At 35.6% G+C, this 533,235-nt stretch overlaps 30 protein-coding genes and 3 non-coding genes across 50 annotated transcripts in view; 16 read left to right on the forward strand and 17 right to left on the reverse strand.

Annotated features, from left to right (window-relative positions):
• LOC106133454 (uncharacterized) overlaps positions 1 to 962 on the forward strand; it is an 8,812-nt gene extending 7,850 nt beyond the window's left edge. Inside the window, exons 4-5 of the mRNA XM_060950090.1 lie at positions 47 to 212; positions 822 to 962. Of these exons, the coding sequence (XP_060806073.1) occupies positions 47 to 212; positions 822 to 828 (173 nt within the window). The 3' untranslated portion in view covers positions 829 to 962. The remainder of the gene's footprint in view (positions 1 to 46; positions 213 to 821) is intronic.
• A 1,763-nt stretch (positions 963 to 2,725) lies between these two features.
• Positions 2,726 to 8,702, forward strand: LOC106133477 (modular serine protease). Its single transcript, XM_013333208.2, has 6 exons — positions 2,726 to 2,859; positions 3,109 to 3,270; positions 3,601 to 3,719; positions 4,337 to 4,513; positions 7,999 to 8,161; positions 8,470 to 8,702. The coding sequence occupies exons 1-6, from the start codon at positions 2,799 to 2,801 to the stop codon at positions 8,664 to 8,666; spliced, it is 879 nt and encodes a 292-aa protein (XP_013188662.1). The 5' UTR covers positions 2,726 to 2,798; the 3' UTR covers positions 8,667 to 8,702.
• A 1,004-nt stretch (positions 8,703 to 9,706) lies between these two features.
• On the forward strand, positions 9,707 to 11,549 carry LOC106133453 (putative carbonic anhydrase 2). Of its 3 annotated transcripts, none has more exons than XR_009657494.1 (3): positions 9,707 to 9,888; positions 10,765 to 10,909; positions 11,226 to 11,549. XR_009657494.1 is itself a non-coding variant. In XM_060953025.1 (3 exons), the coding sequence occupies exons 1-3, from the start codon at positions 10,205 to 10,207 to the stop codon at positions 11,362 to 11,364; spliced, it is 369 nt and encodes a 122-aa protein (XP_060809008.1). In that variant the 5' UTR covers positions 10,184 to 10,204; the 3' UTR covers positions 11,365 to 11,549. The 3 variants fall into 3 exon arrangements, 2 of the variants coding, with proteins under 2 accessions (XP_060809008.1, XP_013188638.1); XM_060953025.1 differs by lacking the exon at positions 9,707 to 9,888 and adding an exon at positions 10,184 to 10,271 and having other exon boundaries at positions 11,208 to 11,549; XM_013333184.2 differs by lacking the exon at positions 9,707 to 9,888 and adding an exon at positions 10,184 to 10,271.
• A 6,145-nt stretch (positions 11,550 to 17,694) lies between these two features.
• On the reverse strand, positions 17,695 to 75,089 carry LOC106133512 (solute carrier organic anion transporter family member 74D). Of its 2 annotated transcripts, none has more exons than XM_013333264.2 (11): positions 74,680 to 75,089; positions 48,879 to 49,609; positions 41,179 to 41,319; positions 34,771 to 34,902; positions 27,123 to 27,287; positions 26,348 to 26,473; positions 25,750 to 25,886; positions 25,277 to 25,407; positions 24,562 to 24,740; positions 23,808 to 23,984; positions 17,695 to 22,606 (listed from the first exon to the last, which is right to left on the reverse strand). In XM_013333264.2, the coding sequence occupies exons 2-11, from the start codon at positions 49,534 to 49,536 to the stop codon at positions 22,470 to 22,472; spliced, it is 1,983 nt and encodes a 660-aa protein (XP_013188718.1). In that variant the 5' UTR covers positions 49,537 to 49,609; positions 74,680 to 75,089; the 3' UTR covers positions 17,695 to 22,469. The 2 variants fall into 2 exon arrangements, with proteins under 2 accessions (XP_013188718.1, XP_013188717.1); XM_013333263.2 differs by lacking the exon at positions 74,680 to 75,089 and adding an exon at positions 67,776 to 68,012.
• Positions 75,090 to 75,972: 883 nt separating this feature from the next.
• Positions 75,973 to 79,795, reverse strand: LOC106133510 (deoxynucleoside kinase). Of its 2 annotated transcripts, none has more exons than XM_013333257.2 (5): positions 79,612 to 79,795; positions 79,253 to 79,431; positions 78,898 to 79,150; positions 78,062 to 78,216; positions 75,973 to 76,934 (listed from the first exon to the last, which is right to left on the reverse strand). In XM_013333257.2, exons 1-5 carry the CDS (start codon positions 79,649 to 79,651, stop codon positions 76,758 to 76,760), a joined length of 804 nt encoding a protein of 267 aa, XP_013188711.1. In that variant the 5' UTR covers positions 79,652 to 79,795; the 3' UTR covers positions 75,973 to 76,757. The 2 variants fall into 2 exon arrangements, with proteins under 2 accessions (XP_013188711.1, XP_013188712.1); XM_013333258.2 differs by having other exon boundaries at positions 79,253 to 79,498; positions 79,612 to 79,767.
• A 447-nt stretch (positions 79,796 to 80,242) lies between these two features.
• On the forward strand, positions 80,243 to 92,429 carry LOC106133509 (protein disulfide-isomerase A6 homolog). The gene is made up of 8 exons (XM_013333255.2): positions 80,243 to 80,405; positions 80,507 to 80,700; positions 80,923 to 81,147; positions 84,570 to 84,722; positions 86,928 to 87,137; positions 88,519 to 88,673; positions 91,065 to 91,223; positions 91,570 to 92,429. The coding sequence occupies exons 1-8, from the start codon at positions 80,384 to 80,386 to the stop codon at positions 91,724 to 91,726; spliced, it is 1,275 nt and encodes a 424-aa protein (XP_013188709.1). The 5' UTR covers positions 80,243 to 80,383; the 3' UTR covers positions 91,727 to 92,429.
• Positions 92,430 to 94,824: 2,395 nt separating this feature from the next.
• On the forward strand, positions 94,825 to 96,410 carry LOC106133508 (dolichyl-diphosphooligosaccharide--protein glycosyltransferase subunit 1). Its single transcript, XM_013333254.2, has one exon. The coding sequence runs from the start codon at positions 94,897 to 94,899 to the stop codon at positions 96,295 to 96,297; it is 1,401 nt and encodes a 466-aa protein (XP_013188708.1). The 5' UTR covers positions 94,825 to 94,896; the 3' UTR covers positions 96,298 to 96,410.
• Positions 96,411 to 96,862: 452 nt separating this feature from the next.
• On the reverse strand, positions 96,863 to 107,187 carry LOC106133507 (translation initiation factor eIF-2B subunit delta). Of its 2 annotated transcripts, none has more exons than XM_060951982.1 (10): positions 107,050 to 107,187; positions 105,576 to 106,079; positions 104,754 to 104,918; positions 103,788 to 103,915; positions 102,928 to 103,027; positions 101,975 to 102,154; positions 101,332 to 101,459; positions 99,288 to 99,462; positions 97,864 to 98,044; positions 96,863 to 97,558 (listed from the first exon to the last, which is right to left on the reverse strand). In XM_060951982.1, the coding sequence occupies exons 1-10, from the start codon at positions 107,170 to 107,172 to the stop codon at positions 97,353 to 97,355; spliced, it is 1,890 nt and encodes a 629-aa protein (XP_060807965.1). In that variant the 5' UTR covers positions 107,173 to 107,187; the 3' UTR covers positions 96,863 to 97,352. The 2 variants fall into 2 exon arrangements, with proteins under 2 accessions (XP_060807965.1, XP_060807955.1); XM_060951972.1 differs by having other exon boundaries at positions 105,354 to 106,079.
• Positions 107,188 to 109,021: 1,834 nt separating this feature from the next.
• Positions 109,022 to 111,407, reverse strand: LOC106133472 (N-acetylgalactosamine kinase). The gene has a single exon (XM_013333204.2). The coding sequence runs from the start codon at positions 110,995 to 110,997 to the stop codon at positions 109,489 to 109,491; it is 1,509 nt and encodes a 502-aa protein (XP_013188658.1). The 5' UTR covers positions 110,998 to 111,407; the 3' UTR covers positions 109,022 to 109,488.
• Positions 111,408 to 112,978: 1,571 nt separating this feature from the next.
• Positions 112,979 to 117,638, reverse strand: LOC106133504 (gastrula zinc finger protein XlCGF52.1). 2 transcript variants are annotated; one of them, XM_060949826.1, is made up of 8 exons: positions 117,429 to 117,638; positions 116,831 to 116,956; positions 116,481 to 116,611; positions 115,768 to 115,903; positions 115,082 to 115,306; positions 114,596 to 114,751; positions 114,187 to 114,304; positions 112,979 to 113,766 (listed from the first exon to the last, which is right to left on the reverse strand). In XM_060949826.1, exons 1-8 carry the CDS (start codon positions 117,546 to 117,548, stop codon positions 113,513 to 113,515), a joined length of 1,266 nt encoding a protein of 421 aa, XP_060805809.1. In that variant the 5' UTR covers positions 117,549 to 117,638; the 3' UTR covers positions 112,979 to 113,512. The 2 variants fall into 2 exon arrangements, with proteins under 2 accessions (XP_060805809.1, XP_060805807.1); XM_060949824.1 differs by having other exon boundaries at positions 116,481 to 116,614.
• An 819-nt stretch (positions 117,639 to 118,457) lies between these two features.
• Positions 118,458 to 122,313, reverse strand: LOC106133505 (zinc finger protein OZF). Of its 2 annotated transcripts, none has more exons than XM_013333252.2 (6): positions 122,018 to 122,313; positions 121,277 to 121,502; positions 120,581 to 120,644; positions 120,005 to 120,092; positions 119,232 to 119,471; positions 118,458 to 118,987 (listed from the first exon to the last, which is right to left on the reverse strand). In XM_013333252.2, exons 1-6 carry the CDS (start codon positions 122,126 to 122,128, stop codon positions 118,511 to 118,513), a joined length of 1,206 nt encoding a protein of 401 aa, XP_013188706.1. In that variant the 5' UTR covers positions 122,129 to 122,313; the 3' UTR covers positions 118,458 to 118,510. The 2 variants fall into 2 exon arrangements, with proteins under 2 accessions (XP_013188706.1, XP_060808806.1); XM_060952823.1 differs by having other exon boundaries at positions 121,277 to 121,514.
• An 81-nt stretch (positions 122,314 to 122,394) lies between these two features.
• Positions 122,395 to 128,450, forward strand: LOC106133502 (uncharacterized). Of its 3 annotated transcripts, none has more exons than XM_060952809.1 (3): positions 122,395 to 123,663; positions 124,337 to 127,521; positions 127,828 to 128,450. In XM_060952809.1, coding segments are annotated over exons 1-3 (3,513 nt in total). In that variant the 5' UTR covers positions 122,395 to 123,662; the 3' UTR covers positions 128,155 to 128,450. The 3 variants fall into 3 exon arrangements, with proteins under 3 accessions (XP_060808792.1, XP_060808788.1, XP_060808781.1); XM_060952805.1 differs by having other exon boundaries at positions 122,395 to 123,177; positions 123,449 to 127,521; XM_060952798.1 differs by having other exon boundaries at positions 122,395 to 127,521.
• Positions 128,451 to 128,486: 36 nt separating this feature from the next.
• LOC106133503 (probable peroxisomal acyl-coenzyme A oxidase 1) lies at positions 128,487 to 145,300 on the reverse strand. Its single transcript, XM_060952817.1, has 13 exons — positions 145,042 to 145,300; positions 143,636 to 143,795; positions 142,091 to 142,259; positions 141,197 to 141,320; positions 140,228 to 140,472; positions 138,300 to 138,460; positions 136,886 to 137,048; positions 133,004 to 133,194; positions 132,250 to 132,402; positions 131,612 to 131,717; positions 130,981 to 131,133; positions 129,855 to 129,971; positions 128,487 to 129,422 (listed from the first exon to the last, which is right to left on the reverse strand). The coding sequence occupies exons 1-13, from the start codon at positions 145,160 to 145,162 to the stop codon at positions 129,279 to 129,281; spliced, it is 2,007 nt and encodes a 668-aa protein (XP_060808800.1). The 5' UTR covers positions 145,163 to 145,300; the 3' UTR covers positions 128,487 to 129,278.
• A 77-nt stretch (positions 145,301 to 145,377) lies between these two features.
• On the forward strand, positions 145,378 to 147,222 carry LOC106133471 (large ribosomal subunit protein eL19). The gene is made up of 5 exons (XM_013333203.2): positions 145,378 to 145,515; positions 145,708 to 145,814; positions 145,985 to 146,148; positions 146,410 to 146,600; positions 147,052 to 147,222. The coding sequence occupies exons 1-5, from the start codon at positions 145,511 to 145,513 to the stop codon at positions 147,185 to 147,187; spliced, it is 603 nt and encodes a 200-aa protein (XP_013188657.1). The 5' UTR covers positions 145,378 to 145,510; the 3' UTR covers positions 147,188 to 147,222.
• A 1,556-nt stretch (positions 147,223 to 148,778) lies between these two features.
• On the forward strand, positions 148,779 to 158,241 carry LOC106133468 (probable peroxisomal acyl-coenzyme A oxidase 1). Its single transcript, XM_013333199.2, has 14 exons — positions 148,779 to 148,950; positions 149,982 to 150,144; positions 150,482 to 150,650; positions 151,013 to 151,136; positions 151,471 to 151,561; positions 152,208 to 152,361; positions 152,888 to 153,048; positions 153,713 to 153,875; positions 154,201 to 154,391; positions 154,897 to 155,040; positions 155,312 to 155,417; positions 156,270 to 156,422; positions 157,244 to 157,360; positions 157,801 to 158,241. The coding sequence occupies exons 1-14, from the start codon at positions 148,833 to 148,835 to the stop codon at positions 157,942 to 157,944; spliced, it is 1,998 nt and encodes a 665-aa protein (XP_013188653.1). The 5' UTR covers positions 148,779 to 148,832; the 3' UTR covers positions 157,945 to 158,241.
• A 739-nt stretch (positions 158,242 to 158,980) lies between these two features.
• LOC106133466 (probable peroxisomal acyl-coenzyme A oxidase 1) lies at positions 158,981 to 177,644 on the forward strand. The gene is made up of 14 exons (XM_013333196.2): positions 158,981 to 159,098; positions 161,540 to 161,678; positions 165,514 to 165,670; positions 166,897 to 167,065; positions 167,660 to 167,783; positions 168,104 to 168,348; positions 170,406 to 170,566; positions 171,051 to 171,213; positions 172,179 to 172,369; positions 172,622 to 172,771; positions 173,480 to 173,585; positions 174,199 to 174,351; positions 176,467 to 176,583; positions 177,392 to 177,644. Exons 2-14 carry the CDS (start codon positions 161,555 to 161,557, stop codon positions 177,536 to 177,538), a joined length of 2,007 nt encoding a protein of 668 aa, XP_013188650.1. The 5' UTR covers positions 158,981 to 159,098; positions 161,540 to 161,554; the 3' UTR covers positions 177,539 to 177,644.
• Positions 177,645 to 179,360: 1,716 nt separating this feature from the next.
• Positions 179,361 to 191,656, forward strand: LOC106133467 (probable peroxisomal acyl-coenzyme A oxidase 1). The gene is made up of 13 exons (XM_013333197.2): positions 179,361 to 180,663; positions 181,154 to 181,307; positions 181,543 to 181,714; positions 183,957 to 184,080; positions 184,965 to 185,209; positions 186,015 to 186,175; positions 187,646 to 187,808; positions 188,648 to 188,838; positions 189,437 to 189,586; positions 189,860 to 189,965; positions 190,422 to 190,574; positions 190,967 to 191,083; positions 191,454 to 191,656. Exons 1-13 carry the CDS (start codon positions 180,540 to 180,542, stop codon positions 191,598 to 191,600), a joined length of 2,007 nt encoding a protein of 668 aa, XP_013188651.1. The 5' UTR covers positions 179,361 to 180,539; the 3' UTR covers positions 191,601 to 191,656.
• Positions 191,657 to 191,678: 22 nt separating this feature from the next.
• LOC106133465 (probable peroxisomal acyl-coenzyme A oxidase 1) lies at positions 191,679 to 200,885 on the forward strand. The gene is made up of 13 exons (XM_013333195.2): positions 191,679 to 192,094; positions 192,747 to 192,903; positions 193,271 to 193,445; positions 193,662 to 193,785; positions 193,967 to 194,211; positions 194,431 to 194,594; positions 196,627 to 196,789; positions 197,100 to 197,290; positions 197,669 to 197,818; positions 198,081 to 198,186; positions 198,564 to 198,716; positions 199,258 to 199,374; positions 200,595 to 200,885. Exons 1-13 carry the CDS (start codon positions 191,953 to 191,955, stop codon positions 200,736 to 200,738), a joined length of 2,031 nt encoding a protein of 676 aa, XP_013188649.1. The 5' UTR covers positions 191,679 to 191,952; the 3' UTR covers positions 200,739 to 200,885.
• Positions 200,031 to 200,145, forward strand: Trnal-caa (transfer RNA leucine (anticodon CAA)). Its single transcript has 2 exons — positions 200,031 to 200,068; positions 200,101 to 200,145. It is a non-coding gene; the product is annotated as a tRNA-Leu (tRNA).
• A 3,907-nt stretch (positions 200,886 to 204,792) lies between the features above and the next one.
• On the forward strand, positions 204,793 to 220,516 carry LOC106133463 (probable peroxisomal acyl-coenzyme A oxidase 1). 2 transcript variants are annotated; one of them, XM_013333194.2, is made up of 13 exons: positions 204,795 to 205,012; positions 205,637 to 205,796; positions 206,146 to 206,314; positions 206,724 to 206,847; positions 207,325 to 207,569; positions 207,881 to 208,041; positions 208,435 to 208,597; positions 209,286 to 209,476; positions 209,768 to 209,911; positions 210,389 to 210,494; positions 210,881 to 211,033; positions 219,705 to 219,821; positions 220,316 to 220,516. In XM_013333194.2, the coding sequence occupies exons 1-13, from the start codon at positions 204,898 to 204,900 to the stop codon at positions 220,457 to 220,459; spliced, it is 1,992 nt and encodes a 663-aa protein (XP_013188648.1). In that variant the 5' UTR covers positions 204,795 to 204,897; the 3' UTR covers positions 220,460 to 220,516. The 2 variants fall into 2 exon arrangements, with proteins under 2 accessions (XP_060803917.1, XP_013188648.1); XM_060947934.1 differs by lacking the exons at positions 219,705 to 219,821; positions 220,316 to 220,516 and adding an exon at positions 213,910 to 214,017 and having other exon boundaries at positions 204,793 to 205,012.
• Positions 220,517 to 220,702: 186 nt separating this feature from the next.
• Positions 220,703 to 222,173, reverse strand: LOC106133451 (ice nucleation protein-like). Its single transcript, XM_013333182.1, has 2 exons — positions 222,104 to 222,173; positions 220,703 to 221,910 (listed from the first exon to the last, which is right to left on the reverse strand). Exons 1-2 carry the CDS (start codon positions 222,171 to 222,173, stop codon positions 220,703 to 220,705), a joined length of 1,278 nt encoding a protein of 425 aa, XP_013188636.1.
• A 1,149-nt stretch (positions 222,174 to 223,322) lies between these two features.
• LOC106134330 (uncharacterized) lies at positions 223,323 to 224,782 on the reverse strand. Its single transcript, XM_013334348.2, has 2 exons — positions 224,655 to 224,782; positions 223,323 to 224,405 (listed from the first exon to the last, which is right to left on the reverse strand). Exon 2 carries the CDS (start codon positions 224,403 to 224,405, stop codon positions 223,323 to 223,325), a length of 1,083 nt encoding a protein of 360 aa, XP_013189802.2. The 5' UTR covers positions 224,655 to 224,782.
• Positions 224,783 to 229,099: 4,317 nt separating this feature from the next.
• Positions 229,100 to 229,179, reverse strand: Trnal-uag (transfer RNA leucine (anticodon UAG)). Its single transcript has one exon. It is a non-coding gene; the product is annotated as a tRNA-Leu (tRNA).
• Positions 229,180 to 232,627: 3,448 nt separating this feature from the next.
• LOC106133518 (syndecan) lies at positions 232,628 to 442,642 on the reverse strand. Of its 2 annotated transcripts, XM_013333274.2 has the most exons (5): positions 442,388 to 442,642; positions 238,981 to 239,284; positions 237,333 to 237,457; positions 236,776 to 236,902; positions 232,628 to 236,445 (listed from the first exon to the last, which is right to left on the reverse strand). In XM_013333274.2, exons 1-5 carry the CDS (start codon positions 442,451 to 442,453, stop codon positions 236,273 to 236,275), a joined length of 795 nt encoding a protein of 264 aa, XP_013188728.1. In that variant the 5' UTR covers positions 442,454 to 442,642; the 3' UTR covers positions 232,628 to 236,272. The 2 variants fall into 2 exon arrangements, with proteins under 2 accessions (XP_013188728.1, XP_060807204.1); XM_060951221.1 differs by lacking the exons at positions 238,981 to 239,284; positions 442,388 to 442,642 and adding an exon at positions 238,310 to 238,548.
• Positions 301,756 to 301,828, reverse strand: Trnav-aac (transfer RNA valine (anticodon AAC)). Its single transcript has one exon. It is a non-coding gene; the product is annotated as a tRNA-Val (tRNA).
• On the forward strand, positions 343,207 to 346,912 carry LOC106133517 (lipase 1). The gene is made up of 5 exons (XM_013333273.2): positions 343,207 to 343,363; positions 343,759 to 343,960; positions 344,417 to 344,784; positions 345,322 to 345,471; positions 346,215 to 346,912. The coding sequence occupies exons 1-5, from the start codon at positions 343,277 to 343,279 to the stop codon at positions 346,620 to 346,622; spliced, it is 1,215 nt and encodes a 404-aa protein (XP_013188727.1). The 5' UTR covers positions 343,207 to 343,276; the 3' UTR covers positions 346,623 to 346,912.
• Positions 442,643 to 444,630: 1,988 nt separating the features above from the next.
• LOC106133449 (uncharacterized) lies at positions 444,631 to 448,877 on the reverse strand. The gene is made up of 5 exons (XM_013333180.2): positions 448,360 to 448,877; positions 447,832 to 448,152; positions 447,399 to 447,548; positions 445,091 to 445,217; positions 444,631 to 444,846 (listed from the first exon to the last, which is right to left on the reverse strand). Exons 1-5 carry the CDS (start codon positions 448,875 to 448,877, stop codon positions 444,712 to 444,714), a joined length of 1,251 nt encoding a protein of 416 aa, XP_013188634.2. The 3' UTR covers positions 444,631 to 444,711.
• Positions 448,878 to 451,192: 2,315 nt separating this feature from the next.
• LOC106133461 (protein scarlet) lies at positions 451,193 to 463,929 on the forward strand. Its single transcript, XM_013333192.2, has 12 exons — positions 451,193 to 451,396; positions 456,666 to 456,892; positions 458,421 to 458,469; positions 458,921 to 459,104; positions 460,093 to 460,245; positions 460,621 to 460,859; positions 461,212 to 461,422; positions 461,695 to 461,723; positions 461,937 to 462,042; positions 462,450 to 462,680; positions 463,081 to 463,216; positions 463,541 to 463,929. The coding sequence occupies exons 2-12, from the start codon at positions 456,685 to 456,687 to the stop codon at positions 463,927 to 463,929; spliced, it is 1,935 nt and encodes a 644-aa protein (XP_013188646.2). The 5' UTR covers positions 451,193 to 451,396; positions 456,666 to 456,684.
• Positions 463,781 to 474,268, reverse strand: LOC106133462 (protein brown). 5 transcript variants are annotated; one of them, XM_060951721.1, is made up of 13 exons: positions 473,856 to 474,009; positions 472,095 to 472,218; positions 471,734 to 471,782; positions 471,160 to 471,337; positions 470,430 to 470,579; positions 469,803 to 470,041; positions 469,163 to 469,321; positions 468,081 to 468,186; positions 467,513 to 467,737; positions 466,842 to 466,977; positions 466,303 to 466,509; positions 465,401 to 465,550; positions 463,781 to 463,797 (listed from the first exon to the last, which is right to left on the reverse strand). In XM_060951721.1, coding segments are annotated over exons 1-13 (1,740 nt in total). In that variant the 5' UTR covers positions 473,871 to 474,009; the 3' UTR covers positions 463,781 to 463,795. The 5 variants fall into 5 exon arrangements, with proteins under 5 accessions (XP_060807704.1, XP_060807689.1, XP_060807695.1 ...); XM_060951706.1 differs by having other exon boundaries at positions 463,782 to 463,797; positions 465,401 to 465,585; XM_060951712.1 differs by lacking the exons at positions 463,781 to 463,797; positions 473,856 to 474,009 and adding an exon at positions 474,149 to 474,268 and having other exon boundaries at positions 465,259 to 465,585.
• A 1,870-nt stretch (positions 474,269 to 476,138) lies between these two features.
• Positions 476,139 to 497,998, reverse strand: LOC106133497 (ras-related protein Rab-32). 3 transcript variants are annotated; one of them, XM_013333243.2, is made up of 5 exons: positions 497,843 to 497,998; positions 483,809 to 484,022; positions 481,888 to 482,069; positions 480,533 to 480,676; positions 476,139 to 476,893 (listed from the first exon to the last, which is right to left on the reverse strand). In XM_013333243.2, exons 1-5 carry the CDS (start codon positions 497,873 to 497,875, stop codon positions 476,768 to 476,770), a joined length of 699 nt encoding a protein of 232 aa, XP_013188697.1. In that variant the 5' UTR covers positions 497,876 to 497,998; the 3' UTR covers positions 476,139 to 476,767. The 3 variants fall into 3 exon arrangements, with proteins under 3 accessions (XP_013188697.1, XP_013188695.1, XP_013188696.1); XM_013333241.2 differs by lacking the exon at positions 497,843 to 497,998 and adding an exon at positions 496,656 to 496,905; XM_013333242.2 differs by lacking the exon at positions 497,843 to 497,998 and adding an exon at positions 486,250 to 486,629.
• A 2,992-nt stretch (positions 497,999 to 500,990) lies between these two features.
• LOC106133499 (mitochondrial folate transporter/carrier) lies at positions 500,991 to 519,194 on the reverse strand. The gene is made up of 6 exons (XM_013333244.2): positions 518,805 to 519,194; positions 516,426 to 516,579; positions 513,471 to 513,720; positions 506,442 to 506,555; positions 505,798 to 505,943; positions 500,991 to 503,286 (listed from the first exon to the last, which is right to left on the reverse strand). The coding sequence occupies exons 1-6, from the start codon at positions 518,953 to 518,955 to the stop codon at positions 503,142 to 503,144; spliced, it is 960 nt and encodes a 319-aa protein (XP_013188698.1). The 5' UTR covers positions 518,956 to 519,194; the 3' UTR covers positions 500,991 to 503,141.
• Positions 519,195 to 520,670: 1,476 nt separating this feature from the next.
• On the forward strand, positions 520,671 to 522,359 carry LOC106133535 (mitochondrial-processing peptidase subunit beta). The gene has a single exon (XM_013333306.2). The coding sequence runs from the start codon at positions 520,779 to 520,781 to the stop codon at positions 522,177 to 522,179; it is 1,401 nt and encodes a 466-aa protein (XP_013188760.1). The 5' UTR covers positions 520,671 to 520,778; the 3' UTR covers positions 522,180 to 522,359.
• LOC106133533 (conserved oligomeric Golgi complex subunit 3) lies at positions 522,115 to 532,288 on the reverse strand. The gene is made up of 12 exons (XM_013333305.2): positions 532,064 to 532,288; positions 531,691 to 531,882; positions 531,155 to 531,281; positions 530,491 to 530,639; positions 529,662 to 529,921; positions 528,398 to 528,616; positions 527,698 to 527,837; positions 526,422 to 526,582; positions 525,408 to 525,631; positions 524,826 to 525,237; positions 523,541 to 523,723; positions 522,115 to 522,911 (listed from the first exon to the last, which is right to left on the reverse strand). Exons 1-12 carry the CDS (start codon positions 532,211 to 532,213, stop codon positions 522,648 to 522,650), a joined length of 2,481 nt encoding a protein of 826 aa, XP_013188759.2. The 5' UTR covers positions 532,214 to 532,288; the 3' UTR covers positions 522,115 to 522,647.
• Between the last annotated feature and the right edge of the window lie 947 nt (positions 532,289 to 533,235).

Below are 533,235 nucleotides of genomic sequence, written 5' to 3' on the forward strand. Positions count from 1 at the left end.
AAGTCTATTTTAAAAGTTTATTTTTAATGTATTTAATTTCGTTCAGGCGGCGGTGGTCTGGGCGGCGGCGGCAGTGGCGGATATGGCGGACATGGCGGCCATGGGGGCGGCGGGCACGGCGGCAGTGGCGGCTTCAGCAGCGCTAACTCGCAGGCCAGCGCCAGCGCTAGCGCCAGCGCCGGCGCAGGTGGCGGCTATAAGAGCGGATACGGGTAACAATATCAATCATTCCTAACAATTTTAGTAAATTCCAATCAATTTAATTTAATCCGTGCCGTGTGGTTCCCAGCACCAATAGAAAAAGTAATAGGACCACTGCATCACTTTCCCATGGATGTAATGAAAGGCGACTAAGGAAAAGTCTTGTAAACTTGGGATTCTTCTTTTAGGCGATGGGCTAGCAACCAGTCGCTATTTGATTCTCAATCCTATCATTAAGCCATACAGCTGAACATGGCCTATCAGTGCCTGAATCATTATTCCATAAATTTAGCTATTCAGTCAAACGTGACCTCCTATTGTCTGTCTACCCATAAGAATAAAGACGAGATATCTTTCTTATGTATGTAAAGTTTACCAAAACAATACAAACCGACGAACTTTCATGAAAAGTTGAAAAGATAAACCATAACAGTACCTAGATGTTATGGTAGTCTCATTCTATGCCAAATTTCTTCGCAATCAGTCGAAATTATTTAAATCTTTTAATGCAATACGTTATGATTAGGGAGATGATTTCTTTTCTTAATAAATATAACTATCAATAATACTAAATAAATAATTCATAATCAAGTAATTATTTATTGTTATTGTTGTTACAGGCGGTGAAGAAGTCAACGGAATGAAGAATAATGAATATTCCAGAAGCTCAATGTGATATAATAAATGTATTTTGCCATAGTTCTGTACATTGTTCGTTATGTATGTAATATCTTAAATACAGTAGCATAATTAAAAATATATACACATATTTTAATTCACGACGACGTTACGCAACGTAAAAACCCAGATTAAAAACATAATAAGTTCCTACTTGTAAAAAGACAGCCAAGTAGGTAGGTACTTTTTAAATTCACGCGCCGAGGGTTAAAATTTTAATGCCATAGAAATCGGAATAATTTAAGACAATGGACGCCACATTGTACGCGAAATAAGAAATTAAGGTGACGACTAGTGGTGCTGAATGATGACGTTTAGTTGCTATCACCACCTTGTTGCGATACCACTCTTTAGTCTTACATTATTCCTAAATTCTAATGAATGGTTGCCTTACTTAGTAACATTAAGAAAATACTGATCTCATACGAGTATAATCATTGCGCGGGGCCATATACAATAAATTGATGCCGTGTGTTTCCTGGCACCAATAGAAAAAAAAGGACTACTCCATCACTTTCCCATGGATGTCGTAAAAGGCGACTAAGGGATTGGCTTATAAAGTTCTTCTTTTAGGCGATGGGCTAACAACCTGTCACTATTTGAATCTCAAGTCTATCATTAAGCTATACAGCTGATCGTGGCCTGTCAGTATTTTCAAGACTGCTCGCTCTGTTTAGCCCGCAAGGGATATAGACGTGATGATATGCATAAAAAATATCAATATAATTAGGTATATATGCATACATACGTAAAAGTATTATCTAGTAATAGGTAGGTACATTACCGTCGTTCTTGTTCCAGATACCCTTTGACACGCTGGCCAATAAATGTGTTTAAAAAGATACGATAATTACTAAAAACCTATATATACATACAAAAATCGCAACGAACTTTGAAGTTCACACACCGAGAAAAATATTAAACGCCGCTACCTTTCAACATTACAGGCAATAAGAATTGCAACATCTTTGAATTTATGAAACAAAAATTCTGATTTCAAAAGCAAAATTAGGCGTCACGACGCTTTCCCGGAGGGGTAGGCAGAGACTACATATGTATTTCCACTTGGAACGTTCTTTGCATACTTCTTCCGTCTCATCCACACTCAAGAATAGGCTTTCTTTTCTAATATGAACAAAATTCTAGGTCTAGTTTGTGACCTATAAATTAAGTAACTATGTTATTAGAAGTTATTTAGCCATTTGTCTTAATTCATATAAGTTGCAACGGATAGTTAAATCCAAGCCCCCACCCCTCCGCTATAGATATTTTTTGAGATTTCAATTCACCACAGCCTTAATCCAGTCTAAAAATTAAAACATCTTAGCAACCATTGGACACGCCTTTACTTTAACACTAGTTGTTGCCCGCAACATCGTTTGCGTGTTCACTGTATACTCAAGGTTCGGTTCATATTGCAGAGTAGCTAGTCCCATTGGCTTCTATATCAAATGATCCAGATCTTCCACGCCAGCAGAAAATGCTCATCAGGTTGAACAACTTTTGTTAAGACGTCATTTCGATATTGCCTATAGTTTAGCTGAGTTGTTATGGTTCGATAAACTTAACTCAACTAAAACAACTCATTGTTATGGTTCGATATCAGCTGTTCCAGATTCCAAAACAAATTATACTTACCCTATATGTTGGCCAGGCATAAGAGCTATGCAACAAAAAAAGTTTCATACAAAAGCGTACGTGTACAAACAAACAGACTTTTTTTTTCAAATTCATGCTCGGTTACTATTCTTTATCGAATTTTTTTTTTTTTTTATATATACTCAATTTAGTTACATACAATTTTTGTATATGTATTGATTATGTTTATTCCTGTAGGTGACCCAATCTCATTGGGGCATGATTACGGCTTGCCTGATATATATAATGCCAGAGCAGACATCAGCTTGCATATACAGAGTATGGCACGGTTTGCAGTAGCCGCTTTAGTCCTAGGGCTCCTTGGGTGCTCTTCAGTAACAGGTATTATGCAACTTCATTGGGAAACACCAGGAAATTCGCAACACATTTCGCATATCTGTTTCGAATGTTTTTAAATAAAACATACAATATTCTGTGACGAAATATGTCAAGTGGAAAAACTCAGGAAGAGTAAAGTTCCCGTGTCTCTTACATAAATATCTTATAAGGCAATGCATGTTTCTTAACTAGATTAAAGCGTTGCGAAAATTCAATTGTTGAAAAAACGTGACCCGTTGGTAACTATTTTAGACTGTGGCGAGGTGAAAGACGATATTTTACATATCATCAGTAATGGAGTTACTGTTTATCAAAATGAGATGCCTTGGCACACTGGCATTTATTTGAAGACGACGACTCCGTACAAGCAAATCTGTGGAGGGTCTATAGTGAGACCCAGCATCGTCATATCAGGTGAGATAAACGTTCTCTCTTCTCTTTTGCAAAAAGTAGTAAGGCACGCATCTTATGAGTCGAATTTAGGAGTAGGAAAACATAGTGACTTTCAAGTAACTGAATTCCAGAAGATTAACAGAGTCAAACGACAATCGCTCCTCGTTATAACCGAAATTTTGAATCTCCTAAAAAGGAATTTTCCTATGATCATAAAAATCGATCATAAGAGGACTTCTTTCTAGAGATTCTGAGACGGAATGAAATTCTGATATGTTCTCAAAGATATCTTAAGCGAGCATGGTCCAGACGAGCAATAGTATTCAATATAACAGAGGCTGTTTCATTCAGCCGCTCATTGCTTCTGGAGCGACAACAAAGGGGTGTTACCAGCCAACAATTACGCTGTGGCAGCGGGCAACATCTACCGACCCTGGAACGACCCTCAGAATAACTCTCAGAAGGCTGACGTGAGTTTACTTATTAATTAAAATATACATAAAACAAAGCGCTTTGCAACCAAATTGGGACGACATCTGGGAGCGCTGGGGTGCCCCCGCCATGACTAGCCAAGTCAAGCGCAATGCCACAACCGTACTTTTTCTCGAAAGGATTCGCCTTTTTTAACTTTCATTACTTTTACATATTTTACAAAGTTAATCCTAAATGCATAGCTGATACTCATTTATCAAGTTTTAACATATTGGTATCTGAATGATTACATGTAACTATTTAGAAAAATTAAATTTTACTTAGATTATTCTTGAACTTTTTAAGTAATACTTGAGTTAAATAAATCTAGCACGACTATGTACATTAACGTGGCTGTTCACTTCTCAGCCTCTATTATTAGTTTGTAAGTTTATTATTTTAATCGGTACGAGTATCTACATACTATGTATGTGCCTAGTTGGTTTAACTAAAATAATAAATAGGCTCCAACTCCAACGTCAAAACTAACTTCTAACAATGTTATTTTTATTATTATAATTCATTGTTGTATTTCAAATTACGAGTACGTACGAGTTTATTGGCACATTCCATGATAAACAAACGTAATATTGTTGACACATCATTTTCCCTTCAGGTGGAATCAATCAATATCCCTGATCGCTACCGCGGCGTCGCCACTAATTATATGGAAGACTTGGCCGTTCTTGTGTTGTCGAAGTCCTTCGATTATGCGCCAAATGTTTCACCAATCACCCTCGATTTTAATGAGAATTTGGACCGACTTCAGCTAACCCCTGGTAATATGGGAAAGGTAATTTATGAACACGGCGGAAAGTTTCAAAAGGAATTTCTATATACGAATTGTGTGATCCTTCCATAAATTCTTCCCAATGAAACTTTCCAAAGAAATCTGGATCAAAAAAATTAATCAAATATTTTATGTTATTTTTTCGCACATCCCATAAGAATAAAACTTATAGGTAGGTATTAAGTAGTTTATATTTCACACACACACATACTTAAGACTGCCAATAATGGAATTAGTAAGATACTATCATTCTCGAAAAAGTACTTCCGAGGGATTTTACCGATATCCGGTGAAAACTTATATCGTATATAAGTTTTCACCGGATATCGGTAAAAGCAAGTTGGACGATGTACATACATACATACATACATAAAATCACGCCTCTTTCCCGGAGGGGTAGGCAGAGACTACCTCTTTCCACTTGCCACGATCTCTGCATACTTCTTTCGCTTCGTCCACATTCATAACTCTCTTCATTCAAGCTCGGCGGTTTCGGGTACTTTTGACCTGACCCTTTACCAGGACGTCCTTAATTTGATCAAGATACGTTCGTCTAGGTCTTCCCACTCCGACCTTTCCCTCCACACTCTCCTTGTATATCTGCTTAGTCAACCTGCTTTCATTCATCCTCTCCACATGACCGAACCATCTTAACATACCCTTTTCTATTCCTGTAACTACATCTTCTTTCACATCACAACATTCCCTTATCACGCTGTTCCTTATCCTGTCACTCAATTTCACACCCATCATACTCCTTAACGCTCTCATTTCCACTGCATTTATTCTGCTTTCATGCTTCTTTTGCCATACCCAACTTTCACTCCCATACATTAATGTCGGGACCAACACGCCCCTGTGCACAGCCAGTCGAGCCTTTTTGGATAGTTTCTGACTGCTCATAAAGGCATGCAAAGCTCCATTCACCATGTTCCCCGCGTTCACTCTCCTTTCAATATCACTATCATACTTGCCATCTGATGTAAACTTTGATCCTAGATATACAAACTCTTTCACTTGCTCCACTTTTTCTCCTCCAATCAAAATATTACATGCTGTCATTTCTTTCTCCATTTCAAAAACCAGTGTTTTAGTTTTACTTACGTTCACTTTCATTCCTTTCTCTTTTAAAGCTTCATGCATACAGTTTACCATCTCCTGTAACTCCTCCGCTGATGACGCCAGTATAACCTGATCGTCGGCATAGAGCAGACATTTGACGAGTAACTCATTCATCCTTAATCCACTTTTAGACTCTTTCAAATCTGTCAAACAGCTATCCATAAATAGGTTGAACAGCCACGGTGACGCAACACATCCTTGCCTAACGCCTTTCTCAATCTTAAACCACTCAGTGTGCGCTCCGTTTATCCTGACACAAGCACTCGAATCCTCATATAAGGATTTCAGTGCTCGTATTAAGAGACTGCTCACCCCATGCATAGAAAGTGCTGACCACAATTCATTCCTCTCAACTCTGTCATAGGCCTTTTCCAGATCTATGAAAGTGCAATAGACTTTTTGACTCTTGGCCAAAAACTTTTCGGCTATGCACCGCAAGGAAAAGACCTGATCAGTACATCCCATTCCCTTTCGAAATCCCGCTTGAGCATCCCATATTTTGTCATCAGTTTCATTCCTGACTCTATTAATCAATACCTTAGCATACAATTTGCCGACGACGCTAAGCAGGCTTATACCACGATAATTTTTGCAGTCCAGCTGTGACCCTTTTCCTTTGTAAAGTGGCACGATAACAGCCTTACACCAATCTTTTGGTACTCGGCCGCTTCTCCAACACAAATTGAAAAGGCAGTACAACTGACTAGCTACTACGCCTTTTCCTGCTTTAAGCATCTCGACCGACACTCTATCACACCCAGCAGCCTTTCCCGCTTTCATACTCTTAAGTGCTTCCACAATTTCGAACATTTCAATTTCGCCTTCCATCTCATTCTCTTTTTCTTCGCTATAGCAGAAATCTTTCTTATTTCCTTCCTTTTTTTCAAATAAACTTTCAAAATAGTCCTTCCATATCTTAAGTACACATTCTTCTCCTTTCACAACGCTACCATCCTGGCATCTGATCCTAGTCAGCTCTCTGGTTATAGTCTTTCCTCGGGCTGACCTTACGGATTTCCAGAATACTTTCAGATTTGACTGAAAGTCTTCTGATAGCCTTTTATCAAAATCCTCTTTATACTCTTCTTTCTTTCTAATCACAGCTTTCTTAACCAAATCTTTCATTTTCTTATATTCCTTACGTGCTTCATTCACATCTTCATCTATAACCTCTTGCATTCTTAAGTTAGCTTTTGCTGCTAACAAATCCAGCCATGCTTTCTTCTTTAATCGCACAAGTTCTTGCACATCTTTACTCATCCACGCATTTTTGTGATTTTTCCTTTCCTTCTTCTACTTACACCACACACTTCAACAGCTACTTTCACAATTCTTTCTTTAAATTCCTTCCATCCATCTTCAATATCGCTCATTTCCTCTAAATCTTCAAATTCATCCTTCAGTCTATTAATATACTTCTTACCTACATCCATATCTTGCAAATTTTCTACTTTTACTCTTTCCAAAGCGCTGGTTTGCTCCCTTACCCTGTGCCGCCAGCGATTGAAGATACCCCTTATCCGGGATATCACCAGTAAATGGTCCGAGTCAATGCCAGCACCGCGATATGCACGGGTATCCAGCACTTTGTTCTTCAATCTTTCATCTACAATCACAAAGTCTATCATACTTTCTAAAATACCTTCCACTCTTGTGTAGGTGTGGATCTCTTTATGTTGAAACATTGAGTTCGACACAAAAAGATCCCACTCTAGACAAATTTCTAATACACTTCTTCCATTATCATTCACCTTTTCGTCACCAAACGCACCAAGCACCTTTTCATATCCATCACGCTTTACACCCACCCATCCATTAAAATCACCTAACATAATATAACGATACCTACACATATATAACGATGTACCTATATATATATATATATATATAGTATATACATGTATATATATGATGTATATAAATATACATCGTCCAGCTTGATATATATATTCTTGGAAATAAGACCAGAAGTGATTTTTTTAAAAAGACAATTTTAATAACCTAAAGGAATTAAACAATTTCTTACAAAACAAGTTAATTTTAAAACTACCCGACCAAATTACTATGCTTCTTACAAAGCGATTGAACAACCAAAATAACTATTTCTCGATCAAATTAAACATAACTCATTAATCAACGACAAAACTAAAGAATTGACAAAATAAAACAATAACGCAACGTATTAAATTCTAAATTTAAATGGACAGAGTAACGACCGCGCGGGACGAGTGTTGCTCAGCGACTGCGTGCGGAGCAGACGATGCGTCCCCTTTTATAGTTACTTTTGGTTTCTTATCCAATAATATATATTTTGTTATTTTGGCCAACAACAAATGTTTGCAACAAGTCACCAATTTATCTTTCAGATCGTCGGTTGGGGTCTAACCGGGAGCAATGGACCCGCGTCACAGGTCCTCAAACAAGTGCAGCTGCCCATCGTCTCTTTCAAGCAGTGCTTCGACGATTCACCTCCCAGCTTCCGTCCGTTTATCGGCTGCGATAAATTCTGTGCGGGGTATACAGATAGTGGTAAGTTTGTAACATAGTAGAGGTATTTGGTTTTAGTGCAAGATAAAAAAAATCCTAAACATGTTACTTGTTCTTGGGAGAGAAATAAATGCTTATGATTATTATATTGGTATACAAATGTGTATCTTTCCAAAAATGTGCATATCTCACTTGAGAGGCAATCACGGGGCCAAGCCAATATGAAGAGGTTCTTTTGTACCTTTGGTTCTAAACTGAGATAATGATATGGAGATCTATCCGCTGATGTACGAAAGGGATGGACCAACCCACAGTCTGCCAAATTATTATTATAATATTATCATTTGCAGACATCGCGGTGTGCAGGGGCGACAGCGGCGGCGGGCTCGTGGTGGGCATTGAGGAAAATGGTGAAATCCACTACTATTTTCGCGGCGTGGCGTCCACAGCAGCTTCGGATGATAATCTGTGCAACGTCAATTCATTCTCAACGTTCACTCATTTGCAGAAACATGAGTCTTTTATCAAAGAGTACTTAAAAGATTGACATATGTGAATAAATGTTACTGATCAAGTGCGTAAATGTGTTTCTTATTACTTTATAGATACGTTGAATTTAGTTTAATTAATATTTTGCTATTTTTTAAATTGTCACTAGGTACATTATTTTTCTTTGTACGAAGAACGAAAAAGGTTTTTTTTTAATAATTTCGATTTGTACACAAGTGAACTTTTTAATCCCTTACTATCCTTTATTATATTAATAAGATTATAAATACGAATATCTGTCTGTCTGTTCCGCTTTCACATGTATGCAATAAGAATAGACCTTAGGGAGTAACATAGCTAGGCTACATTTTTTTTGGAATTTCAAACGGAAGCGAATCACAAAAGGTAGCTAGATATTATTACCTATTTTTTACACTCTGCATAGTCCTTATGATAAAGAGGTACTTATTTGTAATTTAACTTTGTTTGGTTGGTTGTAATGGCAATTCTTCGGAAGTCCGATCCGGACAGATCATGAAAAATCTTTTACCGTTAAGACGACTATAGCTAATTAAGACTTTTATAATGCTTCGATGATTGACTACATTGATTCTTTCCAAAAAAAATATATGTAATTCTAGGGGACAAATGTTAGTGAACTACTAATCTCAAAACATGATAATAATATTTCGATGAAAATACGAAATTTCATTACCATTTTCAAACTAAATCTAATGTTATACCTGAGGTATCCGATTTTATATAGTTGGGAGCAATTGTCTGAATATTATTCTCAAACCACTTTTTATCTCAACTAAACAGAATTGCAAAAACTTTCGAACAACAGATAACGAATAAAAAACAAGGTAATGACCGAATCGCGCTAACAAGGTCAGATAAGTTTATATTGCTGAGTTGAAAGAAATCAAAATCCAACAAAATATTTTTTGATCCATTGTAAAACAACTGGCGGCTTCTCGTATGATGACGACTACTAGTCCTGATTTATAATTTTTGACAAAATAAAACTCTGGACATGATAAATAGATTTGTATCCGGTCAGCGTCGATCATGTCACACGTCCAGTTGCCTGCATGTGCAGGTTTCCTTAAGATGTTTCCCTCACTGCGTTCTAGAGCAAAGAATGGGAGCACTCCATATCCTCTTGTTAATGTTGTTAAAAGCGAGTAAACATAATGTCAAAAACCACTCTAAAGGTTACAGTTGACTAAATTCAGAAGTATCATTCAGTATTTAAAATTAAAAAAGCGGTAAATTGGGTAAGTAAATAAATTAAATATATGCTTAAGTAATTTAAAAAAAAACGATATCACGTGCAAAGGGCAAAATGGCGGCCCTAGTTTTTTGCAATTAAAAAAATACCTACTGGTGTTTTTTTTTTTCTGAATGTCAAGGGCAATCCAAAATTTTCGGCGAATTATGTTGTCCGTCTACCTTTGTGTGTCAGTCACCGGTGTCACCCAAATTTCGCGGTGACCGTGACGCGTCCATAGACTAATTTGATGCAGCGTGACCATCCTGTATGTGAACATACATATATAGGGGGCTCTGAAACAAGGTCTTCATAGTAGCACCATGGCGAAGTTTGTGTCGACCGTGGCTCTCTTGGCTTTGTTAGCCATCAGTATCTCTGCTATTCCTGGTAAGGCTTTTGGAGGTTTTAAGTTTACAGGATTCGTATTGTTTGTGTGTGTGAATAGGACCACTCCATCTCTTTCCCATGGATGTGGTAAAAGGTGACTAAGGGATAGGCTTATAAGCTTGGGGTTCTTCTTTAAGGCGACGGGCTAGCAACCTGTCACTTTATATGAATCTCAATTCTATCATCAAGTACATTAGTGAGACTATTGGCTCTGTCTACCCCGCAAGGGATTTCGACGTGATTATATGTATGTATGTATGCGTTTCTAACAAATAACAGAACTACATACTATGTTTTTTTCTCCGCTTCCATACCTACCAGCATGGAAACACTGGAATAAATATATTAAATCTTAATCTCTACATAACGATAATTAAGAAATAAATAACAGAGAGGAAAACGATAGTATTAAATTTTGTACATTGTATTTCCCAAATTACTGCCAATAAGTTTAAATAATTATAATTAACAATGTGACCATGTGTACTTCCAGGAAAGAGGACAAGACGCGGCTTTAACAATAGCGGGTATAATAGCGGAGGCGGGTACGGTAGCGGGGGCGAGTACGGGCGCGGCAGTGACGAGCGAGACACCAGTAGCCAGGAGGGTAATGGATGCAGCAGCGAAAATGGCAGGAGGTAATTTTCACTACCTCTTATATTAGAGAATTCCTTTCTTGTGGATTATTGGAAAATACAGGCAAAACAAGCCAGATTTATCCAGGTCATAGATAGAGACATCCCTTAGAAACGTTGCCCAATCATCAGATTGAGCTTACAATTCTTTCTCACAGTAATATAATTAGGTACTACCCACTTTCAAGAGCTGAACATTAAGAAAGTAATAAGTATATGCGCTTAGCGAGACGGAAAAATCTATATTTATTTTTATTATGAAACCTATCAGAATTGTTCATTAAATTAATTTAAGAGAAAGAGTTAAAATTGGTTCCAGCCGAGAATACGCCTACAACCGAGATGGCCGACAATTCAACGAGAACAGCCGTGGAACTCGATCCTTCGCCAAGGCGTCCGCCTCAGCTGCCGCTTCCGCGTATAACATAAACAGTGGCTCAAAAAATCTTTTAGCATAATTGGCAGTTCATTATCTTCGTAATAAATGGTTTGATTGCTGGGAAGTTTAAGGCGAAGAATGATGTTGATCTTATATACAATATACGTAAATTAATTAATTTTGAATTGAATTTATTTATTTGAGTTTGATTTGATAAATTTACGTTACGGATATTAGTTTTTTTAATACTTAATTATATGATAATGTTACGGTCATACCCACTAATTTACCTTTGGGGATACATATTTTTTAGTTTAGTTAAAATAAGTATGTTTTTAATTTAGTTAGTAGGTATAATAATAAAATAATAAATTAACTATTGTTATCAACTGTAAACTTATAATAAAAGTTCTTTGCAATGTGTGTGTGTCGTTCTTCATGTCGAATCGTAAGAATATAATTCTTAGAGTGTCTTTATAGATAAGTAAAAAAAAGCATTGATTGTGGACAGTTTATTAAAGTAAATAATTAACATTACTTAAATTAATCTAATGTGCACATAAATTATTTAAAATATCACATTATAATACATCGGATAGCGCACTCTCAGTAGATAATTCTTATAAAATAAATTTCGTGTGTAAGATATCTGAAACAAGAAGAAAGTTTTATATACCTTCAGAAAAAATATTATAATAACACACAACGTTAACGTTTCGTTAATGTTTTAACGGCTTATTTTTGTGGTTTTGATTTGATTGATTTGACACTAATAGGATATAATTATTTTTTTATTTAAAATGCAGTTTTAAAATGTACCGTGTGGTTCCGGGCACCAAAACAAAAAAGAATAGGACCACTCCATCTCTTTCCCATGGTTGTCGTTAAAGGCGACTAAGGGATAGGCTTATAAAATTGCGATCCTTTTTTTAGGCGATGGGCTAGCAGCCTGTCACTATTTGGATCTCAATTCCATCATCAAGCCGAGCAGCTGAACGTGGCTATTCGGCGGCGGCGGTGGCAGGACTGTTGGCTCTGTCTACCCCGTAAGGGATATAGACGTGACTATATGTATGTATGTATGTTTTAAAATAAATAAGTAGTGCTCCTACTGGAATGGTGCTGAATCAGGACAGAACTCCGCTGCATACCTTATTTATTTTTAAATTTGATGTTATTTTAAAAATGACTTACTTATTTACGGCCAACCGCTCCCCCCACCGATGAGGAGCTAGCACTAGCCGTGGACTTGGAGAACGATTGCGCCGCGCCGCCCGGGAAGTGGGGCGCCCCGAAGCCCTGCCCCCCCGGCACGTAGCCCAGGCTGCTGCCGCCGCCGCCACCACCACCGCCCCCGCCGAATCCGCCGCCAAGGCCTCCCTCATAGTGCCGCCTTGCCCTTTCTCCTAAACCAAGAAAATATTAAAAAAGAAATTAAAAGTAAGTACAATTTTCAGCAGGCTCTTTTTATGAGTGTTGAGAAGAACGGTTAACCACAACACAGTTTCATGAATTTCAAATTGCTTAGTTAAAATTTAAATTACCTGGCGCGGCAAAAGTGGCGACCACCAGAGCAGCTAACAGAACGAACACCACCTGTCGAGCCATATTGTGTGCCGGGATTGTCACAAGAGTGCCCAAAACGACTTCCCACTGCCAATTTATACCACGCCCGCAAACTGTCCACTCATCCTGGCTTGTTCACGCCAAATCACAATTTTCATAGTCATCCAGTTTTTTAGGTCGGTTGACACCAGTGTCTGATGATTTCTGTGTCCAGGTAAGCAAAAAATTTATTGGACACGTATCGCTATTACCTATAAAAGGTGTATGAGGTGTGGCTAATGGGATATCGGAAAAAGACCTCAATATTATGGGATGGAGGGATGTCGAGGGGAGAATATCCCTTACTCTTTCGATGAGAGCTCACCCCGATTTTGTTTTCATAACAATTTTGTAATAAACTAAATATCATTTATTGGTTTGACAGCAACCTTAGAGCTGATGCTTAGCGAGAGCTGTTAAAAATTGTCAGTAGTAACCCAACTATAATAACATAGGAACTAAAATATTTACAAAATTTGGTAAAGCAGCGCTCACTAACTAACTTTTAGGGGTGTATAAGGAAAAATTAGGATTATAATACGAATTTCTACGTAAAATTTGACGCCAAAGGGAACCCCGCGCCGACCGACACGCTCATTTTGTATACAAAGCATTACGGTCACGCTTTGACGAAACAATGGCCAGTGCAGAGCATCGCAAAAACATTTTGAAACACTATTTCAACGGACTCGTACTTACATTGTCGTGTGGTTACTGGCATGTCGTAAAAAGCTACTTATGGAATAGACAATTAACTAATGCTTTTCTAATAACGAAGAAAAACCATTCTATATATCTTTCCCATGGATGACGTAAAAGGCGACTAAGGGATAGGCTTGCAAACATTACTTCTCTATTCCATCACGAAGTTGCAGCGGGAGCGATGATTCCGGCTCGACCGCCACCAAATAGGGAGATCTTCCGCCAGGGTAGGTGTTATGCCTGGGGAAACGCGGCTCAAACACAGTTTTTGACTGATGCGTCGCATGATTGATGAGATGTCGCCACAAAGCTATACCTACACCTGAACGTGACCTTCCAGTCTTTTAGAAAATGTTGGCTCTGTTACCCCGCAAGGGATTTAGACGTGACTAGGTATGCATATAAGAAAAAACTAAAGAGTGTGCCAGCAGTTTCTCTTCTAGCGCAGATTATAAAAGTGGAAAACTGAGAAAGTGGCTGAAGAAAACGCAAAGATTTAGAAAGATACCATGCTCGAAAAAAGCTAGTGGCTGATATGAGCGAGCGAGAACATCAAATTCAAAAGCGAAGATGGCAAGAAGCTAATAAAAAATGAAGAGAGAAGAAAAAGAAGCTTGAACTTTTGAACACATCGGCTCCATCGCCAACACCAGAAAGTCCAAGAGAAACTCCATGTGCAACACCGACTCCCTCTAAAGTCTCAACGCGCAGTTCCAAGGCAAGAAAAATAATGAAAAGAGATAGAATAAAGTTAGTTACACAGAGATAATGTTAAGTATCAAGAAAAAATAAAACAGTGAAAACAAAAAGGCAGCAGCAAAAAAGAGAAAAATGATTAAATGAAAATAATAGTCAGAACACAAAGAAGTACAACGTTCTATCGTTTAATGGCATTATACATTCAGTCAGAAAAGTATCGGGAATGGATTATTTATTTATGGTTCCAAATTCAAATTTTTGTTTTTTTTGTTGTTGTTAGATTGGCACAACTGTTTTCCATTTTGGCGCGGAGTTTGAGTTGCATCTGTTGTTTACATTAAATACAGTGCTATTTTTAGTTATATCATATCTAGTGTGTATTGCTAATTTCATAATGGATAAAAACATCGAACAAAGAGTTTGTCTTAAATTTTGCATTGCCAATGGAATATCGTGTTCGGAGTCACTGAAAATGTTACAGAAGGCTTACGGTGAATCGACTTTATCAAAAACTCTTGCTTATGAGTGGTACAAAGCGTTCAAAAGCGGTCGAGATGTGATGGAAGATTTGCCTCGCTCTGGTAGGCCATCAACGTCTGCAACTGAAGTTAACATCGCAAAAGTGTAGGAAATAGTGACTGAAAATCCTCATTCAACTTTGAGAGAGATAGCCACCGAACTTTCTGTATCTCACGAGTCGATCCGTACCATTTTAACTAATAATTTGGGTATGAAACATGTTGCCGCTCGGCTAGTCCCAAAAGACCTGAATTTTTTTCAAAAACTCAATCGCATGAGAGTCGCTGAGGACATGCTAGAACGAGTCAATTCCGACCCAACATTCATGAAACGCATTGTTACTGGAGACGAGACGTGGGTTTACGAGTTTGACATGCAAACTAGTCAACAAGCTTCGGAGTGGCGCCTTCCAACTGAACCGAAACCGAAAAAACCACGCCAAAGTCGTTCAAAAGTCAAAGTCATGTTGACTGTTTTCTTTGACTATCGCGGTGTTGTGCACTCGGAATTCTTGCCGGAAGGTCAAACGGTAAATAAGGAATATTATTTGAGTGTTATGCGGCGTTTAAGAGAGCAAATCCGACGAAAAAGGCCAGATTTGTGGAAAGAAAATTCTTGGATTTTGCACCATGATAATGCACCTTCGCACAAGGCCATCATTGTGAACGAATTTTTAACCAAACACTCAACAAATACCATCGAGCAACCACCATATTCACCAGATATGGCTCCAGCCGACTTTTTTCTTTTTCCTAAACTCAAATTACCACTTCGTGGCACCCGTTTTCAATCGGTAGAAGACATAAAAGAGAATTCGCGGCGAGAACTGACCTCAATTCCGGAAACAGCGTTTAAAAAATGTTTTGATGATTGGATTATTCGTTGGCGTAAGTGTATCGTTTCTAAAGGAGCATATTTTGAAGGTGATAAAATAAATTTGGATGAATAACAAACAGTTTGTGTATTATTGATCTTTTCCTGCTACTTTCTTGACAGAGTAGTATATATTTATATATATAATGCCATTAAATATGGCATTATATATATTTATATATTTAATGCCATTAAAGAACGATACAAGACTGTCAAAAGTCGAAGAGAAAAACGCCTCATTCAATAGGTTTTCCAAACCCGTATCGTAAAAGAGTCTTGAGTGCAGATCGAATTAGTAAGAGATGCAATAGGCGTAGACCGACCTTTGATATACAAGAGCGTTCTACCAAAGCATTCTGATCTTGTACGAAAGATTGTTCTTTTTGCGGGATGATGTAACGAGGGCTACAGCTCTCACGAGTCTAAGAAGCTCTAATCTCAAATGTGATTTCATTTATTGTTTCAGTTTGATCTCACCTTATCATATTATATGATAATATTGAAGACTGATTAAGGCTTATGACAGAGTTGAGAGGAATGAATTGTGGTCAGCACTTTCTATGCATGGGGTGAGCAGTCTCTTGATACGAGCACTGAAATCCTTATATGAGGACTCGAGAGGATTAAACGGAGCACACACTGAGAGATTTAAGAATGAGAAAGGCGTTAGGTTGTGTTGCGTCACCGTGGCTGTTCAACCTAGGTATTAATGGATAGTTGTTTGACAGATTTGAAAGAGTCTTTTGGTCATTTGGTCCCGACATTAATGTATAGGAGTGAAAGTTGGGTATGGCAAAAGAAGCACGAAAGCAGAATAAATGCAGTGGAAATGAGAGCGTTAAGGAGTATGATCGGTGTGAAATTGAGTGACAGGATAAGGAACAGCGTCGTAAGGGAATGTTGTGATGTGAAAGAAGATGTAGTTACAGGAATAGAAAAGGGTATGTTAAGATGGTTTGGTCATGTAGGAGGATGAATGAAAGCAGGTTGACTAAGCAGATATACAAGGAGAGTGTGGAGGGAAAGGTGGGAGTGGGAAGGCCTAGACGAACGTATCTTGATCAAATTAAGGACGTCCTGGCAAAGGGTCAGGTCGAGAGTACCCACAACCGCCAAGCTTGCATGAAGACAGTTATGAATGTGGATAAAGCGAAGGAAGTATGCAGAGATCGTGGCAAGTGGTAAAATGTAGTCTCTGCCTATCCCTCCGGAAAAGAGGCGTGATTTTATGTATGTGTGTATGTACTGATTAAGATTTATAAAAATAAATGAATATGATTCTATAAAAACAAATGTATTTGATTGCAAACTATTGCAAAAGAGAGCCTGGTATCCCCTAGAATAACAACTCCGTCACACAAGTTACTACTCTGTCACAATGGTTGTCTCCTGTTAGGAAAATTGTTTTGGTCGTAAATATATTTAGTTATAACTAGTGCAACATTGGAGGTTTTTTATTTACAATATTTTATGAAATTGCCATCTGTGCAAAACTTATTTATTTGTAAATAATACTAAATTTTAATTTACAGCAAAAATTAACTTTATATCAGCAGTAAATGTAACAGAGTGGTATTCCAACATCAATAAAATATATTTATAAATACAAATAAATAATATTATTATGTTTTTTTTAAACTTCATTTTGGTTAATTTATGTTTTACAAAAGTAAAAGTTTTTTAACGAACAGCAGTTAATAGAATAAAATAAAAGGTTTCGTGACGGAAATGTAACTTTTTGAGTCGATTCTCTCTAAAAAGTCATGAAAATCCTACAAAAATCTGTAAACTTCGCGGCCAATAACTTTTTCTGATAGAGTAGAAAGTCGTCTATTAGGATATATGTATATGAAGACGTTCATACAATGTAAATATTTTTTCAAAACTGTGCAAATTTTTATTCAAAATGTAGGTTTAAAAGAAGAACGACCCAAATATATGTATTCATAGGTCAATAGGTACGAGGTAGGTGCATATATTTTATAGCTAAATAATACAAAACAAATCTCTCTCAATACTTTTTTTATTTACAAATAATTAAAAATATGTGACACGCGTCACTGTAACAAACTATTGTGTAGGTACTTACATAATAATTAGATTAATTGTGGTATTATATTACCAAGTATAAATTTTACATGATATACTTACGAATTACTACCGTAATTCATTTATTATTACATCTAAATTATCTTTATTTTATTTCTAAGGCAAAAGTACGCAAGGCGTAGGTACATTCTATTTCCATTATTATATAAGTGATGATTTGGTTCTTCATTACCTAAATTGTGATGAATTCAACTTAAAAAAAATACTTTATTTTTTTATTCAAAAAAAGCTTGATTTATGGATTATTACAAAAATAAGACCTGAATAGAATAAAAGTACACACAAATGTATTTTAAACTGGACCAAGATTCATAACACCAAGAAAATATAAATTATATATCTATTAGATTTTTTATTCCTAGTTAAATAATGCAGGTAAAATTTAACTAAGTATGACAGAGATATTGTTTTTAATCCAGTATTTATTTTTTAATTTTATCAACATTATTGTAAAGGCGTAGAAATAAAAATATTTCGATACTTTAAACAGAACCCGAAAATAAAATTAATATTATCATGTTTGTTATGTCATTATTTTAAAAATTTTATAATAACATTAACTTTGTGTTAGTGTTATACAAATTATTCGTCCGAATAAGGCATCATATTTTTTTATATTAAAGTGTTGTGCGCCAAAGACGACGCTATAAGGTAAACGTTTTTATCGCTTTTTAATTTGTGTCACATTTATAGCTTGCTACCTTATTTATACAATACATAGTAAAATATATAATAAAAGTTTTGAAGCCATAAATGCCTTCATTTGTAAAGTTGTTCAAACAATTTAATTACATTGGTTCGGTTAAGTTATTCAAACAATTTTGTCAACAATTCCTAAAAAGTAAAAAAACATTACGAAACTATACAGTTAAGAATTCATGTTAAGAAATTACAACATATAGTTATTTACAATTCATATAAAGTATTATGCGATTGTTTTTGTTCCTATAAAGACTTGATCATTATTATGTTTATGTTGGTACAAAAAAAGGGCACGGACTAAAAAAATCATTGTTGTCATATAAATTTAAAACTATCAGAGGTATTATTTTCTAACACTAAAACATAGACTAGTAAAATTTTATTCACTATTACAAATATATTTTGATCTTATATTCGCTTATCACATAAAGTAACAAACAACAATATTATCTAAAAAAAGCTACCACTGAGACAAGCACAATATTACTACTATTAATAATAATAATCATTACAGTAATGTAGATAATGGCCCTTGCAACTAGATAGTAAAAATCATCAGTAATCGATGACATTATTTATGTAAACATTTAATATTTAGATAAAACTTTAAGTAAAGTTTTATTGCACAAAGTTAATGCACAAATTGATTAAAATAAGGAATATATTTTCTTTATCAATTATAATTTATATAAGTGCTTTTTGGTATGTATAGAAATATATCAGCTAGGGTTGCTATTGAAAAAAAAATGCAATAATTAACCAAATTGTGCCAAAACACTCGGTATTATTTAATTTTGATGTACTTATGTGCTTGTGTGAATTTCTTATAGCAGTCGTTCAAGACATTTTTAAAATAATACTTTTAAAAATGAATTTTAATTATGTTATTAACTTATGCAGTCAAACATGGCATTCGAGTCTTGCGACGTTGCCACAATTGGCCTTGTTAGCCACGTTCGACATAAACTTATTAACTGTAATTATTTTCGATATTGATAAGTAGTATTTTATTTGTGAGATTGGTTTTTTCGATATTCAAATTGTTAAAATATCACAAAGGAACCTATCGCAAAAAAAAAACAAATTCCTAAGTAAAGATAAAAAAACTCATTATTTGAATTGACTTAGCAACTAAAAAAAACAAGTTACTCCTAATTATACACAAAATTTTTAGAATGTATAAAAATGAAAAACATTATGCCATTGAATAGTAACATTTTCTAGATATTGCACGTGCAAATATACCTAATTAACGTAAACAAATTTATTTATTCAGTAGTATAGTGTATACCTATTTTATTCCATCACAGATTTCTGTTTATTCTGTAATAAAAAGAAACATTCATAGAATGCGTACAAAAAGGAAAGATAAATAAAGGGCGAATCGCGCACAGAGTTGCCGCAACCGTATTTCTATTACGGCTGCGGCAACACCATTACTATCAATTATTTAATACACGGACACTTGCATTCAATTAGGGTGATTTAACAGATGTTAAAATAAGTCATAGTTCTCCTGCACAGTCATTTACAGTAGTATTTTAATAATAAATAAATATATTTGGGGAAAATAACTAAGATTGAAGTAGCCCCAAATAACTTGTAGAATTTTGTTATGAAATACAAACTCAACAAAACCAAATTTTGTAAAAAAAATATATCAGGCTATTCAGAAGATTTTCATAATGCCCTGGCCGGGATTCGGACCAGGACCCGGGGCCTTGTGTGTCACCGGTTACCACTATTACGCCACAATGGCTGTCAAAATAATAAATTTAAAATCGATGTATCTCACAAGAGATTGCAATACATAGCCATCATAAACGGACATCAGATCGAAATTGTACGCGTTTTAGGAATGTTTAACATAAATCATATAATTTATTAGTAAAATCTACTTTTGAATTGAATATTATAGTTTAACTACTAATTTTACACGCGACCCAGCCTTAAATTGTATTTTTATTAAAATAATATTTTAATTGAACTAAAGCTGTTCTGCTTATACCATTTTTGATATTATTTTATTCATTATATAAATTCTTACCAATAAAATGATAACTAATAAAAATATTTTGTTAAAAACAAAAAGAAGTAAAAAGTTTAAGACACAAAAATCTTTTATGAAATAAAGCAGCCAGCCATAGTTCGTTGAAGGTATTGTGTTCCATATAAAAAGAGTATATTTAGTTTATTGTAAAAAGTACTAAATAACAGACCATTATCTAAAATCGAGAATACCATAAACTAAACTTAAATTATTGTGATTATACAATTTATTTATTTATATTTACATGTTTTAATAATATATTTTGTATAAAAACAAACAAATCTAATATATCTAATCACTAGCCATATGCTTCTCAAAAATTGAATTATGCTGAATATACACAGACCATTGAAGATTAAAAAATATATATTGAGGAATATATTTCAAGTTACGGCTTAAAAACAGCCGTAATTTTGTTAAATTTAATAACCCCGTGTATACTCAACCTATATATTTTGTATATTCGCTATATTCAGTCCCAGAAATTGTGATTATGTACAAAAAAATGTGATGTTTACGTACTGGCCAGATAAAATTGTTTTTTTTTTCCGACATTATTTACACATTTATTCAATTTTTTTTTAATTAGTCAGTAGTACCGGTTCTAGAAAATTTTTGATACGGTCATAAGATACCTTCTAAGTTGACCGCACATAACAAAGATAAAAAAATGGTTAAAAAAGAAGGGACTGGAATTGCAGCAAAGCAGTCAGCCAAAGTATCAAAGAATTTCATGCATTTATCTTAAATGTATACTATACCATATGTTTCGTTTAAAGAACAATATTGTTGTAAAGTTGAGCAGACATTGCTTACATTTAAGAAACTAGTGTACAAAATGCATAAATATCATAGAAAATGCACAGTTCCGTTTTTTTTTTCTTCAGTCATAAAATTATTCCAAAGTTATTACGAACACTTTAAACACTGGTTTAAACAATTATTAAATAGAAAATCGTTTATGAAAGAGGGCAGTAAATTTCATACATATTATTTTTACAATTATAGAAAGATTCATATATAAAATTAATTCATATAATGTCGCACACCAAATACGGTTTAAATATAATATTTAAAAAAATATATACAAAAATAACATTACAGAATTATTTATTTAGGTGTTGTTCGAGGCAATAAAACGGCCGTACTTTTAAGAAACAGGAGGTAATAAGGCCAAGCCTTTTGAAAATGAAATTCTGGAATAAAGCCAAATATGTAGTTAGTAAACAGATCGGAAAGAGGTAAAAGTTTAACGCAAATTTTTAAATAGTTCGAACAACACTTTTCATAAAAATATGGATTTTTTATTTATTTATTGATTATATGCCATAGTCAAATAAAAAATGCAGACGGAGATTTACTATACGGCAAAATGAAGCACCAATAATATACAGTAGTATATACATGCCTCACTAACAGTGTGACAGTCGGCCGCCTCTACGTTATAGATGCGTCATAGTTTATTTCACGAAATGTCAATTTTTCTGTCACTCACACATGCATACAACGCCGCCATTACGATGCTTCACTTATTTTCAATCCACCCTCCGTCCGCCTTTTTTCTACGTCTGTGTTAAGTGCATCAACAATGTTGTGCTTATGCATTACATATTTAATGAAATATGTTAAAAATAAATTTGTTACAAAAATCCACCTCCTAATAATTTTATTAAGAATTTAACCACTTACTGGTACGTTATATTTTAGGCTTGTGATTGTTAAACTGTATTAGCGTCGAGTCTTAATCCACACGTGCGATTAGTAGACTCCGTCCCTCATACATTTGGCTTAGATGTCAAATTGATCATCAGTGTCGCGTATTCAGACATACGATTTGTAGCCGCTGTAAGCTACGTGCGATGTCTGATTGGCCAGCGTTGTGGCGTCATAATTCAGACGTGTGATTGGTAGATGGTGTGCTGACGTCAGAGCTGCGTGTCGGAGGGGGGGCGGCGGTGGGGCGCGCGGGGGCCGTCTGCCGGGTTCATATCGATTCGGCCCGCTTTACTCCATACTAGAAGGTCCATAATGAACGCCAGAAACATGAGGCCCGCTGATAGACCTGATAACAATAAGGTTATATTTATTTAATTTTCTTTAATTGATAATTAATAATAAATGGGAAAAAATCCCTGTGCTTTCACTTTACAATAGGAGCACTCCATCTCTTTCCCATTGATCTAGAAAAAGGCAACTAAGGGATAGGCTAGTAACCTATCACTATTGGAATCTTAATTACGCCAATTGAAAAGAAAAAAAACTTGAAGGAAACGTATGGCTATAAGTGACCTTCTAGTCTTTTCAAGAGTGTTGGCTCTGTCTACCCCGGAAGTAATGAAGACGTGATCGTATGTATGTATCGATAAAACAGTGTCACATAAGGTTAATTTAACCTTAAGCGTAAGAAAACGTTTTTTTGTAGTCAACCTGCCTTGGATTCCGGCTATAGGACTAATTTCGGAGTAATGTACATTATTTTGAAAACTAACCGATGCTCTTACGGTGCTAGAAAACATCGTGAAGAAACCTGCATATTCAAGCAACTGGATGTGTAACCATGGATCTAATACTGGTTAGGTTTACCTGCGAAGTTTACGGAGGTCAGATGGTAGTCGCTTCGTGTAAAACTCTGACTCACCCAATCTAGGATCCATGTTCAAAGGCATTCTTCAGGCTCCTTTATAGAGAGGTGAGAATGCAACCGGGACTAAAGCCAGGCGGAAGAAGTTTTTACTTTTATTATCTTCTTTCTGACGTCCACCGAGCACCTCTCGGACAACCAGGTACTCTATATTAAAAAAAAAACGGCCTCTGTGGCGCAGCGGTAGTACGCTTGTCTGTGACACCGGAGGTCCCGGGTTCGAATCCCGGCCAGGGCATGATGAGAAAAGAACTTTTTCTGATTGGCCTGGGTCTTGGATGTTTATCTATATAAGTATTTATTATAAAATATAGTATCATTGAGTTAGTATCTCGTAACACAAGTCTCGAACTTACTTCGACGCTAATTCAATCTGTGTAATTTGTCCCGTATATATTAATCCTACTACTATTATAAAGGCGAAAGTTTGTATGGATGTTTGTTACTCTTTCACGCAAAAACTACTGAACCGATTACCATGAAATTTGGTATGTAGGTAGCTGAAGACCCAGAATAACACATAGGCTACTTTTTATCCCAGAGTTCCCGCGGGATTGATAGGGTTTCCATGCGGACGAAGTCGCGGGCGGCCTCTAGTTTATTTATATATAGTAAATGTTACCTAAGAAGAAGTGCCTCAGGCTGTGGTTGTCGTAGGAGGCGCAGGCGGCGAGCAGGCCGCAGGCGGCGTCGCGCAGCCGGCACGCCGCGTCCACGGCGGCGCCGAACACGATCGGGCACGGCACGTTGCCGAACACGCCGATCGCGAACTGGATCACGCCCATCGCCATTGCTTTGTCTGGAACAATTGGATGTGTAACTCTAAGTAACTGTTACCTTCTTGGTATACGCCATAGCAACGGTTGCTATGGTTTTGTAGTTAAAAAAAAATAAAAAAATATTGCCGTGTGGTTCCCGGCACCAATAAAAAAAAGAATAGGACCACTCCATCTCGTTCCCATGGATGACGTAAAAGGCGACTAAGGAATAGGCTTATGAACTTGGAATTCTTCTTTTAGGCGATGGGCTAGCAACCCGTCACTATTTGAATCTCAATTCTATCATTAAGCCAAACAGCTGAACGTGGCCTATCAGTCTTTTCAAGACTGTTGGCTCTGTCTACCCCGTAAGGGATAAAGACGTGATCTTATGTATGTATGTATGTACAAAAATATTTTTATTGTTAAATAGGTATTTATATTTTATATTCAAATATTCAATAATATAGTAATTTTAAACTGATTATTTCTCTCCTCTTTTCTCCTTCTATCTTCTGTAGGAATAACTAACTTTATAACTTTACTTCCTACATAACATACATATGGTTAATGAAATAAACGAATTTTTATTTATTTATTTGTATAACTGTTACTTACCCCGCTTGTCGGTGCAGCGTATTATGAGCAGCACGGCGCCCACTTCGCCGCTGGCGTGCACGAACATGAGAGCGGCGAAGATCGCTATGAACGCGTATATCTTGTTGCAGGGGCCGCTACATTCGCCAGTGACGGCGAAACCGTCCAGCGCCGCGTCGGATATGTCGTATTTTTCTAAACTGAAAGATAAATGAATATATAATCACATTTTATATAAATGTGTATGTTTGTTGTCTCTTCACGTAATCAACCTTATCGAATTTTAATTAATTTGTAGTAGTACCAAAGTAAATGTACTAAAGACATCAAGTAATTTGAAAAGATTTTACTAATGAAGTAGACTTCGTGACACTAATGCAGGCTCGGGTCTACTGTGCCAAGTCAGAACTCGTCCAAGTTAGAACTCGTGAGTCTTAATTTTAACACGTGAACTACGACTACGACCGCACTTCCCTTCCATTATTAGTATTTATTATTTTTATGGTTGGAACGCACTGGACATCACCTTAAAGACACGGTAAGCCAATAATTTATATATGTGATGACGTAACATTTACTGAAACATCAAAAATGTCAACATTGAAGTCAAATAAAAGATACGATTGATTTACTAACGAGATTCAGAGTTAGTTCCTAATACTTTGCTAACCCATCACCTTATATAAGATTTATTTTATTTTATTTAAAAAATATAGTAAAATTATTAAAAACTTACGCTTTTATCGCCTTCTCGCCTATTCCACTGCTGTCAATACAAGTACAGTTGGAGTATATCCATGTGTTGTTGTCCAACTGCCGACTTTCTGCGCACCCCGCTTGGCACGGAGATAGGTACGTAAGGGCATCCTAAAACAAGGCGAAAAATATTTTATTGAATTATTTATCCGCCGCATAAACCTCAACTCATTAACATACATACAAACATACATCACACCTCTTTCCCGGAGAGATAGGAAACATTAACCTTGAAAAATTATACATATTAAATACTTAAAAAAAATATAGCTTATAAACTTGGGATTCCTCTTGAAGGCGATGGGCTAGCAACCTGTCACTATTTGAATCTCGATTCCATCATTAAGCCATACAGCTGAAATTGGCCTTTTAATCTTTTCATTACTGTTATCTCTGTCTACCCCGCAATGGAAATAAACGTGACAAAATAAATGCTCGTGAAACTTCACCCACCTGACCACAAACCGGGCTAAACGACACGTTTTCGCAATGACAGTCGTTGCTGCACGACAGACTAGAGTTAGGGTTGCCAGCCTCCAACAATCTGAAGCTCTCCTCTGGGCAGCTCACGAACATTAGGACTACCATGCCTGGAAATAAAGGTGACAGATTAAAATTATATTTAAAAAAAATTTAAACAAAGAGGTCTTAAGATACCCCGGAAAGGAGGCGTGATTTTTATGTATTATGTATGTAGGTCTTAAGATTTGGTGCAACCGAACGCAGACATAGAATTGGATAGATACCGCCAGCTAACATATGATCCGAGCCAATTATGGTTTTTTTGTTTAATTATTTCACTTTGGGTGACGATTACAGCAGAACGGATATCGAATGAAACAATTTCGATGAGTGAACTTTATATCGCCTTCATCACATAGGTACTTTCTTGACTATTAAGTGTCACTTTAAATTATTTAATTACAACTATACCATTGCCGAAAGTTTGTCCGAAGCGCCTTTTCAGAAGCCTTCCGAGAATTACTTCGAATTTCTTTCTGGGATTTATTTTGCCCCGTTAAGACCTTTAAATCACCAAGAACCAACTCACCAGCACTATAAATGGCCGCCGTGGCCGCTGTCCACGCGGCCACTTGCCGCGCGGTGGGCACCAGTTTCAGTATCACCACGCCCGACGTGATGATCCCCAGCCCCATCACCAGGATACCGCCAAGACCTTAAATTTTTTGAGAAAAAAAAAAACAAGTAAATTTATTTTAATTCTTTTTTCGGTTTTATTTGCAGAGAGCATCTTACACTCTTACATTGTAGTCTTAAACGAATCCTGGACTCCTCCTAGGGCTTTGGGTCAGGACCACTCAGTATCGGGTGCGAGACGGCCATTTTGACAGTGTCAGACACCAGTCACACCAAGCGCCTAATCTAACCACAGAATCAAAAACATCGTATGCCTGGGACAAATCCAAAAGTATGACGGTGAAAACTAGCCTTACCAAAAAATACGTACATACATACATACATAAAATCACGTCTCACTCCGTCACGGAGAGGTAGGCATAGACTACCTCTTTCCACTTGCCACGATCTCTGCATATTTCCCTCGCTTCATCCACATTCACACTTCATGCAAGCTCGGCGGTTACGTGTACTTTTGACCTGACCCTTTACCAGGACGTCCTTAATTTGATCAAGATACGTTCGTCTAGGTCTTCCCACTCCGACCTTTCCCTCCACACTCTCCTTGTATATCTGCTTAGTCAGCCTGTTTTCATTCATCCTCGTTACGTCATTTAGACAATACGTCACCAGAATAAACGTGGTGCTGTGACTACAAACCATTCGTAATGTTCATCGTAGTACCTCACCCGAGACAAGGTTGGCGTCGTGCGTGGGCAGTCTGAACTGCTTCTCCAGGTATTTGGGCAGGAAGCTGTAGACGCCGCTGATCGGCATCAGGTGTAACACGGAGCTGGCCGTACGCCACATGAGAATGTCGTTTGTGAGCTGACGCTTGATTGTCGCGAAGAAGTCTGCAATGAAGCAAGAAAATGTTATGAATAACGTGGTTGGTTGAAAAAATTTACACATTGATTTATTTAATTTTATTCAATAAGATTCTGTATGCTGCATAGAACTTGAGAATAAAAATTATAATAAAATAGAAAATAGTTATGATACCTAATTTTTACCAATGGAACTAAACATAAATTGGTGTAAGTGGGTTTTGTATTTCCGACAGTACGGAATACGAAATGTGAGTTTATTTTACAAGCCGCTCAAGGCTTCACGTGACTACGCATAAATAAGGATAAATACATATACTCACGTCTATATCCCTTGCGGGGTAGACAGAGCCAAAAGACTTGAAAAGACATTGTGATTCTCATAGTGACAGGTTGCTATCAAAACGTCTATTTAAAAGAAGAAACCCAAATTTATAGCCTATCCCTTAGGCACCTTATACGACATCCACGGAAAAAAGATGGAATGGTCCTATTCTTTTTTCTATTGATGCCGGGAACCACACGGCACATGTATAATGATATTCGGCCCTTTACTATTGTTACGAACTCCTTAGAGTATTCCGAACTCCTTTGTAAAGGACAAGAACTTTGTATTTTAAAATAAGAAAAATAAGAAAATAAATGAGTCTGTTTTTTAAGCGTGCATCATCTTTTATTTACCAGCGCAAATATTATTATTTTATAATTATTTTCAGCAAATTTCCTATATTTTGGTCCTTCGAAGCGCACTGTCTCTGAATTAGAACTTCAAGCCCAACTCGCCGAAATTGACGACGATACAAACAGTTGTAGAAGTTCCCGTCATAGTGATTCAGTGCGTAGTCATCCTTGTGAGACTGTACAGAGTTGGCTCGACCAATGTCATAACCCTACTTCAAAAAACAATTTACAGTGTTCGCAGGAGTTTCAGCCTAATGTGAGTGTAGCCTCCGGTCTCCCTACCGTTGTGAATACTGCGGCTCATGAAGCCTTCATGACGGCACCGGTGAGCTTGCCTCGGCCCACTGCTGCGCACGGCGTGTTCCAGGATATTACTCCGACTGCTGTCGATATCCCGGGCACTTTCCTCGTGCGCCACAATACTCCAAACAGTATTCAACACGATCATTGTAACAAAAATAAAACAGAAAGTAGGGCAAACAATGACTTTCAGGCACTTGCCCGGGCTATCTCGGAGCTTAACACAAAGAGGCCAAAGGTGAGTAATATTCCCTTACCAATTTTTGACGGTAAACCTTCCGACTGGCTTATATTTAGGAAAGTTTTTGATAGCACCAAGCCAGCCTACACCGACGCAGAAAATTTAGCGAGATTAAGTACGGCTTTGCGAGGAACGGCCCGAGAAGCTGTTTCCATCCGACTCGTCGCTGCATCGGATCCCGAGGAGGTTATATCTCAACTACATAAAACCTTTGGACAAACCGAGCTGATTATTTTAGGTGAGGTCAACAAAATTAAATTATTCCCTCAAATTATTACTTCAGAAAGCAAGGAAATTATCGACTTTGCATGTAGGGTCCGCAGTTGTGTAGACACTATTAAGTTACTAAATCAAGTCGAGTATTTATATTCGCCCGAATTATCCAATGCCATCATAAGTAAGCTACCTTCCGCATTACGAGATCACTGGGTTCACTTTGCCTTTGAAAGAGCCGCTACAGGTATAAGCAAATTGGAGTTACTTTCTCAATTTTTGGACTACGAAACAGAGGTTCGAAACAAGTTCGGTTACATTGAGAACTTTAATTTGTTAGGTGCTCCCAGTCAGAAAAATAAGGGCAAGGTGGTAACCACTGAATGTACTGTAACTTCTTCTGAATCCGAAGAATCATCTGCTGCTAGAAAACACATTCAGTTAAACTGTCGCTATTGCAATTTAACTAATCACGCTATAGAGACATGTAGAAAGTTTTTAGCTTTATCTGTAGACGATAGATGGCGTTGGGCGAAAGAACAAAAGGTTTGTCACCGTTGTCTTAAAAGAGGTAATCACAAGTATCGCTTTTGTAAATCAAAAGATGCGTGTGTTGAGGCGTTATGTGGTAAAAGACATCACAAATTGTTACATCGATCTTCGCATGAAGTTAATTTGGCGATTGATTCTGAAGATCAGTCAGCAAGTCAATCTGTTTCAAATTTGAGTCAACAAGTCATCACCCATACTGATATGAAACCGAACTTAAATATTTATCCTTTAAAACCCTTACTTAAAATAATTGCAGTTACAATTAAAGGCCCTACACGTTCTTATGACACTTACGCTTTATTGGATGATGGTTCAACCGGAACTTTTATTGATTTTAAAATATCCAAGCTTATAGGTGCTCGTGGCCCAAATGCCCATTTACGAATGGACTGTGTAGGGAGGTTATCAAGAGAAACGGCTATAGAATTAGTAAATTTTGATATTCGTGGTCAAAACTGTAATGACTTTTATCATATTAAAGCTAGGTCATTAGATAATCTTAATTTAGGTACCCGACAGACGGTTTGTAAAGAATTTGTGAATTCATATTCACATCTTTTAGATATTAGTGACGATGTGATTTATGAAAACGCAGAACCTACAATTCTTATCGGAGTCGATAACTGGCATTTAACTATATCAAGGGAAACTCGCAGTGGTACTAGATCTCAACCCGTAGCATGCCGAACAGCTTTAGGATGGGTTCTTTATGGCGTGGCTCAAAGCAAAACAAAACAAGTTGAATTCGTTAACCACTGCACCTTAGACGATTGCGACGAAATAAAGTCTATGATCAAAGATTATTTTAAATTGGATTCAATAGGCATTACGAAGAAAGAGCTTAGATCGTCGAGTGATGAAAGAGCAATAAGGATCTTAGATAACACTGCCCATCGTCTCCCGAATGGACAGTATGAAGTAGGGCTTTTGTGGCGAGATGACAACCTTTGCATTCCGGATGGTAGTTATAATCTAGCTTTAAGTAGGTACATGAGTTTAGAACGAAAATTTGCAAAAGATCCACAGTATGCAAATCAATATAGAGTTAATGTTCAAACCACTATTGACAAAGGTTATGTAGAATCTTGTGAGTTCCCACCAAACCCAAAAGCTACTTGGTATTTACCACATTTCGGAGTTACGAACCCCAACAAACCAGGAAAACTACGTGTAGTACACGACGCTGCCGCTAAATGTTACGGTGTTAGTTTAAATAATATGTTATTGTCTGGCCCTGACTTACTACAATCTCTTTTTGATATTCTTTTAAGGTTCCGTGAAGGTAAGGTTGCAATATCAGGAGATATTCGAGAGATGTTTCCGCAGATAAAAATTCGTGTTCAAGATAGAGACGCGCAACGGTTTTTATGGCGTATAACTTCTGATTCTCCTATATCTGCTTTTAGAATGTCTTCTATGATTTTTGGCGCAGTTTCAAGTCCTTTTACTGCATTATATATTAAAAATAAGAACGCCTTAGAATATCAGTCAAGGTTTCCAAATGCCGTCGATGAAATCTTAAATAACCATTATATGGATGATTTTCTCGGAAGTTTCGATAATGTAGAAGAAGCGGCAGCAATAGCACGTGATGTATTTTTTATTCATAAACAGGCTGGTTTTGAAATGCGTTCTTGGGTTTCAAATTGCTCCGAAGCTTTAAAATTTATACCCCCAGAATTAAAAGTTCAGAACACTGAAATTGAATTAGGAAATAGTTCTGTTCCTGTTAGAACTTTGGGGTTAATTTGGTTTCCTTTAGATGATGCAATAGGTTTTAATATTCATTCATCTATTTCTGATTTTCCAGAAAACCCCACGAAACGTAGTGTTTTGTCGCACCTTATGAGCGTTTTCGATCCTTTGGGTTTACTATCTCCTTTAACAATCAGAGGCCGAATCCTTTTTCAGGAAGCTTGGCGAAACAAAATAGGTTGGGATGAAACATTACCAAACAATGAAATTATAAAATGGAAACAATGGTTTTTAGATATTTCTGATTCGGCAAAGTTGCGAATACCGCGGTGTTACATACATTCCTCAAACTTGAAAGTTCTAAAGAGAGAGTTACATTTATTTTGTGATGCAAGTAAAGTTGCATATGCTGCAGCTGCATACTGGCGTTTTACATTTGCTGATGGAACTGTAAAAACCACCTTAATTACTAGCAAAGCCCGTGTAGCTCCAATAAAAATAGTGTCTATTCCAAGATTGGAATTACAAGGTGCTCTAGTAGCAGCTCGACTGGCAGCTTCTGTTATCAATGCTTGTATCAATAAACCATCCGCGCGTTTCTTTTGGTGCGACTCTAAAAATGTTCTTTCTTGGATCCGAACTAAAACATATAACCTCAAACCATTTGTTGCACATAGAGTTTGTGAAATTTTGGAAATCTCGTCTGAAAGCGAATGGCATTGGGTTCCCACCGTTGAAAATTTTGCAGATGATGCCACTCGTTTCCGGACTGGTAGCATAAGCAAAAGGTGGTTTGAGGGACCTCAGTTTTTATTTTTGTCTCAAAGTGATTGGCCTACAGAGTCAACCACAAATATTTCATGTATGTTGGAGACAAATAAAGATATTACTTCTATAAATTTTGATACACAATGTAAGAATTTTTTAGTTGCAAACCCAGAACGTTTTAGTTCATGGTTGAAGTTTCAACGCGCAACAGTTTTAGCTCAAAATTACCTGAGATTGTCAAAGTTTAGGTGTTTGCAAAAAAGCGGGGTAGATATTAAGTTGATTGTATGGCTTGATGGCCACATTACTCGTTTCGATCTGAAGGATACTGGTAACTGTACCAATCGGACACCATATAGCCCTGATCCGACCGCAGAAGATTTACTTCGAGTTCGCCTTCATACATTTCTCGCCTGTCAAAGATCTGCTTTCTCTGCTGAATATAAATGTTTGATCAATGGCACTCCCATACAGGCAAGCAGTAAACTTAGTAAACTTGAAGTCTTTATAAGCGATGATGGTTTGATTCGATTAAAGGGACGTGCCCAGTTAGATTTAGACAACGAAACGAAGGACTTTGTCAGACATCCAATAATCCTAGATGGAAATTCTAATGCCATCAAACTTTTAATAATGTTTTACCATCGCAAGTTTGCCCATGCCAATAATGAGACAATCTTAAATGAAATGAGAAAGGATTTTTTTATATTTCGACTGAGAAGTATTATCAAGAAAGTCGCTTATCAGTGTCAATTCTGCAAAAATCGAAAAGCTACGGCATCAATTCCTCCTACTGGAGACTTGCCTCCAGCTCGGCTTGCGCATCATAAACGCCCGTTTACATTTATAGGGCTCGATTATTTTGGCCCTCTTAAAGTAAGCATTGGAAGACGATCAGAGAAGAGATGGGTGGCTATTTTTACCTGTTTGACAGTAAGAGCGATTCATATTGAGATAGTTAACAACCTTTCAGCCGATTCAGCTGTAATGGCATTACGTCGTTTCATTGCCAGACGTGGTACACCATCTGAGATTTGGAGCGATAACGGAACTTCTTTCGTCGGAGCGACCAAAGAACTGAAGGAGCTGTATGGTGCTCCTGTGACTACTTTTGCTGCTAATAATTATATAAAATGGCGGTTTATTCCTCCTGCAGCTCCATTTATGGGCGGATGTTGGGAAAGATTGGTTCGTTCAGTTAAAAATGCATTAAAAGTGACCCTTCCGCCCGGAAAATGTTATCCAGAAGAATTATTGACAACGTTACTAGCTGAAGTCGAAGCATTAATTAACGCTCGCCCTCTCACTTTTGTAGCAGTTGAATCTAATGATGAAGCTCTTACCCCCAACCATTTTATTTTTGGTTCAAACTGTGCAAGTACGATACCCCTTCAACTGACTGACCGGGATTTGATTAGCCGCCAAGGCTGGAAGAGAGCTATACGTCTATCCGACCATTTTTGGAAAAGGTGGATTCATGAGTATTTGCCATCGCTGATACCCAGGCAAATAAATTCGCCCAATCACCGGAATTTGGCTGTTGGAGATGTCGTTGTTATCATGGACGAAAACCTTCCTCGAGGCATGTGGCCCAAAGGGCGGATTGTGGCTGTGTACTTGGGAAAAGACAAAAAGGTTCGAATGGCAGACGTAACCACTGAAGGCGGAGTATTAAGAAGACCAGCAAGAAAATTGGTGCAGTTACCTGTATTTCAAAATTCTTAGTTTTAGTTTAAGTTTCAGTTTGTATTTGGGGGGGAGAGTGTTACGAACTCCTTAGAGTATTCCGAACTCCTTTGTAAAGGACAAGAACTTTGTATTTTAAAATAAGAAAAATAAGAAAATAAATGAGTCTGTTTTTTAAGCGTGCATCATCTTTTATTTACCAGCGCAAATATTATTATTTTATAATTATTTTCAGCAAATTTCCTATAACTATTGTCACATGTGCTTATCGCAAAAAAGGACATGTCTGATTTATAACCACATGTCAATGATATGTTTCCACTCCTCGTACGGATATAAGTACATACATACATACATATGATCACGTCTATATCCCTTGCGGGGTAGACAGAGCCAACAGTCTTGAAAAGACTGAATGGCCACGTTCAGCTATTTGGCTTAATGATAGAACCGAGATTCAAATAGTGACAGGTTGCTAGCCCATCGCCTAAAAGAGGAATCCTAAGTTTATAAGCCTATCCCTTAGTCGCCTTTTACGACATCCATGGGAAAGAGATGGAGTGGTCCTATTCTTTCTTGTAATAGTGCCGGGAACCACACGGCACATAAGTACACGACGGATATAAGTACACGTGTATAAACAGTATACAGAAATATCGCTATCTTATCGAATATTAACTTACTTTCAGCAGGATAGGAGTCACCTTGAACTTGTTACTACATATCATGGTACAATCTTAGATTAAAAATTGATTATACGAATGACTATATGAAATCAGAAAAAGATGGTAATTTAAAAATCTTAGGCCGAATTAAGTACACTCAAAAATTTTAAAAATATAATCAACCTGAGCATTGTAAACGTTCCTCTATGTCTTAAATTTTAATAAAGAACTTTTATTGTTTCCTTTGCTTTTACCCAAAAAAGTTGTCTACGAAAATAAAATGAATGAAAAAACTAAATAAGACACACATGTTTCGTCAAGATGTTTTCATAAAAATAACTCACAACATTGTATCAATATTTGGTCTCATCTTTAAACGTATTAGAAAAATTTCGTGTCACGATGATAAACTCCAAAACTATTACTATGATTTTCATTAACTTTGATATGTACTGTACATATTTGTAATTTGTTCTAACTAAACAGTATATAACTCAATGATTTATCATTTTTGAGTCTCAACAACGCTTGCCTGATCATTCAGGTAACATATTGACTTTGTCATCATACTTAAAGATCACGCCTTTTTCCCGGAGGGGTAGGCAGAGACTGCATTATATACTCAAAGTCACCTTTCCACAATCGCTGCATACCTCTTTTGCTAACATTATTCCTCGTTCAGATACCAAAAAAAAAAGTGATCTTTTACCTTTGAAGAACGGCTCGCGTTTTTCGGCTATTTTCTTCGGGGGCTGCGGTATTGGCTCCTGCCTTATTTGACGCGGGAAGAAGAACATGAGGGTGGATAGGATCACGATGAACCCAGCTATGAACACCATACCTGAAAACATATAAAAGAATGAGTTGATACAATTATGTTGATGATTTCAGAATTGTCTTAGTAATTGTAATAATGTTACACCTGTATGTCTTAAATGATGGATTTGAGATTCAGACAGTGACACTGCCCATCGCCTAAAATAATAATCCCAAGTCTATATTAGCCTTTCCTTTGATGCACGCTATGTTTCTTTTTTCTTATGTGTAGGATAAAAAAGCAATGATAGCATTAAACTTTTGAAAAATCATTAATGAATGAGTACGTCGCCATGAACGTCTACAAAATACATACATACATACATAAAATCACACCTCTTTCCCTAGAGGCGTCTACAAAATATTTGGAAATTTCCTTAAAGTGACGTATGTATTAATATCCCGATAATACTAATTCGCTAAATACATTTCCGCCCATTCGCTCGCTAAATGCGATGAATACTGAACAAATATCGTTGTATTTACTATTTGTAACTAGTAAGTCAAAGTACTATTAAGTTTTATTACTTCCTTCCAAATAGTCGGCCGTTCAACCGACCGATGTATGTTTTTCGCATTAGGAATATCAGGAAAATGACTATGCTATAATATAGCAAACACTATAGATTCATTAACAGGTCTACAGTAAATGAAGACATAAATACTCTTTTAAATTTAATACTATCCCAATTCGCTAAGTTTACTTTTCCGTCTTCTTATCTTTTTCAAATCCCGCAAAAAGAAAAACATAATTTTAAAAATCATTTTTAGGTATTTTACATCCTGGTTTCTAATTAATTTCTAGATATAAATTGTTAATATTAAAAGAGGCATTATTTCTTGGTAGATCATTACAATTCACAGTTTAATACGATACTTAGGTACGATACGATTTTATCCTTCTCTTAAAAACATATTTTGATAGAAAATAGACTCTTGTTTCTAAATTACGTGTTAGATATTTTATAAGACCGTAGTTTTTATATCAAAACAAACTTTAATGTGCTAAGAACCACGCCACCATGCGAATGATGAATCAAAATTACCACAAATCGTTAAATAAATTAACTTAAAACGATGTATTACAAACACATACATATTATCATGTCTATATCCCTTGCGGGGTAGACAGAGCCAACAGTCTTGAAGAGACCGAAGGGGCACGTTCAGCTCTACACACATACATCACAAAGTAGACTTACCGAATTCAACAAAGGCGTAAATTTTTTTTTAATTAGCAAAATCCTTTCAACCACACATAATAACGTTGCTAATGTGGAAACAAAGTAAATGTTTAGTACATTCTGGTCATTATTTGCATGATTAATCAACAAGATCAAGAATAAGAAATGCTCTAATTATATTAATTATTATAGCTGAAGTGAGAATATGTCTGACAAGAAATACATACATTCGTGTGAACTGTTAGAGACAATATTGTTGACTGCTGATTGGCGCCATTTAATAACTATTGCTTTGTGAAAGATTTTCAATTTGTTTATTAAAGTAGGAATGAAAAAGACAATATGTACAAATAACAACAATAGAAATGGCATCGTACTATTTGAAAATGTATGTAAGATCTGGATGGAGTTACCTATGTATATAAATAAAAGAATCGGTCAGAGAATATATATAATAACTAACAATGATCTACCTACGGATTTGGTCACAAAGTAATCTCTAAAACAAGAATAAAATGTTAATCTTGAAGTGGAAGAAGAATATAATGCGGCGTGGTTTCCAACACTTCAGAATAGAACCTTTCCCATGAATGTCGTAAAAGGCGACTAAGGGATAGGCTTACGAACTTGGGATTCCTCTTGTAGGTGATGGGCTAGCAACCTTTCACTATCGGAATCTCGATTTCATCATGAAGCCACACTGCTGAACGTGGCCTTTCAGTCTTTTCGAAACTGTTGGCTGTCTACCCTGCTAGGGATATAGATGTATATATGTATGTGTGCATGTAAAAAGAAGATAACCTAGTTGATATTGGTAAACCAGCATTCTTCCATTAAGTTGTATGTAATATCGATAACTGTCTGATATTATAAATGATGTTGATATCACCTGTCTATACTTTCTGAATCTTAGACGCAATATACTTAATACCAATAAATCCAAACAGATACATTTGCGTTGATACAAGGTCGCCCGGTCCGCGCTCAGTCAAGGGCGTTCGTTTGATACAGTGTTTAACGCGATATAAACTGTTTACGTTAACTATCAGACTATAGAGACGTGTGTGTGACGCAACAAGTCCTTTATGCAACTCTGGGACATGACATTTGTATCATAGACGAGTCAAGGTCACCATGGAACCGGTTAAAAAGTAAAAGTGAGTTGCGTGTCCACCCACAAAATCCTCATTAAGTACGGACATCGCACGCATTGTGTGCCACAAATTTATCTGTTCAGGTCATGGTGGCGCTAGTCTCGCACTTGTCGTACGAAACATTGAGAAGTAGAATAGTTCCGAATATGTCCACTGTATCAGATAAGATTGTCAGCAATAATTGTGGGCAACGAGACGGCCGCAGCCTTGGCCGTGACCGGCCGTCAATAGAGCGCTTATTTTAGCTGTGGCGACGCGGCGTGATGTAAGCGTGTTATGTAAGGCGCACGCCGTCACGCTGAGAAAAGCGAAAGCACGGTGGAAAATGCAATGCGATGCGACAAGCCATGGCCCCTGCTTTGCCGGGTATATTGACGTGTAAATGTAAATGATATGGCCGACTATGGGCATTCAATCGTAAAGTATCTGACTCGAAAGCATATTTGTCCCACCATACCCGGGTTTAATAACCGCAAGTGACGACGTAGACTTCATGTATATTTTTTTTCTGAATTACGTACCTACTTTAGTTTAAAAACTAACCGATACTTTAAAGGGTAGCGAAAACATGCAAAACACTGCATATTAAGGAACCTGAATGTGCGTCCATTACGCAAGCACGTGCCCGAGGTTGGATTTTATTCCGAGAAGAAGGAAAATATGTGAGAATTAACTCATAGCTAAATGTTAGAAGCCGCAGTTCTAAAAACAATATTAACATGTTCAATATCAAAATCTAACTGTTTCTCAATTGAACGAAATCTCTATATTATTGCATAAACAGCAACCGTACCGCATAAAATATCGAAAATTACATATTCTTCTCAGATTGTCAACGTCACGCTTGTGCGACGCCTACCAAAAGAACATAAGAATGCAATAATGAGACACGTCTTACACAATTTCAGTTGCGTGTATTACTCGGATATTAAGCAATTGAGATTATCCTTTATTTTGCTGCAGACATTTATACGTAGGTATACTATCACGTGTTTATCCATTACAGCGGACTGATCCAATAGCCACAGCCATTTCAAACAAGAAATGGAGATTCATGAGCTTTAATACGTATTGACATACATACATACATATAATCACGTCTATATCCCTTGCGGGGTAGACAGAGCCAACAGTCCTGAGCGGACTGATAGGCCACGTTCAGCTAATACGTATTGACATGGATATATTTAGTGATTTTCACAAAATCCTTCACTACATGGTAAGAATTTTTGTGTGTCTGTAAAACCAAAGATTTAACGAGTTTTTTTTTAGTTTTACAATCGTTGCCATACACTACTCATATAAAATAAAATCATTACAACCGTGACATTCCATTTATGGTTTATTAGAATAACCAAAATGTTTTTGTTTATAATTAGATGATTTCATTATTTTTGTATGATGTGAAGTGACAGTGAAACACATCTGCACATACATGTTCGCGAATTATAAGGGCAACCAGCAATGTATTCCAATAACCGCACTCCATGAAAACAGCCTAAAGGCTACTTTTTAACGGGGCACGATGCAAAATCTTTATTCATTTCACACATGCACCTTATAAGCATAACTTACGTGTGTTGATGCTTTAAGATCCTTCAATAGAGAAAACATGCAAATTGACGTGAATTGTGCAAATATTTGCATACTTTTAAAACCAGTTTCGTCCAGACATTTGCTTCATCGCATACATCAATAACATTTAAAAGAAATTCCCAATCTGTTACACCTACAAACAAAGTATTCGAGAGCCATTACAAGGCACATTAACGAAATGCCAGACACGATGATACTTAAAACTTTTATCCTTAAAACAAACACGAAATAAGCCTAAAAGAGAGACTTTAAAGTTAATTTTAAAGCAGCAAATATGGACACTGACATGTATCCGTTAAATAACTCGTTAAGATGCAAAGCTTCATTCATGAACTTATGGCAGTTGGACAATAAGGAAATACGCAGAAACCATTCAATGAGCATTCGCGAATTCACATTATTGTGAGTCGAGGCACGCATGTAGCAGTTTTCTACTTGCTGTGTGAATTTAAGTAGTGCTTGCAAAATCGAAAGTCATTTCGATTATAGCTCTTATTTCATTAGTGTTAGGTAAGTCGGTGCGTAAATCTATTAGGCGATCTAATGTGGCGGTCATCGGTTTCGTTTCGTACTTAGGTCACGCATAGCTATGCTTTCTTCGTGAGTTTTGCGCGCAAATCTTCGCAAGCGCATATAACGGTAGTCAGTGGTTTCGCGATGGAATGCAAGCTTACTAAGGTTCTAAACATAACTATTTTAGCTCTACGTATGATAAAGTTGCTACTTGCTATCTAAAGAAAGTTGTTTTTTTTACATTAATACATTTACAAAAATCAGGCTTATATTTAATGATCAATAGTAAAAATGCGTTATAACGTCTGCTACAGAAGAATTTTTTTAAATCCAATAGTATTTACATTGTGTTGTAATCGTAAATCTGGTACAATATTTACAAAATCGCTGTTTTTATAAAATGAGCTGTATAATTTAGTTCTTATTTAAATTCCATGAGTTACTAAACTAAATTTCTTCTATTGCTCTCAGATAAAAGATTACGAAGTTACTTAGCTTACGATTACGTCGGCTTGAATTCTTTCTCAGACTCAAGTCATACATTTAAAATTACGTCCACTTGCCATTAGAGGCAAGAACTGCAAATGATTGGGAGTAACAAGACTGATAGATATCTTATAAGGCTAAACAACAAATCTCATAACTGCAATGCTAATAATTACATCAGTAAATTAATTTAAATTCGTTTTATAATGTACTAGTTGTTAGTTCGTAAGAGAACGTTATTTAAGCTAACGATATTTAAACTTCAAAGAAAGTGAAATCAAAGAAAGCTATTAATGAACCTTAACCAATTCTGCACCTATCAGTATGACCGTATCTCACAAAAAATAGTTATACGAAATATATAAATGTCTCTTTTTGTATTATGTTGCCAATTTCTATACATTTATTTTTAAAACATTTCATTTGAATTTCTTGACCTTTCGACTTGTAAGCGATGTTTCCAGTGAATTGACCAAAACATGCATTCATTGCTATAAAATAATGATTAACATTGCTATTCCATTTAACACCGCCTTTAAACTTTATTTGTTTATTGTTTTATCAAAATTATCATAATTTAAAGAGCTGCTATTACAGCAATTTTCTATCATACTTCTTAGATAATAATTTAACAGCCCGGAAATACGAGTTTGACCAGTAAATAAAAACCTTCATCATTTGCAATTAAAATCTCAACGATTAACTATAAAAACAAGTTAGTTCGATTATCACGATATTAGAAAACAGAAATGTCGTTACATGGAAAATGTATTTCAAACTAAAACATTGTATTTATACGAGAGTTCGATACAGGAAATATTTTTCAAAGCATTGATAAGGAATCGTAAAAAAAAGCTCATAATCTGAAGAGATTACTGAAGAGTTAGTGTATAATATAACATGCCATATCTAAATTCTAGTCATATACATGTTTCATTCTCATAGCGTCCAAAAATAGACTGATTTTGCATAAATTTACGACTTCGCCACGTTATATGTACAAGATCGGTGTTGCGAGACATTTATTTTGTCCAGGTTCTCCTTCCTCCTTCTGGAGTTGGTCCCAGTTACATCTTCTTCTTCTCTTGAGTGGAGCCCGGATTGCGCCTTTGACTATGAGCCTAGATGAGGTAGATCAGGGATTTACACAAAGCGACTCCCGTCTGACCTCAACACGTTTGCAGGGGAACCTAAGCCACTGGATCACGGTAAGAGCTACACTATATGAATATGCCTATTCCCTTAGTCACATTTTGTGACATCCTCGAAAAAAAGAAATGGTGTTATAATCTGTGTGCCCAGAACCACACGTCACATTTAATTTTACAGGTTCATGATATCATAACTTCAAAAATTAATTGTACTCACCGAGCCACCAAGCGCCAACCCATTTTGGATCACTGGAATCGTAACCCGGATCCAACAGCGGATTTACATACACTCTTGTGCAGAGAGCCCCAAGTAGAAATCCCAAAGCTGGTCCAATCACACGGATGCCGATAGTTATTGCTGTGAACAACGAAAATTTATACTCAAACTTTGTTACAAAGCTTAACATAATACTGAGTAATACTATAATACTATTTTACGAAAGCATAAATCTTAAGTTATCATTATTTTAAATAAAAGTTTCGTAGATTTAGATAATATCGTACTTCGAAAAGCAAAAACGAGTTTAGCTTGTGCTCAAATATAAGCTGATATTAAACATAATCTTCTAATTGACATATAAACGAAAGCTTTTCAGTTCGAATCAGTAACTAACATAACATATGGAAAAAAGAAATAGAATGAATATTTTAAAGGGAATTTGTGCAAGTGAATTCTGAGAAGATCATTATCTGTCATTTAATCATGTTGTAAATATTGATGGACATAATCGAGGAGGCGGAGATGGCCATTATGCAAATTGTGATGACTCGTACTCAGCATTTTGTTCAAGTCCATCTCAATTTTCCCTCATCTGACCGCAGTCGTTTATCTCAACTAGCACTGAGAGACTGATTTTAGGGGTCGTCAAACCCCGAAGGTAAATTTTAATAATAAAAGAAAATTTAAGCCCTTGATTGATTAATCAAAAATAACAACAGGATTATTGATAAAATTTCAATTTATTTATAAACTATTTCAATACGTCACTTCAGGAAAAAAAATAAAGCTAAAAGCATAGAAATAAAAAAAAAACATGCGAAATTTCAAAAGATTTTTTTAAAAAAAGCAGTCCCCGCCTCTTTCGCCGAAAGATTTATCATCTCATTGCTCGAAAGGGTATCCCAGTTACGAAATTGAATTAAAGCCTGTAATAATAAAATAACAAAGATGCAGCGTGGGGTGAGTGACCAGAAAACAATCAGGTACTAAAGACCCAAATGTAATACTTCCCAGAAATCGACCACATCGCTTGCCAAAACACGCTCCTCGAGTATTCTTATAAGGCGGTGAAACAAAAATTCACGCTCCTATTATCATCATGCGCTTTTGTAATAAATAATCGCTGCGTCTCAACCTCATGCGATTATTTCAAAACGGCCATTGCTCTTGCCTGCATACACGTTTTTATCGAACTGTGATACATCAGTCTTTACAGGTTCAGATGCATCATTAACATTGTTTCCGAATGTTGCTCCTTCGAATTAACGATGAACGATTGTCAAAAATGACGGATTGCGTCATTAAGGATATGAAACTTATGAGTGTTTCCCCGCCTCAGATCCCAGCAGGACAGTGCATTTAATTTGGGTCTTGTTAATACATATATTTGAGACCGAGTTAAAAATAAGCTAAGACATAAATAAACAGGAAACTCTTTTATAGATTTGAGCAAAAGTGTAAAATCTTAATTAAAAAAGAGTGAAATAGGAATAAGAAATAAATAAGGAGTGGAAGCGATAACCTTGCTACGTCTGTTGCAGTAAACAAAGTCATCCAACTAATGTAATCTCTACCAATATTGTAATCATAATATATTGCAATTCATACTGCAACTAGTAATCTAGAACAAAATAACTCAATTATAGGATAGATTTATGTAAACATTCAGTAACAAACTATTATCACAGAATTTATTAATAGGATACTTTATATTGGTCGGACTTGAAACTTTAATGTTGTTTCACCCAATGCAAAACAGTTTTAGGAAGCATGACTAACACCTTTCGAAGAACGTGAATAGACTTTGTGGCTTTTTTGTGTGGCTAGAACACACCTGTTTAAATGCTGGTCGCAAAATATTACAAAACATTTCGATGAATATCACATACATTTTTCTTATCATCACTGCAGAATTTAGAGCCTTCAACAAATTGCAATTCATGATTGACACAAATATATATCGGTGCCATAATTTCATAAAAATTTTGGTAAAAAAACTACTTTTGTATTATAAAAGAAAGCACGTTACACAATTTACTCTTTATTACGATAAAGAATTTGTTGGCACATATACAGATACGCTCATGATAAACAAATAGATAACTGCTGATTACGATTGCAATTTCTCTCTCCTAGAATATTGGAAATTGCACACCGTTATCATATCTCACTTATAGAGTAATCTTATCTGGCGTGACGATTCTGCATGCATAACTGACCTGTGACAACTATTGCTAGTATTGCAACGTATGTAATTTGATGGCATATTGGTGAAACTGACACGTTTCAGTTCCAGCCAAATACTAGCTCTGGGTTAACCTCTTAAGGTTAAATTTGTTATAGTAACATATCGTTATTAACTCTGTTTAATAGTTTTTGTTTTTGAAGTAAAACATCATCACAATGTCTGTTAATGTCTCTTATCTTATGTAATACATTTATACACTTTGTTTGTACAAATAAAACCTTTAGCATACAGGGAACTCTCAACGTAATGCCCAGGCTATTTATTGCAAAATTTTTGCATAGACAAAATATATAAATGAAAAGCCCTACATAGACTCTTCACAAAGCTAAATATTTATGTAAAGAACTGACCGTTTAATCGTGCCTCAACATTGTAGTTTTAATGAAAAGCATCATTAAAGGGATTTCACCGTAATTAACCTTCATATCGTATCGTTTTTCCATTTTAATGAGATCGCGGACATCAAGATTCTCGCGAGCAAAAACTCTATCAGTTCCATGAAACCAATTAAACTCAACCTATTAGGTTTGTTTTCGAAGCCTGTAAAAAATGCGTTTAATTGTTATTGTCCGCGTCCTACAAAATAAGCTGAAGGTGTGCACTAAATAGGAATATGAAATGAATATTGAGCAGACCAGTTTCTTTAGCACTCCACATAAAATGTAGGGTTGAAACGTTTTTATTTTACTTTTACAATTACAATACTTTGCCATCTCTATAATGTTTGTCTCAAACGTTGATGGTTATATTAAATCCTCAAAATTTAGTTTAACTGTTTTGTGTCGTAACATCTTCAAGAAAAGGGGCAATGTTACAGCCACGTGGCGTTGACGATACAATTGGGGAACTGCCCTACTCTCCTAACCCGAATAAAAATAACTCCAAACCATTATATTATTTGTTTTACTATAATGTAGCCAAAATTAGAGATACATATTTTTATTTTTTGTTCCATAAAATAACTAAAACAAAATTTGAAAACTGAATACAAGGTGTTTAAAATTCATTTAACACCATTCGTTCTATTTATTTCAATAACCCTTATAATAGATAATTTTATAAAACATTTTATTAAAGACATCATTATACTATAGGAGAATCGAAGTTTCACCAGATTAGCAACTAGAAACAAAAAAACTATTATATATTTTATGCGATCTACAAGGTAAAGGCGGCGTCTGTATAGAAAGGGAAAACGTCGACGTAACTATCGCTAAGTTTACAGAAAGCCAAGTTCAATGACGAAGAGAAGGCTCAACTAGATATTGAGCTGTGCCTACTAAATAAGTTACACAGATAAGTGTTCAAAGTTTTTACATGAGATCCTATTGCTTTTATGTCAAATTGCCAGGTTATAAACACACAGTCGCAAGTTTTCTAAAGACGGAATAAAAGAAAATAACACTGAAGTCATATCATTCTTTAAGGTCGTTTTGAAATTTTCGGATAGTCTGCGAAGAATATCCTTAACTCAAAATTCAAATTTACGGACATACCAGTTGGATATTTGGGTCACATAATATTGTAACTATGATGTGAATAGTTGAGCTATGTTCTATTATTACCACCCCAGTTCCTCGCTTTGCACATAGGTACTTACTTGCGTTTTAGAAAACTGCCGTTGAAACACCGAAATGAACTCATCAACACCATCATAGGCACAGACAGTTACCTGCCTGACACTACCTACGAAATTTTAAAGGCTACATTGATTACTTCGTCCTACAGTCTCCCAGGACTCTGCCTGACACTTGGAAACCGCATAGCAATATTTTCTTTCTCGATTATTCTCCGCAGCAGATTCAAACCGTCCGGTCCAAAACGATCTAGTTAGCCCGTAATTTTCTCATCACGCAATCATACCACGAACCACAAGTCAAATATATACTTCTCCGTCTACCGGACCAGTGATGTAACACAAAATTGGGACAACGACTCATGTCTCTGTCCTGTCTATGATCGATACATTTTCATGAATTCTCCCTACCTTCATAATATTACCATCATTGCCATCATTCAATAACAATAATGAATCGCGAATACCTTTACTAAATCGTTTTGAAAGTATTATTGCTAGCCTAACCCGAAATCCAAACCTGGTCTTGGGTAGTAACGAGAAAAAAAAACTGCAAATAATAAAAGTTTGGTTCCATTGAAGGAAAATTAGAATTAGAATTAAACAACATTAGAAAAGATTCCAACATCTAACAAATTAAAGTTTGTGGTCCAGCATGTTTAATTAAATAAGGTTCTTTTCAGAGAATCGTTTATCAAATTGATATTCTCGATAACATGACGTACAACTCTTGACTCGACTCATCAGGGCTGCATTGGATACAATTGCTATTTCAGTAGTCGTAACTGTGTCAGTGGGCCGGCTCGTCTCAGCGACAATTTCAGCTGATTGAGGATATTGCAGATATTCTTGCGTACTACGAGATGCAATACCCTTATTTTATTCTTGATTCATTACTTGTGTTTATTGTACTCTTCTGCTTCTTTACTTTTTCCCACTCTTTATGTAGGTTCGGTACACTTTGTTTCTTTCAATAGTATAAATCACTAGCGAGCCGCCCCGGCTTCACACGGCTAACATTTATAGATAAACCTTCCTAAGAAAACTCTCTTTCCACAATCAAAACAAAATGGAGATTAGCGCATACTATAAACATACATACAGAGAAAATAGGGAGACTATATAATATGTACAATGATTGTAAACTATTAAAAATTTAAATTTAACTTTTGGTAGTTTGAAAATGTTTGAAATACAAATTTGAATTATGATTTATTTAAGACGTCATGTAGAAGTCCAAGGTTAAATGGTAAACAAATCATCGTCGGGTGTGCATTGGCATTTTTATTGACTGCTTCGTATACATTCTTGCTATTTATTTATGCACCTAAATAAATATAAGCATCCACGCAAAAAGGTGTATTTACATTTTATTTTTAGTTCTGAGTTACGTCAATAAAGTTTCGTGTAGATAATTATTTCGACGAATTGCAAACAAATATTTGTTAAGCACCAAATAAACAGCATCCTTTCCTTATCGATGTCTAATAAATCTTATCGGTTCGATTTAAAATATTTAATCAGCATTCAGATGCAAAAATATGCACAGACCGTATAATAATTCACTGTGGACTAAACTAAATTACTAACGGACATGCAATTCAGGTCAAACAATTTAAAATGCATACCATCATGGACATCGATGGAATTAAAATATTCGATACGACGGCTAGGCCTCCTAGCTTGATGTCCTAGAATGGTACTTGTACTTTCATTATGATACTGCGCAATCAAAGGAATTACATAGATTAGAAATCTGGTTTCGAACGATATTCTCGGGAAGAACATATTGACAGATATCAAATTCCAAGAATCGAAAATATTCAAAAGCTCAAAAGTATTACAATTTAATATTTAATTTATCGATTCAGAAAAACAATAATATCGTAAGCAATAATTGGATTAATTAAAAAATGTATAACCTATATTATTATCACGCGAATGGTGTGACCATTAATGCGTTTTTTATTTAGAGCGATTATCAATTGATCCAGTTCTTTAAACTGTTCTAATCCATTAACACGTGCAACATAATCAATCCGAAATCATCAATTCGTAATTTAACAGCTATATACTAGCCACAGGTACTGATAAATACATTTGTAGCTGTCAGAGATTATTCACTTTCAAATATTTATATTTTTCAAAATTAAGCTAACCACTAACCAGGCGATTGAAGGCGATGGGCTAGCAACCATGATGGAATTTTAATCTCAATTCCATCATGAAGTTATACATCTGAACGTGGCCTTTCCGACTTTTCGAGACTGTTGGCTTTGTATTCCCTGCAAGGGATGTAGACCTGACTATAAGTATGCTTATTATCTTAAAAAAGAGTAAACAACCCACAATAATTCAGACAATCACATGTCAATATTAAATGCAAGTTTTGGATCAAACAAGAAGTAACAGTTCGAGTTGTCTATTTTTGAATTTTTTTTGATCTACCAAATTAGCTGCTGCCAAATAATAGTAGAGATACATATATCGTCCTCTGCTATTATGTTTGGAACGATTTTCGAAGATTAAAATAATTTTGTATCAACACACCCGCACTACCCAACTCAGCAGGTAATAACAGGCCGTTATCCTGCTAAAAGTACTAGTTTCGAACCTCCCTTTCTACGCATCGCATTAACATCACAAAATAGGAATATAACCAATTTTGATTTATCTTCCAAAACAAAATCGAGCTTGGCCGAGATACAAATACAGACGCGATACTTTTTCATGCCACGCCGTCTATACTGGTTTTTGCTGCAGTTCCTTTGAAAACTTTTTACATGTCGAGCGTATAAATCAAAAACGGGTTCCTATTAAAAATGCCATATATTTTCCAGTTTTGTAAACGTAGAACGCAATTTGGATTACAATTGCCTGTCCAATACTGACTTAACTATATGCGATACAGCTTTCTTTTTGAATTTCACAAAGACAATTTAGTATGATTGCATGAAACTTCGGGAGAGGTTTATATAATAAGAGTGCGCGGTGCACTTATAACAGATAGTCAATTATGTAAATCGTTCGTAGGGTAACCACACGTAAATATACGCCTTGATACAGACACTATCTTGTCATCCGATGGAACATTTCAGGTAACGAAATCACCTCTGAATAAAAACGTGACTTGTGAAGAATATCAAAACGCATAACTTGTAACTGACGATTTACTACAATGAAGCGAAGAACGAAATAAAGTAGCTGTGACCAAACCAACTGCAAGCTTATGTCATATTTTATAGGTAAGTAGTTAAAAAAATAAACTCATAAACTCCACAATCTTCTCATCACAATGTATATATTAATAGGTACGTCTATGTCGGTTTATAAGCTTCTGACGGTCTATTTCGATTTTTTTCTGTCAACGCGCCTATCCTCCCATATGCTGCTTAGAAATGTTTGACCCATTCGTTTTTAGAGTTTTTTTTCCTTTATTTGCTTTCAAGGCCTGGTACGTTAAGGGTAAAAAAAATTGACAACCCTATTCAGAGGGCGTCCAGCTGAATCCGTCGTAGGCGGCGCAGTGGGCGGGGTGTATGATTTATTTACAACTTTACGTGCCGAATTTATTGCTTGCAAAACGCACACAATTCAGACGCAATCGAAACCGAAAGAACAATTTATGAGTCCAACGATCATATCATCAATGCAGCTTATTGTTCGAGAATTTGCAGTCGTAAGGTCCAATGTAGCCATTACAATTCTACCTTGAAGCTTATTTGTAAGTCGATACCTGCTATTATAATTAAAAGAAGATCATAGTCGATGATGGTCGAAAATAAAAAAATATATACGAGTATACCTATTAACATCGGCTTGGTATACCTATTGATAAGGTCGGAAATACATTGGAGAAAAATATTTACTCACCCATATAAAGCGGTGACTGTCTGCTGCCAACATTGTCATCAACATAAGGTATTCCGAGCGTGGCAATGCCGGTCTGTCCCACGCCGACGACTAGCAGGCAGATGAAGAGCCATGGAATTATGACCGCAGTTATGGATGAGCGGGTCTCCGTGCTCTTGTACTGGCTGGCGTCACAGACGGTCGCGTTAGCGTAGTGCGAGCACACCGGCGCCGGACCTGCTCTATGTGCGTCTAAATGAACATCTAATAACCGCGTCCCATACAGCAGGTGCGGTACTACACAGCCGATCACTCCCACTGCTAAAACGAGCATCATGCAAGCGATCCATCTCGGTCTATGCCCACGACCTGCTAGATACGTCAGGAATAACGCTGTGCATATCTGTCCGATCTCTGTCGCTGCTAAAAGCACACCCGTAGTCTTTGACTCCATTTTGAACAGCTTCTCTATGGTCGTTGTCACACTTACGAAATACGTAAGAAACATGCCCTGTAGAACCCATCCCGAAAGAAACACCAGCATGAACACTCTGGTGGAATGAAACGCGGAGCGTTGTTGCGCCTGCTGAGTCGACGGTATCTTGCAGTCAAGCGATCCATTGTTGTTTCCTGTCGCTAACCGTTCTTGTTCTTCTGGTGTTGCTTCAACGCCTTTCATGGCGGCGTCCTCGGCCGGAGGGCCCGCGGGACCCGCCTCCCCACCCGCAGTGACTTTAGCGACGATGCTCGCCCTGCGACAATAGAAAATTTTTGTAAAGCCTCACGTTATAAGGCAACAAACATAACATTGCACATTCTCAATCATTAATTACTCAACTCACGTCATTATCTAGCCGCAACTAACGTAATCTACTACAACCCTCGACGATCAGCCGGGCGGAAACCGTATGCACGCGAAGCTCTAACTAATGCGGCGTTTCCGTCTAACAGAACCGCGTCGATCGAGAAAAAAACTATCAGTATGCGGGAGACGACTCCCTGGCATACTTTTACGGGGAGCGATTTCGGGAAGTATAGGAGGCTGCGTGCGCACGACCACCGCGGCGAGGATAGACTGCATGGAGTGACTGGACTGCACCGCGATGCACCCGTTTTGCCCGCCTCTCGTTTCTCCCCACACGGGGTTTTTATTGGCCGTCTGACCGTTTTTTGTGCCGCACGCATTTACACACGATAAGAGCCGTCTGTACGAGACGCCCTCCTCCTAAATGCCCTCCCTCGTCTCGACACTGCGGAATGTCTTTGTCTCCTTGGGAGCTTTTAAAGCTCTGTTTACATTTTGCTTGTTATTGTCATCATTAAAGTATATTTTTATGTATTTGCTTACACCCCTACGTGACCTGGAGGTGAAATATTTAGGAACTTACTTATTAACATATGCCTTCTTACTGTTAAACATAACTTCGTAAACTTATAAAAAGTAAAAATAAAAATCGCAAGACCTTTCCTTTTAATTTTTACCATCTACAAGGGAAAAGAAGCTGCAACAACACACTACGTTTCTTTTCACTTTAGATGAATTTCAGACCAATGTATTAAAACCACACAGCATCAGAGATACATAACCGTAAAACCTTTAACAAATACAGATAATGAAAGATTTAAACCTGACAAATTAGTATATATCGCTCATATAAAATTGGAGGATACAGACAAAGTTCGCAACAACACCAGGAGGAGAATATTAATGCGCACGAGTCATACGTTTAACTGGACTTGCGAAACTGACCAGGGCGATGACCAGAGGACACGACACGCCGACAACTGAGCCGTAATAGACCTAGCAACTATTAGATGCATAGAACTCGTTATATGGCTTGGTCTAGTAGTTGGATACTTGGTGGATATGCTTGACCAAGTAAACAAAACATTGTATGCCTTTGGAGGAACTATTTGTGGAGTACAAATTTGAAGTCCAGAAATATTAGGGCCATGTTTGTTTACTTACAATATTGAGCCGACCCTCTTGTGGACCATGGATGGATCCATGCGAGATTTGCTAGAAATAAATGAGAAAAATTAGTAACTGTCAATAATGGGTACTGTCAGAAGTCTTCACTTGAATTCACATAAGTTGTTCTCGTCATTGCATTCTGTTTAAAACAGCTCTGATTTGAATCTATCAGCACGTTCTGACTTCTGCGCCACTTTAGGTTATTAATAATTAATACTTAGATTAAGCTAAACAAAAACAGAACAGAAGAAAGAAATAAAAACACACAAAAATTTTGGAGATTTAAAAGGTATCCAAATTTTACACAACTCAAAGATGAGTCAATCAACCTATTTTTTAACTGACGATAAATGGGGCTCATAAAATGCATTCCGAGATAAGCATTCGAAACTGCAATGGCTGTATCGGACAACGCTATCGCTGGTGATAACGGGACGCTTCGGCTACTTGCAGGTTGCCGACCTATTTATCTACAGACTGTATTTCGTCCGTAACTTTGCTTGTGTAGCTTTAGATATCTTCAGTCCCATTTTTGACCCGGGGTCTAGCTATTATGGTAATCTCATCTTAGAAAGTAAATTTTATCATGCTACATACTCTGCGAACAATTCTGGTGATGATATAAAAATTATCGCGTAGACCTATTGTCTTTTTTTGGAACTAGAAGGGCTTATCCACACTAATACTAAAGAGAACATATTTGTTGATGTTTGTTACGATTAAACTCAAAAACTACTGGATATCCACTAAATTTGACACAGATATAGAAATACTACTACTCTTTTATGGAACTTCCCACGGCAACGACATACTTTGACTGAAACACTCAAAAAACACTATCGTCGCATCAAAAAATGTATATTCTATTTGAACACCTTTATTCATCTGCGTTTTTCTTTCATTTCTCTATACTTATCATCATCCTTGGGTTTCCCCGATCGAATCTTCTCTGGGGTGCCCATGAGCTCTTAATCTAAATGCGAAATGGTTTTGGTACAAAAACGCATTTCTTTGATACGTAGCCAAATTTATAGTCGTTATGCATATGTGACACGCCAGTTTATTTTTATTTACAAAATTAATTACAACAGTCCGGACAACATAAAGGAGGGATCGAAATGTATGTTCGTTTGTCCATCTGTCATAATTAAAATCTTGTTTATAATAAATTACATAAAAATTCATATAAATAACTCAAGTGATGGAATATGTTCAACACAGAACTAATCTCGCTTGACTTAGATGGATAAAGTAAAATGCTTACAAAAAAGAACTCAATTTATTTACGAGAATAACACAACGACGTTCAAATTTAAAAATATCATGAAAATATTTTCTAGCAGGTGGAACTTGTTAGCCACAACCCTCATAGTTTCACATTAAATTTTAATACCCAGAGTAGTACAAAGGGTTTAACGTATGACATAGCCAGTGAATAAACACAGAAACAAGCACGGAACCAGAGTACAATGTAGATTGGAGCACTTACGCCGGATGACCTATAAAATGAATAAGTAATCAAACGCCAAAAATAATCGTATTACATTGGACAAACAAAGAAATTTTTAAGATTCAACCAACCTAACATACTCGTAGGAAAATCCAAAACTTTTATATCATGAAACTGCTCTTTTTCTTTTAATAAAACACTTTGTTCATCTAATAATAGCTTTTTTGGTATTCAGTCGTACCGAGAAATGATAAAATCGGACATGTGATGAATATCTTCAACGTCAACCCATATCAAAATTCAACAGGGCACGACGCTGAAACGAAAACCAAAACCGCAATTGGTTTTCGGGGAAAAACGAATACAATTAAAAAAATATATCTAAAAATAAGATATAATAACCCTATAATTTGCGCTTAATCAAACCTACGATTATAGACAAACACAAGAGAATGTAATGATACTAAAGTAAAGGGAAAGCAAACTTGCAATTTTCAGATTCCTAGTCGAGGTCCAGTAATACTGTATAAACAATATAAAATTGGTAAGATAAGCTCTTTGAATTAGAATCAAAATAATACCTATTACACCTTGACGCCAGCCGTCGCAATCAATCATACAGATACACAAACATAAAATCACGTCTCTATCCCGGAGAGGCATAGACTAGTAGCAGTCAGATCAGAATACAAATTTTGTTCTTGTTATTTCAAAGAAGTTTTTTTTACTTTGTTATTTATGTATAGGTAAGCGCGGCAAGAACAGTTCCATCGTTGCTGGCACGATGGGCATGCTGTCAACTCCTCTACTTTTTGTTATTGTCAATCAGTGTTAGCTCTATATTTGCTATACGACTGTGCCCGCTTACAAGATCTTGATCTAAGGAATATTAACAAACATATTTCAAAGGATTATGTACTTTTTCCTTAACCAAGTGCATACTTTAGAGTGCCGATGTCGCCTCCAATGGATCTTCTTGGCACAAAGATTAACTTTCTGTACCACTACAAATTTGTGAAAAAAATCCATACAAAGGCTTTAAATTTCACATGGACAGCGTGGAAGTTAATACCATTGTAACCAATTCAGAGATAATAAGAAAACAAACTACAGCCCCTTTCAATACGCTGAAGCAAAATAAAATAACAGATTGAATGCTGTGTTGTTAATAAATAAAAGATGATCTTGGAAATATAAAGGAACTAACTGTTGTCCAGATCTGGCTTGACTTTTGTGGGAATTTCTAGATAAAAATAATAATAAAGGACTTACTTAATACAGATTTTAAAACAAGGGCTAAATTGTCGAAATATACAGCGATACACAACTATCGCCATTACAATTATTGTCCAAGAATCAACTTTTACAAAACAACTCATAGGAAATAAGAAGATGGCAAAAAATTAAAACTTAACTAATAAATTTTAATTTAATAGTAACCAAATATAAACAAATTCAAAACAAAAATCCTGGAACGGATAATGAATAACCGCCTGATCCAATTTTTAGAATCCAATAAACTACTATCCCCATTCCAGTATGGATTCCGAGCCGGTAGGTCAACTAGTGACGCAGTTCAGGAATTAACCAATGCCATCATCTCCTCCCTAGATAATAAAGAGAAATGTCTTGTAATATTCCTCGATCTAAAGAAGGCATTCGACACTGTCCCCATACCACGCTTACTAGGCAAACTAGAAAGAATAGGAATTAGGGGAATTACCCTTTCACTGTTCCGGGACTTCTTGACCCTCAGAAAACAAAGAACCAGAATAGGAAACTGGACCAGTGAAGAGTCAGAAGTAACATGTGGTGTACCACAGGGCAGCTGCATCTCTCCTACCCTCTTCCTGGTCTATATTGATAGTTTGTGCCGAATCCAACTTGACAGTGGTAGAATTTTTGCCTTTGCAGATGACACTGCACTCTTCTTTAAAGGAAATAATTGGGACGAAACGTTCGACATAGCCCAAAATGGACTTCACTTAGCAAACAACTGGCTTACTAGCAACCGACTGACTCTTAACACAAGCAAAACCAAATACGTTACATTCTCATTCAAAACTAATCTACAACCGCCACCAACCTTCACCTTAACCGCTCACGATTGTAACCAAATGTTCCAAAATTGTACATGCCCCCAATTAGAAAAAGTTGAACACTTAAAATACCTAGGAGTCATTATAGACCAAACCCTATCGTTTAAACAACATACGGAAACCCTAACAACTAGACTGCGCAAACTAGTCTATATATTTAAAACTATTAGACATATATCCGACCGTAAAGTGATACTGATGGTGTACAACGCCCTATGCCAATCGCTCATCAACTACTGTATTACCACATGGGGGGGAGTAGCCAAAACACACCTTCTAGAAGTCGAAAGAGCCCAAAGATGCATTCTTAAGGTAGCAGCGAGCCTCCCCTTTCGTCACCCAACTGATGAACTATATAAACATTGGGACGTACTCACAGTCAGACAATCATATATATTACGCATCACCCTTACACAACACTCTTACATCCAATATGACCCAAATAAATTCATAGACAGGCGACGGAACAGAACAGTTTGCGTAATACCCCCTCTCAACACAGCTACTGCAACTTCTTTCTTCTTTTACCTTGGACCGTACATTTACAACAAAATAAACAAACATTTAAATATATACCCACTACACAAATATAGCTGTAAAAAAACAATTATAACCTACCTAAAAACATTAAATTATACAGACACAGAAAAGCTACTTGAACAAATTATTTAGCACAACCACCAATGCAATTCCTCACCACTAAATCTTCCTCCAAATAAAAAACCACTTTCGTACACATAAACAACACATCCTTCTCACAACCACACATACAATACAAATTAAACAGCCCAAATATGTTAGTACCTACTCAATCAAATCCATATTAGTACCTAATCATACAATACTTATATTATTTAATAATAGTTAACATAAGATAAAAGTATAGATAATAAATGCTACGAGTATGTAGTTATGTGTATATGTGGATGTATAGATACGTATATTTATACATGTATATGATGTATATATATACGTTCATACAAATTCATAAGTGTATCCGTAAACGATACATATTCAAGCACCAGTGACTACAACAAGTACTCCAAGGGAGGGGCCTAGTCACCTGTAGGACAGGTTTCTTAGGAGACCTATTTCAGGGACTAGTCTCTTCACAAAGTGTACAAGTTCGTTCAAGTCTCTGACTTCAGAACTTAGTTAAGTTATCTATAGCGCTTCCTTCCTTATGTATTTATTTGTGAAGAGAAAATAAACGTTTTTTTTTTTATTTTATTTTATTTATTTATTAATTCATGATACAGGAGGACAGCCTGACCAACAAAACCAGATTTGTATCAATGTATTGAAATAAGAAATATAATCTATTTTTAAAACTTTCCTATGAGTTCCAAGTCCCAAGAAAGCACCAATGTTGATCATGCTTACAAATATTTCAAATCTACATCTCTCTCCCATCAAATCTACATTCATAGAAAAGTTTGTACATAAAAACGTAAGAAAGCACATGGATAGTGCAGTATCATGTGAGCGCAAACACTATGATCACTATAGGTTAGTGAGAGGACATCGTGCGCGGTCAAGGCGAGTGAGCCGATACCTGCTGCCGATGACACCGCGCTCACAAGATTAATCTTCAATTTGAACACAAATGCACACAATCACAACAATAATAGTTCAAACCAAAGTGGACTGTTTGCAAATCTGTGGATTTAGGATAAAACGTAGGTAACATAAAGCGGAATGTTAATTTAGAAAGAAACTATTTTTGAGTTTCATATAAAAACACATGGAATAATAATGAAAACCGCCCTAATAAGAATACAAGTTCTTGTCCTAAACCCACAGGTTTGATAAAATAAACTTCTGGGTTTAGGTTTAAATTGAAACCCAAACAAGAAAACGCTTTCATGGTTTTCAATGTTCATACATACATGCATACATAAAATAGAATAGAGTCAACAAAAGACAAGTCGTCAAAAGCTAGCGCCACAAATGAGAAGAAATTGTTTTTATAAAACTTAAGAAGAGGATGGAGTTATTTAGTTATAAATAAGTGTAATAGCGGGGCATTTGAATAGCCAATAAATCGAATAAAAGACGTATTTGTCGTGCACACTGCAAGTTCAGTGCAGTCAATAAATAGCTCCATCACTGCGCTCAAATGAAGGCAATAAACTTCAATTGAACTATAAAATTGTAAGAGCTGCCAATTGTCATTAATTCATCGCATTCAGCTTAAATGTTCAATTCTTTTACAAACAAAGCTTAATTATATTTGACCTATTTTTACCTGTAGGTTATGATATTGTATTTAAAAATATGTATGAGTGTTACTACCAACTACTATACCTAATTATTGTAAAAAAAACTGACACGTGCCCAATTGCCAACAAATACTTAACTCTGCAGACGTAATTTAATAAGCTAATGGTGTTTAACCTATGTTAGTAATATATAAATGACATTATTCTATTATTGTGTTATCATCGATTATATTACTTAGTACGTTTCATGCTAAACTTCTTTGTCAAATAATCATTACAGCGGAAACGAAGAAAAAATTCAAGTAAATATTTACGTCGAGTTTGCCAGCGAATGAAGCTGTATCAACCAAAATTAATTAGGGCGTTATTGAAGTGAACGCCTTAATTCAGCACCTATTAGCATTTAAAATTAATAATTTAAGCAGCCCAGACTTCTAGGAACAAGTTTTAGTTATTTTAGTTGACCACGATCAGTAAGGCCGATCCAATGATAGTTAATAACATTTACAAACTGACTTGCGTGTTTACCCGTGTATTTGCAAATCAAATCCAACGTAATGTGTGTATTAATTTCCAACAGCAGCTGCTGTATGTCACTGGACCTAATGATTTATGCCAGCTGATAAGTCCTAACTTAGTTTATAATTACGAACCAATTCTATTTTGCATTGATAAAGAGTCGCTGTGATACTGATAAACGATTACTAGCAAAATTATAACAAATTGCTCGCACCTTATATTTCACAAGGGATTAGGTAAGCTTTTAAATAGGTGAGTTTGGGCTCTAGAATATCTCGAATAATAATATAAAATAACATATTTATCTTAATAAGTTATCAAGAGGTTCATAAATACCTGAAGTATTGTTAAATTTTTTTTAATTGGGCTACACCCATCTGAACTTTTCACATTTTATTTGCAATCAGAAGAAAATGCTGCAGTGCAGTTTGTTACCGCTTCTTCTCCACTGACGTTTTTGAAGCGGCAGTAAACTTAGTTTTAAGTAATTTATTTGACGACAACCAATGTTGTGAAACCAAAATATATGACAATTATTAAGTGATAAGAAGTGTCCTATAATAATTGAAACATATGAATTTGAATCAAAACAATGCACAAAAAATTCACATAACAAATCGTATTTGAAACTCTATAAAGATTTAAAAAAAAAATACACCCAGATTAACGATAATAATGATAAATGAATCGCGAGAGGCGTGGAGTGTCTTCATAAACAAGACTGCCTAAGGGCCCAGGCACCCTGTGGCGCTGTCCAGATGTACTAACTTACTACTTAGTGTCCTTAAAATATTTGCAGCTGGATAAAAACAAGTTAACACTAGTAATTTAAGCCCTCGAAGTATTCAATCAGATTCACGCAATAAGCGTGGGTTCACGTAAAGTCAATTCGACAACTAGTCAAATAGAAAAGTAAATACCGTAGTAATATGTCCGGTCGTTAGTGGGCAGTGTGAAGCGTGTTGGGCTGTTCACGGGCAGCAATTGCGCAATACTGACATAACAGCGCCTTGACATTGTTGATCTCATACACGGCGCACCGTGCCAAAGCTATCAGGTGAGGCGGTCAGAAACAGCAGCTCGTGAATCGACGGTAGAATATGAATTACTTACACAAGGATACTGGACACGTGGCAATGAAGTGATGCCATTAAGAGGTAGTCTTCACGAATAGTTACACAAATAGATAGTCACATTTTTGATAGGCGACTGAGGGATAGGCTTATAAACTTGGGATTCTTCTTTTAGGCGATGATGGGCTAGCAACCTGTCACTATTTGAATCTCAATTCCATCATAAAGCCAAACAGCTGAACGTGGCCTATCAGTCTTTTCAAGACTGTTGGCTATGTCTACCCCGCAAGGGATATAGACGTGATTATATGTATGTATGTATCTATTTTTGATATTAGAATAGTAGAACATCATGTGACGAAGCGTTTGTAAAACAGCGTGGTGAGTTGGATAGGACAAGGCCGCTGCCAACGAGCCATGAGTACCATCAATTTGACACTACTCACCTCCTCTCATTGAACAAAGTGGAACGTGTAAATGAAGAAACGAAACATTACTCTGTAATCGTTTAACAAGCGTCGGCAATGGCGAAACAGATGTCACATTGGAAACCAATATCAATCCAAACATTGAATTGATTATGGATGAAGTAACTAACGCTAAGTTAACTTCGACGCGGCAGATAACTTGTTTAGTGATGGTCGAACAAACGAATGAATTTGTTTAAACAAAAATCTTTAATAAACTTATTAACATTTGGTTCCACACTACGCAAATAAACATTTATTTGCATACATATGTACTGCAATGGCCAGTTACAAACAACTATTATTTAGACACTGTTTATAATGGTAATTTAAGTAAGTTCGCTTTTCAACTAAAAATATGAAGTACGAATATAAAATGCTACATTTATATTACCAGCAAGTTGTTAACTATGATAGGTAAATTATTGCTACAAAATGAACGAAAAATCTCCAAAAAGCCAACAGGCTTAAAACTTTAATATTTTAGGATGTATCTGAAAGTTGTACGGTGAAAGTGATATAGCAAGTATCGAATGAAAAGGCTACGTGGCAAGTGATAAAATACCAGCAGAACAAATTAATACAAATGACTTTTAAGCCGTCAGGCTTTCAAAGCTTTTACATACAAGGATCAATTGAAACGTCTGGAAAAAGCTAAAAATTCAGTTTTGGTATCTATATGAAGATGATTAAAAAATATTTATTCAATGTCTTCTCAAGTTAGTCTCGGTAAACGCTGAAACTGTTATAAGTACAGAAACATAATCATCAATCATCATCCCAGCACTAATACAAAAAAGAATAGGACCACTCCATCTCTTTCCCGTGGATTTCGTAAAAGGCGACTTAAGAATAGGCTTATAAACTTGGGATTCTTCTTTTAGGCGATGGTCTAGCAACCTGTCACTATTTGAATCTCAATCTATCATTAAGCCAAACAGCTGAAGGTGGCCTAACAGTCTTTTCAAGACTGTTGGCTCTGTCTTCCCCGCAATAGACGTGAGTATATGTATGTATATAACCATCAACTTTTCTTTGTGAAAACTAAATTTATCAACGAAACCTCTTTCATATTCCTTTTTTCTATTTCAGTAAAAATCTTCAAAAATAATTGACGCAACAATATGAAATGAAGTAGTTTGAAAGTGATCACACTGACATTTCACTTGTTCCCATTTCGCATCATTTCCGCGCCACGAATTTGGAGTACTGTGTCACTTTTTTATTTGTATGCAAAACAATATCATTCATTTGATAAAAACCTTTCGTTTCAATATGAACTCATTACTATATTTAAAAGATGTGTATCAAAACCTTCGGTTAGTTCTTTCTACGATAAAATCTTTCATTTTACCTACTAGGTATTAGAAATAGAGTTACTTCATCTGCATGAAATTTTGCTTACGTATTGCATAGAGTACGGAAAAGGCATAATTAACTAATCATCTCGGTAAAAACTTAAGTAAGTAAGTAAGATTTTAAAATACAGATATTAAATAACATCAAAATTTCGCTCGGATATAGTTATCAGTGTCTAATTTTAAAGTTGAGAACCGTTAACTTTTAGTTTTAAAGGTCAAGTTTATCGTTTGAAGGAGTTCCAAACGCTTTCCAGTCACGCCCAGGTTATCGGGGGTTCAGCTATTGCCGGTTATCTACATTTCACCAACAAGGTCAATGTCTATGCTTTGACACGTTAACACATCATGCCATTTAAAACTTAATACAATGAAGAAGTCTTTTAAAAAAAACTGAACGAAAAGGGTCATATTGAGACGTATTTTCTTTTAACAAATAAACAACAAACTAAAATAAAAAATAAACAAAAAGTTAACTCAAAGATGACGAAGCAGACATATGAGACATACGCACTAGCACAATCTAAGATCACGAGAAGTAAAAAAAGATGCTGTACGTACGATAAAATTTAGAACCATAAAATTTTAAGTAAGTATGGATAACCAGTACTTACTGAAAACTATGATAATGAATCATGCCAGTCTAATGACTTCATTATGAAACTATGTGCTGCTTAGCACCAGAAAATTATTCAATATGTAAATTTACTTGTAAATTCTTGTTTAGACACTTCCGGAAGTAGAAACTCCATACGGAAATGTCATTTAAACACATACGAAAAATTTTAAATTTTTCCTATCGTAAAATTTATCACACATTATAACGATATTACTAGCCAAGGTATAATTGCTCTAATTGATACCATATATATATTTAAATACATTTTGAAAATAAATCATAAAAAAATCAATACTCAAACAAATACTTTTCCAAACCAACCGATGATGATTAATGTCTGATTTTCAATGACCATGAACTGAAAGCGCCCACTGCCGGATGCTAAAGGGAACAGCGAAAAAAGTATTAATTCTAACAGATAGCTGTTACTCGACCCACATCGGTAACCTCGATATGGCGAAATCGCAATGTAATTTCGCGACGTACATTTTTTGGAACACTTTTACTTCGACACCGGGCGTACGGTCCAGCAACTCGTGAGTGTTCAGTGATGACACCAATTTCTCTTTCAATAGACATCCCGCGACTCAATGTGTAGCTTTAGGTGTACAGTGTTGCAAACCCCTTAGTTTCAAGTATACTAGATCTACAGTGGTTACGATGAAAAGTCAGTTTTCAGTTTTGAAATTCACTACAGTTTTCCCTTCTTCTATACAATTTTTAAGCGACCAAAAAAATCTTTTTAACTCCTAACGTCTCTTTAAACGTTACTGTAGTTTTAAGAGAAGACTTAAATAGAAACAGTAGCCACAGTACTTTTGATGTTAGCAATTACGAATTTACAACATATCCCCTTCTTTAACTTGCTGTAACACATTTCTAATCTATACTAATATTATAAAGCTGAAGAGTTTGTTTGTTTGAACGCGCTAATCTCAGGAACCACTGGTTCGAATTGAAAAATTCTTTTTGTGTTGAATAGACCATTTATCGAGGAAGGTTTTAGGCTATATAACCTCACGCTGCAACTATAAGGAGCAAATAAATAATGGAAAATGTGGTGAAAAATAACGGGGAAGATTATTAATCTTCAGCTTCAATGATGCCCAAAATAACAATTTCACACGGACGAAGTAGCGGGCACAGCTAGTTCTGTAATATTCTTGCTTCGGACATCCAAACGATTCAAGAAAGGGACTATTCGTCTGCTGTCTTTCTTATTCTATTTTTATCCCGCATCTCATTATTCATTTGTCTCATCATAGAACTCACAGCTTCCTCCATTTAGCTCTGCCAAATTCATTACATTTCCGCCACAATTCATATCAAGTCACTCAAAGTCCACATCATCGTTCTCCTAGCGTTAGTCCTGGTTGCGTCCTAATCTTTCTGGAGTGAGTCCCAGGGTCCTGATTGACTACGATTCTGGATTAAGTTATTCAAAATTTTTAACACAAAGCTACTCTCATTTAAAACGTCCTCACTAAATCAAAATGAATGCAACATCACAAGAAGCATTCCCAGATCGAACAATCTTGGCCGATAGTATCTAAAAGCATTACGAGATCAAAACTAAACCCACGCGCTCTTAAATTAACGTTGATAATCACAAATAATACACCTGCGTCAATTAACGTAATTATCTATACAAACACATTTCTGACAAAAATATAATATACGAACATTTAACACTAATACGTTGAAATGTCATAAACCAAGAAATTTTGCAAACATTTTAGTAAGTATAAAAGCGTAATGGTAGGTGTCGTGTGGTTCCCGGCAATAGGACCGCTCCATCACTTTCCCATGGATGTCGTAAAAGGCGACTAAGGGATAGGCTTACAAACTTGGGATTCTTCTTTAGGCGATGGACTAGCAACCTGTCACTATTCAAATCTCAATTCTATCATTAAGCCAAATAGCTGAACGTGGCCATTCAATCTTTTCAAGACTGTTGGCTCTGTCTACCCCGCAAGGGATATAGACGTGACCATATGTATGTAAGTATAAAAGCTGATGCAAATAAGACCCCTATGCATAAGAATTTATGGCAATTTTTTCCGCAAACTTTTCGCAATGTGCGTCATCATCACGTATATCGTCAGGCGAATGCACCCGCTGTATAACATGACTTTCTCTCTCGTACGCAATCACATTTGGTTAAATTTCGCTTTCTTAACGAGTCGTATCACTGCAAAATTGTTTTAAATCAAATTGGTGAAACATGTGTTTGCTGACTGCAAAGAAAATAAAACAGCAAATGTTAATGCGATTCAATATAAACTAACTGAAGATATGTAATGGGAAATAACAAGTGACATTTGAGCCAACGATGGTATTAGAGTTCAACACGTGGTTTGTGTAGACGTGTGACCAGCACCGAAATTAAAGAAAACCTGTTTCTGTTTAATTAAAAAAAAGGTTTTTGACTGCCTTACATGCCATAGTAACTTAAGAGGAAAATATATAAAAGATTTACTTATAAAGGGAAATATTTCAATCTAAAAATATGCCTAATTACTGGCCAATATTAACAATCTTTACCATACATACATATAATCGCGTCTTTATCTTTTGCGGGGTAGACAGAGCCAACAGTCACGAAAAACCCATTGGCCACGTTTAGCTGTTCGGCTTAATAATAGAATTGAGATTCAAATAGTGTCAGGTTACTAGCCCAACGCCTGAAATGAGTATCCCAAGTTTATAAGCCTATCCCTTAGTCGGCTTTTACGTCATCCATGGGAAAGAGACGCAATGGTCCTATTCTTTTATCCAATTGGTGCCGGCAACCACACGGCAGAATCTTTTACATTAACAATGACTTTAAAAGTAGTTAAAAGTTGTACTTAGAACTTTGTTCAACATCCATTATAACCATTAGGACAGGTTTACAAACATGAAAATTTTGTGACTGAGAGCGGAGGCGGGGACGGAGCGTCGAGAGCGAAACTAATACAGACTAGCCGTGGATTACTTTCATTTGAGACAACGAAAGTAAACTTTTACTTTCGATATGTAAAGGTTATGGTTAAAGTTCCCGGCACCAATAAAAACAAGAATCACACACAAACACTCCATCTCGTTCCCATGGATGTCGTAAAAGGTGACTAAGGGATAGGCTTATAAACTTGGGATTCTTCTTTCAGGCGATGGCCTAACAACCTGTCACTATTTGAATCTCAATTCTATCATTAAGCCAAACTGCTGAACGTGGCCTGTCAGTCTGTTCAAGACTGTTGGCTCTGGCTACCCCGCAAGGGATATAGACGTGATTATATGTATTTATGAAAAGGTTTTATATGTTTATACGATATCAGCATCGACTTAAACGTGATTAGATCAATTCAATATTGATTGATAAAGGATATTCAGCTGTTGATGTACTATTAACTAAATGTCCGTAATCTGCATTTCAGTTAACGTACGAGAATGATAAAAGTTGCAATATTATAATGATTAAATGCTCAGTATTAAAGCAACCGTTTGTTTTTAATATAACGCTCCTGATATATGTAGGTACCCACCCTAAAGACATGTTGTGAATCGGGTATCTATTCTCAATTCCATAAATATCACAGTTCGAGGACAAAATTTAAAGTTCAAGTAGATTATACTAATGAAGACATAAATAAATGTAGATACGTCAAAGTGATAAAACTATAAACCGGTCCAAATGAAAGTGAATCTTTTAATTGCTTTGAACAGATTGGAAACAGTGGATAAGTGGGACCAATGCCCAGATAGATAAACGATATAAGTGTTATTGTGATAATGAAAGCTAACATTTCAAAGCTGTCTTTCCAACAAACATCATTCCATGACCATTCGAAATTGATCTAAAAAGGACAGAAGTGTTCGTGTTATACATATGAAGTCTGCTGAAATATGCTGTGAAAAGGCTGGCAAAAATGTTTGTCCATTGCGTTTACTCTGTAAATGTCTAATACTACGAGTAATGTGTAATTTAGGACTTCATAGTTTTAATAATGTCAACTCTACTTTTCTAAACTATTGAATAGTGTTAGACAAGAAGTCAATGTGTGTATGCTGTGTCGATATGTTTATGTCGGTATGTAAAAATGTATGTAAGTAAGCGTCGGTGGTCGAATCGGTAAGGTGCCCGGTTAAAATGCGTGTGGCGCAAAAGGGCACAGGTTCAAATCCCACCCTGGCCATAAACCAATGACTATTTTCGAACTTACCGATGCTCTTACGGTGAGGGAAAACATCGTGAGGAAACCTGCACATTCAGGGAACTGAATGTGTAACCATGATCGATCCAATACGGGTTAGGTTCCCCTGCGAAGGTTGCGGTGGTCAGACGGGAGACGCTTCGTGTAAAAACCTGACTCACCCTATCCAGGATCCATGGTCAAATGCATACCCTGGGCTCCTCTCAAAAGTGGTGAGGATGCAACCGGGTTTAAAGCCATGAGGAAGAAGAAGAATTCAACCATAAAAACTTTACCAAATCATATCTTATAGTAGTACATAAAGTATCATACTTTGAAGCATATTTGAGGTCTAGAGCTAAGAATACAATATACATTTTCCTTACATTTGATGTCACTTGTTCGTACCCATTCACCAACAAAGGCTTAAACTGTATTTAAAATAAAACATCTTAAACCTCTTTATTTCCCAATACTTAATTAAGAAACCGAACGTTCGCAATGGATTGCGGTCAATGAACGATAACACTAGTTATCTCGTTTTTACGATCACACGTTACTAAACAGTAAGTTATTATGAAAAAATATCATCATAATAACTTCTTAGACATATTTCTGATTGCAGTAGCAATGAGCGTCGTTATATGAATAAAGTATTGTAGTCATTGGGGTTTTTAATAAATTGTGAACGATTTAAGTAAGGGCTACGACGGGTATGAACTTATAAAATTGCCCTTCACTAATATAGTTAACATAAATAAAAAATAAATTGAAAGAGCGTTAATTATTTTGATAGAAAATTATTTTTTGCTGCGCCTACCCCTTCATGCATCAATTAAGTAATAAACATCGATCAGAGCATAGCCTGAATTTGTTTTAGAATAGGTATATATAGGGATACGAAAAAAACATTTTCACAGCTTTGATTAAAATTTAAATATAAAAATTGTATTACCAAATACTACACTTGGATTTTACTAGAAATATACAGATAAGGCAAATGAGAAATATATTTCTGTGTCTGTCCTTTTAACTGCAGTATCTTACAGGGCAGATAAGACGTACATTACAAAACAAACAAACAGAATGCAGTCACTTCTTTTTTATCAGAACATATATCATTGCGTCAACGAGCACCAAGCAAGCTGGTAAAACACATCAAGTGCCTTCTAATGTTGTAATTTACAGTTGTGAAATGGTCAACTTTTGATGGAGATAATAACAGAAATTACAACAATTCATACATCTGTAGAAAGATCTTTCAATAATGATTAATCTTTTTTTTAACAAAAAATTAACATCATTAACAAAAATCAAATATCTTTCAAAGATGATGTTCAAATGAATAATGCCCTTTATATTATAAGCTTAATGATATAACGCTAATGAAATTTTAACAATAAGTACTTATTATTTTACGAAACGGTTAGTATAATTTTAATAATTTTTACTAAATTGCCGCTGACTGCGACAGCTAAAGTTATAGTAATAAAGTACGCGGGCTACTTAATGTTTTGCAAAGTGATATTTAGAATTGGATGATCCAAATTTGATTGACCGAGCGAGCAAGGTCTACCAATCAACTTGGGGCAGAAATACATTTTTTGTATGTTTGAAACGCAATAACTTTCGAACCGTTGGTCTAATTTTCACGAAATATAAAAGATATGTAAGATCTGTCAACATAATTTTTAAGTTCGTGGGTATCGAAATCGGTTCAGTAGTTTTTGAAATAATCACAATTTTGTAAAAAAAAAAATATTTTCGCCGTGAAGAATAGTTTAATCAGATTAAGCCACTGGCAACAACTAAATAAATAAAAACCTACACACAGCGTCCCTACTGTCAAAAGAGAAAACCCAGTTGAACAATGCAAAATTATTCTAATGCTTTTACCAAAACGAATTTAACAACGTACCTACTATTGTTCATATTGGTAATAATATCAGAGCCCTTAGAAGTAAAGGTCGAACGTCTGGAGGTCGAAGGAGCGCCAGGATACTTATTTATAGCGCATGATTTATACAGTACTGGATAATTACCGGGACTCGAATAGCTCACGCTCCGATCGATACAGTGTAAAATCATAGAACAGTCTGCCAATTTATGACCAGACAGAATTCCCAGACAATAAATTAAGGCAAATCAAACGAAAGTTAAACGAGTTAATTTTCAGAAAGGCAACTATGTAAATGAGTCGTCAGATGAAAGTTGTAATAATAAAACTTTCAGGCATGATAAAGGTCTTCTTGTCAACTCTTTGATGACAAAACAAATTCTCATATTCTCGTTCAAATTTATATCCTTTACGGTCTCTAGAATAGAGCGGATGAATTCATGACTGTCAAGATTAGGCGATCACTTGTTACGTTATCGGAACGTGGGCGATACCAAAGATGCAGGACAAATGCACTGTTGTATTATTAAAAATATGTGTAACACATTTTCATATGTAAACTTGTATTAACTACATGCACGAAGGAGACCGCCAAGGCGCACTGAATTTATACTTTAAGATTTTGTTACGGAACACAATGGCATGTAAATGCTGAGTAACTGAGTCCATTCATTACCACCCAACACATCGAACACATTATAAGTATCGAACAACCAAATCGAAAATAATTCCATACGATTCTGAACCTAATTTATACCTGCATGATGCGTATGTACGTGCCTGATCCTTGGCACTGATATGTTAATTTTATTACACCAGTTTAAAAAAATCCCAACCGGTTCCATTTGGAAAAGGAACGTAAGTGACACGAAAATTATGACCTTCCACATATACAATAACATTGTCAAAATTGAGAGAAAAATAAAATAAAAGTTTAACAACAACTGTTTGCGACAAAAAAAACACCAATATAAAGATAGGAGAGTAAACATTTGTTTTGTATATAACATGATGTAAGACAACTGGTTTAAATAATTTGGAATGACCAAAAAAATCGGACTTACGATGTTGTTCGGCGATGCAGATCCTGATCGCACACCTGATGCACGGAAAACGCGGAAAATGCAAATCAATGATCTAGATTGCTACGTTGGTTTCCTTGGGAGTGTTCTATGTTTTTGGACGTCGCCAGGCCTCTGATGTTGGGGGTATCACTGAGTACGATCACCGGCGGCTAGCCAGCGGCGCGGTGCGTCGCGTTTCGCGTGTTGCCGGCGGCGGAGTGCCGGGTGCCGGCCGCGGTGTCGGCCGTGTAAACAAAACGTGCTGGAGGGGGCCCCGAAAAGCCTGCCGAATCCACTCACTTACGTCACTGTGTCGCACCGGCACACGACTGATGAGTTCCGACAACTAGACCGTCTGGTGATGCCGGCCTCATTCTGCTTCTTACTTCCTCCTTACTTTTACCATCTGCAAGATAATTCTAACGCGAAAATCATGTGGGTTTACAAGTTTTATTTTCACCAGTCCCGGTGAATATTTATAACTAATCGAGCAAGTTTAATTTGACCCAGTTTAAAGACATATTTTTGAGAAAAGAACGAGCTATGGTGGCATGTTAGAAGGGGCAACACAATGAAATCTTACGCCGGGAAAGCTGATAAAGATGAAAATGACGAAAATAAATGATAATTTTCGATGATCGGACAAAGTGAGGAGAGAAACTCGGAAAGGTAATCCAGGTCCAGAAACACAGCCTTTACAGGTGCACCCGGTACAACCAAAAATGAGAGAAAGAGAGTGAAAAAAAGTGAGTGAGAGTACGCTATAATTTACACGATGCTGAATTTACAATTTGGAATATGTTTTGAAGAGCAAGATAAGGAACGAGACCCAAATCTAGAACCAAAACATCGCTCTGGTAGAGCAGAAACTAAATAAAGATCATCATAATTAGGGGATAATGCCAATAGACAATAAAATACCCTTAGTAAATAAAACCTTAAATACTTAAAACTTTAACAAAAAGTACTTGCCTGTGTTAAACTAAATGTCACAGAAAATACATTTCTGATTAATATGGATCACAAAAGAATGCCCATAAATTTAATAGCCCACATGACCAAGGAGTAAATATGTGCGATGGGGGCCTGAAATGTCTGTTCTAATTGAAATTAAGTACATTTTTCAAATTACCGAAGCCATATTTTTCAATCTGGTTTGGGTCAATAATTTTTATGATCAAGACGACAATTTGAAGTAGCAAATGAAAGTTTTATAACCGAAAATACCGTTTACTCTGCATTTCTGGAACAAACGCACAGGGACGTCTATTTATTTTTTTCTGCCGTGTGGTTCCCGGCACCAGTACAAAAAAGAATATGATCACTCCATCTCTTTCCCCATGGATGTCGTAAAAGGAGACTAAGGCTTACAAACTTTGGATTCCTTTTATAGGCGATGGGCTAGCAACCTGTCACTATTTGAATCTCACTTCTATCATTAAGCCAAATAGCTGAGCGTGGCCTATCAGTATTTTCAAGACTGTTGGCTCTGTCTACCCCACAAGGGATATAGACGTGACCATATGTATGTTTAAGGCTTTTAATCACTTGGTGTGATTATACCAGGCTCAAGGGGAACTTCAGATTGAAGAAATTTTATTAAATTGACAGCTCCCCAGAACAAATAAATTTATTCATAGTTAATTAAATAAACAATTCTAAATGACAAGCCAAGCTGAATAATATGTTTTAAACTTAAACTAAAAAGTTAATGTATGCCAATTTAAATTCAATATAACCTTAATACTCTTTTTACGCAGAAATATCATTGTAAGTAGAATTAAATGTATTTAAAAACTTGTCTGGTCTGAGCTAAATTATAGCCATGTTACTTGATACCCCTTGTGTTAATGTGCACTTACATGATAAAGAAATAATATTAGTCCATTTCTTCATGGGAATTTATTTCTGAATTAATTTTTATGGTCAATAATTCCTATTTAATCATTTACGACATACATTTTACGCCAATTACAGGTAATTTGTCAGGACAAACTGCACCAAAACAGTATTTGTGATCTGGCAATGATTGTGTTCCTTATTTTAAACCAATTGCACAAGGAGAGTTATGTTCTTTAATACGTAATACAATCGCACAAAGATTTTTTAAAAGAACGATATATTTATGCGGCATGAAAACAAGTAATTATGACTTAGGAATATTTAGGATATTAATACATAAATTAAGGCTTGAAGGAATTCTGGGATGAGGTGTTGTTTTTTTTTTCCAAATAACGTTTGCATATCATTTTTTTTATAATAATGTATATATTAAAAATATTTTGGTGAAAATAAAAATCCGAAAACAAAACAGAACTCGTATGTGTTTCCTCTGCGCAAGTTCTGCTCAAATGTCAAAATTATGAAAAAAAAATTCAAAAATACCTATTTCTCTGGTCAAGGGGGCCGCATGATTTCCAGTAAATAAATATTTATCAACATTAACATAAAACATCAAAACACTTAGGGTGTACATGATGAATTTCAAATGTGACCGATGTAAGTCATGATATGCTGAAACGATCGATAACTTTGTTATTAAGATTTCAGGTTATATATTGACGCACAAGCCCAACGCGTGTACAGTGTTAATATTAATGTAGAATATAAAACAGAACATTTGGTTACTTACCATAAACTATTCTGTCGCCCTGCTGTTACAAATAACGCCAGAAACTGTATCCATCAGGAACATTGAAAAAAAAAAACATAAATATGACATGAACCGACCGCGGCGACGCTGCATTAATTTGCTACTACTAGCTCTTGTCTTCAGCTTTGCTCACTGAAATTCGTCAATTATCGCAAATGCCAAGGAGATAAAACTTATGTCCTTCACGTGTGTATGTGAATTTACAAGAAGTTTAATGTATATATCGACCCACATAGAGAAGAATAAATTAAGAGTGTATTTCGTCAACGTGCCATCATTATAAATGATGTTAAAAGAACGACTAAACCATTCGCACAAGGCTAAAGGGTAGGGTAGTAGTCAGCCTGGAAGTTTTTAAAATTCCTACTTGGTAATGGAGAGTGATAGGTTACGAATACCCCGAGGTTAACCGATTAGATAGAGTGAGGGGGATACATATATAAATTTTTTAGAAGTTTTAACATTTTACCTCAACAAGAAGAAGAATAAATATTTAGTGATGTGCTTTATAGTTCTGATATAACAATAGGAGGATCAAATCTTTTACATTATATCATTCGAATATTTCTAGGAACTCCACAATGCACCTAGGGTTGGCAGTTAGCACATCATTTGTTGAACAAGTATTTTTTTCCGATCTGGAGATAAACCGATTTAATTACAGTCTTGTGATAATTATTTTTTACCGGCATCAAATAAATATTCTCAATTCTGTTTTTATAAGCGCAATAAAACCAAGTTGCATGTAAAAAAGTACAGGTCCACACAATTCTTTGATAGCCCTAATCGATTTCATTCACGTGAAACCCAAACAATGATTGAGACAGATTGACATTAAACAAATTGAAAATGACGAATTGATCGCCAGTCCTTTCCGAAGTCTGCGACAATTCATTCGCGAATATTAGTGTTGATTGGTAGAAGTGGTTTTTTTAAACCATTCCTAATTTAAGGCAATGGAGGGATAGACGTCAGCAACTGACCTTCTGGACTGTCAACGGTTAAGTCTCTTTTTCTTCAGATAATGGAAACCCATGTAATTAATCGACAGACCATATAAATTCTGGCTAGACGTCACTAAACATTATATGCAAACCCCTATACCACAAACCTCCTGGCATCCTCACCTAAGGATCCAGGGTACGCTTCTGCCCAAGATTCTAAAGTGGAGTCAGCATGAAGTCAGCCAATAGCTACATGAAGCAATACCTGCATGTCTTCGGCGCCCATGCACTTAGCTCGGCTTGAATCATGGTTGCACAAACAATTGCCTGATTCTTATCTCACGATGTTTTTTGTCACCGTATGAAGATCGGTTGGCATTCAAACTTCAAAGCACTTTAGTTCATAAAAGCGAGCCCGTAGTGCGAGAACATTGGGGATGCCGAAGACCAGACTGAAGATGAGACGGTAGTTTGAAATTAAGCAGTATACTTGAAGAACTCAGTCTTTCTTCAGTGCAAGATTTAGTATTTCTTATGTCGTGAAAGAGGACAAAACGATGCTCAAAACATCAACATCCATCCTTTATTTAATATTTAAGAGAAGGGCTAATAAACTTGGGATTCTTCTTGCAGGCTAGCAACATGTCACTATTTGAATCTCAGTTCGATCATTAAGCCCTACAGCTGAACGTAACCATTCAGTGTTTTAAAGGCTGTTGTCTCCTGTATATCCCGCAGGGGAGAAAGTCGTGACTCATACTCTTTAATCAGTTGAGTAGACGCTCTCTTAGTTTCGTGGAATACACATACTAAAATCTGGAAGATCTAAGATAAGTGAAAGATTATCTGGGTTTAGATATTAGAATTTTCAGTTCTATGTTTCTCTTATCTAGGAACTCCGACCATAACCAATTTGCGATTATGATTGGATGTGTTATTTACGAGTGTGTACTAACTTTTTTCTGCGGTTTCGCTCGTGCACATTGTATTGTATTTAAGACTAGAGAGCGCACGCGACTCCGCTCGCGTAAAGCGAAAGATCGTCTCCTGTTCCCGCGGGAATTCCCAAAAAAAATCTTTCTTGGTGGCAATCTACATGATAGCAACTATTGGTTCAGTAGTTTGGGCTGTGAGTAGATAGATCAGTCAGTCAATCTGTTTACTTTTACGTTTTAAATAATAGATTTAATAATCATTAGTTGTACACGTGTAAAACTTAAAAGATTTTTATTAATATTTAGCCATACAGTTCTGTTTTTTCTATAAATTCAGCAAAACATTCTTCTATCATCAAAACACGCATCGCACCCATTTATAAACATTGTAAAGTTATATCGTTATAGTATGGCATCCATAAAAATACGACTGTCACGCTTTCTGGCTGTAGGAAAGTGAAAAAGCGGTCGGACGAATGAGGTAACATTGTGATAACCTACGACGCGCACCCGACTGCGCTCACTTTCGTTGGGAGATGAAAGGTAATAAGACTACCCATAAAGGGGAAGTGTGTATGCAAAGTACTATATCAATGGGTCTTTAAGGTCAATTTAACAATAGAGCAACAGAGGTTTGACCAATGTACAAACTTTTTAACTTTAGTCCCGTTGACATCCTCATCTCTTTGGAGAGGTTCAGGCTCAGGACGCGCCTTTGACTATTATCCTGCATTAGCTAAGACATGTATGCATATATATACTTAGTTGTATTCTGTTGTGTGTAATAATAAATAAACAAATAAACATGTTTTTAAACCAGGTACTGTCTGTCTATTTGCAGGGGAACCCAGCTCTTAGTATTTTTTGTCACTCAACTTTGGGCAGTTATTTATTTAAGGAAAACTTTTTGTAGAATGTGGTGAAAAATATCGGCGATAGGTTCCTGCTATTTGATACATATGACCTTACCCTTATTAAATCATGATACACATCCAGTTGCCTGAATGTGCAAATTTTCTCACAATGTTTTCCCTGACTGTAAAGACATTGGTTAGTTTAGTACACAAACAGATATACATTACCCAGAAAATTCATTCAAGAGTCATTGTTACATAACTACGGTTGGATTTGGACCTGGTCATGGTTAATGTGCAATCAGGCATTCTAATTGGGCACCTAACAATTTTACCACAGACACTCTACCAAAAATATACTATAAACAATTAAGCACAAATCTAAGATAGATGTTTATCATACATGGTCAAAATGGGGCACCACAGTGTCCTATCCAGGGAAGTGAGGGCGTAACTCAGATAAATTCCAGGAGGAAGAAAATAATTTATACAACATATAGGTTAATATTAAAAAGTTCTTCTGAATAAATAAAAGAAAGAGATTACCAATATAAAAAGCACTGACAAGACCGAGGCATAGAGCATAAGATATTTCTTTTAATCAATAGAAAATTGGATATGCATTGGCTAAGAGAGGATTTTCAGAAATTCTTTTATAAGCAGGGAAAGCTGGAGAACCTTAAATTTAGGTACTTATATCATCTATTTGAATACAAGCCAAGATATTACATCAAGTGTAAAATAGAACAAACCATAATACAGTAGAGGTGAATGAGACACCTTGAACTGCAGAAATAATTCAAACATTTGCACTGCATCGCCACAAAATTAGGATGATGTGAAAAATTAAATAAATTTTAATACTTGCTTGCATTCATCAAACCTGTATAATATTCTGGTTTTTAGTATGATAACAGCGGGACATGTAACAATATGAAACTGATAAAGTATGAATGTGTTTCAAACAAGTTATTATTGGATGGAGTCCTTGTAACAGTTTCATTCACATATAGCAATGACTAGCCTCATATATATAATATACTATGCATTATGAATTCTTGTTATAATGTTTAGGTTTGTACACCTTTAGAACACACTACTTCTCAATCATTTACTTACTCAATGCCAAAGACAGGCCACAAGACTTAAATCAATGCAGATAGCCATAGCTAATTGTTAGGCAAGAATATTATATTGGTTTGTTCTTGGAATATACTAAGTGATAGAACATGAAGCTTAGAAACATTTCAAATTACAAATATACAGTAAGATAATAAAAAAAGGAAAAAAGTTTGAAGTTAAAATTTTGTAGGAATTGGAAGATCATAAAATATTATGTTTTTTACCTAGCACAACAATTGTAATATCACTACTTCCCAAGGCGAACGCAACCAGAACAAACGCAAGGAATAATATAGTGATTATAGGTGCCTTTATTACTGCAATACCACTTTAAATCTATAATTTTAAACATGTACTTGAAACATTCGTGTAATTACAATATAAGTTGCAACGTACCTTATGTAACTGAGGTTTCTCACTGGATCTTTGAAGCTGGTTGAATTACTTTTGCTTTCAAGACGGGCTTATTTAGCGATGTCGCGGACGAAAACTTCACACAATTTATACCAGTTTTACGACTAATAAAACACGCTGCTACGCCAAATATAGTGACAAAAATACAAACGATCGCCCAATTTTCGCTAAGAAAGTAAATAAAATATAAAATTTGATGTAAATTACTGGTAAAAACTTCGCTTAAAGCAGAATTAGTTATTATTTCATTACCACAACAAGAAGTCATCACAAATAGTACATAACTAAACAAATTTGATTAATTTAAATAATTTCCTATAGGTTAAAATTAACTAATAAAAGGCAGTATACATTTGACCTAAAAATAACGTAAAAATATATTTTGTGTAATGTAAATCGGCATGTAGGTAACATGTAAACATCTGACAAATAAAATAAGACAGACAGATGACATAAGTCGTATGACAAATAATGACATAAGCCAATTTTTTAGATTGAATAGGCTAAGAACGTAGACCGCTTGGTCCTACAGTGAACAACCGGCAATAAAATAATATGTTTGTACAAAGATAAACGACTGAATATTTATTATATGTAATTGATTGAAAAAGAGATTGAATCTTTTAGTCTTTTTAAGACTGTTGGCTTGTTTACCCCTTGTATAATGTGATTATGTGTTTAATCTGCTGAAATAAAAATTGTTAAGGGGATTAATTTTTATCGCGGCAAATTTGACATTTTTTTTAAACTATTGCAATAAGCCACTAGCAGCACTATTTTCGTTAGATATCTCTATATGTTATGATACTAGTAGATACCATACAATAGTGTCTCTATTTAGTTTGTGGTAGATACTTATTCATACTTGGGAATTCTATGTCCACGCCGCATAGCAAGACAAAATGTGTTCTTCCACTCTATGATTATAAACACCGCATGAAAAATACATACAAATAAGAATTCTAAAAATTATAAATATATTATTAGATGTGCAATAATGTAATGCGCGTCTTTCATTTCCTTGTGTGCTTTAATAAAATTAATTACATCTCTTATTATCATCACTCAAAACATACTTTCCTTTCAGTTTTCTTCGCTTCTCTCAGAAGCTGAATAACAATTTTAAACTAACACTAAGCATGTGGGGTAGGAAGACCATCCACAAACGCAAGTGGCCCTTAGTCCCCTTTTACAACATAACAGTTTTGGTTTTTAATGTGCTTATTACATAAAAGTCCGTTTGATTTAACGGATCCGAGCAAAAAATAAAAACAATTTCAATCAGATATTTATTACACAAATTAAACAAGCAATGAATTTAGTCAATAATAATCTAGGCAGTTCTAAAATCATAAAGCTAAATTAACAATGTGGTTTTCCAAGAAGCATGTAATCTATACATTTGAACTTAAGAAATTAATTTATTCTAATATGATTTTTCTTACAGTGGTATTTTCAATAAACCTCAAATTTTGTGTTGCTTCTTCTTCTTCTTCGTCGTTACCTTTTCCCACTTTCTATGTGGGGTCGGCACAGTATGGTAATTTTTAATATGGATATATATATCTAATTTTGTGTTACTATATTATACATATAACATATATATTAACTGATGTAATACAAAACCTACTTATATTTTTTTGTGATCATTTATTACAATCTATGTCTTAAATACTTAATTTTTATATAAATTTTCACACAATAAAAATTTTATCATTAAATTTCAGTTTTACCTATTATTAGGGAAGTCTATTAAATGCATGTCAGAATTTGGTACACAAGTTTGTTTAATAATAAGTTTAACTAACTGTTCAGTTTCATATTAATATTATAAAACATTCAACACAAACTTTATGTTTCCTGTCAACATAAAATTTACAAAAGGTAGATATTTAATCAAAACCAGCCAACCAAGTGGAAGGTAAAAAAGTTAAAATTGAAAAAGAATATTCTCGATAAATTCCTGTTAATCTGAGAACATGTTCTCATTTTAAATTACGTCAAACCATTCTAAATCTGAATGGAATGTCTTACTCTATGTTCACTAGAACTTTTTTAAATTAAAGCCTCATTTGAGGAACTATTTTAATAGGGGAACTGGTGATAGGTTTCTTTGGACTAAGCTTATTAGGTGACCTCATCACTACGTCAACAGCCTTCCTGAGAATTTGGTGTTCACTCTTTTTGTATTCATCAGTTATCTGTGACAGATCCAAGTCTGCGTCTATGACCAGCACCTGAAAAGTTAACATGATTTTATGAAGCATCATCATTTTCTGTATGGTTCTTGGCATTTTTGAAAAAAAACATCCATATTTTTACCATGGATGTTGTTAAAGATTATAATAAATAGAATGTATGAATTTGCTAATAAACTTGGGATTCTTATAGGCGATGGGCTAGCAAACTGTCACTATTTGAATCTCAATTACATCATTAAGCAATAAAGCTAAATGGCCTAACAGCCTTTTCACTGACATTCTCCTATCCTACGTCTTTGTCCTCAAGTTATTAAATGAAGATCATGGTCATAGCTAGACATCCCTGCAAATAGGAATGGGAAGGTTGAATTTGTTAAATTACAAAATAATAAAAAATTATATTATTAGTTGTATAATTTGAATCTCCATTCAATCATGAAGATGAAGCCATACAGCTGAATATGGCCTTTCAGTCTTTTCGAGACTGTAGGTTCTGTCTACCCTGAAAAGGATATAGACGTGACTATACCTATGTATATAATTTGTGTTTCATCACACTATGGACTAGTGAAGTTCCTATAATTATTATAAATAAATAATAACAATAATTTAAAATTCATAATCAGTATATGCATAAACATTGTGCAATATTTTGAGGTAAGTCCCCTAGAGAATAAAAGACAATGGCCTATTTTATTTCAGCTTTGTAAACAATTGTAAGGTAGGTACACTGATAAGCACAAAAAATAACTCCTTTAGATAAACCTAAAACATGTTACAACCTGAATATGATGCAATATATCTTCAAGTCTTTTGCTTTTGAGAAAAAGACAAGATGTATAAATATAAACTTATTTCTTATTTCCCTGGACTTTGGTAAGGGGTATCATTCATATAGTCTATATATATATAGAGAAGTAGTATACAATTTGATCTAGTCTACATTTTAAAGGAAGCATGAATGGACATTATAAGAGTATGATAATAGATGATGCAATGAACATTTTCAGGATAAAATAGTACTAATTATATTATTCCAAGTTATATTCTATCTATGTAACAAGTTTCATCAAAATCTGTCCAGTCGATTTTGTGTGAAAGAGTAAGAAACACATTCTTACAAACTTTAGTTATAATATTAGTAGAAATTAGTAGGATCTTACTGGTGCAGGACATTCGCCAAAGCTCCTATTTACAAGCCAGTCTTCATGGAGTTGGTGTAGTTGTTCTATGTAGGTCAGCGGGACGCACTGCTCCTCAGATCTGGCCCGTTTCCTTATCCTCTCGTGTACAATGGATGGTGTGGATTTTAAATATACTGAAACATGTTTGACAAGACATGAATACATAAGTTGTAAACACAAGGCTGATTTAAGTAGATTTTTGTCCAAGCATAATCCCAATCACATCCAGGGTCCACCAGTCATATCCTTTCCTAGGTGATTTGACAAGGTTACTTGTTTTTAAATAGAGTGAGTGCCGTCCGACCTCCATTACTTAAAGGAATACCATAACCAACCCTATGGGATAAGAATAGTTGCACCATTTTTATGAATCTCAAAGCCAAATAGCTAAAGGTAACCTATCAGTCTTTTCAAGACTGTTAGCTCTGTCTATCCCGCAAGGTATATAGATGTGATTATATGTATATATGTTTATATGGTGCACCATACACGCATAGAGATGCAGCTGTCACATTCTATTTGATTTTTCTATGGGGGACATGAAGATATAATAGATATTATAAATTAATGTTAATCACTTTCGTCACCAGTTTTTAACCAGGTGGTCTAGCCAGTCATGGTTGCTCTAAAAGAAATATGTGGCATATAAGTGGCATTTAAATTTAATATGATTTTTTTAAGTTAAATATGATTCAGATTACCTACCCAATGCTGAATAAAATAACATATATACTAAAATAACAATTCACAAATACTTGTAGCTAGTAGCTTTATTGTAAGCACACTAAAATCAAATAAAACATATTTAAAATTACCTATTAAATCGGCCTGAATTGGTACTTGTTGGATAATAAACCGGAACCACTCATCAAGAACAGAGAACTGAGCTGGGTGCAACACTCCACCTCTCATCATGTTCTCAACAAAGCAGTACCTCGCACTAAAGATAGACCGCTCCATTAGTTTCACTGGGGTAGGAGTTTCCCTTAGATGCATGTTCAACATTGTAAGGGAGACATAGGATTGGAAGGTCATTGCCCATTTTGCAGGGTCTTTGTACATCAAGTCCTGAAAGAATATCCAAAATTAACATTGGTTATGAGTCATTGACAAAGCCCGTTTTTACTTATAACTTGTTCACCACTAATGGACAACTATGTTATTACTCACCAAGAGATTCCATCCTTTCAAATTACGCCACTCTTCAACGGGTTCAGTAAGTAAAGTTATGTCTTCAAATTGACGAAAATGTTCTAGAAACGTTGTCTTTCCACTTCCAATATTACCCTCGACGAACACCGTAAATGGTCTTCCCTTTTCAGAATTCATTTTGTGAAAAAGCCTCCGAACTGGAACAATGATCAACAAACAATGTGCTAGAGAATTTACTTACGGTAAAAGGTGGTGGCCGACTGACTGAAAGAAAAAGAATATGTGGCTAGATTTCCCGCCTAATATTAACAGGCAGAACGACAAAAATATAACTACAACGCGGGAATGTAAATGTCAAAAATGGTAAACACACTTACCATTAATACCAAATATAGTAATTGAGGATTTTAACATCATATGAAAAATAACATAACGATTAGAATTTACTTTCTAGTAACTGTAAATTATATTAATAAAATCAGAAATTCAAAATTTCCTTGTAATTTCCACATTCATTCACAAACCAACCTATAAGAATGCACTCACTGTCAATGTTACTGTCACCATACTCAACAAAACAAAACAAAACTAGCTGAGATTTTTTAACGACTTTCTTACTTTGCGGCATCAAATTATTGACTATACAGCCACTTTAACTTTCCGGTTTAAGAATAGAAAAAAGAAATATTTATATAAAGTTAAAGTAAAGACTCAAACCTGAAGCAAACAATAACACAAGAACATATAGACCCGAGACTGAATAAATGTCTATCATGAAATATGCTTACAAGACCTACATAAAATATTGATGTGTGAGTTTGGCGACAACGGCTTTGTATGAACCAAATTGAGGCGCCTCCGCCTCTCCCATTTGAAAAGTATTATAATATAAAGCCGTGGATGGATGCATAATATTATATTAAATAGTAGGTACCTAGATAGTAGACTATGTGAACATGTAACATATAAGGCGGGAAGATTGAAGTGGCCAATCACAATAATCCACGAAATCCATTGACAATTTTGGAGACAAAACGATTGACGTGTTTATTTAGCCCAAAATTTCTCATTCACTTTATAAATTTATCGCAAATATTTAACTGGTGTTCTGTAGTTTTTAGTTCAGTAAGTAGCATTAAATTAAACAAAATGCTTCTCAAGCACTGTTTGGGTGAGTTTTAATAACATTTTAATTGACCGTATAAAATGTCTTCACGGTACTTACGGTTTATTTTACCGGCCTATTTTTTTAACTATATTTTATATTCACAGGAGTGCTATTGTGTGTCGCTGGGTCATTAGCACTATACGATTCGTCTTCTGACGTGGTGGAACTCACCCCAAATAACTTTGATAAACTAGTCTCAAATTCAGATGAGGTTTGGATAGTAGAGTTCTTTGCGCCCTGGTGCGGTCATTGTAAGAACCTTGTCCCTGAATATAAGAAAGCCGCTCGAGCACTAAAGGTAATTTCCATGTAGAGCAATTACCTTATTTCTATCATCGGCTTTTTGTATCATAACTACATATTCTATTTATAACCTAAATTTTACTGGGTTTTTTCATTAAGCATTTTCAAAATAGTTAACAGTCATTAATGAAAGATTGTCTTATCAATTTATTCATCCTGAGCTGTAAGCAACATGATAAAAAATTTTATAAATATTTTAACAACTTTTATTCTCCAGGGTATTATAAAAGTTGGAGCTATTGATGCTGATGCCCACAAGTCATACGCTCAGAAATATGGAGTTAGTGGTTTCCCTACTATCAAAGTGTTCACGGGCAGTAAACATACCCCATATCAGGGGCAGAGGAATGCTGAAGGTTTCATCGAGGCTGGGTTGAAAGCAGCCAAGGATAAGGCATATGAGAGCCTTGGCAAGAAGGCTGGTGGCTCCTCCTCAGATAAGGTAAAATTTAGACAGAGAATAGATTACTTGTTAAAAACTCTGAAGGCAAAGCACCACATAGGATAAGAATTGTGGTTTTTAGTTTAGTAAGACACATATTTTGATATTAACTAAATAAAGTTTGTACATCTTTGTCTGAGACTGAGATTATTTTAACACTCAGAGTAGGTAGACACTTTATTTAATTATCTACTTAAGAACTGTTACAAAGCAGTTACAACAACAAAAACAATTTACATAAGGAGTTGGTATGTTTAAATTTCATGTTTAAGAAATTAATTATAATAATAATTAAGAACAAGACATTAATCTGTCACTCTCTGCACAGTATGCAAACCACCTCATAAGGTGAATGAAACTTAGATTTTGAGTGACTGGTGTCTGAACTAAGCCCAGCCTGTATCTCAGAACACCATCTTAAACCAAACCTCCACCGCCCATTTTCACCAATGAGTCCTTTAACTCACTCCTAACTAAGTAATACCTAAGCTAGGGTACTCCCTAACCTACCCTCCTAAATTTGGATACTTAATTTTCATCACACAAGGTGTTTCCTGTTAGGGGACTCCCTAGTTAAGTAAGTTTTTGTAAAGAGCTTTATCTTTCAAAATCAATTCAAAACCGAGTTCAAGGGCAAATTTAAAGGCTCAACTAAATAGTGTTAGGTGACACTTAAGCAGCGGTGAAAATAATTTTTTACTAAATGAAGCCCTAAAAACTGCTTAAGTTCTTACTTAAATCTTAAAAATTGTTGGTGAAAACAGGCATAAGAGCATTTAAAATCCAAAGTTCATTTTCAATACTTAAGTTTTGTTCCAAATTGTGTTTTGGTTTGTCAGTATCATTTTGGCTTAATAGGTAAAATGCTAATAGACTATTCATTATGTGCATATATTGTCATTGCTGCTTGCCCTAATAATTATTTATTTAGATTCGAATAGAACCAATGACATTGCATCAATATGAAACCAATAGAAATCCATCCATTTCATTTTGCAATTTATTTCAAGAATGATTTTGTTCTATACTTATGATCCTGAATGATTATCACCAATTATCATAATTGCTAATAAAAATAAATTTACATAAAATATAACAGATTTGGAATAGGACCACTCCACTCCATGAACGTCGTAAAAGGCGACTAAGGGAAAGACTAATATACTTGTAAATATTTGAATCACAATTCATCATCATCATCATTAAGCCATACAGCTGGCCTTTCAGCCTTTTTAAGACTGTTGTCTCTGTCTACCCTGCAAGTGATGTGACTATATGTGTATTATATAACAGAAGCCCATTTAAAATTTATCTCACTAGCAGAAGAGAAGAGAAGGCATATTTGGTCATTCTATTCCATGGATTAAAGTCAAAAGAACTTCATCGCAAAACATGAAGCAGATTGAAACACCACAAATGGTAATAGGTGTACCCATAGACAAAGATGAACTGAAAAAATTTGCTTCTCTTTTTCATAGAAGAGTAAACGATTTTGATAATCCTGATGTCATAAAAGTTGCAGCAAATAAAAAGTTTATTGTAAAGAAATTTACAACAAGTAGTTTCAAATTTTTCGCTTGATTTGCAGGAGTTAGTTTTTTTTGCAATAAACTAATTGATGTTCAATACTTGTTTCCTATAAAATAGGCATAAGAATTTTATTAACTCTGTCTGTCACAGATAACGTTTCAAGAAATTAAGACAGCTAGCTGTGTCTAGAGAAAAATTTAAGATCTGAGCTAAATTAAAACTAATAATTAATACCCAGTTAGCAAATATGAAAGATTGTTTTTTATCAAATTACACAGTATTTCTAATGTTGATTTTTTCTGCGCAAATATGAAAGATTGTTTTTTATCAAATTACACAGTATTTCTAATGTTGATTTTTTCTGCTTATTTGATTAACTCTTATTGGGGTTATAGTTTGTTAAAGATTGCTATTCAATCCATTCATTTGTCATCATAAAACTCTACTGAAACTTTTTGGATACTTATGAAACCTAAAAATTGGTTTTGGGGTCTTTGTATCGACGTCCTTGGTAAAATAATTTTCATAACTAGGCTACACTCGGTAATATGATAGGTAATAAAAAAATATATCGCTCATGTACTTTATTGTTGCTATATGTACTCTTTACTCTTAGCATCTTGAAGAATATTATGAAAAAAATCCAAATAGTTTACATAGCCACCTTGTTTGTTCTGTTAACCAGGTTCATTGACTGGATTATCTTATCTTTTTTAACAGAAATTAGGTATAGCGATGTTTACAGATAAGTCAGCTTCCGATGGAGATGAAACAGTTAATTTCTCAAACCATAATAACGAATGGTTACTGTACTTTATTAAGGTTATATGTGGGCAGGAAAACAAACAAAAGAACATAATTATATGAAATTAGACTTAATTTTTTTACAAATAAGCATATTATCAAAATAAAATACCAAACTATTTGAAAGTACCAAAAAAATATTTTTGCATAAAATAATTGATATTCCTAAATTATTACTTTATTTCTATTGTTGTCCTTCTTAATTTTGAGGTCAATTAAGAAACATACTATACTCATTGATACTTTCACATTTATCAAGTATGTTCTAGAAACAGAGTTTAACATGTGGGAGTCAGCAAAGAGTCTTTGCTCCTACGCAATGCGCCTACGCACCCACTCACTTTCGATTATTTTTATACAACTTTCAATTCGCTGTACTAAAGTATTGCATTAAAGTTTTTATAACAGATTGTTTTTGTCGAAACTTACGGTGTTTAGTCCACTGGTAGAATAAGTTTTTAACAAGTTTTATGACTTTTATTTATTTATAAATACATATGTGCTTTTCTTTAGGAAGGAAGAAAAACTTTTTTACAATTCGATATTTGCTTGTTTGGCCTCAATGTCATGATAAATGAGGTCTAAGGTACACCAAGCCCAAATATGTTTATACTGGTCTGGGAACGTTCTTACTAAGACTAAGATTTCCTATTGACTTTTCGTTGTAAATTTAAGAAATTCACCGATTTCTCATATAGAAATATAAAAGTATCAAGAGTACATAGGCAGTTCAGGTAAAAATAAATGCAAAACACTTTCATTGTTTGTTTGGCTGAGCTAGTCAGTAAACTAAACTATGTATAGATTACATGTAAAATATTACTTTTGTACATCATTGAAGGGTTTATTTTTAAAGCTTTTTTCATAGCAAATCGCCACGGCAAAGTACTCTGTTTTATTGTATGAAATGTACCTTATGTCCAATGTAATGTGACCACCTTAATGATGTTGGTTAGGAAAAGAGAGGTGGTTTGTTTAATCTACACCCTAAGTCTTTAACCCTATTTAAAAAAAATACAAATCAACTTTATTAACGGCAATTCGATTATTTCTCGCCTCGCATCATTAATGAAATCATTTCATTCCAGTCTGACGTGATCACGCTGACGGACAGCAACTTCAAGGAGCTAGTGCTGGACAGTGATGACATGTGGCTGGTGGAGTTCTACGCGCCGTGGTGCGGACACTGCAAGAACTTGGAGCCCCAGTGGGCGAAGGCCGCCACTGAACTCAAGGGCAAGGTCTGTGGACAAAGTGCTTTTAAATATACATATAGTCACGTCTATATCCTTTGTGCCGTGTGGTTCCCGGCACCAATAAAAAAAAGAATAGGACCACTCCATCTCGTTCCCATGGATGTTGTAAAAGGCGACTAAGGGATAGGCTTATAAACTTGGGATTCTTCTTTTAGACGATGGGCTAGCAACCCGTCACTATTTGAATCTCAATTCTATCAATAAGCCAAACAGCTGAACGTGGCCTATCAGTATTTTCAAGACTGTTGGCTCTGTCTACCCCGTAAGAGATATAGACGTGATCATATGTATGTATATCCCTTGCGGGTTAGACAAAGCCATCAGTCGTGAAAAGACTGAAAGGCCGAGTTCTCAATATAATATGTAATACATGTCACGCTTTACGGGGTAGATTCGCAAATAAAGAAGTCACGAAACGATGAGCCGAAGATTACGCAAAGAGGTGAGCGAAAAGTCGGGGAGTTAAAGAAATATTCAATAAATTTATAATTTACGCTGTGTGATTCCCGGCACCAATAGAAAGAAGAATAGGACTACGCCATCTCTTTCCCGTGGATGTCGTAAAAGGCGACTTAACGATAGGGTTTTTATACTTGGGATTCGTCTTTTAGGCGACGGGCTAGCAACCTGTTTCTATTTAAAACTCAATTCTATCATTAAACCAAACAGCTGAGCGTGGCCTTTCAGCTTTACGATGACTGTTGGCTCTGTCTACACCGCGGCGGATAAAGACGTGATTATATGTTATGTTAAAATATTAGTTTTCGCGTGACAAATATCTTATTTCTACACACTTTAATGGAATTTAGTTCAGTGTGAATAACTATGAAGAGGGAACAAATATACTTACTTTCGCATGTATAATATCTATTATTATGGATGTGCGACAAGATTGCCGGGTGCCGTGTGGTTTCCCGGCACCAATACAAAAAAGAATAGGACCACGCCATCTTTTTCCCATGGATGTCGTAAAAGGCGACTAAGGGATGGGCTTACAAACTTGGGATTCGACGTGACCATATGTAATGTATGTAATGTAATGTATGAATGTGGATGAAGCGAAGGAAATATGCAGAGATCGTGGCAAGTGGAAAGGGGTAGTCTCTGCCTACCCCTCCGGGAAAGAGGCGTGATTTTATGTATGTATGTAATGTAATGATGCGACAAGATTTAATCCGAGGACGCCGAAAACCGGAACAAGTTGAGAGAGAATTCGGAAGCGGACCCCGGGCCCCGAATACCTTTTGTGGAGGGTGCAACCGGGAACACGCAGAGACGAGAGAGAGAGAGAGTATGGATGTACCATACATATGAACAAAACAAAACTTATATAGGTATTTTAGAATTTTTCTTCAAGTAAAGATTGTCAAAATTTATCGCGGCTCACGAGATTTTAAATATTTTTACGAGCACCATTGTCACGTTTGTGCGCTTGCACGAGTTTTGATTTTATTGACGTAATTTTTGTAGGTTTTATTACGAACTTTACAAGGTGGACGATTAGCATAGCATTAACATCATCTTTCTCCTGGCGATATTCCTGGTTGCGTCTTCACTCTTTGAAGAGGAACCAGAGGTTACCATTATATCATTAGCTGATCTATGCCAAAGTAGCTATTGGCGGTGACGCCGTTCGCCAAAAAAGTTCACTGAAAAAGCTGACTCCCTGTAGTACAAACATACAGACAGACGTACAGAAATTTTAAAAATCATATGATTGGCTTCTGTTGGTATTCTATAGATCTCCCATGTCGACTTATTGTCAATATCGTTTAAGAACTGTCGGTCAATTACTATGTATGGATATGGATGGACATTCATACATACATACAGTCCCGTCTATATCCCTTGGGGGGTAGACTCTTAATGGATTCTCAGAATTTAGACATTAAAATTCTTTTCGAGACTATTGGCTCTGTCTACCCCGTAAGGGATATAGACGTGACTATATGTATGTATAGAATTCAGGTTCAAATAGTGACAGGTTGCTAGCCCATCGCCTAAAAAAGAATCCCAAGTTTGTAAGCCTATCCCTCAGTCGCCTTTTACAACATCCATGGGAAAGAGATGGAGTGGTCCTATCCTTTTTTGTATTGGTGCCGGGAACCACACGGCAAATTTACTTACGGATATTTAATTTACTGATGATAATAATGCTATTATAATAATGTAATATAATTACCTATACAGGTGAAGTTAGGCGCTCTCGACGCCACAGTCCACACTTCAATGGCGTCCCGCTATCAAGTGCAAGGCTACCCGACCATCAAGTTCTTCCCGTCGGGCAAGAAGTCTTCGGACTCCGTCGAGGACTACAACGGAGGCAGGACGTCCAGTGATATCGTCACGTGGGCGCTTGACAAGTTCGCGGAGAATGTACCAGCGCCTGAAGTCTTGCAGGTATGTAATGGATTATATGGCTTTAAATAATATTTGGAAGAACGTAATGCTGGGCTGTCCGATATGTTTGGATAACAGTAATTTGATTTGATAGCAATTTTTGTTTTTAGATTTGAGAGTTGGTTATGTGTAATGTATGTTTTGATGTTCGCTTGTAACGCTGAAAGCTGAAATGTGAAGTGGTGTAAGTTGATTATGAATTTAGATTCGAGGTTACTGAAGTTTACATTATATTAGTTTCTGTGCTAACCAATAGCGGTTAATATAATGGTGCCTTGCAAAATTTTCGGAGGTGAGACGGGATTCACTTGACTTACAATCCTGGATTTGGTAAAAATCCAGGATTGGAAAAGAGGTGCATCCCGGGCTCCTAGAGAGGTGAGAGTGTAATAAAGACTAACGCCAGGATAAAGACAAAACACTTAAAGAAATATAAATAAAGATCTTGGTCTTTGAAGCATAATGTGTAATACATATATACACAAATTTATCCCTTGTGGGGTAGACAGAGCCAACCGTCTTGAAAAGACTAGAAGGCCACGTTCAGCTGTATGGCTCTATAATTGAAATGAGATTTAAGTAGTGACAGGTTGCTAGGCCATTGCCTACAAGAGGAATTCCAAGTTTACAAGCCTATCCTTTAGTCGCCTTTAACGACATCCGAGTGGTTCTATTCTAAAGTGCTGGAAACGACAAGGCTATGTTTACATATTACGCTGTTAAAAATCGGGAAATCTAAAAAATATAACAGGCAAAAGCAACATTCACTAACCTTAAGTCCAAAGATATAAAACATTTCAATATACACAGAAAAAAGTAAATTATCAATGGGCGAGTGCCGTGAATAAATTTATGAGGCGCGACTGAAATCTTGCTTGAAATTGGAGTGTGCAAACTGTTTTGAATTAAACAATTTGCAAAACGTCGTAAATTTTATCGGCATCAATAATTTATAGCAATGTTTACTTATGTATAGTGTAGTATTATTTATTTTTTGTTATATTACAGTACAGTACCCACTGGTAGTTTGCGCCCAAATTACGGATTTCTAAGGGATCAATGCACTACATCCAATAACAGCAAATTTCTTAAAAAATATATTATAATCTAGTTGAGACAAACTAAAATATTAAGGAGTGAGACATGATCGAGGATACATTATAGTTAAATTTATTTTTTTGTTTATGATTTATTCATAGGCCACGTTTAGAGCTGTTTGGCTTAATGATATAATTGATATTCAAACAGGTTGCTAGCACATCGCCTTAAAAGAATCACAGCTGAACGTGGCCTACAAGTCTTTTCAAGACTGTTGGCTCTGTCTACCCCGCAAGGGATATAGACGTGACTATGTGTTTATTAATTGTGATTTAATTTGCAGGTTGTCGACGAGGAGACGATGAAGGCTTGTAGCGAGAAGCCGCTATGCGTAGTGTCCATTCTGCCGCACATTCTGGATTGCAACGCGGCGTGCCGGAACGAGTACCTCGCCATACTAGCGAGACTCGGAGACAAGTACAAGAATAAGATGTGGGGGTGAGTGTTCTTTATTGAATAATAAGGATTCTACCACATATAAATATATACTACAGGTATTCATCGCGCACGTAACGTACCTTTATTTTACTCGTATCTTGGATGGTTCGAATCGTGTTACGCTATCATTGTAATATAATTCGAAAGTTCCGAGATTAAATAAAGGTACGTAACATGCGCGTTTAATACGTATAGTATTTATAAAAAGTATTATGCAACGCGAGTAAAATCAGTTATAACAAGGGTTTTAACAAAAATGTCTAGACGTTAAGCTAACTATGTGGTGTCATAAGACAATGAGCAATTTTTTTGTTAATTCAGCTGTGTATCAGAGCAGTAACTGATTACCAATTACAATATATAAAAAAAATATTTAACTAAGTACTATCGCGTTCATATCTGCAGTCATAGTTTTAAAATTCTTACGGGTTAAAATAGCGTGCACTGAGGTTCCACTAGATACACACACACATGCATATTTAAAAAGAATAAATATTCCTTCAAATGAATACGGTCTTTAATACCAATGATTACTAAGAAAAACAGTCTATTATTCTTTGACATATAACATAACAAAACAGAAAGAGACGGTAATCAACGATGGCCGAATTGGGCCCGATAATTGTCGATCGAGATATCGTCGTCTCTCATTATTTGCATAAGATTTGCCTATAGAGGGAAGCCTGCGACTGCCAGACTTATGTCATTTCAATAAGGTTGAAAGTTTGTCTGCACACGACCCTAACATAGGTAGTGGTTCCTTTGAAAATTATTGGGTAGCAATTTTATTACTTCGTGTGAGCAAGTGAGATCTAAGATATATTAGATAATCTCGCTTGTTCACACTCGCTTGTTCTAGTTACTAGCGTTACTTGGATTCCGAAGCTATTCAAGGATTTTTTTTTTAATTTTTTTACTGACAATTTTTAATGTTTCAAGGTGCCATTTGAACTAAGTAACTGACTGACTAACTAACTGATATCTAAGAATTACAATACCTACCCGTGTCTTCAAACACGGAAATCAGCAAGAAATATTAAATTTATTTATATAATTTATTTAATAAAGAGGGAGCAAAATAAAACATTCAATAATTAAAATTAGTAAATTTTATTAAAACAGTTTACCTGTAGTTTTATTTACATATTGATGATTATATAAAGCTATACATATATAGTATATTACACTAATTGTATTATCCACTTATCTCCTGTTATTAAGGTTACAGCTTAATTATTCGTTTTCATAAAGAAAAGATATTGAAGCTGTCCTTAAAATACTATCCAAGTAATTATTACTTTTAATATAAATTGGCAGAACCTTTCACGCACTATATGGACTCGATGCATAGGGCAGTTGTCTTGCACAAATGATATTGTTGGCATATCATCAATCGGATAAATACACCGCACAGTTGGTAACATGGTTTCTTGCAGCACTTGCACATAATGAGCAGCTGTAGCGCGTCCTGCTATCCACACCTGTTCCCCAGGTCCAGCAGCACTCATCCAGCCCCACATATTTACAGATATGTGTCCAGACTCCATATTTGGCACTATATTTTTTTCTTCATACAGAGTTGCATTTCTTCGCCATAAATGAAGCCTACCGTGTTGTGATGACATAAACGAACTTTTCGTCCGTAAATATCGCTTCTTTCCAGTAAAAATCCAAATACTGCCGAGCAAATTCTAAACGTCTTTGCTATTTATTTCGGATAAATACGGCTTTCTTGCTGGCTGCCTGTTGTGTAGTCCCTCACGATGAAAACTCGACGAACAGTAACCACTAATGTGTCGAACTGTTCCGCAAATGTTCTGGTCGGTATGAAGCCATTATTTTCGTACTGTTCCACCATGGATCACCGCTGTGTGGCTGTCGCTGTGTTGATTATTAGCGGATGACGGTCGCTGCGCGGTCGACTTTTTAGACTACCCTCTTCTTGATGGCGCGTTACCCAACGTTTCACCGCTTGTTGTTTATTGTGTTATTTGTGTGAATGTGTGAGTGATAGCAGCGGTGCAAGCTATAAAGTTTTGCGAACTATGACTGCAATTATGAACGCGACCGTACGTAAAACGTAATATTTTGTTATACATACATACATATCTTTAGTCACGTCTATATCCCTCGCGGAGTAAACATAGACAACAATCATGAAAAGACTAACAGGCCACGTTAGGCTGTTGGGCTTAATGATAGAATTGAGATTCATAAAGTGATTGCTAGTCCGTCGTTTAAAAGAAAAATCCAAAGTTCAAACGCCTATCCGTTAGTCGCCTTTTACGACATCCATGGGAAAGAGATGGAGTGGTCCTATTCTTTATTTGTGCCAGGAACCACACGGCTTTGTTATATAATATTTATATTAATATTTACGTATTACCCTAGTTGGGTGTGGTCGGAGGCCGGCGCGCAGCCAGCTTTGGAGTCCGCCCTGGAGATGGGCGGGTTCGGATTCCCCGCGATGGCGGTCGTCAACGCGAAGAAACTCAAGTTCTCCACGCTCAGGGGCTCCTTCTCGGAGACCGGCATCAACGAGTTCCTCAGGTGAGATTTACATTGCCTTTAGTGAGGTCTGCCCCCTACTATGGCACGCGGTTTTTATCGCGCGATAAACTATAGCTGTTTCGGTTTTTATTATGCCGTGAAACGGGATAAACAGATAGTTTTTCGCTACGCTGGGAATACTTAAGTGGTTTGTTCATATATAACAATGTTTTAAAATGTTTGAAAGTGTGAAGGCTCATGAAAAGTGGAATTTATCGCCTTCTCCTCCAGGAAAGTGGCGATTTTTTAATATGTCATGCCTAGTAAAGACCAAGAGCGATAGTTTAGAAACAACTGCACATGGCCTTCCACAATGTAGTTCCTTTATTTTCATCCAATTTCGCAGGGATCTGTCATTCGGTCGCGGTCAGACTGCTCCGGTGAGAGGTGCGGAAATGCCCAAGATCACCACAACTGATCCCTGGGACGGCAAGGACGGAGAGTTGCCGCCTGAAGAGGACATTGACCTGTCCGACGTCGATTTGGATAAGGACGAGTTATAAACGTTAACATGTGCTTAAAAGACTGTCGTGTGTGTTTGTGTATGTGCCGAAAATCTTGGATGTAATGCGAACCGCCTAAAGCTTTGAACGCATTTGGGACACGCCCGACGTATAGCGACTATACAAGTAAATTGTCGTGATGCGTTCAAAGCGTAATGTAACACATCACCTTTCAATATTTAAATAATGTCAGACTATGCATACCCAAATCTTGTAGACCAGAATCATGTGAAATGTGTTAATGAAACTTATCAACGTTATTCACTCTTTATATAGGTGACTGAACATGTTTCTATAGTTTTTGCTATTACCTCCCATTTAAAATTATTAAGATTGCTTTAGAGTGAATTCTCATGTCGCCTATCTGAGAAAATTAATTAACTTTATGAAAAATAATAATCCTTTCTCTCATTGAATGTATGTGCTCATTTTTATTTTTTGATGCTTATTTTTCTAAAATCAATGTTCATATTTTTGGCCCGTTTTTACGGTTCTTGAATGAATGGATTTTTTGAGTGTTCTGTAAGTATTGATGAATTACTTAATGTAAAGTCTCAATTAGGATAAAAATAATGTTTCTAACTTTTGGCTGCAACTCTTCCAGTAACTAAGTAATTTATTTGCATTTATTCCTAGTGAGCAGCCATAGACAACTTTATTGATATGTAAAAGTAATTTTCAATTAAACCATTTTAATATCATATCGATGTGTTTGTTTTTAAACTATACCTATGTTCCTACCATCTATTTCATTTGTTAAAGTTTCCGTCTACCTGTTCTAGTAATAAGCATTAGGACTATCAATCTCAAAAGAAATTAAAAACCATAGATTTCATATAAATTTTATTTGAGCATATTATATTCGACAATAAAAAAGAATTGCAAAAAAGTTGTCAATTCTAGTACCAAAGATTCTAAATTTTTTAAATGCACTCTTATCCACTATAAATATTGTCTTACACACTACTGTATGATATGTATATTTATTTAATGTCCTTTTAATGTTAAAACCTTGCAAATCATATATTTTGTCCTCGTAATACTGCCAAACTATTGGTGAAGGCATGATCTATATATAACATATCTAGAGGCATTTGAAAAATGATCTATCGCTACTGTGATAAAGTGGAAAATTGATGTTAAATTGTACAGTAAGCTATTGCAATCTAGCTGCAGTGGTCTCAGTTCAGTCGCGTTTATTACAATAACTACAATCTTTTATTCAATTTTCAAATGGGTCCCCCCAACACCAACTGTTGAGAGGGTCACATACACTGGAGTTCTAGGTCAATATTATCACAGTAATTTGGTTAGGTACACAAGGAGAAAGCTCAAAATAATTTTCAAAAAGGTTTTTTTTTAAAGATATAACGGATTTTGAACTTTTATATAAACATGAGTAATCGTCACAATATGTGCTCCTTTTTTATAACCACCATGTTATTTGTGAATGAATGTACCTATTACCATTAAATTAAATGAATAATTTTTAGCCTCCATATGCAGTCAAACAATGAAATAGGTTAATTTCATTTTATGTCATCAGTCAATATAATCACAATCTCATCGGAAATATCATAGCAAATAATATTGTCGATTACAGTCTTAAATCTAATACCTATATTGAACACTTCACTATTTGTTCTTATCTCTTAAACAAGTCTACATTTATTATTTAGTAGAAAGAGTTAAGGGAAAGTAATTTCAATTGGTCCACTAGAAACAGTACATTTATAAATTTTACCAACAAACCAATTTTCATGTCTTGAGTTCACATAAATTCCATTACAACATTCAAAACACCCAATAAAGGTATGGATTATAAAATTAATTTGATATGACACAATGTTGATATGAGATGAACATTTCTACACACAATCACAACCATATAATCTACACATTTGGTAAAGTTGTTTTGATATTATGAATTCATAATTTTTGGTACAATGAACTATAGCTATATTACATTTCTCCATTAAAGCATAATTCTGTGATAAAAATCATGGCTAGAAGGTGCAGGACTTAGTTTGATTTGACAGATAAGAAATGTAAAAAGTTAAAAATTTGTTCTTTCCAACCAAGCATGCTAAAGTATGTATGAATACTTTTACATTCATAAGTTTAGGCGTCATTTAAAATTGTACTGAAATAAAAAAATTAATGTTTTAAAAACCTTATTCGAGAATTTGAGAATAGATTTATAGTGCTTAAAGTACAAAAACGTAACTGTAAGGTATTATCTAAATAATACTTATGAAAGTGGTTGTACAGGGAATATAAATGGATTCAGACAGGAGTCATAGCCATAATATTATAACTCGACTGCTTTTGGCAAATTATGGGATAACATGTTACAAAATAATACACGCTCATGCCAGCCAGGATTAAAAACACTGTTAGTGCAACAATACCCCATGCAGACAACCCTAAACCTCTTCTGGTGGAATTCTGAGAAGGAAATCCAGGTGAAGTACCAGCAAATGTTTTTGTTCCAGAACTCTCTTTACTCTTTGTAGACTTGCTACTTCCACCGTATGATCTTGAGCCTCTGAATGCCTCACATGGTGAATAGATTTGATTCAAAACTAAAAAAAAAACAGCATATTCAGTTCACATTCTCTCTAATAATTTCTGAATGAAACATCAATTAGTATTTACTTACCTAGTAGTAAAAGGCAAATTTGTATGAATAAGCGCATGATTCTTCAATTTCCTGCACTAGATTGTACGAACGATTACAGATAAAGTGGATAATTTCGTTCTAGGATATAGGCACCTAGATTGAGAAATTTATACATAGGCACGAACAGATTTTAAGAATTTATTTTAACTAAATATTAAATCCGGACAGCACGGCTAATTATAATAATTATTGTAGGTATTATCTATATCAAAGAACCTTTCAGCAAAAAAAATTACGAAGAAATGAAAGAAACAAAATAAACACGCGCTTGATTGAAGCAATGAAGTTACTTTTTCTTTCGACTTTGACTTTGACGGCACTTCACATTTTTTGTTATTGTGACTATAGTATTTACTAAGCCCCATAAGCTAGAGGCGACGAGCGGGAACGACGAATTGACTGGCAACACAGTTCCTGTGAAATGTGATGGCGTGTACTTCCGGCGACGACGTTGTCAAATGTCAAAAATCCGAACTAAAATTTAACAATGCCGGCGAAAATGCAATTTTGTTTTATTTTCCTACTATGTGGACTTTTAATATGTAAAGGTGTTATTGTTGATACAGTGTCTAGTGATGTTAAGTTAAAAAATGTAGACCGAACAGTGAATATTGCGTCTCAACTCGTAAGAATTACATCCAAAATAACCCTACAGAATGATGGTAAATCACCGCTAAGGAACTTCTTGGTAGCAGTAGAGGCTTCACAGAAGAGCAACTTGGCATTCATCGGTGCTAAGGATAGTAACAACAGAGAGCTACGACTTATGGACACAACAGTGAAAGGTTACGACAATGCGCGATTTTGGCGTGTAGAACTGAAAGAGGGTGTCGGGGCGGGTTCCACTGCTGTTTTTACTGTTGAATCGGTTTACACTAAAGCGCTACAGCCCTATCCCACTAGCGTTACTCAACAAGAAGATCAGTTGGTGAAGTACATTGGTAACTTATATGTGTACTCTCCCTACCCAATTGCATCCCAAAAGACGACTGTAGTCATGACGACGAAAAACGTAGAGTCTTTTACTAAACTTAAACCTTTTACGCAGCAAGATGGAAACATTATCTACGGTCCATATACAAATGTTGGTCCATTCAGTGAAAAGGAATTATCTGTTCACTACAAGAACAACTCGCCATTTTTGACTGTTACTCGTGTTGAAAGATTAATTGAAGTATCTCATTGGGGAAACATAGCTGTTGAGGAAGTCATCGAGATTGTACATTCTGGAGCAAAGTTGAAGGGCCCATTTTCTCGTTATGATTACCAACAGGACCATCACAGCGGGCCTGCAAGTGTACGGTCATACAAGACTTTGTTGCCTGCCTCTGCTTCAGATGTGTATTATAGAGACACCAATGGCAACATATCTACCTCCAATATGAAGGTCAAGAAGGATTCTGTAGAACTTGACCTAAGACCTAGATACCCTCTCTTTGGAGGCTGGAAGACTCATTACACTCTAGGCTACAATGTACCTAGCTATGAATATTTATTTAGCTCTGGAAATGATTTCTTGCTGAAGATGAGGGTTATTGACCACATATTTGATGATATGCAAGTTGATGAAGTGATAACCAAGATCATTTTGCCAGAGGGATCTTCCAATATCAAGCTTAACTTGCCATACCCTGTTACAAGGTTGCCAGACAGTCTTCACTATACTTATTTGGACACCAAGGGTCGCCCAGTGATTACTTTCAAAAAGGAGAATGTTGTTGAGAATCACATTCAAGATTTCCAACTTCGTTACACATTCCCAAGATTGCTGATGTTACAAGAACCTCTTTTAGTTGTAGGTTTCCTACATGCACTATTCCTTTTGGTCATTATTTATGTAAGATTAGATTTCTCTATTCACAAGGCTGAGCACCCACACAAGGACTAAATAATTTAATTTTATGTTACACATTAATATATTCAGTATGTTTGAATCATCTAGTTTTGTGCATTTCTATGTCTCAAATGTGTGAGAAATAAATAATAATAAGTAAATTGCTATTTTTATTTGCAACATCTTTTCTACACTAACCTCAATGCCTATCCTAGAATATATTATCGATAAAGAAATCATTTTGTTTTGACGATATGTATGAAGTTTCCCTTTATTTTACACTAGCTTTTTCGCAGGGCTTGGTCCCTGTGAGAATTTTCAGAAAAATATTTCATATGGTATTCCTAAGTCCATTTTATCTGTGTACTAAATTTTATCAAAATCGGTTAAGCAGTTTTTGTGTTTATTAATAACAAAAATTCAATTTTTTAAGCTTGTGCGTGTGACATCGTTCGAGAGGGATATTGCAGAAAAAAGTAGAAATGTTACTCTTGAAGGTTAAGTTACTTCTAGTATATCTGTGCCCAATTTCATTAATATCAATCCAGTAGTTTTTACGTCACAAACAATCAAAATTACGAAGCTTTACTTACTGTGTAGAAATGTGAACAATAATAATTGTTAATAAAAATATGGTATTTTTATTTTTTTATTACAGTAAATAATACATAGATATTATGTACATCATTAAGAACCAAGGTTAATCGCAGTTTTCAGTGTTAGCCAACAATGCATCAATACAAACAAAACCGAGTGGAGCTCATAATACATCCAGTACACATTTTAAAACCCAATAACTTACGCACCATAACAGCTAATATGTCGAGCGATTAGCTATAAAGTTTTGTACAAATATACATAGTATAGGTAGATACTTACTAGTGATAGGCATTCATGCTCTCAAAATAAAATAAATTCATAAGATATTTAATAAGAAAATACTCATGTATGTACAGAAATGTAACTAGTCCTATGCAAAAACAATCATTTTTAATTATCTAATATCATTCTAAAAATTTACTAAGAAACAGTGACTGATGCATAAAAAAAATAAGAGAAAACATTGACCTAATATAAAAAAGGTACACTTTTTTTTTAATGTTGCCAGTTCACACTCCATGCTCAGCCAACTTTGTCCTCAAAACCACAGGAGCACTCGTGCAAGGGAGAATGGCGAGTTCTGTGACCACTGCTGTCACGAGGTTAGCGGGAGTCACGTCATATGTTAAATTCAGCAGAGTCAAGTTGGGGTTCGATCGCCAGTCCTTCAATGGGGAGTTGTCGTCCGATTTGTCTATCAAGTCGTCGGGGTTACCTGTAAAAAAGGAAATTATTAAGTAGTTTGATACAAAGTTATGTACGTCAACGTCACAAGTACATTAAAAAAGTTTTTTAATAAAAACTATTTGGTCGCCAAAGTTTTATATGAATGGATTCCAGAACAAAACAAACCAAAAAATTGTCTATTGTAATATGTGTCCAAGTCCCAAGGTCCAAATTAAATTAATAATTATTTAATTAATAATAACGTAATTAGTATTCACATAGTGCGCGGGATTAGAAGCAACTGGTGCACACTGGTTTCTCACTGTAACTCGATCAGCATGAAAATTGAATTACCTATCTCGTTGTAAACAAACGCGTCAGTCTGCACCCGTTCCGAGAATTTGTGCGTTTCGCAAGCGACGAGCACGGGAACGTTCTTCTCGCGCGCGACCAGCGCCACCTGCGCGGAGCCCACCGCGCCCAGCACAGAGCCGTTGGCGAGCAGTGAACTCGCGCCTAAGAGAACTTTGTTGATCTGAAACAAATATAATTAGATTGATTGCTTTATTTATTTTTATTTTCTGGCAACTCGTAAAACAAATTCACGATATAAGAAATTGTACGATTTTTATTTTTTTGCCAATTTTGCCCGCAAACTTCGCTACCGTGGAAATTTCCATATGTAAAAGGAGCCTATGTTAGTCCTGAAGGTCATTCCTATGTCTGTAAAATTTATTCATAAGATACGTGTAGGTAAATGAAAGGCGAAAATCCTGTTGCTATTTGTAACTCTAGTGACAAATTGTGTCTTGGTAACGTTTTCTCCGAATCTGCGCATCAAGATTCAAGAGTGAAAAAACGTAAAAGGCTTAGCCACTTGTCACTATTTTTATCTCAATTCTATCAACGTGGCCTAACAGTCTTTTCGAGACTGTTGGCTTTGTCCATGGATGTCATAGACCTGATTATATATATATACAAAGTGACTTTTAATTCAACTGCATAAATTTAACTGTTGAGTGTACTCATCTTAAGGATATTTAAAAACGTTAAAAGAAAAATATCGGTTTATATTTCAGAAAGTACGAAAAAAATAAAAGTATCAAAATCCACGATCCTAAATACGTCATATCACCACGGTCGGCGGAAAAGTGACGCGTAAGATTCAGAGGTCAACGACACAATTCATTCAGCTGAGCGATCTCGACAACTCTGTACTTAATCTTGATACTAGAAAAATATTTTTTTTTCAGACATTTATTTACATGTTTAGATTTAATTTCTTTTTGTAGTATTGGTCTTTAATAAAGCGTGTGACGTAGTTTTTGAGGGTTTTATTAAATGTGAAAATAGGCTCAAACGGCTCAGAAGCATGAGTATAGTCTATGTTTAAAAGGATGCAGTTGTTTTAAATGTCACCCTGTATATAACACGATAATCACGTCTATATCTGTGGACAAAGCCAACAGTCTCGATATATATATATCTAACTAGCTGTGCCCGCGACTTCGTCCGCGTGGAATAGTTATTTTCGGCATCATTGAAGCCCTCAAGGATGAATAATTTTCACCGTTTCTTTTTTCCATTACTTCTTCGCTCATAAAAGTTGCAGCATGATGTTACATAGCCTAAAGCCTTCCTCGATAAATGGTCTATTCAACACAAAAGAATTTTTCAATTCGAACCAGTAGTTCTTGAGATTAGCGCGTTCAAACAAACAAACTCTTCAGCTTTATAATATTAAGTATAGATGCAATGTATCACCAGCTGGAACCGACATTGTTCATGAGGAAGCTGACGGCGGTGATGTCGCAGTAGGTGCAGGGCAGCCCTCGCGCCGCCAGCCGCCGCAGCAGCTCGCGGCCCGCGCCCGCGCGCCGCCCCGCCACCACGGTGCGGAACTGGGGCTTCGCCGCCCACGCCTCGCACAGGATACGCTCGATGAGCGACGAGCTGTGCGCGGGACATAAACAAACATGCAAAATTCAAAAATTCAAAATTTTTATTCATTACTAGAGGCCGCCCGCGACTTCGTCCGCATGGAAACCCTATCAATCCCGCGGGAACTCTGGGATAAAAAGTAGCCTATGTGTTATTCTGGGTCTTCAGCTACCTACATACCAAATTTCATGGTAATCGGTTCAGTAGTTTTTGCGTGAAAGAGTAACAAACATCCATACATCCATACAAACTTTCGCCTTTATAATAGTAGTAGGATTATAGGATACTATATATCGCTTAATAATTGTCGTATGGTTTAACAACATTGGTTGACGTCAAATAAATTACTTAAAAACTAAGTTTACTGCCGCTTCCAAGGCGTCAGTGCAGAAGAAGCGGTAACAAACTGCACTGCAGCATTTTCTTCAACAACGTCAACTTCACAATATTAAATTATACTTAGAATACATGTTTGTTTTTTGGGTTATTAGTAGAGATCGGATAATCGGATGCATATTAACCTAAACTAATATACATACATACATAAAATCACGCCTCTTTCCCGCAGGGGTAGGCAGAGACTACCTCTTTCCACTTGCCACGATCTCTGCATACTTCCTTCGCTTCATCCACATTCATAACTCTCTTCATACAAGCTCGGCGGTTTCGGGTACTTTTGACCTGACCCTTTACCAGGACGTCCTTAATTAAACTAATATTTTGGGTAAGAAAGTATGGAGGCTTCTTGCTTTCGGGATTCGAATTATTTTGAATACCGGAAATTTTATTAAACAAGAAATTGAAACTTATCGTATAATAGGTATAATAAACACCTTTATAAACAAAAGTGATGGATGATCATATTTATTAAAAAATTACCTACCTACCGAAATTTTTGAGGTACAGAAGTACGTTCCATAATAATCCAACACCCCAACTTTAGGTAAATATGCATCCGAATATCCGATCTCTGGTGATAAAACGGTCGCTATGATCGTAATAGATTGTATATGTATACTAGCACTATTTGGATCTCAATTCCATCATTAAGCCGAGCAGCTGAACGTGGTCATTCAGTCTTTTCGGGACTATTGGCTCTGTCTACCCCGTAAGGGATATAGACGTGACTACATGTATGTAATGTATACTAGCTATGCCCGCGACTTCGTCCGCGTGGAATAGTTATTTTGGGCATCATTGAAGCCCTCAAGGATGAATAATTTTCCGTTTTTTTTTAAAATTTTCCATTTACTATTACTTTGCTCCTCATAGTTGCAGCGTGATGTTATATAGCATAAAGCCTTCCTCGATAAATTATTTATTCAATGCAGATATAATTTTCAATGCGAACCAGTAGTTCCTGAGATTAGCGCGTTCAAACAAACAAACTCTTCAGCTTTATAATATAAGTATAGATGTGGACTGAACTGACTGACTGAATAGGACCACTCCATCTGTTTCCCATTGATGTCGTAAAACGCGACTAAGGGATAGGCTAATAGACTTTCGATTCTTCTTGTAGGCGATGAGGTAGCAAAGCAACCTATTCACTATTAGAACCTGAATTCAATTGTTAATGTATGTAACATTCTTCTACCTCCTGGCTATAATCCCGGTCAAATGCTAACCACTTAAGAGGAGCCGGGGGTACGCCCTTATCCATAGATCCTGGGTTGCGTCAACTTTATACACAACACAACTCTCATCTGAAATCCGAAGCATTTGCATAATAACAGCTTTTACCATGTTCCAATATGGATGGGGGGTATTGGACCATGGTAAAAGCTGCACTATTAATTAACGCTGATGAATGTGAATATGTATTCCCTTAATCGCTACTCACGACATCCGTGGGAGATCATCTTACCACTAGGTACTTACCATCCATATGTGAGTATAGTATCGCCAGGCATTATCTTGTTCCTAACAGCCATGCTTATTGCTTCGCCAGCGGTGTCGATTTGATCGTGTATGTAGTTGTCTATCAAGTCTTGTAGCTTTTTCTTTGCCTGTTAAATAAAGAAATTAAAATACAGAGTTCCGGAATTTTTTTTCATGAAGGAAGGTAACTCCAAATTTTCCATCCTCAACACAATAATAAGACTATAGTAGTACTATAAGCATTTATTATAAAATATAGTATCATTGAGTTATAATAGTATCTCGAAACACAAGTCTCGAACTTACTTCGAGGCTAACTCAATCTGTGTAATTTGTCCCGTATATATTTCTTTATTTACGTATTTATGTGTGGCGTGTGGTTCCCGGCACCAATACCAAAAAAGAATAGGACCACTCCATCTCGTTCCCATGGATGTCGTAAAAGGCGACTAAGGGATAGGCTTACAAACTTGGGATTCTTATTTTTAGGCGATGGGCCAGCAACCTGTCACTATTTGAATCTCAATTCTATGATTAAGCCAAACAGCTGAACGTGGCCTATCAGTATTTTCAAGTCTGTTGGCTCTGTCTACCCCGCAAGGGATAAAGACGTGATCATATGTATGTACGTATGTTTCCTCACGTCATATTCAGGCACGTTGTTGGGCAGTTGCGTCAATTGGTGTCTGAAGTACTTCACGGCGTTGGTCTGAGCGGCGCACGGCTGTCTCATGGACCACAGGTATTCTAAACTGGCGGCCAATTGGGATTCAAGACCTCGGGCGTATTCTGTCTTCGCTGGCAGTGTGTAGTCCGTTACCAACTGTGGAGGTGAGTTTTGTATAAAGTTTTTAGTAAAACTTCGCGGGTAAGAGGGATGTGCCGCGTGGTTCCCGGCATCAGTACAAAGAAGAATAGGACCACTTCATCTCGGTCCCATGGATGTCGTAAAAGGCTACTAAGGGATAGGCTTACAAAGTTGAGATTATTTTTTTAGGCGATGTGCTAGCAACGTGTCACTATTTGAATCTCAATTCTATCATTAAGCCAAATAGCTGAGTGAAAACAAGTTTAGATCAATTATAATAAATTCAAAACTTATTCTAAATAATTCCTACAGTCCAGTATAAGATCAAATCGAAAACATATACTAAATTTTGTTAAAATATTATAAAATATTAAATTTTGATTTCTTCTGGCAACGGCATATCAATCTCCCTAAATTCACTGCAGATCCGCCTCTATTACCGAGTAATAGAGTTCTATGCAGGGTAACTTGATACGGGTTTAATGTACAATTATTATATTTACAAACTATTAGTTTTACATTCATTCATGTTTTTAATGAAGACAATGTGCATTCGTCCACGATTTAGATTTAAGAGATCTATATTTGTAAATTGACGTTCGATGAAAATGCTGCAGTGTAGTTTGTTCCACCGTTTCTTCTATACATGCGCTTTGGAAGCGGTAGTTGTTATAATTAGATTTAAGTTATGTGAGGTCAATAAGTGATACCTTGTTCCAATTTTGAAAATAAATCTATTCTATTCTACAACAAACAATTTTCATCAAAGAGTTAATATATTACCATACCTTTCTGAGAGCGTCCAGTAAAGCTATACATCTTGCATTGGACCCGGTGACCACTTTGGTCGCGAGTTGCACGCCTAACTTAATAACAGCAGGGTGCAAACTGTAACAAGAAGAATGATTTCAAAACATACATACATAAAATCACGCCTCTTTCCCGGAGGGGTAGGCAGAGACTACCTCTTTCCACTTACCACAATCTCTGCATACTTCCTTCGCTTCATCCACATTAATAACTCCAAAATTAGATGTTTTTTGTGTCAATGGAGAGTGTTTGTGTGTGGACCCCGTTTTTAGCACATGTTCCAACTGTATGCTGTTTGTTTGTAACATCTGTTATGCAACATTTATTTTTTAATTTGTCCTTGATTTTAAACATTTAAATAAGGTTGTTTATATTTCACATCAGATGTCCCTTATCTTAGTTGAATGGACGATCTGATTGCCTTCAAACAATTTGATAAAGGAGATTTCTAGTGTGTTTTGTTGTATTTCCTTTAGAAAGTAAAAATAAAAACTTAGATAAAAACTTCATTCATACAAACATATAATCACGTCTATATCCCTTGCGGGGTAGACAGAGCCAACAGTCCTGAGCGGACTGATAGGCCACGTTCAGCTATTTGGCTTTAAGATAGAATTGAGATTCGAATAGTGACAAGTTGCTAGCCTATCGCCTAAAAAAAGAATCTCAAGTTTGTAAGCCTATCCCTTAGTCGCCTTTTACGACATCCATGGGAAAGAGATGGAGTGGTCCTATTCTTTTTTGTATTGGTGCCGGGAACCACACGGCACCTAAAAACTTCATATTCAAAAAATTTGGCGCTAAAATTGTAATAGCTTATTTCTTAGATCATACTCACTTTGAATTTAAAGGCACTTTCTTCAACGACTCCGTGTCATGGTCGGTGACAAGATGCTGGAACCAGTTCACTCTGCTCACAGCTTTAGGCTTCGTCCTCTCCACTGATTTCGCTTTTGTGGGTGTGCTCTGTGAAAGAAAGAAAAATATAAATTAAATCATGCCGTGTGGTTCCCGGCACCAGTACAAAAAAGAAAAGGACCACTCCATCTCTTTCCTACGGATGTTTTAAAAGGCGACTAAGGGATAGGCTTACAAACTTGGGATTCTGTTTTTAGGCGATGGGCTAGCAACCTGTCACTATATGAATCTCAATTCTATCATTAAGCCAAATAGCTGAGCGTGGCCTATCAGTCTTTTCAAGACTGTTGGCTCTGTCTACCCCACAAGGGATATAGACGTGACCATATGTATGTATGTATGTAAATTAAATCATACAAAATTACAAAGTATTCCTAGTTATTTGGCCATTGATAGTTCTATTGTCTATAGTGGGGTTATTCATAAATGTTGATACGGCTTATTCTCTCTTTCTCTGAGGTTAACCAATAAGATGAGACTTTAACAAGAGAAAATAATAAATACATGCCTTGTAAATGTTGATGAATAAACCCTCTAGGGTCATATAATAAAATAAATAAAAATTTGTTTATTTTCTCTATATATAAATACATACCACATGTAACTGTTAAAACTACATCCATGACTCGGAGTAATGTCACATACTTGGATTAGGATAGAATAAAGATGGACAAAAACTATAGCGGAATATAGACGTGACTATATGTATGTAGGTATTTAAAACTATAGATTTTTACTAACTCATTAAAAGTTTTTAAATGAATTGCTCAAAATTTACAGCATAGCGACAAGAAAGAACAGGTACAGAAAGCTAAGAAAACATCTCAACAGATGAAAAATAAGTGACAAACAATATAAAGAATCATTTTTTGATGTCAATACTCACTTCCCTCTTTGCTACAACATCTTCAACTTTAACTGCCTTTACCGGGGCATCCTTGGGCTTAGCTTTCTGTTCGGCCGCTATTTTCGCAGCTCGCTGAGCCTCTTGTTTCGCTCGTCGCTCCGCTCGCAACTCCGCTTTGCTTTTACCTGTTTCTTCTAAGGCAGGCTGTGGATAGAACAATAGTAAATTGTATAAAATGGTTACCAAGTCACTAAAACAACAAAATTGAGAAACAAAGAGTACTTTTGCTTACAATCTCTCTCAAACGAAGCAGACGTTTATCTTAGAATTACATGAAATAAAAATAGATGGGAAGGAACTTAAAAATTTTAAGAAATGTTTGAAACTTGGATGTGACCATTTATGTATGGTTGATAATACTTCCACGAATCATGCAGAGGCAACATTCATAAATTTTTCTGAAATCTAAATTTCATTGGATTCAAGCTAATTGTAAGCTGGACTCTACTAAACACAACATTGTAGTATAAATTTGTGGAAAAATGGTGATGCATTCTACTTGCCAAAAAGCAACTCAACAAACTATAATGGATGCATGTATACTATCAAAGGCATGGATAAGGTGATTTGAATATTTACCTTTTCCTTTTTAGTATCTAAATGGATTGCTTGGACTTTATCAGTGATGTCCTGCACTCCTTTGGCAACATTTGCAATATCTTTTAAAGTCTCTGCTACATCTTTAACTGTCATTTCACTAATTGCTTTATCACCAGATTCATCACCTTTCTTTTTTGCTTGTTTAGCCGCTTTCTTGGCTGCTCTTTCAGCTTTTATTAGATCCTTACTTTTATCACTAACCTGTGCTTCAGTTGTTTTAAGAACTGCTTTGTCTACTTCGTCTTGTCCTTTGGAAGACTCTGTATTGGCTTGAGGCCCCTTTTCTGGAGTTTCAACATTCTGTTTTGTTATCGGTTTTTTTGTTTCTTTAACTACTGCATCTTTTTTTACTTCATTATTAGGTGTGGCTGTTTTATCATTTGCAAGTTTAACTTTGCCTTTAAGTTTAGCTAGTTTCTTGGCTTCTCTTGCTGCCAACACTTCATCCCTAGTTTTTTCCATTACAATATTTCCTTGTGCTTTTTTTATTTTAATATCTTTTGCATCTACTTTACTTTTAAATATTGTTAAAACTTCACTCTGTTCTATGATTTTACCCTCAGGATTGTCCCAAATTTTAAATGTTTGTGGGTTTATGTCTTTATTTTCTGATTTATTAAGCGCAGCTTGTAGTTTCCTTCTTCTAATTCTTCTTTTTTGGGAGGCTGTTAAGTTAGAATCATTTACTTTTGATTCTGAGTAACCCTAGAATTCAAAATGTGTCAAATTACTTTTTTTTTTTTTATGTACATACATTCATCCATAACATGTCATCACAAAAACATGACTTTCTTTAATTACAATAATACAACATGAAGAAAGGTTACTGCAGGGAATCATTGTGATAAACATTATCATTTTGGAAGAGGATTAAAAACACTTGAGTACGACATATCAAGGCAATAAGAATTAAAGTGGCATTTGACCTAATTTTATATGATAACATTTCTTGTAGTAAGTAGGTATACTCCATATCAAGTAATTTATAATAACATAAAAAAATATTGAAGTTGAAAAAAAGATTTCTTATTAATCAGAAATCTTTTTTTCAACTTCACTTCTTCTTTATAAAAAATTATTGAAGTTGAAAAAAAGATTTCTTATAAATGAAAGGTCAAATCAAAAGTACCCTGAACCAATAAAGAGTGGTCAGACATAGTCTCAGCCAACCCCTCCCTAGAATGCGGGGATTTTGTAAAGACATTACACAAAGAGAATAAATAAATCAGTACTTAGACAATTTTAAGAACAGATATTTTATTTATATTATTAAAAGAATTGAATATTGTAACACCTCATGGTTGAAAGTAGGTATAATTTACATATTTTAAAGCTTGAGATAAAAGGATTAGAGAGCTAACACATTTTTTGTTTTTTAGCTTTCCAAGTTTATAACCTCTATCTTGATGCTAGGGTGTATGTCATAATAGGCACACATTATGAAATGTTATGGAAATACCTTTAACTGTATCATAGCTGCTAATCCTTGTTATGCTATAAAATAAAGGACATTCCGAAAATTAGTCCTCTCTTTTCAAAAAAATTGAATAAATTAGCAACTTTTACTTACTTATGTGATAAGTATAAACAGTCAAAAAGTCGACGATGCGTTATAGTGAATTTAATAGAAAATTTATTAATCAAACATGCACAATAATAAATAGTAGCTACTTGCCTGATATATGAATAATATTGGGTAAAATTTAAGAAAATCACTGCAATCTGAAAAAAATACACATTGACATTGTTCGCGCAACGCAAACCAACAAACAATGACATATGACAATGACACGAACATTCAAGTGGGGATATTTCTCATAGGTACTTGTTCTTTTTTAACTCTAAGTTCCAAAGCTGTATTTGTACTTTTAATTTATTGTATTTTCATTGGGTGAAAAGGTGTATTGGCTAGGTCTGTATAGTAAAGGTGTGCTGCATGGTTTCCGGAACTTAAGAAAAGGACCATTCCCTTCTTACCATGGGTGTTGTAAATAAAAGGCAACAATTGATAAGGCATACGTTCATCTAGTCTAAAGCAGCATGCATGCAGCTTTGACCATGATCCAATTTGGATAAAGCCTGACTAAATAATAGGTTCCCTTACCCAATTCAGGATCATCATTGTCAAATGACGCATCCCGAACTCTTCTCCAGTGGCGTAAGGATGACACCGGATGAAAAAGATAATTAGCTAGGACCCTGTAACTGATATAGTAATTGTTAAAAACAATTTTTTGATTACTTATCTTAATTATATTTGAATTAATAGCTTCTAAAATTTTTAAAAAGTATATTGGGAACTATACTGTCTTTTGCTTGGGGTTATGCTCCCTTATGCATTTCTACATGATTTCCTTTGATACACCTGATTTTGTCTGTCTTATTTCTGTTCATTCCTTACATACAAATATCCAAATAAAACCAAAATTCGAACATGTTAACTCTTTTCATATTTGTATGAAAGTATCTTATAGGGTTAATTTTAAAAGAAATATACCTACTAACCTCAATAAACATACATTTGAGAAATTATTAAAAGGGTGACAAAGTTTTATATCAAAGATAGACAACTTTGTTTTTTTTTTGTCTTAAAACTGAAGATGCTCTAGACCGGAAAAGTCAGAAAGCGTACATGCGTGAGTGAAAGAGAGGACAATTTTGCTTTTTAATACTTATCTCAATCCTATCTCATTAATACTTGCCTATGATAAATGATAAATGCGAAAGTTTGTAAGGATCAGGATGGGTGTGTGTGTTTGTCACTTTTTCCCGTAAAAACTTGTACCTACTGAATAGTTTTTTATGAATATTAACATAACCTTAAAAATATACCTTTGAATTTGATTAATATGTATAATAAATTAAATCATCGCTACATAGTATAAAGCAAAGTCGCTTCCCGCTTACCGCGTCTGTATGCTAAGTAAGTATATCTTTAAAACTACACAACGGATTTTGATGCGTTTTTTTAAATAGATAAAGTGATTCAGGAGGAAGGTTTATATGTATAATAACATGCCTAATATATTAGAGAACCACTGATGGTTGGCTGAACTCTACGAGATAGATCAAAATAACGTAGTAAATATTGTATAATATATCTTAAAAAGGTCTACAAAAAAGTCCGCGATGGTGTATTTATCTTAGGGATAACCCACAATAATCAATTTCTATCCTTTACTTTTTACGAGAAATAAGAAATAATATTGCCATTTCCAGTATGTCATTTAAATGAATATTTTTGAAGATATGGCAGATTTAAAAACTAAAGACATCCCGGTTGCGGCATCACCGGCCAGTCGGCGTCGCGGCGCGTGGGTGGCCAGGGGGCGGAGCGTTCTTATTATTCTGTGTTAATTGTAAGAGTAAAATAAATTAGTTAAAATGTAAATAATAAATGCTATTAACGAGTATAAGTACAAAGACATTCTGTAAAATATTTTGGTATCAGCTTTGCACCCGTGCGATGCGAAGCCGGGGCGAAGAAAGAAGTCTCTGGCAAGTTCTAGTATTATTATATTTTTTTTATTACACTTATCACTATAATTAGAACACCTAAGTTAGCAAGTTGATAAACGTAATGATTATATCCTTTTTAGTTAGTAGGTAAACCATAAAAAAATATTATTATGATAAAATGCAAGTTTAATATCAGAAAATATCCATATTTTAATCGATGGGACAAATTAAACAATGAAATGATTAACTTAATAATGAGTATGAATTAACTTAATAATAAATATTAATTAACTTAAGTATAAATAAAATGCACAAGCCATGATAATAACAAAGAAGTTTATAAGACAAACTTGTAGCTGCAGGTTTAGAAACTTACTTAAATTATTTTTATCTTATTTACTTTTAATTTATCATCTACAAAGGTAAGTAGGTATACAAATTTGTTATGCTTTAGAAGTACAAACTAGTGTACGTATTTGATTATATTGTTTAACTATATATTTTATTACATAAATGCAAAAAAGTTTATAATGTTTTATGATTGTTTCTCCTTATAACTTTCTTAGGTAATAAGATAGAAAACCTTCTCAGCTAAACAAGATTGACTTATATTTGGTACCGGTGATACATTTTAAATTGACACAAATTTATACAGTTATACTTCTTCTTCGTTGTTAGTACAATTGCTATCAGTTAAAATTCTTGCACCAAAGTTTGGTGTTGTAGCAAACACGTATTTTTTGGCTTTGGTTTTATCGATATTACAAAAGTTAACATAAAAATGTTCAATTAAATAGTCGATGTATTTCTGCGTTTCATTTTTTGGACATAGTGCGACGATGCAGCCGCCCCAACCTGCGCCTGTTAGGCGAGAATGGATATTCATTTGTTTTGATAAGTCAACAAGCCGGTCCAGGTTACTATGAGAGCATTCGTACAACTTTCTCAAACTTTCGTGACTATCGGACATTAGTTGACCCAGAATATTTATAGTTTCTTTAGTATCATCGTAATTTTTTTGGCAGCTGCCGTTGAACCCGTTCGTATGACCATTTCCGTTCATGGTTCCCGATTTACATATGTTACGAAAATCCTCGACTCGTTTTGCCTCTTCGTACACGTGCAAAGCTCTTTGTCTTAACTTGAATTCTGTGAGATGTTTCGTATTCGGGGTCAAGTATGAACTTTCCATTTCTGGTTCAGTGACATTTAAAATACTGCAGACTTCTTCTTTGGTGTACAGATCTTTAGGCAAATATTTGTAAACGAGAGAAACCATTTCATCAAAAGAATTGCCAAGAATATTTTGTACTTCACTTAAAGTGATTATTTTCTTATCTTGTGAAACACTTTCAAGAACACTTATAATCTTAGCAGCGAGTCTACATTCTATTACCCGTCGATTGAAATCGTTTGTCGCGGCTTTGTTTAGTTCTGCAAGACTGTGAGCGACGACAAAGCTTGCATCTTCTGGCAGAGATACGGGAGAAGCACTTAATGGATTAAATGTTATGTATTGAGCGCTGTACTTCTCTGCGAGGAATGCTATGGCTTGATCCATACCTCCTCCTTGAGTGCCGATATATCGCTCACAATTAGCACACAGTGAAGCAATCTCAGTCTTGGTAAGAGTTGCATTTTGTGCATATAAAAAAGATAAGCATGCAGCGCTCACTAAAGCTGATGAACTGGAGAGCCCTGAAGCCGGTGGAATATTACCTTCCACTAACATTTGTAGTCCATTCAATTCCAAAATGTTATTACTAGAAACTTTTAAATATTCCAAGGCACCTTTGATTCCACAAATCACATAATTATACCAAAACGGCTTTCCAGTTGCATCTGGTTCAAGTTCTATCTCGTTAATTTTATACATTTCTATATTTACTTCATCGTATTTACTATCAACATTCCGTATATTAATTTCCGCTGCATCTGTTATTCCGGTTGCTATTATGATGTCCTGCTCCAACGCCATGGGCAGCACTGGGTAACCGCAGTAATCGATGTGTTCCCCAATAATATTGACGCGGCCCGGTACTCGCACGTAAAAAGATGGATTTCGTTGAAACTGTTCCCCAAAAACTGCAGATAATCTTTGAATACGTTCATCATTGGGAATTCTCACAATTGGTACTATGTCCACTTTGAATTTGCAACTCATTTTTGAGGAAAACGATGTAAAAATATGAATGTAAACAAACAACTACGCGGCACAGTGGTAGACAAACGACTGAAAATAAAACTGTTCTTATCAAGCCGTACACTCAACAAGCGACACCAATACACAGCTTACTGGCAGTCTGTGTTCACAATGCACTGTTTACAATTTTTTACACTTCAGTAGTATTTTAAGTCCACAATAGGAATTTCTAACAATGCCAATTCCTTGTAGGTATAAATGGTATGACGTCCGTTTGATACGTGAAATCCCTGATGAGTACGCGTAGCCCGATTTTTGATAATAATGATTAACAACTTTCACTGTTGTAAATTAAAACTTTGTATCTCTACCTAACCTAAAATTTAAAGGAGAAATATGTTCTTGGGAACTGACCGCTGAGAGAGATGACTGCATTTCTTGTCTCACACATACGAGATGAATAAACTAATCAATTAGTCATACATAACTGGTACCGACCGACCGCTGGTTCTTATTTATCGGCTTTAGAATATGTAATGTTTTTATATTGTAGTTACATACTTACACTTTTGAAATGTGTATTATAAGTACTTAAGACTTACACATTTAATAAGTATTGATAAGATACAGGTGTACGTACTATATCTCGTTGAATTACGACATTAATATTATAACAATTATTATCTTTATACTAGGTAGTGGATTTTATCTTTGATTTTTGAGTCAAGTCAAATACTCATTAGGCTGAGCCTCTTTTGCTAAGACACAATTTCCACAGCTGTTATACTTAATGTAGTATAATAAAATAAATTTTGAAAAAGACATCCTGTCCATTTGTATATATATACCTATATATTCTGTGAAAATATGCATGCATATAATCACGTCTATATCCCCTGCGGGGTAGACAGGGCCAACAGTTTTGTAAAAATATTGTTTTACTAATAGTTATTTTGTTAAAATAATTGGCTACGTTTATTTTTAACTGGACCAGAGAATTACTGAAGAAAAACGTGTCGTCAGACAGTTGGTTTTTATAAAAAGAAGTGTAAAAACAATCTTCTTTCCTGTGTCCCGAAAATTTAAAAAAATATTGTTAGCCTTTTCCGTACGAAGTTCGCAGGTTCGTCTTCTTCACTTCTCACTTCACGTCGAGTGAGACAAAAATTATGATCGAAAATCTCGTACCTGAATTAAAAATCCCGCTTATCTAAAGAAATAATTAATATATTAATCTGAACTATGTATCTATTCTCTCGACAACATTCTATTCTAAGTTTGAATAATTGTGAAGTTGACGTTGTTGAAGAAAATGCTGCAGTGCAGTTTGTTATCGCTTCTTCTGCACTGACGCCTTGGAAGCGGCAGTAAACTTAGTTTTAAGTCATTTATTTGACGTCAACCAATGTTGTGAAACCAAACGTTTTGACAATTATTAAGCGATATGAAAAATTTTGAACTTGAATTTTGAAAATTAAATGTTAAATTTCACTCCATTTATCAATTTACCATTATTTTTATTAAATTTTACATTACGTATAGGTAACATCACTATTATTTAGCTATGTACTTATATCTACCAAAGTTACCTGAGATAGCCCAGCCCCCGAGGTACCACAAAAAACAGATAAAATATATGTGTCAATTCTATGTCTCAATGACACAATCGAAATACATTATCTACATACATACAAAAATTAATAGTCGTTTTTTGGTGGATAATATATATGTAATATCAAAGATGATAAGCATTGTATTGTTGGCTCTGTCAACACTGTAAGGGATAAAGACGTTAAGTAAACGTCTCATCGTTACGTTTCACGGCTAAACAGCTGGACCGATTTTGATGAAATATTGTTAGGATAATGGAGAGCCCAAAGAAAATAAGAAAGCAATTTTTCTGAATCACTGGAACGATGCCCCGAGAAAAAGGTACCTAAAGATTTGAATAAAATAAAACAAGATTTTTAACATTTTAATTTAATTACATTAATTTCACCAGTGCCGGCTCATGGCAAATTTTAGTAAAGAGCGAGATCAAAATTTTATCACGTCGTCCCCGTTATAACTTGCTATATTCTTTAAAAATACAATGGAGTAAGTATGCAAACATGGAACTGAGATCAGAGATCTATTAACTTCAGACTATTCATCGGTCGCTCCTAACCAAAATATCCAAATTTTATTATATCATTCACATTCACCATAACCTCGGCTCTAGATAATAAATACAATTTAAAAAGAATAAATAAAAATCTCTTTGTTCAGTTCCACGATTCAACCATTTATTACAATTGAACAATTATTCTTCACTGATGCACCATAAATAACTTGAATACAGTAGCGACCGTTATTTTCCACTACTCTTGACCATCTCGTCCCGAACCTCTCCGAAATTCTCAACTGATTACCATCACGCTTCTTTATAATGCAATTGACCACGCTTCAGTTGAGCAGAAAAGGAAGTATCTAGTCAGTTGGCAAGTGACAACAACCAGGAGGTAGCTAGCCCCCCATAAAAAGTAGCAAAAACACTTCACGCTTCTTCCCAATTCTCATACGAAACTGTTACAGGCATAATCGTTCGAACTTGAACTTGCTGTTTCACTGTCTCCTCCATTTTACAGTGGCCTTTCATGTGCCTGTTAAGTGTACTTTTCTGAATAAAGGCCTGGTCACACAGCGTACATTTGTGTGGTTTTTCGCCAGTGTGCGTCATGCGATGGTTCCGCCTGTCTTTTGGCGCCATAAACTTTTTCGGGCACATGTCGCAGGCGTATGGGCGTTCACCTGTAAAAAAAAAATCATAGACACACATGTTTATCTTTATCCCTTTAAAATCAGAGACAATAGTCTCGAAAACGCTCGAAATCTAAATTCAAGTGGAGTGTTCAAATATGGAATTCAGATACAAATAGTGACATGGTGTAAGCCCACGGCCTAAATGAATTCTCCATAATATTAGCCACATAATATATCGTTTTGTAATCATATTATAAAGTTTTTAAGCGCAGCGTAGAAAAAAATTACAGTAAAGTTCGACGTCCTCATTAAGGTTGAGTACTGGATGTAAACTGTTTCCAACTGATTAAAAAGTGTCTGTCGTCAGTCTTTTCAAGACTGTTGGCTGTGTCTACCCCGCAAGGGATAAAGACGTGATTATATGTAAGTATGTATGCAGAATAGATATAAAAGCAGATCAGTTCATACCTGTGTGTGCCCTCATGTGTACTCGTTGGAAACTCTTACTCTTGAACGTTTTGCCGCAGACTTCGCACGAGTAAGGCTTCTCTGCAGAATGTGATGCCATGTGTCTGTACATGTCGCCCTGTAATTAAAATGATTTGGTATTAATTGAGATGCGTCTTCAGGTTGCACGCTTGTGAGAAACTTTTGCCTCACCTCGAGCAAGTCATTTTTAGAGGTTAAGTTGTCCAAAGTGTGCGAATCCAGTATTGAAGTAGGGCCTTGATAAAGAATTGCATATCGCATATAATGCAGGCAACACAACTAAATAAAGTTTTATTTTTGTGGGTTTTCTGACGTCATTTGAAATAGTTAACAAACATACCGAACACCTCTCAGTCGCCCAGGTATTGTGTTTCAAACCAGTACTCACCTTTATAAAGAATTTCATATCGCATATAATGCACGCGATGTTCTTGATTCCCGTGTGCCGAATGAGATGCGTTTTCAGGTTGCCAGCTTGTGAGAACCTCTTTCCGCACTTCGGGCATTCGTAGTTTTTACTGTTGGTATGCGTCGTTAGATGTGTCTGGAAACAAAATTATTTTTTTAAACAAATATATTTAATTGACAAGTTATTAAATTTTTGTAGTTCGATCGACTTTCGTTTTCGATTCTCTAGCTTGCTTTTGCAATTTATAATCTTTGCTGCTATTAGCTGATGGCGTAGCGTAATTTTCTGTGATTGGCTGATGGCGTGTGACGTAGAGAAGTCGCCATAAGTTTAAGAGTCGGACGCTTGAGTCATAAGACTAGCCTATCTGAGCATTTAGTTAAAGGAATTAAAACGACTGATGACTCAGGGTGACTTTTATAAGGCGGATGTAAGGCACACAAAAAAACAATGTAGTTTATTTACCTTCAAATTATGCGGCTGAACAAACTTGGCGTCGCACAAATGGCACGCATAGTTCTTAATGCCCGCGTGAATCAGCTCGTGGTTCTTCAGCACGTTGAGATAAGCGAAGTTCTTGCCGCACGTGAGACATTGGTACTTGCGGTCCGCACTGTGTGACCGCATGTGGCTGGTAAGGTGACGGAACGTGGGAAATGGCTTATTGCAATGCTCGCATTTGATATCCGGCTGTGAGATAAGTTTAATATTTTAAGAAATTGACTACATAGATCAATGTAATCTAGAGATTACATCTTTCCGCTTACTGTAATACATGCTTCATCCACATTACATGAGTAGATCATGAAGTGAAAGTAGTATCCGCAGGGATTAATGTGGCAAGTAGAAAGTTGTACTTGCCTATCCCTTTAGGTATTTTTTTATTTAATTAGTGTGTCGCAACAAAAAAGTTGATGAAAAGTTAATAACTCAAATCAAACCACTGGTACCTACACCACCATACATATAGTGATAGTGATAGTGCAACTGAGTTGATAATATTTACATTGATTTAAAGAGTGTTTCACTTTTTTATTTTAAGTTGTAATTATTGTAACCCAGAAGTAGATAGTGCGAGACAGAGAGAGATAGATAAACAAAAGACGGAAGCTTTGTAATAGAGAATAGATGCTGATACTAAAAATAATTACCTGTTTTCCGAAATGGCTTCTCATATGAGCTTCGAAATTTTCATATCTGTGAAATTTCTTCTCACATTTTGGACATTTCATTCTTGTTTTCTTTGCCGACAATTGCCTGGTTTCATTTTTTCTGTACCGACGTTTTCTGAGGAACAAAGAAAATTATACCTAACTAGTTTTTTATTTATTGGAGGACTGTTATGTTGCAAAGAACTTAACTCTTTGCAAGGTGACTAACTTTGAATTTCCCTTCAACCTAATATGAATATGCTAGAAAAAAAATCTTTAAGAGTATTTTGGAGAATTAAATACAAGGATAAACTACCATTTAACTATTTAAAGAAAGAAATGTACGACAGTATATTAGATAGTAGAATAACACAGAGAAACCTTACATACATAGCACATCTTTGTTCCATTATACAGACCATTGTTAGGCCATACTTAGCTGGATATAGAATCCTGATAAGAAACATTAAGTAGCAAGACATTCAACAAAGTGAAACATCTAATGAACAATTTACCTAGTTAGCTAATCGCCCATGTTGCTAAACTTCTAGCTATCAAGAGGTCTATATTGCTACATGGGTAGGTTATGGGTAGCTAGCTAGTCAGATTGCTCATTAAACCTATCGCTTTGTTTGATATTCTGCTACAAAGATTTTCTGATCGGGAGCATTCAGTGGTAGTTGCATCTAAAAACAAAACTAAAGGTGACTCACTTTATTTTCTCTTTGCCCTCCTCTTGTTCTATATTCTTATTCACAGAAGGCTCACCATCCATGGGCACAATATCAACAAATTCTGCCAAATTATTTTCTATTGTGTCTGTATCTGTATTCTCCATCTTTACCTGCTAAAAAGAAATTAACAATTAAAGAGTTAAAAATCTTTTCTCACAAATTTTCACATTTATAATATTGATAGGAGTTAGATCAACTTTGCATTGTTATCAAAGTTACATTCTACTAGACATTTCAGTTATATTAAACCGAGAAAGATCTTAAACTCTAACTGGCAAGATTAACATGCAAAGTGGGTTAAAAAATTCTTTAAATTTTGTGATACTTACAAGTTGCAAAGACTGCTTTAGAAGTTGGTTGTATTTGATGACCTGTTGCTTGAAATCATAAAACTTATTGAGCATATTAAGACATGCCTGACAAACTTTATTTGGTAACGAATCTCCCACAGTAATCTGAAATTGATACAATAATGACTCATTTGTTTATGTACAATTGAATCCATTGATTATTATGCTAATTACACTTGACAGTAACTGAAGTACAAGAACACTATTTAGTTCAAATTATATCTCTCCCTATAGACCCGTAAGAGGAGAGATAAATATTGTTAAGGTGGATAAGTATCTCTTACTCAACTTAACAACTTGTGCATCAAAAGTCAACTTTGGAAAATCTTTTCATAGCATGAAGTGCACATACACTTGCACTTGATTTTCGATATAATACACTGAAGAGCGACAGCTAACAAGCTAAGCTACTGCAACTGAATAGATTTATTGAGTGTGATGTTGATAATGTCACAAGTGACGGGACGAAATAACAGAACCTTAACATACTGTGCTGATCTCCCGCAAAAAGAAGAAGCCAAAAAAATCAAATACAAGCATTTTAAATGTAAAAATTCATAGTAAGCCTACTGCCTACCTTGACAGAAGTACAATATTCGAACGTTTCAGGGCTACACACTGTGAATAAATCAGACATTGGACCTGTATCTAACAAACAGGCTCGACATATTTTATTGAAATCCAAATTATTTGCCATTTTTTAACAGAAATTCTTAATTATTCAACAAAAACGCCACATCAAAACAAAACATTCATATTTAACAAAATATTTAACCACTAGTGTTGCCCAGTTGCGTACCGATTAATTTGGCAGATAACCAAATATCGATTGATTTGAGATGCAAAAATCATCAATTATTTTTATTGCTTCATCAATATGTTTAATTTTGCGATTTGTATAAAATTAATCTAGTTTATATGATCAATAAAGTATCAAACAAATAACGCTAGTTTTTGATATGAAGAAATGAATTATTTAATGATCCATATTGCACTGCTGCATCTTGGGAGATATTTGGCTCCAAAGTTAAATACAGCTGCGAAAAGAGTTACTGCGGGTGCAACAAGCAAAAACGAGAGAAAAATCACCGAGATATACTAATAAAACATAATAAGTCTAGCAACTCATAACACAACAAAACCGCGGCTATTTTAAAATCGTTTATCAATGAATAATAATAAAAGTTGTGTACCAAAAAATCGTGTTATCACTGAATTTTAATATTGTCACCCTTTCTTGTGATATGACTCATTAGCCAGATTCTATCGAATTAATATTTTGAAATGTTTTATCGAATTAATATTTTAGTGTTAAAAACTAAACGATTTTTCATTTCAGACAACTGAATCAAAAACTTAAATTCTTATTAGTAAAAGAAACACAATGATAATACATATCGATAGAAGATCTATTAACGTTTCTACAACACTACTACGTCGTCATAATTGTCATTGTCAAAATATTTTTTTAATTTCAGGCAAAGTTACTAAATGTTCTTGAGCTTTATAAGTAACAACAATCTTGCGTTTTCGGTACAATTATCGTCCTTTATTGCCTTCTATGATATTGTTCTATTTCACTATTCCGAAAAATAAAACTAAGTACTTTTAATATCAAATATTTTATTAGTCTTAGTATGTCTAATCCATAAAACAACATCAGTCTGAAATCGTCAAATTGTTTGTCTTCTCATGCACTTTCATATGTCTCTTCAATGTTCCTCTTTGGCTAAAGCTCTGATTACATTCTATACACTTGTGTGGTCTCTCTCCTGTGTGGGTCAAATGGTGATCATTCAACCTCCTTCGAGATATGAAACTTTTTGGACAATAAGTGCAAGCATACGGCCTTTCACCTGAATGCGTCCTCCTATGTTCGGTGAAAGTCCCTTGGGTCCTAAATGCTTTCTGGCAAATCTCACATGTGTACAATTTTTTGCCTTCATGTATAAGTAAATGCTGGATCAAATTGTATTTTTGCGTAAAAGGGTAGTTGCACATATCGCATATGTACCTGCGACACGAATGCTTCCTAAAGACATGGTTTGCAAGGCTTGCGTTACTGTAAAATTTCTGGCCACAACGTTCACATGTATAATCTCGTTCCCTATTTTCTTTGTGTGTTTTCAGATGGCGCTGCAATTTAAAATGAATATGATTACGTACTGATTAATTTGTAACACTTAATAGTCATATATTTAATTCTAACACTAGACAAGCCAATTCTGGTGGTCTATTGACTAAGCTTGTTAAGTTTCTAACATCAGATCTTTCTATCACTTTGTTTATTTAAAATTATAAAAAGAGATATTAAGACATACTTTGCCAACATTCGTGATTAAGAGAGCTGGTCAAAGCAATTATTAATTCAAAAAAGCACCTTTAAAGCTGATTTGTCGCGGTAATTTTTTCCACAAACGTCACACACGTGTATCTTTTGCGGTATATCACTGTGACTCTTCACATGCAGCTTTAACGAGTCTTGACTCATGAATATTTTGCCGCATGTATTGCATTGTAGTGACTTTAAGCTAACAAGGGTGTGTGTGTTTACATTGTGCCTTTTCAGTCCATTAGACGAGGCAAATGTTTTATTGCATAGCAGACAGTGAACAGGCGCCTGTAAAAAAGAAATACGAAAACATTAGACGGCCTCTGTGGCGCAGCGGTAGTACGCCTGTCTGTGACACCGGAGGTCCCGGTTTCGAATCCCGGCCGGGGCGTGATGAGAAAAGAACTTTTTCTGATTGGCCTGGGTCTTGGATGTATCTATTATATATGTTTTGTATCTATATAAGTATTTATTATAAAATATAGTATCGTTGAGTTAGCATCTCGTAACACAAGTCTCGAACTTACTTCGAGGCTAACTCAATCTGTGTAGTTTGTCCTGTATATTATATTTATTTATTAGAATAAGAAGCAATGTGTTGAGTGGGGCAATTCAATCTGAGCATAATCCATAAAAACCAATGCTATATTAAAGGTGGTAAGGTTTTATGTGCCTGACTGTACATTTACATACACAAATACTAGCTTTTGCCCGCGTAAATATAGTGCCACCTATAAAAAATACAGGTTTTCCCAAATTTCATGGGAATTTTAGTTTTTTATCGGGATAAAAAGTACCCTAACGAAACTAAAACCACTTACGATTTTGCCTGCATGCTCCAATTTATGCTTTTTACCGCCTTCTTTTGTTTTGGATCTCTTTTTTCGTTTTAGCAATTTTTTTGTATATCTGTAACAGATACCATAGATAATTTTAATTTTCTCAAACATTAATTTAGTATGAATGGACCAGCAAAGTCATTCTCTCGAGTTTCGAGTACCTATATTACTATGGCAAGTGGAAATATGTGGCCTCTGCCTATCCCTCAGGCGGAGGTGTGATTTAATGTGCGTATGTGTCGTCGCCCGATTATTCTATTGGCCGTATTGTATCGTCTTATGCCCGGGCACATTGAAACGGCACCACTTCCTGATTTGGCCTGACATATCAAAATTTCAATCAAAAGTTGAGAAGAATAATATTTTAGTCTATATTCCTATTTTACAATTCAACACTGGGCAGATCGTGAATTGGCGCTAGGATGTCAATAAGAATACATATTTTATTTTTATCGACTTCTTATCGAAAACTATTAGGTACTTTGAAGAACCGTCATCATTTATTCACTGCCAGGCCACGACATATGTATGACAGTATGTATATAATTATGCGCTAACCTGTCATTTAATTTTCCTTTATTGTTTATGTCATTCTTCAAGGGTTTTGAATCCTCTGATATATCTGAAACATGATGATAGGAAAGTTAAAAGGTAGCATAAAATGAAACTGCATACTAGCTGGCAGCTTACAGCCTCTGATATGACATGCACCTTTGCTACCAAGTCAAGTTTTGGTCTAATCTGTCATAAATCGTGTTGCTAGTCTCAGTAGAATAATATCTGCCATTTTGTATTCCATTAAGACTATCAATAATTATTAATATTAGCTATTATTTTGTTAAAAGACTTCATTCCTATGCTATTATGACTTAAGTAGCAATATAAATCAGAAGGTTTTTACTAAGGAAGTGCAAAATTTTCTACACATCTAGTTTTAATTAAATATTTTAAGTAATTTTAGGTACAGTGTAGCTCCCGGCACTAATAGAAAAATAATAGGGCCACTCCATCTGTTTCCCATGGATGTCGTAAAAAGCGACTAAGTGATAGGCTTATTAACTTGGGATTCTTCTTTTAGGTGATGGGCTAGCAACCTGTCACTATTCAAATCTCAATTCTATCATCAAGCCAAACAGCTGTACATGGGTTACCAGTCTTTCAAGACTGTTGGCTCTGTCTACCCTGCAAGAGATATAGATGTGATTATATGTATGTAATTTTATAAGGCGATGGGATAAAATGAAAGGTGCCAACCATCACAAAAGAAATTATCATTGTAATCCTCTTCCTTTACAGTTCCATGATCACATTCATGCTTGAAGGGACTTATTATATTTATTTCAATCTTCACATTCCCACATTTCCTCTCCAATAGAGAGTTTTGGGACAGAATACACATTTTTTTGAATTGCGAGAATTGGATGAGGAGTTCATGACATGATTTACAAATACTTTTTGGTAGATCATCATCTTTTTGCACCTGTAAAACAGACTTAAGGGTAGTTTTTATTGTTACACAAAATTAGACTGTCAATTTGAGATATGCATGCACAAAAAAAAGGTGGTACTATTTTTTTTATTTAGAATATCAGTCTGTATAAGTTGTGGACTAATCATATTGACCAGATCAGGATATCTCCAGCCTTCAACTTCTATGAGGTAGGTAAGAGTACATATGTAACAGTCGATGTAAAAAAAAAACTTTATTCTGATAGACACTCTAGTGCATACTATACGATTAGCCCAGTGATGAGCTTGGAAAATGGGAATTACGACAAAATAATACTTCCGTCAATCTGCCCAACTTTTGATTGGGCGCATCTTTATATGGCCAGATCACGGAGTGGCACCGTATCTAAATGGGCCCGGGCTAAAATATCAATCAATCAATTTATTTATTGCATCCTTAATGTACAGTATACAGGTCATCGTTTACAAAGTTTGTATCTAGGGTTTGACTATAAAATTTTGCTTTAATTTCCAAGGGATATTTACCTCCACAGATGTACAGAAACTGTATTGTTCTACAGATATATTGTCGAAGAGTGAAAACGTAAAAGGTCCTTCTGCGCCTAAACAAGCACGGCATAACTTCAAACTAGCCATTACTTTATTAATAAATTACAGTTAATTATCGATAATATAGATGGTAAACAATAATATTAAATTACTATGTACTTTGATCAACATTATGTACAAAACAAACAACTACGTATTTAATATTTTTAAGTTATAAAAAATGTTTGATTCAGTTTTTAGAAACAAACAAAAACAAGCCTGCCCCTTACAGAATGACATTGACGTAATTGGCTAATTGGTAATGACAATGACATATCTAGTGTAAAAAATGAATGATTCACGCACACGTAGATTTTTCATGTCTACATTGTCCGGAATTCACGTTAGACCAAAAATTATATAGCAAGATAATCTCAATCAACTCTTTTGGGAAACCAGTGAAATAAGCATGTAAAAATATTTCGCCCATAAAAGTCCTGACTTCACCTCCATTTTAAAGCCGTTCCTTGAACCTACAGTGTAAAGATATGAATAAAGGGGAGTGTTGTGAACTATTTATATGACAACCTTTTTTGTAAACCTAATGTTTTCTTTTATATTTTGATTTCTGTCACTAATGTCAATAAAGTTACCAATTCGACTGTTCACAAGTTTATCATTTTTCATTATAATATCCAATTTTACTTAATCTAATCATACAGTCCACCTTTTCACAACATTTTTTGGTCCTTCGAGCCGTAGTTTTTGAATCAATTCGTATTTTCACCATGATCACTCGTAGTACGAGTAAAAAACATTTGCCCATCAACCCTTCCTCACCTCATCCATTGCCCCCCACAATAGACGTAGTACCCATTAGTTCTTAAAGCCAATGCAACAGCAAAGTTGACCCGGTCGGAAGCATGCGATCAGCACAAACTGCGTCAGGCCAATCATCTTCGTCGGCTGTAGCACGGAAAGCGGCTGCGGTAGCGGATTTCAAACGTCGCCGCTACGAAAGGGAGAGGGAACTCGCCAAACAGTTAGCAGAAGTGGAGGAGGCACAACTAGAAGCAGATTTGAAGCAAATAGAAGCGGAAGAGTCTCGGAGAGGAAGTGTTTTAAGCAACAAAAGTAACAGTCGAACGCGTGATTGGGTAACTTCTCAATTTAATAATTTTAATGTAGGTTTTGAGGATCTTTGCCCGGAAATAGCCCCGGAAGCACTTCAAGATACCTCACAAAATAATAATCCTACTGATATTTTACTAAAGGCGGTTGCCAATACGGCCGCCGCTGCAAAAGCAATTGCAACCAGTCAAGAAAAACAGTGTAAAACAAATTTAATACCATTTTATGGTAATTGTCTTGACTGGACTCAGTTTAAACGTATTTATAATTTAACAAAGCCTTATTTTACAAATGCAGAGAACATTAACCGACTGCAGCACGCCATCAGAGGCCCGGCACGTGAAGCTGTGGCATCGATCTTAGTTTGCGGTGAAGACCCTGAATTAATCGTCGCAGCTCTCGAAGAGAACTTTGCACGGCCGGAGGTGGTGGTTCTCAAGGAAACAGCGGCATTAAAAAGTCTACCGCGTCTGGGTAACGATTTAAAGGAATTAGGAAATCTCGCCAATCGAGTACGTAATGCAGTTTCCAATATTAAATTATTGAACCAAGTAGAATATCTGTATGCTCCCGAATTATTCCATGCTATTTTGGGAAAACTAAACCCTGTCATGAAACTTAGGTGGTCAGATTTCGCTGCCCAAGAACAAACAAGTAAACCGAAACTAGAGGTTTTATCTCAATTTTTAGTTAAAGAATATCAACAGTTTACCAAGTTCAGTTTGTCTCCCGAGTTAGTTCTAGCTCAACCGACATTTTTCCAAAAAGATTCTAAACGAGAAAATATTCATGTTGCATCCGATAGTAAGACGTCAAATCTAAAAAAAATAGAATGTGTTTATTGTAAAAAAGCACATAACATAAAGTCCTGTTCTGATTTCAAGTCACTACTAGTTGAGGACAGATGGCGTTGGCTTCGAGAGGCAAGAGTATGTTACAGGTGTTTGAAATCGAATCGTCATTTATGGAAAACTTGTAACACCCCTTGTTGTGGTATCGACGGTTGTAAATTTCGGCACAATCCGTTATTACACGGAATGACGTACATTCAGCCCCAAAGAAATGTGCAATCCACAAGTCAATCTGATTCCAATTCTTCAGTTACTGTTTGGAATATAATGCAACGAATTAATAATAATTCTAAACTACCTCAATGCTCAAGAGCCCTCCTAAAAATTGTTCCAGTGACTGTAACGGGCCCTGCCGGCAGCCGTGACGTCTATGCTCTTCTTGATGACGGAAGTACTGCGACGATAATTGAAGCTGACATAGCCACGGCTATAGGTGCCACAGGACCCACACAAAACATCACCGTGAATGGTATAGGTGGACTCAGCACAAACAAAACCATTTCATTTGTTGATTTTAAAATTAAAGGCAGGTACACACATGACACATTTCTAATAAAAAATGCAAGAGCTATGTCAGGTTTATCTCTGAGTCCACAGACACTTCATAGAGACAATATTGCATCTTATGAACATTTAGTTGACTTACTCGACATTTTGCCATATGAAGGTGCTATTGCAACGCCCTCCATTCTTATAGGTGCTGAACACTGGTATTTGTCAATTACGCGGGAGATTCGTAAGGGCAAACATAATGAACCAGTAGCTTGTTTGACAGCTTTGGGATGGACGTTGTACGGCGTAGCGTTGAGTGAAACAAAACTAGTCGAATTTGTTAACAATTTATCTTGGTCAACAAAGTCTAGCAAAAACGAAGAATTAGATTTCATTATCAAAAATCAATACAAATTAGATTCTATCGGTATTTCAAAACAAGACACTATACATAGTAAGCAAGATATACGTGCAATACATATTTTGGAAAAGACTGCGAAACGCTTGCCTTCCGGACGGTTTGAGGTAGGTTTACCTTGGCGTGATGACATTCTTAATGTACCTGATAGTTACCCACAAGCGTTGTCACGTTTCCTATCTTTAGAGAAGCGAATGCAGCGTAGCACAACCTTTTCAATGGCGTATGAAACATTCATCAACAATATGTTAACAAAAGAGTATGCTGAAGAGTGTGATCCTGATTCTTATCATAAACAATATAAGAGTCAAGACGTACGAGTAGATCCATCCATCAAGTTTTACTTACCACACTTCGGTATTTACCACCCACAAAAACATAAATTACGCGTTGTGCTCGATGCAGCCGCTAAGAGTGAAGGAATCAACTTAAACAGTTTACTTATTCCTGGGCCTGACTTGTTAAAATCTTTATTAAATATTTTATTTCGTTTCCGTGAAGGACGAATAGCATTAATTGCTGACATAAAAGAGATGTTTTCTCAAATTCGCGTAAGAAAAAAAGACAGAGATGCGCTGCGTTTTTTGTGGAAACCATCTTCATCTGATTCTAGTTCACAATTAACAATCAAAGAATATCGAATGTCAACCGTAATATTTGGTGCTTCTTGTTCACCTTTTATTGCACAATTTGTTAAGAACAAGAATGCTAAATCTTTCGCGGAGAAGTATCCTAAAGCTGTAGATGCCATTTTATACGATCATTACATGGACGATTATGTCGGTTCATTAGATTCTATAACTGAAGCAGCACAACTTGCTCATGATATCGTAAATATTCACAGCGCGGCTTGCATGGAGATGCGAGGATGGACATCCAATGATCGCGCAGCCTTAAATATGGTAAATACAAATTTACAAGCTGCTCAGATGTTGGATGTTAATTCGAGTGTTTCTTGTGATGTCAAAGTATTAGGCGTAGAGTGGAATCCTAGCGTAGACCAATTAGGTTTTAGAGATCCAGGTTTCTGCTTCCCAATCACTTTGACAAAACGCGAAGTTCTTTCTATGCTGATGAAAGTATATGACCCCTTAGGGTTGCTTGGTCCTATTGTAGTAAAAGGACGCATATTATTTCAACAAACTTGGAGATCTGGTATTGATTGGGATACTTATCTTCCTACCTCCGAGGTCAATAAATGGACCGCCTGGTATCGGGAGCTTACCAACGCAGTAACTATTAAGATACCACGTTGGTACGCCTCCGCTGAAGGTTCTGAGCCACTTCAGAGAGATCTTCATATCTTTGTTGATGCCAGTGAGCAAGCTTACGCTTGTGTAGCATATTGGAGATTTAAATACAAAAACGAAACCATTAAAGTAGCTTTGATATGTAGTAAGGCCCGCGTTTCACCATTAAAGCCGACATCTATTCCAAGACTTGAGTTGCAAGCTGCTTTAATAGGTTCCCGTCTCGCTTTAGCTATCCAGGAAGGTCATCGCAAAAAACCTGACAACATTTATTACTGGACAGATTCGATGATCGTTCTTGGATGGCTGCGAAGTGACGCACGCTCATTCAAACCGTTCGTAGCCCACCGCGTCGCGGAAATTTGTGAGAACTCTAACATAGAGAACTGGCAGTGGGTACCGAGCGAGTTCAACGTAGCGGATGATATAACACGTTCGGAACATATTAATTTTGATTCTAGTCATAGATGGTTTACTGGACCATCATTTTTACTTGACTCACCAGAGAATTGGCCTTCAAAGCCAACCAAATTTCCTCCAAATTCTAGTGAACTTAAATCACAACCTGCTGAATCAATTGCAGTTGTCGCTTTAATATCATTACCACAACCAGTTACAGCAGATATCAATCGTTTTAGCAACTGGTTACGTTTATTACGTGCTACAGCACGAGCTCACCAAGCTGCAGAATATTTTAGAAATTTTTTGGCTTGCCGGCAAAATTCCAAAATTACAAAAGTTCTGCGATTTTCTTCAGCCACAACTACCGCTTTGCCACCTTTAACTGCAGATCATATAAAAGCCGCAGAAAGGCACATTTTGCAACGCGCTCAAATGGATTGTTTTGCTGAAGAACTATATGCTATTTCCAATTCGCTGCCGCTGACACGTCGCAGTCGCTTGAAGAAAATGTCGCCTGTGTTGAAAGGACGATTACTTCATATGTCCGGTAGAATCAAAGCCGCTGAAGGCATTGACCCTGAAACTCGTTCTCCAGTTTTACTCGATGGTCATCACCCTGCAGTACGCTTATTGATCCAGTCTTATCATGAAAAAGCCGTTCACGCAAATAATGCTCTGGTTATTAACGAAATTCGTCAGAGATTTTGGATTGTTGGACTTCGGAACACGATCAGATCTATTGTGAACAAATGTATTCTCTGCAGGATCAGAAAAGCTCAACCAATGAACCCAATAATGGGAGACCTTCCACCACAAAGGCTCGCACATCATCAGCGACCTTTTACTTACACTGGTATTGACTACTTTGGACCCATCACTGTTACCATAGGACGTCGTCACGAAAAGCGCTATGTAGCACTTCTTACTTGTCTTACATGCAGAGCGCTTCACCTTGAAATAGTTCACAGCCTATCATCAGACTCAGCAATAATGGCTTTAAGGAGGTTTATAGCACGTCGCGGAGTGCCTCATACTATTTTTTCGGACAACGGAACTGCCTTTGTTGGCGCTAACCGAATATTACAAGAGTTCTATTCGAACTCTGTTGAAGATTTTGCAGCCTCTAAAGGTATAAAATGGAGTTTTATTCCCGCTGCAGCACCAACGTTTGGCGGTTGTTGGGAAAGACTAGTACGCACTGTCAAAATTGCTTAAAATGCTACTTTAAAAGAAAGATCTCCCAAAAAAGAAACTTTTATAACTTTATTAGCTGAAGCCGAAGCTATTGTGAATTCTCGACCGTTAGCCCATGTATCTACCGACCCTGATGATCCGACAACTCTAACTCCTTTTCATTTCCTAATAGGAACATCATCCGTAGAGTGCCTTCCGACTGCAACTTTTAATGAAAATACATTTGCGGGTCGCTCAGAGTGGAAAAAGGCCTTACAATTAGCGGACCATTTTTGGAACAGATGGGTGCGTGAAGTACTTCCTACATTGCAGCTACGAGAAAGAAACAAGGATGAACATATTGATATCGATGACGTTGTAATAATAGCAGATGGTAATCTACCACGGAAGACATAGCCGCGTGGCCGCGTTACTAAAATCTATCCCGGTAGAGATGGGGTGGTCAGAGTGGTAGATGTGCAGACATCAGGAGGTTTGCTCCGTCGTCCCGTCGTTAAATTGATTAAATTAATTTAAGGGCGGGAGGATGTTGTGAACTATTTATATGACAACCTTTTTTGTAAACCTAATGTTTTCTTTTATATTTTGATTTCTGTCACTAATGTCAATAAAGTTACCAATTCGACTGTTCACAAGTTTTATCATTTTTCATTTTAATATCTAATTTTATTTAATTTTATCATACAGTCCACCTTTTCACAACAGGGAGGATAGACGGAAACAACGAATAAACAATATATAAAAATTTATTTCATTATATCCATCCACTCAATCTCACGATATAACATTTCAAGGGTAATACTGTGGACATTGTTTTGCTCTTCAATGGAATGTGTGACTTCCACCACCATAGATATAACTAATATCATTAAACTTTACGAAGTTGATAAAATAAATAATTAACCAATCACCATTAAATTCATAATTATCCCTGTTTACTGTCTAACAGTGTATAAAAGTTAAAATCTTATATATCCTATTTACATCCACCATACATTATAACATTAAAAATAATAAAGATTCGTTTTAACTTTTGGATACGTCTTACGCGCAAAAAAGATTTGATTTCGAATCTAAGCTATTCTAGCTAAATTAATGATATTTTTTGTGATATAAAACTTGTGTTTTGACACAATTAAGGAAAACAATTTTTAAACTGTATCCTACTGTAGGGTATGGTTATTTGAGTATACAATACAATGTTCTTGCAACCGGTACCGGTGATGCTCAGCAAGATTATCAATCTCACTTGCGTTAGCATACAACCTGCTTTGTTATGAATGGAGAAACCCATTATTTTGACTAATCGCAAAGTAATCAAATTCGTACCTTAATTTTCGATGCAATACGGTTGCTACAAGTATCAGCAACCACATTTCAAAGTGAATTGAAGCTTTGAAGTCTTATGACAAACATCGATAAATTTGTACTCGATCAATGGTTACATCCCTAAACATACAGTTGGCGATCTATGGAATGATCCTTATATTGAGTGTTATTTAAGCTTGCGTTATGTCGTATTACAGTTTTCCCTGCATGAAAGGCTTGAGATACTTGTGGAAGCTATCGTTGACGGGCTGCGCGTTGAGCGGACTCTTCAGAGCCTCTTCCATCAGTCTTTCATACACACGACCGTCGTACGAACCAAGTGCTGAATGTAGAATCTGGAACATAGACGAACTCATTAGACATTTATATTAAAGTTAGACAAATACAGAGTCTGGTATGTGAAACCAACTCATCAATCTAAACAACTACCTAATCGCGTTTTGCGTGCATCTAACACATTAATTTGGACTTAATCTCACATAATAATACCGTTTTGGAATTCGACTTATATTTTATTTAAAATACCAGCTATTGCGCGTGACTTCGTTCGCAACAAAAGTTCACTAAAAAGGGGTTAGCTTCTTCAGTGAACTTTTTGTACTATTGATAGGTATTTTTACTTTGTGCAATAAAGTATTTTAAAATGAGTTCCTAGTACTTTACAGATCTATCTTCTGAGACACAATGAGTCCCTAGTACTTTTCATTATATATCTATCAATTTAAACCAAAAACTAGGGCATCGGTATTGAATAATCATATTATCACCTCATCTCTGAAGTCGAATGCATCAACAAGCCCCACAGCATTGGGGCGGAGTCTGGTCAGCAGGTCCTCGTACCAATTCTGAAGTTGCTCGATGTCTCTCTCCGATATTGACGTGAACTGTACAAGTGTAAGATACACATTAAATATATACAGGGTGACTTTTAATTCAACTGCATAAATTTAACTGTTAAGTGTACTCATCGATAAAGGATATTTAAAAACGTTAAAAGAAAAATATCGGTTCATATTTCAGAAAGTACGAAAAAAATAAAAGTATCAAAATCCACGATTCTAAATACGTCATATCACCCCGGCCGGCGGAAAAGCGACGCGTAAGATTCAGAGGTCAACGACACAATTATTTCAGCTCAGCGATGTCGACAACTCTGTACTTTACTTGATTTTGATACTAGAAAAATAATTTATTTTTCAGACATTTATTTACATGTTTAGTTTTAATTTCTTTTTGTAGTATTGGTCTTTAATAAAGCGTGTGGCGTAGTTTTTGAGGGTTTTTTAAATGTGAAAATGATGACGTTTAATTTAAATAAAAATAGGCTCAGACAGCTCAGAAGCATGGGTATAGTCTATGTTTAAAAGGATGCAGTTGTTTTAAATGTCACCCTGTATATTTATAACTTAAATGATTTACAAACATACATCTATATCAAGTCTTTATATCTTGTGGTTGTTAAGAAGAAATTGTATAATGCAATAAGGCCTTTTGTATATTACCTTAACATAAGCTTAGGATATATCTATTGTTACAATTTTATGTGCAATAAAGAGTATTATTATTTCTATCTATATACGGGGTAGACAGAGCCGACGGTTTTAGACGTGACTATATGTATGTACCTATATCTAATCCGAATGTGCTGGTTTCCTCACGACGTTTTCTCTCACCGTAAAAGCGTCAGTTACGACTAAAATAATTTACTTAAATCAGAAAAGAGTAAGTGGTATATGAATAAATGACAATAAATGATTTAACCTGTGCCTCCCATCATGCATTTTGTACATTGTGTAATTTGTCCCGTATATATTTATTATTTATTTATTATCATAACAGTTCGACCACCGACTATTGCATGTACAGTATTACTTTAAAAAAAAACAAACTCACTCTCAACAAGTCGCCGACTCTCTGTAACGCCCAATAGACCACGTAAAGGTCTACCAACTGCAGCAAGACTGTTTTCAGCGCGGGAGTAACTTTGGACGCCAGTTTTTCAGTTTCAGAATAATACGTGGAGAGAAGTATAGCGCGGCAATGGGACTGAAATGAGAATTAAAATAAAAAATTAATTAATTAGTAAATCATATTTATTCACTGGAATAGGACCACTCCACATCTTACCCATGGATGTCGTAAAAGGCGACTAAGAGAAAAGCCGCCTTCAAGAAGAATCTCAAGTTTGCTAACTTGATATTCTTATTTCTAGCCCATCGCCTAAAAGGGAAAACCTAAGTTTAAAAGCCTATACCTTAGTCGGCTTTTACGACGTCCATAGGAAAGATATGCAGTGGGCCTATTCTAAAGTCCCGGAAACCACACAGCACAGAAATACATTTTAAAACAAATTTATAGTCTTGAGAAAAACAAAATGAAATAACGGATATCACAATAAATTATGTTTGCTACTTAATTTTTTTTTAATAAGTATATTTTTTTTTCAATGTCTTAAGATATGGACTACAGATGGGTTGTTGCAAGTACATCAAAAGATAGTTATAATTAAATAATTTAGGTATACCTCCGAAGCGCTAGCGAGTTGGACCGAAGTCATGTTCCATGCGTCCTCATAACACAAGCCGGATTTCTGGCGTTTCTCGATGTTGGCCACGCACATACCGATTTTACTGAAAATTAAATTAATTCAAAATTTTAATAGCTAAAATTAAAATTTTGATTTTCCGCAGAAAATGGCATCAGCGTATGGACAAATATCCCAAATAATATTATAAATGCAATAAGCAAGTTTGTTTGTTGACTCTTCACGCGTTATCTATTTAACCAATCTATTTAAAATTTCGGGTACATACATATAATTAAGAACATAGAGATACCTTTCATACATACATACATAAAAATCACGCCTCTTTCCCGGAGTGGTAGGCAGAGACTCTTTCCACTTGCCACGATCTCTGCATACTTCTTTCGCTTCATCCACATTCATAACTCTCTTCATGCAAGCTCGGCGGTTTCGGGTACTTTTTACCTGACGCTTTACCAGGACGTCCTTAATTTAATCAAGATACCTTTCATTCCGTTAAAAAAATCTATAGTTCGGGATTTTCAAAAAACCTGCAATTCTTTTGTAGCTGGCGCTAAATTCGAGCGAGTGGGTGAATGCTAGTACTAAAATAAAAAAAAAAAACAGATAATATTTACCCGGCTGCCACCCTGTGGAACCCGTGTATGACCCCCTGGACGGAATTGTCCCAGGGCGGGGAACGGCGGCCCGTGCTCACCTCTGATATGTACGACACGGTCGGGGTCAAAGCGTTACCCCCCATCGCTTGCTGCCACGCCTTTACCAAATACCTGTAAACGATTATAAAACGTAAATGTGGTTTTGTGAACCGCTGCCACGCTTCCACTAGATACCTGTAAATGATTATAAAACGTAAATGTGCCGTGTGGTTCCCGGCACCAATACAAAAAAGAATTGGACCACTATATTTTTTCATCATGGAGGTCGTAAAATACGATTAAAGAATTGGGTGATAAAGTTGGGATTGCTTTTTTTAGGCGATGGGTTAGTCACCTATCACTATTTGAATCTCAATTCTAAGCCTAAAAGCTGAAAGTCTTATCAGTCTTCAAGACTGCTGGCTCTGTGAGTCACACTTCTCTGGAGAAGTTCCCGGGTGCGTCTTTGACTATGATCATGGATGGATGAGTCAAGTTTTTACACGAAGCGACTATCGTTTGACCTCCGCAACCTTCGTAGGGTAACCTAACCCATAACCCATATTGGTAGTTAAAATTCCAGTTGCCTGAATGTGCAGGTTTCCTAACGAAGTTCTCCCTCACCGGTTAGCACTAAAACTAATGTAAGTACATAACTCAGAAAAAAGTGATTATTAGGTACAAGGCTGCGGTAGGATTTGAACCTGTATCCTATACTCGTAGATCATATTACCTGGCAGTCTGCAGTAACAGCACAGTATTCTCCCCCTCATAGGTACACGCGGCAGTGACGAGTCCGTAAGTGGTGGGGAGGCTCGACGACAGCATGTAGCCGTGGCCGCCGCACGACAGCCGGCAACGCTCCACGCATTCAGCCGCGTCTGCTGTCGTCACGGCTTTCAGGCAGCATGATAGGGCGTGTAACTGTCGGAATTTCGCTGTTATTGTCATTACGAGAATAAGCAAGGTTGTAAGGATCGTTATTTTGCGGTAAAAAGGGGGGATTGAGAAGCCTAGTATCCCATAGGTATATAGACGACAGCATGTAGCCGTGGCCGCCGCACGACAGCCGGCAACGCTCCACGCATTCAGCCGCGTCTGATGTCGTAACGGCTTTCAGACAGCAAGATAGGGCGTGTAACTGGTGGAATTTCGCTGTTATTGTCATTACGTACGACGATTATAAGCAAGTATCGTCTAGATGTGAAAATTGGATTTTTGTAAGTTATATAAAAAATTACATAAACTATAGTCATCACACAACATAAAAATGTTAAGGTCGTAAATTTTTTGAATAAAGGGGGTTTGAGTAGCTTTTGCAGGTAAGATAAAAGAGCACATAGGTATTTAGACGACAGGATGTAGCTGCGTCTGATGTCGTCACGGCTTTCAGGCAGCACGATAGGGCGTGTAACTGTCGGAATTTCGCTGTTATTGTCGCTTATTGTCATTACGACAATAAGCAAGGTTGTAATTTGCGAAAAAAGGGGGATTGAGTAGCCTATGCTGGTAAAACAAAAGATCCCATAGGTATTTAGACGACAGCATGTAACCGTGGCCGCCGCACGACAGCCGGCAACGCTCCACGCATTCAGCCGCGTCTGCTGTCGTCACGGCTTTCAGGCAGCACGATAGGGCGTGTAACTGGCGGAATTTCGCTGTTATTGTCATTACGTACGACGATTATAAGCAAGTATCGTCTAGATGTGAAAATTGGATTTTTGTAAGTTATATAAAAAATTACATAAACTATAGTCATCACACAACATAAAAATGTTAAGGTCGTAAATTTTTTGAATAAAGGGGGTTTGAGTAGCTTTTGCAGGTAAGATAAAAGAGCACATAGGTATTTAGACGACAGGATGTAGCTGCGTCTGATGTCGTCACGGCTTTCAGGCAGCACGATAGGGCGTGTAACTGTCGGAATTTCGCTGTTATTGTCGCTTATTGTCATTACGACAATAAGCAAGGTTGTAATTTGCGAAAAAAGGGGGATTGAGTAGCCTATGCTGGTAAAACAAAACATCCCATAGGTATTTAGACGACAGCATGTAGCCGTGGCCGCCGCACGACAGCCGGCAACGCTCCACCATTCAGCCGCGTCTGCTGTCGTCACGGCTTTCAGGCAGCAAGATAGGGCGTGTAACTGGCGGAATTTCGCTATTATTAATAATATAAAGGCGGTTTCGGGTACTTTTGATCTTACCCTTTACCAGGACGTCCTTAATTTGATCAAGATACGTTCGTCTAGGTCTTCCCACTCCGACCTTTCCCTATATAATATTATCATATCTTTTTTTTAATTTCGCTGTTTTTGTCGCTTATTGTCATGACGACAATAAGCAAGGTTGTAAGGGTCGTTAATTTGCGGAAAAAAGGGGGACTGAGTAGCTTTTGCTGGTAAGATAAAAGAGCACATAGGTATCTAGACGATAGCATGTAGCCGTGACCGCCGCACGATATCCGGCAACGCTCCACGCATTCAGCCGCATCTGATGTCGTCACGGCTTTCAGGCACCAAGAACTGTGTAACTGCCGGTTTGTACCTATGTACCTACTTTTTAATGATAACATGATTATTTTTGCAAAATGGAAGAGTGAGTGCAACTGACATTTTTCAACAAATTAGGTTCGAGGGGCCTACAGACAATACGCTAACACCGACAATACGCTGTCGGAATTGTACAACTCAGTGATTACGTGACTATTGATTCTAAAGCCTATACTATATACATATAAGTGGTCTTTGGAGGTAAGCTGAAAGATCACATTGGTATCTGGAAGGCAGCAGAGGCTTATAAAACTACTGGTGCAATAGGCATGGCGACAGGGTTAAAAAAATCGGTGGATGAATGGATTGCGTAAAGAAAATAACTAAAGGATTCTAATATAGTATCCAGTTTTAATGAAATTATTCAAATTATGCATATTTTTAACAAAATAAAAGGGTAAAATACTGCAATCGGCCATGTTAACCGAAACACCAATCACAGCGCATGACGTCACGGTAATGTAAACAAACTTTACTTCACTCACTACTGTTGTGTTTTGTTGTTGTATTGTAAGTTCAGCTGACTTTTTCTTTAGTACGCATCGCATTTGGATTGTCTTTTTATTAGTATAAGTGAGAATTGTCGTCTTAACTCGACTCTAAAACAATGGAACTTTCTTAAGGCAAACGACTCAAATTTGCCAAGGATTGACATAATGATGTTGGGAGATTTCCTCGCAAATAATAAAGAATTTTGCTCGTCTGAGTTTAGAAACGTGAAAACCTCCTTATTTTATTTTATTTTACTTTCACTTTCATAGGTTATTTTTACTTTGAACTTGTCAAATCACATTGAAAATAGGTTAGTCATACTTAAAGTGACCATACGTCCCGCTTTCGGCGGGATTGTCCCGCTTTCAGGCTGTCTGTCCCGCTGTCCCCAGCGAGAGCAAAAAAGTCCCGCTTTTGCAAACAAACCAAATTTTTATACTTATTTGATATCAACATTGCACTCAAATCTCGCTGACGAGTACAGTCAGTCAAAAATACTAAATGTACAGACAAAATATTTTTACTGTTTTATTATATGTATAGATAATTATTTATAATTGACTTATGTATTATATTTTTTTATTTACTTATATACAAAATTCCGTAAGCGTCCCGCTCTGACGCAAAAATAAAATGGTCACGTTAGTCATACTAATAAAACTCATTGTCAAATATCATTGTTTATTTTTGAAGCGCGAAGCACCTGTTTTGTAACTGTATCTTTTTCTTCTAATTTCCTTTCACACTCTTCAAGAATCATCATCTTTCGTTTTTTAGCAATGTAGGGTCGCTCTGTTGTCTCAGATGTTCGAGTTTTCCTGTCTGATTGGCATATAAATTTTTTGGGCATACATCCTGGTATCATTCGTACTTGTGATACGGACCCCATCACATGATATTGCAAGTAATTTTCCATATCATTAGGTAACTGAAAAATGAAAAGTAAATAATTAAAATTGATAGTAAGAATGATGATGTTGATAATCTAAACCAAAACAAACATAACCTCAATTACTTCCATAGCCTGGATATGTGAACTTTTTCACGTCAAACAAACATTTTGAGTTTAAAACCTATCAATATAATGATAAATAAATATACTCACATCAAAGTGGTCCTCACAGAAATAAAGTGGCGAATTCGTGATTACGTCGTTCGGGTCTCGCCGTGCGAGCTTTAACCATTTAACTCTCATTATTTTTTTGTTTGGAACATGTACAGACACCTTGTTGGGTGTTTTTATGGATGTATTTTTGCACTGAGGTACTGCACACCACTTATAAACTTTAGAATTCATTTTTAACACACGAAATATGTTTGTTTCCTTCAATGCACATATGAATTGAATTGAACAATGCAATGACATTGACGTGTTTACCTAAACGTGACGTCATAGCCGACGCCATGACAGTTGCGTACTGTTTTTGTGCGCTATTCAAATAATATTTGAAAAATAGCTTTAAAATTTGCTAAACTTTATTTTATTACTGAAATAAAGGTTTTTTAGTAAATAGTTAGTATCCACATTACGGAAGAGGATTTCAAAATCATTCGCCATGCCTATTTCCTTACCTCTGGCAGCCTCTCCAAGTCACCAGTGTCCAACTCGGCAATAACGTTGTTGTACATATGCCACAGCCAATTGGCGCTGAGGCGGAAGGCGTGTACTGTAGAAATACCAATCATGAGCTTGTGCTGTTGCGTCACGTAGTCCAGGATTTGAGGCTCCGGTTCGCTGTCAAAAAGTTTTAACTGATAAAGGATGGCCATTTGAGAGTCGGTGGTCGAATAACTAAAGTATCCGACGCAATAAGGCGTGTTTGAAAACTGAAGACGCCGAAATTCGGAGAAAGTGGAAAGAAAAATGTTGGAAAGCGGACTCAAAGTCCTGAAGCATTATAGTGGAGGGTGCAACTGGAAATGTGCGAAAATGAGAGAGAAAGAGAACTCATAGCGATAGTAAAATCCTTATTTAGTAAAATCTGTAACGTAAAATTGAAACGACTAAAAATTGCTATTTGAACCCAAGAAGCGTATTATTACAGTGAAAGTACCGTTTCAAAATTTTCAACAAATGTTATTTAGAATAAGAGTCATTCAAAGTGTATCGTCCTCAGTCTCAAGAAAATATCGTTACATATATTTATCAATGGATTGAACACTAAAGGTCGAGCTCAGATACAAGTGTGATTCAATTCATAATTAACCGATCTTTGTGTCTAATCATTTCGGGGAAGGATCTCACCTGACTCGCCCAATCCAAGATCCATGGTCAAAGGCATACCCCGGGCTCCTCTCCAGAGTGGTGAGAATACAACCGGGACTAAAGTCAGGACGAAGAAGATTTCGAGGAAGTACCGTTTATAAAGGGAGATCAATTGTACAGATTATGATTCATAGAGCTTTTGTTTAAAATTTGCAAAAATGTATGTACTGACATTATATTACAACGGCTTCTATTCTAGCGCACGGTAAATTTTGATAATAACTGTTATGTAAATTACCATTGGTTGATTTGTTTGTGTGAAGAATAATAACAAGATGTTCATAACGGTGTTTCTAAAAGGTTATAGGTAATCTCATAATAAATTCAGTTATCACACCCGTTTATGCGTAGTGTAATTACCACAGAATTTCTATTAGGTGTGTAAGTATTTTTCTATTAGGATACATATTCTGGTATAAAGCGTTCTAATTGTATAATAGCGTGAATTGGATTTATTATTTTATTGGCCTGCCAATGATGTTTAACATTTTCCTGCCAAAATACTATTACTGGAGTTTAGGCTGAGTTTGCGGATAATAGAATATTCAATTCACCATGATACCGAATTGGGTGAATCAGGTTTTTACACGAAGCGACCCTCCCATCAACCTTTGCAGTGGAACCTTACCCATATTGGATCACGCATACGCAGGTTTCCTTACGATGTTTTCCGCCGTCCGAGCATAGGTTGGCACTAAAACTAATGTATGTAGCACTTACTCCGGCTTGGGCTGAGATTGCCTCCTCACTGCGGAGTATCTGGTGGCTATGGTGACCGCCTTGGCCATGTAGTTGCACATGTCCGTCACCAAAACGACACGAACGAACATCATTGTGCCGTACGTCAGTTTTGAACTTAGAGAGTGGACGTACGTGCCGTCCTGCGAAGAGAGAAATACATACATACACATAGGTACATATGGTCACGTCTTTATCCCTTGCGGGGTAGACAGAGCCAACTGTCTTGAAAATACTGAATGTCCACGTTCGGCTATTTGGCTTAATGATAGAATTGAGATTCAAATAGTGACAGGTTGCTAGCCCATCGCCTAAAAGAGAATCCCAAGTTTGTAAGCCTATCCCTTAGTCGCCTTTTACGACATCCATGGGAAAGAGATGGAGTGGTCCTATTCTTTTTTGTATTGGTGCCGGGAACCACACGGCACCAATACAAAAAATGATAGAGAGAAAAAGATTATTTTAATTAATGAATTATTCAAATTAATTATCTTATTACCCCGCGGCTCCGCTCGCGTATTTTAAGCACCGTTGTTGATGAATTAATTTATCATCATATTGTTCATGAAGATTTTTCATCATATTATATGGCAAATGAAAAATACCGTTACACCGCGGGAATTTCCGGAAATTATCATCGCAAGGTCATAGTTACAAAGAAAATTAATGTCAAATTACAGTGTCTAATCAGTCAATCAAATGGCCTCTTTTATTTATTTAGAAAATCTGCTTCAGTGTGAAAAATGTATGCTGAAATTTGTATCAAGAATTTAAATGCAGGTAGATGCTTTGCCTCCTACAGTCTAAAATATAACTTGATCTCTGTGAAATGTCAAATGTATACCTTTTATGGCTTACCTATTTTGTTCACACCTACGTCATAGTTATCGTTTTATCCTACTCTCACAGAAATATTTTACAAAATAATATTATCGTTAAAAATAAACAATAAAAAAACATGCGATGACCGAAATGCTCAAAAGCATCACAAACCGTGTCCGTTTAGTTCATAAACTTTCGAAATCTCAATTAGTTGGCCAGTGACTCGACAAAAAATTTAAATAGTTTTATTTTACACAAAAAGCGGAGATTCTTTTTTTGAATTTTTACGATTCCATATCTGAAAACATGAAAAATGGAATCGTGATCGGATCTATGTATGACGCGCTATCACCGTAGGTATAGGAGCTATTCGATTTCAAGAATACGAATCGATGTATCTATCTCCGTTTAGAATAAATTGGTATAAATTTAAACAAGATAGTATTAACTTAAAAGAAAACGAATTCAATTTCTGTCTGTCTAATGTACCTAAATTGAGAACTTTCCCGCTTATATAATACACTAAGAAAACCATTAAAATATTTGTACGAACCGCTACAGTTAGCAGCGGTTCGTACAAATATTTTGAACAGTAGACAGAACATGTACTTAGATCTTAATACGGGTTAAGTACTCTTCCCATGGAATTGACGTCAATCGCCTACAAGAAGCCTACGGAGCCGCGGGTAAAAGCTAGTGAAGAAATAAATGTCGACATACATATACCTAAACAGAGGGCATTAGATAACTCGATAAAATTATTATTAACATCAATCATTGGTGATTAGATACGTTTAGTAAATAATGAGTGATATCAGCATTATAGCTTGTCACGTTCTAAATAAACAAGAACTTTAACTCTTACCCTCATCTTTACACACTGAAATCATCTTCTTGATTGAATTTTATTGAAGAATTGATTGAATTGATGATGTTGGCTGTCTACCCCGTAACGGATAAAGACGTGATAACATACATACATAAATGTTATGTAATTTGAACAGGCTTAAACAAATGAGTTTCATAGCATCCCAGGTTTTATACCATTCACGTTCTTCTTAAAAATTCAACTCAACATCTACACTTACTTCAAGAACCTTAGAATTCTTCATCAGCATGTTTTCCCTCGGTATCCTCACGTGTTCAAAGCCTAAGAAGCCGTTGTTGGTCCCGTTCATGCCTAATTTGACACCAATCTCCCCAATCTTGATACCCTTGAGTGGCATGTGGGTTTCCTCATCACGAAGCTGGACAATGAATGGGTGGAGGCCGTGGCATTGCCCCTTGGTGTATAGCTGAGCCATCACGATGCAGTAGTTGGCCGTGTGAGCAACTGTTGGAAAATAAACACACATAAATATTTTTATATGTATTTATTTGGGTCAGCAAACGATTACATTCGTAAAACTTAATCCTGTTTGGTTTCCTTCCACCCAAAGGTTGACTGGAAGAGATTGCTTTAGCGACAAGTCCGCCTTTGTACCATCTATATCTGCTTTGTGTTGTTTTGTATGTTTTCTCTTATGGTGCAATATAGAGTTTTATCTATCTATCTATCTAGATTGACAATATAGTGTTATTTCTAAAAGTGTAACAGTCTATATCCCTTGCGGGGTAGACAAAGCCGACAGTCTCGAAAAGACTGAAAGGCCACGTTCAGCGGTATAGCTTTATGGATGGAATTGAGATGCGAATTGTGACAGGTTGCTAGCCCATCGCGTACAAGAGGAATACCAAGTTTATAAGCCTGTCCCTTAGTCGAATTTACGCCTCTTTTTAGGAAAATAAAATTCATCATTTTATGAGCTTTAAGTATGTAACTTTTTAATGTACTTTATTCTCAACAATCGTCAACGTAAAAGATGTAGTCATCGCTCATACCTTCGGAAAAGAAGCAGTATTTATGGTCTTCACTATATAGATACAAAAAAAATAAAGATTGTTCTTGAAAAAGAAAGGTTGTGGAAAAAGAGATCTCATGAGAGTATCGGCATTTTTTATTTTTGATTCCGAATAACTGTTCAAAAAGTAAGTAGGCACATAAAAAGCATACTCACGCCCGCCGGGCCACCATTTGTAAGAAGTGAGTGTAGGGCTGTGCAGTACAAATTCCTTGGTGCTCGGGTCGTATGTGGCGGTCGTTTCTAGTCCGCGGATAAATGTTCCATGGCCCAATTCAGTCTGTAAGAAAATTTTATTATAAATACATACTTACAAATATGATAAGTAGCACCTTTGTAATACAATTACTGTATTAAATGCTCCCGTTTATAATTTTGTGTACATAAATAAATGAAAATAGTCACGTTTATATCCCTTGCGGGGTAGACAGAGCCAATAGTTTCGAAAGGACTGTAAGGCCACGTTCAATTTTTTTACCACCAGTTTAATAACAACTCGAATCGACTGATAATAAAAATTTAATTTAAGTAATAGGTAATGTTTCTATTTGGAACAATAAAATAATTTAGAAAATTTGAAATTTTTCTTTCAATCTCAATTCCCTTCTTTAACAAACAAGGCAAAGAAAAATGATATTAAGTATAGATAAATGTTTCATCCAATGAAAAACTTCTAAGTTAATTTAAGAGGAGAGATGGTGCCAATTAGCAGTTTATTACATTCCGATAAAAACTAGGTATGTGGATTTGCAAAAAACTGTGCGAGAGATGGTGCCAATTAGCAGTCTATTACCTTCCGGTAAAAACTATGTGGATTTGCAAAAATCCTGTATTCTTTTGTAAGTGGCGCTAAATTCGTCACATTTTGTAGATGGAGTTTTTAATTCGTAACTTTTTATAGGAGGTTGATAACTTCGTCGCATTTTCTTACATGACATTAAATTCTTCGCTTTTTGGAGACGGCGCTTAATTCAAGCGGACGAAGCTGTGCGTAAAAGCTAGTTAGGAATATATGTACCTATTATTCTAATGGACAAATTAACCACCTACCTGAGCATAAGTACCGATGATGTCCAAATTAAAAGCCCTACCGATCCAATAGGCCTGTTGTTCTACTGTCGCCTGCCCCAGTATGGTGGGTATGAACATCACGTAATGGAGGGTCAGCGGAGACCCATCTGCAAGGATGGCGGAGCCCAGGTTGCCGCCAAGTACAGATCTGTAACAAAGTTAAGGAGTTTGAACTTAGATGAATACACTAAATTTAACATAAACTCAACAGATTGTATGTAGTTCAGTGATTTCGCCATTTAGTCGTCTTCCACGACATTCCCGTGATGAGATCAAAAGGCTCATCTACTCAGCCCTATTTTGAGCTGAGAAGATCAACAGTCAAATCTTCTCGGCTTATTATCCATATTAACATTACCAAATTAAGTTCAAGGTAAACCAAATTAATTACTATGTAAAATTAATCATGATTGGCATCTTTAATTTATGCGCAAATGAAATACGACAACATTGACAACATTATCCGTTAAGTGGGTAACCATCTTTTAAAAACCGCAGCCAATTAGCAACTGATTACTTCAAACTTTCCTGAGAATTCTTACTGAGAACATTTAGAGAATTACTTTTGTAATATAACGAGAAACGCCTCTGACGAAAATCGTACTTTTTTGGGGTCGGTCAAATTTCAAAATCTCCAAACAAACACTTTCCTGAAAACCGCATCAGAATAGGTGTAGTGAAACGCGCCATAATCGCAGACAAACATATATGAACATACATAAAGTCAACCTGAGTCTTGTTTTTGAAGGAGGTTAAAAAGTTTTTTAATATTGATTTTTTAAATTAAGAAAAAACTTATAAATTGTTTGATCGATTTTGATGATATGTGAGCCTTTAACCCATACATTCTTCGCGAGACTATTGAGTCTGTATTTCCCGTAAGGAATAAATACTTTAAGTATATGTATGTATGTGAAATGGAGAGAGACAGTTATGTCTTGTTACTCCTGAAAGTTACTTCAGGAGTAACTCCCTGTTATAAATAAGTTAAATGTTTGTTACCTCTTCACTCGTTATCAATTGTACCAATCTTCTTGAAATTTCGCATATATATAATTGAGAGTTTGGAAAAGGACATAGGCAATCTTTCATCCCGGTAAAAACTATAGTCCCCGTGGATTAGCGAAAAACCTGTATTCTTTTGCAGGTGGCGCTAAATACGCGTAGGCGAAGCTGCGGGTGAAAACTAGTCCTAAAATATCAAGGACTGTCTAGTTCCTCAGGTTTTTCGCTAATCCACGGGCACGACATAGCACCATCTTCATACTCTACATGTACATACATACATATAGTCACGTCTATATCCCTTGCGGGATAGACAGAGCCGCCAGTCTTGAAAAGACTGAATGGCAACATTCAGCTATAATCCCAAGTTTGTAAACCTATACCTTAGTCGCCATTTACGACAACCATGGGAAAGAGATGGAGTGGTCCTATTCTTTTTTGTATTGGTGTCGGGAACCACACGGCTGCTACTCTATATGTGTGTGAGGAAAATGGGGTAGGAAGTTGAGTTAAAGTTACCTATAATTTTCCATTCCAGTATTTTCTTCCTCCTGCATCCTCCGTATAACTTTGAACAGTAAACATGCTTTCTTAACAGCCAGCTCATATTTCTCCTTGTGACTGAGGTATTCCGATGGAACTTCTTCAATGTGGATACCTTCTTTTAGCAGAAGGTCTTCTGTTGGGTAAAAAAAATAAGTTATACATTTTCTGCCTGACTTGGACCTATCACACCATTAATAAAAATTGATTTATATGTTATAGTTAATTATTGTATACAATCAACCCGCCCCAGTTTCGCACAGGTAGCATTTATAGATGTAAAACATCTACAGAAAACCCTTTTTACATTATTTCAAACAGGAACACAATTCAACCACAACTTTCCCAAATAAGTGCATACATACAGCCAGAGTGCATACATATCGTGCATACAAAAAAGAATAGACCACTCCATCTCTTTCCCATGGATGTCGTAAAAGGCGACTAAGGGATAGGCTTACAAACTTGAGATTCTTTTTTAGGCGATGGGCTAGCAACCTGTCACTATTTGAGTCTCAGTTCTATCATTAGGCCAAATAGCTGAACGTGGCCATTCAGTCTTTTCAAGACTGTTGGCTCTGTCTACCCCGCAAGGGATATAGACGTGATTATATGTATGAATGTATACAGCCAGAGAAAATAGGGTGATTGATTGGACAATAAATGAATTAAAATTATTACATTAAATCTGTAGCTGCAACTACAAAGAGAATAGTAACTATCCAATGTAGCTTATCACTGTACAGTGGCTTTATAATTAAATTTGACCCAAATAATATGGAAGTAACTAATGATAGGTGCTATCATACTCAACATTAATAGGTGTAGAGATTTCTGTGCCCACTATACAAGTGGGGTGTCATCAATCAAAACTTGATAGCCTCTGAACTTTGAACAGAAACAAACAATACTAAGTACCACAATGATAGATAAATAGCTGTTTTTAAACACATCTATATTGAGAGTAGATAGTCAGAATGGATTTTTGTTTGTAAGCAAAATAATAATATTTTGACCACAGCAATGAATGTAAATAAATTAAAAATGTATGTTTATCAAAATAAAATAATAGGTAAAAAATTTTCTTCCAAGACAGACAGAGCCAATATTTTCAAAAAGACCAATAAGCCACGTTCAGTAAAACAGTAAAACTATGTAATGAGCAAATAGATATTAGGTAGAGTACTAATCAGTATGTAAGTACTTACCAAAGTTATAAAAGTAGAACAACTTGGAAAGTAATTTGTTTATTTAAAAAAGGGTGATTGCGTTAAGTAAAGAAACTAAGCATCTCACAAATAATTAATTGTAAAAAGCGAAAATTATTTATTCGTCACGTAAATTAAAATAAAAAAGGAATAATTTACAACATAAATTGTTACCTTGTCTTTTTCGTTCTTCAGTATTTTGAACACCTCCATCTATTAAATTAGTCAATTCAGTCACATTGAAAGTACATTTATCCCTTTCTCTTTGTAAATCAGGGTTCACTTTAGCGCTCATATTTTACAAAAAGGAGTAAATTTTTATTCTGCGATAAAGACAAATACTTTCGCTGACAATAGTGAACTATAAATTTACAAATAAAATCTCGTCAGATCCTCTGATCTGAAGAACTCATCACGACTTGACACGTCGGATCAGTTGATGACAATGACAATAATGACAAAGACCCTTATTCGCCAATGGAAAACGTAAATAAGTAAATGATAGTGACATGAATGATGGAATGGAATGGAGGCGCGACATGACTAAACTTGAAGTATATTGCGCATACAACCAAATTTACTGGCAACACTGCATTTTCCGCCATATTTCTTTCTTGTATGCGTTGGATCTCACCGTGTCACGATGAGGTTAGTTCTATCGAAAAATATTAATTATCCATTTTTTATGAGCATAAATGTGTTAAAAAAGAAGTCCGATACGTGCTTGTTATATAGTTTATAAATAAACATTGATGGGGTGTACTTTTGATAATGTGAAAAAATGTGTTATCGGCACGGGTAGAAACCATGTGGTCATCTCTTCTTTTTCTATATTTTCAGTTCCCTAAAGTTACAGAAGAGGCTTGCCGCCTCTGTTATGCGATGCGGCAAAAAGAAGGTGTGGTTAGATCCAAATGAAATCAGCGAAATCGCTAACACAAATTCCAGTAAGTACCTACCCAACCAATACAACAACAATGGCTCAATTGGCGATTGAATGTTTTCCTGATGATATTTCTCACTTTGATAATAATTTTACGCCCAAGAATCCTAAGAAATCCAGATTAAGATATCATTCATGGTTTATTTTTAAATCAAATGTGATTACCAATTTCAGGACAGAACATCCGGAAGATGATCAAGGATGGTCTTGTCATCAAGAAACCCGTAGCAGTCCACTCGCGTGCCCGTGTCCGTAAGAACACTGAGGCCAGGAGAAAAGGTCGTCACTGTGGCTTTGGTAAAAGGAGAGGTACTGCAAATGCTCGTATGCCACAAAAGGTGAGATATTGTCGTGTTATTTTTTATTGCATGCATTGCATGATTACTCTACAATCTTTTCATCTATTCACAATGCTGTTTACAAATGTACAAATCAGGTATAGGAATTAACCAGGAACCATCAAAATGTATTCCCATAGCGACCATCTCAGCTCCCAAAAGTTGTTCCTTCACCCAATAGTTTTACCACAATCGCCACTCACTTGGGACTCATTAACATTAGAATATTTTAAATATTCATTGGTTATTTATAATTTCCAGGAACTCTGGGTTCAACGGCAAAGGGTGCTTCGTAAGTTGCTCCTCAAGTACAGAACCGCCAAGAAGATCGACAGGCATCTGTACCACGCCCTGTACATGAAGGCGAAGGGTAATGTGTTCAAGAACAAGCGTGTTCTGATGGAGTACATCCACAGAAAGAAGGCTGAGAAGGCTAGGACTAAAATGCTTAGGTAAGATTGCAATTTATCAACTCGTGCTCAGTGTCAGTTGGCAAAAAAAAATATAAGTGAGAGGAATAGAAATAGGAATGCTTATTGTGCATGGGTTGATAATGCGGAGAGAATAAATGTAAGAAAGGCAAGGTGGAGAGTCTTAAACGGTACTGTTACTTGATCAATCGGGCATGTCCTGGCAAATGGTCTGGTTTAAACAATTGAGCTGGAATGAAGGATGAAGGGAAAGAAGTATGCAAGGATGGTAGCAAGTGGAAGGATGTATTCTCTGCCTGCTCCTAAAGAAAGGAGTGTGATTTTATATATTATGTTAATGTTAATGTTAATCAAGATTGCAAACACCCATTGTTTTAGTTATTGGTTCTTTTCTTTCATAAACTCTTTTTAAATCTTAAAATTTTTTTTAAGATTACCATTTTGTGCTAAAAAAGAATATTTGTTCACGCAGTGACCAAGCCGAAGCCCGCCGTAACAAGGTGAAGGAGGCCCGCAAGCGCCGCGAGGAGCGCATCGCCGCCAAGAAGGAAGAGCTACTGCAGACCTTCGCCAGGGAAGACGAGGCAGCCGTCACCGCCAAGAAGTGAACTAGAGTTATGGTCCAATAAATGTTATAAAACCATTTAGTTGTTTTTTTTTTCGATGCTTTTTTTCTAGATCAGACTGGTGTGAATATGATATTGATTAAAGAGGTTTAAATTATAGATTTTCGTGTATGAAGAGTTTGTACCTTAAAGGTTTCTTTCAGTGCTGAAATTAAGGTAAACAATCAAGGTCAATTAAGGTAAAAATAGCAAGTTATTTATTATGCTTCCTTAATTTTCCATTTTGTTTTTTTTTCATCGTCAAGATTGAATTTGAATTGATTGAGTGAAAAATTAAGAATTTATTATAAAATATAATAATATTATTTTACTGTATTTTAGTTCTATCATTAAGCCAAAAGTGACCTATCAGTCTTCAAGAATGTTGGCTCTGTCTACCCTGCAACGGATATAGACATGATTATATGAATGTATTACTTAACTGCATTTTCATGGAAATAATGCTATAGGTACGTATCTCAAACTACCTACCTCGATTTTCTTCAAAGTTGGGAATCGAGAGACTAGACGCAACAACTAGAAGATACATATGTAAATTATCTTCGGGTACCTATAAGCATGGATGCTATCAGTATTATAAATACCACTAAGTAGGTACCTACTATACTATTTCGGTATATTCTACTAACTAGAGTTTGAAAGTCAGGTCATGCTTAATTGTAAACAGATCGTAGATTCATGAATAAATTATGTTGTTTACTTAGTATTCCAAAATTTAAATTTTATTGCCTTCCCACCTAAATATTCAAATAAAATCCGTTCAAAAAAGGTGGGCCTATTTGTAAGGCAATCATGACTTAGCTAAGCCTCTGGTCAATTAAGCACCAAAATAGGTCAGACTAGGCTTCTATTTAGAAATAGGTACACGTGGACGAAGCCGCAGGTAAAAAGTTGGTGTGTTATTACAAATATACACATAACATATAATCACGTCCATATCCCTTGCGGGGCAGACAGAGCCGACAGTCCTAAAAAAACTGAAAGGCCACGTTACGCTGTTTGGCTCAATGATAGAATTGAGATTCATTAGTGACAGGTTGCTAGTGCTACTTACATCGCCTAAAAGTAGAATCCCAAGTATAATAATAAGCCTATCCCTTAGTCGCCTTTTACGACTTCAACATACTAACATATCGCACACAATTGCAATTAATTTATTTTGTCCTAAATTTTTTTTTATCTTTTGCCCTTTATCTTCACCTTCCATGTTGAATAAATTATGATTTTCTCATGACTTGCAAAACGTTTAGTTACCTAGTTAGTTACTTGTGTGAAAAACTCTTTAGGTCACTTAATAGTGGCGCCCGCCTTTTCCTGTTTCAGTTTCAGGCAAAGTTTTCACAAGATCGACAAAACCCTATCATCTCTGGCGGATAATAGACGACTCTGTATAGGTAAATGATACAGGCCGTAGCTATGCATGGTTGTCTAAAACAAAATAATGAAGGGCCGACTGACTTAATCCGTGCATTCACTTGATAATGCACTGACCTGCATATACAACATATGCAATGGAAGTGGTTGAGTGTGCACTAGTCCTAAGCTGTTGACTCGCATAATTTTCATAATGACTAAAATACCAGTAGTGAATGTTTGTCGCACCCGAGCAGTCGCGTCGTTTAAAACTATGACTGAAGTAAATAAAGATTTGCAGAACGAAAGAAATAAGTGTACGTTTGATGTTAAGGAGTTGACAACAGTAATTGATGGATCTTCGGAGAAAACTTCGAAGCGCAGAGAGAGGGGTGAGTGACCTGTCACTATTGATGCTTGGACTTTGAAAGTAGGTAGGTAGGTACTTGGGCAGTGTACTGATGAAAAGCTGTTTTGGTTTTTGATAAGAGTAGGTAACTGTCTAAATAACACTATTAAATCTGTTTCAAATAATTATTTCGATTTCAGGGTCACTTCTTCTTTTGAAGTCGGTTGATGTAAATTACTTTTATAATAATATTTTTTTTAATAGTTTGTATACTTAGTTTGTTATATTTATAAGAGATGATAAAGAAGACTTTTTAAAAATTCAGCAATTTCTGAAAAATTAGCAAAGATATGATTTTTTTCTTATCATTACTTAACTTTACGCTACGATTTTTTACCTAACCATATGTATTTGTACCATCCTACTTCTTACCAATATTATAAATAGGTACGAAACTTTGTAAGGATGTGTGGTTTTGTATTTTCTCTTTCCTGAAAAACATTAAAAACACAGGTTTTAAGTTATAAGAGATTTTTAACTCAAACTTAAAAATACATATTTATTGCTTACCTGTAGAAGCTTATCTTATCTGTAGACATGGAAATACATTTAATAGTAACAACAGTTTGCCCATTCGGGCATGCAATATTTTTTATAATTGTTAATAATAAGTAGGTATAACACATCTTATGAAAATTATAGGTACAAACTGAAATCTGAACAATATTTACATATACAATAGACATTTCAGACATACCATATTTGCTCTTTTTTTTTTAACTACATAAACCAATAGTCAATACCCGTAGGTAAGACGGACAGAGTGCCCGCTTCTGTTAGTACAAAATAGTTTATTTAACAAAAACTGTTAGCCCCAGTTGGTTGTCACCGTTACGGATGGGGACGACTTATTGTCGACGATGATAATATACATATTATATATATATGTATGTATGTATATAAAAAGCTAGTTATGACGAGCAAGAAAGGCTACCTAGTTATAACGAGAAAGAAAGGCTACCTAGTTATAACGAGCAAGAAAGGCTACCTAGTTATAACGAGCAAGATTTTCAGCGCGGAGGATGTTAAGCAGAAACCACTTGTTCCAAGAAGACGTGCCGGAGGACTACCTCAGCAACAGGGAGGTTTACGAGAACGGCATCAGGAAGTCAGTGGTTGCCTTCGACATAGTCCGGGAGATGCAGGCAGAGGGCAAGAGCAGTATCGAGGATTACAGGTACCTTGTTTGCCTTGTGGTTACCAGCATTTTAGAATAGAACCTCTTAATATATATCCAATGGATGCCGTAGAAGGCGACTAAGAGATAGGTTTGGGATTGGATAAGCTAGTATATTTTAATTATTTTGATAGTTTAATGTCGTAGGGTCTACTGCTCTGGGGAACAGCATCAGTCATAGAAACTACATATTTTCATTCTACAAAAAAGGACAATTCAAGCTGTATACGGTCTAAAACGAAGAGATTTTTTTTAACTCGATATATTTTAATATTGCCCTCCTAATACAGTTAGGAAAAAATTAACAGGGTACTAAAATTAATAAATCTACATCCAGGGACGTGATCTCCTCGCTCCTGCAGACGTCCACTCTGCGGGATGGGTCGGCATTGGTGCTGCACTACATAATGTTCATGCCGGCCATCATGTCTCAAGCCACGGAGGAGCAGCAGATGGACTGGATGCCAAGAGCATGGAACTGCAGCATCATTGGTAGCTATGCTCAAGTACGTTTGGTTATAATTGTGTACAGTAATCGTCAGTTGTAGTGTTATTTTATATACTTAAAACGCCAGTGGTTCCACTCGCTTTAAACTATAAATCACAATTATTTCTGTCCACGTAGAAATTTCGGGAAATCCTCTCTTACGGTGAGGGAATACATTGAGAATCCTCCACATTCAGGCAATTGAATGTTCAACCATGCTTCAATATGGTTAGGTTCTTCTTAAGGTTTTGAAGGTCAGACGGGAGACGCTTTCTGTAAAAATCCTGGTAAAAAGGTCTTCTTCAGATAGGTGAGGCCGCAACCGAGTCTAACACCAGGGGGATGATGAGGGAACTAATGAAACTATTTACGGTATTGCAGACGGAGTTAGGCCACGGGACATTTATTCGAGGACTGGAGACCACGGCTACGTACGACTCCGACACCAAGGAGTTTGTCCTCAACACACCCACACTCTCCTCATACAAGTGGTGGCCAGGGGGCTGTAAGTAAGAACATAATTCGCACATCTAGAGAACAGAGTGAGCCAAATCCATAACTGTTTCCGTTTAATATAAAGTACTTATAGCATCCAAGACATAGCCAGAAGTTTGTTATACATGATCAGGGATCGAACCTTGATGCACTAATCGTATTGGAGTCTGAAACAGAAGAATAATCTATGTATACATCGCGACAGTCATTAGACCTACAAACGGTTCTACCGAACCGTTACATTAATTTAAAAGAAGAAGACAATGCATTTGTTAAGTCTTTGAATGCACATCAACACCCTGAATTCATGAATGTATTTTTTTCTAAATTTATATTTTTTTTAGTGGGACACACTGCCAACTACTGTATTGTCGTAGCACAGCTATACACTAAAGGAGAGTGCCATGGCATCCACTCTTTCATGGTACAGATTAGGTTAGTCAAAAGAAACTTCTATCTTAAAGTCAAATAGCTGAACGTGGCCTATCAGTCTTTTCAAGACTGTTGGCTCTGTCTACCCCGTAAGGGATATAGATGTGATTATATGTATGTATGTAATAGAAACTTAGAAAAAAAGTAAGTACTGGTAAATGCAACGATGACGTACATCATTACATTTACCACTTCTATAGTCTTATTATTAGTAGTTCCGAAATCTATGATACGAGTACAGCGTATAGTTAAACAATATTCTTCTTCCTGACTTTAGGTCGGTCCTCATCATCTGGAGAGGAGTATGCCTTTGACACTGGATCTTGGATTGGGTAAGTCAGGTTTTTACACAGTGCGACTTCCATCTGACCTTAGCAACCTTTGCAGGTAAACTTGACCGTATTGGATTGATCACGGTAACACATTCAGTTGGCTGAATGTGCAGGTTTCCTCACGATGTTTTCCCTCACCGTAAGAGCAGCCGTATATGTAACTAAAGCACATTAATTTCGAAAATAGTTATTTGTATATGATCGAGGTTGGATTCGAACTTGTGCCTTTTTAAGCATCACGCATTTTAACCGGGCAACTTACCGATTCGAACACCGACGCTCGTTAAACAATGTCAGTAGGAAATTTTGGATTTCAGAGAAGAAGAAACCCACATGCCCTTACCAGGGATTAAGGTCGGCGATATAGGCGTAAAGTTGGGTCTGAATGCGGTCAACAATGGCTTTCTCGGGCTGGATAATGTCCGGATACCCAGGAACCAGATGTTTATGAAACATGCTCAAGTTTTAGAGGTAAGTTATAACTGCACTGCATTGAACGTGTGTCTAATCGTTTAGCAACTAAAAGAAAACTTAATGCACACGTTCAAATCTTTTAGTGGCCATGTAGTCTTTGGATGTTCTTATGGCGAGGAAGAACATCGTGAGGAAACCTGCAAATTCAGGTAACTGTATGTGTAACAAAAATGGTCAGGTCAAAAATACCCGAAACCGCCGAGCTTGCATGAAGAGAGTTATGAATGTGGATGAAGCGAAGGAACTATGTAGAGATCGTGGCAAGTGGAAAGAGGTAGTCTCTGCCTACCCCTCCGGGAAAGAGGCGTGATTTTATGTATGTATGTGTAACCACGATTTTATATGTATCAGGGGGCATAACTTATCCGATCCTATGGATCGTGGTCACATCTCCAAAGTCCCCTTGGAATTCACGTGGGTTGAGAGGCTGGAGACAGGCTTTAACGCATGGCCTATGTATGTCATAGGATGGACTTGAAGTAATGAATATGTAATGCATGGTTTAATATCGATATCATTTCAGGACGGTACGTACGTGAGGTCCCGTCACAGCAAGCTGAACTATGGTGCTATGGTTTTTGTTCGAGTGGTCATCGTGTTCGACAGCGTCAACTACTTGTCTAAAGCCGTCACTATAGCCACGCGGTACTCTGCTGTAAGGAGACAGTCGCAGATCAAAGAGTGGTCGGTATTTATTACATACTCGTACTACACACTTCTTGGCGGGTTCACAATTTACAAAGAAAGATTTTTAGCAATTGCTGGTTTCTGGTGTCTCATTTTTTTTTATCTTTCCAGTCAGTTAGTGTTTAGATAAGTACACGTTGATACTGACAGTGATGAGTGTTGTTCAAAATATTTGTTCTTCCTCCTGGCTTTGTTCAAAATATTTAACAGCTAGTATATTGACAAATTTCTACTGTAAAAATCTGACTCACACACACCCAATCCTGAATCCATGATAAAGAGCCTAAATATCGCCGTATCGTGCCTAGTGTTATCCGGCCCTTAAGATTAGAACCATTACATGGCTTGCAACCTGTCACTATTTGAAATTCAATAGCCAAACAGCTGAACGTGGCCTTTCAGTCGTTTGGAGACTGTTGGCTCTGTCTACCCCGCATGGGGATATAGACGTGACAATATGTACGTATGTATGCCAAAGGGCCTGCCCTGGGCTCCTCACTAGAGTGGTGAGGATGTAACCGAGACTTATTTATAGATATATATATTTAAAAAATAGTGTTCTTGGCGGATCTCTAATTCTGCTAATACTAAACAAAGAGCTGTGAATGTAGGTAGTTGGAATGATGGGAAAATAGATGGAAAAAAATTATTAATTTTTCAGTGAACCAGAAGTTCAAATCTTGGACTATCTGACGCAACAACACAAGATATTTATCGGCATAGCGGCCAGTCACGCCCAGAGGATAACTGGGATCAAATTATGGGAAACCTTTCACGACATCACGAAGCAGTTGAATGATGGAAACTTGGATAGATTGTCAGAGGTAAATTAATGATAAAACACACTGGTGCCGTGTGGTACCGGTACCCGGCACCAATAGAAAAAAGAATAGATGGGGTCTCTCTCCCATGGATGTCCTCAAAGGTAACTAAGAGATAGGCTTATAAACTTGGGATTCCTCTTTAGGCGATAGGCTAGCAACCTGTCAGTATTTGAATCTCAATTCTATCATTAAGCCAAACAGCTGAACGTGGCCTATCAGTCTTTTGAAGACTGTTGGCTTTGTCTACCATGCAAGGGATACATAGGTGATTATTTGTATGTATATATGTTGCCAATTTGCTCAAATAAGCTCATCTGTTCCATAGTTGCACGCGCTAGCTTGCTGCCTGAAAGCGATAAGCACATCAGATACGGCAAGTTACGTGGAAAGCTGTCGGCTGGCGTGCGGAGGTCACGGCTACATGAAGTCTTCAAGCCTCCCGGTCACTTACGGCCTGGTAACCGCTGCTTGCACTTATGAGGGCGAGAATACTGTTCTGCTCCTTCAGACTGCCAGGCAAGTAGGATGAGTTCGTTGTGAGCATTTGAAGCGTCATACATATCTACGTAAGTAAGTATATACAATCAGGTATTTAACCCTTACCGGGTAGCAGAAACAATAGTCTCGCATTAAGACTGAAAGGCCACGTTCATTTTAAATTAAACAGTAGTGTATGTTCGCTTCAGAACATACATACATACATATAATTACGCGTATAAATCCACGGGAACGAGATGGAGTGGTCCTATTCTTTTTTTTATTGGTGCCGGGAACCACACGGCAAAAATATGTAGCGAAACCGAGTTGTTATGGAGAAAGTAGAGACAACTTTCGAGTTGAGAATAATGCTGTGTAGTGATGAAAGGGAATAATTGTACTAATGTAGGTAGCTATTAAAATAATTACGATAAATTTTAAATTTATTATTCAAAATTTATATCCAAATTTGTATGTAATAGTGTGTGCTTCAAAATAACAAAGTTATAAATGAGTTAATTTAGATTACCTACTTTAATTCAAGGTTTTTGGTGAAGTCCTGGCAAACAATGAACACGCAGGAATTGACACCGACAGTAGCTTACTTCAAGAGCGCTCAGACAAACACAAATAAATGGGAAAATTCCGTGGAAGGGATCATAAATGGTTTAGAAATTGTTGCTATGAGGTGAGTAATCTAGCGTGTGGTTTCAGCAGACAGAGCAGCAGTTTTTATCGGGCGAAAAACTAGCGCTATCCCGTTTCACGTCATAATAAAAAGCGAAACAGCGACAGAACAGGTTCACTCTTCATCTCATTTTAATTTGGTATGCGGCTCATTTCGACTTCTTCAAATTAAATATTTATTATTTCCACAGATTAACTTTTTTTTTAAATTTTGTACACAAATCATTTGGTTTGTTTTTAAAGTACATTTGATTTTTTTTTTGTGATTGTAGAAACGTGTCATCCTGCGTGGAGAGCATCAAGAAACGTATGTCATCTGGCATGTGCTATGAGGACGCCTGGAACCTCACCTCCATTCAGCTGGTAACTGCAGCTGAGGTAAATCTTAATAAGTATTTAATTACTAATCATACCTTTGTACTTCGCTAGCTATATATTTCGTCCTTTCTCGCGTTTATTTCGGTTCATTTGACAAGAGCTAATGACTTCACCTATGAGCTATACAAGCTTGATTTTGTATTCCAGTAAACAAAGTTATAAATACCGTACATACCCACTCGTACGTGCCGTGTGGTTCCCGGCACTATTACAAAAAAGAATAGGACCACTCCATCTCTTTCCCATGGATGTCGTAAAAGGCGACTAAGGGATAGGCTTATAAACTTAGGATTCCTCTTTTAGGCGATGGGCTAGCAACCTGTCACTATTTGAATCTCGGTTCTATCATTAAGCCAAATAGCTGAACGTGGCCATTCAGTCTTTTCAAGACTGTTGGCTCTGTCTACCCCGCAAGGGATATAGACGTGATCATATGTATGTATGTATGCATACCCACTACTGGATTATTCAGTTCACTCGTCAGAGGGGTGAGGACGCAATCGAAAACGCCAGGAGTACAGTGACTTACTCATGGACTGCGGTTCAAGACGGTTTACTCGTGTTGCAACAAAGGTTGACTGGAAGAGATTGCATCAGCGATATGTCCGCTTTTGTACCATATCTGTCTGGTTTCTGCTGTTTTGTATGTTTAACTCTTATGGTACAATAAAGAGTTTTATCTATCTTTCCATCTACTTAGGTAAATAATGGGAGATTGATGATAATGTACCTATGTGTAGCGGGAGCGATAATTCGGCTCGACCGCCACCAAAGGAAGGATCTTCCGCCAGGCTAGATAAGTCTAAATAACGGTCTTAATCTATAGGCCATATATGCTTTCATTGTTTCCAGGCCCATTGCAGAGTGATCATCATCTCTACCTTTCACGAGGAGATGAGGAAGATAGCTGACACTGTATCATCTTGTCTGAAGCCAGTACTCTTGCTCCTAGTGGAGTTGTATGCAGTTTATTGGGCTTTGAAGAAACTTAATGACTTACTCCGGGTATGTCTTAACGCTTAAATATTCGGAATAAGTTATTAAAAGTTGTAAAAACTGGAAAAAGTGACATCGCAACTAATTACTGTTACACATTATGTTGTCATCTTACACCTTGTTGTCATATCTGAGATTTTTATGACACCTTCACAACTAGCATTTCTTTTGTCTTATGTTATTTCGATTTCCATGGGGTATACATTACTTAAAAAGTACCATTTTCTTTTGGATAACTGTTTCGGAAATCGAACATAAAATTAATAATTATGTTCAAATTAATAATTATGTTCTGTCACTAACACTATATAGGTTTTTAAACCTGAAATAAATGATTTTTATTATTTTATATAAAATTCAGATCTGATAATAATGTCAGAATCACATTTATTTAAATGTACCTACATAGTTACTTAAAGAAAAGTGCAGAAATGACATTGTTCAAAAGAAATTTATCCTTTATGACGGACTTATCCTTTATTTTTTCCACTCAAACAAATTATTGCAAATATTTATCTCCAATATATCATATACTATAAAGTGAATCTCATTCCTCATCTCTCATGGAAATCTCATTCCCATGGATTGAAAAGCGACTAAGGGATAGGCTTATAAACTTGAGATACTTCTTTTAGGCGATGGGCTAGCAACTTGTCACCATTTGAATCTCAATTCTGCCATTAAGCCAAACAGCTGAACGTGGTCAATCAGTGTTTTTAAGACTGTTGGCTTGTACCCCGCATGGGATATAGACGTGAATTTATGTATGTATAAAGTGAATTGCAAGTTGATATAATTATAAATAACCGTTTTTGTATTTTTTATTTCAGTACACTAACATAACAAGTGGCGACGTGGACAGGCTGCAAGCCTGGTACGAAGACCTGCTGACTCAGATGCGACCTAATGCTGTGGGGTTGGTGGATGCCTTTGACATTACTGACGATGTGAGTTGTGAAACATCATCATAACGTGATGATTGATGAATGTGGGTAAAGCAAAAGAAGTAAGCAGGAATCATGATTTCTGGAAAGATGTAGTCCCTGCCTGCCACTCCGGGAAAGAGGTGTTATACATATTTATAACACCAGTCGTGTGATTCTCACAACTTAGGTAAAATACCTCCTCATCTTTATTTCGTGAAGTTTGTAGGAGGCGACTAAGGGAATAAGCATCTTCGTCAAGTGCGACTATCATGATCCAATCTAGGTAAGGTTTCTCTATCAACAGAGCAATGGCGGCCAGTCGGGAATCTTGTGTCATCGGTTTAATTACCTAACTTATAGTTCTGGGTCGTAGTCTTAGGAGAGATGCAACTAATTAAAGTTTTAATTGAGAGTTATATTTTTTAAATTAAGATTAAGGTTTACATAGTCTATTTTTCCAGATGTTATGTTCAACTCTGGGTTCATACGACGGTCGTGTGTATGAGAGACTGATGGAGGAGGCTCTGAAGAGTCCGCTCAACGCGCAGCCCGTTAACGATAGCTTCCACAAGTATCTCAAGCCTTTCATGCAGGGAAAGCTATGATATACATAATAATTTGTTCATTAGCTATGTTAATAATAAAGAAACGTTTCGATAGTTGAAAACTTCGTGGTATAAAAGAGGAACCACAGCTCCTTGTTGACAAAAGAATCTCAAACTAGACACTGTAATATAATAAAAATGATTTATCACTATCTCTTCTATTTATAATATTCCAAACTCTATGGTGTAAAACCTTTAATTTTGTGTTTAATCTGTGTTCTATTTTAAATCAAAAACTGTGATGGTATTAAGACTAATTTTTACTAGTGATGTATAAATAAATTTGTTATTTTTATACACCCGTTTTTTATTTATTCAAACCTATTTAAAAGATTTATTTTATGTTTTAAGTCTATACTTTGAAGGACAAAGTATTTTTTATTTCAAAGTACGTAATAAAATTTATTATGAAATACAGATTTGTTTGTTTATGACAACTTAAAAAGAATAGAGCGGCAGGCGATTAAAAGTTAGTAAAACAATTAAAAAAAAAACAACACACTGCTCTATCGAAGGACATACATACATACATACATCAATTACGCCTTTTTCCCGGAGGAGTAGGCAGAGCCTATATCTTTTCACTTGCCACGATCCCTGCATACTGCATATAGGAAAACTTGCTTCTTTCGCATTCAGAACTCTCTTTATGCGAGCTCATCGGTTTTGGGTACTCTTGACCTGACCTTTAGCTAGATGACGTGTCCGATTTGATCAAGGTACGTTCGTCTACGCCTTCCCACTCCAACAGTCCCATTCACACTCCCTCTTCATCTAACGAAATATATACATATAGTCACGTCTATATCCCTAGCGAGGTAGACAGAGCCAATAGTCTTGAAAAGGCTCATTCAGCTGTTCACGTTCAGCTATTTGGCTTAATAATAGAATCTAACGAAATCCTCATAAAATTATGAAGTGCAATGGACTTTGCTCACTTGCTCACACCAGGCACGCAAATTAATTCAGTAAACGTTTTTTTTCTACGTCACGATGATTCAAGCATGAGGTATAACATTCCCTAATGAATTACACTCAGTAGTGTTGTAGGAGCGATCTCGAGCTATCGTCAATCTCGATTACTCCGCGATATATCGACTTTTTAGTGCCGTTTAGTGTCGGTAGATGACGTTGGTGTAAATTGGAATTGATAAGTGAGTATTGTATGATAGAGATGTGCTCTTGTGTTATTGTTTAGAGTCTGTCGTCAGTCTGTGTTTAGTAATGACTATGACTAGGCAGTTAGGCATTCTGTACGGTTTGTTATTATAAGGTGTGAACATACGGACAAAGGTTTTCAAAGTATATTTATACGTTGTAATGTAAACTTCCGTGGGAAATTTAGGATGGATCTTATTAACTATAAGTTATGATTCGGTATTTCGTTCGGAATACGCTGGTTATTACGTATCTTAGGTATATTAAATTAGTATGAAAAGAAAGGTTTAAGTTATGGAAATTATTTTTTGTTATATTTTATTCGAATAATAATTATAGTCAATGTTAGAAAAACTAGATCTTTTAAACATAATTCTAAATAGTATAATTCAATAAGTTAATAAAAAATTGTAAAGTACGAGTACCTAATGTTTATAATGTAGCCATCGCATAGGTAAATTAAACAGCATAAAGTTCGATAAATTATATAACAATATTTTAAATAGAGTATGCTGTAATGCTCTGCATATCTTTTTCATAGACAAAAACTCAGAGAAATAAAGAATTTCCCTCTTAAGTTCTATAACAATATTTAGCAGTAAACTTGAAATAGATGGTCTACAAAAGCCGATCTTACCGCATTATGAAATACGCTGCACGTGCAGTTAAAATCGTAAAAGTTGGTTAGGTTAATGGGAATTATATTTATTAGATGATCTCCACGTTGAATCGTATGGTTGTAGAACTAAATAAAAATATCTCTAAAAACAATAAGACATTGACGAGACAACAGCACGGTTAAAAGAGAATAAACCCGTCGTCCGGAAAGCGGACCCCGGGCTCTGACTATTAGGGACTGCGAATGCAACTGCGAACAAGTTAAGATCTGTAGTTAATGTTGCACATAAGACGGAAATAACGTTTTACGTAAGGCCTATAAAGCATCAGATGTTGATATCTTTCGTAATACTATCCAGCGGCCTGGCTTAGTTGGGCAAGCTTCTTACATTTCATACTAAGAGGAAATCGAAGGGCCCGAATCCATACTAATGTTAAGTTTATAGCACGATTATTACCATACATACATATCTGGTAATAATCGTGCTACTCGAATACTGGTATAGTTGACCCAAACTAGCGATAATCATCAGTTGTAAAGCTGTAGATAAAATTAGATGAAAACGTTATAGTAAAAACTACGTACGTATATATTAGGCTAGCAACCTGTCACTATTTGAATCTCAATTCCATGATAAAGCCATACAGCTGAACGTGGCCGTTCAGTTTTTACAAGACTTTTGGCTCTGTTTAGCCCGCAAGGGATATAGACGTAGCTATGTGTAATGTGTATGTGTGTATGAATTTTCTTTGCAAATTTTAAATGAATTGATAATGGCCCTATAAATAGCTGATGTAAATGTAAAATGTCTTAAAGTCTATAAGACTTTAGGATAGGCATTTGCATTACATAGCGTATATACCAAAACATATTTTACAAAACTAAGATTTATGTGTGATGTTAAATTCAATGTTCATACAAATAATGTTTCCTTTTGCAAAATAAAGCGACATAACCACCTTTTGGTCAAAGGTCCTGCCATTACATTCGTCGCTTACCATATAACATTGAAGTTTGATGTGGTGATAAGCGGTTCCATATCTTATCAACGCGAAGGTATGTAGGGGCTTGTACGTGTATCCTTATAGCTATGTCTAGAAGCGATTAGAGCGATTACTATGAAGATTGGAGCGATAAAGACCACATAGGAATACGTACTTTGCAGAAATGTACTAAAATAGGTTATTGTACCAATGTCATGTATGCTTGAAAAGGGTATCAGGCATCACATTAACTATAACTGTAAAGGAAGGTTAAGTTTTCGATAAATAAACAAAATTATGAGATAGAAAAAAATTGCTTGTAAATTGGTAGGTTCTCTGCTTAATGGTGCCTGTTAGATAATGCTTTTAGCATTAAGTCTGCCTATTGTACTAAATTGTATTTTGTATAATGAAGGATAAATAAATAGGTGGCATGAACATTTTCAGGTTGCAAAAATTTGCAATATACTTTTTTGAAGATTTGGACGCTGAAAAAACTAATTGGTGTTGAGGTTTTTACAATAACCTTTTTCTGAGGACCTCGAAAAGTAATAAATGCGGGATCTTGAAATGATCTTGAAAAAAAAGACAGATCAGTACAACAGTAGCATTAAAATAAAAGATTTCTGATAATGCTATTAGCATTAAGTCTGCCTATTTTACTTTACAAATTGTAATAGTTACAATAAAGAATAAACAAATTAATTTATGTAAACAAACTTCATTAGGATTAAAAAAAGATATTCATCTAACAATTGATAAAAGCTTTTAATAATTAAATAATTATCAGTTGTAATCGGTATGGAATTACAGTGTATTATATTTGTTTGTTCAGAGCTGACGTGTTGCGATGTCTGAAGGAAAAGTTAATGAGGATTTGGTAAGAGAGAGGAAGAAATGTACTTTTGACGTCAAAGAACTGGTACATCTTATAGATGGAGGGGAACAGGCCACTAAGGACAGGAAAGAAGTGGGTAAGTGGAGGCTTCATTATCAAATTATAAAGTTTCCTTTTTAAATAGTGGAAAACCCAACAAAAAGACTTACTGTTTTCTCAACTGTAAATAAACGTAATTGTATTCTCCAAGAAATTTTATCAAAATCCAATGTGTTTTTTTTTAATGAAAGCGAATCTACATGGGAGTCTTAAATAATAATATAAATTGGCTTACCTATTGGCAGGACAACTGGTACTTTTAAATGAAACCATTGCAAATGTATAAATGGTAATTTAAGATTAATTGTTTTGACGTAGTATGCTGCGATTAATGGTTTTTGAATATTTTTGACGAATAATGTTGTGGATTTTGTTATCTTTTGTTAAATTTAATCCACATACGTCTTACGCAGTTAAATAAACAATTATAAACGTGAATTGTAACTCAAAAATATTAAAAACGCCTAATGCTGGAAATTGGCATACATTATCTATACATATAATAAATCTGTAGAAAGGTCAATTCTGTACATTGAAAATATTGAAAAAATAAATAGCAGGGGGTGTTACTGGATCGATACCAAAAACAAATATGTGATTAAAAAAATTTTTGTCTGTCTGTCTGTATGTTCAGGCATCACGTGAAAACTAACGGTTCGATTTTGATGAACCTTGGTATAATTATACCTTATTATCCTGGGCGTAAAATAGGATACTTTTTATCCCGAAAAAATACGAAGAAAAAAAAATCTTAATTTTTCAGTGTATCCATAGACGTTGTTCTGTAGAACCGCGAACACACGTTGCGTTACCCGCAGTGGATTTAGCGCCGTAACCTGTAGCGCCTAAAGTCGGCTTTGGCTTGAACCGTTTGCTGCACAAGCGGGCCGCTACTAATTACTATGAAAAAAATACTTCATAGCTACATTAATTCCCATCAAGCTGAAAATGAGTATAATTATTTAAAACACAATCAAAAGCATTATTTCAAAATCCCCCATGATTCCGGTTTAAAAAAAAAATTTACTCACGGTCAAAGGTAAAAAATGGGTGTATCGCAATTTTCTTTAAAACGGTAAGTTTTTCAAATCGGAAAATTACCTCAGACATAAATTGTAGATGATAAAGTTATCTATAAAAAAGGTATCAATATTTTTTTTCAACAAAGCTACCGTTTCTGTGATATAACGATGCAAAAAGTTGCAAGCGTCATAATATGCATCCGTTTCCTTGCCACCTCTGAGGTAGTGTACTATTAGCGCATTTTTTTTAACATTTTTATTATTAAACTTGAAAAAGTCTGAAATAGGTTAGAATAAACACGTGTTTTCACTACGCAGTGGCACTCAAGACTAACTTTCGCATTTATTATTTAAAAAAAATAGAATTACCCTAAGTGAAGAAAATCATCTTAGGACAATAATAGAGGTTACAATTATCAAATTCAATGCAATAATCAAATTAAAACTAAAGCCACTTATAAAAAGAAAGAAAAAAGATGACTACAAACTAAAATTTAATTTATAAATTGTACAGTCCTTGCATAGCATCAACATGCGGGAATGTGCCCAGAAGGCTGGCAGCATTGCCAATTCGAATGGCAATGCTGATTCTCTAAGCCAGATAATTTCCAGCCCTCCGGTCAAGAGATACCTCAATTAGCTTTTTCGACAATTGTCGGAAAAGCTGATGGACAGATAGGCCCCCCGGTCCCAGAGTTTCTACCCCAAAAGGTTCAAAAGTATAGATATTACTGATAACTACATACATACATACATACATAAAATCACGCCTCTTTCCCGGAGGGGTAGGCAGAGACTACCTCTTTCCACTTGCGACGATCCCTGCATACTTCCTTTGCTTCATCTAGGTACATTCATAACTCTCTTCATGCAAGCTCGGCGGTTTCGGGTACTTTTGACCTGACCCTTTACCAGGACGTCCTTAATTTGATCAAGATATGTTCGTCTAGGTCTTCCCACCCCGACCTTTCCCTCCACACTCTCCATGTATATCTGCTTAGTCAACCTGTTTTCATTCATCCTGTCCACATGACCGAACCATCTCAACATACCCTTTTCTATTCCTGTAACTACATCTTCTTTCACATCACAACATTCCCTTATCACACTGTTCCTTATCCGGTCCCTCAATTTCACACCCAACATACTCCTTAACGCTCTCATTTCCACTGCATTTATTTTGCTTTCGTGCTTCTTTTGCCATACCCAACTTTCACTCCCATACATTAATATCGGGACCAACACGCCCCTGTGCACAGCCAGTCGAGCCTTTTTGGATAGTTTCTGACTGCTCATAAAGGCATGCAAAGCTCCATTCACCATGTTCCCCGCGTTCACTCTCCTTTCAATATCACTATCACACTTGCCATCTGATGTAAACTTTGATCCCGATAACTACATATTTGCGCCTTTTGAGGTTTTTTGCCTCATTTGAAGCAAAACGGCCTTAGATTTAGTAACCTGAAGATGAGACGGCGCAAGTGACACAAGTAGCATCCCACACCAAAGGCCGCCCCAATCTCCAGGGTACCAAAGTCATACCATCCGGTCTCTTGGCATCATCCCGAGCCAGACCGTTTGGTTCTAGAACGGCTGGAACATGGATGGTGGCAAGAGCATGGAGGATTATATAATTTAGGGCGGCATGGCGCCCTAAATGGCCGGCACTCCTAGGGCATGGGAGGCCGTGGTGTCCATAGCCGACAACGGTATCCCCGCAAGGACAACTATTATTAAAGACTAACGGTATTTCATGTGTTGAGCATTCTGAGACAAAGCAGCTATACGACCCTAGCCACGTACACAATTAAACAGAGAGACAGATGTTGTCTCAAGGTTTCACTACAGTATAAATGAAGGGACTGGGTTTCATTATACTTATGTATATTTTATATTTTGAATTCAAGTTAAAATTACCGACAGAACAATATTTTTACTTATATTACTGCTACATAGAGTATATACGAGACGTGCTTATGCATATTATGACGCTTGCAACTTTTTGCATCGTAATATCTCAGAAACGGTAGCTTTATTGAAAAAAAATATTGATTCCTTTTTATAGATATCTTTATGATCTACAATCTATGTCTGAGGTAATTTTCCTATAAAACTTACCGTTTTCAAGAAAATCGTGAAAGTCCCATTTTCTTACCTTTGACCTTGGGTAATGTTTTTTCCTGTGTTTGTCAATTGTGTTTTAAACAATTATACTCATTTTCAGCTTGATGGGAATTAATGTAGCTTCATTCTTATTTTTTGGTCTAAATTGACCGGACTACTTACTACAGAACGCGAACTCAACAGCAGTAGCTCAATAGAGGGATCTCCTTAATTATAATAGGCCTAGCCGTAATTGGGTCCAATAGATATTTTTAAGATGTCATCTCAAAATGGAGAAATAAACCATCCACGCGATGACCGACATCCGCGCGGACGGAGTCGCGGGGGGAAGCTAGTATCAAATATAACTTTATATTTACATACATACATAAAATAGCAGATATACAAGGAGAGTGTGGAGGGAAAGGTCGGAGTGGGAAGACCTAGACGAACGTATCTTGATCAAATTAAGGACGTCCTGGTAAAGGGTCAGGTCAAAAGTACCCGAAACCGCCGAGCTTGTATGAAGAGAGTTATGAATGTGGACGAAGCGAAAGAAGTATGCAGAGATCGTGGCAAGTGGAAAGAGGTAGTCTCTGCCTACCCCTCCGGGAAAGAGGCGTGATTTTATGTATGTATAACTTTATATTTAACTTAGTATACCTACGTAATATGTCGATGACCTGTGTTATCACAAAAAAACATTGAAATATTTGATATATCATAACATGACATGGAATTTTGCAGAGGAAATGGTACTGAGTGTGAAGGAGCTCAGAGATGAAGTCCCTGAAGAGTACATGAGCCACAAAGAACGGTACGAGAACGCTGTCCGCAAGTCCTGCATCATGATAGAGCTGTTGAAAGACCACGCGCTACGGCATTCCTCGTTCGATGCCTACAAGTAAGTATTAGAACATCACTAAGGTCGCTCACAGAGGAACTTTGTCAGGTTAGCGACCACTCTAACGTCACTTACCATCAACCAATCACAGCAAAGTATGCTATGCAATAGTAACGAAGGGATTAAATCATGTAAACTTAGTTTTTATGGAGCCTTACATCTTACTCGTTTAATGCCTACAAGAAAGTTTAAAAACAGAGTTCTCTGTGGTCTCCCAAGAGATCTTCGATAAGAGAATGCAGTTCCAAAGGTTATATCATGATGAAGCTGCTGTAACACAACGCACTACGGCATTCCTCGTTTGATTCCTCGTTTGACGTTTGCTGCCTCGCAGAGAAGATTCGTCTAGCGACATATCAAAAGTGAAAAAACAAAATTCGGGTAGAGAGTTAGGAGTAGAGTATACATACATATGATCCCGTCTTCATCCGTTACGGGTTAGACAGAGCCAACTACTTGTCTTGAAACGACTAGAAGGCTAAGTTCAGCTGTATGGCTTAATTGGGAATTGACATTCAAATAATGATAGGATGCTAGCCTATCGCCTAAAAGAGGAATCCCAAGTTTATAAGCCTATCCCTTAGTCACCTTTTAGGACATCCATGAGAAAGGACTATATATTTATCATATCCCTTATTCGCCGTTTACGATATCCATGGGTTAGACATGGAGTGGTCCTATTCTAAGTGTCGGAAACCACACGGCAATATATTTCATGAAAAAACTAGCCGACTAAATTTTCGATTATGGGCCAAATAATTTTAGTGTCCTCCTGAACCTTTAAGTATTATGATCGATATTCTGATCAAAGTTGTTAATATTAGTGGCCAAAGGTACAAAGATAAATATATTTTATCACAATATTGTTGTTAGTTATATTGTTGATATTCTTATCAGGTCAAAAGTTGTCTGACACGGATTACATATCGATTTTCGAAAGCGAAGTCTACCCAATTGGGCGATGGCAGCCGCAAATAATTAGAAATAGATAAAAGTTACAAGTCATACTTGTTTTGAGATTCTTTTTTAGGCGATGGGCTATCAACCTGTCACTATTTGAATCTCAATTCTATCATTAAGCCCAATAGCTGAACGTGGCCTTTCAGTTTTTTCAAGACTGGCTCTATCCGCAAGGGATAAAGATATTACAATATGTACACTACTCAGAAAAGTTACAACCGGGACAAACACCAGAACCAAAATTGTCAACGACATGATGTTTTCAGGCCTTCGAACATGTATCGGGTCCAGAGCGCAATAGTGAAGGATGTGTCTCCTTTCCTTCTCCACATGGGAATGTTCGTTCCCACCATTCTGGGTCAGGCGTCAGACGACCAACTCGCCGAGTGGCTGCCAAAGGCGTTGTCAATGCAGATATTGGGGACTTACGCACAAGTATGATAAAACAATTTTAAACAAGAATATGAATGTGGTTTCTGGGTTCAACAACTTAATACTTTTTTTTTATACGGGACAAATTACACGGATTGAGTTAGCTTCGAAGTAAGTTCGAGACTTGTGTTACGAGATACTAACTCAACGATACTGTATTTTATAATAAATACTTATATAGATAAACATCCAAGACCCAGGTCAGTCAGAAAAAGTTCTTTACTCATCATGCCCTAACCGGGATTCGAACCCGGGACCTCCGGTGTCACAGACAAGCGTACTACCGCTGCACCACAGAGGCCATCAAATACTGCTTTTTGCTGGCTGATTTTTAAATGCTAATTTATTTTTTAGTTGTTCAAAGACTTGCTTGCTTTTAATACGTAGTTATAATACGTGGTACAAACTTTTGGATCTTACACATAGTCTTACATGTCGATATTGTGCTCTTATCCTTGACTTGTTTACTCATACTTCGAAACGAACCAAGTTTAACAGTCACATAAATTTCACACTTCTGTGATTATATCTAAAGATGTAAAGTGAAGTACGATTTTTTTTTTATCAAAAATATATTTGACCCAAAAATTATTACAGACTGAACTTGGCCACGGAACATTCCTCCGAGGGTTGGAGACTACAGCTACCTATGACCCCAGCACTGAACAATTCATCCTGGAAACTCCTACCATTACTGGCTACAAGTGGTGGCCTGGAGGCTGTAAGTTATTACCAAATTCAGAATATTGTTTAAGAGTTTGTTTGAACGCACTAATCTCAGAAACTACTGGACTGAACTTTTCGAACCAGTAGTTCTTTTTTGAACTAATTTTGATTACCTTTTAAGATTTAATGAATGAAATATCTTTATTGCTTTAAGGCCTACAACTTAAGCAAGCTAATGCACCAAAGGCAATTATCACACTACGCAATCTCTTTCAGGCAGTCTTCAAAGACAAGTTGTTATACGAAACTTAACACTCCAAAAATTCTGATGGTATACTATTCGACTCCACATAAGCCTATGTCATTTGATTTCAGTGGGGCACACAACCAACCACTGCATAGTGGTAGCTCAACTCTACACAAAAGGGAAATGCTATGGCGTCCATCCCTTCTTCGTCCAGATCAGGGACACAGAAACCCACGAACCCCTCCCTGGGGTCAAAGTGGGCGAGATCGGTCCCAAGCTGGGATTCCAAACTGCGAACAACGGCTTCTTGGGCTTCGAGAAGGTCAGGATACCTAGGGAGAGTATGCTGATGAAGAATGCGCAAGTTTTGAAGGTAAGAGATAGAAAATTAATGTGCAAATAAATTGAAAATATTTTGAGGTCCGTTTCTGATACAAAACAGCTCTGGAGACCACAGATGGCTGGTGGCCTCTCGCTCTTCCCGAAGGAGTGACGCAATCGGGATAATATCAGGAGGATAATGGTATATTCCAAAATCCATGATAAGATAGACATAGAAGAAGTGTTCAAGTTAAATATTACTTTTCATAATGGATTAGTGAGGTGATCACTACGCTAGTAGAATAAATCATTGAAACACCCGTTATTTTGTAACTGGTAAGTAATTCATACGAATTCATATCACGTAAATGTGGATAAAGCGATAGGATTACCAGTTTCATTTAGGCGTTTTGCTTCTTTTATTTCTATCAAAATACCTACGTAGCCTAACAGTGAAAAAAAATCTCCAACGCTATAAATCTCTTTAAAATTTATTTAGTATTTATTTTCCTCACATTGACTCAAATAACTGATTTCTGCGAACGTGCGTTGAACACATATTTTATCAAAATTTGCGGAGATGACTACGGTCATTGATACTCTTCTGCAAAAATGGAAAATCGTTGAACACATATTTTACCAAAATTTGCCAAACATGACTTTAGTCGTTAATAACCTACCTACAACGCGTCTGCAGAACAGACAATTGAAAATTGACATGGAAGCGAAACACTAGGCTGAAGTGTACGGTGCAGCCTGTAATCACTAAAGCCACGTTTCTCTGTATTTGGTAACCCGACAAAAGACGTGTTCGTAACACTGGAACCAATGTCATAATCGCACAGTACCTTCGGCGCACTTCCAGTTTCGTTAGCGGAAAAGTTGCAATTTCCACAATTTTTAATAGACTAAGTAACTATCGTGGAGGCTTTAACGTCATTAGAAGTTAATTGTCGACCTTTAAGCATTAATGGTGCTCTAATGGTGGCAGCAGTCGACAATTTTAGTCTTAATTGTCTAGGTGGTCAAGGTTTTCTTTAATCAAGTAGCGTACTATTATTATCTATACTTACCGGATGAATTAGATTTGTTGAGTTCGCGTTGGCAAAAATATTTTAATTTAAGAAAGACTTTTCTTAAATCCTTTAACCGTAATTTTCAACCGTATTGTACCAATTTGTTCGGGAAACGTTTCTGTGGGAAAATTTAAGTAGTTATTCCTAGAAGACTAGCTCTTTGTTTCAGAATTTTGAAGTGGGTATATAGACTATTGTTTTAATATAGTATAATTCAAAATTCTGAGTTATCTGATATAATTTAAATTTATTTCTTAAAAGTGTCATTCTGTAACATAATTTACACTATGTAAATTAATTCAGTTTCCACATTACCAAATAAGTATACTTTTTATTTCAACAAACCTGTCTGACATTTCACCTTTTAACAGCTTCACTTGTCGTAAACATTGGCTTATGTTTTTCTTAGCAGTTACAAAGTCTTTTAAATGTACGAGGAGCTGAACACAAAAACATTTAACATTTTGAACACATACAAAATTAGATTATCGCCAAAAAAATATTGTTTTATAAAAAAAAAAAAAAACGAAAACCATAAGTTTAACAGATAGACATTCAAATGAAATAAACCCATGATTTAATCAATTCGTCTTGTCAGCTATCAAATCAAACGTAATCAAACGTTATTTGTTTGTAACTAATTGTTTTTTATTGGGAACTGTTATCAAGGGTTACAAGTTACATATTTGATAATGCAGACTACGAGTAAACTATAGTAGTAGTTATCATACGTAAATTGATTTATTTATGAGGAAATTAGAGAAAAAATGCGGGCTTGCATAAATAGCCAATCCCTAAATATATAAATTTTAATGGGGCATAAATGGCAAATTTAAGCTACATAGCATTACTATACGATCACCAAGGACCTTGGGTCTCATTAAAATGGCGAAAACAAATCCCGACTTAACAGCCGGCGAAAAAATGATGACTTGTTATCATCCATCCTAAATTGCTGTCGGTAATCTTTTCTTCTTCTCTTGTCCTGTTAAGTCTACGTCCAATTGACTCAAACATAGTCACACTTTTACAGGATGGCACCTATGTAAAGTCGAAGAACGACAAACTGGCGTACGGGACCATGGTTCTAATTCGAGTGATGATAGTCAATGATGCGTCGTACGAAATCTCCAGGGCTGCAACCATTGCCGTGCGGTATTCGGCGGTCAGGCACCAGTCACGGCCCAAACCTGAGTAAGAATATTGTAATTTGTTTTTTCTCCACTAATTAAGTACACCTACTCGGTAGTGGTTATCAAGAACTTGGGCTAAAAATTAATAAATTTAGTCATAACTGATAGATAGATAGATAAAACTCTTTATTGCACCATAAGAGTAAAACATACAAAACAGCACAAAACAGATAGAGATGGTACAAAGGCGGACTTATCGCTAATGCAATCTCTTCCAGTCCACCTTTGGGTGGAAAGAAGCCAAACAGGAGATTAGGTAAGTTGTCCACCCGATGAGATGAGACTAGATCTGTAATAGACTAAGTCATTGAATGGAATTTGGCGATACCTAGCAGTTATTAAATTTTATTTTTTTTATTTTTTTCAATGTCATCAACCCCCTGGCCTTATCTCCATTTGTTACTTATCTCACCTCTGGAGACGAATCCGGAGTCACATACTTATGTACTGCATGATAAATAAGTTATTTATTTTACCGTTTCCAGTCAGCCAGAGCCTCAGATCCTGGACTACGTAACGCAACAACACAAGCTGTTCATCTCCATAGCCACCAGCCACGCCTTCAGGATGACAGGCACTTGGCTGTGGGATAGCTACTCCAAAGTCGTCCATGACATGGGGAAAGGACAACTTGATCATCTGCCAGAGGTATTTTTTTGGATGTCCTTAATTTTGATCAACATTTGCAAATATTTTTACGTATATCCAATATGGATAAGGTTCCTCTTCGATTGTTGCGGAGGTAAGCGGGGTGCTCGCTTTGTGTAATCACGAAACTGGTTTGGAACCTGATTCAAATTAAATTCGTGGTTATGATCGTATCTTCGGCTCTTATCCAGAGAGGTGAGGACACAATGGGCTTTGCCGAGAGTATGATAAGAAGACAATTGAGACAGAGGTAATTAATACATACATACATACATACATACGATCACGTCTATATCCCTTGCGGGGTAGACAGAGCCAACAGTCTTGAAAAGGCTGAATGGCCACGTTCAGCTGTTCGGCTTAATGATAGAATTGAGATTCAACTAGTGACAGGTTGCTAGCCCATCGCCTAAAAAAGAATCCCAAGTTTGTAAGCCTATCCCTTAGTCGCCTTTTACGACATCCGTGGGAAAGAGATGGAGTGGTCCTATTCTTTTTTGTATTGGTGCCGGGAACTACACGGCACAGGTAATTAATTGAAAGAAATTATTATTTTGCAGCGATGTCAGACATCAGTTAAGTTAAATAAGAAGAAATTATGCTTTAGTTAAATGTAGAACAAAGGTTGTTACCAAATCAAGAAAGTTTTATCAGATTAGCTATCGGTTCAAGAGATAAATAGATTACGCTGTGGGATTATAATATTACTTCTTAGCGGATTTGAGTGCAAACATTCAACTGTCATAACTCAAGAAAATCTATAGATCTTTCTTAAGAATCTTAAAAAAAGAGATCTTTCAGTTCTGACCAATAAATTGGGTTCATTGCCTTTCATGATAGTTTTGCTACGTGTACACTTTAACGTTAAGTTACTAAAAAGGTACGTAAATTTCAAAATGTCTTCGCTTAACACTGGACCAAATCAATGTGTAAATAAATATACAATTGTGAACTGTTTCTTTCAGCTCCACGCCCTAGCGTGCTGCCTGAAAGCCGTGTGCAGTCGTGACGCGGGTATCTGCGTGGAACAGTGTCGGATGGCCTGCGGAGGTCACGGCTACATGCAGTCCTCAAATCTACCCATTATTTATGGGCTGGTCACCGCCACTGTCACCTACGAGGGAGAGTACACTGTGATGCTGTTACAGACTGCGAGGTGATGATGAAATGATTTGTTTTCAAAAAGTTTCGTAAGAAAATTTACTGTGACAACTGATTGATCGTATCACTGGACAGATTATTTCTTTACCAATAATTTTCTTGTCTTTGAAATCGTTCCGCAAACCGAATCTTGGTTTGCCTATACAATTTGTCAATTGTCATTGGGAATGTTTCATTCGTAGGAAACTTGATAGAAAGAAAAAATGGGCATCTTGCAAAAATTTCCGACATTATTAAACCTTTGCAGATATCTCATGAAAGCTTGGAAGCAGGCGGTGGATGGCAATGTTCTGACGCCGACGGTTTCGTACATGCTTCCCTTCGTCAGAAATAAGAAGCCCACGTGGACGAACAACGCTGATGGTATCATCGCGGGCTTCCAAGCTGTTGCTGCTGGGTAATCTTCATTTTGGGTTTCTTTTCGTCTAAATGTAATTTCAACTTTATTTCAGCTGAACGTGGACTATCAGTCTTTTCAAGACTGTTGGATCTGACTACCCCGCAAGGGATATAGACGTGATTATATGTATGATATTTCATCATCATCCTTCTGCTTGTGACGATTGAGTTTTTTCTGGGCCACGAGGAGTCCGGTCTCCCCTGTTAACAGGAGACTCCAACCCTACCTGGATCATGGCTGCTGCACAAAGTGAAGGTGCTTATTTTTCAACATACATATATGGTCATATGGTCACGTCTATATCCCTTGTGGGGTAGACAGAGCCAACAGTCTTGAAAAGACTGAATGACCACATTCAGCTATTTCGCTTAATGATAGAATTGAGATTCAAATAGTGACAGGTTGCTAACCCATCGCCTAGAAAACAATCCCAAGTGTGTAAGCCTATCCCTTAGCCGTCTTTAACGACATCCATGGGAAAGAGATGGAGTTGTCCTATTCTTTTTTGTATTGGTGCCGGGAACCACACGGCACATTATTTTACGGCAAATTTTTCAATATCTACGGAAAAAGATAGTTGGGTAGGTATGAATAATAAATATATTCCATCTAACGAAATGTCAAGTTTACAATTCGTCTAAGTATTTTGAGTAAAAATATAACCTGCTAGTTTTAATTTACTCATATCATGGTTTTTTTTTTCAGAAAAGTAAAGGCAGCATACGAGGCTATTCAGAAATACGAGAAGGCAGGAAATGATTACGAAGACGCGTGGAACTTGGCTTCAGTACAGCTTGTCAACGCTAGCGAGGTCGGTATTAAGAAATGTTTCTAGAAGCCTTCGGTGGGCCATAGTTGATGTCATAGACTGACCCCAGGTCACAATATAACTGATACTAACGGCAAAATATTGTTGAATTGTGGAGAATAGAGAGCTAAATGTAAATAATCTTTGTTACTCCTAGCCGTAGAATGTGGATCTCTTCCAAGTAACAAAAGATGATCATTATTTTTAAAAGCTTTTATTAACTTGTAATTTTTAAAAAGCTTGTATTTAAATTTAGTTTTGGTTTAGTTAGCTATGTACGTGTATAAATGCTGAACAATATTATCTTTACTAATATTATAAAGCTGAAGAGTTTGTTTGTTTGAACGCGCTAATCTCAGGAACTACTGGATCGAATTGAAAAATTCTTTTTGCGTTGAATAGGCCATTTATCGAGGAAGGTTTTAGGCTATATAACATCACGCTGCAACTATAAGAAGCAAAGAAATAATGGAAAATGTGAAAAAAAAACGGGGAAGTCTTGAAGAATTCATCCTTGAGGGCTTCAATGATGCCCAAAATAACTATTCCACGCGAACGAAGTCGCGGGCACAGCTAGTGGAATATAATAAAATATTTAAATTTGACCCTTTCACAGGCCCACTGTCGCGCCATTATTTGCCAAACTTTCTGGAAGGAGGTTCAACGGCTTTCTCCAACGTTGTCGTCCGGCTTGGCTGTAGTAATGCAGCAGCTAGCCGAGTTGTATCTGGTCTACTGGACGTTAGAGAAATCGGGAGATCTTCTAGTGGTAAGTCTGATATTTAGACTCTTTGTTTAGTAGGTTATTCGGTATACTATTCTTAAGCGCAGTGTAGTTTCCAATGTTTAAGGATGAGACTTCTCTATAATTTTCCTATGGATGTTGTAAAAGACGATAAAGGAAATAGGCCAATTTAGTGCTGCTTAAACCAGAATCATCATCCAGATGACCAGACCAGAGACATCGTCTAACATAACATTCGTCTAGCATCCGCAACCTTTTTAAAAAGGTCGTGTAAAAGCCTGATTTACTTAGGTAATACCTGGGTGAAAATCATTTTAAACGACCATTTCGACATAAAAATTTGTCCTCATGCTATATTTAAAAAAATATTATCAATTCTACTGCAACGAATACATACAACTATAGAATTATACCTTGCCTAGCTAAATAAATATAATGTATTGTTTTTTTGTACCAGTATTTAATAATATCCTTCTTTTTTCACACCGAACCGGAATTTTCTCCATACAAAATATTTTGTCCTATTCACGACTTGCGTTACAAAATACAACCGAATAAAAATTCTAGTAACGATATTAAAACAATTGGTTTTTTTTTCGGTATATATTATGATTTGTAATTGATATCAGGTAAAGCTAATTACATTTATATATATTTTTATAATAAATATTAATTTATAAATTGATGTCTATAATTATCTTCCATTTTATTATTCATTTTTGTCACGACGAAATTTTGGTAATATTTGATATTTGTAATTGTCAACACCTGCTCTACGAGTAGCCAATCCGGACGCTAGAAGCTACTTGGATCGGCCATTTTGTCATCGTATGTAAAAGTGTGTGCAGGCGTGTTTCCTTATTCTTCGTGAAAATTCCAATTTAAATTGATCAGCTTTGTTGTTTTCAACAAACAATACAGGTAAGCGAATACATAATTTTAGTTATTGATTTATAGACAACCATTGTCGACTATTATTAAGGTTGAAGGTGCTTTAACTTATTGCAACTCCTGTTTCATTAAAAATATTTAAAGTTATATTCTAAGCACAATATCTTTTCATTTTTGTTATGTTTCGTTACTTTTTTTTGTAACGTCACAAAAATGATATAACAAAAATGAAAGAAAGCCGCATCCACACAGCAATAAGAAGCTAATTTTTGTATTTTTTTATTTTTAAAATGGCGGTAAGTTATATTAACCTATAAACTTTGTTCCTGATTTTTTTATCTTTTTAGAATGCCGATGTCAGCAGCTGAACGTCAACGACTATACAGACAACGATTGAAAGACCAGGATCCACAAAGAATTAAGATTAAAAAATTTAAATAGAATAAAAAAAAATTATGTAAAAGTTTCCAAACTAACAGAAAATCATTTTTTATTTGAATTATTGATTATTGATTAAACGAATTATAAAAAGTAAGGTGTTTTAGTATTATTATACTTTATCAATCAATGAAAATAATTATTTAGGTACCTACCTATAGTATGTCCGTATTATTTATGCGAATTGTGAAGAGACCCTAATAATTTCATTTTTGTTATTTTTTGTTACGATTTTCATTTTTGTTATGATTTCATTTTTGTTTCATTTTTGTGACAATGGTCGTTTAAAATGATTTTCACCCACCTATAATAATATCATTGAAAATAGGAGGATTCTCCAAAGAGGTAAAGATTCAGGATTCACAGGGGGAAGAAAAGAAATCATACATACATACATATTATCACGTCTATATCCAGACACAGACAGAGCCAACAGTCTTGAAAAGACTGAAAGGCCACGTTCAGCTTTTTGTCTTAACGATTGATATTTGAGATTATATACATACATATGGTCACGTCTATCTCCCTTGCGGGGAAGACAGAGCCAATAGTCTTGAAAAGTCTAAATGGCTACGTTCAGCTATTTGGCTTAACGATAGAATTGAGATTCAACTAATGACAGGTTGCTAGCCCATCGCCTAAAAAGAATCCCAAGTTTGTAAGCCCATCCCTTAGTCGCCTTTTACGACATCCATGAGAAAGAGATGGAGTGGTCCTATTCTTTTTTGTATTGGTGCCGGGAACCACACGGCACTCACGGCACTATATTTGAGATTCATTCGTGATAAAATAATGTTGTCTATGTTTCAGTATTCATCAATATCCAAGAGCGATCTTCCACTGCTGCAGCAGAGATATGAGCAGCTCCTGTCATTGATCAGGCCCAATGCCGTGGGGCTGGTAGACGCATTTGATGTTAGAGATGAGGTATGATTACCGATTATTTTAAAGCAATCACATCAAAACAGATTAAATCATGGATTCTAAGCGTTCATTTTTGTTCTCAGCAATAGATTGGAAGATATACAATTTATTTAATATACATCTGTGAATTTTTCGTTTCTAATTCTGAAAGTGAGTAAAATTAATTAAGTAAACTAGCATGCGTTAGTTATCTCAGCATCATCATAATTTTAGTAGATATATTGAAAAAGTGAGAAATAATAAAAAAAAACAGAAAATATTCTGACTATCCAACTAGATCGTGGTGACAGGCAGATTCCAGGGTTTATTCATGAACGTTGACAAGGCGTATGTCATATCTACCCTTTTTTTCTATTTCTTAAGTTAATCGAACAGACAGAGAGTGAGGGAAGTCGAGATACATTAAATAAATATATACCTCGAGTTAGCCTCGAAGTGAGTGCGAGACTTGTGTTACGTACGAGATACTAACTCAACGATACTATATTTTATAGTAAATACTTATATAGATAAACATCCAAGACCCAGGCCAATCAGAAAAAGTTCGTTTCTCATTATGCCCTGACCGGGATTCGAACCTGGAACCTCCCGTGCCACAGGCAAGCGTACTACCGCTGCGCCACAGAGGCCGTCAAATATACATATATATATAATCAGAGTTCGTGAATAGTCCTTGTTCGGTACCCTTCTTGTCATTTAAAGATCATTATGCGATCGCAAGGCAGTCCACTGATTTAACTAGTAAAGCCTAACTGAAAAACTCGAGTTTTCGATATTTTTTCATACAATCGTGGTGTTTTTTGTTTCTCAGATCTTGAATTCCACTTTGGGTGCATATGACGGGCGCGTTTACGAAAGACTAATGGCGGAGGCTCTGAAGAGCCCGCTGAACGCTAAGCCTGTCGACGACAGCTTCCACAAGTACCTCAAGCCTTTCATGGCGAAAGCCAAACTGTGATTTACTGAGTTATTAGGATAAATTGGTTACCGGATAAAATTGTTATTATGTAAATAAACTAGCTTTCCGCCCGCGGCTTCGCCCACGTGTAATTCGGTTATACATATATAGCGTTTTTTAATGATCTCGACAGGGCTTTTTCTTCCACAGGCTGAAATCTTGTTACAACTGGAATTAAAAATCAAAATATTTGTAGTGTGTAATATGTAGTTTCGCGTATGTCCGCTAGGGGGCTGCTAAAATTACACGATAAATTAAAATATTTTATGCTACCTAGCTTAATGACGGTAACGAAACCATAGCGCGATCTATCTCGATGCCAACGCCATCTATCGAGCATCGAGACAACTCGTGATAGTTAATAAAATTCGGGTGTTTTATTTATGCATACCGATTACGCCGAGATTTATGGACCGATTTACGTGATTCTTTTTTTGTTTGGTAGAGTATACTTTCAAGTTGGTCCCGTTGTTACCTAGTCAGGATCTGATGATGGTATTCCAGGGAAATCAAGGGCAAACCTCAAATTTACAGGCAATTACGTTTTTGACAATTTCATAGATCTGTTTAAGTATTTGCGTCTGATAGTCATCATCCCATGTGAATGAGCTGATGATGGAAGGTACAACTCCTCAACGGTTAGGAGTTGAAAGAAAATTCTTACGAAGTTATACGTACATGTGAGGCTATTAGGTTGACCTGATAATAAAAAGTAAATCTCATTAACGTTAAGAATTTAGGTGAAAATGGATGCGGACAAATTTCGTAGCTGTTTGTATGGGTAGTGTTAACACAAAATAGGGATTTAAGGCGTGATGTTATTAATGTTATGCATGTATGTACATAATTATGTATGTTATTATGTATGTTAAAGAGACGACTGAAAGTTGTCATACAAAGTCTTTTTTTTTAAGGATGGCAAATCATCAAATGACCTCTCCCGCTCTGGGTGGAACGGAAGGGAGTGTCAGACTTTTACTGACTAAAACTCACCTCGTTCCTTCAGTTGCCCTTTGCGTTCCGGGGCCACGGTATCTCGTTAGAACTTTCCCGCAGCCCCGGCTCAGTTTATCCCGTTTCCCCCCCTTGGGGGTTGACATTTCAAAAATCCCTTCTTAGTGCTCACTTATGTTACTAAAGGAACCTCTGTTCAAAATCTCAGACTCCTATACCGAGCGATTTCGGCTGTGCGTTAATAAATCAGTCACCCAATCGCACCCCCTAAATCACGTTTGGAGGGTAGTTTGAAAAAACTTATAATGTCAAACATATTTACTTGCCTATGTACGTGTTCATGCCAAGTTTCAAGTTTATAAACCCAAGGAATAAGATTTTTCATAGAAACGTTTTTACCCCTTTTCCCCCCCTTGGGGGTTGAATTTCCAAAAATCCTTTCTTAGTGCTCCCCTACATATCCCAAGGAACCTACATTCCAAATTTCAGCTGTCTACGACCAGTAGTTTCGACTGTGCGTTGTCTGTCAGTCAGTCACTCAGTAACGGAAGAGTTTTATATATATAGATTATAATTTTGTTTATCGGATTTTTTCTTGGTGTCTCTTACTTCTGCTTCCTTTCATGCCAAAACCCAAACTGTGATTTACTAAGTAAATAGATTAGATATATATTTACTCAGTAAATCACAATATATAGATTGGTATTAAATTAGTAAATGAATTAATTATATTTTTGTTTATCTGTTTGTTTCCTTGGTGTCATAAGTTTTCTTCTTTTATATAAAATAGGGTTCAGTATTCAAACACACAATTACAGGATTTTTAGATATTTCAACGTTGGCTCTGTCTACCCCGTACGGTTTAAAGACGTGACTATATATATCTATGTATGTATTAGTTTGAGGTGCATAAGATAGAAGATGATTCATAATTGGTATTTCAAAAGAAATTCTACAATGCCTGTCTCAGGAGGGCATAGTACAGAGTTTATTATTTTTTACGCTAAACCAAAAAAAGCGAAACTTTGAACTTTGTACCTACTCAGAATGATTGCTTGCCACTAGTATTTCACGTTTAGCTCAAATTAACTTGTAAAGATATAGCCTTGGATTTTATGAATAAGAAGATATCCATTTTATTTTTTTATGTTTCCAGTAACATTAAAGTTTATTAGAAACATATAAAATACATGATATAGCATAAACATACATATAGGTACCTACCTAATCATGTCTATATCCGTTGGGGGGTAAACAAAGCCAAAAGTTTCAATAAATAAGACCACGTTCAGCTGCTTGGCTTAATGATAGAATTGATTTACAAATAGTGACAGGTTGCTAGCTCATGAATCCGAAGTTTATAAGCCTATCCCTTAATCGCCTTTAATGTTAATGTCCTAGGTAATTATTTGGTAGCTTATTAACTTGATCTTTAGCCAATCTTAAAAATGTGTGATTTATGACTAATGTATTTGCCCCCTATATAAAGGTATAGTTATTTATTTAATCTACCTCTTTATTGTAATGTATATAATCATCAAGAACATACATACATATGGTCACGTCTATGTCCCTTGCAGGATAGACAGAAAAGACTGAATGGCCACGTCAGCTATTTGGCTTAATGATAGAATTGAGATTCAAATAGTGACAGGTTGCTAGCCCATCGCCTAAAAAGAATCCCAAGTTTGTAAGCCTATCCCTTAGTCGCCTTTTACGATATCCACGGGAAAGAGATGGAGTGGTCCTATTCTTTTTTGTATTGGTGCCGCGAACCACACGGCACCAAGAACATTGATTATTAATTACAAACAGTAAAAGTAAAATTCTAACGCTTTCTAAATTACTGTATTGCTTAACCCGTCATGCAAGACTGGTCCAGTACGTATGAGGTCCACCTAAGTAACATAATAAGGCGAGATGTAAATCAAACAGTGCAAAGTTTAATACGTGAACATTGGACTATTGTTATCTCAACAATAAAATATATCAACACCAGTTTACTGTCGGTATTGTCATAATAACTGTGTTAGTGGAAGCCTCCAACATGATAGGACAAAAAGTGAACGAAGATTTAGTCAAAGAAAGAAATAAGTGCACATTTGATGTGGAAGAATTGATACATTTTGTGGATGGAGGCAAAGAGAATACGGTGCAAAGAAGGGAACTGGGTAAGATTAAAATTAACAATTAGATTGAACGAACTAATCCAACAAATGTAGAAAATGTTCGCGGCTTAGAAAGTTTTTAAATTAGAGACATATTTTGTTTAAAAATCGAATGTCACTAAGAACTAAATCATATCTAAAACAGTTGTTTATCTTACATTTTGCTTGTCATGGAGTCACGGCACAAACAAGTGTCGGAGGAGACAAACACTAATCCTCTGTTATTGAGAAAGAAAGAGACAACTGTAGTTCTTGCGTTGCACATGTATGCGTTGACGTTGGCGACTTCAAGGCGAAACATCACGAGATTCTCCGAACTATCTAATTGTTTGAACCAATCATATCGCAGTATTATAAGAATATTTTAAGCGCGAATTTTGATTATTTTCAAATAAATCAAGTACAATACCAAGACATTTACGTACGTAGGTCCTTGTTTCATTTGTCATAAATTTAAATCATAAAGTGGGCTATTTGTGTTTTATGTTTGCAGAGGAAAGACTTTTTTCCAATAAGGATTTAAAAGATGATGTACCAGTAGACTATTTGAGCCACAAGGAAAAGTATGAAAATGCCGTCAAGAAAGCCTGTATCGTAACTGAAATTATAAACGAGCATCGGAAACAATATCCATATAATATTTTGAAGTAAGTATTTATACCAAGTAAGATAGCTTTATTGCACTAGAAAACAAGTAAAATAAAAGGTGGCCTTAATATAAATCTTTCAGGACTAATATAAATGAAGGTGGCGCAGACATAAAAAATTTGAGACTAAAATATAAACAACTGAGGAGTGAATACACGCCAAAAAAATTGTCTCTTCCAATTATTATTTTGTCACAATATAATCCTATAAAACATAAAATTATTTACATTTCAGGCTCAATAACGTGTATAGACCAGCAACTGTTGGAGTCCTCAAGAATGTATCACCGTTTTTGCTCCATAACGGCATGTTCGTCCCTACTATCATGGGCCAAGGCACGCCGGAACAGCAGGAGGAATGGCTGCCCAAAGCCACGGCTATGAAAGTCATTGGTACATACGCGCAGGTGAAAATATTTATTTTTAAAGTATCACTACATAGTATAAAACAAAGTCGCTATTTTAGTCTGTTTGTCTGTATGCTTAAATCTTTAAAATTACGCAACGGATTTTGATGCGGTTTTTTGTAACAGGTAGAGTAATTCAAGAGGAAGGTTTTTTATGTATAATAACATTTATAATTTTGCACCCGTGCGAAGCCGGGGCGGGTCGCTAGTAACTTATAAAGTACCACCAAACCTGAACCGATTTTCTTTTAGCGCAGCCCTAGAACATAAAATCCTACATGTTTAGTCAGTTAATGTCTTTTTAAACGTGTTTAAGACGAAGATAATGGTGATCATCAATATATTTTTAAACGGTTTTATTTAGCTCACCCCGTTTGTTTTATTTATTCTTGGGTCAAATTTAGTAATTCAAATTTCACCCTCTTCCTGTCAACCGATTAATCTGAAATTTTGTATACACTTTGGATTTTGGTGACAATATAATTATGTTTATTCATTATCATTATAAATTCAAGATGGCCGCCGTTACAAAATGGCGGATAATTTAGGTTTCATTAATCCCATCAATATGGGTATCAAATGAAAGGGCTCAACAAGCAGAATACAATATACTATAAAAAATTGAAATCCAAGATGGCGGCCTCTACAAAATGGCGGATAACTTAGGTTTTATCAATCCCATCAACATGGGTATCAAATGAAAGGTCTCAACAAGTAGAATACAATTTACTATTCAAAATTAGTACCTGAGTATTAAACAATTGAAAATAAATATTAATACGCCCTTATTAATATATATACATAACTAAATGACTGTTAAGGTATCTTTTAATATATTATTAAGTTGTCGCATTCAATAAGGTCAAGCCTACGTGGCTCTTAGTAGAGTAAGATCTTTGCAGGGACTAAGTATAGAGGAGTTGGACTGCAATAAACTAACGGGCAAGAAACCTTGCAATAATGAAGCACTAAATGAATTAAACAGAATGCGAAATAAAAACTAAAAACTAGAAAATAAAAATAGGTAAAAAAACTTTTTAAGTTAAACGGTTTTATGTTAAACATACATTGCAATGTTTAATATAAATGTACTAAAAACCAAAAAATAATAAAATAGATACAGTCGTGGGAATTATAAACATATGCATAGACTAGACTAAAATAAAACCGTGGGGCACGTCAATTGTCTACAAATTATAGACTTAATGTGCGATAGAAGAATCGTTTAATTCGTCGTTAGGCAGTTGGCCCGCAGACGGTGCGCAAATTACTTACTATTTTGCTGGCTAGCGAGGAATCGTTTCACTGCTCGTAGTTTGTCTTTAATCGACAAAACTTATGATAAAAGTACTACTCGCTCAACATTATGAAACCGTAAAACTCGCTTAATCGAGCTTGCTAACTTGTTTCCACATTCTAGCCCTACTTATCACACGTCCATCGTTGTCGGTTGAACAACTGCCTAATTATAGTGTAACATTACAAAACAAACATTTTAATCAACGATTGTAGACAATTGACGTGCCCCACGGTTTTATTTTAGTCTAGTCTATGCATATGTTTATAATTCCCACGACTGTATCTATTTTATTATTTTTTGGTTTTTAGTACATTTATATTAAACATTGCAATGTATGTTTAACATAAAACCGTTTAACTTAAAAAGTTTTTTTACCTATTTTTATTGTTTGTATCGATAATCAAACATCTTGAACAGTATCCGATCAGTGCCGTGTGGTTCCCGGCACCAATACAAAAAAAGAATAGGACCACTCCATCCCTTTCCCGTGGACGCAAAAGGCCACTAAAGGATAGGCTTACAAACTTGGGATTCTTTTTTAGGCGATGGGTCAGCAACCTGTCACTATTTTAATCTCAATTCTATCATTAAACTAAATAGCTGAACGTGGCCATTCAAGTAGGCTCTGTCTACCCCGCAAGATATATAGACGTGACCATATGTATGTATGTTTAACATTATCGACCTAATGCGAAGCAACTTGAATTTCATTTGGTGTTGCCTCAATGACTGGAAATAAAATAGGTGAATTGTTTACGTTACCATACTTACATACGGTCACGTCTATATCCCTTGCGGGGTAGACAGAGCCAACAGTCTTGAAAACACTGAATGGCCACGTTCAGCTATTTGGCTTAATGATAGAATTGAGATTCAAATAGTGACAGGTTGCTAGCCCACTACGTTACCAAGGTGTCTTTATTCAATTGCTTCGTTTCGCAGACTGAGTTAGGACACGGAACGTTCTTGAGAGGTCTGGAGACCACGGCGACTTATGATCCAACGACAGAAGAATTTGTAATAAACACTCCCACGCTGACTGCTTACAAATGGTGGCCAGGAGGATGTAAGTATCGATAGGTAGATAGATAGATAAAACTCTTTATTGCACCATAAGAGTAAAACATACAAAACAACATAAAACACACAGGGATGGTAAAAAGTATCTAATAAATTGGAGTATCTACATATCAAATTTTATATGTATTTTAAATTTTAACAACATTGTGGATAAGTCAAAACTACTTAATCGATTTTTCCAAAAACCACTACCTACCTATACAAATTTTATTGCTTTTAAAAATTCCATTGGCAGATCCTACATACATTTTAGTTTTCATCAAAATCGGATCAACGATTAGAAAGTTATCGTGTTACAAACATACATACATACGTTCATACATACCTACTTTATACATAGATATGTTCCCTTGTACGTATAAGTACTAGATAACGAAAAACTTTGAAAAGAAGAGTTATTCGATTTTTACAAAATGTTAATAACCCAACTCATGTACCTCTAGATTTTATTTGGTTTAAAAAGCGCAATGGATTTCATCAAATAATTTTGTTTTTTCAAAAAATTGATGTTGACTTTCCTGACCAGGCAAGCCTAATGAGGAATTCATCCTATCCTACTACTATTATAAAGGCGAAAGTTTGTATGGATGTATGGATGTTTGTTACTCTTTCACGCAAAAACTACTGAACCGATTACCATGAAATTTGGTATGTAGGTAGCTGAAGACCCAGAATAACACATAGGCTACTTTTTATCCCAGAGTTCCCGCGGGATTGATAGGGTTTCCATGCGGACGAAGTCGCGGGCGGCCTCTAGTAGATATATAAAACCTTTAATTGTTAAGTGATTTCTAAATCTTAATTTGTGCTGTATCGTCATAATTTGTATATGCTTGGTGTAAAAAAAAAAGAAATCTTTTTTTTTTTCAGTGGCCCACACGACCAATTACTGCATCGTCGTTGCCCAACTTTACATCAAAGACAAGTGTCTAGGAGTCCATCCGTTCATTGTCCAGCTTCGAGATTTAGAAACGCACCAGCCTTTGCCCGGTATTAAATTGGGGGAGATCGGACCCAAACTGGGATTTCAGACGGCCAACAACGGGTTCCTGGCTTTTGACAATGTGAGGATACCGAGGAAGAATATGCTGATGAAGAATTCGCAAGTCCTGAAGGTAATCTGTTTGTAAGAAATATTATTTAATTAGAGTAGACTTTATCTGTAAGTGCTTTAAAATAGCTAGAAAATTGTTATTCAAATCTTTTTTCAATTATCAGGTATGAACATGAAAAACAGGTGCACAAACATAGGTGTAAGAATTTATGCCTTTTTAAAATTTTGCTTCAATATATACATTGAAGTAGTTAGTATTGATACATTCATTGTACTAAATAAAAAGCTAATCTGCGAGAGATATCAAAACCTCTTTGCGGGGTAGACAAATCCAACAATCTTGAAAAGTCTAATAGGCCGCGTTCAGCTCTTAAACGGTGGAATTGCGATTCAAATAGTGACAGCTTTTAAGCCCATCGCTTATAAGAATCCCAAGTTTATAAGCCGTTTTCTTGATTGATTTGTACAATTTTTTCACTACTTGACCATCATGGAAGCTCATTATTGTCCAGTATTGTCATTGAAATAAATAAAAATGTAAACCTAGTTAAAAATAAGGACTTGATATATATATATATATATAATCTTAATTCTTAAAACACTTGACGACCTCTGTGGCGCAGCGGTAGTACGCTTGTCTGTGACACCGGAGGTCCCGGGTTCGAATCCCGGCCGGAGCATGATGAGAATTTTTTTTCTGATTGACCCCAGGTCTTGGATGTTTATCTATATAAGTATTTATCATAAAATATAGTATCGTATATCGAATTAGTATCTCGTAACACAAGTCTCGAACTTACTTCGATGCTAACTAGATCAGTGTAATTTGTCCCGTATATATGTATTTATATTTATTTATTTAACAGGATGGCACATTCGTAAAATCTCAGAACGACAAGCTTACGTACGGCACGATGGTGATGGTCAGGGTGACCATCGTCAGAGACGCCGCCTACTGCCTGGCCTCGGCCTCCACCATCGCCGTGCGATATGCGGCCGTCAGGCACCAATCACAGCCCAAACCCAAGTTAGTAAATGAATGGTCTTTTTTCATAAGCTGCTGCATTAACTATAGGGAATCTCACGTCTTTGAGATTGAGAGGAACGATAGAAAAACAATATAGTAATAAATTTATACACACAAAAGACATCTCCACCTTCTCATCAGATTCAAAAGCATCTATTCTGTTAGGAAAAAAGACAATTAAATTACACCTTCATTGCCAAACAATTTCCCTGAGAAAATCCGAGAATTGGTCACGACCCGATTGAGGTGGAGAAACTTGCTTATTTATTCATACATATATGTAATCACGTCTTTATTCCTCGCGGGGTGGACAGAGCCAACAGTCTTGTAAAGACTGATAGGCCACGTTCAGCTATTTGGCTTTAAGATAGAATTGAGATTCAAATAGTGACAGGTTGCAAGCCCATTGCTGTAAAACAGAATTCCAAGTATGTAAGCCTATCCCTTAGTCGCCATCGACATTACGATCATCTCACAGTCATCTCAGTCATTTACGACATCCAAGTCCAAGTCCATCCCAAGTTAATAAATGGTTTTTTTTCATAAGTTGCATGCTTAATAGCATTAACTATCAGGAATCTCACGTCTTTGAGATTGAGAGAACTAAAGAAAATCAATATAGTTAAAAATTGATACACATAAAAGAAATCTCTACCTTCTCACCAGATTCAAAAGCATCTATTCTGTTAGGAAAAAAGACAATAAAATTACACCTTCATTGCAAAACAATTTCCCCGAGGAAATCCGACTGTTGATCACGACCCGATTGAGGTGGCGAAACTTGCTTTTTTATACTTACTTACATAAATACATGTAATCACGTCTTTGTTCCTTGCGGGAAAGACAGAGCCAACAATCTTAAAAAGACTGATAGGCCACGTTCGGCTGTTTGGCTTAATGATAAAATTGAAATTTAAATAGTGACGTTTTTGAGTTGCTACCCCATCGCCTAAGAAGAATCCCAAGTTTAAAAGCCTATCCCTTAGTCGCTTTTTACGACATTCATGGGAAAGAGATGGAGTTGTCCAATTCTTTTTTTCTATTTGTGCCGGGAACCACACGGCTTTATGGAAACATTTTATTTTAAATCTGCCTGTAACTAGCCTTCCAACTAATTAAGTTTTGCGTGAACCCATTTTGAATTAGGATCAGAACATTAGATGCATCTCCCAATAACCGTTATATTCAATAACTAGCTGTGCCCGCGACTCCGTTCGCGTGGAATAGTTATTTTGGGCATAATTGAAGCCCTCAAGAATGAATAATTTTCCCCGTTTTTTCACATTTTCCATTATTTCTTCGCTCCTAATAGTTGAAGCATGGTGTTATATAGCCATATTATATATTCAACTCAAAAATATTTTTTCAATTTGGACCAGTCGTTCCTGATATTAGCGCGTTCAAACAAACAAACAAACAAACTCTTTAGCTTTCTAATATTAGTATAGAGATGTATTTATTATCTTTCAGCGAACCAGAACCGCAGATATTGGATTATTTGACACAACAGCACAAACTTTTCATTCACATCGCGACCAGCCACGCTTTCAGAATCGTCGGCGACTGGCTGTGGGACACCTTCGTCCAGGTCAACTTGGACATGAGGAAAGGGAACATGGACCAATTGCCGGAGGTATTCAATTGTATTCGTGAAAAATTTCACATGCAAATCTTTTGCAAATCTTACGAATACAAATCTTGAATTCATCTTTGCATGTTTCCAGTAGTACCCTCTGCCGCTTCGCTTTAGAGTCTATGGTTCGTTTACCTACGAATACAAACCTATATTTTTTATACACATACATACATACATATGGTCACGTCTATATCCCTTGCGAGGTAGACAGAGCCAACAGTCTTGAAAAGACTGAATGGCCACGTTCAGCTATTTGGCTTAATGATAGAATTGAGATTCAAATAGTGACAGGTTGCTAGCCCATCGCCTAAAGAAGAATCCCAAGTTTGTAAGCCTATCCCTTAGTCGCCTTTTACGATATCCATGGGAAAGAGATGGTGTGGTCCTATTCTTTTTTTCATTGGTGTCGAGAACCACACGGCACCTATATTTTTTGATTCCCAAAACCTACCTTATTGGTCTGAAGATAAAGTAACTTTTAGTTAATAATCTTTAAAAAAATATATATAAAGTGACTTCTTGTTTACTTCACTCTCTTTGGAGGGAAGGGATTTAATGATAACGATACAGAAATGGCATAGAGTTTTGTGTTAGGGCTGACATCTCAAATTTCCATCAATATTGTAACTTCAGTAACATTACTAAGCAATTATAAAATTTTGTAAATAACACTAGCTGTGCCCGCGACTTCGTCCGCTTGGAATAGTCATTTTGGGCATCATTGAAGCCCTCGAGGATGAATAATTTACTCCGTTTTTTTTTCACATTTTCTATTATTTCGCGGACACAGCTAGTATTAGTATAGATTTAACATGATATCGGTTTCTTTCTGCCAGTTACATGCTTTGGCCTGCTGTCTGAAAGCAGTTTCAAGTCTCGACGCGTCTCTAGGAGTGGAACAGTGTCGTTTAGCTTGTGGTGGCCATGGATACATGGCGTCTTCCAACTTCCCGGTTTTATACGGTCTCATAACTGCCTCTGTGACTTATGAGGGGGAGCATACTGTGCTGTTATTGCAGACTGCTAGGTTAGTGAAAGATTAAATATCTTATTTTTATATATTATACATTGTATAAAGCAAAATGTCTGTCCCTTTATCTGTATGTATGCTTCGATCTTTAGAACTATACAACGGATATACATACATACATACATATGATCACGATCCCTTACGGGGTAGACAGAGCCAACAGTCTTGAAAAGGCTGAAAGGCCACGTTCAGTTGTTTAGCTTAATGAATAGAATTGAGATTCAAATAGTGACGGGTTGCTAGCCCATCGCCTAAAAGAAGAATCCCAAGTTTATAAGCCTATCCCTTAGCCGCTTTTTACGACATCCATGGGAACGAGATGGAGTGGTCCTATTTTTTGTTTTACAAAGGATATTGATGCAGTTTTTTTAAATAGATAGAGTGATTCAAGAGGATGTATGCATAAATGCTAACCGTGCGAAGCCGGGGTGATGCGCTAGTATTTAATATATCAATCGCAAAGTGCATGTCCACTATATATCTATGGGAAGGTCACTACTCTAAAATAAACCCAATCAGATTCAATAATTAATTGAGAGTATCCAATATGTTTCGATTATAATTTATCTAACTGCTGTAACTGTTTCTGTTTCAGATATTTAGTCAAAGCATGGAAGCAGACATTGGAAGGAAAAGCTATGACCCCCACGGTATCCTATCTCCTGGACTATTTCAAATCTAACAGGAATCAATGGGAGAATACTCCGCAACGCATCGTAATAGGTTTCCAAGAAGTTGCAGCTGGGTAAATTAAAATATCAATTTCATAATTTCTGAAATCTATTTTTTTTAAATTTACTACACTTTAGAATAGGACCTCTCCATATCTTTCTCATGGATGCCGTAAAGACGACTAAGGGACCAATAAACTTGGGATTCTTCTTGAAGGTTATGGGCTAGCAACTCGTTTCTACTTGAATTTCAAATCTTTTCAAGACTTTTGCTCCCCCCAGGGATATTACCAGAAAGGTATGAACAAAAAATTTAAAGCACTTTTCAAAATATCTTTAATTTATAGGAAAACAAAAGCGGCTTGTGAAACAATAGAGAAGTATGTGAACGCCGGCAATGATTATGAAGACGCTTGGAATTTGGCTTCAGTACAACTTGTCAGTGCTAGTGAGGTAAGATACACGATACGGTGTAGTTTGTTTGTTTTAGAAAATGCTGCAGTGCAGTTTGTTACCGCTTCTTCTGCACTGACGCCTTGGAAGCGGCAGTAAACTTAGTTTTAAGTAATTTATTTGACGTCAACCAATGTTGTGTAACCAAACGTTTTGACAATTATTAAGCGATATGAAGTATTCTATAATAATTAATAAAAACTTTTGAATTTGAATTTGTTTGTATGCTATTTCAAAAGCCTTAGGCCTTTATCTAAAGTGTATATTTTTGCTTCATACTGAATTTCATTTGGCGAGAGCCATATTATCTTTGGTTCATTAATAAAATTATGCTACAATTCTACAGCTACTAGTTTATCTGTTGCTTAATCTGAGTTAAATATTTAATTGAAATTTGGTTGCTTTTTATGATAATAAATGTTTGTGGAAATTTTCAATCCTACTACTTTTTTTCAGGCTCATTGCAGGGCGATCATTTGTAATATCTTCCTGAGTGAAATTCAACGTCTCTCGACAACTTTTTCACAGAATTTGGCAATAGTAATGCAGCAATTAGTAGAGTTATACTTGGTTTACTGGACTCTGCAAAAGACTGGTGACTTGTTGGAGGTACAAATACCTATTTAGTTAATTTTGCTTCATGTGCCATCAATTATAAATATTACATACATACATACGGTCACGTCTATATCCCTTGCGGGGTAGACAGAGCCAACAGTCTAAAGACTGAATGGCCACGTTCAGCTATTTAGCTTAATGATAGAATTGAGATTCAAATAGTGGCAGGTTGGTAGTTTATCGCCTAAAAGAAGAATAACAAGTTTAAAATCATATCTCTATGCTTATCTCCATGTGATCTTGATTATAAGACTTTTTATAAGCTAAGGACTTAGCTAAGAGGCCGTATTAAGCGTCTTAATGGGCTCGAGTATAAGTGTTTAATATATTTTTTATTGAACGAGTAGCTTAATGATGCTAATGATATGTTTATTTTGTTACAGTATTCATCTATTTCCAAAGCGGATATTGCCGTTTTGAGGAATAGGTATGAAGAATTATTGACACTCATCAGACCCAATGCTGTGGGCCTCGTCGACGGGTTCGGCATTAGAGATGAGGTATTCTGAGTCAAAATTGTTATGCACTAGACTTTTTTTTTAAGTTTTTGCAAAATTTATTTTTCACTAGCTGTGCCCGCGACTTCGTCCGCGTGGAATAGTTATTTTGGGCATCATTGAAGCTCTCAAGGATGAATAATTTTCCCCGTTTTTAATGTCTTCGCTCCTTATAGTTGCAGCGTGCTGTTATATAGCCTAAAACCTTTCTCGATAAATGATCTATTCAACGCAAAAATAATTTTTCAATTCAAACCAGTAGTTCGTTGGAATCACTTCCAAAACTTCGGAGTTTCACAGGGCAGTATTTTAGGTCAATTTCATTTAGAACAGGGTAGAAAGAACTAAACAAATGTATGCTTTTTCATTACAGACGTTAGGGTCAGCCCTGGGTTCGTACGACGGTCGTGTGTATGAGAGACTGATGGAAGAGGCTCTGAAGAGTCCGCTCAACGCGCAGCCCGTCAACGATAGCTTCCACAAGTATCTCAAGCCTTTCATGTCAAAGGCAAAACTGTGATTATGTGATATAAAATGTTGTTTACTTTTTCAATAAAATATTATTTTGAACATTAATTACTTCTGTTTTTTTATATTGAAAATAAAAACGGTCTAGAAAATATTCAGGAGCTTAGTGATCCTTACGGAAAATTTTGTTTCTGCATTCACAACATTAAAGTTGTGAGAAAGTGTCATCAGTAAATGCTAACATTTTTATTACCTTTTAGCATTCACTACCTGTGTAGTCAATTTACTTTCATGAATAAAACAATGAACCGAAATGGGACAAATAAATATTCATTATAAAGTTTGTGGAGTCCAGTTTTGAATCGAAGGTGGTAAGGAAAGGACCACATAAGCTTAAAATCAGAATGAGTGTATTCAAAGTAATGGCGTCAAATGATATCAATCCAGATTTATTAAAAGAACGTGCAAAATGCACATTCAATGTAGACGAATTAACGTACATTTTGGATGGCGGGGAGAAAAACACTGAGAGGAGGAAACTGATTGGTAAGTGTGATTTCACCCTTTTTAAGAATTATTACAACGAAATTCACACAATATATGGGCTTCGGGTTGAAATTTTCGGGGTCAGCTATATTAGTCTCATTGGAAAATATCAAGGAAACTATTTTATTGTGATTCGTTAGGAATCAACCAATTAATATTGTCGACAATAAACTCGACTTGTAGACGATGATTACTTGAAAACTTAATAAAAACAGTTGCCGACGTAAAACCAAAATTTTTAAGCCCAAGAAACACTTCATCATCGAAATAAATTGTACCAATTTGGAGTTTGAATTTAATGATTTTGGTTTTGTTGATCCCATTGACCCTATTTGTATTGTATGTAAGTACCTAAGTATTGGGGGAACCATTACATAACAGGGAATATGGTAAACAGCGGAAGTACGAGAACATTATAATAGTACTGTTTAAATAAGTTGTGCTTAATATACTTATAATATCCAGAAGATACATTTAATAATTTACATATCCAGAGTCACTTCGCGTTATGTTTGAAAGAAAAAGATGTTATCCTACTAGGACTAGTAAAATGTTTTTTCATCGTATAAACTATAAACGTGTAGAAAGCGTACATACAACTTCTTAAGTTTGCTCTAAAACTCAGGAAATGTTTAAGTAAACACAATTTCAGAGAGCATCACCCTCGATGATGGGGCGTGTCTGGACGAGATCCCAGAGGAATGCTTAGGTCCCAAAGAGCGGTATCAGAATGCTGTGCGCAAGTCGTGCGTATACGCAAATATTGTTAAGAGCAAGTTTGCAGATATCACGGCACTGGAGAATCTTGGGTAAGTTGGGTAGAAATGGTTTTAAATGTAGTCATCTTTCATGTAAGTTGGAGACCTGTGTTTAAGGTTGCCATAACAAATACAGAAATATATAAACATCCTTGGCCCAGTTCAATAAAAAAATGTCTTGGTTGGAGATGGACTCCTTCAATTGACTGTTTGGTTTGATAATAATTAAACTGATGAGGTGCATAAAAACTCTCTAGATTAGGTTAAGTTAACAAACATTTGTTAATCAGTAAATTTAAAACAGGAACTTTAAGTTGCGTGAGAGATAGGAGAATTCCATATCATTTTAAATGTGGTTTACCTTAAGTTTTATTCAAACAACTTTATTATAAGATGACTTACCCTTCATGTTTTATAGTCTACATTCTGCCGTTCTTCGACGCACATCTGATGCGTTCTTCAAAGAGATATCGCCATTTCTTCTCCATCTGGGCATGTTTATGCCTACCATCATGGGGCAATGCACCCCGGAGCAAATGTCTCACTGGTTGCCCCTTGCCTTGGACATGAAAATCATTGGCACCTACGCGCAGGTATTTTAGCCACTATTTTTTTAAATAAACAATTAAATTAATTCTCAATTTGATTGATGGAGGATTAATAATTGAAAAAGACAAATTAACTGCTGCCTAGGTTCTTTTTTTAAACACAAAAGGACTGTTAGACATAACATCTATTATTGGTAGTTACTCCTGGCAAAAAGTCAGATCAGAGAGTGTAGAGTATTGCTAATCGATTCATGTTTCCAGACCGAATTAGGCCATGGAACCTTTATTAGAGGTTTGGAGACAACCGCAACTTATGACCCTGAGACTGAGGAGTTTGTACTGCACAGCCCCACTCTGTCATCTTACAAATGGTGGGCTGGAGGATGTAAGTTGATACATTTGATTTAGCTCATTTCAGTGGCATTAAATTGACAACCAGTACCCTTTTGGCAATCAAGACTTGGCTTGGTGAAGATAAATTAAAGACGATGTTTGTTACTTGATGGTATTCATTTGATAATTTCATATTCAATCTTATTTTTAATATTGCGACCCTTCATTTTCAGTGGGAAAAACTGTAAACCATTCTATTGTGGTAGCACAGTTGTATACCAAAGGTGTCTGTCATGGAGTTCATCCTTTCATCGTTCAGATTCGTGACTTGGAAACCCATATGCCATTACCCGGCATAAAAGTGGGGGAAATTGGGCCAAAGATGGGGTTCAACACGGCTGATAACGGATTTCTGATCTTCAATAACTTCAGGATACCCAGAGAGAACTTGATGATGAAGAATGCTCAAGTTTTGAAGGTAAGAACACATATATAACTGTATTCAAAGTCTGTAGATGTACTAAGATCTGTAGAACTTAATAAATTCAGATTTGAAGAATTTATTGACGAAGTTTTAGTCATACAAATCCTTCAACTTACTAATCATAGGAAACACCTAGAGGTACTGAATGTTAATGACAATAAGTTCACCGTCAATGATGCTAACGAGATATTTAATAAAGAAATTGTATTATAGGATGGAACTTACGTGAAAGTAGCGAGACACGAGAAGTTGACGTACGGGACCATGGTGTTCGTGCGAGTGATGTTGGTCAGCGAAATGGCGTTCAACCTCGCGAAGGCAGTCACCATAGCAGTGCGGTATTCAGCGGTGAGGAGGCAGTCACAGCCAAGGCCAGAGTACGTGATTTAAATATTTTGATTTTCATAACTATGACAATCAAAGTGATTACTTCGATATAATCTGTGGAAGGAATCAGTGTTAGTGCAAACACCCGTGTATTGAACCATCCTAAGATTTACAGTCAGGCCTGGGTTGGTAAATAAAGAGATTTTACATCTTTAATGGAGACAACAAAATATACCTAAACTATTTGTCATCTGATTATTACAACTTTTAACAATAAATTAGTCATGTACGATCGCGTTCATATCTGCAGTCATAGTTTTAAAATTCTTACGGGTTAAAATAGCGTGCACTGTGGTTCCAATAGATACACACACACATGCATATTTAAAAAGAATAAATATTTCATCAAATGAATACGGTCTTTAAAACCAATGATTACTAAGAAAAACAGTTTATTATTCTATGACATATAACATAACAAAACAGAAAGAGACGGTAATCAACGATGGCCGAACTGGGCCCGATAATTGTCGATCGAGATATCGTCGTCTCTCATTATTTGCATAAGATTTGCCTATAGATGGAAGCCTGCGACTGCCAGACTTATGACATTTCAATAAGGTTGAAAGTTTATCTGCACACGACCCTAACGTAGGTAGTGGTTCCTTTGAAAGTTATTGGGTAGCAATTTTATTACTTGTGTGAGCAAGTGAGATCTAAGATATATTAGATAATCTCGCTTGCTCACACTCGCTTGTTCTAGTTACTAGCGTTACTTGGATTTCGAAGTTATTCAAGGAATTTTTTTTCCTATTAAAAAAAAAAATGTGTTACTGACAATTTTTAATGTTTCAAGGTGCCATTTGAACTAAGTAACTGACTGACTAACTAACTGATATCTAAGAATTACAAACACGGAAAGTTGTCTTCAAACACGGAAATCAGCAAGAAATATTAAACAAGAGGGAGAAAATAAAACATTCAATAATTAAAATTAGTAAATTTTATTGAAACAGTTTACCTATAGTTTTGTTTACATATTGATGATTATATAAAGCTATACATACAGCATATTACACTAATTGTATCATCTACTTATCTCCTGTTATTAAGGTTACAGCTTAATTATTCGTTTTCATAAAGAAAAGATATTGAAGCTGTCCTTAAATACTATCTAAGTAATTAGTAGTTTTAATATAAACTGGCAGAACCTTTCACGCACTATATGGACTCGATGCACAGGGCACAAATGATATTGTTGGCATATCATCAATCGGATAAATATACCGCACAGTTGGTAACATGGTTTCTTCCAGCACTTGCACATAATGAGCAGCTGTAGCGCGTCCTGCTATCCACACCTGTTCCCCAGGTCCAGCAGCACTCATCCAGCCCCACATATTTACAGATATGTGTCCAGACTCCATATTTGGCACAATATTTATTTCTTCATACCGAGTTGCATTTCTTCGCCATAAATGAAGCCTACCGTGTAGTGATGACATAAACGAACTTTTCGTCCGTAAATATCGCTTCTTTCCAGGCAAAATCCAAATACTGCCCAGCAAATTCTAAACGTCTTTGCTTATTTATTTCGGATAAATACGGCTTTTTTGCTGGCTATCTGTGGTGTAGTCCCTCACGATGCAAACTCGACGAACAGTAACCACTAATGTGTCGAACTGTTTCGCAAATATTCTGGTCGGTATGAAGCCATTATTTTCGTACTGTTTCACCATGGATCTCCGCTGTGTGGCTGTCGCTGTGTTGATTATTAGCGGACGACGGTCGCTGCGCGGTCGACTTTTTACACTAGGTACCCTCTTCTTGATGGCGCGTTACCCAACGTTTCACCGCTTGTTGTTTATTGTGTTATTTGTGTGAATGTGTGAGTGGTAGCAGCGGTGCAAGCTATAAAGTTTTGCGAACTATGACTGCAATTATAAACGCGACCGTACATAAGACCAGTGTAGCAATAAGAAAAGTTATTAATTTTCCATAAAATTTGTGGTATCGTTAACCAGAATTACTTTTGTTATTTCAGTTGATTGAGTTTAGTACTGAAGGTGTTTTTTTTTACAGTCAGCCAGAACCGCAGGTCCTGGACTATTTGACTCAGCAACACAAACTTTTCATCTGCATTGCTACAACCCACGCTTTGCAATTCACTAGTGAATGGCTTTGGGCTACCTTCACCGCTGTTCTTCAAGACATGAAGCATGGAAACACGGACAATTTGCCAGAGGTATTTGTTGCTATTAGCTACTTTTATTTGCCGCTCGCTAAATTATTAAGCTTTTGAACTATTAAATTATAGATAGATAAAACTCTTTATTGCACCAAAAGAGTAACACATACAAAACAGCACAAAGCAGAATGATTAGGTGGTATGGTAATTATCAAATTATATGTATAAAAATATCGACTGCTTGATTGGAAATCTTGATAATTGTTTAGAAAATATCTTGAAAGTAACGTTTCCCTCTGTTTTATACTATGACGCTACATCCAAAATGTCTATATTTATAGTGTACCGGATATTTGTCTAATTCCAGTTGCATGCTCTCTCAAGCTGTCTGAAAGCTATAAGCACGTCGGACTGTTCGTCCCTCATCGAGCAGTGCAGATTTGCTTGCGGTGGGCATGGGTACATGCTGTCTTCAAACCTACCACTTCTGTACTCCTTCGTCACCGCCACCAGGACTTACGAGGGAGATTATACAGTTCTTTTGCTGCAAACAGCCAGGTACTTATGACTTTGTTCTTAAGGACTGTGTTGGGATTGCCATCAGGTCAATATCTTTACTTGTCTTTTGACCAGCTCCAATCTTATAACATAATGAATGGTAATTTTAAGGCTGATGCTTTTTCAGAATAATTGCCATGAATTTTTCTTACTTTTGGCGTTATTCCCCTTTAGATCTTCATATTACTGGAATGGAGTTTGATGTGCCTTTTGTCCACGATTCTTGATTCGGTAAATTAGGTTTTTACATGATGCGACACGTCGAACCTCCGCAATGTTTGCAAAGGAACTTAACCGATACCAAATCATGGTAAAAGCTGTATTAGCTGAATTTTTCATCATTTTCAATTCATCGTGTTGTTATTATTTTACTGACAGATTTTTATTGAAAACGTGGGAGCAAGCTGAGGAAGGTAAACCCATCACACCAACGATGTCGTACATTACACAAGCAGTCAAAGGAGAACGGGCGTCGTGGCATAGTTCTCCTGAAGGAATCGTCAGGGCTATGGAAGGAGTCGCTGCTGGGTGAATTTTTTTATCAATACTCTTATATAGAATTTCTGGGAAAATCGTTAAAAAATTATTTATCTAGTCTCTATCCCTAACAGGGTAGATAGCGCCGGCAGTCTTGAAAAGACTGGACGGCTAAGTGATGAAAATGAAATTGGTTGCTACCTTATTTAAAAAAAAAGAATTCCATGTTTATACCTAAAATATTAGAACTGTGATTTCAATACTGGGAGAACCTAATGATAAATAAGGTTATGAATTGTTTTTCTTTTTCTAGAAAAATATTAGCGTGCGTGAAAAGCATGCGAAGACATTTGAAGTCTGGGAAAGATTACGAAGAAGCTTGGGAGCTCACTACAGTACAACTTGTAGCAGCTGCCGAGGTATAATATCACTTGATAATCTTAACTATTATATAAAAAATCTTAGTGCCAAGAAGACAGTTCGCCTAAATATTTGTAACGTCATGAGTCGTGAATTAGTGAGATGATATGACGGAAAAGTAATTAGTTTTAAACTAAAGCACTACTTGTAATGCAAGACAGAAGAAAACATGATACTTCTTTACAAATTTATTATAGCTGTTTGTTGTTTACTAGCTGTTGTATGTTTCGTTTAAGGTCTTCAAATAAAATTCATTACAAATTTTTATTCTGTCGCTATTATTCTGACAGAATTTCTAATGGAAGACGCTATTTAATACATTTATCACCAACTTGAAAAAAAAAATCTATAGGTCCTTTATTTTTCGTTTGTTCAGGCCCATTGCAGGGCAGTGATTTGCAAGGTCTACCACCAAGAAACGGAGAGAAAGAACTCTACTTCCAGTGCCGAAGTGAAAGCAGTCATGGAACAACTGAACACCTTGTATCTCTATTATTGGGCTTTGGAGAAAACTGGAGATCTGTTGCGGGTAAGAGATAATAGGCAAAATGGTTAAATTAGCTTTTAATAGAAACATCAGATGCTCGATTGAACTGGACCAAAATATGTGTATCTGAAATTTATAACCCGAAAGAAAATCTACTTCTTGCGGGTCTTAGATTACAAATCTATAATATAAAAATGAATCGTAAAATGTGTTGGTAAGCGCATAACTCATCAACGCCTGGACCAATATGGCCAATATTTAAAAAAAATATTCGTTGAAGTTCGAGGATGGTTTTTACGGTACAGAAAAATTCGAATAATACCTGGAAAGACCCCTTTTCTTTTTCCCATACAAACGTTTTCTAATGTAGAGTCAATTTGAGCTTTATTGCTTTTGTATAAAGTTCACGCCCTGTCACCAGGGTGACGGTTCTGTTCAGCAGAATTTTATAAAATAGGTAAGAACAAAAAACTGCTACATTACAAATCTTTTTGACAGAACGAATTCTGTCGGGTCCGCTAGTATATTTATATAATTAAATATATATGTTATACTTAGTCATATAATACTTTTGCTATTTTAGTTTACGACGCTATCAGAGACCGATATATGCCGTCTGCAGCAGAAATACGAGGAGTTGCTGACTGTGATCAGACCAAACGCTGTGGGTCTTGTCGACGCCTTCGATCTAAGAGATGAGGTAAATATCATTGTTAAAGGATAAAGAACATTTTTTTAATAAAAAAATAGAAATAAATAAAAATCTGAAAATATAGTGAAGGTATATGGTATTTCCTAAAAGGCTGCACTGCACTTTAGTTATCTGTTACAATTCAAATTTGATGTTCCTGGAATGTTAAAATCTAGCATGTTATTTCTTTGGGAAGTACTCCTCAAATTTCCAAGGAAATTTTTCTACAAAGTAGCGGTAATAAATTTGATACATGGGTTTTAAACTTATTGCTAACTAGCTTTTACACGCCACTTTTTCTGCGCGAAAAAAGACCACTTACAAAAGAGTATAGGTTTTTCGCAAACCCCACGGGAATTATAGTTTTTACCGTCATGAAAAGTCCTTATGTCCTTTTCTGACTCTTAATTATATATACGGGAATTTTAAGATTTGTTCAGTAGATAATGCGTGAAGAGGTAACGAACAAACTTACTTTAGCATTTATAATAGGTTAGGATAGCCATTAAACAGTAATTATACTATTAGCAATCACAGTAAGAAATTTATTGTTGAATACGTGATATTGTCATGTTTAACAATGAAATTGCCCATGTAATCAAAATAACTTATTCCACAATTAGTTCGATTGCAGTGAAATCACTATTTTCATCATTCACTATCATGTCAGGATGGCCGAGCGGTCTAAGGCGCCAGACTCAAGGTTCCCTTGCCCACTGTAGTGGGTTCGAGTTGTTCTGGTCCTCTCTGAGGGCGTGGGTTCGAATCCCACTTCTGACAAATATTTTTGATAACTCTAAAATTTAACTTTTTCATTTATGATGCCTTTTGACTTTTAAAATATTTTTTTTTTAAACTATAGCATGAATGATTTATAAATATAAATTACTATAAGTTGCACAAATCAGTAATTCAAAATGCTATTTTAAGAATTTTTAAAGCTTATAAATTATTTATCCCTTATTTTTGGGTATATGGGGTCAAAAGTAGTGAAAAACTTGAGGGAATTATAGTTGACTAGTTTTTTGCGGGACTATGCTCTGGTGAGAATATACAGAAAAACTGCTTATGTGCCAAATTTCGTCAAAATCTTTACACTAAAAAAAACTATTATTCTCTCTTTATAATATTAGTATGGTTTATGGAACAATTCTATTTTCATATTGGTCAAAATGAGACACGAATTTTTTTTTTAAATGTCATAGGTAAAATTTATTTTCCAAACATAGGTACTGAAGTCAACTCTGGGAGCCTACGATGGTCGAGTTTACGAGCGGATAGTAGCTGAAGCGCTGAAGAGCCCTCTCAATGCTAAACCAGTAGATGATAGCTTTCATAAGTACCTAAAGCCTTTCATGCAAGGAAAGCTTTAAATTTTTTTAACAAAAATATTTATTTACCTGCTTTAACTTGAACAGCTTTCAGTACTTACGCGAATTCTGAATTTTACCGTCATTTTAATAAAGACCAAACTGTTATGCATATTTAATATTGTTATTTTAAATAAATAATTTCATTGAGACGTTGTTTTTTTTTATGTATTTACTAGCTTTCCGCCCGCGGCTTCGCCCACGTGTAATTCGGTTATATATAGCGTTTTTTAATGATCTCGACAGGGCTTTTTCTTCCACAGGCTGAAATCTTGTTACAACTGGAATTAAATATAGCCTGTGTTACTCAGGGATGATGTAGCTTTCTAATGGTGAATGTTTGAAATCGATTCAGTAGTTTCGGAGTTTATCGATTACATGTGTAAACAAACAAACATATAAAAAAATAGATTGTTCCTCTTTATAATATTAGTATACATACAAATCTACATAGAAAAAGTAAAGCGAGACAAAATCATCGTCTCAAAAGAAAAAAAAAACAGGATTTATAGGACGAAGAGGCCTTACAGGATTTCCTTCTGTTTAAGTATTTGCGTCTGATAGTCATCATCCCATGTGAATGAGCTGATGATGGAAGGTACAACTCCTCAACGGTTAGGAGTTGAAAGAAAATTCTTACGAAGTTATACGTACATGTGAGGCTATTAGGTTGACCTGATAATAAAAAGTAAATCTCATTAACGTTAAGAATTTAGGTGAAAATGGATGCGGACAAATTTCGTCTCTTCACTTGTTTCCTTTTAGCTGTTTGTATGGGTAGTGTTAACACAAAATAGGGATTTAAAGGCGTGATGTTATTAATGTTATGCATGTATGTACATAATTATGTATGTTATTATGTATGTTAAAGAGACGACTGAAAGTTGTCATACAAAGTCTTTTTTTTTAAGGATGGGAAATCATCAAATGACCTCTCCCGCTCTGGGTGGAACGGAAGGGAGTGTCAGACTTTTACTGACTAAAACCCACCTCGTTCCTTCAGTTGCCCTTTGCGTTCCGGGGCCACGGTATCTCGTTAGAACTTTCCCGCAGCCCCGGCTCAGTTTATCCCGTTTCCCCCCCTTGGGGGTTGACATTTCAAAAATCCCTTCTTAGTGCTCACTTATGTTACTAAAGGAACCTCTGTTCAAAATCTCAGACTCCTATACCGAGCGGTTTCGGCTGTGCGTTAATAAATCAGTCACCCAATCGCACCCCCTAAATCACGATTGGAGGGTAGTTTGAAAAAACTTATAATGTCAAACATATTTACTTGCCTATGCGTTGCGATCGCGTTCATATCTGCAGTCATAGTTTTAAAATTCTTACGGGTTAAAATAGCGTGCACTGTGGTTCCAATAGATACACACACACATGCATATTTAAAAAGAATACATATTCCATCAAATGAATACGGTCTTTAATACCAATGATTACTAAGTAAAACAGTTTATTATTCTATGACATATAACATAACAAAACAGAAAGAGACGGTAATCAACGATGGCCGAACTGGGCCCGATAATTGTCGATCGAGATGTCGTCTCTCATTATTTGCATAAGATTTGCCTATAGAGGGAAGCTTGCGACTGCCAGACTTATGACATTTCAATAAGGTTGAAAGTTTATCTGCACACGACCCTAACATAGGTAGTGGTTCCTTTGAAAGTTATTGGGTAGCAATTTTATTACTTGTGTGATCAAGTGAGATCTAAGATATATTAGATAATCTCGCTTGCTCACACTCGCTTGTTCTAGTTACTAGCGTTACTTGGATTTCGAAGTTATTCAAGGATTTTTTTGCCTATTAAAAAAAAATTGTGTTACTGACAATTTTTAATGTTTCAAGGTGCCATTTGAACTAAGTAACTGACTGACTAACTAACTGATATCTAAGAATTACAAACACGAAAAGTTGTCTTCAAACACGGAAATCAGCAAGAAATATTAAACAAGAGGGAGAAAATAAAACATTCAATAATTAAAATTAGTAAATTTTATTGAAACAGTTTACCTATAGTTTTGTTTACATATTGATGATTATATAAAGCTATACATACAGCATATTACACTAATTGTATCATCTACTTAGCTCCTGTTATTAAGGTTACAGCTTAATTATTCGTTTTCATAAAGAAAAGATATTGAAGCTGTCCTTAAAACCCTATCTAAGTAATTACTACTTTTAATATAAACTGGCAGAACCTTTCACGCACTATAATATGGACTCGATGCACAGGGCACAAATGATATTGTTGGCATATCATTAATCGGATAAATATACCGCACAGTTGGTAACATGGTTTCTTCCAGCACTTGCACATAATGAGCAGCTGTAGCGCGTCCTGCTATCCACACCTGTTCCCCAGGTCCAGCAGCACTCATCCAGCCCCACATATTTACAGATATGTGTCCAGACTCCATATTTGGCACAATATTTTTTTCTTTATACCGAGTTGCATTTCTTCGCCATAAATGAAGCCTACCATGTAGTGATGACATAAACAAACTTTTCGTCCGTAAATATCGCTTCTTTCCAGGCAAAATCCAAATACTGCTCAGCAAATTCTAAACGACTTTGCTTATTTATTTCGGATAAATACGGCTTTCTTGGTGGCTGTCTGTGGTGAGGTCCCTCACGATGCAAACTCGACGAACAATAACCACTAATGTGTCGAACTGTTCCGCAAATATTGTGGTCGGTATGAAGCTATTATTTTCGTACTGTTCCACCATGGATCTCCGCTGTGTGGCTGTCGCTGTGTTGATTATTAGCGGACGACGGTCGCTGCGCGGTCGACTTTTTACACTACCCTCTTCTTGATGGCGCGTTACCCAACGTTTCGACGCTTGTTGTTTATTGTGTTATTTGTGTGAATGTGTGAGTGATAGCAGCGGTGCAAGCTATAAAGTTTTGCGAACTATGACTGCAATTATGAACGCGACCGTACGTGTTCATGCCAAGTTTCAAGTTTATAAACCCAAGGAATAAGATTTTTCATAGAAACGTTTTTACCCCTTTTCCCCCCCTTGGGGGTTGAATTTCCAAAAATCCTTTCTTAGTGCTCCCCTACATATCCCAAGGAACCTACATTCCAAATTTCAGCTGTCTACGACCAGTAGTTTCGACTGTGCGTTGTCTGTCAGTCAGTCACTCAGTAACGGAAGAGTTTTATATATATAGATTTGTTTTTGCTAGGTTAAGTAAGTGACCCGAGTAAGGCCCTTTTGGGTTGTGAGGGACTGTGACTAAAGCCATAAGGAAGAACTGAGACCCCCAGAATTGAGTACCACCTGCGTATTTTACTAACTGATAGTTGTAAACTTTAAAAAATAAAACATTTATAACTATTTAAACTACGACATGTCATGTTATTTTACGATTGTAATGTTGAATTTTGTATCTACCTTTCATATTAATATGGCTTTGTTTTTCGAGGAGGTATTACTTATCTGATTATTGCAATTAAAATAATCTTAGGTACTTATTACCTAGTTATATGATGACATGAAACAAATAAATATTATTGTGATAAGACTGATAGTAAATACAAAGGTTTATTAAATTAAAGGTTACATACATATATATAATCACGTCTATATTCTTTGCGTGGTGGACAGAGCCACCAGTCTTTAAAAGATTGACAGGCCGCGTTCAGCTGTTTGGCATGAGGATAGATCGAGATTCAAGTACCGACTGTTTGCTAGCACGTCCGTCACCTTTCACGACATCCATCGGAAAGAGATGGAGTGGTTCTATTCTTTTTTGTATTGGTCTAAAGCATTCTATTCCCTAAGAATTGTATAGAATGTCTATTTTATTCCAAAATAATGACGTGGCAGAATGACTATGGTGGCAGACCATTTTAATTCAAGTAAAAGTGCAAGGGCATGCAGCTAAGGACATGATGGTGATATTGTAAAAAATCCTTTACTATGTTTAAAAACCAAAAAAAAAAGATACACACGCGTCCTATCTAAGTACATGCATAAATTCTTTTCCCATATATATAAACAAATGTTATCTGTTTATCATGTTTAACGTTTGTATGTCAACAGATAGGACTGTTTTAAACACTTAAAGATTAAATTCACATAGTTAACTTGTCTGTCAGTGATGTGTATTTGTGATCATATGTTATACTTAATATAAAATCGCAGAATGAAAGTGAATGTTGATTTGGAAAATGAAAGAGCTAAGTGCGATTTTAATGTGGAGGAGTTAACTAATTATTTGGACGAAGGAGCAGATGAGACCAGAAATAGAAAATATATAGGTAAGGTGAATTTGATTCGTTACTTGTGTTATGATTACATATAGTCACGTCGTTTGCGGGGTAGACAGAGCCAACAGTATTGAAGAGACTGATAAACATCGTTTAGCTGTTTGGCATTATGATAGAGTAGTGACGGGTTGCTAGCCCATCGCCTATAAGAAGAATCCCAAGTTTATAAGCCTATCCTTTAGTCGCCTTTTACGACATCCATGGGAAAGAGATAGAGTGGTCCTATTCTTTTTTCTTTTGTTGCCGGGAACCACACAGCATGTTATGATTGGCCGCAAGAGGCAACAGCTGTTTATAACAACAGTATTAGATATGTTTTAAAGATTTATATTAAAAAAACATTTGAAATTATTTCGAATGCTTCCTATTTAATGTTTCTAATATCCATTAACTAATACATGTCGCAAATATATTAGTTATTTTACAGAAATATTTGTAGATGTATCCTGATGAAAACATTAACGCCTAGATAAATATGGGCAGCAAAGATATTTTGAGACTACTATTCAATGTCTATGCAATATTTTATAGGTTGACCTTTGGTAGACCTACAACTGTAAGGATCACTATAACAGATTCGTGGAGTCAATTACACTGCCCAACTTTAATTTACAGAAAACAAGGTGTTAAGCGTTGAAGGTATACTAGATAAAGTTCCCGAAGAGTATCTTAGTTATAAAGATAGATACGAAAATGCAATTCGTAAATCAGTTCTCTTATTCAAAGTTCTTAGGGAGATACAGGATTCTAAACAAACACAAATGGAAAAAGTAAGGTGAGTTATGATATTAAATGGACTAAAAAATGTCTCAACACCTACCCATGTCATGACTGATACGAGTATTTAGTTGAACTTAAAAATTATAGATACTTGAATTCTGCCTGAACTGGCTATTCAATCTCTAATGATTAACAAAGTTATGATTTATGTTGGTTCTATTATTTTAGTCCTTGCACCACAGATAGATAAATAAATGTGACTGATTCGTTCTCTCTGCTGGTAGAGAATATTGGCTGTGTGGACTGGTGATCAAAGTTCGAATACTAGACTTGATTTGGGTCACTTTTTTAGGATACAGCACCATGTTTCTGGGTTCGGGTTTCAATTTTTTCTTTTATTACAGGTCGTCGTTTAGACATACAGTACAGACAGCGGTGTTCAAAGACAACAGTCCATTTTCTGTCCACTTGTCTATGTTCATACCAGCCATTTTGGGACAATGTAATGATGTGCAAAGAGAGTATTGGTTGCCGAAAGCTCAGAATATGGAGATAATCGGTACATACGCTCAGGTGATTAACTTCGTTCATCACATTTCTTTCATGATAGCGCCATCTCATCTTCCTGGCGCTTCGTCTCGGTAATGTTTGCCAGATATAATGCACCAGCACCACCAGTATATCCTTTCATCACGACCCAGGAGTAATAAGAATAACTAACAGAAAACCTAAAAAAGCTTCGAAGTTTTCTGATAGTGCGTTATGTTGTCTGTTTGCTTTGAAATGTAGCATTGGCTTGAACAACATTTGTGGAATACGTTTCATGGTAAGGTCATCTATCTCTAACATCTGGCATAGTCTGCATATTTCGAAGCACTTGTCTGTAGTATTTTTGTCGTTTATTAGCCTTCTTGTCAGCTGGTTATAAAATTTTATGCCTTGTTACAAACATGAAATGTTTGTCAAAATTATAATATTTCAGACTGAACTCGGGCATGGCACTTTTATCCGAGGTTTGGAGACTACAGCTACATATGACCCTGTCACTGAAGAGTTCATATTGCACAGCCCGACGCTAACTTCATATAAATGGTGGCCAGGAAATTGTAAGTTTATACAAATTTTTACAAATATTTTCTCACGCTTTCCTGGGCAAACAAACTTCCTGAGCCAAACTAGCGGATACCTATAACCACAGAATTGTCGATAGAATTTATTACGATATAGCTGATCTTTATTATTTTTTACGTTTATTATTTATTTTACACGCATATCCGTTTGTTCTTTTTAAATGTGCCTTTTAATTGATTTAATTTGTGATACAGCGTACTGTAATCAAAATCTAATAATCTTATTGTTTTAACAATGATTTATTTACTTACTATACTATAAATACAATTTGTGTTTAATCTATGCATATACTTTCGTTTATCGTTTCGTCATTCATAAAATCAACCGTTCATGGTGTTGTAATACTTCTTTAATTGACATTTCCACACATTGAATTTTTTTTACTAATCTAGTTTGTATGTAATATAAGCTTTTGATTTTTAATACTAATTATTATATTGTCTTAACTCCAGTGGGACACACAGTGAATTACTGCGTTGTTATGGCTCAGCTATACTCCAATGGCAAGCATTGCGGCATCCAGCCATTCATGGTGCAGTTAAGAGATGAAGAAACTCATGAACCACTGAAAGGAATAAAATTGGGAGAGATCGGAGTTAAACTGGGGCTAAATACGGTCAACAACGGGTTTTTGGGCTTCCACCAACATAGGATACCCAGGGATAGGATGCTTATGAAGAATGCTCAAGTTTTAAGGGTACTATAGTCCAACATAATTATTTAGGACAATAGACACGATCTTGTATTATTTGAGTTTTATTAAGTTACATATTTCAAAAAATATATAATATGATCAGTTATTTTCTACTAATGCCAATTTGCAGAATTCCAATGTGGATATTTCCATTTTTTCACACTTTAAGTAAGTAGTTGATATAGCGTCACTTGAGTTATATCTACTTCATTATTTCTCAGTACTCCATGTTAGTTTGTACCTAATTCTTTAAATATTCTAACTAATCTTAGTTCCTAATTTTAATTAGTACGGCACCATCATTTTGATTTAAGGATGGCACTTTCATAGCTTCGCCGAACAGCAAGCTGACCTACGGAACCATGGTGTTTGTAAGAGTCTGCATCGTGAACAACATGGCTAACCAGTTGGCTAAGGCGGTCACCATCGCAGTCAGGTACTCTGCAATCAGGAGACAGTCTCAGCTAAAACCCCAGTGAGTTTATTAATACAGCTCTTAGGTACGTCTTCTTCTTTCTTCTGGTGTTCGTCCTGTTTTAATTTTCACCTCTTTAGTGAGGAGCCTGGGGTACTCCTTTGGCATATTATAATTGTGTTAGTGATCAAGTGAACTTGTGACAAGGCAACCTTAGGTCCTTTTTTAAGTTGTCTGCTTTTGTTTTCCTGTATTCAATTACTTAAGTATTAGTCGTGGGTAAGTTGTCTGTGTAGAATAGAATAGATTTATGGCTGGTGTAGCATATTATTTGATTTTCCGCCACATTGATTGAAATTCTAAAAACAGTCAATAAAATTTCTTCTAACGATTGCCTAATAAGTATGTAGATTTCTCCAAATTATTTTACTCTAATTGCCTCCCATGCTTCAGTGAGCCTGAACCTCAAATCTTGGACTACGTGACTCAGCAGCACAAACTCTTCATCGCCATAGCTTCCAGTCACGCCTTCTCATCTGCTGCTAAGTGGTTGTGGAATATGTTTGATAAGGTCAACAAGGAACTGGCTCAAGGGAAGCTGGATAATTTGGCAGAGGTAAGAGTGTACTTTTAACAAAATTTTGAAGAAAAGACAGAATTACGAAGAACAGGATTGCCCTAATTTGAAAAGTTAAGGATAATATAACAACAAGAACACAATCGCTATTTTTTCTGGAAAATATAATTGAAACCGCGAACATTACACGAAATTTAACTACGTAACTTACTAGAGTTTCATGACATTAGCTAGACTAAAAGCAATAGATCAACTTATACATACATACATATACATATAATCACGTCTATATCCCTTGCGAGGTAGACAGAGATAACAGTCTTGTAAAGACTGATAGGCCACGTTCAGCTATTTGGCTTTAAGATAGAATTGAGATTCAAATAGTGACAGGTTGCTAGCCCATCGCCTAAAAGAGGAATCCCAAGTTTATAAGCCTATCCCTTAAGTCGCCTTTTACGACATCCGTGGGAAAGAGATGGAGTGGTCCTATTCTTTTTTGTAATGGTGCCGGGAACAATCAACTTATCTAGGGCCATAACTTTATATTCCAGAGCACATAATATAATTGCGATGTGGTTCTTTTCCCATATAAACATATGTTATCAGTTTATCATGTTTAATGTTTGTTTCTCAACAGATAGGACTATTTTAAATACTTAAATAAAGATGTTCACACAATAAACTGGTCTGCTAGTGTTGTGTATTTGTGATATTGATTATTTTCCAGTTACATTCTGTAGCATGCTGCCTGAAAGTGATCAGTAGCTCTGACGCCGCGGTCATGGTGGAAAGGTGCCGTTTAGCCTGCGGTGGTCACGGGTACATGCTGTCGTCCAATCTGCCCCAAATATACGGCGTGGTCACACCAGCCAGCACGTATGAAGGAGAAAATACGGTGCTTCTTTTGCAGACAGCCAGGTAACCTTTATCAGATGTAGAAATACGTTTATTTCCAAAATTATAGAAAATATCACTTAATGACGTCAATACAACCTATGATGTACAACCGCCTTCAAAGCAGAAGAAGCGGCGGAACGAACTAAACTGCACCATTTTTTACATTTGTGGGCATATATGATTGATTTTTTTTTAAATCGCAATCATGCAGATACCATTAAAAAATCTACATACCTGTGGGTTGAAGAATTGGTTCTGCAAACCTCCTTATCGAAGTCGGTTAAAACTAACAAAGGATCGTTCCTGTTTCAGAGCTCTAGTCAAGGCATGGAAGCAATCCTCCAAAGGAGAAGTAGTGGCGCCTACCATGAAATATTTGGTTGAAAAGAAACCATTACAAAAATGGAACAATGATATTGACGGCATTATAGAAGGATTCCGAAGGGTTGCTGCACGGTTAGTAGAAGATACACAATATAATTTGAGATTTGTTAAATTTAAGTATATTTCACATATAAACATCTTCATACCTTTCGGAGTTGAAAGATCCAACAGTCTTGAAACAACTCTTAGACCATGTTCAGCTCAGAGCATTGAAATTGAGATTCAGTGACCGGTTACTACCCCTAAATCCTAAAAGAAGAATGTTTTATTTATTTAAAACCTTTGCCTTTAAACTGGATTATTTTATTTATTTACTAATTTATGTACACAGAAAACATCAAAATGTGCTTGTTCTCATAATCGGCATTAATGAATTTTCCAATTTTAAAGTAGGTACTGGGAATAACACGTCACTTGTTCTTATATCATAGTGTCTCAATCACATGAAATGTGTTGACTTTAAACAAGAAAAAGTTGTTATTCTATTTATTAATAATTTCTAAACAAGGCAGTAAAGTTTAACATTGAGCCGTAAATTAAAATACGCAGGAAATTAGCGGCGGCCGTCGGCAGCGTTGAGAAGCATGTTGGAGCTGGGTTTTCCCAAGAAGAGGCATGGAATAAGGCTTCCGTCCAGTTGATTGCAGTTTCTGAGGTTGTTATAAATGTTTTGTTTAGCAAAATAATAAACCATGATTCAAGAACCTGCAAAGATTGTGGAGGTCAGACGGTAGCCGCTTCGTGTAAAAACCTGACTAACCCGATCTAAAATCATGGTCACAGGTGGTCCCATAGAGGTGAGGATGTAACCGGGACTAGAACCTGAATGATTATAAAGGTTATACAAGTACTCTACACAAGGCGTCTACAAAATTTCATTTTTCAAATTACATTTCGTTCAGGTTTTTGCGCAAAAGAACTACAAACACACACAATTCTGCACATCCAAAAAAATTCGCATTTTTAATATTAGTAGGATATGATGTAAAAAACATATTTGGTGTTGAAGAAAAAAATATATATTAATTTAAAAACTTTCAGGCTCATGGTCGGGTGATAATAATGTCTGCCTTCAAAGCAGAGGTAGAGAGAACAGCCTCGTCTTTATCAGCTCCTGTCAGAAGGGTTCTAGAGCAACTGGTGGAGCTGTACGTCCTATACTGGACTTTGGAGAAGCTGGGAGATTTACTATTGGTAAGGAATTTTCAAAGAGATATACATTAGGGTGGGTCGATTTCGGGCGTTTTTTTTAAATCTTGTTCGATTTTCAGTGGGGGGGTCTCAAAAGTTGCGTAAAAATATAAGCTATTAGACAATGTTTTTATTTTTCTGATTTTATATACTTTTCAGCCCTCTACTGAAGTTAAAAAATTTCATGTATAAAAAAAAGTTGTACCTATTAAAATACGGTTATTTACTTAAAAGAAATTGACTTTAAAGGAGAAACCATTTATTAAGATCTTCAATTGTCTAAAAATGAAACATATTGCAATATTAAAGAAAAAACAAAACTAATGTCAATACTTATTTTATCTATTTTTTACACTTGTAATCAGACTTACAGTCAAATGAAGGTATTATTGATCTGGATTGCAATTTTGATCGAATTATTCCATCTCGAGCTTTTTCATCAGCAACAGTAATAGAAGCCTCTGTTACAAATGTTCAATGAGTAGAGTTTTGGCTTTCCTACCATCAAAATAGATACCTTCAACAAGGTTCTTAGAGCTGTTCTCTTGTGGCTTTGGCGTTCCTTATTATCAGCTCTACGTAGTTTATTTTTGTCTACTACTCAGTTATTTTCTTCCGTTGATACTAGTCCTAAATCTTGTAAAACTGCTGACATAAGATCTGCTCCAGGTCTATCAGAAACTCCATATCGATCACAAGTTTCTGCAAATTTTGGTAGTTTTAAAGTATTGTAAGATTTTTCGCTTTTTGATGATGTTTTATCATTACATTCGTGATCTGAAATACTTAGGTCCACTGGTGAATTCATTAAGGGTTCTGCAACTTTGTTTCTTCTTTCAAAAGAACAATGACTTGGTCCTGGTTGTGGTTCATTATAGTTTAAATTTCTTTTTTTGCATTTTCGGTGTCTCTCAATCCTTTGAATTATTTTTTTTTGTTTCACTGTGATCTATTCTTGAAATCATCATTTTTCTTTCAGTTCTTTGATCTAATAAAAATGTTCGTATAATTACAGACACTTTATCGTTTTTAATGCAGGAGCACGATGTTATTATTTGACATTTACATAATGCTATATCAAAAAGTCGAGACAAAGCAGTATCTTTAAAACTTGCCAGTTTTCGAGTATAATTTTCAGATCTCTTGCTTTGTGGATATCGGATAAGCTTCAAATATTCAACATTATACTTTTTCATGAGCTCTTTAATACGTTTTGGCCTCACAATTGGAATAGAAGGTGAAACACGAATTTTCTCGATGTCGCGGAGTACAATAGCGAAGATTTCACTTACTGCTGGCTGTTTTCCTGAGTTTTTTAGCAGTAACTCATGCCTCACATGAAAAATATATTCTTTATTACGTCTGCTATTGTGGGTAACATATTTATATTAATTTCTACAGGTGCTCCAAATATAGAACAGTCCATAGCACTTCGTGTAATGAGATGTTTTCGCTCGCTCATTTTATAAGTCACTAATTGTAAGTATTACGACACGATCACAAAATAATAATACTAGGAAACTAACTTCGTGGAAATGTAATATATTCCAGCTAAAAATTCGTTATAAAGTATCGAAAATCACTAGAACAAAGATAACACAAAGGTCTATAGTCGTAAGTATTTTACTTACGCGTAGGTACCATCAAAGCCGTTAATATTGTTATGTATCTACCCACTTAGAAATTTGAGAATTATGTAGAAAACTGATTTTGTATGATTCAATTATCTTTATAAGACCAAACTAAAACAAGAATAAGTAAAAAAAAGCATTTTAAAGTTATTAAAAGCGTTTGAAATATAGGCGGTAAATACCAATTTTTTCGATTATTTGGGCTTCGGTAGAGGGCTATAAGGTATATCGAATATTTTTTTAATATTTTTTTTGTAATAGTATGATAATAACGCAACTTTTAACACCCACCCATGATTTTTATCAAAAAATTTTGAAAATCGACCCACCCTAATATACATGCATTAAGAAACTTTTTAGGTATTTGTTAGCAACTTGCCATCTTTGAATCTCACTTCCATTATTAAACTTTGCAGTAGAAAGTGACCTTTGACTTTTGACTACTGGCTCTGTCTGTTCCGTAACTAAAGAAGTCGTGATATGTGCTTGTAGGCAATGTTTAGCCAGAGGGGTAGAAAAGAGGTAAACTTAGGTAATATTTAAACCTTCGTGAAAGAAACTCCACCAATTGATTTTGACTGACCCGTTAACACGCATTGTCCTTTGTCCATACCGTTAATCGAGCAATAAATTCTATCTCTTATAATGCTAATTCTTACTAACAATAGAATTTGGCACTTTTTTGCAAACAGATGTGAATATGCTGAGAGCTTTTACGTGTTATCTGTAAACTCATTGTCTGTATGTGTGACACAAGAACACTGATCTCAAAAACTTTTTTACTGACGCGATGGAAATCCATTTTTATGCCATGCAGCTTTTCGGCCTTGTGGCTACGAGTCCCTATTCACTCGTTAGGTAAACTATAAATGAGCTTTAGAAATCGTTGTAAAATTAATTAAAGATTTTTTAACAATATTTACAAACTTTATAAATTCCAAATTAATGCGATTTGGTCTTAACACGCCGAACCGTACCGTTAGACGAACTAAGGTCAAATTTCGTTTGGAGATGGATTATCTTTTAATTCCTGATAAGGATTGAAATTTTGTTTTTACTCTGAGTCACGGTCAGCTTGGTTGTATAAAAAAAGTGCTATACATTGCCTTGGTCGATCTCAAGATCAAGGTCACAGATTATACGCTGTGTACTGATTTGGCGAACCGGAACGACTATCAATTGTTATGCTTAGGGTGGGTTGCACCAAAGCCTACTAATAGTTTAGTTATGTTTTACACTTAATTTCAGCCTCCGTTGTACGAAACGCGCAACGCCGGTTTCATCGCTATCGCTGTTCCGTTTCACGTCATTAAAAGTTAAACAGCAATAATTTTTCGCACGATAAAAACGGCGTCGCGCGTGCCATGCTACGGGGACAGGAACAGAAAAAGGTATACTATACATACATTATATTCACGTCTATATACCTTGCGGGATATACAAAGCCAAAAGTCTCAAAAAGACTGCAAGGCCACGTTCAGCTGTATGGCTTCATGACGGAATTGAGAAAAAAGGAATTCTTGGATGGTTTGGTTATGTGGAGAGAATGAATGAAAGCAAGTTTACTAAGTTAATATACAAGTGGAGGGTGAATGGAAACGTTGGAGCAGAAGGCCCAGACAACGTACCTTGATCAAATTGGGGTAATTATGGCGAAAAGTCAGGTCAAGAGAACCGCATAAACGAGAAAGTGAAGAATGTGAATGAAGTGAAAGAATGCAGGGATTGTAGCAAGGGGAAAGATGTAGTCTCTGCCCACCTCTCCGGGAGAGAGGCGTGTTATTATTATTAAATGTATATCTACTTTACATAAACAGTAACAATATCAGCGATAATGGTACAAAAAATGTAAAAAGAGCAACATAAATAGTTAATCAGAAATTTAACGGAGTACGAGTATTTACGACTTGGCCTTTGGTTATTGTCAATTTAAAGTGTAGTATTATGGTGCTACCAAACATATTGATGTAAAAAGTTATGGTTCTATACGACCAAGTGATTGACCATCAAGTATCCGCAGATACCGTTATGCTTTGTTTTTAGTCGTTTTTGCGCGCAAATGAGAGTAATAGCACATTTTTGTAGGTTGAGTGACTTCTACAAAAATAACATCGATTGTTATTATTCTTTATCGTATCGTATTTTTTATCGTATAGTAGGACTCGTAATAATTCTGTCGTGTAATATGCGACCGCTTTTTGCTTACGGTTAACGTTTAAGTCGTAGTTTTGTCTCATAAATATATACATTTATACAATATTTTATAATAAATACTTATTAATATCTTAGACCCAGAGGCCAATCAGAAAAGTTCATTTTTCTAATTAGAAACGAACTTTTTATGATTTCCCTGGCGTAGGCTGGATTCGAACCTGAGACCTGCTGTGTCACAGACAAGCGCACTTCCGCTGCGCCACCGAGGGCGTCAAATATCATGACATGTCATCATGTCATGACATCTTTCACCTTGTCTTCGCTTGTTTTCTTTCTTATGCATCTTATCTACGTTATAACCCGGAGGTAACCTTATGACCATAATCCACGTGCAGAAGTCAGGTTTTACAGGAGCGATTCCCATCCCTCATAACTATGTCATCAGGGAAACTTAACCCAACCTGGAACTTGTTGGCTTGATAATTTCCTCGCTCTAAATCAAAATTAACTTTTTTTTGTTCATTATTGTGTCACATTTTGAACATCGCTTAATAATTGTCACATCTTTTAATTTCACAACATTGGTTGACGTCAAATAAATTATCTATCTAATAATATAACTATGCAAAAAATCAAAAAAATCGGTAAGTATTTTCATGATGATGAACATCTTTCGTTAGTTTATGCATATCCATTACATGCATTTGGAAATCGATAATCCGTATAAATTAACTATAATGCCTAAGTTTCACGCTATATCTTACTCCATTTAGATCTGCCATTAAAAGAGACTCTTTTCAATTTGCATCAAGATCATCTCAAACATCGAATCAATTAGTGTAGAAGGAGCATCTGGTAAATAATAATTACATAATAATTTAGTAGTAGTGTAGAAGAAGCATCTGGTAAATAATAATTACATAATAATTACCTAAACGTAATTTTGGTTCCAAAAAATTGAAATAACACGTGGAATTTTTTTAGAGCATTAATGAAAACTCAACGTTTATTAATTTTTTATTCATTATTATATAACTTAAGACTCTAAGCCTTCTCATTGGACATATCTCTTTACATACAAAATAAACATTCTTATCTCGAAAAGACTCAATATTGAAATCCCCGTAATACTGGCTGCCACTGCTCGCCCGTGTCGCCTAAATAAGGCGATGTCTATCTAGGCTTTATATATCTATGTTCATACGTTAGATTTACAATCCCGCCATCCGGATACTGAGATCATCGTTTCTGTTTAACATTTATTGACACTCATAAATGCTCGCAGCAAATGATATTAATTCTTTTAACGGTTTAGTCCTGTTTGGGCTGATCCGGGTCCCATGAGGTTATGTATTCGGATATCAGTCAGCCGATCGCATAATTATATGATAGTCCAGTTGCTTTTGGATCCATCTGCGTGGGACAAAATATATAATTTTGTTTCATTCTGTATTTAAAAAAATTATATTTCACTGGCGATATGTTTTGAAGAGTGGGGTGCAATTAGAAAAAGTTTCTTAAAATGCAGTTTTGCATTCGACCAGTTATTTTTGTAACTCTCAATTTAAAGTTTTTTAAGCCATTTTAAGCTTATTTATCAAGTTACAGAAACATACTACTACTACCTAATTTTAAATATTAAAAAAAGTTTTACGAGCTGTTCTCATTTCCAACGAGTGATTACAACTTTCTTTGAGTTCCAGAGTTTCTTTATACTTATCACTTAATTTCACAACAACATGATGCCGATTCAACATGAAATTGTCCTTAGTATCCGTAATAGAGTAATAAAAATCGTACAATCAATTATGCTCTTCGCTATCTAACGCTATCTAAAATATCAAGTTGAATCATTAGACATGAACCGGGGCAATCTATTATAACGACGGAAGTAGGTATACCCATATTTTTATATATAAACTATTTAATTTAGCATATTTATACAGTTGCTACGGATGATACCATCTTAAGAATAATCGTTTGCATTAATTAAGCACCAAAACTATTCAATATGGACGAACACTTTCAAATTTATGGTCTCACTAGAGTAATTATTGCGAATAGATCGCGCATTTTGAGTAATGAATTTTAGCAGTAATAAGACAGTTTGTTGTTTTATTTATTTCTTTCACTTATATTTTAGACCTTATTAGTTTCTAATCTACAAAATTGTATGACGAAATTGAAAATTCACAATATTTTTGTTATAGGTAACACTATGATTTCGAACTACTGAATGGGTTGATAGGGAAATAATTATCCATGATATCTATTTTCGGTTATTTTGGTGGAAGTCCATTTTGGGCCCCTACATTTTTATGGCTTAAATATATATCATCGATTCGCATGATATTATTCGGCATTAGGTATCGTCGTAAACTTACATATGTTAATCGTTATTATGTGAAATGATAAATAGGATAAAAGAAACAATAGGTACTTATGCCAAAAAATGGGAAACGATGATGAAGTTTGTGAACTTAAAACAGCAGTTTTGCAATAAGTTAGAAAAAGTTTATTTGCAGCATGCAACCAAAATTTCAAGTATTTTTTATGTTGATTTTTCATATTTTCTTATGGCGCACTCTACCACACAATATCAAAAAAGAAAACTGGTTCAAACATCATAATGGTTCTTTATTTGGTGATAATGTGGAGTTTTCGGTCCGAGACATCTTGACTATTAAGTAAGTTATGAAAATTTTTGCAAAACGGTTGAACACCCACTTGACTAATAATCTATAGATTATAAAGGGTTTCTTGAAATGGTAATGAATTTTAATAGAAAGAAACTATGTTTTAATATCGATGTATAATACGCAAGGGTGACTGACTGATTTACGAACGTACATACCAAACTATCACATCAATCGGACCGAAATTTAATAAAACTATGAAGTTAATAATAGAGCAAATAGTTACTATGAAGTAGAAAGATAAGAATTTCTCGAAATTTCCGCGGGAACAGAAAAAAGAGAGATTTTTCCTTTTAACCGAGCGAATCCGCGATTCTAGGTACTCGGGTTAACAATACCGCGATCAACTTTGCTTCACACATACATTTGGCCGGGAATCGAAACTGAAACATTGTGAGTACAAAATTAAAATTGAAAACAGAAACAATAGTAAAGATATTTTTTTCTAAAATGTGATTATTATTAATCATTACGTCTTCTGTTGTAATGTTGGCTGTCTATTATGTGGAATACGATTTATGAGGCAAATTAATAAAAAAGAGTTCATAACTGTGACTCTTCATAAAATTAATAGTTCTACATTAAGTCTAGAATCTATTAAAGAAAAGAATTAAATATGCTAAATAAGATTAATTGATTGATGGTTTTTTTCAAACAACTAAAGAATTATAGAAAGCAGATTATTTTATTGAAAAATACTGCAATAAAATATGATATATATCTGATGTCAAAGCATCGTATTATTAAAATTAGAACTTGTGAATTAATGGTTTTATTGCTTTTTTGTTGATGAATTTATAATGACAGATAATACATTAAAAAATACTTTTTATAATTATTCCACGTTCCACAAAAACATAAGAAGACTTACTTCAATATTATAGAGTCACCTTACTACAAACGAGTGATAATCTTTGATTTTTAAAATCCTTCATCAAACTCAGGTCTACCCAGTCAAGAGACGGACTAGAGTATTAACCACTAAGCTGTCGATCCTAAAGGTTTACTATTAATTACCAGGATAACTATCACGTTACCAAGTTTATCAAAAGTATGTTCAGCAAGGGGCAGGTAAACATCGTCTTTCTTTGGCGTTGCTTTTTGTATACGGTCAGGTTCATTTGCACCCGAATTTACATACCTTAAGTGTCTTTGTAGAAATCGATCAATCAATCAGTTGTTACCTAAAACAGTTAACCTATTAACCTTCTGACATTCGTGCAAAAAATGGATCAGATCATCAATGATAAAGTTCTTGGGTCAAGCAATAACCTTTTGATACAGTTACGCGGGGTCAATATTCTATAGTTAATGGATCTTTCATCTGTATGTCAATATACTTACTTATCCGATAGAACCAGTTTTATCAGGACGGGAAAAAGTGCGAATTTTTATTGACTAGGGCTTATTTATGAGGGTTTGCGACTGTCGGAGACATGTTTTTACGTTATTAAGATAAGGTAATGTGATAAGTTTTTAGTTCCCACAATAAGACTAGAGAAATTGTAGATAAAGTAGAAATTCTTTTATTCATTTTCGGACGAGTCAAAGTATTGCCCATATCATATATCATCATTCAAATTCAAAAATTTTCTTCGTTATTATTCGATACATGTCACATCTTTTGGTTTCACTGCATTGGTTGACGTCAAATAAATTACTTAAAACTAAGTTTACTGCCGCTTCCAAAGCGTCAGTGCAGAAGAAGCGGTAACCAACTGCATTGCAGCATTTTCTTCACCAACGTCAACTTCACAACTATCCAAACTCAGAAATGTGGACGAGAGATTTATTGAAAGATGATGAACATCAGAAAGAAACTAAAATACAGAATGAAAGCGCAAGAGTTATGCAAGCGAGAACTGGTTCCAAAGAGAAAATTAAAAGAGCCTTCCAAATTTAAAAAAAAAACTTTCAGCCACATAAGAAAATACATGCTAAATTTAGGGGTTTAGGCTGTGCGTCAGTCAATCAGTGCCTTATTTAACGTTCTCGGAGTTTTAGCTAGATAGCTTAAATCTTCTTCTTCCATCTGGTGTTAGTCCCTGTTCCATCTTCACCTCTCTGGAGAGGAGCTCGGATTCCGGCAAAGACCACGATCTTGGATTGCAAGTCAGGTTTTTACACGAAGCGAGTCCCATCTGACGCTATATTATTAGTTGGTTTATATACCCTAAACGTTTTTTTTTACAGTTTACAGGAATATCAGAGACAGACGTTCACGAGATCCAGCAGAGATACGAAGATCTTCTAGAGAAGATACGGCCCAATGCTGTCGGCCTGGTCGACGCTTACGATTTCAGAGACGAGGTTCGAATAACATACTCAATAACTTTTTCTAGTTATATCTTACTATTATATTATAACATCCAATTATTTCTAAATGAAGGATAATTGAGATTCTGTTAAAAATTCTTAAACAAAAAATCTTGATGTTTAAATTGTTGGAACTACTGTGCTACCGGTTCTTAGCTTATGGAATTATGACCATAAATAACAGATGTAAGACTTTAATATAATCATCACCCTTAAAATAACTATTCACTATTAGCATGATTAAAATCAAATTGAATAAATTATAAATATGAATTAATTATTATTAATCGCCGAGCATAATTTATACCTATGATTATATACGAAGTAATAATTATCCCAGTAGTATTACTGATATTAAAGTTATTTTATGCATTTAAAATCTAATAATTTTAATATCACTAATCTTAGTAGGATTACTGGATATCAAAATTATTTAATGCAACGTAAATAATGAAACAAAATTTCTCCGATGAATTAAATTTTTACAGATTCTCAATTCAGCCCTGGGTTCATACGACGGTCGTGTGTATGAGAGACTGATGGAAGAGGCTCTGAAGAGCCCGTTAAACGCGCAGCCCGTCAACGATAGCTTCCACAAGTATCTCAAGCCCTTCATGCAGGGGAAGTTGTGATGGGGGATGCATACGTTAATACTCTATTCAGGAATCAGAATAAAAAATGTTATAATATTCGATTATTTTTATTTTATCACCAATAAGTACTTAGCACAATCTAATAAATGCATTTCAGTCGTCTTTAAAAATGAGATTCAGACTTGAATTTTGAGCACAAATAAATAAATTAAAAGGCAAATACACAAAGACAAGTATCAAAGTCGTCTTGGTGTGGTTGCTATAGCGCAATACCAATGGTACTTAAGCGCTGTAAGACTTGGCATTAGCGGAGCCGAAGCCAGAGACGTTGGCAGCGGAGTTGGCGACCTTGTAGCCGGTGGAGAGCTCGTGCGCCTTGGCAGATGAGACAGCGCTTCCAAAGCCAGAGCTCTGGGCGTTGGCGTCAGACCTCAGACCTCCGAACGCAGCCCCGTTGGAGTTAGCAGCCGACTTTGCGGCAGTGAATCCGGATCCAATGTTGGCAGAAGAAAGAGCGGATCCCTGGTTTCCGAGAGCGTTGGCGGTGGATTTAGCTGAACCAGCACCGTTGACATCGGCGTTAGCGTTGGCGGAACTGTATCCAGATTGGGGCACGACGACGGGCTCGTAGGTTTGGGCGGTAGACTTGGCGGCGCCATAACCGTTGCTGTTAGCCTGAGCATGGGCAAGGCTGGAAGGAGTGTTGTAGTATGTTCCGAAACGCCAGCTGATGCCCTTCTTCTGAGTCTTAGCGACAGCGATGGTTGGTTCGTAAGCGCCAGTGTTGGCAGTAGAGGAGGCTGAGCCGTATCCGCCGTTCATCTGAGCTTGGGCATTGGATAGAGTTGATCCCAAACCGGAGTGAGCTTTGGAGCTAGCAGAGCCAGATCCAGCTAAACCTTGGATTCTGGCAGCAGTGATAGCTGAACCGTAGCCGGTGTTGGCGTTCGAGTCAGCGGCGCCGTAGCCTCCATAAGTCTTAGCGTTGGAAGAAGTGAGTCCATAAGAGCCGATGCCTCTCTGTGTCTGAGAAGATGATTGAGCTAATCCAGCGCCATTGGAGATGGCAGACGCGATAGAGGAATCAGAATTGCCGTTCATGACAGCAGAAGACTGGGCAGAAACGGGGGCTGGGATTTCATAAGTGACTTCAGCGGGGACTTCGAAGTTCTGCTCGTATGTGATAACAGTGGCAGGCTCTGGGACTGGGTAGTAAGCACCGTTTTGGGCCTCTGCTATAGCCTTAGCCGATCCATACGTGGGGATTTCTGGCGCTTCGTAGGCTTCAGCTTTAGCGATAGCCTGGCCGGGGTAGATTTGGCCGAATCCATCGTTGCGAGCGAAGATCTGCGGGCCAGTGGAGCCGCTGCCGTAGGCCTGAGCGCCGGCGCCGTTGACGATGGCGGAGCCCGAAGCCTGGCTGGCGCCTCCGAAGTTGCTGCTGTAGCCTTGACCCATTGAGAACCCACGAGCATCACGGTAAAGTACACCTGGGAATAAGAAAAAGTGAATTAGTATAATTGTTTACTGTTTTATTTTTAAAGATGTTTTTTTTAATTTATTTTTATTTGAATTGTTTATGTAAAAAAGTAATGATATTAATATCGTTTTTCAGATTACTGATGAAAATATTTTTTTTTGTATAAGATATTTTTTTTTTAATAAAGAAACAAATTTCCTTACCGTTTATAATGACGGGGTTGCAATGGCACACGGCGAAGAGGGCCACAGCTACAACGAATCTTGCCGCCATTTTGCTCAAGGATAGTGATTACCGAGAGGAGACAGTTGAGTGGATGTCGTGAGAGCATTTCTCCGCGCTTATATACCACCGACCGTTCACCACCTCCCCTGACCCAGTAGCCGTGAACTTGGCCCGTGATGGACACCCATAAATTTATTAGATTACGGTAGATTAATGAGCGATTGCTGATTTTAGCGGATGAGCTAATGTGCGGTGCACTGACCCGCGTGCAAGATCGTGCAGTTTATAGACGCGCTAATTCTATTGAAAAGTACATTTTTGTGTATTGGTATTTGCCATTACTAGTACGTTCTATTTGCATGTTTTGCAAAAAAGGCTGTTTCTTCTTGTGTCGTGTATCTTACTATAAAATATTTTTTTTTTTTTTAATTAATATGACATTAATTATTAAATTAATTAATTAATATTTGTTTATGACGTTAAAACTCAAATTTGTACTACTTCGTGATTAAATTGACATAGAAATAGAGTACCTATAACTTCACTATTAACGTAGGCTAGTAATTTAAATTTCCATGGGAGCGGTGTCCTGAGTAAAAGCTAGTACGTATAGGTCTATTCGTAGGTATATATAATAAAACAGATTTCGCTAAAATTATGTATTGGGATTTTTAAAAATTCCCACGGCTGCGAAGCCTGACCGGCAGTAGGTACAGTAGGAAATACCACAGTTAATATTTTGTCGTCTAATTTGATAGAATTTTGAATTAAAAAACCTTTTTTATCTCGTTATTTAGTTTGTTTCTTGTAGTAGGGGAGAGTGGGGGAATTGGAGCTATGTAAGGAAAAGTAAAAAAAAAAACAGTTTATGTTATAATCATAGATATTTATAGACACTAATCAGTCTTTAAGTTATTCGTCTTTCAATAATTGCCAAGTAACATTTGAAAAATATATCCTTAGATATGTAAAATCACCTTTTTTATAAATCTTACTTTCGCTCCCATTACCCCACACATCGGGTAACGAGAGCCAAAAAGCCTTCATATGTGAAATGAGAGCCATGAAATAATTCTTAATAAAATTTAAACCATTTTTTACCCATTTAACAGGAATTAAACAATCCAAAGCTTAAAAGTAATCAACAAACTATAAACTAAAACAAACATATTCAATAAAAAAAATGCAAAAGGTATTTTAAGGATCTAAACAAAAATTGCAAATATAATCCTCAGGGTGATCGTAACCTGAACACTCAGAATGGGCCCATTTGCCACAAGCTCTACAACGATACCATAATTCTTCATTTTTACCAACATCGTTACATATCATGCATACATTTTCCTCCTCAGAGTATTCAGAATTATCATCACAAATATTTTTTTCATTCATTGATGATTCATCAGTAGTGCTGTCTTGGAACAAATTTCTAGTTACTCTGTGTATATTTTTTTGATATAATTTATTCTTAAACTGTATCTTATTCTTAGATTTACTTATTTGTATTTTCTTTGGTTTATTTATTTTCTTCTCTCTTTTATTCTTTTTCTCCTTCTTCTCCTCAAAAACTTCTTTCATAGGAGTGCTAGTCAAAACTTCTGAATGTTGCTTGTTTCTACTACTTTTTCTTGGTTTTGTCTCCCATGAAGTCGCTGCACCAACACGCTTACGTCCTTTAAGAGCAATTATATTGTCTGGCTCATGAACTGTAGAAAATCCTGTTTCGTCCATATTGAATATGTTTTGCGCCTCAAAATTAAATTTTGTCATTACAGATTCCAAATTGCTAAAAAAACGAGTGACTTCAGTCTTATTAAAGCCCAAAATTCTATTAATACTGGTCGCTTCTGGCTTTCTTATACTAAGTTCTGGATGTCGATTCATGAATCCGTACAACCAATCTTTCCCAGCACTTTTTTTTTCAGTATTAAATCTATTTTCGAGACCGTAGTTCACAGCCATATTGTAGCATATTTTTCGCAGTTGAATGCTTGTTAAACCGTAAAATATGTTAGACATATCGAGTATATGCTTAACAAGTATCTGTTCCTGTTCACTAGTGAACACAGGTTTCCTACCGAGCGTCGGAGAACGACTGTAAGAACTGTCATCAGTAATTGCTAACCTGTACCGTTTCTTCAGTGTGCTGTAAGGTATTTGATATTGTTGTGCCGCTTTATTAACCGATATTCCTTCATTTCTTATAGTGTTTATTGCAGACTCCAACGTAACCGATGTCCAACTAGCCTTTGATGTCGTCCGCTTTCTACTTCTTGGCATCTAAAAAAATAAATAAACAATATTATTACATTTGAATTTTGCCACTTGTAAGGGGTAATAAGAGCCATGGCGGGGTAATAGGAGCGAGCCTAGCTCCCAATACCCGGAGGTTGACCATCTCAAAATAACGTAAATAATCTAAAAAACTTACCTAAATAAATTTAACCTTTAATCTTATCATAAAATTGATTAAATAATGCATAATATAGATGTAAAATACGACAGAATAATTGAAGTTTAGGTACTCACTTCGTTTGAGAGATTTCGCTGTTTTTTGTAACGAGATCACTCCAAACACACTTCCTCTTGCCACCGCTATGCGCGTGCTACTGAGCAGGCCGGCGGCGATCACGTGATATGACCGAACGTTCTCGAAGCCATTTCTGTCAATTTCGCGCGACTTCCACGTTCCTGTCTGTGTAAATTTTAGTGGCTCTCACTACCCGCTAGCTCCCATTCCCCCACTCTCCCCTATCCTCATCAGTTAAATTTAAAGAACCCCAGAGTCCTTAAAAGACGGCGACGGTAAATAAAGCTTTGAATTTTATGAAATTCCACGACATTCATGAATTTAACATCTTTAATAAGAGAATGGTAAGCCATACACTGTTTAAGTCAAGTCGATCAACTTTATCTATGGTTGTAACTAGGAATTTTAGTTTCTAACTAACAAACTAGGTACATTGTTTGTTTCGCTGATTTAATATTGGTTGTATAGAAGATGTGTTTACGTCAATAAATGATACCTCATATACTATTTCGAAAATAAATTTATGTCAATTCCTAATAACTCCTAAAACTTGAAGCTTTGGCCAGTCATGCATATTGCTAAATACTTTAAGAGGTGTACTACAATCTTTGTCTTCCTCCTGGCTTTAGTTCCGGTTGCATCCTCACCTCTCTGGTGAGGAATCCGGGTTATGCCTTTGATTGAGTGAGTAAGTGAGTAAGCAACGTACACGTTACATTAAAAAGAAATTAAATTTTTATTTGCATTACATGAGTAGGTACAACAAGGTCTTAAATTTTTATACCAGAACTTCATATTTATCCTTTCGGATGTTGCAAACATTAAAAAAAATACAACTTCCATATTTTATCTGCATTTTTATTATGAACAAAAAAAGATATACAGGTAGGTTTTTGAAAATACGCGTAAAATATTTTTGCATCTTTCTCAGACCTATTCCTTTCTCAGACCTTATTCAGAGCGACACTAGCAAATCATGAAATTTAAATAAACAACGAACTAAAACCGTAAACGCTCGTCTAAAATAGCTTCGGGCGTGTAATAAAATGCCAAAAACCGAATCAAATATTTGCTTTACGAATATTGAATATTTATTTGTATCGCCGTTTATTTATTTATCGCCATAGGGAATAATCTAGTGGGGAATACCTAATTTTACACCATTAAGTCGCTATAGATCATTGATTTGTATTAGAGTTGAATTAAAAAGACATTAAAAGCCATAGGCGGAATCTTAGTCTCATAAATTAATAGAGATTTAAGAAAAGCCGTGTGAAATTTTGCCACACGGTAGATGCAATTAGAGTTATTTCAATACCTTTACATTTATTTTTCATTCCCTTTAATCGCCTCTTACGAAATCCATTGCCTGATTAAAACGCGATATAAACCATTCAGAAAATATTTTTTGTTTTTGCAATATCGTTGCAATATAAGTTCTTTAACCCATGACACATATAACTAATGCGATAAAATTATTTATTATTGGTATATATTGATTCATATTTCAAAACGATAGAAAAAATCATATAGAATTTCTTCTAGTGTTCGATAGTTGTCTTTTAAAAATTGAACATAATTATGATATTTTTTAATTAATCAGATTAACTTTTAAAGACTCCATACTTACTTACTATGTACATTGGCTTAAACTACATTCACTCTTTCATGTCAGCTCCTCGGTTTAGGGTATTCTTGACCGGACCTGAAAAAGACACCTAGAGGACCGCATTTTGAACTTATCATAAAAAAGAGTATAAATAAAGCTACTGCGAAAATTGGGCTGGTGTTAAAAAAAATGGGATTCTTCTTGAGGTGATGGGCTAGCAACCTGCTTTGATCTCAAATCAATCATTAAGCTATACCGCTAAACTTGGCCTTTCAGTCTTTTCAAAACTGTTGGATCTGTCTACCCCGCAAGGGATATAAACGTGCTAATAGCTATGTATGTTTAAAAAATATTCTGGTATACTTGTATTTTTTATTAAAAACCTAGACACCGATACATGCAAGGCTTTTTTATCTAGAATCTAGAACACCAACGATAATTGCAAATGGTAGATTTATCAATCGATATGAGACTTCGAAACACTATAAAAAATAACCTTCTTCAGTTACCGAGCGTCGATTTATTATCTTTTTTTCGCAAGTCAATAAACGGTATAATGAACCTCAGTCAGCATAATATAACCCACTTTCGTTAGGAATATGAATAATAAGGTCATAGCGAATAAAGTAGGTACTTAAATTGAAAATTATATTAGATTTCCTATGTATCTTTTCATCAAAGTCAGACCAACGTTTCGGAAGTTATCGCGTTACAAATTAACATAAAAAAAATTGTCCCTAGTTCATTTGTAGACTTTTAACTTAAACTACTAGTACTTATTAAATTAAATTAATAGTGTAAATAAATCTAAGGACTTGGTATTATTAAGATTTCGTAACTCTTTTTATTTATCGCAAGTAGCGAATGATTGGTCAACTTCGGTTTATTCTAAGTTTTCTCCAGACAAAAGCAGAAAAAATGATTTTTATCACGATGGAAATGGCAGAATGAAAGAGTAGACTCCTGAAGACGGGTTGAGGCAAGAAGATTTTATACATAAATCTAATCACGCCTTTTTCCCGGAGGGGTAGGCATAGAGTTATATAGTTTCAGTTACCACGGTCCCTGCATACTTCGTGCGTTTCCCACATTTATAAGCCTCTTCATGCAAGCTCGTCGGTTTCAGCACTTTTAACCTTTGAGTTAGTACTAAAACTAATCGAGGTACCTCTTTAGTATGAATTCACCTTGTATAAAATAAATAAAAAAATCAATTATCATAATAAATCGTGCCAGTAAGTAGCGCGCTCGTGAAGTTACCGATTTTGTAGGCGAGTGCTTGCGCTCGATTCGATATCGAGTATGTAATTAATCGATGTCAATGCCAAGACCAAATAGATCCTTTATCTATGTATAGAGTAGTTTATGAATGAGAGACTGGCGACTAGCTTTTGCCTATGACTTTGTTCGCGATTTTTACCGCGGATCCTACAAGTCTTTCTTTTGTCTGTGATAAAAAGATGACTTTCCATTTCAGTAAGTATACAATTATAGGAGGATTGTTTTTTGAAAGCGATAAGAGGCAAAAGTCAAACAATACGGAACTGTTAATTTTTGTTTGGGTCTTTATTGAATTTTATATTTTTGTATTATATTTACTACCTATTTGCTTTATTTTAATATTACCAAAGGCTAATTTTTTTTTACTTTAAGTAAGTATATTTTAAAATTTGGACCGGCGGGCTCTCTTTTATGCGAAGCGGAAATTTGACTAACCGTTGGCATAATAAAAGACTGGTTTACCAATAAAATTAAGAACAGGACCACTCCATTTCTTTCCCATGGATGTCGTAAAAGGCGACTAAGGGATGGGCAAATAAATTTGGGATTCTTAATTTGGGCTTCTTTTTTTATGAGCTGGTTACCTATTTGAATCTCAATTCTATCATTAAGCCATACAGCTGAATGCGGCCTATCAATCTTTTCAAGATTGTGGGCTTTGTCTTTCCCGAAAGGGATATTAACGTGATTATGCAAAATTACAAACTATGTCCAAAAATATAATTTATTTTCCAAAAATAATGTTTATCATATTGCTTTGTATTTTAGATTGGTATACTATAATATACTACAATACACTCCTATTCTAGTAATAATCCGTATTCTACGTGATGCCTCTGCGGAAATATACTCTATACTAATTTAATTCGAACATATTCCGCAGTGGGGCGCTGGCGCATGAAACTACGACTAGCTTTTGCTAACGCCACACAAAAAAAATGTATCATATTTGATATCGGTGACAGGGAAAGTCAAACATTGATTACTTCGGGATAATCCTATATTAGACGGACGTGAAAGGCAAATGTTTGTCATATCATATGTATATTTTATGTATGTAAAATATTAAACAGGAGAAAGTTAGGAACAAGAATGTTACATGGTGTTGTTATTTTATGCTATGTTATGGATGTCTAGCACTTGAGTTGCATTTAAAAATTGATGAAAGATTTGTTGCTTTAAATTAATAATTTTATGCTAATATTAAATAGGTTCCTAGTTAAGTCTCCTTACAACACAACCCCATAAAAAAAAATCGATTTCAATTTAAGAACACGGTTTAATTTTATGTCTTGTGAAATTGACAAAATAATTAAAACTAAGTTTGTAGTTCATGGTGCAAATGAAAAAAAAATATTAAAATCAGACATTAAAACTAAAATCAATCACACTTCCGCAGGTTATTGTACAATTTGTAAATTTAATTTTCAATAAAATTTAAAAATATTTTTAGTTTTGAATGAATAACTTTCTTAATAATCTTATTTATGATAAATAAATGACTAACAAAAATAAAAAAGAAAATAAAAATTAACACAAAACTCAAAAAAGTTCTGACAGCGGTGGGATTCGAACCCACGCCCTTTCGGACTGGTGCCTAAAACCAGCGCCTTAGACCACTCGGCCACGCTGCCTCGTAGCCTTGGTGTCGAAATAATGAATCACATGTGCATAAGTCAATACACGCGTAACACGAGATCATAGAGTCGGTCATTGGATGGCGTGTGCGTTTGTTGCTAATACCAAATTATCTAGACGTTGTTTAATATAAATTACATTACGTAGGAACATATTTATACATTGTTTAAACATATATGTGTATAGTTTATTATTATTTTGTTTTTGTTCTTACCAGCCTAAATACAAGTAGCATATGTACGATCGCGTTCATATCTGCAGTCATAGTTTTAAAATTCTTACGGGTTAAAATAGCGTGCTCTGTGGTTCCACTAGATACACACACACATGCATATTTAAAAAGAATAAATATTCCTTCAAATGAATACGGTCTTTAATACCAATGATTACTAAGTAAAACAGTTTATTAATTTATGACATATAACATAACAAAACAGAAAGAGACGGTAATTAACGATCGCCGAACTGGGCCCGATAATTGTCGATCGAGATATCGTCGTCTCTCATTATTTGCATAAGATTTGCCTATAGAGGGATGCCTGCGACTGCCTGACTTATATCATTTCAATAAGGTTGAAAGTTTGTCTGCACACGACCCCAATATAGGTAGTAGTTCCTTTGAAAGTTATTGGGTAGCAATTTTATTACTTCGTGTGAGCAAGTGAGATCTAAGATATATGAGATAATCTCGCTTGCTCACACTCGCTGGTTCTAGTTACTAGCGTTACTTGGATTCCGAAGTTATTCAAAGATTTTTTTTGTCTATTTTAGTGTTACTGACAATTTTTAATGTTTCAAGGTGCCATTTGAACTAAGTAACTGACTGACTAACTAACTAACTGATATCTAAGAATTACAATACCCGTGTCTTCAAACACGGAAATCAGCAAGAAATATTAAACAAGAGGGAGCAAAATAAAACATTCAATAATTAAAATTAGTAAATTTTATTAAAACAGTTTACCTATAGTTTAATTTACAAATTGATGATTATATAAAGCTATACATATATAGTATATTACACTAATTGTATCAACCACATATCTCCTATTATTAAGGTTACAGCTTAATTATTCGTTTTCATAAAGAAAAGATATTGAAGCTGTCCTTAAAATACTATCTAAGTAATTAGTATCTACTTTTAATATAAATTGGCAGAACCTTTCACGCACTATATGGACTCGATGCACAGGGCAGTTGTCTTGCACAAATGATATTGTTGGCATATCATCAATCGGATAAATACACCGCACAGTTGGTAACATGGTTTCTTGCAGCACTTGCACATAATGAGCAGCTGTAGCGCGTCCTGCTATCCACACCTGTTCCCCAGGTCCAGCAGCACTCATCCAGCCCCACATATTTACAGATATGTGTCCAGACTCCATATTTGGCACAATATTTTTTTCTTCATATCGAGTTGCACTTCTTCGCCATAAATGAAGCCTACCGTGTTGTGATGACATAAACGAACTTTTCGTCCGTAAATATCGCTTTTTTCCAGTCAAAATCCAAATACTGCCCAGCAAATTCTAAACGTTTTTGCTTATTTATTTCGGATAAATACGGCTTTCTTGCTGGCTGTCTGTGGTGCAGTCCCTCACGGTGCAAACTCGACGAACAGTAACCACTGATGTGTCGATCTGTTCCGCAAATATTCTGGTCGGTATGAAGCCATTATTTTCGTACTGTTCCACCATGGATCTCCGCTGTGTGGCATGTCGCTGTGTTGATTAGCGGACGACTTTTTTTTTTCACTACCCTCTTCTTGATGGCACGTTACCCAACGCTTCGCCGCTTGTTGTTTATTGTGTTATTTGTGTGAATGTGTGAGTGATAGCAGCGGTGCAAGCTATAAAGTTTTGCGAACTATGACTGCAATTATGAACGCGACCGTACGGTCAATTTACCTATATATACAAACACGTCTCTTTTTCTTACGGGGTAGGGCCAACTGTTTCGAAAAGACTAAGCGACCACATTCCGCTGTATAAATATTTATTTACTTAGTGAATGAACTGGGATTCAAATAGTGACTGGTTGCTATTTCATCACCTTAAACATGAATCAACATAAACCAAGTTTATTAGCCTTTCTATTGATTTAATTTTACAATAATCACAATGAAAAAATGATTATAAAGTTTTTTTACCTATGCTCCACGTTCTCAGTCAGGCATGTAGGTATTTAGGTTTTTTCAACGCTTTCCTAATTAGGTAGGTACTTAATTTCAAACCACTTTAAGGAGGTTGTTGCTATTTAAGCTAGGTGTATGAATCTTAGATTCAATAGTATGAATGCTATGACTGTGGATGAGGCGAAGCGAAACCTATGCAGTGATCGCCGCAAGTAGAAAGATGTAGTCTCTGCCTACCCTCCCGGTAAGAGGATATATGCGTGTTATGTAGGTCTGTATGTTTATAGCGCATGTAGAATAAGAGCGCCGGTGGTCGAATCGCTAAGGTGCCCGGTTATAATGTGTGCTGCGCAGAAAGGAACAGGTTCGAATCCCACCTTGGCTATATACCAATTACTATTTTCGAAGTTATGTGCATAAGTATGAATACAATGCCTTTGACCATATCCTGGATTGGGTGAGTCAGGTTTTTACACGAAGGGACTTCCATCTGATCTCCGGCAGGTTTTCCCTCACCGCAAGAGCATCGGCGGGTAATCAAACTGATGTTTTTTTTTGTAACTGACAACACTGTGTTGTCACTGCTTTGTTTCTATAAAAAAAATGAGAATAAAAAATATATAATTATATATTTTTTTAAAAATTATATAATTAAAAAATTATATATAAAAAATTATATATATTTTTTAATAATTATATAATTATATATTTTTTTAAAAATTATATAATTAAAAAATTATATATAAAAAATTATATATATTTTTTAATAATTATATAATTATATATTTTTATATATTTTTTGTTCTATTTTTTTGACACTTTTATTTTTTTTGAGATTGGTAAATTTTTTTATGTACTTATAGTTTATAACTTCAACGTTATTATATTATATACCTTTATCAGGAAATAGTATCATAAGTGGATACTTCCTATGTTAAGCCGGCGGAGAGCAGTAAAACTTAGTAAAATAATTTTTCAGTATGTAACATATAAGTTACTAGCGACCCGCCCCAGCTTCGCACGGGTAGCATTATTGATATTCATGCAAACTTTTACCCCCATTTTAGTATTTTAGGGGATTTTGGAAAATAAGTTTGTTATAGGTATTAGAACGCGTGTTTATGTGTTTTGCATACCAAATTTCATTCCAATCGGTCCAGCGATTTAGCTGTGACAGACGCACTTTTGCATCTATTATTTATTTACAAAGGGATTTACTATCTGTAAGGATACAATAGCAGTTTTAAGGTTAACCAACCAAGGTATATTTTTTTTAAATAAAACTCAACATTGTTCATAATGACCTGTATATTTACCTAAGTGTAAAGGAGTGTATTTACATTTCAGTGGACATCCATCATGTGAACAACCTAGCTTATCATAAGTAGTTTATAATATACATTGTGACTTTTTAAATGACAGCATCAGCTTACTTCATTAAAATTTATAAACTTTCAAACCAATTTTAGTGGGGGATTATAGTTTTTTATCATGTTCCAGGATGTTAACATATAAAAATACAATAAAAAAAACTACCTACAAATAAATACATTTTGATGTCTCATGTATGAAATTATAACTTATTTATAAGAATAAATATAATAATATTCGGAAATTTAAGCTGACGTTTAAAAAGTCATCTGTATAAACATAATTCACACGTTCATTTCTCAATCTCTCTTGTATTGCAAACGAAAACGAAAATATTCACTTTTGGGAACAATAATGTTCTCATTTCATCTTGTCATGAACAATGTTTTGACATTACAAGTTTAATTTATTTTAACAATTTAATGATTAAACAAATTTAGTACCAATGTTTTTATTAAAATGTACAACAGGAAAAATAAATATGCACCTACATACTTGTGAAAAAATAGTTTATGTTAATTATGTCAGATTCCAGGTGAGACTCTGTTTGTTGTAGATATTAAAGTAAACTATTGGAGATTTTCAAATAATAAAAGATGATTTAAATTTTTTTTGTTACTGATTATTTCTACTTATTTTTGGTTAAGTGATATAATGACGTCACAGTCTAAGTTATGTCAGTAGACTAAGAGAATTTACAAATACAATGTACAAATTCTTAAGCTAGCCGAGCATAAACTCTCCTACATGGTACTATAATTTAATTATTGTGCCTTGTATCATTTACATTTATGAGTTAAGTCATTAAAAGATTATTGTTGTTATTCAAAACAAAGTTACATGAATTCATACTCTATCCTACTCCATTGAATAATTTAAAAAAAAATTCCAAATTCTACAATATTTGTTTACATAAATTGTAGTATTTATCAAATTTACGCTTAATCTGTTTAAACAAACCTTTAATATTTCTTTAATTTAGGAAAAAAGCACGTAATTAATAATTATTTGTTCGAAACCATTATACATTTGAAATGTAAAAATTAAGGTACAGTGCATAATAATTAAATTTCAGTATTATCCAAACCAGTGGTTCTGATTGGAATGTTAATTTATTTTTGCAGTCGTATGTAAACTGCGTTTTTTTTAATTTGTATAGTTATTTATTGGTATTTATAAATAAATAAATCTTTTAAAAAAATCGTAAACGGAATATGAATAAAAATAAAGTGCGTAGTTGTAAAATGCCCGTTAAGTTCAGGTTTTAGCTAACATATACATACATATATAACTTGATTTGCAAAATGTTTACAAGATCAATAGGTACTATATCAATAGGTATAATTACGAAACATATTTTCAAGGTACTACATTTCGTAATGATACTTATTAAAATAGTAACGTTCAAGCCCTTAGAGAGTTCAAACTTTAATAGTCCGACTCTGTCTAAGAAAAAAAAGCACAGTGGATTATTATACGAAATAGCAGTTTTTTTAAAAGGGTGAATCGTGTGACATATTAAAGGACGTAGTAAATCATGAATACCCTTATCTTTATAAATTATAAAATCAACAAAATATTCACTAGCTAAAAATATGGGATATAACAAGTATTTTATTGTATCGATTTCTAATAACTATTATTTCTGTGATTTTTTATTATCACATAAATACCTTTATACATATATAAAAACGCAGTTTACAAGCAAACAACCTTATCGAATATTTTAGTCTACTTTCTAATGAATTGTTCTTATCCGAGTTAAGACATTCATTACATTTTACATAAGATAATAATTATTATGTTGAATTTTTTTGTTATATAAAGCAATTTCACTTATAAGCGAACACATTGAGTAAACCTTTCATTAAGCAATATTACGGTGATATTGAAAATTATTTAGATTTTTACTGAAATTATGACCTTTTGAACATATTTTTCATAGTCAATTCAACTTATATTACTTTTATGAGATTTATATAGAACTGATATTTATTTTTTTAGTAATTATAAGTTGAACTTACTACAGTGTTTTTGCATACTATTCTATTATACAAATTTATATAGTTTTATATGGAATAAATATTTTTTTTATTGTTAGACAGGATTAAAAATATGTAAAACAGAGATGACAATAAATTACGATCATTCTTCTTTTTCTAAATAAAGTTAATTATAAATTAATTGACAGCATTTTAATGATAAATTAACAAATGACGGGTTATTATTATTTAATCGGTAGGTAACAAGCACACAACTTCCAGAGAACGTAGTAAAAATATCTTAACAATGAAAATGGCACATAGCTTTTTAAGACATAGTAAAGTATAAAATAATAAAAATATATGATTTCGTTGCACAACCAAGAATAATATTCAGTAAATATTTTAATCATGAATTATTTTTATTGATTTGTTTAAACTAAATTAATCAAGTGGAATCAAAAGAAAATCTTAAGTATTATAAATTAATAACAACACAAAAAAATATAGAGACCCAATATCTACATGTACTTAAATTAAATCTAACTAGATGATTAAATTAATTTTGATATTTCATAGCCGAATAGAGAACCCTAGCTGCATAAGATAAAAAATGTTACAATAATCAATTTGATTTAAAAATACATTCTAAAATAATTTGAAGATAGTTGTTCACCTTATTATAACACCGCTCAGTAAATAGACCTAGAAAGGAACATATAAACTATAGCAATCGTTATTCAAAAATCTTAACAGCCATTTCTTTAAAATATTAATTTCGATGACTCCTTGGATTTAATGGAAGCAAAAAGCATTTTTGTATAAATTCTAATTAAAAATTTAGTGTTGTTTAAGATATACAAGTACTTATATTATATTACATACATATAGATATGGACGTGTCCATAGACCTCTAGTTTTAGTTGTCCCTTATTCATTAAAAAAATTATATATATAAAATTGTATAAAAAAAATCCCATGTCTACATCTACAAAAAAAGATAAAAATGTAAAGTTATTAAGTATGAATAAGGATTTTAAATATTTATATATAGTCCGTGCGAAGAGAACTGGCAATATACAGATAAAGCAGATGGCACATAAATTTTTACAGATATCATTAGACGCGCTATCTCATCCATTTATCAATTAGAACAATGATATTCCAACAACATTCAAACCACATTGGTCTCAAAGCGAAAGTTCAGAACAATATGCTGTGACAATCAGCACTCGAGTAACTTGGTCTTGAAATTGATAATTTAAATAATTTAACATTTCAATGGCCTATCACTAACAATCTCTTCGTTTAGACTTGCCTTTGTACAGGGTTTGTACATTTTACAGTACAAGCCGTACATAAATGATGTCAAACGTAATGTAAAATGAAATTAAAAAAAAAAAATATTTAAAAATTTTATGCCACTCACAGAACAACTTCAGCCACGTACGACGCACATGCGTGAAAGGAATTTATTAATTTAAAAAAAATACAATTTAAAAAAAGAAAATTATAAACGGCTTTTGATCACAACCGAGCGATTAGTCTCGGTCGGTCTGCCGACTAGTAAACACGTGGCGTGGTTTGTTCTGTGTCGTCTCACGCGTAGAACTCCCTGTTGTTGTGTCCCTTCCCGTAGGAGGCGGCGGCGGGGCTCCTCTTGGGCTCGTCTAGCGCGTACGAGCCCTCGTCTTTCTTCCGCATCCGGTACACGATGAACATGACTACTAGTATCGCGCATAGTAATCCGACTACAGCGCCACCAATCACGGCTGAAAATTATACAATATTTTAATTTTAAAAATTATGTTTTGAGAAGTTAGGTACTTTAAGTGTCACGTAAATCTCGTCTTTATCCCTTACGATGTAGACAAAGTCAACAAAAAACCTCGAAAAGGCTGAAAGGCCACGTTAGCTGTGTGGCCAGATTCAAATAGTAACAGGATTCTAGCCTATCGCTCTTTTGTAGTTCTAGTTTTCATGAGTTTAATTACATTAAGATTTAATCACGGCTCATTATCCCTTACGGGGTAGACGGAGACCACAATCTCCAAATGTCTGGAAGGCCAGGTTCAGCTGTACGGCTTAATGAGCAAACTCACCAGCTAGAATGCCAGGCTGCGCGAAGAAGCTAGTGGCTTGGTCCTCGGGTTTGTTCATAATGAGAACGCCGGTGTCCGCCGGGCCCACCTTCGATTCCACGAACGATGACCCGTCGGGTTGATGGTCCTGAAACACGGGAACATTGATAGTTTAGATAAGATACATACATACGGTCACGTCTATATCCCTTGCGGGGTAGATAGAGCCAACAGTCTTGAGAAGACTGAATGGCCACGTTCAGCTATTTGGCTTAACGATAGAATTGAGATTCAACTAGTGACAGGTTGCTAGCCCATCGCCTAAAAACAATCCCAAGTTTGTAAGCCTTTTACGACATCCATGGGAAAGAGATGGAGTGGTCCTATTCTTTTTTGTATTGGTGCCAGGAACCACACGTCTTAGATAAGATCTATGTATATTAAAGCAACAACCTGAAAAAAATCTGAAAGCCAGCCCCGTGCAGCTCGACCCATTGCAATCAACCGGTAACACGCGAAGAGAGAATGAGGGTCAACACGCGAAGATGAAAGAATCGTAAAATAATAAGGCAACTTACGGGTTCAGGATTGGTTTCCTCTCCAGAGATGCTGATGTCAGTCTGGTCCGGGCGCGAGGGTTGAGTGTCCCTCGCGCCTCCTATCACCACTTCGGGGTTGCTGGTCTCAGCTGGCTTCAAGCGGGCTGGAATATCAGAGTAAATAACTATGAAATAAAATATGATAAGAAATATGAACATTCAATAATGGTAAAAAAACAACAGGAACGATATATGTGATTTCAGTGATAGTCAATATTGTAACTTATCAAGATCTTAATCCTGATTATGACATTAAAAACAGGAGTTAATGTAGATACATTTTTTATGGGCAATAAAGTTAATTTGTATTGTATTGTAGATTTACTGCTGACAGAAATATTTTACTTCAGATGCCACGAATGGATGGTATAGAAGAAACAATAGATCTTGATCTACAACCGCAAGTTAGTTCAATGACTGTTCTAACAACCGCTGTATTTTTCTTTGTTAGTAATTCTTTATTTAATGAACAATGTATGTCACATGGATTACTCATAGTATTAGTAAACTTTGTTATTGATTATCCTCTTATTAAAATTTATAAAGTCCTACTTGAAATTTTGAGACATGAAAAAATATGGTATTTGGGTGTAAAAATACATTGATAATTGTATTTTTAGGCGACGAAGACTTTAGGAGTTGGGAGTCATCTTAAGGTATTTAGAATGACAAAATATCAATCACTATTGAAATAAAAATCAAACATGATACATGAAAACTCTAAAATGAGAGATGCCAATGATAAAACTAAATTGGCCAAAGGTTCTACATGAATTTTATGAGATGAAAAAGGCTACAGTACCGAAGAACATGCGGCACTAGTCGATGGAGCAATTCAAAAGATGGGTATAATAAATCGGTAAAACGACAAAGATTTGCATGATGAAGAATGAAGTCATGCAAAGTAAATAAACAAAACATCTCATAGCAAACTGAGTCAAGATATGTAAACTTACCAAATTCCTTTTCGGCAAATATTGTTTTAAACAGTAGAAATTTAGAGAATAGATTGCATATAATAACGATAATTTATTAATTTTAATAGGCAACCGCTTATTAGCGTGTTTAACAGGAAACTGGTGTGTGGATAACCAAACCAAATGGCTTCTGTCACACTTATGCAGAAGATAAAAAAGTATAAATTCAAGGCTATGACACAATTAACACTATTGTATTCATAGCCACAGCATTTAAATGGAAATTATTACGGACATTTTGTTAATATTAGTAATTATTAATTAACATTAGTTTATTTTATTAACATTAAAACTCGTACTACTTAATTAAAATTATAAAGACTAGTGACAACGTAAATTTAACAATAGATTATATCAGCAGACTTTGACAAAATAATTATTTTTGAATTTTATTTAGTAATGATTGATGTAAGTATTGTTTTTACACATGATGTAAGTAACTAAAAAACTTTTCTAAAATATATGAAATTAGTAAATTGGAAATCAAAACTAAATTATATGTAAGTATGAGTTTTTCAGTTAGACCTTGACATCCATACTTAATTTTCAAAAACAACGACATACCAGTAAAAATTGTTAAATTTACGTTACTATTAACTATAAAATAAAAAACGCAAAATAAAATTTGGCATGCCACAGCCGCTACTCACGAATGACTACATCGAAATCTGCCGGGATCGCAGGTGTCGACTCCGGTAAAACGGGGGCAAAGAATTCCGGGACAGTGGTGGTGTTGGGGAGGTCTGATATGGGGATGGAACTGGCTGTGGTGTAGTCGCCGAAGGTGTAGTCTTCGTCGTCCTCGGGCCCATCACCTGATCCGCGGCCGTCCTCGTCGTCCACGCCGGGGCCCGCGCCCCAGCCGGAGCCAGAACTCTCGTCGCCCTCTAGGCCAGATCCGTCATCGTCAACATAGTCTGGTGGCGCTTGATTGGATGCGGCGGCTGCGCTGTCCTGGAATTGAGAGAAGCACGCTTGAGTGCTGATAGAAATTGATGTGAAGTTTGTTTTCGGAATGTTTGGCAGTTTTAATCTTCCATTATTATTTATTTTGACAATTTAGTTGTTTTGTGTCAGATGTGTTTGTGATTGTGTTTAGGTATAAACATATAAGTTATCATACTATTAAAAATAGGATTTCATATTAAACCGGGAATCTGTGACAACCAATGACTAAAATCTACTACCGCTTCAGTACATTTATATTTCTCACGTAAATAAAAGATGCTTGAATTTTGGCTTGTTTTCAGTAGGCAAATGTTTTAGCGTAAGAGAAGACCGATTTGAAACACACACTTATAAAGGAATCAGTCAGTAATATTAAATTTATCACTTTTTTCTAAAAAAAAAGATAAGTAGTGCAAGCAGTACGATACAAAGAATCATCTACAATCACTTGACGTAGCCTAAATTCTAGAAACTTTCCATGTAACCAGATAATTTGAACAAAATGGGAACAACAAATACGTACTATCACCTCATATGACATGGATGATATGAATGACACCGAATGCATAATTTAGAAGCATGACCTATTTACAGGTTTTATGCTGAAACTAATACCGCTACGCCCGGAAAACACTTCAAAAAGGTAATTTTCGAATGGAAATCCTTACTAAATGATTGTCAACTATTGTATACAAAACAAAAGATACAAAATTAGGTACAATAAAGGGAAATGGGAAGATGTATAAATCTCAGAATTGCGTTACCACGTCACCATGAATGGGGCAGGACATGAATGGAGAATGCGTTTTTTAGGTCACTCACCTTACACGGCCGGTCGAGATTTCTTAGTATTCAGTAGTATTAGGCCTGATTGCGTTTGAATTATTTATAATTTTGATTTGGCCGAGCCTTATGGCAGTGCTTTGGTGGTTTAGCGTAAATTGTAGCCTGAGCCGCGGCCGATCGATAGGCTTTCGGAGGGGTGTGAGGAGGGGTGGGGGTGCCGGGAACGGCTGGCGTTCCCGTTTGCCGCCGACAGATGCCGGGAGCGAGGGAGGCTTCGGAGGAAAATGTTCCTAGTTGAGGCGGCAGAGCGCGTTTCGGGGGTAAGGGATTCCGATGGATTTCAACAGATGTCCTTTCAGTTTGTTGTTGCGTTATTGCAGACAACATTTTAATAATATAAAATTTTATCAAAATTGATCTATAAGTACTGATTTCATGTACATTAAAATTGTTGTAAAAACACTTATTAATTTATTTTATATGGATAATAAAAAAAATTGTACGGGTATAAAAAATACCAATGTTTTTTTACGCTGCGCCATATTAAGCTTTCAAAAATGGAATCCGTATTTAAAATTAACGCGGTCCGCCACCGGATAGGCGCAGGGCAGTAATGAGGAATATTATTTATTGTCCACGCATAATAAGCCGCCCCGGTACATGTTTCTCTCATTATTACAGTAATACCGCTGTATTAATGTTGCTTTGTTATTTGTTACAAGCTACCTAATGTATTTTTTAATAGAACGTAAGATGTTGACATTATTTTCTTTTCTTCACTACGTACAAAGTTTAAAATTAGGTCGCCGCCCGTATTTAGTCCAAAGCTATTTTCTTCTATACGATGCAACGAATTTTGATGAAGTTTACTTGAATCACTTCATACTTATCATAAATAAATTTATTTATTTATTTTAACATGTTGTTATAAGTTATTTAAATCTAGGATTAATATTCGGTTTATAATTCAAACGTGATTAGTCTATTAATATAAATAAGTCAAATAATCTCTACCTAAATTAAATGAGAAATAATGTATAAAGTATGGCAGTAACGTACAATTAGTTAATAATTACTTAAGTCCAAAAAGTCGTTAATTACGGGCCCCGGGTTCGGGAATGTTCACGTCAACTAATTACATGCCTTTCCCTTTAATCATTTGCAGATTCTTTTAACTTTTATTTTTCGCGAAATAATGATTAAAAAAAATATACGGCGCCTTGCAGGCATTCTACAATGTCTGAAATAAAGTTATTGATATATTCTTTGTGAAATATGATGTATATACCTAATAATATATTATAATAATAAGAATAAGTCTGCCATTGTACATATTCTTCTAAATTCAATGACTTATTTGTTATATTTCTTTTTATGTGTAATAAAGATTTTACAAACGAATAAAATAAATATATGTAAGTAAGAGATAATAAAAAGAAAAATAAATTTTCAATTTTAGTACCCAATAATAAGCCCAGTTGACAGAGACCGTTATTACGCATATATCTTGAATTGCTCACGAGTAGATATAAAACATTACTAATTTTTAAACAAATGGTACCCAAGTCGTTAAGGAAAAAGGCTGTGTTAAGTTTTTCCAGATTTAAGAGTTAAAAAAACATAATTTACAATACATAAGAACTTCTTAAGTAAACTCTGTGGAGTTTATTTTTGTGCTTATCAGCAATTGCACTTACATCAAGCTCAGCTTATCTCTACAAAGCTTATTGGTTTAGGCCTATGTCAATTCCGAAGGACCGCAAAAGATAGTTATTTCCATGTCTCTTTCACTGACTGGAAAAACATGAACTCTTTATAATATCAAATATATTTTTTTAACAGAAGCATTAATATCTCTTGTTGGTATAGTTCATTGGAGACATTTCCATATTGTCCTTGTTAATAAACAAATGAAAGAGAAAAAATATACGGTAGATTTTATATGTAGATACATAATACATTTTTTTTTGACATTTTCCCAGTAATCTTGAATAAACGGGCTTCGTTTTTCGCAGGTGAAGCTACGGACATAATCTAGTCACAATAATAAAAATATAAAGAACTACCTGTAACTATTTACGTTATATTCACACTGGAGGACGCCCGCGGCCTTGTCCGCGTGAAATGAATTATCCCGATAATCCACTTTCTACGGTTTCAAGTCTCTCAGCCTCTCAGTAACTACAGATATTTTTAAATCTGTGTCAGTAAGGGATATCTTTATAGCCTTTTTTTAAAAAAATGTGCTGCCCAGCGAATCAATGAATAAGATACCTCATTCGGCTGAGTGGCAACACTCTAGAGTGCCGTCAATTTTCTCAGAAAAGTAAAACAAAACTCCGTAACCTTTAAATATGCCATGAATTCGAAAGTGGGCGTAAGCAACTGTTTAAAATGTACAAAGTTTAATGGAAATCCGAGGCGCTAAGGGAATATTAACGGGATAATGGCAACACCAAGGCTCACCTGGCTAAGCCTTCCCTTGCTCGTTATCGTATGTCTTTAACTAAAGACCAAGGACTTGTTAAAGATATTAAAAAAGATCTACCCATGATTAATAAAACATTATGCCTTTCGCGGGCTTTAAAACTCATGATTTTTTCCACTTTTCATCCACATTTATAGTTACAGTCAATGCAAAAAAAGGCTATTAACCTCTGAATCTTACTTTGATTACTAAGCTTTCCATCTAAACCTGGCTAAGAAATATATCTTAAGTTATCTGCATAGTCCGAATAATAAAAGACAAGAAAATGGTAAAGATAACAATGGTTCTCTATTCGTTTTAACACGATGTTCAAGTGGTTTCATACATTATTTTTTACGAGAGATAGCTGGAAGTTTTGAAGGTTCTATTATCTATGACGAATAGTAACGCGCATAAACTAGAAATACTCTGTTGAAGTTTGAGATACCTATTGAAATTTGGGAGTAACGTTTGGTCACGTCAGTTTGACTACACGTCCTATAAATGTGTCGCCTATTGGATTCAAACATCAATTACTTAGTTGCAAGTTGCTCGGTTTTATGTGACAGGAGAGAAGCGGTTTAGTGCTGATTTCTTATAACTTACTACTGTAACTAGTTACTAGCAAAATAATTCTCAGTTATTACTTATCTATACTAATATTATAAAGCTGAAGAGTTTGTTTTGTTTGTTTGTTTGTTTGTTTAAACGCGCTAATCTCAGAAACTACTGAACCGATTTGAATAATTCTTTCACTGTTAGATAGTCTATTTATCGAGGAAGGCTATAGGCTACATTTTATCCCGGATTTCCTACGGGAAACGTCAACAATGCAGGTGAAAGTTGAATGAGTCGGCCATCTGCGAGCTTTCCACGCGAACGCTGCGCAAACCAACAAAGATATAGTAAAACAATGTACTAAAGATGTGAAGTACTCATTTTTTGCCACAAAAAAGTCCGCGAGAGCATATATCTATCTCTTAAGGTTTACTTACAATAACCACTTTTATGTTCATTTTTTAAGATTATTTTTTCATTATAAACATAAATTATTTTGAAACCAATTTTCTTGAAGTCAGTATTAATCCTTATCCAAATAAATATGTTTATTACTTTCGGGTTTTCATGTAGACTAAAATTGCCATTTACAGTATATAAATCAGACGAATAGGTTTTGAGATATAGTCGTTATAAGCAATTTGCAGCGAAACATTTAATACGGCGAACCAGCGTTCTTTCTAATACGCGTGACCGCCTGACCGCCCTGAATAAATATTATGCCCAAAATAACTATTCCACGCGGACGAAGTCGCGGGCACAGCTAGTTCTAAATAACATTTGACATCGCTAAAAGCCACGGCTTTATTTTTTCATTATTTTGTAACGCTGTTCGTGGAGGTCGTTCAAATGATTGCATGAATCAATTTTTGCCTTCTAATTACTACTGGAGAAAATGCCGACATACAAATAGGTTATTACTTTGTTTTTTTGTAAACTATTGCACATAAAAAAGGAAAATAACAAAACAATCATCGGATTTAGAAGAATATGACTTATCCCAATGCGGATAAGTTTATTTGTTTATTCTATATTTTTGAGATCTAACATAATATGAATTATTTGTCCCGTATATATTTATTTATTTTTATTTAATGTTACACGTTGGTACTAATCAAATCGCTCAAATCTTATGATTTAAAACACTTGAAATGTATAGTTCAAATCTATCTCGTACATGCGGATACATGACATTTGTCACAGAATATCTGCAGTTGACATCTTTTTGTCGTGATAGCTATCTGTAGTCACTTACATTTTGTAGGATGTTATTGACAGAAACCTATTCTATGTCTCAATAATACAATTCTTTATTTTCAGTTGTAAGTTAGTTGTTTCAGAAACCTGCACATTCAGGTAACTGTGTAGGCAAGCATGACCCGTGTTTGGGTCAGATTTTCCGGCAAGGTTGTGTGGGCCAGATGGGAGTCGTTACTTGTTAAAACTTACTGTTAACGACTGATGGTCAGGCTAGATGAAACACCAACGCGCGGTTCAAAAATGATTTTATTTGACACGGATAAGACTGATTAAAATATAATGAGATAACGCAGAGAAAACATTTAGGCGCGCTTGGTTCTCTGAGCGCGACAGACACAGACGCGACCAAGACAGAGTTCCAAATTTAAATTTGGCGCGTGTGTGCGTTACCATAGACAACTTCGGATATTTCTAAACCATTAACAAATGATGACGCTCTTAAAATCGACCTGCTTACAAAGGGCTGAACAATTAAAATGTAAGATTAAAAATACGAATACCCTACCTACGAGTATATTTACAAATCAAAACCTAAGAGAGGGCTTCGCTAACACTTACAATTGATCGAGATTGCTTATGCAAAAAAACTATGGTTCTCAATGCATGTAGTAAAAAGTTCTTCGATTTTACATTAATCGAAGTTCTTAAACGATAATAACGAACAGTTGTGTAGAACAAATAGTAAATAAACGAATAAACATGCTTATTCTTAAACAAACAGAAGTCATTAGGTCTGTATTACAGTAACACCCGGGGTATTACCACTGTACCTCATAATTTAGTGTTATCAGACCCTGGGAGTGCCATTAAATAAAGGAAGCTATGGATATAATTTTCATTCAGGTCATGTTTTTTGCTGCAAATGATATCTATTCTATTATTATAAGTAGGAAAATATGATTGTTATTTCTCTTTTCAGGCATTATCAACTCAAGTGAAATACAATTTGGATTACTATTAAGTACAAAGTATTATAGGTATGTACTCGTATGCGATGATTTCAAAATATTGTGATCATTTTTTGTCTATGTCTGAACTTCGTTGAAAACAGTTAAATTTCTGTATATTATAGATTTTTGTGTCTAAAGCCCTGTAAGGACGCCCGCATGTTATCCCGAATAACGCCATGGGATGGGCTCCTGATATCATCCTGATGATTGGGACAAAAGATAGGTAAGTAAGTAAGTAAGTAAGTAAATGCTTTATTGTTCACTAAAGGAGTACATTACAAATAAAAACAGTACAGTACAAAGGCGGGCTTATCCCTAAGTGGGATCTCTTCCAGCCAACCTGACAGTAAGAGGATCATAAACAAAATTGAGGCAAGGATGAACAACAGTTCTTTTACTAGAATTATCCTTAAGACACAACAATTATATACGTAAAATATAAATAAATAAATAAAGAAAATATATAAACATTTAATATTCTAAATTAACTTCAAAACCAATTCAAGACTCGAGAAAGAATTTATTAAGTTTATTTTTGAAGGAATTAGAAGAAGGGGACAATTTTATAAGAAGGGGCAGTTTATTCCAAAGGCGAGCAGCCAACACGGAAAAGGACTTACCGTAGGTTTGAGAATGGTAGTCAGGAATCTGTAAAAGGAGGGTATTACAGGAACGAAGGCGTGGATCATGGATGCGAAAAGTGAATTTTTCTGACAGATATTTAGGGAAAAGGGGATTAAAAAGAACACTGTACAAAAAGGAGACAATATGTAAGTTACGACGTGATCTCATAGATAACCAGTTCAAACGTGAGCGGAACTCCGATATGTGGTCAAATTTCCGAAGACCAAAAACAAAACGAATGCACATATTCTGTATCCGCTCAAGCTTATTTAACAGTTCCTCAGTCAGGTCGATATACGCAACATCAGCGTAATCGAGAACAGGGAGGAGCAATGAACGAGCCAAAAGCGCTTTAGTATCAGAAGGTAGGAACTGTTGCAATCGCCTCAGAGAATGCAAGGAGATAAAAGTTTTCCGGCTAAGTTCATTGATTTGAGGGGACCAAGAAAGAGTTTCGTCAATGATTATTCCCAAATTTTTGACTTTGGAAGCAAGAGGTATAGTGTCATTGCCTAAAACAACTTTGGGAAACACCAATGACTTAAATTTAGAGATAAAGTGAGGACTACCTATAACAATGGCCTGAGACTTGGCCGCATTGATCAATAGACCAAAGGATTTGGCCCATTCAGCAATACGAGCCAAATCGGAGTTGATAACACTGATCGCATGGTTGAAATTATTCAGTGTAGCAGCTGTATAAATTTGGAGGTCGTCCGCATAAAGGTGGAATGAGGAAGACAGCGAAGAAGTGATTCCATCAATGAATAAAGAAAAAAGAATTGGCGAAAGTATGCCACCTTGAGGGACACCAGCATCCAAACTACACCAATCAGAACGATTGTCATCAACCTTGACCAACTGACGCCGCCCAGTAAGATAAGAACGAAACCAGGCCAGGGTAGAAGAGGAGAAATTAAGACTGTACATTATTGCAAGAAGAATCTCGAAATCGACTGAGTTAAATGCACTAGAAAAATCAAGTAAAACGAGCAGCGTAAGATTTTTGTTTTCTATGTTAAGACGAATGTCATCAGTGATTTTAACAAGTGCTGTTGTTGTGCTGTGACCAACCCGAAAGCCAGACTGGAAGGGACTCAAAATATTATACTTAGCCAGATGGTTAGAAAGACATTTTTGAACATGTTGTTCTAAAATTTTGGATAGAAGAGGAAGTATGGAAATTGGACGAAAGTGGGAGTAAGCAGTAGGGTTGGACATTTTAGGAAGAGGAACAACAAGCCCTAACTTCCAGGCACCAGGAAACACCCCTGAGGACAAAGAGCTGTTGATAATATTAGCAATTACAGGAGAAACAAAGTCTGCTATGGGTTTAATCATGTCTAAGGAAATATTGTCATTGCCCACAGCCTTTGAATTAATAGAATTTATGATTTTTTGTACTTCATCAGATGTAATCGATTCAAAGACGAACGGGGAAATGTCAGTAGAAACATTACTGAGAAGTCTAGCTAGAGTTGCATGTTTTGAATTAGGTGAAGTACAAACTGGCGAGGTAGAGAAGTGTAAGTTCAACTCATTTAGATTGAACTGAAAATCTGTACCAAATCTCTGTTTGCCGATCCCCAGCCCTTTAAGAAATTTCCAAAGTTTGTTGGGTGGGCAATTATCAATGTTATCGTGAATATGTTTCCGCCTAGCATCACGACACTTGCGGTTGCACAGATTACGAAGAGAAACATAAGTATTATGATTGAAGGTAGAAGGACAATGACGTAGCCTCAGTTTTGCTTTGTCTCTCTTCGCCATAAGTTGTTGGATTTCCGGGCAGAGCCAAGGAGCAGGAAGGTGCTTAACACGAACAGGATGAAGAGGGGCGTGTTTATCATAAATAGATAAAATAAAGGAGTTGAAAGCAGCCACTTTTGGATCAACCTCATCCAGGTTCAGAATAGTCTCCCAATCCGCACGAGCAAAATCGGAAATTAACAAATCTTTATTAATATGTGCAAAGTTGCGCAACAAGATGACTTTGTGTCTACGTTTAGGGGGTCTAAGTCTAAAGGAAGAAAACAGAAGGTCATGGGCTGAAAACCCTGGAGCCTTAAACTGACCGTGCTTAGCGACTATATCGGGGGAGGAAGTTATAATAAGATCAAGCAGAGATGGACGGAGATTGAGTGGAAAATGAGTGGCGTTAAGGGGAAGGACATGTAGATCTAAGGAGTGTAAAAGGGAGAGGAGAGTTTTTGAACGGGAATCATTTTTAAGAAGACATGTGTTGAAGTCCCCCATGAGGATAATGTGATCGAACAAGGTCCGTGTGTTAGTCAAGACAGAGTCGAGTGAGTCAAAATAGTTAATGTGGAGAGATGGACTGTAAAACACTCCCAGTAAAACTTTAATTTTATGAAGAGAGACCCCCAGGAAAAGGTGTTCCGGGCTTTGGGTAACAGGGGGAGATTGAGAAACCACCTCACAAGAAATATCACCTCGCAAGTAAATTGCAACCCCACCACAACGCTCCATTCTAGTGGAGCCATCACTTCGAACCGTGTCACACACTCTGTCGTTCCTTATCAGCCTAAATCCCGGAAGAGGATAGAGAGTGGAAGGCAAAGACGGTTTCAGAAAACTCTCCGAAATTAGAATTGCATGAATGTTGCTGTTGGAGAAGGTATTGAGAAGATCTTGTGGCGACATCTCTACGCCACTCGCCACAAACATCAAATCAAACAACTACTGTCAATCATCGCGAAGAAAATGACGCGCTCAGCCAATAGCAGCGAAGAACCCAAATCGCGATTTCAGAGATTTCACGGATTGGAGCTATATATACAACCTCCGACACAACATCGTCGGAGCCGCGGTTCCCCAGGCATAACACCTAGCCTGGCGGAAGATCTTCCCTTTGGTGGCGGTCGAGCCGAATCATCGCTCCCGCTACATTGGTGACCCCGACGTGATTGGAAGCAACCTTCTCCATCATCATCAACTCCAATCCTCAGCATCACTCCTCACTCTGCAAGCAGTCTCACAGCAAGCCAGCAATTGGGTATCGCAGCAGGTCCATCGCAGCCAATTCAACGAGCTTCCTGGTCCTGTTCTCCACCCGCACTCACTTTCATCGACTTCAGCGACCAACGCATCTACCGCAGCCCACGCCTGGATCTCTTCGACGGCCGCTCTTCTCTCCAGCGTGGCAGCTCTGCACGATATCTACCGGCGCCAACAAAAGTCGACTTCGCTCTCTACTGTCTCGACTCACCGCAGACTACGAGCAACGCAACGGCTCACTCCTGACTCACTAGGACTTCGAGCAACTTCCGACTCACTGGAAGACAACTGGCACTTGCAAGCTACAACTGAAGCACAGATTGCACAGCAAGATCTCAAGACTTCAGACCTCCGGTCTTGGGGGGGAGTACTGTGGCGACATCTCTACGCCACTCGCCACAAACATCAAATCAAACAACTACTGTCAATCATCGCGAAGAAAATGACGCGCTCAGCCAATAGCAGCGAAGAACCCAAATCGCGATTTCAGAGATTTCACGGATTGGAGCTATATATACAACCTCCGACACAACATCGTCGGAGCCGCGGTTCCCCAGGCATAACACCTAGCCTGGCGGAAGATCTTCCCTTTGGTGGCGGTCGAGCCGAATCATCGCTCCCGCTACAATCTGCATAGTGACCAGGCACACTTTGGGCATTTATATGCACGACATTAAAGTTTTTAGCTAAAGAACGAAAAGTTATATTAATGTTGTCCCTGAGATTAGGAAGATCCTCGCCATCATTCTCAAGATTCAATAAATTGCTTGAGGAATTGATAAGAGAAGAATATTCAGAATCGGTAGAGGGGGAAAGAACGTCGGACATGAGAATGAATTGGTTAAATAACAATAAATATATAAATAAAATAATATATGTATGAATATATTTAATATATAACAAATATTCAACAATAAATTAGGTAATAATTATCTTCAGTTTTCTCGCCTTACCATAAAAATAATACTACGACTTACATATTCTATTACTAAATAAGATAAATCAAAATTACCGTATATTAATAAATTAATAAAATTTAAAATCACAGTACAACCCGAAATCGTACAAAAAAGCAGGACAAAGAAAAAATAAAAAAATAAAAAAAACAATAGTGTAGTGACAAACTCAATGCTGCAATATCCCATAGTGAGAACTTGCTTTATGTGAAAGTAGGACTAAGCGCAAAAAAAAAAAAAAAAAAAAAAAACAGCCGTGTGACATGAAATCCTTCGGCAGCCCACTCGAACGGGAAAATAACAATGAGTTGTCAGTGTCATTGTCGTGCGTGCCAAAAAAAAGACTGCAATAAATAAGTTGAAATGACCGGCACTTTTTACAAACTTACAATGTAGGTAAATATTAAAAGTTCAAAACTATATTTGAAATATTACAGCAAAGATTTTGCAAACTGAAGAGGTCTACTTTTTCGACTGGGATCGTGTAGGACGTGGTTTATTTACAGGGCGCCCAGCCCGCTCCTTAACGGACACGCCAGAAGCCCCCACAGCAGACTTCACCACAGCAGTGGGAGTGGAGCCAGCCGACTCGAGAGTCCCTGCTTCTGATTTATCGGAAGCATACTCACTGCCAAGTGCGGCATGAAGTTCGCCCAATGTTGAAATTCTGCGCTTTGACCCATCCGCACTAACTATCACTATTTTGCCATCAGCAGTCCAACAGCCCCTAACACCGAGGGACTTCCTGGCCTCCACAAACACAGCATGTCTTGCAGCTGTCAAAAACTCCGACAGAGTCAGACCACTGCCCTTTAGGTATCTTTTGGCAGCCCAAATTTTGTTTCGACAAGATAAGTCTGCAAATTTAATAAGGATGGGACGTGGCTTGTTCATCTTTGAGTTCCTGCCAAGGCGAACAGCTTGTAAGATATTACTTGGCTCAATATCTGGCAGTTGCAGCATGTCATGACAAATGATGAGGAATTTTGTGTGCAAGTCTACATCTGTGTCCTCTGCAACACCATGTAGGAGTAAAATGTTGGATCGAGCTCTCATTTCGATTGCATCTAAGGACTGTAGTACCAAACCCATCTGTGCATTGAGGCCGGAAACTGCTTTCAATATGAATGATTTAAAAGTGTAGTACTCACTGGCAAGAGATGATGTATCCTGACCCTGACTTTGATTGCCCAATGATGCTTCAAAAGAAGCCATTTTAGACTTGAACAGGACAGTCATATCAGCAATATCTTTACTTAGTTGTCCCAGAGGGTCCATGGTGCTTCAATGAAAAGTGATTGAAAACTTGTGTAGAGTGAATGATGAAGTGACGCAGGTTTAAAATATGTAAACAGTGAAGAAAGGACTGAGAAAATAAGTACAGGCGAGTAGCTTTAAGACATTAACACATTGAAAACTATTTTGGATATTTAAATAGCTAAAATCAAAATAAAATAGGAAGAGCAACTTATATTAAAGATAGGTATACCTGTATATGGTTTATTGTTTGTGCCGCTTCCAAAGTGATCGGTTAGCGAAGGAAAAAGGTATGTACCTACCAGCTGTTAATCTTCCCTCGCAAAATTAAAAATTAAAAAAAAAAAAAAAAAAGTACAGACAGTTCCGTTACTCCTCGTTCCTTCTGGCGTCCTGGTGATCTGAAGGTGAATAATCTTACATCTCTGGTGAAGAGCTCGGGGTGAGCCTTTTGGCCATGATATGATATGTTCCTATGTATGTGTCCTTAGGTAAGCCCACAACTACTTGTAACCGATGAAGACCAGCGTTACGACCACAGGCAAAGATATATTGTTTTTTTTTTTATCTCTACTCTATGGTTACCCGATGTCTAGGTATTATAAATTATTTAAACAGAAAAAATACATTTACTTTTGTTGGCTCGTAATAATAGGCTCTTCCTCTCTTGGAAGGGGCATTTAATTCCAGCGGGCATTATTTTTGAGTCGTGACTCAGTTAAGAAGGACTATAAAATTCCCTTTTTGTCAGCGAAATTAGATGTCGTAAGCCTGTGCCGGGTATAGGGCAGCATTTGGGTCCAATAGCCCGGCAAATAGCCGAACATAGACTACGGAAGAATATAAGACTAAAGAAGTGGTTAATACTGGAGAATGTGACATCGCAAGCCTATGTAATAAGCCTAATAAGCCTAAATGACAGTGACACCATCTTACAACGTTTTGTTTTCAACTTGCATTGAATTTCTGAAATTTATTTGACAGCTTTAAAACTGTGTAGGAATAGCGATGAGAAACGAGGAAATATCATTATATTAATTTGAATTCATTCATACATATTAAAAATTACGCTTTTTTTCCAGAGGGGTAAGCAACACTACGCTTTACCACATGCCAGGATAGGTGCTTCTCTTTTTTTTAATTTCGAATATAAATTAAAATATGCCATTTCTATTATTTTGAATTATTCCAATTTCCAACAAGAGGGCCAGCTTAACACGCTCAAATTAGGTCAAGACGCGACGCCCTGTCGAAACCTCGGGAGCTTTTAGTGAATTACGCCTACTTTTATTCGATTTTTCTCAGATCTAACGACCTTATTACGAGTACTTAATATTCCCGATCAGTATCGAGACAAAAGTGTAATTCGATTTATTCACATTATTCATTCTTCACAGACAAGCGCACTACATATTGAGCCAATCTGAATCATAAGGAAAAATATTATGCAGATTTGTATGTGGTATATCTACACTGATCAGTGAAGTGAAGAAAAAAAAAACCAACACACATGACCGAAAAAAGTAAAAGGCACGTGAAATGAAGCTCATATCATGCGTCACTGGCGCCCTGTTAAATGAACCGAGCGCCCCGGTCGGAGGTCTCTGAGAATAGTTTCCATACTTAGCTGTTGGAACCGATATAGCTTTCTGTACTTTGAAGAAACATATTTCCGTTTCAGATTTTGAATTGGTAGGATTTTTAGGACTAAGATTTTTGAGGACTTCCAATTTTTTTTAATAAATAATCCAAATATAAATAATTAATAAAAAATATTTTTTTTACTAAAAAAAATTAATATTTTTTTTAAATAAAAAAATTAATTAAATTAAATGTTAAGTAGTATCCTGGTCTTCTCTTTACTAAAAACCGCATCTGAGACAGACGCCAGAATGATAGTGATTATATTTACAATGTGAAGTATTTCAGATTGATCATACACATCATCATTCAGTATGATTCATATCAAATCCACAGATCTAGACATATATTCCATGAATCTCTTCTTTCTTAAGCATATTAATTCTATACTTGGATTTTGAAAATGTGGATTTAATTTTACTTACTTTTATCTCTAAACTCTTAAAGACTCGCGTTTTCTGGGAGAAATTGTACTCGTAACAATATATAATTCGAGTTTCGAATGTCATTACGTTGAGACTTGGACACTTTTGACAAGGGAAGGACAGGGAGCAGTACGTTAACCTTCTTCGTTTTTACTTTCCCGGCTGGCAACAAAAATTCCAGAAAAAAAGAACTCCTTAGTACCTAGTTGTTTTTAAGTGCTAATTTTCATTCGGGGTTCTTTTTTTATCTACATGTTTTCAAATAATATTTTTCTTTATACCTCGACAATACTCGAAAATGACTTATCAAAACTCGAATTAATACGATATATATTTTTGTTATTATACCCCATAATGTTTAGTTTAAATTGTATAATTGCTTTCTGTTATTTGCATGTTTGTTCCTGTTATTTTTATTGTTTTAAGCACTAAAACTTGTAATTGCACATTGTCTGCAAATAACATATATTTAATTATTTAAGAGCGGGTCTTTCTAACACAGGTTTATATAACTTAAAAGAAAGGCCCAACCTTGGTTCTAAAAATGTAATTTTTTCAAGACAATAAAGAATTTATTATTAAAAAAAATTTTATTATTATTATATTTTTGTGACTGTGGTAAGACATTGTAAGAGCATGAGGAACGCCTTGAATTGAACGCCCAGAATAATCATGAAATGGAAATGGATAGACTAATAACTGAATCTTTTAACGACTACAAACAGTTCGCCACAAAACAATGATGAATTGTTATCACGAAACTAATGACATTTTGTTTTAGCGTCCTCGAAAAAACATAATTACTAGGAGTGCCTCTAAAAGATAAAAGTCCAGTTTAAAACTCGTCTCTAGAGGACAGCCGCCAACCGGAAAAATAATTTATTCCGCGTTCAGTAGAGAAAATTAAAACTGAGATTCTACATTATCTCGTCCGAATACCATTTTTGTTGCGATAATAATTTCACTTTCACGTTCATTTTGCAGGATGCACTCTAATACCGGGCTTTTTGTATTAGAGTCTATGACTTATTCGCCTTAATATCAGTAAAAAAGTTATATTTTTGGTAATTCCTACCTGATGAAAGATACAAGTTGAATTTAAGAAAATTATTTTCGTTTATATTCGTTTAACTGCAGATCTATTAATATTTCTATGAAATCGATTTAATTGTTAAAACTAATGCATTTAGCAAGCGATGATTATTTGCTTGTATTTTTTAATATTCTATTGGAAAGTATCCAGATGATGCTGATATATAATAGGGGTAGTTTCGCCCAAGTGTCTGGTGAAATAATGAAAAACATGGCAATATACGCCCCTTGGTGGCGAAATAATAAAATGTACAGAAGCGGCCTATCTATGTCGTTATTCCAAGTTTCTAGTTTTCAAATTCAATCAAATTCAAAGTTCTCATTTTTCATCTTACGACTATTATGAGATAAATGATCTTTTTCTCATTTAAATTCTATTTACTACGATATGCAAAGTGTAATACTGTTAGCCAGCGATCGGGATCGCATTTTTACAAGAAAATAATTTAACATCATCCTTATCGTGGCTTTTAAGTAATTATTTTTTTGGTACTGTAACGCACAACATATTGGTAATTGCAAATTATTGTATATGACTTATACCTCTTTCTGTCGTAATCCTGTTAGGCGACCTCGCTTTTTAACTAAGAGCAAAAGTACTTCAGTAAACAAAGTTATCATCATCTGTACTCTATTTAATTTGCATCATAACGCACTAAGGGTTAAGATTTATGGTACTACGAATTTAGTATGATAGTGAAAGTGAAGTTTGGATGTTTGTTCGCGAATAGCGGCAGTTCGGCCCGCAAAGTTACGCCGGAGATTCCATTTGCATTGTACGCAAAGACGTTAGAGGGATTTAACCCGAATTGTACTTGGAGTAAGAAGTTATGGTGACGGGGGCCAATTTAAAGTTTTGATGTTCGGCCCCGGGTTATAATTAATAGATATATGTATGTATATGTTAGAAATAGTGATTTTACTAAGCTAAACCCGGCGGTTCGGCCAACGTCTTGATATGTCAGTCTATCAGTCAATTCTTTTATATTTCTACTTATTTCGATTTATAAGTACTAGCTGTGCCCGCGACTTCGTCCGTGTGGAATAATTATTTTGGGCATCATTGAAGCCCTCAAGGATAATTTCCCCGTTATTTTCACATTTTCCATTATTTCTTCGCTCCTAATAGTTGCAGCGTGATGTTAAACAAGCCTAAAGCCTTCCTCGATAAAAGGTCTATTCAACACAAAAAGAATTTTTCAATTCGAAACAGTAGTTCTAGAGATTAGCGCGATCAAACAAACAAACTCTTCAGCTTTATAATATTAGTATAGATAATACCAATAACGGTTGGTTCACCTTGTAAATAAACTACAAAGCTTTGGCAAGGCAGTCTTAAATACACTATCGCAAAAAATACAACGGAACTTTAAACTGAAATTCGTAAACAGACAAAATGGAATAAGAAAAGCGAAATAAAACGAAAGGGATTAATTAAAACCGCGTATTATCCCTGACGGAACAACGTAAATACTTGTCTGTAGGGTACTTTGAATTTTTTTCTTCAGTTCTCCCACCGTCCGCCAGAGGGAGCCACGCGAATGATTTATGACGCAATCTTTTACTCGTAAATCAAAATACGAACGCTCTTGTTGTGGTGCGAGCTAAGCGGAACTTTCAAACAACCTCTTTTTCTTTTCAGGATTCCATAGGCGAAGGGAAACAGTGAAAACGGGGCGATTTTACTTAATTTCTGCCGCCGTATTCGTCATTCCTCTTATATATACTATATAATAATATCATAACTCTTTCTCCTCTTTCAACATTTTTTTTTTATTTCTTAGCAAATAAAACAACAAAAACAAAAACAAAGTATAAAAAATCATAACAATAAATTTATCCCAAACTTAACTTCATAAAGCAAAACAGCCTTTCAGTCTTTTCAAGACGTTCTGTCTACCCCGTAAGAGACAAAGACGTGACTTGTGAGTATGTATGTTATCCTAAACTAGAATAATATAGAGTTAAGACTCGCACTTCCATTTCTATTTTTATAGTTTTTCATTTACAACAACGACACAATTCATCGCGCACGGAACAAAAATATGTTAAATTACATTCACAAACTATGATTATATCGCATGCGGCGCTGAAATATTGCGATGAAGTTTTGACTTGCGAGGACTATTTGTAATTGCGTTCCGGGGTTATTTCGTTTCGTTGAATTTAATATTTATTTATTTATTAAGGTAGGTACACATACAGAGAGTTTACAAAATTGCATTACTATCCTTAGGAAATGTATATACATATACTGAATAAGTAAAATTTCCAACTTTAGTGTACAAAGCATGATACTGTAAAATTAGTTATTAACAGAACAAAAACTCAAACAACAAGATATTAAAATTAAAAAGGAAACAATAAGTCTATCTCTTATTTATCTCAATTAAGTATTGAAAAATGGTCATTATTCATTTGGCGATTAGTCCTGTTTCTGCATGGGGTCTGGTTTTATCCATAATCTGAATTTGGTTCATTGATGGACTAATACTACGCCCAGGAGTGGATGACTAACTAACTAAGTAACTAACAAAGTAAGAGAATGAGAGACAACTTACATACAAAATGGCTGACAGTAATTAACTGAATTCGGCCTTTTTCTAATATAGTATTTACCTTGTTAAAGCGTAGGTAAGAACACAAGAACGACATATAGGTAAAACTACTCGTATTTGTTTGTTTGTTTGTAATATCTTTATTGCATAGAAATTTACACAGTTACAAGAAAATAGTGTATATATTCGTACCCAAAAATTTTTCTTGGCTGATTCCATTCTTTTTTGGCTGAGGGATAGGCAAAGACTGTTTTGTACTTTCCACGATTCCATCATATTTCATTCATTTCATCCACATTATCAAACATGCTAGTTCATCAGTTTTATCAGAACGTCTCCCATTATATCAAGATATAAGATGGAGATGGAGTATGAATAAGGTGCCCGCTTAAAATGCATGATTCGCAGAAAGGCACACGTTCGATTCCCATCTCGGCCTTGTATTAGTTTGAATACTAACCGATACTCTTACGGTGAGGGAAAACATCGTGAGGAAACCTGCACATTCAGGCAACTGGATTCCAATACGGGTTAGGTGTACCTATCTGCAAAGGTTGCGGAGGTCAGATGGGAGTCGCTTCGTGTATAAACCTGACTCACTCAATCCAGAATCCATGGCCAAAGGTATGCTTTGAGTATGAGTATGCTCCTCTCCAGAGTGATTCCTCATCACTCTGCAACCGGGACTAAAGCCAGGAGGAGAAAGAAGACCTTATATAAGATATTCATCTTAGAAAAAACATCCGTGTGCCGTGTGGTTCCCGTCACCAATAAAAAAAGAATATCACCACCCCATCTCGTTCCCATGTCGAAGTCGACCTGTCACTATTTGAATCTCAATTCCATCATAAAGCCAAACAGCTGAACGTGGCCTATCAGTCTTTTCAAGACTGTTGGCTCTGTCTACCCCGCAAGGGATATAGACGTGATTATATGTATGTATGTATGTGTATGTAAAAAATATCGCATATAAACGTTTTGCGAAATCAATTCGTCTCATATGGAGTTATTTCCTCTGTTTCAATAACACATCTTCTGACTCGCGAACTACATCAGCTGTCTCATACAAAACAACACTTATTTACGTGTCAACTTAAGGGAAGACGTCTGGAACAATAGCGACAGTGATTTGTCAAAGGAAATGTAATTACATTCACTTATTGTGAGTAGTTCCCGGCACCAATACAAAAAAGAATAGGGCCACTCCATCTCTTTCCGATGGATGTCGTAAAAGGTGACTAAGGGATAGGCTTACCACCTTGGGATTCTTTTTTTAGGTAATGGGCTAGCAACCTGTCACTATTTGAATCTCAATTCCATCTTAAAGCCAAACAGCTAAACGTGGCCTAATAGTCTTTACAAGACTGTTGGCTCTGTCTACCCCGCAGTGGATATAGACGTGATTATATGTATGTATGTATGTACAAAAATATCGGGCAATCATCAAATAAAATCAAATTTCTTTATTTTTCTCTACACAAACTTAAATCAAAATATTTACTTAACAACTTACAATCATAGTGATTGTAAACAAAATCATGATATTCTTATTCAGGTATGATTATTGTCAATCACATTCATTGGAGCAAATGATCATACAATTGCTAGTTAACCTAGTACGTGCTATATACCTGTAATAAATAAGTCTATCTCGAACAATTGACCTTGAGATTTTATTGTATTCACTAGCCTATTTTCATATCACGACTATATCATTTGCGGGGTAGACAGAACCAGCAGTCTTGAAGAGACCGCGTTCAGCTGTACGGCTATAAAATGGAAAGCCCATCGTTTATAAGAAGAATTCCAAGTATATTAGCTTATCCCTTAGTCGCCTTTTACGACTTCTTATCATATTATCGACCATAGAAATCTGATTATTATTCCTTTTTCCACGCAGAGACCGCATTTGTAAAGCTACTCGTATGTAGTTAAAATATGAAACGTAGATTCATTTCGAAGTGCAGGGAAATAAAAAACGTTTTCTGATTAACAACGTTCTCGTATAAGCGGAAAGTTTCACGTAAATTCGCGGAAAAAAAATGTAAATATAATACAATGTTTTAACTCATTTAATATGCTGTTTTATGAATGTAAAAGATCTGAAAATTGCTGTTTTCACGTTTTTTACGAGTTCAGGTTTTAACATTTAATTGTAAAATTCATAACGTCACTCAATATAATTCATGTAATTTTGGTTTCTGACTGATGAAATTAATGATGAATTCTCATTATTTTTTGTGCACATATATATTTTTTGTTTATTTATTTATTCACAGACATATACAAATTGAAATTCAGAAAAATTGTCAAGAAATTTTATGTAAAAACAGTAATGTAGTTACTTGGCCGTCTACTAGATGGCGTTGTATGCAGAATAGATCGCTAACCTGTAACTGGACTTAAAAAAAAACAATGCTGACTTAACCTAATTGTAATTTCTTCCAGTCAACTAAATCTATTACCTATTCTTGTTTTTTAGCTTGTCGATGTTTTACCAACTACTTAAAAATTTAATTTTCGTACGAAATGATGGAAAAAAATAAATGATCCACTCAAAACATTGCGACGACGGAAATTTAGGTTGAGTACCTGAAACAATTAAAAATTATTGTCAAATATAAAAAAAATATACATTATTTTGAAATAACTTCACATCATACCAACAAGCAACTGTAATGGCATTATTATACTAATTAAGTACTATTGTAATAAGTATTTAGTGTTATTTTAAGTTAAGATTTACGACGCGTAACATTTAATTTTTAGTTAACAACTTTTTGGCCTGAACTAAATTGAATTTACTTATATTGTCATAATTCTGTGGAAAAATGTAGCCAAAAATCAAGAATTATTAGATAAAGATAACCAACCATCAAGACCCAACCGAAAATCAAATCCGTGACTTCAGTTTTAAAGATCACATTTCTGCTAAGCCAAAATCTCTGTTAAACAAAAGACTATGTTTTTGAAATGAAAATTAAACGTGTTATCACGGAAAGGTCTGTTTGCAGAGCGGGGTCTCATAAAGTTACAGATAAGGGTAGTAACAGATTATTTATGTTTCAATCATAATAGCCTAACGAGGCAGGCAGTGCTCGTGAATGTAAGGCTGAGGCTACATTAAACTTTGAGCATTACCTTGGCTTTACAATACAAGACCAATTTAATATTATTAATGTGCGTCTGTTTTAGTTAAATTTATATCAATAATCCAATAAGAACAATATTTTTATATAAGTGATTATTAAAAGTTATTATTAAAATCTTGTGTGTGTTTTCTCCCAATCTGCCATTTTTTTTATAACAATTACACTTAAATATATATAAATACTAATAATCTGCGCACCTTCAAAATACCTCTATGTAGGGAATAATGAAGGAGACAGGCGCTCCGCAGTTCAGCGCACACGCAATGCTACAAGTCGTAGGCGGATCGCAGCAAGACAAATGTTCGTAGCACTACAAACTGTTAAGCGGTAAAACTCGTAGCAAACTAAATTATTCAACCTTTCACTTGTGTGTTCAGTCCCGTGAAGTCAACTGTAGACATCTAAATCCGCCACTAAAGCAAAAAAGTTAAATCGCGCAAGCAAAATTTCTACGGATTGGAGTGTATACAACCTCCGACTCGTCGGGAAAATATAGCTCTTCGTTAAACACTCACCCTAATAAGCAAATTTCTACCTTCAAAGCTAATTCACGATCAAGCTGCAGTTGCATATATCATCTGCTCGGTCTAAAACTTTCATATTTCTTTAATCCCCGCTTAAGTGTATCCATTGTAACTGCAGCCTAATTAAAGTAAATGGGTATAATCCGTAAGGCATCCTTAGTACCCTGAGAGGGAGTGACAGGACGAGTAATGGACACGACAAGATGAATCCTGTCATTTCCAGACGATTTTTATTAAGATAGCGTTAATTGAAGAGCCTAGTTCTTAGTATTTATTATAGTTTTTTACCAAGTCATACATACGTAGTGATAGGCTTTAAAACTACTTGAATCACAATTCTATCATCTATCTAGCTATAACTGAATCAGGCTCTGTCTACCTCATAAGGAAAGTAGATGTGATTATATGTATGACTTAGTAAAAAACTATAATAAATACTAAGATTGTTGATTGACTTTTACAATTTACACGGGAAGAGAAGCAGATGAGAGAAATTGTGTCTCTAAAAAAATGTATGGGTTCTTCCCCTTTAAGACATAAGACTAGAAGATTAGATGTAAGTAAAGGGTATAGACATGACCATTCCTGTATCATGGCAATAAAATAAGGCGGTAACTGTGAAATGTCAGCTGACTTTACATACATACGAGTATATTAAAAAAATCACGCCTTTTCCCGGAGGGGTAGGTAAGACTATATCTTTACACTTGCAACGATCTCTGCATCCTTTTTTAATAACTTAAATTCAAAATATAATACCTACAAAAAAAAAATACCTACAAATCTTTTTGGCAGTCGTTAAAAAATAAGAATTAATTTTATATTTCTTTGAAGCCAAATGCAGTCAAATACTTAATCTGTCTTCACGGTTCTTTGAAATTTGTGACAAACTCCCAGTATAAAATGGCCAAAAACTTTGCTCAAAATCCGTAATTTTGCAACTTTTTAAAAGATTCTCTTCTTTAAGAGACGGGAAAATTTCAGGTGTTTTATGGTTACATAATATTTTTTGTTTAATTAAAGGTAAATGATGAAAACGAGAATTCGAAAAAATAAATAATAATCAACGATAGAACGAAATTTAATCCATACATCTGATCAATCATGCCCTTTTCTTGCAGAGAGAGGCCAATCTTCTCACTTGCCATGATATCCTCATAATAAATGGTCCGATTACTTTGGTAAGTTTTATTTTCTAAAACAATGATGAAATAATAAAATGATGACCACCAAGTTGCCTTCAGAATTTATATTCAAAACCAAAACCAATAAATTTCACTAACTTTTTAAACAAAATACTGATTTCGTATCAATTCTATCATAGTCATGCAGCTAAACGTGACTGTTACCTCTGTCTACCCCGTAAAGGATAAAGACGTGATCATGTGTTTATTCCTTTATACCAAAAAAACTAATTTTAAAACCAGTCTCGGAAAAACAACTGGTTCGAGAATCAAATTAAATCACCAGTATAAAGCGGGCCTTACATTTGTTTATATTGAACCTTTATAAATGTCGGGTAAAACTCCGAAATTAAATTTTAACTGGCGTCCTGTGCTTAATTAATACAATATCAAGCCAGTTAGGAACATACTATTAACACTTTTTATTGACCATTTCTAACACGCCGTTTCAAATGGTTTAATTTAGACGGAGTTTTTACATATTTGTATGTTTGATTGTATGAGTTAACTTTTTAATCTTTGTGTCTTGTTTATCTTAAAAAAAAACTCCTAAACAATGGTTTATTTTATACACATTCATTTTATTTTAGAACCCTTTTTCATCACTCTATAGAAATTCTTATAATATCAGGTATTATTACATTGTGAAAACGATACCGTGTGGTCCCAGGCACAACACAAAAAAGAATAGGACCACTCCATCTCTTTCCCATGGATGTCGTAAAAGGCGACTAAGGGATAGGCTTACAAACTCAGGATTCTCAAGGGCAGAAGAAGCGGTATCAAACTGCAATGCAGCATTGTTTTAATGACGGCAACTTTACAATTATCCAAACTTAAAATAAATATTAATATTTACGGGACAAATTACACTAATTGAGTTAGCCTCGAAGTAAGTTCGAGACTTGTGTTACGAGATACTAACACAACGATATTATATTTTATAATAAATACTTGTATAAATAAACATCCAAGACCCAGTCCAATCAGAAATAGTTCTATTCTCATCATGCCCTGGCCGGGATTCGAACCTCCGATGTCACAGACAAGCGTACTACCGCTGCGCCACAGAGGCCGTCAAAATAGAATAGAACATTATACGTAGTTATGCAACAATCATTAAAATCCCATGCAAGTCCCACACCATTCAGCTTACCTTTGAGATGTTTTGTTGACTGTCTTTTCCGTTACATTTCCGAATGTTATACCAATGATTTATCCTAATGTTATACCCAAAAACGTCTTAACTGACGACCATTAGCAAAAAATACTGTAATTTATCTGCAAAGGCAGCTCTTAATCCTCGTTCCATTATTCCTCTGCCCACCACGGGGGAAATTTGCGTAATCTCAAGTGATTTTTTTTTTGCTCGAAAGATGTCTATATGCTCGCCGACTAATGGAATCCGAGTGTAATCCGGTCTTAAAGGTTTAGTATACGTAGCCCCTGATAAATGAGTGTGAACACGTTTCAGTATAAATGTTTGTATTGCCTTAGACTTCGCTGTATTTTTTCTTTATATAATTTGATTTACTAGCGTACAAAACGCGACTCTGATAGTATACTTTGTCTTTTCCCATGAGAATATTATTTTTTCCAGAATGATAGGTAACCTTTATCCCTCTTAGTACGTATGTGTGCCAAATTTCAAATAGGTACCTAATTGGTTCAGTAGAAAACGTTAAATGAAAATAAAAATGAACATACATTTAATTTTATGTACCTACGGATACATTATAAAGTAATGAAATTTCATGAGAAAATTTTTCAATTTTGAAATGAACAAATTTCATTTATTGCAGTAGCGTGTTTTTTTTTCGAACGTACGTAATGTTGAAAATTTTATTCAAATAGGGTGACCTATTTTTATTTCAAACTGATAGGACAGGTTGCTTGCCAATCGCCTACAAGAAGTATCTCAAGTGTATTACCCTTTCCCTTAGTCATCTTTTACGACTTACTTGGGAATAATATATAGTGGTCTTATTCTCAAATGCCGGGGACCACACGGCATACAAAATTCAAAGAACATATTATAATCTTATTTTCAGGTTGGCTGGAATAGATCCCACTTAGGGATAAGCCTGACTTTGTACTGTACTACTGTTTTATATTTGTCATGTACTCCTTTAGTGAACAATAAAGCATTAACTTACTTACTTAACATATTCCCTCAACCCACTTTCAAAGTCCCGCGCTATTCCGATACATGGTCACATGCAAAACAAACGAACGTTGACCTACTGACACATTTCGGAATTATCCCTGAATTTATTGCTATATGTATGTAGGTACGACCTTTCTGGATGTTATGACGTAGGTATGTAAACATTACCTGATGCGATTACTTCGCGTATGAATTTCGCGTTTTATTTCTTTTTTATTTGTTTTATAATTTACACTGATCCACGGTTCACGGTTCATTTATATCATTTTCCGTGATTTATTTAAAGAAGTGCCGTGTGGTTCCCGGCACCATTACAAAAAAGAAAAGGACCACTCCATCTCTTTCCCACGGATGTCGTAAAAGGCGACTAAGGGAAAGGCTTATAAACTTGTGATTTCTCTTTTAGGCGATGGTCTAGCAACCTGTCACTATTTGAATCTCAATTTTATCACTAAGCCAAACAGCTGAGCGTGGCCTATCAGTCTTTTCAAGACTGGTGGCTCTGTCTAACCCGCTAGGGATATAGACGTGATCATATGTGTGTAGAAACATATTTTTTTTAAGTAATTAAGGGAATTGTTGTTATTATTATTAGATTATTTTAAAATGAAAGTCAATTTGAATGTCTTAAATATGTAGTTTATAACCAGTAAATTCAGTAATTAGTAGTAAGTTGCTTATATTGTGCTTACGGAATTTAATAAAGAGCCGCTATTTGTTGGATTATTTTCAGTAAAACCCTCACTTATGTGACGGAAAGTGAATTACTAGGATGTCTTATAAAGGATGGCGCAAGTTATAGGCGTAAGATACATGCCATGGTGCAGCGACTCATGGTTTGAATTTGATGTGACGAGTTTGAAGAGTGTTATGTGTTACAACTTGATGCGGGCCCGCTTTTAACCCTGACCTGTTTTTGGTGTGCTCAGACCTTAAATCCGCATAAATAGAAAATCCCGCTCATTTTCTTACCATTGGAATTTTTTTGAAATCCTCTATTTTTGCACCCCTAAACCACATATAGGTTCCATACCAAATCTCTAAACTAGAACCGTTTGGGCTGTGATTTGTCAGAAAACAAATGATATATCAGATGATCACTCAGTCAGCGTTTTCTTTTGTTAGTTAGTTTGTTAATACTATATTGTAGAAAACAAATTTATAAAAGTACAAAGTATGACAAAAAACATTAATGCGCAACGATGGACTTCTCCCTAGGAGGGATTTCTTTCAGTCAACGAGTTGAAAAGCATATCCCTTACTCGCCTTTTAGGACATCCATGGGAAAATGGAAGGATCATATTTAGGTAAGGGATAGTATAGCTACAGCTAGGTACAAATTTACAAACACTTTTTTTTCTAAAATAGAAAGTAAATATCAAATATACACACGTTCTAAAATAAAAAAAAACATTTTATTATATGTACATTTACAAATGCTTTCAGCTTATAACTTCGACCAGAGCCGAAGCCAACGTCGTAATTACGGGAACAAATGATACACACCTGTGTGCCTACGAAACGCTTGGCACTCGTTAATTAATTTGGACTGTTAATTGTTTACGCCCACTCGCCGGGTTAACTCGTAAGTTACATGTACCTAAGGTAAAAGCACCTATTACGGAGGTATTTCGCAACATTTGAAAGTAAGAAGCAAAAATAAGCATAAGTAAGTATTTTTAAAGGTTCCAAACAAAATTATTATCTAAAATGGAATTTAAATTTTGTATTGCTGTTGAGTCTAAGTATCCTTTCATGCGATTTCTTATTTAAAAAAAATATTTAAAAAGGCAGGTCGATTTTCCCTAATACGGAGGTATGATTTTGGTCAGAGCCTATTACTGCGGTAGACGGCTCCTAATACGGAGGGTCAGAAAGTACATTAATTTAGGTTCCGTACAAATAATATGTATAACAATAATAGAAATGTGTAAGTACCTTTATTGTAAGTTTTTCGTTCATTGACTATTTAATTACAATTTTTCACTTTAATGAAATTAAAGACGACTTTGAATTTGAAGTATATTATTTATTTAAAGTATATATATGTATATATTATTATTTAGTGTTTTCTACACGCGTGTGTACAGCTTTCACGGATTTAACAATATTAAAAATGCAGGTTCATTTAGGAATTAAGTTTTATTTTTTATTACAATTAGTTACTTTGGCTAAGAAATAATGACGAACAATAACAATCATCTAAAATCTTTCAAAAATCAACACTTCGTAAAGGAACAAAAAGTAACAATAATGAAATATTTATAACATCAGTCTTTCAAAAACTAACACTCCGCAGAGGATAGTAAACTGTAACTAAAAGTTTTACATATTAAAAAATAATCACTTTAGTAATGGTAAGTGAACTTAATATAAGATACCTAAGTAAAGTTTAGGGTCAATTCAGGCTGCAGTTACAGTGGTCGACAGCAGCCCGAAGAGCATTTACAGCTGCGGAAGAATTTTAAACGTTCGCTACTAGACTAGCTTCGCTTCAAAACTGCTGGCTGTCGTCAGCAACCGACGCCGCATCAGTCACCAACAGTTTTATTTTTTCGAGCGATTACTGGTCTATAAAATACCTAATGAAAATAAAGTTTAAAACTCTTTTAAAACTTGCGTCAATGCTGCCCGCTGCCACTGCTGCCTGAATTGAGCTATGAAAAAATGAAAAGAACAATTACGTAGATTGCATTAATTGATATTAAAATATTTTATTTTTTCAATGTTTTTGATTTTACAAAAAAAAACATTTATAAAAAATAAGAATCAGAAAAAAGACGATTTTTTTATTTATTTACGAAACCCTAAAATCTTGTGATTTTCTGTTTAATTAATAAAGCCATAATAGGAAACCATATTACCTAATACAGAGTTACCTGGAAATAACTACCACCGTATTAGGAAAACTACTCGTGTTTTTAATAATCCTAATTCTGACCCATCAAAATTCCGATTAACAAAAGAGTGTAAATTTTTAATCAAACGACAACTATTTTGTGGCTAAGATGTGTAAAACTGAAGTAACAGTTATACACAGGATATTATTTGTGATAAATTAAAACACACCTCTCAATTTTTACCCCTCCTAAGAAACTAACATTTTGTACTCAACAGTTTTATTATTTAACTAGATTTCTAATTGAGAACACATACCTCAGAATATGGTTATTAATTTATGAGATTAATAATTATTTCAATTGAACTTGTAACTGATTCAAAAACTTAATAATTTGAAAGTTATAAACAATTAAATTTTATCAGTATTTTTCCTATTACGGAGTTATACCACCGAGTTAGGATTACTCTATAAAATTCGTATCCTATTACGGCGGTATTTTATTTCTTATTTTTGGGTAAAAACTGAGTTACAAACGTGAAACAAGCTATTTAATTTAAAAATTTAAAAGTAGGGAAATGCTATAAGTTATTCATAAACAAACTTGAACGGCTTATTAATACGAAAAATTGCCTTTGTAAATATTAGTGTACTTAATTTTGTTGTTCCGCGTTTGTATGAAAACACCTGTCCCGTCGATGCCGTGACACAGACTGATTGATTTTGTTGTGTTGCCAATGTGTTGTAGTTGCAAATGTCAGTTAAGTCGTGACGAAATAAATTTAGAATAACACATTTGCGTTATGATGTACTTACACTGAATAGAACAGGAATAAAACTAAGAAATATAAATACCACCGTAATTGGAAGCGATTTTGACTACCGCCGTATTAGGAGCTTTTACCTTACATGATCTGTACGAATTAAACATTCCCAGGGAAAGAGCTAAGTAATATAATATATGTATATATATTTTATGCAGGCAATTGTAACATTATATATGAAGCATACACATATCATATGGAAAAAACATTTGTAAATGTATTTTGTGTGGATTTTGTGTGGTGAAAAATCTACTCCACCACTTTCTCATGGATGTCGTAAAGGCTTTTTTTGGTATTCTTCTTTTAGGCGATAGGGAAGCAACCTGTCACTGTTTGAATCTCAATTCTATCTGAGCCAAATAGTCGAACGTGGCCTATCAGTCTTTCTAAGATTGTTGGCTCTGCCTACCCCGCGAGGGATATAGATGGACTGTAGGTATGTATGAAAAAGGCATTATAATAGATAAAACTATGCGTTATGTTGTATATTAGTATATATATTGGAAAAAAAAAATATTTATGATGAAAACTTTATGATGAGAGAGACTTTAAATTAAATAAACCTTCATAGAATTGAAAATGCCAACTAGACGTAACCTAATTCAATAATAACTTCAGTCGGATGTGGAACACTCGTGTGCTGGGAAAAACTTTTTAATTTATACTTGGGAACTCGAGAGCTTACAAAATTAAATTGCTTCGTTTCTATATCTATCTATTTACTACTAGGTCCTGTCGTTCAGTGATAAGTTTCCTTTAAGACACAAGATGCTTGATTCGATCCTCGGTTAAGTCATCTTCCAAATTGATATTTGTTATTGGAGCTGAGTCTTGGATCAATTCGTTTTAAAATTCGGTTTGACACATAAAGTTTTGCATCACACGAGGTCACACTTCGCCAGCTTTACCTCAAAGAGATAAAGTTTATAACGCATTATTTTTTTTTATCAGGATTCAACCATTTTTATGAAAATCACAATATTAAGCCCTTGGAACGTTTGACAAAACCCGCGCAAGTTTTATACGGGGCAATATGGCGTAATTTGAATAATGTAATAGTTGGAAATCCCGTAGTAAGACGTGGACAGCAAGCCAAAAAGGGCCATCACAATAGCCCTTTGTGACCAGATGCCGGGATCAGAACGATCGCATCCAATAAATTATTTATTTGAGTACCCACGGTCAGGTGGCCTTTGATTGAAGGCTTTTATGTTCGGACGGACTTACGTGTATTATTTTCTAGTTTCAGGAATATAAAAGGGTATTTTATTATTAAAGAAATACATATAAACATTTGCTTTAACCACGATTTGCTCTGTCTGTTATTAGGTATGTATTATGTATATTCGTTAGTTATTCAAAAGGTCAGGTTAAGAGTACGAAATCGACGAGCTTGAATAAAGAGAGTTGTGAATGTTGATGAAGCTAAAGAAGTATAGAGGGATCGTGGCAAATTGAAAAATGTAGTCTCTTTTATGTCGCCCTCCATGGCGCAGTAGCAATATGATTACCTCCGAATCATACGAGTAAGGTCCTGGGTTCAATGTTTGATCGAATCAAGGCACATTTAACAACTGGTCAAATTTGGGTGATTCGTTTTTAATTTCAATAGCGAATCCAATTATGGATTGTATTCGGTAATGGCTAAAAATTAAATATTTTAAGAGTCCCTAAGTTCCTATTAAATATTAACAATGTCAAACTTAGTTATGATAAGAACTAACAATGATTAGGTTGATAACTATTCTGTCCAGTACACGTCTCTAATGTCTGAGCCAAATTAATTCTCGTCTGATTACTTTGTGCGTCAAATTCAATTTGTTCTGTGATAAAATGTGTCATGAAAATGTTATTAGGCCCTTATAGTTATGTTCTATTTCATTATTTTGATTTTTTAAGGTATTATTTTTATACCTGCACTACAAAGTTATTTTAACATAGTAGAGTCATTGATATATCTGTCAGTCTGATTTCAAATGTTTATAAAAACAACTTTTTTTTTATTAATAAACTAGCTGTGCCTGCGACTTCGTCCGCGTGGAATAGTTGTTTTGGGCATCATTGAAGCCCTCAAGGATGCTCCTTCCACGATTTTTTTCACATTTTCCATTATTTCTTCGCTCCTAATAGTTGCATCTAGACGTTATATAGCCTAAAGCCTTCCTCGATAAATGGTCTATTCAATACAAAAATAATCTTTCAAATCGAACCAGTAGTTCTTGAGATTAGCACATTAAAAAAACAAACAAACTCTTCAGTTTTATAATATTAGTATAGATAAATCTAAGTGCCTATTTAAACTAAAAAAATATTCTAATAGAATTATAACCAGAAATATGTACCTACAACTTACAAAAGAAAAAGAAATGAAAATAAAGTTGAAACGCCTGTGTGCAATACTGTCATGCCGTCGTCGGGTCTTCCCGTACTCCCTTAGGGGAGTCGGAGTAGATTGGTCAGGGCTTTTGGCCCTCTTCAATGGCATCATCGCTGCCTACGACTGTAGGCAGGTCGATGGGGTGGCCGTGACGGCCTGGGTCTTCACGTCTTCATACACTGGGAGTTCCCATCAGCGGCGGCGTCGTCACTGGTTGACGACGTCAGCCGCAAGGCAGCGAGGGGAGGGTTTCACCTGACGGCCCGGAGGGAGCGGAGTGCAACGGCGCGATGCCTCGCAGGTGGCTGTGTGATGACGCGTCCGCCCTCTCGAATATCTAGGTTCGCCCACTTCAAGTCCCTGAGCATCGTCGAGTTCCTCACGTAGCGCGGGGCTCCGACGACTGCTCTGAGACTTTGGTTCTCTTGGGCTCTGAGTCTTCTCCTGTCGGTCTCAGAGCAGAATGCGTACCACGCCGGGGCCGCGAACGTGAGGCGGGATCTGACGTACGTTTGGTAGATCCCGAGCTTCGTCTTCAGGGGGAGGCTGGAAGAGAGAACTGCGTGAAGTCTCCCCCTGGCTGCCTTGGTCATGAAGCTTGCGCTCGCCTCCTGCCCTTTTTAAACCCTGCCTCCGCTAGCCGCGTCGAGCGCGGCAACCGTTACCAAAAATAATCCTTATAGCATGATTCAGTATTTACGCGCGATGGCTTGTTAGGATATTTTATTTCATGTATAAGTTTGGTGTTTCTATACCGATTTCGATGATTCTTTTTTTTATTGAATAGGTACTTATATTAATTTTTAAGAATTATGAATGAGTGTGAGTGTTATTGGTATTATAAACATCAGAGTAAAGAAATATAATCAGAAATCTCCGAACTGCTAAGCTATTAGGAATTACACGTGTTATTGTGAGTCAACCATAAAAGATAGACTTATGCTGTCTTGGGATATTTTTTCAATAATTTTATGTAGAATATTTCCGTTGTATCTAGTTTTGCTGTATCTTTAACCATTAAGGCTGCACACGCGACGGAAGCTCAAAAAATCAAGTAACTTCTCCCGTTTTCCCAACATTTCCTTTCACTGCTCTTCTCCTAGTGATTGTAGCGTAATGAAAAGTATACTATAACCTGCTCAGGAGTATGAAGAATAACTGTACCAAGTTTCGTTAAAATCCGTCAAGTAGTTTTTGTTTCTATAAAGAACATACAGACAGACAGACAGACAGACAGACAGACAGACAGACAGACAAAAATTTTACTGATTGCATTTTTGGCATCAGTATCGATCACTAATCACCCCCTAATAGTTATTTTGAAAATATATTCCATGTACAGAATTGACCTCTCTACAGATTTATTATATTAATAAATGTATAATAGATTAATTACAATAAAGCTAAGCCTATGGGTCTAGGCTAGGTATGGTTATGCAAATGAATGTGTTAACATAATCCAATATAACGTGACCCGCAAACATTGCGAAGATCGAACGGCAGTTGCTTCGTGTAAAAATATACATACATACATACATACATATGATCACGTCTATATCCCTAGCGGGGTAGACAGAGTCACCAGTCTTGAAAAGACTGAATGGCCACGTTCAGCTATTTGGCTTAATGATAAAATTGAGATTCAAATAGTGACAGGTTGCTAGCCCATCGCCTAAAAGAAGAATCCTAAGTTCATAAACTTATCCTTTAGTCGCCTTTTACAACATCCATGGGTACGAGATGGAGTGTTCCTGTTCTTTTTTTTATCGGTCTCACTCAGCTGTTTGGTTTAGTGATAGAATTGAGATTCAAATAGTGACAGGTTGCTAGCCCATCGTATAAAAGAGGAATCCCAAGTTTATAAGCCTATCCCTTAGTCGCCTTTAACGACATTTATGGGAAGGGGTAGGGAGAAGTATCTTTTCTATTGGCGCCCGGTAACCACACGTCATTTTCAATTGCAGTAATAGAATAAATCCACATTATATTCTACACCTGTCTCATCACAAACATAATTCACGGCTGTAACAGGGAGAAATTAAAATTAAATCCTTGTAGAAATATGGGAGTCATTTGTAGCGCACGTGTGTAAATTCAGGCATTATTCAGGCATTATTACGCTTCATTTCTGCGTCTTGGGTGACTACATGATACTTGATAACTTACTGTGTAATGAACTAGACACGTTCGTCTACAGATAAAAAAATGACAATTTATGGATACATACATAATAGTCACGTCTATCCTTTGCGGGGTAGACAGAGCCAACAGTCTCGAAAAGTCTGAAAGGCCGCGTTAAGCTGTTGACATAGAGATTCAAATAGTGACAGGTTGCTAGCCCGTCGTCTAAAAGAGGAATCCCAAGTACATACATATATATCCTATCCTAGCCTATCCCTTAGTCGCCTTATACGTCATCCATGGGAAAGAGATGGAGTGGTCCTATTCTTATTTTCTATTGGTGCCGGGAACCACACGGCAGTTATATATACTTGTAATAATATACTATTTGTAATTAAAATAACAATAGACCTGCTGAAATCAATGAATAACATTCTGCAAATGACCGTATCATTAGGGATGACGAATATCCGTACAAATACTGAGATCCGGAAGACAATCGTTAATTATGTGGTCCAGTGGTTTTATTAGATTTATTTAGGCCTGTGGGACACTTGAAGGACTTCGAACTATAATATAATCAGGGGCAAGTACTTGGTCCATCATTTCTCTGTCAGTGCCGTGTGGTTTTTGGCAATTTAGAATAGGATCATATCTTTCCCATGGCTGTCGTAATGGACGACTAAGGGATAGGCTTATTATCTTGCGATTCCGATTCTTGTAGGCGATATTCTTACAATATGACACTATTTGAATCTCAATTCTATCATTATGCCAAACAGCTGAACGTGGCCAATCAGTCTTTTCAATACTGTTGGCTCTGTCTACCCCGCAAGGGATATAGAAATGAATATATGTTTGTATCTCATTTCTCTCTCAGCGCCGTGTGGTTTCCGGCATTTTAAAATAAATATAAATATATACGGGACAAATGATTCGAACTCGGAACCTCCGGTGTCACAGACAAGCGCACTACCGCAGCGCCACAGAGGCCGTCAAAAAGTTAAGAAATCTAATCTGTAAATACACACACACGTCTCAAATCCTTGCGGGGTCGAAGGATTGATTACACACTAGCCGCAGTACTGATTATTCTGTAATGTTTTTTCCCGTTCCAATACAAAAGATAATCCGCCTAAACACGAGTTTCTCTCTCAGTAACCATTTTTCTCTAATGAAAAAGGGATAATCGTTTCGTGTCCCTTCTTATGATACACGTAACCCTATTAATGAAGAGATACCTCCCAACAAAATGTAACTGAATAACTTGGGCATTGTTTATATCAGAGTTTTGTCGTGAGAACGTTGCTTAGAACATTTAACACATAGTTTATCTCTAAACTAGCTGTGCCCGCGACTTCGTCCGCGTGGATTAGTTATTTTTGGCATCATAGAAGCCCTCAAGGATGAATAATTTTCCCTGATTTTTTTTTCACATTCTCCATTATTTCTTCGCTCCTAATAGTTGCAGCGTGCTGTTATATAGCCTAAAGCCTTCCTCGATAAATGGTCTATTCAACACAAAAATAATTTTTCAATTCGAACCAGAAGTTCCTGAGATTAGCGCGTTGAAACAAACAAACTTTCAATTTCATTATAAGATCCAGCTAAACGTTGTCATCAAATCTTTTTGACTGTCGGCTTTCTGGTATAAATGAAAACAATAAATGACTTATCCCAGACATAAGAAGAAACACGAGACGATTTTTCACGCCCTCGTGAAAAATCTACCTTACGTATTTTCTTAAAACCACATGAGATTATCGTATCAGAATTATTTTAATCTCTCATTGTTTCAATAAAGGCTGCGTTAAAGAAAGACTTCGTCACAAATCCAAATTCCTTCAGCCCGCTCTGTTTGAGATGTAAATCAAAACCCGAAAAGCCTTCAATTTTGCTTTGATGTGTTAATTTTCAGTTTTAGAATCCCCGTTTGGATCTCTTAGTCTTTACATTCATTAGAATATTCAATTTCCTTTATAAATTAATACGGATGAACGAAAGTAATTATGTTATGGTAATATTTTATCATCAAGTACTACCACAGATTAAATAACAGTTCTAAAGAATAGAACGGAAATAAGTAGGCTTAGGTTTTGGTTCATAAATAAATAAATAGACCGCGCCACTTTCTCGGAGGGGTGGGCAGAGACCAAACCTTTCCCTATCTACTTTTTTACTTCATCCAAGCATAATTCATGTTTGCTGTGTGATTCCCGGCAACTATAAAAAAAGAATAGGACCACTCCATCTCTTTCCCATGGATGTTGTACAAGGCGACTAAGGGATAGGCTTATAAACTTGTAATTCTTTTTTTAGGCGATAAACTAGCAATGTTTCAGTATTTGAATCTCAATTCTATCATTAAGCCAAACAGCTGAACGTAGCCTATCAGTCTTTTTAAGACTCTTGGCTCTGTTTACCTCGCAAGGCATATAGACGTGATTATATGTATGTATGCATAATTCATCTTTTTTCGCAAGCTAGTTGGTAGGGTTTTTCCTATCCACCTATCCATAATATGTATATAGTTAAACATATAAACTCCATATCTTTATGCCAAAAATCATATTTATTAATTTAATTCAGATCAGTTTCTAACATCGATAGATTATTGAGAATCTGTAACATTTCTCATTTACACCGCTAAGTGAATCTGGGTTCGCAATCATAATTTTCTCAAAGCTATAAATAAGGGTGAGATCAAAACGGAGCATTACGCTTCTGAACCGCAGCGGGAGCCTATCTCTTACGGTATAAAGATAATACTGTAACCGTGTAAGCCCCTGTCTTAGATAAATTCTTATCGAAAAAAATAATGATTATTTTGAAGAAAGCTATATATTTCATTTTATTTCGGATATAAGGATTTCAAAATTATCTACGTATACTTGTATTTTTTTTTGTTTATTTTCTTTTTTTTATTGTATGGTGTTCGTTAAATAAATATTTTTTACTTTACCTTCCTTCTTTTACGGGTCTACTAGAAGAGATTTCCACTGAAATAAATACGAGTAGCACATTTGGACAACAATTTCTGTTTTTTTTTTCTCTGGCATCAAACTTGCGTAAGTAAAAATACATATAATCACGTCTTTATTTTAAAAGGGTTAGACAGTATATATGTACTTACGTGATATTTCAAGAAGATTATTTAACCCGTGAAGAGGTTACCAACAAACGAAATAATAAACTTACTTTCGCATATACATATGTATATAATACTACAGACCACCCGCGATTTCGTCCGCGTGGAATTAATCCCGCGAGAACTCCGGAATAACAACGTATGTCTTATTCTGGGTCTTCAACTACCTACATACCAAAGTATCGGTTCAAAAGTATTTGGGTGAGAGATTAACAAAAATACATACTCACAAACTTTCGCATTTATAATATTAAAGTTTAGATATTGACATATCATGTTCTTATAGTTCTGCATATACAATCTTCGAACTAACTTTGTTGGCGCCCGACGTGGCACCGCGGAAAATCGCAAATGTGTTCTCGCATCAGCGCTTTTATGACTCGAGAATTCTAGAAATCTAAATGTAATGTCCTAGGCGACCGTCGTTTGTTTTGTGATCTCTTTGTAGGTTATATCTTCGCTTTGTGTAAATATTTCTTTGTGCAAAAGTTGTTTAAGAATTGTTGTTGTTTAAAAAGTGTTTTTAGTGGGCCACACTCAGAAATAAGTTTTAATAATCTGTTTAACACCAAAAGGTAGCGTAGTTGTTAAAAAAAAATTAAGTGCGAGTAATATAAATTTATATTTTTTTATTCTAACAGATCGATCACGTTACTAAAAATTGATTTCTTATAATGTACTGACAGGTGGATCTACAATTCCGAGTTCATTTTCCATCGTTATCGTTGATTTAAATACTTTGATAAAATATTATGAACTTTGTCCAGACTACGAGAGACAACGTCCTTTCTTATTATGTTCATTACAAAATACATTACTAATTGGAAGATCATATAATACATCAGTTAGTGAAATTTTGGCTATAAGATTTTAAACGACGTTGAAAATTTCTTAAATTTCGAAAAAAATTGTAAAATTAAATTATAGACTACTAGCGACATGTATAAAATTGACATATTCTACACAGCTCATTATAAAATAGTTAAAACAGCGTATAAACCTATATTCATTATACCTATGCATATAGGTCCTGGGTGTATATTAATGTTATAATGGACATTTTGCAAATAACACTTTAACAATAATATCAACGTGTACCAGTGACACGTACGCTCAAGAAAAATAGCGTATTCAAATATACCGCGGTAGAAATGGGAAATTCGAGACACATTCTAACAAAAGGGCACGGAATAATATAACGAAATAAAAGAAATAACCTCCATAAAGCGATGAATGCGAATTCAATTTCGTTAACAAAAAAATAGCCCTGAATCTTCGGGAAACTTCTGGAATTCACGTTGAATAAATATTTTCGGCGTTCCCCTGACGAAGTTCGCACCCCACTTTATTGAGATGGGCGTCAAATTTCCGAACTGAAGGAACGGGCTAATTTTCTTTCGATATTACGTCGATTGTCTGAAGTTTGCTTCTAATAAGCTGCCTCGAAACGAAATTCAACTCTTGTTGCTCGTTATACCGTCGTCTTCGTCTAAGGATACTCCCGGTCACATTCACAGCGCCCTGCTGCAAACCCGGAGTCCGCTGCTCCTATCCTAGGCGAATTGACGAGGTTTTACACAGAGCGACTGTCATCTGAGCTTGGTAACCTAAATATAACCAGAACCAACCCTAGGATAGTTGAACCGGTTATACGGTGCCTTATCCCTTGGCCCATTCTATGTTTTTCTTCCGCTTCCAGACCAGCATGGAAGACATTCCCATTACTCGTTATACCGCATCATCATTAAGGATGCTCTTGCATAACCAGAAGGTTGGTAGAGTTTATTCAAAAGACTGCAACATTTTCCTTCAGTCTCGGTTACACCCTCAAGACTCTGGAAGTGACTCGTAACTAACCCATATTGGATCCTGGTCACACGTCCAGTTGCCTTAATATGCAGGTTTCCTCACGATGATATCGTAACAGCATTACTTAGCAATCACACATTCGTAACTCGAAAAAGAATCATTGAAACATGACAGGAGTAGGCCTCTGTGACGCAGCGGTAGTACGCTTGTCTGCGACACCGGAGGTCCCGGGTTCAAATCCCGGCCAGGGCATGATGAGAAAATAACTTTTTCTGATTGGCCTGGGTCTTGGATATTTATCTATATGAGTATTTATTATTATTATTATATATTGTATCGTTGAGTTAGTATCTCGTAACACAAGTCTTGAACTTACTTCGAGGCTAACTCAATCTGTGTTATTTGTCCCGTATAGGTATATTTATTTATTATTTATTATCTGAAATCCTGCCTCCCTGCGTTACACGAGATCATTAGATCTAAGCAGTATAATCAAATGATGAGATGTTTGTCGTCCGCCCGCATTCGATGTCTGTGCAAACTGGACTGTTTGAGTTAACGTAACAACGTGTTTGTTGCTTCACCTTTGACAGTTTGCTCTCAGTCAGGTGTCGGGAGTGCTAAACCGATGGATGTGATTGGTTAATTATAAAGATCAACAATTACTTGCAACAAACATCGATATATAATAAAAAGTGCTAATAAAAGCTTTAAAGGGTGTGGGTATAGAAATCGGAATAGTATGACAATTAGTTGCGATAATAACTTTTTTGTTAACGACGCATTGAAGTATCTTGAAGGATTGACTTTGAACTTTGCTTTCGACAAACAATCGTAAGGATTGAATACAGAACCTCCTTTTTTGAAGTCATTTAAAAAATGCGACCAAATTGACGACCGTACCTCTCGGAAATTTTCTCTGCTCTGGTGATCCATACATACATACATACATACATATGGTCACGTCTATATCCCTTGCGGGGTAGACAGAGCCAACAGTCTTGAAAAGACTGAATGGCCACGTTCAGCTGTTTGGCTTGACGATAGAATTGAGATTCAACTAGTGACAGGTTGCTAGCCCATCGCCTAAAAAAGAATCCCAAGTTTGTAAGCCTATCCCTTAGTCGCCTTTTACGACATCCATGGGAAAGAGATGGAGTGGTCCTATTCTTTTTTGTTTTGGTGCCGGGAACCACACGGCACCTGATGATCCATTGAAGTATTTTCTGATTATGAGTTCAATTTAGTTTTAAACGCAATGTTTTCTTGACATCTTAATACATATGCTTATTTATAATGAACAAAGCACTATGACTAGATACGTAAAACAGGTCATAATCATCAGTCGTAATCATCAGATGCTGAGAACGGAACAGAATGTAGTTACAAAACAAACAAATAAGAGAAAAACCTAGCCCGAAAGAATATTGTTTACCGGCCGAAAAAAAGGTCTTGCTATGTTTTGTCTCTGGCAAATAAAAAAACAATAAAGCGAGGTTCCCGAGTCCCCCATTGGTTGAACAATGCTGGTCGGGATTGTGGGCCCAAAGATTGTTTTCTTCCGACCCATTGTGCCGCGATCAGAGCATGGATTACCAAATAAAGACGGTATGGAAAAACCACCGCAAATGTGTGTGACTACACAAAATTATGTATCTTTTAAAAAATTATATTATTCTCATTATTCTACTAAAAATAAATGATATTATAATTTCAAAGAATATAAATATTTTTTTTGTTACATTTTATATTTCTCAAGAAATTTAATTCTGTTAAAGTAAATGCTGTAACTAATGTATACATATCGATAAATAAGCTCTGACTTCAAGTCACATTGTAACTTTTACCAAGATAAACCAGTAAGCACTATCTCTTCAATTCACATAATTATGTCAAATTTATATATTTTAAGTAAGAATATGTATTTGTGATTTATTTATTTTACACTTTGTTTTGAATGAGTATTCCTGCGGCTGTGCCGGCCGTTTTTATAGTACTTTGTAAGTCGAAATCATGCATAATATCCGTTTAAAACAAAATTGTTCCTAATTTTTTATTCAATCTAAATACTAATAATTCAATAACACATAAGAATTTACAAATATTTTTTGAGGTTAAGATAATTTTATTTAGAAGGGTGATAAATTAATTGAACAATTATTATAGCAAACAAAAAATCGATTACTTACTGGTGTGATGACACAAACATTCATAAAATCTGAGAAAACGTTACACATGTGAAAGCTACGCACATCTCAATAGCAAGTAATTAAACCAGTAAACCTCAAAAATACCATAAAAATAGATGACAAAAATGAAAGGAAATAATACATTCTTTAAAAGAAAACATGTCACATGCACGTCCTAAAACCTGAATTAATTCAAAACGATGACAAACACAGAAAGCTGTGCACGTCATAATTGCAAATAATTAAGCTAGTTACAATACTAAACGAGTAATATTAAGAACGGCGCAAATATGTAATCAAAACTGAAATGCCAAAAAAATACGAAAAAACTGATTATGATAAAACTTTACATCTCAATTCTTTCATTAAGCCAAATAGCTGAACGTGGCCATTCAGTCTTTTCAAGTCTGTTGACTCTGTCTACCCCGCAAGGGATATAGACGTGACCATATGCATGCAAATGCATGCATGCATGCATGCATGTGAAAGCTACGCAAGTCACAATTGCAAATTATTAAGCCGCAGTTACGCGTAACATATAAAACCGTGCAAAATTTGTCATAAAAATCGAAATGGCATTAAAAATTTACGAAAAAAAAAAAACTTTAAACGATCAAACGTTACACCTGTGGAAGCTATGCACGGTCCCAATTGCAAGTAATTAAGTTATCAGTTGAACCGCCGGCGGAATCAGGTCAATTTGTACAGCAAAGTCCACAGTCGCTACGTAGCCAACGTCTCTGAGGAAATAACCGACGTACACAGGAAGTTCGCCGGTTGTTGAGAAATTGCTCGGAATCTGTCAATATTTGTTTTATAAACAGTTAGGCTTCTTATAATTCGATGCCAATAACCGTTCCGTAACTAAGCTCCCTTAAAATTTTCCGAATTTGCGATTAATATCGCAAATTTGGCGTTTGTATTTTTTAGTTTATCTGGGTGTGAATACATAAATATTATGTAAATTAATAAACTTTATTTGAGAGTGGCGCCGTGTGATTCCCGGCACCAATACAAAAAAGAATAGGACCACTCCATCTTTATCCCATGGATGTCGTAAAAGGCGACTAAGGGATAGGCTTATAAAATTGCGATCCTTTTTTTAGGCGATGGGCTAGCAACCTGTCACTATTTGGATCTCAATTCCATCATTAAGCCGAGCAGCTGAACGTAGCCATTCAGGGGCTCTTTTCGGGACTATTGGCTCTGTCTACCCCGTAAGGGATATAGACGTGACTATATGTATGTATGTACGTTATTTGATAGCTTGGCACTTGGCTGATTAATTGATTAACACAAACCCAACACAGAGGAAACCCTTGAAATTTTATAAAACAACAATACAAGGCTTCCTATAAACGTCTACAGAAGCTAAGCCCGAACATAAACTACCTAAATAAAATTGATAGCTAGCTACCCCGAGCTCTTCCTTACTACCAACCAAGTACCCTCACTGAACTACATATTGCATGCACGTCTTTGTACATAGTGCAGTTAGTTAGCAAGTGCCATGCAATCTGAACTCCAATTAATCTGAGGTCGTGAACAAACTGTTTAACGCCAGACTGCTATTGGAGAGATTTGATCACGTATAGTACACTGCTGCGATGCTTGGCGCGGTATTAATTTTACACGAACGTTAATTTGAGTACACTTTACCGATTCTCTTAATGAGATATTGTAGTTTATGGAATATGTATATTTGAAGATACTGCTACTTCCATGCTGGTAAAGTGGAAAAGAAAGAAACTACTAAATACTGTGTAGCTGTTTCTTTTCGTACGCAGATTAAAAAACTGATGAAAGGGAGCAGTAATAAAGATAGAAGATATTAAGGCGATTTGAACGACAATGTTTGAATTTTAATTCAAAAATAAGGCCTTTTACCTAAGCGTGGCTTTTAAGTTTTGGCTCTGTTTACCTCGTAATGGATAAATATATAAAGCCAATTTTACATGTTAGGCTTATAAAAAAAGCCTAGGAGAGATATAGCTATATGTAAAAAACTAGACTCTTTACCGTGACGTGTGGTTCCCGGCATCAATTGTACAAAAAAAAGGACTGCTCCAATTTACTCCATCTGTTTCCCATGGATGTCGTTATAGGCGACACAGAGATAGGCTTATATTTACGATTCTTCTTTTAGAAGACGGGCTAGCAACCTATCACTATATGAATCTCAATTCTTTTATTAAGCCAAACAGCTGAACTTGGCCTATCAGCCTTTTCAAGACTGTCGGCTCTGTCTACCCCGCAAGGGATATAGACGTGATTATATGTATGTACATATATAACCTCATACAAGGTTATCAATTTTATATATCTTACGTACAAGGCCCATTAGGGCACTTTTAATATAATCGTTTGGGACAAGTGAACTTACTTCAAGTAAATTTCTCAAAAAGAAATCGCAATTTCGCCGATGTTCCGTGAAAGTGTAACAGTTTCTCAAAAGTAGTTTCTGTACAAGTTGTGGGTCAGAGCCGCGGGTGTTTTAGAACATCAAAGGGATAAAGGGCTGCTTTTTGCGCGGATCTGCGAATATCGTTTTGATGCGATGGTCAAGTGAACTCGTAGATTTGAAGTGCCCTTTAGGACATTTATTGGTAATTTTGTCTATATTACGACGATGGTAAACAAAGAGAGAGACGTAAATACCACATAATTTCTAAATTTGTAATATATCTAGTTCATTGTACTTATATATGTAAAAATGAGTATGACAAAAATAAAGGCAATATTTCTAACTTGCTACAATAAAAACTATATTTTGATGTCTTTTAAAACTAGTGCTGCGATAAATCAAATACTTGGAGGAGACTTATAACTTGTTGGATGATTTCCAGACTTGTTTCTGATAAAAGTTGTAAAAGAAAAATAAAAGGTACACACAAAGTTGAATTATTTTACGCGAATAATGCCTTTTGGAAGTTCATGTTTTGCGAAGTTTAACCGGTCTTGTTTCGATGAATATAATTCATATCTTGATAACAGTATCGAGATATGAATGCCTACATTCAAAATTTACAATAAGAACGTGTTAACATATACGATTAAGTCTTTCACACAAGAGTTTAAAAATTAAAGTTTTTAAAAGCAATAACGCGATACATCATGTTTCCATTGAATAAGATAAATATTCTTCGGAAAACTAAGTTATATTCCTCCTGGCCTTAGTCCTGGTTGCATCCTCACCACTCTGGAGAGGAACCCGAGATGTGCGTTTGGCCAAAAACCTGGATTGTCTTAGTCACTTTAGAACATTAAGTAACTTGGTTGATCTCGAACTTTGAAACTCTTTTACTTTAGCCTATGTAATTAGAGGTATTTTTTTTACTAATTCAACAGTTTTTTTTATCCACATTATCACAATCTCAAATTGGTGTAAAAGTTCGTTAGATAGAAAATTACTTATGTATTTCAGTCCAATTATTTCATACTAGCTGTGTCCGCGACTCCGTCCGCGTGCAATAGTTAATTTAGGCATCATTGAAGCCCACAAAGGTGAATAATTTCTCCCGTTTTTTCACATTTTCCATTATTTCTTTAATCCTAATAGTTATAGCCTAAAGCCTCCCTTGATAAATGGTCTATGCAACGCAAAAAGAATTTTTCAATTCGAACCAGTAGTTCTTGAGATTAGCGCGTTCAAACAAACAAACTCTTCAGCTTTATAATATTAGTATAAGATTTCCAACCACACAGACACCTCAACCTCAATATATCCATTATTTCTCGTGAAAAGGGGTTAAAAGGAAAAACATCAATAGGTAATACTGTTTATCTGAAGTCTAGACGCGACGTCAGACGTGGTGCGTTGCTGCATAAACTTGGACTATTGCAGGGTTTTCATGTTAAATGTTCGGGATATTTTGCATTATTAATGGTACTAACTCGTATAATTTAAAATGAATATTGTTTCTTTTGTGGTTTTTTCTCTCGCTCTTTGTTGTCTATGCTGGCTCTATGGTCTCACTTAGTATTTCTTACTTTTATTGTCTTTTTGATTGAATAAGTTTTGTAGGTTGCTCATGACTTTCTTTTTAAAGCAAACAATTGTTTTGAATTGTATGTTGCAATTCTGACGTACAATTCAAAAAATAGTTTTTCAGTATTTCTGTTGCATTTGGTTTCAAAATCTTAAAACTCAATTTGCGTCGCCCCTTGGCTAAAAGAGGCTTTAGTGTAAAGCTGAATAAAATTAAATGATTAATATAAATGATTTTTAATATGTACTTAACAGTGAATAAGTGTAGATGAGGCGAAAGAAGTATGTAAATGAAGTCTATGTCTACAAAATAAAAAAGGCGTGATTTTATGTAATAAAAATTAATTTCAAAATACTCACTATATCAAATATGAATAATGCGACATATATTGTGCAACAAAAGAGTTTTGGAAGAATCCGTGAAAAGTCTCACAAAAGACTGCAAATGTTAGGGCGTGCCTTCGGCCGATCTTTCTTTGAACAAATGATTATTTTTATTGCCATATCCCGGCCAAACTTGAGAATTAATTAGCTATGACCAATAAATCTGGAATAAAGAGGAAACTTTGGTTCCCCGTAATGTAAACATTGGTGGTAATTTATCGAAAGGTAGCTAAATTAATGGAAGCTAGGAAATATATTGTGTTTTCGTGGAAAGTTCTGCAGTTAAGTACACTCGTTGGTTTTACTTGATGCATACAGTTAATGGTCTGAAGTAATATATGCATTCAGGTGTTATATACATATATGTACGTGTAGTATATCTATTGAATATTATATATTGTCGATTTCTACTCATTAGAAATCTCAAACGCCCGAATTTTAATTGAAAAATACGTTCGTAGATAAATAATAGCAAATTGTGTCCGTGATTGCATACTAATTAGACAATAACAGCGTTCTATCAGGTGTTTACAACAATGAAGCAGTGAAAGCGCTTAAATTAAAATCCTCAGCGACAATATTGCTTTTCCTTGCAGCGTTCCCGCACCGCTTTAAAGCAAATTGCTTCGTCGGAGACCGCATTTCTAAAATACGCTGGTGCCTTTTTGTGGAAAAATTTAAACGAAATCAAATAAGATAAAGGACTGTGGTGACTTTTCGCGGCTTTTGCAAAAAACTATCATGGAGATCTTCTTGGAGATTGACGTTCCACTGAAGGTATGGCAAAAGAAAAGAAATTCTTTATTAAAAAATTAAAAAATCAGTTGAATTTAGTTTTTAACACAATTTAGTAAATATTCTTACCCCAGTTTGGTCTTACTTGAGTAGGTATATCAACATTAAAATTATTTTGTTCATTCTTATCATCGTCTAAGCATACCTGAAACAAAAAAATATATTTTTAATTATTATCTAAAAGCATCCGTTTTGCAATTTATCATCGAGAATGTGTTGAGTTGACCATTTCGAAATAATATTTCTTAGAAGGCTAAAAGCTATATTATTGTAATAAGTTTGTCTTACATTTAATTTTGTTCATCCCTATTTTTTGTTTCTTCCAAAAATTTGCTATTGCAGCCAACAATATAAGCTGAAGTTTCTTGAAAATGCAGGTTCATATTGCACACGGCAAACATGCGAAAAATGTCCCAATATGTGCATCTTGCCATTTCGCCGGGGCCGTATGCAAATGCATCTCATTTGGCAAAAGTCTAAATATTGGCTCGTAAAAAAATATGGTGATGTCTTCAAGTAATGTTATCGAAAATAATCACTAACATAAAATTAAATTGCTGAAGTAAATTGTAGTTATTTATTTCTTGTTTAGGCGTAATACCTACACTACATAACAAACGGTTAAAAGCGATTATTCTCGTATGATAAGTCTGCTAGTTTTTTTGTTTTTTTTCTTACTGTGGGTGGGTTCAAACTACGTCACTCATAAAAGAAAAATCCACACTAAAGTTATAAATGTGATTTTTTTGTGTATTTGTTTGTCTCTTGAATTCTCTGAATTAAATGTCTTTGAAATTTTACATTCATATAGTGCGAAGTACAAAGATATTGGTTACTTTTTACGCGGAAAGCTGGTTAGAACATTCAAGGCCGTATTCCGATTCGAACCAGGGTCATTTCCTACCATGTCATAACATTGCATTCTCTGAAAAGACGCCTGGGGTATGCCTTCGACCATGGATCCTAGATTGGGTGAGTCAGTTTTTTACGAGAAGCGACTCCCATCTTCTTCGAAGATACCTAACCCGTATTAGATTTATCATGGTTACACATCCAGTTGCCTGAATGTGCAAGTTTCCTCGCGATGTTTTCCCTCACCGTCAGAACATCAGTTATAGTAATCAAGCTAATGTACACAACTTCAATATATCATATTATATGTATATATATACATAATAGTCATAATTTATTTTTATTAGTCAATAGTACATGACCGAGATAGGAAACGAACTTCTGCATTTTATGCGCATCACGCATTTTAACCAGGCACCTTACCTATCCGACCAGCGACGCTCAATTTGACAAATATAGTGTGCTTTTTGAGCTCACATCGTCAGAGCTCACGTACTGGCCATTTATTTATTGTTCCCGTTGAAATTCAGCCGAAATGCAGGTTTCTGTTTCGCAGTTAATTTCCAGTTAGTCCAGGCGTTATACTGAAAATTGTGCTGTATGGCACAAGTTATAGGCTTCAAATTTATTGAAACTCAATAAATTTGAAGCCTGTAAAAGGAATAAATACTCAGGATTCAACCTTTTATTATTTCATAATGAGTTATGTTTACATATTACTCGTAATGGTTAAGGTTGAAAAAAGTCACTGTAATGTGTATTAGGTATATTGAATGTCGGTATTGTTTTTATAGGTGGTAATGTGTGTTATATATTTTTTAGTCTTTATATGTATTTTTGTTTCATATATGGTATTCTACAATTAATCAGAAATTAATCATTTTTATAATTTAAGGCGATTAGCTGGCAACCTGTTACTATTTGAATCTCACCAGACCAATAAATGGTACTCTACAGTCGCTTCATGTAAATAAATTGAATGACCTAATTCAAAGGCACACCAAGCTTCTGCCAAGACGCGAGAGGGCCAACTTCAGAAGCATTATGATGGAGAAGAAAATTTAATAATCGCTGTAAGTGTATCACTCGGGCCACACTGACGGACAAAGCCGGTCCGCCATCAGTCGCAGCCGGCCGGCGACAGAAACTTGCAGTCGTTTTCAACACTTGCTCGCCATTATTACAGAATTCAAGCCTTCGCTTTTTGCTCAATCTAAAAGTCTAATTCTATTTCTCGTCAAAGCGCATTTGGGATTCAACGCTCGGGGCCAGTTAAAAATATTTATTACTAGCGACCCGCTCCGGCTTTGCACGGGTGGCCTTTTAAACATAAACCGTCTTTCCAAAATTACAAACAGAAACAAAATCCGACCATCTTTCGGAGTACGTACAGACAGAAAAAAAGAGGCACTTTATGATATATAGTGAGTGATAATAAAACGGAATATACTACCCATAAACATACAAAAAAATCAGGCAACTTTCCTACTCGTAGAGAGATGGACTTTCGCATTTTTAATATTATTAGTAGTATGGTTTTTTATTGGTGTCGGGAACCACACGGCCCACACGTGTTCTTTTCTATTTAGACTTATCACACTAAACGTAACACTAATTCTATTAACTTTACCTTACCCAACACGAACCAAACAAGATAACATTAACAGATTCAAAGCAATCAATGAAATACGTACAGCTCAGCGTTCGCTTACAATGTTCAAGTACCCAGTACAGTCAACAGCATATTAATCATGTACTCTACGGCACGGTAATAGAGGCGAATTCACAGTGAATTTGGGTAGGTTGAGGTGCTGTTAACTGTACGGGATCGCGTTAACTCGGAAACCGATTAATCGGCTCTCGCCGTTCGTTCAGGAGTCACAAATCGCTAGCCGTGCTTGCATTTGTATCAGTTTGTTCAACTACTTGTTTGAATGGTAATGTAAATAAATTAATGTGTACTTACTATAACTATGACTCAGGGATTGGCTTATTATAAACTTGGGATTCATCTTTTAGGCGATTTATTTAGTTATTAGCGCAACCTGTCGCTTTTTAAATCTCAATTCTATCATTAAGCCAAACAGCTAAACGTGGCGTATTAGTCTTTTCAAGACTGTTGGCCCTGTCTACACCGCAAGGGATATAGACGTGATTATATTACGTATGTGTACCTATGTATTATGTATAGCGACGAGCTTGCGTGAACAGCAATGAAAATTTGTAAGAAGCGATAAAAGAATGCAGAGGTCGTCGTAAGGGGGACGATGTCGTGGAAGACTATACCTCCGGAAAAGCGTGATTCTATCTGTTTATACATTGTTTAAATGTCAGACTTAATTTTGATTTAATTAAAATACATAAATAAATATATACGGGACGAATTATACAGAATGAGTAAGTACCTCTAAGTAAGTTCTTGAAACTTGTTTTATGAGATACTAACTAAACGACAGAGATACTAACAAAATCCAAGATTTAAGCCAGGCCAGAAACTGTTCGTTTCTCTTCATGACCTGACCGGGATTCAAACCTGGGACCACCGGAATCACAGGCAGGCGCACTCAGTCTGGGCACACACAGAGGTCGTTAAATACCTACATATAGGCATTTCAAACAAATATATTTTTACATATTCCATATCCAGCTTAAATAAAAATATAAAGTGAAACGCGTAATTTATTTTACTGCTGTAGGTCAAATAAAGTACCAAGTTACACAGATTTAACGCGAACAAGAAAAAAAAGACAAAAGGGAAAATATATTTCCATTAAAATGGGAAAACTTTGACCCATAATTAGATGCAAGTATCGTCTGGGGTATTAATATTTATTACACCCCGCTTTGCTCATCTCGTTTCTTGCTTACGTAAATATTTTATTAGGCAACAAAATGTACAGTCGACATCATATCAAGTTAACGTGATTCAAACTCTATGGCGCAGTAATAGAGGCGAATTTACAGTAAATTTGTGTAGGTATATGTGCTGTTGACTGTACTTGTGGCTTAATAGGTTTCGGAACTTTAACGTTTACCCAATGTAATTAGTTCCGATAAGGTGTATAAGTCGGAATGAGGAAAATATTTAAGATACATAATAGGCGTTCAATTTTTTAAACAAAGATAACGTGGATAAAATTTAAAACACGTCAAAAAGTACCCAGTAATTTTAATGAGCTACTATTGAAAAGAAAACGAAAAAGGTCATTTTCTAGTACAACAATGTATAAAAGGCACTATAAGAGCATTAAAATTCCCATCACACTCCGCATTAAAACTCTACTTCCTTATAACACTACACGCTCAGTAAATCGTAGTTGATTACGAAGCGAGTACCGAGGACGGATGACTTAATTTTATATAACTGTGCGTTTTTATCCATTACGGAGTAGACAAAGCCAGCAGTCTTGATAAGTTTAAAATGCCACATTAAGTTATACGGCATAATGATGGAATTCAGATACAAATTTCAGATCAAAATTACAAATTCCTAGCCTATCGCCTACAAGAAGAATCCCAAGTTATTTAGCATAACCCTTAGTCACCTTTTACGATATCCATGGGAAAGAAATGGAGAGTAATCCTATTTTAAATAGTGTCAGGAACCACACGGATAAGCTTTAAAATTCCCATCAGGCTCCGTAGTAACATCGCATCGCTATAACACCACGCGCTCAGTAAATCGTTGTTGATTACGAAGCGAATACCGAGAACTCGCAACTCTGGAGTTACTCCGTTGGCTGGAAGTAGCGGCGCTGTTAATTATTGATGAAACGCGCACCTGTTTGTTCTGAGACTTGAACCGCAGAATTAGTAACTTTTATTCATACATTAGGTGCCTTACTATAGTTGATATTTACTATAGACCGCCCACATCTTGTCTTGTCGTCATTGTCGTACCCGCAGGAAGTTCTGAAAATGCTCTAATACATTGGAATGTAGGTTTTTGTAATCTAGTGCCCTATATATCTCAAATATCTCTCTCTAATTTGACGAAGCATATCACAGAGATTAGTAGTAACTGAAACTACTTTTGATCCCAAAAACCCTTGGGCGACTATGGGAAAGGTTCATAAACTTGAGATTCTTCTTGTAACCGATGGGATAGCAACCTGTCACTATTTGAGTTTCAATTCCATCATTAAGCCATACAGCTGAACGTTGCTTTTTATGAATTTTTTTCAAGACTGTTGGCTTTTTTTACCCTGCAGAGGATATAAACATGATATGACAGACAGTGAGACTCTTTTATTAGGCGATAAGCTAGCTTGTCACTTTCTGAATCTCAGTTCATACCAACATTAGGCCATCGATCTGAACGTGTCGCATTCGAGACTACTATAGCTTTTTTTACCCCCTTCAATCTTTGTATCGCAGTTTTAGCCATAACACAAATTTAAAAATAACTAACCTTATTTATTCTTTACACAAGTACATAATATAAAAATAAAAAATAAAAAATAAAAAAAATAAAAATAAAATGAAAAATAAAAATAACTAGACGAGTCTTGTTTGGACATCGGACGAACACGGTCGTGCCCAGCACAATAGACTGCAACATCTGTTGGCCACTTGCAGTGCCGGTTGCAATTAGGCTACTTTGGCGGGAAATTACAAACCTTATAATATTATATAAAGGTTTGCATAAACTGTATTGTGAAGTGTTGTGTTGTGATATGTGAGATTAGCTGATTATACGTGCGTTCGTGTGGCAGAAAACCCGGTGAGATCTTTCCTTTTTCCATTGGCTTTTGTCGTACAAAGCAGCCAAAAACAAGCGTCAGATGTTAACAATATCTAAAATTCATCTATAACTGCATAAAGCCAAAACTAATATCACCACTTGATATCGCTTAAGTAATTCTATTCAAGGACGTATAAGAAATATTTTTTTGTATACGTAAGTATATGCTTCTATTTTATATCTTGAAGACACTTAACGGGTATATTTATTACTAAGACTAACTAGGTTGTTTAAAAACAATTCTGTATGTCCAATTCCCTGATACCGTTACCACTTGGGCTTCATAAACCTAAAATCTACATATTAAAAATCATAACTAAATCCAAACAATACTAAAATACAAGGCCGCTTGGGCAGTTGGTCAAATAGAAAGTTCTCCTATCCCATTCCAGCTACCTGCTCCACAATGCCAAGGGACGAAAAATTCACATCTGGCAAAAACAATAGAAGCTGGGATCTTTACAAAAAATCGGCTCTTAGACCGTTCACTACATTGCGTTTTGTTTTTCAGATTGCACGAGATTAATTATACTAATGCATTTATATTTCCAGGCAACTTTCCTTCCACAGATCTTACCAACCCTTAAATAACACATTATATAAAATAAAACCAACAACGCACACACAACATCATCATTGATTGTAAAATAATAAAATTAATCTGGACCATCTGCTGCATGGAACCTTTATATAAATTCAAAACCAACGTTCGCCCCGTAGCGGATGGAAAGATGACATACCTACCATACATAGTATATAATATTGAATATGATGATAAAACAAATGAAATAGAGAACAAATATTAAGAAAAAGAAAAAGGCGTATCAAAATGGTTAGGTATAATCCTAGCAAAACGCGGCAGAAAACACAAAAAGGCAGATAGCGTCAATCTCACTGATAACCTCAGATTATAATAATACAAACACAATGCAATAGAAAAGAACCACGTCACAAAAATACGGCCTCTGTTGCCGAGCTGAAGCTAGAAGACATAACCAACTCTCATAATATTGTGTATTAGTATCGGAAGCCATGCCGCAAGCTCACGCAGCAAGCAAAAGAAGGGCGAGCTGAAGAAAATCAACACATCAAAATCAATGCTGGAATCTGGAGGAAATACGACATGAATCAAAATTGAGTGCTGAAAAAAAAATTTAGGAAAAATGGAGTATTGGAATCAGTGCTAAGAACTGGAGAAGTCAGATTGGAATCAACGCTATGATCTATTATCTGGAGGAAATACTGAAAACCGATGTATGTGAACGAATGCTGCGAACTTCAGAAAACAAGACTTACTAATGCCGCGAATTTAAGAAAACACGACGTATTGGAATCAAGGCTGTGAATTCGAGAAATCGTCATGTATTGTTATTAATGCTACGAACTGATAGAGGTATTGGAGTCAATGCTGCGAACCTGAGGGTACACAACGTATTGGTACCAAGACTACGAATTCGAGAAAAATGATGTATTGGAACTAATGCTGTAAACTGATAGAGGTCATATTGGAATCAATGCTGCGAACCTGAGGACATACAACGTATTGGTATCAAGACTACGAATTCGAGAAAAATTATGTGCTGGAACGTATGTTGTAAACTGATAGAAGTCATATTGGAATCAATGCTGCGAACCTGAGGACACATGACTTATTGGAATTAATGCTGCGAACTGATGGAGGTCATATTGGAATCAATGCTGCGAACCTGAGGACACATGACTTATTGGAATTAATGCTGCGATCTGATGGAGGTCATATTGGAATCAATGCTGCGAACCTGAGGACACATGACTTATTGGAATTAATGCTGCGATCTGATGGAGGTCATATTGGAATCAATGCTGCGAACCTGAGGACACATGACTTATTGGAATTAATGCTGCGATCTGATGGAGGTCATATTGGAATCAATGCTGCGAACCTGAGGACACATGACTTATTGGAATTAATGCTGCGATCTGATGGAGGTCATATTGGAATCAATGCTGCGAACCTGAGGACACATGACTTATTGGAATTAATGCTGCGATCTGATGGAGGTCATATTGGAATCAATGCTGCGAACCTGAGGACACATGACTTATTGGAATTAATGCTGCGATCTGATGGAGGTCATATTGGAATCAATGCTGCGAACCTGAGGACACATGACTTATTGGAATTAATGCTGCGATCTGATGGAGGTCATATTGGAATCAATGTTGCGAACCTGAGGACATACAACGTATTGGTATCAAGACTACGAATTCGAGAAAAATATGTACTGGAAAGTATGTTGTAAACTGATAGAGGTCATATTGGAATCAATGCTGCGAACGTGAGGAAACATGATGTATTAGAATAAACGCTGCGAACTGATGGAGGTCATATTGGAATCAGTGCTGCGAACCTGAGGACACATGACTTATTGGAATTTAGCTGCGAACTGATAGAAGTCATATTGGAATCAATGCTGCGAACCTGAGAAAACGCAACGTAGGTATGGAAATCAAAAGATTGAATCCGAGGAAACACGATATATTGGAATCAATGCAGCGAACTGATGGGAATTATATTGGAAGCAATGCTGCAAATCTGAGGAATCATGACGTATTGGAATCAAGACTGCGAATTCAAGAAAACATTATGTATTGGAATTAATGCTGCGAACTAATAGAGGTCATTTTATAATTAATGCTGCAAACCTGAGGACACACAACAAATTGGAATCAAGAGCATGAATTCGAGAAAACATGATGTACTAGAGTTAATACTGCGAACTGATGGATATCCTATTGGAACCTGAGGAAACACGGGCATTGGAGGCGAAAATGAGATCTGGAAAAATACGGTAAGAGAATATACGGACGGCATTGAAACTAGGGCGGTGAACATGTGAAATAACATCGGAATCAATGCTACTAATTGGAGAAACACGACGCATAGGGTCCAATGCTGCAACTGGAAGTGCACATACAAGAGACACGACACATTAGAAACAACAGTACAAGCTGAATCAACACCTCAAACTGGAAGAACTCATATTGGACACAACGCGGCCAACTTGAGAGAAAGCCACAGGCAAATTTGGATGACAAGAATAAAGGCTTGAAGATGGCGCAAGAAATGACTTGGCGAGTGCAGATCTGAAACAGCCCACCGAACCGAACCACAAAAACTATCAAAACGGGGATAATATTCCTACATAATTTATTAAGAAGGCCTCATGAAATCCTACACTACATATTCTTCAGAATGGGCAGACATCGCGACAAATAACAAAATTCATCACAGCAGCATGAGATTCCTACGAAATAAATGAAACTGACAACGAACCATTAAAAGACGATCTAGAAAATAAGAAAGAAGGAAAGACGCAACACATCAACGCTCTCCTCCGTCGCAATACCCGTCTTCCTCAATTCCTATATTGGCTATAGGCTGTATAGTCGGTCGATTGTGGTCGACTGGTTGCGGCTGGTCGGCCTTCCTCTCCCGTCCCCGAGCGTGTCACTCCCTATAAAATCTGTGCCCCCTGGTGTATCCAGCTAGACTGGGTCAGGCTTTGCTTGGCTGGGGTGGTACCAATGTTCATGTTCATGTTCATGTTCAACACAAATTTAAAAATAACTAACCTTATTTATTCTTTACACAAGTACATAATACAATGTACCAACTTGCAATGCACTTAGACAGCACACATGTGTGTTGCAACCATAGCATTCGGAAGAATATGAGACTATAGAAGAGGTAAACATTGGTAAGTACCAATGTCGGCAGAAATTAAAGTAATCACCAACATTAATCTCCATTACGTTTTCATTTACTTGGGGCAATAATATTTTTTTGTTTTCATATATTTGTGACGTAATAACTTTCGAACTGTTAGTCTGAGTTTGATGAAATTAAAAAGCTATGTACGATCTATTTAAAGAATTTATAGTTCATGGGGCATTCAATCTGTAACGTCATTGTTGTTATTCAGAATTTAATAAAAATTTTAATTATGTACGAGAACGAAGTTCAGCGGCGAACAACTAGTGTAGGCAATTTCAATTTTGAGATCTCAATGTAATTTGATAACTTAACAACTGTAGCGAAGAAAACTGCATGCATTGCAAGGTGGCAACACATTCGTATAGTTTCAAGTTCAATATGGCATTTCTATTAGCATTGTTATTCCGAATTCTATTGCTTCAACAATGTAGGTAAATGTGTATAAACGGAGTTATTTTTAATCTGCACTTATGAAAATAGCGCGATTGTTGTGGTAACGTTTTACTTGCTTTAGCAGTGGGACGTGTTAAAAGCCTTTTTATTAATGCAGTTTCATGCAAGCTACGTAAAGCTGTTTATGCTGAAGATAATGCCTGTGCCGCGTCTATAGAAAAGTTGATAGAAAAACTCATTAAGTTAATATGATGTTCAGAATTTCAAAACTATTCAGATTTCTTTGGTCTTGACCTCTAAAAAACTATATATAGATTTTTGTACAGATTTTTGTATATCTTCCATATTGTCTCTATCCTTCACTACATAGTTTAAAACAAAGTCGCTATTTTAGTCTGTTTGTCTGTATGCGTAAATCTTTAAAATTTAATTTATCAATCATCTTATTTATTCCAACATTTATCTATCCAATTAACCGAAGTCAAACGAAATGGTTTGTGAACTGGTTATTAGCCGTCGCAGTAAATCTGCTTCAATATCGCAAATCATAGAGGCCATTTTGTTAAATGCCGCCATTTTGTCATGTCGAATAAATGATGCGATGCGTTAGATCCAGTTCGATGTTATCAATGTTATGTTGACAAACTATTATATTGTTTTGGAGATTAAGATTATATACGAGGAATTTTTTTTTCCAGAATACTTTTTCGGATATACTCACGTGATTCATCTATATATGATACGTGTTAATTCAGGTGTACTACGAAAAGTTAAAGTTTTGACATAATTTTTTTATTTAAAGCAAAATATATCACAAGTCATCCACAGAGATATTTTGATAAGTTCCGTAATTTTTTTCATGTTCCGTATAACATGTGTTTGACGTATCAATATGTCGGGATCGCATCAATATAAACTAGTTTTTTTTTCACACAATTTAACCTTGGCCTTTCGGTCATTTCGAGATTGTTGGCTCTATCTACCCCCGTAAGGAATAAAGACGTGTTAATATGTATTTAAAAACATACAACCTACATGCGAAGTTTGCGGACAAAAGCTATAAAATAAGTAACATTTTTTATTAAACTTCATTTCCTTTATCACCGCTATAGTTGAGATTAAAGAATTATCTATCTAGCTTGCTGTGTTAGCTTGGCGTCTAAGTCTAGACTTTAATTAAAAATACCTGGGCTTGCAGCTTCATTTGCCGCGATTAATCGAACGCCACCCGGAGGATATTCTTGCCGGGATGCCGCTGGTGTTAATCGACTTTCATTTGTTCTTCCAGACTTATTCCAGAATCCGGACTCTGTTTCAATTCTTCTTTAAGGAAACTCTTCTCGGGATGCCGCCGACAGAACACATTACCGCTATATTAAGAACAAGAAGCCCGCGACTTCGTCCGCGTGTTATCAATTCCGCGGTAACTCCGGGATAAAAAGTAGCCTATGTGTTATTCTGGGTCTTCAGCTACCTACATACCAAATTTCATGGTAATCGGTTCAGTAGTTTTTGCGTGAAAGAGTAACAAACATCCATACATCCATACAAACTTTCGCCTTTATAATAGTAGGAGGATAGTAGGAAGTAGAATAATTCCCAAGTTGGGAGTTTCTGCACGTCACAAAAGGCGGTTTAATTAAATCTTGTAACTATTGCATTACAAAATTTAAGACACATGAGCGCTACTGAACACAGGAATCTCTGGCGGTGACAAGTAGTATGCGCGGCTTGTGTTAAGATTATTTCATTAATTAATTTAAGTTACATATCTATTATTTATTGTGTAATTAATTTGAACTTAATTTTTATGATTTGCCAATGAGTGCCGTGTGGTTCCCGGCACCAATAGAAAAAAGAATAGGGTCACTCCATCTTTTCCCCATGAATGTCGTAAAGCGACTAAGGGGTAGATTTATAAACTTGGGATGCTTCTTTTAGGCGATGGGCTAGCAACCTGTCACTATTTGAATTTAAATTCTATCTTAAAGCCAAATAGCTGAACGTTGTCTTTCAGTCTTTTCAAGACTGTTGGCTCTGTCTACCCCGCAAGGGATATAGACGTGATTATATGTAGGTATGTACATATCTATTATTTATTATGTAATTAATTTGAACTTTATTTTTATGATGTTCGAGAATTATATTGAAATTCCTCTATTTAATTTACCTATATATTTTTTTTTGGTTGCACACGAATGTTACTTTTTACATACAATCACGTCTTTGCAGAACCACCAGCAGGACCACATTCAGCTGTATGGCCGATAGAAAGACTTAAGTAATGACAATTTAATAATATTTAACCTTCTTTTGTAGGTTTATTTTTTAACCTTTTTCCTCGTTGTCTTCAGACCTGTCGCCGTACCAAGGATAAAAAGCTTTTCCTGTGCCCACTCTTTGTTCAACTAATTAGGAAGAAAATTGTCTACGGCTGAAATGATCTATGGTAAGATTTCAAACATAACGAGTGCAATTAAATATGAATGAACTCGGTTCGCTACAAAAATTACGCTCCCGGTAAAATTCTAAACTAGAGGAACGCGAACTAAAAATCAAGCAAAGGAAAAATGCTAAAAACTTTCAACGCGTGCCACTGACTTCATTTCTAGTTCACTAGACTGATTTTACTGTGCCTTTATAAGTTACAGAGCCGTGTCTAATTAATAAGTGAATGCATTATGGCGCTTTTATTTCACGCTACATTTATACACTTTTTGTCAAACCGAGGGAGAAATATTATAGTTATACTATTTGTGTATTATTCGTAAAACTATTCAAATATGTATTTGCATCAGATCAGGCATAATTTTGAATAAAATGTCAAATAATGGATTAAAAGTGGCGTGATATGGAGTTGGTAGAGTTTTATAAGAAAAAAATAGTAAGTCGATATTATGATGATTTATTTGCTACTTATACATGCCTACTACAAGTCCAGCAAATCAATTTAATAGTCATCGTCTCGCAAAAAATTATTGCCAGGATAAAAAAGCTGGCAACAAAATCGTAGTGAGTGGCTCTCATTTCAAATTCCTTTCAAAGGATGATTCATCGATTGAGCGAATGAACGAATGAAAAAGTTAACATTCTGGATGCACGACGCTAACGAACTGAACGATTGAATGCGACCTTAGGACGAGTCTATTCAGTATGGCAGAAGTATCAAATAATAGAATACATCTCTACTCGACTTAGCTATTGTTCAGTTGAGATGCTTTTTTATTTTTCGGCCAGCTCTTTGTGTGATTTTATATTTTTATCTTGGTAAATTAAAAGTGGCGTAACACTGCGAATAATTTCTTGACAAAAATCACAAAGGGATAAACTTTGTTGCCCTCTCGGGAGATCAAATTCAGCATTACAATACAATACAAATTTTCTTTATTGCCCATAAAAAATACATTATGTAGTACAAACATACATTATAAATATGTAGAACAAAGGCGGACTTATCGCTAAGCAATCACTTCCAGCCAACCTCTATCATCCATTCTTTATTCTCATTTCAGACTTGACGTCTCCAAGTCCTGGTTGCCTCTTAACACCTTAAGCGAGAAACCCAGGGTGCCGTGTGGTTCCCGGCACCAATACAAAAAAGAATACGACCGCTCCATCTCGTTCCCATGGATGTCGTAAAATGCAACTAAGGGATAGACTTATAAAATTGCGATCCTTTTTTAGGCGATGGGCTAACAACCTGTCACTATTTGGATCTCAATTCCATCATTAAGCCGAGCAGCTGAACGTGGCCATTCAGCCTTTTCGGGGCTGTTGGCTCTGTCTACCCCGTAAGGGATATGGACGTGACTATATGTATGTATGTATGTTTGTATGTATGTTGTACAATAAGCGACTCTTGTTTGATCTCCGAAACCTTTGCAGGGGAACCTAACCCATATTGGAACATGGTTACACATCCAGTTGCTTGCTCTATTTCAGTCTAATGTCAAGTATTATTAGACAACATGAAATTAGCGAGATGCGTAATTAATATGTGGATAATATGTTGATACGTCAATAATCTGCAATTAAGTGGTGTGATTAATTACAACAATGAGGACGTAAGCAAACATTGAATTCAATATATATAATAATAGATTTTGTATATAGATAACCTATACAAATATTAAAAAGAGAATAAGTATATTTGTTGTTTTATTTATTTATTTATTTAAACGTGCATAAAGCACGTTAAATGTACAACAGGTGGACTTAATGCCACAAGGCATTCTCTGCAAGTCGAACCTTTGGACCAAACTGAGATGGATGTACGGGTGCAATGCCTGTACAAGAAAAAAAAAAACAATACCTATTTCTGAAAAATCGACTTAGCGTTTCAAGTGAAGAAGTAGTTTTTTTGCACTACCTACAACGAGTACAATAAGAAAATACCAGATCTCGACCTGTTCCATGATTCTCTAGGAAGGTACTCGTATAAATCAAAAATATCAAGCTGTTTGATACTTGCACGAAAACTTAGAAGGTATCATTCCTTTTTTTCTTTCTTTCTCTTATGCTATGTTACCCAAAATATACTTTATATTATTTTATATGTTGTTGAGACCACTCCATCTCTTTCCCATGGATGTCGTAAAAGGCGACTTTGGCATAGGTTTACAAACTTGGGATTCTTCTTTTAGGCGATGGGCTAGCAATCTGTCACTATTTGAATCTCAATTCTATCTTAAAGCCAAAAAGCTGAACGTGGCCTATAGTCATTTCAAGACTGTTGATGGGATATAGCCATGATTATATGTATGTATGTAAGAAAATATTTTCTATTTCCTAGATTAAATAATACAAATTTCAGTCTGCGAGGGCAACAGGATAACGTTGCGATATATTTCAATTAATCCGTTTGGGCCGATCGGAACGAGCTAACATTCGGCGGAAGCCGTTTCGGAAAATATTCATTTTAATTAATCCCATGTTAAGGAGGGGATGAAAGGTTCCGACCTACTTACGGTAAATGTTTGTAATTAACTTAAATGTATACGATATAACATATATTATATTGTTAAACATTAGTATAAAAAAACATTTTTATAACTATTTTACGTTTATTTTGGATAACTTGATAGCTATGACTATGTTAGGACCTGAGATTTCGACTAAAACAACAGGGTGTATGATATTCTGATTCAATAAGTGATGTATCACATTATTTTGTGATGGCTAACAATGTTTTAAAAACAAAGTATAGAATTAAGATAGAATTAATGTTACTATTAGTTTACATAAATAGATAAATATTTTTTTTATATTGGCACGAAAAAACGCAAAACATTTAGTATAACATACATATATTCTTTGTTGCTTACGGGGTAGACACAGCGCATAAAAAGGCTCATCACCTTAAAAAAAGAATCCCATGTTGAAAAAGATTTCATCATCAAACCATCGAAAATTAAAAATTCGATAACAGAATTACGGAATTCAAATAAACAGTAAACATCGATTTTTTCATACGGCCACTGAATTGAGATAAGCATAGGCGGCCGCAAACTGGCTTTGTGCAGCGGGATCTTTGTCCAAATGCACTGTTACGTTCATTGCATATTCATGCCGTCGCCCGCTTCGTGAAAAAGGTCGAATTTACAACGTGGCCCGTTTTTTTACTTGATTTTACTTGCTTTTAATAAAATGTAAACCATAAAATATCTTAGATAATGATTGTAATCTAGATAAGAAAAAATGTGTATATATATTTCTAATGTTGAGATATTATATCAATTCGAGACAAAAATAAAGCATATTTAATTATAATAGACGTTTTCTTTAAAGAAAAGGTCAAGTGTACGTCAAATGGTGTTTTTCCATGGGGAATTTGTAATAACTAATGAGGTCGCATTTCAGTCTGGTTAGACAGACAATTTGTTTTTACTGTTTTACAAAAGATCCTTCCCTCTTTTACACACAGGTGTTCAAGTGTACAGTATAGACAAGTAAATCAATGCCATTTCAAAATATTTTTATACTTTCATAAACACAAAGAAAAATTTCTACAACTTTTCAATGTGGTCCAACTAAAAGGAAAATTAACCCAAACATTAAACATTTGGGACAGGGTGTGAATGTGCTGAGAAAAAAAAACCAGTGTAGAGTTATTATCTATAGTTTCGCTATTTGTTACTGGTACTGGCTTTTGATATTTTTGTTGGAACTGTGTCAGGATTAATGTTTCTGTTGTTGGTCCGGTTTTTGTGGGATTTTTCGGTATCAATGTCTTCAGTATTCAGGTTATTCAGGTCATACATGCAAACATGCCAACAGTCTAGCAAAGACTGAAAGATTTACTGCTTACCTTAATTGAAAAAAATTGCTCAATTTACCTACAATGTTTCTATTATAGCAACTGTCAAAACTATAACTTTAGAATTGAATATTTAATTAAATTTCGAAAATTATAAAGTTGGCGAAGTTTAATTAAAGTTTGGCAAACCTTGCTTGGCCGAACATACCTGAAACAAAAGAATTTTCATTAGTACAGCGGTGGCGAGGTACACGCGGAGGAATCCTTACAATAAAATGAGTTCCTATTTACATTTTCTTTATTAAATTTCTTAATCGTTCCCTGCGATTGTCCGGGTAGCATTTATGCATAAACTATTGTTAAGCTAAATAATATATATGTTAAATTTAGTTTATGTCTTCTCTGTTTTTCATGTCGTAAAAGCTAAAGTATTACATAACATAACATAAAAACACGCCTCTTTCCCGGAGGGTAGGCTGAGACTACATCTTTCCACTTGCCACGATCTCTGCATACTTCCTTCGCTTCATCCACATTTATAACTCTCTTCATGCAAGCTCGGCGGTTTCGGGTACTCTTGACCTGACCCTTTACCAGGACGTCCTTAATTTGATCAAGATACGTTCGTCTAGGTCTTCTTAAAGTATTATTACAAAAAAAATCCAGGCTGTGATTGCCTAAATTCACCCTCGATTGTTGCCCGAACCACGGTCTCCCAGGGGAAACATGCAAACGGTACGGAATGTTAAAGGCATGTTACTAACTAAATTTGAAAATTAACGCAAACATTAAAAACTAAGGGATATACTTATAAACTTGGGATTCTTCTTTTAGGCGACAGACTAGCAACCTGCCACTATTTGAATCTCAATTCTATTAGAAAGCTAAACAGCTAAACGTGGCTTATCAGTCTTTTCATCATCAAGACTGTTGGCTCCCTCTACCCCGCAAGGGATATGGACGTGATTATATGTATTAAACAAATTAACTAACCAACAGAAATGTAAATTTTAATTATTCAATATAGCACAATACGTGTACACGTGTGTGCGTAAATTGAATTAATATTGTACACAAAGCAATTTAGATTGTTCCCGTTTTATGTGGCAATAAATAGTTCCCTCGGATTATCGCAGCTAACGGGGTGATTCATATATACATATATAGATATAAACTATATGTTATTACTGAGCATGTACACAATTTAAAGCCGGGTGTGGTTTTGTGAAATGTAGACATCATTTTCCTGGTTAATTAGTTAATCGCCAAATAAACTTTTACACTAAGCAAGTTCCGTCTGACCGTATGACAGGAATTTTAACGTACCTATAATATTCTGTGCCATAATAATTAAAAATGATAAAAAAAAATATTAAAAATAATGTTTCCGCCCGGGATCGAACCGGGGGCCTTCTGCGTGTTAGGCAGATGTGATAACCGCTACACCACGGAAACGATACGTCTTATGGCGAAAACACTCTATTTATTCGATAACATTTCTACAATTATATCGGTTAAATTTACTGCGAAACTAATCAAGGTATTAACTTGCCATAAAGATAAATGGAGGTAGGATAATCCTTTAAGTAGTTTTTAGATGATTTATTAATGACCAAAGAATAGTTATTAAATTTAATACCTTACCTTATTATAAAATTTATTGTGATTTCAATGTTTCCACAATATGGTTTCATCTTTATTTAAATTTTCACTTGAGAAATTTGTTTGAAAGACGACGAAAAATTAAACGATACCTACTAGACTTTGCCCGAGGATTTTTTAACGTGGAAAATTAGCCTATTGTCATCTGGAGGTCTAATAGATCACTATGTCAAAATCGCCGTAGTGTCTGTTATATGTTGCAAATAAAAATATAATTTTTAACACTACATAATATTAGTATGTACTTTTATAGGAATATATATTATAAGGAAGTATGGACTTATATATTTACTTACTTATGTTACTTATGTTGAAGTTCCCTCATTTTCTCAAGGAGATACGAAAGTTGTCCACCAAGCTACATAGTGGGTTCATGTTTCAACTCTTCACGAATCAGCCAAAGAAGTAGTTCTTGACTTATTCGATGCAAACAAAAATACAATACTTATATCTTTTCCATTTTAGTGTGAAAGCAATGTTAACTTCTCATTTTCTGAAGGAGGTGAAGTGAAAAACGCTCACCACGTAGTAGGTTCATGTTTCAGCACTTCACGAATTCATTTACATTCAGCAAGATTGTAAATCTTGCGAGCGGGTCGATGCTGTCGTCGTCAGTTACCGCATGTAGTGTGGGGCTACGAAAACAGCGTTTTTACAGGAAGTGGAATGTAACATGTATACATAAAATCACGCCTTCGTTTCTGGATATGTAGGTAGAGACTACTTATTCCCAATTTCCTCGACCGCTAGCATAAATAATCTCTTTTCATGCAAACTCGCCAGTTTAGTGCATTCTTAATATTTAAAAAAATTGCAACAGTTGTGAAAGAATTACAAGGCTGTTCATTGGGTCTCTACCCAATGAACAGCCTTGTAATTCTTTCACAACTGTTGCAATTGATTTTATTGAAAACACATTTTGCACTAAAAGGTAACTTACGAACATAAGCAGAACAAGCGATAAATAGTAAAATCGGAATTCTTTTCCAGGCTTAAGTATAATGACATTATTATTGTTATACTAGAGGCCGCCCGCGACTTCGTCCGCATGGAAACCCTATCAATCCCGCGGGAACTCTGGGATAAAAAGTAGCCTATGTGTTATTCTGGGTCTTCAGCTACCTACATACCAAATTTCATGGTAATCGGTTCAGTAGTTTTTGCGTGAAAGAGTAACAAACATCCATACATCCATACAAACTTTCGCCTTTATAATAGTAGTAGGATGTAGTCTATGCCTACCCTTCCGGGGAAAAAGGCTGATGAATGATTTTTTGTATGTATGTATTATCTTTACTAACGAAAAAAAGAGATAACAAAACAGTTTTTAATATGGAGCAGGGACTTATATTTCGGATAACATAAAGTATTTGCACTTTTTTTTTTTTTTTTTCAAATTCAAATTTTTTATTCATTATTATAGGATATTATTATATCGCTTAATAATTGTCGTATGGTTTAACAACTTGGTTGACGTCAAATAAATTACTTAAAAACTAAGTTTACTGCCGCTTCCAAGGCGTCAGTGCAGAAGAAGCGGTAACAAACTGCACTGCAGCATTTTCATCAACAACGTCAACTTCACAATATTAATATTATTCTCTCTCTCTCACTATCTGTAGGATAAGTGAGTTTATTGGGCCGTATACCACGTTTCTCAGATTTACTTCTGTTGAACAAAATCACGCGTGTTTTCAACGCAACACCCAACGCTTATTTAAGAGCCCGATATTTATATCTTTACCACTAAGTAACTCGACAGTGATGCACACTGTGAGTCTTATTGCAACCGCAAGAGAAACCAGAATTGAATGAACTGCACCTAATTTAAAGTAGCGGCTTGTTTACTTATGTCTGTTCTGAATTAGCACGAAGTTTCTACGAATTTCTACGGATATTCATGAAGCACAGGAAATAGTCAGAAACACCACACAAGAATTATGAGGCAAGTTGCTGGTTTGTCTTCGCCTCTATAAATACTGCTGAGATAATGGTTTTTGGGTGCCTAGGTTATTTGCTAGGTAAGTATTGGTTTGAATATCATTTCTACATACATATAATCACGTCTATACCTAAAATTGATCTAAAAAACAGAGCCAACAGTCTCATAAATAATAAAAGACCACGTTTAGTTGTATGATGTAAAGATGGAATTGAGATTCAAATAGTGAGGTTGCTAGCCCATCGCCTAAAAGAAGAATCCTTAGTTTATTGATCTATTAAGTTTATTGATTCTATAATATTCATGGGAAAGAGATGAAGTGGTCCTTTACTAAAATGCCGGTAACCACACGGTACTATGTCCCATCTCATTATGTGACCTTTTTATATTTATAATTGCATTTATCATCGACGTGCAAAAGTCAGATTTAATTAAGTATTTACTTTTGGTTTATAATATTATCTATATTCGGCCATTAAAGCCTTCGCTTACAGCATTTTATGTAACGAAGAACTAGGTTTACACCATTTTTATTATGTGACGTTATATATGTTTGCCCCGGGTTTGTCCTCCCGAAAGAGCTAGTTCACCTATTACGACAATCCAGTGGAAAAATAAGTCAGTGTACACAGACTGACTCCGATCAATGTTACAGATTTCGATTGACTTTATGTACCCACGCCGCAAAAGTACCGGTTGGTCTACAAACTAGACTACTTATATGGATTTCGACACTAAAATATTGTAATAAATAAGAACAAAAAGTGTGCCAAATAATTCCTCATGAAGAATGTTTCCGAAAACGAAAATATTAAAAACAGTTTTTTGTTTCAATTAACGTAAAACTCGGCCTCGAAATTACACGAAAACCGAAATGACGCCTTTTCTCAAGAAACAACCTAAGGAAAAAGCTTTGAAGATTAAATTGATCGTTCTTAGTGCTAACAAGTCGAATAGGTTGAGCGTGCCGAAAATAAATAATGTATTATCCCAGACTTCTGTGAAACCAAAGGAAATTCGGAACATTCTATTAATTTTCAGGATAAATTACTAGTTTCGTGCTAAGAATAATCATTTAATAAAGGATATTTCTTAGATTTCTCTTCCAGTTGCGTGTTATGTTGTAGCCTTTATCTCTTAGTCGTTCATTTATGTCCATCTCTATCAGATTTGCTTGTTTTTCAACCAATTCAAAACCAAAGGTTTTCATTCACACACAATACATACTACCAATTTTTCTCGGAGGGGTAGGCAGAGACTACATCTACACACAATACATTATTTACATATGGTCACTATATCCCTTGCGGGGTAGACAGAGCCAACCGTCTTAAGAAGACTGAATGGCCACGTTCAGCTATATTAATTGTTTTTTCTTCTAGGTAATTAGGCTAGATTTTAATTTTTTATGATTACTATATCAGGCCAGTAACCATTGCGCCGCTGACGAGTAAATAAACAAACTCCTTGCGAGAATGCCTTAGAATTTCAGCCAGAAATGTTGACATCTGACAGGTTGAGTGTCAGTTAGGAAATAAAGATGGCGGGTTTGAGAAAGTTACATTTTTTTGGAGATGTGCCCAGACAGTTTTTATATAACCTGCTTATCCTTTTGTGATATTGAATGTCGTTTTCATTACTTTTTTTTTAAATAAATAAATAATAGAATCATCGCCATTTTAACACCTTTTTCTTACAAATATATATAACACATATATATATATGTGTGTTATATATATTTGTAAGATATATATATATATATATATATATATATATATATATATATATATATATATATATATATATATATTATATATATATATATATATATATTATATATATATAATATATATATATATATTATATATTATATATATATATATATTATATGATATATATATATATATATATTATATATATATATAATATATATATATATATATATATATATATATATATATATATATATATTATATATACCTATATAAAACTGATAAAATTTGGTACAAAGATAGAGAGAACGTATGCTACTTTTAACTGCATAATAGGAAAAAACGCGACCGAAGTCGCTAACAAAAGCTAGTATTTTCTAAACCAGATATAAGGGCGTCCATGAGGCAATTTCACACCAGACTTAGAGCCCAATTTACGCAAAGTGCTCACACAATGGCTCGTTACTATTGTGCAGTGACTGCATGCGATGCAACTGAAATTATTGCGAGCTTTCACGTTCAATTCAATCTGCATACAGTTTACTGTGTGCTGTCAAAGTTTTGATTGGGGCCGGTAATTTTTGAGATATATACTACAATGACCGCCGTGTGGTTCCCGGCACCAATACAAAAAAGAATAGGACCACTCCATTTCTTTCCAACGATGGGATTCTTTTTAGGCGATGGGCTAGCAACCTGTCACTAAACGTGGCCATTCAGTCTTTTCAAGACTGTTGGCCCTGTCTACCCCAATATAATAAGTTTTTATTTACTACATTGACCATAGAAATACTTGGTATCTGTACTTCACGCATTTGAGAACATTGATGGCGACGTCAAATCTGACATAACATCGACTTAGGTAAAGTGGTGTGAGAAGAAGAGAAGTCCATAAAAACAAAAAAAAAAAACAAAAACAAAATTAAATTTGAAAAACCGAATAAGTTAGATCGCTTATTAAATCAAATAATTCCCTCGACCTCATGACTGTTACAGGACTGTTGAAAACGTAAAATTCACATGAAAGGCACAATACTTCGGTAATTTGCCTAAAATAATTCGTGTTTTATCAAGATTTTACACGAACATAGTAATTTGTTTAAATAATTCGGTTCCATTTTTGTTTCTTAATTAAGCTTTTTAAGTTATATGTTTTTAATATCGTATAGAATAGACAATAATATTTTGACGTTTAATTTCATTTATTTGGATTTTAAAAATATTCCTGTACTAATAATAAAATATATATAACATATATGTATATAGTTCTTGTGCTTCATTCTAGTGGGCATTTTAAACTCCTCTCTTAGTGATGTAAGAGATACAACAACGAAATATATAATAAAAAAGGTACGTCACATGCGCGTTTAATACTTGTAGTATTTATAAATTTAAGATATATTTATTTAATGGTTAAAAAGGTACATCTAAAAGCATTTCACTGATTAATTCGAGTACTAGATATTATTCGTAGAGGTTGTCTACGAAATATCGTAGCAAAACGCCAATTGCTTCAGTTTGTGCTACGAATTTCCGTAGCAATTGTAAAGCTTACTCGTTGTATCAGATTATTCCAAGTAATAAATTGACAACGGATTGAAGTTATAATTTGACGGCCTATGTGGTGCAGCGGTAGTACGCTTGTCTGTGATAACGGAGAACCCGGTTTCAAATCCTGGGCAGGGTATGGTATGAGTAACGAATTCTCTTTGATTGACCTGGGTCTTGGATGTTTATGCTTATAAGTATTTATTATAAAATGTAGTAGGTACCGTTGAGTTAGTATTTCGTAACACATGTTTCGAAATTACATCGAGGCTAAATTAATCTGTGTTATTAGTCTCGTATACATTTATATATTTAATTTTAAAACAGAAGAGTTTGTTTGTTTGTTTGAATGTGCTAATCTCAAGAACTACTGGTTCGATTTGAAAGATTATTTTTGTGTTGAATAGACCATTTATCGAGGAAGGCTTTAGGCTATACTAGCTGTGCCCGCGACTCCGTCCGCGTGGAATAGTTATTTTGGGCATCATTGCAGCCCTCAAGGGTGAATAATTTTCGCCGTGTTTTTTTCACATTTTCCATTATTTCTTCGCTCCTTACAGTTGCAGCGTGATGTTATATAGCCTAAAGCCTTCCTCGATAATTGGTGTATTCAACACAAAAAGATTATTTCAATTCGAACCAGCACTTCCTGAGCTTAGCGCGTTCAAACAAACAAACTCTTCAGCTTTATAATATTAGTATAGATTTTGACTACAGTTTTATCTATCAGTCTTTGTATTAAAATTATTAATAGCTTTTTATATCGATTTAAAAATGACGAAGTTCCATACAAACTTACACCCCCTATTTCATCCCCTTGGGATAGAATTTCAGGATCAAAAGTAGCCTATATTCTAATCCAGGTTACTAACTATATCTGTGCCGAATTTCGTTCAGATCCGTTCGTTAGATTTTGCGTGATGCGCGTACAAACATACAGACAGACAAAAATTTAAAAAAAAATTGTTTTAGCCTTATATATTTTTTTCTTAAATATCTTCAATGTACAGACAAAGTTCAGTTACAGTTTTATTATATGTATGTTTGGATAACGTCTAGCTGCAACTATTAGGAGCGAAGAAATAATAGAAAATGTGAAAAAAATCGGGGAAGGAGCATCCTTGAGGGCTTCAATGATGCCTAAAATAACTATTCCACGCGGACAAAGTCGCAGGCACAGCTAGTACATACTAAATCTAGTCGTTCAATTGTTTAACACATGAAAAAGACAAAATATACGTAATAACATAAAATGATTCAAATTATTACCAAAAAATTAAGTATTTAAAACTATTTACATTGTGCTGAAATTTAGTTTAAGCATGTACTTGTAAAACTGCTTGTTGGCAGGTATACCGGCGCATCGGCAAGTTATAATGACTGCCTCGTTCTGCGCTTCTCGTGAGGAAGAGTGGACTCTGAAATTTAATAACTTGACACAGAAGCGAGGAATAATACACAAGTTAAATATACAAACATACATACATACAACTAGCTGTTGCCCGCGACTTCGTCCGCCTGAAATATTTATAAATTTTAACTTATTTACTATAATTTTAAAGTATCGATCTAAGCCATATTTTTTATTTCTTTGTGATTAAAGAATGAATGTGTATCCGTACGCAGAGACAAAATAAATTTTCGCGTAATTTCAGAACACATCTCTAAATAATTCGTCTTCCATTTGCGGTGAGCGTGTCACTTTCTCTTGTATTGTGTCTTGTGTATATGTTAATTTTGCCAAACAAACATTATAACATAATAATGTTGAACGTGAATTAAGCCAAATATGTATTATTTTGTCTTTACGTAAATATAAAAAAAAATTTACCAAGTATAGATATAGACGTGATGATATGTATGTATGTAGACAGAGCCAACAGTCTTGAAAAGACTGATAGGCCACGTTCAGCTGTTTGGCTTAATGATAGAATTGAGATTAACATAGTGACAGGTTGCTAGCCCGAAACCTTAGAAATTAAATCAAGTTCATTACTCCATCCCTTAGATGCTTTTTGTGACATCCATGAGAAAGAGATGAGTTGTCCTATCCCAAAATACCGGGAACCACACGACATAACTTTAAGTATATATAACAGAGAAAATAGTCTATTTTGAACCTGTTCATTTCGATTTTTAATTCGGGCATTTTAAACTTACGTCCCCCAGGCTCCTCCCCAGAACTGGAACATTCCTCGGAGGAATTTCTCGAATCACGCATTTTGGAGCGTATCTAAGACGCTTAGACTAATAGTAGAAGTAAGCAGCTTTTGCATAAAATGTTAACTTAAGTTATTATGTAGGTACTTATAACAAAAAGCTTCTAACATGAACGAGATCTCTTGAAATAGAAGTTATGAATAAACACGCTGTGTTCAGAACTAGAAATAAACAGCTGTTTCTAAAATTATTCACCGTCGAAAATTTAATCTTTGTTTTAGAATATGAGATGGATAACAAAGTTTGTGAACTTTCCGAATTAGAATATTTTGTTATGAACAAATATTTGTGTATAAGTAGTTTGAGGGGTGCAAAATAGAGTCTGCCACGGTGAAATAAAAAGATTGAAAAAAATATGAAAGGATTATTTATTTTATGCCATCAAAACTATAAAATCTCAATTCCATCATAGAACCATACAGCTGAACGGGGCCTTTCGGGTTTTTCAAGACTGTTGGCTCTGTCTACCCCGCAAGGGATATAGACGTGGGAATATGTATGTAAAACAACAAAATGTTTTTATTTAGACAAACATGAGGAACTCCTTCTTTAAGAACAGGGAGAACTCGTGTTATTAGCTAGAGAAAATTTCTTAATCCAAAATCATACTTTTGTTACTGAGTGGCTGACAAAAATGTACAGCCGAAAGTGCCATGTACAGGAAGCTGAAAGGCATAATGTAGTTGATCATAAAAAGGGTTCGTCTTGAAATTCCCACCGGGACGGGATTTAAATGAGGTTTTTCATTGAACGCGGGCGGAGCTACGGGCAGAATCTAGTGTGAAATAAAAATACATATACGGTTGTATACAAAATTGCATAGTTTTACCAAAATATGGAATATAGCCAATTGGAGGTCAGCGGTCTCGTATGTGGAGCGGATATCAATGTTGCCAGCTAGTGTGGTATTTCCGTTCAAAAATATTCATTATATACTAGCTATTCCCTGGGCTTCGCTCCCGTTGGAAGACCAAGTAAGTAGTCTGTGTTTGACCTTTGATATTCAACATACTCATAACTGTACTCAGACTGTTGACTCTGTCTACCCCGTAAGGGACATAGACGTGATTATATGTGTGTAAGTAGTATGTAAAAAACATGTCTTAGTCTGGAAAAACAATATCAAAATCCGAATTTTTCGTATAATTTGTGTATCATCATTTTACACAATCAAAGCGTGTTTAGTTGTTTGTGTTAAGCAAGTACAAGTAAGTACTATCCTTTGTGTCAGTATTCAGCGGAGGAGATTTCAATTAGTGTTATTTTGTTAGCGCTCCGGTTTCAATTAGATATGAGTTGTGTACAGTGGGCGATATATACACGTATACCATCTACGATAAAGGTAATAAGAGTGGTACGTACATAGATATATATGGCCACGTCTATATCCCTTGTGGGGTAGACAGAGCCAACTGAATTGAAAAGACTGATAGGCTATTTTCAGCTATTTGGCTTAATGATAAAATTGAGATTGAAATATTGATTGGTTGCTAGCCCATCGCCTTAAAGAAGAATCCCAAGTTTATAAGCCTATCACTTAGTCGCCTTTTACGACATCCATGGAAAAAAATGGAGTGATCCTATTCTTTTTTCTATAGTTGCAGGGAACCATACGGCAAATGTGAAAAAAATAAGTGTTATGAACAAAAATTGAAATAGAAACCACATATATTAAGTACTAGCTGACCCGGCAAATGCTATTTTGCCAATTATTTTTATAAATTATTACGGAACCCTATTTTTTTCCAAAATAAAATATAGTCTATGTTATTCGTGGATAATGAAGCTTTCGAATGGTGAAAGAATTTTTAAAATCGGTCCAGTAGTTTTTGAGCCTATTACAACCAAACAAACAATGTTTTCCTCTTTATAATATTAGTGTAGACTAGCTGTGCCCGCGACTTCGTCCGCGTGGAATAGTTATTTTGGGCATCATTGAAGCCCTCAAGGATGAATAATTTTCCCCGTTTTTTTTTTCACATTTTCCCGTACTTCTTCGCTCCAAAAAGTTGCAGCGTGATGTTATATAGCCTAAAGCCTTCCTTAAATAAATGGTAAATTCAACACAAAAAGAATTTTTTAATTCGAACCACTAGTTCCTGAGATTAGCGCGTTCAAACAAACAAACTCTTTAGCTTTATAATATTAGTATAGATGTAGGTTTGAATTTCAGATAGTGACCGAGTACGGACTAATGAAATGTAATAGTTTATTTACACTAAAATTAAATTATCTAACGTTCAAGTATTCTGACACGAAACACGTTAAATGTCACATTCACTGCTCTATTTTCACATAAAGGCCTTTAATTAAACATGTAAAGGCAAACATTTAACTCTGCCTTCAAATAATATGAAAATGAATGAATATTAAATTATTCTATCAAGACTTCAGTGGCAAACGGAATGAAAATGTAAAGAAAGACATCAAAAGCAACTGAGACGCCATCTTTATTTCTTTTTAAACGATAAAAACAAAATCCAATTCCGCAAGTCTGACTGGGGAAATATGAAAATGATTTGGAACGGAACGGAAGCTGCGTCATTAAGCGAATTTATATTTTACGCTGCAAAAGTATACTTCTGCGCTTTAGAGCAAGTTGTCGCTAAGTGCCATTAAGACGAGTACTCACATTGTTGCCGGCTTTGGCGACGTTGGCGGTTCCATTTTCAAATGTATTACTATTCCATGTTTGAATTATTCATAGACAATAATTGTTACATTTCTAAAGTTTTATACGCTCTTTTTAATTGGTATTTTCATTTGAAGACCCAAATAAAATTGATTTACTGGCCTGGCCTGTAAAATTGAATTTTGGAGAGTTCAGATGATACAATAAATTTTGGAATAAATGAACATACATAATTTACATTTGAACCCAAAGTATGAGTTTTAAGTTCTGATTTATTCCATTCCTAATTTAAAATTTTAATGTCTTATCAATGCCTTTCATGTATTTAATTCCTTTATTATGTTCTTTTTGTTTTCAAATATTATATCAACCTAAATGATCCGTACATTTTACTAAATTCCATTCAAATTTCACTGTAAATTTAAGCAGGTAGTACTATACTATACTTCTACAATGATGCATTCTAAATTCCACATCAAACTAGCACCGAACTAAAACAGCCGAATATCTGCTACACTCATCACAAATTGTTGACGTTGTCTAATGAAACACAAACACACATGTTTCGTTAATTACGAGTTACTACTTGCATTTGCGACCTACTTCATGTAGTTCGAACTAGCGTGTGCACAGCCCTCGTAGCATAGCACGCGCGACGCCGTTTTTATCGCGCGAAAAACTATCGCTGTGTGGTTCCCGGCACCAATTAAAAAAAATAGGACCACTCACTCCGCCCCATTTCTATAGATGTCGTAAAAGGCGAGACTAAGGGATAGGCTTTTAAACTTGGGATTCTTTGTTTTTCATTATATGTATCGATCTATAAATAACTGCTAACGCAATCACATTCCCTTTTAATCTGCGGCCGCCACAAGGGGCGATTGAAATGAAACGTGGTTACATCCAGGGTACCAACCAACAATCCAATTTGGCGTCGCTTTGTGCATCCGAATCACAATCAACCCGAACATGTACATTCCACAGCACATCAATATATCCAAATTCACTGAAAATTAGGATCTTTTACCGCGACATAGAGCTACATAAAGCGTAACTCGATATCCTGTTGACTGTACCATGTATCTCGTTTGCATTGTTTGGAAATGTTATTTATCATGTCTGAGATTTGCTTCCAATTTGCTGAGAATTTTTTTTGTGGTATACATACATACATATAGTTAGGTCTTTATCCTTTACGGGGTAGATAGAGCCAACGGTTTTGATGACTGAAAAGTCATGTTCAGCTGTATGGCATTGAGATTCAGATTCAGATGCTAGCTTATCTGACGGCCTCTGTGGCGCAGCGGTAGTACGCTTGACTGTGACACCGGATGTCCCGGGTTTCGAATCTCGGCCAGGGCATGATGAGAAAAGAACTTTTTCTGATTGGCCTGAGTCTTGGATGTTTATCTATAAAAGTATTTATTATAAATTATGGTATTGTTGAGTAAGTATCTCGTAACACAAGTCTCGAACTTACTTCGAGGCTAACTCAATGTGTGTAATTTGTCCCGTATATAGGTATTTATTATTTATTTATCTTATCTGCCATATTTATCTAGCTAGTGTGAGATAGCCAGCATGTTTAGAGAAATAGTAAATGCACTTGAATTTGGGTCACAAAGCCCCGCGGGTTCTATTCCCGGTCAGGTTGTAATGACAATAATCGGATTATTAACTTATTTTTTTTCATGGTTTATAAAGTATCGACTTCTTGGAGTTAACGATAAACAACGAAATTTTTTATGAGAAAGCGAAGTCATTGCAACATCGCTCTCTTATAGAAATTTCCTCAATTAAAATTATAACTGTATAAGATGATTTCTTTTCTCAACGAGGAAATTTGTATTAAGAATGGTCAATCTTAGATAGTGCCTTGTAAGTTGTTCAATTTACGAAATGATGTATTGATCGGCCCCAGAACTAAGTATGTAGTATACAAAGATTAAACTAATTAAAATATAATTAAGAAAGTTAACTTACCAAATATGATGGATGACATTTTCGTGGATAATAACTTAAGTTAAATGAGTTTAGTTTTGTGTTACAGCGATAAAATATATAGTTAAGATGCAGTTATGAATTGAACTAAATTGTTGGAATAAAATGCAAATAAATATTTAAAATAACTTAGGCTTAAACCATTATCTACCATTTAACCGAAAAAATTAGGTTAGTAAGCTTACTAATTCGATAATTTTACCTTAAATATAAAATCAGCCTCTATTTAATGCCTGAAATATGGTAAAAGATATTTAAATTTAAGTTTGATAACGAAATCATTCAAATAGTTAAAGGTTATAGAAAATATATATAACTCGTGCTCGTAACAAGCACATGTTCCGAACACAGACAATATACAGGAACTAAAACTGAAAACATAATTGGAACCATGCTGACGTCTATAAACTTTTTCTAGCGAGAGGCCGTCGACCGTGACTTTTCATATTTTTATTAGAAAAAGGTATATGTAAATGCGAAAGTAACTCTGTCTATCCGCCTGTTACGTTTAAACGTTTAAACCACTGAACCGATTTTGATGAAATTTGGTAAAGAGTTGACCCTGTGGAACTACTTTTTATTCCGAAAAATGGGGGGAGACGGGGTTAAAAGAGAGGATGAAAATACTGTCAGTTTTTACAAAGTCATGGATAAAACAAATACTTAATAAATAGGTATACGTATAATAATTAATTGGATACAAAAAAGCTGACATTTATAGACATTTTCTCGACACGACTGGCGATTGGCCGACCGTGCAACTTTTCATACTCACCGAGTTGAAGTTAAGGGTCACATCTAGGGTTGCCAACTATGTAAACCAGGAAACTAGGGGTGATAATACTAAGTTCATTTCTTTTTTCAAAGAAACTGCTTACCACAATAATTGCTTGTTTTGGTACAGTATTACCACATTTTTAGGTGGCATAATCAATATTCGACAGCATATCGCAGAATATTGTCACCTACCGCCGAATGGAAAAGAAAGAAGACACAATAAAATAACGACTTTATAGTAAGGATATTAAAACAAAATTTCTCCTGCTATCTCGCTCAAAATAAAAGAACAATCGCAAAGTTCAGTTCGTCGATTCAATTGGCGAGCTCTGATTTTTCGCGCTATTAAAAAATTCGACACCTTCGCAGGTACCTACATCGGGATATAAAAGTGTATACTGTAAAACTTATATAAATTATAATTCTTAGAATAGGTACGCCTGCGTAAAAGGAAAAATCTCGTAACTTCCGTTCCCGCGGGAATTACGGGGAATCCTCTCTAAGTGCACCCATAGACTACATAAGCTTTTATTTCAAATGCGTAGAGCAAGTGGTTTGATCTGTGCGTTGATATGTCAGTGTCCCCTTTAAAAAATTATAATAAATTCACAACAATCATTGAAGAACACGAAATTCCGAGTCAGTTGGCAACCCTAGTCTCAACACTGAAGTTTATTGTGTGATGAATGGCGTTGCATACGCTGATTTGTTGTTCGTTTCCACATTCACTACAAAGGAAGGAAATCACATTAACGTTTTAAAAAGAGACAATCAGCTTATGTCTCACACTCATCAATGTTAAAAGGAAAACAGTTATGATGATAAGATTAATATCAGAGATTTTCAAGTCTACGAGTACAGACGGCCAACTTATTTGATGTGTACTAGAAAAGGATATATTTATTACAAAAACATAACGTACAAAATTTAACTGAACTTGAACATTATGGTTTAATTCAATCATAATTCAATAAAGAAATCCCAGTAAAAAAAGATTTCCTTTTTGAAAAAATTGCAATCTGACATAAGATCAAACTTTTTTAAAATGGTTTTAGTATCGAGTAATTCATACGATTAACCGTTCCAAATTTGAAACTGTTTTACAAGGCGTTAAATGGAAACATATTCGACGAAATTTAAAACCATATTTCACGATCTCCCCGCGGACGCTCCGATTGAATTTGAATTTCGAAAACAATTCATAACCAACTTTCGCTGCTCTCAAAAACACAATGGTTCCCACATATTGCACTATGGGCGAAATTAAAAAGTTCCTACAAATAAAACCGTCTGTATTTTGGCGATGATAGATTTGGAACTACTTTCAAAGTTGGACTTGAAACTTTAAGTGTGAATTAATTGGGATTGAAAAAGAGATAGCTACAAACTTTTTATTGGTTTAAGAAAGGGATTTCGAAGTAATTTGATTGTTTCTTGTAGTTTTTTGTCATACATACATTTATTTTAAATACAAGTCACAAGTCCGTTTACGGTCTTAAATGGTTACCCTTCACTGTGACTTTTATTAGAATACTTCGTATGCCTCATTAAAAAAAAATATTTTTGTAATCGTTACAATTTGTAAAGTACAATAGGCAGACTTAATGCTAATAGCATTAACTTACAGTCTACCATTGGGTTAAGAAGAGAACCTTTGTGTGGGTGATAATAAATAAAAATAAACATACTTACTTTACTATAATATATATACTATAAACCTAAACGAAACATATATTTGCAGCAGATTACATTACGTACTTAATCATGAAACATTAGATACTAACTCATGGCTGAAATTATTCTTGACCAGAATTTAACTAAGCTTTTTAATAGCGTATGGTAAAACTGAAAAGATCTACGAATTAACATCTCCAATTCACGAGGAGAGAACTCTTTACAACCCATTAAAAAGTTTTATTGCAATAAATATTTATAGAACCAATCTGCCACTCGGGCCGTGGAAATTAATTCCATAATTGGTTAAACTTCAGTTCAACCAAACGAGGCAAATCATAGCGATGACGTTATCATAGTAGGAAATTAAACTATTTTTGTTTTAGTAATTGCTGAGCATAATTGGATAATTTGGGTGCGCTGTTAATATTTTATAGAATACTTAAGTGCGGTGTACTTCTTGGCACTTGAGAATAGGACCACTGCGTCTCGTCCCAATGGATGTCGTGCAATGCGTCTAAAGGAATAGGTTAATTTCAAGGCAGGTTTTAGCGAAGAAGAAACATTTAATGTGCCTCTCTTTCCATGCAGATTAAAATCCAAGCAAGGGAAAGTCGTTAAAACTTGGGTTTTTAATTTTGTTCCCAATTGCATATATACTAGAAGCTTTTTTTTTGTAAAGATTCCTACGATACCGATTACTCGGACTTTTTAATTTGATTACATTTGTATTCAAAATGCTTCTAAAATGATAGCCGCACATTTACAAACTTTGTAAATATATCGTTTCATTCGCGATTTAATACATTACCTTTGTCTAAAGAAAATTCAAAGAACAAATTAATGATAGCACAGAAAACAAACGCCATACTAACTGTTACACAAATTCTAAAGAAAGAGGTTGTGTGAGCTAATAGACTTAAAACAAAGAATACTGGACAAAGTTAAGATAGAAAATTCTGAAAACGGATCGTACGCCCCGAAACAATACGGTAGAGTGTTGTTTGTTCTGCTGCTCCTTCTATACTCGTACTTTAAGAGCGGTATTAATTAATAATCAAAAAACAAAACTTGTTTATTATCCTAAAAGTTAACTGGTTTTTTTAAAGTTGAATGCCATTCTACAATTATTTTTTTTAAATAATTTGTGCTGACGTCATTAAGAAATATATCTTGTATTCTGTTTTTAAATAAATCTAGTTCTATTCTCAGTGTAAACTGAACACGAAAAGATAAGAGAATGATATTGTATTATAATCTACGTCCCCTTTTCTGCAACATCGTTATTTTGAGTCCGGGGTAAACAAAAAGTCTGAGAGCACTTACTGAAATATCAATGGTACTGAGTGTGTCGCTGCCACCAAAGTTTTCCCATTAAAACTTTCGCCCACGTGAAAATTGTTTGCAATCGAGCCTCAATAGATATCACATCACGTCTGTGAAATATTAGTTCCGAATTGCAGATGGTTGCTGAAGTTTGTTATAAGCTTACGATTTTACAATATGGAGAACGTTTTATAATGTCTTCCTCCTGGCTTAAGTCTCGGTTGCATCCTCATCACTCTGGAGAGGAGCCCGGGGTATGCCTTTAACCATGGATCCAGGATTGGGTGAGTCAGGTGTTTACACGATGCGACTCCCGTCTGACCTCCGCAACCTGCAGGTAAACCTAAACCGTATTGGATCGATCGTGGTTACACATTCAGTCGCCTGAATGTGCAGGTTCCCTCACTTCAAGAGCATCAATTAGTATTCTAACTTATGTAGATAACTTCGAAAGTAGTTATTGGTACATGGCCGAGGTGGGATTTGAACCTGTACCCTTCTGTGCATTATGCATTTTTAACAGGGCAACTTATCGATTTGACCACGGACGCTCTCTGATGTATGTATACATATTATAAAAGTAAAACTGATCTTTATCCCCAACAGGGTGGAAAGAGCCAAGAGTCTCGAAAAGACTCAAAGGCCTCGTTCTGTCAAATGACTTAACATGTCATGATTCACTGATAATAACAAGTTACCAAAAAGAGGTAAAGTAAAGTTGTTTACGTCCTGGTAAAGGGTCAGGTCAAAAGTACTCGAAGCCGTCGAGCTTGCATGAAGAGAGTTATGAATGTGGATGAAGCGAAGGAAGTATGCAGAGATCGTGGCAAGTGGAAAGAGGTAGTCTCTGCCTACCTTATACCTGTATATACCTTAAAGAGGTCAGAGAGAGAAAATCCCTTTACCTTCATATATTTCTTGCCACCAAAGCAGCATACGAGAACAGCTTATAGCATAAGAGAGAATATTATATAATCGTATTGGTTGCTATCAACAAGTGATAACATCGAAATAAGTAAGATATACTTTATTTCCGATAGCCAATGTTTCAATATATTTTGTGTTACTATAAATATTGATAACAAGTTTCCAATGTTTTTCTTTCAAATCATTTGAAACATTCAATCAAAATGAGAGAAAATAAGAACATATAACCATCTCTCTTGCACGGAACGCGAAGTGGCAAAAACTAATCAAAACTTTGACCATCAAGGGTTCTACAAAAACTAGGCCCTAAAAGACACTTTTGGTGCACAAAAAGGGACTAAATCGAAGCCTCGTGTAGTTGGGAGTAGATTACACTATTAACTTTTTTGAGGGCGACGTGAATCGGTTTAACAAGCGGAATTTGTTTCTTTTCAATGGAGCGTTAAAACTTAGAAAACATATGTATATACACACACAACATGTCTCTTTCTCGGAGTGTCGGGCAGAGACTACATCTTTCCCCTTATTACGACCTCGGCATACTTCTTTCGCTTTCTGAACTAAGAAAAAATAATAATATAACATAACTAGTTTAAGATACAAAAGGAGTAACAACAGGCTGATAAACTTGGAATTATTCCACCTGCATGCATCGATTCAGCTTTATGAAATCAATCAAGTGAAAAGGCCGTTAACAAAAGTAGTCAGCTTAATACAATATTCTTATAAAAAACTAATTCGTAAAAATAACTTAGACCGCCAGCTACAGGTCATCTTTGAGTCTTTTTACTACCTCATAAGTCATAAGGCAGTAATTAAAAATACTTTTTAAATAAACTGAGCTGACCAGGTACATATTCTAATATAAATGTATTTAGTACCCTGCCCCGTATCATGGCACGCACGACGCTGTCACTATCGCGCGAGAAACTATCGCTGTCCCGTTTCACTTCATAATAAAACGCGAAACAGCGATAGTTATTGGCTGAAATACCTACTTAAATATTTAAATATATACTTGCATTTTCAACTGAACCTTGAAAGGGTATCATCTTAGAATTAATAATAGAAGTTGGTATGAGCTGAAAGAATTTCCGCGACTTATGAAAAGCGAGGAATATTGGAGCCATTAATACACGCGGACTGGCAGGTCATTTAGAAATTCCTTAAATACCTAAACGAAGGCATCTGAGGCAGCTTCTTACCTATTAAAACGTATTATTTACTAGTCTTTGCGTGGAACTTCTGCCTTATTATTTTATGGAAAATCTACCTTATGTTTAATCTGCCTTGTCAAATATTACGAACATCGATCGAGTAACAGTTTTTGAGATTAATCGTTACGAAAAAGGTTAAAAAAAACGGGAGCAGGATGAAGAAAAGTCTTCTGTCCGGTAATACTACGGATAATACCCGGAGAATGTGTTAATAAGCACGTCTTACCTGAAACAAAGAAAACAAAGGAGATAAGTTAAAGATTACAAGACATTGGTGTATTTTCCCTTTAAATTGTAATGATAGGAAAGGCTTAAAACTGGGATTTTTTCTTTAATGCGATGATAAATCATCAACTTGACAATATCTTGAGCTATCAATCCAATTTCTACTCAAATTAGATCTGAATATGTGTTTAAAAGTTGATGTGATAAAACCGCACGTAATATACCTATAGACTTTCATATTAGTTACTGTTGTCTATTTAACAAGGTAATATTTAAATGTCTGCTACCAAATATAATGGAATTGATAGTTATAGATTACATGATACTGTGTTTTTTTCTTTACGGGACAAATAACACAAATTGAGTTAGCGTCGAAGTGAGTTCGACACGAGATGCTTACTCAACGATTCAGCTTATATAGACACCTAAGGCCCAGGCCAATTAGAAAACGTTCTTTTCTCTCATGCCTTAAATCGCATCGCTAAAAAACCAGCATGGTAGACATTTGTCCCATTCAAAATAACAATGTTCAATTAATTTAAGTCTCGAACTCTCTTATTTCGAGATGGTCAGATAAATAAATAGATATCGCGGTGGATATTGCAAATATATACTGTTTATCTATTTGTTATATCTACGCGATATCAATCCGACTAAGATTTATTATGATTTTATCATTTCAAAAGAATATAAACAATACGTTTGCGCCTATTATCATAATTATCTAATCTTATCGCTTGTATTTAGTTCATAGACGGCGGTCGAAGACAAACCCGGATCCATATTGAATCAGGATAATCCTGCCGGGGCATTCTGGCCACGTCTTATTGTTATAAAGCAACCTTCATCAATACAGGAGCAATTAGGGAATTCGACCTCTCACAGGGTTGGTAGGCTCTAGGTATCAATAAATTGATTTGACGAATATTTGACGGCCTCTGTGGCGCAGCGGTAGTACGCTTATCTGTGACACCAGAGATCCCGGGTTCGAATCACGGTCAGGGCATGATGAGAAAAGAACTTATTCTGATTGGCCTGGGTCTTGGATGTTTATCTATATAAGTATTTATTATAAAATATAGTATCGTTGAGTTAGTATCTCGTAACACAAGTCTTAAACTTACTTCGAGGCTAACTCAATCTGTGTAATTTGTCCCGTTTATATTTATTTATTTATTAAAATACATCATTTATTACTTAGCGACTGTACCCCGCGACCTCTGAATGGAATACTTACTTATGTTGGATCATGGCTACACATAGAGGCCTGAATGTGCAGGTTTCCTCACGATGTTTTCCCTCAACGTAAGAACGTCGGTTAGCATTCAAACTAATTAACATAATTCAGAAAAGAGAGATTGGTACATGGCCGAGGTAGGAATGAACATGTGCTCACGCGCATTATTTACGCAATTTAGTAGGGTCTTGTCTATCATTCACTCACTCACACACTTAATATTTATAGATAATATATTGACAAACATATACATGCATACATATAATCACGTCTATATCCCTTGCGGGGTAAACAGAGTTAACAGTCTTGTAAAGACTGATAGGCCACGTTCAGCTATTTGGCTTTAAGATAGAATTGAAATTAAAATAGTAACAGGTTGCTAGCCCATCGCCTAAAAGAAGAATACCAAGTTTATCAGCCTACCCCTTAGTCGCCTTTTACGACATGCATAGGAGAGAGATGGAGTGGTCCTTTTCTTTTTTCTGTTGATGCCGGGAACCACACGGCACAAAAATATATAAAAAAAATAACGAATAGTTGCCTGCCGGACACAGATTACCTCTTCATCTTTAACGTACAGACTCCGTGCATGGCAACCCTACCCATGAGTCAAGTAATTGGGTTCGATTGCTATAGTGGTTCGAATCAATAGGGATACGTGATTAGTGTTGTTTTATAAGGATTAGAAATCTAAGGAGGTGACCAGGGCACAGCTAAACAACTTTCTTATATAAATGAGTAAAAAAAATCTATCTTATCAAATATAACACACAATTCAATAACCATATTCCCAGATGGTGAGGCAGAATGAGCTTAATATTTTCGCTTGTCAGTATTTCAGTATAATTATTTTACTTTCTAATCTTAAATCAATGTTTACATGCAAGATCGTATGTTTAGGGCATTGAATTAATTAAAAAGTTAATTTTCAAACTTGACCTTTCTGTAAATAAAATACCTACTTATTTATCTAAAAAAAAAACATAAAATACTTAATAAGAACTCAATAAATTCAATATACAAGGAGTTGCGTTTAAACTTCTTACTCTTATATCTTTCACGAGTCGAAAGTTTTTCCTTTTAAGGGCACCGCGAACTTTGCGGGGACTTCCTGCTTCCACGCATGAATAGTTAGGAAACGTTGATGAGTTTCTTTGCTCTTCAAAGTTTAAGTCTTTAAATAGCTGGCGTCTGTTATTTTGTGTTTACCATACACCACTAAAAACGTGGCTTTCTTTTTCTTATGGTTCTGTTTTTCTTTTTCTTATGGTGCAATAAAGATATAATAAATATAATAAAGATATCTATATATCTAGATTTAAGATATTCGCCAACTAGTAACACCGCGTGCCACCACCATGCAGAGTAAAATAGCCACCTATACAAATACATCACTATAATTCATAGTCGTCAATTGCATTCGATGTGACCTTAATTAATGAACTTACTTTTTAAATTTTAAATTACTTATTACATTACTTTAATTGCTGCCCGCGGCTGCGCCTGCGTCGCACGAACGATACCTTTAGTTTTCCGTCCCATGGGAATACTCCCTCAGTCAATGACTAAACCACATTTAGGCTGTTAACCTAGTACTTAATAGTTTTGTACATAAAGATGACCGAGCATAGATTAACGGATTTTTTTAAAAAACCCTCAGAAAATGATATTAAAAATGTGCGGGACAATTCGACAGTTCTTGCTTCATTTTACATCTTGTAATAATCACTTTCTGCTTTTCATGTTATAATATTAGAGTTTTTTAATTAAACCGATTCAAACCTTACGTGGTACAAAAAAATATCGACATAAACTAATATCTACTTTCATAGTTCTGAACACGAGACCGAATTCACATTCATTATTCGTGTAACTTCTAACGCATCAATCGAGAATTGAACGAAATCGAGTGGGAGAATCGATTACGGGCTATTCGGTCACAGCGAATGCAATCGACGACTATGATTTATAGTGATGTAATTGAATAGGTGGCCACTTTACTCTGCACGGTGGTCGAATCGAATGATGATCGATGTCCGCACTAATTTTGTAGAAATGTTTATGATTTTGTAGTGCGTAAAAAACATAGTCTGTGCCGGCTGCTTCCCTTCCCGCGCAGATAAAAGAAGTTCATGTATTCAGATACATACACATAGTCACGTTCATATCCATTGCGAGGTAGACAGAGCCAACAGTCTTGAGAAGACTGAAAGGCCATGTTTAACTGGATGACTTTAAGATGAAATTGAGATATCAAATAGTGACAGGAACATGGAATGGTCTTATTTTAAAGTGACAAGAACCATATGGCTTATGATTGATTTTAAAATTCGATGGGCTTGCAGCGTCTCCAGATCTTTGTTTCAATTATTATAGGCTATCAACTAGAACTTAGCCTTCGATTCTTGTGACTATTAGCTATGTCTACCCCGAAAAGGGAAAATGTATGTATGTATACTATATCCTCACCTATCGAGAGGTCAGGATGAATGTGGATGAAGCGAAATAATCATACAGGGATCTTGGCAAGTTGAAATAATTAAGAAAATATGTAAGTTATCCCTACTTCTTCGAGACAGAGGCGTGATCTTTGATTGTATGTACCTATCTTTAACAGGATATCTCCATGCGTCTCAATATAAATATCTCAAATGTAGTATGTATGCAGTTAAATATATAATTTCAGTTCATTCGAAAGTAGTTAAAAACAATTAAGAGTATTTACGGTACATTTAATACTAAGTATTACTGCCTGGCGTACGTTTTATCACCAAAAGTTAACTGTTTTGGTCGTCGCTATGAAAGTATCTGTGGTGTCATGGTCATTGGTTTATTTTTAAATGCAGAATAATAACTGCTGGTCATTTTATACATAAATGCATATAACCATGTCTATCAGGTGGACTCCGGGCCCCGAAATACTTCTGTGGAGGGTGCAACAGGGAACACGTAGAGATGAGATGACATATTATTTCGTCTATATCCGCTGCGGAGAAGACAAAGCTAACAGAAGAGACTGAGAGGCCACGTTTAGCTGTTCGGCTTTAGACGGAATTGAGATTTAAATAGTAAGAGGTTACTAGCCCATCGCCTGCAAGAATCTCAAGTTTAAGGGAAAGAAATGAGTGAGCATTCTTCTTTTTCAGATATGTGAATTTTTGCACTAAAATGTGAATGGCTCTTAATGTAATCCCGTCTGGATTACGTCCTCTATAGAGAGCAGTTTCTAAAATGGGTAAGGTTTAGCTTTTTAGAAGTAAATGTATAAGTTGCGAAACAATTGCGATTATTTTCGGATTACAAGGCAAAATAGCTCCTTCTGTTTTATCCTCCTAATATTTTAAAGAAAGAAGGAACATTTTTATTTGTTTCCTAAGAATTCCCACAAGAGCGCAAGGCCTCAGACAACAGTCTAGTACATAATCGTCTCAATACAAAGAAATTTGAGGCCAAAGCCGTAAAAAGTGTAGATCCATCACGTCCTTGGTCTGCCTCGACGTTTAGACCATTTATTACCGAGTAATAAAACGGTTTACGTTCTCCATACATGATTTGATTTCCAGATGTTTACGGCCGCCTTTTACGGGTATTGAGAATATTTAAATTCGAAGGAGTCCTCGTATGTGCAATAAAATGATGTTATTAAACAAAAGTGCGTAAAACGTCTGAATCTGAACGGTTTCTTTGTGTGTTTCTGACAATATTTTATGATTAACATACCTACCTACATACATAACAATCACGTCTCTACATCGTCACCCTAAGATATGAAAAACTCGAAAAGACAAAAAGGCTAGTTATGTTTGAGATTCAAGTAATTATACGTTACTAGCACCTCGCCTGAAAGAAGAATCCCAAGTTTTTTAGATTTTTCCTATCGAACAGTATCTAAAGCATTACTCAACTAAGCTAGTCTAAAAGTTAATTATGCCATATATACCCGAACGCCAAAAATCAATTACGCCTTAGACACATTATGACAAAATATTGCATGTCTAAACCGTCATGCCAAAATAGATTAGGACAAAATAATTAATGTGATAAAAAGTATCTTCGTTCATATCCTACTACGATCATGAACCAATTTATCTCATTCAGCCTACCCTTAGTCGCCTTTTACGACATCCATGGGCAAGAGAATCACACGGGTCGATCATTATTACCTTTCCAAAACCGAAATCAAAATCCCCAGACACCGCCATTATGGTTTGTAGTTGAAAATTCAGTAATATCCAGTTCAGTTTCCTAATTCGCCGATTTCGAACCTTTGATAATCCCGCGGCTTCAAAGTACATCCATATTCAAAAGTCATTGAAGCGATTCTTGTCTGTTTTATAAAATCAAACTTTTCAGGTAACTTTTAGAAGTGTTTGAAATTTTTGGTAATAGCAATAAAAACATAGGCATAAATTGTATGTGGGCCGAAAAAAATATTGAACAAAGTATTTTGTACATATACCTAATGAAATCTTGTTTTTTAAGTTTTTCCTGTAAAGTAAATTTAATTTACTTATGACTAATCATTGTCAGATTACCTAGTAAACATGTGAACCCCAGGAAAGATGTAGGAATATAAAAAAAGACATACATACATACATATAATCACGCTTTTATCCCTTTCGGTGTAGACAGAGCAAACCGTCTCGGAAAGACTGAAAAGCTAAAACTGCGATTCTCATAATTCTAAAAGATAAAACTGAGATTCAAATAGTGACTGGTTACTAGCCCATCATCTAAAAGAAGAATCCGAAATTTGTTAAATTATCCCTTAGTCGCCTTTTATGACATCCAAGGTCCTGTTCTACAGTTCTGGAAACCATACAAAAAAGACACTCATTTAAATTATTGAAAATACACAACAACTTTTGAAACAGACTGTACAGTTAGCGGTTTGCCTCCAACTTAGCGAATCGGATGCGACAAGACTCTTAAGATCTTATCTGTAAGGTATATATTCAAAGAGAATATCTTTAATACCAAGTTACAAGTTTCGTTCAAATGTAAGCGAAACAGAGTTAATTATTAATATTTTGGTTTGAAAGCGCCTGTTAGTATGACTCGTATAGGTACTTTGATTTTGATACGAAAACAATAGTATTAATTAGTATCGTTAACATCTATTACTATATGTGTCATGTTATCTACACTATTATTATAAAAAGGACTTATTAATAGCGATATCTTCCCGCTTCCGGTGCAGATTATAAGAGACGATCAAAGGAAAGGCTTATAAACTAAGGATTCTTCTTTTCTTCAGCTGAAAGTGGCCTGTCAGTTTTTTTGGGACTATTCGCTCTGTCTACCCCGCAAGGGACATCGACGTGATTATATGTATGCATGTTTTAAGCTGAGGCGATGGGCTAACCACCTGTCACTGCTAGAATCTGAATTTCAATTCCATTATTAAGCTTTCCAGCTGAATATGGAATTTTAGCCTTTTCTACACTGTTCGTTCTGTCTTCCCCGAAAGCGATAAAGACGTGACACATGTATTCGTAAAGTAAAGTAGTAAACTAAATTCGATTTATTTCTAATTTAATAAATTTGACAGGGATTTTGCAAACTGACCGACCCTACATAGACAATCAACAGACGTAAATTTTCGTAGACCGTATAACTTAATGCAAACTTTTTTCGCTTAGGCCCATGTCTCTCGGCTTAATCGAAGTTAAATTGGTAGGGCGGCTAAAGGGGTGCCAGCCAAGTAAATTGATTTCGATCAGCCAATAGAAGGGAAGGGCCCAAGAAAGTCTCAGAAGACACCCTAAGTACATAAATTAAAAAATGTAAAAACACGTCTATCATTCGACGAAATGTACTTTAAGTAAAAGATTTTTGAAAGTGAATAAAGGGCAATAAATATGCTGTGATCATGGAAGGTGGAAAGATGTAATCTCCTCCTACCCCTCCGGAAAAGATTTACCACATTGATCTGGCAGCCAAGAAAATAACCTAGTATTCCAACTGTTTTTTATTCTTGCATAAAGACGTGATTATATGTATATGCACATATAATCACGTCTTTATCCCTTGCAAGGCAGACACATGATTGGTCAATTAGGAGAATAGCTTATAGTCTTCTTTTAAGTGATGACTATTTAGCTATTTTCTTTCTCTTTTTTTGTCATAACATTTCATATTTCATACAAATATTAGAAATGTGAGTTCATGAGTATGTTCGACAGTCCTCCTCACCTTAGTGTCTGTTATATCCTCATATGTGCCATCGTTAATTTGCGCTAATGTGATGAGATACAAAAATTACATCCTTTTGCGGTAAGCACTCAGTACGCCATATTGATTTTCCTCAATCTTTCATGGCATTTTTTGCGTTATCTTGAAATTTTCCCCCTCTTATGTTTATCACTCTTAAAAGCAAATGTGGCGGTATTTTATTATAAGTACCTACATATAATTTTTTTAATGTAGGCTTTTAATGATAAGTGGTACAAATAATTAAAATTTCACTCATTTAGGAGCATCCTTACTTACAAATTGCGAAAATATAATAATATCTCCAAAGGCAATTATTATTAACGTATCTTTTTAGACTTCTTCCAGGGAATTTGCTCCTGTATAATTTTTCAGAAATAAAAGTTGCTTATGTTGTTTGCGAAGGTATGATACTTATATCTCTGTGTCAAATAATCATTAAAATCGTTCAATTAGATTTTGAGAATATTTCGTTGTAAGTAAACAAAAAAAAAAACTTATCGTTTTGAGTAGAAATTTCAAGTATAGATTATCTAGTCGAAATTTACATCAAACCCTTCCCAATAAAGCAATCTACACACGTGATCCATTAAATTAATTGACGTCACAGGTTGCCAGAATCGAACCGAAGTCGGTCGGCACCGCGCGCTTGTCATGCGTGTGTAGAATACCTTATTTTTGTTACCAAAGAAAACAGTTCGGTACATATGGTATCTATCATAACGGTGCAATGTTAATTTTTTTACTGCCAAATTTAAAACTGATCTGACTTTAGAAATATTTTCTCATATGATGGAAAAATTGAAGAAAAAAAAAATCTGTTGAAAAATTACACATTAATTATTTTGATACAATATAACAATTGATTATAGCATGATTTATATTTGGATGTAAAAGTAACTGAAAAAAATATGAGGAGGGTCTATAATTTTTATTTAAACCTTAGGTATTTCCATTACTATTCTAAGTTTAATTAATATTGTAAAGTTGACGTTGTTGAAGAAAATGCTGCAGTGCAGTTTGTTACCGCTTCTTCTGCACTGACGCCTTGGAAGCAGCAGTAAACTTAGTTTTTAAGTAATTTATTTGACGTCAACAAATGTTGTTAACCTATACGTTTTGAAAATTATTAAGCGATATATAGTATCCTATAATAATGAATAAAAATGTTGAATTTGAATTTGAATTTACGAGTAACTCCTGCGCAGTTTGGAATACCAATACCAACAAACTTCAATCAACCAATTATCATCAATCAAAACCTCACATTACTGAGTTACTATAGTCTACGTATTCCCTTCACTACTAAAAAAGGTAAGTATACCTACTTAAATATGTCATCGAAGTCCTTAAGAATCGAAAAATGTATTCCTTGAAACATTTCAAGGAATACATTATGTGATGTTTTCGTGAATGCAAATTAACGAGAACATAATATTTCGCAGCATTACCGCGGGAATTATCTAATCGTAATGAAAACTCGGCGCTCACTCGATTAGGGCGGCCACAAATCGTATCGGCGTCTGACCGCACCCGATCCCGGTCCCAATGTGCGCCGGACAAACGAATTAACTGCGGGATCGCAATCAAGTGTCAGTTGCACTAGCAGCACGGGAAGTGACGTGTTATACTGTTTTGCCTATTTCATACAAATTCAAACTCAAAATTTTTATTGAATGATGTAGTGTTGTATGTGATGTTGAAATATCCCTTAATACTGTTATGGGACATTTCAATATCACTGTCATAATTTTAATGTCCAGGTCGTGCCGTGTGATTCCCGGCACAAATAGAAAAAGGAATAGGACTGCTACATCTTTTTCCCATGGATGTTGTAAAAGGCGACTAAACGATAGGCTTTTAGACTTGGGATTCCTCTTTTAGGCAATGGGCTAGCAACCTGTCACTATTTGAATCTTAATTCTATCATTGGACTAAGCGGCTGAGCATGGCCTTTCAGTCTTTTGATGACTGTTGGCTCTGTCTGCCCCGCGGGGGATATAGACGTGATTTTAAGTAATTTAATGTCCTCATAGTCCACACTTACACTTTAACTTTTTGTTTACATTTTAACTAAGTCTGTACATATGTTTGTCCCGTATTATTATACCTACAAGAAAAAAAATCAGTAATTTAGTCAAGCCAAAGTTTGTTCGTTCTTTTAAAATGGCTACGTCAGGTGAGAGTCGCTTGGTGTTCTTGACTTTTCTTTTTTCTCTACACAAATTTAAATCAAAATATGTACAGAAAAAATAACTATAACTATACAAATTGCTTGTAGCAAATACGTATACAACGTTTGTGAATATTTTCATTTATTCGAAAATCACACCTGTATAGAAACAAGCTCGATTTTCAATTTAACAGCTACAGAAATCTAATTACATAATAATTAAAATATTCACGACAGTTACCAAAAAATTTTCCTCAATCAAAATTTGGGAAGAAAGATATTCTTTTGTAAAACAAAACACACAATAGAACAAAATTCAAATTACTCGTGTTCCATTTTTGATTCGCAAGCGTTTTAATGGCGTCAATTAGTGTGTTTCTCCACATGAAACGGAGCGGTAATTTGTCTTAAAATTAATTATGTTGCAATTAATGCGCCATTATTCATTTGATGTACTACTTAGAATTTATGTATTTCTACTTTTCGACAGTACATCCAAAGAATCCTGGCAAAAGGAATATTGTCCGCGAAACATTTTATTATTTCTTAATACTCAAGGAAAAGGCTTACCATTCTTTTCAAGATTGTTGGCTCTGTCTACCCCGTAAGGGATAATGACGTAATTATATGTATAATATAGGAAAGTTAGATAGATACATACACGAAGCTGCTCGCGTCTGACCTCATAATTACACAGAAATCTTACTCAAAATAGGATCATGTTTTCATATCCACTTAGTTGAGTGTGCAATTTTCCCAGGATGTTTTTCCTTGCCGTAAAGTTAGCAATCAAATTAGCACTTAGCTTGAAAGAAACTCATTAGGAAAAAAAAACAATTCTTTAAAAAAAAAAAATTTGTTCCGGTGCTTACAAGTTGGTATAAAGTATATCAGCCGACAGTTATAAAAACTATCGCTGTCCCTTGTCATGTCATAATAAAAACCGAAACAGCGATATTTTTCTTGGGATAAAAACGACCTCACTACTGGGGCTGCAGGACAATTTTAAATTCATCTTCAAAGTCCCCTTTGCACACGTATTTCACTATTCTAAATGCACTGTCAATACTCAACAATGAATTATGCAGTACTTATGGACATAACATCATACATACCCTCGTAACTTTTGCATAAATGAATGTTGAAGCAAAGAATTGCATTTGATGCAAATGTGTCAGGAATACTGATGTCAGTGAGGTAATACCTTCTTCTCTGATGTATTGAATTTGAATGGAGTTAAAAAGACTTATTGACGTACAGCGGTAGATATATTAATCTGGACCATTGTAGCTTTTTGTAGAAGAAAAAAAAAAGATTTTGGTCCAATAAGTTTGCCTCTCGCTATATTTACATCATTGTTCCTTTGAAAAAAAAAAACACTATGTTAACGAAGAATTAATTTTATAATAACGTACACACTTCAAAATAATGTATAGAATTCTACGTCATTTTGCTAAATACTGACCGACTCATAAACAATTATTTGAATATATAAGACTCAAAGGCCACTTATGTGATAAGACTCAAATATTTACAGCGGTTGCTAGCTCATCGCTTATAAGAAGAATCCCAAATGTATTATCCTTGCTTAGTTACCTTATACGACGAAATAGAGCAATGTTTGCAGTGATAGTGGTAAGAAGAAACAAGCAGTCTTTTCCTACATTTCCGGGAAATGCATGATTTATGCATAAAAGACAAAAAAGTCTTTTGGTTAAAAGTTTTAGCTCAAAATAATTACGAATTCCAACAGATTAATATTCATGCAGCGGCATGGACTATTCGACAGCTATAATTGCTCTAATTAGCTATATAACTTAATTAAGTTGGTTTCGACGATCGCTGATAATTCGCTTAAAATGTTATGTAATGTGAAAATAGGTATGCTTTTACATACTGAAATGTGTAATGTGAAAATCTTTAAAATTCGTGGACTTACAAGAAACCATTTGAAAATCTTTACAAGAAAGGTGATCAATCCTTTCTTACATACGGCCTCTGTGGCGCAGCGGTAGTACCCTTGTCTGTTTTTTATTAGGACTCAATAATGAATGATTAAAATAAATATTGTGATAACTTCGCATCATTTCTCAATTATAAAAAAAAAAGATATTTTAATTGATTTTATTTACATTCAATACAGGATATAAGGTAAGATATCAAGCATTAGACAATTAATGTTATTGCTGCTTCTAAATCACTTTATAAATTGTGTAACAAAATGTAAGTAAAGAACACATGTGTAGGATATTTTTATGTCATAGTCCATCTTGCTATTATATCGCCCACTACACTTTGCAACTAGATACGTCTTGATAGATGACCTAGAATGCTAGACTGACAGCGCGATACTAACAGTTATTGCATATGATATATGAGCTCCTAAGCATGGATAAAAGCTAAAACTTATGTTTAATAAATATTATTTAAGCTGAAATTTACCTTTCAGTCTTTTAATGACTGTTGGCTCTGTCTACCCCGCAAAGGATAAATACGTGTTAAATTGTATGTATGTTGACATGCAGTGGATCTCTGTTCCGCAAACAACCGCACTTTATCATCTTACTAGTACAGATGAGAGAAGAGTACCTACTCCATCAACTTAAGAGGATTTTTTCCCGACAGGTTACCAATAAACATGAGGACCTCGTTAGGACCCAAATATCGAATTTTACACAAAGCTTACCCACCTTTATCACTGGCATTTCAGCGAGCAGTGGACTTCCCTATTAAAAATAGGTATATTTATTACTTATTATTTATTTTCTAAAGTAAATAGGTTTCTTTTTACTCTCTAGAGTTCTCAGACATTTTGGCAACATTCTTTGTGTCCTAATAATCCAGGACTTACTTAATTGTAGCACTAGAGGATGCTCTTAACATTAATAAAATGACAAAGAAGCACAATAATCAACTAAATTATCTAACCTACCCTTAGTCCTTCTGAAGAATCTTAAGCAAATGCGCATACTTAAACATTGGTTGATGAAATAAAAATGTAGGTATACACCCTTTTGTGTTTATGATACGAGTAACTACTAGATAGTTCCCGCGGCTTCGCACGCGTAAAATGAAAAATCACTATAACTTCTGTTCCGCGGGAATTTTGGGAAATCCTCTCTTAGTGTACGTCTAAACTGTGTATGGAACTTACATGACAAATTTCAAGTTTCTAGACCCAACTTGAGCTTTGTTTGTTGTTGTTGCTTGGCTTGTTGTCAGTTTTTTTTTTCATTCAGTCAGTCAAGTGACTGACTGAATGAAAAAAACTCTATAGATATAGAACCCTTCCATTACCACTTGGAAGGGTTCTATATCTATAAATTGATTGGCAAAAGATAGTTGAGATTCTAAATGGAGGAAGTTATCTCCGTAGAATTTTGTAGCCATTAATTACGGGAAGCCATCGTACAATAGATTATGGGGAAAACAATGTTCACTCTACTGTTATTTGCTATTTCGACTTTGAACTAGGGTTCTGTTTGATGTTGACCCGAGATTCTCTAATTAGGTCAGCATTTGTATGACCAATAAATTAATTTGGACAACGAGCACTTTGGAAACTGCTTTAACAATCTGGCGGATTTACATAATTTGTACAAAAGAGCCGTGTGGTTCCCGGCCCTATTGAAAAAGAATAAGACCAATCCATCTCTTTCCTATGGATTCTGTTACTTCGCTTTAATATTTGTTTAGTTTAAAACTATATATATATAAGAAAAAATTATAATTTTACTCAAAATAAAATCTGGCACAACAGTCCGATGGTTTTGTTACATTTTTAATCGTAAATTATTTACTTGGAATTTTTTTTTCTTATATCTTATACCGAGAATATTCGCCTATGTAGGTACTTTATGTATATTTTATCATAATAATAGGTACAATAAAGATACAATAATCATTAAGGCAGTAAGGAAATTTTCGAAGTGCGAATAACAGCGCCATAAACGAAAAATCTTGATAAATAAACGATAAACGGTCAAAGTATATACTTATCAACTGTATATGAGCTCACCTGGATTTTTATTGTAGATTTATTATATGAAATAAATATATTATGTTCTGTTTACCTGATTGACGTTTTAATAATCTCAGTAACAAGTATATGTTATCATAAAACAGGTGATTAAGATCATATCAGCACAGACCTTTAAAATCCTAATATTACGTGGTATGTTTACTTATTTTAATTGGTCTTAAATTAATTAAATTAAACCATGTAGCTAAACGTGGCCTTTCAGACTTTTCAAGACTGTTGGCTCTATAGTCTATGTATATCTATCAATCTATTATATTTGTGTGTATGTTTGTATGTATGTAAAGTATGATTTACAATCTTTTTTAAGCCGTAGCTTTGAAATCACAGCAAGAAATGTTATGGCATCTAGGTAAAATCAGCTAGTTCAATTTCGATTAATATCTTTTTTTTCTCTCACAGAAATTCATTGTCCGTGAGCTAAATTTCATCTAGTTAATTTGACCAGATAGATTAAAACAAGTCCTATTCTAAATTAGAACAACTTTCCTTGTTTCAGCCCTTTGAGGATCCAAGAATTGCTGGTTTGAAATTTTAGATTCATTGCGAATCTAAATGAATTCAAACTTTTAATGGGACGTTTTGAAATAAGACGGAGCGGTGCATGGCATAATGAATTTGTCAGATTGTATGTAATGAAAGAACTTTATAATGGCCGTCGAGTTTAGCGATTTATTTTGGAGATAAATGTGATATCATACAATCCATCTTCTCTGTGTCTACGAAGCTGTTTCAAATATTCGCACAATACTTTTTGTAACAATGCTAAGACGGAACGCTTTTTGAAATCATTCTATGTTTGTATGTATCTTTGGTATATATAATGAAAGCTATATGAAAGTTTTATAGTAGTATATCTCTAGTTTATAATATTTGTATTAACATTATTTACGTATATTGTAAACCAGAGAGCTAAAAATCTCCCATTCGCCTGGGAATTTTCAAAAAAATCTTTCTTAGAGGATGCTCACATCTTAGTGCATGCCAAATTTCAGTTCAATCAGTTTCGTAGTTTGGGCTGTGCGTAAATAGATCAGTAAATCAATACACTGGGATATTAAGCTATTGCTATAAGATAGTTATACAAAGTCACGACTCAGACCAGCCCAATGCTCTTCGTTCATTTCACAAAAGAGAAACCTGAACGCGTCGCTTTTGTACGGCCGTTTAGCCTTTTTTGAGGACTTTTAATTTGAGAGCCGATTCAGAGACTCATTTCAAAAATGTACATTATGAAAATTTATGATACACTAACTTTTGCCTGCGTATTCGTGCACGTTTTAAAAGAGCGTTAGTAAACTTCACTGTGTGTAGAGTAAAATATAGTATCGTTGGGTTACTATTTCGTAACACAAGTCTCGTACTTACTTCGAGGCTTTCTCAACACGTGTTATGTTTTATATTTATCTATTGCATTCAGTCGAGACCTTCATGTACTTCTGTCAGACACAGAGACTGCACCGTAGTAATCTCCCTTGATATAGTAATGCAACAGCTTAATCTACTGTTACTGAGAGCCTTTGTCGGTCTGTATACAATGTTCCCGCTCTTTGTCGTTATATACAACTTCACAAAGAAAAGTTGCCTTTGAATTTTACTATATTCAAAGATAATATACTAATAACTATTATTTTAGAGAAGATTTATGTTTTGTTATTTGTGATTTTAAAACAAAGTTAGACTAGATGTTTAGAATTAATATAGAGTACTTTTATTTCTAGAAATTCTAACGGGAGCGAAGCCCAATACTATTTTGAACTCAGTTGTAAGTTCTGCCTCCGTAGCATGGCTCGTGGTTCTAATCGCGCGGTTATTATACATATTTTTGGAAGGTAAAGAAGTTTGTGCATTCGGTCCAAACCTTTATCCCTTGCGGGGTAGACCGAGCCAACAGTCTTGAAGAGACTAATAGGCCACGTTTAGCTTGGCATTATGATGGAATTGAGATTCAAGTAGTGACAAGTTGCAAACCTATCGCCTACAAAAATAATCCCAAGCTTATAAGCCTATGCTTAAGTCGCCTTTTACGTTATCCATGGGAAAGAGATGGAGTGGTCCTATTATTTTTTTCTTTTGGTGCCGGGAACCACACGGCACAACCACTTACTCTAATAAAACCTTAAGACCGCTTTCTGACATATCCCGTGTATATCTTTAGTGAGAGTTCATAAATAAATGTATCTTAATTATTTTGCTGTTACGAGTAACTCATAAACGGGAATTTACGAGTCGTAAAGAGGTGGAGTGATAAAGATAAGCTGTTTTGGGTATGTTCCCCGCAAGTTAAGAGCTTCATACATACAAACATATAAATAAATAAATAAATATAAATAAATATAAATATATACGGGACAAATTACACCGATTGAGTTAGCCTCGAAGTAAGTTCGAGACTTGTGTTACGAGATACTAACTCAACGATACTATATTTTATAATAAATACTTATATAGATAAACATCCAAGACCCAGGCCAATCAGAGAAAGTTCGTTTCTCATCACGCCCTGGCCGGGATTCGAACCCGGGACCTCCGGTGTCACAGACAAGCGTACTACCGCTGCGCCACAGAGGCCGAATTTGTCCCGTATATATTTATATAAAGATATAATGACATCTATATCCCTTGCGGTATAGACAGAGCCAGCCAGCCAAACAGAATAATCTAGAAAAGACTCACAGTGCACGTTCAGATGAATGTCTGAGTAAATGAATTGAGATTCAAATAGCGACAGGTTGCTAGCATAATTTACAGTCACAAAAAGTAAAAGATGCATTTTTTATTTATATTTTTATAAATTAATGTGTTTTAATATCGATATAAAAAATAATACTTCAGCCGTCCACGATTTTACAGTGGTTACAATTAAAACCGTTTTCATAATCTACTCTCTTTTAATAAATTAACGCTTTATTCTTTGTATGGCACGCCTGACGCCGTTTATATCGCGCGAAAAACTATCGCTGTTTCGCTTTTTATTATGACGTGAAACGGGACAGCGATAGTTTTTGGCCGGACCAGTAGGTTACGAACAAACTCACTACCGCTGCGCCACAGAGGCCGTCAAATGTATAATAATATTATAAAGCTGAAGAGTTTGTTTGTTTGAACGCGCTAATCTCAGGAACTACTGGTTCGAATTGAAAAATTATTTTTGTGTTGAATAGACCATTTATCGAGGAAGGCTTTAGGCTATATAACATCACGCTACAATTTTTAGGAGCGAAGAAATAATGTAAAATGTGAAAAAAAAACAGGGAAAATTATTCATCTTTGAGGGCTACAATGATGCCCAAAATAACTATTCCACGCGGACGAAGTCGCGGGCACAGCTAGTTGTTTGATAAAAAAGATATGATACCGGACTTTGAAATGCACAATGAACCCGTGGTTCACTATTTATAATTTGGATAATAATTGAGGTAAATAACACGTCATAAGCTGTGAGCTATTAAGATTATATTAGGTACCACAACACTTATACTTAGTACTTGTGGTTATCGGCATTTTAGATTACCACTCCATATCTTTCCCGTGGATATCGTAAAAGGCGACAAAGAAGAGTCCCAAGTTTATAAGCCTGAAAGGCTTATAAACTTGGGCCTGAAAGGCTTATAAACTTGGGACTCTTCTTGTAGGTAATGGGCTAGCAACCTGTCGCTATCTGAATCTCGATTCCATCTTACGCCAAACAGCTGAACGTAGTCTTTCAGTCTTTTCAAGACTGTTGGTTCTGTCTACCCCCGAGGAATATAGAGGTGATTTAAGAATGAATAAATGAGGTACTACTTTATACAAGACTTGCCCGGTTCTTCGCTCTAGTGGGAATTTCCTGGTAATGAAGAATTCTTAACTGTATGTGTATAGTAAGTACATCTTATTTCATCGAAATTGGTCCAGCGATGATACAGTTTATTTTTTACCATAAAAAAATACAATAGACATTGATTAATATGATACGGATATAGCATAGTAATTATAGGTTGGGAGAGCTCAAGAGTGTGCAATAGATACAAATGAAAAAAAAAATAGCCTTAAATATCGAAGTTGAAGGTTTAAGAAATAGGGAACGACCGAAAAAGAGATGGATGTATCGGATAGTATGAGTACAAAGGGAGTGACCAGTGAGATGGCAAGTGACAGAAATAATTGGAATAAACTAACATACTGTGCCGACCCCACGTATAAGTTTTCCCACTGAAAAGGTAATGACAAAGAATTCAAAAAATGATATAGTTACGTACTAAATGTTGAGCAACATATAGTCGGTTGTTGTATCCAAAACTTTAGATATTATTAAAGCTCCCCAGAGCTTTTTGGTAAGCGGATTGAATAGCCATTTTATGACGCGGAAGGTTTTTACTCCAAATAGAAATAGTTTAATGTAAATTATAAATTCATTAAACCACACAGAAAGGACTGTTTATGAATATTTATGATCCCCTTTGTTGTTTGCAGAAACTGAATTGAATTCAGGATATGTTTTTTTCTGCGAATATAGTATTTCACATTGTGCTACATTTGTTTTTATTTATTACCAGTGGCATCCTGAAGTTTCGCTTCTATGGAAAGATTTCCATAGAAGCGAAACTTCAGGATGCAACTGGACACAACAACAAATTCTTTAGCTTTATAATATTAGTATATCTATTTGTTTGTTTGAACGCACTACTGGAACTACTGGTTCGAATTGATTCTTTTTTCGTTGAATAGAACATTTATCGAGGAAGGCTTTAGGCTATATAACATCACGATGCAACTATAAGGAGCAAAGAAATAATGGAAAATGTGAAAAGAACGGGGAAAATTATTCATCCTTAAGGGCTTCAATGATGCCCAAAATAACTATTTCACGCGGACGAAGTCGCGGGCATAGCTAGTTTAGAGATAAAACAATAACAAACAAAAATGTGACAAGGCAAACGGAAATTACGTGTTTGTTTCACATTCAATTCTCAACTTTAAGAAACTTAAAGATTTAGTCTTGTGATTCGCTCGTGTGTAACTTTTATTGGCAAATTTTTAACGCGCCACTCTCCACCCATTTGTTAAAAGTATTTCTGACAGGATGTCGATAATCGAGGCTTAGATTAATAGCATGTGTCGGCGAAAGGACAGCGCCGACGATTAGATGCTGAACTTCAAAATTTTATCAAACTTGAAGGTTTAAAGTGAACGGGTGAACGGAGCGGGAGATGTTTACTCACTTTATTTATTTACTCGCCGTTTCCCTCGCAAGTTTGATTAACTGTCTCAGATTTGTTTATCGGTATTTTAATAACGTAGATACATAAATACATAAATCTCGCCTCTTTCCCGGAGGGGTAGGCAGAGACCACATATTTCCAGTTGCTACCCTTCCTGCATACTTCTTTCCCTGCATACTTCTTTCGCTTTATCCACATTCACAACTCTCTTCATGCAAGCTCGTCGGTTAACTTTTAAGATTACTTAACGTTTACTTAAGGTTATTTAACGTTTAAGACATAATATACATTTTTTGCGTAAATAACAGATGCGCACTTCTTATCTATCATTGGTACAAAATACAAATGTGAATAATAATCCTTACTTTTGATACAAAAGCTTATAGAGCAATTAAAATGACCAAAACATGATAAGAATAAGATTATAAAGACATTATCTTTTTACAATTAGATAGATTTTACAGTAATTTTGATTGATTATCTACCACACATACCTTGGATTCATTATATTTATATTCCTCGCGGAACGTATATATTCCTCGCGGGGTAGACAGAGTTGACATTTTTGATAAGACTGATAGGCCACGTTCAGCTGTTTGGCTTAATGGTAGAACTGAGACTTAGTGACAGGTTGCTAACCCATCGCTTAAAAATAAAATCCCAAGTATATAAGCCTATCCCTTAGTCGCCCTTTAAGACATCCATGGGAAATAGATACGAGTGGTCCTATTCTTTTTCCTATTGGTGCTGAGAACCACACGACACTATACATAATTTACTTGTATTAAAAATATTATAAAAGGTTTACACTTTCATTCTCAAACCGGCTTAGAAAAAGCTGAACAATCACGTATAATTCTGCTATCGCAAACAAAATAATATTCGGTCATCAATGTCAACCTCAGTCACAATACTTTTCAAATCAAAATTTCACTTTGACAGAAGAAACAAATCTGATGTATTAAAATAGAATTTTGTAATTCCACTATGAATTTACATCTGGTCATCGAAGATACTAGCGAAGTGACATGCTACTGTCGAGTGTTGAAAAAGGCATTTGTCCTGATAGCTGTGTCGGCGGTTTCCCCCATGGTATTCTTTGCTGGGCTACTACTACTCGTGTCTTCCAGGAAGATGAGCGATGGCCTTGCCGAAAAAACCTCATTAGTTGTTGAATTCATATCGGGCGTGTTATACATCCAACTTATAGTGGCTACATCAGTTCTTATCGTCATTATCGTAAGGAGAAAGTATCCAGTATTGAAATATCAACGGTGGTACTTTTACTTCCACCTCGCTATAATGTGGGTATTTCTGTGCGCCTCTTTCGTCATAACGTGCCTTCATGAGTCTATTGTTTTAACTGCCGGTGTTTTTGTAAGTGGTTGCATTTACTTCGGCGGGTTGTATCATTCTATTCAAGATATAAGGGGGAAAGTGTGTGCTATGAAGCGCGATTATTAATTTGATAAATGAATATATGATTTATAGTCTATATATAGTTTTTTAATGACTTTAGTAAAAGTCAGTTTTGTTGTACATACATACATATAATCACGACCATATCCCTTGCGGGGTAAAAAGAGCCAACAGTCTTTTAAAGACTGATAGGACTCGTTCCAATTGAGATTCAAATAGTGACAGGTTGCTAGCCCATCGTCTAAAAGAAACCAAGTTTATAAGCCTACCCCTTAGTCGCCTTTTAAGACATTCGGTTCTATTTTTTTTTTCTATTGGTGCGGGGAATCACACAGCAGTTTTGTTGTTCCTATTAAAATATCATATGATTCCCAGAACTTCAGAGAATAGAACCTACGAATGTCGTAAGGAAATAGGTATTACATTCATCTATTGCAAAATTCTGTGCTGGTTAGCGAAGATAAAACATAGTGCGTGCCATCTCTTTCTTTCCTCGATTGTCAAAACCTACCAGGGAACAGTCAAATAAAATCGGGATTCTTTAAGACAATAGGCTAGCGACCTGACTCCCCCAATCTTCCATCCAAGATCAAAAGCAATCCCTGGGCTAATCTCCAGAGTGATGAGGATGCAACCGGGACTAAAGCCAGGAGGAAAAACGTAGCAAGCGATCTATGCATCTGAATCTCAATTCAATCATTCATGTTTTTTATTGTAGACAATGTGCATTCGTCCATGATTTAGATTTAAGAGATCTATATTTGTATATTGACGTCCGATGAAAATGCTGCAGTGTAGTTTGTACCGCCGCTTCTTCTACACATGCGCTTTGGAAGCGGTAGTAGTTATAATTAGATTTAAGTGATGAGACGTCAATATGTGATACCTTGTATCCAATTTGGAAAATAAATATTTATTCTATTCTATTCATCACTAAGGCTTATCCAGCTGAACGACATTTCAGTCTTCTCGACACTTTTGTATGTATGTTTTCATTTATAAGGTTACCTGAAGTGCCTCGACCTCGTAATATCATTGTCAGCTCGACCTAAACTTAGGGAATTTGCATTTTAACTGCAACTATTACCACTTCACGTAACTAAGGCCCGAGTCTTCTGAAGAGCATTTAACGGACGTACACTTGAAGTCAAAGAGCAAAAGAATGAATATTTTAATAAAATTTATTATGAGCATCAGCTTTATTTAGTCAATACCATTATTTTTCCATTTATGAAAATTTGATTCGGCAAATACATTTGTAACGCACATTGAGCAGACTTAAGTTTGACCATAATACGGTATGGTGGTCAAACTTGATATGACTATTATGTTTGGATTTGTATTTGATTGTCCGTCTTTCAAGTCAAAACTACTGAACTAATCTCAATAAAATTTGGCATACATACAGTATGGAGTGAGTACGAGAAGGAACAATGGGCATTTGTTATGCGGACGGAACCGCTAGCGACTACTTGTAAATGAGTCACAAAAGTCATAATTATAAACACCACTAAAAAAAATAGTAAGTAAATGCTATCTTAAGAAAGTTGAAATCTGCTTGTTTTGACAAAAATATATAAAAATTTTAATCAATTAATTTGCACTGATATCCGTGTCATTTTTATAATATAGTTGTAAATCCAGTCGGATTAATTTATTATTCAATCAGGTGGGCAATGAAGGTATAAAGCAAAAAAAATATTGAGGAATGTGGATGAAGCAAAAGAAGTATGCAGAGATCGTGGCAAGTAGATGAATGTTGTACCTACCTGCGTACCCTTCCGGGGAAGGGGCATGATGTTATCTATCTCCCTCTCATCTTGGCGTTTTCCCAGTTGCACCCTCCGATATTAAGCTTCTCGCCGCTCGCTGGATTCCACTTTCCTACTTTGCTCATTCTACTTCTTCCGGTCTACAGTAGGTATCTACGAGTATGTTATGTTATTCATATAATATTAAAATACTACAATGGAGCTATGAATATCAACCATTATTACAGAGAAGTGTCTTCCATGCTAGTCAGGGAGCGAAAGAAATAAAATAAAATAAATATATACGGGACAAATTACACAGATTGAGTTAGCCTCGAAGTAAGTTCGAGACTTGTGGTACGAGATACTAACTCAACGATACTATATTTTATAATAAATACTTATATACTTATATAGATAAACATCCAAGACCCAGGCCAATCAGAAAAAGTTCGTTTCTCATAATGCCCTGGCCGGGAATCGAACCCGGGACCTCCGGTGTCACAGACAAGCGCACTACCGCTGCGCCACAGAGGCCGTCAAAAGAAAAACACAGAATGTTTTCTTGCAGCGAAAGAAAAACACAGAATGTTCTCTTGCAGATCTTAAAAGTCGATTAAGGCATAAGACATCCTATAATCGTCGTGCGACTTTTCCTTTTGCTTATGATTTACCTTCGCTCTGTGTAAAAACAAGTAACCTCGTCAAATCGCTTATAGGATAGGAGTAGCGGACCCCGGACTCTGCAGCAGGGCGATGTAACCGGGAATACCCTTGGACGAAGAAGATTATAAAAGAGAATTAAAACTGTATCTTAGAGAAAAACAGAACAGTGTTTACATCAGATTATTGTATTATGAATACATAGGTATATCAGTAATCATGTCATTAAAGGATTTACCTCACCGAATGTGCCAATAAATTAATAGTAAAATTAGTGATAAGAAACATTATATATACTTGGTGCATAGACAGTTAATGTTATAGCGAATTCCGCCTTCAAGATGGTACGTGGAGTGATAATCTTCAGTCTGTTCGTTTGTGGTTTCTCACTTCCCACCAGAAGGGAAGGATTTTCCATATTTGAGGTGGTGAGTACTTTTTTTTTTTGTGAATATTGTAATTGAATTTGATAAATATAGATTTGTAATAAATACTCTTTATTTTTACATAACCTTAAACGTTCTTAATTTTCACTACTTATTTTTTTCTGTTTTTTTTTTGTTTAGCATTTAACACTTACACTTTTTTTATCACTTGATAACATTTTTTTATATAAAAAGTTGGCAGGTAGGTAAGCACTTACAAATGATTTTACAACATCGATATTATCGCTAAAAATGTTAATTATATTCCTTAGTCTAAATTTCATTTTTTTTTAAATATATAAGTCTTTAACAAATTACAGATAGTGCCTACATTAAAAAATGCCCACCACGATAAAATCACTTTAAAATCCTAACAAAAGCATCTATATCTTTTTCAGCCTGAGCAAATAAAATCCCATGGATATCAAGCAGAAAGGCACCACGTGACCACACAGGACGGGTACATTCTGGAGGTTCACAGGATCCCATTTGGCCGGCACCAGTCCAGCTCTGACGTGAGGAGGCCAGCGGTGTTCCTTATGCATGGGCTGTTCTCAGCTTCTAATGCTTACATCGCTTTGGGCCCCGAGTTCAGTATCTGTTAGTATCATCAGGTATCATTATATCATTATCATTAATACATACATGCATACATATGGTTCGTCACTATCCCTTGCGCGGTAGACAGAGCCAACAGTCTTGAAAAGACTGAATGGCCACGTTCAGCTATTTGGCTTAATGATAGAATTGAGATTCAAATAGTGACATGTTGTTAGCCCATTGCCTAAAAAAGAATCCCAAGTTTGTAAGCCTATCCCTTAGTGGTCCTATTCCTTTTTGTATTGGTGCCAGGAAACCCACAGCACAGTATCATTAATCTATCTCTTAGACTCGTATAAAACAAAAAAGACACGACCAAGAAGGTTTAGGGTACGGTTCTCTTGTGCAAAAAATATTTAGGAAAATTACCTTTGTCATTATGATAAACCCCAACCAGAAAAATCTACCATAACATTTCGATCAACCATACCATAAAATCAACTTTTTTATCCGCAGCTTACAATCTGGCCGATGCCGGTTTCGACGTCTGGATGGGGAATGCTCGCGGCAACAGACTATCTAGAAACCACGTGTCCCTGAACCCTGATTCTGACAAGTTTGACTTCTTCGACTTCACTTGGGAACAAATAGGCATGCTCGACGTCGCTGCGATGATCGATTATGTTCTAGAAGTCACTGGTGAAGAGAAACTGCATTATGTAGGACATTCTCAGGGGGGCACAGCGTTCCTGGTCCTGAATTCGATGCGCCCGGAGTATAATGAGAAGTTCACATCTGTTCATCTTTTGGCGGGTGTCGGGTATATGAACCATTTCCCTAATGCGCAGCTACGTACGACTGCGTTGATGACTGATATTATTTATGTAAGTTGTTTTTACCTTTTTATTTTTCTTTTTAGTAACGAACATACATATTTTTACAGGGCAAGAAAATTCATGATTGATAACTTGAACTAACACTGCCTGTAGATAATAAAATTGGCGTGTATTAAATTACTATTAGGTAGAAGAGTCATAGAAATACATGACAACTGATGACTGTATGCATTGTCTGAATTGATAACGTTGGTCAAAGACTTGACGCTGATATATCGCAGTAGTCAAATCAAACTGATAACTTTGTATTGGACATCAAGATTTGGCAGTCATTAGTCCATTGTAGTGGAACAATTTATTATTACCCAACCTAAATTAAGTATGAAAAGATTAAAAAGCTATGTTTAAAAATTTTTGCAAAGGTACCAATTCGCGGGTTCATTTTATTCCACGTTTATATTCAAAGTTTGTATTTCTCATTATTCCAACGATACATAGTGACTGAGCGACCGACTCACTCTTTCTACTTGTTTTTAATTTTATGTATCCAAGAAAGTTTGCTGCAATGAATTTGTCTGGTTCCAGAAAACGGCTCTGGCCACGGGTTTCGTTGAAGTGTTCCCACCTGGCTTCGAAGCCAGCCTACCCTGGGGCAGAACCACTCTGGCAGATCGTTGTACCGGAAGAATCGACACACAGCACATGTGCGAAGTTACGGGCGTTCAACATTTACTGGTGAGTTTCTCTCATGATTATAAATATTTTTTTATAAAAGTATCTTTTAAACCTGCCAATTTATATCTAGACAAGAGAAATTCTGAAATAGTAATAGGTTACCCTTCATCTGATTGTACTCGTAAAAGTGATAACTAATTCAAACCTATGGCAAAAAATCCCAAAGACGACGTTAATTTTTTAAACAAACAGGTTGAGTTTAGTATAGCTTGTAAATTACAGAGCATATACATTCATACCTATCAAAATTATAACTTAGATCTTAAAAAAATTGTGCGTACTAAAACTGTCTGTCAATGATAGTTGCGAAATAAGGAAGCGAAAACGATAGCGATATAATTTATTAATGATAATCGCGCTAATGCTCATCAAACGCAGTGTTCCGCATTACTCGTTTCCTAGTGTTTTTAACATTCTCACTTTTTAACTTGTTTAACGTAAAATCATTATTGCTACTATGTCGAGCAAACATTGTATGATGTATGTATTTGTAAATGGTCAAATTCTCCAGTTGTTTCTTTATTTTATACAAGTAGCAGTTAATGTTTTACTTCAATTAAAAGCCACAGCCTCGTCGGTCCGAATGGTGCATTAAGAATAAAAATAAAAGTACAATACTTACCATTTTTTTTTTATTTAATCTACCGATGGACACCGCATCATCAGCAGATACGTTTTTACATTCTCATAATTCAACTTTTAATCCAAGACATAAACTAATGAACGGTGTTTTGCAATTTCAGAGAGAAGTACCGGATGAAGGTTCATCTAATCTGGAAATCTTCGCCGAAGATGCTCTTGGTGGCGGTGCTCTGAAGCAAATAGCTCATTACGGCCAAAACATAAGGGACAGAACATTCAGAAGGTGGAACTACGGCATTCTTGAGAACAGAAGGGTATATGGAACCCTCACTCCTCCTGCTTATGACCTAAGTCTAATCACAGCTGATGTCACTATGCATTACACTGTAAGCGATAATTTGTTAGATGAAAGAGACGTTTTAGCCATGGCCGCTGATATGCCGAACACAGTCGTCAGGAAAGTAGCCAGAGAATCATTCTTGCACGAAGACTTTGCCGTGGCACAAGATGTTAAAGAATTGGTGACAGATTTCATGATTGAATCAATGTTGAAATTGGAAAAATTGTAAATTTCAATTAAAAGCCCAATCGGAACATTTAGAATTTAGCAAAACTATGGACAAAAGGATGAAGGTTTGGGAGATATATCTAAATTTATAATTTATTTAACCTTATGTATAACATGGTACTTGGTTTAAAATAATTTTATCTTGTGTATGTAATTTCCCAAATTAATAAAAAATCTTGCACAATGAAGACTGATCACTCATTTCTACTTTAAAAACTCGCAAATGAAATGATCGATAGTATGTAAGTTTATTGATAAATAAATGGGTCAGCTGGTACTGATTACAAACTATATCTATGTTGTTATTTCACGAATCCATACTTCCATACACATTTTATTATATAAAAAACAACATTTTTATCAAAACAAAATCATTGTAATGATACTGGCCACTAAAAAGGGGCAAAAAAATATTATGCGACTTTTTATTATTTGATTTGACCGAAAACGACGAACTTTTAAATTTTGAATGTTATTCGTGAATTATTCACATCAAGCTGTTTTAAAAATAATAATATTTGAAACTGCGCTAATGTTTATATCACTGAGCATGAGTTAATTAGTGTTGTATGTATTAATAATAAGTATACCAAAAGCATTGATAAATCAATAATTTTCCAATTTTTAATTAATTTTTTATAAGGTGGCAAGTATTTGTACAAAGCATAATATGGATTTTTTTTTGTACATATAAAAAACAATGCAATCGCATAATACGTACTTATATTACTATCAAAGGGAATTCACGAACTGCTATAAACGAAAGTGAGGTATCGCAGAATGGTAACAATAACAGTAACTACGAGAGTAAACACGATAGTAAAGAAGAGGATGTTATTGTACCTTGAGCCCTTATAAATATTCATTGACGTAGTGAGAGAACTGAAAATTGGAATAAAAAGAAACGTGATGTGACAATTCCTTTATAAGTATGGGCTAGCAACCTGTCACTATTTGAATCACGATTTCGTCACTAAGCCATACAGCTGAATGTAGCCTATAGTATATTTCGCATGTACTACCTCACTATTTCGTCTGGGTTAACTCTATCTTCGTACTCAATTTCTTCAAAATCGGTTCAGTGGTTTCGCCGCAAAAGATTGCGAAATTAACTCTGTGTGAGCCTGGTCTAATGAATGGCAGCCGGCCACGCCAAATTGAAGAGCGCGGTATATACGGTTGGTCGAGGGGAAGGCGTGGTGGACACACCTTTGGTTTCATCCAGTCGCAGTTCGTAAATTATTTCTACATTTATTTGCGGTACAGATTGAAAATGCAGTAATAAATAAATATCAAACAAATGTCGAACTTACTTTTTTTTTTTAGTTTTGTCAATTAAAACTTTTGTATCGTTCCTGCCAATCGATTCTCTTGCATATTAATTGTAGCCTGTTTGTCATTCTATAAATATATATAATAGATGTAATTTGTATTTTGTTAATATAATAATACAATTTAAATCTCCGTTCTTAAGCACGCCTGTTTTAGGATTATAAACTGGATAACTTCTATTTGTGAACACATTTTTTTTTTATTGTTTGTAATCTATTTGGTACGCTAAATAAATTAATTAATTAATTCTATCATAAAACCAAACAGACGAACGTGCCTTTTCTGTCTTTTCGAGACTGTTAGCTCTGTCTACCATGCAAGGGATATAGACGTGATACTGTATGATTTGCAATAAAATGAAGCTCATCATCAAAACAGAATAAGTACCTAACTATATCCATCAGTATCAAGTGAAATCATACTAACTACGTATAGGTTTACCCCATTCAGGCCAGTAAAGGGTTGGTTGGACACGTATATAAATCACTGGCACACATTAATGGGGGGCTGTCAGTTCGAATTAATGGCGACCGCGGGGTGCGACCTTCATTTTCTGATTTCATTAGTCAAAATTCCGGATTGTAGTTATAAATTTCTGTAGTTAACAGTCTTTCTTAAAGGTAAAAAGTGCCGTGTGGTTCCCGGCACCAATAGACAAAATCTCTTTCCCGTGGTTGTCGTAAAAAGCGACTAAGGGATAAGCTTATTAATTTGGGAATCTTCTTTTAGGCGATGGGCTGGCAACCTGTCACTTTTCGAATCTCAATTCAATCATTAAGCCAAACGGCTGGACATGGCTTAGCAGTCTTTTCAAGACTGTTGGTATTATTCTTTGTCTATTATTTACGGGAGGGGTAGACAGAGAATTGTTTCCTATGTATGTAAATTCTGAAGCTTACATTAATGTTTTTTCTAAGTTTATAACATTTCTTTAGCAATGAGAACTTTATATTAGCCACAGATAATTAATCTTCATACTCGTAGGTGAATGAAAGAATGACTAACTCTTTTATTGCACACAAAAGGAATAAAAAACAATGTTTTCAAAATAGCAAATAGATGTAGTGCATTGGGCGGTTTACTAGCTTATATTGGTTTAGGTAACCTTGAGTAACAGCTAATTCAATAAACCCGAAGTCAAAATAATAGTATCAAATAATCCTTTCACAAGTTCAAAGTCGAAATGACTTTGCTGACCAAGTCAGCTCATTCTCAGGCTCTGGTACAGGTTTGCTTTGAAGTCCACGGTCTGTTTTGTCTCAAACAAATTCCAACTCAATTTTTCAACACGAAATACTATAACGCTATTCTTATAACAAAAAATGTAAAAAGCGGACATGATTTATTGATATCTTTGAATGAGAAAAATCAAGAGGTGTGAATTTTATTTTTCATTTCTCAAGCTCGTGAATGCCAGACCGGATCTTTTCTTAACAAAAGACTTCTCTTTTGTGCCTTTGTAAACCTACCTCTGTCTTTGTTGTATAATAAAATGGGCTCTATAACTAATGTATTAAGAATCATAATAGACAAACAATGGGATTGAATTTCCATTTGAAGTAAAGTGCTTTGGTTTCGCGAAGAAGATATATGGCCTTAAGGTTCAAATCGACAGAATATTGTCCTCAAAGAGGGCGAAGGAAAAATATGCTTTATTTTACAGAAATTATGTTAAGATAAATTAAGCAGAATGTTATGAACCAATGACGATTTCTCGAGTAACTTATACCAGTATTCTTCTTAGGAATTAGGTCCAATGCTGTGTTGATCAAAGATTTGACATTTCCCATCATATTTTATACACAATGACAAAAAAGCTCCTCTATACAGTGACAAGTAAATTATAAAATGATATAATCGAAGCTGTCATATTCCTACATTTTTACGTTCTATCCTTGTTCATCCTTGTCATAATCGTAAATCTGTCCTGCTCTCATTCTAATCAAGTTATTATTTTAAAAAGTGTAGTGCAATCTGGTGGTTATAATTTTGAATTAGGTAGTTTTAAAGAATTGCGTATAAATAAATAAGTCTCTGCCTACCCCTCCGGGGAAACGTGATTGTATGTATGTAAAATTATCTTCTATAATGTACATTTGTCCAACTCGTTCTACTTGCGTCACGAACACGACACGATATACTTGAGAGTTTAACTGACAGATATACTCTGTATTATATTTGACATCGACAGTTGTTAATTTTTTTATTGCTTTAGTTGACCTTTTACGCCTTTACGACATCCATTGGGAAAGAGATTGAGTGGTCCTATTCTTTTTTCTTTTGGTGCAGGGTACCACACAGTAAGCAGTGATAATGATGCACTGCTTACTATAACTCTATGAAGAATCACGATAAAATTTACTTACTCTAAATAATTTCAACGAACGCTGTACTTATCGCCTTAAGTAAGATAGGTAAGGGAAGTTTTCATCCGTAGTTATTATGAATCTTCGCTTATTAAGAGGCGGTTTACGGCGGTATTATTGTCTGCTCGGTAATATTACCGAAGTTCGGAGCCACTGCTTACTATTTGCCTCCGAGGTACGATACCAAAGTTTGTTAGGGAAATGCGCCATCAAAAGTGTCTCGAAATTTATTGGAATAAATTGATAAATTACTTTTTATTTTTTTTATTCTGGTCAATTGTTGCATATACAAGTATTTCGTTTTCATCGTCAAGCGACTTTATCCTTTGCAAGGAAGACAGAGCCAACAGTCTTTTGAAAGATCACTGAACACATTCAGCTGTATGGCTTAGTGATGGAATTGAGATCTATAAATAGTGCTAGCTCATCTTCTATGCTGTTTTTATCGCGCGACAACTATCGCTGTTTCGCTTTTTATTATGACGTGTAATAGGATTCTTCTTTTAGTTCCATGCTACGGAAAATGCCCCCATAGAATTGCGCGCGATGCCGTTTTTACTACGCGATTCATGGTCGCTTTTTAGACAAAGTCTTTGACTAGAACTATCCACAACATAGTAGGCAAGAGCTGGGCAAGTCGTCTATAACAATTTCGCTTCACACTTTCAAGAGTCAATTCCGAACTTCCTCGGGCGTTTCTAGCAGGATTTTAAATCGGTTAGTCCGACACCTAAATCCTGGACTTGAAGTCAGGGGCTATCATTTGAACCAATTTTAGCGAGGCACTTCCTATTTTAACTTTAAGAACTGTTATAGATTACTTAGCCGTAAATTGAGAACTTTTATTCAGCTTTTTGGTTCATCAATGTTTTTTATGAGTTTCATATTGTTTTTACATGACAACAAACATTGATGAACCAAAATTTTCATTCCATTTCAACGGACAAAATTAAGTTTATGGCTTTATGATGAAATTGTGATTCAAATAGTGACACGTTGCTAGCCTTTAGTATACAAGAGGAATACCAATTTTATAAGTCTACCGCCTCGTCGTCGCCTTTTACGACATCCATGGGAAAGATATGGAATGGGAGTGGTTCTATTGTAAAGTGTCGGAAACCACACGGCACGGCAAAATATAAATAAGTACCTATATCTAAATAATGTTGGAAAGTAATATTTACGTGATTTGTATAACTTTTAAAGTTATAACAAAGCTTATAGTACCATAATCTCCACCAGCATTCTAATGAAAGTTCAGTATATACCTGAAACAAAAATAAAAGGAATATAAGCGATATACTAATCAGCGATTATTAAGCAACCTAAAAGGTAAATCATGAATTAAAAAAAAAGGAAAACCAATTTAGTTTTGTTGTTCTTTGTCGGGTGTAAAGTCTAGTGTTTGTAATAAAGATTACGAATTAAGCACTACTGCTGAATGGTCAAAAAATAAATTTTATCCAAAAAAATTGTGTCATCATCAGAATATAAAATCTTTCTCCACCGCAAGAAAATGATTGTAGAAATAAAACAGAGATATTGCTAACAAAACAATTAATTAATTTAATTTGATGTGATCTTTGCCTATCCCTGCGGGATAAAGGCGTTATTTTATACGTACTCATAATTTAGATGTGTATATTGCTAACATATAAAACTAGGTAAGTTTTAAACAGATCAATGGTTTTATATATCTGAATTTATGAACAGTAAATTGGAATATATTTTTATCTCATTTGTGCCAGGAGGCGGATTCGCCTCACCTCACTCAAATTTGGGCATGTCCATTACATGGCTTCACTGTTCTTTCTCCTGGCTTTAGGTCAAGTTATATTCACCCTTCTATAGGAGTCTGGGGTACCTATGCCTTTAACCATTGACCCTGGATTGGGTGAGTCAGGTTTTAACAAGAAGCGACTCCCATCTGACCTCCGCAACCTTTGCAGGGCAACCTAAACCGTATTGGATCAATCATGGTTACATATCCAGTTACCTGAATGTGCAGGTTTCCTCACGATATTTTTCCTCGCCGTAAGAATATCGGTTTGTATTCAAACTAATGTACATAACGTCGTAATAAAAAATAGTCTGTAACAAATAGTTGGAAACTGCTATGTGGCGTGCACTAAATAAGATTGTGCCAATGGAATGAACAGGTGACATCGCTTGCTGTCCAGTCTTCTACGTCCACCAATGAAGGGAGGTCTACCCCTCACGGCGCATGTATGATACGGGGTCTAAAAAGTTCGATACAAACTGTTAAACGTTAAAGCGATACACTTTGATTACACACGTTCCGTGCACGGATCTGATTTGTGGAGATGGACCTTTAATCGGATTGTGCCAATAGAATGAACAGACATCGCCGTCAAGCCTCCTACGTGCGCCAATGAAGGGTTAACCGTCCACCGCATCTGTGATTGCGTCCGGCTGCGACAGGTTGAAGCTTGTATTGCCTGTTGCGGTGTCAAACCCTTTAATGCTTTTGTTAGCTTTTCTGTTGAGGATTGATAGAAGGTTACATTCGTCCTTATTCGTAACGTTGAAGACAGAGCTAATATTAACAAGACTCCAGGGCTTCTTAGGCTGGTTTAAAGGCAATTCAAAGTTAAATATTTTCAGGTGGACATTTGAAACAAATTACACATATTTGCCATCTTCGAAATTATTATCGAAGAACTTCATTAAAAATTTTAAAGGTTATAGGATCTGTTGACAGTATTTTGACGTTTTTGGGGAATCAAAATCAGTCAAGTGGTTTCTGTAATATTCATAATTTTGTAAAAAAATTAAGCGATCGCAAGGTTTTCGTTTACTGGGAACAACTAGTTCAATTTAATTTAAATGACTGATTAATAGGAAGATTATAAATGCGAAATTCTGTGTCTATTTCGCTAGCTAAGCCGGTGGATCGATTTTATAATTTTTTTACATGAAATTGAAATTTAATGTAAAATTATACCTAGTTTAATAAATAAATGCTAAAATGCAGTGATACTTTGAAGTTATAAGCTATTATCACATCGAGTAACACAGTGCATCGCTCGATGGAGAATTAACCGCATCTGTGATTGTATTCGCTCCAGTCGGGATTCCAGAGGCTTGCATGCTTGTGGTGGTGTCAAATAAGACAACGTTAATGGGAAATACTGATAGAAGCAATTGTAACGTTTTGTAGACGTAAAAGTCAAATAACAAGCCTACCTATAAGCCTTTTCACTCATTTCGGTAATCGCTGCACCTATTTGTTTATGCATATTGTTTATCTATTATAGTTTTTTACGTATGTATATTATAATTATTTTTTTATTTTTTGTGTAGGTATAAATATATTTATTTACTTTGACTCCACATAAAGTTCTCTGTCAGACCCAATGGTTGACTGGTAGATAATGGTTATAACATTAAGTCCGCCAATTGTGCTATACATTTGTATTTTGTGCAATAAAGTTTAAATAAATAAATAAACAAAGCGATATCAAGATTTGATTGTAAATGTAGTCGAATCATGTTGGCAGTTAAAACAATTTCGTAACTGAGTAATTAAAAGAAAGAAAGCATAGTCGAAACAACAAGAAAAAGATAATGTATATTTGAGTATTGTAAAAAATAATCAACATTTCATACGGAACCATTATTTCCCGTTTTGGTGATGACTTAAAATGTCCATTTACCAAAAAATTTTGCACAAATTCGAATACTTTACTGCAACTCAGCTTTAATGAACCAAACGGCCCTTACAAAAGACATTACAGAGTAAAACGGACTATTACATTTTAAAACCAAATTATGTAAACAGGCTACTATCAAACCCAACTGGAGAGCAAATGAGCAAGATAAGCTTTAAAATCCAATTAACATGGATTTACGATGGGGATTAAAGTATACTTCTTTATTTAATAATTTTATGGTACATGAACATTAACTAACAAAGGCGCGTTAGCTCAGAAGTAGAGATGGACTGAGTACTCGGTACTTTGTATACTCGGCACCTTTATCTGTTACTCGTACTCGGCGATTGACTCGGTTCAATCAACCGAGTATTAGTGCCGAGCACAGAATACGAAATAAAATGTATAATAACCCGATTTCAATGGTCGAAAAAAATACTCGTATCGTACTCGAGCGATCTGTTGAACCGTCGAGTTTCAGTGCTTAGTATTTTTGAACGGTTATAATGACAATGTGCACTCATGACGTCTTTAGCTGGGTCAAGAAATGTTCTTTTGTCCGTACTGTAAGTATCTCCGTGTCGTAACTAGTATCTTCGTAACAAACCTTCTCGCAATGGACCTAAGAGTACTAGTTTCAGTATCGAAAAGCCGTACCGGCATACTACCCAACTAGCGTTCTTTGATCGCGACGCATAAATGTATGCTACCAAATTGGAGTTCATAATAAAAAAAACTTTCATTTTGTTCGGTTACATTTAACTCGTTTACGCGCCATTGTTGAACCGAGTTATTTGGCAGTGTTCAGTTTGTTGAAGGCAAAACCGAGCATTACTCGGTAAGTATGGTATTCGGCCCATCTCTACTCCGAAGCAAACGACTTCCATAACATCGCTTCCTTCATTAGGACCGCACTTACTACCGTATTTAGTCGGGTAATACTCATGATAGGCGATGCGCTTACACGCCTGTACTTTTAGAACCCCGTGGAATTTAAACTCCATCCATTTTCAGGCAATGGGGTCTCTCTAAACTGGGTAAATAGTCAACTGCATATCAAGTTACTCTATGTCGTAATAGAGGCGAATTTGCAATGAATTGAGGTAGGTTATTATGCTGTAGACTGTACTTCCGTTTTTGTTGACAGTCTTTACGACTCCATAATTTACTGGCAATTTAAGCATTCGTGCTCTTACGTATAGTAGCGAAAACAAAAACATAGTATGTGCTAGCTGCTTCCATTCCCGTATATCAGTTTTTGAAAGGTAGGTTAAAGGTAGGTGAAAGATAATATACAAGTGAATATTCATTCAAAATTTAAAGCGTCTACCTGTAACCGTTATGAAGATTGAGAGAAAAATACGAAAAAACACCTTAATTGTATGGAATCCCTACAGCAGCAAATAAAACATTAAAGAAATACATGTTTAAAAAGTTCAGCTTTCTAGCTATCACATGATCAGATACAGCCTGGTGACTGACAAACGGACAGACAAACAGCGAAGGCTTAGTAATATGGTCCAGTTTTTAGATACTTTTTAGGTGCGGAACCCTAAAAACTATGACCAAATAAAAAGTAACAAAAAAAAGTAAATTCTCGTTGTATCATTCTACCTTTCATTGAATTTATTGACACTTTTCATGTGTATTTTAAAACAGAACAGTTCATAGAAGCAACGGTTCACAGAATTCAGTAAGGGTGTGTTCACACATTCGCATATATACCTCGTTTGAGTGTTCAAATGTACAGTCAACCGTATGCGACAAGGATGTCTATTTTGTAAAAAATATGATCAATTTTTCTGTTACAAATTACTTTTTTTAAATATAATCTCTTGATTAAGTAACTTAAAGCATGAAACGAAATAATACAAGGTTATAAAGCTATAGAAAAGACAGATCCAACAGTCTTGACGAGTGTGAAAAGCGCGTTGAGCTATTGAGCGTTGTTCAATAATGGAATTGAGATTCAAATCGTGACAGGTTGCTATCCAACCGCGCAAAAAAGGAATTCCAAGTTTATAAGCCTTACCCTTAGTCTTCCATTTTGTTTAGTATGATTGTAAACCAATCATACAGAATGTGGCTTTTTTCACGGGAATGTCATCCAGTTAAGAGACGTCTTTTCCCTGGCATTTGTTCGGTTTACATTCTCACCTCTCAAGAGAGGAGCCGGGATGCGCCTTTGTCCGTGTTCCTGGATTGAATAAATCAGGTTTTCCAAGAAACGACTCCAATCTGACCTCCGCAACCTATCCAGGGGAACCCAACCCATATAGGGAAATTATTTAATATATTGATGTCTGGATGTGCATGTTTTGTTACTATGGTTACTTACACATCACAATAGGAAGCATTTACAATTAATATGGAGCGTCAGTGGCCCAACGGTAGGTTACCGACAAAAATGCGTAAATAATGCGCATAGGCACAGGCTCCTCTCCAGAGAGATGAGGCTGTAACCGGAACTAACGCAAGGCCCCGTGGCTTAATCAAGTGGCTTAGGCAAAATTATCGCTGTCCCGTTTTGCGTCATAATAAAAAGTGAAACAGCAATAATTTTTCGCGCGGCGAAAACGGCGTCGGGCGTTGCATGCTATGGAGACAAGAGAGGTTAGTGCGAGTTTAACTCGATCAAACGCGTCGAGCAAGTAATCACGAATTTGTATGGAATTGCATTAGTGCCATCGCGTTACCACTAGGTGGCGCTGATCAAATCACATACAAATTCGCGTTTACTTGCTCGACGCGTTTGATAGAGTTAAACTCGCACTAACCCCTAAGGAAGATGTATATTGGCCTCCTCTTCACAATACTATTATAAGCTGTTGACTGTACTTACATCATGGACACTGGCTTTATTGAATACGGATTTTTGCGTTCCATCAAGTCAATTCATGCAGTGTAAATGGAGTTTGAATATTTATTTGAACTTGCAAATAGTTTTTATTGGATTTAAATTCATTTTACATTTGTTTGAATTTTTACTCAAACAAAATTTAAAGTTATGCGAATGTTTTAACAACTGTCGAAAATATTTCGAACACGCACATAATTTCGAAAAAAAAGGGAATAATAAGTGAATAAATTAATTAGTAAATTTCGCAGGTAGAGCTATGGTGCCAACATTATTAATTTGTGACTTCAAGTTAAAAAACAATGAAGATTGTCCATAGACAATATTTAATTTACCACTACTACGGCTAAGTCTGAAAAAGTATCAAAATAAAATATAATAAATTATAACAAAGTCTATGAGAGCGCCTGACTACAGTATTAACCTAATGCTAAAATATTACAAAATAAAATTGCTCAGTGTTCAAACAAAACTCATTAAATACAAAAAAAAAATATCAACAATTTACAAAGTGAATTATGTTAAAAATTTCACTTTAGTAAACACGCGACCCAAATGCAGTAGAAATATAAGGACGTATGCACACGTGCGGCACATGGGTGTGCATCCGCGTCGTTCGCTGTGCAGTAATGCGTGTAACTCGTGTGTTGCTGCCTTTATTAAATTTTAGTTAACGCATATTACGGAGGGCAGCACAGTCGCAGGAAGGATTCCGCACGTGCGAATTGTCGCGTATCTGTGTCGCTTGTTAAAGCCTTTGATATACAATTCATAATGCACACGTCCATTCCACGCTGACAGTTCAACTCGACTGTACTTAGCATGGTGTTTTTCATAGAAAAAAAATATATCTAAGGGAAAAACGACGAATATTATATGCGATCCTCTTATTGTCAGGTTGGCTGGATGAGATCCCACTTAGGAATAAGCCCGCCTTTGTACTGTACTACTGTTTTATATTTGTCATGTACTCCTTTAGTGAACAATAAAGCATTAACTTACTTACTTACTTACGAATAAATGAATGTTTATAATATTTTATCGTGATCAATTCTTCTTCCCATCCAACATACAACAAATACTGAGCAGTACCAATGCTTGACGGGTATATAATGCTTCGAGCATTAAGTCCGCCAATTGTGCTATACATTTGTATTTTGTACAATTAAGTTAAAATAAATAAATACTAAGGCGTCGGGCAGTGTAATGATGGCTTTAATTCGGTCTATTCTGGTCTATGGCGATGCTCAAACTTGTCTGTTATTGCCCTTATTTCATTGGGAGAGCATATTCGTATTTTTACTGCCCGTTTCAATTTCATACATAGTTAAATTTTATGATATGTCCTGTACTATTCGGAATAAGGGCACATAAATGTAAATATAGCATCAGATCATAATGTTTTTTCATGTTTTATCATTGAACCAATCTATACTAATATAATAAAGCTGAAGAGTTAGTTTGTTTGAACGCGCTAATCTCAAGAACTACTGGTTCGAATTGAAAAATTCTTTTTGCGTTGAATAGATCATTTATCGAGGAAGGCTTTAGGCTATATAACATCACCCTGCAACTATAAGGAGTAAAGAAATAATGGAAAATGTGAAGAAGAAAAACGGGGGAAATTATTCATTATTGGGGGCTTCAATAATGACCAAAATGACTATTCCACGAGGACGAAGTCGCGGGCACAGCTAGTCTAATTATATAATTATATAATTCTCTCAACTAACTGACGGACTGATCAATGACAAATGACAGCTAAAACGACTGGCTTAAAGATGTTGTCTGCATGTCAGTGTCACTTTAACAATTGCATTTCGATTAGCTTCAAAGTCTAGCCGTCAGTCCAGAAAAATCGAGTTTGATACCAACGTCCATCCTACATCACAACAATTAACTTAAATAATTCAGGACTTCATCCCTTGCGGGGTAGACAGAGCCAACAGTCTCGCAAAGACTGAGAGGCAACGTTCAGCTCTATTGCTAAACGATGGAATTGAGATTCAAATAGTGACAGATTGCTAGCACAACCCCTTAAATAAAAATCCCAAGTATATTAGCCTATCCCTTAAGTGGGTGATAGACGGGCGAGCAAGTACGCGTACTTATGGCTCGACGACCTTTTTCGCTCGTGTGTCACCGTAAGTACGCGTACTTTAAAACCGCCGAGTAAGTTCGTCGGCGATCCAACCGGTTTGAAATCTTACTCGTAGCTCGTCTTGGCTCGTACGTGTGGCAGCACTGCCAGCCGCGAGCCGCCAGTCTGTGGACGCGCACGCTTGTTTAAATTGCAATTTTTGTTAATTTTGATTCAGAAATTTCTCAAAATGTGTGATTTTCGAACTTATTCACATGAACTGCTAACCGAATTTATAGAAGCTTTCCGAAATAACCCTTGTCTTTGGAAAATTAGCTTCTCTCATGCAAGTATCCTGTTTAGCTATAATTGGTGTGACTAAACATAAAAGTTCTTCATACACAGGCTCAGGCATTCTGAAATAATTCTGGAAATCTTCCCTCTCTTCACGTAACTCTCTTACTAAATTCACATGTGATAAACGCTCTCTTTTTGTAAGCCAGTTCTTAACCCACACTTTTCGCCTTAGTCTATTGTTTTTAATTTTTGAAATGTAAAACGATATAATTCCTAAATAACACAAAGCTTCTTCAGTGGACGACATCGCGATACGGTATGAGTAAGTTGGCGCGTGTATCGCCGACGTCGAGCCAAGTAAGTTCGCGATCTTTAAAACCGCAGACTTTAAGTTCGTACGTCTATCACCCCCTTTAGTCGCTTAACGACATCCATGGTTAAGAGATAGAGTGGTCCTATTCTAAGTGCCAGGAACCACACGGCACAATGAACGGAAACAAGTGCCGATCAATATTCGAACCTGTCGCAAATCGGTGGGAATTGGCGGTATTCCGCTCACGTTCCCACCCCAGTTAGGCCTACCGCTCCCGAGGGAATTCGATCACTAACGAACTCCTAGTTTCTGTAAAGCTAATATTTTAGAGGTCGCGTGATATGCTTACACATGGGAGGTAATGGGGGCTTTAGCTGGAATCGTGTTAAATATGGATGTATCACGGTCTTATCTATGTACATACATACATATAATCACGTGTCTATCCCTTACGGGGTAGACAGAACCAACAGTATCACAAAGACTGTTTGGCCACGTTTAGCTGTATATCTATATAACGTAGTTATACATACATCATCACACCTGTCTCCCATTGGAGTACGCAGAGACTATGGATTTCCACTTGCTACGATCCTTATAGACCCGCTTCCTCCACACTCATTACTCTTTTCATGCATATTCGACGATGACAGTTACTCCTTATATCTTTACCTAAACCTTTTTTAAGACAGCTTTTTTAAGATATTAAATATATACAAGACAAATTACCCATATTGAGTTAGCCTCGAATTAAGTTCGAGACTTCTGTTACGAGATACTAACTCAACGATACTATATTTCATAATAAATACTTATATAGATAAACATCCAAGACCTAGGCCAATCAGAAAAAGTCCTTTTCTCATCATGCCCTGGCCGGGATTCGAACCCGGGACCTCCGGTGTCATAGACAAGCGTACTACCGCTGCGCCACAGAGGCCGTCTATATTGTACTGGTATCAAACCTTTTACCTATTTTATTTAACTTAGCTGATATTTTTTTGTCGATGTAGGCTCTATAGGAGTAATTGTTTAGTGTGATGGTCTGAGCTTGTAGGTAAAAATTTTTTTTTTCGAACCCTGTATAGTTAACATACATTAATCTATAAACAAGAGTCCATTAACTCTCAATAAAGTAGAGTACATTTTAAGCGATTAATTAGTTAATGCACTCGATTCGGCAACATCTCATTTATTCGATTAATCGAATGTCGGCATTTGCTCGAGTGCTCTCGCAATCAGCGCGACATTCATCCACAAATCGATTCCGTTTAAACGAGTGCCGATTTCGATTATGCTGAACTCGTGTGCGGTTCCGATAATTTTTTCTCGATTTGTCGAATTGTTTCGTTCGATTGTCGGCGCGTTCATTATATTGGCCGAATGATAGACGCTACACAGAATTTGAATAAAAGGTTCTGATTGTAATAACTTATGTGGTCCCCGCACCTATACAAAAAAGAATAGGACCACTCCATCTCTTTCCTATGGATGTCGTAATAGGCGACTAAGGGATAGGAATCCCTTTTTAGGCGATGGGCTAGTAACCTGTCACTAGTTGAATCTCAATTCTATCATTAAGCGAAATAGCTTAACGTGGCCATTCAGCCTGTTCTAGACTGTTGACCGCAAGGGATATAGACGTGACCATATGTCACGTCTATAAAGGTACCTAACAAAATTATGCTTTTAAAATGGAAAAAAAAATTTGGGTACCTACTAATTATTTACAGACTTTACTTAAAAATAATACCAACTCCAATACTGTTTTTGAAAATTCGCATCATCGGGCATAGAAAAAACTTAAACTGTAGTTTAACGCGCATGTATCTGCGGGCGGTACATGCAACTAGTTCGGAAATAAAGAATTCATTCAAAGTGTGTTTCAAAGATCGATTACATTTCAAGGAATTTTCCATTTCAATTCCTTCATAACGTGAACCGCATTCGCTTTATTTTTAATTCCATACTCTCCATGACATCTGGAGGCAAACGAAGCCAATCTACGATATGAGCCGTCCGTACCCCGAGCACGTTCTTGATCAGAAACCGCAGATATTGCGAAACTATGGACAGATGAGAATCACTACATACGAGTATTACTATAATCATTCCTCTATTGTTTCCATTCTGCAATGGAAGCAAAGAAAAAATAAATGTTTGCCAGTTGCTTCACGTGCAAGTCAACTAAAGAAAGGCTTAGAAATTTTGGATTCTTTTAGGCGATGTGTTAGCAAACTGTAAACTATCTGAATCTCAATTCCATCATTAAGTCATACAGCAGTCTTTTCGAGATTGTGGGCTCTGTCTATTCCGTAAGGGATAAAGATCGTTTGTATGTAGGTATGTATTTACATTTTTCCACTAGTCAAACATACGACAACGCTGTGCCCTAGCACAATAATATGTAGCCACGAAGAAGAAGAAAGAAAATTAAGGGTACGTTAATTTAACTATAAGTTTAGTTAAGAAAATTAAGAGAACATTTTCTTGGGAAGAATTTCCACGGTACTGTACTATATAATAGGAACACTCCATATCTTCCATGGATGTGATGTGGATGTCATAAACAAAAAAAAACAATTTCTAAACAAATAAAAATGTGCCTATCTCTGCTCAAAAATCCACAAGCGAATTCCCATGTACCACCCGACGAAAACAACCACAATATCCAGTGAATTGCCACTATACGCTTTATATCCACCGAATTTTCGCCATGGGACACCCCATAAACGCCCGAAATTCCCCGTGAAATACGACGATATCTCCTGTGGAAGGTAAAAGTGCCGTATGACAGCCAGACGGTAACTAATAGTCGAATTTCCCTAAAATACTGCCACGCCACGTTTTTATCTCGAACGAAATACATCGAAGTAAGGGCTGCCTCTTCAATATAGAAAAAGCATTTTGACTGATTGAAATTATTTAATTCTTTATTAAAATTCTTAATAAACAAAAATCGTCAAACAGAAATAAAAAATATAATTATTGATTTATTTAAACAACATTGCATAAAATAAAAATGCATATAGCACAATTGGCATAATACAGCACAATGTATATGCAATTATGTCAAAGAATATTAGTCAAAAAGTCCGCCCTGAATCGCTCCTGTTGTGAAGGTCATCATACTGGCAGCATTCCCCCCTGTATCGCGAGGGAAATGCGTTGCATCAGGATTTTGTGCCATAGTGTCTAAAGTAATATCATAACAAACATAGGTGATAGAATCACATCTCTGAACGATAAACTGTCAGAGATATAACGTCGTGAACAGCACATTATTTGGGCGGTACCCGATACCAAAATACTAGTTTATGACGTCATAAGATTTTATTCCGTTTTTGTATATATTATACACTCAAACTACTACACCGATTTTGATGATATTTAACACAAATTCGGACAAAACTTTCAAAAGTGACATAGGCAATTTTATTTTTAATTCACTAAGTACTTCTTCTTCAAAGGTAGGATTTCTTCATACCGACAGCCCTATTCACCTGATCGTATGCACGCGTCGTGATCCACGCGTACCAACCGGAGCGGAATATCGATAAAAATGGCTTATCGGCGTCCGTCCTCTGTGCACTGTGCATGTCTAAATGGTGTGATGATGATAGAATTCAGTGCCGTGTGGTTCCCGGCACCAGTACAAAAAAGAATAGGACCACTCCATCTCTTTCCTATGGATGTCGTAAAAGGCGACTAAGGGATAGGCTTTCAAACTTGGGATTCTTTTTTTAGGCGATGGGCTGGCAACCTGTCTCTATTTGAATCTCAATTCTATCATTAAGCCAAAAAGCTGAGCGTGGCCTATTAGTCTTTTCAAGACTGTTGGCTCTGTCTACCCCACAAGGAATATAGACGTGACCGTATGTATGTATGTATGATAGAATTCACTCGTAATTTACCACAAAGCATAGCGAGCGAAGAGGCGACGCGGTATTTGTAACAGAAAAGACGCTTCTAAAATAGACTTTTTAATATTTTAGTAGAGCTACCACAGACTTCAGAATAATTCCTATGTTTCCCATGGATGTCGTAAAGAGAGATTAACTCTATAATTTGCTGTGCGCCTCCTGGCACTTAAGAATAGGACCACTCCATATATTGATTAGGGATGTCGTAAAAGGCGATTAAGGGATAGGCTAATAAACTGGTTATTCTTCGTGTAGGCGATGGGCAAGCAACCTATCACTATTTGAATCTCAATTCCATCTTAAGCGAAACAGCAGATCGTGACCTTTCAGTCTTATCGAGGTTGTTCGCTCTGTCTACCCCGCAAGGGATATATACGTTATCATATATACGTCTATATAAACTCTTAACTGCATATAATTTTGTTGCTTTATCTATATTGCATCATATAATTAATAATTAACTGTACCTTAAATATACTTATATTTCCACTACATTACCTGTTTGATGAAATTAATTAATTATTCATTATTAAACGGTTAATACCCATCCACACGTTAAACCCCACTGAATTCCATTATGCAAAGTTAATACAATTGAACATTTTGCTTTTGGCAATAATTTACTGAAGTTGCAAAAAGTTTAATAAACAAGTGAGGCTGCGTATAAGCCTAGCATCCGCTCGTGAATTTGCTCGCTTTGAATATCAAATTTTATTCAAAAGGATCGACTGTTACCTTTGGTATTCTGGATTTTCGTAGTTCAATACAATTAAATAAATCAAAAGGTACACCTCGCTATAATTTTAAGACAATATTTTCGTACTAATACATATGTACATATATATAGTTTATATCCCTTACAGGGTAGAGAGAGCCAACAGTCTTGAAAAGACTAATAGGCCACATTCAGCTGTTTGGCATAATGATAGAATTGAGATTCAAATAGTGACAGGTTGCTAGCCCATCGCCTAAAAAGACAATCCTAAGTTTATAAGCATATCCCTAAGTCGCCTATTACGACAAAGAAAAAGAGATGGAGTGGACCTACACAGCAAAAGACAACGCTGTGCAAAATGAGATAAATAATACTACATAATACAACAGGCCACGCCCTTGCAAACCAAATTGGCGTCCGCATTCAATCAACATAACCACAAATACCGCAGTTAGCACAGAAACAGAGTTAAATTACGTGAAACATTTGATAAGGGAAAGAACAATATCCAATAGATTTACAACGGCGTGCGATAGGGCGTGCCCCGTCATACACACGCGGCCATTACGGCCTAAGTAATTGTGCGGGACAGGTCACAAGCGGCAAGCGTTAAGTAACACACAACGCCTGTTTGAGCATTATGGTCAAATGATTAAGGTGCTGACTAGAAAGTCGGCAAGGTGCCTCGTTAAAATACCTCGGCCATGTATCAATGACTATTTTCAAAGTTATGTACATTAGTTAGAATACTAACCGATGCTCTTATGGTGAGGGAAAACATTGTGAGGAAATCTACACATTCAGGCAACTGGAACCATGGATCCAATACAGGATAGGTTTACCTGCAAAGGTTACGGATTTAGGATCCATGGTCAAAGACATACCCCGGGCTCCTCTCCAAAAAGTGAGGATGCAAGTGGGACTAAAGCCAGGAGGAGGAAGAAGATTAAGGTGCTGTAAGTATAGTGGACTTAGAATTCTTATTTAAAGCGATAATATAAAAATCAGGACCTGTGTATTGTTGCGATTTTTATGGGCGATTGGATGTGAATCTCAATACCATCACCCATCCATCTAGCTAAAGTTTTATGAGTTTTTATCTTTACCCACTACCAGCTTTAACACGCAGCTTCGTCCGCGCGAAGCAGCGCCATCTACACGCGCGAGTTTAGATGATTTATTAAAGCCGCCATTTATTTTTAGTTAAGTATGTAGATAGTTTAAGAAATACATCCAAATAAAGCGCCACCTATATAAAATACAGGTTTTTTTGAGACTACGCGAAGTGAAAAAAAGAATTGTCGATTGGTTAAAAACACTCAATTATAATCAAACAGAAGCCCTAATTACATGACACTATTCTTCACACGAATACTAGTTAAAAATATTCTTACACTCTGCATATACACAAATTTTGTTTAATTATATCCATATCTTCTTTAATTCATTTTATATTTTATTTTAACTTGTATTACCTACTTATTGTTATAACAAGTGTTTAATAGTGTATGTTAAGAAATTTTCTGATACAGGCATACTTTGCTTAATAGAAAATCCTAACAATGTAAGTGTACACTTTGTAGTTAAAGAAATAAATGCATTTTCATTTTTCATTTTCGCAAATAAAACGCAACTTTAGTTTTTGTTGTTGAAAATAAACGCGAAGTCTGCGAGTGGCCAGAATATGAAGAGAACTGCGTCGCGTTTAACGTAAAAAATTGCTTCGTTTCTAAGAGTTTTTCACTTGGACCGCACCCAAAGTGATGCCTTACTAATGACTGTGTGTCGAGATTTTTCCCTACTCATAAATATGCATTAATGATGGCTTTCCAGCAAGTGTAATTTAAATTTCAGCCATAGCATTACATACGCGTATTGTAAAATAAGGCATAATCATAATTGAGGCCAAAAAAACAATGGTTTTATGGAATAAATTGAGTCATATAATAATGTATGACATAAACATATGAATGAAAATGAAATAAATTGACATTTTTTGCCAATATAAATATACTTTACATATCAGCGCTTGAAACTAATTTTACATTGGTCGGTTCCGAGTTGTCTATTTACATTTGGGATATAATTGGACGAGCATCCGAATACGTACATAATATATGTTACAAGGTCGAATGTCATAAGATTATTAAAATTTCATATTTCTGTTTTGACATTGATAATTGTGAAGCATTTTTTGCAAAAAATGGCTACGACTACAACGCATAATGCTACGCAAGCCGATGACGCAAAGTGCTACAAAAGCCTACGACGAATAGTGCTACGAGAGCCTACGACACATATTACTACGAAAGTCTACGACACAACGCTACGAAAGTAAACGACTTTGTTACATGCCAACAATAAATAGATACAGAATTTTTGATTATAAAATTACTAATCCACTTTTAAGTAAAAAAAATTAAATATATATCTCTCTCTCTCAAAAAACAACTTAACAATTTCACTTTAAATAAATTTGAATATCCTCAAAGAGCTTCTTTGTTGTATATTAAGAATAATAAGAGTTCAGCGTTAATTATTCGAACAAAAAAAGATCAGATTCCTCTACAGATCTGACGAAAATATTTGATGATCAAATTGCTCCAATTGTAATTAAAGAAATCAATGCTACGAATTGTAAAAGATTTTGTGACAATTGTTTTTTTTTTTAAGCAAATTGTTAAATACGATTATTATAGTTTACGTGGATAATTCACATTTTAGTTCATATTTACTTTCAAATTATGATATTACTAGCTTTTTTCCCCACGGGAACAAACATTTTCAGGAAAAATCATTATCTTACATCCCAGAAAAGTGATTCCAAATATAAATCTACTGGAAGAGATTTCTTTTGAAATAAAAAGCACCTTTGTACTAGAATTACTGTATTAAATTAGGCTCCCCTGCGAAGGTTGCGGAGGTCAGAGGGAAGTCGCTTCGTGTAAAAACCTGACTCACCAAAAGCAGGATCTACGGTCCAAGGCATACCCCGGGATTCTCTTCAGAGTGGTGAATATACAACCAGGTCTAAAGCCAGGAGGAAGAAGATACATAAATCACGCCTCTTTCCAGACTACATCTTTCCACTTGCCACGATCTTTGCATACTTCTTTCGCTCCATCTACATTCATAACTTTCCTTATTCACGTCGGTTTCGGCCACACTTGACCTGACCTTTTGCCAGAACGTCTCCGTGTAGACCTTCGCTCCTAGTTTCACACTTCACTCCTTGGCTCCTTCAAAAACACATAACACCTCTGCCTTTTTCTTACATCACAAAAAGAGTACTGATCCCATTTGATTTACGATAACCGAGTAAAACCGCGCTCCATAGCTAGTATAACATAAATTATTCCAACTGGAGTTATCTCGTGGCCAAGCGTTCCAATTTGAATGTAAGGCTTCAACTTGGCTCAGAGTGATTATAGAGGGCATGCAGCGGCTTCTTATTACAGTACTTTGTAAGCCTCTGTGGCGCAGGGGTTGAGTTACAAGGTCCCAGATTCAGATCAGCTAAAGGTTTTGGAGGTCGCTTCGAGTAGAAAAAAACCTGAATATCTAACCGGACTGTACTCTTCTCCAGGATAAAATCGGAACTAAGTCCTGATGAATGTGATTTTGTTTTATAATTTACCTGAAACAAAAGAAAAAACAAATCAGATGAATTTCGATAAGGTAACAACATTACAGTAACATTTTAACCTATATTGGAACTTACATTTTTGTTCATAAAATCAAAATAAAGCGAAAATTCAGCGTCATACGCCAAAACCCATTGATTTTTGCAGACCCTGTTATTTTGAGTGAAATAGAAATACACCATTCGGCTCATGTAAGACAAGGACGCAAAAGTATTCCTTACGGTACCTTAAAGTGTCAGGTGCAAGGGGAGCGTCCCCTAAGGCCTTAATAAACCTTCTGTCCCTCTCATATTTATAGATTTTGATAGAGAGGAATAACGTTTGTCAAAGGAAACTGCGGCTCGGAATAGCTTAAGTTAAAATTAAAGTTTTAGGCGTTAACGTGAATAGCATAGACATTTTGACAGTAAAACTTTTTAACCGCTTTCACATAAAAGTGTAGTTCGTCGCAATATTTTCTAAAGCTTAATACTTAATTATTCTGTAAAAAAAAACTAGTCAAGTCTCAATGGAGCTCCTTGTTTATCTCTTAATATAAATAATATAAGGTATCTTACTTTTTTATTTTAGTTACTTTATTATTATAGTTAATGTTTTATGACTGGCCGTTAAACATTCTTTATAAGTCAGTGGATACAAGTTGTGCCGTGTGGTTCCCGGCACCAATACAAAAAAGGATAGGATCACTCCATCTCATTCCCATGGATGTCGTAAAAGGCAACTAAGGGATAGGCTTACAAACTTGGGATTCTTTTGTAAGCGATGGGCTAGCAACCTGTTACTATTTGAATCTCAATTCTATCTTAAAGCTGTATGTGGCTTCTACCCAATCTAGTATACACCACGGTCCGCGGCTCATTAACAGAGAGTGGAAAATTCAACCGATCCTCATCCACGGAGTATTTAAAGTGCATTAAACCCTACAACGAAGCAACGCCGTGCAAATGCGTAAATAGTGCGTGCCGGCGCCGTCGTAAAAGGTATTATGACCCGGCCATACGGTGTCATTGCCGGGGCTTTGTGTTTGTGTGTACCCGGGGAAACTGCGTTGTAATTACTGTAATTATACAAATGCATACATATTGACACGTCTCCATCCCTTACGGGGAAACAGAGCCAACAATCTCGAGACTGCACGTTCAGCTGTATGGTCTAATGATGTAACCATGATTGAGCTATAGAGCTAAACGTGGCCGCTCAGTTGTATCGAAATTATTGGCTCTGTCTGCCTCGTTAGGTATACAGACGGGATTATATGTATGTATATATTATAGTATGAAAATATCTATAAATTTTTACGTTGTCAAACTACGAACTATAACATTATCCCTCCCATTCTAACGAGAGTAATTTCCCTCTCAAGAACAAACACGAACGGCTAATGTCAGCCGCGTCACCTCAGCAAAGGTACACGAACACTCACAAAACCCCGGCAAAGGGCGCGGGGAAACAATACAGGCAGGACAAAGGGGCGGCGCAGACGCCCATTACGTCATCTGTAGTGGTCGCGACTATGCACGATTACATTTGTAGATTTTACTGTAGGAACTGGCTGTAGGAATCACAGTGATAGAAGAAATATTTTTGCAACCGTTTTTAAGTTGGACAAAGCCTTATCACTACATAGTATAAAACAAAGTCGCTATTTTAGTCTGTTTATCAGTATGCTTAAATCTTTAAAATTACGCAACGGGATTAATGCGGTTTTTTGTAACAGGTAGAGTGATTCAAGAGGAAAGTTTTTATGTATAATTTTTTCCGAATTTTGCACCCGTGCGAAGCCGGGGCGGGTCGCTAGTTTGAGATAAACGCATTCAAATCGCACAAACATATAGACAGACATTCTAAAAATCAAATATTTTGCTTCTGATGATCTCAAAATCTTAGGGAATATTTGTTTGAGAGATTCAAATATATATCACGTTTTTATTCCCTACGGGTAAGATAGAGCCAACAGTATTGATAAAATTCAGCATTGCATTATCACTTGTTTTTTCTTACCTTTATTTTTTCATTTTAGATGTTACTCAGATATTCTTTCAAGAGTATTTAAATATCTGCACTGCACCACACTCCAATAATTTCCATTTTTAAAAAAAGCATTTGAAATTATCCTTACATTTGAAACGAAGAAAAACGTTGCTCGTATAAATCATATGAAAAAGTCGCTGGTATATATCATAATTTAGCCGATACCTTTTTTACGCAACTGAATCGATCCCCTTTGTGTGTTAAGGTCGAGTCTTTAATCTTGTTACTGCCTGCGATACATCGCACATACATATATTACAATGTATGTGTTGATTTATCCAGTCAACTGTATGTTCAGGGTTATGTTATTTATCTATGCGTAAATCACTGTATAGGAATGAATAAACCGATTCCTTTACTCTCGTATTAGTTGGATGGCGGGTCGTTATTATCATTTTAAATATATGTTTTTTTATACGAATTAATTGTATTCAATCTTTTTACAAGGGATGTGATTCGACGGTAAATAAAGTTTTTTAGGTTAAAAAAGAGAGATATGGAATTTTGATATTCAACATAGCCGAAAAACTCTGATTTATCCTATCTGTTACGCTTTGAGACAAACATGGTATTTTTTCCTAGATATTTCTACAGGAACGCAACCCTAGACCAATTCTAAGATCCATTCTAACTAACTCCATGCCCAGAAACAGTGGCGGATGGGGCAAACTGAGAACTCGCCAAGATTTACTACTTTTATGTATTATTAATTTGTAGTAGGAGATTAAAAAATAAATAAATATGCAATTCTACATTCAGATTTTCATTTTTATTACAGAGTTTATTTGACTCAGACTACTAAACCTTACTCTACTCTATTTACAAAATCAACTATTCCTTAGACCTTTCCCAAGGAAATCCATCGCTTAGAACCCGAGTTAGGCGAAGTACACACGCGGCAAGTTTCGCAAACAATCCCGCAGTCACCGGGATTGTGTTTCCAACTCATTAGCGAAGTGTCTAGGGTCCACGGGATCCGTTAACCCGTAAATGAGGAATGCCTGGATGTTGTCGCGCGTTTGGAGCTGTTAATGGTCTATCGTTAAAACTTAACTGTACCTATGATCGGCAGCTAATTACGGGTAGGATAAGACGTAACAATCCTGCGTACTGGTCGAAAGCTTCAAAATAGTACTGCACTTGTATAGTATAGCACATGTATAGGATGTTTTCATTAAGTCACCCGTTAACGCACTTTGCAAAAAAGAGTTATGAATATTAGGTCCTTACATAGTATGAAATTGGCGTTCGGTATAGGAGGAACAAAAAGTCGAATGCAATATATGCCATCTCATAGGTAGTTCATTAATTCCTTTACTAAAAATTCCTCATAGAAGGACACAGACAAACACACACTTTACGGTATGAAGGATAAAATAATTATAAAGTAAAAAAGAAGTTAATGTAAAATTGTATATTTTAACTTTGAATTTCCTTAAAAAAAGTATAATTTAATCCTTTTCCAATAAATCTATACACGAGTATATTCCGCAAATCAGTTTTACACGTAGCGTTTCATCGTTAATTCCGAAAGCCGAGAATATGACAACATTTATCAAGGCAGATAGCCGGTAGATGTATTTTTTTATTATATTTACGCCATCAATAACCCAGGATTGCATTTAATCCTGGCATGTCAATTGACGAATTCGTCAAAAGTAGAACGTTGAATTATGAAAATACATTTTTAAGTAAGTTTTATTTTTTATTTTACGCATATTTAAACTTAGTAAAAGAAGATTTACTTTGACGACGGGGCCAATATTCACAACTGCTCCAATATTCATCTCTCCTCTCACGGGTCTACTGGAAGAGATTTGTATTGAAATAAGTAGCACCTTTAGACTTCAATTTATTAATGCAATTATAAGTTTTTGTAGGAATAAGGCACTCAACCCTCAAAGGCCAAGTGTAGCTGAATGTCTAGACCAATGCACTCACGTTTATTTCTTCGTTATCAAACTCAAGTTAGTTTATTCGAGACTTTTCACTCTGTCTTTCCCGTAAGTTATAAAGACGTGATTATATGATATGTGTATAAAAATACTTACTTAGAATAGTATTAAATAAACCTTTTTTTAACAGTAGATGCCTTCAAAACTTTAATGGTGACTTAACCCAAACTAACCCAACAAGCGCGACCGAACACGAATAGATCTCCAAATCAAAACCCATTGGCGCTTTCACCGAGTAATTTCAATATTTTCTTTGAAATATCAACTATTTTCGCAAAGTAACCCGTCAGGGCACAAGGGCCGCGTACAATACCGACGTACTTTAGATACCTTTTGTTAGGCGAAGAATTTCTACGAAAATTCGATCAGCCTTTTTGAAAGCGGCCAACTGTTTGTAATTCCGGGCAGGCGCGCTTTACTCCCTGTTCTCTTAGTTATAATGGATCCTCAGGTTTTACAGCATCATTGGCTGCAGGAAGATCGATGGAAATGATCTTTTATTAACGTTCCGTTTAAGCAGGAAAGTTATTTGTATAATTTTAAAACTTTGAAATATTCGTTTGAAATGGGAAGAAATTACAATGTTAAAATTCCATTTATAGATAAAACATTTGTAAAATTACCAACACTACACCAATTTTTTCATACATATGAACATCACATATACTTGCTGGAAAGCCAAAAGTCTTGAAAAGACTGAAAGGCCACGTTCGTCTGTATGGCTTCATGATGGTATTGAAATTCAAATAGTGACAGGTCGCTCGCCGATAGCCTAAAAGAAGGATCCCAAGTTTATGAGCCTATCGATTAGTCGCCTCTTCCGACATCCATGGGAATGACACGGAGTAGATCTACTCTTTTTTTTATATATGTGAAATAAATGTTGATATCGTCATAGTCATACTAACAAATATAACGTCTTTATTACTCACAGTTAGACGGGAGAGTCAACAAAACCCGAGAGTCGCCTAAAGCTAAATGGCTTAGTGTTGACATTAAGATTTGGAAATAGTGATAAAATTTCCATGATATCCCGGTAGCGGATAAAAAACATAGTGGCTGCCAGCTGTTTCTCTTGCTATTCCCGTGCAAATTATAAAAGTCAATTAAGTGAAATGCTAATTACAATACAAAAAAGAATAGGACCACTCCATCTCTTTCCCAAGGATGTCGTAAAAGGCGACTAAGGGTTAGGCTAACAAACTTGGGATTCATCTTTTAGGCGATGGGCTAGCATAGTGACTATTTGAATCTCAATTTTATCGTCAAGCCGAAAAGCTGAACGTGGCCTCAGTCTTTTCAAGACTGTTGGCTCTGTCTACCCCGCAAGGGATATAGACGTGGCCATATGTACATATGTATGTCTTTTTTTATTAGGATATAGATGGGTTAGCACCCTGTCACTATTTGAATCTCAATCCTATCATTATGTCAGTGCCTGAACGTGGCCATTCTGTCTTTTCGAGACATTCGAGTCTGTGTATCCTTAAAGAATAAAGACGTGATAAACGTATGTTGTATGAGAGGTTGTTAACCTTGGTTTGCTTGATACAAATAGCGTTTTTTAAATTTTTAACCCTGAAATTGAACAGTTAGTGCCTGAGTGCACCACTCGTCACATTTTACTTCATCGCCCACAGATGGCGCTTCAAAGGACTTCAAATAGCTCATATTACATGAGCTCTCAACTTTGCCAAGGATGGTATATGGAGCTAACTATGCAATGTGGACTTGCTTTGACATGTTGTTGAAAGTTTATTTCTCAAACATTTCGAGCTAGAAAATTGTAAGATTCAAATGATCAGAATATTGATGTTACTTTTTAAATAAATATATCCAACTGAACGTGGCTTTCAAGAATGTTGGCTCTATCTTATACGTAAGGATAAAGTAGTGATATGCGTATGTATGAATTCTTCAAAACTTTTATTCATTATTATTGGACACTTCATATCACTTAATAATTGTCATACTTTTTGGGTTTACAACATTGGCTGACGTCAAATAAACGCTTCCAAAGCGTCAGTGCAGAAGAAGCGGTAACAAACTGCACTGCAGCATTTTCTTCAACAAGTCAACTTCACAACTATCCGAACTTAGAATAGAAATGTGTGTTATTTTTACGTAAAGTTCGTTACACAAAAAAAAATTAAAGACAGAAATAAACAAAGGTGCAATTATAGTAGCAAGGGATCTCTCGCAGTCAACTATAGTTAATAGTTATTAGTTTTAATACGAGTATGTTGACTACAAGAGATCTATCACATAATTTATCCTACTGAAACCGACGAGCTTGCATAAAGAGAGTTATGAATGTCGATGAAGCTAAAGAAGTATGCAGGGATCGTGGCATGGAAAGATGATTTGCCAACCCCTTTAGGTAGTAAATTTATATTTGTATGAATTTTCTATTGAAAAATACAACTCCAGGACTTAAAGGGATATTAAACAAGTGCTTGATGATAAAATTTACTGTTGCGCCATGGTCGCAACTAACTATTAGGAACAAAATAATTTGTCTCTAATATTACGAACACCGCACGAAATATATGGCCCGTCGCCAGTTAGTATGTCAGGGGCTTATTTACTGTTATTACTGAAACTATTATTACTTCACTATTTGTTACCCAAAACCGTGCCTGAGGCTCGACTTTGTGGAAGTCCAGTTGATTAAAGCTTATACAGTAATTTCTATCAAAATCATCAGGGACAAAGGGTAATTAATAAATTGTCTTTTGCAAAGTAGATCCTCCCGTGAGAATTTCCAGTAAATAAACAAATTCATAAAAAGAAAATCTTCGTTATTGTTCAAGCGGTTTAGCTCTGCAAACGTAATAGACCGACAGATTTTTGTCTTTGTAACATCAAAATATTAATAACATAAGAAAGTCTATGGAAGGTATCTCAGTACCTTCCATTAGTAAAATTCAATTAAAATAAACCCCAAAGAAAAAATCTCAGGAAAACTTAAAGCTAATCAAATCTTCAACTGTATTCAGGGATAAGGCGTATATTTTTTCTCCAGTGAGTCACAATAAGCCCCGCGGCGAAGTTCCCGTGGGTACGATCTACACACACTGGGAGAGACCACTCCACACGAGACCAAGTGGGAAAATTAAGGCCCGCTTTTTAAACTCGGCCATTCATAAGATTGTAAAACCTGTTTTGTGTGCTTACTCTGAATTTTTTGCTTACTCTGAAATGGTTTAAAAATTAGGTCTGAATTATGCATGTTAAGATATTATTCTCAGGAAAAAATATTCTATCATTAACAGTCAGCCGTCTGGCTCACGTTCAGATATGGCATTTCATTTTTCGAGTCTTTCAAGATTGCTGGTTCTGTCTACCCCACTAGGTAAATAGATACATAGATAAGTTTCTTTATTGCACCATAAGAAAAAGAAAACGGGGAAAAAACACACGTATATAGACTTGATTGTAAGAATGAATTAATGAAAACGGTTTTTTTATCCGTCAAATCATAGTAATACGTAAACTTCAAGCAATACTTATTTCGAAGTACCTACTGTGTATAACTTTGGATGAAATCCTGCCGCGGCCATGACCTGATTACTCTTTTCTGAGTTATGAAGACTTGTACAGTGTGCCACATATGTAGGTAAACCATCTTCGAAGCGGACTTGTATCGATAGTAAACTTTTCTATGTGACCCCTTTGTATCATAGTGTTATTGCGAACCGGTAAATAAAGAACATGCATAAAGAAAGAGGGAAAACATCGTGAGGAAACCTGAATTTTTAGATATTAGGATGTGTGCCCATGATCTAATAGGTTTAGTGTCATCATAACCATGGCGAAGCTTTACAGAATATTAATGACGCCAAACATGAGTTCTGTTTGGTTTATGTCTCAAAACGAAAACACCCAACGTCCGCGAACTCAAAAACAATGACCGAATGTTTAAAATCAATAACTATAAAGCGCACAAAATGTGTCACTATGAATTTTCCGCCCTACCTATCAATCAGCGATGCGACCGACCGTCGCGACAGATGACGGCCTTCTGAACGAGATTCGATGTGACTTCCCCCTCCAATATTAACCCCCACTCCACCCAGTTATGGTCATTTAGATATCTGTCGCAGACATAAACTTGCCTTATGTAGGGTAAGTTGAGGAACATCAGCCACTTTATTAAGTCGTATATCAGCAGATCGACGCTGGTGCGAAATAAAACGAGTTAATGTACTATGTAATGTGAATTGATATTATTAAATAATTTATGTTACAGACTTGCATTTTAAGGGCTTTATAGTTGAGGTTACCAGGTACATTGGCACTATAAAGTGCCAATCTACCTACTTATATTCATTAATAATAATTACTTAAATCAAGCAAATTTCTCGGTGGGGTAGGCAGAGACTACATCTTTTTGCTTGGCACGATCCCATCATACTTCCTTCGCTTTATCGACATTCAGAACTCTTTTGATGGACGCTCCTCGGTTAAGGGTACGTTTCACCTGACCTTTCGCCAGACGTTCCTAATTTGAATCTTCAAAAATCAAGAATCTTATATTCATTGGCCTTCCAATTCCAACGCAACACATACTAAGTAAATGCATAGTCAATCTGTTTCAATCATCCTCTCCACGTGATCAAACCATTTTGGCATTCCCTGTTGTATTTAATTCAATAAAGGTATTTCTTTTTTTTGCATCACAACACACATGCACTTTGTTACCATACAACAAAATACTTTCTAGGTAAGTAGTAAATACGTTTATATCTCTCTTTTTATTTTTCCATAAGACCAACGACATTCAGTGAAAGAAATGGAGCAGTCCTATATTTTATACCAAAGAAATATTTATTATTCGTCAATGATCTCGAATGTTTATGATTAATCTTTTATCAAACGACATATATACTAATTAACCGCATTTTTTAAATTAATTTGATTTTAATATTTTCTTTTATTTTAGATAATTTTATTGTCTAAACGTTGAAATTACGTTTGTCCAGATCATCCGTTTCTTAGACCCTTTCTAACCTTATAAAAATAAATAAACTAATATAAATATATACAGGACAAATTACACAGATTGAGTTAGCCTCGAAGTAAGTTCGAGACTTGCGTTTCAATGCACAAAGTAAACGTTACTATATTTAAAAATAAATACTTATAGATAAACAACCAAGTGAGCTCTTTTCAAAATGAAACAGACGCCATATTTGACATATTGAAGAATCTGAAACTTGACTGAGTAAACATTTGGCATATGATACCAAATCCAGTGCAATAAGTCGGGAACGACCTCGGGAACTTGGGAGATAGGATTGTAATATTTTCATAGCAATCAGTTTGAAAACAATAGCAATATCGCAAGTCCCAATATTTGCAGCGGAGGATATTGAGGAGACTAGACAAGGCTTATTTAATTGTTGAAGTTACTGGTTCTTGGAAACAGTGTTGACTTGAGAAGACTGTTGGCTCTGACTACCCTGCAAGGGATATAAACGTGATTTTATGTATGTATGTATATAGTTACGATTAAAAATAGAAATGTTAAGTAAACATACATACTTACATAAAATCACGCCTATTTTCCGGTGGGGTAGGCAGTGACTATATATTTCCACTTGCCAAAATTCCTGCATACTCTCGGAAGAGAAACAGATGTGTTCCATATAAGGAAGTTTGTCTCCTGGGCACAATATCAGTTGCAAAGTGCAACTGCACTGTCACATGATTAAATTAAATACAGGCTATATTCCGGAGTTTTAATAAAAAATGAACTAGTTTCTGTTGGCCTGGTTTTCTAGGATATAAAAATAAACCTACACTATCTCTACTGATGTTTTAAAAATTTGTTTGTTTTTTAAAAAGAGCTGAAATTTCTTTGTTAAATCATGTGGATTTTAAAATTTCTTCATTGGTAGATTCTAGTATATACTGTTACAAAATGTTGTGAGTATGTTTGTACCTCTGCCGATTTGAAATAAATTTACAGTATACTGCTTAAACTACATAAGGGTTAGTGCGAGTTTTACTCGGTCAAACGCGTCAAGCAAATAATCACGAATTCGTATGAAATTGCATTAGTGCCATCGCGTTACCACTAGATGGCGCTGATCAAATCACATACAAATTTGCGTTAACTTGCTCAACGCGTTTGATCGAGTAAAAATGGCACTTACCCCTCAGATGTTTTCCGATTGCGTTTAGTTAGCGCCGGGTCTACTAAATAGCATTATAAGGATTCATTGACATGCCGTGAAAAGATTTGGCAAAGTTTAAGCAATCGGTTCAAGTTCAAGCAGTTGAGAATATACTTTGAAAGTGAGAAAATATAAGGGTTAATTTTATAGCAACCTAAATAAAAATTCTGTGAAGTGTAAAATATTTATTTTCTAGATTTAACAACGAATGAAATCTCATTCATTGGTTTTCATGTAAATTTTAATCCAAACTCTGTTTTTATTCAATCTGTTGTATTGTTATTTTTAGTGCTGGTTTTTGGATGAAAATTAATGGGATGTCATGTCTAGAGTATAGTGCATCTAGAAATTCCAATGAAGGCCCTTCTCATGCAGATTTAAATCAAACAAGGCAAAGGCATATAAACTTCGGATTCTTCTTGTAACTGTTAGGCAAAAGCAACCTGTCTCTATTTGAATCTCAATTCTATCATGAAGCCATTGACCTGAACGTGGTATTAGGTAAAGTTTTTGTGTCCATCAGAATCAACGGTCACTAAGCGTATATCACATTGAACGTATGTCTAAACATTGCTTCCTTATTGCTTCTCTTAGTTTCATCATTAAGAAACAATTGCTTCCATCGTAAATCAGAAGAAATAAAATAATTTTGGGTGACGGTTCATTCTGACATCTGAGACTTGAAAAGACTGAATGGCCACGTTTAGCTATTTGGCTCAATGACAGAATTGAGATTCAAATAGTGACAGGTTGCTAGCCCATCGCCTAAAAAAGAATCCCAAGTATGTAAGCCTATCCCTTAGTCGCCTTTTACGACATCCATGGGAAAAAGATGGAGTGGCCCAATTCTTTTTTGTATTGATGCCGGGAACCGCACGGCACAAACATTTTTGATCTACCACACACCATGTTTTTTTGCTACCAGAGCAGAATGAAAGATTTCGTCTTTTCTGTTGCAAAAATTGTACCTAGCATAAATCATTATAACTAATAACAAAACCCAATGCGTCTGGACGTTCGTCTGTAGATACGCACGTAAATATTTCTGTTTATTTATAGTGGGTTATTCTTGTATCTCACGTTGGTATGTTTGTGATCAACGTACCGGAGTTCAACTTTATCATTATCACTGTAAACAAAGGTATTGGATTTAAATAGAGGAGAATAAATTTGAAGTTTGCGTAGGATTTACATACATACAAATTGTCACGTCTATATCCCTTGCAGGGTAGACAGAGCCAACAGTCTTGAAAATACTGAATGGCCACGTTCAGCTATTTGGCTTAATAATAGAATTGAGGTTCAAATAGTGACAGGTTGCTAGACCATCGCCCTAAAAAGAATCCCAAGTTTGTAAGCCTATCCCTTAGTCGCCTTTTACCACATCCATGGAAAAGAGATGGAGTGGTCCTATTCTGTTTTGTATTGATGCTAGAAACCACACGGCACGTAGGTTTTAAACCCCTTGAACATTCAGGACATGAAGCAAAGCGAAACCCAGGCGCAAGGACATATCTTGGCTTGCTGAACTCCGTCAATGATTCCGCATCACTTCTACATTATTCTTCCGAGCAACTATCTCGAGAGTGTAGGTGGCCTTTATGAACGCCAACAATCGTAAGAATAAGAAGAAAAACATTGTCCCCTAGAGATAAGTTGCATGCTGTGAAAATATTAAAGGAATTTACGGTCGACTCGCAACGAACAATTCGTACATTCACATTCATACATTATTACTTTACGGGGTATATAGTCAATGCAAACAGACTCGAGAAGACTGAAGTTCAGCTTTTTGGCCCAAAGATGGAACTGCAATTGAAATCGTCACAGTTTGCAAGCCTCATCAATCATCAATAAATTTCACCTAAAAGAAAGATCCAAATTTATTAATTCCTTTGATTGGCTTTTACAGCACGGTTAGCGAATCAGCTGGCACAACTCTTCATGGGGAACAAATAAAGAATATACTTTTATATATTTATTTATCGGCCTCTGTGGCGCAGCGGTAGTACTTACGCTTGTCTGTGATACTTGAGGTCCCGGGTTCGAATCCCGGCCAGGGCATGATGAGAAAAGATTTTTTTCTGATTGGCCTGGGTCTTGGATGTTTATCTATTTAAGTATTTATTATAAAATATAGTATCGTTGAGTTAGTATCTCGTAACACAAGTCTCGAACTTACTTCGAGGCTAACTCAATCTGTGAAATTTGTCCCGTATATATAAATACTCGTACGTATAGTTATGCTGTCTTTTCTAGCAAAATAAACAAGTTAGTCCTCCGTTGTTTTACTTCCCAGACACACTTTGATGTCGGTGTACTGTTCGTAAATCAATCTATCTGACGTTAAGGGAAATAGGTTTCAGGGTTCCGTACTCCACAAGGAGCCTTCATCGTTTCGCTATGTTTGTCTATCTGTCCGCTGCGCAGGGACTAAATAGCTTAATATCGGTGTTATTTACATACATACATAAAATGCACGTCTATATCCCTTGCGGGGTAGGCAGAGCCAGTAGTCTTGAAAGACTGATAGGCCACGTTCAGCTGGCTACTAGCCACGTTTAGACTTAATGATAGAATTGAGATTGAAAAAGTGACAGGTTGCTAGCCCATCGCCTGAACGAAGAATCCCTAGTTTACAATACAAGCTTATCCCTTAGTCGCCTTTTGCGACATTCATGGAAATGAGACGGAGAGGTCCTATTCTTTTTTTTTTGGTGCCGGCAACCACACGGCACTTTGTTTGGTTATTTGTCATGAATATATAAAATTTGTTACATTATTAGAATTGTCAAATAAATATTAAATATTGTTTTTTATAGAGTACCTCTCCTACACGTAAAGTAAGATTTTATTTCTTTCAAGTCTGATTATCTGAAGTATGTTGTTTGGTAGGTTTTTATAATCATTTTATTGAAAATTCACCGTTCATAATATCATTTTTGTTTTCACTCAGAAATTGAGTTACGAACTTAAATACTAGTGTCGACTGTCAAGAGTTGATTGGGAATCGAACCGAGATTCCAGCACTCAGAGACGAGCAAATTGCCACAGCACAATATAGGCTGACATTAAAATATTTGCAAAGTCAATAGGGCCGGAAAACTCTTTCGACGGAATGAAAACAAATGGTGATGAATCGCCCTCAATCCTTTCATTCAAATGGACCACACGAAAAGGGTTAAGACTGACGTAAACATCCTGATTTATATATTTGTTTATTTGTGTTTATGTTAGGGCTTGGTCAAAGTGAGTGAAAATGTTTTTAACATACATATGTACATACATATATACTTATGGTCACGTCTATATCCCTTGTGGGGTAGACAGAGCCAACAGTCTAGAAAAGACTGATAGGCCACACTCAGCTATTTGGCTCAATGATAGAATTCAGATTCAAATAGTGACAGGTTGCTCTAGCCCATCGCCTAAAGAATCCTAAGTTTGTAAGCCTATCCCTGAGTCGCCTTATACGACATCCATGGAAAAAAGATGGAGTGGTCCTATTCCTTTTTTGTACTTATGCCGGGAACCACATGTTTTTAACATATGCAAAAAAGCACTTTCCTGAACGTGTAGACAGAGTCTGCATCTTTCCACTTGTGACGATCCATGCTTACTTCTTTCGCTTCATTCACATTCATCGCTCTTTTCATGAAAGCTTATCGGTTTTTGGTTTACTCTTAACCTGACTTTATGTCTTATTTTAACCTTCGTATACATTTTTCCAAAGGAGTGGCTGTATTTTTTGTAAGCGTGTGTGACATGTTTGGTTTCAGGTAAGGTTTAAATATAAAAATAAACTCAGCTCCTTTTTTCATCATTGCCTGACCGGGGCTCGAACCCGACCCACAGACAGAACATTGCACCACAGATTTAGAATCTTCTTGAATCACAAACAAAATGTCATAGTTATGTATGAGCAATAATATGACACATTTTAGCACCTCCATAAAAAGCAATTTTATCGATGCCAAAATAACAAACCAATTTCAAACCAAACGGAAATATACCAAACGGAATATTCAAATAATGTTTTACACGAGTGAAACATATTAGCTTTAATAATTTAATATACCTAAATACATACATTTCGAGTAGGTTAATCGGGGCCAATCAAATGTATACTCGTAATTACCTGAAACAAAACAACAAATCACTAAATATTATAAAGTTCTTCGTATTTTCTCTTGTCTGTATGAATGCGCTAATCTCGGAAAATTGTAGACTGATTTTGTTCCTGTTTGAAATATTGGAATGAGGGTTTTTGGGGAAGGTTTATCCATCCATCTATATAATGACATCTATATCTCTTGCGGGGTATACATAGCCAGCAGTCTTGAAAGACTGACAGGCCACGATCAGCTGTTAGACTTAATGATAGAACTGAGATTCAAATAGTGACAGGTTGCCAGCTCAAAGAGGATTCCCAAGTTTATAAACCTATCCCTTACTCACCTTTTACGACATTCATGAGAGAGAGATGGAGTGGTCCTATTCTTTTCTATAATGTTGCCGAGAACCACTCGGCACAAATCAAGGAAGGTTTATATCTGCGTGTAGTCTAGGTGTATATACTGCCCGTACGCCGCCTAAAAACCTTTACAGCCATGGCGATGTAAAGGTTTTTCAAAAAGCAGGTTTCCTAGTTATTCACTTTTTAAAAAGAGTAAGTATATTATAAACATATATTTTTCAGGCAACTTTAGAAAAAGAGGGTCTTAATACACTTTCAAGTGGTTTTCTGTATGTTTGTAACACTATTAGTACCCGGACTGCTTTCTTCTAGCGTTAATCATGATCACGCAAACGTGAGAGACATGTCGTTGTAAACGTATTACTTGACATTTGCATTCAGTAGCCATTTTTTTTTTACTGAATGGAAAATGACTAATAAAAAATTGATGAGATGTCATGAGTCGGAAGGTAACTTGAAAATATTCAGAATTCTATCGTAATAAATAACATATCACACACAAAATAAGATATCTAGTAAAAAGACAGGGCCGTAGCATATATTTCAAGGTACAAATCCACTGAGACCTAACTCCGATATGCGAGACAGGGCCGTATTTCAACTATTTTATGATGTACCTGATTTATGTCACTGGAAGAAGTATAGTTGGCGTTTTATTGAAACCTTGGCTGTATAAATCAATGTAAAATATACGCAAGTTAAACGAATATTAGGTATAGATTGTATGAGAGAATTTGTACTAATATTTTTTTTAACCCTTGCTTTGACTGGCAGAGAATCATGCCTTGCAGTCACAAAGTTTGAATAGTAACTGTTAAAGAATATAATTTTCTTCATTAGTTTGATTACTACCCGTACTGACTGACTGACTACTGAATACTGACGGTGTGTAACCATGGTTCAGTATAGACTAGGTTCCCCTTCAAAGGTTGCGGAGGTCAGACGCGAGTAGCTTCGTGTAAAACCCGACCTGAACTGGAGCCTCGTTGTGAAGCTTGTTTTAACCTAGCAGACAGTTTAAATTACAGTACAAACCACTTGAATAATTGAATTGATTAATGAAATCGTGTAATTTATTTCGACCGCAGCTTTGTGGTTATATCGATACTTTAACTAACGGCAGGTTGATTTTACATTAAATTCACATGTGATTAATATAATAACTAGAGGATCCGTCCGTGTAAAATTAAAAAAAAAAAATACCGCGGAATTTTCGAAGAATTGTAACCACGTCGCCTTAAATATGATACTTTGAACAACGATGACTTTATTATATCTCTCATAACCTCTAAGCTTCTGCATATATCCTACATTCCCTTAGGAATCTTATTCAAACTCCATACTCATAACTTGTATGCAAAGTCTGTGAACTTATCGTTTTGCTTTCAATGTTTGTCTTATTCAAAAGATTCAAATTGAAGTTATCCTACTGAGTAGTATTTCTTTGTTATGTTAAACTAAGTTCTTGTCCACGATTTCTGCAACGTAGAAGTTCAAGTTAGCATTTTTATGGATTGTTTGTTGACAGAATCGTACCAGCTAAGTTTAATAAAATATACTCAGAAATATCTAAAAGGATATTGCTCATTGGATTAAAGTGATTTTATTAAACGTGTGCACTAATAAATAATTTAGGCAAATCCGAAAATTTTATCAAAAGTTTGTTTGTTTACAATATAAAATTTAAAACGTAATAAATCACTTGTCATGGCGGATTTATCCCATGAAGGGATCTCTTCCAGTCAAAAGTACTACTAATACTAATATCTAGACTAGCTTCTAAAGTCATGTACGAATTTTACAGTCACATTCCATGCCTGAGTGTGTATAAAAAGCTGAACAACAATATGCACGTTCGCGTAAACATCTTTACGGTGTACAAAGGGCTCACAAACCTTAATAAAAATAGAAGAATGTTGACCGGCGAGATATGAACACGGGAACGTATTCTGATCTTGGTTTTTTTTATTATTTTCATAAATAAATCATTATTTTACATTTATAATAAAATGTGTGTACCGTGTGGTTCCCGGCATCAATAGAAAAAAGAATAGGACCGCCCCAACTCTTTCCCATGGATGTCGTAAAAGGCGACTAAGGGATAGGATTATATTAACTTGAGATTCTATTTTTAGGCGACGGGCTAGCAACCTGTCACTTTATATGAATCTCAATTCTATCAGTAAGTCAAGAAGCTGAACGTGGCTCTGTCTACCCCGCAAGAGATATATAGACGTGATTAAATGTATGTATGTATGTATAATAAAATGCATCAGTAATGTTGTGTATAGTATCTTTGTATGTCTATTGATTAACCAGGATCTTGGTTATCCCATTACGAAAACAGTAAATTCAACCGATGCCATTTCAAGAATGAATATTTTTTAAGATTGAAGAAAAATTTGTTGCCAATATAAGTATTGTTCTTTTTGGTAATAATTTCACGACCACCCTTTGTGGTTTTGTATTCATTTCATAAATCAAGAAATTTTTGATGAAACGCAAATTCTTTTATCGCTCCCATTTCCAATTGGAATTCCGGATTAAAGATAATCTTTTAAGTACAAAAAGAATAAATGTACTGATTAAATGTATCCAACCTATTTTTTATACGACAAGAAAATTAGGTACTTACTAAATCTGTTTGATTCATTCATTCATATGTTGAATTAACAATTATTGACTACCTTTTATAATAACCAGTGCACCCGTTTTAATGGCTTATTGCACAAACTTTAATGGTCAAACGTCACTCATACTCGTACAAAAGTAAGCTGTGGTTCCCGGCACCAATATAAAAAAGGATAGGACCACTCCATCTCTTTCCCATGGATGTCGTAAAAGGCGACTAAAGTATATAAGGCTTATAAACTTAAGATTCTTCTTTTAGGTCTGCCTACCCCGCAAGGGATATAGACGTGATAATATGTATGTATATATTATTTACGGATCCGGATATTTCTCAATCGGATATTTCCCAAGTTCGGCCCTGGCCGATGAAAGGCGTACAGTATCAGGTGTAGCAAGTACAATGCTTGATTAATGCATGCTACATGTGCAAGCTTTTAGCCGATCTGTGAGAGAGCGGGATTATATCAAACGGCCATAAATCGTTTTCACACTTACAGAAATAAATTGGAAAATATATTCCGTTTCCTCGTCTGGGTAAACGCGTATTTTTTATGAACTAAGAATTCCTTTGGAGATCCTTTATCTAAATATTTTTCGCATTTGAAAATGTATCAATAAACAGTTTTAATTAATTTTTAAATGCAGTCTTATTTCATGAAGATATGTGAACAGTGAACAGTGAAAAACAATTAAGAAACTGTCAAAAATTAATACTTTTATAGGGGGCTCAGAAGATAACTGTGTATTAGAGCTGGCCCAGGTATTTCCTGAGCCATGTGTACTTCACACAGATGTATCGTATAGTTAAGTATCGTGTATACCTCTAACAATGTACAGTTACGAATCATGTCGTAAGTTTCAATTTCATTTGTCCGTCCATTCGTGTTGTTTTAATCACAATTTGAAACTTAATCGCGGATTTGGCGGTGCTGAGTTGCGTATCCGTGGTTTTCCCGAAAATGTAGGTTAAACTGAGTTTGAACAACGGAAAATGAGTTTTTGGAGTATATATCAAAGTCAGCGTTGTTATAAATGTAATGAAATAGTTGCAGATTGTGGTATTCAGGGTCTGAGTATGGGATGTATCAAAAGAATCTTTTACAGAGAATCGGTTAACAAATAAGTTTATTTTGGTAAGTGACGGTCAAATTGGGCATTTTGCCGATGGCCAATAACATTTTAGCTCTTTTTTTAAAGGTACAAAGCTTTTCTAATAAAATGAATGATTTTTCAAAAGACTGATCAAACAACCAACTTTTGTTCAAGCGCGAGTTCAAATTGCAACCAAATTCTCGATAACCTCACCACACGGTGGAAATATTTTTCCACCGCATAAAAAATACCTTTCCCATAAATTCTTCTGTATTTGAAGCTAAGTTTTAGTAGCAAAAACCAATTTTGCAATAAGGAATATGCTATTATAAGAATAATTATGTAGATATCGTTGTTTATTCAAATAGTAATCAACCGTAAATTTTCTATGCAAAACAGGGAGGCTTTCATGGAAAACGAATCATTAAGAGTTTTCAAAAAAAGAGAGTGTATATCTATGCTATTTGTCTATGGATGCAATCGAAAAACTTAACTATTTAACTTAACTATCTGTTTAAAGCTTAAGGTCTTCTTAAAACACAATATTGCTCTAATTATAAACGAAGAAAATAATTATCAACTGACTTACTCTTGATTCCATTTTCTCATTCTTATTCAAAAATTCTTCTTTAAAACTTGAAATATTTTAAAGAGCATCATTAATGAAGGAAAGAATTTCCAACTGTCTTACATGCTCATAAAATCAATACACTAAAAAAGAATTAACTTAAAACCTTTTTCAAGATTCCAACCCAAACGTCTCATTCGAAAGCCCTTTCCACCCGCCATCGAGACGGCATTGTCAAGGGGCAAGAATCAATAATCCGACAGTGAACGGAGTAGAAGCCATTTCCAGGTTCAAAGCCAGCTGTTCTCCCGCGGGTTTGTTTGTATCTGATCGCACGCTCTTACCACTACGGCGTCCATCATCAACATTAGAGAACGGACAAACCACAGAAAATTTAGGAGTGAATAGTTTCAGAAAATCATTAAAAACACTTATTTCTATGATCAGAGCAGGTTATTTTTTTAGAAAAAAATATTGAGAACAATAATTTCCCTCCCATTTCACAACAACCTTTATCAGGCCACAGAATGTATTTACATAGCATCGGTAGTGTTATCCCATCTAATATAACAAAAGCGAAAGTAAATTTATTTGTGTTTTTGTCTCTTCACGCGTTATCTACAGAACTATTTTCTTGAAATTTTGCGTACATGAAAGAGTTTGGACAACGACGTAGGGTACTTTTCATCCCGGTAAAAATTATAGTATCCGTGAGTTTGCCTGAAAAACCTTTAATTTTTTTTAGGAGACGCTAATTCGCGCGGGCGTAAAATTCATGAAAAGGAATAAAGAAAACAGCAAAGCATTATTCAAATCGTTTTGAAACAGAAAGGCAAGTTCTTATTAAGAACAAGTAGAGTTGAAAATAACAGTGATATGAAGATACTGCAATAATAATAAAAGTTTAAAAGAAAGTGGTGAGAAGGTTGGTACATAAGAGTATTTAAGTAATAAGCTCACAAACCCAAGACTGTCCCAAGTCTTCATAAAAGTTTGCGGCCCCTACATATTCCCGTATGCAAACCATTTTCTGTTTACACCGGGATGTAGCGTGAAATAACTTTTCCTATTTTCTTTGTTTTCTCAAGAATATGTTTTTATTATCATAACAGATTCTTTGGGTAATATCATACAAGTATTAATTGTAAGTTAAATGTGTTTAGCGAACTTCGTTTTCCTTGTAACAGTTATGAGTGATAAAGATTAAGCCAACGAAAGAGAGAGAGTCAACCAAGTGGGTTTTATATTTCGAAATTTACTTTCACATCACAACACACAATTAAGAGTTGGTACCCGAAACGGGCGAGCTTCCATGAAGAGAGCATTAATGTGGTTGAAGCGAAAGAAATATGCAGGGAAGTGGAAAGATGTTTCTGCTTACCCCTCCGGTAAAGAGGCGTAGATTTATATATCACGTCTCTTATGTTCTTCGTGTGGTTCCCGGCACCAATAAAAAAAGAATAGGACATCATCAACATCCCTTTCCCATGGATGTCGTAAAAGGCGACTAAGAGATTGGCTTATAAACTTGGTATTCTTCTTTTAGGCGATGCGTTAGCAACCTGTCACTATTTGAATCTCAATTCTATCATTAAGCCAAACAGCTGAACGTGGCCTTTCAGTCTTTTCTAGACTGTTGGCTCTGTCTAGCACACAAGGGATATATACATGATGATATGTATGTATCTTCTACAGGAGCAAGTATTCACAACACTTGAGGGCCGGTCAGTGTCATTGAGAGGTATTGCTAGCCTCATCATCGCAAACGAAGAAAGAAAAAGAAGTCTTTCCCTTGATTAATTGTTACAATCTACGCGGGAAGAGAAGAACCCTGGAACACGCTTGAACTGTGAAAGTGAATTTGTATACTAAATTGTTACGAAAATTACAAGGGACTTAGAGCAAGTGACTAAATAATTATAATATTTTACTAACCTAATGTCACTCTAAGTCTAAAATGTCACAGATAAAACATAAACAGGGAGAGACGGCGGAATGGCCGCCATTCAAAATGATTTTAAGTAGCGATAAAATTGCTTTGTTGTTTAAAACGCTTATAAACTTTGAAGTGGTCTTTTAGCGGAATTAAATAAAATAATTTAAATGGTGACCCTTTATGTAATTATACATTTGTTGATTTTAAATTTTAAGCAGTACGTAAAGTTGGCTTTGTTTCAAAAGTTTACACAAATGATTAGGAAAGTTGTCCATTATTTCAACGCATTCTCGTAGGCACGTTGGGCATTTTTATTATGATCATTGAGCCTAGACTTTTGTTAGCGTATTTATTTTAGCACCGTGCACATGGCCATCGCACATTGACTGAATACATATAAATAATTATTAAAAAATACAATCCTGCTAATATTATAAATGCGAAAGTTCGTGAGTATGTCAGTATGGATGTTAGATACTCTTTTACGCAAAAACTACCGAACCGATTAAGATGAAATTTGGTATGTAGGTAGCTGAAGACTCAGAATAACATATAGGCTACTTTTTATCCTGGAGTTACCGCGGGATTGATTCCACGCGGACGAAGTCGCGGGCTGCCTCTAGTACCTTTATATGTTAAAGACAATAATCCTTTATTGACAAATTCCTTTTAGAATTAATTTGTTATTTCGGTTAAACAACTATTTGATGGCATTAGTTCGATTGACACTAATCACCGAAGTTTTCGACCTCAAGGATCGTGGGCTCAGGCGGACCCGGGGCTCCTATCTGGAGAAGTTAGACATAACTTTTGAAATATTAAACTTGTATAGTTCAACCCACAGCCGAAACCAATCAACTTATATCGCTGAAATTCAACATGAAATTTTTTAAATTGTCGTGTAAGGGAACCGCTTAGTAAAATCTAGTACCTAAATCGTAATTTTGTGACGGCTGTGACTTCGTGACATTTCGGTCTCCCTGGCGCCCCTTCGAAGTCCGGGAGCCCTATAAAAGCGTGCTCAGGTCTTCACCTTTGGACTATCAGCGTTCACCAAGTAGCTCGCTATCCTCTAGCGGCTGCTTGCTGGATCTCGTGTCTATAGCTACATCCACGACCTCTAATAAATTGTAAAATTAGTCCAAATAAATTCTATCAATTGTTAATGTGGTTCCCGGCACCAGTACAAAAAAGAATAGGACCACTCTATCTCTTTCCTATGGATGTCGTAAAAGGCGACTAATTCTTCTTCTTTTAGGCGATGGGTTAGCAACCTGTCACTATTTCAATCTCAATTCTATCATTAAGCCAAATAGCTGAGCGTGGCCTATCAGTCTTTTCAAGACTGTTGGCTCTGTCTACCCCACAAGGGATATAGACTTGACCATATGTATGTATGTATTTATGTAATTTTTAAATAATCTCTCATCTATCTTACCTGCGACGTTCAACCAAAACGCCACACACTTGCATACATTATTCAACATTAACATGAAACATCTCATATTCCAATTCGGGCGAAATACACACGCTTCTACATTTAATAAAGGCAAAGCTGCATAAAAACCGGGATTTACCGGGAATTCTGCTAAAAAGTATCACGCGACGTGACTCGTAAAACGTTATATTTTTTGTTTACCTCAAGTTCTTGCAACGAAATAGACAAAACAAGGAAGCGATACTTGAACCATGTAACACAATTATTATTTAAAAATCAAAAATATCTTGTCCATAAAAACCCTACAATCTAGACAATGAAATGATTCTCTTTTTAAAAAAGTTTAAGTTTGATCATCTGTTCTTCTTCTTCCATAAGGTATTTCTTGACAAAATCATACAATTACGAAAGTATCCATCCATCTGTAACACTTTCTCTTTCACTTCTAAAGCGATTTTGACGAAATTATGTATGAATAAAGTTAATTATTTGAAGTTATGGGCACATTTCGAAACATTCCTACGAAACTGAATCCGGGTTTAAAGCATATATTGTATTACTTGTATTTAAACTACTGGTTTGTATGCCTCAGGAACTACACATTACGTTGATATTTCTACAACACAGACTTAGCATTACAAAACTTCATTTTAACCAGATGCTGCTGATAACCTACCACAAACAAACCGTATAAAAAAACATGCATTTACCATACGCTCTTTATAGAGGCGGGCTCATGAATGAGAATGGGCTGAAATAGGTGTGTGAGTGAGACAGACTCTTTACTGATTTTTTTTTCAATATTTTTTATTTTATTTTTTTGGGATATATATGTACAAAAATATACGTATAAATTTATTTCTAAAATACGTTGATAACACTTATTGCATTTATTATCTTCATTTTATTCTTTTATCTAGGATACGAGTAGGTATAATCCTATAAAATGAATAAAAAATTACAAAAAAAAAAATCTCGGATAACCATTTCTATTTCAGATTAGTCTAATAACAAAGAGTCAGAGGAAAGTAAAAAATTTTAAAGATGTTTTTATTTTCCTTTCTAAAAATAAAATACATAATTAAAAAATGTTTTAATGTGAATAAAGCTTTATTGTAATATCGGGTATTCGAGAGAAAATGAATAGCTATAACACTTAGCGTCCCAGGTCGTTTTGCCGGCAACATCTGCAGGGTTACGCGGGGCATAAATCTATGGACTCCTTTTTGACTTGGTCCAAGTGAGAAACGAAAACACAATAAAAAAAATACTCTAGAAGTTTATAACAACATGTTACATTGAACAGAGTTTGAACCATTTCGTCACAGGGTCGGAATTCTATGGACTCTTTTTAGATTCTTAATACGGTCCAAGTCAGAAACTAGTAGATAAAAAGACATTAAAAAAACATAATTCCCTAAAAGTACTGCTGCTTACTGTAAACTATTGCTATTCTGGAAATTTATAACGTTATAGAATATAGATTTACCTACGAAGATGATTTTTCATGGCAACATCTGCAGGGCTACGCTAAACATAAATCTATGGACGCCACTTCGATATGGTCCAAGTAAGAAACTTCTAGAAAATACATTATTCACCAATAAATCATTTAAATCGGTATTTTTGAACAATTTGAATTACACACCAAATAACTTTTGATATAGACATTTGCTGGGTTTCACATTGAAAACTTTCATTGGGCAGAGTTTAAACCAATTCACACTTTTAGAAGTATTTTTTTTTCACAGTAGAAAAATCTAATACAATACGTGATGTAAATACTACTGTTTACTTTCTGAGTCTCTTCATTGACAAAATTACATCGAAATCGAAAGGGCGACGAAAATGTAGGCTTATAAACATGGTGTTCTTCTTGTTGGCGATGGGCTGACAACCTGTCACTATTTGAATCTAAATTCCATCATAAAGCCAAACGCGACCTTACAGTCTTTTCAAGACTGTTGGCTCTGTCTTCCAAACAAGGGATATAGACGTTACTATATGTATGTAGGTATGTTACTTGAGCATAGAAGAGATTATTTAGAGGGTAATGAAAAGAGATCATACAAATTAGAACACGCAACAGTAGCATCAAGTGAAAAAAGAAAAGAAAAACTAACGAGTTTTGCCAGAACAAAAAATGCGACTATTTAATGTTTTGAACATATACATACATTTTAGAGGTACCTTAGAAACTAAACCTCTATTTCCTTTCCCCTACGAGCAATTCGCCTTTTTTCAACGACTGCCGACTCTAAGCCCCTCCTTTTTCCTATTTTGCGAATGTTGCAATAAATATCGCATGGCTTTAGTGGATGTTCGCCCTAAGCTTTTGAATCTGCAATTTTACGTGTGCAATATAACCTTCCTGTTTGAAATACGTTAATGTATAGAACGAAATAAAGGTATTAATTTAAATACCTTTTTTTCGTTCTATATAAATTTAAATATCATCAAAATTGACAGTATTATGGAATTTGCCGTGTGCCCGGCACCAATAAAAAAAAAAAATAGAACCACTCCCTCTCTTCCCCATGGATGTCGTAAAAGGCGACAAAAGGTTAGGCTTACTAACTTGGGATTCCTGTTTTTGGCGATGGGCTAGCAACCTGTCACTATATTTAAATCTCGATTCTATGAACATAGCCTATCAGTCTTTCAAGACTGCTGGCTCTCCTCGCAAGGGGGTATAGACGTGATTATATGACTGAATGAATGGACTAAGGAATAAAGGCACAGTCCCCGAGAGTCGAGGTAGTTTACCCTCTAGTTTTTATAGACTCGATTGGACCGTTTTAATTTTAATACACTTTAAGAAAAAACTTATCGGACCCTGGGTTCCTCCCAACAAGACGTGAGCGGGTTAAATGCCAATGCCAAGAGAAAAGACGACCACTGATTAGCGTGAAGTCATGTAATTGCATCGGATTTTAATCAAACGGAAACTGTGCAAATGAATTCAAATATATTATTCTTAATTTATTCTAAAATTTCTAAAATAAGAATCCCAAGTTTATAAGCCTATGTATAGTATAGCAATGTGTTCGAATAAGTAATGGGATTAAAATGTTATGAGCATTAAAATGCTCAAGTCCAAAAGCGTGTGCTGAAATATAATTCGTTTTTTTTACAATTTGAACATATAAAGGATTCGCAACAATAAAATACCCAAATCGAGAAATAATGTTCCATCAAATGTCAAAAAAATAGAGAATAGGGCGAATCGGAATATTTGAATTTCCACGCGACATGGTTCCGTTTACACTGCATAATGTCCTTTATTCATTCTTTTATGAAAAGAAAACGCATTTACACATCAGAAATAAGATCAAACGCGACCGCCCGAGGACGGCCGAAAACATTTTTTTCTTTTGTAGTCAGATGAACGGGCAAAGGAAACAGCGTCCGTACAGACAAGCATCGTTAGGCTTTCACTTTTCCTTATCTGTGCCACGAGAGTTTTTTTTTTCTATGTTACTTCTGTCGGCCATATTACATATTTTTTTTTAAGTTACTTGGCAATCATCACGGCGAAAAACTTGTATGAAGATGACGCCAATCGATTTGCTTACAATATTATTTTAATTTGAAACAACTTTCCAGCTGCTTATCTGAGAAAAAGAGGGCAGTGTATCTATATCAGAATATGGAAAGTATCGAAAACAAACCTGAAGTACTTTGGAAATCATTTTTGGAAATAAGCGTTAGCGATAAAAGAGTGTTTCCTTTTATTTTTTAGATTATTCATAATGTTCTCTTTGTAAATTTTGTTATTTTTTGAAACCTAAATTCTAATCTGAGATGCTAACAGAAAATCAGGAGATCTAAAACATATCCAGTTATTAACGTAATCAAAGTACAACTATGTTTACTTAATTTACTTACAGATATCACAATCATTCATGTTTATATCAACGCGACACGTTGACTTTGACACGAGATAGCCATTCAGGGCAGTCGTAAAGCAGAGCAAGGGTTATCACGAGGAGATATCACAATACGTCTTGGTCTTACGTTTAATTGGGATTCTTTAATTTTATTTTTACACATATATCAGTTTATACGAAAATTAAGGAATCGTAGGTGGTCGAACCGTTATAAGGTGGGTTAATTTTGTATAATCTATACTAATATTATAAAGCTGAAGAGTTTGTTTGTTTGTTTGAACGCGCTAATCTCAGGAACTACTGGTGCTAATTGAAAATTATTTCTTATTGCGTTGAATAGACCATTTATTGGGGCAGACTTTGGGCTATATAACATCACGCTGTAACCATAAGGAGCAAAGAAATAATGGTATATGTGAAAAAAACGGGGAAAATTATTCATCCTTGAGGGCTTCAATGACGGCCAAAATAACAATTCCACGCGGACGAAGTCGCGGGCACAGCTAGTAATAAATATATTGGTAGACATTTTGCTAAAATTTAAACATGGCGTTTAAGTCTTGTGATTATTGCCTCTGTCTATCAACTATGCAATAAAAACATTATTGTATTTAAAAGCAGCGCGTTTCAGTTAGCTGCCCATAAATAAGTCGTATTACCCGAATTTTGCCAAAACACATAGGTTGGGCATTTGGCAGGCATTTTTTAGGTTTCGAACGAGGCTAATTCCTAGTTGGAGAGCCGCCAGTGCCGCGGCAGTGGGGGGTAAACATTCTGATTTTAAGGTTAGCTTAGTACTGAGGGCTACATCGAACAGTCTACCTTCGCATCGTATATATGATCAGCAAACTATCATTATTCCCTGTGATATAAGCGTATTTTAAAATAAAAAAGTAATTTTTTTATGTGAAAGGAACTTTATTGGCATCTGAAATTCGAACCCACAAATTACTCTCATGTGATAGGTTATTAAAACGCACCTTTATTTTGCACATAAGTCTACTACCTTGTGGTGAAAAAGAGACTCAACACCAACCTTGATCCTATGATCCAGGTGTCCCATTATCTCATTTAGTGTTTTTATCTCCTCGTAAAATATTCCTAAGATAAAGTACGTAAAGGATTCCTCTTCTAGGCGACGGGCTAGGAACCAGTCCCTTTTGGAATCTCAATACCATCATAAAACCATACAGCTGACAGCGACCTTACAGTTTTTCGATTATTAGTTCTGTCTACCCCGTAAAAGACAAAGACATGATCTATAAATGTAGGTTCTCATACGGTTAGTTCCTTGTTTCACCATTATCGTTCCTATCTTGAAGATAACTGACATTTCCTCACTGTATATAGTAATTTCCGTTGCACAAACAATCTCCTTTTGAAATATGCGACCCATTGTTATCTTCGTCAGTCATATATTCTTTTATAGCTGACAAATGACACACCCGACTAATCGCTTTCCTGACTAATTGTCTGACAGTAACATAGCTCGACCCAAATATAATGCCCTATTCCAAATATGGCCTGTTTCGATTACATTTTCTGTGGAATTCAGTAAAGAATTACTATGTGTATGAAACTGCTGCAATTTTTTTTTAGGCGATGGGCTAGCAACCTGTCCCTATTTGAATCTCGATCCTATCATTAAGCCAAATAGCTGAACGTGGCCTTTCAGTCTTTTCAAGACTGTTGGCTCTGTCTACCCCGCAAGGGACGTAGACGTGACCATATGTATGTATGTATGTATATCCTGTAAACTTCATGTCTTTTCACTCATCGTTTCCCTTGCGCTAATATCGTCTGCGTCTTCACCTCTCTGGACTAGGAAGTAGTAGTAGAATTAGAACCTGTGTATCTTACGTGCACGCTCTTTTAACTCTGATCTCTTAATCGTTTAACCACCAACCCATTTTCTAAGTAACTTTCATAATTTACATCGAAAGAAAATCTTACTCTTACTCTAATCCAAAATGGGTAAGGTTGCTTTTCAAAGTGCGGAGGTCAGACGGGAGTAGCTTTGGGTAAAAAAAACTGACCCACTCTGGGATAAGAGTCACAGGCTGTCGGCATCGTTCCTCACAAACCAAACCAAACAGGACTAGCGGCAGGGGGATGATGACAGAGTATGATACATACATACATATGGTCACGTCCATATCTCTTGCGGGGTAGACAGAGCCAAAAGTCTGAATGGCTACGTTCAGCTATTTGGCTTAATGATAGAATTGAGATTCAAATAGGGACAGGTTGCTAGCACATCGCCTAAAAAAGAATCCCAGGTTTGTAAGCCTATCCCTTAGTCGCCTCTTACGACATCCATGGGAAAGAAATGGAGTGGTTTTATTCTTTTTTGTATTGGCGCCGGGAACCACACGGCACAGAGTATGATATGATACAAATAAACGTATATTCCTGTCTCAGGCAATTGTATTGAGACAGTTCTGTTCTCATTATTCTTCCACTTGTGCCCGACTTGCGATATAAATAACTGTAATGGCAGCTTACATCTTCCATCCACTCTAAGGCCATGTACAGCCATACATTCCGACAGAGTGCGTTTAAGGGTATTTTGTGTTATATATGGGGGGAAGACTATTACGTGTTTGGACTGTTAATAATTTCAGAGAAATGCTACATTATATACGAAGGGCGAATTCAATTTGTTTCTTAAAATGAATTTTCGTTTCCACGAAGATCTTAGGATTGAAGATACATTAAAGATTCGTATTTGCTAATTTGGAAATTGCGTTTCAGGGAAATGTCGGTGAAATATTAAAGGCCGAATACTATTTTTTTTTCAGATTAAAATGGTATCTACCAGGCTCAGATACCTAAATAAACTTGCCCGTGTTAATACAGAATCTTGAAGAAATTATTTCCAACCCTTCAATGTTGTTTATTATGTATTTTTTCAATGGTTTGTTTAAAAAAACAAATACCTACTTAAAGCAGGATGGAATATTTGAAAATATTTCTGTATCATTCAAGAAGACTTATAGTATTGCAAAAGTAGTATAGATTAATGATGGAAAGAAGACGTGGCACGTGACACAAAATGATTAAAAATAAATTCAAGGAGCAAATACAAATTAAAATAAAATGCAAATGTCTAGACACTGTCATTTCAACAATTCTACAGGAGTTAAAAAAGCACTAATTAAAAAAAAAACGAAACAAATTCAATTTAATAACGGCGACCTTACTGCCATTTGTTGAAGTTAATTCTGTTCTTTTTTTAAATGAAACAATTTCGCGACAGACGCTTTCTAGACGAATTAAATTTAAAAAATATTTTAACTTTTAGGAATTGTGTAATATGTATTGTTTTTTTTATTTATTTAATTATTCCATGATTATTTTTCATTCTAATATTATAAATGGAAAAATGTTGTTGGTCTTAGTTCTATATTCTTGACCAATCTTAATAAAATTTTACACCCACATAGTTGGTGAATTTTAAGGCGGTCAAAACCCCTTTTATACTTACATCTGCAAGATACACTTTAATATGAGTGCAAAGTTCCCGTTGCACATACAGATTCGTTCCCACCTGTAATAGTGCAAAGTAAAAATTGTGCTTCTGGCAATAGTCACGATCGCAACGCCCTCTTCAATGCTACCAAGTGCACTACTCGTTTAAGCGACTGTATTCGATAGAGTAGCTTAACGTTCCAAAACATCATACATATAGTCACGTCTATATACCTTGCGGGGTATACAAAACCAACAGTCTTGAAAAGACTGATAGGCCATGTTCAGCTTTTTTGCTTGATGATAGAATTGAGAAACAAATAGCGACAGGTTGCTAACCCATCGCCTAACAGAAGAATCCCAAGTTAATAAGCCTATACCTTAGTCTCTTTAACGACATTCACGGAAAATAAAAGGAGCGGTGTTTCTTTTTTTATTGGTGCCGGGAACCACATGGCTTGACATGGCATACATTTTCCAATGGTTACTTGTTTGTTTTTAATATATTTATTGCACAAAAATTTACACAGTTACAAGAAATAGTACAAAGTTATAAAAAAATAAATCAGTTACAATGGCGGACTTATCTCATGAAAGGATATCCTCCAGTCAACCGGCAAACAATAAAGGAACTAGATAATTAAGTAAAAAAGCTGCAAGTCGCTGTGTTATTAGAAATAATAAAATAATGTTCTTACATAAATTCAAATAATGGACATATACTTCCCCTATATAAGTTTATGAGTATACTATATTTATAGATATGTAGAAGTCTAGTAGTTTACGCTCTAGTCACCACATCCAAAATGGCATTGAAGCTTTCGTTGCACAGTTTCAAGTATAAATACCTGAAACAAATAAAAATAATTCATTACTATTATAAAATGGGCTTTAATAATGCTTGATAATTAATTTTATAAAATACGTCACTAATGCTTTCTGGAAAAGTATTTACGGACCTTGGCAAAGGGAAAGATTAAATCTCTGCCTATCTCTTCGGGCATGAAATAGTATTTAATATCTAAATATAATCATAACTGCATCCCCTGCGGGGTAGACAGAACGAACATCAAAAGACTGAAAAGCCACGCGCAACTGCTTAGCTTAATGAGATTCAAATAGTGACAGGTTGCTAGCCTATCGCCCAAGAGGAATCCCAAGTATATAATATGCCTATCCCTTAGTCGCCTTTTACGACATCCATGGAAGAAATAATAGGACCTATTCTTTTTCTATTGGTCCAGAGAACCACGCAGCATATTTACTGAATTGATGATATACTTATTAATGAATTTTTCATGAATTCCAAATTGATTTAAACACTTGGGACAGGATAAATACAAAAATGAAAACAACAATATCGTGTCTGTTTAAAAACCCCAATTAAAATTATTGTATTTCTTGAAAATAGTTTGCTATATTTGTCGCAATGTCAAAGGGTATCCACACCGAAAACGTTGATAAAAATATTATAACGAAGTGTTAATAAAAAAATATCTGCTTCGTACGGTTAGGTGAATAACATTTGTTTTTGTGATAAATAAAATGTTTTCGTATTTAATTCTGTTTAAGTATTTTTAACTTGGAACGGGGAAGCTAACGTGGGTATCAGCGCAAAATGTCTTGTTATATTATTTTTCATTTATACAACACACTACAATTTTATAATTAAAATATCTCATTAAAATAAATTCAAATTCCTAAATTAAACTTAAATAAAATTATTTTGCATTTAGCATTCATTGTTGAATGTTAACCGTTTTCTTACAGAACACTCTTGAACTTACTATGAGGCTAGCTCAATATATGGAATTTCTCCCATTTATATTTATTTATTTTAATTGTGTACATTATTACTAGTCGTAAAATGATTTAACCCGATTTTAACTGGTTCCCGAAAATTTCAATTTAAAAAAAAATCCAACCAAATAAACCAATATGATTGAAATAATTTTTATTTTACCTATAAATAACGCAATTTTAATATGTTAACAAAAATTTAAATGTTAAATTAAATTTATGTAAAACTTTTAACACTTTCGTATATCTTGGCAGAAGACACACAAGCACTACACTCAAATGTTAGACAAGGTGTAGGTGTTAGGTCAAGAACTGTTATTCTAGGTCTAATCTAGGCTGAGAGATGCTGTCATAGTTTAAGTGGAACTGAAATATAAATAAACTACTCTCACTTAAGTCATGACACTTGTAGTGTTGTGGTTCTTAATACTTAAGATTATGACCACTACTTCTATTTCTTTGTTTTTTCGTAAGAAGCGACTAAGAGAATATGCTCAATCCTAGTCCAAACTGAGGTAGATTTTTCAGTAGGCTCTGGTGGCACTGAAGTCGTACAAGATCCGTTCGTCAAAGCCGGATAACTGTTAATATATATCTGCTATCCCATCATTTTTTTGGCATAGGTCTCCGTTACGCCAATCCCAATCCCAACTAATATTACAAATGCGAAAAGTAAGTTTGTTTGTTACCTCTTCGCGTCTTAACCCCTAAACCAATCTTCTTGAATTTTCGCGTAAGTCTAAAGAAGGACATAAGGGAACCTATCATAAAAACAATAGATCCCATGGGATTTGCGAAAAACCTGTATTTTTTTGTAGGTGGCGCTAAATTCGCCCGGGGGAAGCTGCGGCTCCTATAATCCTATAATTCCCGGGCGCAACAGATAGTTCGATCCGAGGGGTTAGTGCGAGTTTTACTCGATCAAACACGTCGAGCAAGTAAACGCGAATTTGTATGTGATTTGTTCAACGCCACCTAGTGGTAACGCGATGGCACTAATGCAATTCCATACAAATTCGTGATAATTTGCTCGACGCGTTAGATCGAGTTAAACTCGCACTCTGGTCATTGCGCTGCCGAGTTTGCAACGACTAGTAAACTTCTTCATTCGTCCTTTTCATTCTACCTTGACGAAGCCCTTCGTATCGCACTTTCTCAAGGAACTGACTTTCGGATACTTACGAAGGCTTTATATTATGCTCTGTTTCTCCTTAAAAAGAAATGTCAAGAACACGACAGTACAATGTTTACTTTAGGTGTTTATAAATAATATAATATAATAAACATCATCAAAAGCTAACATATTTATCAAAGAGACTTTCGTGTTCACTATTTACTTTCTCCAGTATGGGACTTAGAGCAAGGGTGACCCCTGGGGCGGTGTTCAGTGCTCTGTGTTATGAATACAGGGCGGATTAAGACGTATATATACAGGCTGACCTCATCCGTCAAGACTCCAGTTTAAGGGCTGGGGCCCTTTGTATCGCTAATCCTTCAGGCCACACTGTTGTTTTAGTAATATTAGCGGCAAAGGTTGTGTAGCAACAGAGATTATGAGTTATTGAAATTGGATAACCCAAACTTCATAAGTTACTGGGAAGAAAATATCGTATTAAACAAACATATCTTATAAAACGCACACATTTTACACGTCTCTTATAATGTATCAATATGAAAATCATAACTTGCTAGTTAAGTCCGCTGACTTGATCTTTCATAATGCTTTCAATGTAATGTGTGTTATCAATAATGAATACATATAATTATTTTATTATTATTATATATAAATAAGTAAGGTATAAAGACGTGATTATATGTCTCTATGTATTTCTATATATTTTCTTTAATCGTTTTCCACTAACACACACAAATAAATACTCTTTTTTGTAATAGCATTGTATCGTAGAAAGTTTATTTGTAATTCAGCGAAATGAATTTATTATCAAACGTTGGCTGAAAAATGCTTTGATTGATATATTTTTTTTTGGTTCAATTGTCGATACTTGTTTTTTAACCAAACAATAATTTCGTGCGTGAGCGCATAACTGATCGTATATCTACCTAAAAACCTGTCAAATTCAAAAGAAACGTTAATTATAAGTTTCTTTGTATTAGTATACAGCATGCAATCGTGATCAGCTTGAATATTGAAACATTATAACACTGTACATAAAAATAAAAATGGGGGTTGGCTCCCATGTATTACAAAGAGTAATTTTAACTCCAACGAATGTATAAAAAAACTTGATCATAATGTTATACATGAAAGTACCTTTGGTAAAAAGGCTGCTGAAATAGTTTTTTATTTAAAAAAAATTGTTATTCTTAGACATAAACTTTCGCAAAAATATACCGCGTGCAACAATGTCTACATATAAACCTATTATTACTACTTTATACCTTACGCGGTAGACAAATTCATTTCATTAACGTGTATGGCTCAATGATAGGATTGAGAATCAAATAACAGTTTGCCAGCCCATCGACTAATAGAAGAATCCCAAGTTGCTCCAAAAAACTTTAATTGGGTACTGTTTTAAGGTACGCATGCCAAAAATAAATATCCCTCCAAAATTAATTTGTCCTCCAAATATTTCTGAAAACGAAAGTCTAATTAAGCAAATTACTTACCTAACCACGATCTTTGCCTTGTCGACCTACAATTATTCGGGCCACTTAAACAATTACAACTCGGAGAGACGTGGCCTTAACTCCTAAACTTATTAAAAGTCTTATTTGTTAATATCTATTTGTTGATTTACCTAACCGTCTTGGTGTTTCATGTTTTATCATGGGAATGAGGAAATTGTGACTTTAAAATGCTTGTTAATTTTCTTACCTACTTTATACATAACCATTTACATTTTTTTTCTGTCAACTTATATCTGTCTTATATTGCTAGCGCCTCTTTTCAGATAATTGGTGGAGACCAAATCTTTATACTTGCTACATTCCCTACATACTTTTTTTTCTTCATACTTTCATTCTTAATTTATCATCTTCATACTTCTTTCATCAATCTCTTCATACAAGCTAGTCGGAATAGATACCATATTGATTCCTTAATCAGGTGAAGGGTTCTCTTTTTTAACTAATTTCGTTCTCCAGGCGTCCCCCATTCAACATTTCCATTCACACTTACCTTCTACGAATAATAATACTATTCTAATAGTATAATATAATACTATTCTTCGTAGCTATTATATGTATATAGCTTCGTAGTATTATTATTCGTAGCTAATAGTATTATTATTCGTAGCTTACCTTGTATTTTGCTTCTAAAACCTGCTTTCGTTCATCCTCTCAACATTTATTTTCATGATATATCTCATAAAATGCAATACATCTAAACCGGTTTATATCCTATTCCACAAGATATATGAATAAAACACAATTTCATAAGTACCTCGTACACGAAGCAATGTTGTATAAAATAACCTCAAAACCGCCATAACCCGCGAAATGGCACTTTAAAGATTATTCTGTGGCAGCCCTGGGGCGATTTGTGTTAGGGTTGTCAGCGAAACGAATATATGGCAGCATTTGTGACAAAAGAGGCTGAATGTTTCATGTGAATATATAAGCCACAGTGTAGGCGGGGAGATAGTTATTTTAGGATTAGACTTAAGTATTGAAACAAGCTCAAACTTATAACTGAACTCACGTCTATATCCCTTGCTGGGTAGACAGAGCCAACAGTCTTGAAAAGACTGATAGGCACGTTTGGCTTAATGATAAAATTGAGATTCAAATAGTGACAGGTTGCTAGCCTGTCGCCTTGAAGTAGAATCCCATGTTATCCCTCAGTCGCCCGTAACACAAGTCTCGAACTTACTTCGAGGCTAATCAATCAGGGTAATTTGTCCCGTATATATTTATTTAATTATGAATGTATTTTGATTGTGTTATGGTTATCCTTAATTAACAAGCTTGCTCAAAAAGAGGCTCCAGCAACTACCATTTAATACTTTGTTGTTACCCAATAAACATTGCTTTTTAGGTACTATTACTTACTTTAAAAATGTGAACGAAGCATCAGAAGTACTCGTACGTAGCCTCGAAAGATGTAGTCTTTGTTGTATGTTCATGTTTTTGATAAATCTTCATATTTTCATGAATATGAAGCAGACATAACTTCAAGATGCCGACAGACGTGACAAGGAACAAAGAAACATACAAATATCGCGTGATACTAAAAGTAATCCTTATGATTGAAGGCGCGCACAAATCATTAGTGCGATGGGTGATGAAGCGTGAAATGTGCATGTAAAACTGTTTCTCTGAGTATATATTTATCATTCGTTACTTGTTTTGATCGAGAAATAGTCTTTTTGACATCAGGATTTACGATTATTTCACTACGAATTTCACTAAAGATGTTTATTGACAGCGTAACAATAAACAGTGCGAAAATATTTGGAAAAATTGGTAAACTCGCGAGCATTTCAAATTTATGATCACATTGTCTATGATAAAAGAGTAACATAATAAGTCAGGTTTTTACACGCCACGACTCTCGTATATGTGAACACCACAGACTTACTGGATTATGATTGGACATTCAGCTTCCTAAATGTGTACGTTTCTCTTACGATGTTTTCCTTGACCTTAACCAAATAAACGTAAGTAACTCAAGACTGACTTATTGATAAGTGATAGGATTCGAACCCTTGCAATTTAACCGCAGGACCACCGTAGCTACTATGACCACGTTTACCATTCAGAAGTTACTAAGCCCGTCTAGATTCGACCTTCAGATGCCATAGGAAATGGATCGATATTTTGAATGCCTCCGATATTGCATTCCGGAAATGGCGCTTCTGCCGCAAATTATTGGGTTGAGGCCTGCTGGTGACCTCTCACATTCTGGAAATACCGCAGAGGTAATATAACTTGATGAGCTTGGCCATATGATTAGGATGGTGCTGTTTGGACGTGCCGTGCTTTAATTAATGTAGAAGTACGTTTAAGTTCTGCTGAAAGAAGTTGTTAAACTTGCAACAAAACTTCTCTATAGAACCTTATGGTCAAAATCGGACCGACACAGGCGGACTTCACTTCAGAAAGGTAAGACGCCACAGAGCAAAGATGCTTAAAACAATACTTATCACTTAATTTTTTTAGTTTTAGTTGAGTTTTGTTTGTACTCCTTTTCACCTCTCTTTTTTTATATGACAAATCTTTGGACATTTAGACTACACTTACATGTATAGGTTTTAAATCATTATCCATGTCACATGACTCGAAGCTTTAAATGTTAAAAACTGTTAAGTTTAACCATCAGCACATTTTGCGCCAATAGATGGCGTCCTCAAAATTAACCTATTTTCCAGACGTCGCTCGGGACCGTCCGCACATGTAAATTTTATGATCCTGCTTTGAACAACTTTGTTACTTCTTGGCGTTGGCGCCAAATTGAATTCTATCACGTCCAACTTTATACTTTGAGATTCCGGGTCGCCAGAAAATCTAGACCGTCTTATGGTTTCAGTTGTTTTAGATAAAATTAGCAATCAATACCCCTATGAACCTTCCCCCTTCTAAAAGTGGTAGGCCTTTATCAGATGAAAGATTTTTGCAATAAAATAAGGTTAACAATATATCTAGGTACAAAAAATTTTCGTTTATAAACTTATAAAATAACAAAATAATATTGAATCTTGACATTTCAAGCTTGTTATTTAAAGGATATAATTTGATATTTAACCAACTAATTAATAATACTCTAAAGCAATACCAAGATGATCAAAGAAACGTTAACTAAGTTTCATTTAATGTCAAAGGTTATATTTCTTAATAAAGGTTGGTAAATTGAAAATTACCTTAATGTACCTTTTTCAAACAGATCAGTTTCTTTCTTTTAAATCTTTTATCGAACCGGTTCCATATTTTTTTCAGTGATATAGGTAATAATCTCATATATATTAATAATTAGTGTCGCCATCCCCTTTGACGTTATATTCTAAGTAGATTTTCATAATTTTGTTTTCATATGGCACACTGTAGCTGGTTAAAATATGAAAAAAAATATTATTTAATAGTTCATAAGTTGATGAGTAGTTAGATGTTATAAAAACAAAACTGCTGAAAATGTGACGTCACGCTTTGAAGATATATATGGCATCACACTTCAAAAATACGTTCTTTTCATGAATGTAAATCGTCATAAACCAATGATAAAAGATGAAATACATTTTACTTTTTTATTTTCGAAGTTAGTTAAACTTTAAGTACGTACGGTCAGCAAAATTTTACTTAGCCAATTTTGTTAGGAGAATGAGATCTAAAATTTTATAAGGAGCTGAGGTTATAAATCGAAGTGGTCTGAGTTTCAGAAACCGCCCAAGGCTACTTGTCAAAACGCCAATAATCCTGCAGATCGAGTTCTGCTGAATTAACGAATGGATTGGAATTAAATAACGGTGTGGTCCAAGTTACAGAAGATATGCTTCTATAGAAATTAAACGGTTATGTTTTTTAATACATTGTGATCTTCTATTTGTGGAATAAAGTTATTTTTCACATCTATAATATGCTTTTTTCTTCGTTTCACCAACTTGTGCTGTTGGTTTTGATTCCCATGTTATTAGCTGTCCAATAGGTACTATATGGAGTCAGTAAAGGATATACCGGAATGTCTTCCATTTTGCTGTCATTTTTATCATTTGTCATATGAACAGTAACTCTAATTTATTTATCCTTGAAAGCCTGTGTGGCGAAGTAGTGTAAAGCGCGCGGCTTAATAAACGAAATAAGTGTGTATACCACTCAGAATAGTATGCAATAATGCAGTCAGAATGATGCAAAAAGAATCATTTCCAAGGACTATTTCTCAATACAGTATTATACACATAAACAACACCTGTAGCTGCCAATTGACTTGTATTGTACGTGTTAATTCACTTTTCCAAAGTTGAAACCACTTTCAAACCAGACTTTTCGCTTAACTGTTCTAAGTTGCGATCTCAAACGAATGGATTGTACTTAGAATCGGTAGAAATCGATACTATTTTACCCCAGGATACCCTCTAACTACGGGATCAACTTTCGCCGATCCCTCAATAGGAAAGTAACTAGGTTCGTATTCCAAGAAACATGACCTAACTTCAACTTAGGACGAGGGTAAACATACTAAGGGTACATTATTTAAAGACCTACTTGAAAACAGCACAGAATACAAATAAGTCTATTTGAATTAAAATTTCATAATATCTTAAACATAAAATTCTCGTGTCACAATGTTCGTTCCCGTACTCCTCCGAAACGACTATGCCGGACTTTGACAACATTTGCCGGGGTATCTAGTTTCTTTATAAGATACAGAGGGAAATGCCTTTGAGAGACTAAAGAAGACAGATACGAGTACAAGTGGGAAAAATAATTGTATCTTTTATCGTCTCACTATTTATTTATTTACTACTTTATGTAGGTACACAGAAAACATCGAGACTGATAATCACAAGAAACAAAATTACAACATTATTTCAAAAGAAATCTCTTCCAGCAGACCCAAGGTAGGAGACATGATGCAAAAGGTGATAGCCGTGTACTCCACTCACACAACTTTTTAAAGATATACATAAACAAATACAACGTTTTTGAGATACAGAACAAAAGCAACCACAATATGATGTGATATGATATCTTACTTGGATGACAAATACATTTACAAGTAAGATAGTCCAAACAGGATTTAACAAAACATATTCCGTGGAAAAGTAAATGAACTAGCCGAGAATATTAGACTTGTCCCGTCCATCGATCACAGTCCAAGCTTTTTAATTATCTTCCTTCGTCAGGCCGCTGTCACTGCGTGTCCCGTAGAAAACACGCATTTTACAGTCTCTACATAGTTTTATTTATCACAGGCTTTTATATTAGTCTACATTTGCTCGGTAAGTCTCCGCGTATTTTGTCTGAGCAGATGACTACATTATTGTGTTAATAGATTATATCACTCACATTTTCTTTATTTACCACTTTTATAAACACAGGTAAGGTTACCTATATTGTTTTGGCTAATTAACTCTTAGTCTTAAATTTTTTTACGGTAACCGAGTATTCTGTCAAAAGTATTATAATCAAAACTTTTATATGATTATCTTTTAAAACGCCTGAGGCTTTGAAAACAAAAACAAAATTTGTTTCATATCGAACACTTTTACATTAGCCGTATGACGACTGGAAATATCTGTCCTTTTATTTACAGTGAACATATCCGAAGCAAAAAATGCAAAAACTCCATGCAATTTATGCATAAATTGTATGTCACATCAATGAATATATGGAGCAGTATTAATGAAATTGTGTGAATGAACTCGTAGAGATGTTGTTGTGCCAGTTGAGTGATCTCGATTGTTCTATTACTGCACAAGTGGCATTCGATTACGACGTAATAGGTCGGGGATAGGTGCTAAATCGATTTATAGCGGTGGGACTTTTTGAAGTGAACGGTTCCTGTTGGTAGGATAGGTTTAGTTATGACTGAAGTGTGAATTTGAAAACAATCCTCATATTTACATACAAATCTTTAATTATTGCTAAAGAATTATCAAACGATATTCTGACTAATGGTGACAAAACTGACAACGCTTTAGTATAGACAAAGTGTGGAGAAAATTCGGAAAGCGGAGCCCAGGCTCAGAAGCATAGTGGCAGAGGGTGGAATTGAGAACACGCAAAATGAGAGAGAGAGATTTGTATACTACGCCTTGATTCAATGTCAGTATCATTTATCTTTATTCTTCTAGTATGTTGCGCAACAGATTTGCATAGAATGCTATCAAATAATCTGTTACTTTCGGAATGCTACTAACCTTATTTTACTGACTTTTACGTGCACTTTACAAAATTAACAATCAATCTTTCAAGATACAAAATATTGTGACAAATGAATCAAAAATTATCTAAGACACAACAATTAAGCTATACAACATATCATCACGTCTATATCCCTTGCGGGGTAGACAGAGCCAACAGTCTTGAAAAGACTGAAACAAAACAAAATAAATAAAATACAAAATTTTTGGCACAATCAAACAGTACAGACAAATGATACGCCGTGGCGTAGATAATGCCTTGGCGTCGTCAAAATTCCTTTAATTAATAGGTCATCTTAGTCATAACTACACAAAATTTCTAGCACAATCTAACCTGCAGACGACGAATAATTGTGAAAAATGAACCAGATATCATCCAAGACACAACTCCCAATTACGCCGGTAATAACGCCGTGGCGTCGTATTGAATGCGATGAGTAAATGAGCCCTCAATCGATAACACTGTCAGAATGCTTTCTTGGAAAAGTGTGGCGCAAATCGAAGCTAATTTTTCATTTCTATTGATCAAATTCTGAGCGACCCAAATCCAATTTGCGGGGAAGTTTTGGGTGTCATGGACTTGTTAACATTTGACACGCTGTTTCATCTTTCATGTTAATGAACCCGATGAAAAACTATCCGTTAATTCATAAAATCACGTCTTTATCCCTCACGGGGTAGACTATGCAAAAAGTCTTGAAAAAACTGCTGAAAGTTCAGCTATATAGCTTAATGACGGAATTGAGAATCAAATGGTGACAGACAAAAAAATAAGTACTAATAAAAAAAGAAAAAAACTTTCTTTTCATCGAGTGCTCCAACCGCCGTCAGCAAAAAATATCAGTCAAAAGCTAAGATCTCAAATTACCCGACCTATTATATAATGATGTCAACGCTAACCTTCAACTACCCGCAGGATCGATATCTCATCGCTAATGGCTTTCGATCGCGATGTGAACACTACAGACAGTTCGGAAGTGTTATGAACATTTTCAATGCATACCAGTTGGCATTTTTGAGTACATTAATTATAGGTATACTAAATTGAGTAATACGAAATATCCTGTCAATTCCCGATTCCGTAGAAATTTGGGGCAAATCTGTTAGGGTAACCTAAACCACAGAAGAAAGCTACAAACCAAAATAATATTTTTTTTTGCTACGAGTAAACACTTGACTTACCAAATCCAGGATTAATAGCATAGGAGAAGAAAAAGGGGGTCCACTTTCTCCTCTCCAATGAGGTCACTAAGTAACCGGGCAAACGCTTAGAGAATCATTTAAGATAGTATTATACTCCATCACTTTTTGTAGATGCTGTACAAGCAGATTAAAAGGTCGCTTTCTTCCCAGGTTGGAAAAGCTAGTATTTTCATAAATACTTAACAAATCACATTTCCGATAGTCTGCACTAAATACATATGACAAGTAAAATCGGAATCGATTGATTTGATTACACCATGTCGACTAGCCACGGGCAATTTCAATAAATCGATTTGAATCGAGTCACGTCCGGATGATATGCCAGAGACGTCGCCAGAATATTCCGATTCGGAACATGTAATCGGAGCTTTGTATGTGGGGATAACCTTGTTACAAAATGTGAATCGATATGTATTTTAATCGCGGGGTTAACTCGGAAGTCGAATCGTGCCTTGACTCGGCATGATAACAGATATGAAGACGTATTCTCTATAATATGTGGTAAATAGATAAAAACGTTTAGATAATTAAGTAACTACGTTAGAAATGAACGAACTAAGTTAAAAAAGAAGTTATGCGCAACATACATACAAACAACCTATCTACAGAACTGACGGCCATAAGTCAAATGTCAATCTGTATGGCTTAATAATGGAATTGAGATTTAAATAGTGGCAGGTTAGTGACAGCCCTTAAGACAACATAACGTACATATATTATTATCCTGACTTTATCCCTCATAGTCAGTGCTACTCAGCAATACAGCCACGTACCTACAGCTTAAACGAAAAATAGTCTACACCAGGCTGCGCTTAAACTAAACATGCAAGCGAAATCAGAATTACAATGATAAAAATTAAATAAACACAAACGCAATTAACGCGTAAAAAGCAGACATACTCTAACATTCGGGTTATAAATACACATTTGTTTATTTTAAACAATGATAGGATGCAGAATGCACATGGCTTAACTGCTCGAATCAAGTGGAATAAGTCAAATTTATAGGTGCAGTTCAAGTTATGAAAAACAGAGAAAAATGTCCGTCTCCCACATTCAGTTGGCGAGGAGCCAGCCCGGGAACTTTTCGACTTACATCTAATTTTATATTTTTTCCAAGTTTTCACTTTATAGTTCTGGAAATCTGAGATTTCTTTATGTAAACTTGGCTATTGTGGAGTTATATCTGATGCAACTGAATTATAAATTGAATGAGTACTAAAATAAATTGAAATATTATTATTTTTGCACATTCATAACGGAATTTAACTTGATGAGTTTTGACTAATACTAAAGGAATAACCAGAGGAGATTTTGAGGTAATAGAAAAATAAACTTTACTTTGACCTATGTATACCGACAGATAAATTCATGGTACAAACAACTAGAAAATTATCTTACAATATTAGTAACATTACGTGTAATAGGTATTTCCTTAAAATTTTCCTTACTTCAGCTCACAAAGAATAATATAATATTCAGTTTCAAAAGAGAATTGTAATGAAAGCGTAACAACACTTGGAAGTGGAGCAGATTTAAATTGACATTGCAAAGATATTCAACAATGCTCTTAGAATTCCATTGCCCTCATAAAACGGTTAGTCGTTCGTCTGAAACGGTTAAATTAATCGCTACATAGTCAAGAAATTCTCATTAGCATTCGTGAAAGGTCGACCGCCCTTGAAATTAATAAAAGCCGATAAAAGCGTGGAGAGCACTCGATGAGCACCTAATCTGAACTTTACATTGAAATGCAATTAAAACTGAATGAATTGCGTAATCGAATAATCGGCACCCGATTGCTGGGAATCGATTCCATTTTTGCAGTTAATTTATTTTAACTTTCACTGTTATTAAAACTGATTGGATGGATGGCATGTGATTTTCATGATTCATTTGTTTTAATTAGGTTTTCATTACTAAAAAAGGAGATTTTAGAGTAGTTTTTGAAACGGTCAAATTTTCTTTTGGCGGTTCCTATAGTGGTACCTCTAGGGCACATTAATTTCGATGTCATTCTAGGTGTTTAGATTACGGCGTTTAGAGTATAGAATTACTCATAATCCATAATATCTTTAAGATAATTTTCAAAACCGCCGAGCTTGCATGAAGAGAGTTATGAATGTAGATGAAGCGAAGGAAGGATGCAGAGATCGTGGCAAGTGGAAAGATGTAGTCTCTGCCTACCCCTCTAGTCTATGTATGTATAATTTTCATGTTAAAAATCTGTCAATAGAAGCAAAAAACGTCTTTGCTACGTGCAGAGAGTTAAGCTTTTATATTGCTAAAAATATTAAGAGAAAACCATCATCTTCCAAATGTTAAGTGACCTCACGTCAATTATTTCCAATCGTGTCAAAAGCACTAACAGCATAAACATTTCTCAAAGTTCCCAAGAGATGACAGTCACGGGCAACAGCTAGTTTAATGAACTGCGAACTGTAATAATGTCATGCACTTGTCATGTATCCTCTGTAAAGCCACTTAATTAACATAACGAATGTGTCAGCCATACCGTCCTAACATTATGCTGCATGTAATAGTGTTTGTCTATTGTTATGATAGGTATGGTGTAAGGTATACATATTGTCACGTCTATATCCCATGCCGGGTACATAGAGCCAACCAGCCTTGAAAAGACTGAAAGGCCACGCTCAGTAGTATGTCTCAATAATGGTGAATCCTTTAATAAGACTGTATTAACAAATAAGCCAGAGAACAAATAATAATAATAGAAATGAAGTGCCCTTGTACATAATTTCTCCTTAGTCAAAGTTCTTGTTGTATTTTCTTTTCCATGATCGTACAAAAATATATCAATAAATAAATAATTATACAGCAAAATATTGACTAAAGTATACTTTAGTCAATATTTTGCTTCACTATAGTGAATTCAAACAAAACTACTTATAAAAAAGAAAGAAAAAAAGATGATATTCAATAAAATAAAATAAATATATAAACAATAATGATTTGATCTACAAGGACAAACCCCCACCGTAGCCTTACCTTTTTACAATATGTCATCATTTTCTTCTCAAACAACTTCTTTGTTCAACTTCTTTTTTCTTTTGGCAGAAAATGGAGAAAATTTATGAGAACAAAGCTCAAACAGAACTTCAGCAGTATGCATTTGCATTTTAATTAAAACAGCGGTATCGATGCCTTTATCTCGTACACATTCTAATATTTACTATAGTCATTCAGTCACATTTTTAATTGGAAAATTCTAGCTCTTTTTTGCTGACTTTGCAAATGCAGGTTTAATTCGGCTGATTACTAATAGAATTGTTATATTTTCGTTTTAAATATTTTAATAAGTGAGACTCACTTAATATGGCTTTAATTGTTTGTATATTAAAAATATTTATTGTTCCTTTTTTTTGTTAATTATTGATTTAAATGCTTATAAAAGCATATTAACAATTAGGTATAATTCCGATTTCTGTGTAGCAAGTTGCCTCACAAAACATCTACACAATACAAAACGAGTGTTACATTTTCAGATTTAATTTGGGCCGTTAAAAGTAAAAGTTATCATTAAAACTTTGCAAATCACCCGACGTAAATCTGCAATTAAAAATTCGTAAAAAGTTGAAGCGAAACTGAATTTTAAACGAAGCCAACAAACTTCTTCAATGATACACATGCATTATTTATCACTTGAGCATAAATTCCGTGAACGAAGTAAATTACAATCAATGTTTACATTTGTTTAGGAATTATCGGTTGGTTTTGAACCATGAGAAGGGTTATGTTGTTTTGTAAGAAAGTTTAAGAAATTGTTACCACTTATGCCACTCCATTACTGTAATAAGGTAGATAGTTATAACACTTTATTGCATCAAAAAAATTCAATCTGGGAATTACATAAGTAAATAAAACCTTCTGTAGATAGGCAGAGACCATCTTTCAATAGCCACGATACCTGCTCATTTCGTTTTATTCATATTTATAACTCTAGGTCACAATAAGTTTAAAAATAATTATATTTTTAATCCTTGGTCGTTCTAAAATAAACAATCTATATTTTTTTCAAGTAAATTAACCTCTTAATAGATAACTCTTAAATGTTAAGGGGTCACTTTTTATTATCAACTACAAAATGTAAACTAAATCAGTCTTATTAAACGTCTTTATTTTTAAAGCAGATACGAGTATCTATTCAGGTTTCTTTATCTAGAAACGTGATGAAGGACCCACAACCTAGGAGCTACTCTCACATCAAAGGCAAGTTTGTGCAAAATATTTAACTTCTTAATTAAATTAGTCACGGACCGAGCGACAAGCGTCCTCAAAAGAACCCAACTTTTGCATAAAATAAATAGAACATAGAATTTGAACTACAAGAAAGTCTGTGGTCAAACCTTTAAGTTGCACGTCTAAAATGCGCATGCGTTCAAATCCAACTTCGGCTAAGTACCAATGACTCTTTTCATTCTTAAATAACGTATATTTATTCCTTGCAGGGTAGACAGTGCCAGGAGTCTGGAACAGACTGGAAAACCACGTGCAGCTGCACTTTTTGTGTCAGTGCTAACGGTGTGGGAATACATCGTGAGGAAACCTGCAGACCAATTCTGCTATTTGTTAACCGAAACAGTTCGGATGCGTTTCAGCTTGGTTACAGTTGCGTTTAATTGTCAAACGGTATTCCAGTAACTTTACGTTGATAGCTGAAACGCAAATGAAACGAAAGCGGTTGGTTATTTGCTGCCGATGCAAAACCGTAACTTTGGACAATTCAACCAATGCAGAACCGTTGCGTTTCGGCCGGACCAACTGTCAAAAACTTATCAGAATACGAAATAATAGCCGAACGGCAAACGGAAGGTTACGTGTCCTTTAGCAGAATACGACAACCAAACCGTTTCGGCTGCGGAACCAATGCGTTACGGCTTCGTTTTGACAAATTGTTAGTAGAATACCAAAAGTTGTAATCAATGCGTTTCAGATCCGTTTCGGATTAAAATAAAATAGCAGAATTGACATGCTGCACATTGAGGCAACTGGTCGTGTAACTATGGTGTGGGTTAGCTTTTCCTGCAAAGGTTGCTAAGGTCGGAAAGGAGTGGCTTTGTTTCAAACTTGACTTATCTAATCCAGGATGATAGTCTAAGGCGCACACTGGACTCCTCTATAGAGAGGTGAGGATGAAACCTGGACTAAGACTAGGGGATAGAAATTAACTTTATATCTCTCTTCTCATCAACACCAAGGAATCTGATAAAGAATTCGAAATATGATGTTTAATATTTTAAACAACACTTGATTAGGAGTTTATAGTTGAAACTAAGATTGGTACTCTAGAAACAGGTCTAAAAAATGTTGTGAGGTTTGTGTGACTAACATGCAAATTACTAAATAAATAACTTCAATACTTTGTTTAAACATTCTGTAGTATTCTTATTTTGTGACCAAGTCTGTATATAGTAAAATATTAATAAGATGACCCGCACTTAATAAACCCTATATGTAAAATGTTTACATATATTAACTTTGATAACGTTTCATCTAAATCTATTCAAATGGAGATTTGTATGATACCTTCATAGCAAATTTCTGTAGTTTTTTAGATAACAAACTACAAAGCAGGGTCAGCTGGCAGTCGAACAGTATTTTTGAGCAAATAGGTCTGGATAAAATAAATTGTAAAGTTTGTAAAGGTCAAAAAGGAATATTCGATCAATCCAAATACTAGCTAAATAACTTTAATAACCATGAAGAATATAAGAAACTTTTCAAGCCCCCGCACCCTGGCATGGCAAAAAGTTATGAATGTGGATGAAGCGAAAGAAATATGCACAGATCGCGGCAAGTGGAAAGATGTAGTCTCTGCCTACCCCTCCGGGTAAAAGGCGTGATTTTATTTATGTTTGTATTTTAGAGGCAAAAACTCGGCATACGTCTCGTGATATGCCTCATATTACAGAAAGGTTGGTAGAAGAAGGAAGTACACATATATAAGTACATATATACATATGTGTTAATTGACCACATAATAAAAAGCCCTTGAACTAACGCGTTTCCTCAACCACAATTCCCCAAGCCCTTTGCGGAAAACGTACTCAAGTTAAATAGCTATGTTTTCCACTACTTCGGGGTAATTAAATATCTATTAACAAAATTAATTTAACAGTCCCTAGGCAATGATCTCAGCAGCACAGTCCGTAACTTTATTACGTCACAGGCTCTAATGACCCGAACATATGTACGACATGAAATATAGTTGAGGGTCATGTTATATGTAACGGTCTTGGACGACATTTTATCTTTTATTCTGGTAACTATAGGCTTCTTAAACTGTTCTCGAGTTATACTTATCGCACTCCTGTACACAATTTAAAATTATAAATAAGCTTTTAATAATGAATCCTCAAATTGCACATTTCTTTTTAATTATTCATCTTATTTAATTTCGTTTCGTTTACTTTACTTACTTTTATTTAAAAACAAAATTCAATTAAAACTAAAACGGCACTTGGGTTTCCTTATTTTTATTACAGATAACATAAAAACGCGAAAATCGTAATAAATTATCCTGTAAGCCTTATTATAGTTAAAAGCCTGCTCGTCTTAGTCCTGGTGACCGGAATCTGACGAATGGTGGGGGTCGAGCAGTTTTTATCTGTCTTGGACAGGCGTAGTATTAACGGGCATTACTTTTTATATATAGCTAGCTTATATATAAGCGTCGTTCCCATGGAGAATTTCGAGAAGTCATTCCATTGCATACATACATATATAATCACGTCTATATCCCTTATGCCGTGTGGTTCCCGGCACCAAAACAAAAAGAATAGAACCACTCCATCTCTTTCCCATGGATGTCGTAAAAAGCGACTAAGGGATAGGCTTATAAAATTGCGATCCTTTTTTTAGGCGATGGGCTAGCAACCTGTCACTATTTGGATCTCAATTCCATCATCAAACCGAGCAGCTGAACGTGGTCATTCAGTCTTTTCGGGACTGTTGGCTCTGTCTACCCCGTAAGGGATATAGACGTGACTATATGTATGTATGTATGTATATCCCTTATGGATAGACAGAGCCAACAGTCAAAGACTTTTACAACAATCATGGGAAAGATTTATGAAGTGGTTCTTATGTAAAGTGCTGGAAACCACACGTTACGTTCATAACAAATATCCATATGGCATTCGCCTGAAAGTTTCAGATGTGTATGTAACATTACTTTTTCCTTTTACTCGTAGAAAAACAGAAGACTAAGACTACGTAACTTTGCACGGCAACAATTATCATAAGGAAGTAGATATTAGCTAAATGATGCAAGTAGTTATATGTATATATGTAATGTACGTACCTATAACCATTCTTGTAAAGTCTTTTAAGGTCAGGCCAAGCGTACCCTTAACCGGAGCTTGCATAAAAAGATTGATGAATGCCGAAAGTAAAAAAATAAAATCATGGTAAGCAGTAAGAAACAAGAAAAATATTTACCTTAAATTAAATTATTTTACAATTTTTTTTTTAATGATACCCGCTCCATATTTATTTCGCTGTCAATTGAAGTCATACATCTATTTTCGTTGTCCTTCATATGTAATTACCCAAACTCATAGCACGTGTTGGCGGCAAATATAATAAAAAATGCATGGTATTTCTTGACTTTTCTCATAATAACAATGGTTTCCGTCATTCCGATGACGTACGCTATTTGGACGAATTACATTGCCATCGTCACGGGGAAAATAGGGAAACGCCGCGAGGCAGAGTTAATGAAACAAACAGACATTTGAAACACTTGATGTAGGATGTAAACATTGTTACATATACGTCTTTTGTTAATTGTCAAAGATGTTTGAAATGAAATAATTAGTTGAAAAAGAAAAGAAGAGAAAAGAATACAAAAAAAATAGGACCACTCCATCTCTTTCCCATGGATGTCGTAAAAGGCGACTAAGGGATAGGCTTTCAAACTTGGGATTCTTTTTAGGCGATGGGCTAGCAACCTATCACTATTTGAATCTGAATTCTATCATTAAGCCAAAAAGCTGAACGTGGCCATTCAGTCTTTTCAAGCCTGTTAGATCTGTCTAACCCGCAAGGGATATAGACGTGACCATGTGTATGTGTATGTGTGTGTAATTAGTTGAATGCTACAGTGCATTACGGTGAGGGGAACATTGCGAGGAAACCTGCACATTCGGATAACTGGATGTGTAATTATGACTCAATACAGGTTTAGGTTCCCCTGCAAAGGATGCGGGGGTTAGATGAAAGCTTCGTGTAAAAACCTGACTCATCCAAACCAGGATTTACATGGTCAAGGGCGTACCCCAGGCTCCTCTCCAGAGCGGTGAAGGTGTTATCGGGACTGTAGCCTGGAAGAAGTAGGATTTGTTTAATGCAGAGATTTCCCTCTCATCCAATTTGCGTGTAAACAGTTACTTATCGGAGGACATGCTTTGGTCGGAATTTGCTTTTTTTGTGTGAATTATTCAAAATGGTTAGACCTTAGGTTTGGTCGAAGATATGACTGACTTGTAGATTTTAATTTCTTATTTAAACTATCCTTGATATTCAAAAGTGGCTCAGTTTATGGGCCAAAATATTTCCACGCTTTTCTTGTAATCTTATGAAATTTATTGACTTTGACATAGCGTTGAAATAAGGGAGCCTTAGGGAGGTAAGTAATATTATTTTGCCTTTGAAAAATGTTTGAGAATAATGTTGGAACCTATAACATAATTATTGAAGGGAGAATTTTATATACTGACTATAAGAACTACATTACATGTCATTAATACAGTGGGGTATAGGATTATAATAAAAGCTTTGTGGATAAATCTTTACCTTATTAAACATTACATGCTTAGACATGTTTAAAGACTTAACACCTCTGTTTTACAGGCTTAATAATAATTTGCCTCAGTTACCCCCCTTCATGTAAGCTTTTTGAAATTATTGAGAACCATGTTTTTTAAAGTCTTTCTTTATAATATAATAGTACATTGTGGTTCCCGGCACCAATAGAAAAAAGAGTAGGACCACTCCATCTCATTCCAATGGATTTTGTAAAAGGCGACTTAGGGATAGGCTTATAAACTTGGGATTCTTCTTTTAGGCAATCTGTCACTTTACATGAATCTCAATTCTAACAGTAATCCAAACACCTGATCATGGCTTATCAGTATTTTCAAGACCGTTGACTCTGTCTATATGTCGCTATGTGTCTCTGATATAGAAGTGATTATATGTATGTATGCTTATAATATATAACATGTTAAAATCATTATAAAGTAGCCGAAGTGAACGTAATTTCAAACCAAAAAAATCCGAGTCAACGCCCCCACCGATAGATCAAACTTCATCCAGATTTTCTTTTATAATTATAAAGTTAAACAAAACTTGGAATCTCGGGAGATCAGCGCGATCTTCAGATTGTCATCGTTCACTAACTTTCATCCCGGGGGATGCTCCCTTCAGCCAGAAATCCCAACTTTACACAGCTCGCTAACTTTCCTTGTCCAAATAAATTTAATGAAACCAATGGATTTACGTCTGTACTTAATATTTGTACTTATTCATCATTAACTAGCGACCCGCCCCGGCTTCGCGCGCATAGCATTTATAGATATAAACGTTCCTCAGAAAATCCTCTTTCCAACATTTCAAACAGAAATTAAATCCGTTCACAACTGTTGGTGATTAACGCATACATACAAACAGACCACTTCACTACTCTACATATTATGAAGTCATAGTACTTCATAATATGTAGAGTATTGAAGTGGTCTAACTTATTAATAAGAGGACATTGACTGACTGATTGACTAACATATCAACGCAAAGCCCAGACCTAGTCGGGTCTAGATTGGAAATCACCATGAAGATTAAGAGAATTCAATCCCGAAATTCCCACAGGAACAGCGATTGTCGAGATTGATCAATTTGCCGTGTGCCGTCTGGTTCCCGGCACCAACAGAAAAAAGAATAAGCCCATCAATTTCCCATAGATGTCATAAAGGGCGACTAAGGGATAGGCTTTATACTTGGGATTCCTATTTTAGGTAGGTATCAATTCTATCATTAAGCTAAACAGCTGAACTTGGCCTTTTAGTCTTTTGATGACTGTTGGCTCTGCCTACCCCGCAAGGGATATAGACGTGATTATATGTATTGTTAAGATCGGCGGACGGATCCGTGGGCGTATTCTAGTATATCTACAGAATCTCCACCATCTGGCACGTTTCCCAATCAAGAGAACTTAACAAAAGGCTTAATTATAACATTAATGAACCAGCAATCATATTCCTTGCACGTGTCCCACATCCTCAGATTGAATCAGGGATGCGCGTGTGGTGCATCAGAAATCAGGCTAATTCTAACTTGTGTCGCTTTGGTTGGTTAGTTAGTTAGAATAAAGGAAATATGGAAAGTGGTCATAAGATTTGTTTTAAGGCATTACTTACACCTACATATGTACATATCCTACACATGTACATATCTATCTATCTATCTACATATATATATAATATCCCTTGCCGGGTAGACAGAGCCAAGAGTCTTGAAAAGACTGAAAAACCACTTTGTAAAATGCACATGCTAAAATAACATTTTAAAAATCTTAGATCTACCGTTTTCGGCTGTACCTGTGTGTTTATATTATTAGCCAAGTCAACGAGACAACCAATAAGTTTCCTCTATTATGTGGCGCGAACTCATGCGCATATACTCGTAAACCATCATGATCGCGATAAGCGAGCGAGCGTGCGTGACCGTACTTGCGTGTGCGAATCAAGCGCACAAGCATACATATATGATGAGTTTACATTTTTTTGTCATGTATTATTTGTTTATACCGCTATTCTTAGAATCCTTGCGTAACAAGCAAGTTGAGATGTAAATTTGATTAACCTTAGAGCAAAGTTACCAACCCCGCGTTATTCTAACGACGTAACTCACCACATTGGGAAACTGTAAGTACCAACTGAGAGCAGCATTCTCTTTAACATGCATCACGTTTTCATCTTTGCGAGGTAAACAGAGTCAACAGTCTCGAAAAGACTCGAAGGCTTAATGATATTATCGAGATTCAGATAGTAACAAGTTACAAGTCCATCGCATAAAAGGAGAATCCTTCTTTTAAAAGCCTTTCCCATAAGGAAATAAATAATCTAGAATCAGAATTCTTATAAATCAAGTCTTTATCCCTTACTGGGGTGTAAGTAATTCGCAGCGCCCTATTTTTTGGATAGTGTTGTATAAATATCAGCCTAGACAGTCGATAAAGTCGATAAACACCGAACAATGCCCCAGTGAGAGATGTCAGCCATTACTCCGAGATATCTTCCTGTACCGCTCCCGGGATATTTCGGCAACTTGATAAGGAATGATGTACTCAGAATATATTTGAAACATTTTACTTAGTCAATTTATTTGAAGAAAATGCCGTATATACATATGTATGTTGATTCAATGAAGTATTTTCTCTCTTAGTACTCGTCACCTTAAATACGTTCAACTATATTTAATTTAGATAAAGTGGTTCCCGGCACTAACATAAAAAAGAATAGGACCACTCCGTCTCATTTCCCATGGGTTTCGTAAGAGGCGACGAAGGGATAGGCATATCCCAAGTGTATAACACTTGGAATTCTTGTTTTAGGCGATGGGCTAGCAACCTGTCACTATATGAATCTCAATTATATCATAAAGCTAAACACCTGAACGTGGCCTATCAGTCTCTTTTAGACTGTTGGCTCTGTCTACCCCGCATGGGATATAGCCATGACTATATGAATGAATGAATATTAAAATAATATTTGCTACAAAAAGATCATCTAACGGTGATTCGTTTCAGCAATTTATTATAATTTTGATGGCATCATGACATTCCTAACCTTAAAAATAAAAATGATGAATTCCATTCCACCTTATCCCACAACAAAAAAAGCTAAAATAACGTGACAAATTTTACCAATTTCGTTTTACAATTCATCAATGTCATTCACCTGGGCCTGGTGATATTTATGGAGCCAAATATCAACAAAAAATCGATCAAATTTTTATTCTTCGGCACAGAATATAATGGACAACGGTCAATTTTATAAGGTTGGTCGATATATTATTAGGAAGTTTATCTTACTGCCTATGTATATTATAAATGCGAAAGTTTGTGAGGTTGTTACTCTTTCGCAAAATCTAATGCACGAATGGAACAACTTATAAGTTCTTTATATCCCGAAATTTCCACGGACGCGAAAAATGGAAGATAAAATCGTCAGTCAGACAGATTTCTGTAAATAGACATGGGGATAATAAAAGTCCTCTGGCAAGCGCTTGCTAAGTAAAATTTGATGCCCTGCCCCGTAACATTACACGCGCGACGCCATTTTTATCGCGCAAAAATGGGGCAGTTGAAAAAAGGGGTGTCGTCATATATTTCGCATTGACTTTTCTGTGGTATATAATTTCATTTTTCTTTTTTGTAATTGTACACACAATCATATCTAACTTTTCACGAAATAGACAATCTATATTAAAACTAGAAGTATAAGTTATTAATTTGTCAGTATTTCTAGAGACACCTTTTTTTACGAATACTTACGTCTATATCTCTTGCGGGGAAGACAGAACAAACCATCATGAAAAGACCTAAAGGCCAAGTTCAGTTGTATCGCTTTATAATGGATTTAAAATTCAAATAGTGACAGGTTGCTAGCCTGTCGCCTACAAGAAGAATCCCGAGTTTAATAGCCTATCCCTTAGTCGCCGTTAAATATCTAAATTTATTTAATGTTACAATTTTGCCTTTTAGAGTTTCTTTAGGAATATAATTTGATTTAATTTTATATCAAACTCTTGTATGAAATCTTGTATCAAACTCTTGTATCAAAAGGGTCTACTAATTTTATTCTTGTTTACTATAACATCACAAGCTCATAAGTACTTACACTGTGCAACAAAGGCAAAGGTGGCACAAACGCCGTGAAGGCGACAAAACGCCGATTAATCACTTTTCTTCAACCCCTGGTAAAACACGACAAAGCCTGCCAAGCCAAGCGGTAATCGATTCTGGATAACTTATCTGTCCCTGTCACACATAACGAACCACTACAATGCAAGACAAAGATAGCAAACAAGGTAAGATAATAAAAAGATAAAGATCTAATAAAGGATTATACCATGTTGGTTTTTATTGTTATTGGACAAGGGGCTGAAGTCAGCTTTTTGTGTAATTAAACTTCTGACAGAGTTTTGTTGAATTAATGCTGTTTCTCGAAGATTTTTCTTTGCAATTAGAACGGCAATTTTTCTTGCGTGCGAATAATGCAAATACATAATCCATAATATTGTTTATTTAACAATTATTGTTATTTTATTTATGTTTTTGTAATATATTATTATTTAATATAAAATGCAAAGAAATAAGACTATACATATATGTAATTACAAACATAACACTCCTCTTTTTTGTTGGAGGTTAATTAAACTACATCTCTTATATATGTATATAATAGACTTTCAAACCTTCGCTAACTCATTGAAAGTTCTTACAGCTCAAAACCGAACTTTCCAATTTAAGTTGTTTTCTTGTCGACTTACCGTAAGTATTGCCGATAAAACGAAACTTGCTTTTGAAAGTTGGGACTACATGCGCAAACTCAGGGTCATCTTAGTTTCTTGCTGGGCATTAAAGTTGTCAAAATTAAAATTGGAGTAAACCACAAAATGAACAGTGATTTTTCACTAAATTGACAAAAAATAAGCGAATATTACTATGTTAACGCCATTAGTCAGAGCTATATTCTGATAGTAGATACGCATATTATGTTCCACATTATATCAGTATCAAGTCTAAATCATAATCCTTATTTACTATATAGATTTATGATCTTAATTTCCGACAAATACGACTGTCACTTAATACCTATGTATATTTATGACTGACAGCATTTCATATTCTATTTATCGTGTAGGTATTCCATTCAGTTGTGCAGTGCTCAGTTACATTGCGATGTAGGGGAGATTGTGATCGCCCCTGTTCCCTGACTTTCCCCTGATTGGTAGCATGAAATAAGTACCTGAAACAAGTAGAGGTTTTTTAAGTAAAACTTTAAAGGAAAATTATAATAAATGAATCAATATGAGTTAGAATCCCTTTCAAAGTTTGCGGAGATACGCTAGTCGCTTTTACTCAATCTCGGATCGTGGTTTCAGGCAGCCATTAGACTCCACTACAGAGAAGTGAAATGATGATGCTGATGATCAAGAATAGCTAAAGATACGAAAGGTAAAATATCGATAGCTTTATCATAGATATGACAATCAACTCTCAAGCCCTTATACGTATCAAAAAAACATTTATTTTCAAATTCTTCTAACCTACAATTGTATTTATATGTAAATATGTCTTTATATGTACATATGTATTTATATTTATGTTTTAATGAATCTTGTATGTATTGTTGTATTTTATTAGTAATGTATGTATTTAACAGAATGCAGACCAATTTAAAGTTTTTCTGTTTGGTCCACTGGTAGAGAATCCCAATGCCCCCCTTTGTACATTTTTTTGTGCAATATAGTTTTAAATAAATATATAATTGAGCTACGTTTAAACAACACTACATTGATAGTGTGAAGTCACCATCAGACGAGTCGCTGACAAATAAATATTGTATATAACAGACCATAAAACCCAAGGTGAGCGTCCCAACTGCCCAACATTCTTGTTATTGTTACGAGAATACGATTTTCAGTTTTACTGCGAAATAATTTGTTACATCAAAGCGATTAATGTCGATTATGCAATAATATTAAAGGTACATGACATATTTATCATTCTTTCGTTCGTACTTTATGGAATACTTGCTAATTATCCAGGTTAATTGTTATAGGAATCGTAATTGTTATAGGTAAATCTGTTCAATTCTTACACTGTGTTACAGACATGTAACTTCAAATTCATTTTTTTTTTAAATTCATCATTATGGGGCATTTTAAACATTACTTAAAATATTAATACTATTTTCAATAAAAAATCTACTGGAAAATGGGAATTGTGGGTAACGTAAAATTTTACCGAATCATCGTGCAATTTCAATTCCTTTGATTTTCAACATAAATTATCCATAAAATAGTGTAGGTACTGTCATGTAAAATTCTCCTTTCTCTCATATTGCAAAGGTTCCGTTTGATATGCTAGTGCCAATCCCATTCAGTAGGTTGAATTGGGTCAAAGCATTCAAATCCGATCATTTATGTTAGGACTAGCCCAACAGCCACTTTGGATATCATCACCATATCCTCAGCTTACGTTTCCATTTGAAGAGGGGTTAACAAAACCCTTTTCGTATATTCAGAGTTCAGCATCTGTCTATATCACGGATCTGGATATTTTGCAAACTTGCTTTTTAATTTTATTATACATCTACATAATATTATTTCTTGCAGCAAACAGCAAACAGTCTTGAAAAAACTAAAAGGCCACGTTGAGCTGTAGGTAAGGTATGATGATGTAACATTTTTTTTTACTAGAAATTACTTAAAAATTATTTATAATGGCAAAACAGCGTTTTCGGGACACATAGTATTTTCTATGATTCTCTTCTAACAATGTTCCATTAATACTCGGTCACCGGAACTCTATAAATAAATGGATGTAATTCATTACACCTCAAAAACCAAAACAAATGTCATGTTTCAACATCATAAATATGTTACGAAAACTGTGAACATTGTATTTCCTAATCGTAGTGAAAGTGCCGCGATATAAACGTGATTCATCGTCTTGGTAGCCAATTGACAATTATAAAATTACAATTAATTAATCGCTTAACAATTTGATACCGGTGTAGCTGTAAATTAATTAATTGTTATGAGGAAAATCGCTCATAAATATAATTTGTGTTATATTGCGGCATTATTAAGTACTTGATTTTTTTTATCAAAGTTGAATTAATATTATTACACATGCACAACATATATTTTATACATTTCCTGAAATAATTCTATATTTATATTTAGGGGCATAAATCTGCGATTTCATATATAATATAAATTATCATATTGCAAATAAAATTATATTACCTATATATTTAGAGCGCGGGAATGCTGCCTGCGTGAATAGAACCCTACAAGGGGTCCAAATTTAAATACATAATATTTTTTTAATTTATGGTTTATTTTTCTTTATTTTAATTAGGTAGTTTTATTTTAAGTTTAGTTAAATTATATGATTAAAATATTATCTTTTATTATAAAAAAATATATAAATACAATAATCTTATAAGTACATACATATGGTCACGTCTATATCCCTTGCAGGGTAGACAGAGCCAACAGTCTTGAAAAGACTGAATGGCCACGTTTAGCTATTTGGCTTAATGATAGAATTGAGATTCAAATAGTAACATGTTGCTAGCCCATAGCCTAAAAAAGAATCACAAGTTGGTAAGCCTATCCCTTAGTCGCCTTTTACGACATCAATGGGAAAGAGATGGAGTGGTTGTATTATTTATTTCATTGGTGTCGAGAACCACACGGCATCTTATAAGTAATACTCTATTTTTTCACTGATAAGTGTTTTCATTCAATAAATACGGAACGTTTCATCTTGGTACGCATGACGACAGTCCTATCTCTTCATCAATATTATATTTCAGGGCCGTTTGACCTTTGCTGGAGTTTGATATGCTGCTATTATATAAATATATGTTTTTGTGTTTCGCCTCTTGTCAGAAACAAAAGCGTTTATTTACACAGCAATGGGGTGTGGGGAGGCCACACCCCATCATATCACCTATTTTATCTAAATATAAATAATAATATAATATAAATATATACAGGACAAATTACACATATTGAGTTAGCCTCGAAGAAAGTTCGAGACTTGTGTTACGAGATTCCAACTCAACGATAGTATATTTTATAATAAATCCTTACATAGATAAACATCCAAGACCCAGGCCAATTGGAAAAAGTTCTTTTCTAATTATGCCCTGGCCGGGATTCGAACCCGGGACCTCCGGTGTCACAGACAAGCGTACTACCAGTGCACCACAGAGGCCGTAAACAAGAAATATACAATTCAATTCAATTCATTTATTTGCTTAAAACATGGTTATAAAAGATGTCACAGTAAATTGTAGTCCTAATACATGTTCTGCTTAAATATAGCATGCAAATATTAAATATATTACAGATTATAATTTCTTATTAATTTGTGCTAGAATAAGTGTCAATATTATAAAATCATGTCAATAATGTCAAAATTCCAGATACTAGGTCCATAACAATAATAATAAAATATATATTTTTTTATAATACTAGTAATGTCTATAGGTTGCGTCTTTCCAAAAATTCTTTTACATTATAAAAACATCTTTCTATTAGCCATTCTTTAATTTTTATGTCAAATTTCTTTATTGGGAGACGTTTGATATCCGCCGGAAGGGCATTGAATACTTGCACTTAACTGGGACCATATATAAAATTGTATTATATCTGTCTTCCGTGACAATGACAATCTTATGACTATTCTCAATAACTCGTGGAAATACATTCATTCGCGCTCAGCCATGCAAATAATTCCTTTTATTTTTGATTCAGATGTCGTGGCGTGACCGTGACCATTCATCAAACTGCTTACAATGTTGCTTGTTCCAGCTGACTGCGCATCAACAAATTTTGTCAATTAGCGACTATATGTGCAAGGAAAAAGTGCAACTGATGATAATTTTGCTACTTTTTATACAGACATTACATATGGTTAGGCATTCTTGGAGGGGTAGGCAGAAGTGTCACTTATTCACTTGCCACGATTCTGCATACTTCTAATATATAAAAGTTTTTAATATTGAGGTTATTCTATTATGCAATAAATATTTGATCAATTTAGTAATCAATATTTTCCTAACTCCCATTAAATACTTATAACAAGAAGAACGTGGCCTTTTATTCTTTTCAATACTTTTAGGCTTTAGGACGTGATTGTATGTACTTATGTCTGAGTATGTAAGAAGAAGAGAGTACTTTAGTGCTTCACTGAGAAGAAAGTAATATTTTCACCTCGTTTTACATAAACTTAGTTTTAAACTGCACTTTAGTTGATAATTCTGTCACTTTCGCTCTGAAAACAAACATACAAACTAACTTACAAACAAAAAGACACAACTTTGGATCTATTTCACAGTTTATTTGGCAGTCATAATTTTTAATATTGTATTGGGGAAATATTTCTTTAAGTATATATACCCTATGTAACTTGCGCAACTGCGTGGTAACCATCTCGGCAAACAAAATGTAAAGATTTTTTAAAAAGCGGTTAATATGCTTATTACTTCTAAGAAAATAGCATAAGTAAAACATAGGAAAACATAAGAATAAAATTGATTTATTTTAAAATTTGAAACAAGGCATCACCAAGGGTTCTCACACGGCTATTAACAGGCTAATGAATTTTAATAGAAAACAAACAACAATATGTATACCTACATAGATATATTGTTGTTTAATTTCTATCAAAATTCATAGGCATCCGGTGAGAAATCATTTTCAGTCAATCCTACGAGAGCGAAACCCGCCAAAGCATAGTTCATCATAAATTGCAACATTGTAATGAATGAATGAATTAACTTAGAAATGCATCGACGCGTTCTGCTCAGCCCGCTGACTCATGAGTCAAGTGTAAAGCGTAGGCTACACCGCTAGCGAGCGTGCGATTCAGTCGAGCAGCGTTTCGCCTCTTTTTATATTTATTATCAGTTACATAAATGGTTTTAAAGATCATAATTATTACAAGTTAGCATAAAACAACGGTAGGGCACTACAATTCAAGACAACGAAACTATTATACGCACAGCAATGTATGATAAAAGGTGAAACAATGAAGCCATTTGCTCAAACAAAGCTTTTCTTAAATATAACGTAGGATTTGAATCCACGTGACTTCATCAATACACCAAAATAATTTAATTAACTGCTAGTTACTCGTAATGTAGGATATGGAGCCACATTTGAATTCATGGTTTATAGCTTAGCTTATAGTTCGCGTTACAACGTTCGCTCGCTCGTTGTCATTGTGGCTAGCACTCGAAGGCGCCGGAAGCGTGAACATCAGGCAAATCCGAAGTTATTACTCATGTTCATTTAAATAACTTAAACACTTATCTCTTATTGCAATAACCCTTGCTCTTTGATATCAGATTCTTATTAGAATCAATCGGTCTCAATAAAATACATCCGGGAAAAGTTAGTTCTTCATTATCCTTACCGGTGGTTCTATTTTCCTTGTCCCTAAGGAGGAAGCAGGTATCCACCACTACCTACCACAATTTATCAGAGAAGAAAGTATTTAATTACAAACAGGTAAATCTAACCCATTTGGGATCACGGTATTGCGAATAAAAATGCTTATTCCAATGTCAAAACGCGAGAGCGATACAGGGTCATATCCTGAAATACAGATTAAACTTTCGCCCGCGGATTCGTCCGCGTGAAAAGCTATAGCCTATTTTCATCTCCGTACTCCACACTATACGTATACAAAACTTAATAGAGATCGGTTCAGTGGTTTTAACGTGAAAGACGGACAAACAAATACTCTTTGACATTATCTCTCTTTGATATTACTCTCATATTGAGCAAGTGTGGACGAGCAAAACATCAAATGTTGCAGCCTCAAATATAATTTCAAATAGCTATTATAGCTTCGTTATAGTTCGCCGGTTGGTACTCCGTATCTACAACCAAATGCTTTGTTCTTAATTGTTAGCGCGAAACAGGCCGACTATTGTGCTCATAGACAATCACAAAGGACAAACTTCCTATATCCTTGCTTCTAGAATAGCTGTTGAGAGCAAAATACTCGCAAAGGAGAACCTCCTTTTTTGAAGTCGGTTAAAAAGAAGTAAAATCATCGTTCACCTTCTTACAGTACAAATATAATCCATAATGATTGAATATTTATTGACCAATGCTTTATATGCTTGAAAGATATGTATGGATGTTCGGCCTGGTGCAATTGGCTGCATTTAGCTTAAAATAACGAGAGCCTCGGCTTACACAGCTCGAAAAAGAATGCTACGATGGGATTTGAACCTATGCATCACATTACTTTATTCGGGTGCCGTAACCGTTCGACCACAGACGCTCATTTCTCTATTTGAAAAGAATATTGTATGTCAAAGAAAAACTACAAAATATTTATACCTAATGTTACTTTTATAAAAAAAGAAAATATTTCAAACTTAATTAAGCTTTTCCAGCAAAATTCATTTGCTCAACAAGAAAAATTCCTTCTCCGAATACTGAACGAAAATTACAGTTATATTTTTAGCGGCGTGTATTTCAAATTGCTCGTAGAAGCAATTAGCATTAACTGTCAAAAGAAAAGGATTGTGCCTGTAGCTCACTAAGTGGACGAGTGTTGCCAGTGTTTATTTTTAAAATTTCATTCAGATATAATCCTACTTCTATCCTACTACTATTATAAAGGCGAAAGTTTGTATGGATGTTTGTTACTCTTTCACGCAAAAACTACTGAACCGATTACCATGAAATTTGGTATGTAGGTAGCTGAAGACCCAGAATAACACATAGGCTACTTTTTATCCCAGAGTTCCCGCGGGATTGATAGGGTTTCCATGCGGACGAAGTCGCGGGCGGCCTCTAGTCTTTATATAATTATAATTTGTTATCGCCAAAGCGTGTCAAGCCAAATAAAATAAATATTTTTAGAATAGTTTTGGTGGGTATGAGCCATGGTTGCAAAAAGAGGTTATACTCTCACTGTGGTAATGGATATCGTAGGAGGTGGTTAAAGGAGTAAACCCCGACACAGATTGACACTTGGTGCGACGCTCCCAGCCCCAGCCGCAGCCAGATTCAATCATCAAGCGATATGAATTTTATGAGGAATAGGGTTCACCTGCCCACTGCTGGGAAACTCCAAATGTTCTGATAACGAAAGCGGCTTCTAACTCCCAGTTATAATATATTACTGTGTCTCCTTCTAACTATCATTTTAATCCTTCCAGCGTCAATTGAGAATGCGATCTAACCTCCAAAAATGTGCCCAAGGTATTTCCACGAAGTATATTCACGAACCTGGATTGGATAATTCAGGTTAACTCTTGTCTTAACTCTACAACCTTTGCAGAATAACTAACCCACAAAGACATCCAGTCCATCTATTTGCCAGACCTTTCTTCTAACTTTAAGAAGGAACTACTTATCTTACGTGCCTTTTCTAAACTCTGGAAACTTGCTCGTTGATATCGTCAATTAACAACCTTCTTTTAGGTAATCACTCAAAATGTTCAACGAATCAATAAATTGGTAAGGGCGAGCCCCTTGACACTAAATTTCCATTACCATCAGCAGAGCGACGTTGACAAATTACTATGTGGCCGTGGACAAAACAGTTGGGGTTATATCCTCGATTTTGTAGGATTACATAGGTCAGTCGAAAGCCTGCAAATCCGTAGGTATACGTAGCTACATAATATACTAGGTAATACATGGTTGAAAGGATGTTTGGACGCACTTTAGATAACCGTTAAAAAATATTAAAACAGGGTCATTATGAACTGAACACCCTAAGAAAAAAGTTTACTGATTTCTATTCCCCAAGACACAGTCATATTTAGTAAAAAATAATATCGAAATGGTTTCTACTTAATTCAATAACGCCATAGAATCTTAACAAATCCACTTTAATTACCGATTGTTTTCTTCTCAGAATTGATCAAAAATAAATTGTAAATATAAATAAATTTCCTGTAACCAAACCGTGGTAATCCATCGATAAAACAAAGCTGAGCTAATCAGTGCAAAATTTTGATAACATTAATTAATAACGCGACGGCGACGCAATTAAAATCTCCGCATAGAGCAGTTAGTGCGAAATTACGCCCGTCACCCCCGTAATTACTGCGTTTTCAGGGGCGCTGTCGGACACAAGAGGAAGCGTTTGGTATGTATGGTAGGTAAAATTTTTTAGCCTTGTAATTCAGAACCTGGCCAGATAATTACATGAACATACAGAAAATCTAAATTATCCAATACATCGTATTGAACGTTAAGATTTATTTATTGTCATTCAAAGTCATTGGTCGCTTACGATTCGAATATGTTTACCACGCCACACGCTCTGCTGGTTGCATGACTACAGTAGGCACTTTTCCCAAACTTTAGAACGCCGAAATTAAACGCTTCATTGTTCATGTTTATCAAATAAATCTCTTGCGTGTTGCTAAATTATTCCTTGATATTTCATTCATTGAGCAGACAACAAGTAAGCGACCGATCATTACTGTCAAAAACACGAGTGTCGATTTCTTAAATAGCATGACCGCAAAATGCGATTGTTAATTGAAAAATCGCTTACGCTTATAATCGACGGCAGACAACACGAGTGATGAATTACTTTGGAACGCAAAAACACGTCAACTATAGAATTTAATGTCTATTAATGATAATGTCCAAATATTATCACAATGGCCGTAAATTTTAGACCGATTGACATTTAGGTCAAATTGTGATACGATCAATTACGGAAAATAGAAATTTCGCAGCTCGTACTTTGATAGTGCAATGCTTAAGGGCATCGAGAAGCAAAGTTTTTAAAGGACCCGGGTTCGATCATAATGAAAATTGATCTATGTCTAATTGCGTCATTTTGAATGTATAAAGAAGGATTTCATATAAACTTAACAAAGCTGACACCATGACATACTTACTTTTGGGCTTGCACGGTCTTTGCGATATATGTATTCTTAATTTACTTACGTGACCTTGTAAATTTAAACTTTTTTTTGACATACGTTTATAATACTCACATCTATGTCCCTTTTGGGGTAGACAGAGCTAACAGCCTTAATAGGAATGAAAGGCCACGTTCATCTGTAAGACTTTAGGATGGAATTGAGATTTTAACAATAAGTTAACAATATATTTTTGTATTAGTATTAGTCAAGTAGAGAATCCTCCTCATTTTTATATTTATAAATATAACTAGCTTTCTCTTATCTTTTTCTTACTAAGAAAGATTTCCTTTAGCTGTTTCTTTAATATTTTTCTTATCTGCTCCCAAATATTACATGAAAATTCCCTCGCTTGTTTATGATAAATTGGCCACCTACGGGCGTATCGTTGATCAGAAGCTATTATAAATTGTTTCGATGCTAGATACATGAATCATGCGAGTAATAACCAAAGGGCCGATAAGGTATATTGCCTTACGAAGAGGGCATTACAGAAGGATAGATAGGTTCTTATGCAAAAGTTTAATTTGTTTTAAGAATATTTGATCGGTAAATCATCATCATTCTGGTGTTTTTCACTATATTCAAGTGTGTAGTTCAAGCGACTCACGTCCGATCTGTAACTATTTGTTCATGTTTTCATTGATTGAACATACATACTTGTAATTACATCTTATTCCCTTACATGGTAGACAGAATCATCAATCTCGTAAGAACTGTAAGGTTACGTTCAGAAGTTATATGGTTTAATGATAGAATTGAGATTCAATAGTGACAGATTGTTAGTCAATCGCCTAAAAAAAGAATCGCAAGTTTGTAGACCTTTGACGGAGTTTAAATCATTTATTAAATTAATCCCATATTCTCGTAATGTTAGGAGTTTGTCGTCAAGGGTCCAGTCAGTCGATTCCAGAGTCATGTCCGCCAATTATAGCCCGGAAATTGACCTTGGGGACAAACACGTCTAGCCTAACCTATTTGCATTCATGACCCGTTCAGTTTCCGAATTATTAATAGGCCTACCCATGTCAAGCGATACAACGCCAATTTTGTTCGAATCTATTATAATAAATCATTGATGTGTTTATAAAAGTGAAAGGTCAATTCTCAATTGCATTCAGAATTTTTTTTGTGATTTTTATATCTTTGGCACTGAGTTTTAGATAGAAAGAAGTTCAATTAATAACTAAAACAGAATGAACAGTCAAATCTTTTCCCGTAGAATTAAACAGGATAGATCAATTAAATTTAATATTAGTAACATCAGTTGATATCAACAGAACAGGAATTGAATGATTCCGACTGTTATCTTTGCCAAATATATTTTTACTTTCACACTCATTTGCTTACACACATTGATTTCGACCAAAATAAAAAAAGTCGTGTACACACAAAAAAATGTGAAAATGTGTTAGGTATTTTATTCACTGGCACAATCCTTATAATAACATGTATAAATTACAATAATTGCTTATTTTAAGGATTATTGCGCAATAATGCTTAACTTATTCAATTATCAAATGGATAAATAGATGATTTAAAATCATCAATATTGATCACATGAAGATATCTGTTAGTCGGACTCAAATGCTCAAACACATGACAAACTGATTGTAAGACACTGCATAAATATCGCTTGGGAACGGTTAAAGACTACTATATTTGTATATATGACTTGTTGGGAAAACCTTGACCTCTGCAACTTATGCAAGGGAACCTATCCAATATTCAATAAACCTTTTCTAATTTTATAAAACCGAAAGTCTGACTGTCTGTTCCGGTTTCACAGCTAAACTGCTGAACCGATTTGAATGAAATTTGGCACAGGTATAGAACAGGAGTACTTTTCGGAGTACTTTTTTCTACGTTATCTGGAATTTCTCACGGAGCGAAGCAAGAGTTCGCGGTTTATGTGTGACGATTCTGTATCCTCAATATTCTATTCCTATTGTTCAACGCAGTCACGAAACAATGATTAATTACGAGGAAGAAAAACTGCATTCATTTGCTTCGACTAGTAATTAATAGCCGACTTAAAGTGTGCAGTGGACAGATGACAAAATTGTTATATAAATCTTGCTGTGAGCAAACTGAATAATAGTTTTTTTACATGTTCTTTCGTAGTCTTTTGTTTTTGTGATGATTTTAATTAATAACAGAATGAATACAAATTGGTGTTCGGCGATTCATTACAAACATCATTTATGCTCGTTGACATTTCCATGGAAATTAAATACTTATGTGTGCCGTGCCGTGAACTACACGACACCAATAAAAAAGAGAATAGGACCACTCCATCTCGTTCGTGTCGTAAAAGGCGACTAAAAGAAAGGCTTATAAATTTGAGATTATTCTTTTAGGCGATGGGCTCGTGGATGAGCAACCTGTCTCTATTTGGATCTTAACTCTATCATTAAGCCAAACAACTAAACGTTGCCTATGAGACTGATATATTAGACAGTCACACATTATTTATTTATTTACCAATTCATGTACACAGAAGTACCAAAAGCTTCTGGTAATTTCTAAAGATAGCTCTTCCAGCAGACTCGATTTATTAATTAAGTGCATCAATTCGAAATAGACGGAGAGAAATTTAATTCTATCTCTTTCTCAATGTCCTAATATGAAAGAGCTCGAACGAAACAATGGTTTTTAGGGGTTTTTTTTTCTGTGATAATTTAATTTACTATTAGTTTGCACTTTGCACATCCGTATGGTACCATACATACGGATGTGCAAAGTGCAAACTACTATTTCAGAATCGATTCATGCTTGACATCAATTCGTGTTTTGCTTTGCTGAATCGGCAACTTGTGGACGGAATCGAGTAGAATGCCGACTCGATGTGGACTCGAGTATTCGCCACTCGAATCAACTTGTTGGCAACGCTAATCGATGTGCGGTAACTTAGTTCATTGTACTCGAAGTTGCTAAAGATTTAGAATACTAGCTGTTATGTGAGGCTTTGCTTTTCGGGAATCGAATTTAGCTGACGGCGTTTGATCCTATGCTCAGTCTACCCTATCACTTCATTATACCGTATAATATTAGAAAGATAAATACCTACCTACATAAACTCAAAAATCAGCCATATAGTACTTACTTAAGTACATACTTAATTAGTAGGTATACCACCACCTGTGTATCATAAATGTATCGAAAAGTGTAGATTTTTATGCGGTCCACTGTACCTTCTGAACTGGAAGTCAATATAAAGTTCGGAATCGACACCCAATTAAAGAGAAACTAGCCCACTGGTAATTGGAGCAACTCGAACGAAAAGCCGCGAAATGGAACTTGACAAATATTTGAGAACGCTGATGGAATATAAATAAAACTTTGAATCGAAATTCTGTTTATTTCATAAAGCTGAAAATTACACGTCTTTCAGGACTTGAAGAACTGACGCTTTTGAAAATAATTATGAATTTAGTGTACAAATCAACAATATTCTCTGCAATAAATCATATCTTAAAGAATCTTTTGTCTCAACATCTGTTCGGCAACTGTCTGGAAGACGGAAGGATGACTCATTTATATAAGAAGTATTTTGTGCTCACAAATTAAGTTCAAAACGATGACAAACTACGCGTGATTTACAGTTTCTTTTGATCTTACTTTCGTTGATTTGAAAAATGTTATGTTTTTAATTCGTCGAAATACGTATCTATAAAAGAGATGCTTAGTTAGAAATAAAAAGTGGGTAAACTTTACTGTTTGTCTCTCTTAATTATTGTTAATTTTGATTTCCTCGACACAGGCTTGCCTAGTGAGGAAGTCATTGATGTTAAACAATGTTTTTTTTTTATTTTCTTTTCTTTATTCGAAAGCATTTGCATTTTATTGAGTAAAAAAAAATCAGTTCCCAAAATGAAAAGGTAAGTTTAGGTACTTTTCGTACGTGCGTTGTTTTCGCTTATTCGGACTGTGCAGATAACCTAAGTCGACAGTCTGACAGATAACCGTGAGAAAATAGCGGCAGTCGATCAGCTGATCGTGATTCCCGCCAATAAGTCTGCACTTAAAATCCGCCAAAAACTCAATCAAGTCACATGCCGAAAACATTATAACAAAGATAATGTTGACCTTTGCGGCAAAATAAAGATACACTGAATGATTCTTTCTATCATTATTGATCCTAAATACCACAAAGCACAAAAGGCGGCACCTCCGAGGCTTGCTCTCCCTTGCTCTGGGCTAGACCTAGATTCCCACGAAGATATGTCACGTCTCGGCGTCACGTTAGACCAGTCCTTGTGTTAAATAATCCATTGTGGACTCCGAAGGCGGATGCGTCTAGTTAAGACCCGTATCGTACACCGAACCACAAAATGTTGGTGCAGAAGGATTACTACATACATATTACATCACTACATTATAAAGTCCCCCTAATTTTGTTCCCCCTAAGTTTGTTTAAAATGTTGGAAAGAAGGTTTTCTGAGGAAGGTTTCTATCCCAGAAGCCAGGGCGGATCTCTAGTTTACAAAAAAAAAATATTAATATTATAATTTTTTTGCTTACTCTGAAGTTGAACGGTGTTGGAAAGAAGGTTTTCTGAGGAAGGTTTCTATCCCAGAAGCCAGGGCGGATCTCTAGTTTACTAAAAAAAATATATTAATATTATAATTTTTTTGCTTACTCTGAAGTTGAACGGTACGTCGATGATTCCTATCATACAAAATTTTGATTTTATTATATGAGCATATCAAATTTATATCATATTTCATTGGCTGTTATAACATCAAAAACTGTATTGACTTGTCATGAAAATGTAATATGAGAAATTTGGAACATAAAGAAATTTAAATATTTAGCAAGAAATGAATTATCACTTCTGTACTCTTTATATGTTGTGCACATCTTCAACAATTTGCAGAGATTGGACGCAAATTATGACACGTGATAACAATGCGAATAGATATTTGTATTTTTTCCTCTGCAGTTGACTAGGACGTTGGGTTTCAGGCTTATATAAGGTATGGCTTTTAGAAATTACTACACCACCCACATGATATACTAGTAGCCATTGTCTAATAAGATAGGTATTAGGTAATGTGGTAATACTGTCACTTAAGAAGTGCTCTTTCTGGGAAAGAATAATTAAATGTCTTAGTCGTCGGATTAGCGACCTTTCCTGCCACTATCTGTGTATCATCAAGTTATCCAACCTTTATTTGAACATCAAACCTTGATGACCATTTAGCCATTAAAGCTAGACGCCCCGAGAGTGTAAGAGGAAAAGACATACTATACGTATGTTGAGAACGTTAGGATTTTCGGTGTTTTTGCCGTAGATAAAATTGATAGCTTTTAGCACCTTTTCAACCGACTTTTGAAAAAAACGTTTCCAAAAATCAACTGTAACATTTTTTTTTCGATTTCGATAAACATTTTTTTTTCATATATTCTTTTATGTAGTACCTATAGCTTGATAAACAAGCATCTTTTGAATAGGCCAGATTATCTCTAAACGCCTATTATAATAACAATGATAAAAGATATGGCAAGATAAACTACTTACCTACTTATGCCTGTACTAAGGATCGCAAGAAACAAATTTTATGTAAGCAGTTGGTACATTTTGGGTATATAAGAGTCTTGAGAAGGACACTGAGTAACTTTAATTCCGGTAAATTCTAAAGTTCCCATGGGATTTGCGTTAATCCTATATTGTTTTGTAGGTGGCGCTAATTTCGGGAGAGCGGGACCTGTTTTGTAGGTAGTTAAATTCGCGCGGGCGAAGCCGCGGAAAATATTGCAGGTATACAATCTGGACTCGAACCGGCTTCATTTAGCTTACAAGTCGGGTACTTACACTACCCCGTTACAACTACATCCCAACTAAAATGTCCACTAATTGAATGTGCATTTATGAAGTACTTACCCAACATAGCAAGGATGCACAAAGTTAGGAGACTAACTTGACCTCACAGCAACGTCAAAGTATGTCTAAAGTGACCAAAGTTTAGACTGTGTATGTAGTTCAGAAATTACCGTAAATTAACAAGGACTGCATTTTTTACCTATTACCTAGCTACTTTAAAGGGCCACGTGTCCATTTCGAAAAGTGAGATGTGGTTAATTCTAAGAAAAAATGTGAAGCTTTCTGTTTAACGATATCTATAGGACCTAGTACTTAAGAATAAAGACAGAAGTAGGTATATACGTTCCTCACTTGTGCAGTTCTACATTGCCCAATAGAAACATAGCTGTCAATTTCTGATATCTATAAATTTTATAGTTCAAAAACATAAATACGAGTAACACAATCTTCCTATTTGACTTCAATGTTATCATTATCAATGCCTTTGTTTATGGAATGTGTGGAATATTTTATTTAAAATAGATGAATAAATAAACTTAAAGCAATAAACATATGATTGAAATAAGAATTACATTTTCTTAAAAAAATGTGTCAAAGACATTAAATTCTAATGATAAGTCGATTATTGTCTGGCGCCGTAGCAAGTTTGCTCGTTATCTTAAAAGTTCTTTGGACCCAAAAAGGGACAAAAAACATAACAATAGCATAGCGTAGGGTCCCACGTCTCGGTCCCTTTGCGCCTTCTCTCCTGCGTGTAAGTCAGAAAGAAAAAAGATGGCCACGTAACGTTATGCTTGGTGGGATAAATAAAATAATGTAAGTATTACCGTGACTAACTTCAAAAAGCTTACTAGCTGGGAATGTAGTAAATAAAAAAACTACAAATTTAAGTAACCTTAACTTCTAGTAGTTATAATTTTGATTTCCCAAACAAAAATATTATTTCTGAAATAAATCTTTACATACTACCTACGTTTATATTTGAAAAAATACTAAATATAAGGTATTGAAGTTAATAATGTTATACGTAGGGTATATTTAACTTCTACGCAGAAACCGTTAATACATTATATTTTACTTACACATGCTTTTTAAATTAAAACATATATATATTTATTGCTGCATTATTTTAAACATTTTTGAAATAAAAAAAGAAAACAAAATATCAAGACTAATTGCCTCCGCTGCTCTGCGCCGCGCAGTACCGAAATTTTCCGCTTTTTGCATAGACACGGCATTTCTTTTGTGTTCTGTCTGCCGATTCGACAAATTCAATTTTTGCTTCCAATTTCTACGTACCTTTGCCAATTTGTAGTTAACTATCGATTAGTACAACTTTTAGGTATGCGGTGAATATGTTTTTTTTAGTTTTATACGATTTTATACGATATATAAAGGGAAATTCGTTATCACACGAACAATATTAATTAAATACGTTTTGCAACTGTAGAAGGTTAAACTTTTTTCCTAGTAGGTTCGTAATCTTCAAAAAACTTGAGAGCTAACAAAACTTTCATTCAAACGTAATTTAAAAAAAAAAAAATCTAATAAATTTAAGGTAGCTTACAATCCATGGGGAAATGGTTTAACCACATAAGTCGAATGAATGCGATTACCGCCTATAAGCTATTACTTTCTTATTTTTTGTTCCTTTAATAATTGCATTTTATTGGTGCAATAAAGTTAGAATAAGTATTATCTACGTCTACTATAGACATATTTTTATAACGTTTTGATTGGGCAAGTATTGTGTACACATGTGCGATAGCTACCTATGTTCTTGTATTGATAAAATGTGGATTAAGTGGATTGTATTTCAATTGCCTAATTTATAGACAGAATCTGTCCATTCATGTTTCGAAATTTATGTCACCATTGGTATTTTTGTAGAGAACAATGAAATTCTGAAATTATAATTTTTTATCGATTAAACTAATCCCAAAGCCCGTTCTTGTATTTTAAGTATCAAGATAATAATTAATTAATTGTTTGTTAAAAAAAACGACTATTTGAGCTATGCATAAACTGGGGCAAAGTGGCCCAAACACCAGAATTGGACCAAAGATGGAAACCTATGAAGTTGCCATTTCAAGATCAGTCCTAAAACCTAACAACACGAAGGAAGTCGTTGGTCGTGGCCTTAGGACCCTGTTACTGGCGAGGGTCATTACCACCTACTTCTATATCCCTTCCTGACCTAGCATCGGCCAATTTAATATTTATCGAGTCAAGGCCGAGAAGTAAACAAATTGAATATCTGCATTCTTCTGACATAATATACTGTTTCCTCTTTCTACGGGGTTTGTAATACAACCACTTTTGATCATGACTGTAATTCCTTAAAAGAACTCTTTTATTATCTTCTACTTTATGACACATCACTTCTTCATCCTCCATCGAGAGTCGGTGGTCGAATCGGTAAGGAGTCCGGTTAAAATGCGTGTGGTGCAAAACGACACAGGTTCGAATCCCACCTCGGCCAATCGTACCAATGACTATTTTTCATGTATATCACTAGCTTGAATACTAACTGATGCTCTTACGAAGAGGGAAATATCGTGACGAAACTTGCGCATTCAGGTAATAATGTGTAACAATGATCAATCAAATAGGGGTTAGGTTCCCCTTGCAAAGGTTGCGGAGATCCGACGGGAGTCGTTCACCCAATACAGGATCCAAGGTCAAAGACGTACCCCAGGCTTCTCTCCAGAGTGGTGAAGATGCAAAGGACTAAAGCCAAGAGAAAGAAGAATAATGTTGGTAGGAAAAATATCAAGGAAGACTTAACTAATATCTGCTTATTTGTAAGTACCTACCAAAATTACTATTACACCTCTTTTACCGAACCTTTTTAAAACATCTTACAGAAAAGAAACTTTTATTGCTTTAATGCTCTATGTTATCTCTACAGTAATTTATTGTACAGTAATGCACAATTTCCTGTATTCGCCGACCTCGTTGCAACAGCTTCCTGTTAACACGTTATCAACTTATCACCTGAGGTGCCATCTTGAAGATTGGCACTCACGTGATTCCAAGTGCTTGAAGAAAAGTGGGCTGTTCCTGTATACGGTCCCTTGTTTACAAAGCTGTTAAAGAATTCATAACATGTTTTGATCTAGCCAGGCTGATATAACCATACCGCTACTCCATAATGGTCCTTCGAGCGGGCCGGATATCGGGTTTATAAACTTCTGAAACCTATATTACCACTTTTATACTGTTAGTTAATGTAGTCGTGCTGTGGCTCTACAACTAAGTATACATACATACATACATATGGTCACGTCTATATCCCTTGCGGGGTAGACAGAGCCAACAGTCTTGAAAAGACTGAATGGCCACGTTCAGCTATTTGGCTAAATGATAGAATTTAGATTCAAATAGTGACAGGTTGCTAGCCCATCGCCTAGAAAAGAATCCCAAGTTTGTAAGCCTATCCTTTAGTCGCCTTTTACGACATCCATGGGAAAGAGATGGAGTGGTCCTATTCTTTTTTGTATTGGTGCCGGGAACCACACGGCACAACTAAGTATTTTTAACAAAACTTTATGTTATGACATATTCCTATGCAGCACTTTCAGTTTAACTATAATTTTCTATAGCTACCAACTATCTAGGTGTGTTAATTTCGATAAGAATAAAACGACTACCTATTAAGGTATGTAATGTATAGAAGGTACCTTGATGAGCCATTCCTTGAACCAGTTTAATGAAAACGCTAGTTAGGCAAATGAACAATGGACAGTAGGTATTTAGTTAGCTAATAGATCTCAGAGTTTTTACCTACGTAGGAACTTTAACATTGATTCTTTTAAGTATTTTGCTGACAAAACAAGCCAACACTTGCAGTACAAAGGTGTCTCATGTTACCTACTGATTTAATTAATAGTGAATTTCACAAATGAGTAGGTAGTTCGTAAGTACAGTCGGGCACAGATAAATCTGACCCTACGGTTTATATGAATAGGGGGTTTAGTTTTATGTTTGTTTATGCCTGAACATATATAATGACAACAAACCTAATAAACAGGAGTTATAAAGGTTACATTGCGTGCTCACAACATAAATTACGATGCACGCACTGTTCAATGCCAGAGGTGCAGAGATCGACTTTCTCCTAAAAACGTGGGCGATACAACACCATGCTCCCATTCCCCGTGTTTACAGAGTAACGAAGCGATAGCAAACCGATAGCCAACCAAAATACCAATCGATGGAGACACGATAACAATTGTTTACCTTGCTTATACCTACTGCATTTTCAAGGTGATGCTTAATAATTCATAGCAATATATGAATTTATGTAGTTTCTTCAACTATGCGACATGGTTTTGCACTATATTCAAGCAAACTTGTTCTAAAGATTACTCACTATTGACATTGAAAGTTACGCAAGTGTGCAATGCGACTTTAGGCTGTAAAACAAATTGTAGCCAACATAGGTCGGTCCCTGTCTGGTATAACAAAAAGCCGGCCGAGTGCCGCATTTAAGACAGTCCCCCTTACCTCTGTCGCTCGAACATATCCTGCGAGGACTACACACGACAGCCATAGGTATATCCTCAAATGCATCACAACAAAGTAACTGGAGCCTTCGCACCGACAATGTGACACAATAGCACTAATAACACAGCACAAAGCAATTTGCTGTTATGTTATTCCACTAACACCATGCACACGGGAACAAAAACACGCGAGACGACATGCGGCGTCGATTTACGATGGTAGTAAACTGAGTTGTGTAGCTTGGTGCTGCCTTCGGAGTGATGTGGCGCGCGCCCCGCCTCGTCCGCAGCTAACTTCACGCGCTAGGCGCTCGTTCGTTGCCCGATACTCCCGCTAGTCGATGGACCGAGCCCTACTCCATGTCACGCACACCAATTTATTACCACCGACCTGACCGAAACAGCCGAATTATCCAAACATGCCCGCTATCTACATCATTCAATCTTGTGCAGTATGGAACTTACCGCGAGAAACGAGGAATGAACTTAAGTCTAAATTTGGACTCTTGTCTGGACAGAAATACTGCCAGGGCGACGACCGTGAGATTTTCAATTGAACACGTCAAAACAAACAAGTTGTTTGATAGAAATCTTAATTTGGCCAATGCCATTGTAGTGGCAGAGGTTCATTATTTTTAATCATTCGTTATTTTATTAATTGTTAGTCTTTACACTTACTTTTCACTTTACTTATGCATGAATTCAATTAGTTGCCTCCTTAATTAAATATTTTATAATGAAAAGCCTCATACATTCACATTATGTAGGTACTAACTTGAATTATTACAATTAAAAACATACATTATAAATATTTTGACCATTGACCAACAGGACACAAATAAGCCCTTACCAACAGATGTATTTTATAGCTCCATAGTTAATATTGTTTTTGATAGCTCAGAATTATTTTGATAAACATAGAATCACATTAACGATCATTGCGAATAGAGTACACAGGCGCCATCTGTGTCATTATTTTCTTATCTCATAACACTAACGGTGTATACCTACCTGCCTGCTTTCTCCACAAAATATAGGGTTGTTACTTGTTTTGGGGTTTAAAAATAAGTAAATGTTCCTAGTTATGTGGTCCTACCACAATTAATACACCAACCAGTTCCTTTCCACTTTGTTCCATTACAAATTTCCTTCCAACCTTTGTTCATCAAGGACAGTCTATTCAATACCGTTATTTGGACACCATTTTGGTTAGACATTTGACAATATTTGCATACAAAATAAACATATTTGCGTCACGCCCTTGGTCAGCTGTAGGTCTGTCCTATCCTAGTAAAAATCCACACATGGCCCTTGGAATAGATTTTTTTAAATTTCTGTCTATATGTTTGCATCACACTACTATCAATGTTTCTAACTTTATTTTTCTACATTAGTTAAATAAATAAATAAATAAATAAATATATAAATATATACGGGACAAATTACACTGATTGAGTTAGCCTCGAAGTAAGTTCGAAACTTGTGTTACGAGATACTAACTCAACGATACTATATTTTATAATAAATACTTATATAGATAAACATCCAAGACCCAGGACAATCAGAAAAAGTTCTTTTCTCATCATGCCTTGACCGGGATTCGAACCCGGGACCTCCGGTGTCACAGACAAGCGTACTACCGCTGAGCCACAGAGGCCGTTAAAACAATAAATACAGGAAACAGCACCTTCTTTCGGTTACTGGTCACATAGCTACGTCACAGGCTTACTTTTTTGCTAAATTTATCATTGCAGGAACTAAACAAAAACATGTTTTATTTAGAGAATTTGATCAAAAAATATCTGTACTTACATAAATTATCTATGCATTAGATCATTCATCCATGTCAGCCCTCAATACAGAGCTTCAATGTTAATTAGGATGAAACATGTTCCCGCCAAGTTCTAGTGATAGCTCTGACATGTGGGGATACACCTTAATTTAAAACATAATATGCAACAAAATTTACCAGTTTAGTCCAGTTTGACAAATTAATTCTCATCATGAAACAACAACATCCTACTCTCAAATGTGTAATAATAAAAAATACACTATTTCGCCAAGGGGTGGCGGCTGCTCTTTCCTCAAACTAAAGATTAAGTTACAGCTATAAATTATTTTATAACTAGCATTAAAACACAAATATCAAGTCACAGACCATATAATTGCATTTTACTTCAGACTAACAACTAAATAAAACAAATTCGAACATAACATATAAAAATGTTGGTACATTCGGTGTACATTCTTAATTTAATAAAACATTCACTTTTTACCAACTTTTGACATAAGTGCTTGCAATTTAGACGCTTGACATAATTAAACTTAATGCTTCTTATCGATATCACTCATTTGCTCTTTGTGGCGCCTGATAGCGTCTTCGTGACGTTTGATTTGTTCCTGATGAAAGCCGATCTCCTTGTTCAAGTGACCTTTCAGATTTGCCAACTGCTCTTTTTGCTGTAACAATTATATTAAAATTAATTTCAATACTGCAACAGCTTTTCCTAATAAATCATTATAACTCTGCTAGCAGGCCTTGTGTTTATTCCAGCTGCATTCTATCATCATCATTCCCCAAACCTATGGCCTTATGAATTCAAAGTCATGTTTCACAATCTTCTAAAACTCTCTACAACATGAAGTTGTAAAATCACATAGACAAACGCAAATTAGTTAAATACAAATACAATAAAATTAGAACCTTTCTGTAAAAGAACTCATCTTCCCTAGCGGCCTCCATCTTGCCAAAGGCACCTCCTGCCTCGCGGATGGATCCACCGCCGCCACCTCCCTTTCCAGCTCCTGACCCAGGTTCTCCAGAGTACATTCTGAAAATTAAACATGATTTCTTACTACAATTTAAATTGAAACTGTGTAAACACTCTTGAAATTTTCTTGAGAGGAAAGTGCAATACACTGGTGAGATGATGTAAACAAATGAATCATTGTTTAAATAAGTACAAGTATCTACCTGTGTTTTTAACAATTACTAGATATATTTAAAGGCACTGTCACTTAATTTCAATCAAAGATCTTGAAGAAACAGTATCGATAACCGACTCGCAACTCAACTACGCCTTTTTTTATTCTAATTTTACTGGCACATGATTGCAAGATCTATTAAAATCTGTCAAGATAATTTTGATGACAATAGGTAAGTATATAGCACACCCGCGAAGGTGTATCAATCATGATATCACATCTATTTATACGCTTATTATAAACATCGTAGAACAAATATTTTGGTGATTATTAGTAACAAATGTGAAAATCAAAAAACTGATAAAAAACCACCCAAAATTGGTTTGAAGGTTGCGTAACCTATGATACCGGCAATGAAAATAAAACTCTCACCTTGCGTTTATTAATGTGCGAAGCAAAGATGTTCTAGAACGGATAGCTGAAGACATGATTAAATGTTAAATATAAAAATAAATGCACTGATGATTGTTTGTACAAATACACGACAAATTTAATTCAAATGTGTGCAAAATGACGGACAATTTCAGAATAGACAAACAAATGTAATGTCAAGTCAATGACATTCTGAAATAAAGAGTGATGTGAAATGTCAAATCGAGAATCGATTTACGCGAATATGCATATAACCACGTTTTTATCTTCCACGGACTAGACCAGTGGTTCTTAACCGGTGGTCCGCGGACCACTAGTGGTCTCTGGAGGCATTCCAAGTGGTCCGCGAATGTGGCGTGATGTAATGAGTCGAAACAACGCGACCCGCATGTGCAAACGAGTCCGACGGCGAAAAGCGGTGCACGAGGGCGGGGGCGGGGGTTTCGTTCCTTATGTATGATTAAAAATATGATTCCTTAAAAAATTGGCTTTATTCATGTGGTTAAATGGAACATTAAATAAATTTTATTTTATAGCTTTGTCATTGTTATCAATTAAAATCATTTTCCTGTCACATTGTCATTGATCTGAACGTTAACGCGAACCAATGACGTAGATCCACCCAGGTAATGTTTAACCGTCATTTCCACAACTGGCCATAGGCCTCAAAAATAAAAGCTTGTCAAAACAACACATTTTTATTATCTTATACCTGTCCATATTATCATTGAACCAGGAATTCAGAAGTTAGTAAAAAGTATGCAGTCACAAAAATCACATTAAATTAAATCTGTAACTAGACTAACTGGGTGGTCCCCGGCAAGACAAACATTTGGTAAAATGGTCCCTCATGACTAAAAGGTTAAGAACCACTGGACTAGACAAAGCCAAAAATGTCGAAAAGACTGATACGCCAATAATTTGTGCAAGTAATTTATTCAATTCCATTTAATGACCACCCCTGATTTTGTCAACTTTTGATTAAGAATAAAAATATCATTTTGTAAAATACATACATAAAGTCACGCCTCTTTCCCGGAGGGGTAGGCAGAGACTACTTCTTTCCACTTGCCACGATCTTTGCATACTTCCTTCGCTTCATCCACATTCATAAACTCTCATCATGCAAGCTCGGCGGTTTCGGGTACTTTTGACATGACCCTTTACCAGGACGCCCTTAATTTGATCAACATTTTTTATAAAATAATGTAGGTAAATAAACAAATTAAAAGCCCCGAACATACTTAACTCAAGGCACAAGCAGTGCAGTTTGAAAACAGGCCCGCGCTTACTTGTAATATAATAAATTCTTCGATGTTGCCACACCAAATTGAAATGCGGGTGCCCGCTTATTTTATACACTGATTGAATGTATGTTTTGGCCGAAACCTTAACGAACTATGGGTTCTAAGTGTCTTCATATTCATATTTTATAGAAACAAAAACTTTTAGTGATGAAGTGTTGAATATTGTAAACAACACTAACATACCATCGACAAATTGTTGACGAACAACTAACACAAGGCGGGAACTTACAAATTTATGAAAGTGGTAGGTAAAATAAAAATTGGTTCACTCTTTGTTTTCTTTCAAATAAAATATAAAATCGACAATTAAACCACAAAAGTAAATGGTACCAAACTGAAGCTACTCACGACATTTCTTTTTTTTTCATCCACAAAACATGCTTCAGTTTTTGCTCAGCGATAATTTTATTTAATTCAGCAGTTTCCCTCATAGCTCTTACTGCTGAGCGTTCTTCTTTCAAAGATTCCATCTTCACCTGCTTTTCTGTCGAAGAATATCTATAAAATTAAAATATTAGATGATTGACAATGGACGACCCATGTCATGTCAGATACGTATTTATATCACATGTTTATCCCAGTATAAAGGCAACGTTTAAGCGGATGGCTTAGTAATGGGATTGAGATTCAGATAGTAACAGGTTGCAAACCCATCGCCTAAAGGGAGAATCCCAAGTTAAACCTCTTGATTGACTTTAACAACCAGCATAACATGAAAGCGCCTGTTTGAATTAATGAAGCAATGTTTACGATCAAGACCATTTCCTAGCGGAGTACTAACTTAAAGAATTCCTGAAGGTCTTTGTGGAAGGCGCTAATATTAGCCTCTAGGATAGGGTCTGTCATACAAGAGACGCTCCTCTTAGCTGGTCCTTCCATAGGCTCGTCCTGTTCAAAATAATTCATTTCTGATTGTTCTGAAGTCGTCGAACTTGAAGATTGCGCACTGATGTGGTTTTCATTAATGGTGGATGACAGAGAAGTGGGGAAGTAACTCGGGCCTGGGTTTTCGGCGCTGACCTCATCAGGTTGTGGAGGAATGTCTTGATTGTCTAAGACTATTGCGAAGTCGCTTGTGCTGCAGCTTGGCTGGTTCAATTCGCTGTCAAAGAATTTCAATTTATATTAGGTGTAGGTAAGCTGAGAGTAACGAATTATGAACCTTACACAAATAATCTTTATACATACTTATATTATAATTTGTATTTTCTTTGTATCTAATTTGATATTTACAAATTACAATAATTCTATGGTAGATAGATAATTTTAGTACACAAACACAAAGCCATCTAGTTTAACAATAACTTACTCGTCTATCCGTTCGGTTTTAATAACGACGTCAGTGGTTAACGTTGATTCGGTCAAATTGTCATTTCCCTTGTACATACCATCTTTAACTAAATCCAGTATGTTGCACACCTCAAACGATTGTCTTGAAAACTTCTCAACGGTTGGACCGACCGCCGCTATTTCTTCACGTGCAATACGCTTCATATTTTGCCATTGAGTTTTCACCTTTTTAATGTTACTTGCAGAAAATTTGGAGCCAAATCTAACAGCCAATGCATGCAATATCTCATTCCATGCTATGTCCTTCTCTTCAGAATGATTGGGCCCGCTGTTCTTTTGTGTGACAACAACGTCTTTACGTTGCTTTATTAACTCCAGTAAGTACTGCTTCTCGTCAAGGGACCAATTCGGCGTCCTAGACCGCCTGTTGGTAACTTTTCCCATTCTTCTCGTCTCTTCCCTCGGATCGTGGCTAATCTTTTGCAACGATTTGTTGCAAACGATGCACTCTACGTCCAAAATAATTGGTTTCCACATTTAAAAAACAATTGAAGTGCGAAATCAAAAATTCATTTGACAAGACAGTGGACAGCTCCGATGTTAACAGAAGACTGTTTTAAAAAATTATTAGTTTTATTTGCATGCAGTTTTTATGTAAAAATAATTAAGGTGACGAGAAATTACACGAAGTGCTTACATATCTGATAAATATTTTAAACTTTTTTTAACTTAAAAAAATTCGTTTGAAATTGATGTGGCAATGGCATTTCGCCACATCAATTTCAAACGTGTTTGAATAAAACAGGGAAAAATCTCATGAATAATAGGGACTTTTTACTTCATTTTACTTATGACCTCTTTATTACTAAAAATTAAGTATAAAATACATATACCACCCGGATATAAGTTTTAAAATGATTTAACCTTCAAAAAATTTTTGGAACCATAGCCTAGTTAAATGTTTGTCTATTTTTAACTACTTACATAAATAGTTACAATGAACAATATTTGTTGGATAATACCTAAAAACTAAAAAAAAGTATTCCTAATTACAACAACCGTACTTAAATAGAAAATGTTGCTAAACCTACTTAATTAACTAAAATCTATGGTCTAATTAACAAAGTAAACCTGTCAGTGTTATTAGTTGAAAAGACATCAAAATAAATAATTTTATAAGCTGCATTTTATTAAGTAGTTTAAGGATAACCAGTTTATCAATGCCATTTAAAAAATACAACGTTCAGTTAAACAGTGAAGATGGTTAAAGACCTAAATAATCCATATTAAGAATTGATTTTGATTTGTTGCGTTTTAAATAAACGTAAGTAAATTTAAGTAAACGAACTTTAAAATAAAAGAAAAAAAACACGAATGGTTAGCAAGTGAAAAATAAGTGTGTAAGTAACTTTCAGTTTCACAAATCCAAGATTTGCAAAATTTTATTAAATATGTTTTTATAATAATGGTATTGATTACCATATATTTTGTGAAACTTTACGTGTATGTTATAAGTAAGAATGCGTTACGAATCTGTAGTCTAATTTGATTATTTTTTTAATTCCAAGGAACAAATTGTGTACATTATTTTGCAACCGGGTGATTTCAAAAGAATTTTGATTTGAATATGATCTTCCCTTTGGTGGCGGTCGAGCCGAAACATCGCTCCCGCTATATATACCTATCAAACACTTCCTTATTCCTCACAGACGTAGAAAGTGCATTAAAGTGAGAAAATGTTATTTGTATAGGGGAACTATGACCGGCGTTAACATACAAACAAGATAGTGGAGATAGCGTCTGTTTATTTGACATCTTTAAAACTACGGTAGACAATGCGTATGAAAAAAACTTATTCAAGTTATAAATAAAATGATTTCAGCCACATTACAATGGGAACGTTGACATTAACATGGAATATTCGTTTTCATCAAAATGTTTCGCTCAAACAAAACAGTTAAAATATTATCTACTTACTGCTTGTAAGTACTTAGATAATATTTTTCATTTAAGTATATATATAAAGTTTCAGTTTTACGCACAGATTGTATGGCTTGGCTAAAAATACTTTTTATTTATTTAAACTTTATTGTACAAAACACAAATTATAGCACAATTGGCGGACTTAATGCTAGAAGAATCATCTCAGTGGGGTCAAATTAATAAATATATTATGTATCAAATAAATTACATTACCTGAAGTCTCAGGTCAGTCATCATCTCCAACGACGTTCACAGGTCTTAGTGGTTCTATTCTGTTTTTCCGGAAACCAATTGGCTTTGATTGTTTTTACTTAGTTACGTAGTTATGCAATTTAATCCACATTTAACTTCGTAAAAATATACCTACTTTTCGTCGGTCTTAATAAGGCCTAATTTTGTTTGATTGATTGAAGATGTCCTAAATGGTGTGTTTACCATAAAATTGTTATATATTCAAAGTAGTATCTTACTTAAAATAAAAAATTATCCTATTAACATGCTAACAACAAGGGTCAGGTCAAAAGTATCCGAAACCGCCGAGCTTGCATGAAGAGAGTTATAAATGTGGATGAAAGTAGTCTCTGCCTACCCCTCCGGGAAAGAGGCGTGATTTTATGTATGTTTGTGTGTATGTAACATGCTGATCATGTCAAAACTTTCAACCCTCCCTTTATCCTCCTTAACGAGAACAATCTCACAGACTACGAAAATGCACTATAATATATGTACTGCAAATGTATTTAGGGTGCATAATTTTTAGTATTTAAATTATTTCCAGGAACCCTAATCACCTTTAATGGGGCAAGTTTAATGGAACAATGTGCGTACAGTCGGCGACAAGTATTAACCAATGATCAGTGCTACGACATACTCGGAGCGGTCTACACGTCTCGTAGCAACGCGTAAGAACTTATTTTGTCGACTGTACAATTTCATAACAGTTAAAAAACTTGGTGAAAACATCGTGAACAGTGTTTGAGAAGACGCGTTTTCGTGTGAATTCATATGGTTTTTATATTGTGTCGGATTAAGTGACTGTTGTGAAACTGTAACTTGATTTTCACCGGTGTTTGGTAAGTTTAGAAAGTTTTATTTCGCAATGATTTTCAATATAGAATATAGTGATACTATGTCTTGTATTTAACATTTTGACATCTGTTGCTATGTGAATTTCGTGAAATTTGGGCAACGCAATCGTAGTGTTTAGTTTATTTAACAACTTATTAATCAAATTTTAGTTCGATTAATACGCACGTAATTTGAAATGTGCATTGAAAAGTTAACCGGTCAGTATGTAGAAGATACTTTAATTATAATAAAACGTTTCTTAAAATCTTATATAACTATTATAACATAAGCAAACAAACGTGGTACATATAACAGGCTACTTTCTGAAACGTGATCTGGATTAGACAAGAAGTTAGCAGTGTTGTAAATCCCGTGGTGAGCCTTCTAAAAACTAAAAATGTATGAAAACTAATCTTAATTGTATCCTCTTTTTCCTTAATTTTGTAGTCCTACTAATATTATAAATGCGAAAGTTTGTGAGTATGTCAGGATGTTTATTACTCTTTCACGCAAAAACTACTGAACCGATTACGATAAAATTTGGTATGTATGTAACTGAAGACCCAGAATAACATATAGGCTATTTATCCTGGAGTTCCCGCGGGATTGATTGTTAAATTATGAAAGGGTTACCACGCGGACGCAGTCGCGGGCGGCCTCTAGTTTATAATAACTTTGTCAGTATAGGGCGGAACAAAAGAGATTTAACTGTTTGTAACCCTTCCTATGTTCGATTGTGCTCAGTAACGAATATAAGCAGTCATTTTGTAATAATTAATTCTGAAGTCAGCATCAGTAAGGGTTAAATAAACCAATTTTTCATTTACATTTTGACGATATGACAAAGTATGACAAAGGAAATCTTTGAAAAACATGCTCCATTACAACTACATACATACATATAGTCACGTCTATATCCCTTACGGGGTAGACAGAGCCAATAGTCCCGAAAAGTCTGAATGGCCACTTTCAGCTGCTCGGCTTAATGATGGAATTGAGATCCAAATAGTGACAGATTGCTAGCCCATCGCCTAAAAAAAGGATCGCAATTTCATAAGCCTATCCCTTAGTCGCCTTTTACGACATCCATGGGAAAGAGACGGAATGGTCCTATTCTTTTTGTATTGGTGCCGGGAACCACACGGCACCAATACAAAAACGGCCATTACAACTATTTTTCTTTTTTCTTGGTTGTAAAGGAAGAGTGTACATTTCAAGCTCTGGTCTCGTAGCCTTTAAAAACAAGGATATAATGGACATTGACTCCATTTATAAGGTCGTCTAATTAACTATACAATTAATAAACATGGCTTTCGTTTTAAAATGTTAAAATTTATAGACCTATTGAAATGGGATCGCTCATTAAAAATTATAAAATAAACTAACGATGTTGTTAGACTACATTCATGGTGACGTGCATCTATCATGTATCGAATTTTGCTAAACTTGAAAGCAATGTAAAGACCTCTTTTTACATACATACAGTATCACATCTATATCTCTTGCGAGGTAGACAGAGCCAACAGTCTTGAACAGACTGAAAGGCCACGTTCGGCTGTATGGTTTAACGATGGAATTGAGATTCTATAGTGCCAGGTTTCTAGCCCGTCACCTACAAGAAGAATACATACATACATACATATGGTCACGTCTATATCCCTTGCGGGCAGACAGAGCCAACAGTCTCGAAAAGACTGAATGGCCACGTTCAGCTATCATCATGATCAAAGTAAAAGCTATATGAAAATACGTTTTTTTTACCCTATATTTACTTCTATTTTCTATTAAAAATATCATAAAATATGTCAAATATGGACAGAATAACTTGTATTTGTGGAAATCGTTCAACTAAAGGGTAATAATTCATGGTACCTTCTAATTGATATTCCGTAAGATATCGCATGTTTTAACATTTTAATGAGATAAAACAAGGCTGATGCATGGCATAGCATGGTTACCTTTGACAAACCCGGCCTGTAGTCATCTCTTTTTCTCCAAAACAAACTTGATATAACTATCTCACTTAAATAAAACATTTCATCACGCTGACAGATGCAGTGATGAACTCAAAAAACAACTAAAATAATTTTCATGCAGTATCTACCGTTAGACGGGTTGATAAAGTTTTTTAATAGGGCTCAATATTGCTGTTTACAGCCATCAATATTTTTTACACTTCCTTGTATTACAAATGCGAAAGTTTGTCTGTCTGCTACGGTTTTACCGCTTGACCAATTTTGATGAAACTTTTCAACATTATAGTAACCTTTTGGTCTATTCAAGACTCTGTCTACCCCTTAATAGATAAAAAAGCAGCTGGCACACATTATATTTTGTCCTCGCTCGACCTGCATGAAAGCTTGCACTAGATTAATGCTCCTATTCCTTAATCGCCTTTCAAAATTAAACCTACACAGAAAAGAGATAAACATTATTTTTAAATAACTTTGAGCAAGTTCGGTCAATTTCTACCAAGGCTTAATAACGGTGTTGTACCACATATCGACATCCGGATGGTGTCTGTAACTTTATACCGGCCACCGCGAGGGGGAAAGCCACAGAGCACAGAACGGCTCGCAGACGGGCCCTTTGCTAGGTGAGCTTCAGTGCTCTGTAGGGAAAGCAAGGTCTGACCGTCGCTCGGAATGTTAACTTAGTTATCTATTTTCCATAAATTACATGTTACAGTTACTTTCTTTGTTTAATATATTTCGGCGAATTCGATTCTTCGAAATTATACTTGTAGCACAATAAGATTTCAAAGTGTTTGGGCGTCACCACAACATTCAGAGTTCGTTCGACATTACCAAGTAATTTATAGCGTGAACTGTCTGACAGTACAGTAACTTTGAAAAAATTCTATAACTTTATGGTGTACCATGATTTCTAGGTATATACAATTTGATATAACCTTATGTGTACTACATCAAATTTTACTTTAACTTTTCTACCTCCTACTTTGCATGTGTTAATGACTCTCAAATTACTCGTAATCCAAACAGGCATAATCGTTCAGTGGTTTCAATATTAAAAAGTCTTTTATCTATTTTTCGTAGAAAAAATTTACACATAGTAAGTACCTATAAAATAGTAACTAGTCTTATAATGTATCTCTATTGTCCGAAGCAAAAATTTACACAAAGTAAGTAGGTACTTAGATATAAAATAGTAACTAATCTTTTAATCTGTCGTTCATGAAAGTTCAATAAACCCGAAGTCGTGGCAAGACGCGCTGACGCTAACTTAAAGTGGATCAATTCCAACCAATTGACACGATTTTACGTTACACCACCAGACTATGCAGTACTCCTGCCGCGATCCATTCACCCATTATTGGATGCACCCTCGGCAACTGCATGAATGAGGAAGCAAAATATTTATATCGATAATATAAAAAAGGGGAACAAAGTTTTCATGGAATAATAATAAATAATAAAGCTTCCCCGATCAATTTGAAATAGGTTCTCTAGTATACATACATATCTCCAATGGGTATGTGGGATACGAGTATCAGAGATGTACTGGGACACCTGACTTCTAAAATTTTCTCATTTTTACGTTGTCTTTCAGTCTCACTCAGTAGCTAACACAAGAAATACATACATACTACTCTGTCAAGAAAGTAGCAGGAAAAGATCAATAATACACAAACTGTTTGTTATTCATCCAAATTTATTTTATCACCTTCAAAATATGCTCCTTTAGAAACGATACACTTACGCCAACGAATAATCCAATCATCAAAACATTTTTTAAACGCTGTTTCCGGAATTGAGGTCAGTTCTCGCCGCGAATTCTCTTTTATGTCTTCTACCGATTGAAAACGGGTGCCACGAAGTGGTAATTTGAGTTTAGGAAAAAGAAAAAAGTCGGCTGGAGCCATATCTGGTGAATATGGTGGTTGCTCGATGGTATTTGTTGAGTGTTTGGTTAAAAATTCGTTCACAATGATGGCCTTGTGCGAAGGTGCATTATCATGGTGCAAAATCCAAGAATTTTCTTTCCACAAATCTGGCCTTTTTCGTCGGATTTGCTCTCTTAAACGCCGCATAACACTCAAATAATATTCCTTATTTACCGTTTGACCTTCCGGCAAGAATTCCGAGTGCACAACACCGCGATAGTCAAAGAAAACAGTCAACATGACTTTGACTTTTGAACGACTTTGGCGTGGTTTTTTCGGTTTCGGTTCAGTTGGAAGGCGCCACTCCGAAGCTTGTTGACTAGTTTGCATGTCAAACTCGTAAACCCACGTCTCGTCACCAGTAACAATGCGTTTCATGAATGTTGGGTCGGAATTGACTCGTTCTAGCATGTCCTCAGCGACTCTCATGCGATTGAGTTTTTGAAAAAAATTCAGGTCTTTTGGGACTAGCCGAGCGGCAACATGTTTCATACCCAAATTATTAGTTAAAATGGTACGGATCGACTCGTGAGATACAGAAAGTTCGGTGGCTATCTCTCTCAAAGTTGAATGAGGATTTTCAGTCACTATTTCCTTCACTTTTGCGATGTTAACTTCAGTTGCAGACGTTGATGGCCTACCAGAGCGAGGCAAATCTTCCATCACATCTCGACCGCTTTTGAACGCTTTGTACCACTCATAAGCACGAGTTTTTGATAAAGTCGATTCACCGTAAGCCTTCTGTAACATTTTCAGTGACTCCGAACACGATATTCCATTGGCAATGCAAAATTTAAGACAAACTCTTTGTTCGATGTTTTTATCCATTATGAAATTAGCAATACACACTAGATATAATATAACTAAAAATAGCACTGTATTTAATGTAAACAACAGATGCAACTCAAACTCCGCGCCAAAATGGAAAACAGTTGTGCCAATCTAACAACAACAAAAAAAACAAAAATTTGAATTTGGAACCATAAATAAATAATCCATTCCCGATACTTTTCTGACTGAATGTATATACATATAAACACGTATATAGACGTGATAGTAGTATGATAGTAGATATAAGTTTCTTGCGTTACCTGTGCCGTATGGTTCCCCGGCACCAATAAAAAGAGAATTGGACCACTCCATCTCGTTCCCACGGATGTCGTAAAAGGCGACTAAGGGGACTTATAAACTTGGGATTCTTCTTTTAGGCGATGGGATAGCGACCTGAAACTATTAGAATCTCAATTCTGCCAAACATCTGAACGTGGCCTATTAGTCTTTTCAAGACTGTTGGTTCTGTTTCCCCGCAAGGCATATAGACGTGATTACATGTATGTATGTTATGAAATCATATGTTTACTTCTTCGCAGACCAATGACGTGATCCACAATGAAAGACTCAGATCTAAAGCTTCCGACCCGTAACGTCCTGACAGGGGCTGTCGTCCAATGGGAGGACGATGACCTGGGGGGCATCGGGGATACCGTCGAGAACCTCACACTAGCTTGGAAGGACCTCTCGGTTTATAGGAAGAAAAAACACCAAACCAGTATATGGAGGTCCCCGACATATGAAGAAGTTAAAGTCTTACATGGAGGTAGGTGTTTATGTAACTTTTTAACCCTCCAATCCTATTCTTAGTGTCGAAGATAGGCCAGTTATCTATCTCGTCCAACTTATAGTGACCTATGAATTTTGTACTCATATAAAGATTCGAAGGCTAAGTCTACTACGATTAGTACAGGCACTATTGCCTCTGCCTGCCTTTTAAGGGATAACAACCTTTTAAATTACATTTTTCTTGCTCATCTTTCCGTGGTCCCAGTTTCTGCTGATGCAGTGTTTCGAAAATGTCTGTATATATATAAATTTTACATAACTTTCGACTTTACCCGTTGTGCTGTTTTGGATCATTTATTGTAATTCATATAAGTAGTCTAGTCTATATTTTAAAGTGTAAATCCAAAACGGGTTTCTGTTTTTTTATTATTCTACTCGTAACGTATCTAATGATTTTTCTTGAGATACGTTTGGCTACGTATAAAGATAATCATTCAGTTCTAAAATTTGACTGTAACGTTGTTGGCACTACATTGTAACAAACAAAAATAAAATGCGCCCCGTTGGTAGTCAGCAGTAGGTAACCACCCTAATTTTAGTTTGAAGAAATGAAGTGGTCCTATTCTACTAAGCCTAAGCCACATACATAGCTCTTACGCAAAAAATTGTAACTATCATCAAATAATTGCATTACTCATTTTTTAACATTAATGATTTCTAATGCAAGTATTCCGTCATTAATGATGGCTTGATTAACATTATTTGGGGTATTTCATCACCGTAGTAGTGACATTAACGAAACAGGTAAGTAATTTGAATGTTTTCTAAGATATGTGGCGAGATTCTTAACCGGTTTGTTCAAAAGCAGTTGTTTTTATTGCACCCGCTGTTTGGGGATTGGAAATTTTTACCTCAATTAGTTTTAGTTAGAAGACAAATAAACTGATCGACTTTGAACGAAAACACACCTATTAATTATAAGATCAACTTGAGAAATCTATTAAGATGAATTTGACGATCATTTCGTTGGACAGTATTAACCTACTAATATAAACATCACTCACAATTTTTGTTCCGCGGCTTTAAAGCTAAAATAATACAATTCTTGGGAATTTTGTAATTCTAGCGTTTTAGGATAACCATCACCTCAGGAAGGATCTTAGATAGCAAAGACTTGTATGTTTTTAAAGCGTTTTGTCTATAATATATCTATATATCATTGGTTTTTATATGTATCCTTAATCTTTTCTTAAATTTGATTACCTGCCTTAATATTCTACTGCCGATTCCAATAGTATTGTAGATTTACTTAGTAGCTTTAGAATGGGACCACTACATCTCTTTCCCCGTTGATGTCGTAAATAACGGAAATAGACAGATTCGTCTAGTGCATGTGCTGAACTTGTAAATTACCTATACTATATATCTTTGAATCTCTTTTCTATCATAAAACCATCATGGGAGATAAGGATGTGATACTCATATATGTATGTTTATTTGTGTTTAGTCCATAACTAAACTAACTTAAATATATTTTACTGATCTATTTAAATCTTGTTTTCCAGTGAGTGGCATTGTATCATCCGGCAACCTGGTCGCGTTAATGGGTTCTAGGTATGATATCCATAAATTGTAAATCTTATTTGCACCATATTACGTGTTGAAATTATTATCACTTCAATGACTATGTAACCTAAAGGCTAGTGAGTTACATTAATTTAAATAGGACGCGTCAAGTTACACATTCATCTTACGAGACAAATACCGTAGGCGCAGTCAGGCAGAATGAGTTGAGATGGCGCCTGCGTTGTCATTTTAAAGCTGCCCAGTTACTCCACAAAAGAAATGTGGAAATTGTGACAATTTCATAAATAAAATGTATAAATATGTAGGATTCTTGTTGGGGTCTTTAAAAATCTGCAAAATAAAAAACTCAACAAATTGTTAACTTCAGTAAACATACTGTTGGTCAATATTATCGACCAAGTAATTGCTGTAAACTTAACTGAATATTGGCAAATGTTGATTTGATTCCTTGTTTCATTAATAAATTTTATCCCAACAGTGGTGCGGGTAAAACCACACTTCTGGCTGCGATTAGTCGCCGCGACAAAAGCGCGATGACAGGATACCTCATGCTGAATGGAAGATTAGCAGGAGCTGATCTCATTGCCAGAATCTCAGGGTTTGTGCCTCAAGAGGATTTGGCCATAGAGTACCTGACCGTTAAAGAGCATATGGAATTTATGGTAAGTTCTCATTGGAATAATATGTCACTCTTTCAGTATCATACATGCAGTTCAATTACTTAACATGATGACGGCAATTAACCGAATATCTTTGGCTTACTTTACTTTAGTTTACTTGAACCTCAGCACGATCATCACTTAGTAACGTGAATTCCACAGAGACAAAAAGACAGAGCCTACCATGTTATGTAATTTTCAAAGTGAAAAGTTAGTGTTTCAAAGTTTAACAAAATGTTTAACCGATTAGGAATCAAGAAGAATTCATTATAAAAATAAGTAAAACACGATCAAGTAAACTACTGCAGTATAAAAAAAACAACAGTTTTTGTTAAACGCTAACAACATCACTCTGTTAGACAACAGTACAAAAAGTCTTTCTAGAAATAAATTGGGTCTTTTTGTTACCGAGGTCAATAAACGATTTTGAACTGAAGAAACTTCATTGAATCAATGATTATTTTGAAATAGATATGAGAAAATCTTAGCTATATAGTTGAAAGTACTTTGAAATTTATATCTAACCACTTTAATAGTAAATTTATTAGTATCGCTCTTTAGACAATCACAAAAATCATTATCAACGACACTTTTCCCCAGAGCTCTTATATAAATTTAAATTTAATTCTTATGTCAATTTCCAGAAATAAAATGTTACTCAAAGTGTAGTCTGTGTGCATACCAAGTTCTTCTAATAAATATAAATATATACGGGACAAATTACGTTCGAAACTTGTGTTACGAGATACTAACTCAACAATACTATATTTTATAATAAATACTTATATAGAAAAACATCTAAGACACAAGTCAATCAGAGAAAGTTCGTTTCTCATCATGCCCCGACCGAGATTCGAACCCGGGACCTCCGGTGTCACAGACAAGCGTATTACCGCTGCGCCACAGAACCGTCCGTGAACTTATTCGATTTATAATCAAAAATCAAAATTTGTAAGAAATTAAGTTTTAGATAATCATCCTTTCTATTCAGGCGCGTCTCATGATGGACAGAAGGTCTACCAAGCCCCAACGGACGAGGCGAATCGAGCAACTGTTAGGAGAGCTCGGTGTGGTGAACTGCACCAAAACTCAGCTCAAAGCTTTGTCGGGAGGAGAGAGGAAGCGGGTCGCTTTGGCCGTACAGGTAAATAATAAAATAGGAATTTATGTTGTCTTTTAACAATTACATATTACATCAGTCATAACTTTATTATTTTTGTAATATGTTACTTTCATTTCTCTTTGCTAGTGTTTGTTATTATTACACACTTTTGTATTCAACAATTCAAAGAAATAAACATCTCATGTAGATCATTGACATCCAACGTCGCGTCAGACAAAACATCAGGTCCATTTTCTTCTGTTTCTTTTAGTTAACGGAGTAATTAAATTTCAATTTTTTATCAGGTGTCATTGCATTCCTAATAGTTAATGTGATCATACAGTCAAAGTTAGTAATCTGGACATCATCCAGTAATAATTAGTAGAATATTTCTCTAAAGCGCACCATTTCTTCCAGCTCCTAAACGACCCTCCAATTCTCTTCTGCGACGAGCCAACCACAGGTCTGGACAGCTGGGCGGCCAGTGCCGTCGTGTCCAACCTTCGGAAGTTAGCAGTCAATGGCAAACTGGTCATTTGTTCAGTCCACCAGCCCGCTTCGGGGGTATTCGAGATGTTCCATCAAGTGGTGCTCCTGGCGAATGGAAGGACCGCCTTCCACGGCACAATAGAACAGGCTGACCAGTTTTTTGGATCGTGAGTATTATCATATCATATTTTTATTATGAATGTTTTTCTTTTGTTTCCTAAAGCCCTAAAATAGGCTGTTCCGGGAAAAAAATAATGTATGTGTTTATATATAGCGAAATTGCCAACTTTAAATATTTACTTTATATTATCGTCCTCCTGGCATAAGTCACGGTCGCATCCTCATCTCTCTGGAGAGAAACCCAAGGTCCATGACCACGACCCAGGAGTGGGCAATATTGTCACCTTCGTAGTAATTAATTTGCATGATGATGTAACAAAATATAAGTTTCACCTAAACCGTGCAATGAGATCAGCTCATGCAATCTAAATACCAATATTTAAATCTTTCTACCAACAGCATAAACTACAAATGTCCAGTGGGCTTCAACGCGGCAGAATACTACGTCTCTCTGCTCGGCGTCCAACTCGACAAAGAATTGGAAAGTCGCGAGAGAATCCGTCGAATTTGTGACGAGTACCAACGTTCCGATATAGCTGCAGATATTGAGAGTCGAGTGGGAGATGTACAAGACGAAAATGAATACTTCAATGGCGAGATTGATGATAAGGTAACTTTGGTTTGGTGATTTCATTTCGGCTTTTCCAATGTGGTCATTAAAGCTGCAGATATTAAAAGTAGTTTTGACATTTTCTATATTTTGAATATTTTAAATCCTTAGGCATCATCCATTTCATCTTTCTCAATTATTTCTGGACTAACGTCATATAGAATCTGGCCCATAAATCCTTAAAAATATTTAAATTTTTAGTTTCATGTTTTTAACAACAATATTTTAATAGTGTATTGTATTGTTTAAACCGATTTTTTTTCTTGTTTCAGAATGAGGCTTTCGAGCGATATTTAACTCTGTAAGTAAAAATTTCTATTTTCATATTATGCATTTTTATTTTACTTTGTAGCACTTTTAATACCTTTTTGTTTGATAATGAATATTCATCTACTTACATGTGTCAATAATAAAGGCTTTTGTTATATTATGCAATTTGTTTGCATCAAGAAACTTTGTCAATCTTTAATTAAGTTTAAATAATTACTTTATAAATAATAATAATTTCTTACAGAGTCAAAGTAAATTACTTCGTTCAATTCTACTGGCTCATGTGGAGGAATATACAATCAATAAAGCACAACAGTTCCATATGGATAGCAGAATTCGTGTTGCTATTGGTAAGTAGCTTAATTTTCCATTGGCACTAATGAGTTGTCATACCTCTGCCGCATGTGTTTTTTACATTTTTTTTTTTTTCATTTTCGAATGCTTCATCATCCGTCTTGTTTTCAAATTATTTTAATGCCTTGAAAAGTTTTCTTACAGTTCAATTCGCTGCAAGTTTTGCTTTGTCACGCTAGCAACAAAACTCTTTAAGCAATAAAAAGATTTCTTAAATTGTGTATGCCCAGTGGAAAGAGGTAGTCTCTGCCTACCCCTCCGGGAAAGAGGCGTGATTTTATGTACGTATGTATGAATGTATATGCCCATCGCCTGCATCGCTTCGCTCGTCTCTAGTATTGAAATTTAATCATCGTCGCTCAGATTGTATATAACAATACACTGATTTACAATCTCTCCACAGTTCGTCGGCCTTATAATCTCGATCCCATACATGGGCCACTTCGACGAGTTAGACCAGCGTGACATCCAGAACGTTCAGGGCTTGTTGTACCTCACCATCACGGAAACCATCTTCCTCTTCATCTACGCCGTCTTCATCACGTTCCCCAGCGAAGTGCCCATATTGCTGAGAGAGACTGCCAGTGGACTGTATTCACCGTTGCCATACTACTTGTCTAAGATGATATTTTGGGTAACATATAATTTTCTTATTTATCAATTTTCGTAAAAATTTAATTTATAATGATGTAGGTATCTTTCCAGAGGAATTTACTTTTAGAAGACTGCCAAAGTACCTATTCAAATTTTTATGAAATCTTTCTAATAATGTAGATATGGATAACTTGTTTCTTGTATAAAATAGTTAAATTTGTAATAATTGCGACATGTTTTGATTTTCAAGTCCATTAAAAGAGTCGTTAGACGACACACATTATTAAACCACAGGGGATATTCTTGAGTTGAGTCACTCATCATTCGTTGCGATTGCATAAAATTTATGAAACAAAAATAATGTGAATTAAAGAAATGTGAAATCCATGTGAATACAGTAAACTGTATCTTAATGTTGTTATATTATTTTATCTCTTCAGATTCCTCGTGCAATCATCGAGCCTGTAGTCTATGCAACCCTTATTTTCAACGTCGCAGGGCTTCACGGTGGGTTCATGGGCTGGCTGGGTTTTACCTTCGTCTGCGTCCTTTGTGCCAACTACGCTAATGCCTATGGTAAGTGTAACGATTAGCGATTTGACCTTCTTTATCCTTAATGTTTGCATGTTGATAGTCAACTTTAATGTAGCATTTCCATTCAAAAATGTCAATCGCAATACTGCTATTGCTGTAAGATGCATTTTTAAGAAATTTTCATTTTTGAAAACTAAAACAATCAACGGCTAGTTTTCCAAATTCTAAATTCTCGACAAATAAAATTTATTTTGTTGTAAAATCTTATTTATACATATGCAATTTTAATTTAAAATGAACACGTCGATATCAAAATTCTAAATTCACTTACTTCAAGTAATTGGCAATTTGTTTTTAAAATTCCAGGCTCGTTCCTTTCGGCTGTTTTCGACAAAATGGAGACCGCTGCTCTTGTAGCCGTTCCCTTCGATCTGATTGGCACTATGTTCTCGGGAATTTATCTTAACATAGGCAGCGCCTCTAAATACGTCTCTTGGATTCGTTTCCTCTCCGGTTTTTATTACGGCGTTGAATCCATATCCATTCTTCAATGGGACTCTATAGAGACCATTGATTGCGTAGATATTCCTGGCATTCCTTGCATCAGAGAAGGCCCCGAGGTCCTAAAAAGATATGGTTATGAGGAACAAAATTATTGGAGAAACTGCGCCGCTTTGGGTATCATGTACTTTATAGCTCATGCCATATCATTTGTCATGGTCGTTAAAAGAAGTCGAGGCACGCCAGTTTACTGAAACACCAATAAAGATTGTGGTTTCAAAATTTACGGGTTAACGAGTTGTATTTAATGCAGAATAATTATTTTTAAGCTGTATCATAATGCCTATATACCTACTTTAATTACGTTCTCTATTTTTTTTTGTATATTTCAGCATACATGTATTTGTAATCTTGCTTCTATTTATTAATTCATCACATTGTCTCTTATCACAATAAATTAAATAAAACCTATATTATTTTAGTTATTTTACTTAAGCACCCTGCCATTGTAGAATCCACAAAGCACATTAGCAAATAATGTTCCTCATTTATCAAAATGTATTCTTGTATTTTTCGGATATCAACAAAAATCGCTTTGTTTATTCGAGCACAGTAAGCTTTAGTTTGGTTGTTAGAATTATTTTTCACCTTCATGTTAGCGTGGTCACTCTCTTACTGATAATGCATGCACTTCGGGCTTCATTTATTTCTTTAGTTTAATATGAGATTCAAATTTTATTTTTATATTATTAAAGATCAGTTACTAACGAAAAAAAATATTTAAAGGAATAAGTCTAATATGTTATTTCAATAACGTATTTTCGACGCTATTACTTTCTAGCTTGCTTTAGACTGAATCAAACAATATCAATGATAATTTCTACTATTCCAGGATCATTCCTTTCAGCCACCTTCGACAAGCTAGAGTCTGCCGCATTGCTATCCGTACCATTAGAGATAATAGGAATAATGTTCTCTGGCATATACTTGAATCTAGCAAGCGCCACAAAATGGGTATCCTGGTTGAAATACGTCTCAGGATTTTATTACGGAACGGAATCAATTTCAATTCTGCAATGGAACTCAATCACGTCTATACATTGTGTAGATGTACCTGGGATACCTTGTATTAGAACAGGGTCGGCTGTTTTGAGTCGTTTTGGTTACAATGAGAACAATTTTTGGAGAAATTGCATATGTTTAGTAGTTATGTATGGAGTTTGTAATTTGGTAGCATTCATTATGGTTATTAAAAGAGCCAGAGGCACTCCTGTGTATTGACGAGTTATTATTATTATGGTTCTTAACTTTTAGATTATTTTTATGCAATCAAACCGTCTACACCTTTTGGTAAAATGGAATCTTATTTACTTTTAACAAGCTGTCTCAATCATAAATGTACAAACAAATGTTGGATTATGAGAAATAGACTCACAAATTAGATATATTTTTGTAATCACTACAAATCAATAATTATAGTTAAATACGTCAATTCCCAAGTTGGTTTGGCTTTAATATTTTTTATTTCTGTTTTTAATAATATACTAGAATAAATAAGTGGCCGTTTCATAAATAAACCTGTGTAATAGATGTTGCCAAGGTTGACTTTATTAGAACTTTATATAATAAATACACATAGGAAAATTAAAATCAAAGCAATCTAAATAATGTCCATAAGATAAGACGAAACCATTTTTTTACAACTTTATTAATAAATATTTTTACATATCAATATGCGTATCCTTTCTTCTCCTGCCGTTTCAACCCGAAGTAAGCCAGCAGACTCCACATAGTTATCACTGAGGTCAAGCCGATTGTGTCTTGAAGAACGAAGTGGTCCGAGTATCCAGTTTCCATCAGCACAGCTGCTCCGTCCTCCACGCAGGGGGTGGTTGAATTCGAGGGGCAATCTGTATTGAAAAATAAAAAATACAGGACTCTTTAGAAATTATTTCTCTAACCAGTAACAGAACGTTCTAAATTACCTATGTATGTATATGAGTTCTATAGAAGTCAGTGTATTCATAAGACATAATTGATTTACCCATGAGACATTGTTCAAGATATTTTTGGCTTTTTCAAACAAAAGTTGAGATCAATTTCAACAATTATTTCAAAGTCATAATGATTAATTATAATTATGATAATTTATCTGTAAGTCTCAATCAATCTAAAATGTATGAGTACACTGACTAATATAAGTATTAATTCACCTTTTTGTTACACTCTGTAACTATAACAAAATAAAAAAAAACCTCATCAATCCTTATAAAAACGGGTATCAAAAAAAAAGTTCTCACAGGACCTCCAAATTCTATGACTTTTTTTAACCGTGATAAGGTAAGTGACCATTCGTCTCATCGCGACGGCAAAGAACACCGAACCAAAGAGCACATTTAAATAGATACATATGTACCGGTGCGTTGCTTTAGTTAAAGGTGTCTGAGACAGGGGTCTAGCTCTGACACATATTAAGAATAGAATAGTATGTAAAATCTAATGGTCTGCGTCAAACAAGTTTAGCTTGCCTTGCCATTATATCGACTTGCTCGCCTTGCGCGTGACGTAAATTTAAGACTGACCTGCACCAATTCTAAAACTTAATAAAAAAAAATTATAATACATACCAATCTTTCCAATCTTCTGCCAATATATGTTACTAACGGCGTCCATTCCGTAGTAGAAGTGAGAGATATATTTGATCGGGTACAGCCAGCTAGGGAGCGATGATAGCCGTAAGAAGGCTCCAGACATAAGGAACAGGGGTAAATCGGCACAAGGCATGACTTCACTCATCAGACCAGTGGAGGAGAAGAGGGCTCCCATACCAAGACCTGAAATTATTAAAAAAATTAAGGTTCGGACTGGCTGGAAAAAAGAAACGGGCCATTCTACTTTTAAGAATAATTCAATTGTCAAATTCATTAAAGAGAAACTATTTTATTCAGTCTTTGGTAATAATATCTCTGGGTGGATATTTATAAATAACAAACGACTTATTATTTTTACGCAGCTATTTGGTGAAAGAAAAAAATACTATTTTTAATTATAGGTAAGGCTTTAATTTAGCACAAAGATATACATAGACCGAAAAAAATGTTATTTTTTATATTATTTGGTACAGACAAACGGTAGTTTAGGTAAAATCTTCTTATTCTACTCTTACCATAAGCAGTTGAACCCACAGCAGTGAGCATGAGCGCCGTAGTGAACTCCACTGCAGTGAGAACATGATCAGGTAACTCCACGGCTAAAGTTGCTATGAACACCAACATGATAGGCCACACCACGCAACGAGGTATCTGGTAATCATAATCATTTATTTCTTGAATATGGTAATGACAAATCAAAATTTAAGTTGTTTTTATTGAATGAGTGATAGGTATACAGGGTGCCTGGTTAATTGTGTTACATATTTAAGGACATACCTACAAAGTAAATCAGGAAAACGCTTAAGTTAACAAAACATAAAATCAACAAAATAGTCATTAGTTTAAGTGTACCTGAAGGGTAAATTATTCGTTTAAAGATATTAAAAATTCTCTTTTGAGTCGTGAGGGTATTTAATACCTATAAGCCTTTTCACTCATTTCCGTAATCACTGCACGTATTTATTTATGTACATATATTGTTTATTTATTGTAGTTTTTGTGTATGTTTATTATATCTTTTTTTGTGTAAGTATAAATATATTTATTTAGATTGACCCCACATAAAATTCTCTGTCAGACCCAATGGTTGACTGGTAGTTTATGCTTTCAGCATTAAGTCCGCCAATTGTGCTATACATTTGTATTTTATACAATAAAGTTTAAAAAAATCAATAAAAATACTCACAAATCCAAAAAACGTAGTAACATAATAAGCTGTACAACTGTACAAGCCGATTTCTCTCCTATACAAGGTCAGATCAGACTCGAACACGTATAGGGCTCCATAAGAAATGGTGAAAGAAACCTCGCTGGTCATCAGCCAGAGTAACCCACGGATGTCCTGGATCCCACGCTGGGTTGTCCCCGATATACCCACGTAGCAAGTGCCGAGGACTAATGAGGACATCATCTAAAAATAATCATTAATTAGTATAATAAGGATAGAAATATCATATCTTCTCTCTTTTGGCTGCTGTTAATAAGGGGAACCAGGGTCCTTTCTTTGATGGGCGCAATCGAGGGAACTAAAGAGAAAGCTCAAGGCGGGGGCGAGCTGACAGATATTATGCGATATTCATATTTCAGTGAATTTAACCGGTATTCACATACAAGTCTGACTCTTCTCATTATCATATAGGTTCTTATCATAGCCTAGTGTGTTTTTAAGGGTACCTGTATTAAGTAAACAGATAATTAGGTACAGTGAAATAGGCTAGAGAATATATGAAACAAATGAATCTCGTTATACTTACTATTCCAAAAAGTAATTGGAACACATGACTTCTCAGATTTCGTTTCATGGTTAAAGACGAACGCCATAGAAGCAGGGAAACTTGTTTGAACCAATTTCTTCTACGCCTTAAAAGATACAATACAGACTACTTAAAATACCCATTTGAAAAGATTATAATCGATAAAGAGTAGGTTCCTGTAGTTGAAATACGCTAGAAATAAGAATTAAAGCCATTGAATATAGGATTTTCTCAAATTGCATACCATTAATCGAAAAATGGATGAATCCCAGATGCAAGAAATGGAGATTTAAGATTTTTTTTCTTTACATTAGGAAAAATCATAAAATTACGTTATTCATTCAAATATTGATTACGTTCCAACCAATCAACTAGGACCTTACTTTTTGAATACCTACCCATAAATATTGGATCTTCGATTTGAATTTATAAAAAAAATCGATCTTTAACGGAACGAATCCCTATCATCGATAAGAAAAAACTTTAAAAAAACGGGCGAAACTAATGTCGTTTAGACTACGGTTTATATAAAATTTACGAAATGACTTAATGCTACAGAAATCTGAATAATATCTATCTTATTCATAGCAACACGACTTTTGAATACAAATTTTGTCAAAAACTGCGTATAATCCTGGCATTTAAAATAATAATGTAGTATTTAGGCAGTCCATTCGTGTATGTCACGATAATACCTACTTATAAAGAAAAACGTTGAACATACTAGTAGCACTATGATAATTTATAGAACGAGAAACCTTTAAGTATTTATTAAATTAAAATAACATTAGGTGACGGTAACATGACACGCGCGACGCCTTTTTCATCGCACGAAAAACTACCGCAGTTTCGCTTTTTATTATTATGACGTGAAACGGGATAGTTTATCGCGCAATAACAGCGTCGCGCGTGTTATGCTTCATGAGCTGGACTACTTCCGAACCAAAGGTGCGAAAAAATAAAAGATTTTGGATGTCCATCTCCTGTAAAGATTTTTTTCTTATCAACATCATTTTTCTTATCAAACATGAATACCTTACTTTGTAATTTGCCTCATACATCTATTTTTTGGAAAGACTTACATCTTAGTCGGTGTACATTGTATATCCGTCGTATTTCCAATGTGTTCTTCTTTGTAAGAATCCATGAGCCTCTCTACGCTATTATGAGAATTTAAATCAGATACCGCTCTAATGTAGAACTCAGCTGGGTTGTAATTTTTTGGACAATGGAGGTTGACACTGGGAAATGATATGAAAATTAAAAAAAAAATAAGTTATGCCTCTTTCCCGGGTGTTGGCAGAGACTTCATATTTTTCCATAGAGCAAATGAAAATTAATTTTTCGATGTTTTAGTCGACATTTCAAAAATAATAATCATCGTCGTGTTTGACGTTTTTCCCGCATCGCATTCTCCCTGAGAAAAAGCACAGGATCTTTCTATGAAAATGTTTCAAAACTGGGAAAAAGTTTTTTTTTTTATTTATAAAAGCCATATTTTCATTCATTTATATTTACAAAAAATGTAATTTAATAATTTTAAAAAACAATTCCTTTTATTTTATAGGCAATAGGCTAGCAACCCGTCACTATTTGAATCTCAATTCTATCATTACGCCTAATAGCTGAGCGTCGCCTTTCAGTCTTTTCAAGAGTGTTGGCTCTGTCTAGCCGCAAGGGATATAAACGTGACTATATGTATGTATGTATTATAAGCCTTACCTCTCAAACAGCTGCCTACATTTTTCATGAGACCCATGAAACAGCAGCTTGCCTTCAGTCATGAGCAAAATCGATGTGAACTCATTGAACAAATCCGATGAAGGTTGATGCACAGAGCAGACCACGATTCGCCCTGATGATGCCAACTTTTTTAATATCTCAACGACGGCTAAGGCATTGTAACTGTCCAGCCCAGTGGTGGGTTCGTCGCAAATCAATATTTGTGGATCTGACAGAAGCTGAAAGTTAGGGGGGATTTATTTATATATTCCTAGTTTTTTGGATTTTCAATGCGGGAGTGGCGTAAAAAGAAAGTAAGATTAAGTTAAGAATCCAAAAAGGTTTCATTTAAAAACATCTGTAATCGATGTTGAATTCTTAAAAAAAAATTAAGCTTCAGGTATTGTTTTTTCTTTTAATTAAAATAACAACAACATTTTATCCACAACATGCATTCACAAAAAATATACAGAAACCTGACAAGGATTTCGTTGAGGCTGCAATGTTCCCATGATCCAGTCGAAATTAAAACTATAATAATTATTCAAAAAAAGAATTCACGATGAGCATTAAAACAAAAAAAATTGTGACGAATACTTATGTAGGTACTTGAATTTTCTTACTTACCGATGTAGCAAGTGAGAGTAACTTCCTTTCTCCTCCGGACAAAGATACAATAGGCGTGTCTTTAAGGTTAGATAGATTCAATTCTTTGAGCAAGCCTTCCAGTTTTGTTCGTATAGCAGGTTCATTAGAATCTCCTATTTTCATTTCTGTCTGCAACAAATTCAAACTAAAGATATCTCAACACAAGAAATATATTCAGAAACAATATATACTTAGGTCCAACCGACCTGATAAAAACCATCAATATTTCAATTATTAGGCATGTTAATTTTATTTTAACTTTATTCAGAGGCCCATAAAAAAGGTTGCTACATAAAGTAATTTTAATGCATAATTCAGTTGCTTTTTTTTAGTTTATATGCTACGAATATTGCTACAATCAGTGCTACGAAAGAGCTACGAAATGATGTATACCTTAGTTATAAATTATTCACATTATAACTGAACTAGGTACAACTATATAAACTTAACGTGACCCTCTAGTATTTTCGAGATTATAGCCTCTATTTACTCCCAAAAGAGATAAAGATGTTATTTTATGTATGGATGTAATCTTGGTACTTACTATAATTTAAAATGATATTCTATCTGAGTATCATTTTAAATTATAGTAAGTACCAATAAAAATCTGTTCAATCTGGCCAAGACTAACTTCTGTTAAATAAAGTCGTCATTTTACTTTTAAATCTTATGTATCTACTACAGATTCTGATGAAATAATTATACCTACCATGAAAACCAAATGTTCCATCGCCGTCAGCTTATCTATGAAGACATCGAACTGGGGTACAATCTCCACTACTCCTGCCATTTCCTTCACGTCCCGGCCTCGGACCGTCACCGTACCGTCCGAAGGTAACGTGACTTTACCAGCCAAAGACACGAGAAATGTAGTTTTTCCTGCCCCACTGAAAATGCAAATTAATAATTATTTGTTACAACTTATGTTATTATTCAAGTTCCCAGAGGTGATCAAAAAATAATGTTTCGTAAATTCTTTGTAAGGAAACCCTCTTTTAAATGTTGACCTTCAAGACAAAACAGTCTTCTTGCTCCTGTCAGTAATATTTGGATACATCTCACACCTCTTTGGAGAGAATAACTGGGTGCGCAGGATTAGTCAGATTTTTACACGAAGCTTTCTTCGTCTGACCTAAACTATGATTGGAAAAAAGATAAAATGTATAGATCACGGTTGAACTATCAACATTATGTTTCAAAATCACCTAATTTATTAAAGCTGTATTTTTTTATCCCGAAGGCCCGTAAGTATATAATTGATCAGTGTTACATTAAATCATTACCTTGGGCCGATGACAGCTGCGAATTCATTTTCACGGATACAACCTGAAACTAATAATAAACCTAAAATGAGTATAACATCCCAACCGGGTAAAGATCGATAACTGATCGATTTTTCATTGTTATTATACTTATTTTTTTATAGTTATTATAAAAAATAAGTATAATATAAATGTATTGTTGGTGGTATTAAGTTCAGTTCATGACATTTTAGTACAATTTGTATTAAACTTTACTAGATTCTTCAAATGGAAAAAAATATTTGTTTATTTTGACAATTGGCTGTGTCTGACACCAAAATATTCTGGGAAAATTATAACAACTAGTGATTTTGCTCTTTCTTAAAAATTAGTATAGACCTACCATTATCAAGTATCAAATTCTTTGGTCTGTTAGGCCTCCGCCGCCACCAAGACTTTTCTTCTTTAGTCCACACTTTAAGTTTGTTTATTCTGATCACAACATTGCTTTCTGTTTCTGTATCTTCCTGCAATATAAACAAAGTATTTACAGTAAAGTATAACGACCTCAGCCATAATAATACTGACAAACTGTTTATTCATAAAGAGTATCTTAACATTAGTATGTGTCTTATAAAAATGAAATTGAACTGTTGGTGTGTGTCCCGAGTACATACTCATCTTTGCGGAGAGGAGCCAGGGGTGCGCCTTTACGATCATGATCCTGGATAGGGTGACTAAGGTTTTTACACGAAGCGAGTCCCATCTCACCTTCGCGACCTTTTTTGAGGGTAACCTAAATCTTATTGGAGCATGATTACACATTCAGTTGCCTTATATGTAGGTTTACTCGCGATGTTTTCCTTTGCCGTAAGAGCATCGGTTAGCACATAAACTAATGTAAGCACATAACTCAGTAAGGTGTGATTTGAACCTGGTCCCCCATCCCCCAAACGCAATATTTTTTATTCATAAAAAGTATCTAAACATATTATGTGTCCTACAAAATGCCTAACACAAATTTCACAACTAAGTATAACTCCACAGAAATTGGTAACATTGACGACTATTAATCACTAAACTATTAATATATAATAATATAATCGATTCCATTAACAAAATACAGAATGCGCATATGTAATAGATTTACCTACACCAACGGCCATTAAAAATTAATTATGCATTCCAGTGACAATTAACGAAAAAATTATAAATATTTTCATTGATAAATTCAATCAGAATTTTTATTTCAACTTGGGGATTTTTAAGGCAAGAGTGAATAGGCATTATTTTAGCTAGCGTGCACCACCTTAGGCCTCATCTCGCTTATCACCAAGCAGACTGAGGTTAAACGTACTCAAATTATAATAAAAAATAGTGTTAAGTAAATAATAAGTATAAAAAAATATATAACCATAAGTTAATACTACAAAGTCATAGAATACAATCCAAACGTTCTCGGAGATGTAGGTGTGGTGATTAAGTACATATTTCACCTCCCGTTCAGAAAGTCTAAGTAGCAAAATGTTCAGAAATTCTCTCTGTCTGTATGTATGTACGCGCATAACATGATAACTATTGCTTTGATTCAAATGCAGTATTGTATGATATGTTAGTCTTGGTCCAACTTATGAAATGGTATAGAAAAATTTCTTTCCTTAACCCTCTAAGGGGGCAATACATTGTCGTCGAACCAAGTCGACGGCAACAGCTAGTTACGTAACATAATATGCGTTTTCTATAGACACAAGTTTATATTCCATTTTGGTTCTGTATTAATCAAGGCCATCGAGACCTGAGACGCAGTTCACGTCTTTATCCCTTACGGGGAAGACAATGACAACAGTCTTATAAAGACTGAAAGACCACGTTCAGCTGACTATTAGAGGATGACTTTAAGATGAAATTGAAATATCAAATAGTGACACCTTGCTAGCCCATCGCATAAAAGAAGAATCCCAAGTTTCAAGATATCCATTTGGCAAGAGATGTAGCGGTCCCATTCTAAAGTGCCGCGAACCACACGGTTCTACCAAGTAGTCTCATTTAGTATTGAGTCGTGGCTAGTAAAAAATGTAGTCTCTGCCTTCCCCTTCAGGAAAGAGGCGTTATTTTTTGTACATATTCATATATTAATGCAAAGTTAAAAAATTGAAATAAATACCTGTATTAAATCCATAATAATGTTAACTGCACTTAAAAATCACAACACAGCCAAACTTGTAAGAATGAAACATAAAATAAATCTAAATCTTGATTCCTAACGACGTTCGCATAATGAGAGGCGACATTATGGAATGTTATCATAATTTAAATATGATAGCGACTGCAATTCATTGTTGTTTGAGGATTTTCGTTTATACACTGACATAGTTGTGATGTTTGCATAGTACACCTGAGTGTGTATGAATAAATAAAATATTATCAAAATACGATCAAGGAAAAAGGCTTACTTACATACATAAACTTTATTCTTCATATAGGCGATGGGCCGTCACTATTTGAGTCTCAATTCCATCTTAAACCGAACAGCACAATGGCCTTTCAGTCTTTTCAAGTCTTCAAAGAGATGTCAAAAATGTCTAAGAATCTATAAACCACAAAAACTTTTGAAAGGATTGGATAATCGAGTCATCTCGTACGGAACGTATCAACCTTACCTTGTTTGTTATTCAATATTGGATTAGGCATTTGTCTACAATCTAATTTTATGGTAAGTGACGATAAAGACGAAAATTTAGTTTTAGTTACATGGCCATCCAAGATATACCCATATTTATTGTACTTTTGAATGTTCGCGGCCTGTAGGTACTTGTCACTGCGACTGAACTTATTCTGTTATATTATGGCTTCCACCGGACTTCCGGTGAGTGACTGTTTACAAATTTTGATGTTTTTCTTTTAGATTAACTTCAAACTTCTGGACTCACTAAAGCAGTTCTGCAAAGGATTTGGGGGTTTATGTACTATTTATAGTGTATACAATTTTTCACTACTTGAAACTTTCGGAGTGATTTTTCGCTGTCTGATTCACGCAGTTTTCTGCGGAGCTGTCAATTTAGATGAAAAAGTTATGGTGAAAAGATATCTTTGCCTACCCATCCGGAGAAAAATGATTTTGTAGTGGCTGATGGTAAAATAAATATATATATATATATTTTATTTTCTTTTATATATTTTTATTTATATACATATATTTTACATTTTACAGACAATTTGCACAGAATCCCAGTGTGCCTTTCACCGGAGTGACTTACAATCTCATGAAAAGTGAGGACAAGGAATATTGAATAGTAAAAAATAATTTCAGTAAATATTTTATTAAATGTACATAACATTCACTCTCTCATGTAGTAAGTAGATAATACTTAAACAAATTACAACGGCATCATAAAATTACAAATTATAATTAGGTACTTATAATTATACCTATATCATTATGACTTTAGCCGGGATGGCACTAGACGATTCCCTGATAACGATAACATATCTTCAAGTTATAAAAATAACACATCAACTTCAATCATTTTGGAAAAATCATAACAAATTTATTTTTGTTATATTTATTTTTATGTGCAATAAAGAGTTTACAAACAAACAAACAAACAAAACAAAATTTCAATCTTAAAAAACTTTTTTTGCGGAATCGCTTGTCAATCAAATATTACATCAGTTATTGTTCAAAAATTTGTTCAAGTTTATAAATGTTAATTAAAACAACTTTGTCAATAAATTTTTTTGTCAAACATATGTAGATATATTTTTATGCATTAAATAAGGCGGAAAAATTAAAGTCTGTATTTTGATACATTCTGTGATTACATTTTGAAACATTTCGTAATTTAAATCAAAAGAAAACATTCTACGCTAAAAAAAAATTAACTTGCAAAATAGTGGCCATGTTTTCAATATAATGTTAGTATTTTTTCCCGCTTTGTACCAAAATATAATAATAAATCTCTTGATCGGACTATGACGACTTAACATTTGAGAAGTTTTGTACACAATATTTGAATATTACTATTACACTAGTAAAGTAACTTTTCTTTACCTTCGCTCAAGGGTTTAATAAAAAAAGCTTCAGTCAATATAAGAACAGATGATAGTTCATTTCATGGTTTCGCTTTAAAAAATAATGTTTGTTGTCAATGACTGATAACTCTATAAATATTTTGGGCGGATCTTTAAAAATTTACATTACAATAGCTTTTTATTTAATCTTTTTATATGTATGTCTACGAAATATCACTATAATAAAAAAAAATTAAAAGCGAAAAAATGGACAGTAAGATTTTTACATAAGAATTTTGAAGAGAAAAAGTAAGAGTTTCAAATCTAAAAAAAAAATCCAAACTGACAAAGAAACTTCAAACTTACTTTTGTAATTTAATCATATAACTAACAATAAAGAAAGAGTCTGAATCAGCAAAAAAAAAATATTTTAAAAAGAGTCTGAAACAGCAAAAAAAAAATGGTTTACAACGCAACTAATTATTATAGTAATAACGATCAACGGACTATTCCGTATTCACCCTATGACTGTTCGTCCTATTCATAACTTTTTCTAACTATAAAAATTTCTTATAATTTCCAATAATCATTTTTACTTTCTTGGTTTTTATTTTTTGTATTTAAAGTCAAGAACATAAATTACTTAATGAACATTTTCAGAAGAGGTAAAAGACGATAGAATAATTAACAGTATGGTACAGAAATGGATTTTTATTTAAGTAGTAAGCATTTTTTTAAGTTAATTTGAAATAAATTTTTATTATCCTTTTCACAATTAACCAAAATAGAAGTAATTATTTAAAAATAAAAATAGAATCTTTGAAATCATTTTTTTCTTACAATTTGATTTTAATTAAAATATATTCATTTTCACACAATAGGACGAATCGACACAAAATGAACACCGAATCAACCTTTCTATAAAAATTAAAAATTCGAACATAATTTTGGACTCAAATCTCATCATCAAAGCGCTTCGACGTAAGCCCTTGTGCCCAACATTTGTCATTGCCGTCAGACCAGCCTCGAAGGCTCATGGTAAGCATTGTCCAGGGTGAGGATGGGTCAGCACGAGCACGCCTTGCTGCCTCCGGCGCGGCTGTTCTCGCCGTTAGCGATTTTGTGGTCAAGCGCGAACCGCTCGGAATCTTTGCTGTCGTTACTTTGTAGGAGTTTGTCATTTAGCAGAATCTGAAAAAAAAACCAGAAAACAATGCTTTTACATATCACTTTTCTATCTATTACAACAGTCACGATACCCGAAGCCTTAGGTTAATGGCTTAATTTTTTGATTCGTTTATTTTACTCTGAAATATAGTTTTTTTTTCACGAAAAGTATATAACTTTTTCGGGCCTTCTCGTTAATTAAATATAGTCATATTAAATAATACACGTAAGTACAAACATAATGACTATCTTATCATTGCCGTATAAGACTTGTTAGTGTTCATTCCAGGGGCCGTTGTACGAAATGTATGTCACTATATGTCTCCGATGTAATTTGATAATGCTATCTACAAATCTCCAAAACTTTCAGTAATTATCTGCCTGTCGTATTAAAGAATGAAAGTCAACAATGAGATGCATGATGCGACAAAATGTGATATGATGGTATCAAAACAAACACTTGCAACGTCAAATTCGTCTTCATGAATAGGTACTATAAAAAACATACTGTCTACAACGTAAACGTAACGTAAGACGTAATCATATGTATGTGTGTATGTACTGATTGACCGACATATTAACGCTGACTATGCGTTGATATGTCGGTCAAAAATCATTGCCTTTTTTTATTTTTAAAATTAGGCATATTAAAGTTGCTCTAAGTGCTCTAGAGGTGCACTCAGAGTTCTCAAAATATACAGGCTTTAATGCCGGCAGCATAGTATATTCTTGAATAATATTATCCCGCATTCTATACTAAAAATCGATACTCGACCATACGGAAAAAACCATAACAAAATAGATAGCAATACACCATAGAAAAAAAAACTAAGACGAACATGGGCCACTTTCTAGTAATGTCCACACGGACGACTATTCCATAAATTAGACGAGATAAAACACTTCAAGATCCAATAAAACCGAATCTAGCCGAAACTGGTTCCCAGAATAAGTTAATGGATTTGGATTTATGGTACGATCCGATGGAACACCAGTTAGAGTTTTAATTAATACAAAAATTACTGCATTCGACATATTTACTCAGTTTAAGTTATCTGGGAAAATGTAAGGTTTCTAGTTAAATTAAGTTTACTTGTGTTCAAATAAAAAATCATGTTTTATTTGTTTGTAACGACGATTGTTTGTGTCCAACTATATTTTCCTAGGTATTTTGGACATGCAGTCATGAAAATTTCGGCAAATCTGCTCATACACAATAGATATACATGAAAGAACATCTTTATATTATACGGGGTAGACAGAGCCAACAGTCTTGAAAAGAATGAAAGGTTACGATCAGTTGTATAGCTTATTGATAGAATGACAGTCAACTACTTAGTACAAATCATTAAGCCTAACAGCTGAACTTGGTCTCAGTCTGCATCAGTCTTTCAAGACTGCTGGCTCTGTCTACCCCGCAAGGTATATAGACGTGATTATATAAATAAATAAGATTCAAATACTAAGTGAAAAGGTTGGTCCATCGCCCAAAACAGAGAATCCCACGATTATTAACCTTTCCCTTGATTACCATAACATGTTAACAAAATACCAATATTACTATAAGTGTATGTATGTTGAAAATAAAAAGTCAGATATTAATAAATAAATAAATATATACGGGACAAATTACACAGATTGAGTTAGCCTCGAAGTAAGTTCGAGACTTGTGTTACGAGATACTAACTCAACGATACTATATTTTATAATAAATAGTTAGATAAACATACAAGTCCCAGACCAATCAGGGAAAGTTCTTTTCTCATCATGCCCTGACCGGGATTCGAACCCGGGACCTCCGTTGTCACAGCTAAGCGTATTACCGCTGCGCCACAGAGGCCGATATAGGGGGAAGTCCCGTAACGCCGGACGGCAGCTAGCGCCGGACACTCGTACTATTCAAGCGAGTACAAATCAGTTCGATTCAAAATACAAGTGAAAGGGGTGCTGGGGCATACAGGTACAAGATCACGCGCCGTGCCTCGCCAGCGACGCACACGGCCGCGGCAGGAGTAACCATTTGCTGTTTTAGGCTCGAAATCACGGCGTCACCTAAATATCAATGTAAGTTATTCTAGTATATTTATGCATTAACATTTGAGTGGTATTCAAAGATAAAATCAGTACTCGATTGTTATCCGTAAAATGGTAGAATATTATTACATCTTTTAAACAATTTTAGTAGGTACCATCTAATAAACGAAAATGTGTGTCCCTTAGCACCGGACACTAAGTCGTCCCTTAGTGCCGGACAGTAAACATATTGATATTTCTTGTAAGAAATTACGTATTTTATTCTAATTATTTAATTTTGTTTTAGAGTATAAAAGAAAGAAGATAGTTAAAATGGAAGAGAAGAAAAAGAAAGGATCCTGGGATCCACAGAGCTTACAAACTGCTATTGATAAAGTTATGTCAAAAGAACTGAGTGTATGACAAGCTGCAATGCGATACAATATTCCTAAAAGCACTATACATTAAATAAAGGCCCTAAATCGAGAAGAAAAAAAAAAACAAAAAATTAGGTAGATTCACTAACACCTTCTCAGCAGAGTATGAAGAAGTCTTGGTGGACCACATTAAAGATTTATCAAATAGATGCATGCCGCTCATGAAAAAGAAGTTTCTAAAATTAGCATACGACTTAGCTGAAGTCATGAAGATTCCTCATCGATTTAATAAAGAAAAAGGCAGTGCTGATAAATAAAAAATAAAAGTCGCAATAAAAAATTACGACTTCATGAAAAGGCATTCTGACATTTCGTTGAGAACACCGGAATCGACAAGCATGATGCGCCCCGTAGGATTTAACAAACCACGCGTGGATCTCTTCTACGACAACCTTGAAAAGCTGATGAAACAGTACAACATTCACACCCTCAAGAATTTATAACTGTGATGAAACTGGTGTCAGTTGCGTGCACAAATATTCGTCCGGTTCTAGGTGCCACTTTTTAAAATTATGTTTTTTGTTACCAAAGTTTGTTTGATAGTATTCATTATGTTTTAGCAGAGGTTGCATTTTTGTTAAATTAATTTGATTTCTAACTTTGTTATCTAATATAAGTCATAATTTTATAAACATTCCTTAAATATTTTATGTTTTATTTTGAAATAACCTTAGGTGTCCGCCACTGGGGGACTTCCCCCTATGTATGTATTTTATTTAAGTACCTAAGATTTCCACTCCTATTATCTGTCGGAGGTTAACAATGTTAACGGTAGTGTATCAAATCGTCTCATTTTATACATAATTGTTATCTGACATCGACCCTGGAGTAAGTCTGCAGATGACCCTAACGACCATAGTAACAATTAACGGGCCATGCAATATGTAGGTAAGGTGATGTTTTTCTGTAAATACTAGTTATATGTAAGGGATAAGCGTATGAACTTAGGATTCTCCTTTTAGGCGATAGGCAAGCAACCTGTCACCAAATGAATCTCAATTCTATCATTAAGCCAAACAGCGCTGAACGTGGCCTATCAGTCTTTTTAAGACCGTTAGCTCTGTCTACCCCGTAAAAGATATAGACGTGACTATATGTATGGATATTAAAAACAAAGACAACCTCAAAAAGGATTAATAAAATACTCGCAAGGATATTAACTGGAGTAACTTCAACAATGAGAGAGAGAGAGAGAGAGAGAGAGATATCTAACCTTATTGACTAACGATCTAGCCGCCTCCTCTATATTGATGTTCTCCTTGGCGGAGGTCTCGAACCATCCAGCGAAGCCCTTCTCCCGGCAGTACTCGTCCATTTTGGCGGGAGAGTTCACTATGCCCTCCTTTTGTTGGTCACACTGGAATGACAGAGGAAATTAAAAAGGCTGCAACGTTTTAAAAAAAAAATCCATAGACATCGAAATATTGAAAATTAGAAAATCTTTACAATATTATAACTGGAAGTTACAACGACATATAAAGCACTATAGGATGCCCGCGTAAATTTTAGTTCAGATTCAAATTCATTATTATGGGATGATAAGACATTTTAATATAATTGTCATGTCTTTTAGTTTCACAGCATTGGATGACGTCAAATAAATAACTTAAAACTAAGTTTACTGCCGCTTCCAAAGCGTCAGTGCAGAAGGAGCGGTAACAAACTGCACTGCATCATTTTCTTCAATGACGTCATCTTCACAATTATCTAAACTTAGAAAAGAAATGTGGACGAAATTTAAATAATAAAAAATACTAATATTATTTATTTTTTTGAAAGTTTGTGAGTAAGTCAGTATGGATGTTTGTTACTCATTCACGCAAAAGCTTCTGACCCGATCACGATGAAATTTGGTATGTAGGTAGCTGAAGACCCAGAATATCATATAGGCTCCTTTTTATCCCGGAGTTCCCGCGGGATTGAATATTACGTTATGACTAGGTTACCACGTGGACGAAGTAGCGGGCGGCCTCTAGTTATAGATATATGTATTGGCATATAACTGAGCGTGGATTGCGTTACAGCAAAATCTTCGTTCACTCTAGTACAAAAACGTAATGTTTGCGCCAATTAATTATCTGTGCGCAATTTCCAATGTAAAAAAAAAACAAACCTTCCCACCTTTTTTGAACGTTTTTTCGAATACACATCTATTTATCGAGTCCAGAGTTTCATTTCGTCAAAAATTAAAAATCAGGACTAGTTGTCCTCGTCACGTAACTTACCTTATTAGATAGATAGATAAAATTCTTTATTGCACCATAAGAGTAAAACATACAAAACAACACAAAGCAGACATATATGGTACAAAGGCGGACTTATCGCTAAAGCAATCTCTTCCAGTCAACCTTTGGGTGGAAGGAAATCAAACAGGAGATTGGCGTTGGCGCAGAGCAAGAAAAATAAATGTTTGAACATAATAAAATACATACATAATATATATCTATATATAATACATACAAATACGCATAAATACAGATAAATACATAAAAATAACATATACTTAGGAAAGAGTAGAAAGATAATGAGACCTAACGAGATTTTTGAAACTATCAATAGTCTGGTTACCTTATTAGCCAACAGTATGCACGGTATTGGCGACCCGTCCGGCAATTGGACCTTCGCGTCCAGGTCATTCTTCCACTTGACCACCGCGTCGAATGTGGCCACGCGAGACACGTCGAACACTATGAACGCGCCCACCGCCTCCTTGTAGTACACCCTGGTCATGTTGCCGAAACGCTCCTGACCTGTGGAGAGTTACATACATCTATACTAATATTATAAAGCTGAAGAGTTTGTTTGTTTGTTTGAACGCGCTAATCTCAGGAACTTCTGGTACGAATTGAAAAATTCCTTTTGTGTTTAATAGACCATTTATCGAGGAAGGCTTTAGGCTTTATTTATCATTACTCTGGAATTATAAGGAGCGAAATAGTGGAAAATGTAAAAAATACGGGGAAAATTATTCCTCCTTGTGGGCTTCAATGATGCCCAAAATAACTATTCCACGCGGACGAAGTCGCGGGCACAGCTAGTACATACATAAAATCACGCCTCTTTCCCGGAGGGATAGGCAGAGATTACGTCTTTCCACGAGGAATGAAATGTACTTCGAAGCAGATAAAACTGACCCCTAACGGCGATAGATTAATTTTATCTGACCATACCTAGACTACACCATTATGATCACAGTAGTTCTATTTGGAATAAAATCCGCATTTCCAAATAGTTCGACTATCGAACTACTGGTAGGACGAGATAGAATAAAGGCTATTATCCTGGATGGATAAGTCAGATGATTACATGAAGCATCATCAGTCTGATCACTCGAGGTGAATCAAACACATAATTATTGGACTATGGTAACATTTGCACGCTAACCTTTTAAAATATCCATGATAAAGATATGGAATGGCCCTGAACTGAAGTTCAGGGAACCACAAATGGCACAAGGTAATTTGGTTCGCTAAACGACTGACGGTAAATGACTTATGAATGATCCGCGAGTTTAGGTAAAGGATAGAAATTACACATTGCCAATTAGAACAAAACGAACATCGTGTGATTTTAGTTAGGTCATATAAATTAATAACAAGTGAATAAATTTAAAATAGTGATAAATCCTTCAAAGCCTTCAAATAATGTAGTTTATTTTGATTGTATACCTTAAATTCACACGCTCACAGAGTACAATAACGTCATACAAAACAAACAAAGCACTAAAATTATGATGAAAAACATGCGTGCGAAGTCTAAAGACATCTCTTCGATTTCATGCATGATTGTTTATTATTATTAATCAATATTTAGATGCAAAAACAATAAAATCAACGCTAGAGCAAATTACTGACTGTAAAATATTAATGACAGATGTAGAATGACAATTGACGATAGAACAAAAAAATAAAAGAGGTGCAATATAATTATAAACCTTTTTGTAATTGCCTAAGACAATAATAATAAAAAATACATTTCTGCGTTGTGTACATAAAGCAGAGGCAAAGTATATAATAACTGATATATCTGTTTGCAATATTTCAGTAAAAATATTAAGTAATTACGGTAGCGGTTAACGCGCGTAGCGTTAATATACACATTAAAAAAACATTACCTACTCAGGTATTTGAGTTCTTATGTTACAAGTACATACACGTAATACGCTATACTGGTAGTGATAAGCATTCAATTGAAATGACTATATGCCCAAATACCATTACTTTGATAAGATTCTGAATAATTCAATATACTTAAAATACATAATACAATATATCCCTTGCGGGGTAGACAGAGCCAACGGTCTTGAAAAGACTGAAAGGTTCACCTGTATGGCTAAATGATGGAATTGTGATTCAATTAGTGTCATGTCGCAAGCCAATCGCTTACATGAAGAAACCCAAGTTTATTAGCGTTTCCCTTAGTCGCCTTTTAAGACAGCCACGGGAAAGATATGAAGCCTTAGCAGAATGTAATTTCTTTGCTCAAATACCTGCGATATCCCATAACTGCAAGCGTATGATAGTGTTCGCGTCCCAATTCAGTACTTTCAGAGCGAAATCCACGCCTATAGTGGCCCTGTAATGCTGACTGAAGAACTGGTGCACGTATCTCTTGATGATGGACGTCTTCCCCGTCCCCAACTCCCCGATGACCAGGATCTTGTATAAATGCTCCCGTCGCTCAGCGCTCGGGGAGGAATTAGACTGGAACAAATGAGTTAGTTTTAATATAATGCCTCCATGGGAATTTGTTTATAAACTTACGAGGTGGCGGTATGGAGAATTTGTTTTATTTTATTTATTTTTTTTCCTTGAATAGGATACAAAAGTACTTAGTTTGGATGTAACGGCTAAAATCTTAAAGTTTGAAAAAATACTGATCCGATTCAAATATGGAATAATGTCTTCATAATTTCTTAAATTTTAAATGGTAGCATTTAATTAATTAACATTACCTAAATAAGTTATCTTATTTAGCATACTCGAAAGGTAAATATACTTATATGAGGTTATAAAATTATCAGCGCATATTGCTATTCGTGCAATGCTCTTATTGACTACGTTTTAGAAAAGGCTTGCTTGGGTTCTAGGTTATATAGTACTCGTATGTCCATTATGACTTTATTTCAAGAAATTAAGAAATCAAAAAGAAAACATAAAAAGAAAATATTCTGTTTGTTACTTATTAGATAAATGGAAAATCAGTCTTTCATTGTAGATTAAAACAAGAAATCGGGTAAATATAATACTTTTAAATTCTTACAAAAGACCTTATGAATTATGGTTTAAAAAAAGACAAGTCACACAGATTGTGCTAGCTACTTATGTTCCTCGTATTATGGGATATTTTGTATTTAAAATATAAAATAATAAAAAATGAACACTTATAAGTGCGGTTGTCGTTAATTCCGCTAAAAACTATACAGTCTTATACAGCCAAATATCACATTTGCGATAAACGTGTATAGGATATGCGGGTACAAGCTATTCTAGAATAATTGTGAGTTGCAGTTTGCAAATGACATATTGACGACTAACAAGATGATTACTGGCAATAAAAGTCAATTAATTCTGCAGAACGCTCCTTGAATGCAAGTTCATCTTCTTCCTTAGCCTAGTCGTCCCATTCATAGTTTTTCTCAGTGTGTTCATAAATAAAAATTGTTGGTTCCCAAACAGTCGGATAACAAGTATAATTTTTATGAAAATGCTGCTGACGCTTTGGAAGCGGCAGTAAACTTAGTTACAGTAATTTATTTGACGTCAACCAATGTTGTGAAACTTCAATATTTTTTTCATTACTATGGGACATCATATCCCATAGTAATTAATAAAATATTGAATTTGAAACAGTTTGAATAAATAAACACCTATGTATTAATTAAATTTGTTCATACCTTATAAGTTATAAACAAACATTTCAAATGACTGATAATTATGTTGAGATCACCATCTCAGTTACCCTAAAAATGAAAACCAGCCACCATCTTTTTAACAAAAGATATGCGGCTTCGTTAGTTTTAATTATCAATTTAATTATCTTTTAAGTTCTTAGGTTTAGGCATACAAAATTGTTTACGATGATATCATTCAGGTGAACCACTTTACTAGTTCATCAATGACTCAATTTGTTAAATGTTTCGTCAAATTGAAAAAACGAGTACCTACGCGTGTGTAATTTAATGTGAGCCAAACTCATTCATGAGTTAATTACGTTTCTTCGTTAAAAAAAAGTAGAGTGGAATTTTAAACTACCTACACGCTGTTTTAATAAAAAATGAAAGTTGTGCGTTTTTGACGTTTTGTAAATAAGTATAATAAGTAATTTCACCATATTTGTAATAAAATACAACGATACTAATGACGGAAATAAAATAAACTAATGACCGGTAATACAAACTATTGTTCGTTTAAAACTGAAATGTCATATTTCTTTTAATTCGTTTCTCACAAATTTTTGGAAAGACACTAAGAAAACATGAGTGTCCTTTGATTTTTGTGGGAACAAAACTTTGCAGACAAAGTTACGGCATTTAGCTAGTTTGTAACAGGTAAATCATATCAATATGAATAAAAAATGATTCAGCTGAGGATTCAACAGGAGGTACTTACGAGTATAGATTACCGATGTGATACTAATACAAACGGAAGGCGCCTCTTCTGAAGGCGGCGTAGTACCTATTTTCTGATAAATAGTGATAAGAAGAGACGTGCTGTATGCGATGTAAAGATATTTTTAACAATCAATACAGATTTTTATTTATCATTCAAAATTATTTATTACTTACCCAAAATGAGTTATCATCAAAACAAAAATAGGTTTTTTTTTTTAAATTAACTATTTTAGACATCAAATAAGGTAGATATGTTAGTAAATATATACTTAGGTACTTATTTTGCCTAAGAAAGATTTTTGTTTGTTCATACTCACGCTTGTATTATGTTTCGGCTTAGGCGACATCTTCATTCAACTCAGAAATTTATTCCTGATATACTATGTCAAGAAACACAAAAATAAGTCCAATAAAGTTTATCACGATAACAAAACAAAATATTATCGATTAAAATGTCCCACATCGCACAAGACATCAATCTCAAGGAAACGCGCACATTTTCTCAATTCAAATTTAAAATGATTTAGGTACTTCTAAAAAAAAACAATGTCGCGCTCAAAAATAAGTCACTTTTTAAAAAATAAACCACAGAGTTTCATCAATTTTATTAATAATCTTGTCAAAGGAATAAAGTTCCACAGCCAGGACACAAGATAGATGTATCGTACTCTTCCGATGGCCGGCTATTTATGAAGTAACCTCAAGTGGTACAAACAGTCTTATCGGCCACCTGATAACGATTGAGTATTTATCATGTTCGCTCCTTAATGTGGCCAACAAACTGGTATATTCCATACAAAATACTAACTTATTGTTTATTTGCATAAACTGCAAAAGTTCTCGTCCTAAAAGAAATTGAATAAAGGCGGGCTTATATTATGGTAATTGTTCAAATAAATCGTGGACTTTTACGATGATAATTAACTTCCAAATTATGTCTTTACATGACTTGTAGCCGTGTAACATTAGAAATAGGTATTAGGAGGTCGTAAGAAAACATATTTTTTTTGCATTTACGGAAATACAATAAGTATTGTTTAGGTATTTATAATGACTACGACACGTATGTCTGTGTGACCTGACTTAGGGTAAGAATATATATAATTACAAAACAAAACATTAAAGCTTAGCCAACAAATAAGTTCATAAAGTATGTTGTTGTAAGTTTTTATTTATCCCTGTAATTTTCCGATAAATGCAAAAAAGATAAGTGTTTGAATGTAAATATTTATTTTTCCCTTGCCTAAATCTAACAGATATTATTATTGCTGTGCGTTGAAACCCGATTATTTATTTAAAACGTCTTCAGGATTAAGTTCCATGGAAATCATAATACCTAGTCGTTAAGTGAGTTAGCCATAGAAAAATATTATAAATAAATTAAAAATGACTTTATTCAAGATTGATCTTCTTGAAAACCAGCTGGAAGGTCACCATTAATCAGTCTGTGTCGTTATGGTAAAATGAAATACTCGTACCTTCATGATAAACATTTTACATTTCATTTTTATGATGATAAATAAATTCAGAGTAAAATGTCTTATGTAGGTAATACCTACATATAAACATATTAAGACGACTGTTTTTTTAACCGACGGACGCTACGGCTAGTAAAACCACGTGGAAAAGGTTATCAACAAGGCATTTTCGCGGTCACCTCAATGCTCATCTTTTAAATTTAAGAGCTTGATCCACTAATTAATATAGGCCTAATCGACATCATTCATAATCAAGTCCGTTCATCGTACCTACTTATCTCAAGAGATAATATTTTTAATTGTCAGTAACAATAAGATATACAAAATTATGAAGTTGTCCCACTTTCTGTACCAACGAAAGCGTAAACGCACAATGCACGAAATTATGCACAAAGTTAAAATAAAGAGATACTTTAAATAGGCGTATGAAACTGAAACGCCAAAGATTATTTTTATCCCAAATCGCGAAAAATAAATCAGACCAAGTCAATAGTTAAATTTACATACTGGCTGTAATTAGGTATCCTATCAACGATTACAGTTAAGAGCGAGGTGACAGTCAGCGACAAAAAAGATTACGAAAATTAAAAAAAACAGTTCTAAATTTAAATCGAGCAGGACATAGTGAGTGGCAGTTATCGACACTAGAATGGACATTGCACAACCGTTGGAACCGCGAGGCTGTGGTAAGTCAAGCCGCTGTATCGGGTGACAGAAACGCTCGGTTGGCGGCCTCAGCGAATACTGGAGACAAGACCGCGAATGATTATCGCCACGGAATGTGATATACTGACTTTCTAACATTGTCGAGGTCATTTTCCATTGTAATTTTTAGATTTGGAAATTATAGTTATTACCGTTCAAATTGGGGCGAAAAATACTTAACTTTTTTCGTTTGTATGTTTGTTAAGCGATAACCGTTCGTCTGAATAAACTAAAATTTTAAGTATATGTAGATTCTATCAATAAAATTTAATTTCCAGAGAATCAAAATCGGTTAAGTTGTTTTTCAGATATTCACAATTATGTAAAAAATTATACCTACTAATCGCGAGGTCTAAGTTCGCGGCCGACAACTGGTTATTAAAGTGAAGTAGAAAGGTCAGAATGCGGGCCCGGTGCCCTGAAGGATAGTAGTGGAGGGTACAATCAGAAACATGCATCAAAATTTAAATTTCGAACACATAGTTAAACTTATACAAGGAATAGATGGTGATGTGACTAATATACTAGTAACTATTAAATTGTTATATATAGCTACAGCTGTAAGTAGATTTCTAAATAAATGAATAAATGAAGAGTGTAGTGATGAGAATGTCGGAAATTCGAGCACACTTACACTTAAACAAGGAATTGATGGTGATAATACAAGAATGATAAGAAAAGGGGGAAGGGGATGCAAACAATATACTTTAAATTACACATAACTAGCGAAGAGAAAAACAAATGTTAAAACAACAAGAGTGCAGACGTACGAAATTCAGATTATGCATTAGCATTACATGTAGTTTCGGTAGCAGTTACAAATACTGGTCAAAAAATCATTTCATGTGTATTTGTGCACGTGCGAACTAACAGTATTACAGAATACAGACCAGCAGATCCATTCAACGAACTTTAATAAGAAATATTACTTAACTTCTAGAATTACTTTGTTTCCGATCTCGATCAATTATTTGTTAAGGCATATGTCATAACAAACTTCGTGAATAACGCCCTAAGTACTTTCGAATTCAATTATGATATGGCAACTTAGATCAGTGAAAATCCATACCAAGGTTAGCAAAACAATTCTAAGTGTAACAAAAAATGTGTGTCGAAACCCCTAGCACAGAAAAGAGGAAGTATAACCTCACTTTTTTGGTAAAGATTGATATAATGTTCCCACCCTAAGGTTGACTGGAAGAGATTGCTTTAGCGATAAGTCCGCCTTTGTACCTCATTACATGGGTTTTTTTTTCTTTTTCTTATGGTGCAATAAAGAGTCTATCTATCTATAAGAGTTATCACCATCAACTCAGGAAATCTATATTAATTTAAAACGTAAAGGTGACTGATCTATCATTCTCTACTAATCTATTGGGATGCTCCCAAACCGCTGGTTCTGGAGATTTGAAATTGAGCATGTTTCCTTAGTAGTCTACGGGTACGCTACTCTAGTCACTAATAAAGTCCCCGTATTTTCTATCTGTATGTATGCTCTAATCTCGGCAAGTTATGAACGAATTTTGTTCCTGTTTGTTTTCGAAGGAAATATTATATACTCGTATCTATAAATGCCACCCGTGGAAAGCTGGGACGAGTCGCTAGTTATTTATAAATCAAAACCTTCTAACGCAAATATTGCAAATTATCAGTAATTTTATATTAATTTAAAGAAATAACCGAAGGAACTATTAACAGAATTAGTAAAATTGATTGAACAAACCACAAAAAATCGTTATAATTTGTAATTACCTTTCTTCTTAATTAAAATAATTGCACGTCACGTCACCAAAAAGCTATTAATAACTAGTTTTTTTTTTTAATAAGACTTTATTAACGCTTTTTATTTATGAATAAAACCTGCACTTTAGACAAAAGTTACATACATACATACATACATAAAATCATGCCTCTTTCCCGAAAAAAAGCATAATTCGTTTCAAACTTTTCCACAAAAGTTACGTTTAGTGCATTAATTAGGTACCTAATACATAGCTTAGTTCATTAACTAACGGGTATTTACTAAGGGGCTCCAATCACATATAGTATTAATTATCTATGAATTAATTAATTTTACCTACCCTTTAGATAGAAACTTACTAAAAACACGAAAAATTTGTATGAATTCCAATTGTCTAACTGTACAAGATTGCCCACGTTTTCCTCGCCTTAAAAGCATCGGTTAAAAACCAACCTAATGTAACTAACATAACTCAGAAACGAATCATACATAACCACGGTAGGATTTGAACCATGGCCTCTTTGTGCATCGTGCACTTTTATTCGACAACTTGATTGGTTACAAACGCATATACAGAAAGCTACACAATTAAAATCCAATTAATGTATAAATTAACATTATATTATAGCGAAAGTTATTTCTTTTCCAAAATCAATAACAGCCAAATTGAACTGGCCCACTTCAGTAACGGATGTTCTACCATAGAAGAAATTGTAATAATATTAGCCCACAGAAATGCCTTAATGTACTTGAATCTTTAGGAATTACGTGTAATCTTCTTGGATTTTTTTCAATTTTCTACACGTTTCTTCAGCTGTCAAAAACGATAAGAGATACAATATGACAGCTAATTGGTGTCATACCCATCACTTGAATCTTTATAGTAATCTTACATACATGAGATAAGTATAAATTTGCCACTATAGTCACATTCCGAATTTAATGAGTTCAACTATTAACAACTTTGTTTTGGTTCGTTTGGAACTGGTCTTAACTGCTGGTGTCAGTCCTAATTTATAATTTATAAGAAAAATAATAATAAGAAAAACAAGGCAAGAAAGTATAGTATAAGTAGAAAGTATAAATAAGAATTTGTCTACTTGGGTATAAAAAGTTAAATTACAACTTAATAGTTATGAAACTTGAACCATGCGTAACATGCAAATACTTCGGATGTAGATAAGAAAATAACAAAAAAACAAAGAAAACTTACAAAAGAACTGAATAAGTAATCTATCTTCGTACAGGGGGTCGCTTGTATTAAATAGTGATTATAGTCATAATTAACTACCAGAAATGTCGAAAAACATGTCAAACCTCTGTGGGAACTATTTGAATGTGGATCTATTAAATTTGATCAGGGCAGTAAATTGTCCTCGACACTTAAGTAAATAGTGTCTTTGATTGAAATAAATTAAGGAAATAGGCATAATATTAAAGAAGGTCGCATATTAAACTTGTTGCATATGCATGACGGAATTTAGGGGTTTCAAAATAGATGAACCGGATTTTTATCATTAATAAACTGATTTTTATGGAAATTAAAAACATTCCACAACAAGCAACAGTCGGAAAAAAATAAATACACGTGTTGGTTACCTACATTAAATTGTGCAAGAACATGGTTTACCTACTTGAAATAATAAAATTTTCAGTTATTACACCACTCGAGACATCTGTTACTCTTGAACGCGAAGAGAACAATAGAAGTTCATAATTTACACGCTATCGCTAAATAATTACCGTGCACTTGCACAAACAAAAGGTTTGTCACAAACCAAAATGCAGTGAAATACCAAGCGAAGCCGAGTGATTTGTACTCACGAATGGCATCGCGTCGCCCGCTGAAAACTATCGTGAAATAAAACGTACTGAGAGAAACACAGACGTCTCGGTGCTGAAGCCGCAACACTCGCACACTGTCAAGTAGCACTCGTCACCGCTCTCTTCGAAGGTCATGGCGCGCGCGCATCGCTCGGAGCGCCTTCAGCCACTGAGCCGGCGGCGCCGCGCACGCGCCCCGACCACAACTCACCGGAGCCTCGCTGTTCCCGGGCTTGGTGTCCGCGTCGATCAGGTCTCCGTACGCCGGCATCGTGTCCGCGTACCCCTCCTCTTCCGTGTCGTTGTCGCGCGACTGTGATGGCGAGGGCGCCGCATGCGGCCCGAGACGCACGCGGGCGAGCGCCACCGCCTCTTCCAGTGACCCCACTTCATCCCCACCCTTCTCCCCGTCATCGTGATCCTCGGATAAACACGCGGATGCTTGTGCAACGAAAGCGATGCGGCGGCGCAACGCGTTTTCGGGACTGGGCTCCCCTACGGGTTTTTCCATTTCCGGTTCGCTATTACGTTTCCACGCAGCTTTCGTGAAAGGCCGCGTAGCCACGGGGTGTTCGACCGCAATCGGACTTACGGGCGGAGTTGGTGTCGGCTCAGGTGTAGGTTCTGGGGTGGGCGCCGGCGTCAATTCTGCCGTCGAAGGCTCTGATAGTGTATGATCTATCGACATTTCTAATGTATTTTGTGACGTCAGTTTTGCCCCTTCAGGTGGCGGCGTGGGCGAATGATCTACTGTGGTATCAGGTGTCGCAGAATGCGATGAAGGCGGAGTGGATTCTTCGGCACGGCGTTTGCCGATGCTCCCCATGCGTCGGAGCAGGCCGCCTTCTTTCTTTTTCTTATCGTGTTTTGGCGAGCCGTCATGACTGGGGGAGGCGTCGCTGGCGGAGTCGCGGTGCTTCTTGTTACGTTTGCGCATCGTGCGTTCGTCGCGCGTGAGTTCGCCGTCTGAGACAACGGACTTATTGGAGCTTGCGCGCTTGATCGGGCCGAAGTGGAAGGGCGAGCCGGAGCGGAACGGAGAGCGCAGCGTGTGTAGCGTGCGGCGGAGGCGCGAGTGAGGGCCAGGGCGCGGCGGGGCGGGCGACGGGGGTGGCAGGGGGGGCTCCTCGTCGGGCATGGTGGTGGGTCGACTGCGGGCCGCCGACTGCCGCGAGCGCCGCGTCCAGCCGCCTGGCCCTTGGCGGCCTTGCTCCTGATCAGCCACTAAATCTCGGATAAAGTTTCGTCAAGGCTCCTCGACTTAGTCAGGTACGACGCATATCTTATTAGGAGTTTCGTAATCACGTGTCACACTGAGATTCACAGATCTAGATTAGCAAACTTACCCAAAACATGGTGACTTAAATCTTGACACAGTTTAATGAATTGGCAGAATACAAAGATTATTTCCGATTGTCGTTTCGGGAACTCCTGCGAACTCTGGTGTACGTTACAACAAAACGACGAAGCGACACTGGTGTCTAAGAGTGAAATACGAGCACTTAACGGTACGCTCTAATCCTATTTCGTTTTTATACGATCTATGAAAGGTATCGATTACTATTAACTGCTTATTGACTTGCGGTCCCACTTATTCCACTGTAAAAAAAAACAGAAGCTGAATTGGAATCACATGAAAAAGAAGGCATGATTGACGTCAGTAATCCAATACATGCAAATATACATATGATCACGTCTATTGCGAGGCAGACAGAGCCAACAATCTTGAAAAGACTGAATAGCCACGTTCAGATATTTGGCTTAATGGTAGAATTGAAATTCAAATAGTGACAGGTTGTTAGCCCATCGCCTAAAAAAGAATCCCAAGTTTGTAAGCCATCCATGGGAACGAGATGGAGTGGTCCTATTCTTTTTTGTAATCCAATAGTTGTAGAAATTGCAATCATGGTGAAATTTCTTTGATCTTAATTCATTAAGATCATAATCCTATAAATTAGTGGTTAACACTACTAAATGGCTTAAGTGGATTGTGCCTCAGTATCTACTTTCAGTGCCCAATGACCCTATGATTCGAATTCCAGTTGATGAACCGTGGCAGTCAGCAGTCGCGCATTTATACGGAATCATAGAACGGAAGGGAAGCCCTATAATTACGCGGTAGTTTTGATATCGACCCCATACGCGTAAGGAGCAGCGTGGGAGTAACGCACGCTTTGTTTTGCTACGACTATAATACATCTTCTGTAAGGCACGACTATAAGAGAGAGCGCACAGTCTTGAAAAGACTGAATACTGATGAAGACTGACAAGGTCAGATTGATGGTTTAATGATGGAATTGAGGTTCAGGTAGCCCATCACATAAAAGTCAAATCACATGTCCATAAAAAGCGCCTTTACGAAATTATTAACGGAAATTTAACCTTTTTTGTTTTCTTTTTTAAAAGATTTCATACTCGTCAGAGTACTATTTTATTCGTTGTATTTTTAAACAAGGTGTTGCCCGCGGTTCCGTCCGCTTTTCGCGTAACTTTTATATAGCCTCAGAAGAGGCTATATAAAGTTATATGTGAGTGTGCCAATCCATGCTTCTGCCACTCGACGCTATATGTACATAAAACAAGAAGGACCAAAAACTACTTTAGGTATGCATAGACTCCACGCATAAATATTATACTTATATATTTCGTACATTAGGTTTAAAAAATGCGTGCCGTGTGGTTCCCGGCACCAATAGAAAAAAGAATAGGACCACTCCATCTCTTTCCCATGGATGTCGTAAAAGGGGACTAAGGGATAGACTTATAAACTTGAAATTCTTCTTTTTGGCAACGTGCTAGCAACCTGTCACTTTATATGAATCTCAATTTTATGTGTAAGCCAAACAGCTGAACGTGGCCTATCAGTATTTTCAAGACTGTTGGCTCTGACTAACACACAAGGGATATAGATGTGATTACATGTATACATACATACATACATACATATAATCACGTCTATATCCCTTGCGGGGTAGACAGAGCCAACAGTCTTGAAAAGACTGATAGGCCACGTTCAGCTGTTTGGCTTTATGTTGGAATTGAGATTAAAATAGTGACAGGTGGCTAGCCCATCGCCTAAAAGAATCCCGTTTATAAGCCTATCCCTTAGTCGCCTTTTACGACATCCATGGGAACGAGATGGTGAGAGTGGTTCTATTCTTTTTTTTTATTGGTGCCGGGAACCACACGGCACATGATTACATGTATGTATGAAGATATATACCTAACCAAATAAACATCACCGAAAATAGATCGACTCATCAATTTACAAATAAAGCGATCTCTATTGGAAGCCAAGATGTATAACAGGAAATATCAATGATGCCGGTTAGTCAATAAGATGACCCTACGGCCATAGGTACCTACGTGACGTTTACTCACAGGAATACAATTGTTCACTTCTTGTTCACTATAGAACTACCAAAGTTCATATAGAAGGGACAGAACGTTGACCCAGATGGAGACGAACTATGTATTAATATGACATACTTACATACAAAAATAACGTCTTAAAGGTATAAATGCAGGGTTGACAGAGTCGACGATCGCAAGAGGTTTTGATAACCAACAGTTCAAAATTCAAAATGCAAATTCAAAATTCAAAAATTTTTATTCATTACTATAGGGATAGACACTTCATATCGCTTAATAATAGTCAAATCTTTTGATTTCACAACATTGGTTGACGTCAATTAAATTACTTAAACCTAAGTTTACTACCGCTTCCAATGCGTCTTAAAAAGCCTGGAAAACCATGGTCAGCCGCATGGTTTGATGATGAAATTTAGATTCAGATAGTGGCAAGTTCCTAAACGAAGATTTCTATATGTATACAAAAAAAAATACATACAAACATAATGTAAGCCTTCTTTGATGGACTTTTTCGATTTCCGCGGGACGAGTCGACATACACTATGTTTTTTTTTTCAATTCTAACACACATGGAAACTTACACGAGATTTATTCGTTAGTGAAGACTAAGGATACCATTCACACAGTGCAATAACAATCCAAGCTGGGAGGTAGAATAGAATAATTTTCAAAATTTGAAAATAAGTTATCAGTTATTAACGTCAACATGACTGAAGTCTAATTATATCTTCTGCCGCTTCATGTGTAGAAGAACCGGCGGAACAAACTACACTGCAGCGTTATCTAATAGAATATTTCTTTACTGTTGGTACTGATTTGCAATGACGCATCTATTGGTAATTAAGTGTAATGCAAAGAGTTACATATTCTTTGGAACACATCTATTGTAAATAAATACAGTTGCATCAGACACAACGTGTAGATCGCATTATGCCTTTACCTACATACGTAGTAACCCTGCATGGGTGATCTAACCAGAACTATCGTCATGTGAAAGAAAAGACCATCATGAGCATTTTAGAACATACATACATAAAATCACGCCTCTTTCCCGGAGGGGTAGGCATTTAAGAACACTGATAACAAATAAACATAAATGAAAATTACCACTAAAAGACAGTCCTATAGCAAATACAATCTCAACCAGGCCTACCCATAAGTATGGACATTTAAGTACCTAAAAACTAAACTCATAAACTAACCTTGGTCAGGTTGGGCAGTCACTACTTATCTTCATATTATAAAGCTGAAGAGGTTGTTTGTTTGAACGCGCTAATCATAGAAAATACTGGTTCAAATTGAAAAATCTTTTGCGTTGAAAAGACCATTTATCGAGGAATGCTTTAGGATATATAACATCACGCTGCAACTATAAGGAGCAAAGAAATAATGGAACATGTGAAAAAAAACAGGGAAAATTATTCAACCTTGAGGGCTTCAATAATGCCCAAAATAACTATTCCACGCAGACAAAGTCGCGGGCACAGCTAGTACCTATATTTAACACAGCATACCCACTATTACCCACTCCTGGGTCATGGTAAACCGTTTCTCCTGATGGAGGACGCATCGTGGGCGAACTCCGAAAATATGATTTACTTACATTGAATCCACCATTTATTTGAGCAATCAAAGCGTCTTCAGCGTACATCATTTCAAATAATCACTCAAAATGTTATTTTTTATCACTGCACATCCGATTATACCTTTGAGCAGGTTTCTAAAATCACCATAAACATAATCACTAAAAATACTTTAAATTTCTATGATACAAAATTTTGATGCATTCCCCGCGTGCGAGTGTTATTGAGACAGGTATGTCCACTTAACTTCGATGTTGTACTATCGTATATTCTATATTGATAGGGTGACTACATCCGTATCGACGCTTATCAGTAACTGATAACACCTTAGATCATATTATATAAAACGCAAATCGTCTGTATTAGGTAAGAATTTATTTATTTTACTACGATTTGTTATTTTTTGTTATGATTTATTAATTTTATGTATCTCGATCAAATTAAGGACGTCCTGGCAGAAGATCAGATCAGTACCCGAAATGGCCGAGCTTGCATGAAGAGAGTTATGAATGTGGATGAAGCGAAAGAAGTATGCAGAGATCGTGGCATGTGGAAAGATGTAGTCTCTGCCTACCCCTCCGGGAAAAGGCGTGATTTTATGTATGTATGTTTTTCTTGTATTTATGATCTTCGAAAGTAATTAAATCAGATAATTATCACACGTATCACCTTAACAGGTAGACATAAAAAATGCTTACCTGCATAGAATTAAGATTCAATTGATGAAGATAAAAAGAGATTCCTAGAGATGCATAATCAGGACTAATACGTTGGTAAGTTTCTTAAGTTTTATATAGAAGATAAAACGATGATGAAACATAGAAAGAAGATATCTATAGGTAACCTTATATTGAAAGGTACGACATACATACATACATACCATCACACCTGTCTCCTAATGGGGTAGTCAGAAACTATGGATTTCCACTTGCTACGATACTTACAGACCTCTCCCGCTTCCTCCACACTCATTACTCTTTTCATGCATATTCGACGATTACGCATACTCCTAACATCTCTCTTTTTTAGACATTCGAAATTTGATTGTTAAAAGTTCAACGAGGCCAGCCCGGCCAACGTCTCTGTCTCGGCCTGTTCTCGTCCAGGGCCTAAATTAATAAAAAAATTAAAAATAATTTACATGACAAGAAGTCCTAATTAATAACATAGTTTGTATTTAAACAAAAGAATAAAATTTGAAATTCACCTGAGTGAGCCATCTGCCATTTCTTGCCGCCATGCTGATTATTCTAGTAAAATCTTGTCCTACTTCAATCCTTCAATCACACATTCAAACTAGTTCACTGAATATTCATGACAAGAATACTAATAACGTAGTTTATGTCCAAAACATAAGCACTTCACTATTTTGTTGGGTTGTTTATTTCCTTTTAGATCACAAATTAATTGTTGCCTGCGTCTGCACTCGCATTTGTATTACTATTTTTTAATTACGAAATACTTTTACTTTAAAAAAAAACATTAAAACTCGTCAAAATCGGCTTTAACGGAGAAAACAAATAAATACTGTCACAAAAATAAATGTTTGGGTAAATGAACTTTAAAAATTAATACTCATATTTTGGTATTACAAACATACAGTTAGATATTTGTATACTTGTAGATATATGAGGATTATAACGATAAACACGATAACTACAACAATAACATCAAAAATAAAAAGTAACAACGCAATATTATCGAATAAGTAATAGATTGTGTTTAACACATACACGATAACTCAAATTATGTTAAAAATTTTAATCTAATAGAAATATAATATTATTTACGATATTTCTTTGAAATATAAAGAAAAGGGGACAATTCTACTGAGATGACCGATGAGAACACGAAACGAACTGCTATCTGAGGAATGAGTTAGTCAACGCATACATTTACCCAGATATTTGCCCTCATAAAGATAATAAATGCTAATTATAAACATAAGGTACGGTAAATTGTTCAAATTATTTTTTTAAATATATATGAACAATTTATAACAACTATAAAAACTGGTTTAGTTGGCTATCATAGTCTAGCGTAGCATTTATCGCTGAATCTCAAAATTTTCTTTAAAATCTGCACGGAAAAAACGCCAGAGGCACACAGTTTGATTTTTAGTTACCAGCCTTCGTAACATAGCTCGCGCGACACTTTTTTTATCGCGCGTCGTCGTCCCCTTTCACATCATAATAAAAAGTGCAACGGCGATAGTTTTTCACGCGATAAAAACGGCGTCGCGCGTGGCATGTTACGGAAGGAATACATTATAAATATATTTGTAAAAAAATAGTACTTATTTACTTATCTTCATATACCTACTTATGTCAGTATTAATAATAATTCTAAGTTATTAGGTTTGATGAATGATTAGAACTGAACCTCTCAAACAACATTGCAAGACCCTTATCGACTAATCCCAGCTCCTCGTCTAGTTCTTAGTTATTTTCCATGATAGTGTTATCAAACCCTGTCTTCAGGCTTTCATTACGCAATAAGATGCCTAGGACAACATAGTTTTGATTAATTACACACAATAATTGTGTTATAGCTGCAGCATTTTTTATCATGATGAGAAAGAAATGCAGTTCGGTTTCCGACACTCCATATCTTTCCCATATATCTCGTAAAAGGTGACAGGGAAAGCCTATTAGCTTTGGAACTAACTTAGGTTTCTCGTAGGCGATGGACTTACAACCTGTCACTACTTTAATCTTAATTCAATCCTTAGCCCAACAGCTAAACGTGGCCTTTCAGTCTTTTTAAGGCTGGCTCCGTCTACCCCGCAAGGGATATAGATATGATTATATGTATGTAGAAAGTAGAAGAAAGAAATGTCTAACTGAGCAAAAAAATGTGTAACCATGATCAAATACCTACTTTTAAGTAGTTTCCTTGCAAAGGTTGCGGAGTGAAGGCGGGAATTGCTTCATGGATAATCCTGACTTGCCCAACCCAGGATCGTGGGCAAAAGGCTCACTCCGGACTCCTCTCTAGAGAGGTGAGGATGTTACCTTGACTAGCGTCAGGAGGAAGAAAAACCATTCATGCATGCTCCTATGCAATCACACTACGACCTAAACGTACCTACTACATAGTTACAGTCACATAAATCCAAAATGAGTTAATTAAAACTTCAGTGAATAAAGGGTAAGTACTTAAATAAAATGAGCAAATGTTATCCACAACACAGAACTTCTCAGAAAAAGCCGTTAAAATAAGTGAATTATTTTTTACTTGATTTACACCAATACTACTAGTGCCATCTATGAGCGTAATGTAAAAGCTCAAAGTTTAAAAACCTCAACACATATCAGTTCCTCCTAAAAAAATAAGTAAATAAATTACTGTACGAAGGTACCATACCTTCTTAATTACAAATTAAAAAAATAAACTTACCATATTCAAATTTCGAATCCTTCTAATATTCCGCCTTTGTTGACAGATCGCTGAATGTTTTTTCGGCGTCGAAATTGCGAAGACTGGTTCTCTCTGGCGCAAACATCTCTCAGTTTCCCGCGAAGTGACTGCTGCTAGGCGTACGATAGTACACATAATTAACAAGTAGATAACAGTATGAATAGGTAGGTACTATCATAGATTACTGGGTACTATCTATTATCACAATATCGCAGCGGTCTTGTTCGAATCGCCGTGATGACTGTTAGCTTAACTAAATAATTGCGCCTCTAATAGTATTTACTGATCAATTTTGCAGTTACTACAAATGAATGCAGTATATGATTGCATCAAACGCATTGGAAAGTATATTTTATTACCATATCTGTAATGGCGGTTTTCCTATCAATAGATTTGCAGATAGCTCTGATATCAAATTGTTATGAATATACTTAAGATTGAAAAGGTACCTAGTTACATTGTTATACTACTAGCAATAACCATTAACATTCAAATACAAATCGTCCCCCCTAATAAATATCTGTTAATACGCGCAAGTCAAATATCATGCCTTGGCGGGAATACCTTTTTTTTTTTTTTTTTTTTTGTTACGAAGGGGAAATCCATTTACGGACGACCCCCCGGGTCTTCACCCGGGAGAGTGTGGGACTCCTGGCACCTGTGCCAGACTACCGCACTAAAACCCCTCCGGCGCTTCCTTCCTGCCATTTCGAAGGCATCATGGGATCGGCTATGCATTCTACCATGATGCCCTCTGGCTCCTCGGTGCGGCTATACCTGGCCTTAGCAGAGGCTTATTTCAATAAAAAATCTATTAATTTCAACAGGACGTCACAGGATGTTGTTTACAACAAAAGTGCATTAGAAATAGGTATTTAATCTGGGCGATGAAATGAACCTAATTCACACGTTAACCTATAAATAAAGAATTGACAATCTTTACAATTATTTATTCGCGCAAAAACAGAAACATTTGTACATAAGAGGAAAACAAACAAAGATGAAATTATATTTCAAACACGCAAAAAAGTACACTTATAAAAAAAAATGTAATATTATTGACATTAAACGCTTCCGGAAAAAACAAACGAAAACATAAATCATAATATTCCTCACTATTTTATTTATTTATAGCACACTTTAATATGTATAAATATAAATAAATCATGAATGATATTGCTAATATACCTATCTAACTCTCATCAGTGTTTGGATTTTACAATCGTGATAGCCGACTGTCCAAAAAAAACTAGTGTTAGGAATCTCATTTAGAAAAAAACAATACACGCGCTCATTAGTGAAATTATTTATATATCTTTAGTTCAAATTCTTGCTGTTTTTTTCTCTTGTTGTATATATAAATATGTAAATAGATACTCATAATTTCGTCACCTTCACGAAACCATAATTTTTTTCCTATTTAATTAACATTCAAATATTACAAGTGCAATAATAAGAAAGTGGCAGAAGAGTTCAAATATCAAAAGTAAGTCTGTTGACTTTTTACCCTGCCAATCTTATTCATAATCTTTCTCACTTCATCCCCACTCTGTGAAATTGGTACATAATCTCTTCCATACAAGTCCTTCATCATCTCGACAGCATTCCATATATCTCATTTTTTCTTGTAGGTATAAAAAGGTAGGTATAGGTACTACACAAGAAACCTTCCTTTACAACTTCGTACGTTTTTAATGTACATTCATACGTGACGTCTATATCCCTTGCGGGGCAGACAGAGCCGACAGTCTTGAAAAGACTGATAGGCCACGTTCCTATTTTTAATGTAAATGGATAAATGATACTAACATTTGATTTTCAGCTACGACTCTAAAAAGAATGTCAAGAAAAGTTCCTTTTTTAAGTGGTCAATATATATTAATAGTTTAATCGGTTATTAAATTCATTATATAGTTACTACTTATAAATAAAAACACCTAAAGGAACTGTATTTGGACACAGCCACGTTTGTCTTCAAAATAAAACAATTAAAACTAATTCAAAACAATACTTAGTACTACAATCAAGTGCTCCGTTAAAAGAAACGATTTAAAATAAAATTAAACCGTCACATAATTATTAAAAAGAAGAAAAATTAAGAAATAAAAAAAAATATAATAATGAGAGGTGACGGTGTGATAAGGCTCTAATAAAACTTTTTAATTTTCTTATTTATTTTTTATTTCTTTTAAGTCAATGATACTTTAAACTAAAAATTGACTTGTGATTATAAAGTGATGTAATGATAGTATATTGGGGAAAAGGAATTTCTACAAATTGCAATTACAATTACGAATGCGTATATATATTTCGTATATATACTTAACGCTAAGTACAATGGAATTTTGTGAAAATAAAATTTCCGAAAAATCTCATTGGTCAAGCGATAATTTTATCAATATCTACCTAAACATATCTTATTAAATAACTAAAGGTAATCGCTATTAAATGTGGATTGATCTGCAAATAAGTTCACACAAACATGTTTTTTATAAATGCCCCCTGAGGCGTAACAAAAGCGAGCGCCTAAAATTATTAAATAAATTATTTTATTTTCTTTTTTATGGTCGCGTGCACGAAATTTAACATCTCGTATTAATACATTAGATGAATTATCTTGATGCATTTCCACAGCGCGGTATTGTACGAAAACGTGCAGAAATAGACCAATCACGTACGTCCGCTAAAAGGAGCTTTGTTGATTGGTCGACACATTCACGAATGAGAGGCGAGAAATGCCGAGCGAACTGGCTAAGCCAGTGCATAAATGCTTTCTGTCCGACACAAGAAAAACTTTTGTACGCAGACATTACAATCCTGTAAATAGATAGCCTATATAACTATAGTGTGCGCTTTCGATGTGGTAGACAAAAATCTCTCGCCTGCAAAGGCTTTACGTCCATTCTTTCACTAAAACATAAAATGAAAAATATCGATAAAATAATTTAGTCACCTAAACCTAATTTCTTCATCGTCGATATAGGTCTTTAACGATAGGAATTAAAACAAAACGTCCTACCGTTTCCAAAAGCGGGGGAAATACAATATATCCGCGTTCTCACACTAAATTCACCTCTCATTTCTCATTAGGAAGGCAACTTGATTTCCTGTTTTGGTTGCAATAAATAATGGGACACATTCTCGTAGGTGAGGAAAGTGACCATCGTGGCAGGAACAACCCTCACTAGATTCGGCTTCAAACCCTTGTAAAATCCACGCCAGCCTTCGTGCCTGGAATCACAAATTAAGAAGGTAGTTTTAGAAATGAAAGTTCGCGTGAAAAAAAAAAATGATTTGTCACTTACCGATTTAAAATTAAAAACGTTTAGGTGAACCGGAATGACACGTTTCCTAAGCAATTTTTAAATTTATGAGATGGGGGATTTTTGTTGCAACTTGTGTTTAAGTGACTTAAATTATTATAGGCTTTAACGTATTAAAAATGTAACGTCACCGCTGCGAATATAAAAAATTAGGCGCAAGGACCTTTTTGTTATTTATATTTAAAATATCCCACTAGCTTTTTTGCATTTTGAAATCTTCATGTCTTATTTTATCCCTAAAGTACTTTCATCCAAAATGTTATATTAAATGTGTATGATAGGCATAAGCTACACCGAATAACTTGAAGAACACGTCCTTATTTCGAGCTGGAAGCGTGGATTTAAAGGATGTAAATGCGATTTTGGATAAAATATTTCCGCTTTATCACATATTTTTTTAGCAGCTCTTCAAAACACCAGTAACATTTTAAAAAATTACATATTATTGCATGATTTACCTAACCGAAAAAGGCATGTCGAATATTGAGATAAATAAAAACAACGGCTCATTCGATCAATTTGTTATTTTTTATTGATTACACAAATTGAATATCATGTGAATCGAAACAGAACTTCAGCAATTATTATAAAAATATATATTTACATCTAAACAAGTGATATAGTGGCCAGCCACCGAAATCTTTACAGTAAAATTAATGACAGTTCACACAGCACGAGCTAACATTTTATATAATTTCACATTTTGTTCTACGCTTAAATAGTATTTAAACATGGGGAAACTTTATGATAGAATTCATTTTCAATAGAATCTTAAAAATTACGGTTACAAAATTTGAAAATGTACACTCGGCCAATCAAAATTTAGGACACGTTTTTGTGATTGGTCGATGACGTTAGTGCGATAGACCAGTAAAAAAGAAGGAAATATTTTTGTCAATACAAGTTAAGTTTAACTCTTGCCATGTGAAACAATCTTTACAACAGCTCAAATAAAACGCTGTATTTTCTTTCACATCACATTTTGGTTTAATTTTAGATATATATTTTTAAATCACAAATTACATATTTAATCCGAAAACACGCTGATTTACCACGTTCCGGATCATGGCGCTTTGTCTTAATTCGAAGTAACTTAAAAATCTTATTGCGTCAATTGGAACGGAACACGTAATGCGCCTGCGCAAAGATCAACGCGACTCCTTTTTTTAATCATTTTTTATTTTTATCTTAGAAGTGATGATTGAAGATTCATAAGTGTGCGTATGGATTTATATCTTATATTATAGTTTAATAAATATGATTTAATCAAAACTAATTTTATTGTATTACAAAACATGATTGGTTTCCGAATGTTTAGTAAACTTAAGTTTCATGCGACCGTTTATAGCTTACCATTTTGTCTATGATTTTTGTTTTATTAACTATAAAGGCGGGGATTATTTCTAAAGATTAGATAAGCTTCGAACTTGCATATTAACGTTCAAATGTCAAAGAAGTTAATGTATTATGATTATTCTAAATATCTGCAAAAAAATCTTTATTTTTGAATAAAGCAAGTTGAAACTATCTACCTTATAAAGAACCTAACGTCGTCTCACCACACATGTAACGTTATTTTCTCAAAATAAAATAAAAAATGACGTCTTTTCAAATAGAGATATAATAAGACAAGAAATATTATAAGTACGTACCTATTATCACAAAAATCGCAAACTACAACTAAATTGTGCTAAGAATGGCAACACTTTATATGTTGCCAGTTTGTTAAATAAAAGTCAGTCACGATCTGATGGGAAAGAGTACTTTTACTATTTACTAGAGATTACGAAATAATTATGTCATTAACGAGTTATACGTAAATAAAAACACAACATATGTCGTGAGACATGTTTAACAATACATAAAATAATGGTGTACAGCACAATTTTAACGAAGACAATGATTTTGATTTTATTTTATTAAAAAGTAAGATAATCATAGTTCAAGTTATTTTTACAAACAAGGAAATACAAGCATTATGGAAAGTGTGCTTAATTATTACAACGAGCTAAGTCAGAAGCTGTCAGAATAACGGAACATAACACTTTAAAATCCGACTAATTAAAGAATACAATGAATGAATTCAACAAAATCGTACTTATACAATCAAAACAAGAAAAATGCATCGTGTCACTTTTAGTCGTATAACAATAAAACCTTACTCTAAAAAGCTTACCTTACAAACATTCCATAGACAACACCAAAATAAGAGACCCTGTGAGCGACAAATAAATTTTTATATAGCGACAAAAAAAAACAAATAGCCGCGTACATTTCCCATCAGATAGGTTTAAAAATATTAGTTAATTAATCGTTGTTCGTGAATTTTTCCCATATGAGCATAACTAAGCATATATTGGGTGTTACATGTAGGAGATAAGGCGTTAGGCCTTTGTAGAAGCCTCTGATTCGTTCGTACCTCCATGTTTCCGTGATGCAGTGCCAAGTGCCCTCGTAGTTGCGATGCTGGTCTTGGAGACGGGCCCTTACTACCTGGTAGGGATAGGTGGCGCCGGCTGCGATTAGCTTCGATATAGCGGCGAACGTTAGATATTCCACTGATGTCTGGAAGAAAGAACATATTCGGTTTGTCATACAAATGTTATGATGCATTTTATATAGGTGGCGGGTTTGGTGTGAAAGGAATCCTGGGGTCCGCCTTACCTGTTCTTCCATGCTTATATTTATTTATTTAAACTTTATTATACAAAATACAATTGTATAGTACAATTGGCGGACTTGATGGTAGAAGCATTATCTAACAGTCAACCATTGAGTCTGACAGAGAACTTTTGGTGGGGTCAAACTAAATATATATAAAATATATTTATAACTAAATATATACTATCATAAACATACATAAAAACTATGTAATATTTCCACATGCTAAAGTTTGTCTGTTACGATTTAAAGGCTAAGCCGCTGGACCGATTTCGACGAAATTTCGTTTGAATCTATTTAATTATACGAGGTAAATCACATACAATAAGGTCTACGCCTACAATGAATGGAAATGGAATCAACTAGAATTTCAGTTAAAATCTAAGTACAAACAATACTTACCAGTTTAATATCTATCGGCAGATTGCGATACTGGTTGTAACGGTTCTTCATCTCCTCGTATGTCATGAACTGCAGCGCGCCGTGCGACACCCCGAACATTCCTGGGACGAAACCCTGGAAATTTAACAAAAAATTGGTCAAAAAGTGTATAGTGAGATCCAGCTGCTTCACGTCCCGAGCACATAGTAAAAGTCAATCAAGGGAATTAAATTAACATACATACATATGGTTACGTCTATATCCCTTGCGGGGTAGACAGAGCCACCAGTCTTGAAAAGACTGAATGGCCACGTTCAGCTATTTGGCTAAATGATAGAATTGAGATTCAAATAGTGACAGGTTGCTAGCCCATCGCCTAAAAATAATCCCATGTTTGTAAACCTATCCCTTAGTCGCCTTTTACGACATTAATAAATAATAAATATATATACACGGGACAAATAACACAGATTGAGATGGCCTCGAAGTAGAGTTCGAGAGTGAGTTGTGTTACGAGATACTAACTCAACGATACTAAATTTTATAATAAACACTTATATAGATAAACATCCAAGACCCAGGCCATTCAGAAAAAGTTCTTCACTAATCATGCCCTGGCCGGGATTCGAACCTGAATTATATATGACCTTGGGATTTTTTAAGGCGATGGGCTAGAAACACTAAAACATAGCACATTACCAAAACCTGACTACCTAGTAACCTTGCAAAGTGGCCTACGAGTCTTCTTTAGACAGAGTCTGACTACCTTACAAGGGATAAAGTCATGATGAATGTAGTATGAATTTTTAATATACATGTGTTCTAGTCAATACAGCAACTACCGATATACAGATGTTTGTTCATCTCAGTGCGCACGAGTAACATGCAAATTGATATAAAATGAATTAACTCAGGTCGGCGAGAACGGTTTAAATGTCATCACTTAACCGTGACCTCGAAGGTCGAACGATCGATACAATAGGACTTTATTCTATATCAATAACCAGTCTGGTTATAAGAATCAATACAATAAAATTCTATTAAATTGGTGTTTTTATCAAGTTCAAGGTAATTTTGCTCGCTTTACGCATCTAAGGACTCATTTTTTAAAAACAAATATTTTGGGCTCAATTCTTAGTCTTTGAATCTAAAGGTCCTTTATAGTAAGTTACTCCCGATTTTAAACCCAGGACATATACCTAAAGGTAAATAAATAAAGTTGTATGCAAATTCTTTATGGAAAGTTTTATTTATCGCGGTGGTTCTTCCCTACATTGGATAGAAATAATAATAGTTGACCACAAAAAATGGTTTAAATGAATCGGTTTTATAATTAAAATCGTTTAGATGGATGAATAATTTTGCTATTTTCTTCTTATAAAACTAGAATAATAAGCTAATGTATTAACATCAGTAAATTATGTTTGCCAAGGCAGTTCAATTACATTAGGGAAAGTAATAACATTATTAAATTATCTGTATTATAAGACACACCTTCATAAGATAGTGATGTACTTACGAGTATGAAACAATCACTGAGTATTTCTATAGAACGGTCACGTGAGGAGTTAAAAACAAAAGACTTCCAAAATATTTGTTTTGACGCGGTCGTTATCCAAACAAACCAACTTAGCAACGATTTATTTGTCTTGGATATATTCAAATTATCTATAGAATATTATACTCAAGTGTTGTAGTCAGTATGTGAATGTTAATTTTAGCCCGAAATTACCTTCATGATTTAAATGTGAATTGCAGTTTAAAGGGAGGTAATTTTGTATTTCAAAAAAGGCGCGTACGGGCACCGGATTTTCATTTTTTATTACATAAAAACAGCTAATATTCGAGTTACTTCTGCAATTAACGTCAAACGGAAATAAAACAATAGTTCAAGTTCTTTTTTTTTTAAACAGACATTAGTGTAGGTGAAAACTAAACACCCAAAAATCGTAACTGAGCCTAGCTGGCTGGTTTATACGGAATAAATGATAGCGTAGTGAAGTTAACAGGCAAAACTGTTAGATAACCGACGACCTAAATAACTCCAAACAGTTTCGTTGCAAGCTCAATAACTGGAATTTATCTGGTGAACTTTGGATAGGTACTGATAACATTAGAATATTAACAATTTTTTTTGTCTTAATTGCGATTTATGTTTCTTTAAGTGATTTGTAACGAAAATTAATTAAGTTGACTTTAACATCAAAACCATTCTAAAATTTAAATTAAAAAATAAATGCAACAAATAGTGTCACACACAAACATACATATCTCTCGTCTTTATTCCATATGAAGAGCAGTCAAAAGTCTCGAAAAGACTGAAAGGCCACATTCAGCTGCGTATCTTAGTAATGGAATTAAAATTCAGATAGTGACAGGTTGCAAGCACATCGGCTAAAAGAAGATATGGTCAATAAATACATTTGTAATAACCGTGGGATATTTATTACACTTATCATAAACTTTACTGTATTAAGTCTACGGTAATATTTATTATTACAGGACGTCCGCGTCTCCAACCGCGTAAACAGAAAGATTCCGTTAATTCCCCGTGGGAATTTTGGGAAATCCTCTGTAAGTGCATCCTAGACCATATAAGAAACCTAAATACCGAATTTCAAATTTCTAGACACAGGTGTTTGGACGCGGGTTTCCAGGCAGTCAGTGAATCACTTAGTAAAAGAATTATTCTTCTTTTACTAAGTGACTAACTGACTGGCTGTTTATATAGATAGGTTAGGAATCGACACCCTGAGGGCAAATGGAAACAACATAATCGATCAGGATCTAATGGCCACTGTCAACGTTATCGCTAGTATCGCAAACTCCGCTTATGTAAACATAAACTCACGCAAATATGTTTTCGAAATCGCCACACGATTTGCCACGAGCATGAACAAAATTAGGTTTTTTTTTAGTTTTTATAGGGTTTAAGGGAAACCAGTTTTAATGATATACTATTCAAAGGATATTAATGCCAAACGCATAGTTGTTTCGGCCATCAGTTGCCAACTCATCCTCATTCTAAAAGTTTAATGCACTTTGATCAATCATTTAATTTGATAACTATATAAACACACCCTAACTTATTTCGTTTTTCAAAATTATGTAGCGCTATTTTGTAGCGCTGCACTGATTTACCTTCTAAATTCCAACCTATATAGTACAGTATTATATAGTACTCGAATAAACTGGCTGTGTGTTTATTACCATCTTATACTTACATACTTATAATAAGTTGCGAATTTTTATTACAAGAGGACTACTATTATGAAGACAAGCAACCTGTCACTATTTGAATCTCATTTCTATCATTAAGCCAAATAGCTGAACGTGGCCATTCAGTCTTTTCAAGACTGTTGGCTCTGTCTACCCCGCAAGGGATATAGACGTGACCATATGTATGTATGTATGTCTCTTAAATTTCCCGCAATATAAACGTTCCACTTGTTTATAGCAATCATTTACACGTGTCAAATGATGTAACGATCAGTCGTGTTGTGATACTTTGTATTGTATCGAGAACTATAAATAGGTAATTATGTGTACACTTTTATTTTCAGCAACGCCAAAGGGGAAACACGCATGGCGATGAGAATTGTTACATCACAAGCTTCTGCACTTGGCTCCGCTCGCTCGTCAATCGTAAATAAAAATACCGAATTTCAAATTTCTAGACACAGGTGTTTGGACGCGGGTTTCCAGGCAGTCAGTGAATCACTTAGTAAAAGAATTATTCTTCTTTTACTAAGTGACTAACTGACTGGCTGTTTATATAGATAGGTTAGGAATCGACACCCTGAGGGCAAATGGAAACAACATAATCGATCAGGATCTAATGGCCACTGTCAACGTTATCGCTAGTATCGCAAACTCCGCTTATGTAAACATAAACTCACGCAAATATGTTTTCGAAATCGCCACACGATTTGCCACGAGCATGAACAAAATTAGGTTTTTTTTTAGTTTTTATAGGGTTTTAGGGAAACCAGTTGAAAATAATATACTATTCAGGGGATATTAATCCCAAACGCATAGTTGTTTCGGCCGTCAGTTGCCAACTCACCCTCACTTTAAAAAAAATTGTGCACTTATAGGTATAATGATTTAATTTGATAACTGAAAGAAATACATCAGTTATTAAAAACACAACCTTAATTATTTTTTTTTAAATTATGTAATGCTTTTTTGCAGCGCTACATTGATTACCTTCTAAATTCCAACCTATATGGTACAGTATATATAGTACTCGAATAAACTGGCTGTGATATACGGCATTTTTTTTATATTCTTACATACAACCGCAGAATTCCACGTTTATTACCATCGTTTACTTTCTATAATAAGTTGCAAATATTTATTACAAGAGGACTACTACTATAAAGACCTGTAGGTGCCGCTTAAATCCTATAGACATGATCGGTCCAACTGCTCAAAATGGAGTACGTTATCCAACGTACTTACATCTTACATTTCCCGCAATATAAACGTCCCAAATGTTTATAGCAATCATTTACACGTGTCAAATGATGTAACGATCAGTCGTGTTGTGATACTTTGTATTGTATCGAGAACTATAAATAGGTAATTATGTGTACACTTTTATTTTCAGCAACGCCAAAGGGGAAACACGCATGGCGATGAGAATTGTTACATCACAAGCTTCTGCACTTGGCTCCGCTCGCTCGTCAAACGTAAATAAAAATACTACAGGATTATTTTTTTCCGGAATAATAAAGTTTTTGTTTGTTCTTCTTAATATTCACGTCTTTCGAGAAAAAAAGGGAGTAGGCAACATTTTACCTTTCTTTGTTTTTACAAAAATTTTTTTTTACAAAGTTTCGTCGTATTAATATGACAATATGTAATACATACATACATACATATGGTCACGTCTTTATCCCTTGTGGGGTAGACAGAGCCAACAGTCTTGAAAAGACTGAATGGCCACATTCAGCTATTTGGCTTAATGATAGAATTGAGATTCATATAAAGTGACAGATTGCTAGCCCGTCGCCTAAAAGAAGAATCCCAAGTTTGGAAGCCTATCCCTTAGTCGCCTTTTACGACATCCACGGGAAAGAGATGGAGTGGTCCTATTCTTTTTTGTATTGGTGCCGGGAACCACACACACAATACAAATATGTAATAAGCAAACGACAATGCTTCAAATTCCCAAAAGCGACATCAGGTAGGCAGGTTGGCGGCATAATTGGTGTGAAGCAGGTAGTAACAAATTTCTTTTTACAACACGCTTTTTATATTACACTTCAGAACTTGGCAATCGGATGAAACAGATTTTTGATCGTAGAATATGCTTAAAGTTAAAAATGGCTATATAAATCAAAATGCATAGTGCATAGCAATAATCCTTGATAGCAATAACATTGAGTGCTATGTTGTAACCCAAGAAGCTAAAGGTTAGACCTTGTCCAATCCAATCTCCTGTGGTTGGCCAACGTGAGCGGACAGACAGAAAATACATTCCACTTACAGATTAGAGATTTGTATGTAAATTCAAACATTCGTTGTGACTTTCCGCTTTGTGTGACGTCACAATGACGAATGTGCGATGGATACGTATTGAAGAATGTAAATAAAACAAAGAATGCATGTTTTGCGAAACAAACAAAATTTTTGTGTACCTACTATATCCACTAGAATTATAAAAGGTACAAATAAAATGATGCATAACAATTTGTTGCCCGCGACTTCGTCAGCCTGAAATCTTTATATTTTTTTTTCTTATTAAATATATTTTTCCAATGACTTAGCTTTAACACTGGACAAATCGGTAGAGCTATTACTTCATACAAACTGTTATTTTAGTCAACCACACGGCAAGTGGAATTCTCGGTAAGACTTTGTACCGTCCGTACGTATTATGTATGATCATAGCAAACGTAGCTCAGATTATACTGGGAAAGTCGCTTATCTCTTTATCACCCAGTTACATGCACCACAGGGCAAATTTAAATGCCGTGGTTGATCCTTGTGGTAACATACATACATACATAAAATCACGCCTCTTTCCCGGAGGGGTAGGCAGAGACTACCTCTTTCCTCTTGTGGTAACGGTGAGGGAAAACATCATGAGGAAATCTGCACATTCAGGCAACTGATCCAATACGGGTTAGGTTTAGCTGCAAAGGTTGGGGAAGTCAGATGGGAATCGCTTCGTGTAAAAACCTGACTCGGCCAATCCAGGATCCATGGTCAAGGGCACACCCCGGGCTCCTCTCTAGTGATGAGGATGCAATCGGGACTAAAGCCAGGAGGGAGACGAAGGTGACCCTTGTGGCACCTTGAAATAGGACCGCTTTCTTAGAACAGAAGATGAAAAAGACAGAACACATTCAGAGAATTGATAGCAATTGAACACTAGGAATGTGAAAAAGAGAAAGAACTAATGGTATTTCTCTCGTCACCGCGGAATACGGCAAAATATTGCACTCTTATTTATCTAGTATATAGTATATAGCCGAGCTAAGGCCCTGAATGCGAAAGGTAGCATATAACTTGTGATAGAAGTTGCCTGACACAAAATGTCTTTTAAAAAAGTGATTTGTGTGAAAATGTTCTTATATATAATCGTCCTATTTTAGCAATGATACAAATAGTGATGCGCCAAATATAAAAAACAAAAAACTAAATTCATTATGAGTAACAGTATCAACGCATAATGACTCAGCTAACTGTGCTAACATATGGGTGCCTATTTGATTAACAAAGCAGCGTCTATAATGTCGCAACTTAAATTATAGTTCAATTAATTATTTTGTTAAATATATGAAAATATCAATAAATATTTAAATCCTTCAGCTATGGGAATCACGACTTGGCCATTCAATTATGACGTTTTATATTTGTGTGTGTGTCAAACAAGGGAAAGATTTTAGACAATGGGCTAGCACTAGCTAACTGTCACCATTTGAATTGAAAGCCGTGCAGCTGAACGTGACCATCCAATCTTTTCGAGATCGTTGGCTCTGTCTTCCCCGTAAGGGATAAATACGTGATTATACTTATGATGCCTAAACCTAAACTCACCCTATAAAGTCCTCTGATGCCTTCGGTCCTATATATCTTCCTGAGGCCGTCGACCATCCCCCTGTACCTCTTGCTATCCGCCACGTGTTCCTCGCTGTACTGCAAGCAAAGCCGGGTCTTCACCACCCATATAGGGTTGGTCATCACCAGCGACAACACCCCGGCTTCTGCCGCGGCCAACATGTGCAGACCGGGGCCTAGGGGCGTGCGTGCGTTGCCGCCTTGAATCCATGTCTTTATTGCGTTGTAACTGAAAAATATATATAGTTAAGTAACTACATACATACGGTCACGTCCATATCCCATGCGAGGTAGACAGAGCCAACAGTCTTGAAGACTAAATGGCCACGTTCAGCTATTTGGCTTAATGTTAGAATTGAGATGCAAATAGTGTTAAGTAACTACTATAAACGAAATGCTTCTCCTGAATCACTCATAGGACCAGAGACTATAGGAGTTCGTATAATCAGAGAAAAAGGCGTTATTTTATGTATGTATGTATATATAATCAGAAATAAAACCCGGAGGACTACTTAATAAAATGGGATCCAGGGTCCTTCTCCTTCCTCCTAGAGTTAATCCCGTTTAAATCCACAACTCTCTGAAGAGGAGCCCCGGGCGCGTCTTTTGACGATGATCTTGGAACAAGTCAAGTTTTACACGAAACGCCTTCCGCCTAACCTCCGCAACCTTTGCAAGGTCCCAGGATTGACTTTGTCCTAGCTACAATGGGATTGGACTAGAAATGTGTGCTGCACACCGCCAGATAACCAGATGGAACTCAATGAGTTTGAGAAGGGCATAAAAGGAAAACGAAAGAGATGGTGGGAAGAAATTTTACTGTTATCGGAGCCTTATGATTTTACAAATACTGCTATAAAATTGTAACAATTGTATAGTGATGTAAAACGACCTTGTTAAGCGATCTCATTCTGATATTTGCACATTGACACCTGACTGACACAAATAAACAGAAGCAATGCCACATTACCAAGATGTGTCAATGTTTTGTCACACTAACCAGGTTGATAGTTTCCGCTTAACAATGCACGAACAGTATTCAAATCGTTTAAGTATCTGTTGCGAAGATAGGGTTATTTCTACTGTGAAGCGATGGTTATCAACCAATCAATATTGACAAAATATTTGCTTCAATAAGTGATTTAGAGAGTGATTTTTAAATGGAATTTTTAATGTAATGTCCTTAATCTACCTTGTCTCACGCTACTCCCTAGATGCGGATAAGGAATTGGCAAATTTTGACGTTAGCATGATGAAGTTAATTAATTATTGAAAAGATAAAGTGACTTACAGACAAAACACAGCCGAAACCTGTAGTAAACTGCAATTCCGCGCTACATGCAAATTTTATAGAATCATCTAGATATGTTAAAAATACATTGTACTGTTATTAAGTGTTTTGCCATTTAGTTGCCTCCTCCATCCGAACAGAAAGAATCCAGGCCAAGACCTACACGACACTCTCAATCGGACCCAAATATATATATATATATTTAAACATTTGTATAAAAATTTTCCAAACAACCTAAATGAAGGATACATTTATTAGCCAAATAATGATGATTCATATGCCGTCTGATCTGTTTAGAGTAACTAGTTACAACCGGTTTAGTGCCGCTTCTAAAAGTATAATGACCGAAACACACGAGCCAACTGTGATCCGTGACGTCAACCAAGCAGAATTTTCTACGCAAATTTTTCACACACATATTAAATCTGGATATAATAATATCAGTGTGAAAATATAAATAAAACAAACAACTGAACTTTAAGTTTACTCTTATTGATTTGTAATACTACTACTATTTGTAATACTGCTACGCCCGCGTTATAGTAAAATTTTCTTTTTTATTCGTTCTCGTGGATACCAAGAAATTAAACCCATGTCCTTTAGGGTTTCAAGATGAGTTTTCTTTGCAGTGAGTCTGTTCTGTACATTATACCAAAAAAAAAATTCGCGAACGAATCTTGTCTTTTGACAAAAAAATATTGTACACATCTTTCACTCAGGCAATGTTTCATATTTAGATTTTTCTAAAATTTGTTTTTAATAGAACTGATAATTTTAACTGATAATGACGGCCTCTGTGGCGCAGCGGTAGTGCGCTTATCTGTGACACCGGAGGTCCCGGGTTCGAATCCCGGCCAGGGCATGGTGAGAAACGAACTTTCTCTGATTGGCCTGGGTCTTGGATGTTTATCTATATGAGTATTTATTATAAAATATAATACCGTTGAGTTAGTATCTCGTAACACAAGTCTCGAACTTACTTCGAGGCTAACTTAATCTGTGTAATTTGTCCCGTATAAGGAAAATCATTTTATCGTCCGTTGTAATTTACTATTAAAAAAAAAACTTATTATTGATATCACCTTAACCTTGTCCGTCCCTTTTCGTGTTTATATTTATTCCAAAAACGATAAACAATTGTCCGATTCAATAAAAACAAACTGTTTACCAAGATAATAACAGAATAATTAGTTCAAATTTATAATATAATATGATATAATATTACCTTTAGTTCATTTATGTTATGTAGGTACCTACTGAAATAAAGGGTAACAATATCGATACCGTATTTTAGTCGAAAAAAATACAAATATTTTGCTTTTACTTCTACAGTAGGTAAGTACGCTGAAGCCTAGGGCGGATTTGGGGGGCGGCAAATTCAGGCCCAAAAAATTTTTTTTCTTACATAAATTAAAAAATACCTACTTTAATGTTACATTTTTTAGTTTTTAAATTATTAAATTTGACCTCCACCTAATTTTCTCCGCGTGAGGTATCGAAATTCAGAGATCACAAGGGTCGGCAACATTTGAACAGCCTACTGGCGGTAAATGTGTTAATCCTCACAATAGGTTGTCTGATGGCTCACAATAGTAAGCAGTAACTTCGTACTCTTGTTATTTGACAAATAGGTATATACTCACAATAGGAAATAGAAGCCCCACGCAGAGCCGGAGCCCCAGACGTTGGGCGTGACCCCTCTGTAGAGCCCCTTGACGCCCTCCTTCTTCACGATGGTCACAAAGGCACTGCCTAACCCGTCGTATCTCGGCACTGTCGCGGTTCTGCCATCATTTACTAAAAACAAAAACGAGATCAAAATCGATCATTTTGGGAGTTAGGTGCACGCATGTCTTTGTGTCTCACGCAATAACGTCTGTTGCGCGTAATTTTTGCGTCGCGGGTAAAAATAAATAGAGCCCTAAAATAAAAATCCATACAATAATGATTTTTTTTTTATTATTTTCACGTTTTTTTTTCTAGGTTGTGTCTTCACAGGTTAGGATTAGTTTACGACAGCGATCGTCATTAAAAAGATATTTTTAAACTACAACTGTTAGTTAATTGACTTCATTAATGGCTAATAAAATGATGTCAATGAAAGGTATGACATACAAACATATTTCACTTTGGCATAGCTCCAAATAATGAGATCAAAGTCCACAGACGGACTTTCATTACCTACCTAAAATAAAAGCTTAAACAGTACTAAATATGTATAAAGTATTTACTTCCTTACTTTAAAATAAATGCCTAAAAATAAGTCCAAATTATTATTACTCTATTTTTTTCTTGATTCTTTCAATCATTCTAAGCATAACTGATTTTTAACTTTCGCATTGCTATGTAACATGATTTGAAATGTCCGAGATAAAGTAAAATTCCGCGCGCGTTTAATACCTGTATTATTTATACATTTTTAGCATATTCATATGCTTTCATCTTCATACCCTTTGAACCCAGGGCTCTCTTTTGGACACCCCATTTCGTACAGCCTTCAGCATCCTTTGTTTGCCATCAACCACATGTGTTATTTAAATGAATAATTTTGCCAAACTATTTAAATAACACGTGTCATGGATCTTTCTTAAATTCCCTTCACTCACAAAGGACAAAAACTACAAGATCTTTAAAAAATGGTCATCTTGTTAAAGCAAAGACAACCTTTGTCTAGAACAAAACAACTCACAATGGCATGTGCACAATATTTTGTGAGGTGTGCCAACAGGATGTTGTGAGAAATATAATTCTGAGATAAAATGACACCCTGGTTTTTAATGACTTGAGACCATGTGATGTGACTTGGAGCAGACACAGAACTATCAATCAAGAAGTGCCTGGAGTCCATTAAATGTACTCCTTAGTATTTGTTCAATTGCTTTCTGGAATATAGGTATGAGACAAATCACACAGACTGAGCTAGCCCCAAAGTAAGTTTAAGACTTGTGTTACAAAATACTAACTCAAGAATACCTACTATATCAAGACATAGTATAAAGCAAAGTTGCTTCCCACCTCTGACATTATATGCTAGCTAACACCTTTAACAATAACAACGAATGAGGTTTTTTTTTAATAGAAAGTGTTTTAAGAGGAATGTTTATATGTATAATCACTACCCCTTCCAGCTCGGATGGCTCGCTAGTTAAATACGTAAATAGATAATAATTTGTGAGCTATAAGATGGTCATAGCACCTAATTCTGAAACAGTGACAACATTCTAACCTCTTTTGAAAACAATCTGTTGCTACCACTTGCCAAACTTTTACATTCTTTCGAGTTACAATAGTGACGAGTTGTTGCTAGCCCATGGCCTAAAACCGAACTCCAAGTTCATTTATCTTAATGAACCTAAACAAAATAATGATAAAATTAATATACCATATTCATTTTAATGATAGCTTTATCACGAGCATTTGTTACACTACGACTGGTCATTATTTTCCATTTCTTGAAATTCTACATCAATATTCTTTGATTAAAATTCAGTATTCAAAGTGAGGGAAGAGCCCAAGTATTTATTTTATAAAAACTTATTACTTACACTACACATTACAATTAAGTACTTACAATACCACACAAACAAAGGTTTATCTGCTACGGATCAGACTTATCCATAATAAAATAAAATGTTTTAGAGGAAGGTTATTATATAAATTCATCTGTCCTAAATTATTAAAAACAAAATTAAGTATACTGTATACTGTTCAATTAAAAAAATAGAGTTTGCACCATGTGTTTCTTTTGTATACTGTATACAAAAGAAACACATGGTGCAAACTCTATTTTTTTAATTGAATGCTACTTCCTGCATCGCCTGCAAAATATAATGATCACTGTGATATGATAAACTTTCACCCTGAAGATCAAGGTTAAGGTACCTATTTCTATCCAGTTTGTGGTTAAGGTCAACAAGTTTTTTAAACGAGGAATAGAATGCTACAGAGAAAAGAGATCAATAATTTAACCACCTTATAAATTGAAGGCAATTTTCAAATGGCGGAAGTGTCATTTTACTCACCTGCAAATCGAATTTTTATGAGGTCAAGAGGATGCAGAATAAGCGTAGAGGTAACACCACCCGATATACCAGCTACCAGGTGTTCGTACTTGATGTGGCTGAGGAGAGCAAGCTTGGAAGACGTTGAATTTGGATTCTTCATTGTGGTCATGACGTTTTACTAGATCACATGGGAATTATCAGCAAACAGCATCTTGCGTGAACCGTTACGTACTTGGGCTATGTCTACCGACACACGCTTTCCCCAAACACTTTAGCAAAATTTATTAAAAAACAATCGTCACTGTACATATTGCTCTCGTAATATTCCCACGAAATTACGTGCGATAATAAATTGAATGAAGAGAATGAAGTTTCATTCAATTCAAGGATGATGGCGGATGGAAGAAGAAAATGAACAAAATGAATGCAATGCAATTTCATTTTTTGACAGAAACGCTGTTGCCAACTATTATAGACGAAAAAGCGGAAAGTCAGACCTAAAAGCGCCAAATTGCCAAAAACAAATACTTTTAGTAAAAAAATCGTCTGTATTTTTCCGTATTTCGGTCATCTATTCTTTTAATTTACTTTAACCTGCATTAATTACTATTTAACACATCGTCAAATACCCACACAGACACACACATACAAAAAATGTCGACCACTAGCAACTACGCACACAATCGCAATTCTATTGTGAGCACGACGTAAACACGAAAAACTACATAAACAAATTATAAACTATTAGCAACTATAACATAATAAACTATTAGCGGTTTTTCCAAATAAAAATAGTTAAGTCAATAGTGTTAAATTGAAACGAACGAATGGAACAAAAGATAGGTGTGTCTGATACTCTTAGAGGATGAATGAAAGCAAAAAGGTGCCAGTTTATTGAAAATAGGCGCCAGGCGCTAAACTATCTAAACTATCGCTGTCCCGTTTCAAGTCGCAATAAAAAGTGAAACACCAATAGCTTTCGCACGATAAAAACACTATATAACCCTATAGAGCGAAACCGCTCATTTTGCAACACTGATAATGCCTTATATCTGTGATTGAGTGATTGGCCATGCCATGACTGAGTGCCCACTTGGCCAACACTTGATGAATGTGAATGAAGCGAAAGAAGTATGCAGAGATCATGGCAAGTGGAAAGATGTAGTCTGCCCACCCCTATGGGATTAAAAAAAAACGATTCTTGAATTTCTTGTACAGCTGTAAATGTAACAAAGCCGTAGAAAATAATCATCTAACTATAAAGAATACGTAAAGGGCCTAACCCGCGTGCTAATGTTAAGACACACTGTAATTGTCGCACTTTTTTTAAAACCTAAGAGTGTATGTGTCGCTTCATTATTTTCTCCCTATTGGCCTAAGTTACAGCAACGGAGAGGAACCCGTAGGACAATCGAGATCTTGATCGATTGTCCTCAGATCCTTATTCGATCAATTTTTATAAACTGACTTCCACACCTTCACTAGTTTCCCCATAAAGGCTACGGGGGAACCTAACCCGTATCATGGTAAAACATGCAGATGCCTGAATGTGCAGGTTACCTGAGGGAGTTTTTTCTCACCGTGTGAGCGTCAGTTAGAATTCAAACTAATGTACATAACTTAGAAAAAGAGTCATTGGTATAGAATAAGCAGGGATGCAGAATTGTTATATTTAAAAAATTACCGATTTTTTGCCCCACAAACTTTTTATTTCAAAATGATCGCATTACTAACTTATATGCAAAGAATGTTTTTTTGTCATCAGTTGACTTTCATGAATTAATTAGTGATATTGGACCATCGGTATGCACTATGCATCTCGGTAAGAGATAGGCATACTACAGTACTACCACGGAAGGAACGAACGAAATGAACTCTTTTCTTTTCTCTATGATTTTTGACATTTGACGTAACATTTCTGTTCTTATTGCCCATTTTATTACGTAAATCGGAGGGCAAAATTTCCGATAAAGTGCAAGGATTTCAAGAAAAATGTTGACCGTAGCTTCGACTTTGAGACTAGTCTCAAAACAGGGTAATCAGGTACGCCTCTTGGCTACTGCCGCTGGCCACAAACAGGTGCTAGTAAATGTACCTCCGACAAAGCTTACAGTGCTCGATAATGGAATCCGCGTTGCCTCCGAGGATTCCGGCGCTCCTACAGCTACTGTAGGATTATGGATCGACGCAGGTTCAAGGTATGAAACCTCAAAGAACAATGGGGTCGCCCATTTCCTTGAACACATGGCTTTCAAAGGCACCACCAAAAGATCTCAGACAGATCTGGAATTGCTTGTTGAAAACATGGGAGCACATTTAAACGCCTATACGTCTCGAGAACAGACCGTATTCTACGCGAAGTGCCTCGCGAACGATGTGCCCGCTGCAATTGAAATCCTTGCTGATATCATACAGAACTCTTCACTTGCTGAACCCGAAATCGAACGAGAACGCGGTGTTATACTGCGGGAGATGCAGGACGTCGAAAGCAACCTCCAGGAAGTTGTGTTTGACCATCTTCATGCTACTGCTTTCCAAGGAACACCTCTAGGCCAAACTATCCTTGGGCCAACCAAGAATATTAAGAAAATCTCTAAAGCTGACCTCCAGGCATACATCAAAAATCACTACCAACCCACTCGTATTGTGCTTTCTGGAGCTGGTGGAGTAGAGCACGAGAAACTAGTTGACCTTGCTAAGAAGCACTTCAGTGGATTGAAGAATACTGCTGCGCCTGTTGAGTTGGCACCATGCCGTTACACTGGTTCAGAAATCCGTGTCAGAGATGACTCAATGCCTCTAGCTCACATTGCTGTGGCCGTAGAGGGCGCTGGCTGGACTGACGCTGATAACATTCCTCTCATGGTAGCCAATACTCTTATTGGAGCTTGGGACCGTTCACAGGGTGGCGGTGGCAACAATGCCTCCTACCTCGCCCGTGCTGCATCCTGCGAGAACCTCTGCCATAGTTTCCAGTCTTTCAACACATGCTACAAAGACACTGGTCTATGGGGCATTTACTTTGTGGCTGAACCTTTACAAATTGAGGACATGCTGTACAACATTCAGAAAGAATGGATGAAGCTGTGTACGTCTGTCACGGAGGGAGAGGTTGAGCGTGCCAAGAACTTGTTGAAAACTAACATGCTCCTCCAGCTTGATGGAACTACCCCAGTTTGTGAAGACATTGGTCGCCAGATGCTTTGCTACAACAGGCGTATTCCAATCCACGAGCTTGATGCCCGCATCAACTCGGTATCTGTTCAGAATGTCCGCGATGTCTGCTTCAAATACTTGTTTGACCGTTGTCCTGCTGTTGCTGGCGTAGGTCCAGTAGAAGGCCTCCCTGAATACACAAGGATTCGTGGTGGAATGTACTGGGCCAGAGCATAAGTTGTCGTAGTGTATTTTAGAATTCTTATTTAAATCAATGATTAAGAAAAACACATTAAAAACTTCACCTAATGTCTGTTGTTTTATTGAAATAAAACAAATGTCTTTGGTGTAATTGTGTATTTATTATAGAAGATGTAAGTAAATAAAATGTGTAAATAAACCAATTTGTTTTTAAAATATGAGTTTATTTAAAAAAATACCTTTCTTCTAAGTTTCAAACTTGCTATTCCATTTTCCACATTATATAATACAACCCAAACTTAACATGATACTCCTAGGTAGGTATTTAAAATAAAAGTACATATTCAATAAATTATAGGATATATTACTATATGAAGATATACATTCATTATTTCAAGATTAATTAATCCAAGTAACTATAAATAAACATAGATCTTCACCTCCTTCATACATGCTCTTTAATCTCGGTAATTACATAAATTATACTGCAAGTTTTGTGCTCATTTACACATCAATAGTCTTGGAACTCTCTTGAGGTTTATCACTGCTCTCCTGCACACTGGCAACACTGGGCTTGCGGACGGTGCTCGTCTTCCTCTTTTTGCCGTATGGCAACACCGGTTCGCCGTGACTTATCAGACTTGCCGAGGAGATGAACACGGAAACTTGTTCCGGTGTAGGACACGCCACGATCAGTCTATCTTCGTAGGAGAAGTCAGCGTTGTTCAGCATTTGCTCCATTTGCACGAAGAAGCCCACCACGTTATTCTGTTGATAAATTATATAGCACAAAATGAATAGGCTCATAAACTTGGAATTCTTATTTTAGGCGATAGGCTATTCTATTCAATGTGGCTTTTCATACTACCGCACTTGGGATATAGACCTGATTGTATTTATGTATGTAGCACACACATATAAGACGTCGAAAATTTTCGCATATATTTCTTTTTGCTTTGAGATGTTAACAAATTTGTATTCAATACTTTATGATTTACTTTGAGAGTTAATGAAATATGTACAAATACTATAAAAAAAATCCACATTCAGCTGTATGGCTTCATGGTGGAATTGAAATTGAAAAAGTGACACGTTGCTATCCGAGCATGTACAAGAAGAATAACAAACTTAATAGCCTTTCCCTTAATCGGCTTATACGACATCCACGGGTATATATAATATGTATAAAGTGCCGAGAACCACACGTATAATAATATTGTGATTCGTTTATCTTAACGGTAACCTTGATGTAATATGAATTTGGTTCCCATGAAAATGTTACTGAAATTTGACCGAAGACGCTTTGTGTGAGAACTGGTCCGCTAAGGCCCCACCCATAGCGGACCCTTTGATGATAATCGTTCATATAAATAAGAAGTACTCTATATTAAATTTACCCTTATTGGCCTGAAGAGGATGAACTCAGTTTCCTTATTAGCCAAATAGAGTTGCATAGAGCGCTGTAATGGAGCGAGCTGAGCCTTGATCCGTCTCTGGGCTTCCTTCACCACGACCGCTATTTCTTCAGGGCTCGCCCACGGCTGACTCTTCAATTGCTCGATTGGATTGAAGGCTTGGGCCTGGCAATAATTGAAAACGTATTAAAAATAAATTGTCTGAAAAGAGAACTGCCTCCAATCGATATCCTTCCTTTTTGAAGTCTAACCACATCAAAATCGGTTCAGCGAATACAGACAGGTCAAACTGAGAACCTTTTTATTTGAAGGCGGTTATAAAAATCTATTAGTGTCATATTCATAAAATTTTTCAGTGCATAAAACAAATGATTAACCTTGGACCTGTAAGCTAACATCTAAAAATACAATTGGAAAATGCTATATTGAAAGTGAAAGTCAAAACAAAGTTTACTGTGAAAAGCACTGTTTGTATGAGGTATCGATATTATAATTATTATTATTTCTTTTTGGCGTGTCGACATCAGTCCAACAACAATTATAATTATTACAGCCTTATCGGTGATTGTCATCAGATCATCCCGGTTGATGGTGTAAGGGCACAGAGTCACACGCCAATCATAGCGAAGAACATGACGCGCTCAGCCAATAGCAGCGAAGAGTCTAAATCGCGATTACAAAGATTTCACGGATTTGAGCATAAATATAACCTACTTAACATTGTCTGTCGCGCGGTTCCCCAGGCATCACACCTAGCTTGAGGGAAGATCTTCCCTTTGGTGGCGGTCGAGCCGAATCATCGTTCCCACTACAACTGAACTAAACATACAACTGCTTTTATATCCAAAATTACATACATAAACATACATACATAAAATCACGCCTCTTTCCCGGAGGCAGAGACTACCTCTTTCCCGGAGGCAGAGACTACCTCTTTCCACTTGCCACGATCTCTGCACACTTCCTTCGCTTAATCCATATTCATAACTCTCTTCATGCAAGCTCGGCGGTTTCGGGTACTCTTGACCTGACCCTTTACCAGGACGTACTTAATTTGATCAAGATACGTTCGTCTAGGTCTTCCCACTCCGACCTTTCCCTCCACACTCTCCTTGTATATCTGCTTAGTCAACCTGCTTTCATTCATCCTCTCCACATGACCAAACCATCTTAACATACCCTTTTCTATTCCTGTAACTACAACTTCTTTCAAATCACAACATTCCCTTATCACTTAACATACAACTGCTTTCATATCCAAAATTACCTTTTCCATAAAACTGATCAGCGGCCCAGCCAGCACTTCAGTCGCATCCCTGATGAACACTTCGCAACTAGTCTTCAGTTGTCTATCCACCTCTTTCCTCGAATCCAGAAGATGTTCCTTCACCATCGGCGTACCCTCCAACAGGAACTCCAACAACGCATTGTTACTGTTCAAAGAAAATATCTGCCTAGGTTTTTGTATCAGACCGTAAGCTGCGTTTTTAACATTACTGAAGTCTAAAGTCGTCTCTTTGATTATGAAATCCACTTGGAATGGAGCGATTTGTTCTCGTAGTATTAACAGATGTTTAATTTGGAAGAGTTCGCCGTCTATGGTTGTTTTGTCCGCGCTGATCTGTTTGGCGGCGTTGTCTATGCTCTGCACGCAGAGAGATATCGCTTCTTGGGCCAACCTGAAATTTAAAAAAAAACGCATTTATTGAATGGGCACAATTACAAAAACTCTTTATATTTTTCTTTAAGCCTGAACAAAACCGCTGGTGTTCTCCAGGCCGGGTAGCTGCCGAAAAGACCAACCTATATTGGTTGATTTCCTATGTCCACGTGAAATAGACTAACTTACCCCTGGAACACCTTCCTCTCCAGACATCTATAAAGCCTGGACAAAGCGGCTAGAGTTCTCCTCACAGCCGGGTACCACATGCCGTGCAGATCCGCCGGGGAGGCTTGGGCACGGCGCTCCATCGCAGCGGCCACTTCTTGGGAAGTCGCGGATATATCGGACGTCATAGAGTTGCGGGAGTCGCTTCGTTTCAGACTCTGCTCTTGGATAGATAGGGCGATTTGCTGGAAAAAAATAATAATAATTACTATTAACATGGGCGTAAGAAGGAGCGATTCCCTGCACTTTAGAACAAGATCACTCCGTCTCCTTCTTACGAATGTCATAAACAAGCGTCTATGAGAGTAATGACATTCTTCTAGTGCAGTTTTTACCCTGATCCGATATAGGTTAGGTTCGTTAGGTTGTTACGGAGGTTGGACGGGAGTCGCTTCGTGTAAAAACCTGAATCATGGTCCAAAGGCGCTCTCCGGGCTCCTCTTAAGAGGTGAGGATGTAACTGGGTTAATACCGGCCAGGAGAATGAAAACATATATAAAAGGATAATGACGGCCTCTGTAGCGCAGCGGTAGTGCCTTTGTCTGTGACACCGGAGGTCCCGGTTTCGAAACCCGGCCTGATGAGAAACGAACTTTCTCCGATTGACCTGGGTATTGGATGTTTATCTGTATAAGTATTTATTATAAAATATAGTATCGTTGAGTTAGTATCTCGTGACACAAGTCTCGAACTTACTTCGCGGCTGTAGGCAACCTTCTTGGCATACGCCATAGCAACGGTTGCCATGATGTTGTTTGTAAGAGAGATGTCAAAAAATAATTTTTATTGTTAGATGTTCTGAATTTATACGTTGAATAATATAGTGATTTTTAACTGATTATTTCTCTCCTCTTTTCTCCTTCTTTCTTCTGTAGGAATAAATAACTTTTATGACTATACTTCCTACAGAGGCTACCTAGATCCGTGCAATTTGTCCCGTATATATAATATATATGTATGTATATACATACGTACCTCCATCATCTCCAGCTTGTCGGGGTAGGCCAGGTCGCCGCGCGCCGGCCGGTACAGCAGCACGTCGGCGCGCAGGTGCACGTGCGCGCGGAACACCAGCCGCTCCTGCGCGTCCTGGAGCAACGCGCGCGCCACAGCGCCTAAAGCTCCGAGGGTTGCCGCTGAAATTGACTTCAAAAGTTTAATTGTCATTCTCTTTATTTAAAAGATGTACATACATACATATGATCACGTCTATATCCCTAGCAGGGTAAACAGAGCCACAAGGCTTGAAAAGACTGAATGGCCACGTTCAGCTATTTGGCTTAATGATAGAATTGAGATTCAAATAGTGACAGGTTGCTAGCCCATCGCCTAAAAGGAGAAAACCAAGTTTGTTAGCCTATCCCATAGTCGCCTTTTACGATATCCATGGGAAAGAGATGGAATGGTCCTATTCTTTTTTGTATTGGTGCCGGGAACCACACGGCACCTGAAATTAACATCAAAAGTTTTATTGTCATTCTGTTTATTTAAAAAGATGTGTGGCGAAATCCAAACGCCATAAGTCACAAAAATAGAATCACGCGACGCTATCACTGATAAACAGCGAAAAACCTAAATCGCGCAAGCAAAGTTTTCGCGGATTGGAGCTATATATATACATTATACATATATATATACAATCTCCGACACAACATCGTCGGAGACGCGGTTCCCCAGGCGTAACACCTAGCCTGGTGGAAGATCTTCCCTTTGGTGGCGGTCGAGCCGAATCATCGCTCCCGCTACAGATGTATTTAAAATAAATTAAATTAAAATTTCTATCTGTGAATGTGGCTTGGATGAAGCAAATCTCAGTCATATAATTTTCTGCTGTCCCAAACTTGTGGTCCATCTTTGTAACATAATTCCTAATAACTATCCCCATTTTAATAAAGACATTCAATTCATTTCTTTCACTTGTCCACACTAGTTTCTTTATTATTATTGCAAAGTTCCTAACTAAATTATAACGAAAAGTCCAGTGGAAGCCATAATAAAGAAAAGAAAGAAAGAAAAATAAAGATGTAGACCTTCAGAAGGGGAATGACAGAGATAGCACATACAGGTGAGAGCAGGACAGCGATGTCCATTTCTCTTGACTCACTCACATCCTCGCTATTCGCATATTAATACGACGTCAGATAGTATTTTAAAAAAAGCGAATCAGTACAGCATCAAGACTTTCTCTCTAAATATCTACTATACAGACAAACCGTTACAGACAGACTGGACGTATGTATATATAACTCACGGTCATTGTTAACTTGCTCCTCGATGAGCTCAAGCCGCAATATTACACAGAGCTCAGCGAGCGTTTCCAAATGGTTGATGTGGATGATGTGAGGCCGCAGTGTCTCGTACAAACCGTTGCAGAGCGATTGGAGGTATTCGCTGAAAGAGAAAGAATAATATTGATATGAGGTATTAGAATAAGTTTATAGGCTTATCTTATATACTGCCGAAAGAAGAAACAAGATAAAAAAATCGGTTGTCGGTAAAGTCGGTTTACTGACGATAGTTGAACGTGACAACGTCTTAAGTAAATACTGATGGAATGGTAGAATTTTCCAAAAAAAAAAAATTAATTTGTTTATTACATTTGCATCTACATATATAGAGAAGGAGGTATACGCTGCCGAACGCGAAAGCCGATTGTGCCTTTTTGTCGCCCGCGCTCTCGCTTGCACTTCAAGCCTTCCATGCAGGAACGCCTCAGAGCGAGGTAACGCCGCATGAGTCATGTTTCATGGTGCGTGCAACCTCCTCAATCGAATCCTAAGACGATGTCCCGTCAAAAAGATAATCGCTCGTTCCGCGCTCTCGCTTGCACTTCAAGCCTTCCATGCAGGAACGCCTCAGAGCGAGGTAACGCCGCATGAGTCATGTTTCATCGTGCGTGCGACCTCCTCAATCGAACCATAAGACGTTGTGACGTCACAAGGATAACTTACTCGAGCGCCGGAGACGGGTTGCTAAAGAAGTGCGCGTACAAAGCGCACTCGTCCCGGCACGCGTGCGCCAACAGCGAGCACGACGTGCGCAGCAGCGTGCAGTGGTCCCGTAGGTGGGTGCCGGCCGCCGCCGCCAGCGCCGCGGCCGTGGGCGCGCCCGCCACGCGGCGGCGGCAGCGGGCGTACTCCCGCTGGAGATCCGATAGCAGGGACGCGTAGCTGGAACGTTACAAATATAATATTATATTATACAAGTTACTCCAGTAAATATCCTTACGAGTATTTTATTAATCCTTATTGAGATTGTCTTCGTTTTTAATATACATATGGTCACGTCTATATCCCTTGCGGGGTAGACAGAGCCAACAGTCTTGAGCGGACTGATAGGCCACGTTCAGCTATTTGGCTTTAAGATAGAATTGAGATTCGTAAAGTGACAGGTTGCTAGCCCATCGCCTTAAAAAAGAATCTCAAGTTTGTAAGCCTATCCCTTAGTCGCCTTTTACGACATCCATGGGAGAGAGATGGGAGTGGTCCTATTCTTTAAAAAAAAATTCTTTTGCGCAATTACATCGTTGTCACTTATAAAAGTGGTTTTATTGTATACAAGAGGCCGCCCGCGACTTCGTCCGCTTTAAAACCCTATCATAACGTAACAATCAATCCCGCGGGAACTCCGGCATAAAAAGTAGCCTGTGTTATTCTGGGTCTTCAGCTACCTAAACCTAATACCAAATTTCATCGTGATCGGTTCAGTAGTTTTTGCGTGAAAGAGTAACAAACATCCATACCGTCATAATGACATACAAACTTTCGCATTTATAATATAAGTAGGATTGTATTTGAATTTTTAACTTGGGATTCTTCTCAGGCGATGGGCTAGCAACCTGTCACTAGTTGAATCTCAATTCTATCTTAAAGCCAAATAGCTGAACGTGGCCTATCAGTCTTTACAAGACTGTTGGCTCTGTCTACCCCGCAAGGGATATAGACGTGACAATATGTATGTATGTATGTAATTTTTTTTTAATTTTATGGCGCGAAAATTTTTATCTATCACAACGTGCCAACTGAACCCGCGTACTAGGACTGTCCGCTATTAGGAGCGAGATTTCAAGAGACATCTCAATACTATCAATAAGCCAAATAGCTGAACGTGGTCGATCAGTCTTTTCAAGACTGTTGGCTTTGTCTACCCCACAAGGGATATAGACGTGACCATATGTATGTATTATATATTTCAAGAGACATTATGTTTACTCACTCAGGATTGCCTTCAGCCCTCTTCTCAATCTCAGTTATAACCATCTTCAGCTTCGGCGCAGCAGCTTGAAACTTCCCAAAGTACACAGCGTATGCCGTATCCATAATCTCCTGTTCCGTCGGCCCCTCGTCTTTGGGCGCCAGCACTTGCTCTGTGGCGTGGTTCAGTACATGCGTGACGTAAGAGCGGACGAGGGATATCGCCCGGCTTTGTAGGTGGCGGTATTTGACCAGGTATGTGTGGGATTCTTTGAAGGTGCTCTGGAATGAAATGGTTGTTTGAGATAAATTGGAACTTTGGATTTTTAAACACAAGTCACACATCCACATAACGTCTTTATTGGTGAGACCGCGACTTTAGTCATATAGGATACAAAAGCCACATACATACATACATACATACAATCACGCCTCTTTCCCGGAGGGGTAGGCAGAGACTACCTCTTTCCACTTGCCACGATCTCTGCATACTTCTTTCGCTTCGTCCACATTCATAACTCTCTTCATACAAGCTCGGCGGTTTCGTTACAAAAGCCACATTCAGTAGAATATTAAAATAATAAGATCTTTGCAAACACTATCCACATAAAAATTTATCGATCGTCATCTTAGGGTATCCGCCATTATCATGCAGTATTGCAGCCATAGTGATTAGACATGGCATAGGTATGCTGAAATTCACACAGTTACGATGTTAGGCATCAACTCTGGAAGGATAATTTAATTAGACTGAAGTAAAGCAAATCTGTTGCTGCCCTTACATATATTTTATTCATGACCTATATTCATCATGACCTGCTATAAAAGATAGATATAGAGGTACATCTTACATTAACTCTCATATAGTCAAGGCACTCGTCAATCTTCGCTAACACTATGAAGAAAGCGTCACTGTTCACAGACATCGTTGGACTGTTGAGTCTCTGTGACAGGTGTTCCACTTGAGTGAAGTAATGCAATTTGTGTTTTATGTCTTCACCTGTAAATGAGCGAAATCAAAGACCTTATTTATAGTGTCTATTTTAGTTGTGAAGAACACAGAGTCTGCCTCTGATCATTGACTAAATTCAGATGGATTGTCTTCCGTTTGTTTTTGTAATAATGTAAGCAGGCATATGACCATGTACTTTAGTTGGATCTTTGGCATTTTAAATTCTATATTACCATCTCTAAGCAATCTCCCACAATATACAATTTAATGGAAAGTAAAATTTTAGTTAAATATGACTATAGGTATTAGAATAAAGGTATTTTATTTAATTTAATATAGTCTGTAGGTTCCTGATGCAGGAAATCTTTTTTTATGGTTAACATTAATCACTACATATTAACAAGCCACTCTATTTTCTCTGTCTGTATGTATGGTCTAATCTTGGAAAGCTTCGTGTAAATTTGTTCCTGTTTGACATGTTGTTCTTCAATCTATACATGGAACTTGGGTAAAGCAGGAGCAAGTTGCTTGTAAAATATAATTATGAACTTATATTAACTTACCTATGCTAGAAAGTTTATTCTGATCAGCCAGCAATTGCTCACTCATCATGTGCAGAGCATTAGTCTTGTTGGAGACAAGATTATATTGCTCTGACAACTTCTTGAGGTCAGCCATGGTTGCACCTATCTGTAAATTTTGATAAGATACATTCATCACACCACTCTTTGAGGAAAAGACAGGGATGTTATATCTTTTTCTTGAAACTGTTTATTATTTATTTAAAACTTTACTGAACCTCAAATGGAGTTAATGCCAATAGCATTCTCTACCAATCAACCTTTAGAAAATAGCAAACAAATAATCGGTGTCAATTTAAAAGTCAGAAAAAAAATTATATATACGATTGTTTCATTCATATACATAAATAAATAAGCATATAGAGAAACATACATTAATATTGTTCACATAAATAAGAGATCAGTTTATGTTAAGAGCACTTATCACAGTTTTACAGACCAGTAGGTTGCCACTTTTATTACTCTTACTCTATAGTTTTTGAGGCCATGCCACACTAGTAATGTTATTAACAATTTACCTGATCGGTGAGTGAAACACACTCATTTCTTCTGTCCTCCAATTGCTTATAATAAGTCTCATATGGTGCATCATCAGCATTTACCAAGCTCTCACTGAGGCTTTCATACCATTCCAGAAAGTCATATGTGGTGTCCACTTTTGGGATTGAGGATAGTATTGTAGACTCGTCTAACTCTGTTCTATTGGCATCCTGGAATTTTTTTATTTAGCATAAGGTGACTATCATAATAATAGGGAGGTTTACATGCATGGTGTTGTTTCTGTGCATTTAAACTTTTATCTACAAATTTCACTTACAGTTCTTGATTTAAATCATTCATAATTTTATTAAAGCTAAAGGAAGTATTAGAAGAATAAACTGAAAAGCGAACCTCTTCTCCGGCAACATAATTTCCAGTTACTAAGGCTTCCAAATCGAGTATAGCTTCCCTTTGCTCTGATGTAAGTGGTGCCAAAGGATTGTCAGAAGCTTCCCAGAGTAACAGTTTGCTTTGTATTTCTTTCAAACTCATATTATCCATGATAGTGTTTTATTAATAATCAAATTTACTAAACCATTGAAATCATTGACACATCATTGTTTATCTGTCAAAAATAAAGATTTGACATTTGTTTGTTTGACATTTTATTTTGAAATTTAACTTTTTTTTGCACATGGGTCTATGTGTCTATGCATGAATTGCGTGAATGTTGAATCTGCTGATGAATAGATGGCATCATTGTTACATAAATCTAAACAGGACTTTGTACTTTAATTCCCACTTTAAAATTTAACCGTAAAATTTTAGCGTTTACGTATTTGTTGATTGATTTATTATTGATACTTAATGCACATTTTTCAAAAACTGACGCAATTTACATATGTAACATCAGGAAATTAGGCTGAGAGCCATCTGTAACAAAACCGTAATGTTCTCACATGTAGCCCAAGACCAGTCTTTGGCCTAAACAAACAGATGGCGCTTATAACAGACAATGACACCGCTTTATCCCTATCAAAGATGTCGCTAGCAGTAAAATGGAGTAGCTATCAGAAATTCATTAAAAATCCTCAACGTGAAAAAATCTCATAGAGGTTTGTACCGCCTATTATTAATTAAGTAGAGTTCAATTTAAGTGATCCAGTAAAAGGTAAGTTCTACTTTGTATGATATGTGGGCTAAGCGGAATTTTAGACTTGATTCAGATGAACTGGTAGAGTTCGATAGCTTATAATTTCTAGTAAAATTCGCTGCGATAACTTTTGTTTAAAATAAGCACTTTTCTTGGCAAATTAAGGAATAATTTCATTATTAATAACCTCCTAGTTTCAGTTGCGTCCTTACTATTCTAGAAAAGAGGCCGGTTACAGAACTACTTATCCCATGTAATAGTATCAAGTTGTAGGTCAAGTCCAAGCCAGGGCTAGCTTCTCTGACTAATGGGTCGCGGCAATTGCCAGGGGGATTCGGACCCAACACTAACGCTTGAAAAACATATCTGGACCAGAAAACTATTTTTTTACATAATCCCCCATTCCCACCTGGTGGCAAAGTAGTCGATT

This window comes from Amyelois transitella, chromosome 3, assembly GCF_032362555.1.
Source record: "Amyelois transitella isolate CPQ chromosome 3, ilAmyTran1.1, whole genome shotgun sequence".
In the NCBI taxonomy this organism is placed as follows: Eukaryota; Metazoa; Arthropoda; class Insecta; order Lepidoptera; family Pyralidae; genus Amyelois; species Amyelois transitella.

Coding starts and splice junctions, on each gene's coding strand:
- LOC106133517 (XM_013333273.2), top strand. CDS start 343,277: ATGGTACGTGGAGTGATAATCTTCAGTCTGTTCGTTTGTGGTTTCTCA. Junction 343,364..343,758: donor GATTTTCCATATTTGAGGTG/GTGAGTACTTTT, acceptor TATCTTTTTCAG/CCTGAGCAAATAAAATCCCA. Junction 343,961..344,416: donor GGGCCCCGAGTTCAGTATCT/GTTAGTATCATC, acceptor TTTTATCCGCAG/CTTACAATCTGGCCGATGCC.
- LOC106133467 (XM_013333197.2), top strand. CDS start 180,540: ATGATAGGACAAAAAGTGAACGAAGATTTAGTCAAAGAAAGAAATAAG. Junction 184,081..184,964: donor CAAATGGTGGCCAGGAGGAT/GTAAGTATCGAT, acceptor TTTTTTTTTCAG/TGGCCCACACGACCAATTAC. Junction 189,966..190,421: donor AACTTGTCAGTGCTAGTGAG/GTAAGATACACG, acceptor ACTTTTTTTCAG/GCTCATTGCAGGGCGATCAT.
- LOC106133535 (XM_013333306.2), top strand. CDS start 520,779: ATGTTGACCGTAGCTTCGACTTTGAGACTAGTCTCAAAACAGGGTAAT.
- LOC106133502 (XM_060952798.1), top strand. CDS start 122,944: ATGCGATCAGCACAAACTGCGTCAGGCCAATCATCTTCGTCGGCTGTA. Junction 127,522..127,827: donor GCAGAGCGCTTCACCTTGAA/ATAGTTCACAGC, acceptor ACTTTTATAACT/TTATTAGCTGAAGCCGAAGC.
- LOC106133466 (XM_013333196.2), top strand. CDS start 161,555: ATGTCTGAAGGAAAAGTTAATGAGGATTTGGTAAGAGAGAGGAAGAAA. Junction 161,679..165,513: donor TAAGGACAGGAAAGAAGTGG/GTAAGTGGAGGC, acceptor GGAATTTTGCAG/AGGAAATGGTACTGAGTGTG. Junction 173,586..174,198: donor AGCTTGTCAACGCTAGCGAG/GTCGGTATTAAG, acceptor ACCCTTTCACAG/GCCCACTGTCGCGCCATTAT.
- LOC106133533 (XM_013333305.2), bottom strand. CDS start 532,213: ATGGATAATATGAGTTTGAAAGAAATACAAAGCAAACTGTTACTCTGG. Junction 525,238..525,407: donor GAGAGGAAGGTGTTCCAGGG/GTAAGTTAGTCT, acceptor TTTAAATTTCAG/GTTGGCCCAAGAAGCGATAT. Junction 523,724..524,825: donor TGATCAGTTTTATGGAAAAG/GTAATTTTGGAT, acceptor AATTATTGCCAG/GCCCAAGCCTTCAATCCAAT.
- LOC106133509 (XM_013333255.2), top strand. CDS start 80,384: ATGCTTCTCAAGCACTGTTTGG. Junction 80,406..80,506: donor GCTTCTCAAGCACTGTTTGG/GTGAGTTTTAAT, acceptor TTATATTCACAG/GAGTGCTATTGTGTGTCGCT. Junction 88,674..91,064: donor TACAAGAATAAGATGTGGGG/GTGAGTGTTCTT, acceptor GTATTACCCTAG/TTGGGTGTGGTCGGAGGCCG.
- LOC106133468 (XM_013333199.2), top strand. CDS start 148,833: ATGACTGAAGTAAATAAAGATTTGCAGAACGAAAGAAATAAGTGTACG. Junction 151,137..151,470: donor CAAGTGGTGGCCAGGGGGCT/GTAAGTAAGAAC, acceptor TATTTTTTTTAG/TGGGACACACTGCCAACTAC. Junction 155,041..155,311: donor TTAGAAATTGTTGCTATGAG/GTGAGTAATCTA, acceptor TTGTGATTGTAG/AAACGTGTCATCCTGCGTGG.
- LOC106133477 (XM_013333208.2), top strand. CDS start 2,799: ATGGCACGGTTTGCAGTAGCCGCTTTAGTCCTAGGGCTCCTTGGGTGC. Junction 3,720..4,336: donor ATAACTCTCAGAAGGCTGAC/GTGAGTTTACTT, acceptor TTTTCCCTTCAG/GTGGAATCAATCAATATCCC. Junction 8,162..8,469: donor TGCGGGGTATACAGATAGTG/GTAAGTTTGTAA, acceptor TATCATTTGCAG/ACATCGCGGTGTGCAGGGGC.
- LOC106133465 (XM_013333195.2), top strand. CDS start 191,953: ATGAGTGTATTCAAAGTAATGGCGTCAAATGATATCAATCCAGATTTA. Junction 196,790..197,099: donor ACACGGACAATTTGCCAGAG/GTATTTGTTGCT, acceptor GTCTAATTCCAG/TTGCATGCTCTCTCAAGCTG. Junction 198,187..198,563: donor AACTTGTAGCAGCTGCCGAG/GTATAATATCAC, acceptor TCGTTTGTTCAG/GCCCATTGCAGGGCAGTGAT.
- LOC106133512 (XM_013333264.2), bottom strand. CDS start 49,536: ATGAAAGGCGTTGAAGCAACACCAGAAGAACAAGAACGGTTAGCGACA. Junction 25,887..26,347: donor GGCGGCCATTTATAGTGCTG/GTGAGTTGGTTC, acceptor CTTTATTTCCAG/GCATGGTAGTCCTAATGTTC. Junction 25,408..25,749: donor TTAGCCCGGTTTGTGGTCAG/GTGGGTGAAGTT, acceptor GCCTTGTTTTAG/GATGCCCTTACGTACCTATC.
- LOC106133518 (XM_013333274.2), bottom strand. CDS start 442,453: ATGCATTTGAGGATATACCTATGGCTGTCGTGTGTAGTCCTCGCAGGA. Junction 236,903..237,332: donor AGGAAACCAATCCTGAACCC/GTAAGTTGCCTT, acceptor CCCGTGTTTCAG/GACCATCAACCCGACGGGTC. Junction 236,446..236,775: donor GCAGCCTGGCATTCTAGCTG/GTGAGTTTGCTC, acceptor TATAATTTTCAG/CCGTGATTGGTGGCGCTGTA.
- LOC106133472 (XM_013333204.2), bottom strand. CDS start 110,997: ATGAGTTGCAAATTCAAAGTGGACATAGTACCAATTGTGAGAATTCCC.
- LOC106134330 (XM_013334348.2), bottom strand. CDS start 224,405: ATGCCAAGAAGTAGAAAGCGGACGACATCAAAGGCTAGTTGGACATCG.
- LOC106133449 (XM_013333180.2), bottom strand. CDS start 448,877: ATGTGGAAACCAATTATTTTGGACGTAGAGTGCATCGTTTGCAACAAA. Junction 447,549..447,831: donor GACCTTCAGGAATTCTTTAA/GTTAGTACTCCG, acceptor TTAATTTTATAG/ATATTCTTCGACAGAAAAGC. Junction 444,847..445,090: donor ATGAGTTCTTTTACAGAAAG/GTTCTAATTTTA, acceptor TAATTGTTACAG/CAAAAAGAGCAGTTGGCAAA.
- LOC106133462 (XM_060951706.1), bottom strand. Junction 471,783..472,094: donor GAATTTGATACTTGATAATG/GTAGGTCTATAC, acceptor GTTTATTATTAG/TTTCAGGTTGTATCCGTGAA. Junction 467,738..468,080: donor TCCAATTACTTTTTGGAATA/GTAAGTATAACG, acceptor GATTATTTTTAG/ATGATGTCCTCATTAGTCCT.
- LOC106133503 (XM_060952817.1), bottom strand. CDS start 145,162: ATGAGCGCTAAAGTGAACCCTGATTTACAAAGAGAAAGGGATAAATGT. Junction 132,403..133,003: donor CTGTTACTGCAGACTGCCAG/GTAATATGATCT, acceptor AATCGTTTACAG/GTATTTGGTAAAGGCGTGGC. Junction 129,423..129,854: donor CATTCGACTTCAGAGATGAG/GTGATAATATGA, acceptor TCTATGTTCCAG/ATTCTACATTCAGCACTTGG.
- LOC106133451 (XM_013333182.1), bottom strand. CDS start 222,173: ATGGCGGCAAGATTCGTTGTAGCTGTGGCCCTCTTCGCCGTGTGCCAT. Junction 221,911..222,103: donor CAACCCCGTCATTATAAACG/GTAAGGAAATTT, acceptor TCTTATTCCCAG/GTGTACTTTACCGTGATGCT.
- LOC106133461 (XM_013333192.2), top strand. CDS start 456,685: ATGAAAGACTCAGATCTAAAGCTTCCGACCCGTAACGTCCTGACAGGG. Junction 459,105..460,092: donor AAGAGCATATGGAATTTATG/GTAAGTTCTCAT, acceptor CTTTCTATTCAG/GCGCGTCTCATGATGGACAG. Junction 462,681..463,080: donor TGTCTAAGATGATATTTTGG/GTAACATATAAT, acceptor TTATCTCTTCAG/ATTCCTCGTGCAATCATCGA.
- LOC106133497 (XM_013333241.2), bottom strand. CDS start 496,706: ATGATGTACGCTGAAGACGCTTTGATTGCTCAAATAAATGGTGGATTC. Junction 482,070..483,808: donor GCAGTTATGGGATATCGCAG/GTATTTGAGCAA, acceptor AACTCTCCACAG/GTCAGGAGCGTTTCGGCAAC. Junction 476,894..480,532: donor CTAGATCGTTAGTCAATAAG/GTTAGATATCTC, acceptor TTTTTTTTTCAG/ATTCTGCTAAATGACAAACT.
- LOC106133499 (XM_013333244.2), bottom strand. CDS start 518,955: ATGACCACAATGAAGAATCCAAATTCAACGTCTTCCAAGCTTGCTCTC. Junction 513,721..516,425: donor TGGGGCTTCTATTTCCTATT/GTGAGTATATAC, acceptor TATATTTTTCAG/TTACAACGCAATAAAGACAT. Junction 505,944..506,441: donor TGCCGATAGATATTAAACTG/GTAAGTATTGTT, acceptor TCTTTCTTCCAG/ACATCAGTGGAATATCTAAC.
- LOC106133510 (XM_013333257.2), bottom strand. CDS start 79,651: ATGATGTTAAAATCCTCAATTACTATATTTGGTATTAATG. Junction 79,151..79,252: donor TGAAAGGATGGAATCTCTTG/GTGAGTAATAAC, acceptor ATATTCTTTCAG/GACTTGATGTACAAAGACCC. Junction 78,217..78,897: donor AATTCAGGCCGATTTAATAG/GTAATTTTAAAT, acceptor AACATGTTTCAG/TATATTTAAAATCCACACCA.
- LOC106133507 (XM_060951972.1), bottom strand. CDS start 107,172: ATGTTCGTGTCATTGTCATATGTCATTGTTTGTTGGTTTGCGTTGCGC. Junction 106,080..107,049: donor CAATATTATTCATATATCAG/GCAAGTAGCTAC, acceptor TTTGAATTCTAG/GGTTACTCAGAATCAAAAGT. Junction 99,463..101,331: donor ACTATACTCACATATGGATG/GTAAGTACCTAG, acceptor TCCCGCGCACAG/CTCGTCGCTCATCGAGCGTA.
- LOC106133453 (XM_060953025.1), top strand. CDS start 10,205: ATGGCGAAGTTTGTGTCGACCGTGGCTCTCTTGGCTTTGTTAGCCATC. Junction 10,272..10,764: donor CAGTATCTCTGCTATTCCTG/GTAAGGCTTTTG, acceptor GTGTACTTCCAG/GAAAGAGGACAAGACGCGGC. Junction 10,910..11,207: donor AGCAGCGAAAATGGCAGGAG/GTAATTTTCACT, acceptor TTTAAGAGAAAG/AGTTAAAATTGGTTCCAGCC.
- LOC106133471 (XM_013333203.2), top strand. Junction 145,815..145,984: donor AATCGCTAACACAAATTCCA/GTAAGTACCTAC, acceptor TACCAATTTCAG/GACAGAACATCCGGAAGATG. Junction 146,601..147,051: donor GCTAGGACTAAAATGCTTAG/GTAAGATTGCAA, acceptor TTGTTCACGCAG/TGACCAAGCCGAAGCCCGCC.
- LOC106133508 (XM_013333254.2), top strand. CDS start 94,897: ATGCCGGCGAAAATGCAATTTTGTTTTATTTTCCTACTATGTGGACTT.
- LOC106133504 (XM_060949824.1), bottom strand. CDS start 117,548: ATGGCAAATAATTTGGATTTCAATAAAATATGTCGAGCCTGTTTGTTA. Junction 116,615..116,830: donor TAAAGCAGTCTTTGCAACTT/GTAAGTATCACA, acceptor ATTTCTTTTTAG/CAGGTAAAGATGGAGAATAC. Junction 115,904..116,480: donor GAGGGCAAAGAGAAAATAAA/GTGAGTCACCTT, acceptor TTTGTTCCTCAG/AAAACGTCGGTACAGAAAAA.
- LOC106133505 (XM_060952823.1), bottom strand. CDS start 122,128: ATGGCTAGTTTGAAGTTATGCCGTGCTTGTTTAGGCGCAGAAGGACCT. Junction 120,093..120,580: donor AAAGGAAAATTAAATGACAG/GTTAGCGCATAA, acceptor TATCTGTTACAG/ATATACAAAAAAATTGCTAA. Junction 119,472..120,004: donor TGGAGCATGCAGGCAAAATC/GTAAGTGGTTTT, acceptor TCTTTTTTACAG/GCGCCTGTTCACTGTCTGCT.
- LOC106133463 (XM_013333194.2), top strand. CDS start 204,898: ATGAAAGTGAATGTTGATTTGGAAAATGAAAGAGCTAAGTGCGATTTT. Junction 209,477..209,767: donor CTTCTTTTGCAGACAGCCAG/GTAACCTTTATC, acceptor TTCCTGTTTCAG/AGCTCTAGTCAAGGCATGGA. Junction 210,495..210,880: donor AGTTGATTGCAGTTTCTGAG/GTTGTTATAAAT, acceptor AAAAACTTTCAG/GCTCATGGTCGGGTGATAAT.